The following is a 492419-nucleotide window of genomic DNA, read 5'->3' as shown; positions in this document are numbered from 1 at the left end:
TCTTGCCACAATTGTTAAGTGAATCACTGCAGTTATTTAGTAACACAGTTGTAAACTAAATCTACTTTATTGAATTTTGCTTATCAGAAGATCGCAAAGGTGATCAAATGATTCTGGGACACTGCAACAGTTGCTAAGTATCCAAATTATGATCACATGACCATGGGAATGCAGCAACGGTTGTGTGAAAAATGGTTATGTCACTTTTTTCAGTGACATTGTAAGTTTGAACAGTCACTAAATGAACTGTTGTAAATTGAGGACTACCTGTATTAAAAATATTAGAACATATTTTTAATGTGTAGGGCAATGTTTTTATCCAGAAAATATTATCGATCTGATGGAAACATTCTTAAATACACAAATTGTAAAGTGGGCAGTAGCTTATTAAGACTAAGAAACTTTATATTTCTCTTTTAAAACAATTAGCTAAATGTAATGTTTTGAAAGTATTTTATATTGTGACCAGCTATTATTCCCCAGGTTTTGCAATTTTCTGATATACTGGATAGGGTATATATTTTTTATAATTTGCAGCTGATTATTATTTTTCCACTATTTTTACTGAAATATGAATACACAATATCAGGCAATTATATATATATATGTTTTCTGAGGTTTTCGCGGGTGTTTGTATGTAGGTCTTTGGTTATTTGGGTTTTCTCCCACGTAAAATTGGAGGTTTCTTGGCAACGTTTCGACGAAGTCTCATTCGTCATCTTCAGGCTGGTGTTCTCGGCTTCGTGCTTCTAGGAGCAATGTCACATTGCCTGAAATTGAACCGGGATGATTTTTGTAGAATATTAAGACCAGGTGGCTGGTTTCTGGGGGATTCTATTTAAAACTGAGTATCTATGTCTTGGATTCAGACTGAGGTTCAGTACTATGGTTCAGTCGATAAAGATAAAACTCTCTGATTTGATGGCAACTTCTGGAATCCCATTTTAAAAAGTTCTATTACCGTATACACATAATCTTTGACTTAAAACCAATTGTTTAGCAATGATTTGGAGTTACAATGGCACTGCAAAAATTTACTTATGACCATTTTTCACATTTATGATCATTGAAGCATCCCCACGGTCATGTGATAAAAATTCAGATACTTGGCAACTGGCATGTATTTATGGTGATTGCAGTGTCTGGGGTCTTGTGATCCCCTTTTGTTATCTTCTGACAAGCAAAGTCAATGGGGAAATCAATTAGTAACAATGTTTCTAGTAGCAGGATTCACTTAATTGTGGCAAAAAAGGTTGTAAAACAGGACAAATTTCACTTGACTGTCTTGCTTAGCAACAGAAATTTTGGGCTCAATTGTTGTAATTTGTACCTATATTCTCTAAGGGAAAGTAGGAATGGAGCAGATAAAATAGATACAAGCATGTGTAATGTCTCAAACTGTATATGCCATCTACAAGTAATCCTCGATTTACAACAATTGAGCTCAAAATTTCTGTTAAGTGAGACATTTGTTAAGTGAATTTTGCCCCATTTTATGACCTTTCTTGCCTGTGTTATTAAGTGAATCACTGCAGTTGATAAGTACCACTGCAGTTGGTAACCCGATTGTGAAGTGAATCTGGCTTTACCATTGATTTTCTTTGTCAGAAGGTCGTAAAAGGGATCACATAATCTTGGGACACAGCAATGGTGATAAATGAGTCAGTTGCCAAGCATCTGAATTTTGATCACATGATCTTAGGAATGCTGGAAATGTCATAATTGTGAAAAACTGTCATAAGTCACTCTTTTCAGTGCGGTTGTAACTTTGAACGGTCACTAAACAAACGGTTGTAAGTTAACGGCTGTACTTGTTTTATTCTAAGCAGTTTACAACACATGAGAAAAATTATAAATCTATAGCTGGTATCAAGTCAGTATGCTGTCTTAAAGAGTAGTATTTGTTATATTCTAAAACTTTGGGATAAGACGGGTCGGCAACTGGCAACTCCGGAGCCGCATGTGGCTCTTTTAACCTTCTGCTGTGGCTCCCTCCTTTCATCCCTCTGCTGCAGAGAGAAGCCGCTGCGACCGCTGCTGTTGCCACTTCCATGGCCTGCCCGCTGCTCTCGCAGCATCTTGCGCAGCACAATAAAATTTAGCGTGCTTCACACTGGGGGGGATGGGGTCCCCTCCTGGAGCGATGCAGAGCCACAATGTGACCCTGCCCCACTCGCCCCTGGTAACAGCAGCATTGGCTGCGGCACAGGCCAGTGTCTTGTGGCAGAGAGTAGGTCGCGCATCATCCTGAGCAACCAAGGCACGTCAAGCACCAACAAAGGCCGGAAATAGTTGCCTGCTGTTTCCTGCTGCAGTCTGTTGGGCAGTGAGAGAGAGACAGAGAAAGATAGATAGAGAGACAGACAGAGAGAGACACACCCACACACAGAGAGACAGACAGACACACACACACACACGCACAAAGAGAAAAGGAGACAGAGACGGAGAGATGAACAACACACCTGTGTTGTGGCAAGAGGTGACTGGGAGGTGGCAAGAGGTGACTGGGAAGGGAGGCGGGGCTGGGCATGGCAAATTTAACAACCGGTTCTCTGCCCTAATGATGGCTGGGTAGGTGTGGCTGGGGTGGGTGGGTCATGTGACTGGGTGAGTGTGAGTGCGCCCACCCAGTCACACTGGTTGTTAAATTATTGGCTCCCGGTGTTTCTGTGGGAAACGGGTCCAAATGGCTCTTTGAGTGTTTTAAGGTTGCAGATCCCTGGGATAGGAATACACCTATATTTAGTAAGAAAGCTTTTCTAGAGGCAATGGGTTACTACTGAGAATGTCAATCCTCTGGTCTCAGTCACCCCATACCCCCAATTTCTTTCAAGTTGGGTGATTGGTGCATCCTTTTGCTATTAGATTGTGTAAGATAAGCAGATTCTACATAAAGACAGTTCTGAAACTAATAGGCACACAAAAACAGTGTCACTCAATATTATACTATTAGTAACCCATTAACAAGATCATGAAGAACTAGGCAAACCAATCAATCATGTAGAACCAGAAAGGTTTGAAGGTAGCCCATTCCCTTAGCCACACCAAATTGGCTGCTTTATAGTACACGTCCCATGCTGGGAGTCCAAATCCGCCCCTATTCCTTTTATCCTGTAGTGTTCAGATTGCGATCCTAGGTTTTTTCCCTCCCCAGATGAATTTCCTGATAATGGTGTTCAATTCTAAGAAATTTTTTTTGTCTAGGTTAACTAGTGTAGTTTGGAACAGATCTTTATTGATGCTATCCTGCCTTGAAATGATATTTGTAATTTCCCCCATCTTTCCAAATCTTATTTAATGCTTATAATCAGGGGCACGTAATTATCTTCCTTTAGGGCTGAGCATCTTGCCATTATCCATACTCCCAAATATTTTATTTTCTTAAGTATTTGCAAACCCAGGGATTCTTCTAGTGCTTTCTTTTGCTCTTCCGACAGCTTTTTGGTCAACATTTTAGTTTTGGTTTTATTTAACTTAAATCCGCACACTTCTCCATACTTTCCCAATTCCTCCAAGATTTCTTGTCCCGTTTCTAATGGTTCCTCCATGATTAAAGTTACATCGTTGGCAAATGCCTGGACTTTGTATATTTCTTTCCTAATTTTCAATCCTTTAATTTCATTATTGTTCCTAATTTTTCTTAATAGGGCTTCTAGGGCCAATATAAACAATGGTGGTGACACCGGACATTCTTGTCTTACCCCCTTTCTGATTTGAAAAGTTTTTGTCATATCCCCATTTAATAAAATGTTCGCTCTTTGTTTGTCATAGATTGTTGTTATATTCTCAAAATTTATTCCAAATTTCATCATTTTAATTTGCTGAACCATGAACTCCCAATTCAAATTGTCAAACGCTTTCTGGGCGTCTAAAAAAACAAGTGCCATTTGCTTCAGGGGTGGGTTCTAAATTTTTTTTACTACTGGTTCTGTGGGCGTGGCTTATTTTGTGGGCGTGGCTTGGAGGTCATGTGACTGGGTGGGCGTGGCTAGCTGGTCATGTGACCGGGTGGCCATGGCTATGTGTATAGGGACTACTCAAAGGGCTGAAAAAAGTTACTTCTGTCAGGTCCTCACACTTTTGACTGGTCCTTACACTTATGACCATCCTCACATTTATGCCCGTGCAGCATTCTTAACAACCATGTCACTCATTTCACAACTGCTTCTCTTCACCATGGTGATAAGGTAGGACAAAAAACGTAAAATGTGAGGACAGTCGTAAGTTTGAGGACTGGTCAAAAGTGCGAGGACCAGTCAAAAACAACTTTTTCAGCCCTCTGAGTAGTCCATATGCATAAAAGGATACAGCAATAGAGAGGGATGGGATAAGGGAAGGGAAATTAGAGTAGGAGTGAGGGTAAGAGAGGGAGGAAGAGAGGAGGAGAAGGAGAAAGGAAGAGGAAGTAGGGAGGAGAAGAAGAGGGGGGGAAGAGAAAGTAAGAAGGAAAGAAAAGAGAGAGGTGGTAGGTTTGAGGAGAAAGATTGCTGTACAATAAAAAAGGTGAAAGGGAAGAAAGCCAACCCCAAACAAATATAAAGATATTAAGATAAAGAATGAATTGTTAAACTTTAAAGAATAAAAGAGAACAAATATGAATAAATAGCAATAATTAGAAACACACAAAGAAACATACAATGTATTTTCTTTGAACAGAGTATTTGGCCGGTTCACAAATTTAAACAGTGTTTAGTCATTTCAATTAAATTTACAATTTCTATATTTCCTTTTTGCCATATTTATTCCTCATCTATTTTTTTAAAAAACCAATATTACCCTTCATTCTGATCTCTAATTGTAAGGTCCCAAAATATACTTGAGTCACCAGAATGCCAAAGAGAGAGACTCAAGACGAGGTTTGCAAAAAAGCAGATTTTATTTATGGCCAAAAACAAAATTCTGGGTGGAACTATATCCAGAACATACAGATACAATGCATGCGAAGAAATAGCCACATCTTGGGGAGAATATGGTGTTCTTTTATACCCTCAGAGATGTCAGCTTAGTACCCAATTCTGGCCTCCTAATTTAGGTTTGTGTATTCCTTGTTGCCCTGCAAGGGGGAATAGAAACTTCCCAATTAGTCATCTTGAGCATTTCTTGTTTACTCAATTGGCCACTTTGGCCCCCTGGCTCTGGAAAGCAGGAGTTTATCCAGATCAAACATAAATTAGGGCTGAGGTGTAAATTATTTCTTTGTTGATGGCTGTAGTTCCAACTAGATACCTACCATGCTCTTGGATGGCACGGGAAAATACAGGGAGAAGATTGATATGGGTTCAGGTCAAATGGCAGGGACATATGTTTGACAAATACCAGATACATTACAGAGGCCTAATAACAGAATGTGTTTGTTACAGGAGATACAAATATAAAGATGTGTGATACAAATACAAAGGCATATATGCATTACAGGAACCTAATGGTTACAGAATCTAGTATACCAGTATATCATATTCTAGTATTATTTATTATATCATTATTGTTTCCCTTTCATTCCACACTTTTTATTTAAACAATGGAATGCTTTCCATCACGGGGATCATTTTAAGAATCATGATATTTGCAGGCATATTATGAGGATGCTATGACTGCAATCCCAGAAATAGGTGATGTGACTATTCTTTGGATTAAAGGAATGAGGCAAGGGAGAAGGAGGAGACCTCCAAGGATTAACGATCATCAATTTTGCAAACAAAATTTGTGAGATTAATTTTTCCACACAAACCTACTTTTGCTAACAAGTAGTGTACAGCAAGTCTATTCTGGGATATTGCTGTTTTCAACAGAGAGTGCTGTTTAACTAAGAAATTTAGAGCACTAGCAGTTGTATTAGGTATCATTGCAATCATTGGCTGTAACCTTACAATTCTATTCAGCATATAAAGGGAGTTCTGTACCATCTTCTGCCCAGGTGGCTGGTCCGTATACCTGAACTATTATTTCTGGAGGCCAGTCATCTTTCTGTGGCCTACTTCCACATAAATAGGTACATCCAGTCTTTCACCTTGTTGTATGGGCAGTAGAAAAGGGAAGAAAAATAGATTTCACAGTTCCTATTATTTATTTATTTATTATTTATTTATTATTCAAGTTTCTATACCGCACTTCTCCTTTCAGACTCAGGGCGGTGAACAGCCAAGATAAAAACATCCATACAAACATCACAGTTAAAAATAAAGTTAAAATAATTTATAAATTTGGCCCATAATTTAAAACTTGTCAATTAAAATCAATATTAAAATTTTAAAACTAACCCTAAAATCAAGACAGACCGGCTAACTGAAAAAAATAAGTTTTTAGGGCCCAACGAAAAATCCGGAGGTCGGAGATCACTCGTATCTCTGGGGGTAGATTGTTCCATAGGGTATGTGCCACCACAGAGAAGGCTCTCCTCCTGGGGGTTGTCAGCCGGCATTGTCTGGCCGACGGCACCCTGAGGAGGCCCTCTCTATGGGAGCGAACCGGCCAGTGGGAGGCTATTGGTGGCAGAAGGCGGTCCCGTAAGTACCCTGGCCCTAAGCCATGGAGCGCTTTAAAGGTGATCACCAACACCTTGAAGCGCACCCGGAAGTCCACCGGAAGCCAATGCAGCTCACGCAGGAGAGGAGTCACATGGGAGCGCCCCGTCGCTCCCATAATCCCCTGCGCAGCTGCATTCTGCACCAGTTGGAGCCTCCGGGTGTACCCCAAGGGGAGCCCCATGTAGAGAGCGTTACAATAGTCCAGACGAGAAGTGACGAGTGCTTGAGTGACCGTGTGTAGGGAGTCCCGGTCCAGAAAGGGGTGCAACTGGCGTATCAGGCGAACCTGACAAAAAGCCCCCCTGGCCACGGCTGTCATATGCCCTTCTAAAGACAGCCGCGCATCCAGGAGGACACCCAAGTTGTGGGCCCTCTCTGTGGGGGCCAATGATTCGCCCCCAATAACCAGCGATGGCGTCAGCTGGCTATACTGGGACGCCGGCAGCCACAGCCACTCGGTCTTGGAAGGGTTGAGTCGAAGCCTGTTTCTCCCCATCCAGACCCGCACGGCCTCGAGGCACTGGGACATCACTTCCAAGGCATCATTGGGATGGTCTGGGGTGGAAACGTTTACACATGCTTCATACCATCGGCTAGGCAATTGCACATAGGCAAATTTTCCATTTATCCAATATAAGCCATCTGGACCATGCCAATTAAGAGTTACCACATCCGTCCATAACCCACTCAGTCTAGGTATATTTTCAAATGGGTTACTAGGTTATGTCAGGTTAATTCCAGACTGAAAAGTAACAATAAGCAAAGAAAACACTCTTACGTGTAATATAATTTTTCACACTGATCATTGCATTATATTCTCCTCATATTAGTCCTATGCATAAGAAAATTAGTCCCAAATATTGAACCATTGCATTAAGTCAATTAAATCTATATTAAATCTATATCTTCAGGGATCATGATATCACTATCTCCTAGGACTACTGTGTTCAAGTCAGGTTGATCTGATTCAATGCCTCAATTCTTCAGTGTAGGATAGATATATACATAGGAATAGAGTTTCTATGGGGAGCAATCCCTTGCACATTTACACAAGCACAGTGTCCCATCATTCCCCACAGGTGTGTATAAGTTCACAATTACAACAAGAATAACAACAACATTCAGTGATACAGTTACAATCACGGGACCAACACAATCTGGAGAGTGTGAAGTTGCACAACTTCTGTTGGGATCTTCAGATGGAATAAGAGAGGCCACCACTCAGGCTGGAAAGACCAAAAAGTTGCTACGCCTGCAACAAGAAAATCACAAACAAAACCCATTCATATCACAATGACCACACCAGTTTTTGGAAAAGTTTATTCTCAGCAGGTCTTCTTCAGGAATCACTTGCCACTCTTTAAGTTCTTCCACTGGTCCTTTTACATGGGTGTAGTGGTCCACCCTTTGTCTTTAGGTTGGACTGTTGTTTCAGGAGTCAGCAGGACTTGGTAGGACCTGTCCCGGGCTTGGCTAAGTTTGTCCTCACATCAAGTTTTATCAGGACCCAATCACCAGGCTGGAACTTACGAATGGCAAAATCGAGAGGTAGGGTTTGAGCTAGGAGTCCTTTGTTTCTGAGGTAAGATAAAGAAGAGGAGAGGCCAAGTATACAGTTCTTTACAAACATGTCTTTAGTTTCCTAGTGTGGAATTTCTCCCATTCTGTCCAAACATCGTAATCCAAACATCATTTGGCAAGACAAGGGTAAAGATTTGGTTCACAGCAGAGATGATTTTGCATTCCACGGAACATGACATTCCCACTGCCTCCATTATTAATTGAAGCACTTTTGCAGTAAAATGAGTCTCTTGGTTGCTGTCTATATCTTCTACTATCCCATATTTAGATATTATCTGTTAATTTTGGCGTCTACTGCTGAGTGGCTCTCATGGCTGGATAAGCCTCAACCCATCCAGTCAAGTGACCCACTATCACCAATAAATATCTAAGTCTCCCCACTTAAGTTAGTCTAATGAAATCAACTCAAATGCATTGAAATGGTCTCATGCTAAAGTAGCCCTCCCTTCTCTTTCTACTGCTCACATTTTCTTTAACTAGTACTTCTCACCTAACATTAAACATTCAGTTCTTTCTGCCGCTGCCATCCTGGCTTCCAAGTAGTGCCTCAAGCTTCAAAGAAATTCAAAGCTTGATTTTACAAGCCTGTGCAAACCAACTTACCTAAATGTCTTCTCTTACCTGCTACCACTTTCTCTTCCCATCTATAAACAAATTAACCCCTTCTCAGCACCAATATCTGATCGTCCTTTTAAATCTCCTCGTAAACTGAGCTGGATTCAAACAAAACAAGCATACTCTCATCAAGATCACCTTCACTTGAGGAGGGGCACTAGGGCTCCTGCAAAAGTCAACTTTCTGCTTTCCTTCACTAACACTGCCATAGCTGCCACTGCTTGAACACAAACTGGAAATCCTTAACAGGCAGGATCTAACATTTTAGACAAAAATGCCACTGACTCTCTCTTACTACATATTGTAATTTCTAACTCATCTCTGTAACAATTCCTAAAAGGGCAGCAACTTGTGCTGCTAACAAACAAGCAAACAAACAAACAAACAAACAAACAAATGTGCCATAGGATAGAGCACCTTGTCTGCTAAGTATGCAAAATGCACGCAGACATAAAGACATAAAAGAGTAAGAAAAACAGCTTCAAAAATAAAACAAACAATCTAAATGAGGTATTTTGAGTCAATACTCTGAAATATAATTGGGTATGTAAGTATTTGAAACCTCAAAATTTCCAAAAGGAAAAAGAAAATCAAAATTGCATTCCGAGCCAAAAACAGTGAAACTGCAAAGTTTTATTCCTCCAAACCACAACTTAACCATTTCTGCTTTCAACACAATATACAATTAATAGTATCTCAATTATTACAATTCCCTAGTTAAATAGAGCTTTTTTTCTTTTGTGTTTTAAAATCTTGAACTCTCCTCTTTTGCCTTAGATTTCCCATTGTTTGCAGTTTTGCACCTACCTTTTTTGGTGAGGAAAAAGAAAAAGAAATCTCTCTGCCTCATTTTGTCATGTTGCAGCAAAGACCCTGCTTTACTTTCAGTTTCGTTTTTTCAGCATAGCTAGGGGAAAAAAAATCTGCTCCAGCACTCTTTGCAGCTTTGCAGTTTTTTTTCCCTCTAGCCATCAGCTGGGACTCAGGAGGCAGCGATAGATTGGGAATGGGTGGGTAAGCGAACGGTGAATGGGCCAGGAACCGGTTCAGGGGCGTGGCCAGCCAATCTTATTACCGGTTCTCCGAACTATTAAATTTTTTTACTACTGGTTCTTGAGAACCGGTGCGAACCGGGAGCAACCCTCCACTGATTTGCTTGTGTGGGTGGGCTTCATAGTATTCTAGGATATCAATCACTATTCTTGTATTGTTCCTTATCTGTCTTCCGGGGAGAAATCCATTTTGATCGGTATGTATCAAATTATTTAGTATTTTCTTTACTCTTTCTGCCATTACACTCATAAAGATTTTGTAATCTGTATTTAAAAGGGAAATTGGCCTATAATTTTTCATCTGTTTTGAATCAGCACCTTCTTTTTGCAATAGCGTGATTTATGCCTCCCTCCACGAATCTGGAATTTCTGATCTTATCAAAGCCTCATTGCAAATTTCCAATAGTTTCGGTAAAAGTATTTCCTCCAAATTTTTATACAATTCTCCTGGGATTGCATCTGGGCCTGGTGATTTATTGTTTTTAAGTTTGGCTATTGCATCTTTAATTTTATTGTGATTTCCCTATTCAGCATTTCCCTCTCTTCCTCTCCTATCAATGGGAGTTTTTCCTCTGCCAGATATTGTTCAATTTTTTTTCTTGGGATTTCTTTCTCTTTGTATAGTGCAGCATAATAATCTCGGGCAATTTCGAGTTTATCCTCTTCTTTATTCACTATACATTCCTCTGTATCTTCCAATTGGTATATGATCCCTTTCTTATTCTCCTTTTTTAATTTGTAAGACAGCCATCTGCCCGGTTTATTTGCATTTTCAAAGTAGTATTGTTTTGATTGTTTTATCTTGTAGGCCAATTCTTCCTGATCCAGAATATTAAATTTGTGTCTTAATATCATCCAGCTTTCTTTTGCCACCTTATCTCCTGGGTTTTGCTGCAAATTCTTTTCTGCTTCTCCCAGTCTCTCTAGAAACTCCTTCTGCATCTTCCTTTTTTCTTTATTTTTATATACACTGTATGATATTGCCAACCCTCTTAAATATGCTTTCATCGTGTTCCATATTATTACTCGAGATATTGCTTGTTTTTCGTTTTCTTCGAAGAATAGTTTTAGTTCTCCCTTAACTTTTCCAATCTTTTCCTTATCCCTCAAAAATTGTGTGTTTAACCTCCATCTCTTATGCTTTTTTCTGTATAATTTTTTCCATCTTATTTCTAAGGGGTTATGATCCGCCCATATATTCGGTGTTATTTCTGCGGATTCAATTTCCATCCAAGACTCCTACTGACCCACATCACGTCAATTCTCGACCACGATTTTTGGGGATTCGAATAGAAAATATATTGTTTCTTGTTTGGATGTAAAGTCCGCCAAATATCTACAAGATTTAATTCATCCGCTAGGTCGAAGAAAGTTCTTGGTAATTTATCCCTTTTTTTCTTTTTATCTTTACTGCTCCTATGGTCTTTGTCCGAATCTACTATCCCATTAAAGTCGCCAATTATACAAATGTTGCTGTACTCCATTTTACTTATTTTCTCTCCTAATTTTTTATAGTATTCCCCCAGGTTTTTATTTGGGGCATAGATAGCTACCAATAGCATTGGAAGGTTCCCTCTCTTAATCTCAACCACTAACGTTCTCCCCTTAGTGTCAGTATATTTTAATTCCGCTATGATCCCTTTTTTAACATATAACGCTACACCCCTCTTTTTTTTCTCTGCTAGGGAGATGAAAGTTTCCCCAAATTTATTATACTCTAAGCATTTCCCATCTTCTTTTTTTATGTGGACCTCCTGAAGGCATATTATGTCAGTGTTCTGTTTGGCTAGTTTTATAAATAGTTGTTTTCTCTTTTTATTGTCATTGACGTTGATTGATATTGACTTCCAACCCTCCATTTCTAATTCTTTTGTGCTGTCTTAGTTTTTATTTGCACATGTGTTTCTTTGCGGTCTTTGTCTCTTCCCTTTTGTCCCTTTACTTTCCTTGTCTTCTGTCTCCTTCTCCTCCGGGGTTCCTTTTTTAGATCTCCGTTGATCGGGAATTTCTTCTTCTTGCACTATTGCTTCTAATTCTTCCTTGCTACTTTGATCTTCCTCTGTCCCTCTCAATTGGTCTAGGAAGTCTTGTGCTGTTATGAGGCTGTCTATTTTAATTTTTTCCCCCTGCCAAGTGATCAACATGCCTTCCGGCAATATCCATCTGAAGAGGATGTTTCTCTTATTTAACTGTATAGCTAAGAATCTGTAGTCCCTTCTCAATTCCCTCACTCTCCTAGGGACTTGTATTAACATTATCACCTTTTTCCCCTTATATGTCACCAGTTCTTCTCTTGCCATACTGTAAAATATATCTTTGACATTTTTCCTCGCAAATCTAACGTGCACTTCTCTGGGTAATTTATTTATTCTGACATAATTGGTCTGCACTCTGTACACTTCATCAAGCTCTTTTATTATATCTTGTTTATCTTGTTGTAATATTTCCGCTATCAATTCCGCCATCACTTGGCCCAGGTCTTCCTCCTTACCTTCGGCTATATTTTGGAAGCGTAGGTAAAAAGAAGCTCTATCCATCTCTAACTGGATTATTGAGTCTTCCAGCTCCCTATTTTGTGCCATCAGCTTCTGATCTATTGAGTCTAGATTTCTTTCATTTTGTTCTATTCTGGTTTCCACCTTTTTCATCTTCTGTTTGTTATTATGTATTGATTCTTGTATCTCATTCATTTTTTGATCTATGTCTCGAATATCCGTCTTCAACTCTTCATGGTTATTTGACATCTTCTCTTGCATCTTCAGCATATCTTGAATTACTGACAGTGTCAATTGCATGGCTTGCATGGTCGGTATCACTACCGATTTTTCTCTTTCTGTCAACCCTTCTGTTGACTTCTGCATTGCTGGTGAAGTCATTGTTATCGTAGGGTTTGAAGTAGCCTTCTTTCCTGTTTTTAGTACTGTAGATGAAAGGTTTGTCATTTCTTTTAAGACCTTTTTCTGGTCTCTCACAATTTTTTAAATATTCCTCCAGATTATCATCCACTGATTGCCTTTTCTTCTTTATCTGAAGTTATCTTATTTTTTGTGTTACTAAAGGTACTAGATATACTTGTTATTCGAATCCAGGGAGATTCCTCACTCTTTTTTTTTTTTTTTTAACCTCAGGACTATGACTGCAGTACTTAATACCCTGAATACCCTTCAAGCAAATTAATGTAGGGAATTAATAGAGAGAAATATCACCAATTTAAACTAAATCTATGTAAATATTTAAATATATAAATGTATATAAAGATGTGCAAATATATATAGGGATTTTTAAGGTTGTAAATATAAATATATATATATCAAGATGTTAATATGTTAAAGTATAGAGGTTTGAAAAAGTACGTGAGTTCCTATGTGGATTGGAAGTTCTCCTCCTGTTATTTGTTCATGAAAGTCCTTACAGTCTAATTCCCAACAGTTTCAAAGTCTTCCTAATTCCGAAGTCCAGTTAACTTGAATCCGATTTCAATACGCCTTTATCCGTTGGTCTCCACCAGTGGCGGGTTCCTCCCGGTTTGGTCCGGTTCGGCCGAGCCGGTAGCGGTGACGATATGACGTCACTGAACCGGTTCCCCCCCCCGCCCTCCCACATTATTACCTTTTATTTGGTCCCACCCCCAATCTATTGCTGCCTCCTGAGTCCCAGCTGATGACTAGAGGGAAAAAACTGTTTAAACTCTTGTCGCGGGGCTTCAAAGGGCGGTCCTACAGCTGATCAGTGTTAAAAGCAAACAAATGAGTCGGGTCGTAAGTGCGAGGACTGGTCGTAAGTCCGAGGACCTTCCAGAAATGACTCTGACCAGCTAGCCACGCCCACCTAGTCACATGACCTCCAAGCCACACCCACAAAATAAGCCACGCCCACAGAACTGGTATTAAAAAATTTAGAACCCACCCCTGGTCTCCACCCTTCAGCGGTCTTATTGTCAGATCCAATTAATGGCTGCACTTCTGGTTTCTCTCTCCTCCACTATCAAACAGGTCTCCGTATATGCTGCCAATTTTCTCATTTATTATTATCGAGAGCGTCCCCCCGGTCCTCTATCTGTGCCGCCTCTCTGCTTCACCGATCCCCTTCTGTTTCTTCTTCCTAGCCGACTTGCCTGAAAACCCGTGCCATTTCAGTCTATCCCTTACTTCCAGTTGCCGCTTTTTCTACAAGTCTTTTTCACCCAACACAGCCGGCTCCACTTATCCGATTACGATCCCACGGTGTTCAGGAAAAAAGAAGTATAAGTCCTCTTCTAACACCAGCTTCCCCGAATCCCCAGCTTTCCTTGCTTCCCGTCTTTTTGTTGGCTATCGCGGCCTCGGGTCCGCCATTGAATGACAGACACACACACGCTGGTTTGACAGAGGCGTCCGGTCTAACGGAGAGCACTTGTTCCTCGCTTCTCCGCTTGCCGAACTTCCACTATTGTTCCACTCCGGGGTTCCCTTCCTCAAAGGGTCCCCAAAACGCGGTGAATAAGGGCATTGGAAAGCAGCGATCACTCTCACAACGCCATGACACCACGAATCGCCAACCGGAAGTCCTCCGAGTCGCTAACCGGAAGTCCTAAAGGAAGATAATTAGTTTAGACTACAGTTATGGTGCATAGTATGTTCTATTCAACATGCAAAGTGAAGCAGGATAGTTTTCTGTCAAAGAATGATTCTTGAAATACAGCACTCCCACAGAATGATGCTCTGCTCTGATGAAATACATTTTAGCAAAACAACCTGAAACACATTTCCCAGTAAAACAAGCTTGTCAACTCATATGAGTAAATCATTGATGCAGCAGGAGTGTGTTCCACTGAAACCTTTCTCTTTGAGCAAACATTATTTCAGGAAAAAAAAGTACAGTGCCTGTTTCCGAAATATCGAGACCAGCCAAATTGATCAGTCACATATGAGTTTTTATGATATTAGACCCAAAATTTTGGATGGAATCACCAATGTTATTACACATGATCAACTAGCAGATAGGAATTTGTTAGCAGCTATCTTTCAAATGGCAGTTCAGCCTAGGAAGAAAAGATTCATAATGTTCAGACTCTGCCTTAAACTTACTTATAAATGAGAGCTAGAAATTCCTATTGCAGTTAGTGTAATTTTTACTTTTTGGATTTCACCCTGATGTGAGGGGCCTAATAAGGCCCTTTAAGTATAGCGCTCATCTTACATCCATTTGTTTAGTGACCATTTGAAATTACAACACTACTGAAAAAAGTGACTTACAATCAGTACTCATTGCAGCATACCCAGAGTGACATGATCAACATTTAGGTGCTTGGCAATTGGCATATATTTATGAGGGTTTGAGCACTGGGTGTGTGGGTGTCACATGATTGCCATTTGCTTCTTTCCCAGCCAGCTTCCAAGAAGCTGTCAATGGAATAAATTGCATTTGCTTAATGACCATGTGATTCATTTAACTGCTTAACAACCATGGCAGAAAAGGTCATAGATTTACACAACTCACTTTAACAACCACTTTGCTTAACAATGGAAATTCTGGTCCCAAATGTGGTCATAACTCAAGAACCACATACGTATTGATATAAAAGTATTTTCAGTTCAACTTTATGGAAAGATATGGATACTCTTATTCAACAAATGTTCTTGGCATATAATTTGACAGACATCTATGTGATATGGTGAACATCTGCTTCATTACCATCCACATACATAATTCTCATTGGATGTCAACAATGGCTTTCTTTAAATGGAAAAAGCTGTCAGTTTCATCAATAGGAAACATCGTTCAGAATGCAGAATTTAAGATCCATCTGACATTACTATGATATTACTAGATATACTTGTTATTCCCATCCAGGGAGATTCCTCACTCTTTTTTTTTTTTTTACCTCAGGACTATGACTGCAGTACTTATCAATCTATCTCATGCAATCAATGTCTATAGCAAAAAATCCTTAATTCACAATTAATTCAACTATGTTCAGAAATACTTAATTCTATTTTTCCAAATGCATGTTATCAGATTTTCAAATTGTTAATTAATTAATTAGTACTCTATTGTCAGTTAATGTCACAATTATGAAATGCTACCTATAGTAAATACCCTTCAAGCAAATTAATGTAGGGAATTAATAGAGAGAAATATCACCAATTTAAACTAAATCTATGTGAATATTTAAATATATAAATGTATATAAAGTATATAAAGATGTGCAAATATATATAGGGATTTTTAAGGTTGTAAATATAAATATATATATATCAAGATGTTAATATGTTAAAGTATAGAGGTTTCAAAAAGTACGGGAGTTCCTGTGTGGATTGGAAGTTCTCCTCCTGTTATTTGTTCATGAAAGTCCTTACAGTCTAATTCCCAACAGTTTCAAAGTCTTCCTAATTCCGAAGTCCAGTTAACTTGAATCCGATTTCAATACGCCTTTATCCGTTGGTCTCCACCAGTGGCGGGTTCCTCCCGGTTCGGTCCGGTTCGGCCGAGCCAGTAGCGGTGACGATATGACGTCACTGAACCGGTTCCCCCCCCGCCCTCCCACATTATTACCTTTTATTTGGTCCCACCCCCAATCTATTGCTGCCTCCTGAGTCCCAGCTGATGACTAGAGGAAAAAAAACTGTTTAAACTCTTGTCGCGGGGCTTCAAAGGGCGGTCCTACAGCTGATCAGTGTTAAAAGCAAACAAATGAGTCGGGTCGTAAGTGCGAGGACTGGTCGTAAGTCCGAGGACCTTCCAGAAATGACTCTGACCAGCTAGCCACGCCCACCTAGTCACATGACCTCCAAGCCACACCCACAAAATAAGCCACGCCCACAGAACTGGTATTAAAAAATTTAGAACCCACCCCTGGTCTCCACCCTTCAGCGGTCTTATTGTCAGATCCAATTAATGGCTGCACTTCTGGTTTCTCTCTCCTCCACTATCAAACAGGTCTCCGTATATGCTGCCAATTTTCTCATTTATTATTATCGAGAGCGTCCCCCCGGTCCTCTATCTGTGCCGCCTCTCTGCTTCACCGATCCCCTTCTGTTTCTTCTTCCTAGCCGACTTGCCTGAAAACCCGTGCCATTTCAGTCTATCCCTTACTTCCAGTTGCCGCTTTTTCTACAAGTCTTTTTCACCCAACACAGCCGGCTCCACTTATCCGATTACGATCCCACGGTGTTCAGGAAAAAAGAAGTATAAGTCCTCTTCTAACACCAGCTTCCCCGAATCCCCAGCTTTCCTTGCTTCCCGTCTTTTTGTTGGCTATCGCGGCCTCGGGTCCGCCATTGAATGACAGACACACACACGCTGGTTTGACAGAGGCGTCCGGTCTAACGGAGAGCACTTGTTCCTCGCTTCTCCGCTTGCCGAACTTCCACTATTGTTCCACTCCGGGGTTCCCTTCCTCAAAGGGGCCCCAAAACGCGGTGAATAAGGGCATTGGAAAGCAGCGATCACTCTCACAACGCCATGACACCACGAATCGCCAACCGGAAGTCCTCCGAGTCGCTAACCGGAAGTCCTAAAGGAAGATAATTAGTTTAGACTACAGTTATGGTGCATAGTATGTTCTATTCAACATGCAAAGTGAAGCAGGATAGTTTTCTGTCAAAGAATGATTCTTGAAATACAGCACTCCCACAGAATGATGCTCTGCTCTGATGAAATACATTTTAGCAAAACAACCTGAAACACATTTCCCAGTAAAACAAGCTTGTCAACTCATATGAGTAAATCATTGATGCAGCAGGAGTGTGTTCCACTGAAACCTTTCTCTTTGAGCAAACATTATTTCAGGAAAAAAAAGTACAGTGCCTGTTTCCGAAATATCGAGACCAGCCAAATTGATCAGTCACATATGAGTTTTTATGATATTAGACCCAAAATTTTGGATGGAATCACCAATGTTATTACACATGATCAACTAGCAGATAGGAATTTGTTAGCAGCTATCTTTCAAATGGCAGTTCAGCCCAGGAAGAGAAGATTCAAAATGTTCAGACTCTGCCTTAAACTTACTTATAAATGAGAGCTAGAAATTCCTATTGCAGTTAGTGTAATTTTTACTTTTTGGATTTCACCCTGATGTGAGGGGCCTAATAAGACCCTTTAAGTATAGTGCTCATCTTACATCCATTTGTTTAGTGACCATTTGAAATTACAACACTACTGAAAAAAGTGACTTACAATCAGTACTCATTGCAGCATACCCAGAGTGACATGATCCACATTTAGGTGCTTGGCAATTGGCATATATTTACGAGGGTTTGAGCACTGGGTGTGTGGGTGTCACATGATTGCCATTTGCTTCTTTCCCAGCCAGCTTCCAAGAAGCTGTCAATGGAATAAATTGCATTTGCTTAATGACCATGTTACAATTGAAAATACCTAACTTGTTCTCTGTAAATATGTATATTTGTATATATGTTATTGTGTGATGTCATTATGATCTTTTTCATCCGTTCCTACTTAATAATAATAAATAAACAAGTAACAAATTGGTAGCAAGAGGATGGTTTGGTAGGCCCAACCAAACATAAAAATTCAAGAATCACAAAAAGACAAAAGAAGACCTGCCAGTAGATATATAACAAAAAGAATGGCAGCCCAGCTGACTCCTGACAAAAACACACTAACTGAAGAAGTGAAGAAATATACTCAATTCCAAGAAAAGGAATTACTGACAAACTCCAAAAAATCGATAGATGAAACAGAAGTCACTCCCTCAGCCTCAAACAGGGAAGGTGACATAAAAAGAAAAATACTAGACTTAATAAAAATAACTCCAGATGACTCAAGTCTGATCGCGAAACTCCACAGCCTAGCAAACAATCACGGAGCAGCATCAGATGAAGAGATCGAACATAAAAAATCCACGGTAAGAAAGTCAACTCCTGACTACTACACTAACAATGAAGCTAGCATTGGTTTCCCGCTTTTTTCATGGTGGCCATCTTATCTACCTAATACTCCCAAAATGGCCGACCAATCATTAAAGGAATCCCAAATTTTAAATTACAAAGCGGGAAGCAAAACCTACCAAGAAGATGCCTACCCGAGTCCAGAAATAAATAAAAAACAACTATTTAACCAATATAACACTCAACCTACTGAACTTGAAATAGATAATGCCATGCAGGTGTTAACTGCAGCATTTGGGACTAAACTAAAAATATCAAACAAACAATCAGAAAATCAAAAAGAAAATTCTAAACTAACACCTATCAAAAGTCAAAAAGAACTAAACTGTCTAAAAGAAGAACTAGTCGCCTGAGAAAAGACGCACTGGCAACCATACTTACCTGCCGAAGAACACCTTGCTGAGCGACCCGACTTCACCACCAATGACGGCCCGCATCGAGCTCCGCTTCCCGGCCGCATCGAGGAACATGGCCGACAAGCCTCCGGTGGATTTTTCTTCGATCGCCGAGACTCCGGAGACTTCCCGACGAGCTGGACAGCATCCCGGGCATTCTTCAGTCACCAGAGGCCCTCCGGAAACAAAGTCGAAGAACAGAAGGCCGACTGGGACTTCATCCCGGGAGCTGCAGGCACAGGATCCTCTCTCGTCGGCTGCTGGGGAAGAATGAGGACTGAGCATGCGCAGAACGAACCTGCAAAGGAAAAAAGAAGAAGACATAAATACAAGTCAGCACAGATCCAACCAAAACATAGAGATAAGTAAATACAGACATGCATCTACCATACCTATGCCTCCATCTCAATTGTAATTGATTATATTGTAACCAAGTTAAATTAATCCCTTCATCCAACAGTGTCTGCAATGTCTTCAGCTGCCATCTGCCCGCATCTGTAAAAAGAACCTCTTTATATAAAAACCCCCCGAGTGACATTATATTTGTATTCCACAAAGTATGACCAAGATCCAGCCATAGCGGTATTTTATAATCCCATTTGAGTCGATGCTTCTTCCAAACTCTCATCAAAGAGTCTCTAAGTATATGACTTTTAAATACTTTATCAACTTTGTCATCATAAAATAAGTAAGCATGCCATCCAAATTCAAGATCAAAACTTTCTGCATTCAATATTCCAGCCTTTTTACTTCCAAACCAATCACTTGTTAAAGTTAAAGCTGCTGCATCATAATATAACTGTAGGTTTGGAAGTTTAAGACCTCCTCTTTCTGGAGCATCTTGCATAATTTTCAATTTCACTCTCGGCTTTTTCTCGTTCCAAACAAACTTATTAAGTCCAGTTTGCCAAACTTTCAATTGTTTATCGCTTTTAAGCACCGGAATCATTTGAAACAAAAAAAGAAATCTTGGCAAAATATTCATCTTAACTGCCGCTATTCTTCGAAGTAAAGACAGCTGCAGTTTTTTCCAAGTCTCCATGTCTTTCTGCACCTCTCGCCACAACACCTCATAGTTATTTTGAAACAATTTCATGTTTGATTCTGCAACCTGAACTCCTAGATATTTTACCTTAGGTACAGTCTCAAAACCTGCCCTTCTTTCAAGCTCATGTTTACGATCTTGTGTCATGTTTTTAGCTATCATTTTAGTCTTTTTTGGATTCAGTCTAAAACCTGAAACTTTACCATAGTCTTGTATAATGTCCTTCATCAGGATTATTGATTCCATTGGTTGTGATAGGGTAACAACCAGATCATCTGCAAATGCCTTTATTCTGTAATCCTCTTGCCTAATCATTATACCTTTCAAGATATTAGAGTCCCATATTGTGTTTAGCAAGACTTCTAGTGTTAGAATAAATAAAAGTGGGGACAACGGACGTCTTGTTCCTTTTTCAATTTTAAACTCTGTTGTCAAACTTCCATTAATGATGATCTGTGCCTTTTGCTCTTGGTAAATTGCTGAAATCGCCTGTATAAATTGATCCCCAAAATCCATCTTTTTTAAAGTCTTTAATAGAAAATTCCAATCCACTCTATCAAAGGCCTTCTCTGCATCCAGAAAGACCAGCACTGCAGGAATCTGTTTATTCTTCTCAAGATATTCCAATAAATCTATTACTTGCCTTACATTATCCTTCATGTGTCTGCCCTCGATAAATCCCGCTTGATCATCATGAATCACCTTTTGGATTACTGGCATCAACCTGTTGGCTAATACTTTCGCATAGATTTTATAATCTGTATTCAAAAGAGATATTGGTCTATAATTCTCTGGTTTTTTAGGACCGACTTGTTCTTTTGGTATCAAAGATATATAAGCAGTTGTCCATGATGGGGGTATTTTACCCCCTTGTTGAATATTACAAAATAAATCTCTGAGTTGTCCCACCATTTCAGCTTGCAAAGTTTTATAATACACTGCGGTCAAACCATCCGTGCCAGGAGCTTTGGCTATTTTTAACTGTTTAATTGCTACTATTATCTCCTCCTCTGTTATAGGATAATTCATTCTTTCCTTTTGTTGATCAGTAATTTTTGTAACTCTTTTATCATTTAAATATTTTTCTATAAATCCATTCTGCACCTCCTCTTTGGCATATAGTTTGGTATAATAGTCCACAAAAGCTTCTTTAATTAATTTTTGTTGAAAAATTTCTTTCCCTCCAATATCAATACTATCAATAGTCCGTATGCTTTGCTTTTTCCTCAATGTGTAAGCCAACCATCTGCCCGGTTTATTAGCGTTACAAAATGTGTTATGCTTCGCATATTGTAAGTTTGCTGCTACTTGTTCCGCCATAAGCATTTGAAATTGGTCTTTCAAAAGTTTTATAGCACTACGTATTCTTTCATCTGTTGGATTTTTAATAAGTAACTGTTCTTTATTCTTTATTTCTATTTCCAGTTCAGATCTTTTCTTTTGTCGGAACAGTCTATGTTTAGAGTTCATGTAGATGAGTACCCCTCTCATATAAGCTTTACTTGCGTCCCACACAATTTCAATTGGGGTACCTTTATTCAAATTTATTTCAAAAAATTCTTTCAAATGCTTTTTAAGTTCTGTTGTATTTTTTTCATATCTAAACAAATTCTCATTTAATCTCCAAGAACGTCTCTCAACCTTATCCATCTCAATTTCTATCCATACTGGGCTATGGTCAGTCAAAGTTCTTGGAAAAATCTTTGTTCTTTTTGTCTTAACAAGTAAGTCATCTGTCAACAAAATGAAGTCAATCCTAGAGAAGGATCTGTGTCTGTCAGAAAAAAAAGTGTAGTCCAATTCTTTTGAATTATGCATTCTCCAAACATCTTTTAGTTCCATATCTTCTTTCATGTCAAAAAAGGTCTGTGGTAATCTGATCCTAGACTTTGCCAAACTCTTTTTATCTAATTTAGAATCAATTACTCCATTCCAGTCTCCCATAATTAAAATAGATCTGTAATCCCATTGCAGTATTTTAGTATGTAACATCTTATAGAAATGGTCCTGTTGTTGATTGGGAGCATAAATTCCAATCAGAAGAATTTGGCCATTTGCTGTAAGCAATTCAATTGCTACAAACCTACCATCTTCATCTGCTTCTATAACTTTAGCTGTTAACTTTTTATTTACATAAATAACCACACCATTCTTTTTTTGCGAAGTTGAAGATATAAAATGTGTTCCTAGTTTGGAGTTTATCAAATATTTTTGATCTTGAATTGTGATATGCGTTTCTTGTAAACAAATTATATCATTATTAAATTGTTTCAAATATGTAAATAATTTCTTCCTTTTCTGTGCTGAATTCAACCCATTAACATTCCAAGATAAACACTTAAACGTCATCTCCCTCTTTCTGGAGCAAAGAGCAGAATAATTGAAGGTCATCCGAAAGCTTCGATCTCGCTCCCCCCATGGCTCCAATCTCTTGTGCAGTACTCTTAACTGCCTCCTTGTCTTGTCTTTCCTGTTGTTGTTGTTGCTTTTGTTTAAGTAACTTAGATTGAGCTCGAGTTATACGTTGATCCTTAACTTCAATCATCCGAACCGGGTCCAAGATTGGAGAAGATTCCAGCAAAGGCTCATCCAGAAAACCTCCTTCTGCGCCTTGCATTTCCTCTAATTCCTGCTTAGACTGTTCTTGCAATTCTCGTTGAGGTTGCTTCTCTTCACTCTCCTTAATCTCCAAAACTGTAGATGTACGTGGAGATGGTGTTCTTTCCTTAAGAATAGTAGTGTAAAAGTGCTGTGCCTTCTCCACGGTATTCAAACGATATCTTTCTCCCTTATATCTGAAAATTATACCAGCTGGTGCGTCCCACCGGAAAGGTATCTGTAAATTTTGCAATTCCTTAACAAGAAAGCCAAATTCTTTTCTAGCTTTCAGCATTTTAGGAGGTAATTCTTTATAAATTCCAATTCGTGAGCCCCCCACTTGCACAGAAGTGTAAAAGGATTTTTGCAGGATATCGTTTCTTATTTCTCTATCTGTAAAATATATGACCACATCTCTAGGTAATTGTCTTTGTCTGGCCACCCAGGAATTCACTCTGTAAATTTTGTCTATTTTGTGAAAAACCACATCAGGATTAACTTGTATAATCTTGGCCAGGGCCTCAGAACAAACTTGTCTCAAATCCTGTCTTTCCTCCTCTCGAATTCCTCGAAGCCGTATAGCAAACTCCATTGCCCTGAATTGTATCATGACAATCTCGTTTTCAACTCTTTGCATTTTATTGTCAACATCAGCAATTTTATAATCATTGTCTTTCATCTTAACATTAACTTCTGATTTAAGTTCTTCAACTTTAAAATCAACTTTCCCAATAAATTCTGCCAGGCCAGATGCCACTTCTGATATTTTTTTGGTCACCTTGTTTTGGTTCTGTTTCACCATATCTTTAACTTCATTACTTTCCTGCATAAATTCCTGATGTGATTTTTGAAGTTTATCATCTATCTCCTGTTGAGATTTTTGAAATTTATCATCCAAAGTTTTAGAAATAAATTCTTTTAAATCTCCCACATCAAATTCTTTTTTCTGAGTCTGTAGCTGTTGAGCAGGGGGAAGCTGCGTTTCATGTTTGTGTGGGGGGGGATCCCCCCCCCGTTGCCTTCCCTTCCTGCTTCTTTGAAGCCATCCTGCCACGTAATCTAGTTTTTCTAAAGAGGGAAGTTCCTTTTCCTTTCCCTCCTGCACAAAGACTTCTAAAAAAGTCCCCCAGATTTGATCAGATAAAAGCTGAAGTAAAGCAAAGTCAAGTTTTGAAAAAGGAGAAATTTTCCACTTGTTTCTCTTATTACAAACAAGGCAACTTTGTAGCAACTTGGAAACTTTGTAACAAAGCAAGATAACTTCACCAATCCACACTCACTGGCTCGTTAACTCTAAGGCTGAGCGCCATGTTTTTTCAAAGCACTTTCACTCATTCGCATTTTTCTCAGATTAAAAAGTCAACAAAGCGCTAATACTTGCGTTTCCAAGTTTCAGGGTTCAGGTAGTTTCGCTGTTTATTAAGGCTGGTTCTTTTCGCTTTGAGTTTCCTGCAGCCGGCTTGTTCTGCAAAAGCAGAATCGTCCCACGTCGCCCGGAGTTTCAGCAGGTTGGGAGGGAGCCGCGCCTGTTCTCTCCCGAGAAACTTCCCTGGGGGGTTACAGGGGCTCGACCTGTGCCCTGCGATCTCTGCTTCAACAATCCTGAGGATTTTGAAGTTTTCGAGCCGCTTCTGGGTCGCGAAGCGGCTCTACAGGCGGCGGGGCTGGCGGAGCTTCAAAAGGCACCGCCGTCGCCGAAGACAAGGAAACCGGAAGTCTCTATGAGCGAACATATCCTAAATCTGAATGCAACCAGAGCAGATCTCATCCAAACGGGGGAAAATATTTCTGATAGCACTATGAAAAGCATTATAATCAATTCATTAGACCCCAGCTGGGATAACTACATTACTTTAATTGATAACTTAAGTTTAGAACAACTTACCTTAGAAAACCTTACCAATAAACTTATTGCTGAAGACAGACTTAGAAAGAAACGATCTGTACATCAAAGGGAAGGTAGAAATCAAAAAAGGATAGATTTCAGAGTCAGAGACAGGTACCCACATGAATGCTCAACATGTGGATCTGAAAGACATCAAAAAAGAGACTGCCCCAAGAACGCAGGATATAGAGATACATATCATCACAAGGATAGAAGAATACATTTCTTAGATAGAACTTCTCCTGACTACAGATATAAACGCAGGGAATCACCACATTCAAAAGAAAAGAAAATATACAGAAACAACCCTAGGGAAAACAAAAATGAATCACTATATGGAATAAAAGACAGTAATACATCAACTTCAGATTCACTCAACACATGGCTCATCGACTCTGGAGCCACCTGCCACACAACTCACAATAGAAAAATACTCAACAACTTCACAGAAAGGAAATATTACATAAAAGTAGCAAACCAAAATGAAGTCCTAGTAAGAGGAGTAGGTGACACGCATATAAAAGGTATAGGAAAAATAGAGGGGGTGCTATTTATACCTGAAATTCCAAATAATATATTGGCAACTCTAAAACTAAGCATGGAAAATGGGGTAGAGACCACGTTCAAAAGTGGAAAAGTATTTATGACTAAAAACAACAGGAACATTGGCAAACTATTCACAAATGAAGGACTAACATATCTACTATCACAAAATAACGAATTAATCTATACACACTATCAATTAAAAAACAAAGAGACAGAGCCAGATAGTCATGAAGAGGGTAATAATACACCAACTGCTGAAACCACTATATCAGAAAATTTACACAATGGTAAATCTATACACGACAACTGTACCCATTTACTCCACAGAAAGCTAGGACATGCAAGTTTCCCTGTTATACGGAAAATGTTAGAATGTTCCGAAGACTTAAAAATAAAAAATTGTAAAAATTATTTGGAATGCTCCGTATGCAATTCATCCAAACTCAAAAACAAACCTAAGCCCAAAAAAGCCACTCGCACCACACATTCAATTTTTCAGCTAGTTCATATGGATGTTGTAGGCCCAATGAAACCTTCAATTAAATATAGAAAAAGATACTTTCTAACTATAGTTGATGATTACAGCAGGTTTGGGTTCGTGTACGCCCTTAATCATAAAAGTGAAGTTTTCAGAAAATTCAAGGAATTCTTTAAAATGGTAGAAACTCAACATATTAAAATTAAACAAATAATGACCGACAGAGGGTCAGAATTTTTATCCAACGAATTTTCAAATTGGCTAAAATTACAAGGAATATTACACTTTAAATCTTGTCCCTTCTCCCCCTTTCAAAATGGAGTCTCAGAGAGAAAAAACGGTTTGCTACAAACCATGGTTAAATGTGTGTTAGATGATGCTGGTTTAAGCCAATCATTCTGGGCTGAGGCCCTCACTTATTCTAATTATACTCTAAACCGCTTATGGTCAAGTACTCTCAACAAAACTCCATATGAACTCATGTATGGCAAAAAACCAAAAATTGGACATTTACACATTTTTGGCGTAACTGCTGATGTATATGTACCTAGACAATTGAGACACAAAGGAGAGAAGGTATCCAAAAGACTAATATTCATGGGTTACGAATCAGGAACCAAGGGATATCGCTTCATTGATAAAAATAACCATTTCATTGTATCCAGATCTGCCGTGTTCCATGAACATGCAAATTGGTCAAAAATACACCTCAACGAGATATACCCAGAATCAAAAAACACTACACACACACACACAGAACATTATTCACCAGATACCAACCCCAAAATTATAGCAACAAACAAACCCAAATACCCAAAAATAATTAATGATGAATGGAAGAAAGGACATCCTATATTGAAAGTAGACTCGCTAAATGAAAGGGAAGCTAAATATATGCATAGCAATGAACAACCTCCGGATAGACCCATTAGATCTAATAGAGGTACAATTCCTAAAAGATCTGATGATTACGTACTGTCTCTCCATGCAAAATATCTGACTCCCAATACATATGATGATATACTTAAATTACCTCTAGAAGAAAAAAATAAGTGGGAGGAAGCAATGAAAAAGGAGATGGATAGTTTGAAGGAACTAAACATATACTCACCAACAGATCTACCCACAGAAAAGTCCCCCATTGGCACTAAATGGATATTTAAAATCAAAGAGCTAGAAGATGGCAAATTCCTATATAAAGCTAGGTTAGTAGCTCAAGGGTTTGCCCAAAGATTCCCTGATGACTATGAGGACACATACTCTCCAACTGTTAAATCAGAAAGTGTTAAGACCGCATTGGTACCAGCTTCCATTTTAAATTTAGACGTATATCAGTTGATGTACAAACTGCATATCTACATGCTGATCTTGATAAAGAAATATATGTAAAGGCACCCCCAGGAAAGAATACAAAAAAGGGAGAGATTTGGCTATTAAATAAGGGTCTTTACGGATTAAAACAGTCTGGTAAACGATGGTATGAATGTCTGTCAAAAATACTTAAAGATATGGGTTTTATGGCTACTTCATCTGATCTATGTTTTTTCACTAAAAGAAATAATAATTCTATTGAATATGTATTGATCTATGTTGACGACATATTCTATTTTGGACATGATAAAATCAAATGTGATGAATTTGCTGAACAATTAGGTAAACATTTCAACTTAAAAATATTAGGAAAGGTAAACAAATATTTAGGAGTCCAAATTGATAAAACCAATAAGGGGTTCAAATTGTCCCAAAAAGAAAAAATTATAGAACTCATACAAAAGTGCAATATGGTAAACTCAAAAATTTGTGAAACACCCATGTCAACCGACTTCCATAGAAACATGCACAATGAACACGAGCCATTCAAAGAAAACACTTTATATCGATCAATTATTGGGTCATTATTATACATATCTAATTGGACCAGACCTGATATCACCCTTGCCGTTAATTTGTTGTCAAGACATGTAAGCAATCCTAACTTATACCATTGGGAAGGAATCAAGAGAATTCTGAGATATCTGAAATCTAGCGTTGATGTATGTTTATATTTAGAACCATTCATTTCTGAAAAGCCAACGTTGACCTGTTACGCTGATGCAGACTGGGCTGGTGACCCAAAGAGCCGAAAAAGCACCTCTGGTTATGTTTTCCTTATAAATGGTTGTACGGTGCATTGGTATACTGGCAAACAAAATTTAATTGCCACCTCTACAGCAGAAGCCGAATACGTTTGTCTATCTAAACCAGTCAATAACCTAACCTGGTTTGATGATTTGTTATCTAATATATGGGATGAACCTATTTATCCAATTATCATCAATGAAGATAATAAAGCAGCAATAGATATATCAGCCTCCGAGGCAATAGGCCAAAGGTCTCGACATATCGATATCAAATACAAACATGTGAGACAATTATCGAGTATAGGATTTATTAAAGCTGTTCATTGCGATACTAGTGAACAAATTGCTGACATTCTCACTAAACCCTTAGCAACCAAACAACATGTATATTTAACTTTTAAACTTAGTGTACATATATAATATTAATAATTTACTATTGGTTAGGTATTTTAGAGGGGGATTTGTTACAATTGAAAATACCTAACTTGTTCTCTGTAAATATGTATATTTGTATATATGTTATTGTGTGATGTCATTATGATCTTTTTCATTGGTTCCTACTTACCTTTTGCCCCGCCTCCTCTGTATATAAGTCGTTGCTCCTGTCAGAACCTGAGCTGTCCAAATGTATTCCTGAGGAAGACAAGAAATAAATACCTTTGTTATAAGAAAGGCTTCAGTCTTTTATATTGAGCCTGACCAGAATAAATAAACAAGTAACAGACCATGATTCATTTAACTGCTTAACAACCATGGCAGAAAAGGTCATAGATTTACACAACTCACTTTAACAACCACTTTGCTTAACAATGGAAATTCTGGTCCCAATTGTGGTCATAACTCAAGAACCACATATGTATTGATATAAAAGTATTTTCAGTTCAACTTTATGGAAAGATATGGATACTCTTATTCAACAAATGTTCTTGGCATATAATTTGACAGACATCTATGTGATATGGTGAACATCTGCTTCATTACCATCCACATACATAATTCTCATTGGATGTCAACAATGGCTTTCTTTAAATGGAAAAAGCTGTCGGTTTCATCAATAGGAAACATCGTTCAGAATGCAGAATTTAAGATCCATCTGACATTACAGTTCAGGATTCATTTAAGGGTTTTCATAAGTATGTTTGCACAAACACTGCAGCAGCTAGCCCATGATCCTTGGCAGTTAGGCATAATCCAAGAACACGTTTGGTTTGATCACGAATGTTGTGAAGCTGTAAATCACCCCTTTAAATTCTACAAAGAGATCCCCAGCATAATGCGATTTTTCACCGGAAGATTTTCATCTGGTGTCAACGCCCTACAACTACCTATCTATATCTGGGGAGTTACATTGGTTTGGCTGGCTTGAAAGCTATTTTTCTGGGCAGTTTTGCCTCATATCCTGCAAGGGGCTGTAGCCCCAAAACATGGTTTTGGTACTTCTTAATTTAGAAGCGTCCCTTCTGTGCCCGTCGCGGCTTTCTTCCCATCCCCATTTTCCTGTCACTGATCTGAGCCAGACTCGCTTCCTTCGCATGGAAGCTCTGCAGCACGCCACATTTAAGCTCCAAGGAGGAAAACCAGGAAAAGCGCGGAAGGGCTGGCGCTCCTCCGTGGCCTTAAATTTGCAATGGTGACAGCGGCGCGCTTTGACTTGCTGAGTCCCTGCATTTCTTCGTATCCTCTCGCTGGCTCCGTTAAAGCTACCAGCGCCTTAGTTACTGTTCCACAGCCAATAATTCAGGTTTCGTTCTCGCCAGACTCCCTGCAAAAGTTTCTCCTTTCCCACAGAGTGTCGAGACCAACAGAAAGCTTTACTTGGAAACTGACCCCGCCTTCAATTGTACCTAAACTCTCGTGATTGGCTCGCACTTTCATGGGCTTACATCAGATCAGATCGGATGTTTCGAATAGCTTCTTGGGAATTGTAGTCCTCAAGAAGGAACTGCTTGGAGCCACGATTCACACAAAAGACTTCATATCCCAGCGTGCCGCTGAAACAGTCGAGATGTGAGGTGTGTGATAAGTCCAGCCTTGGCTGTATTTTATTTTATGCTGGTCCTTGTGCTGCTGCCTGCAGGCTTCAACCTTAGCTCAGAGTGGCAGGATGGATGGGACGTGAGTATTTTGGCATCTCTCCTACTTTAGGACCAGAGCTTCCTGGTCGTTTTAGCTTTAGCTTTGTTTGGAAAAATCACTAGGATGCTTTACTTGTGGCAACGCAAAACAAAACAAAACAAAAAAAACAACAACCCTGAAATGAAAAGTCCACTGCATAATTGGTGATAAAAAGTGGCACTTTTTCCCATGGTCTGAGAAGGGATTTGAATCTTCTGTGATCATCTACCCGTTCATTTTTTGACAAAATGGGAATAATTTTGGGCCTGGTGGCTCAGCAGACTGAGAGCATTGTGATTAACACCAGCTGTCTGCAATTACTGTAAGTTCGAATCTCATCAGGCTCAAGGTTGACTCAGCCTTCCATCCTTTCTAAGGTAGGTAAATTGAGGACCCAGTTTGTGGGGGCAATTAGGTGACGTTGTATAAATATACAAAAGTATGAAGGCTATTGCTTAACGCATTGTAAGCCGCCCTGAGTCTCCGGAGAAGAGCGGCATATAAATCAAATTAAAAAAAAATAATTAAAATGTAATGTTTTGCACAGATATTTGTACTATGCATATATGATGTGATGCATACATTATTGCCCGGTGCTCTTTTCCTGTGTTAATTTAAATCACAGAGAGGCTATTTTTGGTTAGGTTGTCCTTTTGTTTCACAAAAAAAGTTAATTTTGATAATGTTTCATACTATCTATTCATCAAATTCATTCTTGTATTTTTAAATATTTTTTCTTCTCCTGTATTATATTTCTCTACTACATCATAGAAAATATTGGTTTGCAATAGCCATAAACTTTTTCTAGATTAAACATAATAAAATTGACAAATCCCATATAAATGGCAGAATAAAAAGTTACATGGTAAAAATAATCGATTAAAATAGAGGTGCTGCGGGAGTTAGTGGCCAAAGAAGGCTGATGTAAAAAGGCTGGTTTGGTAAGAATGCCTCCAGCACATCTGCTTGGAGACTGGAACCCTGCAGAAGAAGGTTGTTGTTGGATTCTTGGTACTCTGAGCTCAGAAAACATCAAGAACCCAACACTTTAACCTTGAGCTGCATATATTCTCAGCTGTTGGAAAGCAAATCATTCCCAATCATGTAAAAAGGTCACCAATGTAGGTCTTTAAATGGCAGTCCCAGAGAACAGCTGAGAGGAGTTTGATGTCAACGGAGATGTTTGTTTGGTTCATCTACTTGAGGTATCTAGAATTTTGTCCCAAAATAGAAGCCCTTTTAAATTAAATTAAAGCATTGTATCTTTTCCCACAGCATCTGCTGAAATTGACACAATCCACAGTATCACACCATCAGAAGTAATTACTGGTGCATTTTTACTCTTAACAGTTTAAGATTATTGGCTGAGCACAGGTAGTCCTCAACTTACAACCACAATTGAGCCCAAAATTTCTGTTGTTAAGTGAGACATTTGTTAAGTGGATTTTGTCCCATTTTATGACCAGTTGTTAAGTGAATCACTGCAGTTGATAAATCAATAATCTGGTTGTTAAGTGGATGTGGCTTCCCCATTAACTTTGCATGTCAGAAGGTTGTAAAAGATGATCTTATGACCTTGGGACACAGCAACAGTGATAAATAGGAATCAGTTGCCAAGCATTTGAATTCTGATCACATGATCATGGGGATGCTGCAAAGGTCATAACTTCGAAAAATGGTCATAAGTGCCATTGTAACTTTGAATGTGCTGTTGTAACTTTGAATGGTCACTAAATGAACTGTTGTAAATCGAGGACTACCTATATAAACATTGAACAAAGCCAAGGCCCATTGAATTACCATTGGATGAATAATCCATAATTGGCTGTTTGCATGTCATGGTATGATTAGGGGAAGGGATGCAAATGCTGAGGAGCAGGAATGGGGCTGAACCCATCCACAAGGGAGAAGCAGTAGAGGTTTTATTTCCTGATTTAACTTTTTATTGAATTTTGAGATTACACATTTAAACAGATATAGAATAACAGAATTTGAAGGGACCTTGGAGGTCTTCTAGTCCAACCCACTGCTCAGGCAGGAAACCCTATACCATTTCAGACAAATGGTTGTCTAGTCTCTTCTTCAAAACTACCAGTGTTGGGGCATTCACAACTTCTGGAGGCAAGTTGTTCTACTGATTAATTGTTCTGTTTCACTTATCCAATGGGTTTCTTTTCCTACATTTTCTATTTCATGTGGCTGTAGCTAGTTTTAGTTTATCCACATTTAATCCATAGTTTAGTTTTAAGCTGGAGTCTTAACAATAAGCTTCAGACACTGCTTGGATCCTAATGCTTGGACATTTTTCATTTGCAATGCTATGATAAAGGCCTTACTTGGTGTCTCTCTTTTGCTTTTCACTCCTGTTAGATATTTACGGAAAAGAGGAGGCCCATATAAGACAGAACCAGTCACAGACTTAACCCGCTGGCGTTTGAGTAATGAAGAAGGTCGGCAGCAGTGGCGATATCTAGCAGATGGCGAGGATGTGGAGCGGGAGCAGACTGCACTGGAGGCTCATTCTCTAGGGCTGGACACAGTAAGTGACTGATGCTGTTGTGAATATGAGATAGGAGGGGGATGGACAGCTTGCACATCTCTCAACAATTTCTTTCAAGATCAGTCTTTAGGGAGCAGGTCAGCTTGTCTGTTGCAAAATATCTCTGTGTTCTAGCAGACATGGAAAAGAGCAAATTCACAGTGCATCTTTGAGTCATGTGAGGCACTGTGAAGATCTGTGGAGCTCTACTGTTAACCTGACTATCCAGGAATTGTGAGATGATGCACATTCAGTCTTTGCAGAAGGGAAAATGGTAATGGTTGGAGAGCGCTTCATACTTCTGGGGAGCTTGTCGGTTATTACTCAATTTCTTTTGAAGAGGGACAAATAGGGTGAAACTGATTTGTTTGGCAAAAACCTCTGAAATGACAAATGTAAGAAGATGTGATGGATTCAGAGTGGTTTATATACACATGTCATTGCAGGCCCTCTGTAAATTGGAGAAAGGTTGCAAAAGTGATCTAGAGCTCTCTTTTTAGAAAGATACCATCTGAAATACATAAGTCTTATACTTCAGACTTCAACTTTTATTTCTAGTCTTCTGTAATTAGAAATGTTACTTCCAAGTATATGCAAGAAAGGGTTTGAAGAAGGCTCATGTTCTATATATTTCCCTTAGCAGTATCTTTTAGTGTTTCAGGCACTAGAAACACTGGATCTTGGGTCCAGAAGCAATACTCAGCAGATTCTCACAAGGTGAAGGAGGATACTGCCCTTTAGGAAGCATGCAGATATTGGCTGGTTCCATAAAATAGTAGATTAGATGAAAGCAGGGCTAGATAACCTATGGTTTATCATGCAGTAGGATTGGTCTAATGCTTAAGGCACCAGGCTAGAAAGTGTGAAACTGAGTTCTAGTCCTGCCTGAGCCATTAAAGCCTACTGGATGACCTTGAGCCAAGCATTCTCTCTCAGCCCACCTCATCTCACAGGGTTGTTGTCTGGAAAATAGGAGGAGGAAGATGTGCTGAATATGTTCAATCATTTGTAAAAATAATAAAGGCAGGATACAAGTAAACAAATTCACTATGAATCTTTTCTGGCTGGTATCTGAGACTGTCTTTGGTTTGCCTAAGGGAGCAAATCCAAGGCCAGTTGCTATCCTTTCTGTTGTACCAGAAACAGGGAGAGAGAGCAGCTAAGTGCCTCTCCACAAGTTGCACTACTTGAATAAAGCAGGAGAGTTCAGTGAACATCTTTATACATATGCCAGTTCGCTTTAGACTGTTATGGACCTACAGTCTGGTCATTTATATTACTTTCTGGTTCCAATTCCTTCTACTTTGCAGACTGAAGTCTTCCCAATCTTGCCTACAGCCTGTACTGCAGAGGAGGCAGCGCTAAATGGGATGAAATTTTTCTCAGGCCTACAAGCAGAGGATGGTCATTGGGCTGAGGATTATGGAGGACCTCTCTTTCTGCTGCCAGGTATTATTATAAGAAAGGTCCCAACAGCTTCTTCTCACAGATGGTCTTGCATCAGTCAGATGATCAGTGTTTTGTATCAAAGGAAAAAAAATTGCTAAGCTATATTGGCTGAAGCTACTTCACAATTAATTAAATGTTTCTCTACATGCTACCCATTACTGACTAATGGTTTAAAAGGAATAGAGGGATTTATTACATTAATGCAGAGTACAGCTAGAACAAATTGGCTCATGACGGTGGTGAGTTTAAATGACGGGTCTGTCTCCAGGCCTCTTGGAATCTTTTAAGTCTAAGCATTCCAGTTCATTGGATTTCAGCAGAAGTGAGAGCAGACAGAGACCATTCATTATTTGAACAGCTTGTTGTTGTTGCTGCCTGAAAAGGCTTTCCAGCCTTAACTGCATTTTTCTACCTTCTGGTCTTCTTCCAACAGGACTTCTGATTGTGTGCCATGTTGCTAAGATTCCACTCCCAGAAGAAAGTAGGAAGGAGATGGTGCGCTACTTGCGTTCAGTGCAACTCCCAGATGGAGGATGGGGCCTGTGAGTAAAGCTCAAAAGCTGCTGCTTCAGAAGGACTTTTGCAACTTTCTGCTATTTCATTACCAGGATAGTGGTGGCGGCAGCAGCGCCAGCAACATTTCAGTTCGCCTCAGCCTAAATAGAGATGCCCCAGAATCCTTTTCTTTTTCATTGTGAATATCTGACAGTCACTTCTTTTTCCAGTGGGCAAATGCCATCCTGGCTCAGAAGGGACTGATATGCCGCTCTTGGTGTGAGCAGTGTGAATTTATAAGCATGTTACACAGTGGCACACATGGCATACATCATACATGTTTGAACCAAAGGCATAAAAAAGCAAAGGCTCTTCTTGCTGATGGGCATCAATGCCTAGCCAATTACTTTGGGAGGAAATGGTTGGGACTTCCTAAGGAGAAGATGGTACCTATTTCAGGAATTGGCCAAGAGTGTTTAGTGCCTTAAGAAATCAGTAAGAAATCTACAATTTCTTTGCATTTTGAAAGGGTAGTAGAAATTTGTTATCTTGCAAAAATCTACTATTGCAGTGAAAGATTTTATAAAGCCTTCGAGAATCTTTCTTAGTCTTATGTAAGACATTTGTTAAGTGAATTTTGCCCCATTTTATGACCTCTCTTGCCATAGTTGTTAAGTGAATCACTGCAATTGTTAAGTTAGTAACATGGATGTTAAGTGAATCTGGCTTCCCCATTAACTTCGCTTGTCAGAAGGTCACAAAAATGATCCCGGCATACTCCAACCATCATAAATACAAGTCAGTTGCCAAGCATCTGAATTTTGATCATGTGACCACAGGGAAGCTGCAACAGTCATAAGTGGGAAAAATGGTTATAAGTCACTTTTTTCAGTTCTGCTGTAACTTCGAACGGTTACTAAACAAATGGTTGTTAGTTGAGAATTACCAGCATAGTTATGTAACATTTTTCTATCTCTAGGAAATATACAAGTCATCAACTTGAACCAAAAATGCTGTTTTCTAATTCTTGTGCATATTCTGTGCTCTTTATCCCTTATTTCCTTCCCTGCCAGTATACTTTGTTTTATCCAATTTAACTGCTAATGCAATGGCCTCTAGCTTATTCTGTTTAGTATCTTATATATGTCTTTGATCATCTCGGCTAATGTTTATTAATTTTTGGGGTCCAACATAGTTCACACCTGTGTTTATTATTTTTAATAACATTTGTCCTGTCATAATCTACACTAATTCAACATAAGCATAGGTTTCCCTTTACATAAAACACTACTTTCTTAATAACCATCCAGTAACTCTAGCTTCAAGTTAGACAGATTTTTTTATGAAGCCAAGAGGGCCTAGACTGGACAATCATTTGACTGGGATGGCATAAGACTTCTGCCTTGAGCAGAGGGTTGGAGTGGATCCCACCACTGGCTCAGCTCACCCCTCGCCCTCCTCTCCCAGTCACTCCTTGCCTGAGAAGGTAAGGGCAATGGCGATGGATGGAGACTCGCTCCATATTCCAAAGCGGGAGCAAGGTGGCCCTGTACTTGCCTCTTCTTCCAGCCCATGTTGGTGCTGTGCGCACCTTGGTCTCTTGGGGAGACGCGTGACTTTCTCTCCGCCCCAAGACACTGGCCCAGCTCCGGCTGATGCCGGTGCTCTCGCCACGTCCATGGCCTGCTCGCAGCTCTTGCAGCGCCTTGCACAGCACACTTAAATTTAGTGTGCTTCACAATGGGGGAGACAGCGTCCCCTGCTCCTGTTGGAGGCCATTACGACGGGGAGCATTGGTTGCTCGGAGAGACGTGCGGCTTTCTCTCCGCCCCGAGACACAGGTCCGGCCTGGCTGCAGCTGATGCTCCGCTTTGTAATGGGCTCCAGGAGGAACAGGGGACACCGTCTCCCCCGTTGTGAAGCACGGTACATTTAAGTGTGCTGTGCAAGGCACTGCAAGAGCAGCGAGCAGGCCATGGAGGCAGCAAGAGCACTGGCGTCAGCCGCACTCAGGCTAGGCCAGTGTCTCAGGGCAGAGAGAAAGTCACACATCTCCCTGAGTGACCGAGGTGCGTACAGCACCAACATGGGCCGAAAGAAGTGTACAAGGCAAGTACAGGGCCGTTTCACTCCTGCTCTGGAATATGGAGCGAGTCTCCATCCGCCATTGTCGCCCTTACCTTCTCAGGTGAGGCGTGACTGGCAGGGCGAGGGCGAGGGGTGGGGCCAGCCAGTGGTGGGTTCAGCCGGCAGGGGGGTGAAAGAGCTTCATTTATCTGGGAACCTGAAATGACTCTTGATTTAAATCCTATGGTAAAAAGCACCAAAAAAAGAAGAAAGAACATCATCAGCGAAACAAAAAAACAACAAAATAATCGGCCTGTTTTTGGAAATTGTTTAAGATGGAACACACACACACACACACACACACGAGAGAGAGATATGAGAGACAGAGGGAGAAAGAGAGAGATGAGAGAGAGAGATGGGGAGAGAGAGAGGGAGAGAGAGAAACAGATGAGAGATGAGAGAGAGAGAGGGAGAAAGATGAGAGAGAGAGAGAGAAAGAGGGAGAAAGAGGAGAGAGAAAAAGAGATGAGACAGAAAGAGAGATGAGAGACAGAAAGAGAGACCGATATGAGAGAGAGACAGAAAGAGACAGAGAGATGAGAGGGAGAGAGAGAGAGAGAAAGATGAGAGAAAGAGATAGAGATGAGAGAGAAAGACAGATGAGAGAGATGAGATGAGAGAGAAAGAGAGAGAGAGGGAGAGAGAGATGAGAGATGAGAGAGAGATACCTGTTTCCCACAGAAAAGAAAACACTGGGAGCCACAAAACCTGGGTAGGCTGGGGGGGGATCATGTGACTGGGTGGGAGTGAGTGATGTCGAGTTAGCCACGCCCATCCAGGTTTTGTGGCTCCTGGTGTTTTCTTTCCTGTGGGAAACAGGTCTAAATGACTCTTTGAGTGTTTAAGATTGCAGATCCCTGGACTAGAAGATCTCTAAGGTTCCTTCCATCACTATGCTTCTATGTTTTATTACCAAAATAATATAAAATAAAGGCAGAGGGAATGACTTCGGTAAGAAAAAAAAGCGTAAGAATGTGGGGCTTAGAACAGACAGTGGCTTTGTTTGGAATAGGTGGAAATTCTGTTTCTTAGACCTATTTACGTTTCTTAAGCCCCACAAAGTTTGAAAACTCAACAAATAAGAATGATATGAATTTCAGAAAGACTTCTTAATGCTAGTTTAATGTGTAGTCTTGAAAACTATAAAAATAAGTTCCAGACAAATTCATAGCAGATCAATTAAGGTGGAGTTACTTTGAAAGGCTTTCTACTCACTGATGGGCTGAGAACTCCTCTTCTGGCTGGTTCCTGCAGTCGTTCCCACTGCTTCTCTTAACAGATACATTAATTGTAGCTACAGATACTGAAATGTCCAGACTTCTTTGTTTTCTTTGGAATCTATCATCTGAATGCTTAGGGATTACAGTAACTTTTCCTATTTCTGGTGAATCGATTCTGCAAGCAAACTGTAATTCTCAATCTGCAGCATTGTATTTCTCTTTTATGCATTTAAAATAAAACTCTAAAATATAGTCATTGTTAGTCAAGTTGTAATAAAATTACTCCAAGCTCTTTTATTTTGCCTTCTTTGGTTTAACCAGTTCTTAAAAATTCACAGAATTTGAAGAACAGTTGGGGTTTCTTGTGTGAACACATCTACCTAACACTTTTCTTGTTTGTTGTCTGTTAGACACATTGAGGACGTGTCTAAGGTATTTTCTACTGCTCTGAACTACACGGCCATGCGTATTCTTGGAGTCAGCGCTGATGATCCAGACTTAGTGAAGGCTCGAAATAACCTCCACAGCAAAGGTGAATAACCAGCTGGAGCCTGGAAATAAATGTGGTTTTTATTTTTCATTTTACCATCATTTGCTGCCTTTGGAAAAAAGGACTCTCTACTTATAGAATAATCACAATTATGGTTTATGGATTAAGTTGATGTCAGCTCTTAGTGACCATGTTGGTACACTGTCTTCAGGAATATTTATCCCCATTCTGGCCCTTCAGATCTTCGTGATATGTCAATTGCCACTGTAATCAAGCCCAACCATGGATAACTTATTGTCTTCTTTTGGGCTCTCTTGATTATACAGTTTTCATCAGCAAAACTGTCTCTTATTCTTCTGCTTTTCTAAAGCCAGCTTGAACATCTGGCATCTCCCTTTCCATATCAGGCCCTAATCTACATTGGCTGATCCTAAGCATTATTTTGCTAGCATGTGAAATTAAAGGCATAGTATAATAGTTTGCATATTATATTAAGTCTCTCTTTTTGATATACAGATCTTTGCCTGTATTTACTTTAGTTTCTGTTTTCTTTTTGGCAATTTCCACTTCTTATTCAGACATCTAGTTTTCTTTATTCTATTTTTGGCAGTCTTTTTTCACATTCATTCTTAACAATTTTGCTGATATTATTGCTCATTTCCTCTGATTCTCTGTCAAATTAGGTTCAGGGCTTCCAAACAATTCCTGGCACTCTCCTTGAAGATGGTGGATATATGCTCAAGATTGTATCATAGAAACAAGTTGGCTTTGTTCTTCTGCTTTAGCTTAGTTTGGAACTTGTACACGAACAGTTCATGATCTGTTCCATAGTCAGTGTCTGGCCACAGTTTTGCTCTTGTACCTGAGTCTTCCACATCCTTCTGCCAATAGCATAGTCATTTTCATTTTTTTATTCATCTTCTATGATGTCCAACCCTTTGGTTGTTTGAAGATTTTGATAGCAGTGAAGTAATTAGATTGGAAGAAACTGATAAATTGTTCTGTTCTTGTAGGAGTGGCAGAACCTGGGGGCAAGTCCAAAGAGGAATCAGTCTAGAGCTGTGATGGCTAACTTATGGCACGCGTGCCAGAGGTGGCATGCAGAGCCCTCTCTGTGGGCATGTGCGCTGTTGCCAACTGCCCTTCTTGTTTCCGGCATGTGCATGCACGCTGGCCAGGTGATCCTTGCACGTGCCGGAGCCCCGGAAACCCAAAGACCAGCTGGCCGGCGAGCATGCATGCGCTGGAAACCAGAAGACCAAGTGCATGCTGGCCAGCTGGTCTTCAAGTTTCCGGGGCTCCGGTGTGCATGAAGATCAGCTGACCAGCGCGCACCAGAAACCAGAAGACCAGGTGGCCAGTGAGCACATGTGCATTGGCCAGTTGGTGTTCAAGTTTCCGGGGCTCCGCCACGCACACATGCACACACGCGAGTTCTGGTTTGGGCACTCGGTGCTGAAAAGGTTTTCCATAACTGGCCTAGAGTCTTTTCATAATCACAAATGAACTAACTCCAACTTGTCTTGAATTCCGTTGACTTTATTTAGTGCCAAAATAGTGCTAACCTTCAGTTGAGCAAATTCCTGTGCATAAGCATGAATTGTAATAAATCAGCTTAATTGGAACTTTGTGTGTGGTCATGTCTTTCATGCCTGACAGTTCCAGTTCAGTTTTCTAAGTCCAAGTACATTTTCCTCATCATCATTTCCACCATTGACATTCCAATCTCCAAATAGCACATTTTGTTTGCATATTCTATTGATTTCACATTAAACTGGAGCATAAAACTTGTCAATTTCCTCTTTTTCTGCATCAGTGGTTGGAGAATATACTTGGATAACCTTCATATTAAAAGGTTGTACAGGAAATGTAATGGCTAATATTTGATCATTGCTACATGATGCCCAAATACTACTTTCACTATATCCTTCCTGATTATGAATAAAATGCCATTTCTTTGTTTTTGTGTCCTGAGTAGTAAACAGTATGGTCAACTGGCTGAAAGTATCCGGTTGGTATTCATTTTAATTTGCTGATGCCAAAGACCTAAAAATATAGCAAATACATTTCCTATTTCATTGTTTTGAGGTTTCCCATGTTCAGCAGGACTTGAGGGAGAAGATTACATTTTTACTTTAGATTTTTCAAGACATTCTTGGTTCTCCTTGATCATGTTTGTTATGAAAATCTAGGAGCAGAAAAACAGATAAACTTGATGCCAACCTGCCTCCTTTTCCGAATATCTAGCTTAGAGATTCTTCTGGTTGTTGGTTTGATGGTATTCTCGGCTTGATTGGAGCTGCTCAGTAATTAATATGGCTAATGCTGTTCATTCATTAATAGTTTGCTATTTGTAGGAAATGCTTTTGGGACTCATTATGTGACCATTTGTGAATTAAATGTTACTTACCGGTACATTGTTCAATTTTCCTAGGAGGTCTTTAAGTAGGAGGCACCATCTCTTCTTTCCTAAAATTCCCCTGCTTTACTTAGCCTTGTGAGTAGACTTGTTCTTCTGGTGTCTGCTCCAAGTCCAATGAATAGTAGGTATTTGTATTAGTTCTGTGGGAGGTAAAAAGTTCTTCACTAGCTCTTTCTTGCTTTCTCTCTGACTGGAGAAATTGAAGCTACCCTTTTACTTTCTGTTTTCTATGTTCTACATTTTCCTGGCCAGAAACTCCAGGAAAGTCTTATCTGTAGAGAACGACCCATAGAAAATCTGCTGTTATGATCAGGACTAATGGAAGAAGAGGAAGGGTGAGGCCAGACTATTTGGTAGCAGAGCCTTTTCAGGACTGAGAGGACAAGACACACCACACAGACAGAGGGGAAAAGGAGAACCCTTACTTAGATCATTTCTCCCCTTTGTTCTCCTCTGTAATAATTAGTATGAACTGTTTATGTTTTATAAAGTTGGCAGCTGTTTTGATATTATTCTATTTTGGAATTCTTCAGGTGGTGCTGTAGGAGTCGCTTCCTGGGGTAAATTTTGGCTGGCTGTCTTGAATGTCTACAGTTGGGAAGGAATGAATACGTTGCTTCCTGAGATGTGGTGTGTAAATCATCATCAAGAAAATTTACCCAGCTTCTGTCTGTCTTCATTATATAGATGGATGCACTTGACCAAAAAAAAAAAAACACGTTTACCATCCCCCCTCCCAAAATACAAAGGTTTCTTAGAATTTACACATACTGTATGCAAGTCAGTTAATTTCCTATTCATTCAGATCAGTTTACTACCTTTCAACCTATGTTCCAGATTATGCCCCCTATCTCCTTCCAAAACAGACCACTTGTAAATTTAAACTGCTGAAAATTTATTTGTGAGGTAAAAGTTATAGGAAAAGCTTCACAATGAATTCTTAGTTGTATTTTCATTGTGAGATTTAAGAAGCCACATTATTAATGGAATCTATTTCAGTATTTGCTATGAGAGTACTTTTGGATTTTTTTTCCTGATATGGGCTCTTGAATGTCCTCTAAATGCCTATTTTACTTTCTCTTCTGTTTTCTTTTCTACAAGCTGAAGAGGAATTTCCTATATTTATTTTTAAAAATTCACCTCAACGTTTAAGATAAGAATCTGATACCCCCTCCCCCCAAGAAGTGTATGGTGTTTTAACCACTACCAAATGGCTCTCTAAACTTGTCTACCTATTGGAATAGTAACAGTAAATAGGCTCACTATATCACAGTTTTCATCTAAGACCAAAGGAGTATAATCTGATTCCAGTATTTTTGATACTGTCCCCAAATGTGACATTATTTATACACTGGACAACTTTGTGGAGACTCTTCGAGGTCTGATAGTTGCTAGAGATGGGCATGCCAATGGCCAATTTTCAAAGCCTGCTGGATGAAGCGTGTTTTGTTGTCATGATCTTTTTGCAGATTTCCTTCAGTCAAGTTGTTACATTGTCTGTGGGCATCAATCCACTGTTACGAGCGTTTTCCTTCTTTCTACTTCACAATAGGTTGTTTCCTTCGTGGATGCCAGCTAACCCTTCCACACTTTGGTGTCATTGCCGCCAGGTTTACCTGCCAATGGCCTACTGCTATGCTGTCCGCCTCACTGGAGAAGAAGATGAACTTATCTTGAGCCTTCGACAGGTAGTTGCCAAAGCATAGCTTTCCTATTAATCCAATGACTTTCAATTAATGGAATCTCTGATCTTGTTTAAGATGCAGAGTTGGGCCAATTTTCAGTTTCCCAGTCCCCAAAGAATTCCAAAATTGAAATTTGATAGGAAAATGCCCTTTTGATTTTTTCCCCTTCTTTTTGCTCTAAAAATATATTTCAGAGTTGTATTAGACCAATTTAGAAGGGGTGTACATGCTTCAAAAATTATTTCAAAGAGGTATTATGAAATGCGTGGGATTAAGACATTGTTTTAAAGCAACCACATTTTTCAGGCTTCCACACATTCAGCTCATTAAAGCACCCCTGTATTTAGTGCTGCTTTAAAGAGGTGCTGTGCTTGTACTCTTTCATATTCCAAAGCATATTTTCCAAATAGTTTTCAAAGAATGCGAAGCCTTACTATTTAAGCTTGTAATTCTCTGTTCATAAAATACAGTAAAACCTCTGAAACTTGACCCAAGGGACTGAATGAAAGTCGTCAGCATACGGAACAACTGTACTGATATGTACACATGCCTCATTTTCCTGTACAGAAATGCACATAATGAAAACATAGGAAAATCATTCACACAATACTGCATCATACAAAATCAATACATTTACATATGTATTGTTTTCTCGTGTTTTAATCATTCTGAAAAAAAGAGTCAATTTTAGTCTGTTTCTTATTCTTGTTATGAAAATACCATATTTTTCGGAGTATAAGATGCTCCAGACTATAAGACGCACCTACTTTTTTGAGGGAAGAAAACAAGAAAAAAAATCTGCCTCTGCCTCCCAGCAATTTGCCTCCTTGCAGCAAACAGCCCGTTTCAGCTTCAGCACAGCCTGATTAGCACAAGCAATTGATTGTCAGTTGGATTGACCTCCCAAAGATCAGCTGTTTCAGGCTGGAGGGATTGCCATAGCTTATTGCCGCCTCCAGGCGCCCCATTTTCCAGCGGGTGGGTGGGGCTACATTTGGTGTATAAGACATACGCAAATTTTCATCCTCTTTTGGGGGGATGGGGGGGAGTGCGTCTTATACTCTGAAAAATACAGTAAGTGGAAAAAGCACTCTGAATACTGGCCATACCACTCAGCATACCTGGGCATTTTTCCATGGCAAATGATTTTAATTGCATTATCAAATGACTGACATCTTCTTCTTTCGGAATATCTGCAATTTCTGTGTCGTCCTTGTTTAATTCTTTTGCTTCATCAGTTGCTTCCAGCACTGGGTTGCACCTTGGCCAGTACTAATTGGAAAATTGCTTCTGGGTGAGGTTCATTGCAGATTACCACATCGTCATCCATTGCAACAAAATCTTCAAAATCTACTCCCTCAAATTCCGCCATGGGAAGTGGGCTGTCTAGCGGGGCTGCAACATCTTGCTCTTGTAACAAGTCCAGCTTTCTTGAAGCACTTCTGTATTGCTTCAGGCTGAACTTTATTCCAAGCAAAACTAATCCAGAGAACTGTATCCAGAGCAGTAACTGATAAAATGGATGATTTTGCTTCTGCAGACGAACCATAGGTTTGAATTTTAGCAATGACCCACTGCAGAAGCTGGGCTCAGTAGTGCATTTTGAATGCTTTGATTATGCCTTGGTCAAGAGGTTGAATTTTTGATGTAGTGTTTGGAGGCAAAAATTTCAGTTTCACGTTTGTAAGATGATTCACTTGGGGGTGGCTAGGACAATTGTCCGCTACAAGGAAAATGGGCCGTTTCTTTTTCTTCATTTCTCGGTCAGTACCTCTTATCCACTCCTCAAATAGGGCATCAGTCATCCATGCAGATTTGTTAGATTTCCAGGTGACGGGAAGGTCTTTGGGCTGCAGGTTCTTGAATGAGGGTGGCTTTGCCGATTTACCAATCACCAAAGGTTTTAGCTTCTCTCCGGTTAAGCTAGTGCACAGCAGAACTGTGAATCGTTCCTTAGAAAGTTTTCCTTTGTGGATGTCAGCTAACCCTTCCACACTTTGGAGTCATGCGGTTGTTAAACGAACCTCACTTCCCCCATTGACTATTTCTTGGAAGACAGTTGGGAAAGTAACAAATGGTGATCACATGACCCCTGGACAGTGCAACTGTCATAAGTACATGCCAGTTGCCAAGCAGCTGAATTTTGATCACGTGACCATGGGGGTGCTGCTACAGTCGTAAATGTGAAAACCAGTCATAAGTCACATTTTTCAGTACCATTGTAACTTTGAATGGTCACTAAACAAATGGTTGAGGACTACCTGTAGTCCAGATATCTCTACCAAGAGGCAGCACAGCAGGACCTCGCCCACAGAAGAGAATCCACTTCTGGTTCTCCCTCACCTATTCTTTAGCAGCGCTGCTAAATTGGCTGTTGAAAAGAGCAGGTGGAAGGGCATTACAGTGGGCTAATCTATTTTATTTATTAAATGTACTTATGAAATGTATGTGACACTCATCTCACTGTAAAAGTGACTCTGGATGACTTGCAGCATAATACAAAGATATACAAAGCAATTTAAAAAATAAGAAAGATTAAATACAGACTAAAAAACCAAAAGGACATATGACATGGTGGGGATATTCTCTCTGCAGAGTCAGCCCCAGCATTAAGCACCCCTATTGGAGCCCTAGGCCAGCCGGCAGAACCAGGTTTTAAGGCTCTTCTGGGAGGCCAGAAATGTGGGGCCAACCTCACCTTCAACGGAAGAATCTGCCAAAAGTCGGAGGCCACAGCAGAGAAGGCTCTTCTCCTAGATCCTGCCAAAGAAATTATTTGGCACATGGGATCTTCTGTTGGAGTGAGTGGGACTAGCCAATAACAGAATAACAGAGTTGGAAGGGACCTTAGAGGTCTTCTAGTCCAACCCCCTACTCAAGCAGGAAACATTTCAGACAAATGGTTGTCCAATCTCTTTTACGATACAATGTTAAATAAATAATGGGCAGGCACAATTGTTTTTTTCTGGTCTCATGATGCTAAACTAAGGTGGAATCTCTTTAAAGGCCTTCTGGACGTCAATGTTTCTGGCATGTTCCTTAAGAAACAATTTTGCCTGTTCAAAACCCGCTGAGATTTCTTTAGGATCTTCAAATGCTAATTCTTTATTCTTCCGGACTTCTTTTGTAGGAACTCTATGTACAAGATTACGACAGTATTGACTGGCCAGCACAAAAAAATAATATTGCTTCTGGGGATTTATACACACCACATAGCTGGCTACTAAAAGTGATCTATGGTATGTGAAACTGCCTCTTGCCGAAGGGGCCCCCTCATTTGTTCTTGCCAGATTCCATTTCACTGCAGAATAAAAACACTGTCAAGGAAACATCTTTGTAAATCCAAAAGGGTCCTCAGGAAGATAAAACTAACAAGTGTTTTTCCTAACATTTCATTGTATTAATGGTTCCCCAAAATAGCAGTGATAGTAACAGATATATTATTCTCCTGACAGCACCCTCCCTAGTCACTCACATACTCTCCCATGAGGCAGCAGCCACCCCAAGCCACACTGCATTTGTGCCACTCCTTCCTGACCACCTGTGAACTCCCTTGCTCACCCACCCACAAACTCCCTCTCTCTCTCTCCCATCAGGCAGCAGCCACTTATCTATCTGCTGTCTGCCTTGTGAGTACCTGGGACTTGCAAATTTCTGCTGGTTTCCCCACTGATTAATGGAAGTTGGCAGGAAGTTGCAAGGAAGTACTCGCTTAAAAATCCATGATCCTTGTTTAACAACTGCAATAGGGACTGCAGGGATTGCTGTTGCAGTCATGTGACTTAGGCTTTATGATCACATTGCTTAGCGATATAAATTTCAGTCTCAATTGCCATCATTACCTGAAGATTACCTAAACATTTAACAGGGAATGGCAAAGTTATAAACCAAAGCCTTTGTGTGTGGGGGGTGGGGATGAAGATTAAGAAAGGTGTAAAAACTAAACACTGTTTGCCTGGAGCAGTATGTTAAATGGAAATTAGATGAGTTTCCCAGTTGCAGCTTAAATTAGGATGGAAACATATGTTGACTTTGCAAATTAATTGAATAACAGTTTCTGCTGTATTTGCTTCTGATTTTTCAGAAGGTAAATTGAATCTTCCATAGGTCTCTTTCTGCTTCTATTCCAGCAATAGCCAATATCTATGAGCAATTCCACATCAAAAAATTGAGAGAGCGAGCCGTGGAGGAATTATATGATCATATCAAGGCTGATGACCAATTTACCAACTTCATCAGCATTGGCCCTGTAAGTAGTTTTTAAGCATCATTTAGCTCAATAGCTCTGTATCATACTGTAAATTTCTCTGCAGAAAATCAGTGGCACCATAGCTTGTGGTATCCTTGGTGCTCTCTGAGCTTGGGTTGTGGTTTTTTTTTTGTTTGCAACCAACTTTCATTACTCAACAAGTACCATCATTAGTGCTTGTGAGTGTAGGGTTTGCTCCCTGTTTATATTCAGCAGCTTGCCCTGCCGGTATTGGTGGGAGTGTGGTTTTCTCCTTGGTTGTTCCTTGATTAGGATATTGTTGTTCTTCTAATAAGAATGAACAGGAGCAGATATGTGCTATCTTGCAGAAACGTTAGCCCTGTCCAGAGTAGAGGAGTTTTTAGAAAGTATCTGGAATTCTCATCAACTTTTCTTGGAAACCTTTTTTCTAGTGTACTATGTTTTACAATCAGGCTGAGGGTACATATCCTATTAGAAAGAGGTGGAGGGAGAACCTGTTTGTCTCCTCCACATCATGAAGTATAATATTATAAAGTCTATGACTATATGCCTAGCCACTAAACCTAAATATTAATCTTTACCTAGATCTGGATTCAATTATCCAACTGACTATCGTGGAAGAAGAAAGTTCTTCCAAGTTTAAGTAGTAAACTCATAAATGTTGGTTAGGTTGTTTTATAAATGTATTTTAACTTTGTCTTAATCATTATTTGTATCTATCTCTATATGTATCTAGATATCTAGTTACAAAGCACTCTGCTTGTTTGTAAATAAACAAGTGAAAGTGAAAGAGAAATTGATGTAATAATACCTGCTGGTGGATCAGGTTGCACTTACCTCCAATTCTCCAAGCCCTTGGGGATGAGGACTCATTGCTCTTGACAGACAATTGTTGTGCTCGCCTCCCACAGAAACAGCAGCCGCCTGCAGCCCTAGCCACAGTGTGGATGCTATGAGTGTGCCTTAGGGAGAATGTTTCCACTGCTTCCACAGGAGAAGCAGTGTAGACTGCAAACAATGAACACATCATTTCTGAACATTCCAGCTACCCAACAACCTCATCTAATCCACTTACCTCTCTTTCTATCTCTAATATTTTCTGCAGCTATCCCGGTCTGCCTTCTAGGCACACAGGAGCAATAATTAAGATAAATGTTAATTTTGTGGAGGAAACTTCTCTGTGATGAGTGGTGGGAAACACTGTAGTAATGGCCAGTCTGCAGTGGGATAAGGGATGGTATTGCTGATTGCTACTCAGTGTGTGCTGATGCTGTGGAAGGAGTTGACATAGGAAGGATGCATAGGATGCTTTAAGGGAGATGAGGCATTCAATTGAATTGAATATCCTTCACACCAGAAAGACCTGATAGTGTTTGGACATCAGCCTGAATGGGCTCTTTTGTGGTTTGCAGGTGTCAACGGTATTTCTAGTTTCTTACAGCCTTGAAGAAAGGAAATGCATCAGTAGGCATCATGCATTTTTCATCAAATGGGAATATTCCATCTTTAAAATTTTCATCCATTTCTAAATAAAATGAACATCACTTTTAATTTTTTTTTTGTAAATAAAAAACTAGAATGCGTTTGTGGAGATTCCATGTTTCAAGGTACTTTCCTCTAATATTTTTGTCCTTCATAGTTAAACTCAATGCTGTTTGAAGACATCCCTTTGATTTTATGAAAAAGGTTGTATTTTTAAATATTTCTCATCTGTGTCTACACTTAAACAGAAGATACTGGTTTTCTCGGGAGTTTTTGAAATGATGAAGAGCTACATTTGTGAAGCACAGCTATTACTCTCAGATGACTTTAGACTTTAGGAGGAAAATAAAATAATAGTTCTTTCTTTGCCTTTGTAGATATCCAAAACAATTAACATGCTAGTGTGCTGGCATATCGAAGGAGAGAAGTCTCCCGCATTCCAGGGACACGTTTCTAGAATCTCTGACTATCTCTGGTAAGGCTTTGTTGAAATCCAAATTTGTCCAGCAAACTTTGTTAACCTGGGATCTTCCTGATGTGTTGGACCAGGGGTCCTCAAACTTTTTAAACAGGGGGCCAATTCACGGTCCCTCAAACTGCTGGGAGGCCGGATCGGCTGGGAGAGCGTGGCTAGGTGATCATGTGACTAGGTGGGCGTGGCTAGGTCATGTGACTGGGTGGGCCAATTTAACAGTCCTTGGGGACCGTCAGACTCCCTGGTGAGCTCGGGGATGCTGCCAGAGTTTTTTCTTTGGTAGCGGCAGCGAAAGCGGCGTCAGCGGCGGCTGTGGCTGCAATGGCGGCCGTCTGGCGATGGTGGGAAGGAGAGCGTCGGCCGTCAACCCTCCTGAGATTTTTGACGGGCTCAACGGCAAAGTACAACACCGACCATCCGGGACTGGCAATGACTGGGAGGGCTGCCCAGTTGCTGGGTTAGTTCCTTACGTCGTTGGGAGGCCTCCGTTGAATTTTGGGGGCTGGGGTTGGGAGATTTCTCCCCCCTATTTTCCATCATTCCCCTTGGCATCATGCCTATCTCGGACTGGTTGCCGTTTATGGACTCACTGGCACTGAAATCTGGCTCATATTCATCGGAGCCCTTCCCCCTGTCGTTGAGGGGACTGTAAATTGTGTTGGGAGATTATGGGAGCCGGTGTACTTCTTCCATCCCACCAGCAGAGGGGACTGACCACCATACCAGCCACCGTGAGAGGGTGGTCTTGGATTTTTGTGCCCCTCGGGCGGAGTCGGTATGGTATTACTTGCATTTCGCCAGCAGAGGGGATTGACTATCAGACCAACCATCATGAGAGGGTGGTTGTGGACTATTAGACCAACCACTGTGAGAGGGTGGCTCTGGACTTTAACCCCTTGTGCTGTGTTGATATTGCAAAAGTTCACTACTTCCATCTCACCAGTAGAGGGGACTGACCATCAGACCAATCACTGTGAGAGGGTGGTTGGATTGTATCCCCCTTGAACTGTGTTGACTTGGCAAGAGATCCTGCCCACTGTGGTGAGGGGACAGTGGACTTTTGGACCTCGGATTTTGGATGCCCCCATCTTATTTGTTCTCCCTTGGACCTCTTATTTTCCATCTGGACCCTTGGGACATGGTCACTTATCCTCCTGTGGCAAGATGTATTCGGCAGCTGAGCTTCTTGTTCTCCCCCCTCTCGCAGGATTGGCCCTCCACTTTATCGAGGGCCTACCTCGATGACGGGTTTTGGAACCCCGAGAGGTGGCATGCGGCGAAGAGGGGGTTGAGGGGTTTTTTAAAATTGTCATTTGCCAATCTTTTAAGGGGTTTTGGGAGGGGAGAGGGCTGTTTGGCAAAGGATAGGGAGGGTGATTTGTTGGGGAGGGGGCCAGGCCCAGCACAGGGTCGCGTTAGGGGAGGTGCAGAGCGGGGATCGGAGGGAGTTAGTGTTGGTCAATGTCAATGGTCAAGAGGGCAATGTCATCAGGACCATGGGTGGGAGGAGCAGGAATGGTGGGAGCAGGGGGCCATATCATGTTGTGGGGGCATGCACCCGCTGTCTCCAAGCGGTGACGTGCTCCAGCTCCCAATGCTCTCCTCGTTCCCTGGGTTGTCCAGAGCTTCAGAGCCTGGGTCTTAGGCTGATATTGTGCAACGCCAGGTCCGTGGTTAATAAAGCCCCCCTCATTTGTGAGCTGATTCAGGAGGGGGGAGCAGACCTGGCGGGTATTACAGAGACCTGGTTGGGCCTGGAGGGGGGGTCCCCCACGTAGAAATGTGCCCACTGGGTTTCCGCGCATTTCATCAGCCGAGGGCCCAGAGTAGGGGTGGGGGGGTGGCGGTTATTGTAAAGGAAGGTCTTGATCCTAGGGAGGCCACTGTACCTCAGATAGCCGGCTGTGAGTCTCTCCTTGTGAAGTGGGGCCATGGGAGGCAGATGGGCCTGCTGGTTGCGTACCTGGCTCCTTGCTGCATGGCAGCGACCCTGCCCGAGTTCCTCAACGTTATAGCCGGGATGGCGGTTGATACTCCCAGGCTTTTACTCATGGGGGATTTCAACCCGCTGTCCATCGGTGAAGCATCTGAGGTGGCTCGGGAGTTCATGGCTTCCATGACGGCCATGGACCTGACCCAGTTAATTCAGGGCCCCACTCACACAGGAGGAAACACGCTGGACCTGGTTTTCGTCTCTGGTCAGTGGTTGAATGGTCTAGATACAGGGGATATAGTCATTGAACCCTTGTCATGGTCAGACCATTCTCTCCTTAGACTTGACTTCCTGACCGCTACAGCCCACCGCAGGGAGGCGGAACCGACTAGGTGGTTCCGCCCCAGGCGCCTGATGGATCCTGATAGGTTCCAAATGGAGCTTGGGCCATTTCCTGAGACTCTGGCTCACAACTCGACAGAAGACCTGGTGGCCGCCTGGGATAGGGTGGCCGCAGGTGCTTTAGATCGGGTCGTGCCTTTGCGGCCTCTGACCCGGCGCCGAATCTGCCCAGCTCCTTGGTTCTCCGAAGAGCTGAGGGGGATGAAGCGCCAGAAAAGATGCCTAGAGAGCAGTTGGAGGGCTAGTCGTTCTGAATCTGACCGTACACTAGTGAGGTCTTATATCAAGACCTACTTAGTGGCGATAAAAGCGGCGAAGTGTAACTACTTTTCCGCTCTTATCGCATCGGCAGATAATCGTCCAGCTGCCTTGTTTAGGGTGACTCTCTCCCTTCTCCATCTGGGAGCATGGGAAGACCCCTTGCAAGGACATGCTGAGGATTTTGCGCATTATCTGCACGATAAAGTTGCTCAAATTCGGGAAGGTCTGGACTCTGACTGGGTGGATTCAGGCGGGTTGTCCGAGGTGTGTCTTGAGAATGTTATCTGGGATGAGTTCGACCCTGTGACCCCCGAGGACGTGGACAGGATGCTGGGGAGGTTGAACGCAACCACATATTTATTGGACCCGTGTCCCTCCTGGTTGGTGCTGGCTACCCGGGAGGTTACATGAGGCTGGCTCCAGAGGATTATAAACGCTTCCTTGAGTGAGGGTTTCTTGCCTCCCGCCTTGAAAGGTGGTGGTGAGGCCCCTCCTCAAGAAGCCCTCTCTGGGACTTCCGGTTGGCACTGCAGGCGTTGTTGACGGTCTCCTCAGACCACCAGCCCCGCGATCTCGTAGAAGCCGTTTTGACAGCGCTAATCAGCTGTCTGATGACTTAAAAACCTCTCCATCGGTAGAAGAAGGAGAGGAGAGCCGGTGGGGGCGAGTAGAGCTCCCCGAAAGACCTCTGGAAGGATTCCAGAGGCTTGGAGGGTGAGAGCTCCTTGGTCAGCCCACCAAGAAGCTCTGGATTCGGGACAACTCTGTTTCAAACAGAGCCAGACGCCGCGTCCGATCCTGCTGTCAAAAGTGAGTTTGATTGAACACAAGCGCAGGCAGAGCAGAAACAGGAGAACAAGCTTTAAAAGTAACTGTGCTTAACTCCGGATTTATACTGTTTCTAATTGAATCTCTTTGAGCTGGAGGCTGAAGATGGTGCCTTTGTTATGGGTGTGAAAGTGAAAGTCAGAAGCGAAAGTGTTTATTGAGAATTTTGCACTTTGAGAGCGGATTAAAGCTGCTGGGAATTGAGGGCTTGTGGAAAAAAGAATATTTTGCTTCATGGAAGAAGACTTGGATCTTGGGGGCCCACCCCCAACTTTGGAACCACTCAAGAAGACAGAGGAACCAAGAGAACAACGACTGACACGAGCAACCTACAAACGCCAAGAACAACAATTAAAAGTGCAACAATCTTAAGATTCATCTCAAGAAGTCAAAAAAACAGAAGCAGTGGGGGGGGGGCTAGGCCGAAGAGTAAGGTGGAGGAGGATGTTCAGCTGATGATCTTAAAGCTTCGAAAGGCTAAAGATCTTCTATCTTGGAATATTAATGGCTTAAATTCACCACAAAAAAGAAAAAGTTTTTCATTATTTGAAACAATTTAAGAATGATGTGATTATCAGACCAAAAATATTTGATAAATTCAAGATTAGGTATACATTTTGTGGCATCAGCACCAGAGAAGAAAAATGGGCTAGTTATATATGTAAAGAAAGGACTATCAGCTAATTTAATTGAGGCAGATATTCAAGGAAGATATATTGCAATTGAATTATTAACTCAGCCTGGAAAAGTGCTTTTAATTGGAATATATGCCCCAAATCAACAACAAGATAAGTTTTATAAATTTTTACACACCAAAATAATACAATGGGATTATAAGTCTTTTATCTTAATGGGTGATTGGAATGGAGTAATAGATACACAGAAAGATAAAAAAAACTTTATCAAAGATTTCAACACATGCGAAATTACCTAAATCCTTTTTTGATATGATGGAAGATATGGAATTGAGAGACATTTGGAGAGAACGAATGTTGAGGAGAGAGATTTTACATTTTTTTCTGATAGACATCAATCCTTTTCTAGGATTGATTTCATACTAATTACAAATGATTTTATTTCCAGGGTGAAGAAGACAAAGATATGTCCAAGAACTCTAACTGATCATAGTCCGGTTTGGGTGGAACTGGAACAGGAGAGGGGAGAAAGGAGGTCTTGGAGGCTAAATGAAAATTTATTTAGATATGAAGAAAATGTGAATGAGCTTAAAAAACAAATGAAAGAATTTTTTGCCAATAATATGCATAAGGGTACTTCTATGGAAATGGTTTGGGATGCAAGTAAGGCTTATATGAGGGGAACTTTAATATATATGAATAATAAACATAGATCAAAACAACAAAAGAAGCGGAAAGAGATAGAGGAGGAAATAAAAAAGAAAGAACAATTACTCATACTTAATCCAGGAGATAAGAAAGTAAAAGAAACAATAAATATACTACGAGAGCAATTTAATATGTTAATAGCTGATCAAGTGGCAACTAGTTTACAATATGCTAAACACAATACATTTTGTAATGCTAATAAACCAGGCAGGTGGTTGGCCTATGTGTTGAGGAAAAAACAGAAATCACGAGTTATTGGTAAGATAGAATTTAGAGGTAAGGAAGTTTATCAACAGAATATGATCAAAAAGGCTTTCTTAGAATTTTATACGAAGTTATATGCTAATGATTCAATACAAGGTATAGATATAGATAGATACCTAAAGGAAGAGAATATTCCTGAATTAACGTTAGAACAGAGGGAAGGGCTGAATCAGCCAATAACCTCTGAGGAGATTATTGCAGCAATTAAACAGTTAAAAACAGGTAAAGCTCCGGGAACAGATGGATTAACAGCTGTTTATTACAAGAACCTACAGTCTGAAATGGTAGAACCACTTAGAGCATTATTTTGTAAAATTCAATCAGGGGGAGGAGTTCCATCCTCTTGGAGAACAGCTTTTGTGTCACTGATCCCGAAGGAAGATCACAACTGTACCAAACCTGAAAACTTTAGGCCAATATCACTTTTGAACACTGACTACAAAGTGTTTGCCAAGATATTAGCGAATAGGTTAATGCCAGTTATGCAACAAACAATTCATAATGACCAATCAGGTTTTATAAAAGGGAGGCAAATGAAATATATTGTTAGACAAATTATAAATTTATTGGAATATTTGGAAAAAAACAACCAGGTCCCTACAGCGTTTATATTTTTGGATGCAGAGAAGGCATTTGATCGATTGAATTGGCAATTTTTGTTTAAGATAATAGAAAAAATGCATTTTGGAGAGTATTTTACACAATCAATTAGAGCAATATATCAGGAGGAAACAGCACAAATAATAGTTAATAGAGGTTTAACAGATGCTTTTAAAATTGAGAAAGGTACAAGGCAGGGCTGTCCTTTGTCTCCATTGTTGTTTATTTTAACTTTAGAAGTTTTATTGAATAAGATACGTGACTCTGATAAAATAAAAGGAATTGTAATTAGACAGCAAGATTATAGATTAAGAGCGTTTGCAGATGATTTGGTTATTTATCTCAACCCATAGAATCAGCTCCACATATGTTGGACATAATAGGTCAATATGGTAAGGTGTCTGGATTTAAAGTAAATCAACATAAGACAAAGGTGATAATTAAAAATATGTCCATATCTCAAAAAGAGGATTTAGGAAGGATAACGGGGTTTGAAATAGTTAAAAAGGTTAAATATTTAGGAGTATATATTGCAGCTTCAAATACGAAATTATTTAACAACAATTATGAAGTTCTTTGGCAAAAAGTGCAGAAAGAAATGGAAAATTGGAAAAAGCTACAATTATCTCTATTGGGAAGGATAGCAGTAATAAAAATGAATGTATTACCTAGGTTTTTATTTTTGTTTCAAATGATATCAGTGCTTAAGAAAGATGGAAATTGGAGGGAGTGGCAAAAAGGGGTTAATACCTTTATTTGGGGCGGGAAGAAACCAAGGGTGAAACTGAAAATTATACAGGATGTATGTGAGACAGGAGGTTTTAAAATGCCTAATTTAAGATTGTACTATGAAGCAGCTGTTTTATCACAAATTAGTGATTGGTTTAATTTAACTGAAGAGAGAATGTTAAATATGGAAGGTTATGATTTGTTATATGGATGGCATGCTTATTTGTTATATGAAAAAAAAGTGGATAAAGTGTTTAAAGGTCATATACTTAGAAATGCGTTGCTGAGGGTTTGGAAAAAATATCAATATAAGCTAAACTATAAGATACCTATATGGGCAAATCCCAGACATGCAATAGAAAATATAAGTACAGAACAAAAAAATGGAGGTGATTACTTATAAAGAGCTTCTTTTTATGGAAAGGGGTAAACTGCAATTGAAATCTTTAAATGTATTGAAAGAAGAAGGGATAATTTATACTTGGTTTCAGTATGGTCAGCTTCAAGCTAGATAGAGGGAAGATCAAAAAATTGGTGTCATGCAAAATGAGGAAAACCTGGTAAAACAGATTAGAGATCAAAGTCAGATGCATATTAAAAGGTTGTATAACGCTTTATTGGAAATAGATTCAGAAACAGAATTGGTTAAGGATTGTATGATAAAATGGGCACAAAACTTTCAGGAACCTGTGATGATGGAAACATGGGAAAAGATTTGGGTTAGAAATGTTAAATTTACGCAAGCACAAAATTTGAGAGAGAATTTTTATAAAATGTTTTACAGATGGCACTTAGATCCTAAAAAATTATCATGTATGTATCCGAATTTGCAAGCTAAATGTTGGAGATGTGAATGTGATGATGCAACTTATTATCATATATGGTGGACTTGTAAGAAAATCAAGGCATTTTGGATAAAAATTTGGTGGGTGATGCAGAACATTTTGAAAAAAAGGTTGAAATTTACTGCTCAATTGTTTTTATTGGGTATAACGACGGATTGTACAGCATTAGAGACTAAACTGATCCTGAACTTAATATCAGCAGCTAGGCTGTTGGTAGCGCAATATTGGAAGAAGGACTCTTTGCCTACTATTGAAGAGTGGACACTGAAAGTAACAAACTTAGCAGAAATGGCGAAAATTTCAGTGTATTTGAAGGACTACACACAAGAAAGATACGTAACAGAATGGAGAAGATGGATTGATTATATTCAAACTAAGTATCAGACAAGAAAATATCAAATAGCTTATGAATGAATGTTAAATTTTAGAAGTATTATATTATACATAGTGGAGTTAAGGTTTCAGGGGAGGATTTGGTAGTTTAAGAATAGTTAGGCTAATTTAGCTTATGATTGTTAATTGAAATACCCTGCATTTTGCTCTGAGAAGTCTGGGGGGGAGGGTGGGGAGGGAAAAAAAGGGGGGGAATATTGGGGGGGGAAACGTTTTTTGTAAAACTTTTCAATTAAAAAAAAAAAGACCTCTCTGGACCTAGCTGTTTTGGCAAACTATCGTCCAGTCTCCAACCTTCGCTTTCTGGCGAAGGTTGTTGAGAGTGTGGTGGCGCGACAGGTCCCGCAGTACCTGAATGAAACTGTCTATCTAGATCCGTTCCAGTCCGGCTTCAGGCCTGGGTACGGCACGGAAACGGCATTGGTCGCGTTGGTTGATGCTCTCTGGAGGGCTCGGGACAGGGGTTGCTCCTCTGTTCTGGTCCTATTAAACCTCTCAGCGGATTTTGATACCATCGACCATGATATCATGCTGCACCGGTTTGAAGAGTTAGGGGTGGGGGGGCACCGTTTTACGGTGGTTCTCCTCCTATCTCTCCGACCGGTCGCAGTCCGTGTTGGCAGGGGGGCAGAGGTCGACCTCAAGGCACTTGGTTTGTGGGGTGCCGCAAGGGTCGGTCCTCTCGTCCCTCCTGTTCAACATTTATGTGAAGCTGCTGGGTGAAATCATCCATGGTTTTGGGGTGCAGTGCCATCTGATGACACTCAGCTGTACATCTCCATCCCAGACCACCCCAACGATGCCCTTGAAGTGATGTCCCGGTGTCTGGAGGCCGTGCGGGTCTGGATGGGGAGGAACAGGCTCCGACTCAACCCCTCCAAGACTGAGTGGCTGTGGTTGCCGGCGTCCCGATATAGCCAGCTGGTGCCATCGCTGGCTATTGAGGGCGAGACATTGGCCCCCACAGAGAGGGCGCATAACTTGGGTGTCCTCCTGGACGCACGGCTGTCTTTAGAAGAGCATATGACGGCCGTGGCCAGGGGGGCTTTCTATCAGGTTCGCCTGATACGCCAGTTGCGCCCCTTTCTGGATCGGGACTCCTTATGCACAGTCACTCATGCCCTCGTCCAGTGGTGGGATTCAATTTTTTTAACAACCGGTTCTGTGGGCGTGGCTTAGTTGGGGGTGTGGCTTGGTGGTTATGTGACTGGGTGGGTGTGGCTAGCTGGTCATGTGACTGGGTAGGCGTGGCTAGCTGATCATGTGACCGGGTGGGCGTGTCTATGTGCATAGGGACTACTCAGAGGGCTGAAAAAAGTCATTTCTGACTGATCCTCGCACTTTTGACTGGTCCTCGCACTTATGACCATACTCACATTTATACTCATTGCGGCATTCTTAACAACCGTGTCAATCATTTCACCACTACTTCACCATGGTGACAAGATAGGGCGCAAAACGTAAAATGTGAGGACAGTCGTAAGTTCAAGGACTGGTCAAAAGTGCGAGGACTGGTCAAAAATAACTTTTTCAGCCCTCTGAGTAGTCCATATGCACATAGGGACTACTCAGAGGGCTGAAAAAAGTGATTTCTGACAGGTCCTCGCACTTTTGACGGGTCATCATTTATCTTCTAGTCCAGAGATCTCCAACCTTGGCAACTTTAAGCCTGGCAGACTTCAACTCCCAGAATTCCCCAGCCAGCTATGCTGGCTAGAGAATTCTGGGAGTTGAAGTCCACAAGTCTTAAAGCTGCCAAGTTTGAAGACCTCTGAGCTAGGGCTTTGGGGCCAGCCTTTTGGGGAGGGGGTCCCATTCGGAGACACCCCCTGCCTCTCAGGAAGCATCAGGCTCAGGCAGAGAAAATTGCCAACGTTGGAGATCTCTGGATTAGAAGACCTCCAAAGGTCCCTTCCAACTCTGTAATTCTGGTATTGGCAAGCAAGCACAATTAAGCTACTTAAATCCTCCAGAGCAGGGGTCCCCAACGTTTTGGACCTCAGGGACCACCAAGTTCATAATTTTAAATTTCGCGGACCATTAATACGAATCCAGCGCGTCGCTTGCTGAAGCACCTGGACTCCCAGTGACGGGATAAGGTCCTTCAGGCACTCTCCCCCCCTTCTCTCTCTCTCCCCCCTCTCATTCTCTCTTTCTCTCCCCCCTCTTTCTCTCTCCCCCCCTTTCTGTCTCTCCCCCCTTTCTCTCTCTCCCCCTTTCTCTCCCACTCTTTCCCTCTCATTCTCTTTCTCCCCTTCTTTCTTTCTCTCTCCCCCTCTCTCTCCCACTCTTTCCCTCTCATTCTTTCTCTCCCCTCTTTCTCTCCCTCTCTCCCCCACTCTCTCTCTCATTCTCTCTCCCCCTTTCTCTCCCTCTCTCCCCCCCCACTCTCTCCCCCTTTCTCTCATTCTCTTTCTCTCCCCCCTCTTTCTCTTTCTCTCTCTCTCCCCCACTCACTCTCTCTCATTCTCTTGCAGGGGGCCGATCTGGTGTCTGCAACGGAGAGCAAAAAAACCACCTCGGTATATTTGCGGCGCAAGGCAGCCCTCGTTTCCTGCCGACTTGGAGCGGTAAACAGCGTCTGGTTCGGGGAGCAGCCGGATTTTGCTCTCTATTACTCTCTCGGCCCCCTGCAAGCTCTCATCTCTCGAGAAGCCCAACCAAAGTTTCCCGCGCCACTTCAGGGAGCGCTCCACGAGAGACGAGAGCTTGCAGGGGGCCGAGAGAGCAATGGAGAGCAAAATCCAGCTGCTCCCCGAACCAGACGCTGTTTACCGCTCCGAGTCCCAAGCGACAGGAGATGAGGGCTGCCTTGTCCCGCAAATATGCCGGATTTTGCTCTCCATTGCAGACACCAGATCGTAATGCACCACCTGCAAAAATGCGAAAATTTCCAAATGTAGCCCTGCCCTCTTACAACTCTCCTGATGTTCAACTGTTGTCTTTCAAGGAGGATACTTGGCCAGCTTCATGCTTGATGTCTCCCACCTTGGCAGCTTTAAGCCTTGTGGACTTCAACTCCCAGAATTCTCCACAATTCCCCAGAATGGGCTAGGCGGGAGTTGAAGTCCAAACGTTGTAAAAGAGCCACAATTGCCCAGCCCTGGGCTAGGGTAGGCTGACGCCGCGCGGATGGGAGGCAGGGCAGGGCGAGGGGCGGGCAAGCCAGCAATTTAACAAACAGTTCGGTGTGCTGCGGGGCCAATAAATTACAAAAAAACACCGAACCGTTTGTTAAATTGCTGGCTCGCCCGCCCCATTTATTGGCAATAAATAGTAGTGCGGAGAGGTGGGGCAAGGGGCGGGGCGAGCCAGCAATTTAACAAAGGGTTCAGCCGAACCCTCTAGAACCGGCAGAATCCCACCACTGCCCTCGTCACTTCCCGCCTGGACTACTGCAATGCTCTCTACACGGGGCTCCCCTTGAGGAGCACCCGGAGGCTCCAACTGGTGCAGAATGCGGCCGCGCGGGTACTTATGGGGGCGACATGGCGCTCCCATGTAACACCTCTCCTGCGCGAGCTGCATTGGCTTCCACTGGTCTTCCGGGTGCGCTTCAAGGTACTGGTTCTCATCTTCAAAGCGCTCCATGGCTTAGGGCCTGGTTATTTACGAGACCACCTTCTGCCACCGATAACCTCCCACCGGCCAATACGCTCCCCACAGAGAGGGTCTCCTCAGGGTGCTGTCGGTCAGGCAATGTTGACTGGCGACCCCCCGGGGAAGAGCCTTCTCTGTGGGGGCTCCCGCCCTCTGGAATGAGCTACCCCCAGGGATACGACTGATCCCGGACCTCCGAACCTTTCGCCGGGCTCTGAAAACGTTCCTATTTTGGCAAGCCGGGCTGGCTTAAAAATTTTTATTGGTGAATTTTATGGGTAAGGGGTTTTTAATTGGGGAAAGCCATTAGGGATTTAATTTTGTTTTAAATGTATTTTAATGTTTATATTGTATGTTTTTTTTTTATTGCAAAAGTTTTACAATTACATTTTCACCCCATTTCCCCCCCCAACCCACCCCATAGTCCCCACTCTAACCCCCCAAACCCCCCCTAACCCTCCCCCCCGACTTCCACAAAATATAATCCCATCAAAATCCCCTTTTTTTATAAAACCTGAACCCCTCAAACCCCCTTATAATTTTTCATCTTCACAAAATTCATACATTTCTATTTTTGTATAATACTTTCAATAAAAATCTATTTGATACTTCCTGGTTTGATATTTGTTCTGCACATAATTTATCCATTTTTTCCATTCCCATTCATAAGTCTCTTGTGAGCGATCTTTTAAATATGCTGAAATCTTCACCATCTCTGCAAAACTGACCATCTTCAAAGTCCATTCTTCAATAGTGGGCAAAGCTTCGTTTTTCCAATATTGACCTATCAATAATCTCGCTGCTGTTATCATATACAATATCAACTTAGTTTCATCCGATGTAAAACCCTTTACTATACCCAATAAAAACAATTGTGGAGAAAATTGAATTTTTTTCTTCAAAACATTCTGCATAACCCACCATATTTTTATCCAAAAAGCCTTAACTTTCTTACAGTTCCACCAAGTTTTTTAATCTTGGCTGTTCACCGCCCCAAGTCCTTCGGGAGAGGGGGCAGTATAAAAATTTAAAACAAACAAACAAACAAACAAACAAACAGTCCATTGAACAATGCACACAAATTAAACTTTAATTTGTTTTGCTCCTTGGGGTGTTTTATTTGCTTTTGTTTGCATGTTGCTCTTTTGGTTGCCTTTTCTTTTTACTAGATCGTTTTTTCAGTTGTTTAGGAGTCTAGTGATCCACTTTAGGAAACTCAGTTTTGCTGCAATTCTTCTCAGCCCCAAGGAGCTTGAGAAATCTCTCTCTGTCTCTCTCTCTCTATCTCTTTGTCTCTCTCTCTCTTTCCTTCTCTCTCTCTCTCTCTCTCTCTCCCTCTCTTTTTCTTTTTTCTCTCTCTCTTTCTCTCTTTCTCTCTCTCCTTCTCTCTCCCTCTCCCTCTCTCTTTCTCTCTGTCTGTCTTTCTCTTTCTTTGTCTCTCTCACTCTCTCCTCTCTCTCTCCCCCCCTTTCTCTCTCTTTCATTCTCTTTCTCTCTCTTTCATTCTCTTTCTCTCTCTTTCTTTCTCTCTCTCTGTCTCTCTCTTTGTCTCTCTCCCTCTCTCTCTCCTTCTCTCTCCCTCTCTCTCTTTCTTTGTCTCTCTCCCTCTCCTTCTCTCAGTCTCTCTCTCTCCCTCTTTCTGTCTCTCTGTCTCTTTCTTTTTCTCTCTCTCTTTCTCTCTCCCTCTCTCTTTCCGTCTCTCTGTTTGTCTGTCTCTCTTGGTCTCTTTCTCTCTCTCTCTCTATTTCTCTCTCCCTCTCTTTCTTTCTCTTTTCCTCTCTCTTTCCTTCTCTCCCTCCCTCCCTCTTCTCTTTCTGTCTCCCACTTTTTTCTCTTTCTCTCTCTCTCTCTCTGTCTCTCTCTCTCTCTCTCTCTATCTATCTATCTTGTGGAGGCGGTGAAGGTGAAAAATGCGCCATTTTTGCATGTTTTTTTGCCTTTACACACACACACCCATCTCCACAAGTATTCTGCAGCCTAAAACCAGGCAAAAGTGGCTTTTTTTTTGGCCAAAAACGGGCCATTTTTGCCTGTTTGTTTGCCTCTTCTAACCCCCTCCCCACCTGCACAAGTATTCTGCAGGCTAAAACCAGGCAAAAATGGTTCATTGTTTGGCCAAAACCAGGCCATTTTTGCCTGCTTGTTTGCCTCTTCTAACCCCCCCGCACCTCCACAAGCATTCTGCAGGCTAAAATTGTTGAGCTTACCTTTTGGTTCCAGCCCGCAGGTCTCCTGAAGGCAAGTCCTGTGCTCTGCTGAAGGGTGGGTGGAGTGATGTGGGCAGGGCAACCTCGTGGTGCTTTGCGAGCCGGATTAATTAGTTCAGTGGGCCGTATGCGGCCCACGGGCCATAGTTTGAGGACCCATGTGTTGGACTATAGAATTAGCAATTCTGGTTAGGTATCTTGGGAGTTGACTTTGCAAAGTGTGAATTCTAGGTCTAGTGCAACACAGCTAAAAGGTACCATGTTATGAAAGCTATTATGTAGTTTGAAAATGCAACATGACTCTTTTAAATACTGCCTACTATCCTTTAGAAGATACCATATGTACTCCAAAATACATTTAGAAAGTAATTCCAGAATATAGATGGATTATCTAAGGTTATACAGGTAGTCCTCGACTTACAGCCATTTGTTTAGTGACTGTATGAAGTTACAATGGCACTGAAAAAAGTGACCTACAACCAATCCTCACGCTTATAACCAGAATAACATCCCCATAGCCACATGATTAAAATTTGGGTACTTGGCAACTGGCATGTATTTATGACGGTTACATAATCCCAGGGTCACGTGGTCACTATTTGTGACCTTCCCAGCCAGCTTCCAACAAGCAAAGTCAATGGAGGAAGATGGATTCACTTAAGGATCTCTTGATTCACTTAACAATTGCAGTGATTTGCTTAACATCCATAGCAAAAAAGGTCGTAAAATCTGGCATGACTTGCCTAACAACCACCTTGCTTAGGAATGGAAATTGTGGTTGCAGCTGGATTTGCATGTGGCTGAGCAGCCAGATTTTCCATATCCAGTGCACCTGGTATTATCACACCATACTTCCCCACTGACAATAAGGAATGCACAGTGATGATGCCTCAGACCAATGTTGATCAGAGTTCTGAGCGAGTGGTATACCCGACAGCAGTCAAATGCTGGACGCCCCAGTAAGTGGTGAGAAGAGCCCAATGGCCTCAGTGAGATCGGAGAAGTTCTTTTTTTTTTTTTTTGAAAAAGTTTTAAAACAAACACAATTTCCCCACAACCCCCCTCCCAACCCCCCCTCCCCCTCCCCGACTTCCCAGAGCAGAACACAAGGTATTTCTATTGACCTTTAACAATAAACTAAATTGCATAACCAATCATTAAACTAACACCCCCTAAGAAAAAATTCTTAACCCCCCATATGTAAAATCCTATTTCTTAAACATAATACTTCTAATATCACTTATATAACGCTTATACAAATAAAAGAAATCATTCATAAGCTATTTGATATTTTTTGGTTTGATACTTATTTTGTATATAATCAATCCATCTTCTCCAGTCCTGTATATACCTTTCTTGTGTGTGATCCTTCAGATATGCTGAAATTTTAGCCATTTCAGCTAAATTAGTTACTTTCAATATCCAATCATCAATAGTAGGCAAAAAGTCCTTCTTCCAGTGTTGTGCTACCAACAATCTTGCTGCTGTTATCAAGTTCAAAATCAGTTTAGTCTCTACAACTGTACAGTCCGTAGTTATACCCAGTAAGAACAACTGTGGAGTAAATTTCAGTCTCTTTTTAAGAATATTCTGCATCACCCACCAAATCTTTATCCAAAATGCTTTGATTTTTCTACAAGTCCACCATATATGATAATAAGTTGCATCATCACAGTCACATCTCCAACATTTAGCTTGCACATTAGAATACATACATGATAATTTTTTAGGATCTAAATGCCATCTATAAAACATTTTATAAAAATTTTCTCTTAAATTTTGTGCTTGTGTAAATTTCACATTTCTAATCCAAATCTTTTCCCAAGTCTCCATCATTACTGGCTCTTGAAAATTTTGTGCCCATTTAATCATACAGTCTTTAACCAATTCCGTCTCAGAATCTATTTCCAATAAAACATTATATAACCTTTTAATATGCATTTGTTTTTGATCTCTAATTTGTTTTACCAAATTCTCCTCATTTTGCACAAAGCCAGTTTTTTGATCTTCCTTCCATCTAGCTTGAAGTTGACCATACTGAAACCATGTATAAATTATACCTTCTTCTCTCAGTATATCTAAAGATTTCAAATACATTACCCCCCTTTCCACAATAAGAAGCTCTTTATAGGTAATCACCTTCTGTTTTTGTTCTATACTTATGTTTTCTATTGCATGTCTAGGATTTGCCCATAAAGGTATCTTATAATTTAACTTATATTGATATTTTTTCCAAACCCTTAACAAAGCATTTCTTAATATATGAACCTTAAATACTTTATCCACTTTTTGTCATATAACAAATAGGCGTGCCATCCATATAACAAATCATAACCTTCTAAATTCAAAATTCTCCCCTCAGTTAAATTAAACCTGTCAGATGTAAATGCCTTATTCTCTAATGTGTAAATAATATATGAACGGGGTATCAGGGGTTAACTTATTCTTCACTTCTTAATGTATTCATAATTCACCACTCCTACTTATAGCTCCACCCATTGTATATATAAGGAGCCACCTACACCCTTTTCCTTGCTTCTATCTGTGAATATTCAGTGAATATAGAATGCCTATTGTAAATAAAAGGAAATATATTTAAACCTTTAACTCTTACTAATATTATTGAGTCTGATCCCGAAAATATTGCAACAAGCTGGTAGCAGAGGATGGTTAATTGACTCAATAAAAAACTTAAAAATGTCTAAGAAAGATAGGCCCAACACCAGGGCCTACAGCAAAGAAATGGAAACAGAACAAGAAATAATCAACGAATCCACAAACGCAATTTCGAGAGAATCCGAAGAATACACCACTGAAGACGAAGAAATAATAGATGAAATTGATGACCAGAAGGAAATCGAAATAGAGAATAATGAACTCAGGTCAGAGATATTAAAACTATTAAAGAGCCAGAAGAATGATGAAAGCCTCATTGCGAAACTCCAAGATATGCTGAAGAACAGCGGAGCAGCGAGAGAGAAAAACATCACTAATGAAAAGTCTAAAGACCCAAAAATAGTGAGTGATATGACTGCAGAGAAAGTCATTACGAAGAAGAAAAACGGTGATCCCGCGCGAAATTTTGAATGGCAGCCATCTTGGTTTCAACAGGCCTCCAGGGTGAGCGAAGCAGAGCCAATCAAAATGCTCAATTCAAAATTTCTGGCGCGAAAAACGTTATCAAACAACGAAAATGAAAAAGAAGATTCAAACTCCTCAGAAGAATCAGAATCAGAAAGTGAAGATGATTCAACAAACTCCCAAATAAAATCAGCAATGAAAACGCTTTTTGCTGCATTTGGGCCAAAACTAAAAATTAACAAACAGCTACCGAAGAAGTGAGCGAGCAAGCCGATGCCTCAAGACCTGCCCGCTCCCATCCTGACTACGAGAACGCCGACGCCCGAACCCAGAGAGCCCTGCCGGTACCGCCCTACGCCACAGACTGAAGCAAGCACCAAAGCCCTCAGGGGAAGAGGAAGAGCAGCCGCCGTCGTCAAGACTCCCAAAATCGAACCAGAGACCGATTCATCTGAAGAGGAGCAGAACGAGCGAGCCACAATGGAGAGAACCTTCCACGACGACTCCAAAGAAGAAATGGACAACGCGCATGCGCAAAACTACGCAGACGGTCCGGGAAGACATGAACTGGCGAGGAGACCATGCAGACTCGTTGCGAGCATCCCCATGCCGTTTTGCAATTTTCTACACTTGCGAGACCACGGACTACCTCAGGTTGTAAGTAATGGACACAATAATGTCGGAAATTTACCCAGTGACTTCCCAAAGCTAAGGGTTGATGGCGTTAATTTGCAAGAATGGTATCAACAGCTCCAGGTTGTCTTTATGAAGGAAAACTTATTATTTTTTATCACTAGTCCCCCAAAAAGACCTTGGACTCTAAAAATAGATTGTTTACACCATAGAGCATTTTTCTTAATAATATCTAGTGTGTCTCCTGCAATGTATCATAGCATTAAGCCAAATCTGACTGTTTCAGAAATCATTCAATGCATGTTTAATTTGTTTCACAGTGACAGTGTAGCTACCACCACAAGGATGTCTAAAGATTTCTTTTCATCTAGGGTAAAACCAGGGGTTTCCATAAGTGAGCATTTAATATATTTAAACAAAATAAGAGCTGAGCTGCATTTGAGGGGGGAGGTGATTTCAGACCAAACAATGAAAAGTGTTATTATCAACTCACTTGATTCATCATGGGACAATTTTATGTCACATTTAGACACTATCAATCTAGGATATTTATCCATAGAAAGTCTATCCAATAAATTGATAGCAGAAGACAATTCAAGAAGGAATCGTTCTAGCAATCACACAGAACACAAACCATATAGGAAAGTAGCTTTCCAAGAAAAATATAATGAAACATTTAAATGCCACAATTGTGGATCCAGGGAACACAATAGAAGAGACTGTCCCAAAATTTCAAGAGAAAGGCATAGGTCAGAATATAGAAACAAATACAATTATAGACAGTCTTCCATAGATAGACATAGATATAGGAGCCCACCAAATTACAAAGAGAATAGAGGGGGCAGAGATAATTCAAAGGATAGAAAATCTGGCTCACTGAACGGGCTAAATAAACAAGACAACACTAACATACAGCAAAATGAGAACAATAATTGGCTTATTGATTCTAGAGCAACTAATCACACCACTAATAACAAAAATATATTGTCTTCATTTGCAGAAGATAAATTTGTAATAAAGGTAGCTAACCAAGAAAACGTGCAAGTATTAGGTAGAGGGAATGTAACCTTGCCTGGTCTAGGAAAAATAGAGGGGGTATTGCTAATACCTGAGATACCTCATAACATACTAAGTGCTATAAAACTAAGTAGAGATTCTGACATTAACATTGTTTTTTCAAAAGGAAAAGCGATTTTGGAGAAGAATAAAATAAATATAGGCACAGTGATGATTAAAGGAGGCCTACCTTATCTGATAACAAAGGAAAAATGGTTGCATAACATTGACTCAAATATGGAAGATTGTATTGAAGTAGATGATGAAAATATTAGCAATAGTGACAATGATGAGTGTAAAACATCTCATGATCACAAAGATGCACACAATGAAAAAAAACCAAAAATAGGTAAGCCAATTCATGATGAGTGTGCTCACATCTTACATAGGAAGTTAGGACATGCCAGTTTTCCTGTAGTACAAAAAATGACTGAACACGCAGAAGGTGTTAAAATAAAAAATTGTGAAAACTATTTGGAATGCTCAGTATGTAAATCTACAAAACTAAAACTAGCCCCAGGCCAAGAAAATCTACTAGATCAACTAACAAAATTTTTGATTTAGTACACATGGACTTAGTTGGTCCATTAACTCCATCAATCACTTATAGAAAACGTTACTTCCTGACAATAGTGGACGATTATAGCCGCTATGGGTTTGTTTATACATTAAAACACAAAGATGAAACATTTCAAAAATTTAAAGAATTTTACAAACGCATAGAAACACAACACAACATCAAAATAAAACAAATTATGACAGATAGGGGATGCGAATTCATGTCTAAAGAATTCTCCCAATGGTTAAAAGACAAAGGAATGTTACATTACACATCTAGTCCATTTTCTGCGTTCCAGAACGGGATTGCAGAGAGGAAAAATTCCACATTACAAACCATGATTAGATGCACATTGGAAGATGCTGGCTTAAGCAAACAATTCTGGTCAGAAGCCTTACATTATTCAAATTACACACAAAATAGAACATGGTCCAGCATTGTAAATAAGACACCATATGAAGTGATGTATAATAGAAAACCAAAATTAGCACACATGCATATATTTGGAGTCACTGCAGACGTACACATACCTAAACAATTAAGAAGAAAGGGAGAAAACGTATCCAGAAGACTCAGATTTATGGGATATGAAACCGGTACTAAAGGGTACAGATTCATTGATAACAATAACAAATTTATAGTCTCCAGAACAGCTGTGTTCCATGAACAGGCTAACTGGTCTTAATTACATCTTAATGAAATATTTCCAAATAAATATAAAGGTACAAAATCTCATGAAGAAGGGATCATAGAAAAGCAAAATATCAACAAAAATAAGAACAAAACCAAAATTTGGACAAATAGCCAACACAAAATTAAGACAGACACATTAACAAAAAAGGAAGCAAGATATTTGCATGATAACGATAGCAAACCTGAAAAAACCATTAGAAACACCAGAAATCAAATGCCAAATAAATACAAGGATTACATAATGCATATGGATGGTGAGCCAACAACACCCAATACATATGAGGAAGTGTTAAAACTCCCTCGTGAAGAAAAGGAAAAATGGGAATTAGCGATGAAAAAAGAGATGGAAAGTTTACAAGGATTAAATGTATTTACACCTGCAATTGCACCTAAGGATAAAACAATTATTGGTACCAGGTGGATATATAAAATTAAGAACTTAGAGGGAAGCAATACTCTATACAAAGCTAGACTAGTTGCACAAGGTTATGCACAGAAATATCCGGAGGACTATACTGACACGTATTCCCCCACAGTAAGAACAGAGAGTGTCAAAACAGCTCTAGTGGTAGCATCAGCACTCAACCTTGATGTATTTCAATACGACATACAGACTGCGTATCTACACGCTAAACTAGATAAGGAAATATACGTAAGAGCACCTCACAGTCAATACACAAACAAAAATGAAATTTGGTTGTTAAACAAGAGTTTATACGGGTTAAAACAATCTGGTAAACGATGGTATGATTGTTTAGTGAAAGTACTTAAAACCATGGACTTCAACGCTACTACTGCTGATAACTGCTTTTTTGTCAAAAAGGATGATGATTACATTGAATTTGTATTGATTTATGTGGATGACATTTTATACATAGGAAAACATAAAGAGAGAAGAGAAACTTTTGTAACTAAACTAAATGAACATTTCTCGTTAAAATCTCTAGGTAAAGTAAACAAATATCTTGGTGTCCAAATTAATAAGACTAGAAGGGGATTCAAACTTACTCAGAGAGATAAGATTGTAGAACTTTTAAATAAATGCAATTTAAACAATGCCAAACCTTGTGATACTCCTATGCAAACTGATTTTCTAAGAAATACTGATGAATCTTCCCCCGAATTCAAGGATAACACATTTTATAGATCAATCATAGGTTCACTTCTTTATATATCTAATTGGACTAGACCAGATATCGCCTTACCACTCAATTTATTATCCAGACATGTCAGCAAACCAACAATGTATCACTGGGAAGCTGTTAAAAGAATTTTAAGATATCTGAAAAGTACACTAGACTTTTGCCTAATATTAGAACCTAAAGACAATAAAGAACCAAAGCTTACATGTTACGCAGATGCGGACTGGGCTGGAGACACCTCATGTAGAAAAAGTACATCTGGTTATATATTTCTCTTAAATGACTGTCCAGTTTACTGGTACACTGGTAAACAAGAACTAGTGGCCACTTCAACGACAGAAGCGGAATATGTTTGTTTATCCAAAGCTGCAAATAACCTTGTATGGTTTAATGATTTAATTTCAGATGTTTGGAAAAAACCTGCTTTGCCTTTTGTTATGCATGAAGACAATAAAGCAGCCATTGAAATATCTAGATCTGATGCCATTGGACAAAGGTCCAGACATATAGATATAAAATTTAAACATGTGAGACAATTATCTCAGGATGGATTTATTAAAGCAGTGCATTGTGATACTTCAGAACAATTAGCAGACATATTGACAAAGCCTTTACCTTCTAAGCAACACAAATATTTAACTTCTAAGTTGTATGTATTGTATTGTCCTGAATCTGAGTGTAATTGGTGTTGTATAACGAATCGGCATTTAGAGGGGGATTTGTCAGATGTAAATGCCTTATTCTCTAATGTGTAAATAATATATGAACGGGGTATCAGGGGTTAACTTATTCTTCACTTCTTAATGTATTCATAATTCACCACTCCTACTTATAGCTCCACCCATTGTATATATAAGGAGCCACCTACACCCTTTTCCTTGCTTCTATCTGTGAATATTCAGTGAATATAGAATGCCTATTGTAAATAAAAGGAAATATATTTAAACCTTTAACTCTTACTAATATTATTGAGTCTGATCCCGAAAATATTGCAACAAAACCAATCACTAATTTGTGATAAAACTGCTGCTTCATAGTATAATCTTAAATTAGGCATTTAAGACCCCCTTCTTTCACGTGTATCTTGTATAATTTTCATTTTTATTCTGGGTTTTTTCCCAGCCCAAATAAAAGTATTAACACCTTTCTGCCATTCTCTCAGATTTTCATCTTTCTTAAGTACAGGTATCATTTGGAACAAAAATAAAAATCTAGGTAAGACATTCATTTTAATTGCTGCAATTCTTCCCAATAAAGACAACTGTAATTTTTTCCAATTTTCCATATCCTTCTGTACCTTCTGCCAAAGAACCTCATAATTGTTTTTGTATAATTTTGTATTTGAAGCTGCTATGTATACCCCTAGATATTTAACCTTTTTAACTATTTCAAAATCTGTTAATCTTGCTAGTTTATCTCTTTCAAGTATAGTCATATTTTTAACTATCATCTTTGTCTTATGTGAGTTAACTTTAAATCCTGATACTTTCCCGTATTGATCAATTATATCCAATATATACGGAGCCGACTCTATAGGTAGGGATAAGGTAATAACCAAGTCATCTGCAAATGCTCTTAATCTATAATCTTGTTGTCTAATTACAATACCCTTCAATTTTTCTGAATCACATATCTTGTTCAATAGTACCTCCAAAGTCAAAATAAATAGTAGTGGGGACAGAGGACACCCCTGCCTTGTTCCTTTCTCAATTTTAAAAGCCTCTGTTAAACCTCCATTAACTATATTTTGTGCTGTTTGCTGCTGATATATCGCTCTAATTGATTGTGTGAAATATTCCCCAAAGTGCATTTTCTCTATTATTTTAAACAAAAATTGCCAGTTCAAACGATCAAATGCCTTCTCTGCATCCAAAAATATAAACGCTGCAGGGACTTGATTATTTTTTTCCAAATATTCCAATAAGTTTACAATTTGTCTAACATTATATCTCATTTGTCTCCCTTTTATAAACCCTGATTGATCATTGTGAATTATTTGTTGCATAACTGGCATTAATCTATTAGCTAATATTTTAGCAAAAATCTTATAAATCAGTATTCAGAAGTGAAATTGGCCTAAAATTCTCAGGTTTAATGGAATTTTGGTCCTCCTTTGGAATTAGTGAGACAAAGGCTGTTTTCCAGGAGGGTGGTACTCCTCCTCCTACTTGTATTTTATTAAATAAAATTTTGAGTGGTTCTAACATTTCAGATTGTAAATGTTTATAATAGACAGCTGTTGGTCCATCTGTTCCCGGAGCCTTACCTATTTTTAATTGTTTAATTGCCCCAACAATTTCCTTGGAAGTTATTGGCTGATTCAATCTCTCTCTCTGTTCCAGCGTTAATTCAGGAATCTCCATCTTTAAATATCTATCAATATCAACATCTTGAATTGCATCTTTAGCATATAACTTTGTATAAAACTCCAAAAAAGCCTTTTTTATTAAATTCTGTTGATAAATCTCTTTACCTCTAAATTCTATCTTGTCTATAACACGTGATTTTTGTTTTTTCCTCATCGTGTAAGCCAACCATCTCCCAGGTTTATTAGCATTACAAAATGTATTATGTCTGGCATATTGTATGCTGGTTGCTACTTGCCCAGCCATTAACATATTAAATTGCTCTCTTAAAATATTAATCATATCTTTTGCCTTTTTATCTCCCGGGTTAATTATAAGCAATTGTTCTTTCTTTTTAATTTCCTCCTCTATCTCTTTCCGTCTGTTTTGTTGTTTTAATCTATATTTATTATTCAAAAAAATTAATGTTCCTCTCATATATGCCTTACACGCATCCCATACCATCTCCATCGAAGTCCCTTTATTCATATTGTTAACAAAAAATTCTTTCATTTGTTTTTTAAGCTCACACACGTTATCTTCATATCTAAATAAATTCTCATTTAACCTCCAAGACCTCCTTTCCCCTCTTTCCTGCTCTAGTTCCACCCAAACCGGGCTGTGATCAGTTAAAGTTCTTGGACATATCTTCGTACTCTTCACCCTAGAAAAAAGATCATTTGTAGTTAATATAAAATCAATCCTAGAAAAAGATTGATGCCTATCTGAAAAAAAAGTAAAATCACTCTCCAATACGTTCCTTTCTCTCCAAATGTCTCTGAGCTCCATATCCTCCAAAATATCAAAAAAAGATTTAGGCAACTTAGCACGCATGGAAATCTTGGAAAGACTTTTTTTATCTTTCTGGGTATTTATTACCCCATTCCAATCACCCATTAGAAGTAAAGATCTATAATCCCATTGTAATATTTTGGTATGTAAAAGTTTATAAAATTTATCTTGTTGTTGATTAGGTGCGTATACTCCAATTACAAGCAGCTTCCCATTCTGTGTTGTTAATTCGATTGCAATATATCTACCTTGAGTGTCGGCCTCAATTAAATTGGCCACTAAGCCTCTTTTAACATATATAACTATAACTGATGCCACAAAATGTGTACCTAATTTCGAATTTATCAAATACTTTTGATCTGAGGATTTAATATGTGTTTCTTGCAAACAAATAACATCGTTCTGAAATTGCTTCAAATAGTGAAATATTTTCTTTCTTTTTTGTGGAGAATTTAAACCGTTGACATTCCAAGATAAAAATTTATTTGCCATCTCTGGGCGCTCCAAGCTTTGAAAGCATCAGCTGAACCTCCTCCGCCATTTTAGACTTCGGCCTAGCTCCTCCCACTGCTTGTGTTTTTTGGACTTGTTGGGTTGAATCTTGAGGCTGTTGTGCCAGATGTTGTTTGTAGGTAGCTCTTGTCAATCGTTGATCTTTTGGCAGCTGTATCATCGTTAATGGCTCAAGGGTTGGTGGTGGACCCCCACTCAGTAGTAGATCTTCTTCCAAATTGGCTCCTCCAGCTAGTGCTTGAGCGTAAGTTTGTGGTTGCCCTCCATCTTTCTCTTGTTGTGTAATTTCCAATTGCTTTCTAGCACCCGCTGGTGAGGGTGGCCTTCCAGCCTTTAAAACATTGGCATAAAAATCTTTTGCCTTTCCAACTGTATTTAAGCGATGTCTTTGCCCAGCGTATGTCACTATTATCCCAAATGGGACATCCCATCTGTACTGAAGCTGCTGGTTTTTTAGTTCATTCACCAAAAAACCAAACTGCTTTCTGTCTCTTAACATTTTAGGAGGAAGCTCTTTCAGGACCACCAGCTCTTGTCCATCCACTTTAATCTTGTTTCTGTAAGAAGCTTGCAGAATGTCATTTCTAACTCTCCTTGTTGTGAAATAAATCATCACATCTCTTGGTAGCTGCTTTTGTTTTGCCAGCCAGGAATTGACCCTGTAAATTTTGTCCATTTGAATTGCCACATCTTCTGGCCTTTCTGAGATCAGCTCTGCTAAAGCGTTGGAACAAACATCTTTTAAATTTTCACCACTCTTTTCTTTCAAACCTCTCAGCCTCAGGGCAAATTCCATTGATCTATATTGTAACATAACCATTTCATCATCCACTTTCTCTGTTTGTATCATAACCTCTCCTACTTTAGTTGCAAGCTCCAAGTTAGCATCATCAATTTCCCGTACTCTCTCCTCAATCTTTAACATATGAGTAGCCAGTCCTGAAACTGCAAAAACAATGTCATCTCTTATTTCATCATGTTTTTCCTCCACCACACTTTTAATTTTCTTTAACTCCTCTGAAAATTCTTTCATCATTTCTGTCTGATTGTTCAGGGCACCCATTATAAATTCTTTAAGGTCTTGTGACTGTGTGTCAGCCAGAAGTTGTTGTTTTGGAGTCACTACAGGGGAACCTCCTCCCCCTTTAGAAGTTGGTGGCTTTAGTTGTTTAGCAGCCATTTTATTTTTAAAAAGGGTTTTTTCCTTTTACAGCCACTGAATCTTATAAACAGTCTTACAAAGTATGTTTCAAAGTTTTTCCAAAATAAACAGTCCTCTCTTCAAGCTATACTCAATCCTCAGCAGTTTACTCTTCAGGCAGAGGGCTCTTAACAAGCAGTTTCCCTTTAACTTTCACTTTCCCTTCCGCCCATAACAAAGGCTTCCTCTCCAGCCTCCAGCTCAAGAGAGCTCCGTTTGCAACAATGTATTCACGGAGTTAAGTTCTGTTTCTTTTAGAAAGCTTGCACTCTTGCTTCCGCTCTGTCTGCTTTGTTAGAAATCATTAAAACTCACTGTTTGCCAGCAGAATTGGACGCAGACGTCTTGCTCTGATTAACAGAGGCACCAGCGATCCGGAGCAATGGGAGGGGTGAACTGGGGAGCTCTCACCCTCCGAGTCCCTGGAATTAATCCAGTGACTTTCGGGGAGCTCTACCCACCCCCTCCGACTCTCCTCTCCTTCTTTGCCCGAAGGAGAGTTTTTTCAAACCGCCGGACAGCTGTTTAGCGCTGTCAGGGCGGTTTTTACAGATTGGGTGGCTGGCGGTCTATAGAGACCGTCCTCGTCGTCCGTGGAGCCACCGGAAGTCTCGAGATCGGAGAAGTTCTTAGTGCAAAGAGAGCCAGTCTGCATAAGAGGGCCAGTCTTCACCCGTAGTGCAGATGTTCACGACCACCTGATAGACTTAATCTGTAGAAAATGTTAGTACTGGTTCTCATCTGAACTTTTACAATGTTGTGTGTGATTAATATGAAAAGGGGAAGATGTTACAGGTGTTATGTCTGCCTTTATGCAGCTTTATTGCTCTCTAGCATTCATCTCCATTGTTTTGTGATGCATTTTCTGCCTCTCTAGGATTTACCTCTGTAAATAAATCGTTTCAACGTCTACCCTCAAAACAACGCTATAGGGCTCTACCAGGGGTGAAATCTAAAATTTCTTACTACCAGTTCTGTGGGCGTGGCTTGGTGGGGGGCTGGTAATGTGACTGGGTGGGCGTGGCCAATTTTTTTTTTTTACTTTTTTTTCTACAACCTCTTCGGCTAAAAGGTTGTAAAAAAATGTTTTCAAAAAGACACAAGGACAGTTTTTCCCCCAAATGCCATCACTCTGCTAAACAACTAATTCCCACAACACTATGAAATTAACTACTTTAATTTAACTAATTAAATACTAAGACTATTACTGTTCATATATATATATAGATAGATAGATAGATAGATAGATAGATAGATAGATAGATAGATAGATTTTGTGTGTATGTATGTGGATATATATATATATGTATGTGTATGTATACATGTGTATATGTATATATATGTGTGTGTGTATACACACACACACACACACACACACACACACACACACACACACATACTGTATATTCTCAATGATGGCTTGTATAGCATTTTTAACTGCATTTTATTAAACTACTCGAAACTATCTGTATTGTAGGAGGGAGGTCTCCTGAGATGAGAAGTACACATTAAAGTTCCAGGTAGAAAATCTTACAAGGTCGTTTTTTTTCCTTCCATTTGTGTTGTGGCCCACCCCTCTAGGAAATCACTGCAGAGTTTGAGCAGTAGGCCAATAAGTAGGTAAGGGTGAGTGATCTAGCCCGAGCCTGCCTCCTTCTTCACATCCATTCCTAATTTAGCCATTGTGTCTTATTCAAAAGGCCTTTCCAGGAATGGCTAGGAGCCCAATGTTCATGCTACTCATGGTATTGGACTCACTGTTTATGGTAGTGAAACTTACAGGCCTCTTACCTGTTTCTGCTTTGCCATGCCTCTCATGCTTGCTTTTGCTTTTCTTGCAGGCTGGGTCTGGATGGCATGAAGATGCAGGTAATAATTCCTGGCATGTTTTTCTTTTGCTGAGGTCTGAACCCGTCTCACCGAGTAATGACTACTGCAGACTCTGCTTAGAGCTCGGTTTAAAATTAACAGTAACAATAGTAATTTATTAAACTTTTTTTGTCATCTGACTCCTAACAACTTTGAGTGGCTCATAAGAATAAAAATTTACACTCAAACCAATAAAACATAAAAAATAAAAAGCTAAAAGATGGCAAGCATGATGAAGTGAAGGGTCCTCCATGTCAAAGCCCTGAGTGAAAAGCCAAGTCTTCCTAACTCTTCCAAACAATAACAGAATGGGGGCCATTTGTATCTTGGGGGAATCTGTTCCCAGAGGGCAGGTGCTGCCACTGGGAAGATCTACTTCTAGAGTCCAGATAGATAGATAGATAGATAGATAGATAGATAGATAGATAGATAGATAGATAGATAGATGACATTGTTTAATCCAAGGAACCCAAAGCATGCCAACCCCGCAGGAACAAAACTGCCAGGCAAATGCAAGGAGAGACAGGCAGTCCCTGAAGCAAGCAAGCCCTATGCCACGTAGTGCTTTATATGTAACGGCACCTTAAATCACACCTGGAAACAAATGACAAGTGCAGCTTGTAAAGCAGAAGCTTTAAATAGGCATACTGATGGGCATGCCTGTCACTGTCTATATTGTTGCTATTGTGGGGGCAATAAGCTGACTTTGTATAAATATACAAAAGTATGAAGGCTATTGCTTAGCGCATTGTTAGCGCATTGTAAACCGCCCTGAGTCTCCGGAGAAGGGCAGCATATAAATCAAATTTAAAAAAAAAATTGAAGCTTCCAGGTAGTCTTCAAATGGAGCCCCATTTAGAGTGCATTGAGTAGTCTAGTCAAGCCAGGATGCGACTGGGCATGAGTGACTGTAAAATTCATTTCCAAAGAGGAAGTTGGGATTAGGGAGGTGGAGAACTGTTTTTCTTCTTCTGATCAATTTTCTTCTGATAAATTTCTACACACACACACACACACACACACACACCAGCCATTAAGTGTGAGAAAAGAAGAGTGATAAAGTAAGCTATGAGTTCAGGAATGACAAACATTTTTTTCTTGCTCCATGTGTGGAAAGGGGTACGTTTAGAAAGTAATTCCAATAGCAAAGGACTGTCAAAGTTTTTATTGCAGGAGAGAGAGATTGTCTTGAGTACAGTTCCAGGTAGAAACTGTTGATGCTAGAGGAAGGGTTCCTGGAAGCCCTTAGCATACTGTACTCTTGGAAGGGAGACCAGCTGGAATTGATTTTATGTAGTTTGCTGGCTGAAACAGTATGCATGCTGAATATTTCAAAATACAATCAAAAAGCGTCATTTCAAACTATCTTCTCTTTTAGGGCACCAATGGATCACAGGTTTGGGATACAGCATTTGCTGTTCAAGCTTTTCTGGAGGTAACATCTTTTTTTCACAAGTTTTTCTTATTAATTTTAATGAACTTTGTGGAAAAGTTAACTAGCTGCACTTTCCTATATCATAATTTAAACAAGAACCCTGCCCCAAAGCAGTTCTTTCAGTTTCAAATTGCAATTGTGAGAGAAAAAGGAAACAAATGAAATTACATCACCTTCCACTCTATCCATTCAGGGTGCTAATAGCCTTATTCTGGCTTCTTTTCCTTCCTTATTTTATTTACATTTTTAAACTGAATATAATTAATATAACTATATTGGCTACGATCTGCAGTGAGTGCACATAGTATTCTAGCCATAAACCCTGAACAGAAATTAATGATAATAAAATATTAAATAAAAATTACAGAGATTGATTGGAATCTAAAATGATGTTTTTGTTTTACTTGAAGTTAAACTCTTTTATTTAAAAGGCTGGTGCCCAGGAGAAGCCTAAATTTGACAGCTGTCTGACACTTGCACATCAGCATTTCAGAATCGCACAGGTAAAAATATCACATTCTAGTCTCTGATTATACTTGAAGGATTCTTTTCCAGCGACCACTGAGTTACATCCTACAGACATTGTGTCTAGTTGCACATTTGATTAAAAAGAACTAATCACATCAGAGAACAAACTAACCATTTCTGATAATCCCAACAACAACAACTGCCTATCCCAGATCCTTAGAAAGTACTTGATAGGTGGATAAAAAGTTCTAAGTCCATAGCTCTTCTTAAAAATGAAAACCCTGCATCTGGAAAATAGAACTATGGAGAAAGGAAATGATACCTCCTATCCGTTCTCATTTTATTATTTATTTTTTATATCATGCCTTTATTATTTTTGTAAATAGCTCAAGTTTTTCCCCACAACTACCCCGTAAGGTAGGTTGGGCTGAGAGAGAATTACGGGTCCAAAATCACCCAGCCGGCTTTCATGCTTATGGTGGGACTAGAACTCACAATCTCCAGGTTCCTAGGCTACCACCTTAACCACTACACCAAACTGGTTCTTTTTCCTCAAGCCCATAGCTAGAACTAAATAGCTTTATTGTGGTTTACTCCTGCAAGATGCGTTTCATTATAATATTCTATCTCCTCCAGATTCCAGATAATCCACCTAATTATGAAAAGTACTACCGTCAGATGAGCAAGGTATGATTGTACGAGGTGACAGAAAGTGGAAACAAGATCTTAAATTAGCTGTGAAAAGTTCTCTGTGCCCTAGGACAGAACAGCTAGGGTGAATAAAAAGGGTGAAAGAAGCAAAGTAGGTTTGTAATTTTTCAGTGGATTTTGTGGAGCCTTCTGCATTCCTGCTTGTGTGCTGAATGATCTAACAGTGTAAAACGTCAGGGACAGTCACACTGTAGGATTGTGGATGAGATTGTTCAGTGAAAGGTTGTAGCCATTGGTAACCTTCTGCACGTGCGCAGAGCATCAGTGATAACATCCAGGTGAGTAGGTGTAGCCACCTGCTGCCGCCGCTACTGGTTCACCCGGTACCAGTTCTGAACCGGGATGAACCGGTAAAAACCCACCACTGGTGAGAGTGGCATTGGAATTGATTGTGGAGTCTCATTCACTCAAGGCATTTAAAATAAAGCTGCAAGATCCATACTGCAAAAATCTGCATCATTGTTAGAGAAGAAGAGTTTCATTGCTGCCATCTTCTAGATACAGGTCAACAAATATCTAGACTTGCAGCTCACATATGCTAAACAGAGGCAAATAGAGTATCTTGCCTGGTAATTTTTACCCCAAGAAGGAATTTTCATGACCTTGTTGCTAGTTCCTGAGTGCTAGAGCAATGTGTTTAAATCAACATTTGTGACCATGCAGAAGATTTATATGCATACATATCACTTTGGGGGTAAACAGTGCTATACAAAGTGCTGAAAGAGAGAAAGAAATAGTAAGCCAGAGAAATTAGAGCATAAGAATAAGAAAAAAGGAAAAATAGTTGAGCCTAATACCACCATTCACTTTTCCATCTTTGTAAGTCATCCTTGATTCCATGTTCTGACACTGCTTCATAGATGCCTTGCGTAATTTACTATTTTTCCTTTTTTACAATCTCATCAACTCCATCCAAACATACAATATGTTTTTAGTTGTCCCCTTTCTCTCAACTCATTGACTTTTCTTTTATAATCTCTTTTGTATTGGTTATTTTGCATTCAATTAATACTCATGTAAGCATACATTCTTGGTTTTTTCTCTTTTTGTTTTATGACACATATTTCTCAAGGTTACCTTTCCCACCTCATTCAACATACTCATTCCTCCTAATAGTTTACATACTAATCATTAGCTTTTTACAAGTATTTACCTGTGTTTGATATTCACCATATTTCATTAACTTTAGTTAACCAGGATATGTAATTCACTTATTTCTTCTCGATGAATGTTGCTATTTTAGTTTGCAATCTAAATCTTTTAGTTTGTTTTCTTTTGTGTTCTTTTTTTGTGTTCTGTGCTCCAAACCAAACTAAACCACTATTGTCTAATAACCACTAGGGTGGATTTCCCTTCAGTACTTGTGACTGTGGCTGGATTGTTGCTGACTGTACTGCAGAAGGTCTGAAATCTGTGATACTGTTACAGGAAAAGTGCCCATTCATCAAAGAACACATCCCCCCCAGTCGTCTCTTTGATGCTGTAAATGTGGTGAGCACAGAAAAGTAAATTTCTTCCTGAGAATCCATCTCTCCCACTTATCTTCTTCTTGGCCATGCTGTGCAGAGCGACCAAAAGGGCAGAAATACTGAGGAGATAGCTTGGGGGGGTGGATTTAAACCAGAGGCAATTCATGCAGGGTAGAGAGGTGGGAAGTCCTTGTCCATTGACCATTGCTAAATGGCATTGTCCTGCAATGTTTTGCTTAATGACTGCTTTGCTTAATGACAGAAATTCCATTTCCAGTTAGGGTCATAACCCGAGGACTACATGTAGAGATTTCCAGACAAGCAGTAGGGCTCTCTCTTATATTTTTAGTTGCCCTGATCAATTATGACTTTAGGTGGTAAATAACAAAGCAAAACAGAAACAATAATAGCCAAATAAAAGCAGCAGTACAAGGTGTGCCCACAAACAATAAGCTTAGATTGAATTCATACCTTGTGATTTTCAGGGAAGTAGGGGACTGAATATACATCCAGATGGAGTCATGGCTCCATTAGAGAAGATTTTCAAGGCAGATAACTTCTGAAACTTTTTGAGGCTTCCTGAAGACTCCTCTTTGGCCAAGTCAGATTGTTCTTTGTCCTCTCTCTTCAGCTACTAAACATGCAGAATGCTGATGGTGGCTTTTCAACCTATGAAACCATGCGCGGGGGCTGGTTGCTGGAGCTGTTGAATCCTTCAGAGGTATTTGGTAAGAATGAAGACTTATATGCCTTCTTTACTTTCTCTAGAGCAGTGATGGTGAACCTTTTAGAGACCGAGTGCCCAAACTGCAACACAAAACCCATGTGCCAACACGGCAATTTAACCTGAATAATGAGGTTTTATTACCTAAAATAATGATAAATGCAGAGTTCAGCTAATTGTTCTAAGAAAAATGTGATAAATGCACTTTTATGCCCCTTCATTTTTTCCTGCTTTTGAAATATTATGTTTAGCAACAATAAAAAAACCTTTTGTAATATCATTTCTCTTTCCCTCCTCTCTTTCTTTCTCTCTCTTTCCTTCCCTCTCTCTTCCCCCTCTCTCTTTTCCTCCTTCTCCCTTTCTCTTTCCCTCTCTCTCTTTGTCTTTCCCTCCCTGCTCTCTCTGTCTTTCTCTTTCCCTCCCTCCATCGCTTTATCTCTCTCTCTGTGTCTCATTTGTCTGTCTGTCTGTCTATCTACCTACTTATCTACATCTATCTATCTATCTATCTATCTATCTATCTATCTATCTATCTATCTATCTATCTATCTATCCATGCTCTCCTGTCCAGCTTCAAGTGTTGTGTGAATCCAAGCACTTGGGCTGTGGAGGGGGAGTGGAGGCTGGCAGGCAAAGCCAAGTGTTAGAGATCCACACAAAATAAGGCAACTCCAACTTGGATCCTGTCGGGGAGACCCCCCTCGGTCTCCCTCTCTCCCCCCGTGGTGGGGGCCTGGGTAGCCTGAGCGCAGCTCCCTCCTCAGAGGTGACCAGCAAATAAGCAAATGTGGTGTTCTGGCCTGAAGGCAGCGGCATGGAACCTCACTTCTGGCCAGCAAGAGCAGAGCAGGCAGGGCGTGCACCTTCCCCTCTGCTGCTCTGTCGCTGGCTGGGAGGGATGTGTGAGCTGTGGAACTGTGCTTGGTGGAGTTTGGAAGCAGGCTTCATGGGGCCATTTAGTGGGTAGACCCCGGTGTTTGGTTCACTTCAGTGTGGAGTGGGACTCCTTTGGGGTGACTTTTTCTCAGGGGTGAAATGTAAAATGTGTTACTACCGGTTCTGTGGGCGTGGCTTGGTGGGGGGGAGTAATGTGACTGGGTGGGCGTGGCCAACTTTTTTGTTTTAAACTTCTCAAAGCATTTTTTCTGTTTGCTTTTTATCTCTTGCCATATGTCAATTAATGATTTCCTAATAATATGGTTACTAAAGTGTTTGTATATTTTATTTCTAGGGCTCCATAAAAAGGCATGCCATCCCATCATTAAATCGTGACCTTCTAAATTTAATAATCCTTGATTTTCCAGGGTTACCCATTCTCTAATCCATGTTAAGATTGAGGCTTTATAATGTTTTTCCCATGCCGGGAGTCCAAATCCACTTCTAGTTTTGTCATCTTGTAATATACTTAATTTAATTCTTGATTTTTTCCCCTCCCACACAAATTTTGTAGTTATTTTATCCAAATTGCTAAATAATTTTTTATCTAATTTTATTAGGATTGTTTGGCAGTATATTTGATTTTATTGCTGCGATTCTCCCCAACAATGACAATTTTAATTTCCCCCATTTTTCCAAATCTTCTTTTATTTTTTGGACCAAAGGTCCATAGTTATTCTCTTTTATCATTGTACTTCTGGCTGTCAAATTTATCCCTAGGTATTTCACTTTTTTGACTACCTGTAATACTGAGTCTTTTGCTAATTTTTCTACTTGTTTTGCTATTATATTTTTCGTTATCATTTGGGTCTTTTCCTATTAATTTTTAGACCCGCTACCTTTCCAAATTCCTCAATTTCTTTTATTAATTTGGGTGTTATTTTTATTGGATCTTCTATAAAGAAGACAAGGTCGTCCGCAAAGGCTTGGAGCTTGTATTCTTCTTTTTTTACGTTTAATCCTTTTATTTCTTTATTTGACCTAATTCTAATTAGCAAGTTTTCCAGAGTCATAATAAAAAGTAAGGGCGACAATGGGCAGCCCTGCCTTACTCCTTTATTTATTCCAAATAATTTTGTTGGGTCTCCATTTACTAATATGCTTGCCTTTTGATTCTTATATATTGACGATATCATTCTTGTAAATTTCTCTCCAAATTTCATATTTTTAATTTGATGTATCATGAACTGCCAGTTAACTTGGTCAAATGCTTTTTGTGCATCCAAAAATATCAGTGTTATCTGTCTTTCTGGATGCATCTCATGGTATTCTAAAACATTTATTACCATTCTTATATTGTTTTTTATTTGTCTTTTGGGCAAAAAGCCATTCTGATCCGGGTGTATTCTATTATTTAGTATTTTTTTCATCCTATTTGCAATTATGGTCATGAAAATTTTATAATCGGTATTTAATAAGGAGATCGGTCTATAATTTTTTATTAATGTTGTATCTGCTCCTTCTTTCGGTATCAGGGAAATATATGCTTCTCTCCATGTTTTTGGTAACTTTGCCTCCGTCAATGCCTCATGTTTCTAATAATGTCCCATTTAGTGAGTCCCCTAAACTTTTATAAAACTCCATTGGTAGGCCATCAGTCCCCGGCGTTTTGTTATTTTTTTGTCTCTTCAATGCTTCTTTTAACTCCCCTATGGTAATTTCCTTGTCTAGTAATTCTTTTTCTTCCTCTGTTAATATTGGCATCCCTTCCCCACATTTCAGTATTGTTCTATTTCCTCTACTGTTACTTTATCTTTCTCATAAAGCTCTTGGTAATATTGAATTATTATCTCCTTTTTCTTCTCTAAACTCTGTTGGATTATACCCTTTTTATCCTGTAATTTCTGAATTATTCTTTTTCCCCTTTCTTTCCTCAGCCTATATGCCAGCCACCTCCCCAGTTTATTTGCTTGCTCAAAGTAATTCTGCTTTATGTATTTCAATGCCATTACATATTTCCCCTGTTCTAATATGTTCAGATTATGTTTCGCTGCTGTCCAATTAACCCTAATTTGTTCATCTCCTGGGTTTTCTTGTAATTTTCTTTCCCAATTTTGAATTTCTTCTAGCACTTTGTTGTAATCTTTTTCCCTCTCTTTTTTCCGTTTTGCATTATAGACTATTGTTAGACCTCTTACATATGTCTTAGTTGTGTCCCATAAGTTTTGTAGGGAGGTGTGCTGTTTTGTATTTTCCTTATAGAACAATTCTAATTCCTTCTCCATATACTCCTTATATTCCTTTTCTTTCAATAGCTCTGTATTCATTGTCCATCTGCTTTTTTTCCTCCACCATCCCTTCCATGTCAACATTATTGGGTTGTGATCAGCCCACTTATTAGACAATATTTCTACTGTTTCTATTTCTGACATCAACATATTAGTTACCCATGCCATGTCTAACCTGGACCAGGACCTATGTGGGTTCGAATAGTATGTAAAAATTTTTTGATCATCAGAGGCTTATTTTTTTAATTTTAAAAGCATTTTTTTGTTGGAAGAGGTTGTAGAAAAATGCTTTGAAAAGTTAAAAAAAAAAAAAGCCTCTGATGATCATGCGACTCAGCTGGGCATGGGGGTGTGTGTGCAGGGATTTTTGCTATCGGTTCTCCGAACCACCCGCCGCCATCGCTACCGGATTAGGTGATCCGGTCCGAACCAGGAGCATGTCACCCCTGCTTTTTCTGCTTTTGAAACATAACGTTTAGCAACAATAAAAAAGAAAAACTTTTCTAATATCATTTCTCTTTCCCTCCCTCCCTCTCTCTTTGTTTCTCTCTCCCTCTCTCCTCCTCTCTCTGCCTCCCTCTGTTTCTCTCTCCCCCCCTCCCGTGCTGGGTGCTGGGTGGTGGAAATGACGTCTAAAGGCCAACGAGCCTGGTGGGGAGGTGGGGCATCCCAACATAGGCAGCTCTGCAGGAAAAGCAACTGCTTTTTTTGCCGAGCCGAGACCAAGCATGGTCGCATTGTGGCAGCACGTCATAATGGGCTTCAGGAGGAGGATGGGACCCTGTCTCCCCCATTGTGAAGCGCACAAGTGAAAAAGTTCACTCAATCAATTCCAACTTGGTGAGATCTTTTTCTTTCGGGAGAAGTTGGAATTGATTGAGTGAAATGCAATGGAGAAACGTGACTGGAGTTGGGCTAGGGTGACTGCATGCGTATCCACAGAGGGCTCTGCGTGCCATGTCTGGCACGTGTGCCATAGGTTCGCCATCGCGGTTCTAGAGGGTCTTCAGCTCCCCTTCTCGACAATTGATGTCAGTCTCTGCTACTGTTTATTCTGGCCAAGGGATGGTTGCCTCCTTAGAATAAAGATGGGTTGAATCTACTACCCCTCCCCCACTTTCCCACTGCCGAGCAGTTTTCTTGGCCCTTTGATGGCTTCACCATGTAAAACCATGTGCCAGAATTTCACTGGAAGAAAGAAAAGTATGTTCTGCATCCAACATCCAGATCATCCTGACCTACTTGTTGCCGTGTGTGTTTAGGTGATATCATGGTTGACTATACATATGTGGAATGTACCTCTGCTGTGATGCAGGCGCTGAAGCATTTCCACAAGTGCTTCCCGGAACACAGAACCCTGGAAATCAGGTAAACAAAGGGGAGTGAGGGTAGAAGGAAAGACTCTTTCAGAGGTTACTTTTATTTTACTTTATTTTATTTTACTGGACCTTCTTCCTGAGAAAGTCTGCTGGAGGACAAACTGCAGAATCAGGGCAGGGGAGGAAACAGATCATTATTCCTTAAGGGGAGAGAAAATGTTGATTGCTTAGGAGGGAGAGAACAGACAGCGGATATGTTAAAATGGTTTCCCATTGTGTTCTCCTTTTTACTTAGAGAGATACTGCAAAAGGGCTTGAGGTATTGTCAGAAAAAGCAGAGAGCTGATGGGTCCTGGGAAGGGTGAGTATCTTCTAAATTAGGGCTGTTTATTCCAGACATTTCTTTGGATAGGAAAATGTGTCATCACAAATAGTGAAATCCCTGGTTTGTTTCACGGATCCTGTTTTCTCACTTGTTGGGTTGCACTCAGTGACCCTTTATCATTGTAGCAGAAGGATACCCACCGTGGACTTGGAAGATCCCTCCTGTTTCTGGCAGGCACATCTCCCTCTCCCTCCCTCCCTCCCTCCCTCTCTCTCTCTCTCTCTCTCCCCTCCCTCTCTCTTTCCCTTTCTCCTCCCCCTCTCTGCTGAAGAGAATGAACTACAGACAGCCCAGTATTTTACTCTCCTTTCCTTTCTGCCCCAGCAGTCTGCATTGGCTGACTGATTTCTTCTCCTTTTTAGAAGCTGGGGTGTGTGCTTCACTTACGGCACATGGTTTGGATTGGAAGCACATGCTTGTATGCAGCAGACGTACTGTGGTGGGTGAGTCACCTCCTTTCTCCTTTCATTTCTGCTGGCTAGACGGAAAGATTGGCAGTGGAAGAAACTTCTCATGAGCAATGTAGGATAAAATCTTTTTCCTTGCTCTTCCAATCACTCTTTTGGCAAGCGTGGATTTCCATCCTTCTGCCTTTCTCCTCCTAGAGTGGCCTGTCAGGCAGTGTCCCAGGCTTGTGAGTTCTTAGTCTCCAAGCAGATGGAGGATGGTGGTTGGGGAGAGGACTTTGAGTCTTGTGAACAACGCAGATACGTCCAGAGCATTGCATCGCAGATCCACAACACCTGTTGGGCTCTCTTGGGACTCATGGCTGCTAGGTAAGAGCTTGCAGGATCCATTGCCTTTGGTTTCCTATAACAATGGCCTCTGCTCTAATCATATGTCAGGTAGCACTGATTATTTTGATATTCTGATTATCTGGCAGCTGGGGAGGAACAATATTTCCATCTAGGTCCACACAACAACTTCCAATATAGGTGTTGTAACTGTACAAAACAGTATCCTTAGGATGTCTCCTGAAACAGCACTTTCTCCATAGTCTCACATCCACATTCAATTTTCTATCAGTTCAAATAAAGTGTGCTGAGCTGGGAATAGAGTCTATCTGAAGACCTACTATACACCATAAGACCCTTCAGCAATGCCCTCAGCCACCTTTCTAGTTGTTTGCCGTGAACTGGGTAATCTCAGGCCTCTGATAGAAATTCTAACAAGAGATTGGACTGGATTTTTGTGCTTGGGGTACTGCAGCACATGGAAAAAGAGCTTTTCTGAACATAAATGTTTCCTGCGCTACCTTTTCTTTCTCTAAATTTAACTGGAAGTTAAGTTCCCTGAATCTGCCTGTAGCAGTTTTCTAGGGAGCAGGGGAGGAGAAGGGGAGGATGGTGATTTCTATCCTGCCTTTATGATATGCACTCAAGGCAATGCACATTATGCTCTGACCTCCTCCTCTTGCCCTCTGTGGGATGAATTAGATTGGGAAAGAGTGACTGGCCCAGAGTCATCTAGCCAGGTTTCATGATTAAGTTAGCACTAGAATTTACTGGCTCCCAGTTTCTGTCCAGCCTCATAACCACTACATCAGATTGGTTCATTTTGCTTTGCAGGTACCCAGATGTCCGAGTTCTGGAAAAGGGAATTAAACTATTGATTGAGAAACAGCTGCCTAATGGGGACTGGCCTCAGGTAAAATGTCTCTTTTTTCAGTTTACCTGTCTTTGCTTTAAAAGCATTATGCCTCAGTTACTTAGCCCTTATAATCCTTCTCTCTGGGTTACCTGCAGATTTTTCAGCATCAAAAAAGTTTCTTTCCTATTGCTCTGTAGGATCTACTGATAAGTTTTTACTTATCTTCTGCACACCATACCAGCTAGGTGGTATATTCTTTCCCACTCTTAGCCTACTCTTGAGGAACTGCCATGCCAACAGTTATTAATGCTTAAAAGGCTTAGTTCTCAAAGTCCTCTTCTCCCAGAAAGCTTAGGTCCTTTTACCTGGCATGCAAATCCAATGAACCACACCAGATAGGTGGAAAGCAATAAGACTTTTATTTGCAAATAAAAGATTGCCCAGAAGCAAGTTCCAAAATGGGCACATCCCTGCTTACAGTGGATTCCCTTTTTATGCAAGTTTGAAAAGCATACATTGCCATGAACCAGTCACAGAAACACACATCACTGTAAACCAATCATTAAAAGTAACATCATGCATACATTTCAGTAGTAACAGATGGTCTGGCTCAGTGGTGGGTTGCCCCGGTTCAAACCGGTTCTATAGAACTGGCAGTAAAACCGGCGGGAGGCTCCGCCCACCGACCCTGACGTCATCAGCAAGCTTCTGCGCATGTGCAGAAGCGTACAAGTGAAGCGGCCCCATTGTGAACCCGTAGTAAAGGTAAAGGTAAGTAGAACCCACCCCTGGTCTGGCTTACATCTATTGCTATTATTCCTGCCTAACAAAGCAACTCAGTCAGTGGATAACCACACCATCCACAAAGCTATTGCTATATGCTAAATAATAATTAATATATGAATTAAAATACATTAAAGTGGATTGTCCCCAAACTCTCATGAAGTGGCTGACATCATGCTTAAATATGGATGGAGAACAAAAAGCATCTGCCACTACTGCCTTTTACTTTGCAATAATATCATGGGTTCAGTTTTGATTTATTCTGATACCCTTCTTGGTTAAGTCCATTTCAACAACAGCAAGTCCCTCCTTTTTGAATTCCTACATTATCCTTAAAATGTGCAGACTTTTTATTCTTTTGATATACAAGGCAAGTCAACTTGTTAGAAGCTTCCTAACATATGTGATCATGTATGTTAGGTGGCAGGTAATTCACATGTTTTATTTTCCTTTCCTGCACAATCTTTTGTGCTATCAAATGTACAGGAAAGATGAGAGGGAAGCTTTACATTGTATTTCTTGTTTTGCTTACAGGAGAATATTGCGGGTGTATTCAACAAGACTTGTGCTATCAGCTACAGCTCCTATCGAAATGTCTTCCCCATCTGGACCCTGGGGCGCTTTTCTTCCCTATATCCTGCCAGCCCCCTTTCAGGCAAATGCTCAACAAAGACAATAAGAAATGGGAGGAAAGAACTGACTGCAGAATTGACCAACGGACATAGTTTAAGATTTGCTGCTTTGTAAATGTGGGGCTTGTAACCAATCTTGGAGGATTGTCTGAGGTTCTTTTTGAGGCAGTAACTTGAGGCCAGTCAAGGGACTCTTTTCCAAGGAACCAGTGAAAAGAGAAGTCAGTGAAACTCTCCTGCTGCCCTGTTGGTTGTTGCTCCTTATAAGGTGTCTCTAAATTCTGCTACATTTGGAAGAAAAAAGCCCTAATCTGGCAAAGACAAACACGTCTGAGGAAGAATGTAAATCTGGAGTCTTGAAGGCTTGTAGAACTTTGCTCTTCTGACTGGTTGAAGCTCCCCTCTCTTAATAAGAGGGAAAACATTAACCACCTTTATTCTGTCCAGTCATTTTTATGCCCTACTTGGGCATAACCCTAACCCTAACACTTTTTTTCTCCTCCTTTCTTCCTTTTAATATTTCTAAAGATATCCTTACTTCCTTTTGCTACTTTCCTTTATCTATTTATCTAAATTTAATCCCTGTCCACTATTTGTCTCCCCCTTGAAGAATTGGTTTTATTAAGATCCTTATTAAATAGTTTTAAATTCCTCTGGATCTCTGCTTTTTAAATTCTTGTCTTTTGTATGTATGATCCAAATTTTCTGACTTTTCATTCATCATACATTTGCTTTAATAAACAATAATTTTAAAAATGTTTGTAATCTTTGATGTCCTTAGTTTTGGTTTTCAAGCTTTCCTCAGTTCTCTGAGCTCATTATCAAAAAGATATTTGCATAGGTAAAGGAAAAGGTTCCCCTCACACATACGTGCTAGTTGTTCCCGATTCTAGGGGGCGGTGCTCATCTCCATTTCAAAGCCGAAGAACCAGCACTGTCCGAAGACGTCTCCGTGATCATGTGACCGGCACGACTAAACGCCAAAGTCAAGAGTTGTAGTTGTTTTTTAAACACTACATCATATTGCTGATACATGTAAAACGCTTAAGGTCTACTAAGACTACATCATTTTCCACATATATTACTATCAATTAAGTATTCTCAACACCAGTCCATCCTCTCCTTTGGACATTATCTAAACCAACCTCTCCAGTTTCCATGATGGCAATCTAGTGTTCAAGACGTCCTGATAGGAATCTTCTTTCTGATGGCTGAGATGATCTTGTACCTCCCCTCCACAGGGATAGTCTGCCTAGGACTAGGTATCCAGAGATGGACAATTCATTCTTTGCAGGCCTCCTGGAGTCACTGAAAGACATGCCATTGAAATTCAACAGCAGATGATGTGCTGATTTGGGATTAGAAATGAATGGAAATAGATTCACTAATCAGGGTTATTATTCCTATTAATGAGAAGCATTCCTGAATAAATTGAGAAATAATAAAAATAAAATAAAGCAAAATAAAATAAAGTAAAATATGGGTCTACCTGTGACAGTACCAAGTTTTCATTATCACATTCCCTGCATTTCTGAACCACCAAAACAAAAAACCAAAACAAGAAAAACAAAATCACTGGTAAAAAGTTGCCTGTGAAGAAAGTCTGTAGTAAGAAGTGTGTCAGGGTTCCAAGTAACACCCCCAACGAAAGAAGGCTAGAAGTTCCCCAAAGTTCCATTTTATTAGAGATGTCATATTGGCACATCTGGGTAAACCCAAATCTGAAAGCTTCCAGGTTTTCCCCATCCAAAAGAAAGTCCAAGTTCCCTCCCCTGCACTCACGTGTCCATCGCATGGTCCAATCAATGCACCGTCCCAACTGGAGATACCTCCCAGTCACACCACTCCAGGTGCAGGACGAATGTCCTTGACTCTCAGAGAAAGGAATGCTATTATGGCTAGATATCTCCACCACTCCATGCAATTCCCCCTCCCAGTTTCCCACAGCACTAAGTGTGGCAGCCCTGAAGATCCAAAGAAAAAGATGGTCTCCAGGGCTGACAGGCTGCCTCTCTCAACCTACAACAAGAGGAACATAGGGGGTTAATGTCACATTCCCTAACCACCTCTTTCTCCTCCCCCCAAGGGGGACCCTTTAGCTTATCAGAGGATTTATCATGGAATTGCTTCACTAATCTGTCTGTTTTTACATCCCAGCTTTTAACCCAAGTAGCTTCAGACAAAAGGTACCCTTTCCATTGAACTAAATACTGTAATCGACCTCTATATAATCAAGAGTCTAGGATTTTCTTTACTTCATAATGGACCTCCCTTTGCACCACTATAGGTTTAGGTGCTGGTCGGGTCTGTGGCCTTAATCTCGACCCTACCACTGGCTTTAGCAAGGTGCAGTGAAAGACAGGATGCACTTTCCCTAATATGAGTGAGGTTAAGCTGAACTGTTACTGGGTTAATTACTTTCACTATTGGGAAAGATCCTAAAAATGTAGGTCTCAGCTTTTTACTGGGCAACCACAATTTTATGTATTTGGTTGATAGGTAAACCTGATCTCCCATATGGAAGAGGGGTGGAGAGATCAGTGTTTGTCTGCTGGCTCAGTGGCTTCTGCCAGCGCTTTGTTTGGTATTTTCCCACTCCTTCTTTAGTGACTTCATCCACTCGGTCAGAGTCATGGATGAAGGTGGTTCTCTTGGCAGCTTGGGCATGGGGACAAAGTCCATGCCGCTGGTGACCTGAAAGGGGATCAATCCGGTGCTGCTATGTACGGCGTTATTGTAAGCCACTTCTGCAAACGGTAATAAGTCCACCCAGTTCTCTTGTTGGTAATCCACATAACATCTAATATATTGCTCCACCATTGCGTTCGCTCGTACCATGACTGAGTTCATACTCAGATGGAAAGCTGAGCTGAGTCCCTGACTGGATTCGACCGATTTCAGGAACTCCCTCCAGAACTTAGAGGTGAATTCGATTCCTCGATCTGAGATTACCTGGCAGGGTACTCCATGGAACCAGTAAATCTGTTTGATAAACATTTTTGCTAGTTTCTTCGTTTAGTGCAATCCTGAGCAAGCAGTGAAGTGGGCTTGCTTGGAAAACAAGTTGATCACCGTCCCAATTATTGTATTTCTTCCACTCTCTGGAAGCTCAACTATAAAGTCCATTGTGATTTCCTCCCAAGGTCAGCTGGGGTTGGCCACTTGCTGGAGGAGCTTAGGAGGTTTCCTTGGTCTCATTTTCATGGCTGCACAGGTGGCACAGCTTTTTATGTACCATATTTTTTGGACTATAAGATGCACCAGTGTATAAGACACACCGGTGTATAAAACGCACCAAGATTTTGAAGAGGTAAGTAAGAAAAAAAAAGGTTTTGCCCTCCCTGGCCCCCAGGAGCACATTGCAGGCCACCCAAACCCTCTGCACGTTTTTTTGCAAAAATGGAATGAGTGGGATGGGGCACAGAAGAGGCGCATGCACTCTCATTCCCGAACCGGTAGTGAAGGTAAGTGCATTTCACCGCTGGGAGGATTATGGCATGGACGACTTCTTCCCTCCAACTATCAAACTGCAGTTTCCTCAATAAGGCATTGGTTAGCAGGTTCCCCCCCCCCCGGGATGTATTTTAGCTTGAAGTTAAACCACCAGAAGTATTGTGCCCAGTGGATTTGTTTGGGAGAGAGTTTGCTGGGGGAGGGCGGATTAGGGTTTTGAGGTTTTAGTGATCAGTCCAAACCTCAAAAGGCACTTTACCCTCTTCAAGAAAATGTCTCCAGGAGAGGAGGGCCCAGTGGACTGCATAGGCTTCCTTCTCCCAAATTTCCCACCTACTCTTGGTGTTGGTGATTTCTTGGATACATATGTGCAGGGCAGGAGCTGGCCTTGTAGGGCCTTCTGTAGAAGCCACTGCTACATCACTGGTGTCTGCTTGGACGATGAACTGTCTCTCTGGATTAGGGTGTTGGAGGATCAGCTCCTCAGCAAAGAGCCATTTTAATTTTTCAAAGACCTTTTGGCAGTCCATTGACCAGGCGAGTGGTTGACTTGGTTATGGTTTCATGGGAGGGAGCCCTGTTTTTAATAGCTCCATTAAGGGCAAGGCAACTTCTGTGAATGCTGGGATGAATTGTCTATAGAAGTTCGCAAAACCCAGGAAGCTTTGAAGCTGTTTGCGGGGGCATGGGAATTGCCAGTCTAACATGGCTTTCACTTTCCCTGGATCCATCTCCACTCCTCCGCTTGATATTTGGTAGCCTAGGTAATCTAGGGAGGTTTTATGGAATTCACATTTTGACAGATTTGCATAGAGTTTTGCAGCAAGGAGTTTTTTCAGCACTTACCACACCAGCTTTATGTGCTCCTCTAGAGCAGTGGTTCCCAAACTTTTTCAGTCCACCGCCCCCTTGGTACTACAAACTCATCCTCAGTGCCCCCCACCCAGGCGTGGGTTCTACTTACCTTTACTACTGGTTTGCAGCGGGGCCACATGCATGCGCTCTTCTGCACATGCGCAGAAGCGTTTTCATAATGTCAGGGTCAGTGGGCGGGGCCTCCTGCCGGTTTTACTACCAGTTCTATAGAACTGGTGAGAACCGGGGCAACCCACGACTGCCCCCATCCCCACCCCCTATAAATAGCATTGTTTGGAATAGTGGTTTGCACAACCCACTAAGGAAGATAGTAACAGTAAAATACATGGAATACAGCCATTTTTTGGCCTCTTGAAGCCTTGCTCCGCATGTCCCGTTTTTGTGAAAAACGGGCCTGTTTTTCGCAAAAACAGGGTGAGCAGAGTCTTTGGGCAGCCTGCAGGCTGCTCCAATATAAATCTATCCCTGTAACAAAAATAGCTAACACTATTAGTTAACACTAAAGAAATGCCCTGAATCAATTAATCTAGAGCAGTGATTCTCAGCCGGGGGTTCCTTTTGAATTTGCTGACCACCAGCGAGTGGGAGAAAGCAATTTCATAGAGGAGGGGATGGAGAGGGCTGTGGGATGAATTCACACCCATTCCCAGACCCCCTTGGGATCAACCTGCAGTCCTCCCCTGCCTCCTCAGGTGGTGGACCTGGGGGGGGATGCTTTTCAAGAAGTCACAAGGAGGGCTGAGAGCTGGTTTCTGTCCACAAGTAAGATTTAGTCCAGAACCAACCCCAACATGAAGGTCTTTTATTTGCTCCTTGTACTTCTTGTCTTTGCATTTTTAACAGGTAATAAATTAAATTTCTGATGATGTCAAAATAGCTCATAACTGACCTTTCTAGACAGCTATTATCATGTCTAAAAGCAAGATACTCTTCTCCATATTTTGTCTGGAGTACCATTTAATCCAGAGCCTTTTAATTCCAGAAGTCCAAGTTTAAAGAATGGACTTCTGGAATTAAAGCTCCATTTTTTAGCTAAAACTTAATTCACACCTGTTAATTTTGCTTGAGCAGTGTGAACAATTGACAGTGTGATCCTCCAAAGGTCTGAAAAATATATCATTGATTTTTCTTTGGCATTTAAACTAGATAACCAATGTGAAAAAATGCATCAAGGAAGGACTGGAAAGCCAATTCATACTGAACTGTATTGGGTTTTCTGTTGTTATTTGAATAAAATGATAAAAAATCAAATAGTGGTACCTAGTGTGGAAAAAGAGACGAAATAATGAGTCATTCTCAACACTTGAATTCTCTACACTTAAAATATCTAGAAATTATTATGGTTAAGTGAGTTTTGCCCCATTTTACAATTTTTCTTGCCATAGTTCAAATCAAAGTTATTTATTTATTATTATTTTATTTATTATTTTATTTGATTTATATGCCGCCCTTCTCCGGAGACTCAGGGCGGCTTACAATGCGTTAAGCAATAGCCTTCATTCTTTTGTATATTTTATACAAAGTCAGCTTATTGCCCCCACAAACTGGGTCCTCATTTCACCTACCTTAGAAAGGATGGAAGGCTGAGTCAACCTTGAGCCTTGGAGAGATTCGAACCAGCAGAAATTGCAGGCAGCTGTGTTAATAACAGGGTGCACTAAACCACTGTACTATCAAGGCTCAAATCAAAGATTTGATAATTCAAATCAGAGATTTGATAGTTCAAATCAAAGATTTCTGAGACCAATGTTGAATACTTAAATTTCAGTAGTCACCAATCCCAGTCTTAAAATGAGTTTAGAATCAGTGGGAGTCACTGATAACAATGAACTAACTAGCTACTGATAGTCCAGTCCTGCCTTTCTTTTCCTTCTGTCCAAGTTTTGCAAATATTTTTCCAGGTATATGTTTTATTCCAAAGTATACAAACCATTATTGTTAGGGAAAAAAATGAGTCTTCCAAGCAACTTTAAAAGATACTGTCAGAATGACTCTGCTCTCAGTTCCCCTTGTGGCTCCTTGAAAAGCACCCCCCACACACACATATGTAAATGAAAGGAATAAGCTTAAAAATCCTAGCCTTTTAAAATTGAAAATATGGAGAATTGGGACGATGAATATGAGACACTAAGGGAGATGTTTCAAAAAGTAAGGGAGGCATTTAAAGTAAATAAAGAAGCAGAGAATTGGTTAGCTTGCAAAAAAAAAGAAAGAGAAAAGATGAATGAGAAGCAAGAGAAACAAGGAGTTAATATTGAAAAGGAAATAATTGAAAAAAAAAGATAAAGATGATTACACTGGGCTCAATAGAAAAAATGGAATAAGATGAAATATACTGCTAATAATTAAAAAGATCAGGGGAAATTTTGAGAAATATACTTGATAAATGAAAGAAAGACCGGGGTTGCCTCCATAGTGGAAAATATAAAATTGAAAATGAATACAGCAATAGAGATGGAAGAAGAAATGGGAGAGAGGGAAGCAAGAGAAGGGAGGAAGGAAGGGAAGGGAAATTAGAGTAGGAGGGAGGGTAAGAGAGGGAGGAAGAGAGGAGGAGAAGGAGAAAGGAAGAGGAAGTAGGGAGGAGAAGAAGAGGGGGAGGAAGAGAAAGAAAAGAAAGAGGTGGTAGGTTTGAGGAGAAAGATTGCTGTACAAAAAAAAAAAGATGAAATGGAAGAAAGGCAACCCCAAACAAATATAAAGATATTAAGATAAAGAGTTGTTGTGTGGACCTAGATGGAAATATTGTTCCTCCCCAGCTGCCAGATAATCAGAATATCAACTTTAAAGAATAAAAGAGAACAAATATGAATAAATAGCAATAATTAGAAACACACATACAAACATACAATGTATTTTCTTTGAACAGAGTATTTGGCCGGTTCACAAATTATACAGTGTTTAGTCATTTCAATTAAATTGACAATTTCTATATTTTCTTTTTGCCATATTTATTCCTCATCTATTTTTTTTAAAAAAACAATATTACCCTTCATCCTCATCTCTAATCTTAATCAAATTCAATTTTCCCTTCTATTCTACATTATATCCCTTCCCATTGTTGTCTATTTTTATATCCATCCTCACATTGGTTAATTATGTAATATTACAGTTGTTTAATACAAATTCAACATTTTAATATAAATCAATTAGTTATATAACTATCTTTTTTGTATATTAATCAATATGAACATGAATATTCCAATTATTTTCATGCAATCCAATTTCTTACAAATCAATTAATTATATTTACCAATAATAATAAACCAAATAATTTCCCCCATATATTCCTCCAAACCACAACTTAACCATTTCTGCTTTCAACACAATATACAATAGTATCTCAATTATTACAATTCCCTATTTAAATAGAGCTTTTTTTCTTTTGTGTTTTAAAATCTTGAACTCTCCTCTTTTGCCCTAAATTTCCCATTGTTTGCATCTACCTTTTTTGATGAGGAAAAAGAAAAGAAATCTGCCTTTCCAATGTTGCAGCAAACAGCAAAGCCAACAACCTGCTTTACTTTCGTTTTCGTTTTCAGCTTGAATTGCACAAAGAGAAAAAAAAATCTGCCCCAGCAATTTAGCTCTTTGTAGCAAGCGGCAGATCCCTGCGCAAAACAGCTGAGAGCAAATCAGCTGAGAGTCACAGATCTTATCAATGGGCTAATGCCTATGCTGAAGCTGAAAGGAGTTGTTTTTTCTTGCTGTTTGCTTGCAAGGAGGTAACTGCACAGGCCAAAGGGTGGGGACCACCCTCCTTGCCACTTAGCACCCCCCTGCCACCCCCTTTTGCCTCTAGCGCCCCCCTGCCACCCCCTTGCCTCTTACCGCCCCCCTAAGGCATCCCACTGCCCCCCAGGGGGCAGTACCGCCCACTTTGGGAACCACTGCTCTAGAGTTTCACTGAATATAATAATGTCATCTATGTAAACTAGGACACCTTTGTATAGGTGCTCATGTAGCACCTCATTTATCAGCTGAATGAAGACTGCAGGAGCCCCTTGCAGTCCAAATGGCATGACTTTGAACTGGAAGCTGCCAAGCTGACAGTTAAAATGGTCTTCTATTCGTCTCCTCCTTTAATCCATATGCCGTAATAGGCTTCTCTCAGGTCCAATTTGGTAAACACCTTGCCCTTGGCTAAATGACATAGCATGTCTTTCATGAGGGGGAGGGGGTAGGTGTTCTCCATGCACATAGCATTAATTTCACAAAAATCCATGCAAAGCCTCATCCTGCTATCTTTTTTCTCTTTAAATAGTACAGGGGCTGCCACCCTGGATTTGGTGGGCTGGATAATACCCCGCGCTAAATTGGTGTTGATGTATTTCCTTAACTCAGCCATTTCTTTTGGAGTCATAGAGTACATCTTTGGTTTAGGCCACTTTGCCCCTAGCACAAACTCAATCTCATAGTCTGTTGGGAGGTGAGGGAGTTGGAAGTTGCAGTCTTACTTGCTAAAGACGTCTGACATGTTATAGTATTCCCTTGACACCTGTGGGCTGCCGGGAAGTTCATCTGTGGTAGGGGCTGTGGTTTCCCACTTGCTGGGGCTGCTGGGGTTTGTGGCCTTTTGGCAACTGTCCGGTTTGATGGGTAGTAGCAGGCCGATGCCTACTTTTAGCTTTCGGTAGCCGTCTTCCCATGTGATGGTCAGTCCCCATTTGTTTAGCCAGGCAAAGCCCAATATGATTGACTCGGTCATTTTGGGAGCTATGACAAATTGGATGAGTTCTCAGTGGTGCCCCATCTCCAGTCTAACATGTTCTGTGACCAATGTGGCCAGAGCTATGCCTACTAGCATCCCATCAATCTGTTCAAAATGGATGGGGCGTGCTAGGGGTCTCATGCCTATCCCTAGCTGTTGGACTATGGGGAGGCTGATCGGGCATCTGGTGCAGCCAGTGTCTATGATGGGCTCTACCTCCCCTTGGGTTCCCATTTCCAGCACTACAATATGGGTTTTGATATTGAAGGGGTAGATGGCTTAACTTACAATCGGGTCGTCTTCGCTGCTGGTCCCTTCGGTGGAACCTGGAGGGGTTTCTCTAGCTGGAGTTTCCTCATTCCCAGTTGGAAGGAGAAGAACCTCCACAGCTTGTTTGGTGATTCTCCCCTTGTCCGGTGGCTTCCTCAGGGTTCTCCTTCCCCGGGGTGTGGAGGGAGTCCGGATCTGAGGCACTGGGGCAGGGGCCAGGCATTCGGACACCCTTTGCCCATGCTGACTGCATCGGTAGTACTTAATCTTCCTGGACAGTGTGGGTTGCAGTGTGTCAGTTAGCATGACCGGAGTTTGGTGGCACAGAGGTCTTCTTGCCAGCTTTTCTGCAGTTGGCTTCCAATGGGGGTGGATTTCCAGGTCCATGGCCACTGCTGTGTTGTACCAGGCTTGTATACTCTCTGGAACTCCCGTGATGCTGCAGGCTTGTCTGAGTCTGGGTCAAGGGCCTCTTTGAAGTGGTAGATGTCTCTTAGTTTTCCAGCCAGCCACTGGAATTCCCTTATTCTTTGCGGGGCGACCCGCTTGCTTCAAGGCTCTGATTTGGGCTTCAGCTTCTACCTGGTGGGCCATGTCCTCAAACTGGCCTCAGAGCAGTTGGACGAACTCATCCACATCATCTAGCTCCGGGGCTCCTTCATTGTGTAGTTCAGCTATCCACTCTGCTGCTTCTCCTTCATTCTTGCTATCGGGAATTGCCTAAATCATATCTCAATCGATCTGATATTGGTCCCCATAGTGATCCATGTAGGACCAAACCAATTGAGGAAATAGGCCCATTTCCCTGGGGTCCCATCAAACATCGCTCTAAACTGTGGTGGAGGAGCAGCTGACGGGACCGGTGCAGGTTGCGGGACTGGCGCCGGCAGTAGAGCTGGTGCCAGTGGTGGGGCTGGTGCCAGCAGTGGGGCCGGAGCTGGTGTCCATTGGTATTGAACCCACCCCAGGCTGGGGTAAAAGACCAAGCCAGGGGGGAATCTGGTCAGCAGGAGGTAATCTGAGGACTGGCTGCTGGGGGGAGGTTGGGTCTTGGCAGTCCCAACGGTGATCCTTGTAGTGCCAGACTGGATTGGCTTAACAGGCCTTGCTGCAGGGCCGCTCCGACTCCAGCAGGAGCTGTCATCCCGGTAGACGGGCCCGATGGGAAAGGCTATGGTGCCACCTGCTATGTGCTGAGTGAAATGAGGCCAATGCTCCACTCAATGCCACTGCGGTCCCTTGGCCCGGAAAGGTGAACGTGGGCTGAGCCAGAATCCAGCTGGGTGGACCAGTACTAGGAGGTCGTGTGATGCTGCCCATGCTGAGCTGGTCAAACGGCTCCGGTAGGCCCATCAGTGACTGGCTTCACATCAGTGGTGGAAAGCCTCACTCTTGGGAATCACTGAAATCAGCTGGTCCTGGTGCTCTCCATTTGAGGGCTTGGGTCTGCTCCGCTCTGCTCACTCCCATCTGCTGTTCCCGCAGTATTGCCCCAGTCAGCAACTCCTGGGGCGGTGCAGCTCCCACAGCCTCGCCCCACAGAGGGGAATCCTGTGAGCGGCTTGCCAGGGCACCGACTCTTTGGACCGGGCACCCTGTCGGCAAATTCCATTTTGGTGGCCTCTGTTGCCTTCACCACAGATTTGGAAGGGGATTAGAGGGTCTCAACATGGACCATCAAACCAGTCCCAGTGCTTCCCTCTGTGACTCTGCACAGAGTCTTCATGCCGCCCGCTGTCGGGTCAGGGCTTGGGGCTCAGGACCCCGGACAGCACCCTGGAGATCGGGGAGCTGATTGAAGTTTTAATGGAGATTCAGGGTTCCAAGTATCACCCCCAACAAAAGAAGGCTCCGAGGCTAGAAGTTCCATTTTATTAGAGATGTCATATTGGCACATCTGGGAAAACCCAAATCTGAAAGCTTTCAGGTTTTCCCCACCCAAAAGAAAGTCCAAGTCCCTTCCTCTGCACTCACGTGTCCATCGCATGGTCCAATCAATGCACCGTCCCACTGGAGATGCCTCCCAGTCACACCACTCCAGGTGCAAGATGAATGTCCTTGACTCTCAGAGAAAGGAATGTTATTATGGCTAGATATCTCCACCACTCCATGCAATTCCCCCTCCCAGTTTCCCACAGCACTAAGTGTGGCAGCCCTGAAGATCCAAAGAAAAAGATGGCCTCCAGGGCTGACAAAGTGTTTTAGATTTTTCGAGAAGCCATTTTCAGATTTAGCCAGTGCTATTTTGAGACGTTATTCTCAACAGTGCCATGTGATCAGGCCTCTTAGACATACTGTTCCACTCTATATACAAATCATACCTTATTTCACAGCAGAAAGGCCAGTCTGAAAGAAAATGCTCCAGTGGAGTATCCAAGTGTTCTCTTAAGAACACATGACATCATAATTGTGTAGAAACATTCTAAGCTTCATAATGTCCTCTGAACCTCTTGAAACACTGAGGTGACCTGTCTAGTCAAGGCTGTCCCTAATAAATTAATCCTTCCTCACCAGTGAGGAAGAGGAGGATGACAGAGGAAAGAGAGTGGATAAAAAGAATTCAGGAAGAAAATGCACATCTCAAAAATCAAATTAAGCTGCTCAGAGAAAATTATGAATTACGCACATTGTTGAGTCAGCAGTGTGAGAACAACAGTCAGGCCCAGTTCATAGCACCTCAGATTTCTCCTTCATATCCTGATACTGGTTCATCAGTAAAAACAGGTAAGAAACATGCCAAGTTAGCTTGTTAAAAGCAATTGTTACATAAATATTGTAAATATGTTTCATTGTATATCCAAGTTGATACATACAATTCAGTAGGACCTTTGTGAATTCATCTATCAGAAGAAGACACAAATCTGTATAATAGGAAGTATATTGGGCTAACTAGGAAAGGTTAAAGATGATTTAACTAGCAGGAGGACAAATTATCCTGATTTGCTCATTTATGAATGGGCATACATGCACACCCGCACACACACACACACACACACACACACACACACACCTTCAGGAGTTTCACAATTTTAATTTCTATGAGCTTTTATTTGCATCCCTGCATCCTTGTCATAGTATTCATTTTCAGAGTAAATAGCATTATGGAAAGCACAAAAATTAAAGAAAACATTGTAAGAAAGAAATTAAGGACACAAAATAAGGAAAAGGAAGATCTATATAGAGAAATTGCATTTATACTTCCCATATTTTTCTATACTTTTCTAACTCATAACTTCCTTCCCCCATACCTGTAGATTGGTTCATATATTGCCTTTCTTTAGGCTTTTCGTCTCTTTCTTTTTGAGGACTATTAACTATTGTACATCCAATCACAACTTTTTTGGTTTTCTCTTCCTTTCAAACCATTTACTCTTCCTTCATATTTTGACCCCATCATCGAGTCAGACCCCATCAAAATGGCCAAAATAATTCAGTAAACCTGTTTAATATTTGTTTCTCACTTTGGTATTCAATCAACATTCATTCAGCATCCTTTCATTCCTATGATCCATGATACCACCCAATTGTTTTAGGTCAACTGATACTTTCACATAAAATGTTTTGATAAAATTGAAAGGGTGTAGTAGAATAGCTGTAGTGCTATCCATGCTACATGAAGCATTTTCTGTGAACAATAACATTTTCTTTCATATTCATAAAGTTGAAATGTACCTTACAGTAATCTTGTCCAATCCCCTTTCCATCATAGGATATACTGCAGTACAACATATCTGGCAGTTGGCCATCCAGTGTCTTTCTGAAGGTCTCCAGTGAAGGAGAACTCACCACTTTGTGGGACAGTCTGTTCCTGCAGTGAGATGTTGTATAGTCCAGAAATCAAATTGGTCAATAAGAACACCTGGATCCCCTTTTACACATACTGTCAAACCAGTTCACCTAATCCTATACTGGTGCCTTTCCTTTATTTCCCCAGTTTTGCATTTCTTTCTGTTAAACTCTATAAGGTAGTCCCCAATTTAGAACAGTTTATTTAGTGACTGTTCAATGTTACAATGGCACTGAAAAAAAGTGGCTTATAACCGTTTTTCACACTTACAACCATTGCAGCATACGCATGATCGCATGATTAAAATTTAGATGCTTGATGGTTAATGTTTATGATAGTTCAGACTCCTGTTTCCTTTTGACAAGCAAGGTCAATTGGAAAGCCTGCTTCACTTAACAACCATGTTACTAATTATACAACAATGATTCACTTACCAACTGTTGGAAGAAAGGTCATAAAATAGGACAAAATTCACCTAATAAATGTCTCACTTATCAACATAAATTTTGGGCTCAATTGTGGTTGTAAATCAAGGACTACCTGTATTACTCATTCCAACCCATTGTTCAAGTCAATTTAGTTCTATTCGAATGTTCTCTCTTTCTTCCAAAGTACTAGCCATCCCTCCCAATTTTGTATCATTTTTTTTTATTAAAAAGTTTTATAAGAAATACAAACAGTTTTCTCCCCCCCACCCTTCCCCTTCCCCACATAAATTATACATTTTCTTATACATAAGAAATCCTCCATATACATGTTTCCCTTAAAGAAAGCATTAAAATAAAACATTTTAATTATATTCGGAGTTGCTCTTCTCCTTCTTCCCTCATTCCACAACAAACCTTCTTCTCCTCCTCCTTTCTTTCCCGTCCCTCCCTCCTCTTCCCTCCTACCTCTTCTCCCACCTCATCCTATTTCCTTTCCCTTTCCCCCACTTCTCTCTTCTTTTCCCCCTTCTCGCCTTCACTCCTACTCCTGTCCCCTTCCCTTCCCTTCCTCCTCTCCTTTCTTCCATTCCTCCCCCTCCCTCTCCTCTTCCTACCCCCTCCTCCTCTCTCCTTTCTAACTTCTTTGCTGTGAAATATTTTCCTCCTTTAGTATCTGAGCAACTCCTATATTCTAGAATACACTTTCTTCTGCTAATACATTTCTCTATTCATCACTTTCCTCCCCCCCATTATCCCCCCTCCCCACCCCACCCCTGACTTCCCAGAGCAAAAACAGGGTATAGCATCTAACAAACACATGCTAAAATAAACTAACAAATTATAAAGTTCAAAGCTCCCACATGTTCTTTAACTCCCTTTGCTCCAATTCAACAACCTCCCTTTTATAAATTCTCAATACCAATTAAATTAAATTGCATTGTATAGTTTATTGAATAGCCCGAAGGCCTTTTCAAACAAAACAGAAAAGAAAAAGGGAAAAAGGTAAAACGGTTACAAAAATAGCAATTTAAAAATATATGATAGATGACGTTAAAATTTTACAATATCAGTTTTCAATAGCCAAGACTAGATAACCCAAATAGGATAGCTCCTCTCTAACTGAGCTCATCTTCCTTACAATCGATAAAATGTTTTTTGATATAACTGGCTCGTATTGCAGTCATTCTTTTAAGATATCGAGTGATCGCTCTTACCAGGGGAGGAGAGTCAGCCCTCAACAGAAATGCTAGTTTTTGGCTTATATTCCAGTGGGGAAATTTATTTATAATTGGGGACAGATATTGTTTTCTTACTTCTTGATAGAGACTACATTCGAATATTATATGCGCCGTGTCCTCCACGACGTTTACCCCACATATGCATATTCTTTTGTCATACGGGATTTTCCGATAACGGCCGAATCTAACGTTTGTATCTAGAAGTTCGAATCTAAACTTAACAAATAACTGTCTCTCCACTGATGGCATTTCTAAATGTAAATACTTTTCCAGAGTGAAAGTTATTTTAACTGCTGTCAGCAGTTTAAGGGAATGATTAGTTGAAAGGGTTGCCATGTCCATTTGCCCATGTATATCTTTAATCCGTTATTTAACTTGGTTCAGTGTGTCACACAACGGGAACCCTACGCCATATCGGTTCAATATTTCTGACAGCCGGGTTAGCCAGGAATACCTTTGAGGATTTGAAATCTGCTGTTCCTCTAGACATATTTTGGGGAGTCTGCTGGCATCCATCTGGGTCATTTTTAGCCAGTAGGCTACCGCCCTAGTGATTGTATAGGTGTACAGTGAGAAATGTCCCAATTCAGCTCTGACGGCTGCAGCTGAAGTGGAATTGTTTACCCCAAGCATCCTCCTTAACAAATTATTTTGAGTTCTCTCTAATATGGGGGCCTCTGTAAGACCCCAAATTTCAGCACCATAGAGCATGATCGGGACAAGTTTAGCCTGAAAGACTTTACGAAGAGGTAAGATGGAGGTTGGTTGGATTCGTTTACTTAATTTGGATACAAGGCTTGCTCCTGCTCTGACCTTTTGAGAAAGGTGTTGATGGTGCGGAGTCCAACCTCCTGCACTGGAAAAAACAATTCCAAGATAAGTATATTGGGTAACTTGCTCAATTTTTGTGTCATTAATCTGCCAATTGTGCTTTTTATTCTTATTGCCAAAGACTAAAACTTTTGATTTAGCTACATTTATAGTCAGGTGGCTTGCAGTACAGTAACGTGTGAGCTTGTCAAGAAGTCTCTTCATTCCTATTTGGGTTCTAGAAAACAACACTAAGTCATCGGCATACATTAATACGTTAATAAATCTAGAGCCTATTTGGGGGCTGTGCGTCAGAAGATCATCCAGCTGTGCTGGGATATCATTTATATAAAGGTTAAAAAGAGTAGGGCCCAGCAGGCAGCCCTGCCTCACTCCTCTAGTTGTCGGTATGCTGTTTGTTGAGGCCCCATTTGCTGCATATCTGACTCTAATTGCCGTATTAGTATAGAGAATCCTGATCAACAAAATAAGTCTGGGGTCCATCCCCATAACTTGTAGTTTCCTCCACAAGTGGTTCCTATCTATAGAATCAAAAGCAGCAGTAAGGTCAATAAAGGCAGTATACAGCTTTTTCCCCTGGGTCTTGTATTTATTAATTAAGTGGGAAAGGACAAAACAATTGTCTATGGTAGACCTACCTGATCTAAAACCTGCCTGCTCATTTGCCAGAATTTTCTTATCCAAGCACCAGTCCTCTATTTTATTTAGGAGATGTTTCGTATACATTTTTGAAATTATATTAAGAAGACTGATGGGTCGGTAGTTGGATGGGGCAGCTCTGTCACCTTTCTTAAAAATTGGAAAAACTATAGCTAACCTCCACCCTTCAGGGATTATCCCTACTTTATCGATATAAGTAAACAGTGCTACCAGCACCGGTACCCAAAAATCAATGTTGGACCTAAAGAGTTCAGGAGGCAACAAGTCCTCTCCAGGGGCCTTCCCGGCTTTTAAGGATTGAATTATATGCTTAACTTCGGTAGGGGTAACTGGTGTCCATTCCGGACATTTCCTTAATTCTTGCTGGAGGATATCCAATTGCAAGACATTTGTTGTATTGTTACCATCAAATAAAGCAAGATAGTGCTTCTCCCATTTTACTGCTGATATATCAGTGTCCATAAATGGGGAGCGTTGTTTTAATATACCGGCTATCTTATGCCAAAAGATCGTAGGGAATTGGGATTTTGCTGCCATTTCTACCTCTTTCCACATCCTGGTGTTATAGCTACTTTTCTTGTTTTTCAGTAGGGATTTGTATGCTCTCCTGAGTTGAACCATATTTGAATAATCACCATCCTGTCTGGATCGGTTAACTTTCTTAACTGCGGCTCTTAGATTTGACCTCAAGTTATGGCAATCATCATCAAACCACTTTCTAGAGATCCCATCTACTTTTCTATCGTTCTGGATCATTAAGTTCCTAAGAGTAGAAGTTAGCTCTGTATAAGCTGGCATTGGAGTGTTGTCTCCGGGCTTAGATTGGGAGATTTCCCTTGCTAGGTGTCTGGCTTCGTCTGAGCCCAAATAAGTGGTGACAGATTTGACATCAAGTCTGTGCCAATATAGCCTTTTATAGTTATAAACCCGGGCGTTTGCTAAGGTGTCAATTTCCTCTCTTGAATGAGGCCTAACTTCTGAAGAGAGTGAAACCAGAGCCGTGATGGGAAAGTGGTCACTTTCCTCTCTAAATATAGCTCTTACTTCTGAAAAATGGTGTACTAAACTAGAGGAAGTGCAGATATAATCGATAGAGGTTGAGGTTTTGTTGGACGAGAAAGTATAGGGATATATATAGCCATCACTCGAGCCACTAAGTACTTGCATATCATTCATAAACAGCAGGGAAATTAACCTCTGGGCATATTTATTGGTCCTCTTGTCCATTGAGGACCAAGTGAACTCATTATATAAGTAACCAGTTGGTACCAGGCCTCGGTTAGCATAGCTCTTCATTGAGGGACCTAGTCTTGCATTAGTATCTCCAGCTAATATAATTTTTGCTTGGGGAAAGCGTCCCTTTAAGGTAGCTAATACTGAATCTAATTCATCCCACAAATCCCTTCCTAAAAGGTGGAATGAAAATGGAGCGATATATACATTAATTAAGATTAAGTCCATCCCCCTGAATGTACATCTAATAGGCAGAATATATTGGAATTGAGGATCTAAAGAAATTTCTTCACCCTTCCATCCCGTATCCCTTTTGACCAACGTGGTTAAGCCCCCAATTGCCCTCCCTCTTAAATTGACTTTGCCTGCCGGTTTATGCCATGAGGCAAAACCCGGTAAACTGATCTGTGGATCATTAGTAGTCAGCCAGGTTTCTTGAAGGAGGGTGAGATGATGTGTTGAAATCAATTTTATAAAATCCATCCGGTTTGCAATGCCTTTCCAGCCCGCTATATTCCAGGACAGGAGGGAAAGGCTAGGGATATAAGATACCCTAGTTGTTGGCCATTTGTTGTTTAGTCAGTCACCCCGAGGCACTACTCCTTGTGTCTCTTCCTCCACCCTTCTGGTGGGGGGGTCCGGAATTACTACCACCGCCTTCTCTGGAGTGCCAAAGGGGTCAAAAGTGGCCTCTGTTTGTTGCGGAAGTACCTCCTCCGTTCTTAAGGAAGATGAGACAGGTGAGGGCAGTTGCACTGTTGGGGGAGGGTGAACTTCTGCCGCTACGTTCATGGTCTTTGTTTCTTTGAAAAGACTTTTGCCTTCCCTTCTATCCCGCTGGACAGACTTAACGACTTTAGGCCTTGTCTGCACATGCTTTCCCCGTTCTTCCGACTTGGATAGCCTTCTCGTTGAACTACACGCTTGTGCTAGCGAAGATCTTAATAAATCAAATTCAATTAACATCGACCTTTGCTCCTTTGGAGACAAGGAGACAAATTCGCTGATTATAGCATCCTCTGGTTTGTCGGTGCTTGCCTTCATATGTGGGACCTCCCTGATCTGACCTGCCTCCATAGTTTCTCCGGATTCTGGAGGAAAGACCCTGGAGGTAGCAGCGTGGTTCTTGGGTACCATTTTTGATGTTTGGTTAAGTCCTTGTAAAAGCGGTTTAATGGGCCCACTTGAGAAGACTCTTGTAGGAATGACTTCAAATCTGAGCAGGGATCCTTTTCTTTTCATTACAGCGTTCGGTATAGTATTGCTGTCAAAATGGAGTATTAGTCGGACACAATTGCTATGCTGGGGAAGTTTTTCATATCTGAGTAGATCTATTAATAAAGGATCAGATTTCAATAGCTGTGCAAGTGAGAGGGTTATCCTTTCCTTTGAAGTCCATCGTCCTCTATTGCATGGGATTTTCCTTATCCTTAAAGCGATTTGTTTCTTTAACAACCTTCTTCCTTGATGAGGGTTAGCATCAGTACTTGCAATGCTTTGTTGTTTGGGTTGAGGTCTTACACCCTCCCACTCTCTCCGCGCCTCAGGACGGTGTGCAATCTCACCCTCCTTAGCTGCAGAGTGAGGGCCATTTAAGAATTGGAAGATCCTCTCGATGTCTCTTTTGATCGATGTCAGTAAGTCATATATTGAATCTACTGTGTGCGCAGTTAACATACTCTGAGTACAGACCATCTCTCTGAGGTCTGAATATGTCGGAACTTCTTTTAAGCAGCTAGGAGTAGGAGAGGGGATAGAGCTTGAAAAATCACCCATTCTAGCAGGGGAGTTTGAATCTGAAATCCGGGAAGAAAACTCCCCTTCTGTATCTCCCCCTCCCAATGATACAGTCGACAGAGACAAAGTTCGAAGTTCAGATTGGGGTTCTGGATTACACCTCTCCATAAAGTCATCCAATTTAAGCTGTTTAAGAGGCTTGGAGTAATTAAGTTCCGTCATAGATTTTGGGGAGAGAGAGCAAGCTCTCTGCCTCTTACTTTTCTTTCCCATTCTGGTAGATAGTTGATCCAGTATCTCCCAGCGAAATTAAATATCGCAACAATTTATCCTCCCTCAGCAATCGTAGTTAAGGTAGGCCTTAATGATGGTCTCAGCCGAGGCACCACAGAGGTAAAAACCAATCTCCTTTCCAAACAACGGCTTGTCTTTTACTCCCACTTCTTTACTATCATCTATTTTCAGAATTGTTTAAATTGTTTAAATTATTTCACAAGGGAAATATGTGGGAGAAAGAGACTAAAAAGCTGATAGAGTTTCATTAAAAGCAGGCCTACCGGGAGTGTCTGCAGCCAGCCAGTTCCTTACTGTACTCGTTCCAAAAACAAACAGCTCAAAATCCCCTCCGAGGTTAGGGGCCTCCACTGAGGTTTGTCAACAAGTCCGGTAATCCGAATTTCAGGCCTTGCAAGGAGAAGTCACAGGAGTAGCCTAAGCCAGGAATGCAGGTTGTAGTGTTGTTAAAATATGTCTAAAACAAACAGTAGCCACACTATATGTGCTTTGTAAAAGTCCAGTATGAATAAAAATAGATTAAAAATGAATTAAAAATATAAAAATACTTTAAAAACGTTAAAAAAGAAAAACCTAATTTGGTTTTGGGAGAGCTCCTTACAGCCGTTGCTCACCTCAGGAATCTATTTTTCGGAGTATAAGATGCACCTTTTCCCCCCCTCTAAATTAAATTCATTCTTCCTACTTATATAGAAAAAAAAAGAAAAAAAACCTTTTTCTTAATGCATAATCCAATACTTTAGCTGTTTTATAAACAATAAAAATCATGAATAAATTCCATTTCTATACCAGAAAAAAAAAATTCATCTTAAAATCTTGCACATTTTATCTCAAATACCTTTTAAAATAATATAGTCTAATGTTAAGCATTTTAAAAATCTCTTAATACCTTTAAAACACTTATTTACCAAATATAAATTTCAGAATCTATAGGAGGGTATCTTTCAATTTTTCAATTAACCGTCTTAATACCTCTAACTTTTTAAAAGAACAACCCTTAACTATCCAAAACTAATTATCAGTTTACAATAAAATTCTGAGTTTAACATTAATCCTCTTCGCTTCAAAGGGTTAGACATCCTAAAAGCTTATACAATTTATCTCATATATCTTGTAGAATAATATAACCTTATGTTAAACATTTTAAAAATCTTTTAATACCATTAAAACACATATTTGCCCGTTGCCAATTTCAAAATCCACAGGAGAATATCTTTCTTAATCTTCTGTTCTTCACTTCTTTCTGTATTTTTTCCAATCCTTTTTTTTTATAAATTCTTTCAACAATCCCCCCCCCAGTTTTATTTTGGAAACTTTTAAAATAGTGATTTGAGGTTGATGTTTCTGAAATACTCGCTCTCTTCTTGAAGTCAGATTTTCTAACTTAAAATCCTCATCTCGTCTCTTCTGGTTTGTATAATCATTCAATCCATTTCTTTGTCCATATAGCCAAAATTTGTTGCCATAAAGATTGTCAGCTTGCAATAAAGAAACCATTTGTTGCTTTTCTGTCACTGGAATGGAAACGTCCACCAAAACCTTTATTTCAGCTGTACCAGCCAATCTCTTAATCCTGTCCATTTCCTGATCTTCCAAAAACAAATTCTTCTGAATAATTTCCTGCTTATAATTTCCCAAGCTATTTTTTGAAAAAGCCCTTTCGATTGTATTCAGCAGGGCTGAGGTAAAAAAGTCTAGAAGTTCTTGAAAAGCCTGGACAGTCACGGCTTGGGAATTTGCTGATTCACCAGCCCTGTTGTCAGCCATATTTCAGCTACTTTGTATTTATCCAGCTATCAGGACAACAATTCAACTTTTTTCCACACAGTATAAAGACCAGATTTTAGTTAAAATCAGAACCAAATTCTTTTCCTCAATACCAAATTTTTTTCCTGGCTGCTTCCATTTAAAACTTTCTCTTAGGGTGTAATCCAGTAGCTGTAAAGTGTTAACAAGCCTTAACGAGCGCTTCCCCTGGTAGTTTCTTCCTCCCGCCCTCAGGCGCCATTTTCTGCATATTAAAGCGGAGTTAAAGTGTTACTTGCAAATTTCCTTTTGTTTTCTCCTGATTTGCTCCGTCTGCGATCGAAGTAAAGATGTTAAAAATCCCCCCTGTTGATTTTTCTGCAGATTCTGGTCGCAGCTTCTAGCTCCGCTTCAGCGGAGTCGTTTCTGGTCCGGAGTGGCTTGACAGGCTTCAATAGGGAGCCCACACCCTTTGCGCCCCAGGATTTCTCCTAGCGCACTTGGGGGGGGCTCTACCCCCGCCTGTCGACTCTTCTCTCTCCCCTTTGCCCGGGGAGAGGGTTCCAAGCCTCCAGACAGCAGTTTTCCGGCTGTTCTGGGGCTTTTACGGAACCAGAGAACGGGCGCTCAAAAAAGAGCATCTTCAAAGCTGCGGAGCCAGGCAGGAAGCCCCCAATTTTGTATCATTGACAAACTTAGTAACTTTTTATTCCGCCCTTCGTTCTGACAGAAGTCCATTAAGGTCTTGCAGAAATCTGATCCAACCCACTTGTTGCTATTTTATTTTATTAAGGAATATCATAAGGTACTCTTGCTACAAGCTTTGCTATGGACCAAGTACACTGTATCAATGGCATTGTTCTAGTAGTAATACATTTGCTTTATCAAACCAATGCTGGCTTTCATTAATTGTAGCTTCTTATCTATGTGCTCAACATGCATGTTGCTAGACCTTGCTGTGTATAGACTTCATCCTGACAGGCCTACAGTTTTTCAGATCTGCCTCCTTTCTTTTCTTGAAGATGAGAATACATTTGCTCATGAGGAGGAATTCTTAAATGTTACCTAGATTAGTTTGTTTCTTCAGTACCACTGTGAAAAGTAGCTTTTCCTGCTCTTTGATATTTTTTTCACATTTCCGTCTGTTCTGGAGAGCTTCAATACTTCTGATCATGACTTCCCTGATGCATTTCAGTAGAGCAATAATCTCCTTAAATCTTTCCAGGCCTCCCACTTGACTGCTCTTGCCAAACTCCTATTTGCTCTTCCTCTTTGTTTGCTCAGAGGGCTTAGCCCAACTTTTATTTATTCATCTTTCTTTCTCCCTCTCCCTCTCCCTCTCCCCCCACTCTCACACATATTTTTTTCCCATTCTATATACAAAAATGTTAAAAGTCCCAGATAAAATGACGATAATAATTGCTTGTAGTAATGTCCCCTTGCTTTAATATGCTGTTCAGTTGGGATACAAAAGTCACATTCAGTATCAAAAAGAATTCAATACAACTTATTGATGTTCAAGAAAGCATGTTTGGACTGTGAAGATTAGATGATTTCTGCATATTTTCTGGGTAGATATTTTGAAGCATTTCAATCAGTACAGATAGACCTGTTATCTCAGTCAATTTTCCAAGGACAGGTATATCAATAGACACCACACTAGATGTGTTCACTGATAATGTTTTCTAGAAATAGCATATGCTCTGATGATGTCAAAAAGTATTTTGCTAAATTATGTCAGTGTCTAGATATGTGCATGACATACATGACATAAATGTAACTATTTCTATTGTTTGTTTTTCTTTTCAGCTCAGTCTGTCAGAAAAGATTATAATTATTCTCCCCACATCCTTTCCAAAGAGGCCAACATGTCAAGTCCTAGCACCCAGTCACCAATTAAATTGTTCCACACTGATCCTGTTACTATTCAATCTAGAAATGAAGATAGGAAATCAGCACACATCTCAAATATACCATATTCTACCATGCCTGGAAAACAGCGTGAAGAATCTACAGACATATCAATGTTAAGGAAATCTTGGGCTACAGATGGTCCTTTCCCTGGTGGTGATAAGGTTCAAACATTTCCATTTAGCGTTGGTGAGAAATTATATTTGATGTCAACACTTTATGTGTATATTTTTAGGTACACATCTGCAGAGTTAATGGGATAGAGTTTGTTCTAGAAGCATTTGAATATTTTCCACTTTCAGTCCATAGTGTCAAAGTAATTATCATGAGTGACTAAATTCTATCTGTGGACAAATTTAAGTGTCAGCTATACAACTCTTTATTTTAGTTGCTATTTTTTAGATCTTTATGATCCAATTTAGAGATGAAGTAACCTGAAAATGTTAACATATTCCAGTTATGGTTGTACGATAGAGCTGTGTAAGAGATTTAACATACTAGCTGTGATTTTCAGTTCCTTATCTAAAGCTCCTAGAAGTAGAACTGGCCCTCACAGCAGATTAACACGTCAAATTGCTGTTTTGATCAATAACATTTTGATCAATCTATAAAACATCAACATTCTGTCACATTTAGTATACATTTAGTTATGAGCTTTCCTCCATAAATAAACTTGCTTAAACAGCTTATATAAAGCTACATCTACAATATTCTTTCCTTCCATTTGAAAATAGCTTTTTGAAGGTCTTCTTTGTCAATTTTAAGTAATGTTGGGCATTTAATTGCTTATTAATAAGTTATCAATTTTAGTAAACAAATATGTTAAAAGCAATGTCCTGATGTTTTAGGAACTTTACTATTTGCACCCTTTATTGTGAAAATTATCTATTAATTCATACTCTGAACTTTAAAAAAAAATCATGTTAAGATTGCACAAGAAATTGGAATGCCTTACCACTCAAACCTTTTGTCATAACTTCACAAGTTTTAAGCAGTCAACATTCCCAATATTTTTTTTAAGAGTCCTAATGAAAATGAAAAAAACCCTGTTCTTTATTGCTAAATGAAAAAACACAGAGATCTATTTCATTTAAGACATCTTGTAAAAAAACCTATCAGGTGAAGCAGAAATCTCAGCATGGTGATTTCTCCACTAGATGATCAATCGAGCCATCAAGTCATTTTCAACTCTTAGCAACCACATAGATAGATTTTTTTTATGAGGTTTTCCTCCATGATATCACTTCCATTAGATTGGGAGGTCTCTAATAGAGAAATGTGAGCTTTGTGGTATATGAACTGCACACTGCACTAACAACAATTTTAACAAGGTGAGCTTCTCTCTCTCTCTCTCTCTCTCTCTCCCTCCCTCCCTCCCTCCCTCCCTCCCTCTCTCTTTCTCTCCATTGTAATTCAAAGGGGAGAGCATGGCGCAGCCTTAATCAAGTCCTGGTTATTTATGGCCTAGCTATTCACAGAAGATGTGGAGAACAGTGGGAAGGAAATATTTATTTGGGGTGGATGTGCCCAGTAAAATGAATTTCTATAATCCATTTGCTGTTTTATTACTCTTGGCATAACTGGTGCTAAATCTGCTTAACTGCAGCTCATTACAAAACAGGAGGACTCCTGAATCCAAAAGAGAAACTCAATTCCTCAACATTGTGGCCAGAAGAATCACCTTCTTCAAGGACACACAAAGAGGAGGCCCAAGCACAGATCACATTTTCTAACGATGTAAACATCCCAAAAGGAAGGAGTCCTGAGAGACAGCCCTACTGCTTAGGAGGTAATGCTCTGGACACCAGCATAGACAAAAACCAGCTTGAATCGCAAGAGATGCCTCGGAAGAAGAGAGTCTGGTTCTCGGATTCACCTGCTACAGACAAGTTAAGGAAGTTCCATACGTTCTACCTGAATGGTAATACTGAGACTTTGTGGCTGTTTCATGTTGCAGATGTTGTGAAGTGAAACCCTCACTCCCCCGCCAAAACATTTTTAGAGTTTTCACATCTCTGTGTGGTATGTTTGTGTGTTTGTATAACAGAACAAGAAATCTGAGAATTTAAATATGTGTAATATTTTTATAACTCATTAGAAATACTTATTTATTAATTAAATAAATCTATACAGTAAAATGACCAAGCTACACAAGTCAGTGGTGGGTTGCTCCCGGTCTGGTCCGGTTCTATAGAACCAGTAGTAAAACTGGCAGGAGGCTCTGCCCACCCGCCATGATGTCAACATCAGTGATCTGCGCATGCTCAGAAGCTTCTGCGCATGCGTAGAAGTGTGCGCGCTTCCATTGCGAACTGGTAGTAAAGGTAAGTAGAAACCACCCCGAACCTAATGAACACTGGGTGGTGAACAAAATATGAACACAATACAGAAAAAACAACCATTTAAAATGATAAACTACAGTAAAGCCCCAGTAAAAACTCGCATCCATTCACCAACTGTCCATATCAGATATATAATTATTTTTGTTGCTATTTATTTATTTATTTATTTATTTATTTATTTATTAAATTTTTATACCACCCTTCTTCTGAAGGACTCAGAGCGGTGAACAGCCAAAATTAAAATACATACAATATGAAAATTAAAATAATTTAAAACATGATTAAATTAATTTGGCTTCCCCAATTTAAAACTCCTTACCTATAAAATTGACCAGTTAAATTTTTTAAGCCAGCCTGGCTTGCTGAAATAGAAAAGTCTTCAGGGCCCGGCGGAAAGTACGGAGGTCCGGGATCAGTTGTAACCCTGGGGGTAGCTTGTTCCAGAGGGTGGGTGCCCCCATCGAGAAGGCTCTCCCCCTGGGGGCCACCAGTTGACATTGTTTGACCGACGGCACCCTGAGGAGACCCTCTCTGTGGGAGCGAATTGGCCGGTGGGAGGTTATCGGTGGCAGAAGGTGGTCTCGTAGATACCCAGGCCCTAAGCCATGGAGCGCTTTAAAGGTGAGAACCAATACCTTGAAGCGCATCCGGAAGACCACCGGAAGCCAGTACAGCTCGCGCAGGAGAGGTGTTACATGGGAGCGCCATGTCGCCCCCACAATCACCCGTGTGGCCGCATTCTGGACTAGTTGGGGCCTCCGGGTGCTCCTCAAGGGGAGCCTCATGTAGAGAGCATTACAGTAGTCCAAGCTATATCCATTTTTAAAATGTATTATATATAATTTAGGTAAACATAAAATGCTGCTCCAGAAATAAATAGGAAATCATGCAGCTTTACTTAGCACTTTAATTCATATTGTCCTTAGTACAGTATAAAAATGATCCCTCCTAGATATTTTTAATATATTGCATTGTTATTACAGAGCCCTCAAGGACATTTCATTTCCCTAAATCACAAACAAAATGTAAAACAAGGATGACTGGTAACAATACTAACTACTCTGTAGAGCTGTTGTGCAATGCTTTTCTCTTTTTATGGGTTATCATGCAGAGTCACTCTAACACACAGTCTCTCAGCCTATCCTATATTTAGCATTATTTATTTAGAGTATAGTATATCATACATGGACTAGCAATTTTAAAAAACTTACTTCTCTTTTCCTCCTCAGGACTCAAGGTTTCAGTTTATGTAACAATTGTATATTTTTGTCATCTCCCTTACTCACTGTCGATGGTGACCTGAGTGTGCCCGAATTTGTTATATTATAATTATTGTATTGGTGGGATATGCAGTGACCATCAGTTTTAAGTTATGATACAGCAGTTTGAAAAACTGTCCTGTTTTCATTCGGATGATTAGAGACTTCCTAATTCAATTTAGTAACTGAATTTGCTTTTTGTATTTAATTTTTTGTTTATTTTTTAAATCCTGGGATGTTTTAAAAAAACAGAATTATGTTTGCAGACATTCATTGTATCTTTTATTGGAAATCATTCTTCAACACTACAAATAAATGCAGGAATTTTAATTGTGATCAACAGTTTTGATTTCTGAATGGTTCCTAAAATATTCCATTGTAGGCAGATCGGCTAGTTAATTTCTCTCTCTCCCCCTCTTCTCATTCTAGCATTTACAATTAAAAGTCAAATAAATCGTTCAATAAATGTAAACTGATTGCAAACATACCACTTTTTTTCTGCACCTTTAAGAAATGCTGAATTTCTTGCAAACTCCTGATAGTCTGACTTTTATTTGGGTCATATCAGGAGTTTCCCCTTTAGAGGGAATCCTATGATGGAAAAGAAATGGCTTTCCTTCAGCTATCAGTTATATTTTATACCCAAACAAGCAAAATCTGACCATTGTTATTTCTCTGGATATCGTGAAAGCTGGTTGACAGGATTAAATATTTTGATCAAATATGGTTTTTTTGCATTTTACAAAAAATTGAATGAATATGTTATATATTTATTCATAATTAGTTAGGATTACAGAGTTAGAAGGGACCTTGGAGGTCTTCTAACCCAACCCCCTGCTCAGGAAACCCTATATCATTCCAGACAAATGGTTATCCAATCTCTTCTTAAAAACTTCCAGTGTTGGAACATCCACAACTTCTGAAGGCAAGTTATTCCAAGTTATTCCACTGATTAATTGTTCTGTCAGGAAATTTCTTCTTAGTTCTAGGTTGCTTCTCTCCTTGATTTGTTTCCATCCTTTTTTTCATTAAACTAGACTTACCAAATTCCAGCAACTGTTCGTTATATATTAATGTAATAATATATTTATATATTTATTCATTCATATATCAATCATAATTTATTATAAACAATATATATTCTTTCTTATGTTGAAATGAATGCTAAAAATGTATTTGATCTCCTTACTTCTTAAATATGATTTCAGAGTTGCTTCCTTGTACCATTAATAACATATTATTAATGAGAACCAAATTTGTGTAGTGGTTAAGGTGCTGGTATAGAAACTGTAGATCATAAGTTCTAGTCCCACTTTAGGCATGAAAGGCAGCTGGGTGACTTTATGCTAGTCACTGTCTCTCAGCCTAACTCACTTCACAGGGTGGTTGTTGTGAAGAAAATAGGTGGCGGGAGCATTAGTCACATATCCTACCTTGAGTTTACAAAAAATAAAGACAGGATAAAGCAAATAAATGAATAAATAAGAAGTATTACATTTCAGTGAAATTAAATATAAACTAGTTTTTCAAGCAGATAACAGATCAGGAATTATCACTGCATTTTTTATTTAATAGAAATTTGATTTTTATTCTGCTGTATAATACATGAATTCTGATGCCATTGGGCTCTAGTAAGACCTTTGATGTGCTCAGGATTTGTGGTTTAAGTGATTTCCATTCTCACTCTCCTTCAGTATTAATGGGCTAAGACACTGAGCTTGTAGATCAGAAAGGTCGGAAGTTTGGTGATTCGAAACCCTAGTACAGGTCTCCTGCATGAGAAGGGGGTTGGACTAGATGACCACCATGGCCCCTTCCAACTCTGTTACTGTATTTTTTTTAAATTTGATTTATATGCCGCCCTTCTCCGGAGACTCAGAGTGGCTTACAATGTGTTAAGCAATAGCCTTCATATTTTTGTATATTTATACAAAGTCAGCTTATTGCCCCCACAAACTGGGTCCTCATTTTACCTACCTTAGAAAGGATGGAAGGCTGAGTCAACCTTGAGCCTGGTGAGATTCGAACTTACAGTAATTGCAGACAGCTGGTGTTAATCACAATGCTTTTAGTCTGCTGAGACACCAGGCCCTTGTAATTGCGATAATGAGTATTTTTTTAATCTAATAAGGGAAAAATTCATTACAGACAGGCTATTTCATAGAAGTGTTTTTAGCCTCTTCTAGCTAAGATCATGTCTATCTCTGTTTTTTCCCCTCTAGATATAGAAATTGCTCAAAACAACAAGAAAAATGGGCGCATCGTGGGAGAGATTGCTTTCCAGTTAGACAGGCGTATCCTTGCACATGTGTTCCCTGGAATAACACGGCTCTATGGATTCACAGTATCCAATATTCCTGAGAAAATAAAACAAGTAAGTAATTCTATCCCAACACTTAGAGATAAATGGAGATTTTGTCAAGATTGTAGACCTGAATAAAATTTAGAGGTACAGCTTTTGTGCCACCTGGCAGCATTATTAAGCAGAAGAAGGCAGCCTCTTAAGGTGCCAAAGAAGAGAACTCTGGACATAATAAAAGTGGACCGCCTTATATTCCCTAGGAGAGCTCAGTTTAAAGTGTAAAACAAAACACATTTTTCTCAGGCCAGTTGATAATTTCTTGTCAATAGATAATTCTTCTTCTCTTCTGTCAGTAGAGAGAAGATAATTCTATCTTCTATTTTCTATAGTTAGATAGAATTACTTCAATCATTACATTCCACACTTGATATACTAGAGTTCTTCATAAACTGATAAATTTCAAGTTTTCATTTTATAGGTCACATTAACATAATCATTACCATACTACACCATACCATAAAAAAGATGTTGAGATTTTGGAAAAAGTTCAGAGAAGAGCAACTACAATGATCAAAGACCTGGAAACTAAACTGTAGGAAGAACGGCTGCAGATTTTGGGTCTGGCTAGTCTAAAGAAAAGAAGGATTAGGGGTGATATGATAGCGGTATTTCAGTATTTGAGGAGCTGCCCCAAAGAAGAGGGGGTTAAATTATTCTCCAAAGCACCAGAGGGCAGGACAAGAAATAATGGTTGGAAACTAATCAAAGAGAGAAGCAATCTGGAATTAAGGAGAAACTTCCTAACAGAGAGGACAATTAACCAGTGGAACAGCTTGCCTCCAGAAATCGTGGGCACTCCATCACTGGAGATTTTTAAGAAGAGACTGGACAGTCACTTGCCTGAGATTGTACAGTTTTCCTGCATGAGCAGGGGGCTGGCTAGAAGACCTCCAAGGTCCCTTCCAGCTCTATTCTAATTCTAATCAAATCTCATTTCTCTTCTAAACCAAATAACTTTCTAAACTGTTGTATGAATGTAGATTTAGACAAAAGACACTAATTACTAATAAGAGCCAAAATAGCATGTTTGCATTGTGATAACTGGTGTGATAACTACTTTCGTTTGCAAAATATCCTTTGATTGTCTAATAAAACAGGCCAATGATCTCAAAACAAAGTTAACTATGAGCAGAGATAAAAACTATTCTTAATCAGATCCAGAGGACATCTTAATAAATGAAGAAATAATTGCATTTGTTAACTCTAGCTGAGATATTTAGATACCATATTTTAAACCACCTGTTAAAAAAGGAAGGGATTTTAATTTTTATTAAAATATGTTCTAAAAACATAACCTGCCTCATATCAAAACCTTTTTCTATTTCCATTGAAGCCACCACTGCCAACTCAATTTCTACACGTATGTTTCTGAACTAATAGTTAAAAGTGTGATATTCAGTACTTCATTTTTATTTTGGTCACTGATCAGCATAAAACGTTTATATGAAAGGAGTGCACAAGCAGGTTTTGTTTCAAAATTCAGTAGAGAACTAGAAAGGTTTTCTTTATGCATTTTTTTACAAATATACCAGATGAATATGTAATAAAACCCAGAAGAATCAGAATTAATTGCTGCTACATTACATTTTTTAGGTCCAGCTACAAATCTGAATCTTCTGAGCCTTGGTTTTTTTCCAAGGTGCATTGTATTTTTATGAATAAAAATTCATTCATATTTATGCTATAAGTAACTGTAATGATATTGTAGTAATGTTGCGGTAGAAGACTCTGAGTTTATATGTGTCTGTGTGCAGTGGTTGTGTGTATATGTATGTGTGGTGTGCATGGATTTAGAGAGAACAATTTTTTTTTGCATTTATAAGAACTTTTCCAAGACTATCAAAACTGAAGGTTTGGATCATGCATGCATGGGGAAATTTACACCAATAGTACAAACATCCATAGAATCGCAAAACTTCAGAATTGTATTAGGAGATTAGCCAATTTAAGTAGAAAATATTATAGTAATAGTACTATTTGTGATCCATTTCACAAATTTTTAAAAAAACTGTACAATCGTCAATTTCTTCTTTTCTGCTCCTATTAGTGTTATACAAAATTCAGGCTGATTTACACTTCCATAAAATATTAACCATAGGTTTATATCTGACAATTCTTAGGTCTCCACGAGATCTTTAGATGGTTCTCTAGATGAGAAAAAATATCGAGCTATAACCCAGCGTTATCATAACCTGATTACCCGCTTGGAGAAAATGGGCTACCGCACCGATGTCCACCCAGTGTTTAGTGAATTTCTTATCAACACCTATGGCATCCTGAAGCAAAGGCCTGACCTCAGCTCTAACCCCATGAATGACAATCCTAATGATCTCAGAAAGATGGTGATAGACATTGTCCCAGCTAAATTCCTTGGTGATACCTTACTGCTCTTGAACTGTTTGTGTGAACTTTCGAAAGAAGACAACAAGGCCCTTTTTGCCTGGTAGTGCCTCCTGCAACGTCCCCATTTTTAATAGAAAGAGCACCTAAGCACAGCATATACGTAATAAAGAATGCTGCTAAAAGAGGGTGTGGGATAACATGTGTATGATTTTTTAATTAAGCTGTGGCTGTCCAAATCACTGCTTCATGTTGTATGTAATTTGGTTTTGGCAAAGTTTATATTTCATGATATTTTTGAAAAACTGGTGCTGTATTGATAATGTTTCATTGGTAACTGCTATGTCAGGTATATTTTGATGGGAATATTAATAAAATAATATAGAAGTGGTTGTTTGTTGCAACAGTTCACAAATTCCCAATTAAATCCTGCATTATTTCTGTGTGAGAAAGAAAACATCTGTCAGACTATAATTTTATTTTGCTTGTTCCACAAAGGTACAGCTATAGGTATGACATGACTTACTGTAAAATTTGAATGCTCTTCAAGAAACACATTTCTTTCTCATGCCTATAAAATACCTGGGACATTTTGCTTCAGTGATAATAAAATGTATATAGATTCCTTTGGATTGTTACAGCACTATATATCACCATTTACCTGCATTGGTGGTACAAAACATTTCCAGTACTTCCAAAATATTGGATTTTGGAATCCTGTCACTTAGTATGACAAATGTGCATTCAAATGTTTATCAATGTATTCAAATGTTTGAAAGTATAATAGACTTTTCTAATTAGTTTTAGGATGACAAAGGGAGGGATTAACTTTTACCATAAATTTAGTTCCAATAAGAAGTCTGTGCATTTATTCATAATGAACACAACTGCAATTTCAAATGCTATTGCAAAGCTGGAGTGGTTGATGTTTATCAACATTCTGCTTTATGCCTAATTGATGATTAGGCTCCTGTTGAGGCTGTACGCCACTAATGGAGCAGGGAATATATGGCTCCCCACATGCTGTTAAACTAGATTGCCCCTTCACCTCAGCCAGCATGGCCAATGATAGGCAATGGTGGAAGCTGTATACAACTCCTCAAAAAGCCAGGGATTCCCAGACCTCTCATCAAAATTTATCTTCAGAAATGCTAGGCAGTTCTTAGAATATTCTGTCTTGTTTTTCTTCTTTCTTCAAAGAGCTTCTCTCCCTTTACATATTATTTATGTGCCATTTATCTATTTAGTGAAGCATGAATTCTGTCCAATTTCGGAAAGGATGAATTGTTGAGTTTAATAAACTATTTCAGTCAAATGACATTGGAATGCTATTACATCTTTTCTCCTTCACAGCGTTGGTTTGATAAGGGAGACCCAGGTTTAAGACTATCCTTAGCTACGGAAACCCATTGGGTTATGTTTGCCCACTCATCCTCTCTCAGCCCAGTTTACTTCATAGGGTTATTGTGGAGGGAGTGCTATGATCACCACACTGAGAATTAATAAGAAAGTGAGTTGAATGTGTTCTAGAGAGCAAAATCTTACCTTGGCAAAAATGAGTGGGGTCAAAGGACTAGGCAAAGCTTAGCTCTGAGAAAGTTACATATCCTTCCAGGCAGAGAACAAGTGACTATCAGAAGACCCAGGCATTTGCAGGGAGCAAGTGAGAAAGTATATGCTGGTGATGGACCAAGGCCTGTGAAAAGGAGGCAGGAAATATCCTGTCATTAGCAATCTCTAAAGAAGAGGCAGAGAGAAGGGTAAAGATCAAGATCTGTGACCCCATTTCATCTGAAGCATATATTTCTAAAGCAGGTTGCTAACAATTCTACTGTTACTTGTTTGTTACTTTTTTGACTTGTGTTTTTTTTCTCATGTGTTACTGTTTTTTATTTATGTGATATTATGTGCACTTAGAATTGCTAAGGTAACAGAAGCAACTTAAAAGTTGATTAAATAAATAAGTGTAAATAAAGTAGGCTTACAGAGGAAATCCATGCATCTTTATTTACATTTTAAACCTTGTGGTCAGAAAATTGTGAGGTGCTAAAGAGTCAGTGCAACTATAGTCTCATTTCCAATAAAAACACAGGAAGATTCTAAATGAATGGAAGACAACATTTTTAAAAATGTGTTGTCAAAAATATACTGAGATAGGCTGATTTAAACAATGCCTAATTGAATAATACTATAGTGCATTGCCTCTAAAATTAGCACAACTTTCCTGTTAATCAGTGCATGGAAGAAAAATCTGTTCTATTTGTGGCTTTGATGGGGATAAAGATCCTTTTGCCAATCAGAAAAATTGAAAATTCTATTTATCTCCATTCAATTTTTTACAGAGCAGCATGAATGTATATTTTCAGCAATACTCTGCTTTTAAATGCAGCTGCAGCTGTTGAACCCCAACATTGATGAACAGGGCCAGGGCTAAATTTAAAAAAAAAAAAAAAGGTCAGTCCAAAGTGCCAGCAAAATTCTTTGTAACTGGTGTGCCTTGGTTAATGAGAAACAATGAGGATTGAGAAATCCCATTAGATCCAAGCTATAAAGACTCAGATTCTACTTTACTTTCACTTTAAAGCAAAAAAGCAGAAGGAAAAATACATCCAGGATTCTCATAAGTCTAAAACAAGGATAAGCTTCCACCTAGAATAATGTCAAAATTAGTGGAATGTGTTCCCAATTTTTCTGAAGGAAATAATAAAAAGGTAAGTTCTACATAATTTTCTTTCAAAGGAAATCTGTTGTTTGTTTGTTTTTTTTAAATTTGATTTATATGCCGCCCTTCTCCGGAGACTCAGGGCGGCTTACAATGTGTTAAGCAATAGCCTTCATACTTTTGTATATTTTTACAAAGTCAGCTTATTGCCCCCACAAACTGGGTCCTCAATTTACCTACCTTAGAAAGGATGGAAGGCTGAGTCAACCTTGAGCCTGGCAAGATTCGAACTTACTAATTGCAGAAAGCTGGAGTTAAATTACAATGCATTAGTCTGCTGAGCTATCCAGGCTCTTGTGTTTTTGTGTAAAGGACTAAACAATTATGAAATCCATTTTTATAAGAGACTTTTATACTCCTGAACTATTTGAATAGACTATAAAATGTAAGAAAAATGATCATGACAGAGTTATACAGGAATGAAGGCAAAAGACAGTGAAGCATTTTAAAGATCCAAAATAACAGATAACATTTGAAAATGACTCAGCAGACACCTTCCTAATTCAATGAACTCTAAGAAGGAGGCAGCAACACAACACAATCACACTTGAAGATTTTATTACTACAATCAATCACAATAAAACGTAGTTCTGGTCTTCCTGTGGAGTTGATTTCCTGGTCTGGTTCATCTAGTGGAACTGACAGAAGCATACCTATCATCTCTATACCATTAAATACATTTGGAAATGTTTTGCAAGTCACTGAAAATAGGCCTTCTACATCTATGGACACAGATATCTGTGCAACAAGATTTTAAATTAGCATGTGTTAATAAATTGCATATACCATGAGGGTTAACTGCTGGTAGTGAGTGACGGCTAACTGCTGGTAAACTGCCAAGAAAACAGATTTTGGGCGGTGTGAAGCATCATCTTCCTACAAAGTAACTATGAAAAAGTCCATGAAGTGAGATTAAACTTTTGATTTTTATGTGGCATAAATATTTATTTATATATATTTCACTTAAACAGAACACAAAAACAGAAATAGCTTTCACTTTAAAACTATCCATGGGAGACATACCAAACTTGGCAATCATATATACAAGAAGCAGTTTCATTCATTAGATTAGGAACTGTTATCTTTTGTAAGAGTTCCTCAACTTGATTAATTTACTCTTGAATTGAGTCCTAATCAGTGGATTCTACTATAATTGTTTGAAGTGATAGGGGAAAGTTCATTCCTAAATTCTTCAGGGTAACATGAATTAGACTAATTGTAAGAGCATGGAAATCTAGTTCCCAATTAAGGAAAGTGATGAGAGTTTACTGAGGTACAGTATATCACCATGTGCTTCTTTTCCAAGCTCTCTGTCTCTTCTCTGCTACAGGTGATAGATGAGATTGGCAAGGCCATCTCTCAAACAAAGGGTTGCCTCCTGTTGGATGTGGATGCAGGCCCTTCCACTAATCGGACTGTTTACACCTTTGTCGGAAGTCCAGAGGATGTTGTTGTGGGTGCATTGAATGCAGCTAAAATTGCTTTTCATCTTATTGACATGGCAAAACATAAAGGTAAACAGAGAAGAGGAGACAAATTATGAGAGTCAATGTAGGAGCAAAAAGGTCTGGGATATAGGGCTGCAGTCTGTGTTTAGTGTTGCAACAACTCTGATCATATCTCTAGATGGCTCAGTATGAAAATTCTCTGGGTCCTGACCTTTTAGATAATGCCATATGGGGGACCAGTGATCAAACTTTTGGAGCCTAACCTCAAATCACTGCTCAGACAGGCATCTTGAATATCCTTGATGAATCTCATGAAAATGTAAAACTAAAATGCAACATTATATAGATTGCTGCTTGGAGGCTTTGTAATAAGATAAATATATGATTACCCAAGCAAACACTTCCATCCTCTTTTATACAATGTGTCCTTATATTTTTGGGAAGATTGGAATGTGCCACACTTATAAATATTGACCAAAAGATGGATTGACAGGCGTAAAAGGCATGTGGATTTATGTGATTAGACAATGAGACTGACCACCTCTGTTTGGCATAATGTGATAGACACCAATGCAAAAATATAGAAATTTATATCATCTCCAATTTTGCCTCAAAAGAGGGCTCTGTCAAATTTCAGAAGAAAGACGGTACGGCCCTGAATTTGTGACATGCTAACTGTTGCCTGGAACTAATGTTTCTGAAAGCAAATACACAAAGATTAATCAGTTACTTTCCCAGACCTGACAGTGATCCTCAATGTTAACGTAGTCCTTTAGTAGAGTTCAGGGGTCCACAACCCCTGGTCTGTGGCCTGTTAGGAACCGGGCAGTGCATGTGGTGAACAAGCGAGTGAAGATTCATCTGTGCATGTGTGGGATCTAAATTCTGTGCAAAACCACCAAAACCCTGGTCCAGGGGTGAAATCTACTTACCTTCCTTACCGGTTTGGAAGCGCATGTGCACATGTGCAGAAGGTAAAAAACACATTACTTCCTTGTTAAAACCAGGAAGCAATGACACCCAGGCGGATGAGCGGAGATTCGCTCTACCATCGCTACTGGATCACTGAACCACCGGCCAAGATCGCTACCGGACCGGGCAGCATTTCATCCCTGCCCTGGTCCATGGAAAAATTGTCTTCCATGAAACCAGTCCCTGGTTCCTGAAAGATTGGGGACCACTAGTATAGTTTATTCAATATTTCCCAACAAATGAAAACAAAACATACTCTATATTTTATCTGTTTTATGACTACTATTTCTTGTTATCCTTTCTGATTTTGTTACACATTTTAATGCTTTGCTTTTGTATATAGGTGAGCATCCCCGAATGGGAGCGCTGGATGTTTGCCCGTTCATTCCTGTGAGGAACGTTACCATGGAAGAGTGTATTTGTTCTGCTAATCTCTTTGGAAAATGCTTAGCAGATGAACTGCATGTGCCTGGTGAGCCTGTCATAGAAAAATAAGCTGAGTCTGAAAGACTGCAATGACTAATCAATTTCAGTGTAAAATTCTGTTTGGCCATTCACAGAAACCAGCCCTTGTTCTAATCCCAAAGATCTGTGACCTTCTTGCTCAGTGATAACATGCCTATCAAATTTGAGTATAGGTCTTGATACACTCTATGCTCTCTGCTGTAATGAAGTTCTGAATCTTATTTCCTTTTCCTATATGAGTAATAATTAGTGCTCAGTTTTATTCTGAAGCAGTCAGTATTCCAATTCTGGAGAATACTAAGTGTGAAGCCAGACGATGGCGCTAGAGTTCTACTGCTATATCCATAATAGGCAAGCACTGGGCAATCAGCCAAAGAAGGACATTCCGTTCATGCTTTACCCCCCATTTCAGTCCACCAATTCTGTTTCAGTGAAGCAATCCTGTTTTCCCATAGGTAAAATTATTTTAATTTTCAATCTCTAAATCTTCTCCAGGCAAGGTCTAGCAGATGGAACCCTGACTTTTTTTTTTTTTTTAGGTTTGCTCTACCTTCTAAATTATGATATGGGGTTGTGGATAGAAGCCCAGGGAAAGCAAATGGCAGGTATAAAAATGATAAACAAGGAATGGGCTTCTGAGAGAAAGGAAGGCCCTCAACATCTCAACTGGACTATCAAAGCCTAAAGCTAATACTAATTATGCACAGCTTCTAGGCCTCCTATCCATTCTTTTGATTTACCATTAATTTCTTGCTCTACCTTCTAAATTATGATATGGGGTTGTGGATAGAAGCCCAGGGAAAGCAAATGGCACGTATAAAAATGATAAACAAGGAATGGGTTTCTGAGAGAAAGGAAGGCCCTCAACATCTCAACTGGACTATCAAAGCCTAAAGCTAATACTAATTATGCTAAGGTGACCAGACGTCCCGCTTTTGGCGGGACAGTCCCGCTTTTGAGCAATTTGTCCCGCGTCCCGCGGCGTTTTAAAAAAGTCCCGATTTTTCATTCTGCCTCCTGGTTCCCGGCTGCCTCCTGAATCCCCGCTGATGGCTAGAGGGAAAAAACCTGTTTAAACTCTTGCCGCGGGGCTTCAAAGGGCCGCCCTATGTTAATTAGCTCGGCTTCCCCCTCTCAGCTGATTTGCACAGGGCTCTGCTCTTGCTAAATTGCTCAGTTTTTTTTCCTCTTTGTGCAAACCAAGCTCAAAACGAAACTGAAAGTAAAACAGGCTGTTGGCTTTGCGGTTTGCTTGCAACGTTGGAAAATTAGGCAGCAGATTTATTTTCCTTTTCCTCACCAAAAAAGGTAAGTGCAAACAATGGAAAATTATTTAGGGCAAAAGAGGAGAGTTCAAGATTTTAAAACACAAAAGAAAAAAAAGCTCTTTTTAACTAGGGAATTGTAATAATTGAGATATTATTAATTGTATACTGTGTTGAAAGCAGAAATGGTTAAGTTGTGGTTTGGAGGAATATATGGGGGAAATTATTTGGTTTATTATTATTGGTAAGTATAATTAATTGATTTGTAAGAAATTGGATTGCATGGAAATAATTGGAATATTCATGTTCATATTGATTAATATACAAAAAAGATAGTTATATAACTAATTGATTTATATTAAAATGTTGAATTTGTATTAAACAACTGTATTACATAATTACATAATTAACCAATGTGAGGATGGATATAAAAATAGATGACAATGGGAAGGGGTATAAAATAGAATAGAAGGGAAAAATTGAATTTGATTAAGAGTAGAGATGAGGATGAAGGGTAATATTGTTTTTTTTAAAAAATAGATGAGGAATAAATATGGCAAAAAGTAAATATAGAAATTGTAAATTTAATTGAAATGACTAAACACTGTTTAAATTTGTGAACCAGCCAAATATTCTGTTCAAAGAAAATATATTGTATGTATGTGTGTTTCTAATTATTGCTATTTATTCATATTTGTTCTCTTTTATTCTTTAAAGTTTAACAATTCATTCTTTATCTTAATATCTTTATATTTGTTTGGGGTTGGCTTTCTTCCCTTTCATCTTTTTTATTGTACAGCAATCTTTCTCCTCAAACCTAATTCTAACTCAAATCTTTTCTTTCCTTCTTACTTTCTCTTCCCCCCCTCTTCTTCTCCTCCCTACTTCCTCTTCCTTTCTCCTTCTCCTCCTCTCTTCCTCCCTCTCTTAACCGTCACTCCTACTCTAATTTCCCTTCCCTTCCTTCATCCCTCTCAATTACTGTATCCTTTTATGCATATGGACTACTCAGAGGGCTGAAAAAGTTATTTTTGACTGGTCCTCGCACTTTTGACCAGTCCTCGAACTTACGACTGTCCTCACATTTTACATTTTTGCCCTATCTTGTCATCATGGTGAAGAGAAGCAGTTGTGAAATGAGTGACGTGGTTGTTAAGAATGCTGCACGGGCATAAATGTGAGGATGGTCATAAGTGTGAGGACCAGTCAAAAGTGTGAGGACCTGTCAGAAATGACTTTCCAGCCCTCTGAGTAGTCCCTATACACATAGCCATGGCCACCCGGTCACATGACCAGCTAGCCACGCCCACCCAGTCACATGGCCTCCAAGCCACGCCCACACAATAAGCCACGCCCACAATGGTGTCCCTCTTACCAATGTTAAAATCTGTTCACCTTACCCTATACACATAGCCATGGCCACCCAGTCACATGACCAGCTAGCCACGCCCACCCAGTCACATGACCAGCTAGCCACGCCCACAAAATAAGCCACGCCCACAATGTCCCTCTTTACCAATGTTAAAATCTGGTCACCTTAAATTATGCACAGCTTCTAGGCCTCCTATCCATTCTTTTGATTTACCATTAATTTCTTGCAAACCGGGCTATTTAGATTTCAAGATGACAACTCTCAGTGAATTTAGCTTTTATTTGCAGTGTACCTATACGGTGAAGCAGCTCTGAATGAGAGCAGAAGATCTTTACCTGCTATCCGAGCAGGGGAATATGAAACCCTGCCTGAGAAAGTAAGATAACAATAGTATTTTTAACATTAGCTATACCAGGGGTGTCAAATTCGATTTTATTGAGGGCCGCATCAGGGTTGTGGTTGACCTTGGGGGACTGGGTGGGCATGGCTGGGGTGGGCTGGTCAGCTCAACTTCATTCATGTTATGGGGTGCCTGTGGAGGCCCGGGTGGGGTGGGTGGGGGGGATCCATTGTCTCTAGCTGAGGAAGGCAAGACCAGGGCGAGTGCTAAACCCTTGTCCACCAGAGGAGCCTTGCTGTCCTGCTCAGGCCACTCGGAGGACCCCTGGATGGCAGCGCAGGCTGCCCGGAGCCCTGGGCATTGGAGGGCAAGTGCCCAGCCCAGCCCTCGAACTCCCAGGGCACTGGGATCCACAGCTCAGCCCTCCCCTGCTTCCCCAAGGGGGCACCTGGCTACACTTACCTCCTCCTCAAGGCTGCTGCTGCTGTGCTTGCTCTCCTTGGCCAGGTTGGTCATGGTGTGTGCAGGAAGGCAAAGTGTGTGGGTCAGAGGGAGGCCCACTTCCTTTCCTTGCAAGGAGACCCAGCTTTCTAACCAAAGCATCTTCATCTATAGGATGGGAGACCACCAGGAAAGGAGGGAGCAAGTGGATGGCGAAAGGGCTGCAGGGCTGCTGGTGGCAAAGTGCTAAGGAAGGACTTCCCTCAGACCCTCCCTCCCTCTCATAATCTCCTCCCTCCCTCCCCTGCTTCTCATTCCCATCTACTTCCTTCCTCCATGCTCAGGAAGGGATGAGAGTCGGGGGAGAGATTGGCAGCATTGCTGGTGGCCATGCTGCTGGCGGCTGTGGGTTTCCCATGCCGTCATTCAACACAAAATTGAATCTACTGAAAATAGATAATAACATGCAAAATTATGAATATACATTTTTAGATTATAACTTAAATTTATTTTGTTGTAGTTCTGTTGTGGTCTAATAAAATAAACTACTCCTATAACCAAACTTCTTCTTGTATTTTCCTTTGCTAATCCATATGTTTAGGTATTGTCATTGCTTTGCATTGCCATAAGATATTTATTTTATCTTTTGTTGGCAAAATTAATGTATATGTCAGGTATGCTTCCTTCAATATCCAGGGAAGAAAACCCCAAACTCAAACATTTTGAAGAGATTAGTACTTTTACTGAATATGAATCCCCGTTCTAAGTTTTTGTCAATAAAATTTCGCAATTCCCCCAATTCTCGAGGTGTCATGGGGTAAATTTTTGGTTTGGGAAGCTTCACCCCAGGGAGTATTTCAATGGTGCAGTCGGTGGCCCTGTGGGGAGGCAGAGCATCCGATGCTTTTTCGCTAAACACTTCCTTGAGATCTCAATATTCCTTTGGAATTTTCTCTTCTCCCTCAATATAGTTTATGGCTACTGCCACCCTTTCTGGTTTTATGTCGTCCCTCGGGGGGGGCCCTTCCTTTTCCGGAGTTGGTTCTGCCGTGCGGATGCGTAGGACCCCCGTCTTCCAATTTACTCGTGGGTTCCATTTGCGAAGCCAGGGCAGTCCTAGAATGAGGGGTCTTTCCATACCAGGGGCTACAATAAATCTGAGATTCTCTACATGATTCCCCAACTGCAGTTCAAGGGTTTCGGTCATAAAGCTAGCTGGGCCGCCTCCTGCAATCGACCCGTCTAATTGACAAAATGCAATGGGTCTTTTTAAAGTTTTTAGTCTCAGTCCCATTTCCTCCACTATTTTGGGGCTAATTATGCACCTAGTGCACCCCGAGTCCAACAGGGCTAATAACTGCGCGTGAGCCCCTGTGGAGGGCACCCTTAATTCTACGGGGATGAGTAAGGGTTCTTCCGTGTGACTCACCCGATCGTCGGTGTCAGAGTCGGAGTCCGTCTCGCTGTCGTCATCGTTGGTCGGAGTTCCCAACTCACCCTGGTTTCGGGGAGTGAACTCAACGACTTCTCCTTTCAGGGCGGTGCCGCGGGTTTTGGCGGGTATTTTGTCGCCTTTCTTTTGGCCGGCCCCGGTAGCTTTTGGCGGTGGCTTGGAGAAACATTCGGCAGCCCGGTGACCCTCCTTTCCACATTTGAAACAGGTGAAGGGCTTTGACTTGGGTTTGAATTCGGTCTTCCCGCCAGTCATCTTGGGTGCCCCCTTACGGTGGAAAGAGGATGACTGGTCCCCCATCCGCCTTTCTCGGAGTTCGCTCCGTCTCAGCTCGATCTCTACATCCTCAGCTACTATGTACCATCTATCCAAATCATCGGGGACCCCCATGCTTCTGCAGTCTCGATATATCTCTTCATTCAACCCATCCTTGAAAGTCTCCAAAAGAGCCATTTCTGACCAGCCTGTCATACAGGGTGCCAGTTCACGAAACTCTTGGATATACTCTGCCACCGGCTCCGGCCCTGCTGAATGCTCTTCATTCTGAGTCTCGCCTTTCGTTCAGCTAAATGGTCTTCAAAACGCCTCCTAAGGGCCCTCATGAACTAGTTGTAATTTCTCAGCAAGAGGGAGTTGTTATTGTGGAGGACCACCATCCACTCAGCAGCTACTCCCTCTAGGGCATTCGCGACGCTTCTGACTTTAGCCGCCTCTGTTTCGTAGTCCTCCCCCCAATCCTGCATGTGGTTCCACACTTGGGTCAGGAAAAATCCCAAGGCTTTAGGATTCCCATCAAACTTCCCAGGAAGGGGGGGGATTTTGGGCTTTTTACGTCTGCGGGGGGGGGCCCTGCAAGGCTGGGGTTCTCTGGCCGGCTGCATCTCTCCCTCGAGCTGCCGAAGCCTGGGATGTTTCCTCCTCAAACTCTTCCTCTCCCCCGCAGACTGTCTCTTCTGGCTCCCCCCTGGGGCCTGCTCCCCCCTTCTCCACAGGAATTCCAAAAGACTCACGGTTTTTTCTGCTTTCTTCTACATCACGGATAAGCTGCAAGGCTTGTTCTATCATGAGACGTTCCTTTTGCTCTTGCATCCACACTGCCTCCTTTTTACGGGGTCTGGAAGTCGTCACTCCCCGGGGGTCCTCCCCCCAGTCCGGCAGTCTCCCCACTCCTTTCGACCATCTAGCTTCCTCCGGCTCTAAACGGAGTCTTTCCAACCATTCTGCAGTTTCTTTCTCCGACTGGAGGGCGGCTGCCGTTGAACTGGCTGCCCCCATTTTATCTTCTCCATCACTCCCTCGATCTGACATATTTTGGATTTACAGTCCCCTCGGTTTTTGTCCGGGATGACTGGATGTGACTTCCAGCTTAATGTCAGGTATGCTTCCTTCAATATCCAGGAAAGAAAACCCCAAACTCAAACATTTTGAAGAGATTAGTACTTTTACTGAATATGAAATGATCGCAACCCAGGTAAAGCTGGAAGTGAGCAAAACGCGCGAAATGCATCTACTAAGCTTCCCCCCCCCCGTGTCCATTGATCATCAGCCAATCCAAAGGTCTCCCAAAGGTCAGGTGGCATCACGTCTGGCAACGTCATTCATCAGGAATGTAGGGCAGTTGGTCAGCCGTCCCCTTTGAAGATTCAGTTTCGTTTCTTATGAAGACACGTCCTACAAGGAAAAAAACACCTCCTGCATCTTCCCACCCTTCGCCCCCATATTAATCCCTCCCCCGTTTCTTATGGCAGCTGAAGCAGGCAAAGCTGAGGCTGACAGTATGTTCCACACCTAACTTCTTTTAAATAGTATAAGAGATTCATAGATAACAAGTAGATGCCATCAGTTGAATATTGTACAACATGTCCTTACAGATTAAGTAGAAAATTTGCTTTAGTTTGATGTCTTCACACCAATGCTGATCCTGTATAAAGGCTTGACGTTTTTTTAAAAATAGAAATAAATCTCCTGACACTTTTGTAACTATTTAAATACTTCAGCCTATAAAGTAAATCCAGTTTTTAAAGAATTATTGGAAATATCAGTTGTGTGTCTTCATCTGTGATGATTTCCTCTTCATTGTCTATGCCAAGTTCAACAGACTGTAGAAAATATATTAAAATCTTCTTAGTATATTTCTTATGGAGAATCAAAGCATAGCAACCATAGAACACATTCAGTCTAGATTGCTAACATCTAAGACTTGATACAATATATTGTTGTCATCCATAGAACAATAGCCTTTTCTGATTTTGAAATCACTTCAGTATCAAATCATTTCCATAGAATGTTATTGCCCAGCAAATTATAAAATTTGGCAAAGAGCATGTTCATAGTATTAAAGTAAAAGCACTCTTTACTTTCACTCTTTCTTTCAAGCTAAAAAAGGCAGAATGGACTCCTGATTTTGGTCCTGCAACCTTTGTTCCAAGATGGGGAGCCACTGTAACAGGAGCACGAAAATTCCTCATTGCATACAACATCAACTTGCTGTGCACAAAGGAACTGGCACATCGGATAGCACTTAACATTCGGGAGCAGGGGCGTAGTAAGAACCAGGTATTCCAGGGAAGAGTGGCTTGTAGATCTTTCTATTCTGCATGCCAATAAAGTCTTAAAACAAGGCAAGGCAGACATCAGATTTGTGGGTCCTGTTTTTTTTTTTAAAAAAACATTAGTTCAACAAATTGGAATCTAGTACAAAAGGCTGAACTTATTTGCTTTTCAGAGTCTTCTCTGTTTCTCACTTACAGCCTGGGCGGTTGAAACAGGTGCAAGGCATGGGATGGTATTTGGATGAGGAAAACATTGCTCAAGTCTCTACAAATCTGTTGGATTTTGAAACCACTCCTCTTCATGTGGTCTATGAAGAAGTTTGCAAGGATGCCAAGGTAAGTGGCACAAAGATGATAAATTGAATGAACCTCAGATTGGGCTGAAGTGGAGCAAAATGCACTGGGTTTGGGGAACTCCCGTTACTTGAAATTCCAAGTAACGGCCCATATGAAATCAAAACTCCAAGGCAGGGTTACTCAAAGTCTAGATTTATTAGGCATGTCATATTGGCACAACTGGTGAAAACCCGACTCTGAAGTTCCCCGGGTTTTCCCCACTCAGTTCAAATCCAAAGTTCTTCCCCCCATCACTCACAACCATCACATACCCCAATCAGGTCTCTCTCCCCATCCCAGATGCCTTCCATCCACACTGTTGAGGGTAAAACTGCCCTCTGCAAAGTGGTGCAACAGACCAGACAGCGAATAGATACGTTGCTTAGCAAAACACACAGATACTCACAGACTCTGAACGTTTAAAGAAAAATAAACAGTCTTTACTTGTAGTAAAAAAAACAAACTTGGCTTCTCAAAACAAAGATAACACTTCTTCAAATAATCACGGTTCAACACAAAAACAAAGTTTGCTTACAATTCCAGTTCTCTTCAGTAACACAGACACAGTTCCTTTCAGCAGTTCAACCTTCTAATAGCAGGAGCAGAAGTGAATGAACTTCCTGCCTTCTTTTATGTCTGCTTAGCACAGCCAATTAGTCATCTTGTAGCAGTTAAAGTTACAGAACATAGTTTTCTATATATTACCTACCCAACCGTAGGATAAGCATCCAACACACACCACTGGTCCTCCCCGGTTCAAGCGAGCCGATAGTGGAGATGATGAGGTGAGAGCGAATTGGTTCTCTCCGACTGTCAGTTGGGCCCTCCCGCCCACCCCTGCGATATACCTACCTATATTCATTTGTTTTTAGCCCAGCTGATAAGCATGGCAGAGTGGATTGCCATGCTTCAGCTGTTCTGAAATTCAATGCACTTGTGCGAAGCGAACCAGTGCGCGAAGTTATGCAAAGCACGTCCGCAAAGTGAACTGGTGGTAACACTGGTTGAAACCCACCACTGATCCATGCCCCTCCAGGTACTGGTGAGAGTGTCCTTGGTTCCCAGAAGAAAGAACGTTATTTTGGCTACATAATAGCCAAATAGCCAATAGCTATCTCTACTCCCCCCTCCCTTTCCCACAGCTTCAGTCAGCCTCACTGTGGCAACCCTGAAGATGCTCAAAGATGGCTCCAGGGTTGACAATTGCTTTATTTTGTTGCCTTAACAAGGTTTGCACAATGCTGTAGAAGTTTCTGGATTCTGCAGCAAAACAAAGCAGATTGTCAACATGGTTACCATTTTGTCCTGCCCACTTATGGGTACGACAAAATGATGGTTGCCAGATGGCTTGTTTTGTTATCTTAAGAGGTCTGCACAGTGGTACAGACGCTTCTGAATGCTGCAGAAGCTTCTGCAGAGCTGCACAGTCCTTAAGGCAGCAAAATAAAGCAGTTTGTTCCTGGGCCACACAGTGGTGACCTGAATGCAGCTGCCATTTTGTGGGTAGGATAAACACTATGCAGCCGCACAAAGAAGCAACCCATTCCAGTGCTTGGAAAGCCTCAAAAGGTAAGTGAGGAGAAGAGTGTTTGGCCTAGTGGGGTGGGAATCAGACCTAAGACCTGGGGGGACAGGTAGGAATAGGAAAAGGTCTGTGGGACCCAAGGGAGGGTGCTCAGGGGTGGAGGAGACCTTGGGAAAGCTTCATTGAGAGAGCAGAAATGGGGAGGGGCGGGTTGTTAGTCGAGATGCTTCACCTCACTATGTCTATGATAAAGGGCAAGCTTCCCTATGGTCATATCTCAAGAATTATCAGGATATTTCAATGTATGTGGACTGTTCAAGAACCTTTGCCTGTATAGTATTTTAAGGGAAATTAGGCTATTCTTTCACGGCTTTACAGATTCTGGCCATGTGGCAGCTATTTCACTGCTGAGTTCATTTAGTTTTAGAATGTCTCTTGTCACTTAGAAAATAAAGGCATTTCCTTGATCTTTCTGAAAATTATATGGCTACAAAAACTGCTTCTCAGTATCCTTGTTATGGCATTTTACTCCCCATAATGAACAGGAGTCCCCAACTGGCACTGGGCCACACAAGCAAGCAAAGGCCCATTCGCCGGATGCAGGCAGCATGTGAAACAACACCCCCTCTAGTCTGTGGAAAAACCTTTCTCCACAGAACCGGTTCCTGGTGCCTAAAATCTATAAATCATCAATAGAAATTTTTAGATAATACTTGAAAAATGGCATTCAAAGGTATGCCAGTATGGCAATAATATGTAACAATGTTGAGGTAATGAAATATATTCCAATTGTTGTAAACTAGTGATGTTATTGGAGTGATGTATATAAATACAACAGCTAAAAATGAAAAACAGTTCTGGGTAGATCTGCTAGGAGGAATGTTCTGAGGTGATGCTGCTTACATTTTTGGTCATTTCCTGATGCAGATCTAATGCCTCAGCCTCTGTGGACATGGCTCCTGGGGCTTCTTGGACTGTAGGCTGACTATAAAATATCTGGTTTTATTTCTAGGATCTCAATCTGCCAGTGGTAGGATCTCAGCTAGTGGGACTGATTCCTAAAAAGGCCATGTTAGATGCGGCAGAATTTTATATCAAGAAAGAAAATATCTTCATCCTTGAGGAAGAACATAAAATTAGACTGGTAACTTTGGATATCCATTTATACCTTGGTTTTATATAACAGAAAAGTTTAAAAAACCCTAATGTGTCCTATAAAATGCATTACGTTGGATGTTCATTTCCTTTTCAAAAATAATTCAAACTGCAGTTAGTGGTTTTCCTTTAATTTCTCATGACAGATATTTCTAAGCTCTTAGTTTGAAGATACTTTTTATTCCTTAGTTATTATGTAACATACCTTTCTAGAGAATGGGATCCCACACTGTGGTAAATCACAATGTGGCTTGTTTGGTTTTATCATGTTGTGTAAATCTAGTCAATTGCGATTTATCTAGTACAGGTGTTGGCAACCAATGGCTCCGGAGCCGCATGTGGCTCTTTGACCCCTCTCCTGCGGCTCCCTGCCAACCAGGTCGTGCGACCTGCTCTCCGTCTCTCCGCCCTGAGACACTGGCCCAACCTGGCCGTGGCTGAAGCCAACCTCGCTAACACGAGAGATGACGGGGTGGGAATGGGATCCGGGAGGAGGGTACAATGGAAAGGGGAACAGGCCCACAGGTGATGAGCAAGCACAAGCCGTGGCAGTCATAGGTGTCCCGATACTTAGCAGTTTACATTACACTGCTCAGTGTAATGTAAACGGAAAAATAAGGTACAGAAGACCTTCATCTGTTTCAAATGCTAATTTCTATTTAATAATATGAATTTGTATTCTTGAATCTCAGGTAATTAATCGATTGGGCTTGGATTCTTTGTCTCCATTCAGTCCTAAGGAGCGCATAATTGAGTATGGATATTTTCATTTTCTCACAGTTGGTTGTATGGTGATAGTGTATGCCTGAAGACTTTGGCTGGATGGGTGATATATGGATTTCTAATTGAAGTCATATATTGTATATAGATAGGTCTTAACCTATGGAGCCAGAGATAAAAGTTGCCATTTGGAGAAACAAACATTGTCTGCTACTTCTTAACTTTTTCATAAGAAGGGTCAAGTTTCGAAAAAGCATGTTGTGTATCTTAAGCACAAATTAAAAGATGCAAATAATTTAATTTCCAGTTTATAATTATGCAAATGTGTTGCATTTGTTTAAGATTTAATTAAATAATTACTTAATTTAATTAAGTACTATTTAATTCACATGACACTATCATCCCAAGAGATCTGCTTTTGCTTGGGAAATTCAAAACCATATTCCAAGTGAGCAAATTTTTTATATTTTTCTGGCTCAAATAATGTCTTCTTACTCTGGATCATTTCCTCATCCAAAAACCTTTATTCCTATATCCGGCAGAGAGATGTCTGAGTACAGTCCTTTCTTGACTTCACTTTGTTTTTAATCAGCAGCATTTTATAATACCAACAGAAGAGAATATTTGTACATCAGGGTTGAATTGTGGGATCCAGGGGTGAAATGCTACCAGTTCGCACTGGTTCGGGCAAACCGGTAGTAATAAAAGCTACCGATTCAGGCTAACTGGTAGTAAAAAAAAATAGCTATCGGTTAATCTGAACCGGTATTTCTGATGATCAGCTGTGCTGTGCAATTTATATTCACTAGAAAGCAGGAAATCCTGCTTTCTAGTGAGTATAAATTGCGTGGCCCAGCTGTTCTCCCCCTCACTGTTCTACTTATCTTCTTAAGTCTCCTTTTTCTACATGAAGTGCGCATTTGGTGTGCACTGCGTATGTGTGCATGCGCAGCGTGCATTTAATGTGCATTGTGCATGTGTGCGCTGCGTGCGTTTGGTGTGAAATGTGGATGGGCGCTCACAGCGTGCATTTGGCGCACACTGTGCAAGCATGCGCACAGAGCGCGTTTGGCATGCACTGCGCATGTGCAGGCTGCGAACTGGTGGCAAACCACAGAGGATTTCACCACTGGTGGGATCCTTGGTGTTCTCTAACTTGATGGTTTTCTTGCAGGCATTTCTTTGCCAGACTAGGTGCACTGATTATGTTACCTAGTCTGGTAATGAAATATCTGCAAGAAACCCCCCAAACTCAGAGAACACCAAGGGCTGCACAGCATTTTATAGTTTGTGAAAGTGATTTTTTTCAAATGCTTTTTACCTTCGGAAGGGACATGGTGGAGGATGACAGAGAAAAAGGCTGTCTAGTGTCTTTGTCTCTTCACACCTTTGTGCAGAAAGTTGGTGCAAGATCAGCTGCTCCTGGAGGAGGATCAGTATCAGCAGCAATATCATCTCTGGTATGTAGCTATTTCGATACCCCATTTTAAAACTACTATCCTAAATAGTGATTCCACACAGGACTTTTCCTGTAATGCTGATATACAGTAATGCTGAGCTTCACCAGCAAGATTTGAAATTTGAAAATAAATTGCTCTCAGCCGATGCTGAATGCAAACTTTTCCTGTTTTTGATAATCCCTGGAAATACGTATTCTGTATTTTTGGTTGAGTGTAGCTAAAAGGTTCCTTCTTGATCTGCCAGCCAAATGACATTGAAATCAGCACTTGAGGAAATATCAATTATACTGTAATTATGCTTATGCTCTTCCTTCAGATTTTTTTTACTTTACAGATCTGTGAAGGTAATAATAAAGTTACTTTTCATCATCATTTTAACTGTGAACTGTTGTTAAATGCTGCAGTCGCTAAATGAGAACTACACATAGTTCAAAATAATATAGATATCCAAAAATATTAACTAATGTCTCAAAATCAGATTGTTACGTGCAATTACTTCTTCCCAGAACATCACTACATCACAGTTTTAGAACAAGATGTTTTAATTATTATTTTCCAACTGTACATTCATTCTTTTTCCATACAAAGCTATGAGGTTCAGTAAATCATATATATATACTCTGTGTGTGTGTGTGTGTGTGTGTGTGTGTGTATGCATATATGTGTGTGTGTGTGTGTGTGTGTGTGTGTGTGTGTGTGTTTTTCCTCTAGCCACGTTTTCCTATGTAACCAAGATTTTTCTGCAGCCCTAGCTCAGTAGAATCACATCCACTCGATTCTGGGCTTTTTTTTCTTTCTGGCAGCCAGCAAGTTCTGGTGCCAGGTGAGAGACTTATATAGATCTATTTCTGGCTCGTTAGCCATCATCAGTAAGCCACACCCACATCTCATGTATCCTTCCTGTAAAGGTACAGTATCTATTTTCTTACTTCTTCATAGGATTTATACAGGTTTCAAAAAAGAAATGTGGCCTTGCTCTTCCAAATTTTAAACTGTATTCTAGAACAAGCTGTTTGACAGCAGAATGTTGCTATCGGAAGGAGCTGGCCTAGCTAGAGAGCTCCATATGGTACAGGAACACAAAAGAGGAACACAACCTGAAAAGCAAATTATAAAATAAAGCTTGACAAAAATACAGAACTCTTCACGGAAAATAATGCCCAATAATTTTACCATTAGCTTTTGTGAGAATACTTTTCATGTTGGAGATGTCTATAGTAAGAAAAGTATAATTACATGTGCAAACATCGAATAGACTAAAGACAAAGGAAGAATTTGATGTACCTACAAATTGCTGGAAGAATAAAATCTGACCTCAGAAATGAGGGACATTAAGAAAATGACAGAATTTGAAATTCTTATCGAAAATCAAGATCACCTATATATATAACCTTCTAATTAGTTCTGATACAGGGACAGAACAAATGAAAGCATTTATGTTAAATTGGGTGCAAAACTTCAAAGACATTGTCTCAATACAACAATGGGAAGACTTATTGAAGAAGCTATGATTTGAGAGAAAACTATGTAAAAAAATTTATAGATGGTATACAACTAAGTCAATAATGGCAAAAAGCAATCAAATTATATGGTAATCAGAGCTGGAAATGCCACAAGAAAGAAGAAACATTCTGCTATATGTGGTGGACATGCAAAGCTTTGGAAAGACACAACACCATTCAGAGGATCAGGGGTGGATTGGGGAGGGTGTACCAGGATGCAAGAGGGTTCAAGGGTTGGGGAAGGTGCCCAGAGTGAACAAGTGTTAGATAAGGAAATCTCCCCCCCTTCTCCTTCTTCCCCTCCCCTGCAAACAGTTTTGCTCCCCAGTATTTTGGTGTAACATAAAAAGTCCCTGCTGCCTGGTGATTGGTGAAATTAGGAAAGTGTAGACATCTTGCTTTTTTTCCCTCCTGTGTGACAAAGGCATTTCAGAACATCAGGTCTCTCCTTCTAGGGAGCAGCACTTGGTTGCATGGTGGGATTAATGACATATGGAAAGCGTCAATTTGAGGACCTGGACCCAGTTATGAGGCAACTCATACCCCCGTTTCATCAGGCCATGAATCAACTAATTGCTATAGTAGATAGGGACTCCTTGGCATTCAGCAGCTACATGGTGAGTGAAGCGTTCATACTTTTAGCAACTCTGTATTTTGTGCATCTTGTACCTTTGGATAGGAAGAATGTTGGGGAGTTTTTTGCTTTTTGCTTGATGAAGGCTGTATTTTTGGGGAAAAGTGGAGTGCATATGAAAGGTAAAGTGAAAATAAGTTCTGGGAATCTATTTTACAGCCTCACCCTCCATTCATGTTCCCTAAAATAATAGCCTAAATATGTGTTTGTGTTCTCTACAGGATGCTATGAAACTTCCTAAGCAGACCCCTGAGGAGAAAGAGAGGTATTACTGGGCCTTTTGTTCACATGAAACTACAGTATTTGCTTTCATAGCAGTTCAGAAGTTGCTCAAAATGTTCCAAGATGTACATTTTGATGAAATTCTATGGTTACTTGATAAAGGTTCTTAGTACATCTCCTAAGTGATTTGTGAGTGACTGAATCTTAGTTCACCTCATAAATCCATTTTAAAGTTGTTTAAAAACCCTGTTTAAGGTACAGCAGGACAGTGAGTGCAACATTTGGCCAATGAACTGCCTGCAGATCAGCTGACCAGCAGAGAAATGCAAGGTGCTCCTTCATTTCCTTCTCTCTCCATATCCAAGATTGCTGACTTTCCTGTGGATGGAAGTAGAAATGGGTTTTGTTCCCTGGGGCTGATGAGAAGAAGCAAAAAGTCTTAGGCTTCCTCCTTCCTGCCCAAGTTCAGGCTGCTTTAGGAAATGATGCAAATGATTATCTTGGAGTGGAGAAAGCTCCATGCTGTGTCCACTATTGAATATTGTAACCAATGTGATCTTTGAAGACAAAACTTTTTCTATCTTACTCTAAGTGTCAGACTGCCCTTTATTAAATTCTGTAAAGAAATTCTCAGTGGGTGACAATGAACCTGGGTCTATTATTACACTACACTATGGCTTTCCTTAGACAGCGGGCAATCTATTTTTTTCTCTTTGTATTGAATACATTTACATTTGAAAAGTACATGGTAAAAATAGTCTGGTAGTTTTTAATCTGTTTTTATTGCAAGATAGATGCTTTCCCTGGGTTGGGATTGTTCTCCCAGATTTATTTCATTGTTTTCTTATTCCCTGTCTGCAGGCGTACAGCAGCCATGCAGCTAGGCCTGAAGAATGCTGTTGATGTCCCTTTCTCCTTGGCAGAAAAAATTAACTCTTTATGGCCTTTTTTGAAAGAAATTGCACAGCATGGAAACATAGCCTGCAGATCAGATATTCAGGTATTTGTGCTGCCCAGTCTGAGGACAGAGCTGATCTTCACTTGTGCAACTAATTATTTCATTGAGTGAACTCTGGTTACAAATTGGTTGAGACCATAGTTGACTGCATGAAGTTGGTAGGTTCCATTCCCCTTGGTCACGGGCATCTCTTCTCCTATTACTGATTTTAGGTGGCAGCTAAAGCTTTAGAAGCAGGTGTGTTTGGGGCCTATTTCAATGTCATCACCAACTTGAAAGATATAACAGATGAAGATTTTACACAAAAGGTAGGAATTGTTCACATTTGCTTAGAACTATGGACAATTTAGCATTAGTTTGTATTCTTAAAAAAGGCTGAAACAGCTCTCAGCTATGTTAAGATTGGTTGAGATTATTTGAATTCTGTGTAGTGTTAGTTGGACTGGAGGGCTGGTGATTTCCTTGCTTTTTTGTTTTTTTGCATTTTTCTCTAAGATAACAGACACTTGACAGAAGGTGTTTCCTAGATGACTTAGTTCTGGAGTGTCAAACACATCATCACAGAGGCATCATGTGATGTATCATGACTTTCCCCCCCTTCAGTAAACCAGGCATGGGCGTGGGCAGTGTGTGATGCATCTGGCCCGCGGGCCGCGAATTTGACAGCCTTGACTTAGATGATGGCATTTTTTAAGTCAAGGGTTTCAACCACAGTTTCACAGTTAAGGAAAGTCTAAGAGATAACATATGATACAGGTTTTAGACAGATGCCAACCAGATCTAGCAGAAATTGTCCCCTCTCTCAATCTTAGTTTCATGCTTAGAATTTATTTTTAATTGTGCCTCACTTAGTTCAAATATGAATGAATGCTTCACCACAATGACTCAAGAAATTCACTGAACATCCTCCTCATGATAAAGACCTCACTTCCCTTAGAGCACTGTTTCTCTACTTTGGCAACTTTAAGATGTGTGGACTTCAACTTCCATAATTCTTCAACCAGCATTCCTGGCTGAGGCATTCTGGGAGTTGAAGTCCACATATCTTAAAGTTGCCAAAGTTAGGAAATAGTGCCTTAAACTAGAGCTACTTGTCAGGGATTTCCCAATTTTAGCTGGTCTTTTGAGTCAAAATAGTTTTAAAAGGAAAAGCTCCCACCTCACATTGTTATTGTCTCATGTCTCCTTCCTCATCCTCCCACATTTTTTTCTGCCTGTTATTTTGCTGTATTGCTTCACGCTAATTGGGATCTACACGTTGTGCTTGAGTCACATTTTATGCACGGTAATCACTATGGTAGCTGATCTACATTCCATTCTGAGAATCTTATCTTCCTTTGTTTATTTTGCTATATTAATATATTTATGCTATAGTTTTTGTAAAATCTTATCATATAGTATTACACAGTTTGAAATCAATCCAGGAAAAAATCCTTTCCTTACTGTATCTGGCAACTGAGTTGTAGCATCCTCACATAATGTGTCCAAATAGGATAATTACAGCCTCACTATGCAAAATACCACTCCTTCATGAGTAATTCAGGACTAAAGTAAGTAATTCTCTTTCTCTCTGTCTCTGTCTCTTCTCTGTCTCTCTCTGTTTCTCTCTCTCTCCCCCTCCCTCCCTCCCTCTCCCTCTCCCTTTCTTTTGCAGATGCACAGGAATATTTCATACTTCTTGGAGGAAGCCCAAAAGAATACGACAGTTATTCTAGATCATCTGGACAAGCGGGCAACATGAAATATGGTATCTACAACCATTTGGTTAAACATAAAATTCTTATCTATAATACTGTTCAGCTACATTCAGACAGATTTAACACTTTTGAGAAAAAGAAAAAATATATAACTTACTTTCTAGCCTATACGTATGAATTTTGTTACAAATCCAGAGTTTTCTAGTGTGACTAAAAGGGATCTCTTTTTGCTTCCTGTTATCCCATCTTAATAATCATGATAGCAATATAAAGCAAGTTTTCAGTGACCCATCAATGTTCAAAAGTCTTCGGTAGAAAGCTTTAAATCTAGAAAATATGAGCTATGTAGCATAGGGGGGTAGAGCCGAGGACTTTGTACAGTATCTGCATGACAAAATCACTCAGCTTTGGGAAGATTTGGATTCTGACTGGGTAGGTTCAGGGGGGATGACTGGGGCAGGTCTTGAGAATGTTATCTGGGATGAGTTTGATCCTGTGACTCCTGATGACGTGGACAGGATTCTGGATAGACTGAATGCGACCACGTGTTTGTTGGACCCGTGTCCGTCCTGGTTAGTGCTGGCTTCCCAGGAGGTGACGCGAGGCTGGCTCCAGGGGATTATAAATGCTTCATTGGGTGAGGGTGACTTCCCCGCCGCCTTGAAAGAGGCGGTGGTGAAGCCTCTCCTCAAGAAGCCTTTCCTGGACCCGGCAGTGTTGTCGAATTATCGTCCGGTCTCCAACCTTCACTTTGTGGTGAAGGTTGTTGAGAGTGTGGTTGTGCGACAGCTCCCCCAGCACCTGGATGAAACGGTGTATCTGGATCCGTTCCAGTCGGGCTTCAGGCCTGGGTACAGCACGGAAACGGCATTGGTCGTGTTGGTGGATGATCTCTGGAGGGCTCGGGACAGGGGTTGCTCCTCTGTCCTGGTCCTATTAGATCTCTCAGTGGCTTTTGATACCATCGACCATGGTATCATGCTGCACCGGTTGGAAGAGTTAGGGGTGGGAGGCTCCGTGTTGCAGTGGTTCTCCTCCTTTCTCTCCGACCGGTCACAGTCTGTGTTGGCAGGGGGGCAGAGGTCGACCCCGAGGCGCCTCATATGTGGGGTGCCACAAGGGTCGGTCCTCTCGCCCCTTCTGTTCAACATTTATGTAAAGCCGCTGGGTGAGATCATCCGTGGTTTCAGGGTGAAGTACTACCAGTACGCTGACGATACTCAGCTGTACATCTCCACCCCTGGACCACCCCAACGATGCCCTTGAAGTGATGTCCTGGTGCCTGGAGGCCGTGCGGATCTGGATGGGAAGGAACAGGCTCAGGCTCAACCCGTCCAACATTGGCTATGAGGGTTTTTTGCATCCTAATACATGCATCAATGCTTAGATATATATACTATTGTGCAGTGGTGGGATTCTACCAGTTTGCACCGGTTCGGTAGAACCGGTTGTTTAGTAGTTAAGCAATTCGGAGAATTGGTTGTTATAAGAAATCTCCTTTTGTTTTTTTCCAATTTATTTATTTATTTATTTATTTATTTATTTATTTATTTATTTATTTATTGCGATTTATATGCCGCCTTTCTCCCTAGGGACTCAAGGCGGCTTACAAAATGACAACTTCAATACAAATCACAATACAATACCAAATTAAAATCAGTAACCCAATTAAAAAACGATTTAAAATTATACCAGTGTACCCCCAAACGGATCAGTTTAATTGGCGGAAGAGCCACGTCTTCAGCTCACGACGGAAGGAAAGAAGGTCGGGGGCTGTCCTGAGCTCAGTGGGCAATCCATTCCAGAGGGTCGGGGCTCCCACAGAGAACGCCCTCCCCCTGGGGGTCGTCAGCTGACATTGTTTGGCCGACGGCACCCTGAGGAGGCCGACTCTGTGAGAGTGCACAGGACGATGGGAGAACGGCTGGAGATGGTCCTGCAAGTACCCTGGGCCTAAGCCATGAAGGGCTTTATAGGTGAGCACCAGCACCTTGAAACGTATCCGGAGTGCCACCGGTAGCCAGTGCAGCTCACGCAGGAGAGGTGTTACACGGGAGTATCTAGACGCCCCCGTAACTACCCGCGCGGCTGCATTTTGGACTAGCTGAAGCCTCCGGACACATCCCAAGGGCAGCCCCATGTAGAGGGTGTTACAGTAGTCCAACCTAGAGGTAACAAGGGCGTGAGTGACCATGGCGAGGGCATCCCGGTCTAGGAACGGGCGCAACTGGCACACAAGATGGACCTGTGCGAAGGCCCCCCTGGTTATGGCCGTCAGATGGTCATCTAAAGACAGCCGAGAATCCAGGAGGACACCCAAGTTGCGGACCCTATCGGAGGGAGCAAGGGTTTCACCTCCGATCATTAAGAATGGAACCTCCAGATCCCGGGATGCCGGCATCCACAGCCACTTGGAAGGGTTGAGTCTAAGCCTGTTCCTCCCCATCCAAACACGCACCGCTTCCAGGCAGTGGGACATCACGGAAAGGGCATCCCTAGGGTGGTCAGGGGTGGAGATGTAAAGCTGGGTATCATCAGTATATTGATGATACCTCACCCCAAAACCATGGATGATCTCACCCAGCGGTTTCATATAGATATTAAAGAGCAGAGGAGAGAGAACCGAGCCCTGAGGCACCCCACAAGTGAGAGGCCTCCGGGAGGATCCCTGACCCCCTGCCCAAACAGACTGCAGACGGCCCGAGAGATAGGAGGAGAACCACTGTAAAATGGTGCCTCCTAACCCTATCCCCCTGAGCCGCTGCAGCAGGATACCATGGTCGATGGTATCGAACGCCGCTGAGAGGTCAAGAAGGACCAGGATGGAGGAGCAACCCCCATCCCTGGCCCGCCAGAGATCAGTTACTAGGGCGACCAATGCCGTTTCCGTGCTGTGGCCACGCCTGAAACCAGATTGGTAAGGATCCAGGTAGTCAGTTTCCTCCAGGAATTGAGGGAATTGCTGTGCCACCACGGACTCAACAACCTTCGCTAAAAAGCGAAGGTTGGAGACTGGACGGTAGTTGTTAAGTACGTCAGGATCCAGGTTAGGCTTCTTAAGGAGGGGTCGAACCACCGCCTCTTTAAGCGCAGCGGGAAAGACCCCTTCCTTTAGTGAAGCGTTGACAATAGCCTGGATCCAGTCTCCAGTCACCTCCCTGGTTGCCGAAACAAGCCAGGAGGAACAAGGGTCCAGTAAACAAGTGGAAGACCCCAGCCTACCCATAATCCTGTCCATGTCATCCAATGAAACAGGCTCAAACTCAACCCAGATGTCTCCACCGAGACTAGGCCCTGTCACCTCAACGGACTCTGTCCAGTCGGAGTCCAACCCGGTCCGAATCTGAGTGATTTTATCTTGCAGAAACTGTGCAAAGTCCTCAGCACGGCCCTGTAAGGGGTCCTCCCTCGCTCCCTGATTAAGGAGGGAGCGGGTCACTCTAAACAGGGCTGCTGGGCGATTTTCTGCAGATGCAATGAGAGTGGCGAAATAGTTACATTTCGCCACTTCCATCGCCACAAGATAAGACCTAATATGGGTTCTTAGTTGTGTTCGATCGGACTCAGATCGGGAGGATCTCCAACCACCCTCCAGGCGTCTTTTCCGACGCTTCATTTCCCTGAGCTCCGCGGTAAACCAAGGAGCCGCCCGGGATCTGCGTCGGATCAGAGGCCGCAAAGGCGCGATTTGATCCAAGGCCCCCACCGCAGCCTGTTCCCAGGCCGTGACAAGGGTCTCAGATGAATCGTGGGCTAAGGAGGCGGGAAATGACCCAAGCTCCATCAGGAAACTTTCGGGTTCCATCAGGCGCCTGGGGCAGAACCATCTTACTGGTTCCGCACCCCTGCGACGGGGGATGGCGGAGGAAAAGTCGAGTCTAAGGAGGGAATGATCGGTTCATGACAGAGGGTCAATAGATAGAGTCCCCTCCCCACGATCATTTATCCACTGTCCAGAGAGAAAAATAAGGTCGAGTGTGTGTCCTCCAATATGAGCTGGGCCCTGTACAATCTGAGTCAGGTCCATGGCCGTCATGGAGGTCATGAACTCCCGCACCAACTCAGATGACTCACCGGCTTTACAGGATTAACCCTTTACAGGGTTAATCCTGTAAGGAATTAATGTTTCCTAGCCTAATCTTTATTGCCCTCCTTACAGAAACTGCCTCTCCGTTAACCCTTTTTACATTCTTGGCAGTACACCTAGATTTACAGTTGCTTCCAGTTCCGGAGCTTCTCGGAGGTTTTTTTTTTTTTTGCTTGACTTTCTTAAAGGGGAAGCAACCCTTTTTACACTGCTTTTTACACTGCTGTTGGGAGGAAATACTCCCCTGTTGGAGTTTTTCCAGCCAAGGTGCAATGATCAGCACTTTGAAGAGATAATTGAATAATGAAGCAGAAGCTTTTAATGACACGGAACCAAGATGAGTGATAATTTTCCCTATTCAGCTTTGTTTGGAAGGAAAAATGTTAATCTCTGCTCAGGGGTGTGTTCTAATATTTTTTACTACCGGTTCTGTGGGCATGGCTTATTTTGTGGGCATGGTTTGATGGTCATGTGACAATTCTTTAGGATTTAGCAGAGGTGCTGGTCTACCAGGCTTTTAACTGCTTGCAGAGCTGTACCGGTCTACCCATTTCTTTTTGGAGGCACTGGTCTACCCATTTGTTTCTGGAGGCACCGGTCTACTCATTTGTTTTTTGAGCACGCTGGTCTACCACCACACTGCCTTTTAACACCAATCAGCTATAGGGCGGCCCTTTGAAGCCCCGCGGCAAGAGTTTAAACAGTTTTTTTCCTTCTAGCCGATCAGCTGGGACTCAGGAGGCAGCGAATAGATTGGGGGCGGGGCCAAAGAAAAGATAAGAATAATGCAGGGGGAGGGCTGGAGGGCCCAGCTCCTGAACAAAGAGAACTGGTTCAGTGACGTCATATCATCACCGCTACCGGCTCGGCCGAACCGGGCCGATCCAGGAGGAACCCACCACTGTCTCTGTTCCTGAAAAGAAGCAGCTTCAGAAATCTGAGTAGTTCCTGTGTCTATTTGTTCTGGTAATTGGTTTAACAAGCAACAGCTACTGTGTTTCCTCCTTTGCTTCATTCTGGGGAGCTTAAATGACCTCTCTGCTAAAGGGTTTCACTTTATGAGCAAGAGTTGGCTGCTGATAGTTATCATTGCATTTTAACTATTTTAATTCCTCAAGGTGCTCTGCCACCCTGCTTGATTTGTAACTCCAGTTTGCAGGTATTTCTAATCTAATGATTGGTATTTAGGGCAGCTTTTTGCAAGCAAAGAAGCTTTTTGCATTTTTGTACAGATAATCCTTGATTTACAACAGTTACAATGGCACTGAAAAAAGTGACTTATGACCGTTTTTCACACTTACGACCATTGCAGCAAACTGTCATTAGGGCAAAGAAGCGATGCCACATGACCACCTGGCCATGCCCACCCGGTCACATGAAGCACTGCAGTTGTGAAATGAGCAACACGGTTATTAAGAATGCTGCAATGGGCATAAATGATGAGGGTCATAAGTGTGAGGACCGGTCAAAAGTGCAAGGACCTGTCAGAAATTACTTTTTTCAGCCCTCTGGGTAGTCCCTATGTGCATAGTGACTACTCAAAGGGCTGAAAAAGTTATTTTTGACCTATCCTCGCACTTTTGACTGGTACTTGCATTTAAGACTGTCCTCACATTTTATGTTTTGCACCCTATCTTGTTACCATGGCGAAGAGAAACAGTTATGAAATTAGTGACACGGTTGTTAAGAATGCTGCAACAGACATAAATGTGAGGATGGTCATAAGTGTGAGGACCAGTCAAAAGTGCGAGGACCGGTCAGAAATGACTTTTTTCAGCCCTCTGAGTAGTCCCTATGCCCTAAGCCTCTTCTTGAAAGCTCCAGTGATGAAGCTCCCACAGCCTCTGAAGGCAAGCTGTTCCATTGGTTAATTGTTCTCACTGTCAAAAAAATTCTCCTTATTTCTAGGTTGAATATCTCCTTGTTCAGTTCCATCCATTATTCCTTGTCTGGCCTTCAGATGCTTTGGAAAATAGGTTGACCCTCTCCTCTCTGTGGCAGCCCCTCAAATACTGCTATCATGTCTCCCCTACTCCTTCTCTTCATTGGACTAGCCATGCCCAGTTCCATGCAACTGTTCATTTTATGTTTTAGCCTCCACTCCCTTAATCATTTTGGTTGCTCTTCTCTGCACTCTTTCTAGAGTATCTTTTTTATAGTGTGGTGACCAAAACTGGAGTATTGTAGGTGTGGTCTTACTAAGGCTTTATAGAGTGGTATTAGTACCTCACTTGATCTTGATTGTATCCCTCTGTTAATGTAATTTAGGATTGCATTGGCTTTTTTGGCTGCAGTTGCACACTATTGGCTTGTATTTAATTGGTTGTCCACTAAGACTCCAAGATCCCTCTCAGAGTTACTGGTATTAAGCCTGGTTTCACCCAGTCTATATATAGTGTAATTTCTGTTTTTCTTGCCTAAGTGTAAGATTTACTTTTCTCTACATTGAATTTCACTTTGTTAGATAGGGCCCAGTATTCATGTCTGTCAAGATCCATCTATCATTTAGGGTGTTGGCTATTCCTCCCAATTTAGTAACATCCACACATTTGGTAAGTTCCCATTCTATTCCCTCATCTAAGTCATTTATGAATTTATTGAAGAGTACTGGGCCTAAGATGGAACCTTGTGATACCCCACTACTTCCTTCCTTCCATGTAGATGTAGTACCATTAAGGACTACTCATTGAGCACGGTTTGTCAGCCAGTTACAAATCCATCTGATGGTGATACTATAAATCCCACATTTTTCTAGCTTACCAAGAAGTAAGTCTACTTTGTCAAATGCCTTGCTGAAGTCTAAGTATATTATGTCCACAGTATTTCGCTGGTTTACTAATTTAGTCATTATGTTGAAGAATGAAATAAGATTGGTTTGGATAATCTATTTTTAACAAATCCATGCTGAATTTCTAATTACTTTACTCGTTTCTAGATGTTGGCAGATCTGTTTTTTTATTATCTTTTCCAATATCTTCCTGGATACTGATGTTAGGCTGATTGGTCTGTAGTTTCCTGGGTCTGTTTTTTCCCTTTTTTGAAGATGGGAACCACATCAGCTCTTTTCCAATCCTCTGGTAGTTCCCTGATGCTCCAGGGTTTTTGAAAGATGTGGTACAGTGGTTCTGAGATGACATCTGCCAGCTCCTTTAGAACTTGGATATAATCCATGAGGACCCAGTGATTTGTATTAATCAAGATCAGAGAGATGTTCTCTTACTATTTTTTTTTTGCTTATTTTAACTTTTAAACACAAATTTAAATTTAAAACACAAATCCTGCAACCATTCTACATATGTTTTAGTCTCCAGGCCTTTAATCATCTTAGTTGTTCTTCTTTGCACTTTTTCCAAAGTCTCAACATCTTTTTTGTGTGGTGACCAAAATTGGATGCAGTATTCCAGGTGTGACCTTACTAAGGTTTTGTAAGCAGTACTTTCACGTGATTTTGATTCTATGCTTGTTTATATAACCCAGGATTTTATTAGCTTTTTTGGCTGCTGCTGCATACTGCTGATTCATGTTTAAGTGATCATCCCCTAGGATTCCAAGTCCTTCTCACAGTTACTGTTTTTGAGCCAGGTTTTGCCTAATCTGTACTTGTACCTTTGGTTTTTCCTGCCCAAGTATAAAACCTTGCTTTTCTCCACATTAAATTTTACATTGTTGGATAGGGCCCAGTGTTCAAGTCTGTCAAGATCTTTTTGGATCCTGAGCTTATCTTCTGGGGTGTTGGCTATTCCTGCCAGCTTAGTGTCATCTGCAAATTTGATGAGTTCCCCTTCTATTCCCTCATCTAAGTCATTTATGAAAATATTGAAGAATATTGGGCCTAAGATGGAACTTTGTGGTACCCCACTGCTTCCTTCCTTCCATATAGATGTAGTACCAGTGAGGACTACTCATTGAGTAAGTTACAAATCCATCTACTGGTGATGCTGTCTATCCCACATTTTTCTATCTTACCAAGAAGTAGATTGTGGTCTTTGTCAAATGCCTTGCTGAAGGGTAGGTCGTTTTCTTGACTGAAAAAAATAATCTACTGTTCCAATTGATTTTTTTAAACTGATTGAAATCCCTTTTAAAGAAGATCAGCAACTAAAAAGGGCTCAGTATCTACACGTTTATATTGCTGGCAGGAATGCCAGGTGGAATGCCATGATCACAGCCCATTCCTCCTGCTGCTGGACCACAAACTGGACCATACCCTGGACCAGGAATGCAACCATGCCCAGGTCCTGGTTATCCTGGCCAGCCTGTTCCTCCATATGGATTTCCTGGGCCAGTGGGGGATCCTCTCCAGAGTCCACATCATCATGGATCGCATCCACCATCTGGTTTACCTGGAATGTTCCCTGGAGGGCCTGGATGTTACTCTCCTGCACCACCTCCAGGCTCTCATCCTCCTGCAAGTCATTCCGGACATCACAAAAAGAATAAGCATTATAAGTATTATAATGGAAACCATAGGAAGAAACAAATAGAAATGAAACAGTTAATACAGAAGTTAAATAAATAAGAAAAATAGATGTGAAATATCAACAAGATTTAATCTTTTTTTTTCTTTCAGCATAGTGGCAGTTCCAGCAGCAGCTCAGATTCAGACTGAAGAACTTTCACCCCAGCATGAGTACAGCTCTTCACGAATTCCAATCAATCAAAAATATTTTAAAATTCTTCCATCCTTTTTACTGTACATTCTTATGCCCATGAATCATAAAACATGTAAGTTAGCTTATCCCAACTTGGTGAACTCTAAATGTGTTGAACTTCAATGTAAGTTCTCCATCCAGCAGAGCTTTTGAATTAAAGGCAACATCTAGATTCACTACAGTGAAGAAGCCTGATATGATATATTGTTAAATTTATAACAATTTCTGGAAGAAATACTAATGAAAAATATTTTTTGTATCAGCTATTCGGTTTATCATTTATAGATTGAATTATTAAGAGACTATCATTAAATCCAAAGGTATAGACTAGATGTCCAAGTCTAAAAATTTAGATAACTAAATAAAGTGGAAGTAGTAATATATTTCCATATTTTTCTCATAATATCAATGGAACACGTTCATATAGTAACCAGGAACTGAGCTGCACTTGAGGGAACCATTGTACAAGCGCGAAGACTGTAGTATAGCATTTTGTGTCAATTTTAAAAAAGCTTGGAATTTAATAGGAAATTATGAATTAGAACTTATATTGCATAAACATTTTCTTTATATTCTTTTTTGATTTTTAATTCTAATAATTAAGAAAATAATAAAACAAGCATATATGGTAAAAGAGCTATATTGGTTCTTCCAACTCTAAATTGCTACAAAATGAATGACATTAATATTAAGATATTATGAAAAAAGATTTTATTTACCAGGAGTGCAATTTTGGCTCAAGTAAGGATGTTATTCCAGAAACAGTGTGTCAGGAATACATTGACATTGGGTATTCATTGCTTATCAATTAGTATGGCTTTGCACAGTGGCCCTTTGGATAGTTCACACTATATTTCAGAGAAAGTATAATCTTTCATTTATGAAAGAATGAGATTATTAGCAATTAGAAATAAAACCAAAGATATATTTTCACTAGAAGATTGAAAGTATAAAAAAGGCTCTGTAGTGCGGAACAAAAAAACAAAAACAAAACCCAAACAAACTACAAATTATTTGGAGTAGAAGTGTGCAAACCAGTAAAATGTTCTCCATGTTAATAAGGCAGAATTCTGAATTATAACCATGTTTATAAAATCATATTTTTGGTTTCATATGTTCATAATTTATGGAATTTTTATATTCATCATCTTTGTTATGTAACACTTCAATTACCCTTCCCCCATCTCTTTAAAAATGTAGTCATACCTTCTTTCATTTTTTTCATGTAAATTTGCAGGCTTTAAAAAAATTGATTGTTATGCAATTTCCTGGATTGGGGAAAGCAAATTGATAGAACTGTTTATTCTAATGAAGACCTAATAAAAGCAGAATGCTTAAATACAGTTCCAATAGACTCCTTTATGCACACAGTAGTACACTTTAAATTGGAATTCAGTTCAATAGTGCTTATCATCATTATTGTGAAAAAAATAAAAATGGTCTGCCAAGTCAAGTCAGGGAAATTCCAGATTTATACATGGAACATTGAAAGCTGATGGCACTTGGCTTCAATTAAATGTAGCAGGAAATCCAGAAGAGAATCCAGCAGAATCTCTTTACATTATACTGATGTCCATTTTCAGTGAAAGACTCCTTCTTTGGGAGTAGAACAGTACTGACACAGGAAGACTGGATGCCATATCTTATAAGTACAAGTAATCCTCCACTTACAATCAGTCGCTTAGTTACGACAGATCGCCCAAAAGTGACTTACAACCCAGTTTCAAAGTTCAATCTCACCCCCTTCCCTGGTGCTTGACAACCAGTGTGCATTTATGGCTATTTGTAGTACTCTGCAATTTATGTTTTTGCCAGAAATGGGCTTTACTTCCAGTTTCCATCAAAAACTGCCTCATGGAGAATGAAGAGTTTGCTTAAAGACCATGGCACTCACTTTATGACTGCTGTATTCACTTAATGACTGCCATAAAAGGTAGTAAAATGGGTGGGTCACATAGTGAGTTGCTTTACAACCATCATGGCTTATGACTGTAATTGCCAGGCTCAATTACAGTCATAAGTTCATGACTACCTGTATAGAACAACGTTTCTTTTCCTAGATCTTTCCAAGATGAAATAGCTACAGAGATCTTTGTGAAGTCCATTTATTACATGCATCATGATACAGGGGGAACCATCCAATGTTGCAACCCTGAAGCAAGTACATGGAAAGAAAGCAAGGAAGACTAGGTGTTTACTAATGGAATAGGCCAAGTGCAAGACTCAGTACTGATAAAAATATTTCCTGTTATTGTTTCAACTGCAAAGTATCTCCTTGAAAACAGAGGAAATATTAGGATCAGAATCAAGGCACAATGGAATTACCCGTCTACCAGTAAATGGATGAGTGGGAAATAATGGGAGAGGAGGGTTAAGATGGATCCTTGGGGCAGCTGGAGATGATAGTTCTTTATGTTGAATGCACGGTTTCTCTATTCAGCACCAAAAGTATTACAATATAAAGATCTTAAACAATGTTTTAAAGCGTGACAAATGATACTGTGGTATTCTGTAGCCTCCTATTATTTTGTTTTTAATTAGCACCATAAACATTATTTGAAACAAGCCTACCAATTTGCAATATAAAAATAAATTCCCCTGAAAATTTGTGCCTGCTACCTTCTGGCAGCATACTTTTGCTAAAAAACATGTAACAATATAGGAGCTTAAAAGCTTTGGTGTCTACCTCACAACTAACAGATCCACCTAACAAATCTATCAAAGAAGTCAGGCTGGGAGAGACTTAGGTAATCCTTCTCCCGGAAAATGGCTGACCGGTCTCCTAGACTGATTTTCAGCAGGACATCCATATCCACATCACTGCCTAGGGCCACGGCTGTGGGCATAACATTCTGCTTCTTCATGGAATCAATAGCCTCTTCCAGGTTTTTGTTGCCTGTAATACCATCTGTAATGAAGACAAAGGACAGCTCCGCATTACGCCGAGCTGCCTTCTGCCTGTCTTGTGTGTTGATGACAAGGTTGTTGACAGCATATATGATGGCAGACCCAATGTTGGAAGAGGAGTCCATATATTTGATCTTGGTTAAACGATCTGTGATGTCAGTAATATTGTATGTCAATGGGAAAACTATGTCATGTTCGTCCTCATTTCCATATTGTAGTAGGGCAATGCGTGCATTCATGTCGTCACTGTCGCTTCTGGCCAGGGTAAGATGCTCAGCCACTGCTTCTATAAAACCATGGGCCCTGCGAAAGTTCTGGCTGCCAATTCTTTCAGAACCATCCAGGAGGAAGACAATGTCAACTGGACGCTGTGTGCACTGGGCGACAGAAAGCTCTATGAGTAGGGAAAGAAAAAAAAACCCAATCAGGACTTTAGAATACATAACTCAAAAAGCTGGGGAAAGGATTTCATTCCATTCTGAGATTCTAAGATTGGAGATCAGGTGGGGGAATGTTTACTCTTTTCTCATCTTCTTCCCCCTATAACATAAACCCATTTCTATAATTTCATAGGGACACTGAGACTTTAAACTCTGAGAATGGCAGAGTTTATAAATCAAGTGCTGTGTGGAGTGGAAATCCATGCACCAAAAAGAAAAGTACAAATAGAAAAAAGAAGTTGTACAGTTTAAAAATTGTATTTCTTTGGGTTGGACCCTGTGCCCCTAGCCCCTTAGTAGTCAGGGTTTTAACTGAAGAACATTTTGACCAGTATATTTGTGCTAAAAGTTGGTATTATTAAGGCATGGAATATATAAAACAATTCAAGTAGTAAAAATACTTAATTTTGATTAATTTTGTGGTGTGCAGCATTTATCTTAAAAAGCATTTAAAATAGAGGCGGCAGGAAGACAGATGTAAATACCACTCAGCCATTAACTTCTTCACCAAAAAACTCTGAACTCCCCTGGGTTTAAAGAGTAAAACATAGGAAAGGGGCATTGTTTAAGAGGGTGGTGACTATATTTTCCAAATGTTTCTTTAGTGCAAAGAATTTTGAGAAATTTTGCAAGTTTCTCAAATAAGAAAGGGATGTATTGGGAGAGCACTACAGATAGTCCTTGTTTGTTGACTGTTTGCAGTTACAATGGTAATGAAAAAGTAACCTTGAGACCAATTCTCACATTTATGATCTTCACAGGTCCATAAAGCAGAGGAAAACTGAAGGCAGATCATAAGCATAGTCACAGTTTCACTTAGTGACTACTTTAGTTAATGGCTGTGTTGCTGGTCCCAGTTTGGTTTCTAAACAAGGATTATCTTTACTTGGAATAAGGCCTAAGCCTAGCTAGATTTTTGTTTGAAAACATATAGTAAAGTTACAATAAATAATACTCTATTAGCCAAGGTTTGCACTTTTTATTGAGATTTCATTTCTTGCTTTCACATATGAAAGCACATTACACATATTGCTATTGACATGATTAGCAAAAATGACAATAACAAAAACAGAAAATGTATTCATAAACCATTTTATGGAGAATAAAACTTTTACTGGCTAAATAAATTAATTGCAAACTTTTACCCAAAATAAAAGCATTTTTGTACACCAATGTCTCATTGGGAAGAGCACTGTAAAAAGTCTCTAAATCTTTCATTTGTTTTCTGTTACAGCACAACTAAAACAGATTTACACAAGGGATAGGGAGCTTTGCTGAGGTTCCTTATCACTGGCCATGAATTGCCAAAAATGAAATAACAAGAAACAATTTCCATTAACTCTGTTTCAAATTATTTCTAAGGTTATGTAAAGATGTGATTGAAGCCTATGTTAGGGAAGTAAACAGAATAAAACCAGTGCATAACTGTACATGCAATATGACAGACTGGCCAGGCAAGTTCCTGAGCATGAACACTAGTTTCTGAGTGGAATTTTCTTCAGATTGAGCCAGTTTATAAGGAGTGTATCAAATTTAACCAATTGATGTAAACGATGGACAAAAGTTTACAAATTAATTAGATTATATACTTCTCCCTATACATTTTTTCTCAATTATTACTATTTCTATGGATGCCAGGAAACATTAGTAGGCATTGTCTGTACCAGCAAATTTATGCCAAAAGAGGGGTTCTATTGTTTTAGTGTATTTTATTGTTCAACTTCCTGGATGATACTGTGCCAAGTCTTTCTTTAAAGTCACTTTTGGCCTCCTTACCCATTACTCCCTGGCATTATTGCACATGTTGATTTGTAGCCTTTTCTGTTTTGACCTGCTGACTGAGTCAGGTGTTATTCGAAAAATGCAGGTTCAGAGGTAAAAGGGAAAGCCTATAACACATCTATCTCTAGGCTTTCCCCCCAAATAAGTGTTAATTCATATTCTTTTCCTTGTATGTTTTGGTCCACTTATACAGGTTTCTTAAAACTTGCCACCTGTGTTTATAAGACTAGCAAGCAATGAGAAATGCTATTAGCATAACATAAAATGTTAAAAGAGGAAGGATAACTGGGAGACAATAAGAAACTGAGCAAATAAAAAACAGAAAGATTGCATTAATATAGATTTTGTTTTAGCTTCACCATCCTACATTTCATGCCTTGAAACTAGAATCCAATCAATTCCAATTATCTTTGCTATGGTCTTTGACAAATCCAGACAATAAACAAGGTCATTATATCAGTAGATGTTCTGGTGGACCACCACTAAATTACAAGCCAGAGTGTACAATTAATTAATAAAATAGCTTGTCTCTTGGAATTGTGGATCCTCCATCACTGGAGGTTTTCAAGAATAGACTGGACAACTATTTGACTGCTTTTGTGTAAGGTTCCTACCTTGAGCAGGGTGTTGGACTAGAAGACCTTCGAGGTCCTTTCCAGCCCCATGATTCTATGTACCTTACACTATTGTTGAGAGCTGTGAGGGTTTTCTGAGTATAGTAACAGCTTTTCATGCCATATGGGAACAGTCTTTTGACGTGAGAAAGAAAACTCCAGAGCCAGAGGTTTAACTTAGTATCTCTGAGTCTCTCAGATAATCTACAATATATGGCAGGTGTCAGCAGCTATATAGACTGCCTCCAGCATGCTACTGGGGGCCCTATATTTCTGGAATTTCTCAGAAAGGCAGCGTCAGGCTTGGTGTGAAACTGCTTGCTATTTAATATAAAATGTTTTAATTTTGGGTCCCTAGCCTTACTTATTCTTAGCACAATTTTTCTAACATGCTTAGAATAACTTCAGATAGTCCTTGACTTACGACCACAATTGAGTCTAGAATTATGGTAATAAGTCATGACGGTTATTAAGTACGGCTGGTGATCTAGGTGGAGCATGTGGTACACTGCAGCACCTCCCAGGTCACACATGGCCTGCTCCAGGGATTCCAGGGATTCCCTCAAACCAAGGGAGCCCTTGCATAGTTTCCATTCCTGCTGGGTCACACACACTCTTGGGCTTCTTCCCCTCCATCATGCCTCACTCCTTATTTTTTCCAAAAATTACCTTTGGGAAAGAGAAGCACCTGATCTGCTTCATGGCCTTCCTATATAGACCTGCATGGTGCTGTCCAGAAGCAGGTGCCATTTTGGTAATGACTGTAATTCTTGGGTCATTTGTGGATGCCCCCAAAATGGTACCTGTTTCTGAGACAGCCTCTGTATAGAAAGGCTGCACAGTGGACCAGACGTTTCTTTTTCTCAAATCTTTGGAAAAGGAAAGTGAAGCAAGGCAGTAGGATGGAGTAGGCCCAAGGGTGTGGGACCCAGGGGGCAGGATGCAATCCCAGGTCCAACAAGTAATGGAAACCACTGTATGGGATTACCTACCAAAGCTCTTAGAAGTAAAAGAAAGAGTCAGACAGATAGCCATTTACAGATAATTAGTTGGCAGAAGAAGGGACACAAGATATTCACCAGTTCTTAAAAAGCAGTTAGGGTTAGACACATGAAGGTCATGCCATGGTTTCACTAGAGAAAGAGACACATATCAAACACTTAGAAACACTCCATATAGCAATTTAATTGTAAACATCATATTCTAAATATTATTTGGGAAGTCAAAGGGCAGAATGTTGTCATTCTTCTTAATTTGGATTTTTCAGAGTAAGGATGTTAAATGTTTTCTGGAGGGGAGCCACCATTGGTCTGCATTCCAAATATAGCAAGCATTTCATATACCATATTAATTAAAATATAAGTGGCCCTTGCTTAACTTTGTAATTGGGACTGTTTTACACTTACAACCACATCATTTAGCAATGGTAATTGGGACTAGCAGTTCTATTGCTAAGCAATGTGGTTGTTAAGCATGACATCACATGACTGTGCCAATTTATGATGGCAGTTGCAACTACCCCAATTGCTGTTGTTAGGCAAATCCTGCACAGTTGCAACATTCCGTTGTCACTTGATTGCCATTTGCAATCTCCTGTCAGCTTTTCCATTGACTTTGCTTTTTGGAAACTGACAGTGAAGGTCACACATTGAGAACTCATGACTATGGGATGTTGTGACATCATAATTGTGAACCAGTTGCCAAATACCTGAATCACAATCATGTGGCTGTGGGGAACACTATAATGGTTGCAACTACAAGAATCTGTTGTAAAACCCTTTGTGGTCATTCAGTGTGGACAACCTCTAAAAATTAACTTCCTTACTCTCTAGCCATCTCTTTAATGCTTTCCCTGCTTCTTACCAGTTGGTAACAATCTTTTGGGACTGACAACAAGATTCTTGCAGGAATTTGTGTGTGTGTGTGTGTGTGTGTGTGTGTGTGTGTGTGAACCATGATCTTAGAATCTCTGCTTTAGCAAATATGCCAATCTCTCAGCCCAGACAAGTTTTATTAAAGGATTACTCTCTCCTGCCTTCTGTGTGTCTTTGTTTGGAGATGCAGTGACTGGAAACATTTCTTGGCCAGGACCAGGGCGCTGGTTATTAAGTAAAGCTGCATGTAAGCCTTAGCCACACCAGAGCAGACATTTGAGAACATTCCTATTCTAGAAGCTTCTTTGTTATAATCTGGAATTAATAAAAAGTAAAGGAGAAATCCTTCAGCTAAAAGGGCTATCCTTTTAAATATCTTTAAGTTCTGTAGGCCAAACCGTAAATTTATTTTTGTCTTAGAGGCAAAATAATAATTTCAGCAAAGTCCTATTACAGTCTCTGGATCCCCCACAATTTCTCTGTGCACCATTTTAAAAGTATCAATGAACAAGTCCATCCACTCCTGCCGCTCATGTCCAGTGGCAAACTTGGCTTTTTCGGCGGTATAGGCCAAGGTGGCCACCAGTTGGGTATACATGCTGGGGTCCTGGATCTCCCTCGTGGAGTTCAGGAACTGGGCGATCATAGGTTTGGTGCTGGGCAAAGTTATCTCGACCTCCATAGGGCGGAAAGTAATTGGGTACCTCCCATCTGCAAGTGAGTGTCAAAAGAATATTTTCAGGGCTATGCTCTGATTTCGGATCCTGCTGGTTTTATATACTGATACTGGTGCTGAATTGCTGGCCAGTGAGTTTAAATATGGTAGTCCCTGGATAATACCTTCCCTAGAGCCCCATATGCTATAGTTTGTCAGGGCCATGAAAAGTCCTTTTATATCTTCCAAGGCATTTTAAAATAACTTTAGTGCTTTTAAAACTTCATATTGTTTATTCTGCTGCTGGCTTTAATGTGATCTTATGTACTGCATTTATGACTCCTTTGAGATAATGCAATTATTGGGACATTTAAAAGTTAACAAGCAAAAATAAACATTTTAAAGTAGCCAAAATTTCTACTACTATTTCTACTACTACTACATGAGCACTACATATAGATATTTAGCTAGAAGTACAAATAGGCAGTAATGTTAGTCTGTTATAGCACACACAATGCTGTAGTTCCTTAAAGATTATCAAAAGAGTGATGGCAGTTTGTGGACCACAGCAAATGGACTCTAGCCCACAAGCACCCATATCATAGGTAGGCAACATGGTGTCTATTGGTGCCAGGCTGCCTACAAGACCCTTAAAGATACCAGCAGACCCTCAATTTATAGTAAGTTCCAGAAAGTTCAGATTCAGTTCAGCTTGATTTGATTTTTACCACGGATGTATTAATATTAATTTATTGTTGTGTGTCTTTTTAGTTACTGTATACTACAGAGAGTGTACATGTTTATGACAGGCATTAATATGGTGAGTAAACAAGGCTGAAAATGTTATTGTTTTTAGGAAAGAAAAAAATCTTGCCCAGTACAAAGCCCAAATGGCAATATAGCACATTTTTCTCAGTATCAACTGAAAAGCATTAATACACTTAATATTCTTCTCTCTACTTTTCGTTCAGGCACAGTTTTGATCAGGCTAATGTATTTATCCCCTGCCCAGGCTGCTTTCTACTGAACCGATACTTGTCTTCAATGTACAGTGCTGAATCCCTTGATCCAGATGGGGAGCACCTTATCCTTCCCCACTGATGCCCCATCGGTCTTTTCTATTCATTGCAAAGAGATGGAGATCCAGTACTTTAGGACTAAACTGACTACAATATGTACAAGTTCTATTGTTCCTTTAAATGAAGACATGAAGGAAATTTGTGTTCTCTTATGGTCTTTGAAACAATTATTCTTGAACAAAGGAAAATAGCAAAGGAGCAATATCAATGATTTATGGTGTGTCAAAACATAAACCAGCATTTGATCACTGAGGATTAATGGCAATTTCCCCAAATGCTTCTATTAAGACCTTTACTTTCTTATGGTTAGACTCTGGGCCAAGATTAGGTTGCTATTTTCAAAAGGGACATGTCAGAAGAGGTTTTTATGCTTTGAGAAACTACTGTTTCAAAAGACTTGGGATATTTAAAACATAACTATAAAGCGAAATAGCTATAATACAAGAATGTACCTACCTGTAGAATTAACATTAGGAAGGAATAACATTTAGAAATAATGTAAAAATATGAGTTAGAATGCCCATTCTTTGTTTAGCTCAGAATTCTTTTATATGCTACAGTGAAATTGGAGAGGAAGGGGAAAGAGGATCATAGTTTTAATTATTTTTGTTTTACCTGTTTGGCAGGGCAGTTCAGGGCAGACAATCTGAGGATCTGAAAAAAGAGTAAAAAATATGATGGAAATCATTCAGATCACATTTAGCTTACAACTACAACAATATGCAATGTATACCTATCAACAATTAGGCAGGATATTAAAAATATTAAGTTTTAAATTAGTGCAACCAAGAGAAGCTAATTAATCCTTTTTCTTGGGCCATTTATGATTCAAAATGATCTTCCATGCAGGAACAATGACATGTTGGCCTAGGAATCCCTAGCAAAGGGATTAGGGAATACTGCATCATTAACAACAAATCAATTGAATCTCATTTTCATTTAGGATGATAGCCTAATCAAGTGTCAGAGTGTAGAATTAGTATTTAGACTCACTCTAAGATTGGCAATGACTACATTGATCAATCTTTGAAAACTGTCCTTTAAGACTTTACTAATGGGTACAAAATATGTTGAGTCTGTGCTCTGTACTGCACAGGCCTTTTTAATTAAACTGCATTAGCAAATGCAGTTTTCTTCATAGTGAACTATAAATGCAGTCGGGTATGAATGTTATCTTACTGAAACAATGCAATTTTCTCCCACACAAACTATGATTTAAGTCATAGTTCAGTCAATATTTGAAAACGAAAGCCTCGTTGCTGGACCAGAGCATTCCCTTCTGGCCATTCCTTCCAATTCTGATTATCACTAGACCTTGACAGTTGCTACTTTTTAAAATGGAAATGCCATGAACATAATACTTAGCCCAAATGTATGAAAACTCTGACATGCCATATTACTTTCTTGCAATTATCCTTAGCGAAGCTTGCATTGACTGACCTGGACAGAGTTCAATCTCTATTTTGTCAAGGAACTCTTCAGCCACTAAATCAGTGAACACTTTCATTCTTTGGACTCTGTCCTTGTCATTACAAGCAATTGCTTTCAGAGTCTCCGATTCTTCATCTACATTGAACATGTCTCCAATCCCAATGGCATTGACCACAACATTTCCATCACAGAGGGCTTGTAAGTTTGAGTCTTTATCTCGAGGGTCATGACGTCCATCAGTCACCACCACAGCAAACACCCGGGCTTTATCTCTCCGGCTTTCTTTGATGAGTGTTTCATAGGCAAACTGAAGCGCAGAGGGAGTCCAGGTGCCCCCTGCAATCCACTCCAGTTTTTTCACTGCTTCTTTGAAACTAGAGAGTGAGTCAATGCGCTTATCATTGAGCTGGATGGCTTCAAAGGTTCCCTTATGACTGTACTGTACCACTCCAACACGGGCACCTGCCAGGAAAATAAACTCAGTCATAATTCCTAGATTTTGATATTCTATTTCCCCTTCATCACAGTGATCTCTAACCCCCAGCCTGTTTGAATGCAGATTCACATATGTACTGGGCCAATGACTTGAAATCATTTTTAGAGACCATTAATACAATTACTGTAAAATAATCCTCAGAAAAAGTATCATTTTTGATATTTAGAGAAAGGGATGGTTCCCAAGTCAAATAACAATTGACACTGACATAGTGTCACATCCCAAGTGGCGACCACAAAGACATCAGTTGCCATTGATATTGCCCTCTAGAACAGACCTAAAAGGACATTTTGGAACTTCTTTGTACTGATGAATGACACCACTGGAGGCTCTTCTACTGTATCATCCTTCCCTTAAGAGCGGCACTAATGAAGTAGAAAATCAACTAGCTCAGTGAAGCTTCCAGTGCGCATAGAGGTTGATCAGAAAGGGCTGTGGGTATGTTAGAGAAAACTGGGTCCAAATACAGATTTTTCTATATATCTTTTTAAAAATTAGACCAGTGTGGAATATTGGTGGGTCAAGATAGCAAATATTTGCAATAGTGACATGGATCAGATATTGCTTCCTATGTTGCAATTGCAACACTGAAAAAATGTATGTCATCATACAAGTATTGGAGACCATTACAGCTATGGAGAATATTCAGCTGTAAGAAGAAATCATCAGTCACTGACCTGTCTCAGATTTTGGATCTTTGGCAATGGACCCTAGTCTGCTCACCACATTGATAACAAAATTTTTCTCCAGGGAAAAATTGGTATAGCCGATACTCTCTGAACTGTCTATGACGAAGACAATGTCCAATGGACCACACCGCTTCTCACAATCTATGGAAAAGGAAGACAAAATAGTCAGGAGTTGTACCATAAAATGAGTCCAGAACCATAACAACAATGCACTGTATTGTACTGAGAAGTATTTTAAAGTATGGAGCCTCCTGAAGTCTATTTGAACACTGCACATGTGAACAAACCAGGGGTTAACATTTTAAGTGTACATGCTAAACTAGCTTTCCCCAACTGGCATTCTCTAAATATGTTGGCCTGTTCCCTCTATTCAATAAGAATGGTCAGACAACATGACCAATAAGAATGGTGAGAGATAATGGTCCGAGGGCACTAGAATACAAAATGCAGAAAGTCAGGCAATACCATAGATTATCCAGGCCATGTGTCCCCAGGCAAAGCTGTGCTTCTAAACTGTCCCTTCCAACATAGTCTGAAGCTTGGCATTTGGAAGCTTAAGCTTCTGGTACAGCTAAATGCTGGATCGCATTAATTAAGCAGCTTGGTCAGCCATTGTTAGTTCAGAGTGAATAATGATGTCAATTCGGATCCCAGGGAAAAAAATAGTAAGAGTACATTATTTCACTTCTAAATGCATCCTTTCTAAGTTAATGGCCAATAATTTTAAAGGAACCAACAAAACAAATAAAAAATATCCTTCTGGGTTATTTCCCACATTAGGCACACATCCATAGTAAGCTGTGATTATTTCTGCCTATTTGCAATGAATTAAAAACCAATCTACTGCTTAGAGTCATCTACAGTTCTGCAAATTCTTTTGATGTAAGGGCTACTAGTCCTACCCTAAACTGTCCAAAATTAGCCTAGCCATCAAATAACTGAAGAACACCATGATATGATGGCAACTTTCCCCTATCAAAATGGTATAATTTTCCCCTTCTCAGAGAACCCTTCTGCTCTAAATGAAGATCATGCAAAGACTCCGAACAAACCACAGCAGCCACAGGTCTCTCTGATGTAGGTCATCACATCGCAGTCCTATCAACGACAACAACAGCAACAATTGCATATGCAAGAGATACATGGACATCAGTAGATTATTATAAATATTATACAGTAATGCGCATTCCAATGTTCCATTATTGTAACACTATAAGTCCACAAATATCTGCCTAATCTCAACAAAACATGATCAGAGAGTACATGCATTAAGATATATATGAAACAAAATCAGCTTCTGATTATAATTTCTATTATGCCAAATAATGTGAAGCAGCATTTGCTGTGCTTTTTCATAGCTCACAACAAATTATCATTGATACCAGAAAGGCAGCAAAGTGACCAAAGTGAATATGCAGTATAAGAAATGTTCTTGACTTACAGTTAGGCCAGGATCTCCAGGAGGACCAGGGTCACCCTAGAAAAGAAGATGATGGAATCCTTTCTGAGATTTCAGGATGTAAGAAAAATAATATATCCACTTGCAATATATTTTTTAATATTCACTAGCTTTTGGAAATATAAGTGTTGCTTTAAATAAGAAGTAGAATTAAGGCAGGAGAGCATAGAAAATGTGTCATGGCATGTATAAAAATGCATCGTTCAGAGACTTAATGATAGTGAATGATGTCAGTTTGCTGATTAATTACTTAGGAAAAGGTTTATTTGTTTTGAACATGAATATGTGGTTTAAGCATAAATCTATTTCTATGTATACATAGCAAACAGATAGATTTAAAAATCTCACTGATTTTATTATTTTTTATACAAAAGGCCTGAATGAGAGACAGTAGCAGATATGAGAGTAATGAGAAGGTTCTGATTGAGGAACTGACGGTGTTTTGTAGAGCCAAAAATGGTTCTTGGGAATAAATTCAATATAAATAGGAACAGAATAACAGAAATATGATAGAGTGCTTCTAATGCAACATTGTGTTCAAAGGATAAGGAAATGGGGAGAGGGGTGCTCAGCATACAACTTGCTTTCCTTGAAATCCTGAGATAAGCACTAAATTAAAGGGGAAAGGACTCCTCCACCTGGCCTGCTTTTTTACAGTCTTCAGAAAGTAATGGATGTTTCTTGCGGTGCTAGCAGCACCATTACCAACCTCTTCAGACATGCAATAAATGGACTGCTGTCAGAGCTTAGAAAGTGACATACTTTCTTCCCATCTTAGGGAAAAAAGCACATTATTGGTGGTATCAAGGTAGTCACTTCTTTTGCCTCCTGCTTCTCTGGTTTGGGATTGCTCAAATGTCTCATCCAAAGGGAAGGGAGCCATGCAATAATGTCCAACCTGATGCACAACTACAATACCTTGGGTCCAGATTCACCATCTGGTCCTCTGGATCCAGGTGGACCTGGAAGGCCGACACCTCCCTAGAGAGACAGAGAAATGCAGTAAAAGGCAGAGAATGAAGAAGGTTTTACTTAAGAGTACAGAAAATGAATGACAGCTCTTTGGAGACAGATAATTGTTTCAAAGAGGGTTTAAAGGGGATTTATAACTCTCTGGGTATATAGTTATTTCTCTCCCTGGCCCCTTCCCTCCCCACCACCTCATTCTCTCTCTCTCTCTCTCTCTCTCTCTCTCTCTCTCTCTCTCTCACACACACACACACACACACACACACACACACACACACATCATTTGCACTGTTTTTAAAAACCCCTGTAAGGTCATTTCAGCCAGAAGCAGAAATGGAATCAAGAGGGAAACAGTTCCCAACCAGTACAACATTTAAATTAGGTTTTTGAGGTTCTATCTATGATTCATTAAAGAATCCTGAGAAAATTCAGCAGGCTTCAGATATTATTACCATTATAGGAAACATACATGGTACCCCAGTAAACTTTGCAACTGTATTTTAACCACAGGCCTGAGAAACCTGGAACCACAAGTTCTTTGGTGTTTAAATCTCCTTGTCATAAGGATATGATATACATATTATCTACATACAATACAATAATTATAACTATATATTCAATTATATATGAGATATAAGGGATGTTCTAATTCTTAAGATTACATGGGCAACAGTATAATTTAAAGCCTATGAAAGAAGCTGTAAATTTATAAAAGATGTGAGTTTACTATTATGAAATAACAGCTTATCCTTAGCTAAGTTCATAATAAGCCAAAAAGCAGTGGAAGAGCACACAGGAAATGCTTTTTAAATCAGAATATTAAATTAGACTTCAAATGGTTAAAGTTCTTAAGTAGTTTAGAGAATGTAAGATCAAGAGTCTACTTACATCATCACCTGGGCCTCCTTTTTTCCCTTTAAATCCTTTTGGTCCAAGGTCCCCTCTTGCACCCTGTATCAAAAATTGCATAAAGAAGAGATTGTTTTGTATTTTCCTCTACAGCTCATTATTTTCTTCTCAATACCTCATTTTCCTCTATTATTCCTTCAGAAAGAGGATTCTACTTGATTTAAAGGCTTAAGCTAAATTGAAATAAAAAGAAGTTTGTGAGAAGAACATCTCAGCAGGAGGTGATTTCTGAAAGGTGAAGTCCACACCTCTTAAAGTTACTGAGCTGAGAAATACTGGTATTAATCTTGTGGCTTGTTTTGGTATCCTACTGGCAACTCAGGAGACCCCAGAACAACTCCACTATGGATACTACCTATACCTTCCTCCTGCCAGTTCTCATAGCTGCTTCTGGGATCTATTCCTCAATAAGTGAAGGAAAATAACATGGCATCAATTAATGTCCAATTTATTAGCAAAAGCAAGTTACATAAGTGTATGATACCTCTGGGCCTGGTTGACCCTTTTCACCTTTGTCACCCTAGAAAGAGAGAAAAGTATCCCAGTTTTCATTTTGTTTTGCCATAGATTTATTCAAATATAAGAAAGCATAACATAAAATTTCATATGGTGATCAATAAATTAATTAGATTAGTTAACAGACAAACATAATTTTTGGAGGGCCAAGGGAATCAAGCAATTTCCCTTGGTTTCAACAAAGAATGAGAGTAGTAAAATATCTGATGAGCAACATTCCAAAAAACTGAATCCATCACAACACGTTAAATCACAGTTAATAATCATTGAATACGACACAATTGGCTTGATTCACATAATGTACAATGTATCTATTATGGCTAAATATGGTCTGTCAGTGTTTTCTCTGTCAATGAACAATGAATTGAATGTATATTGCTTAAACATTCAAAAAATATATTCTTTACCTCATAGTAACAGTTTAAAGTATACAATATGCTATTGTTTATAAAACATTTCCTTAATTGCTCTTTATTTAAGTATTAAAATTTTTGCACTTTTTAAAATGGATCTGCATTTAAAATAATCAGTTGCAAAGATAATTCCTTCATCTACTTGTAAAGGAAAATCATTGTAAAACTGCTTAGTTAGAAAATGATTTTCTGTTGTATGTTTTTAATCAATGCTTTGCTATATTTTTCACCTCATTTCCTTTACTTATCCATGATGTGAGCAAAAGAGATGGGAAGAGGAGATTAATTTCTTTAGAAAATATTGGGAGGCAGAGGGGGAAGGGGAGGCTGTGTTTATTTTAGTAAATGTTAAAAGAAGGATAAGGGCTCTCTTGTTTTTTTATCTTTCACAACAAAAATACTCACAAAGACATTGTTTTTACAGCTTTAAATTTGGCAGCATTTCCTGAAACTGTCAGAAAACCATGCTCCTGCATGTTTGCAGGATCATTCTAAGAAGTTCAAAAGAGAAGGACGTGAATGTAAATGACTCTGCCTTCCCAGAGAGAGAGTTTTTTGGTTTCTAAACCAGCCAGGAAATCGCTGTTCTTGGAAGGATTAAAAATATAAGTAGGAGAATAAAAGACAGAGAGAAGAGACTTTCTCATTGATTGTTCCACAAATCAACTTTTCTAATGGTGCTTCTGCTTTGTTCTGGGAAGCCTCTTCATATTAGGAATTAATATAAATATGCCACACCATAAAAACATACCCGTGATCCCCTGGGACCAGGAACACTTAAGCCAGGTCTTCCCCTATCACCCTATGATTAAAACAAGAAAGTAAACATACAATTCAAACATTTCATATATAAGATTCCAGAAGTTTGCTTCTTACTAATCTGTATGACAATTGAACTTAGCTCTTATTATTTATATATTACGATTATTTGTATACCATCAACTCTAATGACTCTGGACAGCTTACTTAGATTTAATTATATTGCAACATTCATAAAATCACCAATTCCATAAAATTTACTCCAAGCTTTCTTTTATAATCTGAAAAAAAGTTAGTACCAAATCTTTTATACATGGTATACAACTCCATCAATAATTTCCACGATAAAGAAAACACAATAATAGACAATTGAAATACCCGGAAAAAGAAGAAAAAATTACCAAAAGTGGTAGATACATTAAAACAAAAAAAACCAAAAGTACTGGAAAGATATGCATGGTACAATGCAGAAAACTTAATTCAAAATGAAATCACAACTTTCTTACTAGATATAATCTCGAATAAGAAATGTAAAATCTAACCAACTTTATGTTTATCAACATTAATATTTTAGAAATTATAGTTAATATTTATATAAACTTTTTTACAATTTAAAAGTCTGTTCATGACCACCATTAATAAATAATCAGCTGACCTTTTGTCTGTGTGTGTGTGAGAGTGTGTGTGTGTGTGTGTGTGTGTGTGTGTGTGCGTGCGCGCATGTGTGTGGGTTCACATGTGCCTTTAAGTCAGTGCTAACTCCTGACAACTGCCTGGACAAGTTCCTACAGGTTTCTTGGCAAAGTTTTTTGGAAGTAGTTTGCTATTGCCATTGCCTCCTTCTTCCTAGGTGTCTCATTCCGAAGGCTAGGAGAGAGTGACTGCCCCAAAGCACTCAGATGACTTCATGCCTAAGATAGGACTAGAATTCACAGTCTCCTGGTTCTATCCTCAATCATTATATCAAACTGATTTTCCTTTTTAAGTTTAATAGGCCTTTAATGAACCAGCAGTATAGAAGAATCCAATTCAGTTGGCAAGAAACACCAACTGAAAGATGATGAACAATTTAATAAAAATGCTATGAATCTGAATTTTCAAGAAAGACATGGAGAATGACAAAAACACTTCCTCTGTCTTGAACATAGTCTTAAAACAAGGCTTAGCTGATAAATCAAGTTAATATTATAAAGCAAACCAAAACAAACCTAAGTCTGTTCCTGGTAGCTGCAGGCCTTACCTTGGGTCCTTTAGGCCCCATGTCACCCCTTTCACCTTCTCTCCCAGGAGCTCCAGCTGAGCCCTGCAAACAGGAAATGGGGAGAAAACAAAGAGATGGAATATAGAAATGAATGATCAGGTGTAGCATTTAGAATAGCATGATCAACATGCTTTCCTCCACTTACAAGGGGTTCTCTATATTACCTTTTTTCAAATATAGCCAGTCATGTTTTTCCTTCCATCTGCTCTCTGCCAATCCATGACAGGCAACAGAATTGAGATGCAGACACTCTAGATTTTCAGGCACTGCTTCTTTGTCCATTTAAAGATGGAAGTTTAGTATACTATTGGGTCAAATTTCATGCTAAAATTCCTGGCCTAACCATTGAACTTTTCTGATTTCTTCAATCCCTTGCTATTTGCATCACTTTTTCTAATGAAGACTGCATTCCGTATTATAATATTATGTAATAATTAAAAAATATAATCAAATTACCATATACTCAAATTCAAAGTGAGAAAGAAATACACATTAACAAAAATTGAAAAAAACCACTTTTTTCATTTGAAGTGCTGTTATTGTTTATTCTCTTGGGTTATTATATGGACAATTCTAATAAATAACAAAAGAAGAGTAATAGATTTTGGATCCTCCCAGAGATGTTGTGAAAACTGGACAAGTGAAATCTATACCAAGAAGCAAAGAACAAGGGTTTTAATCTTGATTGAAATAATTTGTACGAGGAAGAAAATGTATTATTTTCTTATTTTGCTGCTTCTTGGAAAGCAACAACATAGTTAATGGCTAATGGCTGTAAATGAAATAAGTTAATGGCTGTATCCTGTAAATGTGCTTAGATAAACTTACAGGGTTGCCTTTTTCTCCCACAGGACCTGGTGAACCACGCTGGCCTGGTGATCCTTGATCTCCCTATGAAACAAAATGTGAGATGAACCGTCAGAGCTATCCCTCACTTCAGATACCACTTCAGATACACATATAGACTGGGTAAAACCAGGCTTAATAGCAGTAACTGTGAGGGGATCTTGGAGTTTTGATGGACAAAACCTTAGTAAGACCACACCTACAATACTGCATCCAGTTTTGGTCACCACACTATAAAAAGATGTTAAGACTCTAGAAAGAGTGCAAAGAAGAGCAACCAAGATGATTAGGGGACTGGAGGCTAAAACATATAATGAACGTTTTCATTAAAGATAGTGCAGGAACTGGGCATGGCTAGTCTAGTGAAGTGAAGGACCAGGGGAGACATGATAGCAGTGTTCCAATATTTGTGGGACTGCCACAGAGAGGAGGGGGTCAATTTATCTTCTAAAGCACCTGAAGGCCAGACAAGGAATAATGGATGATAACTGAACAAGGAGAGATTCATCCTAGAAATAAGGAGAATTTTTCTGACAGTGGTAACAATCAACCAATGGAACAGAAGTTGCCTTTGGAAGTTGTGGGAGCTTCATCACTGGAGGCTTTCAAGAAGAGATTGGACTGCCATTTATCAGAAATGGTATAGGGCCATGATGGCGAACCTATGGCACGCGTGCCACAGGTGGCACACGGAGCCATATCGGTGGGCATGCGAGCCATTGCCCTAGTTCAGCTCTGGCACGCATGTGCACACCAGCCAGCTGATTTTCTGGCCTTCCGTGCCCACCAGAAATTGGGAAACAGGCTGTTTCCAGCCTCTGGAGGGCCTCCAGGGGAGGGAAGGCCTGTTTTCCGCTCTCCCTAGGCTCTAGAGCTTTCTAGGTCCCACCGGAAGTCAGCAATCAGTCTGTTTCCAGCCTCCTGAGGGCCTCCAGGGGGGTGGGGAAGGCTGTTTTCACCCTCCCTAGGCTCCAATAAAGCCTCTGGAGCCTGGGGAGGGCAAAAAATGGGCCTACCGGGCCCACTGGGCCATCACATGCCAAAAGCAGGGGGAGCTCAGTGGGGTCACATGGGCATGCACAGGGGGGCGGGGCACATTGAATTATGGGTGTGGGCACACACATGTGTGACACCCCTGCACTCCCCCCACTTTTGGCACGCGACAGCAAAAAGGTTAGCCATCACTGGTATAGGGTCTCCTGCTTGGGCAGGGGTTTGGACTAGATGACCTACAAGGTCCCTTCCAACTCTGATAATCTGTCTGTCTGTACCGTAGACATAAAGAGGCTTACCTAGAGAGTAAGGCCATCCTAAATTGTAACAGGTGAAAATGAGCCTATTTATTGTATTATATATAGGCAGTCCTCACAACCACAGTCCTTACAATCACAATGCAGCCCCAAATTTTTGTTACTAAGCAAATGAGTTGTGCTCCATTTTACAACCTTTTTTGCCACAGTGAATGTGAAGTGAATCACTACAATTTAGTGAAACATATGGTTGTTAAGTGAATCTGGCTTTCCCCATTGATTTTGAATGTTGGAAACCAGTTGGGAATGGTGATCTCATGAACCCGGGACAGTGCAACTGTCATAAATACATGCCAGGTATCAAGTGCTCAAATTTTGATCACATGACCATGGGGATGCTATAATGGTCATAAGTTGAAGACTGATCATAATTTACTTTTTTCAGTACCACTGTAACTTTGAATGGTCACTAAATGAATGGTTCTAAGTCAAGGACTACCTATATTAGAATATCACAGAAACATTTTGCTTATATGTTGTCAATCTTATTTTAGCCATAACTGATTTCAGATTTATTTCTATCAAACCTGAACTCATTCAACAAGCAACTGACAGTCAATCCTTATAAAATCAATTTAATGATTACTGCAAAGCAGGAAACAAAAACATTTATTGTTCATGAGAATTCAATTTTCCTGCTGCATTATATTTCAAACTTTGCATTGCACCAGAGATTTAGAATCTCATGCTGCAGAAATGGCCAAAAAAATTTCATTGCAACAACAAATAAGGAGGAACAATTTCTATTAGATAACGTTGCAGTCTTTAGACTATATTTCCTTAAATGCACACTATGAAAGATGTGTTATCAACTATCAAAGACTATCAGGACACCTTGATTTTGAGGTTCCTTAATCATATGATGTATATTGTTTCTTTTAACTGTGTTAAAAGATAATTTATTTTAAAGTTAACTCTTTAACTGTAAGCTATCTAGAGTCACGGAGCCTCAAAATTGAAATATTAAACATTAATATTAACCCAGTTGGAAAGAGGACCCAGTCCCAGAAAGTTGTATGAACAAAGAGGCAAGACTTTGGGGGTGAAAGTGAAGAATCTATAGAAGACAATTTTTAGAACACAACAGTATCCAGACAATTAAAAATTAAAAGTTATCCATACAATTTTTAGAGGACAAAAGTTATCCAGAGAAAGCTCCAGATTTCTGTTTCCCATCAACTCTATTCAGTAGTATAATTAATAGTGGATAGTTGTGAATGGACTTCTTGTCCCCCTTCCCCTACCCTACCATCTTTCTTCTCTTCTGTCAGGAATTAAGCATCAAAGTTTTTTAAATTTAACATAATAAAGTGGCATTTTGCCGGGATATTTTAGCAGTCTCACCAATTCTAGTAGTATATGTAAACCAATAATATATAAATATCTATCTATAATAGGGAAACATTTTTCAATCTACTTTTAAAGTAGTGGCTAGAGAAATCTAAATGGGGGGGGGGTGCATTGACTGATATTCTATCATACATTTCTTCCTTTCTCTCCAACTTCTCCTGGTAGACCCCTTTGTCCCTCAGAACCAGGATCTCCCTGTGAATAAAGAAATAATTCATATTAGTTATTGCGTTCAACTCTATTGTAGCTTACTATGTATAATAACTGGATGTATGAGAGAAAATTCCAGCAAGACATCCATACATAAATTTAATATTAAAACCTTGATGTAAGGTTAACATTAGGAACCTGGATTAATATTCCACTACTTTCGTATTGATTTCTAAATCTGTTTATTGTCCTATTTATTGCAACAGGTAAACGTAACTAAAAATAGCAATAGCAGTAGCACTTAGACTTATATACTGCTTCACAATGCTTTACAGCCCTCTCTAAATGGTTTACAGAATCAGCATATTGCCTTCAACAATCTGGGTCCTCATTTTACCGACCTCAGAAGGATGGAAGGCTGAGTCAATTTTGAGCCAGTGAGACTCGAACTGCCAAACTGCTGGCAGCTGGCAGTCAGCAGAAGTAGCCTGTAGTACTGCATTCTAACCACTGCACCACCATGGCTCTTAAAAATAAAGTCAAAAGCCTAAAAAGGTCTTACAGACATTTGAGTCAATTGATGTACTTAAATCTTTCAGAAGATATAATGGGCCTTGTCAAACACAGTGGGCATGGCCAAGTATAAAATGCTAATTTGCCAGAAGGAAAGAGATGCTGCCTCTTTCTCCTGTCCCCCATTGGCTTCTCCTTATCTATCCTTCTCTTGTTTTGTGGACCAGCTGCCACCATGCTCCATTTTTATTTTGAAAGAATGCTCATGTAACTCAGGTAATTCTGAAGGCTGGAACTTTGCTTTGCAGAATGTCACTTTCCCAATATTATTTTGTTAAACTTTAAAAGTCAAATCAAGCAGGTAGCTGCCAAGAAATATACTGGTGAACTGACTGAAGTCTATAAGCACCATGTTAAGAACTCCAGCTAAGAAATAAAACTCACCAACGTGTCCTGGAAAATTAATAAAGGCAATAGAACATCATAAGTAATAGCTCCCTTTATCTTCCTGGACTGGGAATCAAGAAAGTCTCTTTAGAAAGCAAGGAAAAACTTTTCTCAGACAACGTTTGGTTATTTTTTATAGTTTATTCATTTCCATTAGAAATCTACATGTATCATTCCCTTTCCCAAGAGATTTTTGTAAGCACTAGCATTGAAAAGGTTTATATCTGTTGTTTTGGATATTTGGTGAACTTACTTTTTCCCCCTTGGATCCTTGATTTCCAGGTTTTCCTATGTCTCCAGGATCACCACGACGACCCTGAGCAAAACAGAATAAAATTATTTTTTAAAAATCAAACTCCAAATGTGAGTTACTTCACTGAAATGCTAAACAGCTGCACAAAGAGTACCTACTCTATTTTAAGACATGAAGATACTACCAGGAAAGGAAAGCCAAATAAAAGCATTTGATTATTAAGAACTAGAGCAAAATTCAGACCAGAGCAACCTTTCAAAATTAAGATTTCTGCACTTAATATAGCTTTTGGTGGATCAGTTCTCAAAGAGAAAGAAGACAACATATTTATTTTAAAAGTAAAACAATTCCTATTTATTTTTTCTGTGCATTTCATCCACTAATATGTGCCAAGAGGAGACATTTTATTAAAATTTAAATATTAAGGCAGAAAACTAAGGATCAGACACTATAGTACATTTTTACATAATTACATTTCAATGTCATAAAAAGAAAGAAATTGGAAGCTCCAAATTTTCATATGATTGATACCATGAATTGTTTCACAAGGTATTATATAAAGAAAATCAACCCCAAAAGTCTGGCACCTGCATCTAGATACTGCATGCAGCTCTGAAGTATTACCCTTCTGAGTGTCTTTTAAGACTTGTAATACAGTCTGCTTTTGAAAAGCATTAAAAAATCAAAGCTAGAAAGCATCAATGGTCTTACAGCTTCTCCTTTTGGTCCCCCAAGTCCTTTGGCGCCTGGACTTCCCTTGGGACCAGGAAGACCAGGTTCTCCTTTGTATCCTTTTGGTCCCTTTGAAAATAAAAGAAAAACAATAGAAACAAAACCTGTTAGAAAAGGTTTGGACAGCAAAAGGTAGTGTTCCAGATGATTATCTGATTTGATCACACTGAACCACACTTCCAAATGTTAGGTTTTTACAAAATTGTTTCCTGTCTCTTGTAATACAAATCATTAATTAATTATCATCAGATTGGAAGGACCAAGTTTTAAGGGGTCTATCTAGATTTTTTAAGCCAGTTTTTTATTTTTATTTTTAGTCCTGCTAAATACAGCTCTGAAAATAGTGGGTTAGAAGAAAAAGTCTCTCCAAGAAAAGCATTGCTGGAAAACGCTTATCTTCAGACCATCTGCCTACAGATAGTTTCAAGCACAATGTTTGAGAGTTCAATCAATACCATGGATTGTGAAATTTGTACTAGAGGGAGTGCAAATGTTGCAGAAAACCTTGGATTTTGCAGTTTGGAAGCACATACTCTCTTAGGTACTTTATTTCAATCATACTTCCAATAAATAGTTGTCCCCAAATACAAATGTAAATGAATGTTTCCCTTAACATTTGGGTTTGTTTTTTTTTTAAAAAAATTGATTTATATGTCGCCCTTCTCCGGAGACTCAGGGCGGCTTACAATGTGCTCAGCAATAGCCTTCATCCTTTTTGTATATTTATACAAAGTCAGCTTATTGCCCCCACAACTGGGTCCTCAATTTACCTACCTTAGAAAGGATGGAAGGCTGAGTCAACCTTGAGCCTTGGCGAGATTCGAACCTGCAGTAATTGCAGGCAGCTGGTCTGGGGTTTATTAGAGGAGTTTAGTTTAAGTTTAGTTCAGTCTAACCAAGGTTCCTATTTTCCTAACTTTTTACAGTTGATATAAAAGGAACATAGATAGATATATCATATCCGCATTTTGAAATCATGCTACTGATGAACTACAGTCAGCGTGTGGCTCTGAAGTTCAAAGAATTTAATTATTTCAGAAAAGTCACAAGGTTACATACAGAATCTCCGGGTTCTCCAGTGGGACCAGGTGGGCCATGTCTGCCAGGCCGGCCAGGATCTCCCTGAAACAAGATGTAGTAAACAATGCATGTAAGTTACAATTTAATTATAGTTGTTACAGTTACAGTTGTTATAGTTGTTTTAATTACATATGCATGCATGCATGCATACACATATACTGGAATCAGAATGAAATTAGTCTCAATCAAACTATGTTATGATCACACCCAGCAGAAGGATGTATGGTGGAAGCTGAGAAGGAAATTGAAAGTGTGGAGAGAAGGGAAGTTGAGTCAAAAATTAGATGGAAGAGAAGAGAAAGAGAGGAGCAGAAAGGACTGGCATGGGACAGACCAGATTCAGAGGTCCAGGTGCAGGCAAAGGAGCACCAGCTGGGAAGAGATGGTGAGGAAAGGGGCAACTGGCAGGGAACAAATGATTGGAACCTGGACCAGCAGCCAGCGAAACACAGCAGTAAAAGAGAGGCTCCAGCATGACTTGGTCAGAAAGAAGCAAAGATGTAATAACTAACTCCTACCTAAAGTTGATACAGTAAAGGCTAATCCATCTAGCCTGCTCTGAGGAAAGTAGCTGGAGCAGTGGTGTACTCTGAAGGGGGCAAAGCTGTCTCTAAAAACTAGGCTGAAAGGGAAGCAACTGTAACTTGATCCTCTCAAATAGACAAGGACTGTAAAAATTAGTGGAATTATATTCACCAAAAAGGTAAGGAGGTGCGGCAAAGGCAGTGTTATTCTGGAATAGATATGTTTCTCAGAAGAAGGCCTCCCAGGTAAACCTATTTATCTTGGAAGTCAGAGATTAGGGGTGGGGGAAAACCTTTTAACTTTATTTTTAAGCTACAAAAGAGAGAGAACAAAAAGAAGAATTTGCAATTGATCAGAATAATGTGGTTTATAGTGAGCCCAAATTTTATCAGTCGATGCAATTTTTCTCCAAGTCACAATCTATCACCTGAGACATCCATCAGAAAATTAGCAATTAGCAATAGAGGAACATAGAGACAGAAGACCATAGAGATAAAATAGAGCAGAATTAGGATTAGGCTAATAGAGATATACATAAGTATAGAAACAAAATAGGAAATAAGATTCCTCTCCCATTTCAGATACCAGAAAACTTAATTTTGTGCAATAAAACATTCTTTGTGCCTTGGCTCATGCCACCCTCAAGGAACTCATTAGAGATGTTTAGTGGAAGACTGTTTTATTTCTTTTTCCCATTTTCTAAGCGTCCAGAATTACTAAGAAGCATCTAAAGCAGCTTTTCCCAATTTCCAGTTGTGCAGACTTTAAATTAGGCCCTCCTAAAACAATTTGCATCCCATTCTGATAGTCATGGAAGAGCTATTAAAAATGACTCATTTTAAATGTAATTTAATAGCAGTGATGTATATTGGGGCAGAGAAATTAAGTGTGCTTTTCTCCTTTTAAATCATCCCTCACTTTCAGGTCTGCCAACTTCAGTATATCCTGCTTTGCTGGCATGCTGCCATAAAATGCAGGGTTGCGGGGGAGAGGAGATTGGGGAAGTAGGGAATAGGAAGAGCGAGAATGACATGGTGACAAGAACCAGAGGTGTCAATCAGAATGAACTGGCTGATGAAGATGGAGCATGAAAACAGAATGCAAAACTCCACCAAAGAACTACCAAACCTCAAAGCCGTTCCCAAAACATCTAAAGCGAATACTATTGGACACTGATGGATGGTCAAGGGGGGAGGGCCAGGGAAGTGGGAAAATCACAGGTTTTGCACAGGAACATTCAGATCCAGCTTTGCTTACACTGTAACCACTTGACTTTAGTAAAAGTGAACCTTTCACTTCAACCATTGAGTTGAGGGTCTTTCTTTCCTAAATGCTCAAGTCAAGACAAGCCTGATATTAAGCAGGATTTGACTTCCCAATTAAACAGTTTACCCATGGGAAAAATTCACAACTATGAAATGGAAAGAGACATGCAAGAAAAATGTTCTCTAAATGGCTCTTAGCTCTCTTCCTACTGATAGCAGCTCTCTTCCTACTGATTTTCCTTACCTTACTTTTCAGAATTTCCAGCTCTCTTTACGAATTAAAACTCATCATAAGATTTGTTTTATTATAAAGGTAAAATCAATTGAACAAAGCAAACATGCAGAGAAGGCCTGTCTTCTCACCAGGCTTGTCCTCTGAAGGTGCTCTGCAATTGAAGAAAAGGGCAGAACTCCTTTAAGAGGCTACAAACAGACCATTGGTATTCCCACACTTTGAGAAGCACCGTTTAGAGGTCCATTCCAAATCTCAGCAGAGCTCTAGGATTCCCTGAGTGAAGAGCTACTTCCTTTTGTTTTCCTACTTTGTAACCCAAAGTTTTTTTAAAAAATATTTTTTTAAACAAATCTCTACCATGTTCATTTTCTTTTACTATCCTTTTTCTAAACTAAATATCTTGAGAAAGTTTCTCAACTGAGAAATCAGCCAAATTCATGTACTGCTTTTGTTTGAATTTACTCTTCCTGACTATGTCATGCTGCCTTTAGTCTCTGCCAATATGGAATAGTACAGACCTTTATTCCTTCCTCTCCCGGTGGTCCTTGATCACCAGGGTTTCCTGGGTAGCCATCGGAACCCTAAAAGAAAGAGTGGGAGTGGAGGAGGATATAGTCAGAAGCCATTTCATTTAGAAAAGTAGAATGTAAACAACAGGAAAGTGTTCTGTGACTGTAGATATGTAATACTTATTGTTGTGTTATTTTTACTGCATTTATAATCTGCATCCTCCTAAACATATCCCAGTCAGCTAATACTAAAGCAAAAGGTAGAAAAATATTATCAAATCATGTAAAAACCAAGTAAGTTGTGCACATTGCCTCTAAAAAGAGAAGACAAGTTGTATCTCACTCATGGATACATACTTGAAATTGCACTGCTATGGTACAAGCAGTTTGACTAATGTTACTGATTGTGTTGTACAGAGATGTGATTGTTGGTGGATGTTACAGTATTATGATTGAATGATTACAGGCAACTGAAAAGAAGCACGAGCTAACTATATATCCATGGTGCATTAAACATTCATTTTTCCTAAAGGATTTCTATTGGTCAGTCTTTTTCCCTCTTTCTGCTATTAATTCATTGACTATTTGTTTGCACACTCTGAAAGTGCTCTTTCAGAATATTTTGTAACACTGTACTTTATTATTCACCTTGAAGAGCTGTACAGAATTTGTAAATTAAAGTCACCTTCTTGTTTCAGGTTTTCATTTATTTTATTGCTAAACAAACCAATGACATTTGTGTAATTTATTTTCAAGGTATGTTTTTCTAAAAAAACAACTAATATTTTTTATCATCCATAAAATTCCAAAGACACTTTGAATATAATAATCTCCTTTGCATAAATTTTATAAGAATATGAAAAAAGAGTTGACATAGTAGAGAAAGCACTCCTACCCTTTCGCCTGGGTCACCCTTACAGCCAGGAGGTCCAATCCGCCCCATCTTGCCCTGAAAGCATTAGATATAAAAGGAGGGATTGTAAGCAACATTAAACAGGGGTGAGGTGGAAGAATCACAAAGGTACTTAAATTCCTTCTTCAGCTCCCTGCACCAGCAATTCAGGGCCTCTTTAGTGAATGAACTGGGGAGAGACTGAACCAGGAGGAATGAGCTGCATTTCAGAATGGATAAAATAGAATAGAATCATAGGGCTGGAAAGGGGCCTTTCAGGTCTTCTAGTCCAACCCTCTGCGCACGGCAGGAGACCTTATATCAGCATTTCTATTTTTTTCATCCTCCCAGGGGTTACGTAAGTGTAAAACATCTATGTTAAATCTTAATTCATTTTAAGCGGTTAAAGTCATTGTAATAGAACTTGTCATTTTTCCACTGAATGTTAATAGCATTATCCTGTTAAGCTGCAAAAAGTAAGGCTGGGAAGTTGCCTGAGGCCTGTTTTCCATGAATTGCCCTACTTTGATTTACAGTAGCAGTAAATGATTATAGGCCAAATGCCAAGAGAAGACCAGTAACCCAAGTCTAAAAAAGTTGTGAGTGATAAGGTGATAACTCATAGGGGCTCCACTAATTTTGGATGCATCTCAACTATTCAGAATCAATACACAACATGGTGTTGGCAAATTTTCAGACAGAACAAATGACTGTTTCTATAAATTAAATAGTTATTTTCTTCCAATTAAATGAAATGAAATGAGGACGTGGATATTTGAGTACCTCAGGAATGAGACAGAAGAACTTGCCAACAAGCAATGGATATTCAGTTACAAAATGAAAGGGAAAACTAATGATCTATCTGGGCCACTCTCCTATTTTAAATTGCTAATTAAAGCTTATATTTAGGAAGCTCATTTCCTTTAAAATGCATTTTATCAATGTAAATGAAAGACTGACATTATATTGCTAAAAACAACATTACCTTCTGTCCATCAGTGCCATTTCTTCCAACAGTACCACTAGCTCCCTGAAATCAAAGACCAAAAGCATTAGAGAGAGCTTTTTCCATAAGACCAATAGTGAAATAATATCTTATGTTCCTCTGTCAAATCTTACCTTTCGTCCATCTGCTCCAAACTCTCCCTACAAAGGATATAAGAAAACAACATGAGTCAAGCCCTGCTTCCTTTAAAAACAGCCACAACAGTGAGGCAGCTAGTTAAGAAATTATTTGGGACAGAGTGAAATAATTCTGTGTCACTAAATATTATCCTAGAATAAATGACATGGAAGATTTTCCCCACTCCTTTTCAGTTGCAATGTTAAGCCCTGCCTGGCCAGTTGGGTGAAAAAGATTTTTTTTAGGGATAGAAGTTTTACCAAGGTGGTTCACAATAAGAAAGTCACAAATGACAACATAAATAACATCCCAGCAATTAGCCAGACAATATTAAAATCAAAACACAACTGCAGTTTAAGAGCATTTCAGTAAAGCACAGGACCACTGCTTATTTGGTGATTAGGACTGAACAGTGCTTCCAACATGAAAACCAAAAGTACTTCAGGCATATGGGGGGATCGTCAAAACACCTCTTTGCCACTCCTTCAGTAGCTACCTCTTTTCCTAGGAGCTCCATAGTGCAAACCAGTAACAGCCCAACCCGGAAAAAGCTGCTTTGGATTGAAAGAGTTGTGCTAGAGAATATATTTCTGCTTCCTAATCCAAAGCATTGCTCTGTCCTAGTGGCAGAGGTTCTCCTGCATTCCAGGAGCTTGTTTCAGGTTCAGCCCAACCCAGGATTGCAGATTCTGCATGCAGGCAAAGACCTTTTGCCTCTATCTCCAGGAAAGGTGGCAGGGAACCCGTTGCTCAGGGCTCTCCTTGAAATGCAGAATTATACGAAATAAAGCATTCTAATTATAAAGCACACTTCCCAAAGTTTTCTGAATGTGTAAAACTACCTTACCTTTTCTCCTTTTAGACCAGGAATACCCTGGAAAAGAAACAAAAAGTTCTTTCAGTTAGTGTTTGTGGATATAGTATAGTTTAGTTCTGATATGCTATTCTGATTTGAGTGGATTGACTTAGATTTGTTAATTAGCTGATTTAAACAAATAAATTTAAGTAAATGATTAGTTTGGAATTTATGGTCTCCCAACTTGCCTCAATCTATCTTCTCCTATGTCTTGTCCTCCTGTTTGGTCCCTGACTTAGAATATACACTTCTGCAGGCTATCAGTTACTGTGAAACAGTCATGCTTTGCAAGCAATTCCCACCTGACTTCCACCAGGTTTTCACATTTCCATTTTTGTTTCAGTGCTCAGAAAATCTCTTCTAGTTTCTCTATGGCATTCACACAACTTTTCATTTTCTTTCTATCGTCCAGTATTTCTTGTTTTGGGACATAGTTCATGTCTTTCATCAATGTGATTGGGAGGGGAGTACCACACCTTTTTCTTCTCAGTCTATAAAACCTAAGATAAACTAATTGTTCCTAATTCAGGAATTTTTAGATATTGAACAGGATAAAGGAATGGATATCTCATCAGCCCAATAACCATTTACTTGAGTTAATTATCTGTCCTATTTTTAGAATCAAAATAAATTTGGTTTCTGCAGCTTTAATGATTACTGGTTACTACCAAGATATCTCCCTCCCTCCCTCCACCTCTCTCTTATTTGGTCAAATTCTAAGCACAAGAACAAGTGAGACCTAAAATTATTTACCTTAGGCCCAGGGTGTCCAATTGGACCTTCAATTCCTGGATCACCCTATATGTAAAAAGAAAATGCCATTATTAGTTGACATAATCTGCATAATATGTTCATTTACCTTAGGCAGGCAATAATGCATATTACTTACATTAATTTGAACAAGGTAATAGTTGCATTATGCAATATTATTAATTGTACCAATTTTATCAATTTACATTATGGTTGCAATCCTATATACATTTACTTGTGAATTTAATATGATTAACCTATAACATTTGGAATAGTAATATATTAGTGATTGTTTCTGCTTCCAGACTGAATAAACATATATGACTGGAATACAAATATTTTAAAAGAGTTGAAAGAATTGTGTTATATTTTTTATAAGCAGTGATGAATATATTTCTTTTGCCCTATCATTGCATACACTACATCAAATGTTTTGTTTATTAGAGGTCAGTGTGGAATGAAAGCAAGCAGCAAGAACAAACTATACAAACTGCTTTCACACATTGTAAAAAAGCTTGGCTCTGGTGTATTGTTAAACTGTGCTGAGGTACATTAGCAAGTTGGAGAGTCAAATGTACTCTTTCTCCTCATTTTCCCTTTCCACTCACAAGTTCTGATTGCCAGAATTATCAACCAATGTATGATAAAGTGTGCGAGACTGAGGCTTATTCACTGAAAGTCACACCATGTTACAGCATAACATCTGGGTCAAGCCTGTTCTTCATTCTGATCCTAACAGAAGGAGATGTGGATGGAAAGCTAATGAACGAGTGGAGGATGGACCACACATTTCTTTAGATTCCAGTTGCCTTCTACATGCACACATAATATATAAATAAAGACACACATATCTTCAATATCAATACTAACATTGCCCCATATAGGACAAGGATATTTTTGCATTGAGTGGAAATGTTTTGTTAGAGCATACAGACTATAGGCTGCCATCAATATAATAACATGCCTATCTCACTGTTTAATTTAATTTAATTTGATATTTAAATTTATATACTGCCCTTCTCCCGAAGGACTCAGGGCGGTGAACAGCCAGAAGTAAAAAACATCAAATACAAAATATAAAAACAATTTAAAAATGAATTAAACAATTTGGCCCGACAGTTAAAATCCCCCATTAAGTGATTCTGGGAGGCTTACAAAATGATAAGCAGAAAATATAAAAAAAAATGAAAATCAACAAAGATTAAACAGAGACTAAAAGCCAAGAGGATGGATGACACAGGGTTGAGGATCTTCTCTCTACCCTGTCAGCCACTCTCAGCATAGAACATCCCCAGCAAGATCTTCAACAACAATGATATGAATCTTATTTAAAGTGCATATTTAAGTGTGGGGAATCCTAATCTGGAAAGTGCCCTCCCCAGCATGGCTAAAATGGGCTTCAATTCTTTGACCCCTAATGAGGATATAAACTGTATTTAGAAATCTGATGCATTCCACTTAAACTTCTATTATTAAAGAAAAAAAGGAGAGAGAGAATCTGTATCATGATCTAAAAGAAAAATTAAATGGAACCTTTTGATTTTCTTTATGAATTAGGGGATTAGAGGAGCATGATAAATGAATATACACAGATTATATAAATAAATAAATTCTCATTAAAGCAAGTTGAAAATCCTACAACCAAAATAATATACTGACTAAACATTGTCAAAGGAATTCAGATACTGATTGAGTATCTAATTTTAGAATTAAATGCCATCCTAAAACTGGTGTGTAGGTGAGAGTCTTATTCAATATGATCTTGTGTACTCCATATTCAAAGAAACAGAAATTAGAATTCTCCCTTTTTCCAATTACTTACTTGTCGTCCTTTTTGCCCAAGAAAGCCTGGAAGTCCCATGTTCCCTTTCGCACCCTAAAAGTTAAAAAAGAAAATAATTAGTTCAGAGATTTCCCATAAAACAAAAAGCTGAATCAACTCCTATGCTCACACATCATTTCATGTGACTTGTTGGCTCAGGCTTTTCATATTGTATCTTCAGAGACTATTCTGTTTATCTGGATCCATTCCAGTCGGTCTTCAGGCCTGGGTACAGCATGGAAACGGCATTGGTCGCGTTGGTTGATGATCTCTGGAGGGCTCGGGACAGGGATTGCTCCTCTGTCCTGGTCCTATTAGATCTCTCAGCGGCTTTTGATACCATCGACCATGGTATCATGCTGCACCAGTTGGAAGAGTGGGGGTGGGGGGCACTGTGTTGTGGTGGTTCTCCTCCTTTCACTCTGACCGGTCACAGTCTGTGTTGGCAGGGGGGCAGAGGTCGACCCCGAGGTGCCTTATATGTGGGGTGCCACAGGGGTCGGTCCTCTCGCCCCTTCTGTTCAACATTTATGTGAAGCACTGGGTGAGATCATCCGTGGTTTCGGGGTGAAGTACGCTGATGACACTCAGCTGTACATCTCCACCCCGGACCACCCCATTGATGCCCTTGAAGTGATGTCCCGGTGCCTGGAGGCCATGCGGATCTGAATGGGGAGAAACAGACTCAGGCTCAACCCATCCAAGACCGAGTGGCTGTGGTTTCTGGCGTCCCGATATAGTCAGTTGGTGCCATCACTGACTATTGGGGGCGAGTGGTTGGCCCTCACGGAGAGGGCTCGCAACTTGGATGTCCTCCTGGCTTCATGGCTGTCTTTAGAAGAGCATTCGACGGCCGTGGCCGGGAGGACTTTCTATCAGGTTCGCCTGATCCGCCAGTTGCGTCCCTTTCTGGATCAGGACTCCTTAAGCACAGTCACTCATGCCCTCGTCACTTCCCGCCTGGACTACTGTAATGCTCTCTACATGGGGCTCCCCTTGAGGAGCACCCAGAGGCTCCAACTGGTGCAGAGTGCGGCCGCGCGGGTGGTTATGGGAGCGATGTGGCATTCCCATGTAACACCTCTCCTGCGCGAGCTGCACTGGCTCCTGGTGGTCTTCTGGGTGCACTTCAAGGTTTTGGTTACCACCTTTAGAGCGCTCCATGGCTTAGGACCTGGGTACTTACGGAACCACCTGCTGCCACCAGTAGCCTCTCACTGGCCAGTACGCTCTCATAGAGAGGGGCTCCTCAGGGTGCCCTCGGCCAAACAGTGTCGACTGGCGGCCCCCAGGGGAAGAGTCTTCTTTGTGGGGGCACCTGCTATCTGGAATGAGCTCCCCCCGGTGATATGGAGGATCCTGGATTTACGCACCTTCTGCTGTGTCCTCAAGACCTTTTTATTTCAATAGACTGGCCTGGCCTAACTTCCCTTTTTAATTGTAAATTTTTAAATTTGTCTTAAAACATTGGGGATGTTTTAATCTGTTTCAGGCCAAATTATTTAATGGGTTTTTATATTGTCTTTTAAATTTTGTAGTCTGTGTGTTTTATCTCTTTGGCTGTTCACAGCCCTGAGTCCTTCGGGAGTAGGGCGGTATATAAATCTAATAAAATGAAATGAAAATGAAATGAAATTCAATGTCATGCTTCTTGTCCAACCTACAAATCTGGAAGAAATCCCATCCAAATCTAAAGGCTAAGATACTGATAGCAATGATTGCTGCTCCCTCAAGGGATCAACCCTGAAAACAGGAGATTACTGAACCTGGTTGCTGCTATCAAGGAATCATAATTGCCAAAGTACCTGGTTAGATAATAGAGGTAGAAACTAGGAGTTTAATATTGTTATGTAAAAAACCTGACTCAGACAGTACGCTGTTTACTAAGCACTTATTGTATACAAAGAGAAAATATATAAATGTTGTTGTTTTTTTAAAAAAAGGAACCATAATTGCTAAGGTTCCATGTGCCCACTGCTGTTTTATGAGTAAGTCCAAAGTTTCTTGGCCAATTTCCTAAATTTCTTTTTTTTTTATTGAAAAGTTTTACAGAAAAAGAAGGATTTCCCCCCCAATATTCCCCCCACCCTTTCCCTCCCCTCATCCCACCCTCCCCCCCAGACTTCCCAGAGCAAAATACAAGGTATTTCAGTTAACAATCATAAGCTAAATTAACCTATCTATCCTCAGACTACTAAATCCCCCCCTGAAACCTTAACTCCACTATAGATAACATACTACTTCTAATACTTAACGTTCATTCATAAGCTATTTGGTATTTTCTTGTCTGATACTTATTTTGAATATAATCAATCCATCTTCTCCATTCCGATACGTATCTTTCTTGTGTAAAGTCCTTCAAATACGCTGAGATTTTCGCCATTTCTGCTAAGTTCGTTACTTTCAGTATCCACTCTTCAATAGTAGGCAAAAAGTCCTTCTTCCAGTATTGCGCTACCAACAGCCTAGCTGCTGATATTAAGTTCAAAATCAATTTAGTCTCTACTACTGTACAATCCGTCGTTATACCCAGTAATAACAATTGAGGAGTAAATTTCAACCTTTTTTTCAAAATGTTCTGCATCACCCACCAAATTTTTATCCAAAAAGCCTTGATTTTCTTACAAGTCCACCATATATGATAATAGGTTGCATCATCACATTCACATCTCCAACATTTAGCTTGCAAATTCGAATACATACATGATAATTTCTTAGGATCTAAATGCCATCTATAAAACATTTTATAAAAATTCTCTCTCAAATTTTGTGCTTGCGTAAATTTAACATTTCTGACCCAAATCTTTTCCCATGTTTCCATCATCACTGGTTCCTGAAAGTTTTGTGCCCATTTTATCATACAATCCTTAACCAATTCTGTTTCTGAATCTATTTCCAATAAAGCATTATACAACCTTTTAATATGCATCTGACTTTGATCTCTACTCTTGTTTCACTAGATTTTCCTCATTTTGTATAACACCAATTTTTTGATCTTCCCTTCATCTAGCTTGAAGCTGACCGTACTGAAACCAAGTATAAATTATCCCTTCTTCTTTTAATACATCTAGAGATTTCAACTGCAGCTTACCCCTTTCCAAAAGAAGAAGCTCTTTATAAGTAATCACCTCTGTTTTTTGCTCTATACTTATATTTTCTATTGCATGTCTGGGTTTGCCCATATGGGTATCTTATAATTTAACTTATATTGATACTTTTTCCAAACCCTCAACAACGCATTTCTAAGTATATGACCCTTAAACACTTTATCCACTTTTTTTCATATAACAAATAAGCATGCCATCCATATAACAAATCATAGCCTTCTATGTTTAACATTCTTTCTTCAGTTAAGTTAAACCAATCGCTAATTTGTGATAAAACAGCTACTTCATAATACAAACTTAAATTAGGCATTTTAAGACCTCCTCTCTCACGTACATCCTGTATAATTTTCAGTTTCACTCTTGGTTTCTTCCCACCCCAGATAAAAGTATTAACCCCTTTCTGCCATTCCATCAAATTTCCGTCTTTCTTAAGCACTGGTATCATTTGAAACAAAAATAAAAACCTAGGTAATACATTCATTTTTATTGCTGCTATCCTTCCCAGTAATGATAGTTGTAGCTTTTTCCAATTTTCCATTTCTTTCTGTACTTTTTGCCAAAGAACTTTATTATTGTTTTTAAACAATTTCGTATTTGAGGCTGCAATATATACTCCTAAATACTTAACCTTTTTAACTACTTCAAACCCCGTTATTCTCCCTAAATCTTCTCTTTGAGATATGGACAGGGCCGGATTTAGATGAAAAGAGGCCCTAGGCTATTCCACTTATGAGGCCCTTTCACCAGTGGTGGGATTCAATTTTTTTAACAACAGGTTCTGTGGGCGTGGCTTAGATAGGGGTGTGGCTTGGCAATCATGTGACTGGATGGGCGTGGCTAGCTGATCATGTGACTGTGTAGGTGTGGGTAGCTCGTCATGTGACCGGGTGGGCGTGGCTATGTGCATAGGGACTACTCAGAGGGCTGAAAAAAGTCATTTCTGACTGGGCCTCGCACTTTTGACCGGTCCTCACACTTATGACCATCCTCACATTTATGCCCGTGCAGCTTTCTTAACAACCATGTCACTCATTTCACAACTGCTTCTCTTCACCATGGTGACAAGATAGGGCAAAAACGTAAAATGTGAGGACAGTCGTAAGTTCGAGGACTGGTCAAAAGTGCGAGGACCAGTCAGAAATAACTTTTTCAGTAGTCCATATGCATAAAAGGATACAGCAATAGAGAGGGATGAAGGAAGGGAAGGGAAATTAGAGTAGGAGTCAGGGTAAGAGAGGGAGGAAGAGAGGAGGAGAAGGAGAAAGGAAGAGGAAGTAGGGAGGAGAAGAAGAGGGGGAGGAAGAGAAAGTAAGAAGGAAAGAAAAGAGAGAGGTGGTAGGTTTGAGGAGAAAGATTGCTGTACAATAAAAAAGATGAAAGGGAAGAAAGCCAACCCCAAACAAATATAAAGATATTAAGATAAAGAATGAATTGTTACTCTTTAAAGAATAAAAGAGAACAAATATGAATAAATAACAATAATTAGAAACACACATACAAACATACAATGTATTTTCTTTGAACAGAGTATTTGGCCGGTTCACAAATTTAAACAGTGTTTAGTCATTTCAATTAAATTTACAATTTCTATATTTCCTTTTTGCCATATTTATTCCTCATCTATTTTTATAAAAAACCAATATTACCCTTCATCCTCATCTCTAATCTTAATCAAATTCAATTTTTCCCTTCTATTCTATATTATACCCCTTCCCATTGTCATCTATTTTTATATCCATCCTCACATTGGTTAATTATGTAATATTAGTTGTTTAATATAAATTCAACATTTTAATATAAATCAATTAGTTATATAACTACCTTTTTTGTATATTAATCAATATGAACATGAATATTCCAATTATTTCCATGCAATCCAATTTCTTACAAATCAATTAATTATATTTACCAATAATAATAAACCAAATAATTTCCCCCATATATTCCTCCAAACCACAACTTAACCATTTCTGCTTTCAGAAATATACAATTAATAGTATCTCAATTATTACAATTCCCTAGTTAAATAGAGCTTTTTTTCTTTTGTGTTTTAAAATCCTGAACTCTCCTTTTTTCCCCTAAATTTCCCATTGTTTGCACCTACCTTTTTTGGTGAGGAAAAAGAAAAGAATTCTGCCTGCCTAATTTTCCAACCTTGCAGCAACAGCAAAGCAGTTTCAGTTTCGTTTCTCAGAATAGCTAGGGGAAAAAAAATCAGCACTCTTTGCAAGGAAGCAGAAGAGTCCCGAGCAAAACAGCTGAGACAAATCAGCTGAGAGCCGGGAGGCCAATTAGCCTATGCTGAAGCTCCGTGGGCCAATAAAATTACAAAAAAAACACCGAACCCTTTGTTAAATTGCTGGCTCCCCCGCCCCTCGCCCACCACTATTTATTGGCAATAAATAGTGGTGCGGAGGGGCGGGGCAAGCCAGCAATTTAACAAAGGGTTCGGCTGCATCACTGGCTCTAGGGCGGCCCTTTGAAGCCCCGCGGCAAGAATTTGAAGTTTTTTTTCCTCTAGCCATCGGAGGCAGCAATAGATTGGGAGTGGGCGGGGAAAGCGAACGGCCGGCGATCCAACAGAGCAGAGAGTGAGGGTGAGTGAAGGCGTGGAAGCTGCTTTCTCCATCCTGCTCTCTTGCGTCCGGAGCCGGTGGGGAACCACGTGGCAGCCCACGTGGATCCCAGGCAGCGGAACTCAGGCTAGGGAAGGGGTGGGCAATTGTGGCTCTTTTACAACCTGTGGCCTTCTGGAAGTTGAAGTCCACAGGTTGTAAAAGAGCCACAATTGCCTACCCCTGGCTACGGTAGGCTGGCGCTGTGCAGGTGGGAGGCGAGGGGCGGGCGAGCCAGCAATTTAACAAAGGGTTCGGCTGAACCCCCTAGAACCCCCAGAATCCCACCACTGTGTAGGCCCCTCTTGATCTTGAGGCCCTAGGCTGAAGCCTAGTTAGCCTATAGGAAAATCCAGCCCTGGATATGGACATATTTTTAATTATCATCTTTGTCTTATGTTGATTTACTTTAAATCCAGATACCTTACCGTATTGACCTATTATATCCAACATATATGGAGCCACTTCTATAGGTTGAGATAAAGTAACAACCAGGTCATCTGCAAACGCTCTTAATCTATAATCCTGCTGTCTGATTACAATTCCTTTTATTTTATCAGAGTCACGTAACTTATTCAACAAAACTTTTAAAGTTAAAATAAACAACAATGGCAACAAGGGACAACCCTGCCTTGTACCTTTCTCAATTTTAAAAACTTCTGTTTGGCCTCCATTAACTATTATTTGTGCTGTTTCTTCCTGATATATTGCTCTAATTGAGTGTATAAAATACTCCCCAAAATGCATTTTTTCTATTATCTTAAACAAAAATTGCCAATTCAATCGATCAAATGCTTTCTCTGCATCCAAAAATATGAACGCTGCAGGAACCTGGTTGTTTTTTTCCAAATATTCCAATAAATTTATAATTTGTCTAACAATATATTTCATTTGCCTCCCTTTTATAAAACCTGATTGATCATTATGAATTGTTTGTTGCATAACTGGCATTAATCTGTTCGCTAATATCTTAGCAAAAACTTTATAATCAGTGTTGAAAAGTGAAATTGGCCTAAAATTTTCAGGTTTGGTACAATTTTGATCTTCCTTTGGAATCAGTGAAACAAAAGCTGTTCTCCAAGAGGGTGGAACTCCTCCCCCTAATTGAATTTTACAAAATAAAACTCTAAGCGGTTCTACCATTTCAAACTGCAAATTCTTATAATAAAGAGCTGTTAAACCATCTGTTCCCGGAGCTTTCCCTGTTTTTAACTGCTTAATTGCAGCAATGATCTCCTCAGAGGTTATTGGTTGATTCAATCCTTCCCTCCGTTAATTCAGGAATATTCTCTTCCTTTAAGTATCTATCTATATCTGTACCTTGTATTGAGTCACTAGCATATAACTTTGTATAAAATTCTAAAAAAGCCTTTTTGATCATATTCTGTTGATAAACTTCCTTACCTCTGAATTCTATCTTACCAATGACTCGTGATTTCTGTTTTTTCCTCAGCATGTAGGCCAACCACCTACCTGGTTTATTGGCATTACAAAATGTATTATGTTTAGCATATTGTAAGCTAGTTACCACCTGATCAGCCATTAACATATTAAATTGCCCTCGTAATATATTTATTGTTTCTTTTACCTTCTTATCTCCTGGATTAAGTATAAGTAATTGTTCTTTCTTTTTTATTTTTTCCTCTATCTCTTTCCTTTATACATATTCATATGTATTAACGTACCCCTCATATAAGCCTTACTAGCATCCCAAACCATTTCCATAGAGGTGCCCTTGTTCATATTAATAGCAAAAATTTCTTTCATTTGTTTTTTAAGCTCTTTCACATTTTCTTCATAGCTAAATAAATTTTCATTTAACCTCCAAGACCTTTCTCCCCTCTCCTGTTCAAATTCCACCCAAACTGGACTATGATCAGTTAAAATTCTTGGACATATCTTCGTCTTCTTCACCCTAGAAATAAAATCATTTGTGGTTAGTATAAAATCAATCCTGGAGAAGGATTGATGTCTATCAGGAAAAAAAGTGAAATCTCTTTCCTTCACGTTGCGTTCTCTCCAAATATCTCTCAGTTCTATGTTTTCCATCATATCAAAAAAAGATTTAGGTAATTTTGCACGTGTTGAAATCTTTGATAAACTTTTTTTATCTTTCTGTGTGTCTATTACTCCATTCCAGTCACCCATTAATATAAAAGATTTATAATCCCATTGTATTATTTTAGTATGTAAAAATTTATAAAACTTGTCTTGTTGCTGATTAGGGGCATATATTCCAATTAAAACGTTTTTCCAAACTGTGTTAATAATTCAATTACAATATATCTTCCTTGATCATCTGCCTCGATTAAGTTAACCGATAATCCTTTCTTTACATATATAATTAACCCATTTTTCTTCTCTGGCGCTGATGCCACAAAGTGTATACCTAATCTTGAATTTATCAAATATTTTTGGTCTAATAACCTAATATGTGTTTCTTGCAGACAAATAACATCATTGTTAAATTGTTTCAAGTAATGAAATACTTTCTTTCTTTTTTGTGGTGAATTTAGGCCATTAACATTCCAAGATAGAAATTTAGTTGCCATCTTTAGCCTTTCGAAGCCGCATGAGCATCAGCTGAAGATCCTCCTCCACCTTACTCTTCGGCCTAGCCCCTGCACTGCTTCTGTTTTCTGAACTTCTTGAGATAGATCTTGAGATTGTTGCATTTTTAACTACTGTTCTTGAAGTTTATAAGTTGATCGGGTCAGTCGTTGCACTTTCGGTTCTCCCTTCTTAGATGGTTCCAAAGTTGGGGGCAAGCCCCCAAGATCCAAATCTTCTTCCATGATGATTCCTCCAGCTGAAACTTCAGCATAGGTTTGTACTTGCTTTCCATCTTTTTCTTGTTGTATCATCTCCATTTTCTTTCTACCCCCCCCCCCGGTGAGGGTGGGTATCCAGCCTTTAAAACATTGACATAGAAATCTTTTGCCTTCCAGACTGTGTTTAACCGGTATCTTTCTCCACTATAAGTCACTATTAGACCAGTTGGAACGTCCCATCTGTATGCCACTTGTTGATTTCTCAGCTCATTTACCAAAAAGCCAAAGTCCTTTCTACTTCTCAACATCTTTGGAGGGATCTCTTTCAAAACCACCACTTCTTGCCCAGCCACCTGAACTTTATTCTTGTAGGAAGCTTGTAAGATATCATTTCTGATCCTCCTGGTTGTAAAATAAATCACCACATCTCTTGGCAGCTGTCTTTGTCTTGCCAGCCAGGAGTTAACCCTGTAGATTTTATCAATTCGGCTTGCCACATCTTCTGGTCTTTCTTTAACGATCTCTGCAATAGCATCAGCACAAATATCCTTTAAATTTTCTTTGCTGTTTTCTTTCAGGCCTCTCAATCTCAAGGCAAATTCCATGGATCTGTATTGTAACATTACCAATTCATCATCCACTCTCTCTGTTTTGGTCATAACATCTCCCATTTTGCTTTCCAAATTTAAATTAGCTTCATTAATTTCTTCCACTTTCTCATCCAGCTGAATAACAAGTTTTGACAAGCCTGATACTGCATAAACAATATTATCTCTTATTTCATCATGCTTTATTGCAACCACTTCTTTAATTGACTTTATATCCTCCTCAACTTTCTTTAATTTCCCTTCCACAAGTACTGTTAAGTTATTCATTGCTGTAGCTTGATTATTCATGGCTTCTTTCATTGCTGTAGCTTGACTATTCATGGCTTCTTTCATACATTCTTTTAAATCATTAAGAGCAGCCTCCTGACTCTGTGAATCAGCCGGAAGTTGTGCTTTCTGTGTCACCACTGACACAACTGGAGAACCTCGCCCTCCTTTAACAACTCATGGCTTAACTTGTTTAGAAGCCATTTTTTTAAAAGATCTTTTTTCCTTTCAAAGCCACAGAGTCCCTTGAACAATTTTAAAAAGTTTGTAATTTATAGTCTCTAATTTATCAGGCAAAATAGTCTTTTCTCCACAAGCTCTCAATTCCAGCAGCTTTAATCCACTCTCACAGAAAGTTCTCAATAAGCACTTTTGCTACTGACTTTCACTCTCACACCCATAACAAAGGCGCCATCTTCAGCCTCCAGCTCAAAGGAATTCAATTTGAAACAATGTAAGTCTGGAGTTAAGCTTTGTTACTTTACGGTTTGTTCTCCTGTCTCTCTGCCTGCGCTTGTAATCAATCAAACTCACTTTTGACAGCAGGATTGGTCGCGGCTTCTAGCTCTGTTTGCACAGAGTTGTCCCGGATTCGGAGCTTCTTGGCGGGCTGGCTGGGGAGCTCTCACCCCCCAAGCCTCTGGAATTATTCCAGAGGACTTTCGGGGAGCTCTACTCTCACCCACCGGCTCTCCTCTCCTTCTTCTCCTGAAGGGGAGGTTTTTCAGCTGCCAGACAGCCGATTTGCGCTGTCAAAGCGGCTTTTACGAAGTCTCGGGGCTGGCGGTCTAAGGAGACCGTCCATGAAGCCTGCGGTGCCAACTGGAAGTCCCTGCCAATTTCCTAAATTTCTTGAAATGTCTCGGCAGATTGATCCTTCAAGAACATTTCTAATTTTTTCTTTAAAAATTGCCAAAGAAGATTGATAAGACAAGATGCCAGCCTTTAGAAGCAAAGTTGAAGGTCACTTGTTCCAGAAAAGAGAATATAGGATTCTAGGCTAGGGCTAAGAGATTTACTTTTGCTTCTTTACTTTGCAAATACGTAAGAAACTGAATTGCCAATGAACTGCTTATATTCTAAATACAGCAAATACTAGAGAACTATGCAGCTGTAGAGGAGGCAGATTTATAGGGAATAGATTGCAATTCTCAGTTATACAACTGTCTAAATTATGAATGTAAAAATCTGGTACAATCACAGCAAAAGTTGACTCATCAATTGTGGCATGAGTCTATTATACTTGGCTCAAGAATTTCATATAAAACTTATGGAACAACATATACCGTATTACAGAAAGTTGTATATTAGAAGAATGATTATTATACAAATTTGTCTACTAATCCTCTTTCCCTACAACCCAAAAAGCACAAATTAATATCAGAAGTAGTAGTATTAAATGAAATATAATCAGGAAAAGTTTACACAGAATTGTACATCTTTGTGTTATATATCAGATTCATAAAAATGCTGATGTTAAAGGAATGTATATTAAAAAAACCCAAATGTATTTTTCCTTGCAATTTTTAGGAGACAGAATTCAGGTTAATCTGTATGTACATAGTCTAAAGATAAGTGACTGTTCTGAATTATTAATGAATTGTGATTATTGTATAGACTGAAGCATTACACCATTTCCTCACTTCATTTCTCCAAAGTTACAACCCATTGTTGCATGATAGTCACACTCTTGAAATTGTATTTTTGGTATTTTTAAGCCATTAATGTAGGGTTTCTGTTGAAATCCTTAGGAGGTATAATACACAATCTGTTCTTTCTTCTTACATATTTATTGTCACTTATATCTTATATCTTTACCTTTTGTCCTTGAAATCCCTTTGGACCACGTGGACCTTGAATTTCAAGGCAGCTCATTTTATAGCACTAAAAGAAAAAGAAAATATAAGTGAAGATTTCATAATGAATTATACGGTTTCTGTTCTTCTATCAAGGATATCTTGGAGCTGTGGGGCAAAGTTATATTTAAAAGGAGGACCATCATGTTTAATCAGCCTCATTAAATAATTCCACTAAAAACATTTTTTCTGCTCCTCTTTTTATAATATTTCTTGAAGGAAGGCTGTCTAATCTGATATCATGCACTTGTGGGTCGCCTTCTGCATATGTGAATTGCACATCCTTTTCTAAAGATTTTGCAATTGGGAAAATAATTCAATTTCTGCATATTTTGTACGCTATCCCTTCGTTAATACTTCTGAAGACAAATCCATACAAAATTAAGGTGGACTGGATAGATTTCTATGACACTGCAACTCAGCCCATAATTTATTTTCTGAGAAAGAAGTCTCACTGCATCAGAAGGGGTCTTCTTCTAAACAGAATGCACCGTTGGCAGTGATTCAAAACCTGCAGCTGCGTATGGTTTCCAGAAGTTCCTATTCATAATATTGTTTTATGGACACAACTTGTACACTTACCTTTGCAAAGGCATCATGTTTCTGTTAGGGAATGAACAAAAATAAAAGAAAATTATAAAACTGAAAAAAGAAATCAGCATAGCTCTTTCTTTTGAATCTGTCTGGTTAAGCATGTTCCACCAATGCACTCCATGCAAAGTTTGGTTTTTCTCATCCCATTTTAAGGGAGTTATGCAGATTTTATGGCTTGTAAGAATTCTTGAATTATCAAACACAACAGCAACATTAAAATAGCAACATTATTGCTATTTTAGCAATAATGACTGGTATTCTGCTTAACTTTGTTTTTTCTGCTTGATCCTACTTGCAATCAAACCTAAGGCTTCAGATTTTTCATTTTGCCCTTGACATGGTAATCCTAATGCTTTCAAAAATGTGGATTTTAGAAGCAGAGAAAGTTATAAAATATAAAGAAGACATAATTTTGTGGAAGAAGTCGAAGATTTGATCCTGGACTTTTCTTTTGTGGCAGACTATACATGGCAATACTAAAGGGCTCAGATGCCTGTACAGCAGTGTGCAGAGCATGGGAACAAACAGAGAGAAATTAAAATCCTAGTACAGAGCGGGTGGCAAATATGACATTGCTAGTATTACTTACTCTTGGTGGGATGGGACTTAGGAATGGAAGGTTATGATTTGTTCAAAAGAAGCAGACACAACAAAAGGGAAGAGGGAAGTCACATTATTCATAAAGAATTACTATATCTATGTGGAAATTTATGACATCAAGGTAAAAATCCTTCTGAAAGCATCTGAGTTAATACTAAGGAGAAAAGAAACGATGATACTGGGACAGGCCAACCCATCAGACAGAAGCTATAGATAAAATGCCAAACCAATAGCCAAGATGCCCAGGAAACATACTACAGTACTATGATAATTGGGAATGCTATGGGTATAATATATTGTACTTAAATTTTAAGTAAGGCACTTACTTAATGTTGACCACAAATTCCTACTTGATAAAATGAACAATGTCACAAGGACAGACCCACTACCAGATGGTTTTGCAATTGGTTGAACAATTCTCTTCAACTCCTAGTCCTTAATGGATCTATTTCTACAGGGGAAGGAGGAATGAGGAGAATAATTCAGCATTCTGTTCTAGGCCAAGTGCTCTTCAACACTTGGAGTACTGTCCAGTTTTGATCAACACAATGCAAGACAGAGACTGAGGATGTGGAAAGAGTGCAGAGAAGAGCAAGAAAGGTGGTGAGAGGCTTAGAGGCTAAATTTATGAAGAATTTAGAACTATGTATGAATAGCCTAAATAAGAGAAGACTAAGGAAAGGCATAATAATAGTGTTTCAATAGCCGAAGGGCTCTCAGAGGGAAAAGTTGGTAGATTTGTTCTTTGCAACATCCAAGGACCAAAGGATATAAACTTTACAGAGAGAGATCCAAACTTGAAATAAAGAGGAATTTCCTGCCAGTGAGAGCTATTGAGGAGTGGAGTAGCTTGACTTTTAGAACTGCAGATGCACCATCATCTGGTGTTATCAAACTAGGGTTGGACACCTAATTTTCTGAGATTGTTTGAGGATTCTTGCCCTGGGTAGGAGGTTGCACTAGAAGACCTCCAGAGTTCTTTCCAACCTTATGTGTCTATGCTTAAATCCTATCAGGTGCTTTTGCTTGATCTGTATTGCTCCCATGATAGACATAATTGGTTGTATCAAATTAAGCATATTCATACATTGTGTTAGGTATAAATTGATTATATTATTTACATTATTTTAACTTTGTACAGGTTTATAGTAATATCTAGTATGATTTCCTCACATTTATTTCAATATTAAAAAAATTAAATGTTTAGATCTGTGTGTTTAACCATCTCTCTGTTCTCTCTCTCTTTCTCTCCCTCCCTCCCTCTCTCCTCTAGTGATAGTGCTGTGAAGAACCACCCTCAAGGGGATTGCAGTCTGTTTGGAAAAACAAAAGGAATTTTGGGCAGAGTTTATACACAAAATCTGGGATGGCCACTCCATTTTTTATTTTTTATTTTGTATTATCTAAGAACCAATTCTGGAGCAGGACCTGGAATCCTGCGTAGCAAATGCCTCCTTAGCGATTTCTGCAGGTAGCAGGAACAGGAATAATCTCCTTTGTTCTCTCTTCCTGTTCATTTCTTCTCTAAAATATTTTGTTTCTAATGATGGCCTGAAGTATTTTCATGCAAATTAAGCCAATTAGTACTTGGTTTTTAGAAAACCATACCTTGCAGCTCCCACCTTAGTAGACTGTCAATCTACTAAATGATCCAGTAAAACAATGTTTTAACACAATTCTTAGGTATCAATTCTTACCATAACTTGGATGATCTTATCCATGGTCTCAGTATCTTCATCAACACTGCCTTTCTTTAGGGTGGCATAATTGTTCCGGAAAAGCTCATGTGGAAGGCTGGCAATTTCCTGGAGACCTTGCTCATAGATTTTCTGGCTGGGGGCCACTGCAAAGAGTTTGATCCCTGCATCTCGTGCTCGATCAGCTTGCTGCTTCATCCCTCCACAGGGATTCCCTGTCACATGGCCATCAGTGATCACAACGGCATAATTCACCCCCAGTGAATTGAGAGGCATCTGAGCCGTCATGTTGGAGAGAGCACAATCTGTAAAAGTGCCCCGACCAATGTAACGGATTTTTTCCAACCGATCATTGAATATCAGCTTGTCTTGGGTTAAAGGACTAAAGATTACCACTATATCTGAAAAATGAAGTCCCCCAATTTGCCAGTTTATGGATATTTGTTGTTGGTAGACCTCATTGGCCAGCTTATTGATGAATTGAGCAACAAACTTCTTGCTATGGTTCACTAAACTCTCAATAGGGTCAGTCTGAAGGGCAATGCTCTCAGATGTGTCAATGACAAAGTACACTGTGATAGGACACTCAGTTTTATCTGTATAAAAAGAAAAGGAGAAAGAATGTGGTAAGGAGACTAGATACATACCCATCTAGAGGCTTGCCAGGTGTTCCTGGGGAATGAAACCCCTGGAGTTTGTGTAGTTTTTCATTCCTATGGTGCAGTAGCTGAGTTAAGGATCAGTTCCTGAATTGACTCTTACAGCTTCATGAAGACATGAGATCTCTCCCTCCCTTTTTCCCAAACCACATTCTCCAAGAAGAGATGATCATTCTGATCTCCATTACAGGGTAGCATCAGTATGTAACATATAGAATATTGCATGAGCCTTTTTTATTTCCACTTGGAACATGTATTCCTTAAACCAATGAGGCTAATCTAAATTTACAGACAGTAAGTACTGTCTGTATGAGAGTTTTGGTCAATACAGTTTCTCAGCCTAAAATAATCACATAAATAAACCTCAGGAATTAACAGAATTATCAGAAACATAGTCACCCTTAAGCAAATTTTTACTGTATTTATTAAGCCAAATGGGCTACTGGAATTTCTTTTTTCCACCCCAGGTACATCTCCTATATGTCTTCCCAAACCAAGTTCCTAGATGTGATGTCCCTCTTTTTAAGCAGGGATCCACAGCATACTGAAACTGCATTAATATGACACACATGCAGCTACATCATGATGCAAATCCTGCCCATTTGCCATTGTATGCAAGTATAGAAGTCAATTATTTCATTATGGCAGCATCATGCATACTTCTTCTTTCCCCAAAGCCTCCACAAATACAGACTAAAGGCAGTCTATGCTGCTTTCAGTAACAACTCCTTCCTTCATCTTTGAAGGACAAGTTTCAGATATGATCAGAATTCAAGCTATAAAGATATTGGCGCCATAATGCTAATCTTCATCTTTACATTTCTTAATTTGAGAGGAACTACATAAAGTTTCTTGGATGCACAGACGTATTTAGAAGTGGCCACCTTCACATAAGTGCTTGTACACATTGCCTCATTTTATGACCTATCTTGCCACAGTTGTTAAGTGAATCACTGCAGTTGTTAAGTTAGTAACATTGTTGTTAAGTGAATCTGGCTTCCTCATTGAGTTTGCTTGTCAGAAAGTCACAAAAGGTGATCATATAATCCTGGGGACACTGCAACTGTCACAAATATGAGTCAGTTACCAAGCATCTGAATTGTATCACGGGGATGCTGAATTGTATCATGGGGATGCTGCAAAGGTCGTAAGTGTGAAAAATGGTTCTAAGTCACTTCTTCCAGTGCTGTTGTAACTTTGAAAAGTCACCAAATGAACTATTGTAAGTTGAGGACTAGCTATATTGCCTTCAGCTCACTAATTTATTAAGATCTTGTTGCCACAATGGCTTTCATGAATTTGTAAAAGTAAGAAATGAATACTCTCTACATTTATCTCATGCTTCCTCCCAAATGATGGAATTCAGTGCAGCATGAAAAATGTCTCGAAGTGATCCCCACTGGACAACCCATTTTCTGGGTTGCTGTCCCAAGTCTCTGGGATATGCCTGAGGCACTGCATGCAGGCAGGCATCCCTTTTCCAACAGCAATCTCCCTTTGCTCTCATTCCTCTTTTTATCTTTTCTGCCAAGTCACAAGAATCCAAAGGTATGATGACTCTCAGCTTGGAAAGTCTGTGTAGGAAATTCTCCTAGTTTATCCCTCCATAACTTTTCAGAAACCCACCAAACCACTTGGTGCTAATCCATTTGCTGAATGGTATTCAGTTTGAGTATTACGAGGGAGGGAGAAAGAAAAAAAAATCACTAGTTTTTTTTAGTAATACTTACTTTTATATTTTTCCCCAAATTAAGAAACAACTCTTTTTATAGAGAAATCCTATACCATTTCAGACAAATAGTTGTCCAATCTCTTGTTAAAAACTTCCAGTGTTGGAGCATCCACAACTTCTGAAGGCAAGTTGTTCCACTGATTAATTGTTCTAACTGTCAAGAAATTTCTCCTTAGTTCTAGGTTGGTTCTCTCCTTGATTAGTTTCTACCCATTGCTTCTTGTCCTGCCCTCAGGTGCTTTGCAAAATAAGTTGACCCCCTCTTCCTTATGGCAGCACCTCAAATATTGGAACAATGATAATTTTGGTTGTGCTTTTCTGCATCTTTTCCACCTTTTAAAGATGAGTCAAATAATATAAATGCATACACTCCAGCTGGATTATGTGTGTGTGTGTCTGTATGTGTGTGAGTCTATACCATTTTCATTGGGGTTTTGTGGCTGCTGCAGATGAGTCACAGAATTCTAGAAAAAATGTAGCTGCTTTAAGGAATTAGAGCTATCTGAGTACACTGTATGATTGATAACACCGTTTTGCCTTCAGACTCAAAGCACTGCAGAATCCTAGATATTCAAATATATGATTTTGGACATGGATTGTAATCCTAGAACATCTTCAGTAGAAGATTTTTAATTATTTCTTATATTATACTTACAGCATTACATATTTTCAGAAGGCATGACAGAAGGAAAAAGCACAAAGAACTGAAGTAAATTGAGAAACTATGTTTTTTACCTGCACAAGAAGTTCCTTCATCATTTTGAGCATTGAAGTGGACGACAGTTGTGCAGAGCAGAACAGCTAAAAAGGTTTGTGAGAACATCACCACAATTCTCCCGTCTGCTTCACGTACTGCTAGAATAGAGTCAGCACAAAAGTTAAAACTTTTTGAATTGACTAAGACACAAAGTAGTGGATGCTGGGAAGGTGCCTTACACAGAGTGAAATTTTTAGTCCACCTAGTCCAGCAGAATTCATATGGCAACAAAAGCTGGACAGACTGTAAAGAGAATAGACTAGAGCTGAAAGGGACCTGGGGGGGGTGTCTTCTAGTTCAGCCCCCTGCTTAAACAGGAGAGACTCCTCAGTAGCCTGTAAGCTCAACCACCTGCTCTTTAGATCCATGCCTCTCCCAGCTGGTTAAAGCAGTTCAGGGGGATGTTGTGTGAGCGAGTTCTTGCAGTGATTAATTCTTCTTTGAAGGAGGGGATTGTTCTTTACCTCTTAGAGAGGTCATATTTCCCCCTCCTCAAGAAGCCATCACTGGATCCCAGCATACTGGACGATTTTCATCCAGGATCTCACCTCTCTTTTCAGGGGAAAATGGTAGGGAAAACGGTGGTGCAACACTTTAGAGGGCCTTACAGGAAGCAGATTATCTGGATCCTCTTCAGTCAGGATTCAGACCTGGCTATAGGATGGAAAAGACATTGGCCATGCTTTTGGATGACCTCTGGAATGGGTGGGATGGAGGTAGTGTATCCATCCTTGCTCTATTTGACTTCTCAGGTTTTTGATACCTTCAACCATGATGTCCTTCTGGAAGAGCTCAGAGGATTGAGGGTGGGTAGCAAAGTGTTGTGTTGCTTGTCCTCCTTCCTTTAGGGTCTGTTCCAGTCAGTGATGTTGGAGAAGAGAGGTCTGGCCCTTGGCCTCTACTGTGTGAGGTGCCACAGAGTTCAATGCTTTCTCTTCTCTTTTTTAACATCTACATGAGGGTGGATGGGTGAATTCATCTGTCATCTTGGGGTGAGGTATTATCAGTATGCTGATGATACCCAATTATAGATCTTCATCTCTGGCAATGATGCTGTGGATATCTTATCCCACTGTCTGGAGGCTATGAGTGTCTGGATGGTGAACAAAAGGCTTCAGCTGAACTCTGACAAGACTGAGTGCCTTTGAATTTTGGGGCCCACAGATTCCATCTTTGGTATTAAATGGGATTGCACTTCCCCAGACAGAACCAGTGCACAATCCGGGGGTCCTCCTACACTCATAACTCCTGCTTGATGAATAGGTGATAGCTATGTCTAGGAGGTCTTTCTCATAGCTTTGTTTTGTGTGCCAGTTTTACCCATTCTTGGATCTGCAGCCCTGCTCACAGTCATTCATGTCCTAATCACCTCCAGTTTGGACTATGATGATAAACTCTACATGGGGCTTACTCTAAAGAGAGTATCTCGAAGCTTCAACTGTTACAGGATGCAGCAGTGTGGGCATGCGCACTCCTAAATCAGCACAGGTTACATCTCTGCTCTGCCAGCTGCATGGGTTGCCCGTTTACTTCTGAGTCCAATTCAAGCTACTGGTTTTGACCTTTGAAGTCTTTCATGGCATTGGATCAAGCTATCTGAGAGACCAACTCTCTCTGGCTATATCAGCCTGCCCCACTAGATCTGGTAAAAAAGGCATGCTGTGCTTGGGATCAGTTAGAGATCTACATTTGGTGGGTCACAGGAGACAAGTTTTTTCTGCTGTGGCACCACTTATGGAATCTTCTTCATTTTAAAACTCCTACCATAGAGATTTGTCTCTTTCCCCCATTCTTGATTGATCTTGTTCCATAAATTTACTACACTTTTATGGGAAATCATAATTAAATGAGAAAAAATACATTCATTGAATTAATATGGAGGAAGGAATGGAGATGTCTCATTATTAATCTGAAATTTAAATCAGGATATTTATTTCATCAGTTTTGGGAATATCTGGTTTTAGTGGAAGTTATCTGGTACAAATCCAGTATGAATGTGGCCTGATGGAAGGACTATTTTATTTATATATTTTTTATTTAATGAACATATATACCCATTGCCACCCATTGCCCAGAGATTTCTGGATGGTGACAGAAATAAAAATATTAACCAAACTACACAAATCCATTAAAAAAAAAGTGAGCCATGGTTCTAAAAATCCCACCACATCTAATAAAACTATATCCATATCAGAACTCCATCAACACCTTGGCCCTGGTACCTAGGGGAAGAGACAAGCCCCCTAGGAAGTTTTCACAACCTTCTGGAAGACCAGTATGATTGGAGTGTCCGTATCTTACTTTATCCTAAGTTAAACTTAAGTATGCTTCTAGTCTATATCTAATGAAATAAAATGAGGACTCCCTCATACAAAATATACTTTGCATTAAACATTGGGGTGCATACAAAATGGCTGTATACATAATGGCAGACTTCGTGTGATGACATCATGGTACAGAGTTCACCATTTTGGTGTCTCTGGTTTGTTACAGATGCCATGAAAAAAAGTATAATTACTACAGAGTAGCATTACTTCTCTCAAAAGCAGTTGGGGAGAAGGGAGATTTTCTATGATATAGCAGTTATGGATAATTGGGCAAAGTATCCAAAGCCCTATATTAAGAGGCTGCTTTTGTACCTTTTCTGAGAGATACCACAGCAGAAGTTTAAGGATCTACATTTGTGGGATTCTCTAAATCTATAACAGTATTTTTCATCCCAGCTGTCGTGTTTTCAGTGTACAAACAATAGCAATAGCAATAGCACTTAGACTTATATGTATACCGCTTCATAGTGCTTTACCACACTTTCTAAGCTGTTTACAGAGTCAGTATATTGCCCCCAACAATCTGGGTCATATTACCTACACAAAACATGTAAAAGGTTAAAATCATGGCAACTGGACCAAAGTTTATTAAACTGAAATGTTTTGTTACTCATCCAAGTAACTTCTTCAGTCAAAATGACAATTTTGTCATTTTGGCATAGAGTCAGAGAGTGGTTGAACTAACTCTTGCAGGGGGTTCTCCCCAAAATGAAATGCAATATGTAAATGTTGACTCAATCATTCAGGCCAAAAGCATGTAAAAAGTTAAATCATGGCAACTGAACCAAAGTTTATTAAAGTTAGATGTTTTGTTACTCATCCAAGTAACTTCTTTAGTCAAAATGACCTTTTACATACTTTTGGCTTGGATGATTGAGTCTACATTTACATACCTCCACAAAAGTTCTACATGGCAGTGAGAGAGTCTGGCCTGATTCACTGACATTGTAATATATTCATTGGCATTGTTTCTGGAGTGTACCATCTTAGCATGGAGGGCTTATTTTCATGAGTAGTATTAAATAAAGCCCCCCCCCTCAGAGAGCAATGCCCTTTGTATGTCAATGGAAGGAATGGCATTTGTTTGGAAGAGCATCCCATCATGCAATCAATCTCTCTACTCACACTGAAACACAATCAAGGATTTCCCCAACCCCCACTGTGGCCCCAGCCTCATAAGGAATCAGCCCAATGACTTGCCCAAGACCATCAGTGAACTCTAGAGGTGAGCAGAACTTCCAACTGCACAACCCCTGCATTACTTCCCAGGCCACATCCTGTTCAAGAACAACCTCCCAAGGTTGTTCTAAAAGGGGAGCTGGAACCATGCATTTTAGGAGGCCTAAAAGTGCAGTTCTCAGCAATGTCTTTCTGATTTCATCAGATATTAGGACCTTCACAGGTTGGGTTTTTTTTTTTTTTTTTTTGGCTTCCACACAGTCAGTTACTTTTAAGAAAAAATAACTTTAAAATCTATATCTGGATTTTAAAAAGTACTGATGTTCCTGAAGTATTTTACATATTTTACGTATTTTCCTGAAGTATTTTAAGTATTTTATGTAAGAAAAATAATGAGGTCATAAATGAGTGTTTACCTGTTAGAAACTCTGGTTTGATCTATATATTCACACATTATAAATACATTCTTTTACAGTTCAATAATCAAGAATATTTTGCAGAGACAATGTTTCAAAAGAAAGGAAAATAATCAAGATTGCAAATAAAAATTCTTTCCCAACCCTGATACTAAAAAAAGGCAATGGACAAAAGCTGATGTCTTTTTCAAACAGAAATAAATACTGCATATTGAGCTATGGCTTCTCCCCATCACTTGGGTCTCATAAACCTTAGAACTGAGAAATATAAGCTGTTAATGAAAGTAATATTTTACCCCTACAAATCTGATTTGATCTGCAGCCATTTTAATAAAGTTACTACACACTCGGCTCTTAGGTTTAAAGTGCTTATATTTATGATTAAACAAATCAGGCATTTTCAGGCCTGCAAATCAAGGAATTCCAGCTGTAGTTTGGGTCTCTAATTTGCATTGTGTCTTTACATGGAAAACAGTTTGTATAGGGCAGTCAGCTCTCCTTTATGTTTAATAGTGAGGCCCACAAAATTTCAGAAATATGTGGAACTTCAAACAACCTTCCCCAGTACGCTATAGTAGATTGTATTTCTCTGCTGAGCAAAAAGCATAGTAATGATGTAACAACAAGCTATTATAGGTGCCCAGAACGGAAATATTTTTAAGTTTTTATATTAACAGCTGATCTTGATTTTGTTAACTTAACAAAAGGAGACATTGAATAGTTCCTCTAACATTGAGCATTATTATTAAGAATATTCTTCTCTTCCATTCTCTTCTCTTCTCTTCTCTTCTCTTCTCTTCTCTTCTCTTCTCTTCTCTTCTCTTCTCTTCTCTTCTCTTCTCTTCTCTTCTCTTCCGATTGCTTTGCTTGAACTTTCTCACTATATTTCATGTTGTTGTACTAATGCTCTCATGAACCATATGACATTCAATCTTAACTAAAAACCTGGATATAACTTTCCTTACAGCTTCCAGATCATTCAGCAGAGTAGCCTTATGCAGAAGAAGAGCATGTTCTGTGGTAGGTCTAGACATTTCCCAATCCAATCCAATCCAATCCAACCCATTGACCAGATCAGAGTCCTTTCTAAAGAACCATGCAAGGCTGGGCCTCTCCTGGCACTATGGCTGCTGCTTGTGGTGATACCTTTGTGAAAGGAGCTGTTTTTGGACAGAAACATGTTCCCAACTAATAGCCAAAGAGAGATTCTTGATGTGTAACTGCTCAGAATGTTCTTCCTCCCTGCATTCACGTCCTTCCACAAAGCAGAAGGCTGGGCTGGGCTGACTTCTGTAAGCTTAGAGACCAAGGTCTGAACTCTGAAGCAGCAAAACCAAGAACCAAGCATGTTATTTGCTGAAGATGCTACTACTTTTGTGTCAAATGATACAAAGCAGGTGGACAAACAGTGTTGATGAATAAATTATTGTTCTATCACGTTTTAGATACATAGAAATATACACACAGAAATTGCAATTTGTCAATCAAACTCACTAGTGAGTACAATTCCTAAATCTGGAATTAAGACAGAAATTTAAAATAGTCAGTGAATTTAGCACTTTCCTTTGTGACACAGTGAAAGCAATATATCTAGAATGGCAGTATTAAAGGAAAGAAAATTAGTCTGCTTTTAAAAGTTAAAATCATTGCAGCATCTAACTGTGTTGCTAGATTATTAGAAGATGTAAAATCCTCACAAATAGTACAGACCAAATATTCTACAGTTTCTTAAGCAGAGTTAAACCAGAGATATGTTTTAAAAAATCCAGAAGTGATTAAAAATAACCCAATTATCATATGACCCCACGAACAATACATATTCTGATTAATTACCTCTCTATGTTACACTCCCACCCCACTCCCCAGCTTTGGTGGCTAAAAGAAGGGTACAACTGTATTCTGAAGTCATTTTCCTGCAGGCATAAGAACAACTTCTGCTGAGAAAAAGGCTTTGTGAAAGCAAAGAGGATGCACAAGAGGATTAGCGTTGCCTCCCTATAACTGAACATCCAAGCAAAAGTTCAGCAAAATTTCCCATCTGTTTGTGCAGAAATAAAATTTGCTTCTCTTGATAAACAACAGTGTTTCTGAACTTGCTTGTCCTCTGATAATTAATTATTAAGAAAAAAAATCACAAAATGGGCAGGAATACAAAGTTGTAGTCAGCTTACCTGCAAAATACTGAGATCAATATACTTTTAGACTGAAAAAGGTAAAATGAAGATTGTTATCCTTTGGTTTCAAGAGGGGGTCTGCATCTTCAGGGAGAAAAGGTCTCTTTCCGTTTTTCAGTTTTTGAGTGAAGGGAAGGAGCCAATCGGGTGTGGCGGCGCTTTCTTCAGCTCCAGACTGTAACTTCTCTGATGAAAAGTAACAGCCTACTTCTTAATTCTCCTCCTTCGAGTCTTTCCTTGAAAGAAAGCTCCGAGCAGCGTAGTCACATCCGTTATCCACCAGGTGGCGCTGTGGATCTATCAATCCCACCTCGGGAAAGGGCGGGGTGCGCAGTCCCCTTTTCAGAGCAGGAGTTGGTGGGACGTGAATGAAGGCAGGCGAGGGTAGAGGAGGGCTGAATTTTTGACTAAGTTACAAAGCCACGACAGGAGTAGTGACCGCCTTTGGATGACAGTCTTGTGAAAGAGTGGTTGTGCTGCTCTCGTTAACTTGCTTGCTTCCTGCTATGTCTGTACTGTACAGTATTCCGACCCCCCTTTCCCCCGCACCTCCCGCTGAACTTACTGGGGAAAAAAGAGATTTTGTAAAATTGCTCAAAACGAAGCCTCAGACTTCAACGGCAGCGCAACTCTGCTATTTTCAAATCTTTCTGATTCCAGAGTTTAACGGGTGTGAAAGGGGCAAGCAAAATAAAAATTAACATAATCAACAATAAAAAATAATAAGCATGCAGGAAAAATGAACGTTTCTTTGCAGGCACAACCTTAGACAATGAGTCCAATCCAGTAAGGTGGAAACCAAGCCTCTGTCTTAAATTAGTGAAATGGTTGGCAACTGACCCTCCTCCATTTCCCTGCCATAAATTCTGTGGTGCAATTGTTGTTTCCCAAATGGACCCTTGCACTCTTTGTTCAATTCCACTCTTTGATATCCTACGTCTAAAATACACCATCCACTACTTTTCAATTTCAATTGAAGTAATTTCAGTCATTTATCTTTCATTTGTTTTGTTGTAGTCTCTTTATCTCTCTTCAACCACTGTCAAAACAATGCAATAGTTTAACAGAATAACAAGAATTGGAAGGGACCTTGGAAGTCTTCTAGTTCAACCCCCCTGCTCAAGCAGGAGACCCTATATCAGGGGTGTGAAACTGAATTTCTTCAAGGGCTGGATCAACGTTGTAGTTCTCTGCGGAGTGGTGGCGGGGGGTGGGGGGTGGGGAGACGGGATGGATGCTGGTATATACTGACGGGGGTTGGCAGAAATCGAGGCTGACTCAATTAACGATAACCATACCTTTAATTAGAACAAGTTAACAGCAACGGCTTAATCGCCAACAGCAACTAACTATCTGAGGGACGAAGTGATTCCTTCAGGCTTTGACAGCTCTTATATATGCGAGCTGTCAGCATCTTACCCAATGAGCGCTCGGCTCATTTCCCGCCAGAAGCGTGCCCTCGCCTGGCGGTGGTAGATACGCATGCACCAATCTGTCAGGACATAACAGATGCCTCCTGCAGCACTTTACCAGCCCACACCTCATTTTCACCCTCCATGGCTTCCTGCAGCACTCGGCTGGCTAAAAACAGGCTACGCAGGGGCCTCGGGAGTTTTTGGCCAGCAGAATGCTGCAGGAGGCCATGGAGGCCAAAAACAGACCACAGGATGGCCTCATGTGGCCTGTTTTGGCAGGCAGAGGCACTGCAGGCCAGTCCTTTGATATTTCCAGGTTAGCCCCACAGGCCGGATTTAAACACCCCACAGGTTGGATCTGGCCCACGGGCCTTGAGTTTGACACCCCTGCTCTATATCATTTCAGACAAATGGCTGTCCAGTCTTTTCTTAAAAGCCTCCAGTGATGGGGCACCCACAACTTCTGAAGGCAAGCTGTTCCACTGGTTAATTGTTCTCGCTATTAGGAAAACAATTTCATTAAAAGCACTTTGCATTATCTCTGCCTTTTAACACTTTAGCCATTTCTTTTGCTATTGACCACATTCGTTTTTCTTACTGAGTATTTTATACAGTATCTTTTTTCAGACTTTTTTTTTGCAGCAGTCACTCTATCCCCGTGATGGCGAACCCGTGGCACGCATGCCAAAGTTGGCACATGTAGCCACATCAGTGGGCACACAAGCTCAGCTCCAAACGGACCATTTTTCGCCTCCGGAGGACCTCCAGGGGAATGGGGAAGGCTGTTTTCGTCCTCCCAGACTCCTAGAGAGGCCCTGGAGGCTGGGGACAGCAAAAAACGGGCCTTCCGGTCCCACTGGAAGTTGTCAAATGGGCTGTTTTTGGCCTCCGGAGGACCTCCAGGGGGGTGGGGAAGGCCATTTTCGCCGTCCCCAGACTCCTAGAGAGGCCCTGGAGCTAGGTGAGAAAGAAAAACGGGCCTACCAGGCCATCGCATGCCAGGAGCGGTGGGAGTCACATGCGTGGGGGCAGGGCACATAGAATTATGGGTGTGGGCACATGCACTCACAACCCCCGCACCCACCCTCCTGGCACACGATGGCAAAAAGGTTAGCCATCACTGCTCTATCCTGTCCAAAAAGTGAAGATGGGGACAAAGGTATGATTGAAATTCTTTCTATGTTTGTCAGATCACAAAGGCATACCTTCTGTCTTGACTTTTTGCCTTCTCCCTGAACATGCCCTTGATACACAGGTACAATGCTAACACTAATTAACACCAAATAGCAATACACTTGAGCGTCTTGAAAAGTTTGCTCAGAGATGACAGTCTCTTAGTACAATACCAGCCTCTGCAAATGGATCCTTCAAGAGACAATACATGTCAAAAGCACGTTTTTACCACAACCAACTGTGTCCTGTTCCTTACTAAAAATTGCTCACAGCCATTTATATATTACTAAAACTCCTATGGATGCTTGTCTGTTTATAATCTTCAATTGGATGAAACGGTGCATCACAAAGGTGTTATGTGAGAGACGCTGCATGGATCATGGAGGGTGCATGAGGGTGCATGAGAGATGCTACACAGGTCGGGGAAAGTGGTGGGTTGCTACCAGTTCTCCCCGGTTCTTGCGAACTGATAGTGGAAATTTTGAGTAGTTCAGAGAACCGGTAAATACCACCTCTGCCTGCCCCTGCCCCCAATCTATTCGCTGCCTCCCGAGTCGCAGCTGATCGGCTAGAAGGAAAAAATCAGGGTTCACTTGACAAAGAAGAGAAAAAAACAACAAGACACCTTAGCTTTAAACTGAGAAGCCAAGAAGTCTCCCAACTGATCGGCTAGAACCGATCTGCTCCTTGTAAATCGCTCGGTAGTGGTAGATTGGCAATTGAGGCCAAACTGCCTGAAAGCGGTTTCCCATGCTCTCGGTGGTGGCAGAGCGGCAAAAAACTGTTTAAACTCTTGCCGCAGTGCTTCAAAGGGCCGCCCTACAGCTGATCAGTGGTAAAAGGCAATGTGGTGGTAGACCAGTGCGCTCCAAAAACGAATAGGTAGACTGGAATGCTCCAAAAACAAATGGGTAGACCGGTACGGCTCTGCAAGCAGTTAAAAGCCTGGTAGACCAGTATCTCTGCTAAATCCTAAAGAGTTGTTTGTCATATGACCATCAAACCACACCCACAAAATAAGCCATGCCCACAGAACCGGTAGTAAAAAAATTTACAACCCACCCCTGGTCGGGGAGAGTGCATGAGGGGTAACTTTGGATGGAGCTGCCCTATCTATGAATTAAGGCAGAGGCAGCTTCTCTGCATTTTGACACTTCACTGCATTTTAGCAAACATCTAAGAAATGCAATCTATCTAAATATTATTGAGGGACTAAATTGTGTAAATTGTATCTTCTTTGGTTGACAAACAAGGGATTAAGAAGTTGATTATGTTTCCCTGCAAAATATATTTTAAAAATAGTTTTTATACCAAGGTCATTCCATTGGGACACAAAAGCAACTGAATCCTAACAGGCAATATAAAATCACGGGGATTCTTTTGAAATAGTTTTGAATTACCTTGCTTGGAAATTTATATTTTTAAATATGAAGTCTTTAAGCCATTAATGGACAATTTATTAATTAAAATAAACAAACATGTTCTGCACAGATGATACCACTGTAGACACATTTCGAAACTTGCAATATTTATATGAATATTTTACATCTGTATGTACTGTTCACTTAGATATCCCTCATCGCTCTGAGTCTTCAGAGAGGGGCGGCATATAAATTGAATTAATTAAATCAAATTAATTAAATTAAATTAAATTTTGTAGAATTCTTTATTGCCTGGAATCCCATTTAGATTCAATTTTTAAATTTTTCAGGGCTAGAGTGAAAATCTGAATTTCTCTACAGTATGGGTGTCAAGCTTGATTGCGTCACATGACATCATATGATGTGTTGCGACTTTTGCCTTTGCAAAGCTGGGTGGGCGTGGCCTGTGCATGATGCATCTGGCCTATGGGCCGCCATTTTGACACCTCTACTCTACAGGCTTATTTAAGCAGTTAGGTCTTTGTTTCTTCCCTTATTTACTGTATTGCTCCCTCCCTCCCCCCCGACATATCTATCTTCTGTCTTTCTGTCTCTCTTCTGCCTGTCTTTTAAGCATAAAGGTATTGAAGTATGTACATAGCAGAAGGTTTAATATAACACCATTTTTTATTTAATTATTTAAGATGGAAATTGAGACAATAGTCAAACACGATTGTTTCATTGGGTAAAAAGTGGATCTTGGGGGAAAATGGACCTGGGAAAAAGAAAAAGAAGATATAATGAAAGATGATGAAGAAAATGTTTGAGTAGAATGAAAAGAGTGCAACAGAAATGTGTGGAGTGACACTGATAACATCAGAGGAAGGGGTGGAATGACAAAGAAAAAAACATTATGGTTTAGAAATAATTATTACAAAAATTGAGAAAAGTGTCCATTATAGCTGCAAGGAATATTGTCAAAGTTAGGAAGAAAATAGTAGAAAATAGAGATAGTGAAAATGTAAAACTATTTTGCTGGATTTTTAAAAAATTACATCAAGATACCTGTCACTTTGCCAATGGAAGACCTCACCTAGCAGCTTCATATAGATGTTAATCAGGTGGGGTAAGAGTGTCAAGCCTTGTTATATCCTGCAGTTCAAGGACTTTTGATTTCTCCTCTTACATTAACACTGACTGGAAACTCCCATAATGCTACACAGTACACCCATTCTCCTTAGTCAGAGCATGATAATGGTATTGAAGGCCACTAAAAATTCAAAAGAGAGCCAAGATGGATTGCAGCACCCCTATCCTGGCTCCATCAGAGAATATTTTGCAGAGACAACATTTCAAAAGAAAGGAAAATAATCAAGATTGCAAATAAAAATTCTTTCCCAACCCTGATACTAAAAAAAGGCAATGGACAAAAACTGAAGTCTTTTTCAAACAGAAATAAATACTGAGCTGAACACTGAATGGTGACTTCTCTCCATAACTTGGGTCTCATAAACCTTAGAACTGAGGAATATAAATTGTTAATGAAAGTTTCTCAATAATTTTTCTCAAAAAGAGAAGGCTGGAAACTGGATGAAAGTTGTCCAGCACTCATAGAAGCAGTGATATTCTCTTGAAGAGGAGATATACCATTGTCTCCTTCAAGGAAGGCAGAACCATCACCTCCCTCAGATAAAGTTATCTCATAAACCCAACTACATGTCAACTCTTGGGAGGGCTTTGCTAACCAAGAAAGACAGGAATGTAACAAAGACATGACCAGGTTAACTATCCCAAGGAACAAGACCCCTCAACTAAACCTGCCCAGACAGAGCTTGACTAAGCAGATCTGACTGGTTTTATCTATCAGATGCCTAGAATATTCTTTACTATGACTCTAGATATTTTTGTGGTTATTCCTCCTAGCAGGGAAGGACAACTCATCATCTATCTACTGACATGTTAATAATAGCAAAATAGATAACATTTTGCCCGACTTATCACCATGGCATAATTCTTACTGAAGAGTGTTACTGAGTTCCTGGAGTTTCTAGGAAAACCAATGAGCCCCCTGAAAACTAACCAACATTAAACCAGCATGCCTGCATTTAGATGGCAGACAATATGTTCAGTGGTGGGTTGTTACCGGTTCAGGAGAACCGGTAGTAAAAATTTTTAGTCACTCACAGAACCAGTAGCAATGGCTGGCTGGCCACGCCCCCAAACCAGTCACCTGGTCGCCACTCGCTCACCCTGGCTGCCATGTTCGTCGCCGCCATGTTCTTCACGCATGCGCATCCCATTGCCTTGCAAGTCCAATGGGATGTGCATATGCGAAGAACAAGGTGGTGATGGCAGCAGCTTGCCTTCAGAGAAAGCTTTCCAGCAGCGGTGGTTGGCTGGGGGCTGCCAAAAATTCCGATCAGAATATTCTTCCTGACTCTGGACCAGCTGCCGTGGAAGGTAAGCAGCCGAACAAAGAGGCGGTAGTGGGGGAGGAAGGCAGGCAAGTGGGCCTGGCCACGGGACTGCCGGGAAGGGTGCATGGAAGGCAGGCAAGCATGCCAGGGCCACCCGGCTGTAGGGAAGGGAACTACTCCCTTCCCTGTGGCCTGGCATGCTTGCCTGCCTTCCACATGGCCTTTCCCGTGGTCCCCCGTGCCTTTGCCTTCTGAGGTTGGGACACACATGTGGCCTGTGACAGGAGATGTGCCGCTTCCGGCCCGGGGTGGGTGGGTGGCCCTTCGGGGAGATGCAGCTGTTGTGATAGGGCTGAGAGGGGTGGTGACAGTGGTGGTGCAGTGGGAGGGCGAGTGGATTTCCCAGGGCTGCTGCACATGTACACCGCATGTGAAGGGAGGCAGACACCACAAAAGCTGTGCAAGAAAAGTCCTGGGGAGTTCCGGGACACCCCGCCACTGCCACCTGAAGCTCTCATTTCGACCCCTGCCCCCCCCCGCCACAGCCTGAAGCTCCCATTTTGGGTGCCGCCGCTGCTGCTGCTCCTACCGCTGTTGCCACCAGGCACTTTCTCTCGGGCCTCCCGGTCTCACTCTCCTAGACTTTGAGAGAGAGAGAGAGAGAGAGAAAGAAAGAGAGAGAGAGAGAGAGGGAGAGGAAGGGAGAGACAAGAAAGAATGAGGAAAAGAAAGAAATAGAAGGAGAGAAAGAAGGAAAGGAAGGGAGAGAGAGCAAAAGAAAGAAAGAAAAAGAGAAAGAGAAAGAGAAAGAGAAAGAAAGAGAGGAAGGGATAGACAAGAAAGAGAGAAAGGAAGGTAGAGAGAGAGAGCGGAAAGAAAGAAAGAAAGAAAAGAAAGAAAGAAAGAAAGAAAGAAAAAAAGAAAAGGAAAGAAAGAAAGAAAGAAAGAAAGAAGAGGAAGGAAGGAACACAAACCCTGGCACTAGACGTAGCTTCAGAAGATGCTTTGAAATAGGACAGCACTCTAGGGCTGAAAGGGATCTTAGAGGCCATCTAGTCCAACCCTCTGCTCCAGCAGGAAACCTTACATCGCCTGGATTATTTTGGTGCCTCTAACAGAAAGGAAAATTGCCAGAAAGGAGATGGAGTTTACTAAGACAAGGCTGCCATGCAGAGGAAGGCAGAGATAGTCCTTGATTTATGACCAGAATTGAGCCCAAAATTTTGGTTGCTAAGCAAGAGCATTGTTAAGTGAGTTTCACCACATTTTACTCAATCCATGATCTCTCCTGGCCCTAACAGTCATGTGCAAGTTAGGGAAGAACATCTGAAGGTGTGTAATGTTCTAAATGTACAGAAGTTATATTTAAATGTATAGTTAAATGAAAGTGGACTCTGGGTGTGTTTTTCCAAATGTAGTAGGTGAGGTTGAATGTGTATAGTTTTAGAAGAGATGTGTGTGTGTGTATGTGTACATCAGGGTTGGGTTCTAATTTTTTTTACTACCGGTTCTGTGGGTGTGGCTTATTTTGTGGGTGTGGCTTGATGTGGGTAATGTGACTAAGTGGGCGTGGGCATTTTTTTTTTTACTTTTAAAAGCATTTTTTCTACAACCTTAAGAGGTTGCAGAAAAAAATGCTTTTAAAAGCCTCTGACGATCCCAGCTGAGCCACGTGATCATCAGAGGCTTTCTTTTTTACTTTTAAAAGCATTTTTTCGGCCGAAGAGGTTGTAGAAAAAATGCTTTTTTTTAAAAAAAGCCTCCTATGAGGTGGGCGGGGTAAGCGAGTGGCGACCAAGCCGGGGACCGGTTTGGGGGCATGGTCAGCCAATGTTATTACCGGTTCTCTGAACTACTACAAATTTTTACTACCGGTTCTTGTGAACCGGTGTGAACCGGGAGTAACCCACCACTGGTGTACATACACATACAGTATATATAGTAAATAATGTATCTTTTTGTGTGCCTATACATACTCTATACTATGTAATATGTATGTACACATATGGCATATGTACATAGGATTAAATAGTATATTTTGGATGTTCAGTAGTAGTAAATAAATAGACAGGGAAATTGTATCTCATTGAGGCCTTTGAAGCGAGGAGAGGCCAGGCACCCTAACCATAACCTGTGATGTCAAGTTGGCCACGCCCACCCAGGCACATGATCACCCAACGACGCCCATCAAGCCATGCTCACCTAGTCACATGACCATCAACCCACGCCCACCAAATAAGCCACACCCACAGAACCGGTAGTAAAAAAATTTTGGAACCCACCACTGAATATGTTCCAAGATTGAAGGGTTGAAAAACAGTTGTTTAAAGCAAATAGAGCATCCTGAGATTCATTTGTTGTTTCATAAACCAGACAAGGGTTTGTTTCCAACTTGTGAAAGCTGATATGGCATTTTTTTCAAGGACAGGGTGCTGGCTGCTCAGATAATACTAGGAAGTAATGGGCAGTGCCTTTAGCAGGACAAAGAGGCAGCAACATCTGAAGGAATCTGATGATAACAGCCCAGAAGTACCAGGGATTAAAAATGAAGTGGGATATCCCAGAATCTGCTACTGCTTAATTTAAATTATATTGTTGGCCTTTGAACTGAGTTTTGGTTCAGATAAAGCTTTAGGAAACATTTTCTTCTTTTATTTTAAGAGAATCAGTTTTAACATGCAGAATTGATTATTAGTCTGATCCTAGAATAAGATAGGAAGACTAATTATTCTTCAAGAATGGGAAATTCTTTTTTTATTCTTGTTTTAAAAACTTTCCATAAAAGTATATATTTTTTTAAAAAATCCAAAATGGATAACCCTGATACCTTTTCTATCTTTTCCATTGCCATGCAGTAGAAAAAGAGCAGAGAAAATTAATACAAGCCATACATTTAATACATTCTTGTGCTTTTCCACATAATATTAGTATGATTTGTGGGATGTGGTCAGGAGTGAGGATTGGAAAATACAGCTGTATTTTTATTGTTTACTAGTCACCAGAGTAACCAGAAGAGATTAGTCTCTCAAGCAATCCAGCTGAGTATAAGCAGCAAACATTCTCTTTATGCCTTGTTCAAAGATGCCCTGACACAGGAACATTTTCCTTAATAGCTTCTTTGGGCAACTCGGACATGGTGCATCACCCTTTCAAAATATACTTTTTACACATTTTGCATTTTTTTCCTTTATCCAAACATTTTATTTTGTTCTGCATGACTCAAATAATATTCCCTGGAGAAAACTTCTTGGCAGAGAAAAGACAGTTATGTTTTCTGTTAAATTTCATTGGTTGAATGAGTAATGTTACTTTAGTACACAGTAGTCTCTGGCATGCATTTATTTATTTTATTTATATTTCATGTTTCTTAACTGTCTCAGAGAGAGCTCTGGGCGGTCTGTACGTGTGTCTGTGTGTTGGGTGACCTCTCACTGAACAAATGGTCATAGCTCAAGGAATATCACACAGACACACACAAACAAATATAGGGGCTCTGTGTGTGTGTGTGTGTGTGTGTGTGTGTGTGTGTGTGTGTGTGTGTGTGTATTCATAGGTCTAGGAATATGAGATAGAGCAGGATTCAGCAACCTGCGGCTCTGGAGCTGCATACAGCTCTTTGGACTCTCTGCTGTGGCTCCCTGTCAGGTGATCCCACCACTGGCTGGCCCTGCCCCTCACCCTCCCCTCCCAGTCACTCGTTGCCTGGCCTGAGAAGGTAAGGGTGACGGCGGGGGATGGTGAAGCGGCCAGAGCAGAGACAGAGAGATACAGAGAGAGGAGGGAGAGAGAGACATAGAGAGATACAGAGAGAGAGGGGGAGAAAGGGGGGGAGAGAGGGAGGGAGAAAGGGGGGAGGGGAGAAAGAGATATGTCAAAAGGATTTTGTGGTTCCTGGTGTTTTTTAACAACGGTTCTTTGCCCTAATGACCGGCTGGGTAGGCATGGTTGGGGGGGGATCATGTGACTGGTGGAAGTGAGTGACATCGAATTAGCCACGCCCAACCAGGTTTTTTGGCTCCTGGTGTTTTCTTTTCTGTGGGAAACAAGTCCAAATGGCTCTTTGAGTATTTAAGGTTGCAGACCCCTGAGATAGAGTGACCAGGAACCGATGGTCACTCTGATTGAGCTCCAGAGATCCTGTGTGGAGATGGACAGAGTGTCAACTGTCCAACTAATGAACCCAAAATAAGGAAACACTCTCTGGAGCTTTGAATTCCCAAAAATAAAACTTTATTGGATACATCATATTGATACTGAAGAAACAAAACTAGCTCTGGTTTTCCCATGCAAATCCTTGCCTAGTTAAACAATAGCTTCCTCTTCTCCCCACACTTGGGTGATCCCATTGTCCAATTATGGGATTGATGTCTCACCATCTCTGCATACATTCTCAGAATTACATTTTCCCCTTCTCTCCCCCACATTCATTGGCAAGTTGAAAAGCATTAAGGTTTGAAAGAAGCAAAACGGTTCAATCTTGACATGCTGGCCCACTAAAGGAAAAGGGCACCTGGAAAATATTGAGCATAGTGTCAAGGCTCTGACTAATGATCCCAAGCAAATGGCTCCTTCTCAAAGGTCTTCTTTATTATCATATCGGCATAGCTTCAATGGAAAATCAATTCTAAATCTTTGCCACGGTTTCAGTATAATTAAACTAGGAAATAACCCCATCCCTAAATGTGTCAGGTCAAGGTTGCCAATTGGATTAATTGGTGGGCTCTTCGGGCACTCCTTCCCCAACCTTATCTGTTGCCAGTAGAGATGATCTTGATTCTCACGAGAAAGCTCTTTGTTGTGTCTAGTAATGCATTCCAACCTCCTTTCCCCCTTCCCCCTCTATGTGGCAACTAAGGAAGAGAAATATGGCTGTGGCCAAGTTCAGTTTGAAGTTAACACATAAATTAGTATTGTTATTTAGGTAGTCTTAGCCTTCACTAATCTCTTTGGTCACTGCAGGTATTTTGTATGGAATCTTTTTACTAATTTGCCTGCGCTAACATTTTTAAAATAAAGTTTTATTTTCTTTTAATAGAAACATTTCATCATTCATTAAACAGTGTGTCATCTAGGTACAAATTTTTTATGTCATAAGAGTTTAAGCTTACCACCATATTCATTATTTATATCTATTCTTATTTTAATACTAATAATACTTAACAAATCCATTATTGTAACATTTCTCTTCTTAGCTTATTTAACTTTATAATTCAATATCAATGTCATTTGTTTCTCTGGATGTGCTTTATAATATTCCAATGTATTCAAAATTATTTTGATATTATCTCTGATCTGTCTCTTAGGTAAAAAGCCATTTTAGTCTATATGTATAAATTCATTTAGAAATCTCTTTAATCTTTCTGCCATTATTGAAGTAAATATCTTATAATCCACATTTAACAGAGAAATCGGTCTGTAGTTTTTTTTATCTGTTGCAAGTCTGAAACTTCTTTCAGTATGAGAGTAATATATGTCTCTGTCCATGAAATTGGCATTTTTGCCTCTAACAATAGTTTATTAAAAACATCCAGCATTGTGTTGCTTATAACATCTTGTAATGTTTTATATAGCTCTGCTGGTAAACCATCTGGGCCCAGTGTTTTGCCATTCTAGTTGCCTCTGTCAATTCCATCATTGTTATCCTTTCCTCTAATGCCTTTTTAAATGTTTCTGGTATTATAGGTAGTTCAGGTTTTTCTAAGTATTATTTTGTTTTTTCTCCTGGGATTGTCTCTTGTTTATATAACTTTTCATAGTAATTACAAATCATTTTCTTTTTCTCATCATTTCGATAACATACAGTCCCTTCATCATCTATTAATTGATAGATTAATTTTTTTCCTTCTCTTTTTTCAATCTATATGCCAACCATCTTCCTGGTTTATTTGCGTTTTCAATTTTTTTTTTGTTTAGATCTCTTGATTTTTTGTGCTAAATCCTCTTTTTCTATTAAATTCAATTTGTTTTTTTTTTCAAATCCATTTGATTTCTTATATTTTTTGTGGCTCTTTTTGTAATTCCATCTCTAACTTCTTATACTCCTCATCTAATTTCTTTTGAGCTTGTCTTTTCTTTTTATTTCTCTTTCCCACATATGTTATTGCCAATCCGCTAATATATGCTTTGGCTGTGTCCCATACATTTTGTAATGAAGTTTCTTCTTTTCTATTCTCTTTAAAAAAAAAAAAAGACCAACTCTTTCCCCATAAACCGTAAAAATTACTTTTCATTTAAAATTGTTTGATTCAATGTCCATCTTAACTTCTTTTTTGTCCCCTCCATGTAGCTTTCATTGGATTATGGTCCGCCCATGTGCTTGTTTAAATATTTATTTCTTGTATATTAGATAATAAATAAACTGACATCCATATCATATCAATTCTGTACCAAGACATGTGTTTATTTGAGTAGAAGGTATATTGACTTTTCTTTGGAAATCTTCCTTGCCAAGCGTTTGAATGCCTAATTCTTCCACCATTTTAAAAAAAGCTTTTGGAAATGTTTTCTTAGCTTTTTTGTTTATCTTTTTAGTTTTATAGTCCAAATCTACATCCACGATTACATTAAGTTGCCTATAATACATATATTTTCATATTCCAATTCTATTATTTTCCTATGTAATTTACCATAGAAGTCTTCTTGATTATCATTTGATGCATATATCGCCACTAAGAGAATTCGTTTATAGTTCATTGTTACCTCCACCATTAAAATCCTCCCTTCCTCATCCATAAAAATTTGTTTTGACTTTATTGTCTCTTTAACATACAAGACAACATCCCTCTTACTTTGATGTGTAAGTGAGGCATATACTTTCCCCATTTTAGGGTATTCCCAAAAATTTTTATATTGCTTTCTAATGTGAACTTCCTGTAAACAAATTATATCCTGTTTTAATTTCTCCAATTTAATTCTTTTCCTTTTTATTGCTGAATTCAATGCATTTATGTTAAGTGATGTTAACTTTATTTCTTCTTCCATATTTTACTTATATGTAGGTTTTGTTGTTCTGGTCATCCTTGTCTCTCTTGTCTCTCTTGGTTCCTTTGCCCTTGCTCCTTCTCTTATTGCTATTTCCTCTCGATCCTTGACAGTCTCTTTTTGTTGTTTATCTCTCTCTTCCATAAACTCTTCCTGGCATTTCACTCTCTCCTCTCTCAGTCTCTCCTCCTCTTGCAGTCCCAAGTATTGATCATAAAATTGTTCTGCCTTCTCTATTGAATCTAGTCCTGCCAAGTCACCAATACTCCCTCAGGTATCAGCTATCTAAAATTGATTCCTTTTTTAATTAAACATTTTGTCAAGAACTGGTACTCTCTTCTCAAGTCTCTAACTCCTCTCGATATTTGTTTTAACAAATATCTATTTACTATTTCTCTACCCTTGTACTTCAGAGGTTTGTTTCTTCTCTCTGTAAAATCTCTGTTTTTATTACTTTCTTGGCAAATCTAATATGCACCTTGTCACTGCGTTATTTTATTTACCAGCTGAGCTCATTATTTCTGGACTGTCTGGCTCTCCGTAGCTTGCCAACTTCTTATCAGTAAGCTACGTGTTTCCGTATCCACCCACATTCCTTCACTTTTTCCTTTGTTCTCTTTCCAGAAAGGTCCGGCTAAGAGATAGCCGGCCCGAATTACCTTCAAAAATGTAGCAATTAACTTTTCTTAGTTAGTGAGGTGTTTTATTTTCTTTATAACAAATAAATGAGTTTTATTAGAAACCTTTCCTCGCGTTTCTTTTCGGAATATTGCAAACAAGGATAAGCCTCGATTCATCTCCTCTAAACCAGGGTAATTAGTCCCAGAGCCAAACATGGGATTAATAAATGCCCTGACACACCTCTCTAAGTAGGTTATTTCTCATTGCATATCTTGTATGCACTCTAAATATCTCATCAATCTCATTCAAAATTCTTTCTTTAGTTTCCTCCATCGCTTCCACCAACAAATCTGCCATTATCTCTGCTAGATTTTCCCCTTTCTCTTCTTCCATATTCTGAAATCTTAGATAATAATCTGCCTGATCTACAGAAATAATTGTCTTTTCTTTATTTCTATCTGCCGCTGTAAATCTGTAATCCAGCTCTCCCACTCTTTTTTCTGTTGATTCAGCTTTTTCTTCTACTTTTTGTATTCGTTGCTCATTTTTCTTCATGATCCCTTGGACATTTTTTAATTCCCCTTCTGCTTTCTCCATTCTCTCATCTAATTTGCCTATTCTTTCCTTCAAATCTTCATGAAGAGCTTGTATCATATTCTTTAATTCTAATTGCATAGTATTGGTTTTTTCTTGTTGTATCATAGCATCTAATGTTCTCTGACCAGCAGGGCAAGAGGTTGCAAAAGAGGACACTAAAGACAATGTTGATGTTGTTTTCTTCATCTTGTAATATCTTAATATTTGTAATCTACCAAATATAAATCGTTGTCCAAGCCAATTTATATCCAAATATAGATCCACCACAAAAATAACAGAAAAAAAAAGCACAAACAATAACAAAAATAACAAAAAAGAGAAAGAGAAAAAAGAAAAAAAAAACCAAAAATTTTGTAATCCAAATCTCAGGGTTTTTCTTACTGCTTTTCTTCAGGTTTTTCTCACCTTAATCCAAATTGCCTCAGGAAGAGGATTGCCTGTGCTAACATTGTGGCCATCTACTCACTTGGCATCAGCTGAGGGATAGCCTTTCCACTGCACTAAGTATTGTAATATCCCGTTAAAGTACATTGAGTCCAGTACCTGACCCACGATGTGGCTTGATCTGGCCTATGGGGCTACCCTGGAGACAGCTAAGGATCGGCCCCTGGTGCCTCAGCCCTGGCCCAAACTGGCCATGTGCTGATCTATAACTAGATGGCAGCCATCTGGGCCAAAACATGGTCAGCCTTAGATCCATGGGGCTGCCCTAGAGCCAGCAAGGGACTGTCCCGCTCTGCCCCCTGGGCATGCGCAAAGGAGATACCATAGAATGCCAGGGCTTGGCATCTCTGGGGACTGTTTTGCCTCACAGGCTGACTGCTTTCTGAGCACTTCCCTTTCATACAGGACACACATACTTGCTGCCTCCTGTGTGCACGCCCAGAGAGCGGGGCTGAGGCAGTGGGGAAGTCTCTTGCTGGCTCCAGGGCGGCTGCACGGGTCGTATCTAAGGCTGACCATGTTCCAGCCCAGATTGCTGCACCAAGTTGTAGTTGAGTGCCGCACCCACATCAGCATCTCCATGCCCCACTAACCAACCTGGCCTCGCAGCCCCCTTTCACTGGAACCACCCTGCCCCCATGTGGTGGCGCAACTACTGGCAGTGCTGCCAATCTCTTCCCCTCCCCTCGTCCCTTCCTGAGTGCAGAGGAAGAAAGGAGATGGGAATGAGATGAAATGGGACCTTTAGGACTATGGTGCTTCTGTCTGCCAGCCTGGGATGGGTGATAGGCGATTGCACGGGCTGGGGGTGGGGGTGGGTGCGGCAGGTGAACGGTGGTGGTGTGCAGTGTCTAGCATTGTGGGGGGAGAGGGGGCGGAAGCAGAACTGCCCTTTCGGCATCAGGCATAGAGTCAATCCAGACGTGGAGGCAACGGAGGGGATGGTGGACAAAAAGGGAAGCCACTGCTCCTCAGGGTTTTATTTAGCTGCCAGAAGCTTCCCAATTTGATCCCTTGCCCTGTCATTGCCTCTACACCTGATGTGGCAAGGGAGGTAACATTTAAGGCATTTCCCATGCAGGGCCATCCTTCTTGAAAATTCCACCTTCTAGAGAAGATTTTCTTTAGCATCAGAGGATGTGGGGCAAAATGAGGAAGGAGGGAAAATTACACCCTTGGACAACTGTAACTGTGTTTGGGTTCTGCAGAGAAGTTGTCACAAGAAGGAGTTAGAAAGGAAGGATGTTGCAATTGTAAATATGTCTTTTTTTTCTGAAGCAAAATTGTACCTGCTCATGACAAGCTGGCTGGACTAAAGAAATGTACTCTCCAAGAAGGAAAGGCTGTGTTCTGATGACTAAGTCATTGTGTGACTTTTCCACAGTTGGAGAAACTTTCCATCATCCCACACGGAAACACACAAATCTCCTCTGTCTTTGAGTTCTTGATTCTCATCCTAGCAGGCTGCCTTGCCTCTCTGAATTAAGGTGCTTAGTGAATAGAATTTGGCAGATGGCAAAGGAGATCCTATTTGGCAGGCTCTCTCTCTTTTCCCAGGGGCAGGACCATTCAACATCCAGTAGGCAATATGTGTACTAGGAAAAAAAAGACTGTGGTACAAAAATAGAGTCCTCCGTCAAGGTCTCCATTACAGGGAACAAAAAGTGTTATGAGATCTTATAACTCTTTTTATATTGTACAGGAAGATGACTCATGCCCTGGCCCCCCCAATAATTATTTGTGAATAGGGGAGCAATAAAGAGGGCGGAGAATGTGTACTGTACTTGCATGTTCTGATGGGTTTCTCTGTACAAAGGCAGTTCATGTGTATGAACAGAAAATAATGGTTTATAGATGCAGATGGAGATTCATTTGTTGGTGTGGGGCCTTATTTGATAGTCAATTAACCAGTAGTCATTAATTTAGATTTATTTTTGTCCTGGCCCTGGAATGTGAGTTTGGCACATGTACACTCAGCATGTGTGTGTAAATGTAGACTTTTATAGGAGAAGGAATATCCTACTATTCAACTTTTTCACAATATATCTGAGCATGTCCTATGATATTAGTTGGAAATGGTCTTTAAATTTAATTTATTTAGTCAAGAAATTATCTTCTTTTAAATAATAATATACAAGCATAATCCCTTTAAGAAACATTCTCTCTTTCTTTAAGTAAACTATTTATCCAGTTGAAAACATTATTCATCTTGGGAGTTCTTTTTCTGGCAATGAAAATGTAATCTCTCTTTCGATTGATTTAAAAATAAATAGCTACTTTTGTGACTGCCTTTTCTCCTATTAAAATACAATTGTTAGAGCTTTATCAAACTTTCTGACAATCTATTGTGTGGTTTCTGATGTGATTTGCACAAATTGGAAACTGTATGCATATGAATATGTTTGTCTGTGTATTTATATGTATATGTGTAGATTATTCTGATTTTGGTAGAAAAACAATCATTGATAGACTGGGAATAGGCCAAGTGGTCACTTGTACCTACCCCTCTCCTTGTTCCTTTATTTGGCCAAGTATAAAGAAGGAAAACATAGTAGACTCCCGACTGCTATGGGGGGAGGGGCAACTTGAAGGGGACCTGGAAAGACAGCTATAAACAGGGCAGGCTATGTTGTAATCTCTTGTGCTCATATTTAGTTGTTGTGATTTTCACCAACATGTGAAATACTACACATGCCTAGGTATATTTGAATTAGACTTCTCCACAATTGCCTTCAGGTTGTGTTGGGGGGCATTATATATCTTCAAGTGAGATAAAAATATGTTTCTGGCTCAAGGAGGCACCTCTTAAAGAGGAGGAAATGGAGATGCTGAAAATTATGGATTGCAGGTCAAATTGCACTGAGTCATGTTGTGTAAAAAATAGATTTAGTTTGCAGATAATCAACCTTCCTGGTGTTCCAAAGGGGTTTCACGCTCTTGCTCTTATCTGCATGTAAATATTTGAAGGAAGAAGGGGTGTTTAGTATGCCAAGAGTTTTTTCACCTCTGTGATATCACAATTAATCTCTCATAGTTACTGATTTCTCAGGGCCAAGAGTTGTTCCATTCTCTCCATATGAAAATAAGTGCATTTGAAGTACTAATACCACTCTATAAAGCCCTAGTAAGACCACACCTAGAGTACTGCATCCAGTTTTGGTCACCACACTATAAAAACGATGTTGAGACTCTAGAAAAAGTGCAATCAGGATGATTTGAGGACTGGAGACTAAACATTTGATTAACGGTTGCAGGAACTGGGCATGGCTAGTCTAGTGAAGAGAAGGACCAGGGGAGATAAGATAGCAGTGTTCCAATATTTGAGGGGCTGCCACAGAGAGAAAGAGGTCAAGCTGTTTTTCAAAGCACATGAAGGCCAGACAAGGAATAATGGAGGAAACTAACTAAGGGGAGATTTAATCTAGAAATAAGGAGAATGTCAAGGCTTGACCAATGTCATTGGAAAAGAGGGAATAAAGAACACATTTGTGGAAGTCAGACAATACAAAGTGTCGGCTTTTCCCCAGTAGGCTAGGTTGGGAAAATTTTTGACAGGAACACAAGAAATGAAGCATACCAATTCTGGAAAGATTTAAAATTAACTTTATTGTAATGCACCTACATTGCAATCCTTCAAGGATGCAGCAAAAACCGACTCCCCTCTCACCATCATCAAAATATCAAAAATGATTATTTGGTTGATTTGATTGTTCCTCTAACCTTTGTGAAAAGGGTGTTAATAGTTGGTATTTTTAAATAGTAACTTTAGCCTAATTTTGATAGTGTTTTAATGAATTATTATGGTTTGTCACAGCATTATCCATCTATCCAGTCCTTCCCAAGAACCCGGTGGAGGCAAATGTTGTTTTGATACTGTTAAAGGTATCATCTCAGGATGTAAGCTGTTCCACGTAAAGTTGCCTTTTGCAATTGACTGGGGGTGATTTTGTCAATGCTGATAGTATTCAAGTGGTGCTCCAGTTGTTTTGGGATTGCACTGATGGTGCCTGTTACTTTTGATACTACCTTTGCTTTCTTTTGCCACGATTATTCTACTTCTACTTGGAGGTCTTCAAATTTTGTGATTTTCTCCAGTTCTTTCTCTTCTCTTCTACTGTCTCCAGGTACTGCCATGTCCATTATCCAGACTTTATCAAATTTTGTTAAATCTGAGGTCTTATGTGGCAGGTGCTTGTCTATTGGAATTCTACAATCAGATGCTTTTTTTCTATTTCCTTTTATCTTTATCTTTCTGCATCTTTTATCTTTTTTTCTTTACTTTTTATACTCTTTTTAAAACTTTTAATAAATTTTTTATATATAAAGAATTTAAGTCTGTTTCACATATGTATAAAAAGCCAAATGAACAAAACCTCCCACTAGTTACCATCACTTTTATAATTTGATACTGATGTAGAATCACTTTCTCTTCCATCAAGGAGGAGAGTCATATTAGTCAACGGTGGGGAAAAAATCAAGAGTCTGGAGGCCCTTTTTCCAAACAACAGAAGACACTGAAACTATGGAACAAAATTTATTTGCAAAAAAATCTCAAAAGTGAACATTTGTCAGTAAAACAAAGGAATAAAATAAAACAAAGTGGTAAAATGAATACTGATTACAAAACCATACAAGCTGTAATTCTGAAATTGCTTCATTTTAAAAAAAAACCATACTGAATTCATAGCAACAGCACCATTGGAAATACTATATGAAACCTGTCCAAACCAAGTTTGAATATGTAAACATATCAATAACGTAAAGCTCAATTTATGAAGTGAGTGTAGCACCTTATCATAATACCATATTGAAAAAAATAAGATCCTCTGACAACAAGAGTTCTGTATAGGTTTCCAGACAATTTCATTTAAAAACAATTTAGATAATGCCAATCTTCACTGGATTAAAAATCTCCATTGCTGGAGAGTTTAAGAAGAGACTGGACAGCCATTTGTCTCAAATAGTATTGGGTCACTTGCTTGAGCAGGGGTTGGACAAGAAGACTTCCAAGGTCTCTTTTGACTTTTGTTAATAACTCTTTCAATCACATTTGTGAGTTCATTGTATCTAAATAATATCATGGTTGATTAAATGGTTGTACCTTCTTCTCCAGTTCTAGATTGGGCTAGATATTGTGATTTATTATTGCCAAATCATCATCACCACCACCATCACCATCACGTTTTGAACCAGATCATTCACCCCATGTAATCTCCCTCAAGTGACAATGGAGGGCAATAAATATTCTATGAAACTTCTATTGTTACTAAGAGCAGAATAATTTTTCTCAAGCTGCCTAGCTCAGGAAATGCTTACCGTACTGTATTATATATCTTTTTAGTTACAAAATTGAAAAAAGGCAATGAAGTCATGTGGCATTTTATTCTGAAAATAAGATATTTATATTCATGTGAGGAGTACTAATAGGGATAAAGACAGTGCATTTAACATTCCCAGTTAGCCTGGTTTATTGCTTGTCAAATATGAAACAAAATTCTTCTCTTGGTTACAGTTATGAACTAGAGTGACAATAAATCAATTTGTATTTCTTCCTGTAGGCTGGAGGAATTCATGGACAATAAAGAAAAGAGGAATGGACAGGGATAAACATAGCACAGCCTGAAAGCAAGGACAAAAGATTATGGCTCTGTATAAAAACATGGGTTCCACGGGAGGTTAACAATTTATTCCTGAAATCATAGAATATGCACTAATTTGCTTCTCTAGGAATCACCTCCTCAGATTATAGCTAGTTTTCTGGAGACAGTTTGATAGAATACACCTTTCAGCAAAGACTGATAATCGGGTACTCTGAAAAGATGGCGCTCTCTGTAGGCTACATCATCCTGAGCCGCTTTTTGGGAGACAAGCAAACGTAGGTTGGGCTCATTGACTTGTGTGCCAACAGCAAGTACATACATTTCAATGTCTGCTTGTTGAGCATTCTGGACTGCTCTCTCGATGGCATTTTCAGTGATACCTTGAGAATTGCCATCCGAGAAGATCAGCACTCTCTTCTTAATAGCAGGACGAGAGGACCTCCGAAATAGGTTGGTGACATAGTTCAAGGCTGCAACAACATCTGTGCCATCATTTATAAATTCCATTTTGTCAATTATATCAGCTATCACTGTGTAGTTCCGTTGAAAGTCCACCTCCAGTTTTTGCTGTGTGTTGCCACTGTACTGGACAACAGTGATGCGCACAGAAGCCCCTGGACTTTTATCAGCCGATATGAATCGTTCTGCAAGACGCTTCACAAACTTCTTGGTGATATTGAAGTTATGGGCCCCAACACTGGTGGAGCTATCCACGAGAAGTGTGATATCAGCTGAGTTAGCAAAAGTAACTGAAAAGAGAAAAGATTATTTTGGGGATATCCCTGCTGCATATGTTTCAACAATTTGCTTTCAGTAGTTGCCTGAGTGCAAACCAGCTTCCATCCATACTTTCCCTTTCCCTCTTTGCTTATCCCTGAAAAGTTTCTAGAGACAGCTTAGACTACAGCTCCTCAGCATAGGAGACTGAGTCATACTGGGATGAACTGGGAAGGAGCTCTCTTCCAACACTGAGTGAAAACACCTTGTGTAAGTAAGCAGCATTTTCATTGAAGCAAAAACCTTCTTGCTGATTTGGAGCAGTTTTCTCTTCTCTGCAGCTCTCTGAGCCCATACCCCAGAGGTTGGTGGGGGGAATGCTGCCTTCCCCTGGGCACTCATTGTATAAAAAAGAGAAGCAGAATAACATCAGGGATTAGGGACTTTTCTGTTGTTACACAATACAGAGGCACACTGACTCTATCTAATGTTCTAAAATTCAATTTATTTGGGAATTAATTAATAAATGTTGCATATGGTTAATAGCAACAAGAGATTTTTAGCATTTGATTCATATAGTTAAAATTATATTTCTTTAATAGCATTTTTACATTCTTATTAGGGAGGCTGGAGCAGCTGCAAATGAAGCAATTGCAAAGCATGTCTTGTGCTTTTGTGATTTTCTTCTCCATCATGTACAGGAAGTGAAATTGGGACACTAAGACTCAGCTTTCTCTTATCCTGCTCACAATGGTTTTGGCCAGAATTTTAACAGAAACGTTAAAGAAAAAAGGCCAGGAAGTATTGGCTGGGCAGACATCACTCTGGTGACAGGAATACTACCTAAAATGGCTGATGAATAACAAATTGCAAATGACTACAATTTACCATATTGTATTGCTGCAGCTGGCTGAAATAACTCATCCATTTTGGCTGACATGCTCAGATGGAAACGATCCAGTCAGGCTCCATGAAGCAACCCAGCAAAACGTTTTATTAAATAAGGCAATATTAAGTTTATGCATGGAGCAGAGAAATCAAAATAAGGTACATACAATAGTATGGGATACTCACTTGGGCAGGTATAGTCGGGACATTGTTTTTCTATAAAACAAAACCAAACAAAAAACCCATTAAAGCACTCCTGAACATCGATAGAATGAAACAGGTGTTTTGTAAATTTCTTCATTGTAGTTAGGATTGTACAGCTTAGACTGCCACTGTAACCAAATGGCAACTAGCCCTGGCTGTTTCATTTTATTTTTATACATGGCTTTTCCTGCAGAGAGGTGAATACAGTACATAGTTTCCCAGCCTATCTTTGATTGCAAAGTTGATTGCAAATGCAAACACAATTAATATTTGGTAACTTCATTAAAAATGTTTTACAGACATTAGCACAGAGTGAACTATTTAAGAAGATGTTTCTTCTGCGTCAATATGAACTTAATTTAAAATAGTGCTAAGGTAACCACTTGCATCCCACAATTGTCATCACCTTATTTTAATGTAGTCAATGGTCCTTTAACAAGAGTTGAAGAACTAAGAAAATAACAGGTTTGGCTCTACCACAGGTGGGCTTCAAAACTCCAGACAATCATTAGAGGGCAAAAACAAACAACTCTAACTTTTTGCACCCATCTAATGGTTATGGAGCAGAAAGCAGTAGAGACCAAAGGCAGAGGTCTGGGAGAATTGTGGGAGCATGGAGGGTTGTAGAAGGCAATGGGAAGTGGTGTGGAACAAGCACAGGATGGTGTGGGGAGAGAGGAAGGGACATTGCAGGCTTCATTGGACATGCTAGAAGGCTGTGCTGTTTCACTCCTGTTTTAGCTAAACCAAATTAGCAGCATATCAATTTATTCACCCACCTCGACAAACATAAGAGGTAACATTCTGAATGAAGGTGTCATCCAGCAAGGCAATATACTCTGGTTGGGTAAATGTGAGGCCTCCACAGGATATTTCACTTAATTTTTCAGAATCTGGAGGATCTTGGAAAATATCACTAGAACCCACAGGGACAACCTAAAGAATAACAGATATTATAATGCTTACATTTAGATAAATGAGTGTTATAAAGGTTCTCTGGCGCTCCTAAAACGTGAATGAAACTCTTGAAAAGTTTATAGGAAGATTGCAGCAATATTCCTAAAACAGTAATACTACAGCACAAATATTTGTAGATTTTGGGTAAAAACACCACCATAATGTGCACTGTCTTTAAGCAAAGAAAGCAGCCCCTTTTAGAGAGTCTAAGATCAATCAAGTCTTATCAAAATTCCAGGGCACTAAGCATATGTACAGATTCTTTAAGGAACATGAAAGGGACTTAACAGTCAACATTACCTTCTCATCAACCCCCATCATATCTAAATGGTTTCTGGTTAATTTACTTAAAGAAATGTTGTTCTTATACAGTCTATATCTGTTGTCCTTATTACAAAGACATATGGTTTCATAAGCTTTTGTTCTCTCTCTCTCTCCTCTCTCTCTCTCTCTCTCTCTCTACTTACCTACCTACCTACCTACCATCATCCATCCTGCCTTCATTCCTTTTTTAAATAAATAACTCAAGTCGGCGAACATACAGTATATAATACTCCTTTCTCCTCCCACATCAACCCTGTGAGATGGATTGCACTAAGAGAAAGAGCAACTGGCCCAAAATTACTCAGCCAGCTTTCATGCTTAAGGCAGAACTAGAACTCACAGTGTTCTGATTTCTAAGTTACCACTCCCACCACTTCCCCAAACTTATATTGATTTCACCTTATTATCTCTTTCACAAAGTACATTAATGGGTGTTCGATCATGTAATACATCAGTCCGTCCATCTGTGATGACAATGATAACTCTTTTGTGAGTGAAAAACGGGGGCAGACGTTTTTTGGTGTAGTCAAGAGCCTCTCCAGTAAAGGTGCCACCAGCAATCCAGTGAAGGTTCTTCACAGCCCTTGCAATAAAGCATCAAAGGAATCAGTCTCAGCAAATTGTACCTTATCCAATAAAGCTTTATACTTTATAGGAAGATTTTTGCATTCTTTCTTTCAGAAAGTCTAGTTTGTGTTTTCATTCCAGAAATTTGAAACTAACTAATGCAATATTAGCAATATATTAGTCTAATCTATTGTATGAAGCTCAATATCCTTGTGATAGGTACCTCATCTGTTAACAAAGCAATATTCCTAACTTGCAAGACCCAACCACAAATAAAGTATTTCATTGGCTATTTCTTTTTAAAGCAGAGAACAACTGAGCAGGATATTTTTCAGCTACAGATCAGTGGGTGGTAATGGTATGGAATTAGGAAAGGCTCTATCTAAACTATCCAACAGAACAGATGTTTTGTTTTTGGAATGAATGCAAGAAAGGAGGAAATCACAACTGTTTGTCCAGAGAATGAAAGTGGTGTCTTTCCAGAAAAAAATTGTTGTAAATATTTACATGAACACCAGATACGTATAATGAGAGAACCCAAAGGATACATCTTTGTCTATGTGAACCAAATAACATTAACCAGCTAGTTCTTATTCATAATTTTGCTAATATATACCCAAATGTCAGATTTAACACTTATTTACCTTATTCATCTTTTGCAGATGATATGACTATGTCAGTATTACTGGCACATTACTCTATTCTCTCAATTATTTTGCATAAAATCAACTGGAGAAACTATGTTTGTTAATGACACATTTTTTCTTTAAAACTATGGTTTTGCATACAACTTACCTGTACACAATACTCCTAACATTTACATTTTTAAAAACTCTCCATATTCTAATCTTTTTAAGAATGCATTTCTAGCATGCTGTGACACATGCATGCAAAGACATTCAACCTCCTCAGACCTTTGAATGGAGTTCTGGTGGATTCCATGCAGCGCTGATTGTTTATTTTATATTGGTTCCATCTTGTTGGCTGATGGCTTTTCAGACATAGAAATACATATAAACATTCTTTTGCATCCCTATCAGCTCTTTACTGATGTAATCAATCAGTTGTGGCCCACTGACAATCAATTGAGACCCTCTATAATAGCTAGATCTTTTCATAGCTTTAAGACATTGAAATGTTGTCTCCAATATACTGTATGCTTCCACCAAATCCAGTTCTTTTCCTTTCTTCCCACTAAAGAGCAAGGCAACCCACAAAGTGTCCAAGTGCAACTCAAAAACACTTTTCAATTGGCTACTAATCATGACATATAATTTGACAATCCCACCAAAAGAATGGTTTAATTGTGTCTCATCCACAGAAGCATATGATGGAATCCTAGCAAGCAGCTTTTTGCAAGTAGTGGCTATTCATATTTGAAAATATTTTTTAGAAAGTTACTGTATTTTTCGGAATATAAGATGCACCGGAGTATAAGACACACCTACCTTTTTTGGTGAGAAAAAGAAGAAAAAGAAATCTCCCTCTGCCGCTGAGCAATTTTGCCTCATTGCAACAAACAGCCTGCTTTACTTTCAATTTCGTTTTCAGCATAGCTTGATTAGCACAAGGAAAAAAAAATTACCTCTTTGCAGCAAGCAGCAGAGCCCTGCGCAAAACAACTGAGAGCAAATCAACTGAGAGTCAGGAGGCTGATCCAATCAGCAATTTACCTCTTTGCAGCAAGCAGCAGAGCCCTGCGCAAAACAACTGATAGCAAATCAACTGAGAGTCAGGAGGCTGATCCAATCAACTGGTGCTAACTAGGCTGTGCTGAAGCTGAAAGGAGCTGTTTTTTCTTGCCGTTTGCTTGCAAGGAGGTAACTGCTGCAGGCAGAGGCCAAAGGGTGGGAGCCAGTGGGTGGGCGGGGCTACATTTGGTGTATAAGACACACCTAAATTTTCACCCCCTTTTAGTGGGGGAAAAGGTGCATTTTATACTCCAAAAAGTACGGTAAATACACAATATACCACATAGAAGGCAAAACAACAACAATAAGAATTCTTTCATCTGTTATGAACTCACTCCTTGAAACCTTGAACGTCTCCATCTTTCATGAGCACCAATTCCTCAGTTCCACCATGACTATACTGCACAATAGCAAGATTGGAGTCTTCACTGGAAAACTGTCAAAAAAAAAAATAGTATCCAAGGAATAGTTGTAACTAAAGCCAAAAATCAGAGATTACACCATCTGGACTATGGTAGCTCCAGAGAAACCTGTCTTAAGACATTTCATGCATTAAAGTGCATGCTATTTAACAGCTGTTCCTAATTATTAGCCTTATTCATAGAGATTCCATTAGGGAAAAACTTGGAGGTAGGGTACTGCTCAGCAGAATGGGCAGGAGGACCCAGCTGATAATACTGAGCCCAGAACTAGGATCATAGGTTGATGCAGTTGTAAGTCAAGGCATCACATGACTGAATTTGAAGTTGCAACCATATTTTACAATAGTCATTAAGCAAATGTTGGAAACTAGCAAAAATGGTCATAAGTTATGGTCACATGCCCATGGGAGACTACAATCAATCATAAAAGGTGACCTAGTTACCAAGTACACAAAATACAATCATGTGACTGCAGGGCCCTGTGTAGCCATCATAACTCCAGAAACAGGTTGTATGTAGTTCTGGGGAGATCTGTTGTAACTTTGACCAGCTGTTAAGCAACTGGTTGTAAATCAAGGAATAATTGTACTAAGACTTACCATTACATGTTCGTCTGTGCGCAGCCTGTCAATAACTTTAATTATAAAATCCTTTGCAATACCAAAATTCATTTCTCCAATACTCTCAGAACTGTCTAATACGAATATAATATCAATGGGACCACACTTACATTCTGTAACAAAACAAAGGATACTGTAGAAGCACACACAGAAGGGTGAAAATTGTATTTTCAGAAGCTTATACAACCAATAGCATTTATAGTATCAAGAATAAATAAAAGGTCTCCCTGATTATTTAAGGGTAAATTCAGGTATGTCAAATAGCTTCTGGAGGGAAATGGCAGCCTGACAATGTCCAAAACTCTCCAAAGTCAGATGAGCCACTGCAGCTTTGAAAGCCACCAAAGAGGAGATTTCTGGCCAGAGTTTACTTCCCTAGATCAAAGGGAGATCAAGAAATTAACTACATCAGATTTGAACGGTAGTTCCTTTTGATTAACCTGCAGAAAAGTTGTTGCAGCCAGATCAGGAATTATGTTACTGGGACCCTGGATTTATGCTCCAACTGCAGCAGAGTCCTTGTAACAGTGGTGAAATCCAAATATTTTTACTACCGGTTCTGTGGGTGTGGCTTGGTGGGCGTGATGTGGCTTGGTGGGCATGGCAGGGGAAGGATACTGCAAAATTTCAATTCCCACCAAACTCCAGGGGAAGGTAACTGCAAAATCCCCATTCCCTCCCCACTCTGGGGCCAGCCAGAGGTGGGATTTGCCGGTTCTGCGAACTATTCAAAATTTCCGCTACCAGTTCTCCAGGACCTGTCAGAACCTGCTGGATTTCACCCTGTAAGGCGCCACACTCAGCTTTTGACTGGAGACCTGATGTCTGGACCTAATGGACAATCCACTTTGTATTTTATGTTTTTTAGGATGACATATTTACAAAAATAAATGTAGATGTTTGTATGTGCATGTGTGTGCATGCTTGTGCGTACATATGTAAATAAAATCCGAGTTGCTATTTTATTTGGGGATTTTTTTGCTTCTGTTTTGTTCGGAGGTTTTTGTCAATCAATTGCAAGTAAGTAAGCTAATTTAAGACTTCTTGTCCATATTAAGGGGCAATTTAGAAAAAGATTACAAACTATTTAGAATGAATCCATTTAAGGGTTGGGAGCAGGTAAATTTAATTCTAAATCAGGATTTAAGACTCATACTTTAATTATATAAAAATTAATAAATATTTCTCTATATTTGTAAATAATTAAAGTCTAATAAAAAGCCTTTGAAAAAATAAATAATTGCCTCCCAATATTTGTCAAATCTCAATCATCACACACAAGTGGACATTTGCTTATGATATGCATACAAATCTCAAAATAAGTGACAATAGTGGATAAGTAATGCTGAATAAGCAGTGCAATATTTAGACCAATATTTTGATTAAGTTGTCAACTGGGGATTTCTGAATATATATTTCAATAAATGTATCATCAAAATATGCTTCTCATGACAAATACTGAAAATGAACATGTCTTGTCTGGTTCTCTTTTAAGCTACTTTTTAAACTAGATAATAAACCTAATCATGAATCTCTATAGCTAAACAGATCTGCTGATTAATTTAAAATTCTTGCAGCAGATAACTATAACAATAGATTGAAAAAGTGATGACGGCAGCAGGCAGTCTTACAGAAATTAATTCTAGGATTGCCCGCTAATGAAGAATGGGCTAAAGAATGAATTTCCATCTAAATCTTTACACACATGATGTAAGAATGATAAAGAAATTGCAAATAATAAACTTACCACAGCAAGCTGAGGTGGTTGTGAGGAGAGGGGGGGGGAAGAGAGAGGAATAAAATGTATTGAGAAATACAAACTTGGCAAATACAAAGAGTGTTGAAATACATCCATACTTCTGCTGTTTAGCTAGGAACACAATTTAAACAGATTGGAAATGTTTCCCTTCATATTGGCTATATTTTATAATGTTTCCCACATTCCAGTTGTTTAACATACTGCTACATTAAACAAATGAAAATATGGGGAATATAATAAAAATGCTGGACAACTTTTTCAATGTGTGCACCTGTATTTTACCTGTATGATATTATTGCATTTGTCACAAATAATTAAGCTAATTTCTAGTTAAATTCCAAACAAGAATGTTTAAGAAAAGAATATGCACACAAAAACTTCATTTTTATTGGTATATAACCAATATAAACATTGTTCAAGAAATTAAAAATGGCATGCAAGTAGCACATTAAGTCATTTTCCTAACAACCCATTTCTAGTTTATGAAGTGTAATAATTACAGTACTTTGTATCATTCAAAAGTAAAGCCATAACATATTTTTCAAAATACAAGAATAAAAACAGATAGCATAATTGCATATTTGTTTTCCAAAACAGCATTCCAAGGCAGCATATTCTAGATTGCTTTCTCTTGTGTACATTGAGAAAATAAATAAGCATGTAAATAAATTAACAAAGTACTGACATATTAATAATTTTGGCTTATGCCAATTTCTTTTTGGCTTTCAGATAATTTTGATTTTGATGTACATCATGTACTATTGTTATCCTAACTGAATTGAGGAGTTTTGATTCTTGAGCTATCAACATTAATTCTAGGCACCACTATTTGCCAGTCAAAGCTATAGGAGGACAACCGAAAACAGGAAATTATTTGATAGCACCTTTTTCAAGTAATGAATATTAATAAATGGTGTAAGATTTATTAAAAGGATTGAGGCATATGATTTTCTAGGAATCTAAGCATGCAAAACCTGGGTAACATTAGGAAACAGAGAAAGGCATCAAACAGTAAATATAGAATAGAATAACAGAGTTGAAAGGGACCTTAGAGGTCTTTTAGTCCAACCTCCTGCTTAGGCAAGAAACCCTATAGCAAACTTTCAGTGTTGGAGCATTCTGGAACTTCTGCAGGCAAGTTGTTCCACTGATTAATTGTTCTGTCAGGAAATTTCTCCTTAGTTCTAGGTTGCTTCTCTCCTTGATTAGTTTCCACCTACTTCTTGTCCTGCCCTGAGGAGCTTTGGGGAATAGCTTGACTCCCTCTTCTTTGCGGCAGCCCCTGAGCTATTGGAACACTGCTATCATGTCACCCCTAGCCCTTCTTTTCATCAAACTAGACATACACAATTCCAGCAACTGTTCTTTTTATCTTTTAGCCTCCAGTCCCCTAATCATCTTTGTGGCTCTTCTCTGCACTCTTTTTTACCTTGTAGTGACCAAACTGGATGCAGTATTCCAAGTGTAGCCTTACCAAAGCATTATAAAGTGGTATTAACACTTCATGTGATCTTGATTCTATCTCTCCATTTATGCAGCCTAGAACTGTGTTGGCTTTTTTGGCAGCTGCAGCACATTGCTGGCTCATATTTAAATGATTGTCCACCAGGACTCAAAAATCCCTCTCACAGTTACTATTATTGAGTGAGGTACCACATATACTGTACCTGTGCATTTTGTTTTTCTTGCTTAAGTGTAGAACCTTACTTTTTTCACAATTGAATTTCATTTTGTTAGATAGCGCCCAATGTTCAAGTCGGTCAAGATCCTTCTGTAACTTAAGCCTATTTTCTGGAGTGTTGGCTATTCCTGCCAGCTTGGTGTTATCTATGTTGCGGTCCACTGACAGCCTGCGGAGCTGGCAGCAGAGTCGGACAGTGAGGAAGCTGGGGAGGAACATAGGCCAGTCCTGGAGTCTGGGGAAGGCTCGGACGAGGGCTCTGCATCAGAGGCAGAGATGGGGCCAGGACCATCTGGGAGTTATGTGCTGACTCCGGAGCCTCCACAGTCTGACATCAACAAGGCAGAGGAACAGGGGGAGCCGGTTCCCAGTGTGCGCATGCATAGAGCTGCCAGAAGGCAAGAACAGTTAAGACAAAAGGGGTGACTCGGGAGTAAGGCTTGGAGATGATTGGCCTCTCCCATAAGACATAAAGGCGGAGCAAAGGGACATGAGCCTTTGCAGGAAGCAACCTTGTTTGTTCTGGTCGGTTTAAACTCTGGAGCTCCGTTTTGACTTTGTGATCCGTTTGGCCTTGCAAAGCTAATTGGTAATTAGGTCTTTGGCAGCGTTTCAAGGGAGATAAAGGTGGGTGCTTATCAGCCTTATTCTGAAAGACTTGGCAGACTTCTGTTGGACTATTCACAAACTGCTTGGGACTCATTACAGGCTGTGAATGAACATAATTAACAGCCGTTGAAATAAAAAGAGGGATTTGACTGGAAGTGTTGCAGCGAGACAGTCAGGGAAATAGCAGGCTCTGACGAGCTCCGCGAAAACCCCAACTGACAAGCCGCTGCTGAGGGGTCTTTGGATCGGAACTGTCTCATAGGGATGGGGAAGAAGGAGAGGCACCTCGGAAGACCAAGAGGAACAGGCAAGTTCCTTGAAGGTCAGAGGAAACTGACTTGGCAGCAGTGGCGGTGGCCATTTCGGCCACCAAGAAGCTGGGGCAACCGGGCTAAGCATTGAGTAGGAGTGGTGACTGGAACAGAGTTTTGAAGCCAGGTGAGTGACAGCCAACTCATAGGCATAAATAAAAGAAAAAAGAAAAAAGAAAAAAAAGAAAAAGAAAAAGAAAAAGATTTTTAAATTTGAATGAGCCCCAGCAGAATAACAGCGGCTAATGGGCATGGGGGAAAGGAAAGAAGATGATTGTAGCAGAAATTTAAATTGACAAAAACCCGAAAAGACAATTGACTTTTGAATAAAAATATTTGGAGAACTTTAAAAACTAGAAGAAATATAACTCCATAACTGGGTAAAGGATTGGAAAGAAAGTAAGCAGATCTCTTTTTGAATGTTAGAGAAAAACTAAAGAGAACTTGGAAATTAAGCCCTGTAATAGAAGCTTTGTAACAAACAAAAAAAAAAAGAGGGGGAAAAACGGACTGTGTAATTTGGATTGGACTCTAAAACTGATTTGGCATATTTAAAGGTAAAAAGAAAAAAAACTAGTAAAGACTGTTAACATGGATTGAAACAAAATGGATACATTCTCAGGCTACTGATTGGAATTGTGGATTCTAGAGAGACACCTTCAAGAGAAATAAGACCATTACAACACTGAACTTTTGTTTTGGGAAAAACCTTGAACTTTTGATAATAGTTGTGAGAACTTCTAAGGAGGATTTGTTTGTCTGCAAGCGGCTTGACTTTGATTTAAAAAAAAAGAGGAATACAACAAAACTTTTAATTGGAAAAATATCAATTTGGAAAGAATAAAATGGCACAGGAAATTAGGGAAATGATGAAATTGATGTATCTGTCACTGAAAACGGAAATAAGGGAAATAATTACAATGTTACATGGCGAACCGAAACCTGATGATCCAAAAATTGTGTTAGAGTATACTCAAGCTGACAAGAAAACAACAAATGAGAAGCAAGACATAGAGATTGAAAACAAAGAAGACAAAGACAACGAGATTGACTATGGAAAATTAAATGATTATGTGGATAGTAACAATAAAAATGAGAATTTTAAAGATTACATTGGGATTAATAATGGAAAAAACGGAAAGGGTGGAAAGAGACAAAGAGGGGGAAAAAGGGTAGAATAGAAAGAATATAAAAAACTTAAATGATTACACTGGGATTAACAGTGGAAAAATAAGAAAGAAGGAAAAGGGATGGAAAACAACAGGAAATATAGGGCAAAATAGGAGAGTTCAGGATTTTAAAGCACAAAAGAAAAAAGGGGAAAGAAAAATAAAAAAATAAAAATAGAAAGGAGGAAAGGAGGACGAAATGAAAGAGGGATATGTTATGTACATTTAGAATTGAAATATGAATTGAAGTAAGATATGGATGTATGAATGAATTGAATACGTAATAGTTGGAATATTTTTAATTAAAATTATAGAAATGGTAACAATTGGAATATCTTAATTTGAACAGTTAGAATATCTTTAAATTTAATTAGGGAAATTGTAACAATTGGAATATTTTTAATTGTATATTTATTGTGAACCAGCCAATACTCAATTCAGAAAAAATAGATTGTATGTATGTTTGTGTGTTTGTGTAAAAAATAAAAAAACCTTAAAAAAAAAGAAATAAAAGAGGGTTTTTGGGACTAAGGGTGTGATTGTTACTGTCTAAGGAAGCCATGGTCAGAACAGTCTGCAAATTTGATGCATTCCCCATCTATCCCCTTATCCAAATCATTGATGAAGATGTTGAAGAGTACTGGGCCTAAAACAGAGCCTTGGGGTACCCCACTGCATACTTCCCTGCATTAGATGCAGTTCTATTGAGGACTATACATTGAGTGTGGTTGGTCAGCCAGTTACAAATCCATCTGGTGGTGGTGATGCTGTCTAACCCACATTTTTCTATCTTATCAAATAATAGGTTATGATCTACTTTATCAAATGCCTTACTGAAGTCCAAGTAAATTATATCGACAGCATTCCTCTGGTTGACTAATTTTTTCACTTTGTCAAAGAATGCAATAAGATTTGTCTCGCGTGATCTGTTTTTGACAAACCCATGTTGGCTTTGGTTATTACTTTGTTTGCTTCTAAGTGTTCACTGATTCATTGCTGGATTATCTTTCCCAAAATCCTCCCCTGGTATTGAGGTCAGGCTGATAGATCTGCAGTTTTCTGGATCTATTTTTTTGAAGATGGGAACTACATCAGCTTTTTTCCAGTCCTCTGGCAGTTCCCCGGTGCTCCAGGATCTTTGAAAGATATAGTTCAGTGGTTGTGAGATCATGTCTGCCAGTTCCTTCAGAACCTTGGAGTGTAATCCATCTAGTCCTGGTGATTTGAATTCATTTAGGGTGGACAGGTGCTCATTTACCATTTTCTTTCCTATTCTGATTTGTGTTCCTAATCTGTTTTTTGTGGTGCTGTTTTTGATAGGTTGGACTATTTTTTCCCTTTGTGTAAAGACAGATACAAAAAATGAGTTAAGTAGTTCTGCTTTCTCCCTGTTGCTTGTCACCTTCTTGCCACTTCCTCCCAGCAATGGACCAATTGTTTCCTTGACTTTTTTCTTGTTTTTAACATATTGGAAGAAGCTTTTTTGTTGTTTTTTACTTTTGTTGCAAGCCTTTGTTCATTATGAGCCTTAGCTTTCCACACTTCATCTTTGCAGATTCGGGCTATTTGCTGATATTCTGCTTTAGTTATGTGCTCTTCTTTCCACTTTTTATACTTGTCCTTTTTGTCTTTCAATTTATCAGAGAGTTCTTTATGCAGCCATGCTGCTTTCTTTTGAGAGTTGTTATTTTTCTTATTCATTGATATTGTGCTAGACTGGGCTTTTATAATCTCACTTTTCAAAATTTCCCAAGCTTCTTGACTTGTTTCCCCCTTGAGGATTCTCATCCATGGAATCCTTCCCAATAATAGTGAAATCCAAATTTTTTTACTACTGGCTCTGTGGGCGTGACTTGGTGGGCGTGGTGTGGCTTGCTGGGCATGACAGGGGAAGGATACTGCAAAATCTCCATTCCTGCCACACTCCAGGGGAAGGATATTGCAAAATCCCCATTCCCACCCCACTCCTGGAGGAAGGATATTGCAAAATCTTCATTTCCACCCCACTCTGGGGCCAGCCAGAGGTGGTATTTGCCGGTTCTCCGAACTACTTAAAATTTCCGCTACCGGTTTTCCGAACTGCTAAAAATTTCCGCTACCGGTTGGATTTCACCCCTGCTTCCCATGCTCTAAGTTTATTGAAATTAGTTCTCTTAAAGTCCAAGACTCTAGTTTGACTTTGTTCTATTGCTTTTGCTTGCATAATGTTAAATTCCAATATTGCCTGATCACTCCCCCCCAAGGTTCCTGTAGTTTCAACACCTTCTATCATTTCATCTCTGTCAGAATTAAGTCCAATATGGCTGATCCCCTTGTTCCCTTCTCTACTTTTTGGGAAACAAAGTTGTCTGCTAGGTTTGTCAGGAACCTTTTTGATCTTCCACTTGGTGCAAAGTTTGTCTCCCAGTTGATGTCAGGGTAGTTAAAAGTCTCCCATTACTATTGTGATGTGCTTCCTACTTACCTTAGTTATCTGACTAGCAAAAAGTTCATCTATTTCCTCTGTTTGGTTGGGTGGCCTATAGTATCATTGCCATCTATGGCAATGTCACCCCCCCCCCCGTTTTATATTGACCTGAATGCATTCAAGGCAGTTTTCATCATTGTTGTGATCTATTTCTGTAGAGATGTAGTTATTTCTTATATATAGTGCAACTCCACCTCCTCTTTTATTTGGTCTATTTCTTTTAAATAATTTAAATTCCTCTAGCTGTATGTTCCATTTCATCTCACCAAGTTTCCATAACGGCAACAATATCATATCTGCCCTCAATTACCATATTTGAATTTCTAATGCACCCTGTTTATTCCTCATACTCCATGCATTGGTGTTTAGACATTTGAGTCCACTTTGATTGACCCTGTATTTACTTTCTACATAACGTGTATTGTGCCTGACTTCTCCTACTTCCTTACTGCTTGTTTGATTAGTGCACATGGTATGGCACTACTAAATGCTTGATTTTGCTTGACAGCAAGGTTGATACTCTTGCCTGCACAAACATCTTTGTTACACGCACTGATAACCCTATTCATTTTAGATTGCTGGGGACAGAAATGTTCTGTATCAATTAACTCTCTGTCCCTGCTGTTCAGTTTAAATATTTATCCAGAAAATCTGTGAATATAATGCCAAGTAACTCAGTCCCTTTCTTTGATGGATGCAAACCATCTCTTTTGTACAGTTTTTCATTGGACCAGCTGCAGACATCATGACTAATATAACCAAAGCATTCTCTTTTACACCACTCCACCACTCCTTTAGCCACCCATTAAATTCTGCTATACGCTGCCCTTTTCCTTTTTGTTCCTTATATACTGGTAAAACTTCTGAAAAGGTAAGCCTACAGCCTATACTACTAAGTTCATTCCCCAAGTTCTGGAAATTATTCTGCACAGAAAGTACCGGTACATCTTTTTGTGACAGATCATTTTGCTTTTGCTTTTTTAATTTATATATTTGTGCCAAGATGTATAATAGCATCAACATCACAGTTCTTACTGGCATTCTTGACTATCTTAAAAATACGCCTCTTGTCTCTGCTGACAGTAGCACCTGGCAGACACCTGATCTCTTTCAAAACCTCCATATCAGGGGTGAAATCCAGCAGGTTCTGACAGGTTCTGGAGAACCAGTAGCGGAAATTTTGAGTAGTTCAGGGAACCGGTAGCAGAAATTTTGAGTAGTTCAGAGAACTGGCAAATACCACTTCTGGCTGGCCCCAGAGTGGGGTGGGAATGGAGATTTTGCAATATCCTTCCCCTGGAGTGGGGTGGTAACGAAGATTTTGCAGTATCCTTCCCCTGCCATGTCCACCAAGCCACACCATGCCCACCAAGCCACGCCCACAGAACCGGTAGTAAAAAAATGTGGATTTCACCACTGCTCCATATCCTTTCTCAATTTTTCATCCCTTACAATTGAGTCCTTCTAATAAGTGGCAGTGATGGTAACACAGAAATTATTATTCTCTATTACCATTGCTCTTGAGTAATGCTGACTGGAGGAGTTTTTGAGGAGAATAATTGACTGGGTGTGTAATATATGTGTGTGTGTGTGTGTGTGTGTGTGTTTCTAGCGAGGCACCTGGTCTACCCCAACATGTGGGAGGGAGCATTCGGCTTCCCTTTTGCCTTTCAGCTCCAATCCAGGAGCCCTCAAGCAGTTGCATTCATGGCACACCATTTTTATACCAAATTTATATTTCGCTCCCTTTATTTCTTTCAGCGAAATATAAATTTGGTGTGTGTGTGTGTATGTGGGTATATATATATATTTCAGTGACATATAAATTTAACTGGCAAAAGAAAGCTCAAGACCATATTGGTTGGAAACATGAGGAAGAGGCCTTCATCCTGCAGTGGAGACACAAAGGCTAGAATAATGATAAATTCAATAAGGAGGAAATTGTACTGTATGCAGTGAATGTTGCCTTGAAGGGGGTAGTCGCTAGGACCTTTCTGAATATGAAACTTTCTGAATATAAAACATTATAGATAGATATACATTTGTAGGATTTGGGAGTTTCTGCTTGTTGTGAATACATGAATGCATGATTTGTATGTCTGAATAGTATGTGTGGGGAAGAATTATTTGAGTCTTCCTTTGTATGGTTTATGCCTTTACTGTCATTTTTTGCCATTTTTTGATATATTACCTAAAATATCCAAACAAATGCATGAATGGAACCTGGCTTTAAAACGTGTCACTTTGCTGGCAATTCAGAACAGCAAAAATAAGTGAAAAGCAAGATCTGGTTCTAATCAATTTGTTACAAGTGATTTGCCATGGTAGCTGTAAAAACACATTTTTATTTGAGGTGGTTCAACTAAAGCAGGTTCATAATTTCTATATTCCTATTAAATTTTAAGGAATCCAATATTAATTTGAGAAAAGTTGTATTAATCACATACACTATATTGGGGATGCAGCAGTTGAAGATTTATTGTATAGTTTGTGATGGTGATTTGATAAAACCAGTAAGCTGCCAATTCTCATTATGATGTGTTGATACTCTTATATCTTATATATATAATTATATATTATACAGTATATAATTATATATATATTATGATGTGTTAATACTCTTATATCTTATATATATAATTATATATTATACAGTATATAATTATATATATATTATGATGTGTTAATACTCTTATATCTTATATATATCTTATATATGATACTCTTAACTATGCAAGAACTGAAATCAAATACTTACAACACATTTTCATGATGATATCTAAAATTTCACATTCCTAAAAACAAAGGAATAAAAGTTGGTCTCACTGAGACTTTGGAAATGTAGAATGAACTGGGTCCTTCCCTGCAATCTTGAAGAAAATTCTTTAATATATTTACAGTTAATTTAGCAAACAGTTCAGGAAATTTACAGACTACAATTGAACTTCAGTGTCTTTCTTTCAGCATCTTAGTTTAGGGCTGTTAAAGAATGACTGTCATCTGTATCTATTTAGGCACATATACAAACATACACACACATACAGACTTTTAAGATTGGCTTTTTTATTGTTTAAAGACTGCAGGAAGCTGCAGTGTCAATTTTTGGCAGCTGAATTGCCAAAATTTGCTGACATTATCAAATGAGTCATTGGAGCTTATGAAAGGCTAACTGGAAAGCATGGATTATCTATTCCTGAAATCAAACTTAATATGTTTACCAATAAAGGAGAATATTTGTAGCTCAAGGTTAAAATATAAATTTATTATGAAGGGTCCTTGGTGCTCTCTGAGTGAGTTGTTTCCTTGCAGATGTTTCATTATACAAATTAGATAACATGATCAGTGCTAGTATATAATCAGCACTGATGATGTTACCTCGTTTGGGTAAGGAAACATCTGCAAGAAAACAACCCATTCAGAGAGCATCAAGGACCTCGGGTAATATATTTACATAAACTTCATTAGAGAGGATATAGCATTTATAGAGAATGATTTGGTATGCAGGAAATAATGAAAAGATCTCTGACATTCTAATTGATAAATGAAGCTAAATCTTGATTTCTGTGAAAACTAGATCTACTCATATGAATGTGCATCTGTACTGAAATAATATCAAAAGCAAAGCAGACCAATATCGTATAGCATTAAAAACGATTTCCATGTTTTAATCTTGCCTTTATTGTTTTTATAAATAATTTAATGTTGTGAACAAACCAATCCTACTTCCTCCTCTTATTTTCCCTTCAACAGCAACTCTGAAATGAGTTGGGCTGAGAGAAAGTGACTGGTCCAAAGTCACCCAGCCAGGTTTCTTGCCTTAGGCAGCGCTAGAACTCACAGTCTCCTGGTTTCTAGCCTGGTGCCCTAACCACTAGAGCAAACTGGCTTTCTCATTTGTTGGTAAAGGAGTCTCTGTGGATTTTAATCCACTAATACATTAAGAAGGGGTACTCATCCCCGTTTCCTTAAGCCATTGAGCCAATGTTGTTTGAAGATATTTCTGCAGACATGTGGTCAGCATGACATCACACTGCAAAGAGGATGGCGAAATGTGGAACAGTTTACCTTCCCGCCAAAATGGTACCTATTTATCTACCTGCATTTATAAGCTTTCGAACTGCTACTGGCAGGACCTGGGGTAAGTGACGGGAAATATTTTCGTGTTTTTTAAGATACTTGTTGGTATATTTCACAAATTGGAATGAAGAGCAAGGAATGGGTAAAGCTTAGGTATCCATGAATGAAAAAAAGTAATAAATTAATCTAAGAAGGCCTACTAAAAGAAAAGGCTTTCTCTAAATAATATTGAGAATATTTTCTGGACTTAAAAGAGAGAAGCCACTGACTATGGAACTAACTTTCCTCCAAGCAGCTGAATGTTATATAAAATAGTTCTAAATCTCTCATATCTGCAGTGTTTTGCTGTGCTAAACATTTACTCAACTTTCCATGAAAACACTTGAATAGTGCTTTGTTGTGTAGAGAAGATAAACCACATAATTTCAGTCCTACTCACATCTGGCCCAGGGGGTCCTGGAGGTCCTGGAGGTCCCTAGGAGATAAAATCATGGTAAAGGCTATGAGAAAAATTCTCAGTTACATACAGAAATTCCAAAGGAATAGAAAGGCGGCTGTGACCTATGGTTGCTTTTGGTGAAGCTCAGTTCCCAAATTAGACTGAAGAAGAAATGAAAATATGCTAAAGAATTATGACTGCTAACTATTGAAGATCCCAGGTTGCTATCTTCCCCATTGCCCTTGACTATATAACTGCTGGCACATTATTTAAAATATAGCCGTTCTCTAAAATACACGAGATAAAATGACAAAGCAAACTTTACTTTTCCTCATGAACAAAAACAACCCTTCCTCCCTAATGCTGTAGTCATACTTTTCAACCAGCTGGAAGGACTTCAGCTTTCAATGATTCTAATGATACTAAAACTTGATGTTCTAGTGAACTGAAGGTAATTTTTCCTGCAGGTGAGGTCTTTTCAGAAAAACTCTTTTTCTTATAGAAGCCTTTAAAAATAATGGTCATTTGTACCAATCTGAGGCTAGGTTTGGGAAACCTTATCCTTCCTGATAGTATTATGATAGCATAGCCTGTTACTTTCTTTAAGGTCTAAAATGCTTAGTGCATTGTAAGCCGCCCTGAGTCTCCGGAGAAGGGCAGCATATAAATCAAATTGAAAAAAAAAAAATGAAAGGAGGGGTGAGATGTTCTATTCTTTGTAATATTGGAATTAATAAGAAGCTTATTTTGCTACTTACTGGCTCTCCTTCTGATCCCCTGTAACCTTTGGCACCTTTCTTCCCTTTGATCCCAGGTTCAGTTATCTGGAAGTGGAAAAAAACAAGAACAAGGCAAATTTTCTAAGTGGATGCTGGTGCTACCAGCTCCTTTCTTTTAGAAAACAAGAGGAAGGCTTCTTTGCTTCCTTTTATTCAAAGTTCTAATTACAATAGAATTGAAAATTATGAAAATGACTTATCTAATACATAATTTGGTGTTAGTCAAAATCTCACAAGAGCCTGGGATGGCCTTGAAACAGCTATGCTAGTAGTTAAGTAATTATCTCATAGGTTCAAACTTCAGAGTGCTGTAGGAAGATTCAACTGTAGAGTAATGCTTATCAATTTTTTTCTTAAAGTAAAATAAACATCACATTTGATGTTCAATCAATATCTGCCGTGATTATCATCCTGTGTCCAGCAGCCCCATCCACTGCTTTCATGACTTAGTGACCAAAGACTTGAATCTTTCCTTAGCTGATGATCCCAAAGACAGACTACAGTATATAGATGAGTATTTCTCAACCTCAGCAATTTGAAGTTATGTGGACTTCTGTATAACTCAATTTACTCCCAAATAATTGGCACAGGGTTTTAGGCTGAATCACAATTGAGTTCCCTCTTTCGTATTCTAAATTTGCTGCGGTTGAACAATTTCCCTATCCATTCCAGTCATTTCTAAACTATAATGCATGGGTCTTTTCAGAATAATACGATCAATGTTACTACATAATTCTCATTTCAAATAAATAGGTAGAATGGGATGAAAAACATGGATTGCATTATCTAAAGGAGTTGATTCTTGACAAATATGCTCTATTCCATTTTTTACCTACTTGTTTACCAGGCTCTCCAATTTCACCATCATCGCCTTTGGGCCCAGTGTAGCCTTTGGTGCCCTAAAGAAGACAAGGCAACGTTTAGGAAAAGCACATAAAGTATGTGGGACTGACTCCTGCAACTGACAGTAGATAATTCCATTCTCCTAAGTCTTCTTCAGAAAAGTGGCACTTGTTATTTTATTTTATTTATCAGAATATTCAACTGCAATACAAGTAAGATTTTGGTTTCCATTCAATGCACTGTTATTTTTAAGCTATTTATTGTATCAAATAGGACTGCTGGCAAAGGAAAGTTTTTCAGAACAAATGACAAAGTCTGCCCAACTCATCTCAAATATATTTGGCAGGAATACAATTTTAAAATATTTTGTGAGAACCCCAACAATCTCTTTATAGAAGAAGTCTCTTTTGGACCTGTGGGACTTCCCTTCAGTGGCTGCCCCCCCCCAATGCCTTCCTCTACAACTTGAGATGTGCAGTGCTGGACAGGTGAAGCATACCTCCATTAGTGGCCAGGGTAATGCTGATGTGAGCTGGGAAGGACAGAAGGCTGGGAGGATGGGAATAATGACGACAGAGAATAGATCTGATCTACAAATCCACTTGCCCTGTATATCAGTATTTATGAAAAGGTGCCAGAGAGACACATCCTTGAGGTATGCCGAGGCTGCTGCTACATACAAATTTGTAATTCATTGTTCCCAAATATGGTCAAAAATGCATTTGTGAGAAAAATCCTGCTTCTGACTACCTTTCAGCTTCCCATCTTGAGGCACCTCATTACAATATTATGTCATGAGGCAAAATTATCACAGGAAACTAACAGCTTAATTGAGGCCCCTTTTCTTAAAATAAATAGATACAATTGAGAAATTCAAATGCTGCAGAAATAAAGAGGAGGATGACTTTTTCTTGCTTCTTTACAAAACAAACACCGGTTTGTCAGGAAAGAAAACAAGGGATTCTCATTTCACCTGTTCAGTAAGGTAAGGAGGAGGAAAATACTTACATTAACTCCACGGTCACCTCTGATTCCGGGATCTCCCTGGAAAAGTAAAGAAAGATTGGAAAGTAAAATTGAAACAGCATAAAGAGAATAAATTCTGTTTAAACTTTTAAAGTATGACATAAAACTTACTGGAGCACCAGGATAGCCAATGGTCCCATTTCCTGGTGGGCCATCATCTCCCTATGAGGAAATTGGGAGATTAATGGAAGTCAGAGTTTGAATCTATTGGCAATTAGTTATTATAATCCACATTGACAAAAAAGCAAAATATGGATAAAAAATGGATAACAGTAGATAAAATAGAAAATCTTTGAACGAAATGAAAAAAAAGAAAAAGCTGAATTGACGTCTTGATTTGAAACTCAAGAGTTAAGAATCTGGAGGCTCAAGTGGTCTTATTCATTCTTCCCAGTCCACAGAGGAGGACAAAAATTTGGGGGGGGGGGGCGGGGGGGCAAGAAAGCTAAAAATGAATGATTGGCTAAACAAATGAAATGTAGGACCATTGGTTCAGGTTACTTGGATTGAAGATCTACTGGCATAACATAGCTGGTAAAAATGTGATTTTTGCACATGGCAAAGGTGACTTGAAACTGAATTCTTGGGGATATTGAAAACAATCTCCTTGGAAAATCCATTTTTTATAAATGTTTCTGAGGTGTAGAAGAGGAACAAATATTTTTCTTTAATTGTGTCCATTAAATTCCATTAAGTAATTTTTTTTTAAAAAAACACCCCACTTATCACCAAACACGTTGGTTCATCAAGTTAAGATATTGGTTGTCTATAAACTAATGCTTAGATTATGGCAATTGATTCAAAGGCACTTGAAGTACAGGAAGCAATATAATTGAATAAATGGAATGGAGAGTCGGTGGAATGATTCCCATGATTACAGCTTAGTTATACTATGTTTTCCCGAAACTAGGACCTTTCCGGATAATAAGCCCAATTGGGCTTTTGAACGTATGTGCTAAAATAAGCCCCTCCCCGAAAATACCCCCCCCAAATACTTAGATGCATCTGCAGCTGCCGCACAAACAACACATGAGGAGGCAAGGCTGGTGGGGAAAGGAGGAGGAACATGCCCCACGTGCCCCACATGTACCTGCCATCCACACGGAACAGCCTCGTGGAGGCTGCTCCCGCAAACCCTAGCTCGCACACCCCTTCTCTTAGTGGTGGCTGCAAAGAGCGGCCACAAAAAAACTCTTGCCAGCCCTAGCCCTGTTGACCTCGGACTGGGGGGAGGGGGACTGGTGCTGGAGCTCCGAGCAGTAGCCGGTGCGGGCTGTCTGTGCAGTCATGAAGTGGGATTGGCATAGCCGGTTCTTGCCCACAGCATTGCCGGCGAGGATCGAGTCAGAGCTGCTGCCGCCTGAGATCAGCAGGCCAGATTTGGTGAGCTGGACGCATTGCTGCCACTCGGGAGAAGAAGAGAGAGAGTATGCGCTGTGAGAGAGCCCATTTCTCATGTTTTTTCTTCCCGGGTGGTGGCAGCGCATTCAGCTCCCCAAATCTGGCTTGCCGATCTCGGCCAGGGAGGGGGAATGGCAAGTTGGGAGGGGTGGGGTGGCAGAGAAGCAAGATGCATGGAACAAGATGGTGCTCCCGTTGCCGTCTCTTCTCCCCTCCCTTGCTGGAAGTCAGGTAAGACATGTGTCTCGCTTTTTCCGCTGTGTCTTAACACTGTATTTGTTCAATAGGAGAAAAAAGAACAATTGCTCTGCTGTTTGTTAGAATTATTCATCCCTGCCCAGAAATTGAAGTGCTGATTGCATAAAGAATTTCTGGCTTAAAATAAATGCAGGAAAAAATATTGGTTATTGGTGTCTACTATTACCCAACCAGCCTAGGGAAAAATGGTATAGGGTCTCTTGCTTGGGTGGGGATTTGGACTAGATGACCTACAAGCAGGGGTGAAATCCACTTATCTTTGCTACTGGTTTGCAAATGTGAGCGCACATGAGCGCTCGCATCTCCAAGCATGCGCAGAGCCTTCTGCACATGCCCAGAGGATAAAAAACAGGACGTGATGACGTCCAGGCAGGTGGGTGGAACCTCTGCTGCCGGCGCTACTGGTTTGCCTGAGCTGGATAGAACCAGCTGAATTTCACCACTGCCTACAAGGTCTCTTCCAACTCTATTAATCTGTATAATATAGGTATTTCCCAACAGCAAACCATTTTTCTTTCGAAGAAGTTTGAAGCAGGAATGATTGAGGACTTTAATAATCCTAGAACATACTATTCCAAAAGAGAGGACATGGAAGACAGTTCAAGAGCCCAAATGCAGCACAAAAAGCTTAATTAAGATCTGAAAATTACAGAGTATTGTAGAATCTGAGGACAATAAATCAACCTTATTTAGTTACGTTAAAAATGAAAGAGAAAATAATTAATATACTAGCTGCAAGATGCCTCTGACAACTAAGAAAGGCAGCAACTGCATTTTTCTTTTGACACAATGTGGTATGAGGGCTACTAAGCAATTGTGAAGAACAGAAGGGGAAGTTAGGATTGCAGTTTAATCAGAACAGGGAATAGGAATTTGGATCGTTTTATATCTTTAGTACGCTTAGTTCACTTGAAAGTCATCTGTAAAAAATACACAGATGCAGGATGATTCTTGGCTTCGTTCTTATCTGTGCTCATGAAAAATACTGGAATAGAAGGTTGGGTTGGGTATGAATTAGTAATGTAATATTTCTTTAAAAATACAATTTTAGGCTGCATCAAGAGAAGTATAGTTTCCGAATCACATGAATGGATGAATTACCCTTTACTCTGCATTGGCCATATCCTATTTTAAACATTGTATCTAGTGTCCAGGCAGTGCATTTTAAGACTGAGTTAGACAAACAGGAATAAACTAGAGAAGGACAATGAGGATAATCAGGTGCTTAAAAACTAGGCCCTCTGAATAGAGAATTAAAGAACTAAAGAAATGTTAGACTTGCAAAGACTGTGTGAGTGGTGGGTGGGGAAACAATGCTGTTCTTCAAGGACATATAAAAATGTTAGATGGAAGATCATTACTTATTTCTTTCATTCCAGAGCACTGGACAATCATCTGTCAGGATGCTTTAATTTGCATTTGTGCACTAAGCAGGGGATTGGAATTGCTGGCCTCAGTGCCTTCTTTCAACTCTATTTTTTATTTTTTTTTTATTTTTTTTAATTTTGATTTATATGCCGCCCTTCTCCGGAGACTCAGGGCGGCTTACAATGCGCTAAGCAATAGCCTTCATTCTTTTGTATATTTATACAAAGTCAGCTTATTGCCCCCACAAACTGGATCCTCATTTTACCTACCTTAGAAAGGATGGAAGGCTGAGTCAACCTTGAGCCTTGGCGAGATTCGAACCCTGCAGTAATTGCAGGCATCTGGTCTTAATAACTAGCTTAATAACAGGATGCCTTAGACCACTGTACAACAAGGCTCTAGAATTCTATGATAATGAGAAGAAGGTAATGACAACCCTATGAGATTTAAAGACTGGCTTGAGGCTTAATGACCCCTTTGAACTCCAGTTTTCATGAAGCCCAACCATGTATGATTATGGCCAGGACTGTTTTCCCTGGAAGTAAACATAATTGGAACACCAGCCAAATTAAAATTTAGCATTCCCAGATATTGTATCACTCACTCTATCACCCATCAAGCCAGGGTTTCCAGTTATTCCAGGTGGTCCAACCTGTCCTTTAGGACCCTGAAAAGTAAAAAGGGAAATAGCTACATTAATATTTAGTGTTAATTTAAACCAAATGACAAGACAATCACAATTCATTTTCAGAAGAATAGCTATACAATATCTATACTGTAGTATCTTAGAGTCTAACAACATATCACCTTATCTTTAAGATGCTGCAGACTCTTACAATTAATGTTTTGTAGATTTATGTTACATTGCCTTCCTCTTTTTAAATGAGCCTGATATATTGAAGGATAGTAGATTTAAATCCAGAATTTTGGGAGCCAACTTTTTTATTCTTATTTATTCTTTGCAAAGTTTTATCACTTGTTTTCCAAGTCTCACAATATGAACATCATACAACACCAACCAGTAATAAAATACTCTTAAATATTCTAAATATATAAATTAACATCTAAAATGCACAATGTTTCCTTGTTTTAATTGACATCTGTATATATCCTTTAGATGACATCTGTATGCGTCTTGTAACACTGTTGATCTGAGAAATGTGTGTGAGAAATTCAGTGAGATATGGGATTCTCCCCAACCATAGACACTAACCTCTGGTCCAGAAGGTCCTTCATCTCCCCTAAAACCCTTAGGTCCAGGTGCACCTACTTTACCCTAGAAGAAAAATGTTAGTTCAGTGGTTTCGTCCTTCGTAATACATGGCCAGAACCAACTAGTTTTGCAGAAATCACAAATCTTGCCCTGCAACCTCACAAAATGATCCGAAGGGAGTTTCCTGAAGTTGCTGTTTCTTCTTTCCTTTCCTTTCCTTTCCTTTCCTTTCCTTTCCTTTCCTTTCCTTTCCTTTCCTTTCCTTTCCTTTCCTTTCCTTCCCTTCCCTTCCCTTCCCTTCCCTTCCCTTCCCTCCCTCTCTTCCCTTTCCCTACCTACCTAATTTGGAGTGGGCAGACTTAGGAAGGAGTTTGATTTAGAGGCCTCAAGTTGTTTATACTTTTTTTAGTATAACAAGACCCAAATTCTTTCCTATTGCTAGTTCTACAGGGACATTTATCATTGGTTGATTACCCTCTTTTTAAACTAAATTTCAAGGGCATTGCACTAATTCGTATATGCATTAATTGTTAGACAAACAGGACAAATCTATTTCTCTAAAAGTAGCAATATTCTGCTACATTATGTGTAAACTTTCCCCACAAATGTTTGCCAACAGTCTTTGATGGTAAGGATTAACTGCTTTCTTTGTTTTATTGCACTGAACATATTTTTATTGGTCAATGACTGAAATAAAATTTCTGTTTGTTTGTATATTAAGGAGGAAGAAACTTTTTATATATTATTCTTTTTGAAAATATTTTGCAAGCAAGTAGACCTTTTAAATTTATAATCCCTTATACAGTTTAGCTGTTGTTGGTAACTCATATCAACATTTTAGCTTTGGAAACCCAGAGGTAGATCTCATGCTTGCTAATTTGTTCCAAATTTAGAGGCTAACAATTTAGAGGGTATCAGATCAGGAGTAAAACTTTACAAAACAGTTAAGTTCAGATCCAACCTCTTTGCCTTGGGTAAATGAAAATTATTCAGATTACCTCAAGTTTATTGTTATTATTCAGATTACCTCATGTTTATTGGACCCGTGTCCCTCCTGGTTGGTGCTGGCTTCCCGGGAGGTTACACGAGGCTGGCTCCAGGGAATTATCAACGCTTCTTTGAGTGAGGGTGTCCTGCCGGCCGCCTTGAAAGAGGCGGTGGTGAGGCCTCTCCTCAAGAAGCCATCCCTGGATCCGGCTGTTTTGGCTAACTATCGTCCAGTCTCCAACCTTCGCTTTATTACGAAGGTTGTTGAGAGTGTGGTGGCGCGACAGCTTCCACAGTACCTGGATGAAGCTGTCTATTTGGATCCGCTCCAGTCCGGTTTCAGACCTGGGTACAGCACGGAAACGGCATTGGTCGTGTTGGTGGATGATCTCTGGAGGGCTCGGGATAGGGGTTACTCCTCTATCCTGGTCCTGTTAGACCTCTCAGCGGCTTTTGATACCATCGACCATGGTATCATGTTGCGCCGGCTGGAGGGACTGGGAGTGGGGGGCACCGTTTTGCGGTGGTTCTCCTCCTATCTCTCCGACCGGTCGCAATCCATGTTGACAGGGGGGCAGCGGTCGACCCCGAGGCGCCTTGTTTGTGGGGTGCCACAAGGGTCGGTCCTCTCGCCCCTCCTGTTCAACATTTATGTGAAGCCGCTGGGTGAGATCATCCGTGGTTTTGGGGTGGAGTTCCATCAGTACGCTGATGATACTCAGCTGTACATCTCCACCCCAGACCATCCCAACGATGCCTTGGAAGTGATGTCCCAGTGCCTGGAGGCCGTGCGGGTCTGGATGGGGAGAAACAGGCTTCGACTCAACCCTTCCAAGACCGAGTGGCTGTGGCTGCCGGCGTCCCGGTATAGCCAGCTGACGCCATCGCTGGTTATTGGGGGTGAATCATTGGCCCCCACGGAAGGGGCCCGCAACTTGGGTGTCCTCCTGGATGCACGGCTGTCCTTAGAAGGGCATATGACGGCCGTAGCCAGGGGGGCTTTTTATCAGGTTCGCCTGATACGCCAGTTGCGCCCCTTTCTGGATCGGGACTCCCTACGCACAGTCACTCAAGCACTCGTCACTTCTCGTCTGGACTATTGTAACGCTCTCTACATGGGGCTCCCCTTGGGGTACACCCGGAGGCTCCAACTGGTGCAGAATGCGGCCGCGTGGGGGATTATGGGAGCGACTGGGCGCTCCCATGTGACTCCTCTCCTGCGTGAGCTGCATTGGCTTCCGGTGGACTTCCGGGTGCGCTTCAAGGTGTTGGTGATCACCTTTAAAGCGCTCCATGGCTTAGGGCCAGGGTACTTACAGGACCGCCTTCTGCCACCAACAGCCTCACACCGGCCAGTTCGCTCCCACAGAGAGGGCCTCCTCAGGGTGCCGTCGGCTAGACAATGCCGGCTGGCGACCCCCAGGAGGAGAGCCTTCTCTGTGGTGGCACCTACCCTTTGGAACAATCTACCCCCAGAGATACGAGTGATCTCCGACCTCCGGACCTTTCGTCGGGCCCTAAAAACTCATCTTTTTCAGTTAGCCGGTCTCTCTTGATTTTATGATTTTATGGTTGGTTTTAAATTTTGATATGGATTTTAAATTGATAAATTTTAAACTATGGGCCAAATTTAATTATTTTAAATCTATTTTTAATTGTATTTATGTATAAATGTTTTTATTTTGGCTGTTCACCGCCCTGACTCCGAAAGGAGAAGGGCGGTATAGAAATTCGAATAATAAATAAATAAATAAATAAATAAGTGGCTGTGGAACTGAACTTTTACCAGGTCCAGTACAAACACCATGCAAATGCTAGTGTCAGGCCTGGAAGCCATCTTTTGCATTGGGCCTTCAGGCCTGCCACATTTACTGCTGTGGGAAACTGGGAGGGGGGGATTGTATGGAGCAAGGGTGATATATTGTCATAATAACATTCCTTTCTCAGAGAGTCAAGGACCTCAGAGACTCCTGCACCTGGAGAAGTATGACTGGGAGGCATCTCCAGCTGGGATGGTGCTTTGATTGGACCATATGATGGACATATGGGTGCTGGGCAGAGACTTGGACTTTCTTTTGGATGGGGAAAACCTGGAAGCTTTCAGATTTGGGTTTTCTCAGATGTGCCAATATGACATCTCTAATAAAATGGAACTTTGAGGAACTTCAAGCCTTGGAGTTTTTTTTCATTGGGGGTGTTACTTGGAACCCTGACAGCTAGGAGGTATATACATGTACATATATATATGGCAGGTGAGATTTCAAAAGTTTAATTGCATTTTAAAAATGAGAATCCATTAGCATGGGGTTCAAATATACTTGCATCAAGTATAGATGCAAGTCTGAACTATCATTTAGGTTCACATATGTAGGTAGTCCTCTACTTAAGACCACAATTGAGCCCAAAATTTCTGCTGCTAAGCAAGACATTTATTAAGCAAATTTTGTCCCATTTTACAATCTTTCTGGCCCCAGTTTTAAGTGAATTATTGCAGTTGTTAAGTTAGTAATATGGTTAAGTGAATCTGACCTCCCCATTGACTTTGCTTGTCAGAAGGTCGCAAAAGGTGAACACATGATCCCAGGACACTGCAACTGTCATAAATATGAGTCAGTTGTCAAGCATCTGAATTTTGGTCATGTGACCATGGGGATGCTGCAACATTTGTAAGTATGAAAAACAGTCATAAGTCACTTTTCAGTCCAGTTATAACTTTGAACAATCACTAAGTGAACTGTTGTAAGTTGAGGACTATCTTTACCTGCACAGCGAGGAGGATGCAGAAGCCTGATCTTGCAATATTTTAGAAATGGAGGTTACCCATGAACATTTCAGAATATTTTATGGGAAAAGTTAAAGATTCCCCATAGAATGGACGTTGTCTTACCTGAACGTCCCTTTTCTGGGCGCTGCGACTGCAATCCATGGATGGGTTATTTTACATTCCTTGCTAGGGACTGAGTGTAGATTTTATTTTTCTTTGCTCCTTTGACCATGCCTCCTTAGTCCTCCAACCGTCAGTCTTTTATCACAAAGGCGCAGTCCACCAATGGTCTAGAGAAAAATATTGAAGCAGAGACACAACAACAAAAGCCACCCATCCAGACCCCCAGCAGGAAGCCGAAAGGGAGGGTATGGATTGCAGTCGCAGCGCCCAGAAAAGGGACGTTCAGGTAAGACAACGTCCGTTTTCCAGTGCACTGCTCCTGCAATCCATGGATGCGATATACCGAAGCTCAAGGATCCAGGGATGGAGGCTGACTGCTCCCCGGGTCCAGGGTGGAATGAACACTCTGCACTACCCTTCTCCCAAAAGAAGCCTCAGCCGAGGCATAGGTGTCAAGTTTGTAATGACGAATAAAGGGCGAAATCGATGACCAAGTGGCCACCCTACAAATGTCAGTGATGGAAGCTTGAGTAGCCCAAGCCGCTGTAGTGGCAGCGCTGCGTGTTGAATGCAGGAGAATCCTGCCTGGCAAAGGTCGGGCTTTGAGTTCGTATGCCTTGGCAATGCAAGCCTTAAGCCATTTGCCCACCGTGGATGATGAGACCTTCTTGCCCATGGACGATGGGTGAAATGACACGAAAAGAGCTTCTGTTCTACGAAATGAAGCAGTCCTTTTGATGTATCGTCTGAGGGCCCTGCGCACGTCTAAGGTGTGCCATTGTTCTTCCAGCGGATGGTGAGGGGCCGGACAAATGTCAGGTAGGATGAGCTCCTGAGACCTGTGGAAAAGTGAATTCACTTTGGGCAGAAAGGAAGGACCACATGGTCGGCATGAAAGATGCAGAGATCTTTACGAATTGACAAGGCCGCAAGCTCTGAAATTCTCCTGGCCAATGTAATTGCCAGGAGAAATGCAACTTTGAGAGTCAGAAATTTCAGGGTGGCAGATCCCAGAGGCTCAAATGGAGCCGACGTGAGAGCGCGAAGGACCAATGGCAGCTCCCACGAAGGATAGCGGCGCACCACCGGGGGGCAGAGATTCGTTACTCCTTGAAGAAATCCCCTAATGCGTGGATGTTGAGAAAGCGAATTGTAAGGCGGACTGTGGACAAAGCTGCTACCTGTCTCCGCAAAGTAGCAGGGGCTAGACCAGTGTCCAGACTGGCCTGTAGGAAGTCTAGAACCTCAGGAAAGGAAGCTGTAGTCGGGTCTACATGTTGTCTCGAGCACCAATGACAGAAGGCTATCCAAAATGCCTCATAGATACATGCTGTAGACGGTCGCCTGGACGGTTTCGATCATGTTCTCCGAGAGACGATCCTTCCTCAGCAGGACCCTCTCAAGTGCCAGACGGTCAACTGGAGCCACTGGGGCTCTGGGTGGAGGATGACCCCCTGGCTGAGAGAGATCTCGTGCTGAGGAATTGTCCAGTGCGGGGACACGGACAGGTCCACTAAGTCAGCGTACCAAGGACGATGAGGCCAAAGGGGAGCAACCAGCAGGAGTTCCGCCTGTTTGGACAGTAGCTTCCGAATGACCCTTGGGATGAGAGGGATGGGAGGAAAGACATATAGAAGGCCTGGTGGCCATGGACATCGAAGAGCATTGCATCCTTCTGCTGTAGGGCTTGGAAAGCAAGAGTAGAACCAAGGAAGCTGGGCGTTTTGCGAACTTGTGAAGAGGTCGACCAGAGGCATGCCGAACCTCTGTGACAGTTGCAGAAATAGGCGAGGATGAAGTTACCATTCCGCTGGGTCTACATGTGTCCTGCTGAGCCAATCCACCCGGATGTTGGATTGACCGGAGATGTGATCCGTCTTGATGGACAGAGTGTGCCATTCCACCTAGCTCATCAGCTTCTCCGCCTTGGCCATTAGGGGCTTGGATCAAGTTCCCCCTTCCCAGTTGACATGTGCTTTTGTTATCATGTTGTCCGTGAGGACAAGTACATGCCGCCCCTCTACAGTGTCCTGAAAATGACGGAGAGCCAGATGAACAGCCCTCAGCTCCAGCCAGTTGATGCTGTTTGTCCGTTCCTCTGGGGACCATAGGCCCTGAGCTACCTGATCCAGGAGATGGGCTCCCCAGCCCTGGAGGCTCACATCCGAAGTCAACACGAGACGATCGGGATCCAGAAACACACAGCTTTTCAGAAGTGCTGACGACCCCCACCATGCGAGGGATAGACGAACCCGGGCTGGCAGCACCACCTTGGTTCGAGAATTGCTGCATTCCGACCTCTGGAATGGCAGTAAAAACCACTGCAGGGGGCGAGAGTGCCAGCGAGCCCAGGGCACGATCCAAAACAGGAGACCATCTTTCCCAGTAATTGGGACAGTAGCAATATAGGTACGGACCTCTGGGATTGCACCTGCTGCAACATCTCCCTGATACTGGTCAGCCTCTTGGGAGACAGGAAGACCTGCCCCAAAACTGAGTCGATTTCTGCTCCCAGATGAAGAATACGGGTGGTGGGCGTGAGATGACTTTTCGGTAGGTTGATGGTGAAACCGTGCCTTTGAAAGGTACTGATCACCAGAGTGATATCCTGGGCCGCCTGAGCTGGGGAGGACGACAGGACCAGGATGTCGTTGAGGTAACAAAGAATGTGCACCGGGATCATCGCGATCGATGCCGCCACCATTGCCACCAATTTGGTAAACGTCCTTGGGGCCGATGAGAGCCCGAATGGCATGGCACAATATTGAAAGAGGTTGTTGGCATACTCGAAGCGAAGAAATCTGCGATGCTCAGGATGAATGGGCACATGCAAGTATGCCTCCCTGAGATCCACGGACTGTAGTAGATCCTCCTTCCATACACAGCCCAGGATCAATCTTAGGGAGTGCATCTTGAACCTGCAATAACGAACAAACAGGTTTAGGCGCTTGAGATTTAGGATCCCCCTCCAGCCCCTCGAGTTCTTGGGCACAAGGAACAAGGCTGAATAAAAGCTGGTTCCCTCCTGATCCTTGGGCACCGGTTCGATTGCCTGTATGTCCAACAGGTGCCGAATCTCAACCTCCATTAGTTGTTGCTTTGCAGGAAGACCCCGAACTGGACATCGAACGAAGTGGTTGGGAGGGCTGGAGTGAAATTCCAATGTCAGGCCGTGTGTTACTGTGCGAAGCACCCAAGCGTCGGACTTCGACACCTCCCATTGATGGTGAAAGTGCTGGAGCCGACCACCAATGGGAAGCAGAGACCGGGAGTCACTTGCCTCGTCAAAAGGACCTGTAGCTGGTTCCACGAAAAGGCCGCTTTGCTGAAGCTTGGTTTCGTCCCCGATCTCTGAATGACTGCTTGTCGGAAGGCCAGTTGAAATTCTGGGTATAGGAGCGTTGGTTATAGGACCCACTGGGCCCGGAGAAAGGGCGAAAAGGCTGCCTCTGAGAATATGGAGTATATCGCCTGTCCAGTCTCCTGTAAGACGAGGGAAGGACTTTTCGCTTGTCCTTATCTTCCACCAAGATTGGTTCAAGCGCAGCACCAAACAATTGGGGAACCTTATAAAGAGCCGAGGCTAACTTCCACTTCGCCTTTAAATCCACTCACCAGTTGTGGAGCCAGAAGAGTCTGCACGAGGTCACCGTAGAGGCAAGAGCGCGGGACGCAAATTTAGCAGCATCTAAGGAAGCGTCTGCAGAATACTCTGTGGTAGCCACCAATTTATTAATGTCCTGGTGGAGCCTAGTCGCGTCAGGTGGCAAACGTTCTTGTAACTGGTGTAGCCAGATAAGGGAAGCTCTGTTGAAAAAGGAGGTAGATGTGGCGGCCCTAATGGTCCAAGCTGCAGCCTGGTGTGCCTTCCTGAAGGAAAGTTCGGCCTTCCTGTCATCGGCTCGCAGACCATCCACAATGTCAGTAGAGATAACAGAAGAGGAAGAAAGAGATGCCACCGGATTATCTACAGATGGTAGGGCCAGCAATTCCTCCAGTTCAGGGGCCGAGCAATATAACTTCTTATCGTGGGCACTGGGAGCGGTCAAAGACCCCGGTTGACCCCATGGAGTCTGAACCACCTCAGCAAACAACAATGCAAAAATGATTTAAACAGCGAGGGGCGGAACAGCCCCGTAAACGCTGGTTTATCCAGCAACACTGACTCTCCTCAGGAGAAACAGAGTGTCTATAAGCGGGGGAACTAGGCCTGCTGGCCAAACGCCCCTGCAACTGGGGCTGAGGGTTCAGACCCTACACCTGAACTAGGAGCCCCTTGTTCTTTACTAGATGCCAAAATCTTAGAGAGCGCCTCAGAAAGCACAGCCTGAAGATTAAAGTCATGGCTAGGGAAATGTCCCTCCTCCCTGCGGAGCCCCACAGCTGTGGGAGTGAATGTAGCTTCCGGCAGCCGCCGGGGAACAGATGGTGGCATGACCCACTGAGTGGCTGAAACGTCAAGCAGAGACAGTGAAACCCCCCTTGAAAGGCCCAAAGTAGATGGACTGTGGGTACTCAGACCCGCCCCCCCACCTCCCCAGTACTAGCCGGCATTGCTGGGAACACATGGTGTTAAGCGATCCCCAAATCAGGCTGATCAGAGGGAGCTGGATCCGCAGCCGAAACAGTAGAAGTCTCAGTCAAGGTCTTATGGTGGACACTGTCAAACTGCCTTTCCAAGGCCTTATGATGCCTTTGAGCATCCTTGTCCTCAGTTGCGGACCTTTGGGATGGAGCGGGCTGAGCCTTACTAGGCTTACTCCTAGACCGACCTTTGGACCCCTGAGGGGCTGGTTGTCGTTTTTTGACCCTGGGGGGGGGTTAGATTCATGCTCCATATCCAAAGAAAGTGAGGAGTCAGCCATGGCCACGAACAGATATATGGCTTAAGAGCAGTTGGTATATTGGGAAGCTGGAACCAAATATAGCAGTCAATCAAATTAGCAGGACAAGTCCTGCTGAAGTGAGACTAAGGCACCCCCCAAAGTTACCACCACTTCACAGATACTGTTGGGCTTGCTGCAATGGGCCCAAGTCAAGGGCCAGACAGGCAAACCTGACTGTACAGACGACTCTTCAATCCCGCTCCTGTAGCGTGAGAACAACATGCTCTCCCAGGGCTAAGGTTCCAGGCTTCACCAGGCAAATAAGGCAGACTTGATCCTGAGTCCAAATCGCCCCTTCGCTAAAATGGAGGGCTGCAGGACAATCCAGAAACAGTAAAAAAACCTCCGATTTGAAGAGTCTGAAAATGGCAGCCGGCTGGCCGGCACAGCAACAAAATGGTGGCTGCGCATACTGTAACTGCTCACAAAATGGCGGCCACAACTTGAGGGCACCGATGCCATCTCCACAGCTCGTGATCAATCAAGTAAACAGGCGTGGAAGCCAAAGCTCCCCCACAGCGCCGCGAAGTACGCCTGGTCCTCAGAGTTTGCCATGAGCAACCGGGCAGTGACCCTGGAGCCGCCAAAAGGAAAAAAACTACGAAGCGGCGGTGGTGGTTGTGCCGGCGCGTCGGGAAACCAGGGCACCTGCTGGCGGCTAGGAATCTCGCTCGGAACCGCCTCATAGGGACAGAATCCGGGGAGCTGCCTGTCAGAGCAGTCTGAGAGGCGCAGGATGGCCTGGAGACCCAGGCACGTCACCAACACCTCAGCAGGCAGATTAAATCAAAGTCAGCAATAAGCAGTCCAGAAACAATAAAAAACAAAATATCGAAAAAGGAACAAATTACAAATGCAAATAAACCTGAAGAAGTAATCCAAAAGGCAGAACAGATGAAACACCAGTCTCTCCTAGCAACTGAGTAAAAAAGACTGATGGTTGGAAGACTAAGGAGGCGTGGTCAAAGGAACAAAGAAAAAAAAAATCTACAGTCAGTCCCTAACAAGGAATGTGAAATAACCCATCCATGGATTGCAGGAGCAGTGCACTGGAAAAAGAATAGCGTTAGGATGAGTATGACTTATTTCTTTACTTAAAGCACATTTTCATCCTTGTCATAGAACAAACTACAAAGACAATAATCATCAGGGAAACTGTACAATTTAAATGTTAGTTCTGTGCAACTGTACTGTCTAGGACATGCAGTATTATCAGTTAATTTGTCAGACTTTAGCTTTCCATCGATCCAAGAAAAGCCCTGTACTGGCTTAAGAACCAAAATAAAGAACTTAAAATTAAGAACTTCCTATTCCTCCTTTTATAGCCCTTTCTAATTTGTTTTTCCTAAAAGTGGTATCAATTTTCATTACTCTACTGATGCCAATTTATTTGAGAGTTTGTTTTTTTTTTTTAATTTCATTTACTTGAATCCTGAGTAAAATGTGATTCATGGCCATTTTGTATCCCCCTTAGAACAAATAATTGTGGTCTCCTTTTTCTTCTCTTTTTAAAAAGTCTGTTGTTTTAAATGTCTTGAGGAACTCTTGCTTGCTCACCTTGATGCAATATGTTCAACTTTATATAGAAAAACACAGAGGGCTCTTATAGCAGGGAAGGTTCTACATGGGATTTATGTCAGCTTTTATGCTAGCTGCTGTTTTCAATTTGCCATTTTGGTGCAGAACATCTGCATTTCATTTTAACAATACGTGTTGTTTTACAACTACAAACTCGACTAATAGAACAGAGCAAGAGGCCTCACTTTGGAGCATTATGGGATGGAAATGTCCTGGATTTGTTGAAGGACAATTTTCCTCTATAGCTGGAATACACAGGCCAGTAGAAATATGTGAAGTGAAGTGGAAAATATGAAAGCAAAAAAACAAAAACAAAAAAACCCCACCAATAAATAGTATCTACTGCAACCTATATGCATGGTCTTATATTAGAAAATATAAGAGGAACTCATTAATAATGTGTTTTCTTATTCAGTGTATATTTCATAACAGTACCGTCTGTTCTTAGTAATGTTATTGATAATGTTAATGATACAAGGATACCAGATCCTTACATTATGAGCCAGAATCAAGTCCTTTTTTACTGTCTTAATTGCTTATAGGGCTCTTTGCACTACTCCCATCAACACTAATTAGACTGATTGATCTTCACTGAGAAAAAATTATTACTATGAAACTCAAATTAATATAGAGCCAGGGCCTTGTCTAATATTCTCTTCCTTTCCACTCATCGTTTTACATCTCCCTCTGCCCAACTGAGCGATCAAGGACGCAGAAGAATTGAGAGCATCTTACTGGCTCTCCTGGTGGTCCAAAAAGTCCCTCACGGCCTTGTTCTCCTGGTGGACCTGGCTCACCCTAAAAAAAGAGGAAAATAAATGAAGCAATACTTGCAGAGTAGAATAAGTAGAAAAGCAGAAGAGACAATATAACATCTGCAGAGTTGAATCATACGTGTTCTATATGTATACTATATATATATACTAAATTATACCGTATTTTGCTTATAATCAACACAGGAAAACAATATCAAGCAAACACTACCAAAGGCCCAGATAATCTTAAAACCCATGGATTATCTACTCAAAAAGCTCATTTAAAACAAAAATCATATCTTGCCCAGAATCCTCCAGGGATTGGAGGATTTTGGCATAATTATACTGTATGTAGGATCCATTGCATCATATTGACATGAAAGCCAACTATTTCCAACGTTCTTGCCAATTTGCTTGTAGAATAAAGAGTACTGAGAAGTTAATGGCTCAAATGGGACTAAGGCAAAGCAACTATGAGAGTGGCCAGAGGAAAAGACTTGTTCACATATACCCTCTTTTGCCTCATGAGTTGATGCAGTATCGATGGCCTGGCAGGAATGCCCAAAGGCTACATGGAACTGAAACTGACTGCTGGGTTGTGGCACTTCTAGTGTTTCTCTCTGCTTGGTCCACTCTTGGTGCCTTGAATTCTTGTCATCCTCAGTCAGGGACACTACTCACTCTCTGAGGCTTGACTACCTCATGGCAAATGAACAGCACTGACTCAAAGAACCAGCAGTGAGCAATATCCTTGGGTTTCAAATATCCTTGTGTTATCACTGGGCAACAATTTCTTTCTAAAGAATGTCAAAGTATGCTGTACTCATGGGACAGTAGCACAAGAGAAGGGCAAGAAGCCAAAATAATGAGGTGTCTAACACAGCAGCATACCAAGGGGTATTACTGCATTACCCAATCTTAATTAAGAGGTCTTGGGAAACCCAGGGAGTCTGTGGGAAGCTAGACTGTGAGAACATTAGTGAAGGGTGCAGTGGAGAGGGGGCAAGAGGAGAGACTGCTGCTTGTCATCCCATTTTCTGAGAAGTAGAAATATAAGAGTGGTCAGAGCCAGATTAATTGAGGGACTTCTGGAGAAAAATGTTTTATTTGTTTGAAAAATAAATATAGTAGGGCGGGATATGACACAATCCCTTATGTGGCAGCACTCCTTCTTCCTCTGTGCCAAAACTTTATATAAAGAGAATACTTGGTTCATGTGAAGAATTAGGAAATGTCTCTGCTTTATGAATTTGGAATGAGGTAGATCAAGAATCCCTTTTCTGAAAATCCCTGCTACGCTCACAGCTGAAGATTTAGACTTGAACTGAGCAAAGAACGACCTCTACAGTATAATAATGCAAATTATATAATAGTGGTGATTAAATAATCATTATTCTATCATCTGAGTTTGAAAGATATACTGTCTTCCCAGAATGTCAGCATGTTTGTTTCATTGTAGATACAAAACCCACATTTTAATTATTTGTTACCCTTTGCCCTATTGACAGTAGCATGTTTTTAACTGAAAGCCAGCAGCAATCGGCAGCTGGAATATCAATGTAAGCCTGGATTCAAGTTCCCATTAACTCATGAATATTATACTACCATGTTTTATGGATAATGACATTTTTTGTTTGATTTAGCTTCCAGGATTATTCCCTAGAGAAAACAGGAAGTGGTTGAGCATTCCACCATGGATAAAAGGGTAGAATATGCTGTAACTAGGTCTAATGAGTAATTGGAACTATATTCCTACTTAGGCTGGATATTATGTTAATAGAAGCTCCAACCTTTTTTTCTTGTAGCAACATTCACACAAAGAAATGACAATTTTTGTTTGATGCAAAACTGTCAAGGTTTATTTGCAATATATTTGACTCTGTTTTGATTTCTCCTAAAGCATGCTTCCTATAAAACAAGAACTTCCTTTTCCTTTTTCCCACCATGAGAACAGAAAACTCAGTTGCAGAATTTTGATCAACATATGTTACTCCCTCCATAATCCTTACTTGTTCTTTGGAACCATAAATATCTACCTCTTAGGCCTGCTGCATCTTAGCTGAAGAACTCCAGACAATCACTAGATGACAGCAGAGATACAAAATCATGGAAACTAATGTTTTAGAACTAATTGTATTGAACATCTGTCCACATCTGCTCCCCAAGTACAGTTGCAATTCTGTTTGAGAAAACATCAGATGTAAATAAAAAACCTAGAAACATATTTTCCTCCTCAAGTCTCTTTGTAACTTAACAGGGAGATTTTTGGTTTTGGAGTCATATATGGGTTCCATTCCACTCCTTTTAGCAGCCACTAGCAAAACTGTTTGCATTTAGAACAGGACTGTCAAGATTGAACTGCTTTGTTTCTTTCAAACCCTATTGCTATTCAACCTGCCAATGAACTGGGGGGAGGGAAGGGTGGAATAGAGGGCTGAGAATTTGTGCACAAACTGTGAGAGTCTGGAAACCATCAAGGTCATCACTGCAGATGCTTGAGACGGAGGTGGGCTGTTCCCATAACAAAATGATATCTCATAATTGGACAATGTGATCATCCATGAATGGGAAGAAAGGGAAGCTATTGTTTACCTAGGCAAACATTTGCATGGGAAAACCAGAGTTGGTTTTGATTCTTCAGTACCAAAATGGTGTATCCAATAAAGTTTTACTTTTGGGAATTCAAAGCTCCCAAGAGTGTTTACTTATTTTGGGTTCATTAGTCGGACAGTTGACAAGGACATTTTATCACTCCAGTTAGTTCACATATCAAATTTATCCAAAAAGAAGATAAATCACAAGAAGTGGTAGTACCGTTATATACTGCACTAATGAGGCCACACTTGGAATACTATATCCTGTTCTGGTTGCCATGATATAAAAAGGATGGCCCCCACGGAGAGAGCTCGCAACTTAGGTGTCCTCCTGGATGCACGGCTGTCCTTGGAAGAACATGTGACGGACGTGGCCAGGGGCGCTTTTTATCAGGTTCGCCTGATCCGCCAGTTGTGTCCCTTTCTGGATTGGGACTCCCTATGCATGGTCACTCATGCCCTCGTCACTTCCTGCCTGGACTATTGTAATGCTCTCTACATGGGGCTCCCCTTGAGGAGCACCCGGAGGCACCAACTGGACCAGAATGCGGCCGCGCGGGTGGTCATGGGAGCGTCATGGCGCTCCCATGTAACACCTCTCCTGAGCGAGCTGCACTAGCTCCCGGTGGTCCTCTGGGTGCGATTCAAGGTATTGGTTACCATCTTCAGAGCGCTCCATAGCTTAGGACCTGGATAGTTACAAGACTGTCTGCTGCCACCAATAGCCTCCCACTGGCCAATTCGCTCCCACAGAGAGGGGCTCCTCTGGGTGCCGTCGGCAAAGTAATGTCGGCTGGCAACCCCCAGGGGGAGAGCCTTCTCTGTGGGGGCTCCTGCCCTCTGGAACAAACTGCCCCCGGAGATGCGGAGGTTTCCCGACTTACTTACGTACCTTCCGCTGGGCCCTCAAGACGCTTTTATTTCAACAAGCCGGGCTGGCCTAATTTTAATTTTTTAATTGCTAATTCTTAATTTTAAATGTATAAATTGGGTAGCTTTATTTTAATTAGATGTGGGCCAAACTATTTAATATTTTTAAATTGTTTTTAAATTTTATATTTGTGTGTTTTATGCTGGCTGTACACCGCCCTGAGTCCCTTTGGGAGAAGGGCAGTATATAAATTAAATTAATAAATAATAATAAATAAATGGTAATATCCTAGGAGAGATCTTACCATCCTTTTTGCAGAGAACAGCAACAAAGATGGTAAGGGTCTGGACACTAAACCATATGATGAACAGTTGAGGGAGCTAGATGTAGGAGATGACCAGGATGAGCCCGAGAAAGGGATCAAATGCGTCATGAGTCAGGAGTCCCTTCGTGCCCATAAGAGATCTAAGTCCAGCCCACCTTGAATTCCTTTGACTGTTATCTATCACCAATTTGCTTTGACAATTAGTAGTTCAGATTCTTGTAGAGAGCTTAAGCTTGCAATAAATCTTTATACCCATTTGCATTTTCTGGATTTTCTGATTTCCCTAGTGCTTGACACTAGATATGTCTAGCCTAATAAAGAGAAGGATTAGAAGTGACATGATAACTGTCTTCCAGTACCTGATAGTCACAGAGAAAAGGGAGTCAACTTATTCTCCAAAGCACCTGAGGATAGGAGAAGAAACAATGGGTGGAAGCTTATTAAAGAGAGATCCAATCTGGAACTAAGGAAAATTTTCTGATAGGAAGAACAATTAATCAATGGAACAGCTTGCTATCAGAGTTGTGGATGTTCCATCACTGGAGGCTTTCAGAAAGAGATTAGACAGCTATTTGTCTGAAATGGTATAAGGTCTCCTACCTTGGGCAGGGGGTTGGATTAGAAGACTAGACTGCCGCCTACAGCAGAAATAAATCCTGTCCCCTCCACCAACAAACATGTCTTTGCGAGGCATATTTGCTTAGGAATGTATTTGTAACCGCCAGGATCCAACAAAAAAGAACAGGGGCAAGACAAAGAAGACATCTATTTTAGTTGAATTAATTACTATTAGTTACAGTAGTGGCCAAAATGGTGGAAACCTTTTGGGAAAGTGTATTTTTGAGGTTTGATGGTTAATAACACTACTTTTTTTTGGAGCTTCAAGATAATCTTATTCCACTGCTGGAATGGCTGGGAATAGCCCAGACATCAACCTAATTGAAAATCTATGTAGCCGACTAAAGAAACCTGTTAATCAGAAGCGACCCAGCAATAAAACCCAGTTAATAGAAGCAATCATTCAATCTTGGTTTCATATTATAACAGCTGCAGAACTATAAGACTTGGTTCACTCAATGGGAAGATGTTGTAAGGCCGTAATTCATGCTAAAGGTTACCCACTAAGTATTAACTGACATGATAATTTTTGTATATCTCTTTTTTTCTACGTGTTTCACTTTTCTTCTTTATACTGTAACTGCTATTTTAATAGCAAATCCTTCATAAAGGTTATTGCATTACATTCTTGATTAAGTTATCTTTCCATTGATATATCATTTTATGGTACTACTCCAAAAAAAGTGGTGTTATTATCTAGTTTTAGAAAATACACTTTTCCCAAAAGGTTTCTACAATTTGGCCACTATTGTACATTAATTAAGCCATGGTGTGTCCCTGTGACACTTCATGGCAGTGAAAGTTGAACTTTGAAGAAGCAGGACAGGAAGAGCATTAGTGCCTTTGAACTTTGTGTTGGAGAAGATTCTGGAGAATGCTGTAGACAGTCATAAAAACAAACCAATGAATCATTAAACAAATCAACTTAGAGTTCTCACTTTAAGTATCATACTTTGGACACATTATGCGAAGACCTAACTCTGGAAATGGCTTTAATGTTGGAAAAGTAGAAGGAAAGAGAAGCAGAGGACAATCAACAGGATAATGGCTTGACTCAGTTACAGCGGTGATGAGTGCACCATTGGAAGACTAGAAAGACCAGGTTACAAAATGAATAACAGGGTTGGAAGGGACATTGGAGGTCTTCTAGTCCAGCGTCCTGCTCATGAAGAACATAGACAATTTATAAACTTGATTGCCTATTTGCATATACCAATTATTCCCTCTCTCATATAGAAATGACTCTTATCCACAGAAATGTATAGAGACACAAACATTTTCTTCCAATAGAAATAGCAAATGAAAAAATAGTAACATTTATAAAAGCCAGAATTGAGAAGATGGCACCAGACAGCAAATGACGCCTCTGGAAAGAAGCTGAAGAAGCAGTGGATTACCTAGTTAACTGCTTCAAGTAGATAACACATATTGTTTACAGACAATATCATGACAAAGAGCAACAATGGTGCACTGGAAGATCTGCAAGAAATACCATGAACCTACTAGCAAGAACTGTTGGGATCATAAAATAGAGAAACACAGAAAATGAAGAAGCTAAAATGCTTTGGGACTTTAAAATTCAAACAGGCAGGCACTTGCCACATAACACACCAGACTTAACAATTGCGGATAAAAAAGTAAAAAAAAGTCTGGACAATGGATGTGGCAATACCTGGAGACAGCAGAATAGTAGAGAAAGAGTTGGAAAAGATAACAAAATACAAAGATCTGCAAACAGAAATAAAGCAACTGTGGCAAAAAGAAAGAAAAGGTAGTACCAATAGTAATAGGGGTTTTGGGTGAAATCCCAAAACAACTGGAGCACCACTTGAAGACCATCAGTATTGACAAATTCATCATTGGTTTGTTGCAAAAGGCAGTTTTACTTAGAACAAATTACATCCTGTGATGATAACTTTACCACATCCACATCTGCCTATCCCAAGGGAAGGACTCAATAAGTGGATAAAAATGCCAAATCCACATCTGGCTGACTGCAATGAACTACAATAACACTACCACCCCCATGGATGAGTTAAGGGAAACAGAATATAATAAATGGGGGAGGGGGCATAATCAAAAATGTATTTCTATTCACCCTTTATTATAGTTAGGATGCTTGAGAAATTTATTTTTGAATTTGTCTGTCTGTCTGTCTGTCTGTCTAATATGCTTCCCATCTCACTATCAAGCAATTTAGGTTTACAAACTAATCTGGTCCACAATTTTAAAATGACAATTCTCTTCAGAAGCATATTTCTGAATTATGTGAACAAATTTCTGCCTAAACAAAGCAAAATGGGTTCAGAATGTTACTTTATGAAAAGTGCTTTTTAGTCTTCCGAGATAAAATATATAAATGTCCTTGTTACCCATGAATAGGCCAATGAGAGGGAAGCTGAAACTACTGTATATTATTTTGATACAATCCTCAAACTCGCGAACCCTGCAGCACTAAATTTTCTCAATATTTCATAGCATTTAAAAAATCTTCCTTCCTTGTTTCCCAATTGGCTTTGGCCAGCTGAATTCTTCTAGCTGCCCAATTTTACAGATGCACTTTTTGGCTTGAGACATAGTATATTTTTCCCTACTCTCCCAACTTTTTCATTAAAAGAGACATTGTTTTCCTTTCCTGTTCAACTAGCTCATCAGAGGGAGATCCAACCTGGAAATAAGACATTGCTTGAAAGTGAGAACAATTAATCAATGGAACAGCTTGCCCCCTGGAGTTGTGAGTGCTCTGTCCCTGGAGGCTTTCAAAAATAGATTGGACAACCATTTGTCTGGGATGGTATAAAGCCTCTTGCCCATCCCAGAGGATTGGATTAGAAGACCTACAAGGTCCCTTCCAACTCTATGATTCTATTCTGTTATGTTCTGCTCCTCTCCTCATTCTATTCTATGCCTTTCTTAATTTATAAACTCAGTCCATTGTACACTGAGTCATGTGTATCTTCCAAGTTTCAGCTACAAGAAATTCACTGCAAAAATAAGTTTTAACATAACCAGTTAAGAGTGCAGAATGTCTTTTCCCACATGTTGAGACATTATTAGAAGTATTTAAAACTCTTAAACTTGACCATTTCTCTAAAAAGATCACCAGGCCATTTCTTCTTCTTCTAAACTATTTGGGAATATCGCAAATGAAAATTTACCTTTTCTCCTTTTGGTCCACGAGTCCCAGGGACACCGCGTAAGCCTTCGGATCCAGGGCTACCCTGTACGCAAAAGGATTATGATTTTATATACTAGATTCAATAACAAGCCTGCTCTCTGTGGCAGAGAGCTTTTAGACATATTTCTCTTGACAAAGAAGCTAAATGGGAATTTTGTATTAGAACTTGTTCTAAGAATCCAGTTAGGAAGGATTCTGAAGGCTTGCTAAGGACTGAAGGAATTCCTAAACATTTTCATAGGTTTCACTGTGTTTACAGATGAGGAAAGCTCTTTGCTGATTGTATCCCATTCCATATAAATATTAGAAAAACAGCTTTTAATAAATCCATTAAATTTCAGCTCCAGAGGCTTAATGACGACCATTTTCTTGGTTCCAAATTTTGCTACCAACTACAGAAAACATCACTGAAAATAGTAACCTTACCTTTGGTCCAGCGATACCATCAGAGCCAGGACTTCCCTACAAGAGAAAGAAGAGAGAGCGAAATTGATTGTCATGTACTTAAACTTGCTCCTTTAGGCCCATAAAATCTTTAAACATGTACCTCATCTCCCCATTCTCCTTTTTCTCCTTTGGCTCCCACTTCTCCAGGCAGACCCTAAAAGATATGAAAAAGTAAATATTTTTACCATGAGCTTTTGAGTATTCATGCAGCAGCTGTGAATCACATAGTGATCTAAACTTAAATGGATAGAGATGTCAGAGCAATGTTATTATTGCCCTTCAAAATCAAAATCAACTAGCTTGCCTTTCATAGACAAATGACATCTTTATATAAAGATTGTCTGCCAGTCTGCCAAACAACTCTGACTTTCTCTGATCCCATGACATCAACTGCATTGAGGAGCTGAGATGATTCAATTTTGGCTTGGCTATAGTATAGCTGCAACAAAACCAATATTTTAATTCATAATCTGAAATATGGTAACTCCTTACAGCTGGTTGGCAATCATTTTCCCATCAGAAGGATCTCTTATCTTATCCCCAAATGCTGGTTCCTGAGCTTTGGTTCCCCTAAAAGGTCCTTGAGGGGAAATAATGGCTTAGAAGCTTCAAAGTCTTCATATTTTTTAATGCAACCAGACAAAGGCAACATGAATTGAGGACATGGACTGGGTTGTATGGAATAGCAATTTTACTCATCTATGACATGGGATAAAACACTTTTCTCTTTACTCCAAAACATCCTGCAGCTGGGTGGGAGCAGTAATTTTTTTTTAGCTCCTTATCAGTATACTAAAATTGGGTGATGATCATATGACAATTCGAAACTTTCTGATGGTTTGGGAAGCAAAACAAGTGGAAATGTAGAAGAGGCCAAAGTATCTAAAAATCATGATTATTTCATATACCGCTTCTATGACGAAGGAATGTTACTTAGGTTATTCTTGCTTAGATTACAGTTGCAATTGGCAACTCTGTTAGTAAGTACTGCAATTGCAAAGCAAAACATCACATGACTGACAGAAGCCTCTGTTTTGGTTGTTAAGCAAATCATTGAAGTCATTAAGTGACCATGACTTGCAATTTCACATCTGCACTCTCCATTAATTGTGCTTGTTGAAAGCAGGTTGTGAAGCGTGCAAATTATGATCATACAATTGTTGTCAATGCATACTGGTTGAAAAGCACCCAAATGGCAATCATGTGATGATGGAACACTGTGTTGATCCTTAATATAAGGTTTGGTGGCAAAGCTATTTTTTCCAACTCAATTTCAAACAATTGCTAAATAAAGTAGTCAGTGAGGAGTTCCTGTACAGTCCTTTATAAAGAACATTTGCCCTCTCCATCTAGGTTGCATGGAATACATGCACAAGAGTACAGATGTGTAAAATCCAGGAAAAATCCAAGAGAAGCTACAGTATCTAGTCAATTTCATGTTTTGTGTCTGATCAACTAACCAGTATTCCTAATCTGGCAAATTACCAACAGCCAATTTTGAAACCAGGAAAGCTCAAATGAGGTTAGGATTAGGGTTAGTCTCTACCTGGTAAAGTGAGGGAGGGATGAAAAATCCAGTCTCTTATCTTCTGGCTGTTTACCATCTTCTAATGCAGTGCTTTTCCCCCTTAGTTCCCCTTTTCATTACTCAAAACTGCTTATCAGAAAGTCCTTTTACCACTTATCAGAAATTTGTTATTTAAATGTCCCTGCAGTCATTTGGGGCAATTTACTTAGAATAGAGAAGTTTAGGGAAGCACAGCTCTAACGGATCCACTAGCAAGTTGTGGGGAACCTTCACTTAACCCTGCTATTTATTTGCCTGAGTAAATACCCAATTCTGCTGACTTCCCTTATCAAACAGTATGCAAACAAACTAAAATCAAATAGGCCAAATTAATTGACTTAGAGTAATATCTAGCCCAGTGTCATAAATTTGCTTCTCAGCAGGATATAAAATATAAACAAACGTTTATCATGGAATGTACCACTCCTTAGCATCAGTAACAAGAAGTAACATTGGGGAAATTGTTATAGCATACATAAATCTGAACGATCTACCCAGTGCTTAAAGCTGTCTGAGCAGAAAGAGTGTGAATATGCTGGCTAGTGCCTCTTTTCTCCTAGCTTGGTGCTGTTATGTTGGGGGAGGGAGCAATGTCTATGATCCGTATTTGGCTGTCCCTGTCTGAGATGTGAGAAAGGGAAGTGGGGAGAAACGGCATATGATCAGGGACTCTCCTCCGGACAGCTAACAGCAGTGATAAAAGGGGAAGGCCAAGCAATGCTGTAAATTCACAATTACAACTATACCTTGTCGCCAGGACGCCCATCTTTTCCTTGTGGGCCTGGACCTCCTTTGGGCCCAGGCTCTCCCTTGAAGTAAAGAAAACAAAGACATATAAGTTTAGGAAGGCAAACAGGAATCCCATTCCAACATCCTAAATGACATGACATACAAGAGGGGGTTTGTCTTTGATCCTCCTCTCCCTGTTGGAAGTGAGAATCACTTAATCAAAAATAGAGAAATCTAGAGTTTTATGATCGTGATAGGAGATGACATGAAATGAGAAACATACAAGCAGAATTTCCAATTCTTTCAAACACAGACCATTTTTATATTTAAGTTTTATAATTTTATAATATAATATATATTTATATTGTTATGCATGTGTGTGTATGTACCATATGTATGTATGTATAAATATGTAAATATATGTATGTATATATAATTATAAATAATATAAATGTCGAACATTACAACATTGAAAAAGAGTGTTGCTAAGATCAATATCTTAAACTAATATTACTTATTGAGATTTAGTACATTGCTGATTTGGTTTCCCCTCACTTCAACTTACTACTACAATAACCTACTAAAACTGCTTCCTTGGACTGTTTGGATTTGCATGTGTGAAAATGTTTTGTAAAATGAATGTAATGCCATATTTAACGACTTTACAAGTATTAATACTAGTAAACTAGTATTTACTAAATACTAGATAAATTTATCATGGTAGTTATATGCTGACATCACAAAAAGTATAGTATCCAAGTCATAATGAGAAAACAATGAATTATAGCTAACCTTTATCCCTTGTGGTCCATAAGAACCAGTATCCCCTTTTTGTCCAGGAGGTCCTTGTAAGCCCTAGAACCAAGCAGTTATCAATTAACTAATGACAATGTGTTATGTTTTGATATATTACAATAATCTCCATCAGGCTGGGCTGAATTTCTCCATATTGTTTTCCACCTATTTCTATTCTGTATTTTTTCTTTCATCTTTCAGATTCTGCACTTTGTAACTACCTATTCTTTACAGATTTGCTTCCACCACTGCACCCTGAGATTGCCTGTTAGCAACCAGAATGGATAGATATGTAATCTCTTGCACCGACATACATCAAACCCAGGAGATCCTTTGCATCCTGATAGTCCATGATATCCTTGTTCACCCTGTGAAGAAAAAAAAATTACATGACTATTATGAATCATTGGGAATTTTCTTTTATCATTAGAAGATAGCAATAGCACTTAGATTTATACAGTATAATAATATAAGAAATACTAATGCTATGATGGTCATTTCGAAAAATCCTTTCTTAGTGAGCACCTAGAAACCAAGAGGAACATAAAAGTGGCAAATTTCATAAGTGGAGATTTTGTGATGATGTGTGAGTGGTATTTCCCTTTTATATATATATAGATACCACTTCACAGCGCTTTACAGCCCTCTCTAAGCAGTTTAGAGAGTCAGCATATTGCCCCCAACCATCTGGGTCCTCACTTTATCAACCTTGGAAGGTTGGAAGGCTGAATCAACTTTAAGCCGCTCAGAATCGAACTCCTGGAGTGAGCAATGAGTTAGCCTGCATTATTGCATTCTAACCACTTTCTTCATTCACACCCTTAAAGCCAATACTTTATTCAATTGCAACCTTTAATGCAGCTTTTTTTTTAAGGCATAAGGAGGGAAACTACCTTCTGTGTGCAAATATCAACCATACCTTCATGCCATCAGCGCCATCTATGCCACGCTTGCCCTTCTCTCCCTGTAACAGAAAAAAAAGTCAGGTATATAATACATAATTCAATTCACTTTCAAAAAGATAATGGCATCATCCCCCAAACAAAATCTAAAGACCCACCTTGCCTCCTTTTGCACCTCTTGAGCCCTGTAGATGAAAGAAGATGATTTAGAATGATGTACAAGTGCTTACTGGAGCTATATGGAAAAGGGCAGGGGAAGTGGATGTTTTTGGTCCTCTTTTTAGAGCTTACTACGTAATATTATATGATCTTCTAGATAATCACTGGGCACTGATATTATATCAGCAAATACAGTGGCTGCATCATGCCATAATACAATATCCTAGGAACAAATTGTATGTCCTTTTGAACAGAATTAGCCTTTTCATTTAAAAAAGCATATATACAATTTTGCAAAATATCCTAAATCTTATCTGAACCATTCCCTGTCTTTGCTCTGATTGTTTAACTTCCTAGTGGTCATAGAATTACTGTCCCCATGATAGTAGGATAAATAATCATAATGATAATAGCCTTTGGAGCAATACCCCAAGGGTTGCCTGGATACATGGAAATTTTGAACTCATAAATCCTGAATATTTTGATTTTGCAAAAAACAACCTTACTCAGAACTGCCTATATGCTCAGACTTTACCTTAACAGCTCTTAGGTCTTGATTAGAACTTGAACTGTTAAAATTTTATCAGTCCCAGACTATGAGTCAAACTGAAGATTAAATCATCATCATCATCAACAACAATAAATTGAAGATTAACACTACTACTATTACTACTACTATAGAAAACAGCTAGAAAATATAACAAAATATCATGATTTTCAAATTGAAGTTGAGTGACTATGGAGGAAGAAATCAATGGTTGCAACAACAGTAATAGGAGCCCTTGGAGCAATACCCAAAGGGCTGCCTAGATACATTGAAAATTTGAACTTAGACCTGAATATTCTGACTTTGCAAAAAACCACCTTACTCAGAACTGCCTATATATTCAGATGCTACTTTAACAACTCTTAGGCCCTTGGTTAGGACTTGAATTGTTAGGTTTTTACCACTCCCAGACTGTGAATTGAATTGTAAATTAATCGTAATAATAGTTTTAAAATAATTTTTATATAAAATATATATTTAATATATTTTAACATATTGTATTTAATGTATCGTTTTTATTTTTAATGTATGATGCCCAGAATCATTTGTTTGTGAGATGGGTGGCCATATAAATTTGATAAACAAATAAATAAATGTGCAAAATAGAATCCAAGATTTGTTTCTTTGTCCAATGGTTCTAGTGGGAATTTCAGATCCAAACAATTCCAAGTAGAACCAAATTAATTTAATTTTTTAAATATCCTTTTCTCCTTCTGGAAAATAGACACTTTAGAAGCAATTTTAACATATTTGCATTTCAAACTGATTGTAGGACATGTTTATTTATTTGATGAGATCTCAGGAAGAAGGCAGGCTTTAATTAAATATTACAGGAAATTTCCTGAAGTGCTACATAGCAGGCAGGCTGATAGGCAACTATTAGAGTGCTACAGTAGATTCTCTAAAGGAAGTTAGCAGCAGAGGGTGAGGGCAGGGGGGGTGGGGTTAAATGATTTTTTGAGGTATTTGCAGTTATAAACCAGATTCATGCTATATATTAAATCAAAATGCTGTTGATTTGTTTTTGGCTTGATGTGTAAACCCACTCAATTGTGATTTATTTATGTGGTTTGAAATGATATGAAATGAGATAAGATCCTGAGAGTATAGAGACGTTGCAGTTTCAATCACAAGCCAGTTTCTCTTCCCCATCCTCTATTTGGTTTATAGCATACATCTAGATCAAGGCTAATTCTTGTGATATTTTGACTGGCCCTAAAAATGGCATACGCTAACAATGAATTTTGGAGTTGTCCCCCCCCCAATAATTCAACACAGATTCATTTGCTTTTGTAGCACTGTTAATTAACACAACTCACCTTGTCCCCTCGGCTACCCTTGTCTCCCTAAAAATGAGAAGGAGGGGGAAAGGTCAGATATATTACAAATAAAATTATGAGAAAAAAAAATCAAGAAAGCAATAAGTGAAATTATACTTGCCTTCATCCCTTGGTAGCCAATAGGTCCTGGGTCACCTTGCTTTCCCTAGGTAAAGAATAACATTCAAACAATAAATCCCATTGCAGTCAGATCCGATTCTTGTTTAGGAAATTCTCTCAAGATTGTAGGGAAAAGAATTTCATCCAGAATTTTGTGTTAATTGGGATTTTGACAATTTCTTACAATACAATACAAAAGCATTAAGATTGATATACAGTTGGATTAAGACATACAAGTAGAATGGACTCATGGCTGGATCCAACCTTGTTTCTTTAATAATGCAATTTTAGACGTGTCTATTCAGAAGTAATCTCTTTTGAATTCACACTAGCTCAGGGCTTCCAGAATTTCATATTAAAGCTTTTCTATGTTATCAAAAACACTTCACTGACAAATGTATTAGTGCCTATCAGATGTGATCTCCTGATTTACGTAAGGGTCTTTTTGAAGACTACAGAAGATTGAAGATTACAGTTCTTTGTGAAAATTACAGAAGTGTCCCCTAGTTTTATTATATTATAGTGGTGCATTAAAATCTACCAAAACTGGACATAATACTGATGATTTGAGAAAGAATCATGAGATACTTCAACAGAATTCCCAGTGGTCTTCCGGGTGCGATTCAAGGTGTTGGTTACCACCTTTAAAGCGCTCCATGGCATAGGACCCGGGTACCTTCGAGACCGTCTTCTGCCACCAATAGCCTCCCACAGGCCAGTCCGCTCCCACAGAGAGGGTCTCCTCAGGGTGCCATCGGCCAAGTCATGTCGGCTGGCGACACCCAGGGGGAGGGCCTTCTCTGTGGGAGCCCCAGCCCTGTGGAATGAACTGCCCCCGGAAATTCGTAAGATTTCTGACCTCCGGGTATTTCGTTGCGCACTCAAGACCCTATTGTTCCACCAGGCTGGGTTAGCAATGTAATTTTAAATTGGATGTTTTAAATTTTGGGGGTTTTAAATTAAGTCAAATTTATTTAATATTTTTAAATTATTTTAAATTGATGTTTATTCTGTTTTTAATTAGGCTGTACACCGCCCTGAGTCCTTTGGGAGAAGGGCGGTATAGAAATAAAATTATTATTATTATTATTATTATTATTATTATTATTATTATTATTATTATTATTATTATTATTATTATTAGAATGGATGGGTGAAGTCAGGCCGAATCTCACCCCTCCTGTAACTTCATTGGCAGTTTGCAATTTCAGGAAGATGCTGACATACATATGGTGTGTCTGCAAAATTGATTAACGTTATCTCACAAGTCTTCATATATGGAAAATGTCCTTTGGTAGGAATGCAGCCCTCCAACTAAAAGAAAATACTCCATATTTATTCAGAATATACATTAAAATAATTCAGTATTACATAAGATTCAGCTTCACTTTGAGTATCTTTCATCCAAGGTCAAATATATTTTCTACTTACAGGATCTCCAGCTTCTCCTTTTTCTCCTGGCAAGCCAGGTCTCCCTCTTTCTCCCTGAAACAAAATATCAGTAAGCATTAGATTCTATTACCAATTTTTATTTAACTTTACATTTCAGGTAAAGTTTAGCTTTTAAAAACCATCAAAGAAAAGGGGTCATGTTATGAATGATCTTGCAATTTCAAAGCTGTCCTTTAATGTTGGGCAAATGCCAAATATTGCAATACACATAACATTAATTTTTAACCTATCTTTTCACTTTTCACAATTGTTTCGGAAGCAATAACAGTAAATAATTACAAAAGTCTAACAAAACTCTGTAAAATGTAGAAGTACTATTTTCCCCCAAAAGACTATTCTAGTCATATAAATTAGCAGGTACATAAACAAAAAGAAAGTAGTAATGGGAACCGAGGAGCCTTTAAAGAAAGGACTCCCTCAATCTGGAATGGAAAGGTTTGCATGGCAGAGAAGAATGGAAGTGAGTACTGTACAGCTGCTGAGGTCTCTGTCAATAGGAGAATGGACAGGAAAAGGCTTGGAATGAAGTATTATTATTGACAGAAGTGCACACTGTAGAAGGTGTCAAGTTAGTCATTTCACGGAGAGGAGAACTGGCTGGCTTCACTTCTTTTCAGGTTGCAAGCTAACCAAATATGTCAAAGTGAAAGAAATAAGTTTTTCAATCAAAGGTCCTATTCTTAAATGCAAGGCCATTTGCCCATAAGGCAACTCTTAAATGAAATTTTGAATGAACATATTGGTCTAGTTCAGGTAACAGAGACCTATATGACTGCCCGCTCAGTTGAGGATTCAAATGGGCAGAGCTTAACTGTACATTAGCCAGATTATATCAGGCTGGTTCATACATTCAGAATTAAATCCTGAATGGCAACAATTATCATTCCTGATCTGGGTTTGATCATCAGCAGAACAACAATTCAAAGGGCTGCTCACATAAAACCATGGTAGGATGGCTGTGAGCAGCTTGCAAATGTCTGATCTTCTTGCCTCCATTAATCACCTCCTTCCACTGTATGACTACTTTTTAGGTGACAATAAATTCTACCAGATATTTGGCAGTCAATCTAAATGTAGTCTTATAGAACTGATATAGTGAAGAAAACACCCACCTCTTCTCCTGGGTCCCCAATGTGCCCTGGAGGTCCTCGAGGAGGCTAAGAAACAACAATCAAAAATTGGGATTAGAGCACAGGAATGTAAAAAGCAAGATTTTATATATTGCTGGACTGTCAAGATAATAACACTCACCTGGCATTCATAGGAACAGCACTGTTGACAGAATAAAAAGACACCATTAAAAGAGTTATCAAGTTTACACTTTTATAGAATGAGTACATTTATCTTTTGTTCTAACTTAAAAGCATTCCTTCATCCCTTCATTTGTAACAAGCTAGAAAAATTGAGAAGCAGTTTCCCACACAATGCTGGTGAGTTCTAGCTGGAACTGAGGCTGCCACATGACATAATGCAATTGTTTGGAGCTTCTAGATTAGTTTCCTGTCCATTTGAACAGTCATCAACCAAAAAACCAACAAAATTATGTTCCTTGAATATGCCTAAATGTGTTAAGTTAAAAAATTATAAGAAAAATGTTGTATGGACTTATTTCAGGGGACAAACACAAAAAACAGCATAATAATTGTCTGTTCTGCTATTTGCTCTAGAGTTTTCTCTTCAGAAATTATTTATGTTGATGTAGGACCTGTCAATATGCAAATCTCCAGCATGGTAAGAAAAGAGGAAAGATACCCTCAAGATGTTCAGCTATATTTCCATTATTCTCTGCTTTAGGATGAAAACATCTGATCACTTGTGACAAAAGGGACTGCATCAGACTGGGCCAAGTGCCAATGTAAATGAGACACTTTAGAGCAAAATGCAAACTAGAGGACTATCATTCAGCCCTCTGGCTTCAGCTCCAGGCTGGCATACTTTTGAGTTACTGAGCACATGTTGGAGCCTCCATTTTGAGACCAGTCTAGTGCTGTAGAAGGTTGAAGCTGGATCATGTTGACAAACAGCCAAAGAAATGTTTTGGTAGAAAACTCTTTGGCCTGAATCTTGTGGCCTAAGATCATTCATGCTTAATGCCTATACTTGCTCAGAACCCCCCTTCTCTCCAAAAACTAGATATAAATATAAATACTGACTTGCTGATAATTCCAGTTTTTATAAAATAAGTTTTTAAAAACTATTTAAATTCTCAAATATTTCAATTTTTGCAGAGCTTACATTAGTCCTAACTTTTAAATAGAAGATTAAGATTTTGAATCCTCCTTTGTTATCTGAGCAAAGGGCTGTAACTTTGGTGTAAGATATGGTTCTTCCTTCTATTCCTTGGGACAAAAACATTTCGCTGTTTCCTTCTTACTAAATCATAGGCAATAAGAGTGAATCTTGGCATTTAGATTAACATTGGCATGATTAGCTCAAGGTTTACTAGGAAAGAAATAGTGAAAAGAAATTAGAAAATTTACAAGATAAAAATGATTCTTGAATGAACAAAAGGGCACTGAAAAAACTTACCACATGTTCCACATTATTTTTCTGAAAGAAAAAATAAGGAAGAAAATGATCAGAAATAATAAGATAGTATATCTAATGCATGATACGTTTATCCAACAGGAAAATACCTCTAAATTTAAAATTATTGCTGTAGAAAAGCAAATTAGACAGAAGAACTCATCTACTTGAGTCTCTATTATCTTCCTTTCAAGTAGATCTAATAAATAGAAAAGAAACACTAAGACTTACAATCATTTCAATGATGGTGTCAATTGTTCTAGGAATATCGCTTTGTGGTACAGTTGCTGTGAAATTGCGACGATAGTCATGGTCTGTAGCAATCACATTTAATCTGGATTCCTAGGATAAAATAAACCAAATCAAAACTATATTTTCACTCCAATGTCAGCTTGTAAATTTAGCAATGAGCTTGGTCTAATTGCTGCATAGACTGTTGGTACTCTAATCTTCACATGAAGATCCAAATATAATTCCACTCATTTGTGTTGATGTAGGTTTGGTTATAGTTATCTATGTAATATGCCAGGAAATGTACTGACATCCTCCTGCAGGGGAGGGGAGGCATTTGGGCAGTTAACTTTAGATCTGAACATATGTGCATTCACTGTAATACCTGAAAAGATTTCTTTACACACACATATATGTCTTTGCATGTTTTCTGCAATTTTCTGTACCTACTGCCCCTTTCTGCCAAATGAAACACACATCAGTTGAAAGAATGCATGGAAAAAAATTTTAATGATTGACCCATAGCTATCAACTATTTTTTTGTGAAGATTTGCTACTCACTGAAATATCTGAGCAATAAGAATTGCCAATGTTTCTTTTTAAAGATTACATGAGGTTTTATTAAAACCTAATTTAAGGTTAAACCTAATTTAACCTTTATTTAAGCACGTGTACCTTATCTGACCTGGCATAATTAGGCATATGCAGGGCCGGATTTAGATGAAAAGAGGCCCTAGGCTACTCCACTTATGAGGCCCTTTCACCAGTGGTGGGATTCAATTTTTTTAACAACAGGTTCTGTGGGCGTGGCTTTGTTGGGGGTGTGGCTTGGCAATCATGTGACTGGGTGGGCGTGGCTATGTGCATAGGGACTACTCAGAGGGCTGAAAAAAGTCATTTCTGACTGGGCCTCGCACTTTTGACCGGTCCTCACACTTATGACCATCCTCACATTTATGCCCGTGCAGCTTTCTTAACAACCATGTCACTCATTTCACAACTGCTTCTCTTCACCATGGTGACAAGATGGGGCAAAAACGTAAAATGTGAGGACAGTCGTAAGTTCGAGGACTGGTCAAAAGTGCGAGGACCAGTCAAAAATAACTTTTTCAGCCCTCTGAGTAGTCCATATGCACAAAAGGACTACCCAGAGGGCTGAAAAGAGTGGTTTCTGACAGGTCCTCGCACTTTTGACCAGTCTTCGCACTTATGACTGGTCATCATTTATGCCCATTGTAGCATTCTTAACAACCATGTCACTCATTTCACAACTGCTTCTCTTCACCATGGTGACAAGATAGGGCAAAAACATAAATTGTGAGGACAGTCGTAAATTCGAGGACTGGTCAAAAGTGTGAGGACCAGTAAAAAAATAACTTTTTCAGCCCTCTGAGTAGTCCACATGCATAAAAGGATACAGCAATAGAGAGGGATGAAGGAAGGGAAGGGAAATTAGAGTAGGAGGGAGGATAAGAGAGGGAGGAAGAGAGGAGGAGAAGGAGAAAGGAAGAGGAAGTAGGGAGGAGAAGAAGAGGGGGAGGAAGAGAAAGTAAGAAGGAAAGAAAAGAGAGAGGTGGTAGGTTTGAGGAGAAAGATTGCTGTACAATAAAAAAGATGAAAGGGAAGAAAGCCAACCCCAAACAAATATAAAGATATTAAGATAAAGAATGAATTGTTAAACTTTAAAGAATAAAAGAGAACAAATATGAATAAATAACAATAATTAGAAACACACATACAAACATACAATGTATTTTCTTTGAACAGAGTATTTGGCCGGTTCACAAATTTAAACACTGTTTAGTCATTTCAATTAAATTTACAATTTCTATATTTCCTTTTTGCCATATTTATTCCTCATCTATTTTTGTAAAAAACCAATATTACCCTTCATCCTCATCTCTAATCTTAATCAAATTCAATTTTTCCCTTCTATTCTATATTATACCCCTTCCCATTGTCATTTATTTTTATATCCATCCTCACATTGGTTAATTATGTAATATTAGTTGTTTAATATAAATTCAACATTTTAATATAAATCAATTAGTTATATAACTACTTTTTTGTATATTAATCAATATGAACATGAATATTCCAATTATTTCCATGCAATCCAATTTCTTATAAATCAATTAATTATATTTACCAATAATAATAAACCAAATAATTTCCCCCATATATTCCTCCAAACCACAACTTAACCATTTCTGCTTTCAGAAATATGCAGTTAATAATATCTCAATTATTACAATTCCCTAGTTAAATAGAGCTTTTTTTCTTTTGTGTTTTAAAATCTTGAACTCTCCTCTTTTTCCCTAAATTTCCCATTGTTTGCACCTACCTTTTTTGGTGAGAAAAAGAAAAGAATTCTGCCTGCCTAATTTTCCAACCTTGCAGCAACAGCAAAGCAGTTTCAGTTTCATTTCTCAGCAATGCTAGGGGGAAAAAAATCAGCACTCTTTGCAAGGAGGCAGAAGAGCCCTGAGCAAAACAGCTGAGACAAATCAGCTGAGAGCCGGGAGGCCAATTAGCCTATGCTGAAGCTCCGTGGGCCAATAAAATTACAAAAAAAACACCAAGCCCTTTGTTAAATTGCTGGCTCCCCCGCCCCTCGCCCACCACTATTTATTGGCAATAAATAGTGGTGCGGAGGAGCGGGGCAAGCCAGCAATTTAACAAAGGGTTCGGCTGCACCACTGGCTCTAGGGCGGCCCTTTGAAGCCCCGCGGCAAGAATTTGAATTTTTTTTTTCCTCTAGCCATCGGAGGCAGCAATAGATTGGGAGTGGGCGGGGTAAGCGAACGGCCGGCGATCCAACAGAGCAGAGAGTGAGGGTGAGTGAAGGCGTGGAAGCTGCTTTCTCCATCCTGCTCTCTTGCGTCCGGAGCCGGTGGGGAACCACGTGGCAGCCCACGTGGATCCCAGGCAGCGGAACTCAGGCTAGGGAAGGGGTGGGCAATTGTGGCTCTTTTACAACCTGTGGCCTTCAACTCCCAGAATTCCTCAGACAGCCAAGCTGTCTCGGGAATTCTGGAAGTTGAAGTCCACAGGTTGTAAAAGAGCCACAATTGCCTACCCCTGGCTACGGTAGGCTGGCGCCGCGCGGGTGGGAGGCGGAGCGGGGTGAGGGGCGGACGAGCCAGCAATTTAACAAAGGGTTCGGCCGAACCCCCTAGAACTCCCAGAATCCCACCACTGTGTAGGCCCCTCTTGATCTTGAGGCCCTAGGCTGAAGCCTAGTTAGCCTATAGGAAAATCCGGCCCTGGGCATATGATATATTGCACTTTTAAAATCAGCAAATTTGAATTAAATCAGAACCAGTATAGTTTTAGGAAATGCTGCACAAAGAGGGCAGCATCTCTGATTATTACAATCAAGGGTTAGAGCAAAGGGTGCCACCTCTGTGGCTGGCCACAGTCTGCAAAATCATAGGAACAAGCATATCTCCCGAGCAAGAGCTGTCTCTGGACTGATCTTTATTTATTGACAGTAATTGCTCGAACATCATCCATGTGTACACATTTCATACCAGATGGTCTGGAGATACAGCAACAGCAAACACTTTGATCCCCTGGTGCTTTGCTTCATTGGCAGCATCTTCCAGTCCCCCACAGGGCTCTTTGTAACCTTCTAAGGGATGTCCATCTGTCACCACAATAAGATACTTATTTTCCCTATGATGAGATCCGCTGAAAAAATTAAAACCAGTCAATGAAAAACAAACCATATTACATAAGCATGCACTCTCATCACATCACAATCCTAAATGGTTGCTATGGAGTTTTATCTTTTCTGCTTATGTATTATGCTGCCCTGAGTTGAGAGACAAAGACAGACACAGAAACATAGTCAGAGAGACAGAGAAAGCCAAACTGGGGTAAAAATATAATAATAATAACAATAACAACAATAATAATACACCATGATAATATCTGCTGATATATCAGTAAAATCTTAAGAAAAGTCTAAAAGGGCTTCTCCTTATAAATCAGAAAACTAGTACAGGTAGTTGGGGGTTGGCAGCCATGTCAGGTATCAATGGAGACAATGAAAGGACTACCTGCGAAAGACAAGGTTCAAATCCATGGATTGAAGTGGATCCTTAACTGTGCTATAACTTTGTTTATCCTGGAGAATAAAACCTTCAGAAGTCATGTGATGCTCAGTACAGAGGTAGGAGTCTCAATGAAACATTTTAAGTAATTTTGAAAGACACAGTAGAGTTCATATTTAAAAGTCTATCTGAATGCTATCTTAATCTAATTTTGGACCATGAGGAAACATATACTACTGTGTTTCCCCGAAAATAAGATCTGGTCTGATATTTTTTGGGCTGCAAAATAAGCACTAGGGCTTATTTTCGAGGAAACATAATTTCAGGGAGATCAGCATGGCTGGGCATCCCACCCCTCAGCGCATGCATAAGAGGTGGCAAGCACACAGGGACCACTGGTATATGGCAGCAGTGCAGCCTGCTGGTTTCTTCGTCGGCGCACTCGGGCTGCGCAGACCGTGCAGCACAGGTGAATTGATTTTTTATCCAAGCAGAAGATGGAGGCAGAGACGCGGGGGGGTGGGGAGGGAGGTGATCGGAATGCACCGCACAGGCTGCAAGAATGCCAAGAGTCGGTGGGCCGGATCGGTTGGCCAGCTGCGGAAGGCTCATCTTCATGCAGCGGCACTGGCAGATGGAGATGAGCTTCCCATGGCTGCCCACCTGCTCTGGCCCACCAACTCTCAGCTTTTCCGTGGCTCACGGGGGATGTCTGAATCACCTGCCTTTCCCCCCACGCCTCTGCCTGCTGCCAGTGCTACCGCGCGAAGATGAGCCTCCCGCAACTGCTTGCCGCTCTGGCCTACTGACTCTCCACTTTTCCGCGGCCCATGCAGCGTGTCCAGATCATGTGTCTCCCTCCCACCCCTGCCTCCACCTGGTGCTTGGACAGGTAATGAACTCACCTATGTTGCACGGGCTGCAGCTGCTGCTACACACCATCGACCCGTGCACACTCACTGCCTCCTGTGCTGGCCACGCCCACCCATTCACTAGGGCTTATTTTGGGGTAGGGCTCATATTAGGTGCACACTTAAAAATCAGGCCAGGGCTTATTTTCAGGATAGGTCTTATTTGGGGGGAAACATGGTAGTACTAAGTTGCAAAAGTACATTCAGACACTTAGTATTGATATAGTTCCTTATTCATTGTAATTTCAGTTACTACTATTTTATAGTACTATTACACATATGTCTAGTTCCATAGTCACCTAATAAATCAGTCATTTCTTTCCAGTCTTATAATTAATAGAGATATTTTAAGTATCTGAGGGTTTTCTCCTCCAATTTCCATGTATAGACTCACACACACATACTTGTAACTGTAACAGTTTCATTCGCTCCTGATACTTCTACAACTTTCAGAAAATAATAACTTTTTGATAAATTATGCACAATTTTGTTGTAATTTAAATAGAAAACAAAAATAAATGCCTCTCCCTGAAATAAAAGAAAGCCAAATCACTAAGATAAATAATATTAGACCAAGGACAAATATTTAATTTTCAAATAGATAAACATATACATGCAGAGATGGAACACATTCCAGCTCAACATTTCACCCAGGACATGGATGTTTTCTTTTTTAACAGAGAAAAAGTCCATTTCACTCATTGACTCACATATAAAAGCTAACATGAGAGCTGCTTCCTCCATGAAAGACTACCTGGGTTTTCCATATAAAAACATCATTCTACTGGGAAGGACAATACAAATTCGATAGAAAATATTTATGTGATTATTTCTATTTATGGTTGTATGCATACATCTTAACAATGAAAAATTACTTTCATCTTGCTAGAGATGAGATTTATGGATACAGAGACATCTGGCTGCTTACCTTGAAACATTATATATTATTGTAAACACTTCCATGTAAACACTGAAATTCTTGGTTTCAACTCCTGCAAATGGTTTGTGGAAATGTGTAAAACATCTACCCACTCCTGCATTTTTAAAATTTAGGTATTAAATCTGTTTATTTCCCATCTTTCCCCCTCCCACTCCGAAAGAGCCAATTTCAGCATAGGTTGTGCTTGCCCAGGCCTGGCCCCAATGATCCTTTAATGGACATCCTCTTAGGATCATCTAGAGCAGTGATGGCTAACCTTTTTGCCATTGCGTGCCAGGAGAGGGGGGGTGGGGGAGGGTTGCGCGCGTGCGCACGTGCATGCATGCGCAACCCCCTCCCCCCTCCCGTTCCTGGCACATGATGACCTGGTAGGCCCGTTTTTCTTTCTTACCTGGTTCCAGATCCTCTCTGTGTATCTAGGAAGGGCGAAAACAGCTTTTCCCACTCCCTTGGAGGCCCTTCAGAGGCTGAAAGGGCCCATTTCACAACTCTCGGTGGGACAGGAAGTGACATTTTTTGCTGTCCCCAGTCTCCAGAACCTCTCTAGGAGCATCTCTAGGAGTCTCTAGGAGCCTCTCTAGGAGCTTCTGGAGGCTGGGGACAGGAAAAAACATCACTTCCTGTCCGACCAGGAGTTGGGAAATGGGCCCTTTCAGCCTCCGTAGGGCCTCCAAGGGAGTGGGAAAGGCTGTTTTCGCCCTTCCCAGATACACAGAGAGGATCTGGAGCCAGGTAAGAAAGAAAAACGGGCCTTCCCCACCCCGCCCCCAGGCCCTCCAGAGGCAGGAAACAGCCTGTTTCCCTACTTCTGGTGGGCCCAGAAGGCCCGAAAGTCAGCTGGCTGGCGCGCGCATGCGCCCCAGAGCTGAGCTGGCATGCCCACTAATATGGCTCCGCGTGCCATAGGTTCGCCATCACGGATCTAGAGTCAAATGATTTTGACATTTCCAAGGGATGTGTCTATAGTGCGTAAGAGTGAAGGGGATAGAAGTACATTAAAAACATGAAAACTGGTACTGATAAAAATTAAAGTTTTGTAAAACAAATACCATGTAAAGTATCCTAAGCTTTTCCCCATACAACAGAATAACAAAATAACAGCTGGAAGGAACTTTGGAACCCAACCTAATCCTGCTCAAGCAGGATTCTATATCTGTGATGGCGAACCTATGGCACGCGTGCCACAGGTGGCACACAGCACCTTCTCTGTGGGCATGCAAGCCATTACTCCAGTTCAGCTCCACAGCGCATGCACGCACGCCTTCCACCGACCAGTTGGTCTTCGAGTCTCTGCCGTGCATGCGTGGGGGGACGGAGGCATGTGGAGGCCATGCGCGCATTGCATTTTGGGGGTTCGGGCACGTGCATGCGCATTGGTGTGTGCATGTGTACGCTTCAGGCACTCGGTCCAGAAAAGATTAGCTATCACTGCTGTATATCTTGACAAATAGCTGTCTTGTCCAATGCTTTTTAAAAAACTTCTAGTGATGGAGCACTCACACAAATTCAAACACTATGGGTTGTTGTTTTTTTTTGCAAGGATATACTGTAGTTGGAATTCTCTCTTAAGTCTCATTTTTTATGGTTGCTGGACCTCTAGGGTTAGAATGATGGTATCAATGCCTAAGGCCGTGATGGCTAACCTATGGCATACATGCCAGAGGTGGCACGCACAGCCCTCTTTTTGGGCATGTGCGCTGTCACCAACTGCTCTTCTGGTTTCTGGCATGTGCATGTGCGCCAGCCAGATGATCTTTGCATGTGCCGGAGCCCTGGAAACCTGAAGACCATCTGGCTCTGGTATGCTGGCCGGTGGGCATGCATGCACCGGAAACCAGATGACCAGGTGGCCAGTGCATACATGCGCATCAGCCACCTGGTCTTCAAGTTCCCGGGTCTCCGGTGTTCGTGAAGACCAGCTGGTCAGCGTGCACCGGAAACCAGAAGACCAGGTGGCCAGTGAGCGCATGCACATCGGCCAGCTGGTCTTCGAGTTTCCGGGGCTTCACCACGCGCACATGCACACATGCGTGTTCCAGTTTGGGCACTCGGTGCCGAAAAGGTTCGCCATCAATGGCCTAAGGCCTCTGTCTTCTAATGGTCTGCGGATTTCCACACACATTTTTCCTTCTCTCTATTGGTGCCATGAGAAACTATGGTTCCGACTTACCCAATGAGTAGTTCTTCAAGCCCTGCCTTAATGGCACAGTCAGTATAGGTGCCTTTCCCAATAGACTCTACTGAGGTCACGCGGTTCTTCAAGTCTGCTCGCCCACTGGGCATCCGGGTAAGTTTCTTGATCAGTTCCACCTCATCACTGTAATGTAAGGCACCTGCATTCCACACTAGATTTCGGTCACACCGATAGTATCTGTACAAAAAAAAAAAAGAGGGAGGGGATGAGTGGGAAGAATGTATCCCTTTTTCCCAAGACATGCTTTTTGCCTCAGTAATAGTAAAGTATTATTTGTTTTAGCAGATTCCTGGTAAACAGGAATCTGAGAAAAATGAGAAACCAGGACATATCAGGACAGTGAATATGGATGAAGAATATGGGTGTGAAGTTATAGAACTAGACCAGTTCATTCCACAGGCACCCCCTCCTTAGTTTAAATCAGATGATGTTGCATATTGGCTAGAATCTGTTGGTTATCCAACAGAAACCTATATTTTCAGTTCTACAGTGAAATGGCTTCCAGCAATCATTCTGCAAGTAGAGAAATTTTTCTTAGCTTTTGAGGATCCAGCAGAGGCAGAATTTCAGCAATGATGTGATATTCCCAGGAACATGCATACCATCTTCAGCATGAGCAATGACAAAAACAGATAATAGCCTATTTTATTTCTATCACTGCAAGGCAAGTCACCCGACTATTCCATACATGATTCTGTACACTGCAGCTAAGTCCATATAGGAAGCATCTGCTGAGATTGGTCAATAGTTACTTCAGGACTACAGTACAGGCTCCATTAAATGCTAGCAGCATCTAATCATTGTGGTTGGTGTCCTGTAGTGGCATTTAGATTGCTATTTTGTGACCTCTACTTCCTGAGAGAGAAAAATAAGACTTTGCTTGACTTCTGTAGTCTTAGCTTTTGCAGCAGAGAACCAGACTGATGGTAGTAGAGTGATTCACTTGCTTGATCCTATTCAGAGGTTTTTTTAACATCAGTCGAAAGGATAATTCATCTTCTTCATTTGAAAATGGTCCCCTAACAAGTTTTGTCTCTTCTCTTGTCAAAGCTTTAGGTCTGTTCCACAGCCAGCAGAGAAGCAGATAGAAGCAGATACAGTGGTACGTTGCTACTGGTTTGCCCCAGATTAGGCGAACTGGTAGCGGTGGTGGGAGGCTCCACCCACCTGCCCGGACGTCTCTGCGCATGCGCAGAAGCATCACACACATGCGTGAGCACCCATGAGGGAACCGGTAGTGGCTGAAATTAAAACCAACTACTGAGCAGATAGATAGCAGATAGAGAAGCAGATAAAGCTGATGGGTGTCTACCACCACCTTTGCCTCTGGTTGCTCCATCTGGGTGCTCCCCAGAACTGGTCTACCTCTTTTAGTTGTTCATCTCTTTTCTTTCCTTTCCTGACACGCAAAAAGTAAACATGAAAACACAGGAGCAATGTTTTGTAAACACACTGCCTTTATTCAGCCCAACAAAGCATCAAAATTTTCCATAAACTTGTAGAAGGTCCAAATGCAGTTTAGAAGGAGACTGTTTCTTCTCATGATGCAGTAATATTTTTTTATTATTATTATGAGCTGGGTTTCTTGCATTTCAATACTATGTGGGCCACCCAGATAGTGAAAAAATAAGTAATAAACTAGTTAGGGTTGTGGGGTCAGGATCTGGCCAAATCGAAAACAGGGTTCTGTTTTCAAATATACTAATATATGAAATTGGAATTTCTACTACAACTGCCTTTTAAAAATTATTTCTATTGCTGCCTCCTGACTTTCAATTTAAGCTCCCTTGAACATTTTTAAGCACAACTACCAATTCAGAAGGGAACTACATCAGTAAAATATTGGCCCAGGAATATATGAAAAAAAAAATGTTTCCTTGGGTGTGTGTTTTTATGAATCTGTGGAAACAGCAAACTGTAAAATAAATGTAAACTAATGATTAGGGAATTTTTTGAAGAAACATTTTCAGAAGGAACACCATCACCATTATTTGCTAATTAGAGGGTAAAAATGAATGCAAAAATACTGCTTATTCTAATTCTTAGGAAAATATCAGATCCTTTTACAATTATTCAAAAATATTAACATCCATCCAACAGCTTCTCTGTAGTTCTGTGCAGGCTTCAGCAGTTTCTGACTGCCTAGACATTGTAGGTCCATTTTGATTTTCAAGATGGCCTCTCTAGAAATCACTATTTCTTCTTCCTGCGCATGTCTATGCATGTTGGAGATGTGAGACAGAGGGAGAGAGAGAAAGGGCAGGGTGGCCAAAAGAAAGAGCTTTCCAAATCAGTATAATAATGCTTTTTTACAATAACTTCCACATTCAAGAAACTTGAGTATATAAAGTACCTGTCATTTAATTTATCAATGAATTGATTAGTGAATGCTTTGATCTTGTCAACGTTGGCTCTACCAAAAGGTTTTACCCTTAAGGAAACGCTCTCAGAGGTATCCAGGACAAAAAACAAATCCACTGGGCAATCTGTTAAAATTCAAAAATGGACAATTTAGAAATAAAATGTTAACATGTTTACATTAAAAGATTCATCAGAAAGTTTTCAATGCATCAGGTTATATGGAAGGAAGCTGTAGTCACAGAACACTCTCCAGATTTATTCAAAACTAAGACCTCCTTTGTTCCCTATGGCTTACTCACCAATGCAACCTCAGCAATTAATTATATAGGCTTGTTTTTGCTCTGAGGTCACTTGGTGGCCTAGACAAACCAGGGTCTCTTAGCCTCACTCCACTCTTAGAAAACTAGTAGAATAATCACTATATAATCTATGAATAAATTTGCAAGATATGCACATTTAGGCATGCAGGCAATAATATAAGGAGCTTTGGAAACACGGGGAAAAAAAGAAAACCCATTTGAAAGAGTTTATATAATTTAAGAGAATGTAATTTTACTTCCAGCATCAAACATAATCGACAGGACCACTAGAATTATGGGGACGTTAATATGGGTAGAGACCTACCAACCCTCTCACCATGGCAAAATCCTAGGCATTTAAGATTATGTTTGCATACATGGGGTGGCCTATTACAATCTCATCACAAAATCCACAATCTTTATAATCAGCAGATAAAAATCACATATTCCAGTTATATACTGGAAAAGTTGATTTCTGAAATGAAAATTTGCAGTAGTTACTCAAATATGATAAGTTACACATTGACTATATTAAATGTACTTTTTAAATGTACTTTTTAAAAATATACTTACAGAAAAACATTCTTCTTAATTATTTCTTCTCTACTCCTTTGACTTTATATATTGGAACATTTTAATTTCCAACAAGAATGGAAATATTTTCTTTCCTTCCCCTTTTTGCTTTACTATCCATAATTCAAAACCGGTCACTTTCCTATATTTTTTTCAAGGCACTTTCAAAGAGATGTTTTTTTTTGTTCTATAAAATAACACACTTTGTTTTGCTTCTGCCTATGTTCTGCCTATGTCTTCAGCATAAAGTATCATTAAAATTACTTGCCGTGGCTGTTCAGTTGATCACTGAAATAAAAGCACGCATATTGTACATATTTTGAAATGCCTACCAAACGCATATTATAGTGGGACACAGAAAGTTCTTTCCCTCTCTCCAAAAACTGCACCACGGATATTCTTTACTTACATTGGTGGAATGCATATTGCTACCCTGCACTTAATTTTCTGTTTGTCAAATTGATATGTAAGTAAAAGTTTAAACAAAATAACACGATCAAAAATCTTTACTGAAAGAGTAGGGCAAAGGTGGAGTTGGGTTACGATTAACAGCTTCATCCTTTCAGCCCATTAAAGCAGGCACATCTGGAGAAACCAGAATCATGGAAATATATTCTTACCTTGGAAGGCTATTACTCTGTTCGATATTTCTGATCCCTGAGCGAGAACCCTCTTTATTAAAAAACAGTCCTGAAATAGGAAAATAAAGAAGATGCAGGCTAACTTCATCTTGCACGGAGCGGAGTTAGCATTCGGCGAGATCTGAAAATGCAAAAGAAGCGCAACAAGAGAAAGTTCAAACCCAGTTTCTTTTAGTTGGTAATTTTTGTGAAGTTTCTATCCCGTCCCTGAGTTTTGAAAAGTGTAGGAAGGAAAGGAAAGAGGAGGAGGCGGCGGCGGCGGCCGTGAACGTCGAAGGAGCCAGAGCAATCCTTCCAGAGGGGAGGGAACAGGCGGCCTCTGCTGCAGCTGAACTCTCAGCACCAAGCTGGTGAGTCATGAAACACCCGAGTCTCCTTGGAAATGGCTCTTTTTAATGCAGTTGTTCTTCTACCTTCCTCAAGTAGAGAGGCATGTTTCTATAGGCTCTGAATTTACATTGAAGCATCTCTGACTTTAATTAAAAAATTATTTCTTATCTGCCTTTCTATATTAGCAGAGAGACATAAGACTTGGGGCCCACACTTTCAGCTAGGCTTTTAGATCACAACCCACTCTAGGAATGTGAACTCTGTAATGATGTGTTTTTCAACATGCAGGATGTACTGGAAAGGTAATGTATCAAAACAATGTCGAAGATGAAAAACTCGAACAATTGCAAACCTGTGTAATAACAAACTATTAAATTTGAATAGTGGCTATTCAGGAACAAACATAGCTCTCCTCCATTTGCAGAGTAGCTGTACAATATTTTGTAATGACTTAAAGACCAGTATTTGATAGATGTTTACTGATTTCATATGTTGGATTTCCATAGTTTATTATATGGCGGCTGATTTCACATAACATATTAAGAGAGCATCAAGGTTTACAAACTACAGTGGCTGGATTCAGATGCCATGTTATGCAAAATCAAATTGATAATTTTATAGTTTCATTTTGCACATGAATTTACTCTTGCTTGTTTTAAAGAAGATAAGATGAAATAGTAATAATGGGGAAAGTCCCTTTTTTCCTGCCATATACTAGGCCTCGAGAGTTATCTATGTCCTAGAAAAATTTCACCTGCACTTAAATGTTCATGGGTTGTGGTTGTCCTTACCTAGCTATTAATTCTTTGGTCACAGTTGTATGCCTGAGTGAGCACTGGCTGGGGAATTCTGGTACTTAAGTCCATACATCTTAAATTTGCTGAGGTTGAGAAAACAATGTCTTAGAACAGGGGTATCAAACTTGCGGCCCTCACTGGCCACCCCCACCCCCGTTTTAGCGAAGGGAAAAAAGTCAAAATACGTCACATCACGGCAATGTGGCGACGCAGGTTTGATACCCCTGTTTTAGAACAATAGTCTTCAAACTTTGGATACCCAAGGAACTCTTCTCAATGTGAAAAATAAATGTGGAATTTATTAATAAATAGGTTTCACATAATATATTTTATTAGAACAAAATGTTACAATCAATATTGCAGTAATACAATAAAACAGAATCTGTCACTGGAATCCCTGAATGTTGCTTGTGGAATCCAAGAGTTCCAGGAAACACAATTGTGTTATAGACTATTTTAGACAGTGTTATTTTCTCACTTTACAGGCTTATCAATCTCCGCTTTCTCTTCTGCCCATGAAAATCGCAAATCATCAAGTTTTGTTCTCATTATTTTAATGAAGGTAATATTAATTAGGTGCTAAAGTAGATGTGATAGAAAAAAATCTGAGGTTAGGGAAGAACAAATTACTTTCCTCTGCAAATGGTCCCCAAGAATTTAATATGTTATACATGTTTACTTTCAAAACAAATCTATTAATTTTTACTGCTTACTTTAAGTAAACATTCACAGAATTGTAGTCCCGGTTTCTGTCTTTCGTGATCCACATACTTTCTCCCATTATTGCAAGAATCATTTTCAAGCTTTCTTATGTATTAAAATAAGAGCACTTAAATTAAGATACAGGTAGTCCTTGATTTACAACAGTTCATTTAGTGACCATTCAAAGTTACAATGTACTGAAAAAAGATACTGATGACCATTTTTCACACTTATGAGCATTGCAGCATCCTCATTATTAAAATTCAGGTGCTTGGTAACTGACTCATATTTATGAAAGTTGCAATGTCCTGGAGTCATGTGATCACCTTTTGTGACATTCTGACAAGCAAAATCAATGGGGAAGCCAGATTCACTTAACAACTGTGCTACTAACTGAACAATTGCAGTGATTTACTTAACGAATGTGGCAAAAAAGATTGTAAAATAGGGCAAAACTCACTTAACAAATGTCTTGCTTATCAACAGAAATTTTGGGCTCAATTAACAGAATAATAGAGTTGGAAGGGACTTTGGAGGTCTTCTAATCCAACCCTTTGCTCAAGTAGGAGACCCTACATCAGTGATGGCTAACCTTTTCCGGACTGAGTGCCCAAAGCGCACGGCCAAACCCCCAAAATGCAATGCATGTGTGGCCCCCGCGCATGCGGCCCGCCCTCCGTGCATGTGTGCGCAGCCCCCTATACGCCACGCTCCCCATGCATGTGCCCCTCCCCCCGCACATGCGTGGCAGAGACCCGACGACCAGCTGGCCGGCAGGAGGCACGTGTGCATGCATGGCAGAGCTAAACTGGGGCGACAACTCACATGCCCACAGAGAGGGCGCTGCGTGCCACCTGTGGCACATGTGCCATAGATTTGCCATCACGGCCCTACACCCAGGGCCGGATTTTCCTATAGGCTAACTAGGCTTCAGCCTAGGGCCTCAAGATCAAGAGGGGCCTACATTCAAATTGTTAGCAAAATTAAAATTATACTTTCACTATAGGTGAAAGGGCCTCATAAGTGGAATAGCCTAGGGCCTCTTTTCATCTAAATCCGGCCCTGCCTACACCATTTCAGACAAATAGCTGTTCAGTCTCTTTTTAAAAGCCTCCAGTGATGGAGGACTTACAAGTTTTAAAAGCTAGCTGTTCCACTGATTTATTGTTCTCACTGTCAGGAAATTTCTCCTTAGTTCTAGGTTGCTTTTCTCCTTAGTTAGTTTTCAAACACTGTTTCTTCTCCTACCCTCAGGTGCTTTGGAAAATAGGTTGACCCCCTCTTCTTTTTGGCAATCCCTCAAACATTGGAACACTGCTATCATGTCGCCTCTAGTCCTTCTTTTTACTAGACATACTTTTTACTAGACATATTAGACATACCCAATTCCTGCAACTGTTCTTAATATGTTTTAGCCTCCAGCCTTTCACTTTTCAAGTCCTTGACTTACGACTACATTGTACATTGTAGTCATAAGTTGAGGGTCACCTGTATTGCTTCAAACTATTTGAAATTATCACAGAACCATAGAATGTAAGGATTGGAAAAAGCCCTGGGGAAATTATTTCTTTATTTGAATTTATTAGAAGCTGAATTCTAATGGACTCATCTGGTCCAACCCTTGGACAATGAAGGAACCCACTATTATGGTATCCCTAACAGATGGCTATCTAGTTTCTGCTTAAAGAGAAGGATAGTTCACCTCTACTCCCCACCCACCCCAAATCTATTTGTTGCACATACATACTAGTAGGACATTTTTTTAGATATCAAAATTTGCTTCCCTGCAATTTAGACCCCTGTGCCTGAAAGAACAAGCTATGATGTCTCTCTGCAGTCTGCTCTTCTCCAGGCTAAACATAGTCAAAGCTTCCAGCTGCACCTCTCACTAACCTTCCAGATTCCTTACTATCTTGCATGCTCTCTCCTAGATACATTCCAGTCTGATAGTGTCCTTTCCAAAATGCACTGAACACAATATTCTAAGTATGATTAACTATGCAGAATAGAAAGAGGCTGTGACTTGATTTAGCATTATAACTCTACTGATACAATCCAGGATTGTGTAGGTAGTCCTTGACTTACAACCATAATTTAACACATACCGTAATTTCTGTTGCTAAGCAAGGTAGTTATTAAATGACTTTTGCTACATTTTATGACCTTTCTTGCCACAGTTAAGTGACTCACTGCAGATGTTAAGTACAGTTGTTAAGTGAATCTAGCTTCCCCACTGACTTTGCTGGTTGGAAGGTCACAAAAGGTAATCACATTATTCTGGGACACTGCAACCATCATAAGTACATGCCAGTTGTCAAGCATCCAAATTTGATCATGTGACCATGGGGATGCTGTAAATTATGAAAAATGGTAATTGGTCATTTTTTTTCAGTGTTATTGTAACTTCAAATGGTCACTAAATGAATGGTTATAAGTCGAGGGCTACCTGTATTGCTTTTTTTTTGTAGCTGAATATACTGTCAGTTCATGTCCAGCCTTTATGTCCCCCACACTCTTTTCGCTTGTATTGTATGCTTATGCCTTTAATTTATCCTATTCAAATTAAGGCGTTGACATTGTTGAAATTCACCTTGCTGATTTCTGCCTATTATTCTAGCTTATTAAGATCTTGCTGAATCTTGATACAATTCCTGCCATATTTAATATCCTCGTCTTTGGTTGGTGGTGAATAGAATGTGTGTACTCAGTTAATAAAGTCATATGTAAATACTTAGAAAACCATGAAAAGCTTATTATTAATTTTTATTCTTAGTTTCAATGTATATTCTTACCAAGATGGCATTTGCCCTCACAAAACATTTCATTAAATTTTAAGATATGCTGTAGAAACAATTAAGATATGTGCCTTTTTAATGTGCTTTCACTGAATTAATTCTTGTTAATAAGTACACTACATCCTTTTAATGTTTATTCCAAACACAAATTAAAACAGGGACTTTTGACTGAATAAAGAAACTCTTTGCTTCAGCCCTTCTCTCCAGTGCATGGAGTAGGTCAAGCAAGAGCAAGATCTGCTCCTCAAGCAAAAGATATTGCAGGAGGAGCCTTAATATTTCTGTGGTTTGGGGAAAATGTAAGTTGATTGCTTATCTCATGTCAGCTCTGTTTTAATTTTTAAAAAAAGGAATTGAATTTGGACATGAGGGACTCTTGTTAGCTATTGTATGTGTTGATAGACTGAGATAGGGCAATAGGGAATGACCAATAGGGAAATGGCCAATGCACATATGTTAAGCCATGCTTGCTTTTAACCATGATTGATTAGGTATGTATTGCATCCTGGAATATACAGTGCCTTCAGAAAGTATTCAGACCTCCTTCACTTTTGTCAATTTTGTTATGCTGCAGCCTGATTCTATAGTTGTTGAAATTTGTTTTTTTTTTCTCATTAATCTACATTCAGTACTCCATAATGACAAAATTCCAGAAGGACAACCATCACTGCAGCTATCCATTGATCTCCACTGATCAAACTCAAGTGAAAGCTCACTTGGAGTTTGCAAAAAAGCACCTGAAGGACTCTCAGACTGTGAGGAACAAACTCTTAAGAGGGCTTTCATGTGTTTTGCACTGAGGAGAGGCTTCCATCTAGCTACTCTTCCATAAAGCCCAGATTGGTGGATGGCTGCAGGGATGGTTGTCCTTCTGGAACTTTGTCCCATCTCCACACAGGATCTTTGGAATTCAGTCAGAGTGACCATCGGGTTCTTGGTCACTTCTCTTACTAAGGCCCTTCGCCACTGATTGCTCAGTTTGACCGGGCGTCCAGCTCTTGGAAAAGTCCTGGTTGCGCCAAACGTCTTCCATTTCAGAATTATGGAGGCCACTGTGCTCTTAGGACCCTTCAGTGCAGCAGAAATTTTATTGTAGCCTTCCCCAGATCTGTGGCTTGCAATAATCCTGTTTCTGAGCCATACAGGCAGTTTCTTTGACCTCATAGCTTTAGCTCTGCTACATTGTCAACTGTGATGCCTTCTGTAGAGAGGTGTGTGCCTTTCCAAATCATGTCCAATCAATTTACCACAGGTTGACTCCATTCAGAGGTAGAAACATGTCAGCAATGATCAAGAGAAATGGGAGACACTAGAGCTAAATTTTACGTGTTGTTGCAAAAGGTCTGAATACTTATGCCAATGTGATATTTCAGTTTTTTCTTTTTAAATAAATTTACAGACATTTCTAAAATTCTGTTTTCACTTTGTCATTATAGGATACTGAATGTAGATTAATGAGAAAAAAATGAATTTCAACAACTATAGAATCAGGCTGCAGCATAACAAAATTGACAAAAGTGGAGGTCTGAATACTTTCTGAATGTACTGTATATTACATCCCACAACTTCTGGGTTTATACAATAGGTTAACACCAAAACAACCTATGACTTATCTCTGTGAACCAAGCTGATATATCTGTGCCTATACTACTGAACAAGGATAAAAGCTATAAATATAACATCTTTACTTTATCTAAAATCCAGAAACAAGATGAGAGAAGAACTGAAACAGCATAATAGAGAGATAAAATAAATTCGCTAAAGTGGATTCAATCATGGCACAGGGAGCAACAAGCAGACATATTGTTTAGCAGAATGAAATTGGGTAAATCATGATACATTTAGAAAAATTGCATCAGTGTAGATGTGGGGAAGTTGCTTGCAAACTATATCAGTGTGAAATGCATTTAAATAAAGCATATATGTGTCAAAATACATATATAATAAATTAATAGAAAGGGGAAGAAGATTCCTACAAATCAATGTATTTAGCAGAGATATATAGTATGCCCAAAATCTTCTTGGCAACAATGATAGATTTTTGGAAGTTTGGATAAACCTTTTTCCCTGGAAAACCTGCAGAAGGAAATAACTTCAGCATAATCAGGATTGATTATTTGTCAATAATTTGCAAAGATATAAAGATATAGAAACAATTTAATCAAAGAAAATGCAGCAGGAATCTTAACTGTACCAAATCCAACATTAAAAACTAATTCATACTTATTAAGGGAATCATTTCCCATAGGTACCTGCTGGTTTCATACTGTATAGTAGATGCTATATTTAAACAAATAGATACTAATATGAAATTTGAGAAAATTTCCTGAATAGAATTTGAATAATTAAAATTCTATAGTAAATAGTATTTATGCACCACCAAGTAATTTAAAGTCTTTAACCAATATATCATAAAGACATTGGGAAAATTAAATGGTAATACTCAAGACAGAAATATTGTCATTACAACTGAGATATGCTTCATTTGCCTCTTTGTAAAAGTGTCCTACAAAAGTATAAAAACAAGATTTAGCTTAACTTCAGTAGGAAGCTAGATCCAGACTTGGCCCTTCTCAGAAAAGATACATGAAAACTCAGGAAGGTATGTTAGTTATCACTAGAACATAGAACATAGAATTTACAGAACACTCATTCAAGGCCAATGTATTTTAGTGTACTTTCTTCCTTTATATCCATTATTACTGCTTCAATTTCTCTCCATATGTTTTTTCAGAGGGGTATCTGGCCAAGTTCTCCAACAGCCAAAGAAGCACTCTTCCATTAGGGGGAGCACTGAATCCAAGAAATACAACTTTTTTCTTATACTGTGCAAAGATCTTTGGAAAAGTACGCTGTACTGTATAGCACTGGATCAAGTGGCAAGGAACCTTGTTGAATTCGAGTTTCATCCCTCTGACTCTCTCCTGCCTTCAACCCTTATTCTCATAGTTATCTAGATAATTACAGCAGAAAAAGAAAATACCCCCCCTAAGCTATAATTCTGTTGTTCAAACAGGATGAAGCCAACTTACATTTATTATTTTAAAACAGCTCCTTAGGTTCATTGGAGCATGAACTTTTAAGCATGAAAAATAACATTTAAACAGTATGGAGAGGCTTAACATGTTAGGCTTTTCCACCTTTTTTGTAAAAAATCTATAAGAAAGTTTGTTTTAAGCAGTATGTCCTAATGATAATGGCATGATTTTTGCTGGGCTTTTTTTTAACCATATTTGGGAGGGTGGGTTTTTTTTTTTTTTTACATCTGGTAGACATCAAGGGCACATGTTTTTTTCCTGAAGGAATCACAGCTGGACTTGATCCCAGCTTCCTTCAGAAGGGAAGGGTTTTCTCAGAAAGAGCTAGAGCCCCACTCTTGGCTACAGATCTTGGTTCTGCAGCCGGTTGCTTAAGCACACTCAGCTGCTTCAGGACAATGTTCCCCGCAACTTTAACAACATTTGAAAAATGAGTCACTTCAAATACCATTTAGCTACAGAGCTCTGTATATTTTCCGCAGAACATACGATTCCTTTAGAACACAAATCCTGTCTTTAGAACTTTGATCCAAAATCTTTATGCTCAAAAGTTATCTGATGAGCCAGCCTAGTCATTCCCTTGTTTGAAGAAGAGACTTGATTTGTATTCTGCAATGGCAATAATTAAAGTATTTTCATATTACAAAATATCTTACAATAAGAAAATATAGTGAATCTCAGCAAAATGAGTGTTATGTGTAAAAAGAAAAGATAAACAGGAAAGAAAATTTATCTGAATGATAATTAAGTTTTCTTAATTATCCTTAAGGGGACAAAATATCAGAATACAGCCAAACTTATGTACAAACACCTAATTTTATTTAAAATGATGTGGCCACTTAGTTTGGAGAAAGAGGCATTGCTGCTATAGTTAAAATAGGGTGACAGTAAATTAGCTGAAAACAGGCAAGACGGGGAGTGGAGGTTCCCATCATTAACACTTTAGGATGCCAATACAATTGTCCTTGCTCATTTGAGTTTTTCCAGCTATGGCTACACAGAGTCCTACAGAGTCCTTTGTTCTTTTATTACAGGTAATATATAGCTATCCCAATTAGGGGAGTCATTAATAGTCCTAAATCCAGGACAGAATTGAGTGTACTTAAGATAAATTTATTTATTTATTTATTTTAAATTTATATACCGCCCTTCTCCCTGAGGACTCAGGGCGGTGTACAGCCAGAATTAAAAAACATAAAATACAAATATTAAAAAACAATTAAAATATATATAAATTTGGCCCAAAATTAAAAATACAAACCAATTAAAACATTTAAAATTTCTTCTTAAGCCAGCCTGGCTTGCTGGAAAAAGTGGGTTTTAAGGGCACGGCGGAAGGCACTAAGGTCTTGGATTCTCCTTATCTCTGGGGGCAACTGATTCCAGAGGGTAGGTGCCCCCACAGAGAAGGCCCTCCCCCTGGGGGTCACCAGTCTACATTGATTGGCTGATGGCACCCTGAGGAGGCCCTCTCTGTGGGAGCGCACGGGACGATGGGAGGTCGTTGGTAGCAGCAGGTGGTCTCGAAGATAGCTAGGGCCGATGCCATGGAGCGCTTTAAAGGTGATAACCAATACCTTGAAGCGCACCCGGAAGACCACTGGGAGCCAGTGCAGCTCACGCAGGAGCGGTGTTACATGGGAGCGCCATGCTGCTCCCATCACTACCCGTGCGCTGCATTCTGGACCAGTTGGAGCCTCCGGGTACTCTTCAAGGGGAGCCCCATGTAGAGAGCGTTGCAGTAGTCAAGGCGAGAGGTGACGAGGGCATGAGTGACTGTGCACAGGGAATCCCGATCAAGAAAGGGCCGCAACTGGCGAATCAGGCGAACCTGACAAAAGGTCCCCCTGGTTACAGCTGTCAGATGTTCCTCCAAGGACAGCTGCATATCCAGGAGGACTCCCAAATTGCGAGCCCTTTCTGTGGGGGCCAAAGACTCGCCCCCAATAGTCAGTGATGGAGTCAACTGACTATATCGGGATGCCGGGAGCCACAGCCACTCAGTCTTGGAAGGGTTGAGCCTGAGCCTGTTCCTCCCCATCCAGATCCGCACAGCCTCCAGGCACTGGGACATCACTTCAAGGGCATCATTGGGGTGGCCTGGGGTGGAGATGTACAGCTGGGTGTCATCAGCGTACTGGTGGTATCTCACCCCGAAGCCACGGATGATCTCGCCCAGCGGCTTTACATAAATGTTGAACAGAAGGGGCGAGAGGACCGATCCCTGCGGCACTCCACAGATGAGAGGCCTCGAGGTTGACCTCTGCCCCCCCTGCCAACCCAAACTGTGACCGGTCGGAGAGAAAGGAGGAGAACCACCGCAACACGGTGCCTCCCACTCCCAACTCTTCCAGCCGGTGCAGCATGATACCATGGTCGATGGTATCAAAAGCCGCTGAGAGATCTAACAGGACCAGAACAGGGGAGCAACCCCTGTCCCAAGCCCTCCAGAGATCATCAACCAACACGACCAATGCCGTTTCCGTGCTGTGCCCAGACCTGAAACCCGACTGGAATGGATCTAGATAAGATGTTTCCTCCAGGAATTGTGGGAACTGTCGCGCGACCACACTCTCAACAACCTTCGCCATGAAGCGAAGGTTGGAGACAGGACGGTAGTTGGCCAATATTGCCGGATCCAGGGACGGCTTCTTGAGGAGAGGCCTCACCACCGCCTCTTTCAAGGCAGCGGGGAAGTGGCCCTCACTCAGCGAAGCATTGATAACACCCTGGAGCCAGCCTCGTGTAACCTCCCGGGAAGCCAGTACCAACCAGGAGGGACACGGGTCCAGTAAACATGTGGCCGCACTAAGTCTCCCCAAAATCCTGTCCACATCATCGGGAGTCACAGCGTCAAACTCCTCCCAGATAACATTCTCAAGACTATTCCTCATCACTCTGCCCTGATCTACCCAGTCAGAGTCCAAATCCCCCCGGATCTGAGCGATTTTGTCTTACAGGTATTGTCCAAAATCCTCCGCCCTGCCTTCCAAGGGATCCTCCCGCACTCCCGGATGGAGCAGGGAGCAGGTCACCCTAAACAGGGCGGCCGGACGATTCCCTGATGACGCAATAGAGGTGGAAAAGTAATTAAACTTTGCCGTCTTTATCGCCACTAGATAGGTCTTAATATGCGACCTTACCAGTGTTCGATCAGATTCAACGAGACTGGCCCTCTAACCACTCTCCAGGCGTCTTTTCCGGCGCTTCATTTCCCTCAGCTCCTCGGTGAACCAAGGAGCCGCACGGGATTGGCACCGGTCAGAGGCCGCAAAGGCACGACTCGGTCCAAGGCCCCACCAGCCGCCCGATCCCAGGTGGCTACCAGGTCCTCAGCCGAGTCATGTGCTAGAACCTCAGGAAATGGCCCAAGCTCCATCTGGAACCTCTCAGGATCCATCAGGCGCCTGGGGCGGATCCATCTAATTGGATCCGCCTCCCTGCGGCGGGGGGCAGCGGTTCAAAGATCCAGGCGAAGGAGTGAGTGGTCTGTCCATGACAAGGGTTCCATGTCTATATCCCCAATAACAAGACCACTCAACCACTGGCCAGAGACAAAAATCAGGTCCAGAGTGTGACCTCCCCTGTGAGTAGGGCCATGAACTAACTGGGTCAGGTCCATGGCCATCATGGAAGCCATGAACTCCCGAGCTACCTCAGACGTTTCACCAACGGATGGCAAGTTGAAATCACCCATGACTAAAAGCCTGGGTGTATCTACTGCCACTGTGGCTATCACGTTGAGTAGCTCAGGTAGGGCTGTTGCCACGCGGCAGGGAGCCAGGTACGTAAGCAATAAGCCCATCTGAACCCCATGACCCCACCTCACAAGGAGGGACTCACATCCGGCTATCTGAGGCACAGTGGTCTCCCTCGGACCCAGATCCTCGTTAATAATAACTGCCACCCCCCTCCCCTCCCCTGGGCCCTCAGCTGATGGAATGCTCTGAAGCCTGGTGGGCACATTTCGACCAGAGGGACGCCGCCCTCCGGGCCCAACCAGGTCTCCGTAATACCTGCCAGGTCTGCTCCTCCCTCTTGAATAAGATCATGAATGAAGGGGTTCTTATTTACCACGGACCTGGCGTTGCACAGCATCAGCCGAAGGCCCAGATCCTGAGTATCTAAGCCGCCTAGTGTCTGAGCGGAGCCTTGCGGACCGGGGCAAGCAATTGCTCTCAGATAGCAAGTGCGAGCCCCCGACACATGATATGGTCCCCTGCTCCCGCCATATCTGCCCCTCCCATTCACCGTGCTGATGGAAAATTCCTCCTCCGGATAGTCCTCCATCCCCTCCCCAATCCCTCGACCTGCACCCTCCAAACCGTCCCCCTGTGCCGGGCTCGCTCTGACCCTAGTGGGTTCGTCCCCCCAAACCCCTTGGTCTTCCTCCCGGTTCCCCTTAAAAAATCATTATTCCCACCCTTTAAAAATTTCATTAAAAATTTACGTAGAAAACCCCTCAACCCCCTCTTCACTGCATGCCATGTAAAATATATCACTTAGAAGAAAACAATAGATGTACATGTATACAGTATTGTACAGCTTAGAAGAAATGCATATGCAAAGTATTGAACATATGCATTTTGAGCAGGGTTGAGCAGAAGCTAAATGTGACTTAGGAGTAGAAAATGAAGCTGCATTTAAGAGTACAGTTGCTAAGTCAAGTAGTGGATTTTGCTCTATTCTGCGTGACTGGACTCCAACTCTGCCCTGTTAAGGTGATTTCTTCATATACGGTGCTGAACACACAAGGCCCATGTTTTCTCAAGATTGTATCCATGGGCTAAACAAAATCCCCAGAAAGGTTTCCATCCCATTTCAAGATTCCAGCTCAGATGAGGTCTTGGTGACCAAACGAAGGCTGCTCGTCCTCCCCCATGTTGCAACACAACTAAAAGGCTTTGAACATAGAATATAGAATAATTGCTTGCTTGAATGCATATAATGGAGCTGTCTAAATCGGGCTGCTCAATAAAAATAAGTATAAATAAGGACAGCAAGAATGAGCAAAGGAAAGACTGAGTGGACTGGATTTGTTTAGTCTTCAGAAAAGATGACTGAGGGGACTTTTCAAGTATCTGACTAAAGGTCACATCTTGTTCTCTGTTAATCCGTAGTACAGTGTTAAATTATAGAAAGGCAGTTTTGGTTTAGTGTTAGGAAAAATGTCCTAATGTCAGAGCAGTTTGACCATGGAACCAATTATCTAGTGAGGTGGGGCTCTCCTTGGCTGAATGTGTTTAACAGTGACTGAACAGACATTTGTTGCGACTGATATATTTTGGATTCCTGAAATGAGGAAGTGGTTGGCATTGTGGGCATAACTAGCTCCTTTCAATTCTAGAATTTATGAAGAGAAAATTCTGGCTATGTGTGCTATTTTATGGTCATTAGACAAAGTGCAGGAACCAGCTCCCCAACATTTGAACCTGATTCTTACCCCAAGAGGTTTTTTTCCCCCCTTTAACTGTAAGAAAAAGACTGAACATGTAAAGTATTGGATGAAATATTTTTGATGGAAACTCAAGCTTCCCACTAATAAATTACGACTCATCAAAGAGAAATCTGCTTCACATGATACACTAAGCCACATTATGGTTGGTTTAAGCTTGTTGCTTGAAGCCAAATCTACAAGATTTCCTAATGTGAGAATGCCTGTGATGAGGACTAACCTAAATATTTTCAAGATGAATTTAGCCCACAGTCCATGAACAATTTTTTTGTAACAGAAGTGCAAAACTGCTGTGAATACTACTTCAAAAAGCAAAATGTGACTTGGTGTATTTGGAGCTGATATTAAGGGGTCATTGATCTTTCTGCATTCTACATTGAATTCCAAGGAATTCTAATTTCAGGCTACCATCCAATCGTACATATTTATTACATATTTATTCTTCCTTAACTGAAAATGGCAGGCGGCTTTCATTCCTCATCACCACCTATTTTACATCCTTTTCTCCCACAATAACTCATCTTTACTAAGAGGGTGAGATGCCAAAATCTTCATGCAGTATTTGATTTAAGATGAATCAAACAATTGTGAGATAGCGGTATCACTATCAGTTGAGTCAGCCTGTAGTAGGCTTCAGTATTCATTGGTGTTGGATGGGTTAATATTTTTCCAGTTAACTGATGTTGGCTTCTGATTATATGGAAAATCTCAAAGCATCTGGTAATAATATATATTTAATAGCTGTCTGCCTTTGTGGAAAAGTTTGACTTGATTTCCTTAAAAATGAGATAGATTTGGTTTGAAGAATGCAATACAAAAAAGGCAGTCTAAAAGTAGGTACTGTGCAAATGAACCTCCCCAGGCAAACAATATATCAGTTCATATTAAGAAAGTTAGATTGAAAAAAAATCTTTTGCTTTTTCAAAGCTTGCAGATAAAATGTTTAGGGTAGCCAACTTAGGTTAGCTACAAGGAAATAGCACAGTGGTACTGTGTGTTTTTTTAAAAAGGAATTCATATTTAGTAGGGATGTACCCAGCTAGGATTCTTTGCTGAAAATTGGGAAGTGTGATTTCAATTATATAATGTCTGGTTTCAAACAGAGAATGATTAAAAGATGATTAAAAGTATCTGAACTAAGATGTAATATTCAATAAAATTTTTAATAAACTTGCAACATGTAGTGTATATTAATATGTATGCTAAATAGTAGAACTGGGCATAAATAGCTTTTCAGAATTCTCCAGGAATTTAGTGGAGAGAGAAATTGGGTAGATAACTTCTCTGAATTTCTCCAGAAGGAGAAATTCTCCATAAATTTCTCAAGAGCAGGATTTTACATTCACAATTGTGATAGCTCTTCTCCTGAAACAGTTCATCTGGCAGAGTGCATCATGGTGATTTCTTTAGAATTTTTTTTTTAATTTGATTTATATGCCGCCCTTCTCCGAAGACTCAGGGCGTCTTACAATGCGTTAAGCAATAGCCTTCATACTTTTGTATATTTATACAAAGTCAGTTTATTGCCCCCACAAACTGGGTCCTCATTTAATTTAATGGAAGTATGAGAAATCGGAGATGAGGACCAATGAAGAGGTCATTGTATACTGAAAAATAGGATCTTTATTCCTGAAAACCTTGTATTTAAGTGCAAGAGGACAAATTTGAAGTATTTTTTTCATCCGAGTACGAATTGGAAGGAGAATTTCACTGCCTAGCACTCAAAAATCCCTTTCAAAATATTCCATATGTTTAATTATATCTTTATTTATTTGATACATTAGGTGCTTCACAGTGCGTAATAGTTAAAATCTTCATTCTAAAACATCAGAGCAGCAGAAAAAACATATAGCAGTAATTAAAACATTTTAAAATATGAGAAACTGATTTAAACATTATTAGCAATTTCTATGTTTCAAAAATTGCACAAAGTATTTTTCCCACATTCCTCCTTTTTTTCTGTTTTTTTCCAATGTAGCTTCTAGCTTGAAACTGAATCCAAGAAAGTTTGTCATCCATTCTGAAGTATTTTGGTTGGTCCCCACTGAACAGTAAACTGGTCAGAAAACATCCTTGATGATTTACACTGTAATCTCAAAGAGTTGGACCCTTTTCATATACTTATTTTGGCTGAAGAGCCAACCATATAGTGACCATTTTATTTGCATTTTAGTAGCATAAAAGCATTTGATAATTTTTTTTAGAATCAATCCCTATTGTCAGTATGAGATTAGATTTAGGGCTAGTCCAGACTAAATGGAATAAAAAAAACTTGAGTTGCTCTTTTCTTAGATAGCTTCTCAGATTTTATCTACAATAATTGAGCGTAGATCTGAGAACTGTTACAGAATTATATCGAAGTTATTCAGTTATTCCAGCCAGCATTATCTGCTGTAATATCAAATTTAAGAGTAAAGGCTTACTGACAGTAAGGCTTACTCCTGTCATTCCTGATTTGATCCTGAGTGCCATGAGTTCAAAATTTAGTTGGTTGGGCAGTTTAAACCATATAATGATGATCCATTCCATATACCATTCAGGATATTTTACTACTAAGAAAGCAGTAGAAACACTTACTATACATTTTTAAAAAGAGAATTTTCTAGGATCTCCTGACAAGTAATAATGGTATCATAGTCAGAATTCAGCCTTATTTTGGAGCTTCTTAGCTTCTCATTCAATTCATTCAAAAACCCAGTACTCTTTAACATCTTCATAAATGATCTAAATGAGGGGATAGAAGGGGAGCTCATCAAATTTGCAGACAACATCAAGATGGGGAAAATAACCAACACTTTAGAAGATAAGCTCAAGATTCAGAATGATCTTGACAGACTTGAATACTGGGCCCTATCCAGAAAAATACAATTCAGTGGTGAAAAAAAATATGGTCTTACACTTAGGCAGGAAAAAATAAATGTACAAGTATAGAAAAGGATGTACCTGCTCAATGGCAATAACTATAAGAGGGATCTAGGAGTTCTAGTGGATAACCACGTCTGTATGAGCCAACAGTGTGCTGCAGCTGCAAAAAAAGCCAATGCAGTGCTAGACTATATTAACAGGGGGATAATATTAAGATTATGTGCAATGTTAGTACTGGTTTATACTTCACTAGTAAGATCATACTTGGAATATTGCATCCAGTTCTGGTCACCACAATACAAAAAGATGTTGAGGCTCTAGAAAGAGTGCAGAGAAGAGCGGCAAAGGTGATTAGAGGTCTAGGGGCCTGGAAGCTAAACTGTATGATGAATGGTTGCTGGAACTGGTAGATAGTTATAATATAGTAGTCTAACAAGGAGTTATACCTGTATTTTTTGGAGTATAAGACGCCCTTTTTTCCTCCCTAAAAGAGGGTGGAAATGTTGGTGCGTCTTATACACCGAATACAGTCATTTTTGGCCTCCTGAAGCCCCGCCTTGCTCGTCCCATTTTTGTGAAAAACGGGCCTGTTTTTCACAAAAATGGGGTGCACAGGGGGTTTGGTAGGCCTGCAGAATGCTCCTGGAAGCCGGGGAGGGCAAAAACACCCTTGTTTTTGCAAAAAATGGGCCCGTTTTTCACCCATTTTTTGCAAAAAATGGGCGTTTTTGCCCTCCCCAGCCCCCAGGAGCACTCTGCAGGCCTCCCAAACCCACTGTGCATGCTGTTTTTCACAAAAATGGCATTTTTACCCTCTCCCAGCCCCCAGGAGCACTTTGCAGGCCTCCCAAATCCTCTTTGTGCCCTGTTTTTTGCAAAAAACGGGGCGCGCAGAGGGCTTGGGAGGCCTGCAGAGTGCTCCTGGGGGCCAGGGACATCAAAAACTTTTTTTTCTTACTTACTTCTTTGAAATCTTGGTGCATCTTATACACCGGTACGTCTTATAGTCCGAAAAATATGGGTAGTAATCTAACAAGGAGAAGGACTAGGGAAGAATTGGTAGCTGTCTTCCACTATTTGAGGGACTATCACAAAGAAGAGGCGGGCCCCCTATTCGCCAAAGCACCTGAAAGTAGGACAAAAAAGAACGGATTGAAGATTATCAAAGAGAAATCCAATCTAGAATTAAAGAGAAATTTTCTGTTATTGAGAACAATTAATCACTGAAATAGCTTGCCTCCAGAAAGTATGGGTGCTGGTGGTTTTCAAGAACAGATTAGTCAATCATTTGTCTGAAGTGGTAAAGCATCTCCCACTTGAGAGCAGGAATTGGACTAGAGGATTAGAAGGCCTCCAAGGCCCTTTCCAACTCTGTTATTCTATGACTTCTGTCACTTCTATTTGTAATATAAACTGTTTAGCTATTTTAAATATTTGTTTACTTGTACTATTATGGTCAGTGATCAAAATTATTCACAGAGCATGTTTTGATTTTTTTTTTTAAAAAAAATAGAATGTTAAAAACATTCTACTGATAGTTATCTACTTTTGTTTCTGGTTCTCTTAATGGCAAAAATGGGTTTTCTTCCTACTGTAAATGATCTTCCAAGCTCCACTATCAAGAGTTGAAAATCTAGTTAGGAGTTTTGATTGTAAAATTTCAATCCGAACACATGGAGAGAGAGGCAAGGTGTGTCAAGTAGGACCTCCCTTCACAATATGGCCCCACTGTTCCTCATATGAATTTGCAATTGATCATAGAAAAAAGTTCTGAGGATACCTGTAGAGAACTGAAGGTCTCATCCATGATACATCCATCACAAACCACTTTCAGTTGTAGAGAAGCGTGTGAACCAGTAACTCAATATTCAGTGTGTGGCTTATTCTGTTCCACTGGTCCTAGCAGATATCCCAAGATCTAGATGTAGCTATGGAATTATAGGGTACCATACATTTGAACACAGCCTAAGGACAAAGTTCAATTTATCTTAGGAATCAGTGAGGATTTCTTATGATACATATTCCTAAACATATTAAATCCCTCTTAATATGATAATCAGGAACAATTCATGATGTTCCTGGTGTTTGTTTTCTTCACAATGATTGGGAGTGGATCACCATTGTTTTTCTCTGAGTTTGTTTTACTTCTTAGTCCTCTCTGTAGCCGTAGAATTCCTTAGTGGTCCACATCCACATAGTAACAAAGCCTAATTCTGTTTCACTTTTTTTAAGATCAGTCAAGGTCACAGTTATAATCCAGATCATAATTTTGATCTGATCTCTCTCTCCCTCTCCTCCCCTCTCTCTCTCACCCACACGCACATGCACACAAACACACCACACTCACACTCAAATATTCCTGTTTTTAAAGATCATACCTGGCACATAGACTTAATCTCCTACCTCATCAGGAGATGCTTAAACTGCCCTCAATCTGAAATTGTGCTAATTCTGTTGAGAGATATGTCAACTCACAAAGCATTCCTGACCTGTTCTTGAGTTGCAGAGGAATGGGGAATTTAGCCTCGCAGCTGCATCGGGGAACTTGTATTTCAGTCAAAACAAAGCACATTCCAGCCGGCCACATCAAGGTCATCTCCAGGGTGACCCACAGTGACCGGAGGGAGTGACTTTTACAACCTGCGAAATGGCTTCATTGGAGAATGTGACTGATGACACATCTTGAGGGGGAGGGGGAAACAGGGTCAGAGCCAGAACGCGAATTAAGTGACGTCAGAGGTGGCTTCATTTGGTTTGTGCCACCATGAAGCTCCTAATAAATAACTGGATTTCTTTTAAAGTTTGGCTTCAGGATCATGATTTAATTAGGGCATTGGTCAGAACCCTGACAAGATATATGTAATATAATCACTACAAAAGTCACAAAATTCTATGGTTGAGCAATTGCATTTAGAAAATGATGGGTGACATGAATGGCATTGACCCACACTTTGACTGCCCCATTATACATATAGTTACTTACATATGCATTTATATACATTCTGCATCCCCACTTTTCTCTTTTCCTTATACCTAGTTTAAGTCTTCCTTAATGTTCATTATGTCATATATTTCTATAATTTTAACAAATCATTTATAAACATTTGAATGAAAAAAAATTGTTGGTGATTTCAGAATATTATATAGGAAATCTCACTTTTCAGATTCTTAAATTTGCTGTTGAAGAAAAAAAAGAGAGAGAAAAGAATTCTATTCTAGAATTGGTACAAGAGCTCCGTCTAGTGGTTACTATGGTCATTTATGTTATTCATACATCAAAGAAAACCAGAGAAAATAAAATTGAGCAAAATACAATCTTTTTCTTTTCTTACAGGAGGCTAAGGAAATTCTAATTGCTGTGTTTGGTTCAAGCAGCTAAGACTGGAAATTGTGAATTAAATATTGTTCTCTGAATCAGTGAAAGTAAAAGTAAGATGAAACATTTGTAGTCATCACAATATAAAACAAAGATGTTGAGATTCTGGAAAGAGTGCAGAGAAGAATAACAAGGATGAGTAGGGGGCTGGAGGCCAAAACATATGAAGAATGGTTGCAGGAATTGGGAGGACTCAGGGAGACATGATAGCAGTGTTCCAATATTTGAGAGGATCTTAAAAAGATGAGGGGGTCAAATTATTTTCCAAAGCACCAGAAGGAAAGACAAGAAACAATGGATGGAAACTAACCAAGGAGAGAGCCATTTCCTGACAGTGAACAGTGAACAATTAATCAGATGAATAACTAGCCTCCAGAAGTTGTGGGTACTCTGGAGGTTTTTAAGAAGAGATTGGACAACTATTTGTCTAAAATGGTATAGAGCAGTGATGGCTAACCTTTTTTTCCTCGGGTGCCAAAAGCATGCACGTATGTGCGTGCCCACACCCATAATGCAATACCCCTCCCGCACGCCCCGCCCCCTGCACATGCACCCGCAATCCCCCTCCCCTCCCCTCGCTCATGCGCTCGCAACCCCCCGCGCTCCCCTCCCCCCGTGCATGCGTGCGCGACCCTCCCTTTTGGCCTCACATCCCAAAACAGTGCTGGGGGGGGGGGGGGAAAGCCTCGCTTCTCAAAACAGGGCTGGGACGGAGGGGGAAAGCCTTGCCTCGCAAAATGGCTGGGAGGGGAAAAAAAGCCTTGCCTCCCAAAACAGTGCTGGGAGGGGAATCTCTAGAGATCTGGGAAGGCGCGGGCAGCAGAAAGTGAGGAGAAAGGTAGCGCCCCCCCCATGCATGTGCGCGTGTCTCCTGCTTGCAGGGCAGAGACCTGAAAATTAGCTGGCTAGCAGGAAGCGCATGCGCATGTGCAGTGGAGCTGAGCTAGGCGACGGCTCCGCATGCCACCTGTGGTACACGTGCCATAGATTTGCCATCACGGGTATAGGGTTTCCTGCCTCAGCAGGGCATTGTATTAGAAGACTTCCAAGGTCTCTTCCAATTCTGTTATTCTGTTAAACCGAATCTAACACAATTTGCTGAAAATTCTGAAATTTTTGGTTGGTCCTCATATTAAACTTGTCAGAAGACGTCTTTGATTGTTTATTATACAGTATATTGTTTATACTGTAATCTCAGTATAAACTCTCATCTCAGTGAGAGAAATCAATGGGATGGTTTGCCTTCAGACGTTGTGGGTGCTCCATCACTGGAAGTGTTCAGTGTTCAGACAACCATTTGTCTGAAATGATATACCACAGTGATAGCTGTGTGTGCTATTTTTTGTTGTGTGCCAAAAGTGTGCACCTGCACCCATAATGCAATGTGCATGTGAACCCCCACGCTCCCCCATCCCCCACACATGCGCCCTCCCCGTGGCCCGTTTTTGGTCCCAGGAGGCTGCAGAGAGGCCTGCTAGGCCCGTAATGGGCCACAGGGGGGCACACCTCATATTGCCGCATGCACACATGACACCCCACGCCCCTGGGCATGCACGGCGGAGACCCGAAAATCAGCTGGCCAGTGGGAGACACACGCATATGCAGGGTAGAGTTGATCTGGGCGACGGCTCACGTGCCAGCAGAGAGGGCTCTGCGTGCCACCTGTGGCATGCATGCCATAGGTTCGCCATCATGGATATACTATATTTTTCAGCAAACGGACCACACCGAATGGGTGGCATTGAACGGGCCATGCTGAACAGGCGATGGCGAATGGGCAGCGCCGAACAGGCACTACCAAACAGGCCATGCTGAATGGGCAGCAGTGAATGGCCACGCCGAATGAGCGATGGCGAACGGGTGGCGGCAGTGAACGGGCGGCGGCAATAGGCCAAATGAATACTGGATGAATGCTGGGTGGCAGAGGCAGATTTTTTCTCCCTTTTTTTCCTCCCCAAAAGCTAGGTGCGTTTTATAATCCAGAGCATCTTATAGTCCAAAAAATACAATAGGTCTCCTGCTCGAGCAGTGGGTTGGACTAGAACACCTCCAAGGTCTTCCAAACTCTGTCATTCTGTGGATTATAGTTTGTGAACCATGCTATACTGCATATTATGATAACCCTAATTTATTCATATCAGAATAATTTTCATAAGTGATTTTGAAAAATTTAAATTGATCACATGGCTGATGATTTCATTGTCCCATCAAGTAAACCATCGTTTGTAAAAGTTTTTCAACCCACATGCACATGGCTGTCAGATGAGGATAAAATTCCTGGTAAAAGCCTAGAATGCATGTGTCTTGTTTTAACAGATTATGGTGCCCAAGACTTTGTACACTCTTATTTTTTTTCCAAATTATGCATAACAATATCACCCAGCAATATCCAAATGCATTTAGAGAAGTAAGCAGAAAGTAAATCCACTTACTATAGCTGCAATAGAGAAGACTATTAATAAATGCTAGAGCAAATTACAAGAGGGGCTATATATAAGATGAAGAAATGAATTCCAGTATTAGGGCAGGAGTTTGAGTAATGGGAATTAAAGTAAGGAGAAGTTAAATAAGATGGGTGGTTGGGAAAAGAGACTATTGTACTAGAATGGCATTGGAAAAACTAAGTGTGAATTCTGTGGACAAGCTGACATGATGAACTTTTTTCTGTGCAGTCATTAAGAATCAAATCCAACTCAATGGTGTAGAACTAACTATGCCTGATTTCTTTGTATATATTTAACTTTATTTATTTATGAGATTCATTCAAGACTCAGTTCTTAGATTGTTGTGTCTAATGTGCCCAATTCCTTAAAAATATGCTTATAATTGTATCCTTAATTTTCCTTCCTTCCTCTTTTCTTTCTTTCTCTTTCTCTCTCTCTCTCTCTCTCTCTCTCTCTCTCTCTCTCTCTCTCTCTCTCTCTCTCTCTCTTTCTTTTTCTTTCTTTCTTCCCCATATGCTCCTTGTGTTACCAGATGATACTGTCCTAGCTGACATTATAGAAAAAATTGCAAGAGCAGTGGCCTATATTCAGAGGCCACATGTATGCTTTTAGTTATAGAAAACTAACATAGCATGAAGCTGGTTTCTCATTAAAGTATTTCATTAAAACAGCAAAAGGAGGCTAACATTTCCTTTTTACCCACATTAATTCTCTAGGTTTAAATTTGTGGCTAATGACCATCAGCCATGATCACTGTGGAAATGTACAAGTCCTTTTCATTTATAATCTTTATAAAAGTTGTAGTTTATAGAATTTTTCTTGGTCACTCAGCTGGTGGCTTTCAAGATAGTAGTAGTAAACCAGAAATGTAGTTAATCAGCACACTTCTGTTTCTTTGGGCATTTTATCAGTTTTTGATAGAGCTACATTTACATATATCATCTGTGATGCATTGCTTGTTTTTGCTTTATTCCTTGAGCCAGTATGGAGACATGTCAGAAATTTTGATGAATGGCTCAAATGCTGTTCTTTCTTTAGTAGTATACAAGACAACCCACCAACTAGCTTGAAGCTATTAAAGCACTGATGGAACAACTTTAGACTTGGTGACATGGTGCTATTTTAGAGCTTGGTACACTCTCCCAAGTTCATAGCTACACTCCTTGAAAGAACTGAAACTATTACAAATAGCAGTGAAACCTCATCACATTAAAATTGTGCCAGTATTAAGAGGGAAAGTATTGAAAATACTTTCAAGATGAATTTTCCACATGGACTTTGGACTAAAACTGAACTTGGCTCTGAGCACGAAGTACAGATAGTTCTACTTCAGGCAAGTAAATGGGAGGCCAACTAACTGCGTATAAATTCCGCTGCCTACCAACATTGATCTTGAATCCCCTGCCACAGCTGGTCGGAAGAGAGAAGTAAACAAGCACTGGAATGTGCAACTGTTAAGTAAACCCTAAGAGAAACCTCGCCTCACCCTTCTGAAACAGAACATTGAGAATTAAACCTTCGGAGATGTTGATGGCCTTCAAGCTATCATGCTGGATATCAGAATTTCACCTTGGCAAGGGCATACCTCTGAGGACAGTGAGGGCTTTGACTTTCAGCAGAGTTGCAAATTTAGGAGCCTTGCCATTTGCAGATGCTCTAGCAGTAACTTTCCTAAACATTCCAGGAACAACAATAAAGCTCCCAGGTCAGTGCTGAATCTCCTATGTGATTTCCTCAGAACTGTCAGCTCTAGAAGTGATACATAGCACCTGGAAAGTACAAGAGGCGACAGGAATTATAAAATTAAAAGTCCTGCTAGGAAGAGGATGTAAATCTCCTCATGGACTCTATTTAATATTCTTATTCTTGCTTTGATAGAACTAAATAAAAGAAAGCTGCAGAATGTTCCATGTCTTTTGATCTGGAAAACTATCCTGCTGTATGTCTTCAGTTTTAATCATGTATATTCTTAATAAGACCTTTTCCCCAACACAGTTGACACTACATTTTTCCTTCCCTGATGAACAATCAATCAATCAATCAATCAATGCTTAATTTTCTAATTGCACAGCATATCTACTGTAATACATCAGTTTAATACAATAAATACATCAGAATAAAGGAATAAAAATGACAAACCCTACAGCTATGCATGTCATATGACATGTTGAAAAAGACAGACTTCTTCCTCTAAAATCCATTACAGCACACATAGATGTGCCATTGGTTTTGCTAGCTTTTAGCTAGCAATCAGAGCTAACTCCACCTCAGTGGCATATTCAAAGGAAGAGGTCTTCTTCAGAGCAGCATCTTGTGGTCAGTGCCTGCAACATGATAAAAGTTCTAAATATATGGTAGGGTTGCATTGCAGTTGAGTTGCCCTTTGGGACATCTTGTTTGCAAAACTTCCCTCAGAGGAAAGGCAGCCAGCTTCTCAAACAAGGAACATTGCAAGTAAAAAAGGTAAAAAAAGGCGGGGTTCTCTATAACAATATGGCTTATCATCCTTTTTTTTTCTTGCTGCTAAGGCAAATCAAACCATCTGGTATTCAATATACAGTCAGGTCCAGAAATATTGGGACATCGACACAATTCTAACATCTTTGGCTCTATACACCACCACAATGGAGTTGGAATGAAACAAACACAATGTGCTTTAACTGCAGACTGTCAGCTTTAATTTGAGGGTATGTACATCCAACTCAGGTGAACGGTGTAGGACTTACAGCAGTTTGTATATGTGCCTCCCACTTGTTAAGGGACCAAAAGTAATGGGACAATTGGCTTCTCAGCTGTTCCATGGCCATGTGTGTGATATTCCCTCATTACCCCAATTACAATGTGCAGATAAAAGGCCCAGAGTTCATTTCAAGTGTGCTATTTGCATTTGGAATCTGTTGTTGTCAACTCTCAAGATAAGATTCAAAGAGCTGTCACTATCAGTGAAGCAAGCCATCATTAGGCTGAAGAAACAAAACAAACCCATCAGAGACATAGCAAGAACATTAGGCGTGGCCAAAACAACTGTTTGAAACATTCTCAAAAAGAAGGAATGCACCGGTGAGCTCAGCAACACCAAAAGACCCGGGAGACCACGGAAAACAAGTGTGGTGGATGACCGAAGAATTCTTTCCCTGGTGAAGAAAACACCCTTCACAACAGTTGGCCAGATCAAGAACACTCTACAGGAGGTAGGTGTATGTGTGTCAAAGTCAACAATCAAGAGAAGACTTCACCAGAGTGAATACAGAGGGTTCACCACAAGATGTAAACCATTGGTGAGCCTCAAAAACAGGAAGGCCAGATTAGAGTTTGCCAAACAACATCTAACAAAGCCTTCACAGTTCTGGAACAAGATCCTATGAACAGATGAGACCAAGATCAACTTGTACCAGAGTGATGGGAAGAGAAGAATATGGAGAAGGAAAGGAACTGCTCATGATCCTAAGCATACCACCTCATCAGTGAAGCATGGTGGTGGCAGTGTCATGGCGTGGGCATTTATGGCTGCCAATGGAACTGGTTCTCTTGTATTTATTGATGATGTGACTGCTGACAAAAGCAGCAGGATGAATTCTGAAGTGTTTCGGGCAATATTATCTGCTCACATTCAGCCAAATGCTGCAGAACTCATTGGACAGCGCTTCACAGTGCAGATGGACAATGACCCAAAGCATACTGCAAAAGCAACCAAAGAGTTTTTGAAGGGACAGAAGTGGAATGTTATGCAATGGCCAAGTCTATCACCTGACCTGAATCCCATTGAGCATGCATTTCACTTGCTGAAGACAAAACTGAAGGGAAAATGCCCCAAGAACAAGCAGGAACTGAAGACAGTTGCAGTAGAGGCGTGGCAGAGCATCACCAGGGATGAAACCCAGCGTCTGGTGATGTCTATCCAGACTTCAGGCTGTGATTGACTGCAAAGGATTTGCAACCAAGTATTAAGAACGGAAAGTTTGATTTATGATTATTATTCTGTCCCATTACTTTTGGTCCCTTAACAAGTGGGACGCACATATGCAAACTGCTGTAAATCCTACGCCGTTCACCTGAGTTGGATGTACATACCCTTAAATTAAAGCTGACAGTCTGCAGTTAAAGCACATTGTGTTTGTTTCATTCCAACTCCATTGTGGTGGTGTATAGAGCCAAAGATGTTAGAATTGTGTCAATGTCCCAATATTTCTGGACCTGACTGTAGCTGTCATTCACTGAACACAATTAGAAAAGAGTATAATATACCACACATATCCTTCATACACACATGGCACAAACTCTAATGGGTGTCCCAAAACTTTCATTAACAGAATGGAAAGGGGACAATTTCTCCAGTGCCCTTTTGCAAAATCTGCTCTGAAAAGCCCTGCTGGATAAATTTGGGATAATAAAATAGTCTGGAGGGGGAAACAGAAAATGGGTATTTTGTGTTCTCATACTTAACTTGGATGTAACTCATAATCATTGTTCTTTTTCTATTTTCATTTAAATGCTCATTTAAAATGTACAGGTAGCATAACCCGAAAGAGTAATTCCATACTGTAAACACATTTTTTACTGAAATTGGCAATGATAATTTGCTCTAAAAATTTTTCCCCAATAATTCATTGTGAAAAATAAAGGACTTAATTAAAACCAGAACCTTATTAAATTCAGCCAGAATTATCATTCTTTAGCTGAAAACAGGAATTACGGCCTGGAAAGTTTATGCAATAACTACTGACCAGTCCTCACCTCTGACCATTTAAAAAAGAACACATTTCTTGCCTATTTTAACTAGCATTTCTTTTCTGTTCCTCATAGTGCAATGTCCAACAGGATAGACTGCTGAAAAAAATGGGTTCTTTTATGGAAAAAAGGTTGCAAAATAGGAATGAAAGTAGCTCCACCTTACTCCTTGTTGTTTGTCACCATCTTGCCATCTTCTTCAACCAGCTGACTGATTATTTCTCTGACTCTTCTCTGGTTCCACAAATAGCCAATTTGGAAAATGCTCTGGTCTGCTTAATGATCTCCTCCTTGCTTATAAACAAGTTTTTAAAACCAGCATCTGACCTTGTTCATGCTACACGTTTAAATGAGTTAAAGATTAACATATTCTATAAGCACTGAAGTCAGCAGCAGTGGATTGAGTGACTAAGAAGCTCTGAATAGGGATGAATAGGTTACTCTGGAGGATTAGCTATTCCTTCTGGCCTCCAAGAGAAACAGAGTGCTGGAGTAGTGTCACCACAGTAGAACAAGCCTGAAAGGGGTGTTAAAATGGCATTGCTGAAGCTGAATATCATTTAATCTTTACAGAGATTGATTCTATTGGCCATTAGGGGAAGAAAGAACAGAAGTAATATGCAATGGATTACCTTGTTTTTTGTTTCTGCTGTGCTTTGTCCTGACTGGAATTCTTGGGCTGGCCTCTATAGCAGGCTTCCTAGAGGACAAGTATTTTCTTCCTCTTACTTCTCTTTTCTCCCATTCTGAGGACCAAAACCTCAGAGATGCAGTTTATCTATCATTACATGTAATTCGGCCAATAAACCTGTTCTTTTGTATCTGTTCTGCCCCAGCTACGGATCCCAAAGAATGTAGCACACACAAACTTTGAACAAAACTCAGTTTACTTCAAAACACAGTCTTTTGCAAATGCAGGCTGTTAATAAAACGTTCTTAACAACCTGCCAGAAATTCCACAGATAAGATAGAGTCTTACTAGAGTTGGCAGAAAGCCCAGAAGCCAGGTTTGCAGAGAAAATTCAAACTCAATGATCAGCGAACGAACAGACGAACACATGTTGTTTCCTGCAGCTTTTTACAAGCTGTGTGCAAACTTAAACAGGCTAAGGGAGTGGCCAATTAGCCCCAAGCCTTACTCTCGAGGAGACCTCCTCCTGACTAACCATTCCTGCCTTTTGGCAGCTCTGCGTGCTCGTGCATTGAGAAGAGGCTCCTCCACTTCATCCTCTTCACTTAAAGGAGCCTCTGGAGGTTCTGAAGGCCCTGGCTGAATCCCTGCCTCTGGCACCACATCTTCTTCAGCCTCCTCGCTGTCCGACTCGAGCACCGGCTGCACAGGCTGCTGGTGCGACACCACACCAGCCTCCCCCTCGTCCGGATCAGCAACAATCTGCGCAGGCTGCTGGCGGGCCACAACAGTATCTTAAGCATCTGTCTGTAAATTTTCTTAATGAGCTTTATTCTAGTGAGCCACATACTATCTTCTAATTATGGATCCCAGTCAAGGTTATCTCAACCTTTTTCCTACAAAGCCTCCCTTGGCTGTCTCCAAACAGATCAGATCAGCATGAGTTTGTTCTGCCAGGAAAAAAAAGAGCAGGAAACTGAGTGTCCTAATTTTCTTTTCAGCAGCTGAGATCTGTTCTAAAATGGCTACTGTCCAGTTCACTGGGTTGCTACTGACAATCATGCACTTCAAGAGCTAAAGGGGCACAGGATCTTCTATGAAATCAATCATCTATGTCATGTGAAGACTACTTAAGTAGAGGATGGAAATGTATTTGCATGTGGATAAGGAAGAATGAAGCTGGGATCGTATGGCTCTTCTCTGAACTGCCAGGGAATCTGACTCTCTTTGCATAGCCTACACATTTAAGCTTTGTGTAGGAAATGAGATAAATGCACCACTGTCACCATCCACAAACACAATCTTTACCTAATGCATTAATTCTTCCAATACTTGAGGGGCTGCCACAGAGAGGAGGGGGTCAAGCTGTTTTCCAAAGCACCTGTAGGCCAGACAAGGAATAATAGATGGAAACTGACCAAGGAGAGATTTAACCTAGAAATGAGGAGGAACTTTCTGACAGTGAGAACAATCAAACTATGGAACAGCTTGCCTTCAGTAGTGTGGGAGCTTCATTACTAAAGAGTGGACTGCCATTTGTCAGAAATGGTGTAGGGTCTCCTGCTTGAGTGGGCAGTTGGACTAGATGACCTATAAGGTCCCTTCTAATTCTGTTAATCTGTTAATTCTAGGAAAGGTGTCCCTATTATGTACAGAAGGAAGAGCAGGACTGTGCCCCCTCAATCTGTTGGCAATATCTAGCCATCTTTATACAATGAGTAGCAAGGAGAGTCTTTGTGTAATTCAAGAAGTCTTATCATGTTAAGTGCAGGATGGGTTTTTCTTGCTGCATTTTGCCAAATACTTCAGAGTTGGAGCCTGCACAATATTATGTAGAATTGGAATTCTCTGGTGCAATCCTATTGCCTCTTCTATGTATTAGCTTACAAGGCCAGAAAGTGTTTGTAAATAGTAAGAACAGTAGTCTATAATTTGGTAGTTCAAGATTCTTAATTATCTAGATGAATACTTTTTCAGTAATTTTCAGAAACCGCTTATGTGATTCCATAAATTGTTTTAAATCTAGAAAACTTGTTCTATCCAAAACTACCCAAAAGCTAAATTAATTTCTTATCTAAAATCATATTTCATTTAAAAAATGTTTTTCTAAGGAAAAAATCATGAAGCAACACTGAGATCCATGCATTTTAAGAGGGTAAAGATAGATAAAACTGTCTAGAGAAGGAAACATGCCATTCATGAAAAGTGTGTCCATCACTTCTCAGCATGTAATGTTGGGATCTTGGTGGGATCTAAAGGAGCATATACAGAAGTGCTGTCAAGCATAGAATAAATGAGGAAAGGCAAAGAGTTTCATTTTTTCAGGGCAGTAATTGTCCAATTCATAGCATCCTGTGCAGCGCAGTTAACACAGAAATACTTTTTAAGGTTTTCTTCTCCACTGGAGCCCCATTTGACACTTGCAGTGGGCTTTAATTGAAGAATATCAGAAGTTTGGTAGCATCTTTTCCAACAAATTTTATAAAAAGATACAAACTTAATTAATTTTAGAAATTAAACTTAAAGTTAGAAAAGGTGTTCATTGGATTTTTTTTGCCACCATACAGTAACACGGTTCTCCTCCTATAACAAGCGGAATGTTTTTGAACACAGAAATATTATAGAATAATCACCATGAATACACTGAACCCAGGTAATGGTTGTGACAGGAATAACAAGTTGTTCTTTCAAATACTTTAAACTTCAATTAGGATTCAAAATATCCACAGCAATCAGCAGAAAATATTGAAAGGTTCTCAGAAAATGCTTCTGATTCAGGAAGCTGTCTTAAAAATTATGTGGCTATTGTTTCAGACGAAGCCTCTGTAATGATTGGCAAGCACAATGGAATTCTGAAACTTCTACAAAAGAATCAAAGTAGGACATTTGTTGGTGTTGGCTGTATTTGCCAGTTAGCACATCCAGCAATAAAATAGGTCCAAAGGCTGCATGAATCTCTGCTGGTTCCGAACAATCATTTTGAAAAACATCCCCAAAGAGATATTTTATTTAATAATAAAACAGTCAGAAAAAGTCCTCAGTCATACTGCAAGAATGTATCATATCCTTAAATATTTTGGATAGCCTTACACAGAAGTTATCACTCATTATAGTGATTATGAGCCTGTTCTACTGAAATTACACAGAATAGATTAGCAGATACTGCACAGTTCATAAACTCTATTTCTTCATGCAATTATTCCTTGATTTAAAAATTTTAATAGGTTGCTTCAGCATGAAATATGTGCTAGTATATGGAAGCTACATGTGGGCTTGTTAAGATATTTTATTAAACCACAGATGTGTGAACAAATTTAGAGTACTATTTCTTAAAATCATCAAGAGGTTTCAGACAATAAATTCTTAATTAACTTTTGTTGTAAATCAAAAAGTTGGATCTTGATAGATCATCTGAAAATTGGCAAGTAAATAGATATGCTTATAAAATAGTTGTGTTCAATTTATGAAAAGAAAATCAGAGAATGTCCTAAGGTTTTATGGCAGAACACAAACATGATCATCGTGTGGCATTTGCTTTTAACATTTCACAATATTTCAATATTTTATTTTTTTCTGTAAAATATGTTTTTAATATCCCACAAAAATATTTTCTGCAATGGTACCTTCAACTTGTTTAAAGAAAAACAAAAAAGGACACAGAAACTCTTTAAGGAAATTAGGGATATGGCATGTATTTCTGGAGTTTATGGACTGTTCAGGGAGATCTTTCTCCATGTGATAGTTGGAAAGAGTCATTAGAGCAGACTTCTTGGGCAAGAAACCAGGAGCCCTAGCAGTCTGAGCTGAAAGCAGTGTCTATTGGGATTTAAGGGAAATAGGAAGAAGTGCTGGGATTAGGGCTTTAAAGCAAGGGTCCCCAATCTTTTGGACCTCAGGGACCACCAAGTTCATAATTTTAAATCCCGCGGACCACTAATACGAATTCAGCATGCCGCTTACTGAAGTGCCTGGACTCCCAGTGACAGGATGAAGTCCTTCAGGCACTCTTCCTCCTCTCTCTTTCTCTCTCTCTCTCTCTCTCTCCCCCCTCTCTCTTTTTCTCTCTCCCCTCTCTCTCCCACTCATTCTCTCACCTCTCTTTCTCTCTCTCTCCCCACTCTCTCTCTCTCTCATTCTGATTATCTCATTCTGATTCTCTCTCTCTCTCTGATTCTCTCTTTGATTCTCTCCATCTCTCTCTCTCTCTCTCTCATTCTCTCTCTTTCATTCTGTCTCTTTCTCTTTCTCTCCCTCTTTCTCGCTCTCCCACTCATTCTCTCTTATTCTCTCTCTAATCTCTTTCTCTCTCCCCCACTCTCTCTCTCTCATTCTGATTCTCTCTCTGATTCTCTCTTTGATTCTCTCTGTCTCTCTCTCTCTCTCATTCTCTCTTTCTCTCTCTCTCCCACTCATTCTCTCTCATTCTCTCTCTAATCTCTTTCTCTTTCTCTACCCACTTTCTCTCTCTCTCTCTCATTCTGATTCTCTCATTCTGATTCTCTCTCTCTGATTCTCTTTCATTCTTTCTCTCTCATTCTCTGATTCTGTCTCTCTCTGTCTTTCTCTCTCTCATTCTGCCTCTTTCTCTCTTTCATTCTCTGCCTTTCTCTCTCTCTCTCTCTGTCTCATTCTGATTCTCTCTCTCTTTCTCTCTGTTTCTTTCTCTCATTCTTTCATTCTCTCTCATTCTCTCTGATTCTTTTTCTCTCTGTCCCATCTCTCTCCCCCTTTCTTCTCTCTCTCTCCCTGTCAGATCCCTAAAAGTGATACTGCCATTCAAGTGGAGGAAGGGGGGACTTAGATTCGATTTACTAGCATGGCCTGTGTCATCAGATATTTTACAACCTATATCCTGGCGCCAAGGAAGCCTGAGATTCCCTTTACCTGCAGGAATTTTTATGATAGCCATGTGGGTTGTCTCACTTTAAAGGGTAGTGGTGGGAATGCATGTTTGTTCGGGTTCTCAAAGGAAATAGTAAAGAAAACATCTTCACACTTGTGTATTGGCTGAAATCTGCATTCTGACTTAAAGGGAGGGGTCTCTACCACTTTAATCCTACTGCTTTGCCTAAGGGCATTCAGATTGTGCTTTAGCTGGATGGTTTTCACTTCTGCTTAATAAAAGAATCCTTTTGAACAACTACGTTTCAAGAGTTCGTACTTTCTTAAGTTGGAAGGAGAGGCGATCCTTACAGAAAGCACAATCTGCAAAACGGTCAACCCAGAGAAGCAATCTTCGCTCTACTGAGGGGACCTTGCAAACCATGTCTGAACTAAGCAGAGAGCTGGGAGAAACCGATTGCTGGGGAGAGACAGCAACCGCCACCCAGTCGGATGCCTGTCTCGTGTAACCCATCAGAGAGGATGAGGTAACCCTGGGGAATCCGGAAAAACCCCGCTGGTCGATTGGCATTGGGAAGAAAGATGGCTGGGATGAGAGAACCAGAGGAGTCACCCTCAACCGTGGCAACCGAAAACCGGGGTGGATACTGGAACTAGAAGCCCTTACTGACCAGGGGAGACTGACCGAAGCACCCCTGAGGGAGGACTATCTGAAGAGGCATATAACCCAATTGGTGATGGAGACTTTGGAAAATCTTAACATCCGAAGGGAGCCAGGACAACAACCAAAGAGCACTGAAAGGGCAGCAGTCGTTGATGATGCCAGGGGAGGCACCCCCCTCCTGGAGCCTGCCTATCGAGCAGATGGTGCAGCAGCAGCGGGAGAAGACCCAGCAAACCCTCCCCCCAGGCAGCACGCACACCGGCGCCCATTCCCAACCAACCCCGGGCTCCTCAACTGGAAAGAGAAACTCCCCCCCTTGGGGTGAAGTTTGATGGGAATCCGCAACAATTAGGATTCTTTGTGGCACATGTGCTCACCTACATGCAAAAGTATGGGCGTGATTTCCAAACCCAAGGCTCCCGAGTGCGAGTTGTGACCCTAGCTCTAGAGGGTGCCACAGCCAGATGGATGGTGACCCTACATAACGCCAACGCACCAGAACTGCGGAATTTCGACGGTTTCATGATGGCCCTGCAACGTCGGTTCAAGGACCCACTGGCAGATTGCAAAGCACGTGACCGCATTAAGGTGGTGAGGCAGGGGCGACGGCCAGTAGCAGAGTATACTGAAGAATTCCGGGACCTCGCGTGTCGTGTGCACTGGCCGGAAGATATTTTGGTGAGCTGTTTCAAGGACGGACTGAGTGATGATCTATACAATGCCTGCGTGGCCCGAGGGGCACCGAATGACCTACATGAATGGTATGTCACCGCCGAAGAAGCTGAGATCGATATGGCCAGAAACCAGTATTGAGCGGGGCGAGCATGGAAGAAATCCCCACCTCAATGGAAGCAGGAGCCCCACAAACCACAAACTGCATTCTCCCCGAGATCTTCAGCCTGTTTCAAGTGTGGAAAAGAAGGGCACTGAGCTGCAGAGTGTCGTTCGCAAACACCCGCCCGGAACCATCCACTGGGGGAGGGTCCTGAAAAACCGGGTCGGCGTGGGAAGGAGACTGCTCTGAAGAGCAGGGAGACCGTAGAAATCCCATCCCCTCCCCTCTTTGGGGAAGAAACCCTGGCATCTGAACAGGAGGAATCACACTCGTTCGGAAGCAATCCAGATGATGAGCTACTGATAAGCAAACCAATTAAACCGCTTGCCCTCCCCTTAAGACTATTTATCCCAAACCAGGACAGGGAGATAAGTATCCCCACCCTAGTGGATTCAGGGTGCACCCGTTGTTTGATCAGCCCAACCTTAGTAGGGAAGTTAGGGATTAACGTAAGAAAGCTGAAAACCCCCATTGCTTTCTGCCAACTAGATGGGTCAATAGCAGGAGGGGAGCCAGCTTCTCTGGCCACAGTGCCTCTACATATAGGCATTGGAAGCCACGAGGAAAGGCTTACCTTTATAGTGGCACCTGGCATGGAATGGCCGTTGGTTCTGGGCCTTGCGTGGCTAAAAAGATGGAACCCACAAATCAATTGGAAACAAGGCATCATAAAATTTCAGAGGAAGGTGACTTTTGCTGAGTATCCACATAAAGGACTTGAGCGGGCAGAGAATCGAGAAACAGCCATGCCTGGTCACGCCACACCAACTGAGGGCATACCCATAGAATACAAGGATTTAGCTGAGGTTTTTAGCGAAAAAGCCTCAGATGAGCTCTCCCCCTCCCCCACCGCGCCACTGACTGTGCAATAGAAATCTTACCCGGCGTGAAACTCCCTAAACCCAAGATGTACAGCATGTCACCGAGGGAGTTGGAAGAGCTGAGAACATTTATTGAGAAAAACCTAGCAAGGGGTTTCATCGAGCCAGCCCGACCAAAAATTGCAGCTCCAGTGTTGTTTAGAGAGAAAAAAGATGGCTCAAAATGCCTATGTGTTGACTTTCGAAACCTTAATACTATCAGTGTGCAGAACATGTATCCTCTCCCCCTTATGAAAGATATGTTAGCACACCTCGCTAAAGGGAAAATTTTTTCAAAGCTGGACTTAAGGGAGGCTTACTACCATGTCAGAATTAAGGAAGCGGATGAGTGGAAAACGGCATTTAACACCCCCCTTGGCTGCTACCAATTTAAGGTGCTCCCCTTTGGGTTGCAAGGAGCTGCTGCAGTGTTTATGCAGTTAATAAATGAAGTGCTGCATCAGCATTTATATAAGGGGGTTCTGGTCTATTTGGACGACATTTTAATCTATACCGAGACCAAAGCAGAACATGTAAAACTAGTCAGGGCAGTTTTAAACAAACTCCACACTGCCAAACTTTATGCCAAACTTTCCAAATGTGAATTCCATCAAGAGAAGATTGACTATTTGGGATACCGCATTTCACACCAGGGGATTGAGATGGATCCTCTAAAAGTGCAGGCTGTACTTGTTTGGGACCCTCCACGCACACGTAAACAGTGCTTCCTGGGGTTTGCCAACTTTTACCGCCAGTTTATCCCTGTGTTCGCTCAGATTGCCCTCCCCATCACCAAGCTCTTAAAAACAAAGGGGGAGGATAACCCTAAACCAAAGCAACCATTGAACTGGACTATGGAATGCCAGGCAGCATTTGAAAAACTTAAACGGCTGTTCCCGGCAGAACCAATTCTACAACACCCGGACACGGAGAAACCATTTGTCATACAAGCAGATGCCAGCGATGTGGCAATAGGAGCGGTCCTGCTTCAGAAGAATGAGCAAGACGAACTACAACCCTGCGCTTACACATCCAAAAAGTTGAATGAGACTGAGCAAAGGTGGGCTATTTGGGAGAAAGAGGCGTATGCAGTTCGTTGGGCACTGTTAACTTGGCGGCACTTCCTAGAAGGCAGTAAGACCCCTTTTGAAGTCTGGACTGATCATAAAAGTCTAGAAGCCCTAAAGACCCCATGTTGTGGCTCCGTTGCCTGAGCCTGGGCTATCGACAGATGCAGACTCTGAGAGTGAGGGAGAGGAGTTGGCAAGGCCTCCCTCTCCAGGACCCTCCTCTCTGGCAATGCCTCCGGAGGACACCGAAGGCCAAACGATAGGCTCAGAGCCAAGCACGTCCCCGCAGCCACAGGTGGACAGCGATGAAGAAGATAAGTGCTGGCTGGACCCGCGACAGAGGTGCAGGGAGAAGTGTGCACAGCAGAAGGGAAGGCGTGCCAGAGATTAGCTGAGTCACTGGACCATACCCCACAGGGTATAAATGTGGGTGTGGTGGCCGGTTCAGTTTGTGACGAGCAAAAACTGGAAATACTCCATGATCTCTGTGTTACTGGACTTTGCCTGCTTTATCGGACTGCATTTGGATTAATCCTTGTATTGTTGACACTCTGCCTGTTTTATCAGAATGCTAGCAGTCTAATCTTTGTTTTGTGTGAGTAAAGTCTGAATTGGCAGCTAGCCACTGGGTTGCTGCCAGCTTTATCTTCATAGAGTTTTGTTGTGTGGCTTATTAACTCTGGGCCGTCTGTGGGGGTGCGTGTGGGGTACGGGGACAGAACACCCCAAGGAAACTCTCCCCAAAACAAGTACGATGGGCTCAGTACTTTAAACGGTTTGATTTTACTCTAAAATACCTCCCAGGGGGAAAAACTTTCTGGCGGATGCGCTATCCAGAAAACCGCAATACATTAGTGCAAAGTCAGACGTAATCAAACCTATAGTACAAAACAATCAACTAGCCGCTAAAGTAGTCACCAGATCCCAGGAAAAACAAGAAACAGTGACGGACAATGACATCACCCAAAATTTTAAACAAGCATTGGCCACCGATGGATGGTTTTTGAACAACAAATCCAGCTGTCTGATGAAAGAAGACTTGGCTTGGGTGGGGGGGAAGTTGTATGTCCCTGCAAGTCAAAGACTATACTTAATGGTACGGTGCCATGACTCCAAATTAGCTGGACATTTTGGGTTTGTGAAAACTTTACACCTGATTAAAAGACAATTTTGGTGGCCATCACTAAAAAAAGACATAGAAAGCTATGTAGCTAGCTGCCCCATTTGTGCAGCAGCAAAAAGACATCAGGGGAAATCCCCAGGTCTATTGCAGAAGGTAGCTGAACCTTCAGGGCCTTGGAGAGAGATCGCTATGGATTTCATCGTGGAATTGCCAAACAGTGAGGGAAATACTGTTATTTGGGTTGTGACAGACCTATTTTCAAAACAGGCACATTTTATACCCTGCCAAAAGATCCCAACTGCTAAAAGTTTAGCCAAATTATTCCTAATACACATTTATCGACTTCATGGTGCTCCACAAAGAATCATCTCTGACAGAGGGGCTCAATTCACCTCCAACTTTTGGAGGCATTTTTGGGTTTACTTGGTACTGGCCAGGGGTTGAGCACATCTTTTCATCCTTGTACTAATGGTAATTCTGAAATTTTGAACTCGGTACTAGAACAATATTTAAGATGTTTCATTAATTTTCAACAGGATAACTGGACCAAACTTTTGCCTTTTGCTGAAGTTGCGTTTAATAATGCTGTACATTCAAGCACTGGTTTTACCCCTTTTAGAGTAGCAACAGGCCAGGATTTCAGCCCCATGCCTGAACTACCCACAGAAGAACCCACCATCCCCTCACTTAAGGAGTGGATGGATAATTTGCAAAAGACGTGGCCAGTGGTTAGATTAGCCTTACAGGAAGCTAGAGAAGCTTTTAAGATTCAAGCTGACAAGAAAAGGATGGAACCCAAACCCTTTCATATTGGAGACAGAGTATACTTATCTACAAAATTCTTGAAATCATTACAACCATCAAAGAAACTAGGGCCAAAGTTCATTGGACCTTTCCCCATCACTAGAATCATCAATCCAGTAGCAGTTGAACTACTTCTTCCAAAGACACTCAGGCAGATCCACCCAGTATTCCATATCAGTTTACTCAAACGAGAAGTAATCTCATCCCTCAGACCACCTGCATCTACACCACCTGTTCCCATCATGATTGAAGGTGAACAACACTTTGAAATCAAGGAAATCCTTGATTCTAGGATCCACAGAGGGAAAGTCCAATACTTAGTTGCTTGGAAACATTTACCATCAGCACACAATGAATGGGTCGCTAAACATCACGTTAGGGCTCCAATCTTACTGAGAAAATTTCACTCCCAATACCCTAACAAACCTTGTTGATCTACTGTCATGAAATCTTGTGTATATTTGTTTTTTTTTTACAGGTGGACCCTTTTGTTTTCTAAGGAGGGTAGCATGTCAGATCCCTAAAAGTGATACTGCCATTCAAGTGGAGGAAGGGGGGACTTGGATTCGATTTACTAGCATGGCCTGTGTCATCAGATATTTTACAACCTATATCCTGGCGCCAAGGAAGCCTGAGATTCCCTTTACCTGCAGGAATTTTTATGATAACCATGTGGGTTGTCTCACTTTAAAGGGAAGTGGTGGGAATGCATGTTTGTTCGGGTTCTCAAAGGAAATAGTAAAGAAAACATCTTCACACTTGTGTATTGGCTGAAATCTGCATTCTGACTTAAAGGGAGGGGTCTCTACCACTTTAATCCTACTGCTTTGCCTAAGGGCATTCAGATTGTGCTTTAGCTGGATGGTTTTCACTTCTGCTTAATAAAAGAATCCTTTTGAACAACTATGTTTCAAGAGTTCGTACTTTCTTAAGTTGGAAGGAGAGGCGATCCTTACACTCCCACTCTTTCTCATTCTCTCTCTTCCATTCTCTCTCTCATTCTCTCTCTCTCTCTTTCTTTCTCTCTCTTTCTCATCTCATGGGCCAGCCAGTGTCTTGGGGCTGAGAGGAAGTCAAGCATCTCCCTGAGAGACAGAGGTGCGCGGAGCACCAACAAGAGCTGGAAGAAGTGCAGGAGCGAAGCACTATTTGAACTTGCACAACATCAGCATTCCGCCTCGGAATATTTGTGCCAGCCGGTGGCGCAAAGCAGCCTTCGTCTCCTGCTGCTTGGGACTCGGAGCGGTAAACGGTGACTGGTCCGGGGAGCAGCCGGATTTTGCTCTCCATTGCGGATGCCAGATTGACCCCCTGCAAGCTCTTGTCTCTCAAGGAGCCCGGCTGAAGTTTCCCATGCCACTTCAGCAAGCGCTCCTCGAGAGATGAGAGCTTGCGGGGGGGGGCGATCTGGCATCCACAATGGAGAGCAAAATCCGGCTTTTTCTCTCTGCTGTAGTGCGGCATCAGGATTTGCGCGGCATCAGCATTCCGCCTCGGTATATTTGCGCCAGCTGGTGACACAAAGCAGCCCTCGTCTCCTCCCGTTTGGGACTCAGAGTGGTAAACAGCATCTGGTCCAGGGAGCAGCCGGATTTTGCTCTCCATTGTGGACGCCAGATCGGGCCCCTGCAAGTTCTTGTCTCTTAAGGAGCGCTCGCTGAAGCAACGCAGGAAATTTTGGCCGGGCTCCTTGAGAGACGAGAGCTTGCAGGGGGCCTATCTGATGTCCGTAATGGAGAGCAAAATCTGGCTGCTCCCCGGACCAGTTGCTGTTTACCGCTCTGAGACCCAAGCGGCAGGAGACAAGGGCTGCTTTGCACCACTGGCTGGTGCAAATATACTGAGGCGGAATGCTGATGCCACGCAAGTGCAAGTAGTGCTTCGCTCCTGCAGCTTCCAGCCATTCTAATCGCTGCTTCGGCCTGCTTGCGCAGCCCCCTCCCCCGCCACAGCAAGAGTACCATTATTTCATTCCGGACCGAGAGGGCTGCGCTCCTTTTTGCATATTGCACCACCTGCAAAGTTGTGCATTGCACGTGCCACCCCAGAGCAGAGATTTCCAGCCCCGCCATGGCCGGTCCCATATTCCAGAGCTGTAATAGTCACACTGACAGGATTGGCCCATTGGTCATCTGCATTACCACTGAATTTTCAACTGAAAACCGGAAGCAACTTCCTTAAATGGTTTAGGGACAATTATGACTATTTCTCAGGACCATTTGATTATCCAGTACAAAAAAAATGTGGATGAAATGAATTACTGGATGATGATGAGGGCTTATCCATTTCCTTTATGGCAAACCTTCAGAAAAGAACTTTTTCCCAAATAGGTTCATTAGACTGCTCTGGTTTGAGCTAAACCTGTGTTTTAGTTTTTCATTAATTGCTTCAAAACATTTTAAAATTTGAGATTTGTGAAATTGTGATAGCTTAACGATGTTGGTCTAACATTTATTACAAAGATTGTCATTAGGAAGGAGGTAAAAACCAAGCTTTTGATATTGTTATGCTATTACAGAAATCTGTGTGGCCACTCTTGGAATAAAATATTGTTTTCTGTTCTGATATTTGCATCTTAGAAAAGATATTGCCAGGAAAGATTGCTGGGGGGAAAAAATCAACCCAATCTCTTTAACACAATAAGATTTTGTGGGCATATAGATTCTTTTGAGGACATGTAATCCACTATTAAAATAAGAACATACTTCTTTTTAATTTGGGGGGGGGGTATTTGAACAGTAATTTGTGGGCATATTTGGCCCTTGTTTAGGAATGTATCCTGCCAAATACAGGCAGTAGGCCTAAAGGAATTTTGCTAAGGAAATATTTACAAACTTGGGAACATTGAAACCAACTGTTAATATAATCTACTATTCCTGGCCTTTTTTAATTATCAAGTCATTGTTGACTCTCTGCATCACAAAGGTTTTCTCCATAACAACCTGGTCTTACAAGTCTTCTAATGGTGCACTCATAGCCATTGTAACTGAGCCCATCCACCTTATTATTAATAGCTAATGGTTGTGAAAACCCTCAATACTGTAAAGATACAAATAGTCCTCGACTTACGACCACAATAGAGCCCAAAATTTCTGTTGCTAAGTGAAACATTTGTTAACTATTTTTGCCCCATTTTACGAGCTTTTGTGCCACAGGTATTATGTGAATCACTGCAATTGTTAAGCTACTAACATGGCTGTTAAGTGAATCTAGTTTCTCCATTGACTTTGCTTGCCAGGTTGCAAAAGGTGATCATATGACCGTGGGACACTGCAGCTGTTATAAGTACATGCCAGTTGCCAAGTATCTGAATTTTGATCACATAACTATGGGGATGATCACATAACGTCTGTAGTGATGATGCTTCGAGAGACTGGTTCTTCAACACCTTATGTCATGCCTCCCACCAAATTTCGACCAATACCAGTTTGCCTACAGGGGGAATAGGTCAACAGGTGATGCCATAGCTACTGCCCTACATTCTGTAGCGAGTCATCTAGAAAAACCTGGGAACTAAGTCAGAATGCTTTTCATAGATTTCACAGCTTGGCCTTTAACACCGTTCTGCCAAGCATCTACATTGAAAGGCTGACTGACTTGAATTTTCCTTCTCTCACCTGTGACTGGATTAAAGACTTCCTTCCCCACAAACAGTGAGGGCTGGGTCTTTCATATCCTCCTCCCTGAAGCTCAGCACTGGCTCTCCTCAGGGCTGTGTGCTCAGTCCCTACCTGTACTCATTGTACACATACGATTGTGTATCTTCTGACCCATCTAATGTGATCATCAAGTTTGCAGATGATACAACCGTACTGGGTCTTATTACAGGAGGCGACAAACTAGCAAACAGGGAAGAGATCCAGAAGTTATCCACATGGTGCTCAGGAAGCAACTTGCACCTAAACATCAACAAGATTAAGGAGATGGTGCTAAACCTCCGGAAGAAGAGAGAGGAACCTGCCCCACTTTACATCAAGGGGGGCTGTGTGGAGAGGGTCTCCTCTTTCAAATTCCTGGGAATCCATCTTAGTGAAGATCTCACCTGGAAAAATAATATGATACAGGTAGTCAGGAAGGCTCAACAGAGACTCCATTTCCATAGGATCTTGCAGAAAAACAAGGTGGGACAATGGCTGATGACCTCCTACTACCGGTCTATGATAGAAAGCATCCCCACATATTGTGTTACAGTATGGTATGCTGGCTTGACAGCCAGAGATAGAAAGACATTACCAAGGGTGATGAGCACAGCACAAAATATCATGGGCTGTCCCCTGACCTCACTAGATGAAATTGCTAGGACTCAATATCTTAGCAGGGTGAGGAAAATCCTTAGGGATGATTCACACCCTGGTCAGCACTTCTTTACTCTCCTACAATTGGGCAGGAGATATAGAAGCATAGCCAGTTGAATGAACAGGCTGAAAAATAGCTTCTATCTGTGGGCTGTCAGACTTCTGAATGCAACATAACACCATAACTATTTCGTATGTGTTCTGACCTAGGCTTCCTGAGTCAGTAAAACACAAGAGTAGTCCCCAAAACCTCTTTTATTGCAACAGCTGTGAATTCTGATGAGTCCCAAATAGTTGTAAAGAGTCCTTGGGGATAAGGCTGATAATCACCCACCTTTATCTCCCTTGACACGCTGCCAAAGACCTAATTGGCAAAGCCACACGGAGTCCAGAATCAAACAGAGCTTCAGACTTTAAACTGAACAGAATTAACAACGTTGCTTCCTGCAAAGCCCATGGTGTCTTTGCTCCTCTTTTAAGTCTTATGGGAGGGGCCAATCATCTCCAAGCCCTACTCCCGAGTAGTCCCTTTTGTTTTAACTGTTCTTGCCTTCTGGCAGCTCTGCTCATGTGCGCACTGGGTCCCCCTGGTCCTCTGCCTCGCTGAGGTCCGACTCTGGAGGCCCGGAGGCAGCACGTACCTTCCAGATAGCCCTTTCTCTGCCTCCGACACAGAGCCCTCGTCCGAGCCTTCCCCAGACTCCAGGACTGGCCCATGTTCCTCCCCAACCTCCTCACTGTCCGACTCTGCTGCCAGCTCTGTAGGCTGCTGGTGGACCACAACAGTATGATAGACTTTCAGGGCCAGCACAACGTGCAACATGTCTATATGGTGCAATATAATATAATATAATGTTATGTTATGCATATATATGTATATAGGATTGTGTGTCTGTTAGTATGATTAATTGGGTTAGGGTTTTTTTTTCTTTCTTTCACTTATGAGTAATTGAGATGTATTTTGTGTTGGGGGGCTGCACTAAGGGGGCTCATCCAATCTCATTGTACACATGTTGTGCATTGACAATAAAGGTTTGAATTGAATTTGAAGCTGCAACAGTTGTAAGTGTGAAAAATGGTCATAAATCCCTTTCTGGTCTCTCTAAGCAGTTTATACCTAAACTAATGCTCTGTTATATGTTGAAATTCTAGAATTCTGTTACAGGTAGTCCTCGAATTACAAACGTAATGTAACTGTTGTAAGTCAAGGACTATGTGTACTGGGAAATCAGACAAGGATAAGTACGTTTAGAATTGTGCTTCTTGAATTTCTGGTTTTTTTGTTTGTTTGCTTGCTTAAATAGTGCCTGAAACATTTGGAGGGGGGAGGGATGTCTTCATTAGATGACATTTACTATACACAAAGCCCCCGAATTCAGTGTAACTTGAACTCTACCATTATAAAAAATCACTCCAATGGCTATATCTTAAGTTCTCTCTTTCCCAATCAAAGTGTGAAATAAATTGAGAAGATAAATGATACACAAACCCCATCAACAAAAAAACACTGAAATCAACATTAGGACTTATTACTAGCAAAGCTGCACAGACTTTATTGGATTTAAACAATGGCAAACACAGCTGGCTCACAGAAACTGAAGCTTCCTAACCTAAATCCAAAAGTCTGTGGGTGGCTGTTTTGAGCAGTTCCTGCCACACCTTGAATTTAATTTAGTTTCATGCTCTCTGTTTTCCACATTTCAGGAAACTGTCCCCCCCCCCACCCTTTGTTGATTCTTGTAGATTATGAGAAGGGCTTTTTCTAGCTATGCCATTGCAGAGCAGTAGGAACCACGAGGGAACCAATGAGATTTCCTGCTGATGCTCACTGGCTCTTGCCTGCTCTGTTTAATGGGAGAAACCATGCCAGATTCAAAGGGTACTTTTAAGGATGAAGCAGGAACCCATAAGTTTTAGAAACCGAGAGAATAATGACATAACTGAATATCTATTTCAAAGCAACTCTTGCTCTAAATGAGGCTCAGTCTCAGAATTACTGCAGGTGCTGAAAAAAAACCGAGAGAATTAAGGTAACAATGTCCAGCTAAACTCTGGCTAAGAGAATGGCTTCTCTGAAGAATTAATCAAAGAAAACCCTAGCAAAATCTATTTAGATCAGTGTGCACTTTACATCTGAAACACAGACTGGCCTGGAGCATAAATTAAATTTTAAGAAGAAAACCAGGAGCACAAAATGGAAAGACACTTATCAACATGAGTGTGTGAGTGTGGATGTGCATGCACACATTCCTTTTTGAAGAAAAATATCCTAAGAGATAAAATAGGTATGTGAAGTAGTAAATATGCAGACTGTACAAGCTGAGTGAAGGATAATTAACTTGATGGAGTCAGGTGATGTAGAATTAAAGATGACAAGAGACAAATTAGAGTGCGCCCATTCCAGTGACCTCAGACGTCAGCCTAGAAGAAATAAAGATACATACAGATGAAAAACAGCAGTTTATGAGGAAGAAATCAAAGGACTTGTGTATTATTCACCATGCTCCATCCTTCATATAGTGACTTGTAGCTGTTAATGTCCATTTCTATTGTGTCCAAATGCTGGTGCCCTATCAAAAAATCTAGAAATGCTTCTAAGCACAACGGAAATGGGCAGAATCTCAATACTTTAATTACAAATAGCCACAGTACTTGGAACAGTGCATATACAGTAGTCCTCGACTTACAACAGTTCATTTAGTGACCATTTGAAGTTACAACATCCCTGAAAAAAGTGACATGACCATTTTTCACACTTACAATTGTTGTAGTATCCCCTTAGTCATGTGATTAAAATTTGGATGATTGGTAACTGGTTCATATTTATGATGGATGCAGTGTCCTGGGTTCATGTGACCCCCTTTTCACAAGCAAAGTCAATGGGAAAGACAGATTCACTCAACAACCGGGTTACTAACTTAACAGCTGCAGTGATTCACTTAACAGCTGTGGCAAGAAAGGTCATAAAATGGAGCAAAACTCACTTAACAAATGTTTCACTTAGCAACAGAAATTTTGGGCTTTATTGTAGTCATAAATCGAGGACTACCTGTATTACATTACCATCTTCAACTATCCTAGAACCTTTGGAAAAATCCAATAGTCCAAAGTATCAAATCCAGTCAGAACTTTCTGAGAGAGAATGTTTAAAATGATAGTATTAGGCAATATTGATTATTTATATCCCATTTAAAAACTGTAACAAGACCTTTTTTTTGCTGTGGAATAATGCTGGTCAGCATTTTTATTAGTTGCACTAGTGTACGAATAAGTTTAGTTTTCAAAGTTACATTTATGGTACTAATTCCTCAGAAATGCTTATGCTATTCTTAATTGCTAAGACTAGAAGCAAAAAACATATGTTTAACAGATTTTTCTCTTATCTACGGTATGTAGACTAGTTACTAATAAATTTACTACAAAAAAGAACAGCTGTTTTAACTTTGATGTTAATGAATTTTTTATTTGTGAAAAATTATTGTTAAAATGAAAAGAATTTGACATATCTGGCTAAGTAAAATGATGAATTAAGGAAAAATAATGGCTATAAACTGGAAAATAAGAAAAAGGAGAGAAGTATTTGATTTAATGCAATTAATCTGATAATTTATTGAATTGTTACACAATATCAATCAAAATGGTGGTGTTACATTAGCCAGGAAACTACAATGCTAATACAGAGTAGTAGTTTGGCTGCCTAAGACTGCTAGCCCATTTGGTTCACACTTGCATCCTTTCCAAGGTGTACCACAGGGGGCAGCTAGCTCTGCATCGTATTCAACAGAAATTTACTTCCTGGAGATTCTGTGATGCAGTGGAAATGAACATGCTATGAGTATTATAGCCACTTTGTTTAACCAATTATGAACAAGTTGATAAAAATAAGAATGAGGGTCTAAGGAGGAAATCTCACCTGGCATTGATGAGGTATTGAGCAAGACTGATATTAGCTGGGGTTCCTGTGATGGTGATCTGACGTTCTGATGAGCCTTCTGTGGCATTGGCGATTTTGATCTGGGCTCCAGACATCTGCCTGATTTCATTAATTTTGGTCCCCTGGCGTCCAATTATGCAGCCTATTAACTAGGAAAAGAGATATTAGGACTTTCTTAAACTAACTCTTATGGTATTAAGAATTGTGAACAACAAATAGCACAAAACTGACCAGAAATCTCAGTATTAGTTTCCCTTTTGTTTTGTTACTAACAATATGCTATAACTATGCTCTTTCCTATAACATTACACAGGGCAATTTCCAAACTACTGTTTTTTAGCACTACCCATTATAACTGTGGAAACATCACTAATGGAAATTGGAGCTGCACTAGCTAGAGAAAACTATGAATTATTAAGGCAGAAATCTTCCTAGATGTTTCCTTATTTAAAATGTTATTTCTAACTATGGTATGTACATGAGATTCACCTGGCCAAGTATGCTTTGTTGTGATGGAATATAGCACATGTAGAACATATAGGCATTCCTATATACAACTGAAAAATTGTATATTATTATTTTTAATAATTATTCTGCCTTTTTATATGTAACTCAAAGCGTCGAACACACTATACCTAATATTCCTGTCTCCTATGGCTGATTACGGATTGCATGGCTCCACAATGGAGCACTGAATTTATTCCCAGAAGTGGTTAATCTTAGCATTTATAAACCACCACCACCAGGGATGAAATCCAGCAGGTTCTGACAGGTTCTGGAGAACCAGTAGCGGAAATTTTGAGCAGTTCGCAGAACCGGTAGCGGAAATTTTGTGTAGTTCAGAGAACTGGTAAATACCACCTCTGGCTGGCCCCAGAGTGGGGTGGGAATGGAGATTTTGCAATATTCTTCCCCCAGGAGTGGGGAGGGAATGGGGATTTTGCAGTATCCTTCCCCTGGAGCAGGGTGGGAATGGAGATTTTGCAGTATCCTTCCCCTGCCACGCCCACCAAGCCACACCACGCCCACCAGGCCACGCCCACAGAACCGGTAGTAAAAAAAATTGGATTTCACCACTGACCACCACCCAACTGCAATGAATCTCATGCTCCATTTTGCCTGTGTCATAACATACAGATGGTTAGGGGCAGCCTTAGGTGAGGCCTGAAGGATCTCCTGTTCTACAACACAATCACAAATAGTGTTTGTTTTGCAGGCCCAGGCTTTATCTAGTTCTCTCCTGGTTTCTGTCACCCACATAAACCAGACAACTCTTTTTTCTCCTCCCTATATGCTCAGAATGGTATGGGGGCTTCTGCTCTAAGGAAGCAACTGAGACAGGAGGGCGTATCAATTGCTTAGTCAATGGACTGACTACTGGGCTTCTTTCTCTTCTTGAAGTGTTTGGCCTGGAGCAGAAGTGAGTCAGTAGTCACAAGCAAAACTGAGAAGACGAATCATTCTACTATAAAACAGCAAATTGGAATATATATTTAGTAATATAAATAACAACAGTAAACATTCAACCATCCTACATATAATCATAAATATTTAGATGTAAAAACAAGCAGAGAAAGGATGGAAAGTGAAAGCCAAGCCAAAACCTTCTTAATGGACAAATTAAAAAAAAAACACCTGACCAAACAAAAGACTTTTCAAGTTAGGACTCAAATATTGCGACATCCATTAAAATTTCATAAGATATTAAATAGAAATTTTGCTCGTCAGAAATTGTTTTAAACATTTGCTTTCTCTTTAGCTAAAACTTAACTGGATTTATGGAATGTGAGAATTGCCAGTGACAAGGGATTGTGGGGTCTATAGTCCAAAATTATCTATTCACACATCAAAGCCCTGGAGAAGCAATCTTCAGGACCAATATCAACTTATTTATTTTGCAATTTGTAGCATAGGTAGATACAAGTGCTCCTCAACTGCTTGCTTAATGACTGATCAATGTTATGATGGACTTGAAAAAAGTTACTTACAACCTGCATCATCCCATGGTTACTTGATTGTATTTTGGCTGCTTGGTAACTAGCTCACATTTATGATCCTGTGATTGTGTTTTGCACAGGGTTTTTTTTTTTTTTTTTCCATTTTCTGGCCAAGAGAAAGGCAAAAAATGCCTACCGGATAAAGCAAAAAAATGCCTACTGAATAAGCTGGATTCAGATTTAGGACCATTTGATTTGTTAATGACTTGCTTAATGACCATCATAAAAACAGTAATAAAATCAAGTCCAGTCACATGGTCACTCGACTTATGATCGCAATGACTTATGACTGAAATTGTAAGTTGAAGACAACCTGTACATAGTTACAGGAGACAGAAAGATAAAGAGAGAGAGTGGGAGAGACAGACAACCCTGACAGAACAAGTGGATTTTAAGAAAGAGCAAATTACATCTAAATTGTAGATTTTCTTGAGCTGTGTAATATAAGACATACTGAAGAAAAGGCTATTGCTTAACGCATTGTAAGCCGCCCTGAGTCTCTGGAGAAGGGCGGCATATAAATCAAATTTTAAAAAAATGCACATTTGTACTTCCGCAATTTCAGTGAACATTTAGAATTTCTAATTAGAGTAAATTAAGAACAGAAATAAGCTGTATTTCATGAACATGTTTGCTCATTAGTATCTTAGAATGTGGAAGTTTTGCCATGAAGGAGTTCAGTATCAATTAAATCTTCTGGCTTGACAGGTGCCTTGGAACCTTATGGTCCTACTGATAGCTAGGAAACCCAAACTGTTCTGAGAAAATTGTATTTATGGAACATCATATTTGGATTTAGTCATAACTAGATGGAGGTTCTTTGCTTTCCCAAAAAATTATGTTTGTATATTCTGCCTTTCTACTCTACTTTGGTTTAAATAACATTGATAATCGGGTATAGTGAATGAATCTGCTGACCTTCTTTTGAATAGATGTCTTGATCTAGTACATTTGTGTATTCGAATTATAACTGCAACTTGAGAAACTCTAAGATAGGGAGACTGTTCTTACTACAATAATCTATTCATTCCGGACTTCATCTGAGTAGAATCACAGTGGCACTGTGGCTTGCCATCCTGCATTGAAATATATCATTTTATACGTTTGTAAGACACTTAGTTCAAGTCAAATTTTGTAATCTATGTGTTTTATTTTTTGGCTGTTCACCGCCCTGAGTCCCTCGGGAGTAGGGCAGTATACAAATCTAATAAAATAAAATAAAATCAAAATCAAAAATGACAACTAGAGAAACTGACAACTATTGAGTTTCAAAGTCACAGTCTAGAATACTTTAAATTAGGTCTATTCTGGAAGTTAATTATACTTATTCTGTGGAAATTTTCTCTAACACTTCATTATGATTATCATTAGGAGCTGTGGTGGCGCAATGGTTAGAATGCAGTATTGCAGACTGACTTTGCCCACAGCCTGGAGTTCGATCCTGACAGAGCTCAAGGTTGACTCAGCTTTCCATCTTTCTGAGATTGGTAAAATGAGGACCCAGATTGTTGAGGGCAATATGCTGATTCTGTAAATTGCTTAGAGAGTGCTGTAAAGCACTCTGAAGTGGTATATAAGTCTTAAGTGCTAAGTGATAGTGCTATCAGTGCTTTTACATTGTGAGGGATGGCTATTTCTTTAAATTGCTAATCTTTTCAAACATCCCGAACCTATTGCCTGTCCATATTGATAGCTACTGGCTTTATGCCTAAAGGCATAAGGCAATAAGGCAACTCATTTCATAGATTAATGCAGGATAAATTAAGCTACCGTATTTTTTGGAGTATAAGATGCACTTTTTTCCCTCCTAAAAGAGGCTGAAAATTTGGGTGCGTCTTATACTCCAAATGTAACCCCAGGCGGTGCCCAAATTGGCTACCCAGAACAGCTGCTGCCTTCTCTTACCCCTTCTGCACTTTGCCTGCTTTAGTCACTGGAGCTCCCTCTGAGGGTCAGCTGCTGCTTTTGAAGCTGTTTTTCAGCCCCAACATGAGCGAAGCGATCTTCCGTGCTTTGCCTGCTTTTCTGATTGCTGCTCCCTCCGACAATCAGCTTTAGAAGCACAGCCCCAACCAGCCCCAACCTCAAAACCAGCAAGCAAACTAATGTGCTGAAGCTGATGGCCCAACCAGCCCCAACCTCAAAACCAGCGAGCGAACTAATGTGCTGGGACTAGCCAGATGAATACCTGGTAGGCAGAATCCCCCCCCCATTTCCTCCCAAAAAACTAAGGTGTGCCTTATACTCCGAAAAATACGGTACTTAAACACTGCAAGAAAATAGCCATGCCATTTCATGTCTATTTCTTCTGATACATATCATTCTAGGCTAAACCTAGAATATATAATTCTATTGTACATGTGATAATATCCATCTTCATTTCTCTATATAGATGCCCTAATTTAGAACATAGAGATGATTTCATTTTGTACATTATTTTGGCTACTGTTAATCGAACAATGGTTTACAACAGTAAAAGTTTTAACTTTTAAAACAACTTGAAATGCCTATTGGATTTATTATTAATTAATAGAATCTTTTTTACAATCATTTTACATAGAAATAGAAAAGAGCCATTCATTCTAAAACAATAAAAATTATACCTTAGAATGGAGACTTTTTATTTTCATTTCTATCATATAAAAACATTGGCCTGTCCCACCCAATCAGACAGGGAAGATATGTTGCAGACCCAGTCTGCTAAAGAAATCCAACTGGTGGGATCTAGGAAGAGACCTTCTTTGTCCAATGGAATATTCTCCCCCCGCGCACACACACACACACACACACACACTTTCATGGCTTTCTGAAAAGAAGTTAAAATAGGCTCTGCAGCCTCGCATGAGAAGTCCAAAGGAGTGAGCAGCTATGGGGTTGGCTATGCCCTGAGAACCCCTCTTCTATCTTTGAATTAATTTTAACAAAGTTTTATCATCCTTCTCTCTTAAGTTTTTCAACTTAATATATTGTTTTTATATTTTAATACTTCGTTGTATACTGTCTAGACTCTCTACCTGAGAGAAAAGGGCAGTTCAGGAATAAAACAAACAAACAAACAAACAAAATTGAGCTTTTAAACTTAATAAGAGTACAATTTCTTCACTAGTATTTCCAAAAGAAGTACAATATATTTGATTTCTTTTTCTTTGGTTTGAGTTGCTTTGCATGTTGTGTCTGAAATATGAGACTATGACACTTTTACATGAACACCATTCCAATGAAAAAGAACTATTCTAATATAGGAGTACTCAGACATACAACATATCCTTCCATCACAAAAGAAGGGCCATAATGAAACGGATCAGGATTGGGATGGGTGAGGAAAACAATTCCCTTCTCATATGATAGCATGGTAGGCTTTAGATATCCAGCTGAAAGGGGCAGATCTTTCAAACTGGAGTCCTTGATTCAAGCAAAAAATGCTGTTGTTTATCAGGAATGCTAACCAAGCAAATTTTCCAAGCACCAAGAAAGTTAGCAAAAGCAGACCTCCCAAAATCTTTGCTTTATTTATCGGTTTAATAGCTTTATGTACCCACAAATGAACTTGCATGCCTAAAGTCAATGAAGGGGCTTTTTGGACACCATGTCACAATGAGAAGTCATTGTTGGCTGCATACATTTATCAAATGATAAGCAGAACACGAGATGCAATACTCACATCATTGGGAATGGTGAGTTCATGAGTACTGGCCGGGGGATTGGCATCCAAACCTGAGCATATGTAAGAGAAAATTGTCATTGTTTGAGGAAAAAGTATTGCACTTTTGATGGCATTTCACCAAAATAGCAGATCTTGTGAATTTCCAGACTGCACTAGAGCCAAAGGATAAGGAAGATTGAAGGTTTCAATAAATAACAGATAAAAAATGGAGCTCTGAGAGCAGTTGCTGTAATATTTCACTAGATGACAATTCAATAGATTCTAATGCAGTGATACTGTGTTCTTTGAATACTGATATCCTCAGCTCATTTTTTTGCCTTTTGGAATAAACAAGCTGGCCAATACTCCATTTTCAGTTTTTAGTGCTCAAAATGTCACTATTGGTTGATGAAATAAAAGATACAGCTGCTTAGAAATATTAGGGAGTACTTGTGGCTATTTAGGAAGCAAACTATTATAGTTATTTTAAATCCCACCCCCCACCCCACCCCCCCCTCCCAAGAATGAATGAATATTCTCTGTGCTGCTCACTGTCGTATGGATGCCATTTCAAGGAAGAGGAATTTTAAACCCAGTTCTGGTGAAATAATGTAGTTTTATAGCAAAATTACTTTAAATTATATAGCATGAAAATGACAGACATATTTTGCCAGTAGGGAAATGGAATTTCTTATGACCTTGAGAGTTAATAGCAAGGATTATTTATATATATATTTGCAAAGTACAAAAACAAATTATTATAGGCAGTAAATCCACAATAGAATGAATGTTTTTACATATTTAGATAACATATTCTTTGTACTGAAATTACAGAGATCCAAAGAGAAATGTGGACTTCAGCCAATAAATTGTAGACATCATAATCTGTTTTCTAAAACTATGTTTTTAAAAATGTACAGTAATACTGGAACTGTACTGCTACAGTTAATTCTTTATAATTCCACATAATTCCCACAGGAACATGTTGCAATGTAAATGTTTCAGAATGGAAAGCAATGACCTAATCACTTGTTAATGTAGCCTAAATAGTTAAATGCCCAAAACCCAAGTAATATTTATTTGTAATATTTTTTTTCAAAATCCCACCTTTATTACTTTATAACTAATAGAGTCACCCAGCCAAGTTTTCATGCCTACAGTGGGACTAAAATTCACTGTCTAATATCTAATAAAAAGTGGCCATCACGAAAACTAGGAATTCTGCTTTTTAATAAGAGCCACAGAACGACAGTAGTTTGTCCAAGTATAAGAGTGAACACTATTCTAAAAACTTTGTTATGACAATGCATAAAAAATTGTGCAGCCTGTTGGGCAACCTTTAATGGAACAGTATGCACAATATATGGCTTTCTGAAATCAATACAACTCCAAGACAAAGAATGAAAATACATTCATAATCACCCGATTACAAGTTATCATTTTTTAAAAAAATCTGTATTTATATAGTGAGCTTCCAGTGCCTAAATTGCTTCTTGTTAGAACTTTGCATTCAATCTTAGCCACGTGAATAGATTGAAGATACAAATCTACTTAAAATCTACATATGAATTAATCACAAGATTTCCAGGGTGTAGGTACATGCAGTAATTTTTTAAAAAATCTAAATGAACAGGCTCTTTGTTATGAATAACTCATAACATGCACAAATACAATATGTGAACAATCTTATAATGTGTACCTTATTAAAAAAACAGTGGATGTGTAAGATATATAGTCTATGAAATATTCTGTAGTTATGAAACTTTCCAGATCAGCTAATGAAAAGTTGCTAGGGAAGACTTGGTATAATTCCAACTTCATGATCTCCATTGATATTCATATTAAATATTTATAAGTGTTGACAATGATAGTTTGCAGACTGCGTCTCAGAGAAAGCACAGAAATTTGGAAATATGTTCCATTAAGACTAATAAGATTTACTTCCATGGAACTGTGCTGGGATCAATCTGAATCTGTTTTTGTAATACTGCCCAGTAACGAAATCTGGTTTTGAGCCTCTTTCTGAATTGTTTGAAGGTAAGTTACTCCATGCTAGATGCTGAGAATTTTCAGCATAATACACAGTACTAACCAAAAACCAAAAAGAAAGGGATGGGAGAGAAGCCATAGTCTGCTTTCCACTACCTGCGAAGAAATAAGCAGGAATATGAGAGAATAGAGTCAATAAGGAATAATCCAAACACTAGTTCAGTCTGCTGAAACTTAGAAATGAAGCTTAGTAATACTGAACTCCGCACCCATCAATTTACAGATTTGATTTGTAACGTTTTTAACAAAGCCAATAAAATATACAGCTGTATAGGATTGTAGCTGTAAGGACAAGGATTTTATGGAGTCTTGCGGCCTGATCTGAATTTATTTTAAATTTATTTATTGATGGCTGAATTTATTTTCAGAGATATTCCTAGTTCCAGGAAAAATTATGTGAATCATCAGATTGATAGAGAATGGGGCGTCACACACTATGCTGTGGTAAATGTGTTATTATAATAGCACAATAATATTAATGTCTTTCATTTGTAAGTCTTTTATATAATTTTATATAATAGTGATATTTTATAGAATGGTACATTAAAAATAAATATTTTTATGCAGATGTTTTTAATATGGATATTATTTTTACTTCATTCATTCTTTTCTAATAGTATCTAGTAAATGTTTTTTATGCAGCTACAAAACATACAAAAATCATTTTATGAACCAAAGCCAGGATCTAAGGATGAGCACAATGGTTTTACTTGGATTTTTAATTTGTTATGGCTTCTGCTAAATCACAGTTCCCTTTAGAAAGGGTATGTGGGATGTGCAATGGAAAGTGAAAGAATGCTGTTTACTCCAAGCCAAAATTTGGGGATGAAAGAACAGTTTCAAAAGCTGAAGAGAGACATAAAGATGAAAGAGCTAAGGTCTAAAGAGGAGCCATTTTAACAGTGACGTGTCATTCTGCTGGAGAGTTATTCTGAAAAAGGGCCAGGTTGTCTTAACTGCTGCCATTTTCTTATTGTAGTGTCATAACTATTATTGTGCTGTGACTTGCCTCCTGAACATCAGTAAAACTATCCCATCAATATAATCAGAACAACTGCTTTATTTATCACTTTGGCAATGACAAAAAGAATTCTAAGACTGTATTGCCTGTATTTATTTTACCTGAGGATTGGCCCATCAGATTTTGAGCTTCTTCGGAGGAATGTAAGGGCAGCTTTTCTCCTGAAGAGCAAAGAAGAAATACATGTAATTTTTTTTTTTTTGCCTTCAAGGAGAGAAGCAATGTCACTTCATCTAGGAAGCTCAAAATATGATGAACAAAATGGCAGAAAAAGTACATTTTCATTCAAATAAAATGCAATGCTATTAAAACATATGTTTAGTAACATGTAAATAATATCTGCCATCCTAGTTTTCTACAGAAAATATTCCCTTTTCCTAACATTTCTGAGTTTTTCAGAAATGATTTTCAGAAATCTAGTTGAGTTAAAAGGCTGGCCTATTCTTAGTTTTCCATAAAAGCAGTGGTTCAAATGCTGAGCATTCAGTAGCCATCCAAATATCTTTGACTCCTAGTAGTATAACTATAGAATATCACAAACAATCAGGGACAAGTATGAGAAATTAATCTTTGCCTCTCAATGCAGAATGCATCCTTACCCCGACTGAAGGATTGTTGACATAGGTGTCTTAGAGCAGATAACAGCAACACATAACTTGCAAATATATGACCTGACCTTTTCTCAACTCTCGTATCTGCCTCTTGTCCTCTCTTAATATTTCCATTGCAATTATACATCCTATTTCTTTTAATCTAACAAACCAAGCTTAGAAAAAGAGAGAACTGCATAGGTAAAAAGAGAAGGAAATCTGTAAAGGGATTTTGGGTACGTACCAGGGAAAGCAGGGGTGGTCTGTCCAAGGGGAGTAAAGGGGGTTTGCTGCATAGCCAACTGGTGGAGCTTGGTCAACTGCTGAGGGGTAGGAGGGATATTAGAACTAAGAAGGTTATTGTTATAGAATACAAGTCACACTGAAAACCAAGAACAAAATTATAATAGTAATGTTTTTAAGAAAGAAATCAGGAAACCATGTGGAATCATGGCAACATACAGGTTTTATAGAAGGACTTGGCCTGGGAAATTATAATTGGTCAAATTTCTGGCAGATGTGCTCAATCAGGATCTGAAACACAGCAGCCTAGTTTTGGTGTTGTGTCTTTCCGGATGAAATTGTACATACATATGTGTTCATCACAAAACCTGAACCTAGTAGAAGAATATATGGATATGAGATTACCATCTCCCAATGAGATTCTACTGCATAGAGACTATCAGTGCTTCTGGAGCTGTAACCTCCAATATTTGAATTCTTCAAAATATTGAAAGTTTCATAGCTAGGTAGATGACCCAATAAAAAGTCCAGTATGTGATTTGGCCAAAATAGGTATGTATTTCAGATCCTGCATCCCTTCTTATGCTGTTAGCATTAGACTTCTAATAACTCATTCGCAAAGAGGAAGGCAATTCCGATATATTTTATGCCAAATTTATAGTGTTATTCAAACACCAAAATAACTTGAAACCAAATCTGTTTTTAAAGCCATGCTGTGTAACAGCCTGAGGTAGTAGGATGATAATTGAATTCTGATGTCATTACAGAAACTCCCTACAGCATAGTAATTGGTTGTGGGAAGTTCCCCTAAAACCATCCAGGCCAGCCAACTAAACTATGAGGTTCTGATCTTTTGACTTCAGAAGGGAAAAAATTAAAAAAATAAAATAAAACAAAACCCCAAACTCCCGCTCTTGCAGCATATCTGAGTGAAAGGGTGCAGGGAAGTCTGTCATTGGTGTTATAACAGTCAGATGAAGCATTGGAGCCAGAATACCTGAGAGGCTGAAGAAGACAGGAAAGTTACAAGGAGTTTGAAAAGTAGAGCTTTTATTAGTCAACCAAGAAGACAAGCAAAACACAAGAAACAAATGGCATTGTACAACCTATGTTGTCTTGAAATAACTTTACAGATGGGGGCAGGGGAAGGGGCGGGTAGAATCTAAAACAATTAAGTTTCTGTATAAAGTACTCCAAAATAAAATGTTCTGTTCTTCAAAAGTGTGACATTCATTTCTCTCTATGCAACCTTTACTATCCCTAATCACAAATTGGATATTCTTTAGGTTAGTGTACTGTGAGCACCATGGAATTTTGGAACAACTAGTAAGGAAAAACAAACCAATATTTGGTTACTGCTTCTTAACCAGAAGATTGTCTGTAGAATCTTTCTGGCTTAATCAACATTAAGGTTGATTATGGTTTTAATTTATAGCAAAGTGATGGGATATAGAACTTCTTTGCTGGAAAATTAAACTTTACAGTAAATTCACACATCATGCTAAGTCATAATACAGTTAGTTTACTTTAGTATGAAGTGTAAACAGAGACAGGAAGTAACACAGAGCTCCCTTATGATTTCAGTTATGATTGTGTACGTTGGAGGGAATACACAATTATGATCAAACCCACTGTGGGTAGGATGGGAAGATTTGGCTTTGCAAAACCCACCATCCGATATATGTAGGAATTTTAAAAGAAAACAAATCCATGGATGGTTCAGTAATGCTTCTTTCTTGTGGGGTTTTTTTTTTTTTTTTGTTTGCCAACAAAATATGTTCTTTATATCTTCTTTACAGAACTGTCTCAAATTTGACATCACCTAATGAATATGAATTTGATTCAGTCTTTTCCTCACCTACAAGAAGCTATATGTTCCACCAGGAAATTTGATAGGACCAGATGCAGAGGAAGGTTTAAAGCTTGAAAATCATAGAAACATGGTCATGAAGTTGTTGGTGGTCTAGCTGAATTTTTATTCATTATATTTGAGAAATTGGAACTGGTAAAATACCAGATGACTGGAGAATAGCAGACATTGTCCATGTCTACTAAAATGGACAAAAGGAAAAATCCAGCAAACTATAGACCACTCAATCTGATACTAATACAAGTGAAAATCCCAGAGCAGATGCTAAAGAACTTGAAACATTTTGCCAGACTAATCTTACCTCATGTTTTGAACAAGAAGCTTCTTTAATAGATTGTGAACATGTTGCAGACACAATATATCTTGACTTCAACAAAGCATTGGTTAATTATTCAATGACATGCTAATTTAGTTAAGCATGGACTGAATGGCATGACATTTCATAGCTGGCTCAAACTCAACCATGGCTTAAATTTAACCATGCACAGAGTTAAATTGGTTAACTAGCTAAACTAGTTAAACTTAACCGTAGCTTAAAATTGCCAACTTAGCTAAGCATGACAGTTCATAGGTGACTCAAACTTCTTCAAAGACTTTAATGAAAGGGTCCTCATCAAATTGGAGAGAGGTATCAAATGGGGTTCATAAGGATTAATTCTCTGTCCTCTATTTTTTGCTAATGATTTCATTAATGGTTTGAGTGCAAAGCTATAAAAAAAACCCCTTATCTAATTTACAGATATAAAACTTGGCTGGGATAGCCAATATCCTAGAAGATTGAAATAAAATTCAAAAATCTTGATACATGGCAGAAATTATCTGAAAGTAACAGAGTGAAATTTAAAGACAAGTGCAAATCTCTTCATTTAGGAAACAAAATTACATACACAGATATACGATGTGGGATACCTACTTGCAAAAAAGATCTTGGATTAGTAATTGATTGCAAACTGAATTCATTGCCAAGAGTGTGATGTGGCTGCAAAGAAGGCAAATGCAATTTTAGGTTGCATCAACAGATACTTAGTTTCCAAATCACAGGAAATAACCCACTCTATTCTATTTGATTATCACCACTTCAAATACTAAGTTTACTTCTGGGCAACATATATTAAGGATTCAGAGAAATTGAACAGACTCCAAAAAGGTCAATGAAGAGGATCAGGGGACTAGACACTAAGGCCTACAAAGAGAAATTGAAGAAGCTGGACATTGCTTGGGGTGGGGGGTTGGACTAGATGACCTATAAGGTCCCTTCTAACTCTGTTAATCTGTATCTATCTTTAGAAAGGATAATTGAGGAGAGATCACACACTGTTCTCTTGTGTTCCACAGAGCAATAGATTTCATAAGATGGCAGATCCTGATTGAGCTTTTAAAAAAAATTAACAAAGATATCAAAGTATTTGATAATGGAACCAATTATCCAGGAAGTTGATGGGCACCTCTTCATTGGACATTTTAAAGTGAAACCTAGGCAGTCTTCTGTATTGAATATATTAATTTGAATTCCTAAATTAAGTGGCAGTTGGACTCAGTGGCTTAAGTGACCTATTTTTTCTTCTTCTGTTCAGTCATGTTCAATTCTCAGAGACTACCTGCTCAAGTCCCTGAGGTTTTCTTGGCAAGGTTTTTCAGAAGTGGTTTGCCTTTGCCTCCTTCCTAGGACTGAGAGAAAATAACCAGCTCAAAATCAGCCAGTTGACTTCATGTCTAAGGCAGGACTAGAACTTACAGTTTCTAGTCTGATGCTTTAATCACTAAATCAAACTGGCTCTCAGGTGACCCTTAAAACCAGACAAACAGAAAAGCCTTCTTCACCAACCAAACTAACCTACTGTGACTTTAATGTCATCAGATGCAGTGGCTGTATTTCAGATGGATTTAACAGAAGGTAAAAAAAATCAGATGGAAGAGAGAGAAATAGAACATCTGTGTTTTATCCATTTTCAGAAGGTGAGATGTTGAATACAACATAGACCTGAGAAGTAGACAATCATGACCTCTGGTTACCTACAATTCAAATGCCTGTTTTGCAGTGTTCAACTCCTGTAAATTTGATATCACCAAGTAGAATTCTCTTCCACATATAGATTGCAATCAGAAATCTATTCTGACAATCGCTTCCAATTTACAACTCCTCCATTCTCCTCAGCGTAAGGAACGTCTGTCAGACTGGGTTATGGACTCCACTATGCAGCATATGACCGAGTCTGCAGATTTAAATAGCTCCGCCCTTTACTGGTTGAGCCCCAGTGTTTCGACTCGGTCCTATGCTGGACAGTCGTGTCTTTCTGGATCCAATCTGTTTTTTGGCGTTTTTCGCTATTTTTCCAATTCTTTTTCCTCTCAAATTCGGCAGTTCTTCAAATTGGACACTTTAATTTTTTTTTTCTGTTCTCCTGCCTTCGATCATCGGCGCGAAGGGTCCTTACTTGAGACTGCCAGCAGCCGCTTTAGCGGCAGGGGGCTGCTTGCCGACAGACCCCCTGAGGGGAGAGAGCTCAAATTCTCCCCCTCCATCTCCCCTTACCATCGGGAGATGGACAGCTGCATTTTAACGGCATTTGCCTAGCAGCTTTGTCGGCGCTAATCTCTTGGCGGGCTTTTCAAACGCCGCCATTTTTTCTGGCCGCTTTGACTGCCCTTGGCTAGCGGCTCTGCAGCAACGTGCGGACGGGACCCTCGGCTCCTAATACCAGCTGCCTTTGCCTCTAAATCATCCACTGCCCTCATCCCTGTGGAGATTCGGCAACAGATAAGTTTGCAGGCATCGACTCTGTCAGGGCGCCCCGTCAGGAACGAGACAGCCCGGTTTAAAATGGCGGACGCCCTAATCATCCTCGTTCACGCTCCGCAGCCTCCCGGTCCCGCCATCGCCACGCTAGCGACCTGGGGGAGGGAACCAGCAAACAGGGCCGCAGAGGCAAAGCCCCTTCCAAGGGATCTTCATCCTCCTCTGGCCAAGCTATCAAACCTACCAGGGAGGAGCTGAGACGCCATAGAGCTTTAGATAAGGTGGCTCTCAGGGCTCAAAAACAGCCCGTCGCCATTTTGTCTGGCACGCCAGCCATTTTACCTCCCAGGCCCTCAACTCCTTCTCATCAGCCTACTATAGCCCGTTCCGAATGAGAGCTTTCCCCTGATCACCCTTCGTCTCGTGGGCCTACATCATCGGAGGCAGAACAAGTTTTTCAAACCCTCCCAGACCCCTCTGATGCCCCAGCTCCTGAACATCTAAGGGACACTGAACCGGGCCCCTCTTGCCCTCCCTCCAGCTCCAGGACTTCTCAATCCTACCCAGGGGGCATTTCACAACCAGACCCCCATGCCACCTTGGAAGCCATCATAGCCAGAGCCATCCAACAGGGTCTTTCTCAGGGGTTGCAAGAGGGTCTCTTTCCAGCCCCTCCTCTCATGGCCAGACCCCAATCTCGCCTAGTCCACACTGGGGACTCCGAGGATCACCTGGCATCTTCTGAGGGCTCTGACCAGGGTTCCCTTTCAGAGGAGGAAGAATCCAGGGAGCTAACCCTTTCTGACGACGAGGGCCTAGCTCCGGACCAGCCCACCTTCATTGGCCTTTTCAAGCCCCAATTATTCCGCTCCTTATTGTTCAAGGCCTTATCCGTAACCAGACTGGGGTCTCCTACCGCCACTGGCACAGCACCACAGGATTCCTCCGACCCCACCTCATCCTTATTTGCTGAACCAGCTGTTGAATCTGAGCTCATTCCAGCCCCCAAACTTTTCACAGATGTTGTCCAACAGCAATGGGCTTTGCCTGGTTCAGCCCCGGTGCCTAATGGCTTGGATAAACGATTATACCAAACTGCTCCTGCTCTTTCTGATCTTCTGCAGGTACCTCCAGTGGATGGCCCCATTGCGGCTTTGGCCTCTCCCTCCAGACTTCCCAGCTCTCCTGAGGAATCACTCCGGCCCGAGGACAAGCGGGTTGAAAAGACCATCATCAAGACACATCAATCCGCGGCGTGGGCAGTCAAAACTGCCACCACAGCTTCCTTTTTTAACCGAGCCTCCCTGCTCTGGTTAAAACAATTACAAGACAGGTTACCTCCGTCTGACACTCGTACGCACCAAGATTTGAACAAGATCGTCGCCGCCTTAGAGTACTCCGCAGACGCCACATTGAATTCAGCACGGTTCTCAGCCAAATCCATCGGCTCCACGGTCATGTCCCGTCAACTTTTGTGACTCCGCCACTGGCAGGCGGACGCCAAGAGCAAGTGGCAACTCGCTTCCTCACCCTACTCCTCCGCCTCTCTTTTCGGTCCACCCCTGGAACCACTTCTAGTGGAAACTAGAGACCACTGCAAGATCCTACCATCTGTTTCCCGTCGTTCCAATTCTCGTTTTTCTCCTTACAACCGGTCTCAGTCCTTTCGTTCTCAGGATTCCGGCTCCTACCAGCCTCGTTTTCAACGCTCCTTTCAGACCCAGTCTCACCAGGACTCACAGGTTAGACAGGGCAATAGGCCCTTCCAAAAGCGTTCCTTTCGAGGAGGCAGGGGAAGATCGTTCCAACGGTCCAAGTGAAGGTGACTCAGAGGCACCTATTGGCGGCCGTTTAGCCTTATTTGCCACTCAATGGGCTTCTTCAACGTCTGACTTTTGGGTCATACGTACTGTTCAATTTGGTCTCTCTCTTGAGTTCTCTTCCCTTCCCCCCCTGTTTTTCTCTCTTGCCCTGTCTCCAGGGACAGGGTTCGAAGGGCCCTCGTTTCTCAGGCTATCTTCCACTTAGTTTCTATCAAGGCCATCCAACAAGTACCACCCGACCAGCGTGGTCTTGGGTTTTATTCCCGTTTGTTCATTGTTCGAAAGTCTTCTGGGGGGTGGAGGGCCATCCTAGATTTGAAGGCTCTTAACCATTACCTAGTGTATCGCAGGTTTAAGATGCACACTCTCCATACTATTTTGGAAACCATTCGCCCGGGGGAATTCCTGTCCTCCATAGACTTAACGGAGGCATACCTCCACGTCCCCATTAACCCAGATTTCCGTAAATATCTTCGTTTTCACTACTGGGGGCGACATTACCAATATTCTGCTCTCCCCTTCGGCCTATCTTCCTCCCCCCGCGTCTTTACTAAGATCATGGCGGCTCTGGTGGCATATATTAGTTCCTCCCCCATTAGAATCCAGTTTTACCTCGATGATATTCTATTACAATCTTCATCCTTCGAGGAGGCCCAAAACGATTTGTCCACTTCCATCCAAATTCTCCAATCTCACGGGTTCTCCATAAACTGGGCCAAGAGTCACCTGGTCCCAGCCACCTCTATCCAGCATTTGGGGGCTATCATCGATTCGGTAACGTCTACAGTTTCCCTCTCCTCGGAACACCAAGACAACTTACGTTCCCTCGCCCTCCGCTGTATTGCGGATCGATCCTCTTCTCTCCTCGGTCTGTCTTGCCTTTTGGGCAAGATGGTCCCTACATACGATATAGTGCCGTGGGCCCGTCTCCACAGTAGGGAGTTACAATGGTTCCTGCTCCCTCATCAACGGAATCGATCTAGTGCTTCTCTCCTCAGAGTATCCCTGACCCCGTCCGTCATCTCCTCCCTTCGGTGGTGGACGTCTTCGGCCTTGTCAGGAGCTTGCTTCTTCAGGGAACCACCACACCTGATAGTCACAGTCACAGTCACTCATGCCCTCGTCACCTCTCGTCTGGACTATTGTAATGCTCTCTACATGGGGCTCCCCTTGACGTGCACCCGGAGGCTCCAACTGGCGCAGACTGCGGCTGCGCGGGTGGTTATGGGAGCAACGTGGAGCTCCCATGTAACACCTCTCCTGCGCGAGCTGCACTGGCTCCCGGTGGTCTTCCGGGTGCGCTTCAAGGTTCTGGTTACCACCTTTAAAGCGCTCCATGGCTTAGGACCTGGTTACTTATGGGACCGCCTACTACCATCAACAGCCTCCCACCGACCAGTACGCTCCCACAGAGAGGGGCTCCTCCAGGTGCTGTCGGCCAAACAATGTTGGCTGTCGGCCCCTAGGGGGAGAGCCTTCTCTGTGGGGGCACCGACGATCTGGAATGAGCTCCCCCCAGAGATACGGAGGATTCCGGATCTGCGCACCTTCCGCCGCGAGCTGAAGACGCTTTTATTTTATCAAGCTGGCCTCGCCTAAATCTTCTCCCTTTTAAGTGTAAATTTTAAATTTTTAATGTATTTTAAAATATGGGTATTTTAAATTATGGGTATTAATTCAGCCAAATTTATTTAATTCATTTTATTCTATTTTAAATTTTGTATATTTATGTGTTTTATTTCATGGCTGTGCACCGCCCTGAGTCCTTCGGGAGTAGGGCGGTATAGAAATTCAATAAAATAAATAAAAATAAAATAAGTCACCACGGACGCAAGCCTCCAGGGCTGGGGGGCACACCTGGATCATCACCTGGCTCAAGGTCAGTGGTCCGCATCCGAACACTCCTTCCCATTAACCTCCTAGAACTGAAAGCCATTCGTCTAGCCTTGCTTCACTTTCGGGACGTTATCGACTCTTGTGACGTCCTTGTCCTCACGGACAACGTTACAGCGAAGGCTCACGTTAATAGGCTGGGAGGTACCCATTCTCAGGCTCTCGTGGACGAGGCTCTACTCCTAGGCCTCTGGGCAGAGTCTCACCTCCGCTCCCTTCGCGCAGATCATATCTCAGGGGAGGAGAATTCGCAAGCAGATGCCCTGAGCAGACGTCGCCTGGACAACGCAGAATGGAGCCTCCCCCCCGCTCTCTTCATGGAGATCACGAGTCATTTCGGGACTCCCGAGGTGGACCTCTTTGCATTGCAGGCCAACCACCTAGTTCCGAAGTACTTCTCCAGGTACTGGGATTCCGGGGCCGAGGCCATGGATGCCCTCCGCAACCCTTGGCCTTCCAGTCTCTTATATGCCTTCCCCCCCTTCCCGTTGATTTCCAGGGTACTCAGGAAGGTTCTTCAGCAACGGGCGAAGATCATTGTCCTAGCGCCCCGCTGGCCCCGGAGACACTGGTACGCGGACTTAATCTCCTTATCTGTCGTTCAACCATGGACCATTCTGGACGACCAGATTGTCCTCGTCCAGGGCTCCCTTCGCCATCCAGATCTGACATGGTACCACTTAACCGCGTGGAGGCTGAGCGGTTCCTTTTACGGGAGGCCAAGGTTCCCTCTTCCGTGATAGACGTGATCTTAGCTTCCCGCAGGCCTTCTACTAATAGAATCTACAACTCTACCTGGACCTCTTTTACCTCTTGGTGTCAACGCGCTCGCATCCACCCTTTTTCTGCTTCAATTCTGGACGTTTTACACTTTCTCCTGGAGGGGTTTGATGCCAGACTATCTCCAAACACCCTCCGGCGGCAAGCTGCCGCCATCTCTACAGTTTTGACTTGCGGTTCACCCTCTTCGATTTCTCGCCATCCCGTCGTCCAACAATTTCTGCGGGGAGCTTCAAATTTAAGACCTCCACCCGTTCATCGCTTCCCTACTTGGGACTTGAACAAGGTCCTCTCTGCTCTCACAACATCCCCCTTCGAGCCTCTTCGAGACATCTTGCTCCGTTTCTTGTCCTTCAAGGTAGCCTTCTTGGTCGCAATCACATCAGCCCGCCGCATTTCGGAGCTGGCGGCTCTGTCATCTCGAAAGGACCTCTGCATTTTTCACCACAACAGGGTAGTCCTCCAGCTAGACCCTGCCTTCATACCTAAAATCATTTCTCCTTTTCATCGCGCACAGGAGTTGGTCCTGCCCAACTTCTGTCCTTCCCCTCAGCACCACTTGGAATGATCATGGCATACGCTTGACGTGCGCCGCGCCATCAAGATATACCTGAGGCGTACATCCACCTTTCGGAAGACAGAGGCGTTATTTGTCTCTTACCAACCCATGTCTATTGGAGCCAAGGCGTCGGCCCCTATGTTGGGGCGTTGGATCCGTGCTACCATCTCTACAGCCTACCAAAGACAATCATTACCGGTCCCTCACCACATCACGGCCCACTCCACCAGGAGTGCGGCGACCTCCGCTGCATGGGCAACCCAGGCTACGTTGGAGGAAGTTTGCAGAGCAGCCGCTTGGATGAGCATCTCTCCCTTTATCCGCCACTATTGAGTGGACTCGTTTGCATCTGCTGAGGCGGCCTTCGGGTGGAGGGTCCTCCAGGCTGTTCACTCAGCTTGAGGTAACAGGGCCCTTTCTCTTCCCTCCCAGTGGACATTCAGCTTTGGTATGTCCCCAGTCTGACAGATGTTCCTTACGCTGAGGAGAATGGACGTTGGACTTACCTGATACGTCCGTTCTTCCTTAGTAAGGAACGTCTGTCAGCCCCACCCTTCTGGCGTGCCCTGTTCCCGGTGGGGTGGGTGGTGTTCTTTTATCTTATTCTTCTGTTGGTTTGTCCGATGTATGTGGTGGGGCAGGCGGTGCATGGGATTTCATATACTCCTTGATTTTCTAACTCAATTTTGTCTTTGGGGTTTCTTAGGATGGTGGATATTTTTCGGTTTGTGCAGAATGCTGTCTTGATGTTGTGTTTGTGGAGGATCTTGCTGATTTTGTCTGTGGTGCCTTTTATGTATGGGAGGAGGGCTTTGCCGTTTTCTTGTTCTCTGTCTTGGATTTTAGTGGGGGTTTCTTTTTGGATTAGGTTGGTAATCTTATTTCTTTGGAATCCATTGGATGTTAGTACATTAGTGAGACTGTGTAGTTCGGTTTTTAGGTGTTGTTCATCAGCTAAGCATTTTGTTCTGGAGATGAGTGTCTTGGCTACGGAGTTGATCTGTGCTGGGTGGTGGTGTGAGAGTGCGTGCAGATAGCGGTTTGTGTGTGTTTTCTTCTGGTAGATGGTGTGTCCTAGGGAGCCATTGGATTTTTTGTAGACTAAGACATCCAGGAAGGGAAGTTGGTTGTTTGCTTCTGTTTCCATGGTGAACTGTATTTTGGGGTGTAGGCTGTTGAGGTGTGTGAGGAAGTTGTCCAGTTTTTCTTTCCTATCTGACCAGATTATGAAGGTGTCGTCTACGTATCTGAGCCAGAGTTTGGGTTTGTGATCAGATTTTTCTAGAGCTTGGGTTTCAAAGTGTTCCATGTAGAGGTTAGCAATGACAGGAGAGAGGGGTGATCCCATGGGTGCTCCTTCTATTTGTTTGTATTTTTGTCCGTATACCCCGCAAAAACCTCAGAAAACAAATATATATATATATATATATATATATATATATATATATATATATATATATATAGGCTGGATACCCGTGCTTTGCTACGAAACTATGTGATCAGGCTTTATAAATCGACACAGCTTGAAAATTAATGAGTAGCTACGATCGGCCTCTCCTGTACCTTTCTCTCCCTCAGCCTTGCCCCAAAGAACCCTATCCTATCCTATCCTATCCTATCCTATCCTATCCTATCCTATCCTATCCTATCCTATCCTATCCTATCCTATCCTATCCTATCCTATCCTATCCTATCCTATCCCCCTTCTCTCCCTCAGCCTTGCTCCACAGAAGCCTCCCCTATCTTATCCCCTTCTTTCCCTCAGGCTTGCCGCACAGAAGTCTCCCCTATCCTAGCCCCTGGTTGCTGCTGTGAAAGTAAAACTGAAAGGAAACTCCTCTCCTCTGCTTGTGTTTTGCATTTGGAACAGATTTCTTTTCAGGTGGGGAGGTGGAGTAGAACTCCTTAGTATCAGAGGGCTGTTTGGAAAATGAAACAGTATTTGCTGTGTGAGCAAGAAGGAGACAGGAAGGAGCCTGGCCATGGCTTAGCTCAAGTGTTCTGTATTAAAGCTGCTTTCTGCTGTGAAAGTAAAACTGAAAGTGAAACTCCTTTCCTCTGTTTGTGTTCTGCATTTGGAACAGATTTCTTTTCAGGTGGGGAGGGGGAGTAGAACTCCTTAGCATCAGAGCATGCTAATAATAATATAGGAAATACTAATGCTCTGATAGTCATTTTGAAAAATCCTTTTTTAGTGAGCACCTAGAAGCCAAGAGAAACATACGTGGCAAATTTCAAGTTTGTCGGCTTTATGGTTCTGGAGATTTCATTATTACGGCATGAGTGATTTTTGCTTTTATATATATAGATATATTGTTTGAACATCTCTTTGTATTTACACATGCTTTTGTTAGTCAGATGCACTGAACTCAATTTGGCCAATTCAGAAAGATTTCAGGGATGCCAAACTAAAATAGGCTTTACTGAAATGGAGTGAATTCAGAACTGAAATATAGTTCAGAATACATTCAGAGGATCTATTATGGAAAACCAGTTTTATTTTACCTGAATACACCACAATATAAAACTCAATGGGCTAATCAGAACACAATAGCTCCACTTCAAACCAGTCAATGTGTCTTTCATGAATGATACTTTTCTCAGTAAGTTTCTTATATAAGGAGAATGAGGAAATAAAGAAGATGGTATGATTTTTATTTTAGTACGGATACAAAATAATTTTTCATTAAAAATAAATTGTTTTAGTTTTCTGGTTCTATTTCATTTATTCATCATATTTATATAGCTTCCTATCTCACAATCAAGTGACAGGGCAGCATCCAACAAAGTTAGAAAAGTTTTAGCTCCTTGGAAGACTTGTATCAGTGTAAACTTTGCTGTTTTGTGAAGTATGGGCTGCTAACTGTCCTGGACATTCAACCACCAAACGTTCCCAGAGTTTCAAAAGCCAGATTGCAAATGTTATATATTCCCTAGAAGCTATGTAATTTGTATAACCACTTATGTAATCATTTGGTTAGGCAAATTAATTACAGATACCTAATGTACAACAATAAAAACCCCACCATCTCTTTTCCTTCATTTACTTAACTCTTGACAGCACACTAGGGAAAACACATAAATATGCATATATTACAGATGTCTGAAAGACTGCAAATGAATATAAGTATCATTTTACAAAACCTTTTACGTTAAATTTAAATGTTTAAAGGCCTGGAGACTAAAACATATGAAGAACAGTTGCAGGATTTGGGTTTGGCTAGTCTAGAGAAAAGAAGGACATGATAGCAGTATTCTCAGTATTGAAAGGCTACCACAAAGAGGAGGGGGGGTCAATTTATTTTCCAAAGCACCAGAGGGTAGGACAAGAAACAATGGATGGAAACTAATCAAGGAGAGAAGCAACCTAGAATTAAGAAAAAACTTCCTAACAGTGAGGACAATTAACCAGTGGAACAGTTTGCCTTCAGAAGTTGTGGGTGCTTCATCACTGGAGGTTTTTAAGAAGAGATTGGACAGTCACTTGTCTGAAATGGTATAGGACAGCGGTTCTCAACCTGGGGGTCGCGACCCCTTTGGGGGTCGAATGGCCATTTCACAGGGGTCGCCAAAGCCCTCTCCCGCCCCCCCCACACCTTCACTCACCCTCACTCTCTGCTCTGTTGGATCGCCGGCCGTTCGCTTACCCCGCTCACTCCCAATCTATTGCTGCCTCCTGAGTCCCAGCTGATGGCTAGAGGGAAAAAAACTGTTTAAATTCTTGCCGCGGGGCTTTGTTAAATTGCTGGCTCGCCCCGCCCCTCTGCACCACTATTTATTGCCAATAAATAGTGGTGGGCGAGGGGCGGGCGAGCCAGCAATTTAACAAATGGTTCGGTGTTTTTTTGTAATTTTATTGGCCTGCGGAGCTTCAGCATAGGCTAATTAGCCCTTGATTAGATCGGCTCCCGACTCTCAGCTGATTTGCTCTCAGCTGTTTTGCTCAGGGCTCTGCTGCTTGCTGGAGAGATTTTTTCCCCCCTAGCTATGCTGAAAAACGAAACTGAAAGTAAAGCAGGCTGTTGGCTTTGCTGTTGCTGCAACGTTAGAAAATTAGCCAGGCAGATTTCTTTTCTTTTTCCTCACCAAAAAAGGTAGGTGCAAACAATGGGTAATTTAGGGAAAAAGAGGAGAGTTCAAGATTTTAAAACACAAAAGAAAAAAAGCTCTATTTAACTAGGGAATTGTAATAATTGAGATACTATTAATTGTATATTGTGTTGAAAGCAGAAATGGTTAAGTTGTGGTTTGGAGGAATATATGGGAGAAATTATTTGGTTTATTATTATTGGTAAATATAATTAATTGATTTGTAAGAAATTGGATTGCATGGAAATAATTGGAATATTCATGTTCATATTGATTAATATATAAAAAAGGTAGTCATATAACTAATTGATTTATATTAAAATGTTGAATTTATATTAAACAACTAATATTACATAATTAACCAATGTGAGGATGGATATAAAAATAGATGACAATGGGAAGGGGTATAATATAGAATAGAAGGGAAAAATTGAATTTGATTAAGATTAGAGATGAGGATGAAGGGTAATATTGGTTTTTTACAAAAATAGATGAGGAATAAATATGGCAAAAAGGAAATATAGAAATTATAAATTTAATTGAAATGACTAAACACTGTTTAAATTTGTGAACCGGCCAAATACTCTGTTCAAAGAAAATACATTGTATGTTTGTATGTGTGTTTCTAATTATTGTTATTTATTCATATTTGTTCTCTTTTATTCTTTAAAGTTTAACAATTCATTCTTTATCTTAATATCTTTATATTTGTTTGGGGCTGGCTTTCTTCCCTTTCATCTTTTTTATTGTACAGCAATCTTTCTCCTCAAACCTACCACCTCTCTCTTTTCTTTCCTTCTTACTTTCTCTGCCTCCCCCTCTTCTTCTCCTCCCTACTTCCTCTTCCTTTCTCCTTCTCCTCCTCTCTTCCTCCCTCTCTTACCCTCACTCCTACTCTAATTTCCCTTCCCTTCCTTCATCCTTCTCTATTGCTGTATCCTTTTATGCATATGGACTACTCAGAGGGCTGAAAAAATTATTTCTGACTGGTCCTCACACTTTTGACTAGTCCTCGAACTTACGACTGTCCTCACATTTTATGTTTTTGCCCTATCTTGTCATCATGGTGAAGAGAAGCAGTTGTGAAATGAGTGACATGGTTGTTAAGAATGCTACAATGGGCATAAATGATGACCAGTCATAAGTGCAAAGACCGGTCAAAAATGCGAGGACCTGTCAGAAATCACTTTTTTCAGCCCTCTGGGTAGTCCTTTTGTGCATATGGACTACTCAGAGGGCTGAAAAAGTTATTTTTGACTGGTCCTCGCACTTTTGACCAGTCCTCGGATTTACGACTATCCTCACATTTTACGTTTTTTGCCCTATCTTATCACCATGGTGAAAAGAAGCAGTTGTGAAATGAGTGACATGGTTGTTAAGAATGCTGCATGGGCATAAATGTGAGGATGGTCATAAGTGTGAGGACCAGTCAAAAGTGCGAGGACCTGTCAGAAATGACTTTTTTCAGCCCTCTGAGTAGTCCCTATACACATAGCCACGCCCACCCAGTCACATGACCTCCAAGCCACGCCCACAAAATAAGCCACGCCCACAGAACCGGTAATAAAAAAATTTAGAACCCACCCCTGGTTGGGGGTCACCACAACATGAGGAACAGTATTAAAGGGTCGCGGCATTAGGAACGTTGAGAACCACTGGTATAGGATCTCCTGCTTGAGCAGGGGGCTGGAGTAGAAGACCTCCGAGGTCCCTTCCAGCTCTATTCTAATGAAATCTCAGTTAACAATCTTGGAATTCTGTACATTTTTTTAAAGAACCAGAAGCTGAGTTGTACTGAAATACTGCAGGGATTAAGAAAACAGAATTTCAATGAATTGCATATTCCAAAATTAGAGTTGGATAATTGTGTTTATAAAAAAGTCTGGCCTTCTTTCAAGCTGTCCAACACCAAAGTTTTGGATTTATGCATAAACAGTTAAATCAGACAACAATGGTCAGAAATAAGAAAAAAACTCCAAATCTTTTTCTTTCCTTTGTCCCTTTCCCCCTCTCAATTTTTTCTAATTCTCTTTTCAATTTCTTTTGTTATATTTCTATTCTCCTTCCTATTTGTATTCTTGCTTTTTTCTTTTGTTTTTCTTTTAACTATTATTAATACTGTTACTATTCTCTCTCTTTTTTCACTATTATTTTTATTTAAGTTGATTTTATGAATATACAACAATTTGATTTGGAAAAAATGAGTATAAATGATTGAAAATTATGATTTTTGGATGTTTTAATACTTTTTTAAACTTGGAATTTTTAAGCTCTATTTATAGACCTAATAATTTAGAAGAAAATGTTCTCTAAGGTGCTGGATATTAAGAAGAATTAATTACAGATTTAATAATTATAGAAAATTGATTTTAAAGTGATTTAAAATATTGATATTCATTGGAAATAAATATGGCACGGGAGAAAGCCTAGGAGAGAATAGGAGGTAAGATATTTGTCGATATACTTTTTTATTTTTAATCAGTTAAAAACATGGAGGAGAATGGATTTAAAAATGAATATGAGTAATATATTGTGAATTAATTTAAGGTTAAATAATTGAATAAGAGATGTAGAAATGGAGGAAAACATAAAGCTGGACAATAATTAAAATAAAATGTTATGAATTAGTTAAAAAAATGAAGTTAGGAGTGGAGGGAAGCATGATTCTGGAGAACAGTGAAAGTAAAGCTGTGATCTAGTCTTACAAATAAGGTAGGAGTGGAGGAAAGCATCATACTGGAGAACAGTTAAGGCAAAACTGGGAACCAGTTAAAAATAAAAATAAGAGTTAGGAGTGGACTGGAAAGCACGGACTGGAAAATAGCCAAAGTAAAGCTGTGAACCAGCCACTAGAGTTAGGAGTGGAGGGAAGCATACGCTAGGTAACAGTTAAAGCAAAACTGTGAACAAGCCAAAAAATAAAAAGTTAGGAGTGGAGAAAAATATACCTGGAGAGCAACTGAAATACAGTTGTGAACCAGTTAAAAATAGAGGTTGGAGCGGAGGAAAGCATTGCTGGGAAGCAACTATTTGAGTTGCGAACCAGTTTCATAATAGAGTTAGGAGGATTGAAGGAGATAACGTTGGGATGCAGTTAAATTATACTGTGACCAGCTCAAATAAGTAAGGTTAGGAGTGGAGGAAAGCATCGCTGGAAAGCAACTGATTAAGTTGCGAACCAGCCAAAAATAAATTCAGGAGGAAGTGGAGGAGACAATACTGGAGAATAGTTAAGCCAAATTGTGAACCAGTTAAATAAATAGAGATGGAAGTGGCGGAAAACACTGTTGGGAAATAGCTATTTAAATTATGAATCAGTTAAATATTAGACTTTAAAATAAAGTATTTTGGGAGTGACAAATTTTAGATGGAAATGTTGATTGATTTAGAAACAATTAAGAGAGGAGGAAAATATTCTTTGTTAAGATTATGGATATTAGTTGTCATTTAAAAGAGGTACAAACTCGATGTAATGGGTCCTGGAAATGAGGAATATATATGAAATATTGATTGTTAAAATGACAAAGATTTGGAATGATGTCTATTTGGAAATAATTGTTTAGAATTTAGGGTGACATAGTAGAATGTTTAAAATCTAAATGTTTAGAATAAGATTTCTTTTTCTTTTCTTTTCTTTTCTTTTTTTTTTAAAGAGGTAAATGGATAAAATTTGGAACAAAATTGATTGAGGGAATATGAGTAATTGTATTTACTTTATACCGGATCAAATCCTTGCTCTAAAAAGATGTATTTTATGTTTCATGTTTTTGTTTTTTTAAAAAAAAACTTTTCAAAAAAAAAAAGAAAAGAAAAAAGCTCTAAATCAGCACAAAGAGAATTGTGCTGTCTTCACTGATTACGATCTTACTCTAGCAGCTGAAGTTTTTCTAAACTGACGAGATTTCTTTCATCTAGAAAGTGTTCTGTGTTGCTCTCTCTGTTTAAGGATGTGCTTTGTAAGATGTGATAACATTTCTTATTTGAGAAATAATGGCATTGATTTCCATGGGTTGATCTGCTCTTTAATATCCCACTCCAGTTCATTGCTCTCATTTGGTTTGGGAGTGAGCCAGCTTGAGAACAAATTATTAAAATGTAATTATTTTTTTCCTATAGCTATATTGATTTTCTTTTTCACCTACTGCTACAACCATGCTTGGACCACAGTATTTTCTCATTTATATAATATGCATGAACTTGTGGAATTTTATTAAACTAAAGGAGAGAGGGACTGGATTACCCGCCTCCTTTGTAAATAATGATCAGTAGGCTCTTTTTCTGAAGAAGGGGGACCTTGAGTCATAGCTGCATGACATATAGCAGGAGTGTCAAACTCGTGGCCCACGGGCCAGATGTGTCACGCACCAGCCACCCCCACCCCCAGTTTAGCAAAAGGGAGAAAAGTCATAATATGTCACATGACAACATGACATCACGAGTTTGACACCCGTGACATGTAGTATATTGATTGCTTATGTGGTTAACTTTGAAGTTTTAATTTCATATCATTCAGTGTTCTGTATCACCCTGAAGCCCCTGTTCAAAGTTCTTCATTATGGACAACTATATTACTGTGTAACACCAGCAGAGAGATATAAGGATAACTAACACGTTAAAGGAGAATATTTGTAATTCATGGTTGAAATGAGGGGTCCTTGGTGCTCTCTGAAACCTGGTTGTTTTCTTGCGTTTCATTACCCAAACTAGGTAATATCATCAGTGTTAGTGCGCAATCAGTACTGGTGATGTTACCTAGTTTGGATAATGAAACATTTGCAAGAAAACAACCAAGCTCAGAGAGCACCAAGGATCCCTCAACTAGCACTTTCATTTCCATATAAATTTCCCATCCCTGCATGTTGAAAGTTCCTGCATGAGAAGTAGGCTTAAGTTTGTTTGAACATATTTCCATATTTTTATTTATTGTATATTTATCCTATTACATTCAGTGTTATATGCAGTTAATCAGATAGACATTTTCTAAGCAATTGTTATTTATAACTAGGAGAAATGTAATAAATGTTATTTATTACATGTAAGACATGTATTTCTGATCAGAGAACAGTAATTAATTTTCTTCCATCCATTAATACATAAGCAAGCAAGCAAGCATAAAGCCTAGACATTGAAAACAGGTAAAAATGAAGCCCCCTGAGTCTTCGGAGAGGGATGGCATATAAATTGAATTAATTAAAATTGAATTAATTAAAGCCCCAATTTTTTTCTCCCTGTATAAAATTCAGTGTGAGCATCCGTTGGCAGCATAGAATGGGCTAAATAAAACTCATTCATAATCTTCATTTTGCAGCTGAAAGAGACAACAGTTGGTACTAATCTCATTTATGAGAAGCATTTTTGCAAATGTTGTTTCAGATGTTATTTATATGCTTTTTTTTTTTAGAGAGAGGAAGGAACATAAAGTAAGAGCTGTGGTGGCACAGTGGTTAGAATGCAGTATTGCAGGCTAACTCTGCTCACATTGCCAGGAGCTCGATTCCTTCAATCCTGACCAGCTCAAGGTTGACTTGGCCTTCCATCCTTCTGAGGTCGGTAAAATGAGGACCCAGATTGTTGGGGGCAATAGGCTGACTCTGTAAACCACTTAGAGAGTGTTGTAAAGCACTGCGAAGCAGTATATAAGTCTTATTGCTACTGCTATTAAGAAAAAATGTTTTTGCTAAAGATGTAAAACAAATAATGATACCCACTTCTGGTTTGGAATGACTACTGGAGAACAATAACCAACTGTTTCCCCCTCCCCCAAATTCTAAAAATAAAGGATTCAGCATCAGCAGAAATTTACTCTCCTCTTTCATTATAACTAAGGAAATGGAAAGTGTCTTGAACTCTTGGCAAAAGGTGGAATATAAATTAAATAAATTAGCAAAGACTAAGGAAAATAGCAAGGATTCTGGGTATAACCACATCATAAAGTAAGAAGATGCATAAACTCAGGTTGTTTATGTCATTATCAGCATTATGGCAGAAAAAATAAAAGGAAGCTCTTTAATGGCTAATATCAGGAAACAAAAAATTTAGCAAAGGGATAGCATAGAAATTTTTTTGATAATTTAACAACAGGCCAAGTCCTCAATAGAAATATAATTGGGTCCTAATTATTACCAATACTACACATGGCCAATTATTTTGAAAAAAGCATATTAATATTAAATATTAATATTAATATTACTCATTTGACAAAGCATGCAGGTGACATAAATACATGTACAAATAATAAAGAGAAACTCACATCTGGATGTGGAATTGCATATTGTCCTTGAATTGTATAGGCCTGGAAAAAAAAGCAGTGTAAGACACTGACACATGATCAGTTGCTATAGGCTTCACTTCATGCTAGACTTGTATCACTAATCTACGTAGCAGCAATATGTTAGGATCCTCCATAGTCTGCAATATTTGAGTCTGTCTGTCACATCAGGGACATTGTAATAACACCATACTATAAAGTGGGTATAGGCCTAAAGTATATAATAAACTGGAATGTAACTGAATCCTTTAAAATGTATCTACCCAATGAAGCACTTTCTAATGCTGGTAGTAATTAACCATTTCTACACTTCCTAAGCTTTTGCCCCTGACCCATTTGGGCGCATAGGCAAGTGAAACTCAAGGAGAAACTCACCAACTAACAGTGAAGCCAGAAGCTAAGATTGGGACCAGATGGTGCTTCCAAATGCGTTACACAGCCACCCTCCCCTCTTTATTGGGTAGCCTGAGGTTCATCCCTCTCCTCCCTTTAATGCAGGCCTTTCAGCTAATTTTCCAGGGCCAGTGTTGGAGGGAGAAAATGTTTGAATAATTTCTCTAAATAAATTAAATAGTTTTCAACAATAGTGGTCCTTGTATGAGTGAAAAGGAGTAAGTAGTTACAACCTTACCACACCTCTCAGTTTCTCCCTGTGAAATGACCGCACCTAAGTACCTGGCAGCTGAATAGAGACCTGGTAGCTGGGAAATGACTCACCTTAACTCTTGCATAGCAAGAATGGCACAATTGAAGGAGAACTGAGTTATCAGGCATTCCTTTTTCAAAAATATATTTGTCCCCATACAGGCCAAATTGAAACTATTGCAAACCAAGCCCACAAGAATATCTACTTTGTTTTCATGCAATTAAGTATTGGCCTTAATTTCCCTCTTAAATAATAATAATAATAATAATAATAATAATAATAATAATAATAATAATAATAATAATAATAATAATAATAATTTTATTTCTATACTGCCCTTCTCCCGAAGGACTCAGGGCGGTGTACAGCCAATTTAAAAACACAAGACACAACAATGATTAAAAATTAAAATAATTAAATAGATTTGGCCGATTTAAAACCCCAAAAATTTAAAATACCCCAATTTAAAATTATTATGTTGATAGCCCGGCCTGGCGGAACAACAAGGTCTTCAATGCGCAACGAAACACCCGGAGGTCGGAGATCTTACGTATTTCTGGGGGCAGTTCATTCCACAGGGCTGGGGCTCCCACAGAGAAGGCCCTCCCCCTGGGTGTCGCCAGCCGACATAACTTGGCTGATGGCACCCTGAGGAGACCCTCTCTGTGGGAGTGGACTGGTCGGTGGGAGGCTATTGGTGGCAGAAGACGGTCTCGAAGGTACCCGGGTCCTATGCCATGGAGCACTTTAAAGGTAGTAACCAACACCTTGAATCGCACCCGGAAGACCACTGGGAGCCAGTGCAGCTTGCGCAGGAGGGGTGTCACACGGGCACAATGAGTTGCGCCCATAACCACCCGTGCGGCCGCATTCTGGACCAGTTGGAGCCTCCGAGTGCTCTTCAAGGGGAGCCCCATGTAGAGAGCATTACAATAGTCCAGCCGGGAGGTGACAAGGGCATGAGTGACCGTGCGCAAGGCGTCCCGGTCCAGAAAGGGCTGCAACTGGCGGATCAGGCGAACCTGATAAAAGGCCCCCCTGGCCATGGCCGTCATATGCTCTTCTAAAGACAGCCGTGCGTCCAGGAGGACACCCAGATTGCGAGCCCTCTCTGTGGGGGGCAAAGATTCACCCCCAATAGTCAGCGATGGCACCTGCTGACTATATCGGGACGCCGGCAGCCACAGCCACTTGGTCTTGGACGGGTTGAGTCTGAGCCTGTTCCTCCCCATCCAGACCCGCACGGCCTCCAGGCAGCGAGACATCACATCAAGGGCATCGTTGGGGTGGTCTGGGGTGGAGATGTACAGCTGAGTATCATCAGCGTACAGATGACACTTCACCCCAAAACCACGGATGATCTCACCCAGCGGCTTCACATAAATGTTGAACAGAAGGGGCGAGAGGACCGACCCTTGTGGCACTCCCCATGCGAGACGCCTCAAGGTTGACCTCTGCCCCCCTGCCAACACGAACTGCGAGCGGTCGGAGAGGAAGGAGGAGAACCACCGCAGAACGGTGCCCCCTATTCCTAACCCTCTCAACTTTAACTTATGTTACAACTCCATTAGGGAGGAGGAAGAGGGTCTTTGGCACAGACTCTGCCATATTTATGCCATATTCAGATGTAAACAAAAGTCCTTTTTGAAACAGCCATGTCCCCAATTCAACTCTCCACTCTAACTTCTACCCAGAATAAATATTTGTCTCAATTAAGGTTTGGATTGCAAATAGTTGTTGGGTGGCTAAGGGGTAGGAACAGATCAGTATTTCCTTCTGGATTTCTCAGCTAAAAAATAGCGATTTTGATCAACCTTGCAATAGGGACTTCAGGGAAAGACCATCAGAGCTAGTTAAGGGGAACTGCACCCTGATAGTGCACATTTCTAAGAGAGCTGCTTGACTGGATTCAATTGTGCAAGCCTTGGGCAGCCATAATTTCCTATATTGCAAAATTGCTGTGACTGGCAATAGGCACTCAGTTGTGAGTGTAAACAGTGATTGCTTTGTGATGCCCATCCATTGCAACATTGTTGTCGGTAGGCCAGGCAAACAGTAAGATCTGACATCTGACAAGATATATTGTGGATCAGAGTTCTCTCTTTATATTTAGATATGATGGTTGGCTATACATTTAGCCAGATATTTAGTCTGAATTTAGCAAATCCTTCCCAATGATGTGGGATAAGCAGTTGTTTGATGGTATTAAAGATATTGTTACAGAATGTCAGGTGTTCTAAATAATGCATTTTGCAATTGAATGATTTTGTCAATGCTAATAAGGTCCAAGTGATTCTCAGGTTGGTTATTATATAACATTATATGTCTGACCACCAGACAGAATTTTACACCGGACTGGCAACCAAACTTATAATATTATATAATTTCACATAATTATATGATTTTATATATGTTATGTCAGATATATCAGTCATCATCTATAAAGCTACATTTGATGGATCCTAGACAGCAAGCCTTTTCTGCTGTGGCACCCCTTTTGTAGCATCTTCTCGCCCCAGATATAAGGCTGGCATCATTACTCTTAAGCTTCTGAAGATCCCTCAAAGACCTGAATACTCTCTTCAGTTCTGCTCTTTAGCATCATCCCCTTCCCAATTTTAAGCAAAGAACAATACTGTGACATCAGTTAGATTGCAAATACTGGTACATATTTTAAGCTCCATTGTTGAATGGGAACATTGAAACAGAACAGAGTTGGAAGGGACCTTGTAGGTCTTCTAGTCTAATCCCCTGCTTGAACCCCCTGTTCAAGCAGGAGACCCTACACCATTCCAGAAAAGTGGCTGTTCAATCTCTTCTTAAAAGCTTCTAGTGATGGAGCATCTGCACTTCTGAAGGCAAGCTGTTCCACTGGTTAATTGTTCTCACTGTCAAGAAATTTCTCCTTAGTTCTAAGTTGCTTCTCTCCTTAATTAGTTTCCATCCATTGTATCTTGTCTTGCCTTCTGGTGCTTTGGAAAATAGGTTGACCCCCCTCTTCTTTGTGGAAACCTCTGAAATATTGGAACACTACTATCAGGTCATCCCTTGTCCCTCTTTTCACTGGACTAGACCTATTCAATTCCTACAGATGTTCTTCATGTTTAGTCTCCAGCCCGCTAATCATCTTTGTTGCTATTTTCTGCACTCTTTCCCCAGTTTCAACACCTTTTTTATAATATGGTGACCGAAACTGGAAGCAGTATTCTATGTGTGGGCTTACTAAGGCTTCATAAAATAGTATTAATATTTCATGAGATCTTGATTCTATCCTTCTGTTAATGCAACCTAGCATTGGCTTTTTTGGCTGCTGCCGCACACTGCTGGCTCATATTTAACAATAGCAATAGCACTTAAACTTATATACCACTTCATAGTGCTTTACAGCTCTCTTTAAGTGTTTTACATAGTCTGCATATTTCCCACAACAATCTGGGTCCTCATTTACCATCTACTGAAGGATGGAAGGCTGAGTCAACCTTGAGCCAGCAAGGATCAAACTGCTGGAAAACATCAGAGTTTGCTTGTAATACTGTAATACTGTGCTACCACAGCCCTTTTAAGTGATTGTTCACTAGGACTCCAAAATCCCTCTTACAGTTACTGCTATTGAACTAACTTTCACCTAATCTGTAACTGTACATTTGGTTTTTCTTGCCTGAGTGAAAACCTTACTTTTCTCTATATTGAATTTCCTTTTTTTAGATAGGGGCCATCTGGATCTTGAGCCTATCTTTTGGGGTGTTGACTATTCCTGCTAGTTTAGTGTCATCTGCAAACTTGATGAGTCCCCCTTCTATTCCCTCATCTAAATTGTTTATGAAGATATTAAAGAGTACTGGGCTTAAAACAGAAAGTTGGGATACCCTACTGCTTACTTCCCTCCATGTAGATATCTTCCCAGGTATTGATATCAGGCTGTAGTTTTTCTTTTTTTGAAGAAAGGAACCACATTGGCTCTTTTCCAATCTTCTGGTAGTTCCCTGGTACTCCAAGAACTTTGAAATATATGGTTCAATGGTTCTGAAATCACATCTGTCAGTTTTTTCAAAACTCTGGGATGTAATCCATCAGGTCCCAGTGACCCAGTAGGCTTGAGACCCAGGATGCGGCTTCTTTATTATTTATATCCATCCATGTATTATTCTCCTTACCTGTTTTAGGTCTTCTTCTATAATTTCTAATTCTGTTTAATAATATTATATAATAGTTTTAACTAATAATTATCTTATTTATTTACCGTTTTTACTGGTTTGTTTTACACCTTCCAGTTGAATTTCATGAGATGGGCAGCCACATAAATTTGACTAATAATATAAATAAATATATAATTATAAAATATAATTATATAATATATAATATAATCATCATCTGGAGCACCACTTAAACACAATCAGCATTGACAAAATTATTTCATTGTTATTATTTCATCAAGGAATAACACAATGCAGAGAACAAACAAACAAAAAATCACTTATTTTCCTGTTGTTCTTTGGAAATTTGAGTCCCATTGAGGATCCTATGCCTTTTCCAAGTAACTTCATAATGTTCCTGGTCAGGTAATTACCTAATCCATATTTGATATAGCCAAATAATTTAGCTATTGTAAAAATGTGTTTAATCTGTTATTCTGCCTAATGTGCCAATAACTATAGGCTTGAAGTATCTTTTTCATGAAGTGTCTTTTTCAATAGTGAGATTATAATTTTCTCGTTATTATTACCTCTTCACAAAAAGGCTATAATGGTAATCAATGTATAGGTATGAATACTTCCATTGTAAAGAATGAGGAAGTCTGACAGAAAAATATTTTATTTCCCAAGAGTTTATGGCTGAACTAAATAGAATTTCCAGTACCTAATTTTGCATTTTCCTTATTTAGGATTTCCCAGTTCTAAAAAATCTACAGTCAAATATTCTATTTCTGAAACTTAAAGACAAGTATTTGATAAAGGGATGTAAACAACAACAAGTACAACAGTAATAATGACACTGTAATCTATGACCTCATAAAAAAGAACCTGCTGTGAGATTTCTTAGTGCAAGATGCTTAGATTGGCTTCATATACTTCCCTTGTGGTCCAATTTGTAGGGCTAGACTCTATTTAAGTCTAAGATCTTAAACATATTGCCCAGTAAATAACAATATACCTTCTATTGTTTGGCTGATAAAAATGTGGTACTAGCACGTTCCCCTTATGCTTGTTTTACATACTTCTGATCCTTTTTGTGAAAAAGAGAGAATCACTGATGTACATAAGGTAATAGAATACAGTAAAAAACAGTAAAAAACACAACCACAATCACAAAACCCCTAAGCTTCTAATTCTTATTAATTCTTTCCATTGAGGAGCAGACATTTTTCTTTTTTAGCTTCTTCTCTTTTGGGGATTTATAAATAAAAAGTTTGCAGACTATAAAACAACTTTCTTTTTATTGAAAAATTGAAATAAAGAACACTTTATAAGCAACAGTAAACATGCCAAAGGAAAGCATTTTTCATAAGTAATTTAAAGACAGTTCCATTTAAACAGGCTAGAAAGATGAACAATCACACATAAAGGGAGAGTAAGAACAGCAAAGGAAAATGAATGAAAAATTTAGTTGAATTTCAAAATCAAACCAACTGGGTTCCTTAACTTAAGGTTCAATACTATAAATACAGAGAAGTGATTAGTGCTTGGTATGAGATGGAGGGATTCTCTTTAAATGTATTTGTCAGTTTTTTCATTTCTCTTTTGCTTTAATACTTAAATTTTATCAGTTTCCCTGTTTGAAGACACTGACACCAATTAAACAGGAAAAAATTTCAGCCGTATAATATAGAAAAGTGTGTTACCTTGCAATTAAGCAAAGTAATTCTCTATTTCCATCCCAACACATTCAACCTTTTGGGTTATATAAGATAGGACTATTTTTTAAATAAATAAAATCTAGATAAAAGAAGCAAGAATCATTCACACAGGTTATGACATATGGACAAAGATTTTCAGTCTTATTTTTGTGCTACTGTATTTTTTATTAGCAGAATGATTCATTTTTGGGATCTTTACATTCCAGTATCAAAGCATACTGTATGTACTGGCTAGTCGTAAAGTGGGTGGAGGTCTCAATTTCTCTTCCAATGCAGACAGCCAAATGTTGTTGTTTTTTCAACCCTGAAATAATTTGCTACCCGAAGAAAAACTACCTATCAGTTGGTTGACTCCTGTGTTTGAGCCTATAGTAATCAATTCTGATGACTGCTAGAATGGCTCTGTATGTCAGTTGTTGTGTGAAAACCTAGCTATGGCATTTCTCTATTAGATGGCTGAAACTAATTTCACAGAGTGTTGGCCTAGATTAAAAAGTAACAATTGTCCTTCCTGCAAGATACATCTTGCTGGCTGCTGAATTGGATTTGGCTCATGCTGTGTTTTCTTTTTTGCAGCTTGTTGGATTCTGATTTTAAGATTAAGAGACAACAGATACCAATGTATGAAAATATCATATGAATCTCTTGTATTTAAATGGTAGCAGTAATGTTATTACTCCGTTGTATACCAAATATTTATTACTGCCTTGGTGCTGTTGCAAGAGAAAGGAAAGTTGATGTTTTTGCAATTCCTCCTTTGCCTTAGCCAACTAAATGAGCCCATAACATAAAGTATTAAGTGATGGAGATCCCTAATTGTTTCCTTCTCTTGCGCCACTTCTACTCAAGGGACTTATACTTCATTTATTGTAACAGTTCCTTCTGTCTTACTTTCCCTTTTGAGAAGCAAAAGCTGGACTCAAAGCTCTTTCACCAGATTGAGAGTTAAGAGAACAAATATTGCCCTGAACAAATATTTCCAATTACAGTTGGTTGGGTCATTATAGCATTTTTGTTCTTCAAAATTGAACTTTAATTATTTCTTTTTAATATATAATTATAACAGAGGGACTGCAAAGGTATTAAATTTTTAGGTAAGCTAGGAATGGTCAATTACTGAGGAAAAGAACATGATTTAGATTGCGAACAAATGAATGGGGGATGTTGTCAAATAATTTACTATTTAACAATCTGACTCACCCAAGTCTCTGTCAGTTGCAAAGGAAAATATATACTCCCAACATGATGTGTTCCTTAGCTCAATGCAGCCAGAGGCTCTGTTGTATGTTAGCTGTGGATGTATTTCAGACTGTATGTCTGCTAGTGATTCAACCATATTATTCACTTTGTTTTAAAATATTATATTTCCTGTTTTCAAGCACTAATCTTATTTGGCCACTGGAACCATCAGAACATTTTATTTCATTAAATGAAAATGTACAATTACTTGATATATGGAAAACCGAGATTCATCCAGATAAATTTTATTGTTTAAATTAGCTAACAATCAAGACAGGGTGATGCAAGTATTTCAAATAGACACTTTTGCACTTGGGATGTTTTTCTGAAGTTAATACAAAAGTTAAGCAGTCAAAAAAAAAAAGATGTACTATTTACAGTGACAAATTTTAGAAGAAATGCTAATAATGGAAGATGTTAACTACCTGGACATATGTTGGAAAACCATTTCAGGCAAAACTGCAAAGTTTCCAAAATTCTTCTATGGTCTTTCTGACTGCTTCATTGTTGAGAAAGTTGAAGAAGAAACAAGAGAACTGATGATCCTAATAAACAGGGAAGAGTATTGAAGTAGGGAATAGCTATTGAAGTTGCAAAACAAGGAGAACCTTGGAAAGAATGTTGATATTATCTTAGAGTTCAAGTGTTCCAGAAACAGATTGGCACATAATCATAAATATACACTACAAAGTTAATTTCGACAAGCTGAGAGAAATGCTAACCAAGTCTGATTGCATTGACAGAAATCCATAAGTCAAAGAAGTACAGGAGGACTGGCACTGGAAACACATCATTCCATTGAGGGGGAAAATGGGCATCTTAGAAAACTGTTGTGGGTGCATTGGGTAATTTTGACTAAGCTAAAAGTTGAAGATAAAATATAGAAAAAACAGAAAGTGTGTTGTAATTTCCAAGAAGTATCAACAAGTAGTTAATATTTGGAGAAAGAAATCAAATTTAAATTGCAAAAGTTAACTTCTCCTCACAAAAGGAAGCTGAAAGCAGTAAAAAGAGCTTTTTTTCTTTTTTTCTTTTTTTACTATTCTACCTTTTTCTCTGGGCAATGGATCATTTCGATCTGAAAAAAAAGAGGTGTAATTCTGTTGTGTTAAAATAGAAATATGGAGGACAGGCACATAGTTAATTTAATTAATTTAATTTAATTAATTCAATTTATATGCCGCCCCTCTCCCAAAACTCAGGGCGGCTAGGGAATTGGAGGAGGGTAAATGCTGATATTTTCAGAAAAGGAAAAAGGAGGACCTGAGGAATTACAGGTTAGTCATCCTGATATTGAAACTGGAAAAATTCTGGAATAGATTATTAAGCATTTTGTGAGCATTTAGGAAAGAATGAAGTGCTTGGAAAGCTAGCAGAGGCCTATCAAGAATTATGAGATTCAAAAACCTGATCTTCTTTTTACTGACCATTTAGTTGATCATGGGGATATGCTGCATGTAATGTATCTTGACTTTAGCAAACATTCAACAAAGTCTCCCATGAAATTCTAGTAGAGAAGATGGCAAAATGAGGGCTAGACTATGCTGCTATTAGTAGATTACAGAATTGGTTGAATAATTGTACTCAACAACTGTATATTTGTGTTTTCCCATCAATTTGAAAAGTAATGTCAATGTGGTGAACTGCAGGACTCAATTCTGTTCAATGTATTTGAGACCCAGTTTGGTCTAGTGGTGAAGGCACCACACTAGAAAACAGGGGAGCATGAGTTCAAGTCCCTCCTTATCCATGAAAGCCAGCTGGTTGACCTTAGGCCAGTCCCTATCTCTCTGCTCACCTCACCTCAAATGATAGTTGTGGGGAAAATAGGGAGAGGAAGATGTGTTGGATATATTCACCGCCTTGAGTTATTTGTAAAAAAATATAAGGGGGATACAGATAAATTAATAAATATTTATAAATGACATGGATGACAAGTTACAAAATGATACAAATATAGAAGGGATACTTTAGAATTGGGGTCAAAGATCTTTGACAGGCAGGAAGAATGAGGAGAAACCAGTAAAATGAATTTCAACAAGGATAAATGCAAATTGAAGGCACAAGTATAGGATAAAGGAACTATATTGGATGGCAGTATGGCAAAAAGAAACTGATTGTCTTGGCACATGACATTAAACAATGTGATGCCAAAATTGTCAATACAGTCCTTGACTGCATCAGCAGAAGTAGCATCTAAATCAAGAGAAATCATTGTTCCTCTCTATTCTCTGATAATTACATAGCCTCTAGAATACTGTATCCAGTTCAGGACACTGCATTTCAGAAAAGAAATGGGCAAACCTGAGCATGTGTTGAGGAGAACAACAGAGGTGACTGAGGACCTGGAAGTAAGGAACAGTTGGAGGCACTGATACATTGAGCTTGCAGAAGAGAAAACTGCAGGAAGACATGATATTTAAAGGGTTGTCATTTTGCTGGGAAGAGAGTGCAGATTCAGAAATAATAGATTTAAATGGCAAGACTGGATAGCAGGAAGAATTTTCTAATGTTTAACAATGAAAGTGACTGATTTGTTAGATGATGGGCTTACTTCACTGGAGGTCTTTGAACAGAAGCTGCATAACCATCAGTTTAGTGGTGGATTCCTGAATTGAGGGTTTGGACTTCAGTAAATGATTTCCAAGATCTCTTCCAAATCTTATGTTCTCTGATTCCATGAAGACGTGCTTCATGAGCACTGAGAAGTAAATAAATTATGTAATACTGAATGTAAAAATAAACATACACTTAAGAAATTTTAGGACAAGATAAACAGAAATTACTTTCTTTCTATTTGCCAGCATCTCACTAAAATACTTTGTAAAGGCCATAGTGTAATAGATAAACATGTGGCATGATTTGGTGGGTATTTTGCCCCAATTCGTTTCTTAGAAAAAAGTTGACAGAACAACCATTTGCTATGTATTGCAACCTCTGAATTCTATCTAAATATTATTTTAGAAAGTATCCTTGGCTTTCTGTGAGGTCAGCCAACTCCCAATTATATTTTTGAGTGATGAATTTATGTCAAATCAGCTCACATATATCTATTGTTCTAGATCTTAGTTGATAACATTTATTGTCTTATGATTTAAGCAAAGACTGAGGCGAGTCTGTCTTGTGCGATCTAGATACCTATTTCCTTTTCTTGTACCAGATGGTATTCATACTGCTTATTCAGTTGCTACCCCTAATATTTTGCAAACTAAGAGCTTTGAGTCCACTTGTCCTGGTGTAATGTGAATGGGATGACACCATGCAAGTGAAAAGGCAACAAAACCTGAGTGCACTAACAGGCAGCGGCTGGTGCTGCAGTAAAAGGCTGAGGTTGGCAGTGGAGGCTGCAAGTGGGTCGGCTCTTACCTGACCACCTGCAAAAATGACAGGGGTGGAGGCAGGCTTTGGGCGATAGGGGATGGTGGCACCTTTCGGTGGGGACTAGGAAAAGGGACAAGGAGAGGGAGAGAGAACATTAGACCACATTTCCTAAAACAATAGCAAAAAGAGTGTTAGAGGGCAACCAAACATGTACAAATCAAACCATACTGAGTATGAACTGATAAAGTTAACTTTGCAAGGTTTTGTTACCAGACCAGAAACTAGAATCATTTAGTGGACCATTGATCGTGGCCAGGTATTCACTTGCCTTGGGACTGCTGGGCACAAGTTAAAGGCTCTCCTTTCCATCGATGATCTGCTTAAGACAGCAGCAGAGGGATTGTGAGGTTGCAAGGTTTCCAGCCCTCTGAAGACCACTTCCAAGACCTTTCTCTGAGCCTTTAGACCAAATTATGGCTTCTATTTTTTCTGCTGCCACGAAGCTGCCCCTTTTTATTTTAGTATTTTTGGGCAATCACAAGATACATTTTAAAAACTACTGCAAATAGTTTAGTAATATAGCTCACTCACCCACTTCATTTTTTCCAAAGAGCCACCAATCTGGTATGAACTGTTTAGCCAAAAGGCGAGAATGTGGCTTCCTGAGACTTTCAAAAATTATTACCCAATTCTAATTTTTAAATAGGGGAGAAGAAGAAAATTACTAAATGTGTGACTGGAAAGTAACTAAAGTAAGTGAATTTAATGACATTTAATAAAATCAAATTAAGTTTTAATGCTGGCTTTATTTGCTACTTTTGGGGGCACTGCTGTCCTTAGCTACTACTCAAAAGCCAAATAAGGCCCAGGAAAGAATTGCACATCCCTGTGCTAGTTACTTATTTTTGGATTAACATTTGCTCCTCCACATGGCAGTTGAATCTAACTGTGTGAACCTTATTTTTATTCTCATGTACTGCATATTAACATGAAGAATTTTTACTTTCTTTTAAAACTTGCATATGCAGTTGTTATAGTTTGATTTTTCAATTCTCCCCTAATATTTAGAATGAATATGATTTCTGATGCTGCATAAATGAAGCATCGCAAGTCACAATATTTGGATATTCTAAGAAGACATGTCTAGGGCTGTAGCAGAAACAGAAAATAATACCAAGTGTAGCAACCGTTAATTTCACCAGTGAAGTTCAAGACAGTGAAATTCATGAAGGAAAATGTAAAGCAGAATTCTGAAATAATGAACCCTGGCCTGGAGCCAATGGAGCATAATGAAGTTATACATAGAAAGGTTATTTAATTACATGAAAAAAATTAACATGCTGGAGATGAGTCTAGGTACTGTCTTAGCTGAAATATTCATGAAATATTACCTTGAAAATCTGCAATAAAAAAAGATAAAGCGTTTGCTTTTTTGGATACATTTGGAAAGCTCCTTTTTGATTTCAGTGAGGTTTAAGCACCCTGCTATTATTGTAGCTATAATTGCTCATTAACTTCAGCTACCTGGAATCTGCTCTTGCCCTGATTTCTTCAACATTTTTTCATAAACATGAATCCACCTCCAACCCCACCTAATCCAATATTATCAATGGCCATTCTTGTTTCTAGATTTTCATTCGCTAGCATATACATTCTGATGGTAATTCCATAGCACATCACCTAATGGTGTTAATGTTTTATTTTATTTTTGGATAAAAGTGCTCTAAAATCAAGAAAGCTTTCATCTGAAAGCAGAGGATGGAGACAAACCATGTATTTGTCTTATGCTAGAAATATCCTTGACAACTGAAGAATACAAATAATACCAGGAAATTAATGAATTAGAAAAATAGAAGTGATATGATTAGTGTACTCCTCTTTTCATTCCTGTTTCCTTGGATTTCTGAAGAATATAATTGTTTCATATTAAATATGCAAAAATGTATCTCACTGCATCTTTTATAAGTAAAGTATATTTAATGACAATATAAACCAAATGGGCTAGTAGGTATTGTAAGCCTGCACACTCTGTCTCTCTGAACTACTATTTTAACCTAAATCTTCATAGAATTACTTTCTCATGCAGCCACCCAGAGCTGTTTTGAACCCCAGATTGATTGAATGCTTGAGTAGGCAAGGACTAATAACAATCCATTTTCAGTTATTTACTTATGTTCCTTTATACTTTACCCCTATTGTTACAGACTGTACCTCCAGCATCACCACACAGATCTGTTTGACACACTGGATAATTGCATCGGGGGTCCCTGAGATGGTCACTGCCCTTTCTGTAGAGTTGGGCAGCATATCCCCTGCCACCTGAACCTGAGCACCTGTGGACTGAAGAAAGGAAACAGCTTATTTTTTTCTGCACAGGCACTTAAATATACTGATATAATCACTCTTTGCTCTCTTTTCATATATATAAGTGTGTGTGTGTGTGTGTGTGTGTGTGTGTGTGTGTGTGTGTGTATGTGCAAAGCCATACGAACAACTTTCTCTGGGAAATGAAAAAAAAACTAAAATAAACTGTAACTAAATAATGGATGAAGAGCAATGTTACAAATAGATCAGAATAGGAACAGTGCATGACTAAAATAAAAAATAAAACTCAGTGAAAAATTTGGCATTAAAAAGATATGAATGTAGGCATCAAGTGAGCCTCTCTCAGGATGGCATTCAACAAGCCCACCATCCCTTTTTGTTTCAGTAACCTAGGCATGGAGGCAGCTCAATGAAAGCCTTGGGTAATGAATTTTTTTTTTTTAATTTGATTTATATGCCGCCCTTCTCCGGAGACTCAGGGCGGCTTACAATGCGTTAAGCAATAGCCTTCATACTTTTGTATATTTATACAAAGTCAGCTTATTGCCCCCACAAACTGGGTCCTCATTTTACCTACCTTAGAAAGGATGGAAGGCTGAGTCAACCTTGAGCCTGGTGAGATTTGAACTTGCAGTAATTGCAGACAGCTGGTGTTAATCACAATGCTTTTAGTCTGCTGAGCCACCAGGCCCAGAATTGAGCGGGTAGGATACTATCCTACTTCAGGACCCTTTTCCAATGCCCTTTGGATGGCTTTAGAGATTAAACCACCCAGGCCTTTGAATTCAGCCTATAAATGGACTGACACCCAGAGCAGATTTTAATGGATTAGTAATAGCATGATCAGATTAGCCACTCTGAGATTACTCTCAACTGCTCATTTTGGATCAATTTTATTTTCTAAACAATTTTTAACATAAAATCCAAACAGAAGATTATAAATCATAGAATAACCATTGTAATATATTTTTGTCCAGGTTTTAATCGTATATTATCTGAAGTAATTACAAATCACACTGCTAACGTGGGCTAGCCATACCATTAGGCAGAGTGAGGCAACTGCCTCATGAAGCCATTGTAGACAATTGGCCATCACTGTTCCTGCCCTCTGGAATAGCATTACTCCCTCTCCCCCAAGAGACAAATGGCACCCCCTCGCTCTTGTGGTTATGGAAGGCCTTAAAGTCTGGCTGTCTTCTCAGGTCTGGGATTAATATGTTTGTGGGGTTCCCATTATGTTTTCTTGTTATTATTATGGCTGTTTTTAACCCAGACCTTCCATTTTGTTTTACATTTTTCATTATTTCAACTATCAGTTTAAATTCACCCAAATTTTACTAGAATAGATGACCATAACAAATTTAGATAAATAAATAAAAATAAATTACTAGTATTTTTGCTGCTTCCACAACAGTGTTATATAAAACAGAATGGAGCAGCTGGAGGGCAGTTATGCCCAGAGAATGTCCAGCTAATTTATTTACTTCTTTTAACATATAAGTAATATATTTATAATTGGACTTTTGTCATTAATATTAACACCATTTCAACATAGCAGAGATGAACTTAAAGAGATTGTGGCCAAATAAAATTTTCTATAAGTGGAAATTCTTGTCCTCAGAAGACATGAAGGTTCTCAATATGATTCCTGCTTCATTTTATTGACTTCATGAAGATTTATGAATTAGAGAGGTTTGAAGACCGGCCTTTCTTTTATTTCTTATAGAAAATAACTTTCTCTGCACATAGGGAAATCAGAGACTTACCTCCCTGATTTCTTTAATCTTGGAGCCTCCTTTGCCTATTAATGATCCACACTGGCTTGCTGGTACAACCAACCTTAGTGTAACTGGTGGCTTACTTGTAGCTGTGCTGTTACTCATTGAGTTGATTATATCCTATAGGAAGGAAGGGAGGGAGGAAGTTTGAATGTGGTACTTTATTAGAATGAGCCAAGCATTTTTATCACACTGTGGAACTGTGAATGAGCAAATGGGAAAATAGAATTTGTTTTCTTCTGCCTAAGTTGTAAAAACCAGCAGATGTTTCACATTTAGGAAATTTGTATCTTACCTTTTACAATAGTTCTTCATCTTTACCACTATTACACATTTAGGACAATGTCAAAGGAACAGAATATGAACAAACATTTTTTTTTATTAATGTTCATTAAAGAGTGCAATGGCTCAGCGGTTAAAGACACTGACCTTGTCAACTGGAAAGCTGACAGCATGGGTTCAAGACCCAAGCATGACTTGCCCCAGCTCCTGCCCACCTAGCCATTTGAAAGCATGCAAATGCAAGTAGATAAATAGGTACCACTTTGGTGGGAAGGTAACAGCATTCCGTGTCCTCCAGCCTATTGTCATGCTGACCACATGACCACATAAATGTCTTTGGACAACACTAGCTCTCTCGGCTAAGAAATGGAAATGAGCATTGTCCCTTAGAGCTGGACACAACTGGATAGGGTCGTGATGGCGAACCTATGGCACATGTGCCACAGGTGGCACATGTAGCCATATCAGTGGGCACACCAACTCAGCTCTGGCACACATGCACACGTTGGCCAGTTGATTTTCGGATCTTCTGGGCCCACCAGAAGTAGGGAAACAGGCTGTTTCCTGCTTCCAGAGGGCGTGGGGGTGGGGGTGGGGAAGACCCGATTTTCTTTCTTACCTGGCTCCAGATCCTCTCTATGCATCTGTGGAGGGTGAAAACAGCCTTTCCCACTCCCTCAGAGCCCTCCAAAGGCCTGAAAGGGCCCATTTCCGAACTCCCAGTGGGACAGGAAGTGACATTTTTTGCTGTCCCCAGGCTCCAGAGACTCCTAGAGAGGCGAAAAAGGGCCTACCAGGAAGGGAGGGAGGGGGTTTGCACGTGCATGCGCAGGAGGGGCACATAGAATTATGGGTGTGGGCACGCGCACGCGCACGCGCGAACCTCTCCCACCCACCCCTGTCCTGGCACACGATGGCAAAAAGGTTAGCCATCACTGGGGGAAACCTTTACCTTTATTTTAAAGTTATTTTGCATTGCTAATCTCCTGAAATAATGGCTGCATAGTTCAGTGAGCAAATGTTTTTCAGTCTGATATACCCATATTACAAAATTTTCTCTGATAGGGGTATTTATTAGAATCCATGCTTGATTCTAGACAAATCCCAAACTAAACCATAATGAAGTGATAGGCCTGGTATGCACCAATTGTCATTATTCCTATAATATCTTTAAAAAAAGCATTTTGAGGAGTTTTTACCAAGAAAGGGTCAGTAGAAAACAAACATTTCCTCTGATGTTTATTACCTCTTCAAATTTATAAGCAATCATTGCAAATGCTTTGAAGATGGCATCAGTAGGGCCTGTAATGGTCACAATCCTTTCTGGACAGTTTCCTTCTGAGATATTGATTCGTGCTCCACTCTACAATTGAGAAACCACATCTTGTCATACATATGGGGAATGTTAAAAATATAGTATACTCAGACTTCAGTAAGATATTTGATAAAAGTAGACCATAGATACATTGGAAAAAAATGTGGGCTAGATGGTCCCATTATCAAATGGATTCATAGTTAAATGAACAACCATAGCCAAAGGTAGTCTTTAATGGGTCTATGTCCAGATGGAGGGTGGTATGCAGTGGGGCACCTCAGGTTCTGTCCTGGGCAGATGAAGGAATAGAAGGGATGCTCATAAAATCTGCAGATTACACAAAGATGGAAGATAGCTAATACCTCTGAAGACAGACTCAAGTTTCAAAAGGATCTTGATAAACAGGAACATTCTGCCATATCCATCAAAATGTTATTTGATGTTGAGAAATGTAAGGATCTGCACTTAGACTAAGATTCATGCACAAGTACAAGACAAGTGATACTTGGTCTAACAATAATATTTGCCAGAAAGATCTGAGGGTCTTGGTAGACCACAGAGAAAGGGTGAGCCAGCAATGTGCTGCAGACACCAAAAATGCCAATTCAGTTTTGAAGCTACATTAGTAGGTCTAAGATGTAAAGATGGTAGAAAGTGATAATATTGCTCTATGCTGCACTGCATCACACATGTAATACTGTGTCCAATTCTGGTGGCCACAATACAAAAAGTATGTTGAGGAACTGGAAACAGTGCAGAGAAGAACAACAAAGATGGTGAGGGGTTTGGATACTAAATCCCATGAAGAATGATTAAAGAGATCCTGTAAAGGGGGGTCTATTTTTTTAAATTTTTTTCCCATTTCAATTAATAAATATTTTATTTATTTTCAACAATTAAAATACAAAAAGAAGAAAGTTTGTGCATAACTGTGACCATTTACATGACATATTACTATATTTCACTTATACTCTATACATTCTAACTAAATTCAATCCTACTTTATCTAATTTTTTTTCTATTCTCAATCCATTTATACCAGTTCTCCCATATTATATAATATTCCAAATCCATCAATCCTTTCAGCTCAAGTGTCATCTTGTCCAAGACTTTTTTAATTATTAAGTCTTCCGAGGATATATTTGTGTTTCTCCAGCACTGTGCAAAGGCTAGTCTTGCTGCCGTTATTATATGTAGAATAATGTACGTTGTTTTGGGTTTTTTTGTATTTCTTTTTCGTTATCCCCAGAAGAAACAGTTCCAGAGTATATTCTATTTAAACGCCGGTTAATTCCTGTAACTAGTTTTGCATTTTTTTCCAATATTTTTTCAATTCTGGGCATAACCACCATGCATGAAAGAAGATATCCTGCTTTTGTCCACATTTCCAACAATTTGGGGTTAAATTTGGATATATCTTTGCCAATCTTGAAGGTGCCAAATACCAGTGATAAAACATTTTGTATTGATTTTCTTTATATTTTGCTGATTTTGTTATTTTATAATTTCTGTTCCAAATCGTTTCCCAATCCTCTAATTTGATGTTATATCCTACATTTTTTGCCCAAGCTATCATCGCTCCCTTCACTATGTCCTCGGCTCTGTCAAATTCTAATAATTATAAAATGTAGTTATAAAAACAAATAGAGTGGTCTATATTTAGTTTAAAGAAGAGAAAACTAAAGGGAAACATGATAGCAGTATTCTGATACATAAAAGGATGTCACAGGGAAGAGGGAATAGATTTATTCTCCCTGGCACCTGAGAATAAGGTAAAAAACAGTAGGTGGAAATGTTACAGTGAGAGATCCAAAGCTGAACTAAGACAAAATTTCCTGACTATGAACCCAATAAGAAATGGAACAGCCTATCTCCTGAAGTTGTAGATGCTCTATCACTGGAGATTTTTAACAAAAAAACTGGACAGCCATTTGTCCAAAATGGAATGAGGAATCATAAAATCATAGGGCTGGAAGAGACCTTGAAGGTCTTCTAATCCAACTCCCTTCCCAAGGTAGGACAAATGGTTGTCCAATCTTTTCTTGAAAACCTCCAGCGATGGAGCCCCACAACTCCAGGAAGCAAGCTGTTTCTTTGATTGATCATTCTCACTGTCAGCAAGTTCCTCCTTATTTCGAGGTTGAATCATCCTCTGACAAGCTTCCACCCATTGCTTCTTGTCCTGTCCTAGCAGCTGGGAGGATTAATGCCTTCTTCCCTATGATAGCCCTTCAAGTATTGGGAGACTGCTATCATGTCTCCCCTGTCTTCATTAGGCTAAACCAGTGGTGGCAAACCTTTTACTCACCAAGTGCCGAACAGGTACGTGCTTTGCGCGCTTCGCACACACATTTGCCATCTGCGCTAACATGCGGCTCCTCCCCATGTGCTGCGTGTACAACTGCGCCATCTGTGCACGTGCACAGCTTTTGTGCACGCACCTCACTGTATGCTGCACACACAAGTGTACCATCTGCGCATGTGCGCAAGTTTTGTGAGGCTCCCCTGTGTACTGCACGTGCAATTGCACCATCTGCGCACGTGCATGGTTTTCACGTGTGCAATGCATGCGTGTGAACGCTGTCTGTGAATGTGCACACTGCGCACCAGTACTCTCGCACACATGCGCAAATGCACATGCATGTGCAGGAGAGCTCCGAAGACCAGCTGGGTCCCCTGAATTGCGCCCATGCACACTGGAGGCCTGAACACCAGCTGGGGCGCATGTGCATGTGCAGCTGCAGGTGAGTTGGGCTACAGCTTGTGTGTCTGGAAAAATGGCTCTGCGTGCCACTTCCGGCATGCGTGTCATAGGTTCGCCATCACAAACCTATGGGTTAAACATTCCTAGTTCCTTTAGTTGTTCGTTGTATAATTTAGCCTCCAGACCTCTTATCTTATATTATTATTGTTGCTCTTCTCTGCACTCTTTCTAGGGGTTCAGCATCTTTTTTGTATTGTGGTGACCAGAACTGAATGCTGTATTCAAACTGTGACCTTACCTGTGCAGTTTAGAGTGGTACTATCACTTCTCATGATCACTATTGATGTAGCCTAGAAATGTGTTGGCTTTTTGGCAGCTGCAGCACACTGCTGGCTCATACTTAAGTGGTGAACAACGAGGGCACTTAGATTCCTCTCACAATTACTACTGTTGACCCAAATACGTCCTATTCTATACCTGTACATTTGGTTTTTAGGATCTGGTTTTAAGATTTTAAGATATTCTATACCTATGCATTTGGTTTTAAAATTCCTGTACTGGGTAGGTGGTTGGACTAGAAGACCTTTTATATACACCACATTCTTAGAAAATGTATAGATTTCATATTTTGTATTGGTTATGGATTATCAATTATTTTTATATCGAAATGTTTAGAACAGCGTTTAGAACAAACCAGACACTCAAAATATATAACTATAATCTAACATAAACCACACAGGTTCTAACTCAAGTTGAAGCCAAACAACAATGTATAAATTAGCCTTAGATTACAACTTCTTTTGACCTATGAAAAGAACTCTGTTCAGACATTTAGAAATTCAGAATAGTTTGGGCAGGCTTGACCAGCTTCTTAATATCTATGTAGGAAAAATTACAGAGGTTTTCTCTAGTAATTCAAAACTGTACTTTTGTCATAGGGAAGCTAATTTTCTTTCAATGCTAAAGAATACGACTGCGTGAAGAAAAAAAAATCAACTGGTCAACAAATTTCAAGCCTTCCCCTCTCTATGTAATGTGAATTGCTGCTTCTGGAATCTGTTACATTTATTCCCATATTATTTTATACAATGGTAATGATGCTCACCTCCTCACGCATCTTTTTTACTGTCTCTCCTTTCTGCAACAACAACAAGAAAAGAAACAGTAGTAAGAACAAACTGACTAAAATGTCATTATTCTTCATGTTACACATAATACACAGATTTTGCCTGGTATCTATGTAATACTGATAAGCACTGCCCAATCAATAAAGTTGTATTATAGAAGCAAGGTAGAGAGTTGAGAAATTAGAGTGAATTTGAAAATCTTGGAACTCATAATACTGAACATGCACAATTATCAATTATGAAATATGATTCAGAATCTGAACAATTCAAGTTCTGTATGATTAAAGGAATGTAAAACTTGTATACAATTATAGAAATGGAATAGTGGGAATTTCAGTGAAAATGAATATTTTCACCCTGAACTATTTCTGAAATACAGTTCTGCAAATAGAATTATGCCACATCCCGCACAAGAGTTTAGAGTTATTATTCCAATCCGACGTACAGTTTACAGATTATTTACAGTATTCTTTCAATGTATTTCATTTCTCTTATTGACTTAACTTGTGTTAAACAAATTTTTTTACAATTCAAAAAGAGACATATTTTGATTAGAAATTGAGTATGAAATACCTTAGAGTACCCTAAGTTGTTAATTATGTATTGCAGTATATTAGCCAAATAATATTTTAGATCTGGTTATGCAAGAGTTTTTGATTATCCGCCATCCATATTTTATTGCTTATATTGTGGTTTTTTCATTTTCATTTTCATTACTATATGTTCTATAGCCGTGATGGCGAACCTATGGCACGCATGCCACAGGTGGCACGCATAGCCATATCAGTGGGCACTCCAGCTCAGCTCTGACGCACATGCGCGCGCCGGCTAGCTGATTTTTGGGCCTTCTGCACCCACCAGAAGTAGGGAAACAGGCTGTTTCCTGCCTCCAGAGGGCCAGGGGGTGTGTGGGGAAGGCCCATTTTTCTTTCTTACCTGGCTCCAGATCCTCTCTATGCATCTGCGGAGGGTGAAAACAGCCTTTCCCACTTCCTTGGAGGCCCTCCGGAGGCCTGAAAGGCTCTACAGGCTGGGGACAACAAAAAACGTCTCTTCCTGTCCCACTGGGAGGTGGGAAATGGGTCCTTTCAGGCCTTTGGAGGGCCTCCGAGGAAGTGGGAAAGGCTGTTTTCGCCCTCCGCAGATGCATAGAAAGGATCTGGAGCTAGGTAAGAAAGAAAAATAGGCCAATCAGGCCATAGCGTGCCAGGAGCGGTGGGGGTTGCGTGCGCATGCGGAGGGGGCGCGCATAGAATTATGGGTGTGTGCATGAGCATGCGTGAACCTCCCCCACCCCCCCTCTTCAGGCACGCAATAGTAAAACGGTTAGCCATCACTGTTCTATAGTTTTTGTTTTTGCATATTATTCAGTTAGTCATGATTGGAGCCATACAAAGTAGGTTTTAGTTCAGAGAAAAATAGGCATTGATTTTATCTGTTTTATTGTGGACCCAGATGCTTTTGCTTTAATGTGGAGATACGTATAAAATTTCTCAACTCTCTTTATCTTTATCTCTCTCTTTTTCTCTTTCTCCAACTATATGGTCTCCTTTGGTGTATTAGTAATAAATCAGTATATGAATATTTGAAGACCATTTCATTGTTAAGATAAATTCTTATTTGCATGATACTCTGAAGCTGTAGCTTTATAATGAATATATTATATAATATATAATATATCATTATATATAGATAGATAGATACCATGTTTTCCCGAAAATAAGACCCTGTCTTATATTTTTTGGAACCCCGAAATAAGGGCTTGGCCTTCTTATTGGGGGCGGGGGTGTCTTATTATTTTGGGGTTGCAGGAGACAGCGAGCGTGGCCACCTCATGGCTTCTGCTGTGTTGTGCTGCTGTGGCAGCGCAACACAGCCGCTCGTCAGCTGTTCGCTGGGCACTTGCCCGCTTCCCCTCCATCCATCCATCCCCCTCGCCTGTAAACTCCCGCCCTACTCCCACCTCTCTGCCAGGCAACCCCCGGCAGCCCCAGACACCCAAAGCCTGCGCCCACCTGGCTCCCTTTTCCACAGCACCCGGCTCTTTATTGAGAGGGGTGGCATGTGGGGCTGGGAGAAGCAAGACGCGTCTTGCCGTCTCTTCTTTCCCCCCCTTGCCAGGGGCTGGGGAGACGCAAGACACGCGTGTTACCTGCCTTGCAGCTCTGTTGCGTGTCTCGCTGTTGTCTGCAGGCAAACACATAGGGTAAAACGAAACTTCTCGCAAGTTTTAGGAGTTTGATTAAACTCACTAGTTTTTTTTTACCCTACGTGTTTGCCTGCAGACAACGGCGAGACACGCAACGGAGCTGCAAGGCAGGTAAGACAGCTCCACACACCCCAATGGTAACAGCAGCCTGGCTTCTGCCCTTCCCCGCCACCTCTTTGTCGAGGGGGATGGCAGGTAGGGCAGGGGAGAAGCGAGAAGCATGGAGTGAGACAGGGCTCGCTCTTCTTGCTATCTTTTTCCCCCCTCTCGCCAGGCATGGCAAGGCTTCCTACCCCTGCCCAAATTGGATACAATTTGAGGATGGCAGGTGGGGAGGGGTGGGGCCGGGGAGACACGAGACACGTGTCTTACTTGCCTTGTAGCTCTGTTGCATGTCTCACTGTTGTCTGCAGGCAAATACATTGTAGGGTAAAACTAAACTTCTCGCGAGTTTGAGAAGTTTGATTGAATTTGTGATGTTTCTTTTACCCTACAATGTGTTTGCCTGCAGACAACGGCAAGACATGCGACGGAGCTACAAGGCAGGTAAGACACATTTCACGTCTCCCCAGCCACACCCCTCCACACTTGCCATCCCCAAATTGCATACAATTTGGGCAGGGACAGGAAGCTCTGCCATGCCTGGCGAGAGGGGGAGAAGAGATAGCAAGAAGAGCGAGCCCTGTCTCACTCCATGCCTCTTCTTCTCCCCCACCCCCCTCAATAAAGAGCCAGGCACTGTGGAAAAGGGAGCCAGATAGGCATGGACTTTGGGTGTCTGGGGCTGCTGAGCGTTGCCCAGCGGAGAGGCAGGGAGTTTGCAAGGGATCGCTTCCCCTTTGCCTTCTCTCCCAAAAGCGCTCCTCGGGCGCAGCCACTTCTGCAGCAGGAGACTTGTGCCTCGCGCCGGCCTTCCAAAGGGTACCATAGCAGCAGCTATCCACAATTTGTTAACCCTTATTTCGTCCTGACACACGTGGCCCAATATGGTTGGGACGAAATAAGGGTAAAAAAATTGTGGATAGCTGCTGCTACAGTACCCTTTGAAAGGCCATCAGGAGGCACATGGGGTGCATCGCTTGGCCTCCTGCTGCAGAAGTGGCTGCAATCCATGGCAAAAACGGCCGTGCTTGCTGGAAGGCTTATTTTCAGGGGAGGGCGTATATTTACACCCACCCCAAAAATCAGGCTTGGCCTTATTTTCGGGACATGTCCTATTTTTGGGGAAACATGGTAGATAGTTTGACGGTAACAGGATATTAGCTTTATTAGATTAGCTGCATCTCAGAATTCCATTACATTTGATGTGAAATAGAATAATTGTTATTTTCAATGAAAATAAATATTTTGTTCTGGGATCCTTCTAACTGGTAGAGAGATCAGGAACAATAACAGATTGATAGATACAAAACCTGATTTATATCAAGGGAAATTGACCAACAGAAGTATTTTCATACATTGGTTAATTGGTATGAATATTTAACTGGTGTAAATACTATATTCAATTGAGCCAGATTTCTGGGGACCTCATGGATATAGCTTTTTAGTTTACTTGGAGAGTGAGTTGCTTGATATTAGGAAATGTATTTCCTCAAAATATTTTCAAATTAGTTTCCTATATGTAATTATTTGTATTCTTCCAGGCTTTTCTACAATTATTGACCCTTTGTTTATTATGTTCTCAGCATTTTATCAGCTCCAATTTGAATATCTACATTTTCCTCCACATTCCATCTAAGTGAATGCAGATGTTGCTTGATCAGTCTCTGCTGCCTTCTGCTTTTAATAAGAAACCAGACTGGCAAATAGCTCAGTGGAGAAAGCAGTTTACATTTAGGGAAAAGGGAGATGGCTGAATGCATAGCTTCTATTTTACCAATTATAGCTCTCATGCTCTAATTATATACAGTTCTTATTCTCTCAAGAATCAACTAGGAAGGAAGAGGGAGAGAAGACAAAATCTCGAGCCCCTTGCTGGTCCCCTCCCACATGCATAGCTCTGCCCACAAAGAACATGTATGAGCATTCAAACGTAGAGTACATCACATTACCTTTCCAATGATGCTTCCAACTTCCTGTTCGAAAGAAAATGGCAACAAAGTAAGCATGTAAAACCTTTAATTATCAGTAAATCTTATTTATTTGGCTCATGGTTTATTAATTTCCTATCACAATTGCATGGGTACTCAGTGCAAAATAACAATTTCTTTATTAGCAAGAAGGTAAAACAATGAAGAAAAGAGCCACATTGATGGAGTTCCAAAGATTTTAGGATAGTCAGTGTTCCCCTGCCCTGATAGCCTACCTCGGACAGCTAGTTCTTGCTGTTGTGACTGTATAGCCATATATGGAATTAAATGAAAAGTTATTACTGTATATTAATGTTGGCTAGGTAAAACCTAAAATGAAAAATGCATTGTATATTAAAAGAGAACCTCTGCCAGCCTTTGATATCAATTAAGAAAGACATGTTTGTTACTTATATCAGTAGAGGTTTTTTTTTTTCTTTTATGAGACATTCCCTCTCCACCTCTACTACAACAAGGTTTACATATTTGTACTTTGCTAGTAGATAAGAAAAAGAAGAATTTTACCATATAGCTTTCTCCCTCACCCATTCAAGCCAAACACTTAAAAAAATTGAATAGCCATGCCCAAATAACTACCCTAACCCTAACAACAACCCTGTTTATTTATAAAGCTGGGTTCACACCTTTGCCCATATTTACAGTAAAATATAATGCATGAACAGGTTTGCAGTAAACAGGAATGTTAGTGAACCCACTATATCACAATTTGGCAATCTGGACACTTGCTTTAGTTCTCCTAACATATGGCACTAGCTTCTAGTATTATTTTAATTTACCCCGGGATTCCTATTTAATACAAAGGCTTATCCATATTGATGAATGGTGATCAGAGCAGTATTGATACAGAAGAACTCAGATGTGTTGGCTGTCTGTCCAAAACATATTTTGATACTTTATCTCTTGCTTGATATTACTGTGTTCAGAAATGTTGCTTGCCTAGAGTGGGGGAAACAAAGAACTTCCGGGAACAAAAGGCTTTTACTCCTTTTGTCTGATATCTTCATGCACAACTGAAGAGAGGTGGCTGGATATCTCCATCCCCTGTACTTGGAGAAATTCCTGCAAGAAGTATCAAAATCATATTTGCTTTTTAAAATAATTGCTTATTTATTTATTTAACTCATTTCATGGCAGTGATTCTGGGTAGCGTACAATGCCTAACACAAACAATCCAGAACAACAATTTCTTTGCCAACCAGAGTCACTTATTTGAGATTGGCAGCCATAGAAATTGAATAAATTAATAAACAAATCCAATTAAAAATATTTGAGGTTGCACAAATCATGGTATTTACAGGGAAAAAACCAATTTAAACAATTGGCTGGCAGAATTTGGTCAACCTCCCAGCCCAAATGAAGTGGAGAAGAGCGAGATCTTTAACGCCTTACAAAAGACTAAATGAAATCACCCTTGCAAATAAATGCAAAATGGTGAACTAGCTAATCTAACCCTCAAAATAACCTAATCATAAAACCTATTTTTTCAGAGAAGTTCATATTCTCAATGGTTCTCTTTTGTTCCAAGTTAATTGTTCACATAATCAAGTCCTTGTGATCCTATTTAATATAATCTCCTTTTTAATCTGTTGCTTAAACTCCCATTTTCAGAATCAAAATGTTTGTTTTTTTCTTGATTCAACTGCAGGTCAACAAAAGACCCAAAACAATGGCTTAACCCAATTCAGATCAATGGTTTGAATAGATATATAAAAATTTCTATAATTTTTGAGATAATGCTACAGTACATAAAATCTCATGCTCGTTGTAACTATTTGTTGTCTAACCAATATTTTAGGACCTCCAGAACTTTCAATAAAAGAATAAATCTGAATAAGGGATTTAAGTACTGGAGTACTTTCATGAACCCCCCTCCCCAGAAGACATCAACTCTAACTCTCTATAACAGCAACCCTAGTTCTGCATTTCTCTGTTTCAGACTACTCTTGATGTATTGCATACAGTATGTTTGACTTTCTCTGTCAATTTTTCTGCCAGACTTATATGGGATATACTTCTGGAAACTGCCTGTAATCCATCTCAGTGAGGATCTTTGTTTTACAGATGTACCATAAGTTCCTCTGCTTTGTTGCTATGCCTTAACTTGATGACTTAATGTGTCCCTTCTTAAAAGGGATATCTCAAGATTGGGCATATTCATTTTGATTAGTCACTTCAAGTGTGAGAATGGGGGCTTGGTATTTTAAGACTTCAAAGACAGGGGCATCAGTTTATACTCAGGGAAATAGTCTCCGTATATGAAGACATGCCTAACTTTTGAGAACAAGAGGTTTTGAAAAAACGAGAGAGAACATAAACATTCATAATCAATTTGTTCCATTTATATGTTGAACATTTTTGTTAGCAATTAACGCTAAGTATTTTTACATGATTTATTACTTATTTCATCTTATTTCACTACTTTATTACTAATTTTAGTACAAACAGTATTCAAACACTATAATACTTCTCCTCACTTTCTGTGTCCTATACTGGATATAATCTGGATGTGATCACTGGTGAAGACTACTAATAATTCGTCCCAAATGACAGTCATTACAAACCTATGCACATTTTAAAGAATACCAATATGAGTAGATAGTTATGTGGGTCAAACAGTACAGTATAAAAATTAAGAATTTCACTGCAGAAATCCAAATCAGTCAAGAATAAAGGAAAATGTTACCTGAAACATCAAATTGGGATCAATCCAATTTATAGTCTGTGCATCTCCCATGGTTCTAGGACCATATCTGTAATATTTGCTTCCCAGTGAAAGAATATTTCACATTTAGGAATCATGCATTACATGTGTTTTTCAGGGAATAAAAGTATGGCACACACGCACAGTTTTTGGATTCACATCAGAGGTGGTATTCAGCAGGTTCTGGCCAGTTCTGGAGAACCGGTAGCAGAAATTTTGAGTAGTTCGGAGAACTGATAAATACCACTTCTGACTGGCCCTGCCCCCATTTATTCTCTGCCTCCTGAGTCCCAGCTGATTGGGAGGAAATGGGGATTTTGCAGTGACCTTCCTCTGGAGTGGGGAGGGAATGGAGATTTTACAGTATCCATCCCCTGCTACACCCACCAAGTCACGCCCACAGAACCGGTAGTAAAAAATTTTGGAACCCACCATTGATTTATATTTAAACAAAGTTAGCCTTCATTACTATGCTTGCATTAGAAGTGATGACATGAAAACACTTCAGTACTGCTCACCTTTCCATGCATCAATAATCTGATGGTGAGAGTGACATTCAGACCACCTTCAGAGACTTTAGATTCCATATTTTGTCTTGGAATATTGGATGATGTAGAAAGTTTGGAGACTCAAAGAAATAAAGATGTATCTCCACAGGAGATCACCTGCTAGTGAAAAAACAAATGCTCCTTTTGTAGGAAAAACAAACGAACAAATAAATAAAATAAATATTTGTTGTCACTCAGCACATTAACTGCAACTTCAAGTCTAAAAGTGAGGATAAACTTCTATTCAGCAATCTCAACAAACCCTCCTCACCACAGAGGCCACTTGGGCCTCTATTTTTTATATATACATACTATATATATATATATATATATATATATATATATATATATATATATATATATATATATATATATATATATATACTGTATATAGTATAGATCTCCCGTCATCATTATTCAATTTCTCACATGTGAAAGCATTTTGTATTATACAAGAGTTGCGATTCTAACTATTCTTTGCCTCAAATCTTTTTATTGCAATTTTTAAAAAGATTTTTTTTTAAATCCCACCTTAATTATTTTTATCAATAACTCAAGTTGATGAACATATTTAATATTCCTTCCTCCTGTTTTCCCTCCAACAATAACCCTGTGAGGTGGATTGGGCTGAGAGAGAAAGAAAGACTGGCCCAAGGTCACTCACTTGCCTTTCAAGGCAGGACTAGAACGCTGTCTCCTGTTTTCTAGTCTGCTGCCTTAACCACTAGGATTATCAGTCTTTGGTAATGGAATTTATTTTGAAGAAAGACACCCCAATTCTGGGAAATGTCCACATGGACTATGGTAGTCCCTTTTTCTGTCTGGAAAATATAAAGCATGAAAATCAAGCTGTTATGTAAATATTTCCAATTGATTGAAAAAGTGGGTCATGTGTTAGCCAAATGCTCCCGGCTTTATCATTGCTATTAAATTATACATGCTTCATGCTTCAGCATTCAGGAGAGCTACATTAACCTTTTTTCATTGTACTGGTGAAAGATAAGCATTTTTGTCAGAACCTTAATGGACATATGAGCTACATTGATACATATATACATACAGATACAGAAAAAAGGTCAAAAGCCATTTTAGAAATTGGTTAGTTACTTACATTTTCTAGCTTAGACTAGAGACTTTATTCTTTGTATATTTCATTATCGTGTACTTATTTTTAAAGAAATCATGAAATGGATTATTAGACTTTTATTAGAAAAGCCTGTGGGTCTGACTACTGGATGCATATGCTGGGAAATACTGGGATAAGAGACATATAATCAAATGTAGTTTAATTATTTTCCCTCCCTCTTTAAATTATAGTCTTCTTAATTTCTTTTTTTTTATTATTATTAAATAGTTTTATTTACATTTTACACAAAATTAAACCCTAGCATCCCCCCATTACCCCTCCCTCCTTCCTCCCCTCCCCACTTCCCAGAGCAGAGTACAGGGTATTTCATCTAACAATCTTAGACAAACGTATGCTGTCTATAAACACTTTTTCCACTCTTTCACACTTTAACTCCCTTTTTGCATAACTAAATGATAACACATCTTCTTAAATACTTGTATTCATTTGTATGCTATTTGAAACTTTTTAGTCCCATATTTATTTTGTATATAGTCAATCCAGCTTTTCCATTCCAAAATATAACTTTCTTGTGATTGATCTTTCAAATATGCAGAAATTTTTGCCATTTCCACTAAATTGTATACTTTTAATGTCCATTCTTCTATGGTAGGTAGGTTTTCCTTCTTCCAATATTGCGCCACCAAAAGTCTTGCTGCCGTTATTAAATTTAACATCAATTTAGTTTCTCTAACAGTACAGTCTCTAATAATACCCTTAATTTCTGTTTGTTTATTTCAGTTAATTAGACCACTACAGAAAGCTCAAAACAAGAGCAAGGAATATTTTAAATTCACACTTCTTGACGACATGTTTTGTAGATAATTTGTATACAAATATATTGACATCTATATTATACCTTTAAAATCCTACTAATACAGATAGACTAGGTTTACCACCAGTCACCTAGCAAAGTTAAGATGAATCTACTCAGAGCTACTTACGACTCAGTTTCAAAGTTCTACCCACTCCCCCCCCCAGGGGGACATGTCATCTCATTTTGCGTGCTTGGCAACTGGCCTATATTTATAGCAGTTTTCAGTGTCAGTCAGTCATGTGACCTAAATATATGATTTTTTTTGCAAGAAACTGGCGTTTACTTCTGATTTCTGGCAAAAACACCCATTGGCTGCAATGCGTGTACTTAACAACTGCAGCGTTTGCTTAACAACTGTATAAAAAAGGTCATAAAATTGGACAGTCATATGGTGACCCGCTTAATGACTGCCATAGCTTACAACTCTAATTCTTAGTTCAATTACAGTTTGAAGTCAAAGACAACATGTATTGAAAAATTTTAACACGTACTAAATCAGTTAGCTGTTTTTAATGCATGCAACAGAACAAAAGTTGGACATTCTACTTCAAAGGATGTTCTAATAAAAGATAAAAGACATACTTCAGTCTTGTCTAACGTTTATTATATGGGGATAAAGTACATTTTTAATTAAGATGGCATCATAGTTGGATAAGTATCAGTCTTTTCCATCACCCCCTGTGATATTTTTATATTTTTATAACTGTTTAATGGCAATTAAGGGGACTGATGACTATTTTATATTTTGATTTTTTCAGAAAGGGTCTGTAATTATAAATTAAATTAAACTGAATATGGCTATGAATAGGACATCTCAGCTGGAGCATCATGAGAAGTCAGTTATTTTGTCTATAATTTTTACCTGTTTAACTTTTACCTCTTTTACTTGGAAAGATTATTCTGGAAAAAATAAGGTCCCTGGAATTTTATTCTTCTGTAAATAATTTATGTGTAGTTGGAATTATGGCAGTAGAGGCAAAAGACCAACAGGGATTTTTGAGGATACTTTATCATAGAAACAATTGTCTTTGCCTGAAGATTATCAGTAGATTTAAGATCTCTCATGAAATTCTAGATTCTCATTTTCATATTGGTAAGTTGTTTTAGGCATTCACTGAGAATTTCCTTGGACTTTGAGAAATGACATTTTACTTTCAGTAAAAAAGTCTATTTATGCTTTATTGCAGTAGAGAAATAAAAATACTCAAAAGAGTCATTCCTTAGTATACCAAGGAAGTTCAAAAATGTAGAAAGAGGTTTAAAATAGCATTGCTTGAGAAAACAATCTTTCAGTAGCTCATCAAGGTTCCATCTATTTTTGTTCTACATTAGGGGTGTTTCATTGAGGGCTGCCTCAGGGTTATGTTTGACTCAGGAGGCCGGGGTTGCCGTGGCCAGGGTCAGCTGTTGGGGACACCTGTGGTGGCCCAAGCACTCTGCCAGCGAAAACAGGCTCCTGAGCTCTGTTTTCAGCTGCCACAGCCTTCTGCAACCCTCTGCCAGTGAAAACGGAGCTCGGGAGGGCTGCACAGTAACTCTGTTTTCACTAGCAGAGGGTTGCAGGAGGCCGTGGCAGCTAAAAACAGAGCTCAGGAGCCTGTTTTCGCTGGCAGAAGCACTGTGGGCCGGTCCTTCACTGTTTCCAGGGTGGCCCTGCAGGCCAGATCTAAGTACCCTGCTGGCTGGATCCGGCCCCCAGGCCTTGAGTTTGACACCCCTGTTCTACATCTATCTAAAAAAAAATTCATAATCAGGTGGAAAATGAATAATAACTTATCTCTTTCAGAGTCTTTCGAAGTTATTTTATAGGAAAGTAAGATTTTTTTAAAAAAATCATGTTATTGTGACTTATTCTGCCACATTTGTATTTAGACTGCTGAACATTTTTATATCTGGTTCCTAAATAAACAATTGCTTGTGGCAGCTGAATGTTTTTAGCTGCATAAAAAGATTACTACAATTTCTTTTGCAGTCACACTTTATTTTCTTTCTCCCCATTTCTTCCCTATCCCGTTGCGCTTTACAGTTAGTCCTCAACATATGACCATAATTGAAAGGAACTTATGTTGCTAAGTGAGGCAGTTGTTAAGTGAGCTGTTCCCAATTTCATGTCCATTTTGCTGCAGTTGTTAAGCAGATCATATGGTCATTAGATGAATCATGCAGTCATTAAGCGAATCTGGCTTCTTCCACTGACTTTCTCTGGTTGAGAAAGTTGTGAATAGCAGCCACATGAATCCAAGACTATGCAATCATTGTAAAGACATACCAGTTACCAAGTGCCCAAATTTTGATCACATGACCACGGGATGTTGCAACAATAATTTATATGAGAACTTTTGTAAGTCACTTTTTCAGCACCATCATAACTTTGAATGGTTGCTAAATGAATGCTCATAAATGAAGGACTTTTTGTATTGCTTTTGTTCTAAGTTATATACTTTAATGAGTTATATACTTTAATAAATCAATCAGAATTTTTCTTCTTCCTATTTATTCATGTAATACGTACATTAATAATTACCCAAATATTATGCATAGGGAGCATTAAATATGTACTGCAGAATCTTTGACTACTGCTCATCAGAATTCTTAGATTTTATTTTTAATTATATTTAAGTTTTCTTATCCCATTGTTCTCACTTGTTGGGGAAGCAGGGACTGATATTTTGCCAAAGCATGAATGGATTTATTTTTCTGTCTTCTTGCTCATTGTTTTAAAATTGATAATATTCAATGACAATCTCCTTTGTAACCTTGAGGTTTCAAACTATATGTAGACAAGTACTGACAAAAATATGAATATCAATCAGAAATGAAATTGTACTTTTTTCAAGAGACTCATAGTCTCCTTAACCTTTATCAAAAACTCACGTGAGTATTGTGTATGAAAATGGCAACTATAAACATGCAACAGCAGTTTCAACTTTCATCAGAAGAAACTCTACATTGATTGTTAAAAAGAAATATCAGATGCAGGAGGTAATTTTTTTTAATTGTCAGAATGGATTATCAATATCTACCTCTCCTGAATTTAAATTGCCTCAATAAAATTGTAATTGTTTTTCATATCTTCATAATGACAATATATATTGATGAGGTGATTTGAATCAGACATTAAATTCCTTTTCATACAGCAACATGCCATGACCTGTATTCTAATTTCAAATTCATAATACAGATTATGTGTCTAGATTTAATGTAATGGATATTTAATATTCTATTAATTTGTATGTTTCATTTTTTTGATGGTGAGCAGTTCTTCCTCAATACTGAGTGTTTGCAAGACTTTCCTTATTTCAATAAAAGTTATGAAGTATCATCTGTATGTCAATTTTCAGGGAACAGGTTCTTAGGCAAATTGGGCAGTAAGGAGGATATTTGATAAGACTTTGATGTATAAATTAATATAACAATTAAATAACAAGGAGGCAAAATAGAGTTTGCATTTCAATAATTGCTCATAATGATCTACTGGCCTTATACCCTAGGGAAGAATTATCATATCCATTTTGGAAAAGCAGACATTCAAATTTCTTCCAATAGTTCAAACCTTCACAAGTTTTATCACTCAGATAAGGGAAACTTTTGATTCATGCTTTTTAAAATGTTCCACATATGTTCACCACCAAGTGAAACTCATGACAGCATGTTAGGTGTAATTTCTCTACCCAGAAACAGGCTATACGTAAACTGTGCTTTCTTTGTTTTATTTTCATTCTATATTAGTCCACATGGAAGTGAGTTGGATCTAGGTATTGGTATCTATCTCTGTGCTCCTCTAGGGCTGCAAATTTCATCTAATCTGACAAAAAGCAAAAGAAGGATTGTAAAACACTTGGGAATTTCATATGACAGTCAATAGGAGAGATTTAGATTTCTAAATCTTCTAATTTAGCATTGAGTGGAACCCAGGTTCTAGATCATTCCAAGTTGCTTTCAGTTGTCTGAAGGAGCTCAATTTATCTGTATCACTGTAAATATTCAAAAGAGTTGGAAAATGTTGGAATTTTTTTTATCTGCTCTAGGTATATTCTGAATATGTCATTTCAAGATTTGGGTCTTATTCTGATACATTTTAATTAAGAGATGATCTATAAGAATGGTCTCAAATGAACATTCAGGCTCTCAAGCCCCCAGAAAGGATTTCTTTATAGGGCTAAAAAAAAAAGCAAGTAGAATGCAAAAAGCAAGTTACTCCATCAAATCTAGTTTGATTCTGTATTTTATATTTAAAAAGGGCAGCCTTCTTTCAAACTTCTTATCTCCTTCCAATGCAAGAAAATAAAATGGGTGGGAGTTTCTTCAGCAGAAACTCAGTAGATGACTATTGTAATCCCCCCCAATTGAAAAAAAATATTGTATTATTCATTTTTTAAATTGAAAATACAAATTGCTATTGTTGTAATGGAGAAAATGTTGTTTTAAAAATGTTGTTCTTTGTGCAAAATTTCAGCATCAAAGTGCAAAATATTCTATTAGAATATATATATCTGTCTGAGCAGTACTGCTTCCTACTGAGCCAATTGTCAGCAGAGTGTTTGTCCTGTGAGATTTTGTTTTTTTTTTTCCATTCTAAGGGGTACCTTAGAAAGGAGATGAGGTGTCAGGCCAGGAACCAGGCATTCTGAACCCATTTATCAGCTTACAATTCAAGATTTATTCTGATTAATTTTTTTAACTAGTGGTACATGTCTTAATTAAGAGAGAAGCTAAGAAGATTAGGGATTAGTTAGAAATTTGTCTTTTTGTATCAGAAGTTTTTGTGCTAACTCCATTTATGTATATTGGTACCCTCTCAAGCTATTTGAGTCTCATATCCTTCCCAACACATTCTGTGCCTGATCACCCATTACACATTCTGAGAGATTGAAGGTTGAGTTGCGTTATGTTTTTATGAACACCAAATGCCTTATTCCATCCTGTTAATCAATGTTTGTGTATTTGACTAAGGTAAAAAGTAAATTCCTTTTACTTACTGATTTTCAAGAAAAAGAAATACTTTTGTTTCAACTCCTCAAAAGGAGAAAAAGTTGGTGTGGCCTCAAGGGTACTGTCACTAATAAGCAATGTCACACTATTTAATGTTCCTTGTTGTTTTAAAATTATTATTACTATTATTGCTGTTGTTGTGCCCTGTAAGGGCTTGTCTCTCTCACAAGCCAATGTTAAGGAGAAGGGGCCAAATCAAGGCAATTCCTCCCTCCAAGAAGAGGGGTATTTATAGTACTATGCAAGTAATTACCAAAAAGTTGGACAAGGCAAAAGGAAGACAGAATCCCACTAAAGCAAACATCTAAAAGCTGTCCACTAGCATGACAAGCATCTATCGATCTGTTTCCACACAGCCCTGATTTCTAGAAAAGGACAATTTTCCAAAAAATGGAAAAATGCACACCTCCTTCTATTTGCTTTGATTTATTATTATTGCTGCCTTTGCAAGACAGCATAAAGCAGCAAAATTAGAAAAACAGAGTTATAATAATAGTAATGCAAGAGCTGTAATCATCTTAATATTGTACTTATTCTTTGTAAAATAATGCTAAAGATTTAACCACAGATCTTAGGATTTTCGAGCAGATACCACAGCAGACAAGTGAAGACATCTTTCATTCTGTATCTTATCCAGAGTCATAACACTACTCTCAATTATATCTATTCATGAAGTTGTGTTATGAATTCAGAGGTTCACCCAAACTAATTCTATAATCTATTTTGGATCCAAGAGTTTTTGAAGTCTTATAATGGAATCTTGTCTAATCTGTATACAGTACTTTCAGCCAGAATTGGGGAACTTGATTTTGAATACACAGTGATTTGTTTTGAAAGGAATACACCTGGGTCAAATCTCTCTAGGTATTTTATGTTTTTACAGTACTTAGAAATGCTGCTTAAATACCAGCATGTGAAGACTGTATTTTTTTAAGTAGAAAGAAAACATTATTCCTCATAAACCCTACTATAAGTCAATTATTACATATAATACTACTGTAGTGATGAGTCCTAACTGTGAAGTCATAATTTGGAATTGAGATCTGGTGAACCCTAATTTCAATGCCAGATAGCTACAACCATGACAACGTTCCTGGACCAAGCTAATTATGACTCACTATGGAACTGTGTAAAAACTTTTAAAGAAAGGGTTCAAGAAATACCTGGACAACGTATCGACCTTAATGAAAGGGTGATAACAGGCCAGGCAGTCAGTTCATGTGACTCAAGTTCACTCAACTGAGAGTGAGCTATGATATGGCACTTCTGTGGGACATTTTGAGCAGGGGAGCCAAGAACAGAGAAGGGGAAGTCCCACTCCCAGATCAAACTATAAGGCCATAGGCATCTGAAATACCTTTAGAAACTGTTTTCCTGTTCTTCAATTATAGTATGTTCTAATAGTTATAGCAATGGATTCAGGCTAAGGATTCAGGATTCCATTGATTCCACATGACTACATATGGATTCTAGCAAATACATCTAAAATAAATTATGTTTGTATGTAACAGTATATTTTATTTTCATGACCTCCTCAGTGCCTAGGACAGCAAGAGCCTTGGGCTGCAATTCCCTCCCTCCAGCTGCGAATCTATTATTGTGAGATCCAACAGAATGAAAATTTCTCTTGAACACTATCATGCCATACATTTCAGATTCCCAATATTGCAGCAATTTGTACTTTTGCCAGGCCTCCCCCCCTGTGTTTGCCTTCAGTGAAGATAATGCAGTTGTAATTTTTCCTTGTATAAAATCTGCCATAGATCATGCTGCAAATCACTGTTCTGGATTTTTTAAAAATATCCATATTTTCTCTGCAATTTATACATGCAAAATGGAGTGTCATTTTTCCTATGCACCCCAGCAAGAGTTCCATTTGCTAGGACAGCTGAACAAGTTGTATTTCATATGTAACGCAATCCCTATTATCTTTATATTATCAGAACATAATTGTGCAGTCAATCAGTGGCTATCACATCTGAGAGTCTCTCTTATTTATTCTGAAATCATTCATGGCTGTTGCTTTAATCCTAGGCAGAGCATCACTAGAATAATCAACCCCACCTTCAATCTGTTGATCTAGTCCTGTTCCTCAAATCCTCTCAGTCCAAGAGCAAAGCAATCTCAATGGCCTCATTTCATTTGCAGATTTGCTTTGTGTTTAATCTTTTGAAACGTAATGTTGCATTTGAATGCATGTGCTCTGTGAAAGTAATCAAGATATAGCTCTCTATTTAATAATCCATGCCACTTACGACCATAGCATAAATTTGTGTCAATAGGTAACATTTTAAAACATCTAGAGATTATTATCATTGTAACCTGACCTGGATGATTTGAAAATATGTCATGTGCTATTACAATGAATGTTTTGATATGCAATTTTTAATGTTTTAAGTTTATTTCCTTAATAATTATATTTTATTTCTAACACATCTCCTTTTCCAAATAATTTCCTTAACACAATGCACTATTTTATATTGCTTTCATTCATATATGTATTTTATACAATTTTTGCCTCTAACTTATTTTAAACATTTTAATAGGTAAATTAGTGTACATCAAAAATGCCAGAGAAATTTGATTTTTGAATGATCACTAAGTTTTTGCTCATGTATTGGCTCAAATTATCTTCTTCAAATGCAAACTAAACAAATTTCTTCTTCATTTTGAAATAGCTTCCAGAACTACAATAGGAAGCAAGGCCAGTGGGATTAGCACACATATTCTTCTCCTTCCTCTTGCTACAAATTAAAGTTGTCAATAAGCCAGAGTGGTGTTAGAAAAAGATTGGGCAGACCCAGGTGCTAGTCTGCTCTCAGCCATATTATAATTTCTTGTCAATTCAGCCTACCTCATAGGATTCTTTTTATTTAATATCTTCATTATTTTTTACAAATAACTCAAAGTGGCGAACATATTCAACACACCTTCCTCCTCCTATTTTCCTGACAACAACAATGCTGTGAGAGGTAGATTGAGTTGAGGACAGAATGACTGGCCCAAAATCACCCAGCTGGTTTTCATTGCTAAGAAGGGACTTGAACTCATGGCCTCCTATTTTCTTGCCTGATGCCTTAACCACTTGACCAAACTGGCTCATCACATTATGGGGATAAAATGAAGATACCCAAGTAAGTTGCTTTAAACTTTGGAGAAAAGGTACCTATAAAACTAACAAAAAGTATTTGATATCAGAGAATGGCACAAGGCAGATCTTTGACTGATTTGAAGTAGCAAAACAAGACCTAATATTTTTTCTAAATTATATTGCTGAAGTGAATTTGGGGCATATGTATGTATTTATGTCACCTAAATCATATTGATATTTAGATAAATAGTCCACCTTCCATATTTTAACAGACATCAGTATCAGTATGTACCCTTCAAATATTTGACTTCCATATAGCCATCTCTAAAAGTGTCACCTAACACTTCACCTAAGTCTCAAGCTGAATTAAAATCCTAGTGAGTCTTTGAGTTTTAAAATAACCTGCTTTTTAGTAGTTATCCAAAGCACAATTAATTCTGCTTAGTTACCATTCATTTCAGAGAGCTTCTTTTGGTATAGGATTGTATATACGTTTCAATAAGACACAGAAATGTACATAAAATAAGCAAAGCATGTATCAACTGGCTGAAGAAAACCACTGTGCCATTGATTCACTGAATTAAGTATGTATAGAGTAAAAAACAATGAAGATTCAGTCAACTGATAATGTAATTTCCTTTGATGATATAATTGTATGTGTATTTGTTACTGTTAAAATTTGCTTTGTGTCTAAATGAAATTTGCTGTGAGCATCTGGACAAACTTCATTGTCATTCACCCTGCACAAACCATTTGAACTTGTGTGTGTCTTAGAGCACGGAGCAAGCTGTAAGCCCTGTCTAGATAACATATTTTTTGATAATGGTGCTGGTCATGGCTAAAAGACTCACTTGATCTGCTAGAATTGGGTTTAATTTTTTGCTGGGAACCCATGTTTGCCATGAATCCATCTTTCATTATCAAATACATCCCTTTGCTTTAAGATGTCTGCTCAATTCAGACCTGTGCCTGAGGTCTGTATATTGATCTGCATGCTGGAGCACTGTAAGAAAAACCAACAAATCAATGGATATGAAATGCTTGGAGTGCTCCATCAGCAAGAAGGGGGCAGGAATGATAATTTCTGAGAGAGGGGATAAACAACTTACTCTACTTGATTTTCCTGAAGGAAATTTATTTATTTATTTATTTGTTGGGACTTGTATGCCGCCCTATCTCCACAGGACTCAGGGCGGCTCACAACAATTAAAACAGAACAGACAAACCATTAAAACAGAAGTCCAAGTTAAAATTAAGAAATTCAATAAAACCCAGATTAAAACCCCCATCAGTCCAAGGTGGCCAGGTGAAATAGCCAAGTTTTCAGCCCACGGCGGAAAGAGCGAAGGTCGGGGGCCACCCGGAGCTCCAGAGGGAGTTGATTCCAAAGAGCGGGTATGCCCACAGAGAAAGCTCTCTCCCTCGTGGTCGCCAGCTAACACTGTCTGGCCGATGGCACCCTGAGTATGCCCTTCCTGTGGGAGCGCACCGGGCGATGGGAAGCTGTTGCTGGCTGCAGATGGTCCGCCAAATATCCCGGACCTAGGCCATGTAGGGCTTTATAGGTAATCACCAGCACCTTGAATCTCACCCAGAGGGCAACAGCAGCCAATGCAAGTCGCGCAGGAGAGGTGTAACATAGGAGTGTCAGGACACTCCCATCGCTACCCACGCGGCCGCATTCTGCACCAGCTGAAGCCTCCAAGTGGTCTTCAGGGGCAGCCCCATGTAGAGAGCATTGCAGTAGTCAATACGAGAGGTGACGAGCGCATGAGTGACCGTGTGTAAAGCATCTCGGTCCAAGTAGGGGCGCAACTGGCGCACCAGGCGAACCTGGGCAAATGCCCCCCTGGTCACGGTCGTTACATGATCTTCCAAATTTAACCGTGAATCCAGGAGGATGCCCAGGTTGTGCGTCCTATCGACAGGACACCTCACCCCCTATAACCAAAGATGGAATATCTTGTTTGAACCGAGATGCCGGTACCCACAGCCACTCAGTCTTGGCAGGGTTGAGCCGAAGCCTGTTTCTCCCCATCCAGGTCCACACCGCTTCCAGGCACCAGGACATCACGTCGAGGGTATCACTGGGCTGGTTCGGGATGGATATAAAAAGCTGGGTATCATCAGCATACTGATCATACCTCACCCCAAAACCACGGATGATCTCCCCCAGCAGCCTTATATAGATGTTGAACAGAAGGGGAGAGAGGACTGACCCCTGGGGCACCCCACAAGTGAGGGGCCTCAGGGCCGATCTCTGCCCCCCGCCAACACCGCCTGCGAATGCCCCGAGAGGTAGGAGGAGAACCACTGTAAAACAGTGCCCCCCACTCCTAACCCCTCGAGGCATCGCAGCAAGATACCATGGTCGATGGTATTGAAGGCCGCCGAGAGATCCAATAGGACCAAGACAGAGGAAAATCCTTTGTCCTGGGCCCTCCAGAGATCATCCACCAGCGCGACCAATGCTGTCTCTGTGCTGTACCCAGGCCTGAAACCCGACTGGTATGGATCTAGGTAATCTGCTTCCTCCAGGGCCAACAGGAGCTGCTGTGCCACCATGCTCTCAACAACCTTTGCAATAAAGCGAAGGTTGGAGACAGGATGAAAGTTGTTCAAAATAGCTGAATCCAGGGCAGGTTTCTTGAGGAGGGGCCTCACCACCACCTCCTTCAAGGCGGCGGGGAAGCTACCCTCACCCAGGAATGCAGTAATCACTGCCCGGATCCAGTCACGTGTAACCTCCCAAGCTGCGTAAACAAGCCAGGAGAGACACGGGTCCAACAAACGTGTGGTAGCACTCAGCTTCCCCATGATCCTGTCCACTTCCTCAGGATCGAACTCCTCCCAGATGACAAGACCCATTGTCTCTCCCTCATCTGACCCTGCCCAGTCAGAGTCCAGACCGTCCCGAATCTGAGTGATCTTGTCCAGCAGATGCTGACTATACTCCTCAGCCCGCCCCCGTAGAGGGTCATCCCCCGCTCCCCGATTCAAAAGGGAGCATGACACCCTAAACAGGGCGGCCGGGTGATTATCTGCAGACGCGATGAGGGCGGAGAAGTAAGAACGCTTCGCCGCCTCCATCTCCACTAGATAAGATTTCATTGTTGTTGTTTTTTAAAGAAATCAAAAACTAAGAAACTGAAGCTCAGGAAAATGGATGGCAGGAACTATTCTCAGGAACATTTGCCTAATTCCCTTCCTGGCTGAAAGAATCCTCCAGGGACCCAGGCAAGGCAATCAGTCCCAGCCATCCTCAGCATAGCCAACTTAAAACAACCAGCTCCAGGGCTACTCTCACAGTACCCACCAACATCACTCCATATGAACATATAAGGACTCTTATTATTAACAGTTTGTAGGTTCTGTGACCTAGAAGTGAAAATTCCTCTAGACAAAGATGTGCATATGTGGGTGTGGTGCATGTGTGCATATGTATTCAGAGAAGGGGGGAGAATATGATTGTTATATCACTGTTTTAATTTAAGATATACAATGAAAATTATTATAATGAATTATCCTATTATTATTATTTAAATATTTTAAAAGATGTGTGTAAATGCTATCTACACCAGGGATTGCCTTTAGATATTTCTAAGATACCCTACCCTTCATGCAACTAGCCTCCAAAATCTGAAATGAAATGTCTGCACCCTACCTGTCAGATTAATCTCCAGAGTTCTCCCTCAATGCTGCCATATTCTTAGCGCACCAGTGTTTATTTATAGAGATGTTTTATAAGTACATGATTTCCATATTTTCTATGTCTCTATATGCTATTCACAAAAATTGTATTTAGAGTTTGAAAAACTTGAATAGTAAAAGTTTGAGACTATTTATTATACTTATCTGCCATATTCTGATATTGATTCTTCTGCAAAATAATTAAAATGCCATTAACTTAATTACACTCAGGAATGAAAACGTTTCATATTTTCCTTTGCAATTATAATGTGAATTAGTCTGTAGGTGTTCCAGCAGATTTGACAATAGGAAATATTTCTGTTTCCATCTCTGTTCCATCTCTATTTTATTCTATTAAAAAAATGATATTAAATGAATAAGATATGGATGCCGTTTTCTATTTGAATTTCAAGAAACTTCTCATTTTATTTTTGCACTAGCACTGATACAAATAAACCCCAGCTTTGTTTCTAATATTTCACCCAGATGTTTAACATATTCTTTAAACTGATACTTTAACCATACTGACAAGGAATTAATCTTAAACTCAATCAATCTGAATCCAGATTAAGGCAAAGGAATTTAATACATGTTTCTCTGATTTTATAGAATCTCAAGAGTATAGTTTGCTCCAAGAAACAAATAACATTCAAACAGTTTAGATATACAATTGATTTGGGGGAAAATGGAATCTTTGTATTTATAATTAATTTAATGCTAAAGTCCTAATTCCAGTTATTAAGTAATAAGAACTAATAAGATTAATTAGTATTGTATTTTGTGTATCTTATAATTCTGATGCTTCACTGAAACAGGGGAATGAGCATATGCAGCTCGAGCATTTCTTTATAATGTTTGGTTCAGATTAATTTGTTGTATGATATTTTAATATCAACTGTCTTAACTATATTAAGGCTTTAATTGATAGAACAGATTATGATTTTGATAGTATAAATATCTACATCTATTATTGAAGTATGATTTTGATAATAAATAGAATATCTATCTATCTATCTATCTATCTATCTATCTATCTATCTATCTATCTATCTATCATCTATCATCTATTTAAAATACTTATCTCCCCATATTACAATTTCTATAAATTTAACATTTAAGTAAAAATTAAGTTAAACTTATCACCAATTTTAATCTTTGTTTAACATTCTTCTGATAATATAACTGCTACGTATCTAAATTTTATAGGATACATAACATTAAATTTATTTAAGATAACTGTGTAACAATAAAAATGAGTAAAAATTAATGAAGTAAAGGAAATGTCAAAGAAAATACATAACTGAAATTTGATATATTAATTTCCAGCACACTTCACAAAACAATTACTCTAAAATTATTTGCGTATTCATTGAAATCAACATTACCCTCATTTCAGATTTTTCAGGTAGCTCTTGTGAGATATTAAAACAAATACCTATTATCAAACTGATATCATGACTGTAGTTTTTGAAATGTAATTTGACTTGATCAGGCAATTTTTAAAAAACAATCCCGCCTCCTTTAGTACTAACTGGCATGTTTTCTCTCATAAAGGAGATTTAGAGAACAAATAAAATGCTATTAGTCTCCACATATATATATAGCAATATATTGTAGCTTTCTGTTATAATTTTGTTTAGATTTTGTTTCATAACTTCTTATTTTTATCAGTTTTGATAAATGATATATAATTTACAATAATATGCTTTCTATGTTTAGGTTAACTATACTTAATCATATATGAAAACATGTTGAGAAAGTATTGTATCCCTCATTAATTTAAACTTAATATACCATATTATTATATTGCGTGAAGGAACTGAATACAAAGGTGGGTATGCATGGACATGCAAACTATTATACCAAAATGCAAGTAGAAAGAATGACATTTATTTACTTAAAGTATTTCAATTAAATATTTTCTGTTTTCTTTTAAATATACCTTGTTTTAGATTTCCTGCCATTAAAATTTTGAAAAAAATATTTAGAATACCTTTTAGAATTTAGGATTCATCTTTTCATACTCCCTAATAAGACACATATTTCACTCTTTTTAAGAGAAGCATCAACAACCACCATATTCTATCAAAACAGTATATGCAATCTTCTTACCTCCAAAAGGAAAAGCTGCTTTAGAAATTATTTAGACTGATGTGGGTTTCAAACAGATGGTCACTCTTTTCATATTGAAAAAAGATGAAAATGTGAATGGATAAAATTATCTTGTTCAAATGTATAGAGGTCTAAAAACCTCATTGGCCTCTCGATAGGAAGCATGTGACGTGAGATGAAGTGCATGTGACCTATTTTCTCCCAAATCCTTTAGGTTCTTTGAAATGAATTGTAACCAACAGTGATGTTTTTGTCATTTTGCTGACATCTTTTAAAAGCCACTGAGCAAATAACTTGCCCTTAGGCCAAGAGGCTTCAGCATATAGGAGTTTCCTATGATTGGGCAGTAGGATCCAGCAGTTAACCAAGAATGATTTCTTCCTCATTTTCAATGTTCAAATGATCAGAGGATGTGCGGGGGGGCCTACCCCCGGCGCCCCCTTTTGGGCCTGGAAAGCTTCCTGCACCAACCTGGAAGCCAAAATGGAGTGTGGGGGGCTGTGCGAAGCCCCCCGCACCCCATTTTGGGCCTGGAAAGCGTTCTGCACCAACCTGGAAGCCAAAATGGAGTGTGGGGGGCTGTGCGAAGCCCCCCGCACCCCATTTTGGGCCTGGAAAGCTTCCTGCACCAACCTGCACCTCTCACACATGTGCGTGCATGCCCCCCATGCATCCTACCCCCACACATGTGCGGCAGAGACCCAAAGACTAGCTGGCTGGTGGGAGGCATGCACACATGTACGGTGGAGCTGGGCTGGGGTGACGGCTGGCATGCCCGCAGAGACAGCTCTGCATGCCACCTGTGGCACGCATGCCACAGGTTCGCCATCACGGTGCTATGAGAATAAATTCTCATTTGCTCAAAAGCAAACAGCCTGGTACCAGAATGGATTGGCAAAATAAGGAATAGACAGGAACCGTCTATCCCACACAAAAGACAGTCACTTCTTTTATACCATATTGGTAGGAGACACAAGAATATGAACATTAATTCCAGAAAATATAAAACAAAACATGGCAGTTCCTAGAATTCTTTAACAGATCAATCAGTCCGAATGGAGCTGGAAAGGACCTTGGAGGTCTTCTAGTCCAACACCCTGCTCAAGCAGGAAACCCTATGCCATTGCAGACAAGTGGCTGCCCAGCCTCTTCTTAAAAACCTCCAGTGGTGAAGCATCCACAACTTCTGAAGGCAAGCTGTTCCACTGGTTAATTGTTGTCACTTAGGTTTTTCCTTAATTCCATGTTGCTTCTCTCCTTGATTAGTTTCCATCCATTGTTTCTTGTCTTGCCTTCTGGTGCTTTGCAAAATAAGTTGATCGTCTATTTTTTGTGGCAGCCCCTCAAATACTGGAATATAGCTATGATGTCACTTTTAGTCCTTCTTTTCTCTAGAGCAGCCATACCCAATTCCTGCAACCCTTCTTCAATTGTTTTTCTTCATTTGTCTCTGCAGTTTTTCTAAAGTCTTAACATCTTTTTTGTAATGTGGTAACCAAATGTGGTGTTACTAACTTTTTATAAAGATTCTCTGCCTTTGTTTATACAACCAAGGATTGTATTATCTTTTTTGGCTGCTGCCGCACACTGCTGGCTCATATTTAAGTAATCATCCACTAAGACTCCAAAGTCCATCTCACAGTTACTGTTTCACCTAATCTGTACTTGTATCTTTGGTTTTTCCTGCCTAAGTGTAAAACTTTGCTTTTCTCCACATTAAATTTCATTTTGTTGGATAGGGCCCATTGTTCAAGTCTGTCATGGATCATGAGCTTGTCCTCTGGGGTGTTGGCTGTTCCTGCCAGCTTAGTGTCATCTGCAAATTTGATCAGTCCCCCTTCTGTTCCCTCATCTAAGTCATTTATGAAGATATTGATGAGTACTGGGCCTAAGATGGAACCTTGTGGTATCCCACTATTTACTTCCCTTCATGTAGATGCAGTATCATTAAGGACTACTCATTGAGTACGGTTTGTCAGCCAGTTACAAATCCTATCACGATTCTTAAATTTCTTTACAACATGGTGCGCTTTGGCCTGACCAGCAAGACAAACCTTGTATCTTTGTGAAATATGGCATGTTGATTGTTAAGGCATTTTCCTATCTTTTTTCTAGAAAGATAATGTACCTTTGTGATCCCACAAAAGTACTGATAAAGGTCTTTTAAAAAAATGAAATAACAAAAGACCAGTAAGATCAATCTACCACTTTACAATACCATTTTAACCATTTCTTAAACATTTTTTCTTCATGCATAAGGGCAAACAATGTCGGCTGTCGGCCCCTAGGGGGAGAGCCTTCTCTGTGGGGGCACCGACGATCTGGAATGAGCTCCCCCCAGAGATACGGAGGATTCCGGATCTGCGCACCTTCCGCCGTGAGCTGAAGACGCTTTTATTTCATCAAGCTGGCCTCGCCTAAATCTTCTCCCTTTTAAGTGTAAATTTTAAATTTTTAATGTATTTTAAAATATGGGTATTTTAAATTATGGGTATTAATTCAGCCAAATTTATTTAATTCATTTTATTTGATTTTAAATTTTGTATATCTATGTGTTTTATTTCATGGCTGTGCACCGCCCTGAGTCCTTCGGGAGTAGGGTGGTATAGAAATTCAATAAAAATAAAAATAAATAAATAAATTTCCTAGTCTTAACACTCGGGATCTTTCAAAAGAAAAGAAAAGTGAATATTTTTCTCTTCTCCAAATATTTTCTTGCCCTGTGTGTTACGAGGCTATAGAATAGGTTGCTGATGCTACTTGTGCTATTCTTATTATGGTTCATTGTTGTGGCCCGCCAGCGGCCTGCGCAGATCGTGGCTGATCCTGATGACGAGGAGGCTGGTGTGGGGTCGCGCCAGCAGTCTGCGCACCCGGCGCTTGTGTCGGACAGCGAGGAGATTGAAGAGGATGTGGTGCCAGAGGCAGAGACTCAGCCAGGGCCTTCAGAACCTCCAGAGGCTCCTTCAAGTGGAGAGAGCGAAGTGGAGGAGCCTCTCCTCAATACTCGAGCACGCAGGGCTGCCAAAAGGCAGGAGTGGCTACTCAGGAGGAGGAGGTCTCCTTGAGAGTAAGGTTTGAGGATAATTGGCCACTCCCTTAGCCTATTTAAGTCGCACGCAGTTAGTAATTTCTTGCTGGAAACAACGTGTAATTATTAAAGAGCATTTTGGAGAGTGAGTGTCTTATCATATCTTGTTTTCTGGGCTGGTTGCCAACCTTTGCCAGACTTTGTTTATTCTTGGTACATTATAACTTTGATAAGGACTGTTGTTGTGTGTCACAATCCTTGGGAATCCGGAGCTGGGGCAGAACAGTTCATTACACAGTCAGTCAGTTGTTTAGACTGGATTGGCATTTTGGTTCACCTAGTGCCATGATGATGAACCTATGGTACATGTGCCACAGATGGCACGCAGAGCCCTCTCTGCGGGCACAACAGCTGTTGCCCCAGCCCAGCTCTACCGCGCATGCGCACGTGCCTCCTGCTGGCCAGCTGGTCTTTGGATCTCTGCTACACATGCATGGGAGGTGGGGCGCATGGGGGACGCATGCACATATGCGCGGGGGTTGGGGCACATGCATGGGGGGTGCAGGACTTTCCAGGCCCAAAATAGGATGCAGGGGGGCTCATGGACCCCCCCGTCCCCCCATTTTGGCTTTCAGGTTGGGGCAGGATCTTTCCTTCACCAAAAAGGTTAACCATCACTGACCTAGTGAGTCTTTCCCAAGATCCCGGGATAGGCAAACGTGGTTTGATGGTGTTTATTATGATGATCACAATTATCACCAATGCTTTTTCATTTATGTTATATTGGTTGTCTCTCTTTTGACTAAAACACAATCCATGCATGATGTTTAATCAATTATAATATGCTTGGTTTTGGAACAATCTTTGAAAATCTAATAAGGAAAATTGGTAATGAGGTATAGGTACCTGCCAAGAACTTGGGTGAACATCATAAGCTTGCAATAGGACTGTGTCCTCTTTGCACCATCTCGTGTGTGTGTGTGTGTGTGTGTGTGTGTGTGTGTGTGTGTAGTCATTCCTCTTTGCCCCTAGCAAGGTTGGTCCTGCTTATATTGCATGAGGGACACTGCATTGTGACTAATTACTTCAGAAGGGCGTGAAGAGGAAGCAGGAAACAATGCAGAGGAAGAAATGTTCAGGAACTCTGCCTTCCCTTAGGGCATAATATAACAGAAACAAATTTACTTTCTAAATCAATACAACTAAATATTGGCTCACCTTCAAATTTATATTAAACAGAAGGGTCAAACCAAGTTATTAATTAGATGCCAGTGGAATATTTACTTTTTTCAGGGAATTACAATTAAAGAACCCACAAAGCCTTCAATTAGTCTTCAATGGAACTACTACTCTCAGTGGGGATTATTTTACCTTATTTCAACACACCTACCTTTTTTAACCATCTTCATCTAGATCAGGGGTGGGCAATTAATTTTCCTAAGGGGGCACATGCAGGGCCGGATTTAGATTGAAAGAGGCCCTAGGCTATTCCACTTATGAGGCCCTTTCACCAGTGGTGGGATTCAATATTTAACAACAGGTTCTGTGGGCGTGGCTTAGTTGGGGATGTGGCTTGGCAATCATGTGACTGGGTGGGCGTGGCTAGCTGGTCACGTGACTGTGTAGGCGTGGGTAGCTCGTCATGTGACCAGGTGGGCGTGGCTATGTGCATAGACTTTTTTCAGAGGGCTGAAAAAAGTCATTTCTGACTGGGCCTCGCACTTTTGACCGGTCCTCACACTTATGACCATCCTCACATTTATGCCCGTGCAGCTTTCTTAACAACCATGTCACTCATTTCACAACTGCTTCTCTTCACCATGGTGACAAGATAGGGCAAAAACGTAAAATGTGAGGACAGTCGTAAGTTCGAGGACTGGTCAAAAGTGCGAGGACCAGTCAGAAATAACTTTTTCAGCTCTCTGAGTAGTCCATATGCACAAAAGGACTACCCAAGGGCTGAAAAAAGTCATTTCTGACTGGGCCTCGCACTTTTGACCGGTCCTCACACTTATGACCATCCTCACATTTATGCCCGTGCAGCTTTCTTAACAACCATGTCACTCATTTCACAACTGCTTTTCTTCACCATGGTGACAAGATAGGGCAAAAACGTAAAATGTGAGGACAGTCGTAAGTTCGAGGACTGGTCAAAAGTGCAAGGACCAGTCAGAAATAACTTTTTCAGCCCTCTGAGTAGTCCATATGCATAAAAGGATACAGCAATAGAGAGGGATGAAGGAAGGGAAGGGAAATTAGAGTAGGAGAGAGAGGGAGGAAGAGAGAAGGAGAAGGAGAAAGGAAGAGGAAGTAGGGAGGAGAAGAAGAGGGGGAGGAAGAGAAAGTAAGAAGGAAAGAAAAGAAAGGTGGTAGGTTTGAGGAGAAAGATTGCTATACAATAAAAAAGATGAAAGGGAAGAAAGCCAACCCCAAACAAATATAAAGATATTAAGATAAAGAATGAATTGTTAAACTTTAAAGAATAAAAGAGAACAAATATGAATAAATAACAATAATTAGAAACACACATACAAACATACAATGTATTTTCTTTGAACAGAGTATTTGGCCGGTTCACAAATTTAAACAGTGTTTAGTCATTTCAATTAAATTTACAATTTCTATATTTCCTTTTTGCCATATTTATTCCTCATCTATTTTTGTAAAAAACCAATATTACCCTCATCCTCATCTCTAATCTTAATCAAATTCAATTTTTCCCTTCTATTCTATATTATACCCCTTCCCATTGTCATCTATTTTTATATCCATCCTCACATTGGTTAATTATGTAATATTAGTTGTTTAATATAAATTCAACATTTTAATATAAATCAATTAGTTATATAACTACCTTTTTTGTATATTAATCAATATGAACATGAATATTCCAATTATTTCCATGCAATCCAATTTCTTACAAATCCATTAATTATATTTACCAATAATAATAAACCAAATAATTTCCCCCATATATTCCTCCAAACCACAACTTAACCATTTCTGCTTTCAGAAATATACAATTAATAGTATCTCAATTATTACAATTCCCTAGTTAAATACAGCTTTTTTTTCTTTTGTGTTTTAAAATCCTGAACTCTTCTCTTTTTCCCTAAATTTCCCATTGTCTGCACGTACCTTTTTTGGTGAGGAAAAAGAAAAGAATTCTGCCTGCCTAATTTTCCAACCTTGCAGCAACAGCAAAGCAGTTTCACTTTCGTTTCTCAGTATAGCTAGGGGGAAAAAAATCAGCACTCTTTGGAAGGAAGCAAAACAGCGGAGACAAATCAGCTGAGAGCCGGGAGGCCAATTAGCCTCTGCTGAAGCTCCGGGGGCCAATAACATTACAAAAAAAATACCGAACCCTTTGTTAAATTGCTGGCTCCCCCGCCCCTCGCCCACCACTATTTATTGGCAATAAATAGTGGTGCGGAGGGGCGGGGGAGCCAGCAATTTAACAAAGGGTTCGGCGGAGCCACCTAGAACACCCAGAATCCCACACTGTGTAGGCCCCTCTGGATCTTGAGGCCCTAGGCTGAAGCCTAGTTAGCCTATAGGAAAATCCGGCCCTGGGCACATGAGAAACTGGGACTGTTGTGGAGGCCTGAACCACTAGGTTGAACTTAATTCTGCTCAGTGTTAATTGTATTGCTTTATAAAAAGCAGTTAAATTATATGGCTGTGATTAGCTGCTAAGAGTAGCTTGAGAGAATATATGTTACATCTTATTTACGTTTGATTTCTAAATTCTGATTGACCTCACACAGACTAGACAGGGATAATCAAAGGGCTGAATCTGGCCTGAGAGCTGTAAAATGGCTACAAATCTGATCTAGATATAGAACTGGTCCATCTTAATTTTATGGATAGGAGCTTAATTTCAATAGGAGCTGTAGTGGTATCAGCAAAGTTGTTTGAATCATTTTTTTCTGATTAAAAACCAAAATAATTTCTCTGTAAGTTTTTACAGTACAACAAACATGACAAACCGTTAACCTGGTTATTTTATGGGGTGAGTTTTAATTTTAATGGGCAGTTTGGGTAATCTTTGGATTTCGTTGGAGCAATAGAGACACACCAGAGTTTGCTTCTTAACTGCCCTTCTAAATGGTCCTATCACTGAATAAAGAGATACAAACTGAATAGAAAAATATAAAATCAAGTTTCTCAGATTAGCAGAAGTAATTTTAGAAGTTAGTATTTTACTATCTATAGTTAGATTGATATGCATTTCTTAGATAAGACAGATTTTAATAAACAAACACATGAAAGATGCTGGCAGTAGTAAGATAGAAGTTTATGTCTCAAGGTAGGCATTATGTATCTGAATAAGAGGGTTGTGGAAATTGGGATCGTAGAAACACCCAGGAGCATAGAAGAGTCCAAAGGCAGATGCATGAATAAATGTGATAAATGTATTTATTCATATAACAAAACATATTAACTATATACAAAGGCTGTCTTAATATCCATTAGGATAGGGGGCACACAGCGTGTGTGACTACCCCTATCAAAGATCATGTCTCCTGGAGAACAAACGTAAAAGAGAGCATGGTGGAAAGGTTAGAGGGGGTTTTATACTCAGTGTAAGCCCCTCCTCTCCACATAGGGGTGGGGGCACTTCCTGCCTCCACTAGTGTCTGTATGATACATGTGCCAATGGCTTGCAAATACTTGACAAGGGCTTTCAACTAAATCTTGAAAATACAAAATACAGAATATCAAAGATGGAAGGGACCTTGTAGATCTTCCAGTCCAGCCCTGAATGGGTGGCAAAATGCTAGACTTCCAAGTAAAAACGTGCACACTGTAGAAGAAATTGATGTTATTTCAATGAAGTCTATTAAACCACTCTGGACTTTGAGGAAGGAAGTTGGGAAGAGTACTGTGTGGGAATGAGGTAGCCATGGTGTATGTGTAGATCAGACTGGTTGGTTGGAACACATATGCGGAGCCTGGCACCGAAATAATTTGGAGATCATGAACCATTAGACTGTTTAAGTTTTGTTTTTGCTTTAGGTATTGCTTTCCTAGAAATCATATGATTTACTGTAGGGATTGTAGGATATGAAGCTTATGTCCATATATGGGGTAAATATGTAGTAACTGAATACTTTCCTTTTAGTCACGAATGTAATATGAGAATGTATAGCTGTAATCATGTCTTCTGACACGCCCTATACCCTTGTTTAATAAAAGAGAGGTCTGGAGTCAGCTCGAGGCTCTCTCATCCTGAGAAACACCTGTGCCTGTGTCTTCTCTAATCTGGACCCTTCATGGGGAGCTCACCAGATGATCGCAACAGTACTGACTCTTGAGAATGCTATGGATATCCAAGAATGGATCATCAAACAAATCAAGCCACAGTTCTTAAAATAATAGGGCTGAAAGGGACTTTGGAGGTCTTCAGGTGTAACCCACTGCCCAAGGCAGGAGACCTTATACAATCCTGGACAAATGGCTGTCCAATCTTCTCCTGAATACCTCCAGGAATAGAACACCCACAACTGTGGGAGGCAAGCTGTTCCATTGATTGAAAGTAGTCACTGTCAAGAAGTAAGGAAATTTCTCCTTAGTTCTAGGTTGGATCTCTCTTTAATGAGCTTCCACTCATTGCTTCTTGTCTTAACCTCAGGTGCTTTGGAGAATTAGTCAACCCTTTCTTCTCTGACTGCCCCTCATGTACTGGAAGACAGCTATCATGTCACCCCTAAACTTTCTCTTCATTAAGTTCCCTTTCTTTGTACAACTTGGTCTCCCAATCCTTTATCATCTTTGTTGCTCCTCTCTGCATTTTCTAGGACTGCAGCATCTTTTTTTCATTGTGGTGACCAGAAATGGATGCAGTATTCCAAGTGTGGCCTTACTAATACAAAGCAGTACTATTACCTCTTGTGATCTTGATGCTATCCTTCTATAGATGAAACCTAGGATTGCATTGGTCTTTGTAGCAGCTGCAGCACACTGCAGGCTCATACTTAACTGGTAGTTCACTAGGACATTGAGATCCCCCTCACAGTTACTGCTGTTGAGCCATGTACTGCCTATTCCCATGATTGCAAACCTGTGGCACGTGTGCCACAAGTGGCACGCGGAGCCATATCTGTGGGCACGTGAACATTGCCCTAGCTCAGCCCCAGTGTGCATGCACGCATCGGGCAACTGGTTTTCGGGCCTTCTGAGGCCACCTGAAGTCAGGAAACGGGCTGTTTCTGGCCTCTGGAGGGCCTCCATGGGGGTGGGGAAGGCAGTTTTCACCCTCCCCAGGCTCCAAGAAAGCCTCTGGAGCCTGGGGAGGGCGAAAAACGGGCCTACCAGGCCATTGCATGCCAAAAGTGGGGGGAGCACCGGGGTGTGTGTGTCACATGCGCAGGCGTGGGGCATATTTTATTTATTTATTTATTTATTTATTTATTTATTTATTTATTTATTTATTTATTTATTCGATTTATATGCCGCCCTTTTCCGGAGACTCAGGGCGGCTTACAATGTGTTAAGCAATAGCCTTCATACTTTTGTATATACCTGCTTAGTAGGGCTTTCAGACCCCCCTAAGCGGTGTTCTTTTTTCTACAAAGTCAGCTTATTGCCCCCACAATCCGGGTCCTCATTTTACCTACCTCGAAAGGATGGAAGGCTGAGTCAACTTTGAGCCTGGTGAGATTTGAACTTGCAGTAATTGCAGGCAGCTGGTGCTACTTAACAGCACTTTAGTCTGCTGCGCCACCAAAGCTCTTATTGAATTACAGGTGTGGGCACGCGCATGCCCAACCCCCCCATGCTCTCCATGCTTTTGGCATGTGACGGCAAAAAGGTTAGCCATCACTGGCCTATTCTATACCGGTGAATTTGGTTTCCCCTGACTAAGAGCAGGACCTTATTTTTCACACCTCTGAACTGCTTATTGATGATAGGGCCAGTGCTCAAATCTGTCAAGATCCTTCTGAATTTTGAATCTATGTTCCAATATGTTAGCAATTTTCCCCAGCTTAGTGTTGTCTGCAAATTTGATGAGCTCCTCTTCTATCCTCTCATCTAGATCATTTATGAAGATATTGAAGATCACTGGGCCCAATACACAATCTTGAGGCATTCCACTGTCTGCTTCCCTCCCTGTAGGTGGAGTTCCATTGAGTACTACATGCTGAGTGCAGTTGATCAGCCAACTGTGAATCCATCTGGTGGTGGTACTTTCTATTCCACATTGTTCTATCTTACCAAGAAGTAGGATGTGGTCTACTTTGTCAAATACTTTACTGAAATCCAAGCACAGGTAGTTTTTGACTTATGACCATAATTGAGCCCAAAATTTCTATTGTTAAGTGAGATATATATTAAGTGAGTTTTGCCTCATTGTACAACTGTCAACTTGCGAAGCATTCTTGACCTGCACTTGAGTTGCCATAGGCAGGGGGGTGGAGAATCAAACATCGCAGCTGTATTGAAGAACTTGCACTTCAGTCAAAACAAAGCACATTCCAGCCAGCCACGTCAAGGTCATATCCACGCAGACCCACAGTGGCCGGAGAGAGGGACCTCTACAACTTGTGAAATTGCTTCATTGGACAAACCTTGGGGGGGGGGGTCAGAGCCAGGACGTGAATTAAGTGAGGTCAGAGTTGGCTTCACTTGGTCCGTGCTGACATGAAGCTCCTAATAAATAACTGGATTTCTTTTGAAGCTTGGCTTGAGACTCATGATTTAATTGGGGCATCAGTCAGAACCCTGACAGCAAGCCAACTCTCTCAAAACTAATCAAAATAACCAGGACTCCTGAGCCCCAGGCTCTCCAGTCACTCCTCAACACCTGGGGTGCATGGAGAGAGGCTACCATGGCAGAGGGTGGGCTATCCGAAGAGAGCCTGCTCCAGGCGATGATCCAGGTTCATCAAAAGAGGCAGAACTTGCCTCCACCCAGGGACTTCCAGGACCCAGCAGCCCAATCAGAACCAGAGTTCAGCCCTCCCTGACCATCAAAGCCGAGACAGCCGAGATGCCCATCCCAGCAACTGAAACAATAAGGGATGAGTATTGGTAGAAAAAAGTCCCTAAAGCAGCTGAGGCTTAGTTCCCCCACCCTAGCACCGAGGGCTGGGGGAAACCCCTGAGTGAGCTAGGAATAGTGAAATGGATGTGGGACTGAGAACAGGTCAGACTCCCAAAAACTCTGGTGGAACCCTTGGGGAAATCCATAGAGCAGCTGAGGGAGGAATTTGACCAAGCCACCCTTCGTGATGAGGGGCCGTCGTGCTGCCCAAAAGAGACAGGGTTACAACTGAGCTCTTTGAAGTGAGGAGAAGCAGACGGGAACACCGCCCCCCTTCTCCACCCACCAAAAAGAGAATGAGCCCAAGGCTGCAGCCGGTGCCTCCCCCACACAACAGGCAAGCTACCCAAGGCAGGCAGCCCCTTCCTTCTCTACAAACTAGAGCCAACGGAGGCCACCAAACACACTAAGCGCAGGCATATGGGGGCCAACATGATGAGGGTAGAGCAGTGCTTAACGAACTGCCCCAATTCAGAGGGAAATTCGATGGGGACTCAGATCAACTGGCTCTATTCCTTGACTCTGCTAGAGTCCACCTAGAGAGCTACGGACATGTTTACCCATCACACAGAGCCATGGTGAATACCTTCGCTAGGGGGCTAGAGGGAGAAGCAAAGGAATGGCTAGCAGCCCTCCACAAGAGGAGAGCCCCCCATCTGCAAGACGTCAATGACTTCCTATAAGAATTCGAAGCCAGACTTGAAGAGGTGGAAGAGGATCAGTATGCGGAGGATGAGCTCTGAAACCTAAAGCAGAGAGAGCGACTCATTAAGAACACATCTGTGAGTCAGGAGAGTCATGGGAAGGCTACCCCCTTTGTCGGAGCGGCTATTAGTTCACTTTTTCAGAACAAGCCTGGATGAGCAAATTGCCCAAGTAAACGCCTATCGGGACATCTCGAACCAACTCTCTGAGTGGTTCCGAGTAGCCATAAAAAATTGATGGCGGATTGCACATCAATGACATGAGAAAGCAACTGGACCGGAAACCATCCGGCCGACAGGAGGCCGCAGCACCACAACCGGCCCCAAGACCAACTCTCCAATGAAGCCAGCTGAAATGCTACAGATGCGGAGGGATAGGCCACATTGCATCGGCATGCGCAACCCCAGCTATGAAACCGAAGGCAGAGCCACCACCCAGGGCAAGACCAGGAACGAGGCCCCTGGCATGCTGCCAACACATCCCGAAAAGCCCTCCAGGCTGTAGAGGTCCCTCCCCACTCAGCCAAAGGGGGTGGGAACTCTAGGAAACAATGAACAATTGCTGAACCCCTATGACAGTGAGGACGAAGGCGAAAACGACCCAATGATGAGTGAACCAATCCACCCCTTCATCTTCTCAATACACCTCACAGCCCCCAAAACAGGAACCCAGGATACTTTTCAAGCCCTAATAGACTCAGGCTGCATTAGATGCTTAACCTAACCATGGTCCTGAAACTGGGGATTAGAGCAAAAAGACAGGCCCACCCGACCAAGTTCGAACAGGTCAATGGGTCCCTATTGGGGGGAGCCTACACCACCCACCTGACTGAACCAGTGAAGCTAGAGCTAGTGAACCACCGGGAAGCAATATGATTTGTAATAGCCCCCCAAATGACAGGTGTGGTCATATTGGGGCTTTCCTGGCTAGACAAGTAGGGCGCAACCATCTGTTGGCAAGGGGGCAACCAGAGGCTGAAGATAGCAAGTGGGCCCCAACCCCTTCTGCACCAGCAAGCAGGAACATTGCCCACACAGGAAAGCCCCCCCAAAGGCCCCATCAGAACAATTGGCAGCCACCTCTGACAAAACCCCAAAGGCCAAACAGATCCCTGGAGAATATCAGGACCTTGCAAAAGTGTTCAGCGAGGCCGAGTGCGATGCCTTACCCCCCACTGCGAGGCAGACTGTGCCATCAAAATCATCACCGGGGCAAAACTATCCAAACCCAAACTGTACACCATGACGCCCCGGGAAATGCAAGAAATGTGCAAATACATAGACAAAAACCTAGCAAGGGGGTTCATCGAGCCACCCAAGCCATGGGTCGCAACCCCAGTCCTATTCAAAGAAAAAAAAAGATGGAACCATGATATTATGTGTGGATTTTATAGGAATAAACTGCATGTGTGTACACAACGTATACCCCCTCCCTCTCATGAAGAACATGCTGTCTCACCTAGCCAAGGGAAAAGTCTTTACTAAATTAGACCTCAGAGAAGCATACTACTGAGTCCACATCAGGGAGGGAGATGAATAGAAAATAGCATTCAACTGCCCCCTAGGGAGCTTCCAATTCAAAGTAACGCCTTTCGGACTGCAGGGGGCCCTGGTGGTGTTTATGCAGTTGTTAAATGAGATGCTGCCTGAACACCTCTATAAAGGGGTCCTTGTCTACCTGAATGACATCCTCATCTACACTGAGACCATGGAAGACCACATACCCCTAGTCCGCCAGGTACTGGAAAAACTTCTGGCAGCAAATCAAAAATGCGAATTTCACTGCGCACGGCTAGACTACCTGGGATACTGAGTGTCAAATGAGGGCATAGAAATGGACCCAACCAAAGTACAAGCCATCCTGGCAGCCCCCTCACACCCACAGACAGCTACAAAGCTTCCTAGGATTCGCAAACTTTTACAGGCAATTCATCCCCTCCTTCGTGAAGATTGCCAAACCCATGACAGACCTCCTGAAGATAGGGGGGCCAGGAATGAAGCCCTGCCCCCTACAGTGGGACCTAATCTGCCAAAAGGCATTTGAAATACTAAAAGAACTTTTTGCAAAGGAACTGGTGCTGAAGTATCCTACCCCCAAGCAACCCTTCATTATCCAAGCTGACGCCAGCAACGTGGCTGTGGGAGAAGTGCTACTCCAAAGAAATAGCTAAGGAAAACTATACCCCTACTCCTACACCTCCCGCAAATTCACGGACATAGAGAGGCATTGGGCCACATGGGAAAAAGACGCTTTTGCGATAAGATGGGCACTGCTAACCTGGCACCACCTGCTGGAAGTGGGGGAGAAACCGTTAGAAGTCTTGACTGACCATAGAAATCTGGAGGCCCTTAGGACCCCACTGAAACTATCTGTCAGGGTTCCAAGTAAATGAAAGAAAACTCCAAGGCTTGGATTTCCTCAAAGTTACTTTTCATTAGACATGTCATATTGGCACACCTGGGAAAACCCGAAACTGAAAGCTTCCAGGTTTTCCCCACCCAAGTGAAAGTTCAAGTCCCTGCCCAACACCCTTATGTCCATCACATGGTCCAATCATCCCCCATCCAAACTGAGGACATCTCCCAGTCATCTAACTTCAGGTGCCAGGGCACTGCATCCTTGATTCTCTGAGAAAGGAATGTTATTTTGAATAATATCATCTACACTCTATGCAATCCCCCCTCCCATTTTCCCACAGAAGAAGAGGTGGCAGAGCCATTTATAAAAGATGGCTTCCAGGTCTAACACTATCACCCAAACAGGTCCTTTGGGCTCAATAATTCAACCAATTAAATTTCATGTTAAACACAATCCCGGGGGGAGGAATTTCCTAGCTGATACCCTCTCCCACATGCTCCAGTACAAATGTGAACAGGAGGAGGTAGTAGATGCCATCATCCCCCCTACTCAAATAGCCGCCCAAATGACCACCAGACAACAACGCTGCAACCAGCAAGACTGACCTGCAAGCGATCTAACCATGAAACTCAAAACCAAACTGCTAGAAGCCCCCTGGTTCTGTGACAACCAACACATCTTGACAAAAAGGGAGGACATAGCGTGGAAGGGGATGAAACTCTATGTCCCAGAGTCCCTACACACCTTAATCCTCCAGAAGAGCCATGACATCAAATCGGTGGGCCACTTCGGCTTCCTAAAGACTTTTCACTTAGCACAGAGGCAATTCTGGTGGCCCAACATAAAGAAAGATTTGGACAGTTATGTGAAAAGTTGCACCATCTGTGCCACGATGAAAAAGCAACCAGGAAATCCCCCTGGATCGCTGCAACCGGTGGCAGAGCCAACAAGGTCATGGGAGGAAATCGCAATGGACTTTATAGTGGAGTTGCCAAAGAGTGGGGGGGAACACGGTGATCTGGACTGTGATAGACTTATTCTCCAAGCAGGCACACTTCATACCCAGCAGCAGACTATCCTCAGCCCACCAGGTAGCCAAACTGTTCCTGAAGCACATCTACACCAATGGGGGGTGGGTGGGTAGAGAGACTGAATGCCATGGTAGAACAGTACCTGAGGTTTTACGTGAACTAATAGCAGTCCAATTGGGTGGACCTCCTGCCTTTCACTGAGGTCGCTTACAATAATGCTGTTCACAGTAGCACGGGACTAACTCCATTCAAAGTAATGAGTGGCATGGACTTTGTCCAAATGCCAGAATATCCAAGGAATCCCCACTCCTTAGTCAGCTTGACAGACTGGCTGTCAACACTGAAAGCAGCATGGAAAAATGTCAAGAAAGCGCTAGCTAAAGCAGCACAGATCTATAAGAAACAGGCAGACAAACAATGAGCCCTGCAATGGCCATTCCAGCTGGGGGAAAAGGTCCATCTCTCCACAAAATACTTGAGGTTAAAACTCCCCAGCAAGAAGCTGGGACCCAAATTCATGGGGCCATTCCCCATAGTGAAGATTATCAACATGGTCAAGGTGCAATTAAAATTGCCCCGACTGCTAGGGAAGATACACCTGGTATTCCATGGCAGCCTTTTAAAACCCATGGTTGGGTCGACCCTGAGGCCACTACCATGTGAGCCCCTGGGCCCCATGGTCATAGGGGCCCAAACCCATTATGAGGTACAACTGGGGTGAAATGCTCCCGGTTCGAACCGGATCTGGTTCGAATGTAGCGATGACGGCAGGTGGTTCAGAGAACCGGTAGCAAAAATCCCTGCCCCCCCATGCCCAGCTGAGTCGCGTGATCATCAGAGGCTTTTTTTTCTTTTTAAAAGCATTTTTTCTACAACCTCTTCAGCCGAAAAAATGCTTTTAAAAGTAAAAAAAAAAAAGCCTCTGATGATCACGCAGCTCAGCTGGGATCGTCAGAGGCTTTTAAAAGCATTTGTTTACAACCACTTTGGCCGAAGAAGTTGTAGAAAAAATGTTTTTAAAAGAAAAAAAAGCCTCTGATGATCAGGCAACTCAGCTGGGATCGTCAGAGGCTTTTAAAAGCATTTTAAAAATGCTTTTAAAAGGCTCTGACGATCCCAGCTGAGTTGCCTGATCGTCAGAGGTTTTTAAAAGCATTTTTTTACAACCTCTTCGGCCAAAGAGGTTGTAGAAAAAGTGGTTTTAAAAGTTTTTTTTAAAAAGTTGGCCACACCCACTTAGTCACATTACCACCCCCCCACCAAGTCACGCCCACAGAATCGGTAGTAACAAATTTTACATTTCACCCACTGGGTGCAATGCATCCTCAACTCGAAGTGGCACAGGAGACAGCTCCAATACCTAATCAAGTGGAAGGGCTACCACTTATTAGATGCATCTTGGGTAAAGAGCAGAAACATCCAAGCTGACCGCCTCATAGCTAAATTCCATGAAGACAACCCAACAAACCCTGGTTGGGGCGGGGGGGGGGTCGCAGCCCTAAAATCTATACCTTTAATTTTTTTTTATTTATTTATTTTCAATTTATATACTGCCCTTCTCCCTGAGGACTCAGGGCGATGCACAGCCAGAATTAAAAACATGAAATACAAATATTAAAAACAATTAAAATCTATATAAATTTGGCCCAAAATTTAAAAAAAACCACAAACGAATTAAACATTTAAATATTTAAAAAAATTTCTTCCTAAGCCAGCCCGGCTTGCTGGAAAAAGTGGGTTTTAAGGGCACGGCGGAAGGCACTGAGGTCTTGGATTCTCCTTATCTCTGGGGGCAGCTGATTCCAGAGGGTAGGTGCCCCCACAGAGAAGGCTCTCCCCCTGGGGGTCACCAGCCTACATTGTTTGGCTGATGGCACCCTGAGGAGGCCCTCTCTGTGGGAGCGCACGGGTCGCTGGGAGGTCGTCGGTAGCAGCAGGCGGTCTCGAAGATAGCTAGGCCCTATGCCATGGAGCGCTTTAAAGGTGATAACCAACACCTTGAAGCGCACCCGGAAGACCACCGGGAGCCAGTGCAGCTCGTGCAGGAGCGGTGTTACATGGGAGCGCCATGCTGCTCCCATCACTACCCGCGCTGCTGCGTTCTGGACCAGCTGGAGCCTCTGGGTGCCCCTCAAGGGGAGCCCCATATAGAGAGCATTGCAGTAGTCAAAGCGAGAGGTGACGAGGGCGTGAGTGACTGTGCACAGGGAATCCCGATCAAGAAAGGGCCGCAACTGGCGAATCAGGCAAACCTCATAAAAGGTCCCCCTGGTTACAGCCGTCAGATGTTCCTCCAAGGACAGCTGCATATCCAGGAGGACTCCCAGATTGCGAGCCCTTTCTGTGGGGGCCAAGGACTCGCCCCCAATAGTTAGTGATGGAGTCAACTGACTATATCGGGATGCCGGGAGCCACAGCCACTCAGTCTTGGAAGGGTTGAGCTTGAACCTGTTCCTCCCCATCCAGATCCACACAGCCTCCAGGCACTGGGACATCACTTCAAGGGCATCGTTGGGGTGGCCTGGGGTGGAGATGTACAGCTGGGTGTCATCAGCGTACTGATGGTATATCACCCCGAAGCCACGGATGATCTCACCCAGCGGCTTCACATAAATGTTGAACAGAAGGGGCGAGAGGACCAATCCCTGCGGCACTCCACAGACGAGAGGCCTCGAGGTCAACATCTGCCCCCCTGCCAACACAAACTGCGACCAGTCGGAGAGAAAGGAGGAGAACCACCGCAATACGGTGCCTTCCACCCGCAACTCTTCCAGCCGGTGCAGCATGATACCATGGTCGATGGTATCAAAAGCCGCTGAGAGGTCTAATAGGACCAGAACAGAGGAGCAACCCCTGTCCCGAGCCCTCCAGAGATCATCAACCAACGCGACCAATGCCGTTTCCGTGCTGTGCCCAGACCTGAAACCCGACTGGAACGGATCTAGATAAGATGTTTCCTCCAGGAATTGTGGAAACTGTCGTGCGACCACACTCTCAACAACCTTCGCCATAAAGCGAAGGTTGGAGACAGGACGATAGTTGGCCAATATTGCCGGATCCAGGGATGGCTTCTTGAGGGGAGGCCTCACCACCGCCTCTTTCAAGGCAGCAGGGAAGTAACCCTCACTCAGCGAAGCGTTGATAACACCCTGGAGCCAGCCTCGTGTAACCTCCCGGGAAGCCAGTACCAACCAGGAGGGACACGGGTCCAGTAAACATGTGGCCGTACTAAGTCTCCCCAAAATCCTGTCCACATCATCAGGAGTCACAGCATCAAACTTCTCCCAGATAACATTCTCAAGACTATTCCTCGTCACCCTGCCCTGATCTACCCAGTCAGAGTCCAAATCCCCCTGGATCTGAGCGATTTTGTCACACAAGTATTGTCCGAAATCCTCCGCCCTGCCTTCCAGGGGATCCTCCCGCACTCCTGGATGGAGCAGGGAGCGGGTCACCCTAAACAGGGTGGCCGGACGATTCCCTGATGACGCAATAGAGGTGGAAAAGTAATTAAACTTTGCCGTCTTTATCACCACTAGGTAGGCCTTAATATGCGACCTTACCAGTGTTCGATCAGATTCAGTGAGACTGGCCCTCCAACCGCTCTTCAGGCATCTTTTCCAGCGCTTCATTTCCCTCAGCTCCTGAGTAAACCAAGGAGCTGTGCAGGATCGGCACCGGGTCAGAGGCCGCAAAGGCACGACTCGGTCCAAGGCCCCACCAGCCGCCCGATCCCAGGCGGCTACCAGGTCCTCAGCTGAGTCATGTGCTAGATCCTCAGGAAATGGCCCAAGCTCCATCTGGAACCTATCAGGATCCATCAGGCGCCTGGGGCAGACCCATCTTATTGGCTCTGCTTCCCTGCGGTGGGGTGTAGCGGTTCGAAGGTCCAGGCGAAGGAGCGAGTGATCTGACCATGACAAGGGTTCCATGTCTATATCCCCTATAATAAGATCACTCAACCACTGGCCAGAGACAAAAATCAAGTCCAGAGTGTGTCCCCCCCTGTGGGTGGGGCCATGAACTAGCTGGGTCAGGTCCATGGCCGTCATGGAAGCCATGAACTCCCGAGCCGTCTCAGACGTTTCACCGATGGACGGCAAGTTGAAATCACCCATGACCATAAGCCTGGGTGTATCAACTGCCACCATGGCTATCACGCCGAGGAGCTTGGGCAGGGCTGTTGCCGCGCGGCAGGGAGCCAGGTACGCAAGCAACAAGCCCATCTGAACCCCATGACCCCATCTCACAAAGAGGGATTCACATCCGGCAATCTGTGGCACAGTGGTCTCCCTCGGACCAAGACCTTCGTTAATAATAACCGCCACCCCCCCGCCCCTCCCCTGGGCCCTCGGCTGATGGAATGCTCTGAAGCCTGGTGGGCACATCTCAACCAGAGGGACCCCTCCCTCTGGGCCCAACCAGGTCTCCGTAATACCCGCCAGGTCCGCTCCCCCCTCCTGTATAAGATCGTGAATGAGGGGGGCCTTATTTACCACGGACCTGGCATTGCACAGCATCAGCCAAAGGCCCAGGTCATGAGTATCTGAGCCACCTAGTATCCGAGGGGAGCCTTGGAGACCGGGGCGCGCAATAGCTCTCAAACAGCGAGTGCGCACCCCCGACACGTGATATGGTCTCCTGCTCCCGCCATATCTGCCCCTCCCATCCACCGTGCTGATGGTACACCCCTCATTGGTATAGCCCTCCATCCCCTCCCCAATCCCTCGTCCTGCACCCTCCAAACCGTTGCCCCATGCCGGGCTCGGCTCTGACCTTAGTGGATTTTCCCCCCATCCCCTTTGGTCGTCCTCCCAGTTCCCCTTAAAAAATTGTTAAAAGACCCCCTCCTGAACCCTTTAAAATCTTATTAAAACACTTTCCTAAAAAACCCCACAAGCCATTCCTCGCGCCATGCCATCTCTCAGGATTCCAAAATCTGTCATTGAGATAGGCCCTCGATAGAGTGGAGGGCCAAACCTGTGAGAGGGGGGAATCTCACAGGGCAAGGAGTTCAGACACTGAGTACATTAAATCGTCAGAGGTAAGGATAGTCCATGGTCAGGAGACCACCATGATGTTATAATACAGGGGAAAAAGTTCCAGTCCATGGCACAGGCAGCTGAATTCCATTGCCCTCTCACAGCAGTGGAGGGGGAGATATGCCATCCAACCCCCGGAAATTTCTTGGCCGACCGTCCTCTCACAAAGGCCGACCAATAAAACTTTGATGGAAACCTGGGAGTGAAGGCAGCCATACACCGACTCCCACCGGCCTCGAGTCCATAGATCCAGTTCCCCATATGGATTAGGAGAAGTCAGAAAGCCCAATCCTCCACTTCATGAGAAGGATTAGTTCAAAGTTTAGTTCAGGAGAAATCTTGCAAGGCAGGAGATTCAGAGATGGCTTGATGGAAATGGGGGAAAGTAGGAACAGCTCAACAGGCCAGGATAGGCTGGGTAGCTATAGCCATAATGAGGCCAACAAGGTCTTAACTCGGTTGAAAAAAGGAAGGAGAGGAGGGGGAAATATAGGCAGCAAGTGCCCACAGACGTTTTCCAGCCCCCTCAAATCTCTCAAAACTTCCAATTGATGGAACATAGTGCTCACCCAGTTTTGCCCCCTCCAGCTCACCATGGAGGTCTCCGGGTCTGCATGGGGGTGGCCCTGCCCCCAAGGGCCAAACACCCTCCAGCCACCAGGGAAATCCACTTTTGAGGCTGCTGCCAAGAGTCCCACGCCACCTCAGTTGGTCTACAGGCACCAGCCGCCATCCTCGCCGACCACCGTCGCAGACGCCCTCACCACCGCCGACACCGTCACCATTGGCCCCCCCCGCGGCCGTCCCCAGCCGCCCCTAGACGCCCCTAGCCTCCACAGATCTTTCTTGAGGCATCCGGGGGCATGGGAAGACTCTGCAGGGGGCCTCAGCGTCGCCATCATTGGATGTCGCTGCTGCCGTCCCGCCGACCGCCAGGTAGCCGCTGGATCAACCACAGCCGCCCCGCAAGGCCACGCCCACCATCTCGCACTGTCCCCGCCTGAACGCCATCCCTCTCAGAGCTGGGATGACCCGGAGAGCTAGCGAAGCTCTCAAAATGCTCCGTAGACCCTCCTTTACCCAGGCGGGGGGTCATAGATGATCAAACTGACCCCCCCGAAGCCCCCTTTGACCAGGACATCGCCCCCAAGAATCGGAGCTCTAGCATTGAAGCGCCATCTTGGACATGCGCAGAAGGGAAGTACCTGTACTCAAACTGTTTTTGTCTTGCACAGGTCGCCTTCAGGAAATGAGGGAAGCCGAATGTCAACTCGTGAAGCATTCCTGACCTGTTCTTGAGTTGCCATAGGCAGGGGGATGGGGAATCGTACATCGCAGCTGCACTGAGGAACTTGCACTTCAGTCAAAACAAACCACATTCCAGCTGGCCACATAAAGGCCATATCCACAGGCCCACAGTGGCCGGAGGGAGGGACCTCTACAACCCGTGAAATTGCTTCATTGGAGAATGTGACTGATGACACACCTTGGGGGGAGGGGGAAACAGGGTCAGAGCCAGGACGCGAATTAAGTGAGGTCAGAGTTGGCTTTGTTAAGGATATTGTTGTTGTGTTACCAACCAGCAGAGTGTAGAGCACAGAGAAACGTTGCTGAGAGCAATGAATAAGAGATGTGCAAACTGGTTTATCAAAAGTTTACTTTATAGTAAAAAAACAATCTCATAGTCTTTTAAATCAATCCAAGTCTTTGCCAGTTAAATCAATCCAGTGATACAAAAATCTTCTTTCCTAGGTAATACAAGATTTACTGCAGATGGTTCATCTGACTCCTCCCCTAAAACTACCTCCTCTAAACCTACTTCCTGTTCTTCATCCTTGATAGAGGATTCTACATCATCTAAATCCTCAGGAATATCATCAGGAATATGATGCTCTATACTAACAGTATTATTATCATGTCTATAATCTGCATGCTCTAGTTTATCCCATCCTTCATGCTCTAGAAATTTAGCACTTGCACTACAGTAAACACTAGTAGTTCCCTGTGCCCAAAATCTAAAAGACCTATGATTTGATTCATAGCCAACGAAAAACATTTTTCTGGCTCTCTGTTGATCCTTTCTCCTTAAACTAGATGGAATATGTACCCAAGTTGGGGCTCCAAATGTGTGTAAGTAACTAAGATTTGGTTTCCTCCCATGCCATAAGGTGAATGGTATCTCACCCGTAGAGGAATGAACCACGTTGTTTAACACATGGTTAGCACACACATAACAGCCTCACCCCATAAATTTTCAGGCAAACCAGAATCTGCCAACATAGTTCTAGTCATGGCTTGTAATGTTTGACCTCTTCTCTCGATATACGAATTGTGTTCTGGTCTGTACTGAGCAGACCGTTTATGCTGGATCCCTGCATCCTGCAAAAACTTTTCCAACCTTTGGTTGGTAAATTCTGTACCATTATCAGTCACTAAGCATTTAACCTTAAATTTCTGTTTCCTTTCCACAAAATGCAGCCAGTTGTTAATATGCTGGAATGTTTCACTTTTTGTTTTCATAAGATAACAGAATCCGTATCTTGAATAATGATCTACTATGCTCAGAATATAGCAGGCACCTCCTATGCTGGTTTTTTGGGGTTCAATTAGGTCTACAAACACTACCTCTAATGGCTTTTTGGTTTTAAAACCATTAACACGGTTTGCTGGTGTTATCCTACTTTTTTGCTGACTACAGGCATTGCAATTCAGATATTTACTACATGCTTGTATTTTTATCCCTTCAGATAACTGAACTGTTTTCTTTAACGCCCTGAAATTTAAATGCCCAAGTCTCCAGTGTAACAGATGAATACATTCATCATGTGGTTTAACATTCTTATAAACAGACTTAGACTTAGCCACCAATACTGGGTTATCCCTTAAAATAAATAAATCATTTTCTAAACTTGCAGTAACAACCTTGCCATCTTTCTCAATAAAACACTTATCATTTTTAAATGCTACTGTAAACCCAAATTTCAATAATGATTTAACAGATAATAAATTGAATTTTAACCCAGGAATATATAACATAGGCAATGGTTCATTACTAAATGACCAACGAGCAACACCCTCTCCAGCTACCTTAACCTTCCAGCCATTTGCTAGTTTAACATGTTGGTTACTCTTCTCCATTTTAACAAAAATTTTTCTATTTCTAGAAATAGATTGAGAAGCACCACTGTCAACAACCCAACAAACCTGGTTAACATCAGTAGTTGAACTGGATATAGCTAAATTACAACCCTTCTTGGGTCTAGTATTGTCCCTAACAGACATTTTCTTATTCTTATAATACTTAGCTATATGCCCTTTAGCCCCACAAGCAAAACAACGTTTTACAAAATAGGCAGTTGAATACATTTTTTCTTCTTTTGGTTGTTGCACTCTCAACTGATCCCTTTCTTGTCTTCTTTTGGATTCTTCCAATAACCTACCGGTTATGCCAGCCAATGTCAGTTCATCTCTGGACAAAACCTCTAACAAAGAAACATAGTCGTCATAACTATCGTCCAAAGAAGAAAGAATTATATAAACTTCTTGTAGTTCTGAGAAAACAAGTTCCTTTTCATGCAGCTCCTGGAAAATTCTGGTCATGGATTCCAAATGAGCCATCATATCTCCATCTTTAAGAAGATGTTGTTTAAATAATCTCTGTGTGAGATAAATATGAGCACCCACAGAGCCACGAACATATAGTCTCTTCAACTTGGTCCAACACCTAGCAGCAGACTTTTCGCCACAAATATGGACAAGCTGCTGGTCACCCAGTGTTAGTCCAATAATGCAAAGAGCTCGTTCATTGTCTCTGTTAAACTTGGCTAATTTCTTCGCATCTTCCTCATCAGCAGGATCCCATGCTGTTACATCCGGTGGATTATTAACTATGTCCCACAGTCCTTCTCTACGCAAAAGTAGAGTATTTTGTAGACCAGGATACATAGTTTGTTCCATCCAGCCGGGTTATCATGAAAAAATTTGCTGCTTGTTCTGGTGCCATCTTCACTTGGATTGTATATCACAAACACAGTTTGTCCTATTCATATTAACTCTCAGTTTAGCTCTTAACAATCCTAATTAGTTCTGGTTGGCTCTGGGCCCATAACCAATGTTAAGGATATTGTTGTTGTGTTACCAACCAGCAGAGTGTAGAGCACAGAGAAACGTTGCTGAGAGCAATGAATAAGAGATGTGCAAACTGGTTTATCAAAAGTTTACTTTATAGAGGCTTCCGGTTTGGCTTCCGTCGCTGTTAGACGGTCCCTTGGGACCGCCAGTCCCGTCGCCCGTAAAGAGCTGCCTTCACAGCTGAAAGGCAGCTCGAAAAACTCCATTTCCATAAGGAAATGTGAGATAGAGCAGGCGAGGGCAGGTAGAGCCCTCTGCGAAGTCCCCAGAGTTTTTGTTTTACTCTTGGGGACGAAGCAGGATGAGGCTCCCTATTTTCTTCGCCACTGCTCTGGGCTTCGGGAGAACTCTGCTTTTTGCAGAGCCAGGCGACGAGACCAAGCCTTTTAATGAAAATCAACAGATTGTTTAATTAAAGAAGATGAGATCTGGACCTGGGACCCTAAATCACAAGTATTTTTAAAGATTTATAAGCGATCTTAAAAGTGAAGGAAAAAAAAAGTTTAAAATGGCGACCGCTGAGGCTTGAGAAGAAGAAAGCTGAAAGCGAAAGTCCTTCCGTCTGAATAGTTTAACAAGCTACAAAGTAGCAGAATAAACAGCGCTGGCTAGAATTGAGAAGAAAAATTTCTATTTTATGTTTCTTTCCTCTTGGAGAATTGATATTGACTTTGTTTGGAGAGAAGTCTTCTTTCTTTAAAAAGAGTTTGTCTGTGTGGCAGGATGGCGTCAAAACTAACAAAGCCAGACAAACAAGCAGTGGGGGGGGGGGTTCCCCCATTTACAAACTATGTGAACAAGTTTCAAACTTGCAGACTCAGAAGAATGGCTTTAACCTAAAAGAATTTGTTCTGGAGGAGATGGCAAGACATGACAAGATTGTGAACCTGAGCCAGGCTAAGATTCGATATTGGGATAAAACTCAAATATTAGAAATCCAAATCTTTGGTCAAGACAGAAGTGCCTCTTCCGTGCCAAGATGCTGAGATGACAAACGGTATTTGACGTAGGTACAGAATTGTAAAAGGGCAAACTGACCCTAAACAGATACATTCTGTTGTTTAATGTTTATTGCATCCCAAATGTCATGCATATCCCTGGATAAGGGGTGCTGCTTCCTTATTGCCCTTGAGGCGTCTCCTAGCCTCTTATCTCCTTTTGTTACGTCTTGAGCGCCGGAGCAGAGAACCTGAGTATGTGAGAAGAAGTTTGTTATTTCCTTTCCCAGAGATAGCTGAAAGGGCAGCTTCTACGTGTGAAATGCATCACTCTCTGTAATACTTTTGCCTTTAAACTGTATAAATATATGGCCAGAAGAAGCTATCGGAGTTCAGACTTTTTGTTTGCCTTTGGGCTGTTTGAACCGTGCACAATAAACTTTTTCCTGCATTGGAGAGCTTGGCCTAGTCTCGTTTTATTTCCTGCAACAGCTGGCGACTCCCGCCGGGACTAGGTGCAAGGCGATATTTCGCTGAGGGCCGTTTCGACCCCTCGGGACCATCGGGAGGTCGCTCCTGAACATTCTCCAGGCGCCGCGGAGATACGTCTCCGGGAGACAGCAGCGATACCCCCATGGCCCCGACGATGCTCTGATCGAGTCCAAGAACCCTGCGGTGCAGGAAAGGTGGTCTGAACAAATTCCTGGCCAGGAATCTACGGAGTGGGAGCATTTTAAGTGAGTATATTGTAAAAGAATTGTACCTGCCTCATTTGAAGGCAGACGGAGGGAACTGATCACTCCCTCGGACTCGGGGTGGCTACCCTAATGAAGTCCATGTCAGGTTGTGTGGGTGGTTAAGCTGTCGCATTTCTCATTAGTGGCTGTGAGTTTCCGGGGCTACTAGTCTACGGCAGTGTGAGAGAATGGGTGGGGTTCAGAGCGTGCCAAATACTCAGTTGGCATGCATGTTAAAAGGTTTTGACAAGTATTTTAGCAACCCTTCCTATCCAAAAGGATCAAAGGATCAATTAAAATTCTTATGTAAACATGTGTGGCCACAAAGGGAGATGGGCTGACCCCCTCCCCCTCAGGGATGGTTAAGGGAAGAAACAGTGGTTAAGTTGTGGGGAATGATTGTAGTGAATCAGGATAAATATCCTGATCAATTTCAATATATTGATCAATGGGTGAGAGCCCTGTTGAAAAAAGCTGAGGATTTATTGCAATGTATGGCTGAAACAGTCGGGTTATGTGTATCTGAGCAGGCAGGAAAAGTAAGGGGGCTGCTGGAGGGAGCGGAGGAGGAAATCAGAGGCGTATGAGTGATCCTGGCGTGAAGTCAAAAGTCAAGGGGAATCATTCGCCTAGAGGTAGCAGTCAGAGTGAGGGAGAGGGGGATGATGAAGATGATGAAGATGATGATGATGATGATGATTTGGAGGCTGTGGGGGCTGTAGGTGGAGAAGAAAGAGCAGGAGGCACGGATGAATAAAAAGGCTGGTTTGTTGGCAGGGGCACTGCGAAGTGGGATGCAAGGGGTTTTTTTCTCTCCCCCCCACCTTCCTTTGAAGGGGAGAAACAGGAAAAGAGATGCTTTTTGTTCTTTTAAAACTTTTTTTTCTCCTTTCTCTCACCCCCCACCCCTCCTCCTCTTTCTGTGAAGCCTCTTTCATTAACATATGAAAGCTATGCAGATACATTTTCCTTTCTGCTCTGAATACGTTTTATTTTTATTTTTTCTTTTCTGGAAATTTTTGGAGGTTTAACAACGCTTAATTAAACCTGTACTCAAGATCCTGTTGCTTCGCCAGGCTGGGTTAGCAACATAATTTTACATTGGATGTTTTAAATTTCTGGGGTTTTAAATTGAGCCGAATCCATTTAATATTTTAATTATTTTAAATTGGTGTTTGTCTTGTTTTTTTTTAAACAAAATAGGCTGTACACCGCCCTGAGTCCTTCGGGAGAAGGGTGGTCTAGAAATAAAATTACTTGGGAAAAGGAATGCCCAAGACAGATGGTGAGAAGTAGAGGGATGAGAAGAGCGGATTTTGGGTCAGGGATGCGTGGGCAGCTCTCTGGGAGAAGGGGAGAGCGAGGACAGGGGAGAGGTTTGAGTAGAAGGTTGGACAGACAAGTTCAGGTTGGGGTTTTGGTAGAGGATTTAGAGAGGGCGCAGGGCAGCAGAAAGCGGAAAGTATTGGATTGGCAGACATGACTTGGTCAGATTGAGGGGGACCAGGCTTGGAAGAACCCCCGCCTGAGCCATTAGTTACAATGAAAATAGGGGGTCAGTACAGAACGTTTTTGGTAAATATGGGAGCAGGAAGATCAGTTGTAAATGAGCAGATTGCAGCCCCTGGATCACGTAAAATCCAGGTTCAGGGGGTATCAGGACAGATTATGGGACGGCAGATCCTAAAGCCTGTGATGTGTGATTTTAAAGGAGCTGAAATCCAGCATGAATTTTTGTACATCCCTGAGTGCCGTATTCCATTGCTAGGCAGGGATCTGCTGAGTAAATTAGGGGCAACAAGTTCTTTTGATGAAGGCAGTCAGAAAATGATTATAAGGCATTCCCTGGAGGAGATTTGGAGGTTGATGATAGGGAGACAGGTTGAAGAGAGAGAAGGAGGAGAAGTGGAGGTTGTTTGATGTGCGCTGAGGATAACCTGCCGGGTTTTGCAGCTCACCACCCTCCAGTGGTGGTGGAACTAAAACCTGGAATGGCGTCTGTGAATATAAGGCAGCGTCCCGTTTCTTGGGAAGCTATTTGTGCTATTTATGAAAACATTCAGAGATTTGGAAGTGGGGTTTTTGGTGCCTATTTAGTCCTCCTGGAATACTCCAATTATCCCAATTAAACAGTCAGATGGGTCTTACCGCCTGGGGCATGGTAACTTTACACCTGGCCATGTCAAATTCATATACCCTGTTAAGTTTAATTCCACCCCGGGCTGAGTGGTTTTCTGTTATTAATTTAAGGGATGCATTCTTTCCAATTCCCATTCACCCCGTAAGCCAGCCACTGTTTGCATTCTGAGCGGGAGAATCCTTATACAGGAATGAAAATGCAATATAATGGGACTCGGCTGTCTCGGGGATTTAAGACCTCCCCCACATTGTTTGGAATAGCGGTAGCTAGAGACTTACAGTATTATGTGCCTCAATAACCAGGAGACACAATACTGTAATATGTTGATGATGTTTGGATCAACAGGACTGACAGAGGATTTATGATGGGATAATACTAAGATGAATGCACGATAATGCTAGATTTGTTATTAGAGTGTGGTTATTGGGTATCAAGAAAGAAAGCTCAATTGGTGAAAAGGAAAGTTAGATATTTGGGATACGATATAAGGGTCATCGAGCTTTAGGACCAGAGCGGAACAGGGCGGTCCTAATGCTGGCAGGACCCCGAACAAAAAGACAACTGAGAAGCTTTTTAGGATTAGCTGGCTTTTGCTGTAATTGGATCCCTAACTTTGCTTTGATGGCAGCACTTTTGTATGCAGCCACCAAAGGAGCCAATGTGGAACCTCTTGAGTGGAAAGGGGGGGGGGCAAAAAGCTGGCCCCACTGTTTGAAGGTGCTGGCTGCAAGTGCAGAATTGATTCAGAATTGTAATAAACTTACTTTTTCTTGTCCTATACTCATGCACTCCCCTCATGAGGAGCAGTCTGTGTTGGATACTAAGGGACATTTGTGGATTAGTGGGCAAAGGCTGACAAAATATCGGGCAATTAGGAGTGAGAATCCACAGGTGTGTCTGGTGGTGTCTAACTGATTAAATCCAGCAACTTTGTTGCCTACGGAGTCTGTTTCTGAGCATGATTTTTTACAGGTATTGGAGGTTTATTCCACCCGACCATGTAAATATGGTAAAATAAGGTAAATATGTATGTTAGGTGGCCTGATTTAGGTCGTAAAGGGGGGGGGGTTTGGAATATGGAAATGGTCCAAGAACTTAATAAGCAAATTGAGAGATTCCAACGATATGTGATGGAACAAGTACCCCCTAGATTAGTAACTTAATGTCACTTATTTGAACCTGGGGACTAAGTGGAAGATGGAAGGATCTTTTATTGGTATTATGACTTCTCCACTTGCTATTAAGATTGCAGAATCAAAATCATGGATCCATTGGACACGAGTCAAGGCAGCAGTTGACACCGGCTGGAAACTGTCCGTGGACAAACAACATCCAACAAAACTGACATTTGAATGTGCTTAAAGAAAGCTTTTGTATTTTATATATAGGTTACCTTGATGTATATCTGCCGATGTAACCCGCTGTAAGCTAAAAAAAAGGGGGGGGGGATGGAGCACCTGCTCTCTTGAATTAGTCCGGAACTTGGATCCTGATGAAAGATTGAAGATCATTGCAGATTCATGTGGGAGGAAAATTGGGTGTGGGCACTTTGAGTAATTGGGGTAGTAGCTTTATTGATTATTGTGTTTTACAGATATAAGCAATGGTTTTGTGGACAACCAGGGCCCATTTGATTTCTCAGTCGTTCCGATCCCTAATGTTTCCCAACCGGCTGCGGAGTGTGAACCTCTTACAGATGAAAGAAGTCCCTGCTTAGGACACCCTGGAAGCTGCCTTTTGATGCAAAAGAACAGAAAGGAGAATTTTCTTTAAATGTGTTGGTTTGGTAATTATGGGTGTGAGTGTTGTTGTTGCACTCACTGTATTGATTGTGTTTTATGTATAAGCTGTAAGGTAGAGTGTGACGTGAAAATTATAGAGGAGGTGCTAGTACATTATTTGGTAATAAATCCTGAAGAAGTCCCCTTGTAATATTATCTGAAAAGGGAAAAGCTGAATATACCCGAAATCCCTAGCTATGTAACAAATACCTTTGTCAAATTGGCAGAAGACATAGCCCACACTCTGAATGTATCAAATTGTTTTGTATGTGGAGGAACTAACATGGGAGAAAAATGGCCATGGGAAGCCCAGGAATTAAATTATTCCAAAATATTAGAAATGGATTAGAAAGGTAACCTGTCATATAATAAGGGTAAGGATGGAGACTGGACATTGACTACTAGTCTGGTAGGGAATGTCTGTTTCCAGAGAAAAATTGTGGCAGGCTGTCATCAGGTAGGAAACCTCATATGTACAGGAAAATGGGAAAGTAAGGTATGGTGGTCAGGAGGTAATGCCACAGAGGGAACTGATGAAATGACCCTGTTTAAGGTAAACGGGTTATTTTTTTTTAAAGGATCCAAATAATCAGACCCTTGAATGGCTGGCTCCTGATGGGCTATACTGGATGTGTGGTAAAATGGCATATGGGGTTCTACCTAAATCTTGGTGTGGAGCTTGTGTCCTGGGAATAATTGGACCAGGATTCTTTTTGCTTCCCTTTAAAACTCGACAGGTTTTAGGTGTCCCGGTATATGATGAGGTGGGGAATTTAAGACAAAGAAGACATGTAGACACATCTGCAATAGGAAAGTTTATTAAGGAACTAACAGACAAAATGGTTGAAATAGCTCATGTGCCAGTCCAGACTTGGAAAGGCCTTAATTTACAGGATATGTTTTCAGGATGGTGGCCAAAGTTACCTGGCCTGCAGGCCGTTTTTGGCCTGGTGGGATTAATAGCTGTGGGGTGTATTTTTCTCCCATGTCTCTTACCTCTGTTTGTTGAGACTATTTCTAAAAGTCTATCCTTGCTGGTGGAACGTAAGACAACTGCTCAGGTGATGGCTATGTGGGATTACAAATGGCTCTAGCAGGAAGAGGACCTATGGTGTGACTCGTCTGGATAAACAGATGAGTCACAAAGAGGGGTATGAGCCAGGCTAAGATTCGATATTGGGATAAAACTCAAATATTAGAAATCCAAATCTTTGGTCAAGACAGAAGTGCCTCTTCCGTGCCAAGGTGCTGAGATGACAAACGGTATTTGACGTAGGTACAGAATTGTAAAAGGGCAAACTGACCCTAAACAGATACATTCTGTTGTTTAATGTTTATTGCATCCCAAATGTCATGCATATCCCTGGATAAGGGGTGCTGCTTCCTTATTGCCCTTGAGGCGTCTCCTAGCCTCTTATCTCCTTTTGTTACGTCTTGAGCGCCGGAGCAGAGAACCTGAGTATGTGAGAAGAAGTTTGTTATTTCCTTTCCCAGAGATAGATGAAAGGGCAGCTTCTACGTGTGAAATGCATCACTCTCTGTAATACTTTTGCCTTTAAACTGTATAAATATATGGCCAGAAGAAGCCATCGGCGTTCAGACTTTTTGTTTGCCTTTGGGCTGTTTGAACCATGCATAATAAACTTTTTCCTGCATTGGAGAGCTTGGCCTAGTCTCGTTTTATTTCCTGCAACAAACCAGAATCTTGAAAAATTTAGGCAGGAAATTAAAGAATTGATACAACTAAAGTATGATAATTTGCAACGAAAGATTGTAACAGTGACTAATGCTTTTTCAGAAATAGTTATAAAGATGGATAAAAATATCAAGTTATTAGAGTCTAAAATGGATGAAGTTGATGATAAGATTTATAATTTGGATAATAAAATACAAAGAATTGTAAATGATTTGATAAATATTCAAGATAATAGCTCAGAAGTAAAGTCTAAAAAGGAAGCTGATCACGAGACTTACAATGTAGAAAATATAAAACAAGGGATTGAAAAAGAAGTTACAATGATGCAATACAGGCTCACGGAATTTGCGGTTAGAATGAGAGGGTTACAGGAAAATAATAGAGATGATTTAAGAAAAATATCTGCTGAAGTTCTGGCTGGGATTTTAAAGGTTCATTCTGAGGAGGTATCTTGTAAGTTTGACAAGGCCTATAGAGTAAATTCTTGGATTGCAAAGCAAAGGCAATTGCCTAGAGATGTGGTGATTTACTTTACAGATAAAGGAATAAGAAATAATATTGTGCAAAAATCCTTTAATTCTACTCTACAACTGAATGGAAGAAAGATCTGGATATATAAAGAGTTGCCGCCCAAGATGTTAAAAGACAGAAAGAAATTTGGATTTTTGGTGACTGAGCTAAAGAAACAAAACATCTCATTCAGGTGGAATACTCCAGTTGGTATAATATTAAGATATCAAGGAGAAAGATATCAACTAAATACTGTTGAAAAAGCGGAAGAATTTTACTATAAGATTCTCAAAATGGGTTCAACATCTCCATGTATAATACATGAGTGGAATAAAGAAAAGCAAAATCAACAAGAGATAGAAATTCAGGATAAGCAGATGGAGGTGGAAGTAATGGAAAAACAACAAGTTACAGAGGTCTTTGTAGATAAGCCGCTTCTGGATTCTCCTTCAGAGGTCTCAGCTGGACTATTTATAAATACAAGAGAGGCGGCTTTGGATTCTAATGTGATGACTTATCAAGTTACAGACCAGCATGGAAATCAATCAGTTGATATACAACTCATAGAAAAGAAACCAGAATGGAGATTTAAGCCACAAAAGCAAAACCAACAAGATCAAGTTATAGATCAGCATGGAAACCAAACAGTTGATATACAACTTATAGAAAGGAAACCAGGATGGAGATCTAACCCACAAAAAGTCAAGAAAAGAAGAAGCAGGTCCTACAAAAATAAAAACTTTTAGACTAAACAACAGTGTAATGCCAGTTATCTAAGAGATGATTGAATACATGAAAATATAGCTGAGGCAAAGTATTGGTTTATATTATCTTGAGGAGAGTGACAGACCTCTGCAGTGCTATACTTTTGGGATGTGAAAATGGCCTTAAACTGAATGGATTGGAACTATCTATTTTGGATTCTTTGATAAATGTATTACGTTTATGCTGAGCTACAAGGCAAGAGAGTTATGGGATTGGGGCACGCAGAAGATCTGGTTGTTACCCTATTACGGTGGTTGGAATTAATAATTTAGATGAAAGATATTACAATAGACACTATATGGAATACAAATATAAAGTCACTCGGGTGGTTTTTTTATATATGAAGACATCTACTATTGATGGGGGCAGATGGTAATTGAAGATATCGAACATACTGTTGGAATTAGGATGTGATGTTACCCTAACATGGGTGATGGAGTTAACAATCCAGCTGAAAGACATTACAGAAGATATCATATGGATTACAAGCTTAAAGTCATTTGAGGATTTTATTTATATAAGGGAATACTTCTTAGTGGTGTGGGCAGAAGAATAAAGATATTAAAAATTATTATGTATGGTAGTCCTGTAGGAAAGTGGGTGGAGATAGGTTAGCTTATTGATTGTTTAGTTTAAGAAAAGGGATATTATGTTTAGATATGAATACATGTAAAAGATTTGAGTTAAGAGATATATGTATGGGGGTGGAGGAAATGGGCAGACTATGAGTTGAATAAATGTCAAATTAGGATTTATTATATAGTTTTATAGTTGAAGGTTGCTTTGAAATGTTATATTAATATATATAAAAGATTTGAATTAAGAGATATATGTATGGGGGAGGAGGAAAAGGGTAGATTATGAGTAGAAATTGCTAAACTGGGGGATATAATAATACTATTATGCTAAATTAGGAGTTACCGTATTTTCCGGCGTATAAGACGACTGGGCGTATAAGACGACCCCCTACTTTTCCTGTTAAAATATAGGGTTTGGGCTATACTCGCCGTATAAGACTACCCCTCTTCCAACGCACACCAAATAAAAATTAAAAAACATCAGATTTGATTTCAATATGGTAATTTTAATTCAAATGCTTATGACATGCAGGTACTTAGCAGGAAAACTGTCACTTATAAACATAAGGCTGTTTGTCATCAAACATGTCAACATAAAACAGTGCAATTGGATTAAACTTTTCCTAATTCACTCTAAAGCTGAAAGGAAGAATAAGACAATAAACCCATGGGAGCTGCCATGCTGTTTGTTTTCTAAGATGTCAATCAAACTGGAACTGATTATGATAGGAGGAAGATAACAAACAATAGAGAGCCAGTGCCGAGCAAGTCCCTGGCGAGTCAGTAACGCCCATCATAACTGCAAGCTATTTTTACAGGTTTTGCTGGCGTGACAGTTTCCCTTTAAAAGCCTTCAAAATCCTCCTGTTCGTCATCTGATATCATAAGTACATCAAGGACATCTTGTGATACATTTGTAAGGCAGTCATCATATGGATCTAATTCCGTATCAGATGGTGTGGTCTCAGCTTCGGCTTCCTCTTCATCTTGCCACAAGTAGTTGTCCTCCATACCATCTAATGAATTTGATATGCCACACTTCTTGAAAGACTTGATTACTGTTGCTGCATCAATATCATTCCAGGCTTTTATGACAAACTTGCACAAAACATCCAACTGTGGAGCACGCATGTTTCCTCCTTTTGTGAATGACTTTTCACCGCTAACCATCCACTCATTCCACTGTTCTCGAATGCGATCTTTAAATGGCTTGTTTAGGCACACATCCAGTGGCTGTACCAATGATGTCAATCCTGCAGGAATAACTGCCGCATCTGTGTTTATTCTTGCAAGCCTTTGCTTGGTGCTGGGAGTTAAATGAGCCCTGAACATATCCCACACCAGTAGACTACGTTTTTGAATAAGTCCACCTGGTCGCCTGCTCCATATATTATCAAGCCATAGCTTTACCCCTTCTTCATCCATCCAGCCTTTTTCATTCACATGTACAAAACAACCAACAGGGAACTTTAGTTTCGGCATTGTTTTTCTTTTAAAAATAATCATTGGTCTCAGTTTGGAGCCATCAGCTGTGCATGCTAGTACCACTGTAAAACTGGACTTCTCATGTCCTGTTGTTTCAATTAAAATTGTTTTTTCACCTTTTGGATGGACAGTTTTATTTCCAATCATATCAAAATTCATTGGAGTTTCATCCATATTTCCGATACTACTTAACGCATAGCCATGTTTCTTGCACTGTTTTATTACATATCGATGGAAACTATTTACTTTGGCATCAAGATCTGCAGGTAATTTTTGTGCAATTTTTGTCTTTTGCCTCAGAACCAAATTATGCCTTTCCAAGAATCTAATACACCAGGATACAGTGGCCTTAAATCTGTTGCTGTGATCTGGGTTAGATTTGGCCCACTGAAGTGCAAACAAACGTATTTTATTTCGTGTAATTACATAACCGTTTTGGCGATGCTCATTCACCATGTCTGCTACATGTTTTTTGAGTTCTGGCCAATGTGGGGTGCCTCTTCTTAATGCACACTTACCCCTTGGCATACTCTTTAACGCTTTTACATTTGCTTTCCAGTCCCGAACCATCTTTTCTGTTACTCCATATTGTCTTGCAGCAGCACAGTTATTATGTTCCATGGCAAAGTTTACAACTTTAAGTTTAAAACTGGCTTCATATTTCTTTCTTCTTGCTGGTGGAGCCATGATGGGGTCTTGACTGTTATATTTGTATACTATACTGTATGTACTGTTGCTGTACTGTATGTATTGTTGCTGTACTGTAGAGAAAGGTAATAGGCTACGCTACGTGTAGTGGCAAGAGGGCTATTTTGCACCAGGTTTTTTTCCTTCACCCATGCAGCCTTGTCGAGATCCGCACAGCTTCATGAATCTGAATTGCTGGCACTGACTGATGACGCTAAGGAAGCGCCGACAACATTGACAGGAAGCTGTGCCGATCTAGTCAAGGCTGCATGCTTCTGAATGCTGGAACCAGCTGGTTGCTGAGCGGAGCTTCTCCCAGGCATCTAGGGGGATATTACCGACGCTCCGACTTCCCCAGCTGACCCCCACTGATGGCGAGCCCCACCGGTCTGGGGAAGTCAGAGCGTCGGTAATATCCCCCTAGATGCCTGGGGGAAGCTTCGCTCAGCAACCAGCTGGTTCCAGCATTCCAAGGCGATTCCAAGGAGGTCCACGGTGAAAGCGGCGCCAAGCCAGGAAAGTGCGCTGCGCACTCCCACCCTTCGCCTGCGAGCCCGGGCGCTGATCCGGATGGCTGCAGAAGGAACTGGGCACCGGCTGTCATGTCTTTTCTGCTGTGCGGGGTTTGGCACCTGGGCTCCCGGGGTTTAAGCCTCCGGGCCGGCCTGCGCTGCTTCAAGATGTTCGCTTCGGGCTCCTTGGAATCACTGCTGGGCGGTTCTTCCCGTTGGGGCGATGGTGGGTGGCAGCGATCGGCGTTGATCGCTGCGCACTCCCACCCTTCGCCTGCGAGCCCGGGCGCCGATCCGCTTGGACTGCGGGAGCCACGGCGGTGCTGGCCGGGCTGGGTCTGGTGCGGTGGGCGGAGATGAAGGAGCAGCCTCGGCGGTAGCAGCAGCAGCAATTACAACGGGAAAAGCTGTGGGGAAAGGAGGACGAGGAAGATCTGGCAAGGCGGTGCGAGCACTTCATGGCTCCTCCGGTGAGCGGATTGCGAGAGCTGCGCGACTGGGGCGGAGACATGCGAAGTCGCATGGGGCTTCTCATAATGGAGACGCAGAGCCAGGTGTGCAAGGCGCTGGCCCAGGTCGATCGCGGCGCCGCTTTCACCGTGGACTGCTGGGAAAGGAAGGAAGGTGACCCAAATTCCGGGGTAGAGTGGGGACGCGTTCCTTTCTCGTGGGCCCCGCACTGCCTGGCACCTCTTGTAGGTTGGAACTAATTCAGAGTACAGCTTCCCCTCAATGTTGCCGGCGCTCCCAAAGTGTCATCGGTCAGCGCCAGCAACTCAGATTCGGGTACCCGGCGTATAAGACGACCCCCGACTTTTGAGATGATTTTCCTGGGTTAAAAAGTCGTCTTATATGCCGGAAAATACGGTATTATATAATGTTACAGTTGAATGTTATTTTGAAATGTATAGTATAAGGGGGATATAATAATATTATTAGAAAGAAAGGGTCAGCGTATTGGGGGTGGAGCCAAGGGATGGTAAAGTATTATATAATCTGTTATGAATTTGGGTTTTATTTTGTAGAAGCCACAGGGGGAGGGGAGGGGGAGGGGGGGTTAGGGAGGAGGGGGGAAAAAAGGGGGGGAAATTTGTATTTGAAAAACTTTTTCAATAAAAAAAATTAAAAAAATAAAATAAAAAAAAGTTTACTTTATAGTGAAAAAACAATCTCATAGTCTTTTAAATCAATCCAAGTCTTTGCCAGTTAAATCAGTCCAGTGATACAAAAATCTTCTTACCACACAAACAGTAGTTGGTTAGAATAACAAACTCACTCTGGTTCACAAACCACGATGGTAACAGATCCATCCAACCGATGATAGCACAATGGTTGCAACTCCTCACACAATGGTAGCTTATCATCAACTGAATACGTTACAGTACCTTTCTTAAATACGTTCACAACTAATTACAGCATGACTCAGCATTACAATGAATCAGCAGGAAAACTTTAAAGTCACACAATACGTATTCATATTAAAGTCACAGAACACATATATTGCCTGGACAACTTGTTAGGCTCAAACCATATCCTAACAGGCTTCACTTGGTCTGTGCTGACATGAAGCTCCTAATAAATAACTGGATTTCTTTTGAAGCTTGGCTTAAGGCTCAGGATTTAATTGGGGCATCAGTTGGAACTCTGATTATTATAGTTGTTAAATGAAGCACCACAGTTGTTAAGTTAGTAACATGGTTGTTAAGTGAATCTGGCTTCCCCATTGACTTTGCTTATCAGAAGGTCGCAAAGGGTGATCACATAATCCCAGGACACTGCAACCATCATAAATATGAACCAATTACCAAACATCTAAATTTCAATCACGTGACTATGAGGATGCTGCAACAATTTTAAGTGTGAAAAGCAGTCCTAAGTCACTTTTTTCAGTGTTATAACTTTGAACAGTCATTAAACAAAATGTTGTAAGTCAAGGACTACCTGATCCAAAAAGTTAGTCACTTTGTCAAAGAAGGGAATAAGATTTGTCTGGTGTGACTTGTTTTTGATAAACCCATGTTGCCTTCCAGTAATAGCTTTGCTTGTCTCTAGGTACTTGCAAATCTGCTGCTTATCTTTTCCAAGATTTTTTTTTTAATTTGATTTATATGCCGCCCTTCTCCGGAGACTCAGGGCGGCTTACAATGCGTTAAGCAATAACCTTCATACTTTTGTATATTTATACAAAGTCAGCTTATTGCCCCCACAATCCAGGTCCTCATTTTACCTACCTTAGAAAGGATGGAAGGCTGAGTCAACCTTGAGCCTGGTGAGATTTGAACTTGCAGTAATTGCAGACAGCTGATGTTAATAACAATACTTTAGTCTGCTGCGCCACCAGGGCTCTTTTCCTGGGTACTGATGTCAAGCTGATTGGTCTGTACTTTCCTGGATCCACCTGTTTCCCCTTTTTGAAAATTGGAACCTCCTCAGGTCTTTTCTAGTTCTCTGGCAGTTCCTGTCTGCTCCAGAAGCTCTGAAAGATTCTGTTCAGCGGTTCTGAAATCACATCTGCCAGCTCCTTCAGAACCCTGGGATTTAAATTCTGGTCCTGGAGATTTAAACTCATCAAGAGTGGATAGGTGTTCTTACCAAATTCTAGCCTATTTTGACCTGCATTCCAGCTTTCTCCCAAGGTGCTGCTTTTGATAGGTTGGACTATTTTTTCCTTTTGTGTGAGGACAGATGCAAAGAAGGAATTAAGCAGTTCTACTTTTTTCCTGCTTTCCGTCACCTTCTTGCCATCTTCTCTCATTAGTGGAATGCTCATTTATTTGATTTTCTTCTTGTTCCTTATATATTGAAATATACTCCCCCCCCACATTATTTTTGGCATTTGTTGCAAGTTGTAGTTCATCCTGAGACTTAGCTTTCCTCATTCGATTCTTGCAGATTTGGACTATTTACTGGTATTCTGTGCTAGTTATGTGCCCCTTTCCTTTTTTATACTTGTCCTTTTTGTCCCTCAGTTTGTCAGAGAGTTCTTTATGCGACTATGCTGGTTTCATCTGGGGCATCTTGAGGTGTAAATTTAATCTAGTTTTATCTTGAGGCATAAATGATCACCCTAAAATTATCATGCTTATACAGAGCAGAGGTGGGATTCACTTACCTTCCCTACTGGTTCGCAAATGTGAGCGTACATGTGCCACCTCTGCGCATGCGCATGTGCATGTGCAGTAGTCACGCAATATGTCTGGGCTAGCCTCCCACAGTCGCCGCTACCGATTCGTGCGATCTGGAGAGAACCGGCTGAATACCACCACTGATAGAGAGACCTAGTTCTCTGGAGAAGTCTGTAATACTGGGAAAGGTGGAAGGAAAGTGAAAAAGAGAAAAGTGGATGGGTGCACTGTTAGAAGAGCTGAAGGTCCAGGGTTAGGAAGAGATCCTTCAGGAGAAAGTTTATCTGGTTGCTAAGAATTGATGGCACACAATCAATCAATGAATCAATTAAATAAATCACATAGTGAAAAGTCAGGAAAAATAATAAAATTCATGATTTTCCATGCCTAAACACCAATGCTCAGAATATGGGAAATGTGTCTTTCTACAGAAATGCAATAAGATGTAATACGTGTAAAGAAACATAAAGGGATAACTGCCATGATTAGAAAATAGCAACAAAGATATAATGTATTAAAAAAAACAGAAGCAATAGAAACTGGTAAGTTTGCACTGTGCTTGCACTGTATATTGAAAAGTATCATTCTTGATCACAAATCCAAATGAATGAAATTGACAATCCTTTAGAAGGCATCTAAGTGGAAAAACAAAATTAGTAAGTGGAAGAGTGAGCAAAATACGATGCCGTACCAAAGTAACAATCAAATCCAATTAAATATTATACCTTATCAACTAACCTCCTCATGACAACATGAATATGAAATGTAGCAAAACTATTTTTTATTTCCTGATAATATTTTTCTTTTAAAATAGGAATCATAATCACAGTTTAAGGCTGTCCTTTGATATTTGCACTGTTCTTTCTGTTTGGAAACTAGGACAAACTGCACAGCTATCAGTAAAATCAATTTTGAAGCCAGCTACTTTCCCTGTCAAACAAGAGAGGAGCAATGAATGCCACGCAGAAGAATTCTACATTTTTCCATACTAATTCTTATTCAGTCTGATGAAAGACAATTTGCCTTTACACACACATATAAACAACCACCAACTGATAACTTGTCTAAAACAAAAATACTATATGCAGGACTATATCTATTTCTTGAAGTTTGTTTTTAATTTTACTTTTTGTTTAGTTTTTATTTAAGGAACTTCTCCCTCAAATAAATCATTGGTCCTGAACACTTTTACTAGCCTCCTCCATCTTGGTGGAAGACTTCTTAAAAATTGCTAATGTAAATTTCTAGCACATTCATTTTTTCTTTCATAGTAGAAATTATATTTCTGATTTGTTGGTGAGTATATATTTAGTGCACATACATTAATTGCTGAATAATTTGTTCAATGACTTATAAAGAGAGTCAAATGGCATAATCCTTTAAATGTTAGTAAGTAAGTACATCAGCAAAGTTTCCTGGGATAGCCACAAGGGATAGCAAGATACCAATGCTGGTCATGAGTGTAACTGCCCCATGCTCCCACTCTTTTTGGACAATTGGTATCAAGAACCTCCTTCAACAGAACTTCTGGTGGCCTGCCTTCTTATTCTTTAAATGCAGGTTTATTCGGAAGTATTTCCTGTATGCTATATGCCTTATGAAAGCCCAAACAAACCACCCATCTGTATACTTGGTATACATTCAGAGTTTAGCAAAACAGGGCCATCCTCTGCAGAAGCCATGCTGATGATTAACATTCAATAATCATTTACTAGACTTGAAATCATTTTTAAAATATTTCATATTTTCCAAGGGGCTTTTTTTTTTTTTTTGGAACAAAAGGCTGATCTTAAGAAGTTATCTATTTTTGTTGGAAGACATATATTTCTAACAAGTTTCTTTACAACACTTCGATGGATACCATTTAGGCCCGGTGATATTTTGGTTTTGTCTGTTAAATTCATAGCTTAATCTCTTCTTAGACTTCTTGTGATGCTGCATCTGTAACTCCAACCCTGAAAATGTGAGTTTAGCCAATTGCCCCTGCAATTGAGGGATACGAATCACTTGTTCCACTTCCTTATTTTCCTTTTAATTCCATTTAATTTCAGTATTTCAGATCAGTATTTTATCTGATAGTTACATTTCTATTATTGGTCCTTATATTTGTACCCTGTTTCCCCCAAAATAAGACAACCCCTGATAATACTAATAATACTAATAATAATAAGTACCCCTGCACTGGCTCCCTGTGGTCTTCCGGGTGCGCTTCAAGGTCTTAGTTACCACCTTTAGAGCGCTCCATGGCTTAGGACCGGGGTACTTACGAGACCGCCTTCTGCCACCAATAGCCTCTCACTGCCCAGTACGCTCCCATAGAGAGGGGCTTCTCAGGGTGCCGTCAGCCAAACAGTGTCGACTGGCGACCCCCAGGGGGAGAGCCTTTTCTGTGGGGGCACCCATCATCTGGAACGAGCTCCCTCCGGAGATACAGAAGATTCTGGATCTGCGCACTTTCCGCCGTGCCCTCAAAACATTCCTGTTTCAGCAGGCCGGCCTGGCCTAACTTTCCCTTTATATTGCTTTTTGATTTTATTTTAAACTGGGATGTCTTGAATTATCTAGGACCAGTGTTTAGTATATTTTAATTGATTTTTTATTAACGTTTGTATTACATGTATTTTTATCGTTCGCTGTTCACCGCCCTGAGTCCCTTAGGAATAGGGCGGTATATAAATTTAATAAATAAATAAATAAATAAGCCCAATCGGGCTTTTGAGCGCATGGCAATAAGGCCAAGCGTTTATTTCAGGGTTTAAAAAAAATATAAGACAGGGTCTTATTTTTGGGGAAACACGGTAGTCCAGAATACAGAATAACAGACTGGTTCTCTGGAAAAGTGGGACTGGGAGTAGAGGGACTGAAGATTACATCAATTTCAGTTGTAAAGCTGTAACCAGAAGGTTGTGGCCAACAGTTTTCCACTGTCTGAAAATCATGGTCAGATGATCTTTTTGTGTAATCCCTTTATCCTCCTTTTTTCTCTATTCTGCACTTGATGCTGAAAATAAACTGAAAGACTAAGGGTTCTTGTTTTGTATTTTGTATCCTAAGGTGAAAAAAATAAATTTATACCAATTGAATTCTGAATATGTATGGGGTGTGTGTGTTTGTGTGTGTGTGTATATACTCTCTGCTCTGAGATATTTCGTCTCAAGGGTAAATGGAAATAATACTAGTTGAAAATCGAATTCCAAGAAACAAGATTTTTTTTAAAGCTGCAACTCTCTCCAGCCACCTACTCCATGTCTTGTGGCAGGTGAAAACAAAAGGATGGAGTGGTATTGAAATCACACTGGGCTCACATATTGGCTGTAGACCACCCAGAGTCACATTTAGCAACATGCATGGCTATAAAATAAAATAATAAAACATTTGGCCTTTGGTGATGCTTAAAGGAAGTTGGTGGTTCCCCAACACTGAACTCCCCAACACAAATGCATTAACTATATTCTCCCCCACTACCTGAGCAGAAGAAGAATGAAAGTAACATGGACAGAATAACAGAGTTGGAAGGGAATAGAGTGTGTAATCCTTCAATAACCTGTGCTCTCATCCCTTCTCCTACTGTGTATTTTTACAGAGAGAGGCAATGATTGTAAGGTTCTGGTGAACAAGCTATCAGAACAGATCAGCTTTGAAGCGCAGACTTCAATTATGTCACATTCCCTCTAAGGCACAGCCAGGCAGGAAAACCAATTCAGCTGCTGCATGCACACATCCGTGATTCATATATTTTCTTTTCTCTTTCTACAAAGCATTGGATTAAATCTCTGTGTGAGGCAAGCAATAATATAAAATTAGTCACATACACACACACACACACCCCTTTATGTAAACATACCTCCAGGAAGACACTAAGGAAGGATACAAAGCAAATAGACGATCACAAAGAATGAAAGGGCTGAAATCAACACAATCTCTAGATGATGAGCTGAGAAAGGCTGTGTATTTACATGAGCCAAACTGACATCTCTTCCTGACCAGGAACTTAATCAGTGGAGACATTGTCCATTTGGCTAAAAAATCAAAAATTATAAGAAAAATTCTTCTTCTTCTTCTTCTTCTTCTTCTTCTTCTTCTTCTTCTTCTTCTTCTTCTTCTTCTTCTTCTTCTTCTTCTTCTTCTTCTTCTTCTTCTTCTTCTTCTTCTTCTTCTTCCTCTTCTTCTTCTAACCCGTTTATTAACTCCGAATACGCAATGACGCCTGCAACCGCAGCAGCTCCCTTTATACGGGAGCTGTCCCCGGCTTCAGCCACTGACATCTCTTCAAACTCTTCCCACTCTTCGGATTGCTTCCTGATAGGTCTATTCAAACTGTTACTCAATGCTTAACACCCCTCCCCTCTAGTTCAGTGTCCGCCAATCCGGTGTCCACTAGGCAACGTAGTCCCGCAAGTAGGCGGGATGCCTTGGGGCTTGATTGGACCTGCGCAGATCAGTCGATTATGTGTTCTTGGAGTGAGAGGTTGAGTTCCGCTGATCTCCTGGTGCTGTCTCTGGAACTCTCTCGAATTCTGGAGCTGGGTTGGATCTATTCTGTTCAATTTCTTTCTCTGCTCCCCTCAGCTGGCCTTGGCGTTCTTCTTCCAGATCCGACTCTTCCTCTTGGGCTTCAGATAAGTTTCCTGTGCCGTGTTCCGGGTTTGAGTTTTCTATTCATGATTGTGGTAGGGCTGCTCCCGCTGTTGTATTTCTTTCTTTCCATCTCTCTTGGCGGTCTTTTTGTGGCTCACTCTCGTCTCTCGATACTCTTCCTCTGAGTTCGTCTATGTGCCTCTTCCAGTGCTGTCCGTCTTCCGTCTGAACTCTGTATGAAAGCGGGCCCATTACTTGTGTGATCTCTGCCAGGACCCAGAGGGGGCTTCCATTCAGGTTCTTGGCGTAGACCTTCTCCCCTTCCCGGAACTCCCGGACTCGGCTCGTAGAGTTGGTTGGTTTTTCTGAGCTGTACTGGGGGTGTAGTCTATCCAGTGGAGATCTCAACTTCCTCCCCATCAGTAGTTCCGCTGGGCTCCAGTGGGTTGTAGCGCTTGGCGTGATGTGTTGTATTGCTAGTAATTTATCTAGTTTTGCTTGTATGTCTCCTGGTCCCAATCTCGTTAATGTTTCTTTTGTGGATCTGACCATCTGTTCAGCCAATCCGTTCATTGATGGTTTTCCTGGTGCTGACAACACGTGTCGGATCCCTTGTTCGGCTAAAAACATCTCAAAAGAGTTTGCCGTGAATTGGGGCCCATTATCGGAGACTATGAGGTCTGGTAGGCTGTGAGTGGTGAATAGTCTTCTTAGTACTCGTATGACAGCTTCTGATGTTGTAGATTTCATGAGAACCACCTCCAGCCATTTTGAGAATGCGTCTACGATAATTAGGAATGTATTCCCTTTGCACGGCCCGGCGAAGTCAATATGCAATCGAGACCAAAGTGCCCCCGGGTTTTCCCAATCGTGGATGGGTGCTGGCTTTGGAGCTGCTCGGGATTCCTGGCAAGGCTCGCAGGTTGATACCCATGCTTCAATTTCTTTGTCCATTCCGGGCCACCATACGTAACTCCTAGCCAAAGCCTTCATTTTTACAATCCCTGGGTATCCTTCATGTAGCAGCTTCAGTATTCCTCGTCTTAGTGTGTTTGGTATGACGACCCTGTCCCCCCATAATACACAACCCCTCAGTCCCGAGAGCTCATTCTGTCTCATTTTGAATGGCTGGAATTCTGAGTCCACGCCTTTCTCTGGCCATCCTTTCCAGATCCAATTCAAAACTCATGCCAATGTTCTGTCCCTAGTGGTGGCTCTTGCGATGTCTGCGGCCGATATCTGGTTTCCTTCCATGGTCTCGATGAGAAGTGTACTTGTTGTCGGAGCAGGATCTTCTCCTGTTTCTGGAAGTGGGCATCTGCTGAGGGCATCAGCATGGTCAATCATTTTATTTATTTATTTATTTATTTATTTATTTATTTATTTATTTATTTATTTATTATATTTCTATACCGCCTTTCTCCCGTAGGACTCAAGGCGGTGTACAGTCAAGAAAAATATAGACACACAAACATAAAAATTGCTAATTAAAATTGTTACTTAGTTTAGTCAATTAAATAAAACCCAGAATTAGATAACATTTAAAAAATCATTCGCATGTTTGTATGTTTAGCCCTGCCTGTTGGAACATCAGGGTCTTGAGGGCACGGCGGAAAGCACTGAGATCAGGGATATTTCGTATCTCAGGGGGCAGTTCATTCCAAAGGGTTGGAGCCCCCACAGAGAAGGCCTTCCCCCTGGGAGTCGCCAGTCGACATAATTTGACTGACGGTACCCTGAGTAGTCCCTCCCTGTGAGAACGAACTGGTCGGTGGGAGGCTATTGGTGGCAAAAGACGGTCTCGTAGGTACCCAGGTCCTAAGCCATGGAGCGCTTTAAAGGTGATAACTAACACCTTGAATCGCACCCGGAAGACCACCGGGAGCCAGTGCAGCTCGTGTAGGAGAGGTGTTACATGGGCGTAATGAGCTGCGCCCATAATCACCCGCGCGGCTACGTTCTGGACCAGTTGGAGCCTCCGGGTGCTTTTCAAGGGGAGCCCCATGTAGAGAGCATTACAGTAGTCCATACGGGAGATAACTAGGGCATGAGTGACCGTGCGCAAGGCGTCCTGATCCAGAAAGGGATGCAACTGGCGGATCAGGTGAACCTGATAAAAGGCACCCCTGGCCACGGCCGTCAAATGATCTTCTAAAGATAACCGTGAATCCAGGAGGACACCCAAGTTGCGGGCCCTCTCTGTGGGGAGCAAGATCTCATCCCCTATTGTCAGTGATAGTACCAGCTGACTATACCGGGACGCCGGAAGCCACAGCCACTCGGTCTTGGAGGGGTTGAGTCTGAGCTTGTTTCTCCCCATCCAGATCCGCACGGCCTCCAGGCAACGGGACATCACAGCAAGGGCATCATTGGGGTGGTCTGGGGTGGAGATGTATAGCTGTGTGTCATCAGCATACTGATGAACACTCACCCCAAAACCACGGATGATCTCACCTAGCGGTTTTACATAAATGTTGAACAGAAGGGGTGAGAGGACTGACCCTTGCGGCACCCCACAAATAAGGTGCCTCGAGGTCGACCTCTGCCCCCCTGCCAACACAAACTGCGAACGGTCAGAGAGGAAGGAGGAGAACCACCGAAGCACGGTGCCCCCTATTCCTAACCTCTCCAGCCGGTGCAGTAAGATACCATGGTCGATTGTATCAAAAGCCGCTGAGAGATCCAATAGGACCAGGATAGAGGAGCAACCTCTGTCCCGAGCCCTCCAGAGATCATCCACCAATGCGACCAATGCCGTTTCTGTGCTGTATCGTGACCTGAAGCCCGACTGGAACGGATCCAGATAGACAACTTCATCCAGGTATCGGGGTAGTTGTCGCACCACCACACTCTCAACAACCTTCGCAACAAAGTGAAGATTGGAGACTGGACGATAATTTGATAATATAGCCGGGTCCAGGGAAGGTTTCTTGAGGAGGGGCTTCACAACCGCCTCTTTCAAGGCGGCGGGAAAGACACCCTCACTCAGAGAAGCATTTATAATCCCCTGGAGCCAGCCTCGTGTAACCTCCCGGGAGGCCAGTACCAACCAGGAGGGACACGGGTCCAATAAACATGTGGCAGCGTTAAGCTTGCCCAGAATCCTGTCCACGTCCTCAGGAGCCACAAAGTCAAACTCTTCCCAGATAACGCTCTCAAGACCTGCCCCCGTCTCCTCCCCTGGATCTACCCAATCGGAGTCCAGGCCTTCCCGAATCTGAGCGACTTTATCATGCAGGAATTGTACAAAATCCTCAGCTCGACCCTTTAAGGGATCTTCCCGTACCCCCACCTGAAGTAGGGAGCGGGTCACCCTAAACAGCACAGCTGGGCGGTTCTCTGCAGATGCAATAAGAGCGGAGAAGTAGCTAGACTTCGCCACTCTTATCGCCACTAGGTAGGTCTTAATATAAGATCTCACCTGTGTTCGGTCAGATTCAGATCGGCTTGTCCTCCAATCACTCTCCAGGCGTCTTTTCCGACGCTTCATCTCTCTCAGCTCCTCGGAAAACCAAGGATCTAGACGAGATCGGCATCGGGTCAGAGGCCGCAAAGGCACGACGCGGTCCAAGGCCCCAGTAGCCGCCCTGTCCCAGGCGACCACCAGGTCCTCAGTCGAGTCGTGAGCCAGAGTCTCAGGAAATGGCCCAAGCTCCATCAGGAACCTTTCGGGGTCCATCAGGCACCTGGGACGGAACCATTTGGCTGGTTCCGTCTCCCTGCGGTGGGTGGAAGTGACTTGAAAGTCCATGTGAAGGAGAGAATGATCAGACCATGACAAGGGCTTGATGTCTATATCCCCTATTCTTAGATCATTCAGCCACTGATCAGAGACAAAAATCAAGTCCAGAGTGTGATTCCCCAAGTGGGTGGGGCCTTGAACTACCTGGGTCAGGCCGATGGCCGTCATGGAAGCCATGAACTCCCGAGCCGTCTCCGACATCTCACCAGCAGATGGCAGGTTAAAATCCCCCATAACAATAAGTCTGGGGGTTTCCACCGCCACCCCGGCTATAATGTCGAGCAGCTCAGGCAGGACCGCTGTTACGTGGCAGGGAGCCAGGTACGCAATCAGTAGGCCCATCTGAATCCCCTGACCCCACGTCACAAGGAGGGACTCACATCCGGCTATCTGAGGAACAGTGGCCTCCCTCGGGCAAAGACTTTCTCTAATGATTGCTGCCACTCCCCCACCCCTTCCCTGAGCCCTTGGCTGATGGAATGCATGGAAACCTGGCGGGCACATTTCCACAAGGGGAACTCCTCCCTCCTGGCCTAACCAGGTCTCCGTAATCCCTGCCGGGTCAGCACCCCCCTCTGAAATAAGATCATGAATGAGGGGGGCTTTATTTACCACTGACCTGGCATTACATAACATCAGCTGTAGACCCAGGGTTCTAGACTCTGAACAACCCAGGAAACGAGCAGTGCTTTGGGGGTCGGAGTGGGCAATCACTCGTAAACATCGAGTGCGCACTCCCGAAACATAATATGGCCCCCTGCAGCCGTCATATCTGCCCCTCCCACTTACTATACTATTTTCCCTGGTTTGTGTTGGAGCGTGTAGTTGTAGGCGGCCAAGAATTCTATCCACCTCAGTATTTGGGGCGACAGAATGGGGGGAGGTGTCTGTCCCCTGCTATGATACCTAGTAGTGGTTTGTGGTCGATTATGAGCTCAAATCTCTGCATGTAGAGGTATTCATGGAATCTTTTAATCCTGGCTACCGCAGCCAATGCCTCCTTGTCCAATTGGCTGTAGTTCCGTTCTGGTTTTGACAGAGTTCGGGAGAAAAATGCGATGGGGGCTTCTCTTCTGTTGGGCAAAGTGTGACTTAATACAGCTCTGATGCCGAAAGGGGACGCATCACATGTCAGTCTTATTGGCAATGTCCCGCTGTATTGTATTAGTACTCTGTCTGAGGTTAACAGACTTTTGATGTCCTCATTTGATTTCTTCTCTTTGTCCCCCCATCTCCATTCTGCCGCTCTGTCTAGTAGTTAGTGGAGTGGTTCAGCAGTAGTGGCTTTCTGCGGTAAGAATATATTATAAAAATTGAGTAACCCCAAGAATGCCTGCAGCTTCGTCTTATTCTTCGGGGTGGGGGCCTCTTTTATGGCTTTTAGCTTTCCAGCTGTGGGCCTGATTCCCGACCCATCGATTAGGTACCCCAGGAATTCAATTTGCGTCTCTGCTAGGTGGCACTTGTCCCTCTTCACCTTAAGCCCCTTCTCCTGAAATCTCGCCAGTACCTGCCGTAACCTCTGTTTCAGTTGGGTTAGGTCTTTTGCTGATATAAGGACATCGTTGAAGTAAGGGACAACTCCTTCGATTCCTTGCAACAGCCGTTCCATTAGGCTCTGGAACAGGCCGGGTGCTACGCTCACCCCAAATTGTAATCTTTTACATTTAAATGCCCTCCTGTGTGTGACAATCATTTGGGCTTCTGCGGTGGCTTCGTCTACGGGGAGTTGTTGGTACGCTTGTGCCAAGTCTAGTTTCGCAAAAACCTTTCCCCGGCCCAACGAATGTAGCAGATGCTGCACTACTGGCACGGGGTATGCATTTTGCTGGAGCACCTTGTTAATGGTACTTTTATAGTCCCCACACAAACAGACTGATCTGTCTGGCTTGATGGGTGTCACTATACGAGTTTCCCATTTTGTGTGATCAATAGGTTCTAAGACTCCCTGAGCAACTAGCTTGTCTAATTGCTCATCTATCTTAGGCCTTAGAGCAAATGGGACCCTTTGGGCCTTTATCCGGACAGGCGCTACTTGGGGATCTAGGCTGAACATGATTGGGGACCCCTTGTACTTGCCTAGCTTGCCGTTAAAGACTTCTGTGAACTCCTTCATCAGGTCTTCCTCCCAGCTGCCGTCTCGGATGTGGTCGATGCCGGTGATTGCGAGTCCTAGCGGTTCGAACCACACCATACCCAATAGGCTGGGTCGTGTTGTGGCTCCGATCCCTGAGCCCATCTTATCGGAGGAAGAAGGCTCCGAACATGAAGGAGAGGAGCCGGCCAGGCCTCTCTCTCCAGGCCCCTCCTCTCTGGCAATGCCTCAGGTGTCTGCCGAGGGAGAGGAGATTGACCAGGAGCCAGGTGTCTCCGATGACAGCAATGAGGGGGATAAGTCGTTCCTGGATCCACGCCAACGAAGGCAAGATAAACGTTTGAAGCAGATGAGGAGGCGTGCCAGGGATTAAGCTGAGTCACTGGACCACACCCCACAGGCTATATAAGAGAGTGTGGTGGCCATTTAGACTCTGTGACAGACAAAGCTAACTTCTGGCTAGTCACTTTGTACAACGCCTGATCTGCTGAAGGTTTCATGTTTGAGCTGGACTGTTTTGAAAACTGTGTGTATTAGTTGGTGTTATCTGGTGGAGGAACACTCCCTCTTCTTGTAGTAAAGCACTTTGCCGACGGTTATCGTATTGCTGCCAAGTTCCTGATAACGAACCTTGTGTGTGCCGAGTACTTCTTTAACCCCCGGCTGGCTGTTTGTGTGTGTGTGGGGACGGAGACAGAACAGGTCTGTCTCTGTCCACTATTGTGAGAGGCAACTTGGCTTTGAAGTTTTTATACACAATGTTGAACATCCCTGTGCCCACTACGGGAATTTGGTGCCCTTGGTAATCGATGAGCGTTAAACGTTGTTGTTTGAGGTCGCGGCTGGTGATGTGCGGTATCAGTTTTCTTATTGTTGTCCATGAGACTATTGATTGGCTAGATCCCGAGTCAACCTCCATCTTGCATGGCCTCCTTTCGATGAGGACGGTCGCCGCCATCTTGTTTGCTTTTCCCGCGCTGGCATGGCCCACCACGATGGTCTGGTGGGTCTCTCCTCAGTCTGCCCTGTAATTCTCGGTCCTCTGGCTTCATCCCAATTGCTGTTTCCTCCCTCCGGGTTGGAATTTCTTGTTCCCTGTTGGTGAACGGGGTGGTTGGTTCCTTCTGGCCGCTTGTTGGGCTGCCCTGCAAGCCCTTGCGATATGCCCCTTCTGCTCACATCTCTGGCAAATTGCATCATGGAATCTACATTCGGATCGCGGGTGGTTGCCCTCGCATCCCGAGCACCAGGTCTCTCTCTTCTCTTTTCCTTGTCCCTTCTCCCTACGCTCGGATTGTAGGTGGTGGACCTCGTCTTCCTCCTCTTCTTCGTCTGAGTCTGTCCCCGCTTCTTCGTAATGTACGGAGGCTTCATCCTTACTGGGCAGTCCGTTTTTCATCTTTTTCATAGCCGCCGCTAATTTCTGAGATGCTTCGGTTGCCGATGCCTCTTCCAATGCCTCCTTAAATGTAATCTGGGGTCTGGCTAGCAGTCTACTTTGGAGTGTGAGGTCTCGCAGCCCCAATACTAACCAGTCCCTCATGGCTTCTTCCAGACTCACAAAGTCGCATGCAGTGGCTATTTCTCTTAGTGTTGCCACAAATTCACTAATTGTCTCACCCTCCTTCTGGTCCCTCCGATAGAACTCATGTCTTCTCCCCAGTGAGGATGCTTGCAGCGCATAATGTGCTTTTAGGATGACTTGCAATGCTGGCCAGGTCATAGTTCTCAGGTCGGCCGGGGCGGCGAGCGCTTTAGCCATCTTGAACACTGCCGGTCCGCAATATGTGAGAAAAAGCGCTCTTTTCCTCTGCTTGGATAAACTCAGCAGATTGTTCGCTTCCATGAACATGTAGAACTGCTCCATGTGTGCTTCCCAGTCTTCTCCAGCTGGGTTGAATGGCGCGGGCGGGCTGACGGCAGACATGTTGTAGCCGATGATCTACCGATACGGTGTCGTTGATTGATGTCTGTTGATTGCTTGGAGTTCCTTGTTCTTCTTCATCCTTCAGTATCCCACCTTCGTCGCCAGTGTTAGATCGTGGGTGTAAGAAGGACAGGACGCGTTATAAGGATAACCCGTTTATTAACTCTGAATATGCAACAACACCTGCAGTCGCAGCAGTTCCCTTTATACAGGAGCTGTATAAAGCCACTGACGTCTCTTCAAAGTTCCCGCTCTTCAGATTGCTTCCTGATAGGTCTATTCAAACTGTTACTCAATACTTAACAGTTATGGAGAGCCATTAATGGCCTCCAACTACTAAATGATAACACTCAGCATCACTTAAAATTAATTTTCAGCTTTGCTGGGAATGTGCAATACATAAATGTCAGATAAATAAATAAACCATACTTTTCTCTCACATATAAAACCAACATTACCTAGCTTTTATTTTTAAAATATAAGGGAAAAACCTTATTAATTCTTTGTTTAGACTCAAATATATGCAAGCAGGCTTCTAATCTAATTAGATATGGTCCTCATTTAATGAATACTTGTGATGATATTGAACGAGTCATATTTACAACCAGTCCTTGGTGTTCTGGCCATCACATGTGGTCACATGATTATCTGCAACCTCTGTTGTTGGCTTTCAATAAGCAATGTCAACTAGGAAGCCAACAGAAGTTTGTAAATGGCAACTACATGACATCTTCATTTAACAATGTATGAGGATTTGCTTAATGGCAATCGGGAGTGCTGGAATAACTGTTTGCTAAAATAAAGTGACATCACACTTTATGACCTCTTCATTAGCAGCAGCAATTCAATTCCCAATTGCCACCATTAACCAAGGGCTACCTGTATTCTGAATATTAAAATGTAAGAGTTGGAAGGTACTAGTCAAATCATCCAGTGTTACAGGATCTGCAGAAGGTGGTCATTCAATTTCTGCTGAAACATTTCCAGCAAAATTCATCACTTTCTTAGGCAGCCTAATTCATTATTCAACTTTATCATTGCATTTACCATTAAAAGTTTTTCCTGGTGTCTAACCAAAATATAGTTTATTGTATTTAAACTGTAAAGTATTTGCAAGCCATTGGTACATGTGTCATACAGACACCAGTGGAGGCAGAGAGTGTCTCCACCCCTATGTGGAAAAGAGGGGCTTATCCTGAGTATAAAACCCCCTCCAACCTTTTCCACCTTGCTCTCTCTCGCTCTTGCTCTCTCCATCTCTCTCTCTTCATGTTTGCTCCTCATGAGACTTGATCTCTGTTGTATATAGTTAAAATGATTTATCATATGAATAAATACATTTAAGACATTTGTTTATGCATCTGCCTCTGAACTCTTCTATGCTCCTGGGTGTTTCTATGATCCCAATTCCACAGAATGGTAGCAGAGGGAATGGTAGCAGAACTCCACTCCAGGAGCTGTTGAAAAGGCAAGATGCCCTCCAAAATAACCTGTGAGAGAAGCTCCCCTGTTGTGACCAGAGGCCTTCAACGGAGGAGAACTTCACATCAGCCCCAGTCTGAATCGATGGAAAACATCGAAGGGGATTTCCATCCAGCTACAACCTGGCAGCCAGAGGCCACCCAGATGCACCAAGAGATCCCAGGGGCTGAGCCAAGCGATGCTGGAGAAGGCTTCTTCAGCACTGACGACGAGGGGGCAGAAGGACAAGATGAAAGCCTGGAGAGGCAAGTGGCTGAGATGTCAGAAGAGGAGTGCCGAGCAGCACTCGCCTCCCTCCTTAAGACAAGGGCAGCAGCCAGAAAGAGGCCTGTGGAGGCAGCACCAGAGATGCCTGCCATCCCGGTAAGGACTCCCCTGCCTGATCTCTCCAAGATGGTGCCTGCCACCAGAGAGACTCTCCCCTCACACAGTTTCCCGCAAAACAAAATGGCCACCAGATCTCTTCTGGAGCCAACTTCCCCCAAGATGGCTGCTCCCCTGGGCACTTTGCCAGAACCACGAGCCAGGCCTACCCCAGCTCCACGGTCCAGGCCTACAATGCCAGCCAATCAGTTCAGCACTCCAGCCCCTTGCCAGGCTGCACCTACCATGGCAAGCATCAAAGAAGCCATAGAGACCCTGATCACCGCCCTGGAAATTAGGGAGCAACCACCCACCAGCCACCCCGACGTCCCAGACCCACCTCATCTGATGTGCCTCCAGTCTCCTGAAAGACCTCCAGGCCTTCTTCCAGCTCCTCCAAGGTTTTCCCACCACACAGCTGATTTTCGGGCCTATGCTGAGGCTTCAGCCAGGCCTGACTTCAGAACCCAGAGAGGGAGATCAGAGCTCCAACAAGAAAAGGCTTTGGAGCATGCTCCATTTCCTGCACGTGCCCAGTTGCTTCAAACTACAGAAAGACTACAAGAAGGAGCCAGACCTAAGCAGTCGATCCCAGGCTTAGGGATCCCAATGCCATTCACAACAGGCTCTTTTCAGCCTTTTGAATAACTCCCCATGCAGTTTAATGGTAATAGTTTTGTAACTTTGCCAAATAATTTTGAAAAATTACATTTAAGCGGTCAGAATTTTAAAAAATGGTGTAAAGAGATTCAGATAATTCTCTTAAGAGAAAATACCCTGGACATGATCAAAAGACCACTTCCTTTACCTTGGAGCCCTGAAATCGAGTTCCTGCATAAAAGAGCTTACACAACCCTGTTAAATTCTATAGACACAGCTCTTTATGGCAGTCTTTCAGATGGTCTCACAGCTCAGGAAGTTTGGACTGCCCTATATAATTTGTTCCATAGTGACAATATGGCTGCAACCAGCAGTCAAGAATTTTTCACAATTATAAACTCAAACCTGGTGTCAAGATGGGGGAACATTTGGCAATGCTTAAAGCCATGAGGAATGAGCTTATACAGAGGGGGGAGCCTGTTCCTGAATCCACTTTAATTAGTGTAATGTTGAACTCCCTAGACAAATCCTGGAGTCCCTTCATTATTTCTCTAGAAGGGGTTTCTAGGGAACAAAGAAATATAGAATACTTTTCTGGTCGCTTTATTGAGGAAGATTTAAGGTGCAGAGATGAGGAACAACAAGAAATGAAGGAGGCATACCACAGGCCTAGGCCTCAAAGGAGGCTCCAGGACACAAGTGAAAGGATTAATACCCTTCCTACCTGCTTTGACTGTGGCATGCAAGGTCACTTTAAAAAGGGAGTGCCCTCGCTCTAGGGCCAACACGGCTGGACCTAACCATAATAAAAATAAAAGAGGCCGTGGAAGACGGGGAGGTGGTCATAAAGGATACCACTTCTGTAGTGTCACAGGTGACAATCCCACTTCCCAGGTACAGGATGCTGAGGCTGTGGCTTCTTGATTCAGGTGCATCAATGCATATAGCTAACAAGAAGCAACGATTTAAGATTTTACACCCACTCAAGTCCTCAGTAAAAGTTGCCACTGGGGACAAGGCGGAGGTAACTGGGGAAGGCGTGATCAATGTGCCTGGTATAGGAGATGTTACTGGGGCACTGTATGTTCCCTCAATCAAGAACAACCTTTTAAGTATTTTAAAATTGACTGAGGATAAAAATGTAAAACTGGTATTTGAGAAGGGTGGAGGTTATATTTTCGAAAGTGGGGATGTTGTTGGCGATATTGTAAAAATAAACAATTTGACTTATTTTTCCCCAAAAGCAAAGGTCAAAAGGCACAAGACACCTAATAAGAGGGCACAGGGGGCTAGCACCCAGATAGAGCAGAAAGCTCCTGTGCCAGCCCCCAGGTTGTCCAAACTCAAGGATGCTGGCCCTAATCCCAATGAAGCTCCTAAACCGACTCCTAGGACATCCAAAGCCATTAAGGCTGAGCCCATTAAGATTACAACTCCTCAGCCAACCCTGAGAAAGTCTAAGGTGACCATTAATCCAGTGCCTACTGTTATTACTACACAGACCAAGACTGGTAATGATAAGATACATCAGGTTGACAAAGTGTGCATGGGTAAACCTTTACATTTGGATTGTGCACATATTTTACACCGCAGGCTAGGCCATGCCAGCTTCCCGGTTATTAGGAAAATGCAAGATTTTTCCGATGGGCTTAAGATAAAGAATTGTAATAACTATTTAGAATATGCCATCTGTAAGGCAGCAAAATCAAAAACTGCTGCTATACCTAAGGTTTCTTCCCGACGTGCAAGGTACCCTTATCAGCTGGTACACATGGATTTGGTTGGTCCTTTTAGGCCCTCCCTTGGCAAGGGGCGTTATTTTTTAACGGTAGTCGATGATTACTCTCGTTATGGCCATGTATTTATTTTAAAGGACAAAACTGAAGTCTTTACCAACTTCAAATATCTTTACAACCAGATCCAAACGCAACACAAGGTGTGCATCACTCAGGTGCAGAGTGATAGGGGAACTCAGTTTACATCCAGGACTTTTGAAAAGTGGATGAAGGAGAGAGGTATCCGCCATTTTAAATCATCACCTCAAACACCTCCGGAGAATGGCATTGTAGAAAGGAGAAATGGCGTGCTGCAGAATGTCATGAACTGCTTACTTGCAGATGCCGACATGAGCCAAGTTTTTTGGGCAGAAGCAGTCAAAATGGCTAATTATCTAGACAACAGGACATGGAGTAGTGCCATTAACCAAACTCCATACTTCCAGGTCCATGGAAGGAAACCTAGACTCTCACACCTGAGAATTTTTGGTTCCTATGCCTGGGTCCATATTCCCAAGCACCTCAGAAGAAAGGGGGGCAAGGCATCGAGGAGGCTCAGATTTATAGGTTATGCAACCGGCAGCAAGGCCTCTAGATTTGTAGACAAAAATAACCTTGTCATTGTCTCAAGATCAGCTTCCTTTGAGGAGGGGTCAAATTGGTCAAGAATTCATTCCAATGAGCCCGGTTATTCCCCTATTAGAAATGACACTGAACTACCAGCACCACCTAAAGAGGATGAACCAACATACTCCAAACTACAGACCAGCGAAGATCCGGATGGTGATGAATCCCTACCTGACTCTGACGATTTGGACAAGCAATCCCTAGGTGACTTCACACCTCCCGCCTCACCAAAACGTCCATATCTTCACAGTGCCTGGGACAGAGGCCCGCCTCATTTTGATTGGAAAGATGCATCCGGCAGCTCCAATTCTGACACCGATGCTTCGGATGACAATGATGATGGTGAGTGGCAATTCCCCAGACGGTCAAAATGCTCCAATAAAGGGGTGCCACCCAAAAGGTTGGACATTGGCTGTGTGGCCTCGGTCAACAGTGTTACCATGGCCCCTAAAACATACACAGATGTCCTCCAGCTTCCCAAGGAAGAACAGCGCAGGTGGAGGGTGGCAATGGAGCGAGAAATGGACAGTCTCAAAAAATTGAAAGTCTTCATCCCCATGGAAGTCCCCAAACAGAGGAAGGCAATTGGCACCCGTTGGGTCTACAAGGTCAAGCCAATGCCCAACAACAAACTCCTTTATAAGGCCCGGCTAGTAGCACAAGGCTACGCACAGCGCTACTTACAGGACTTTGATGAAACCTACTGCCCCATCGTGAGAGCGGAAAATAGTGAGGGCTGCTTTGGTCACTGCAGCAGCACACGGGGAACACATTTTTCAATTTGACGTGCAAACTGCTTATTTACACGCACATCTAAAACAGAAAATTTACATCAGAGGTGCCCCCGGATTCCAGCAGCAGGAAGGCCACACCTGGCTTCTGAAGAAAAGTTTGTACAGCCTCAAACAATCAGGCAGACTGTGGTACAAATGCCTGACTACAACACTCAAATCACTGGGTTTCCATCCACCTCCAGCTGATAAATGTACCTTCACAAGGGAAACCAAAGGGGGGGCTGGAGAAAGTCCTAGTGTATGTCGATGACCTTTTATATATAGGGCCTGACAAGGGGGGATGTAATATATTTGCCAGGAGCCTACAAAAAAGGTTCACTCTAAAGTCTTTAGGATATATGGACAAGTACATAGGCATACAAATCATCACTACACCAAAAGGTTTTGCTCTCTCCCAAAAGGAGAAGATAGAGGAACTTTTGGTGAAATGTAAAATGGAAGATAGCAAGCCAACTGCTATCCCAATGCAGAGCGACTATTATGGATTGGCACACAAGGATAGCCCAGAGTTCCAAAATAATACTCTATTTAGGTCAGTGGTCGGCTCATTATTATATATAAGTAATTGGAGCCGTCCAGACATTGCCCTGGCCGTGAACCTGCTATCCAGACAAGTGGAACATCCTACCCAGTTCCACTGGTTGGCCATTAAAAAGTTATTAAGGTATCTCAAGACCACAGCAGATTACGTGCTTCACTTGGAACCTGAGAATAGAGACAAGGCCCAATTAGAATGCTTCGCGGATGCGGACTGGCCGGAGATACCAAGACACGTAGGAGTACTTCGGGCTTCTTGGTACTGTTAAATGGGGCACCCATCCATTGGCATGTGGGGCAACATAAATTTGTTTCGTGCTCCACCGCTGAGGCCGAATTTGCATGCCTATCAGAGGCAGGGAACAATCTGATATGGTTTGATGCCTTAATCTCTAGCATCTGGACACCACCGACTTTGCCCATCCAAATTATAGAAGACAACACCGGGGCCATAGGCATTGCCATAGCCTATGCGGTGGGGAAAAGGTCCAGACATATTGATATCTGTTATCAAAATGTTAGATAACTAGTAGAGATGGGGTTTATTTCTTTAACACACTGTCAGACCAAACATCAAACAGCTGACATTTTCACAAAACCTCTACCAGTGGATAGGCACAAAGATCTGTGTAGGAAATTATGTCTCACAGGGTAAAATCTGTTGTGCATTGCATTAGTGTGTTTGTATGCCATTGGCTCGCAAGGAGGGGAACTGTCAAGTATTTGCAATCCATTGGCACATGTGTCATGTAGACACCAGTGGAGGCAGAGAGTGTCTCCACCCCTATGTGGAAAGGAGGGGCTTACCCTGAGTATAAAACCCCCTCCAACCTTTTCCACCTTGCTCTCTCTCGCTCTTGCTCTCTCCATCTCTCTCTCTTCATGTTTGTTCCTCATGAGACTTGATCTCTGTTGTACATAGTTAATATGATTTATCATATGAATAAATACATTTAAGACATTTATTTATGCATCTGCCTCTGAACTCTTCTATGCTCCTGGGTGTTTCTATGATCCCAATTCCACAGAATGGTAGCAGAGGGAATGGTAGCAGAACTCCACTCCAGGAGCTGTTGAAAAGGCAAGATGCCCTCCAAAATAACCTGTGAGAGAAGCTCCCCTGTTGTGACCAGAGGCCTTCAACGGAGGAGAACTTCACATCAGCCCCAGTCTGAATCGATGGAAAACATCGAAGGGGATTTCCATCCAGCTACAACCTGGCAGCCAGAGGCCACCCAGATGCACCAAGAGATCCCAGGGGCTGAGCCAAGCGATGCTGGAGAAGGCTTCTTCAGCACTGACGACGAGGGGGCAGAAGGACAAGATGAGAGGCAAGTGGCTGAGATGTCAGAAGAGGAGTGCCGAGCAGCACTCGCCTCCCTCCTTAAGACAAGGGCAGCAGCCAGAAAGAGGCCTGTGGAGGCAGCACCAGAGATGCCTGCCATCCCGGTAAGGACTCCCCTGCCTGATCTCTCCAAGATGGTGCCTCTTCTATACTCTTCTATACTCCTGGGTGTTTCTACGATCCCAATTCCACATAAACTCATTGCTTATTATCCTGATTTCTGAAACGATTCTAAACAATTCTGTCCTGTCTTTTATCTGTCAACCCTACAGACACTACAAGAGTGCTATTATGTCTCTCCTCTTGGCCAGGCTAAACATACCCAATGACTTATTCTTCATATTTTTCTTGGTCTCAGTTGCTCTCTTCTAATCTGTCAGTCTTTCCTAAACTATGGTGCCCCAAACTGGAGATAGTACTTGTGGGTCTGGTCTGACCAATACAAAATAGACAGAAATGTTAACCTCTTTTGATCTTGACATTATACTTCTGTTAATGAAGCCGACAACTGCACTACCAGTAACTCTCTCTCTCTCTCTCTCTCTTTTTTTTTTTTGCAGTTGCATCACACTTGTTCAATATGTCATTTTTCCTCTAAGTTTTGCAATTCCTGCTATGATTGTGTGGCTTACAGATTTGATAACCCTATTTTCTAACCTTTCATCCAGGATTTTCTGAAGAACAATCCTGGGCGTATAGAAGAAAGGCCTGTGGTATGGCATTTTCATCCTGACATAAATTTATGTCCGCTCATTTGGTATAACTGTTTAATCAGCTCTGTATCTCCCTATTGGGAACAATAATCTAGCCCTCATTTTGCCATCTCCTCTACAAGGATTTGCAGTGAGTATTTTGCCATATGCTTTTCTAAAATCAAGATACACTATCAAAGAAAGAGATCAACTTGGTTTGGCATCAAGTTTACTCTTTATTTTTTCAGGTTGGCTCCAACAAAATAGTACAAACCAACTCCTTAAAAATTTGTTCCAGAGTTTTGTCCATCGATAGTAAGCTGACTGATTTGTAATAACTTGGGTCCTTTCAATTATTTTTATTTTAAAAACTCATATTCTATCCTTCAAAACAAATATTTTCTCTATGATTTACAAAATGTTTTACATCATACTCTAAACACATAAATTAAATTAAATTAAATTCAAAGGTGTACATTTTATATATCTTCCACTCTACTACCAAATTATTCTAGAGAGATTAACAGAATTGGAAGGGACCTTGTAGATCATCTAGTCCAACTCCCCACCCAAGCAGGAGACCCTACATCCATGATGGCGAACCTATGGCACACGTGCCACAGGTGGCACACAGAGCCCTCTCTGTGGGCATGCCAGACATCGCCCCAGCCCAGCTCCACCGCACATGCAAGCATGCCTCCCGCCAGCCAGCTGGTCTTTGGGTCTCTGCCATGCATGCATGGGGATGTGCACACATGCACGGGGATGTGCATGCATGCACGGGGGGACGGTTGATGCAGGAGGCTTTCCAGACCTGAAACGGGGCATGGGGGGACCTGTCCCATTTTGGGCCTGGAAAGCCTCCTGCATCAACCTGGAAGCCAAAATGGGGTGCTGGGGGCCCCACACAAGGCTCCCCGTGCCCCGTTTTCGGCCTGGAAAGCCTCCTGCACCAAAGTGGAAGCCAAAACGGGATGCTGGGGGCAGGAGTGCATGCATGGGGGCCATGGCGCATGTGCGGGGGCCAAGGCGAATGCACAGGGAGAGCTCGCATTGCATTTTGGGGGTTCGGGCACGCGTGTCTATTTTTGCATGCATGAGTGCACTTTGGGCCCTCAGCATCACTGCTCTACACCATTTCTGACAGATGGCAGTCCAGTCTCTTCTTGAAAGCCTCCAGTGATGAAGCTCCCATAACTTCTGAAGGCAAGCTGTTCCATAGGATGATTGTTCTCTCTGTCACAAAAGTTTTGGTATACCATATCTTTTGGAATATAAGACGCACCTGAGTATAAGATGCACCTACCTTTTTTGGTGAGGAAAAGAAGAAAAAGAAATCTCCCTCTGCCTCTGAGCAATTTTGCCTAGTTGCAGCAAACAGCAAACAGCCTGCTTTACTTTCATGTTTGTTTTCAGCATAGCTTGATTAACACAAGAAAAAAAAATCTGCTGCAGCAATTTACCTCTTTGCAGCAAACAGCAGAACCCTGCGCAAAACAGCTGAGAGCTCATCAGTTGAAAGTCAGGAGGCCAATCCAATCAACTTGTGCTAATTAGGCTGTGCTGAAGCTGAAAGGAGCTGATTCTTCTTGCTGTTTGCTTGCAAGGAGGTAACTGCTGCAGGCAGAGGCCAAAGGGTGGGAGCCAGTTGGTGGGCGGGGCTACATTAGGTGTATAAGACGCATCTAAATTTTCACCCCCTTTTAGGGGGGAAAAGGTGCGTCTTATACTCCGAAAAATACTGTAACTGCAAAATTATTCACAACTTTAAAAGGAAGTAGCACATGCAAATACATAATATAGCAACAACAATAGCACTTAGACTTATATACTGCTTCATAGTATTTTACAGCACTCTGTGCTGTTTAAAATGTCATAATATTCCCTCAACAATCTGGGTCCTCATTTTACTAACCTTGGAAGTATGAAAGGCTGAGTCAACCTTGAGCCGACCAGGATTGAACTCCTGGCTATAGGCAGACTTTGCCTGCAAATACTGCATTCTAACCATTGTGCCTGTCATGGCTGCATCTCATCTATCCAAGTTTTCCATTGTAGTCTTTTGAAACCTGTCATTGACTCATCCTTATGTCCTGCCATGAAGCCACCACCCCCTCCCATCCTAATAGAAGGAGAACAACGTTTCGAGGTTAAATAAATTCTTGATTGTTGCTATAAGGGAAATAGTTGCAATTTTATGGAAGGATTTTCCCCACTCTGACATTGAGTGGATTGAGGCATCCCATGTATGTTTCCCTCGCCTCACCAACTAATTCCATGATATGTACCCTAACAAACCCAAATGACCCATCTGCTTATGATGTGCTATTATATTGTATTTTATTTTGTAGGACTAGACTTGTTTCTGGAGGAGCAGCATGTCATGGCTGCATCTCACTATCCAAGCTTCATGAGCTGGCAGCCAGACATTAACATAGGGGGCCAGGGGAGGGGGGGAGAAGAAACTATTGGAATATGAAGAAGGGGGGAGGGGATGAAGCCCAGCTGAGCCGTGTTAGAAGCTCCAGCCAGCTAAGGTCATTACTGATATGCACAGCTAACCCAGTACCTGTTTCCTGAACAATATACAAGCACCTGATTGGACAATTGCAGATAGCCATGGAGGAGGGGAGGGAATTTTCCTTTGTGTTGTTTACATGGGAAAACCTCACATTCAGCTTACGCTACTTCTGTAACCATTTAAGTTTTAGTAACTATACTCTTGGCGAAACAAATGACCCAGAGTCTTTCTTTGCTAGAAGACTGAGTGGGACGGATGACAGTGCCACCATGTTTCTAATATAGAAACAATAATAAATTCAAAAAAGAAAAGAATCGCAAAATATTTCATTCTCAGGGGGAGGGGGGCTTCCCACACTCCAGTGGTGGATTGCCCCCGGTTTTCACCGGTTCTATAGAACCGGTAGTAAAACCAGCGGGAGGCTCAGCCCACCAACCCTGACATCATCAAAACATTTCTGCACATCCGCAGAAGCTTCTACGCATGTGCAGAAGAGCATGCATGCATGCGCGATCCCACTGCAAACCGGTAGTAAAGATAAATAGAACCCACCCCTGCCACACTCCATTATGGTTGGGGACATAGAAAGCAATAGATCATAGGGTTAGGGTTAGCTCCTCTTACCCACACTTCACTCTGTATGTGAACAAGCTACAGATGAGATTTTAATAATTTCTGTGATCTTACAGTAATACAAAGCTTGGGATCACTGAACATTAACATCAATGCCCATAAACAACAGATAGTCAAAGAGATGTACACAACATTCTAAGACCGTGATGGCGAACCTATGGCATGCGTGCCACAGGTGGCACGCAGAGCCATATTAGTGGGCATGCCAGCTCAGCTCTGGGGTGCATGCACACACCGGCCAGCTGATTTTCGGGCCTTCTGGGCCCACCAGAAGTAGGGAAACAGGCTGTTTCCTGCCTCTGGAGGGCCTGAAGGTGGGTGGGGAAGGCCCATTCTTCTTTCTTACCTGGCTCCAGATCCTCTCTATTTATCTGGGAAGGGCGAAAACAGCCTTTCCCACTCCCTTGGAGGCCCTACGGAGGCTGAAAGGGCCCATTTCCCAACTCCCGGTGGGACAGGAAGTGACTTTTTTGCTGTCTCTAGCCTCCAGAGACCCCTAGAGAGGCTCCTAGAGGCTCCTACAGAGGCTCCTAGAGACTCCTTCAGAGGCTCTGGAGGCTGGAGACCGCAAAAAATGTCACTTCCTGTCCCACCCGGAGTTGGGAAATGGGCCGTTTCAGGTCTTTGGAGGACCTCTGAGAGTGAGAAAGGCTGTTTTCGCCCTTCCCAGATAAATAGAGAGGATCTGGAACCAGGTAAGAAAGAAAAACGGCCATCATGTGCCAGGAGCAGGGGGGGGTTGCGCGCGCATGCGCGTGGGCATGTGCGCGCACAACCCTCCCCCGCCCCCCCTCTCCTGGCATGCGATGGCAAAAAGGTTAGCCATCATGTTCTAAGATAATGGCTAGGTTCTTACAATGTGCTTAACCACATTACTGTACTTTGTTTTAATTTCACCTAACATATTATGCAAGCTCAGGCTGTGTTCAGTGCATTTATGAAAGAGAAAATCATAGGATACCCTTATTCTACAGTCCAGTGGGCAGAAGGGTACCTTGATCGTTCTATGCAATATAAGAGTTTCTCCTAATGGGGAAAATGGGAGTATTCTGGAAAAGGATACTTTTCCAAAAAGTATGGAAAAAGGTGGAATTCAGAGCTTGTTTGGGAGAGCAAAAACCCACCTCCAATATTAAAGCAGAAAAAAATATATATTACATTGCCCTAGTTTTTTCCATTAAATTTTTTTAATGCTGGTAGAGGTTACCTAATATTCAAAATACCATGTTTCTTTCCACGCTGAACACACAATATGGGGAAAGGATTTGCCTACATAATTTCAGCCTTGTCTTTAGTTTAAAATTCAGAGGCACTTTGAAGGAGGAGCTTGCAATCAATCATGCTGCATAAGAAACGGATGGTTCAATAAAAATTATATAAATAAGAAATGGCTGGACATCATGGAGAAGCTTTAAAGAGGCTAATTGTGAAGAAGCATTTTTAGCCCCGATGATCACTGAGTCATATCTGGCTAGGCCTGCTTGGAGAGTTCTGTAACTTCTGGTATTTTGGAAAGGTGCTACGTGGCGCAGACGACTTTGCTCAAAACAAAACAGAGTTGAGACCGTTCCCTTTTTGGCTTCCACTCCCTCTCTCCCAAGCGCACTCCCACTCCTAGCGAATACAGCTGGAGGGCTTCCAGATGATCCACATATTGCTGGCATCTCAGCACCACTGGAGAGTCTTAGCAGGAAAAACTTGTGCTTGAAGATCGAGGTTTAAGAGCCCCCCGGCCTTAGCGGACACCTCCCTACCAGCCTTGCCACTATGCCTTTCGATACTCCATTTTAAATATCTTAGTGCGTTCTGTGCAGTCACTTACTTACATCGGCATTCCTTTTGTTGGCTTCAGAACAGGGCACATTGCTTTGCGCGCGAGAAAAGGCCAGGCAGGCTAAAGATGGGCTGACTCCCTGCCCCCCGTCCCATCTCAGGAATTGCACCAATGTTCCTGCAAATCCTGACACAAATAAGGACGTATCACTGGTCCATCTGAAAAATTAATGCTGGGACATCACAGCTCCTGTAATTAGACATTGCTTTATTATGTTCTTTGTCAAATGAGACCTTTTAGAAGAGAGAGAGGAAAACATTTTCCAGAGGTTCTACTTTTATTTGAAAGCCTGTATTGAGACTTTAATTGGTCCTGAAAAATGAAAGAAATTCAGAGCATCAAATGTAGGTCAGGCCTTGGGGGGTGGGGAGAGAAGAAGTGAGGGCAGTTGTGGCATAACTGGGAAACAACAGCCGCTTTACTCAGACACGCCAGGCAATCTTGTAACACAGCTCACTGTCATTTCTGCAACCTCCTGGGATTTCATATTTGGACCTCTCAAGTCTATTCCACAAACAGTTCAGCCTTCTTTCACTGTGCACTCAGCACTGAGGTTGCAACTACTAGCAGAAGTATGTATCGCAACTGCAAAACAAAATAAGACAAAAGAACCATCCCAGAAAACCTCTTCCTTGCTAATAACCTTCAGTTTCTTTTCCATAGAAGGATGCACTCGTCAGCTAGAGCAGAAATACTCAACATAAGAAAAGCAAAATAAAAATGAAGATGCATTGGGAAAAAGCATGACTGAAGGATGGGTCAGACAGAGGATGGAACAGGAAATGGTGTATTTTTTTCCTGTACAGTTCCAAAGCATTTAATCAGTCTTTCTCCCTTTTTAAGAAGCTGTGTTCATCTGCATTATAAAACAGCTGATTGGGATGGTTCCACTTTTGCATGTACAAGAAGCAATATACACACAAATACGTTTGTTTTTGCTCATGCCGTATGTATTGTCTTCATATGTTCTCCATTATGTATGAGCTATTGTGTATGAATATCCATTGACATGTTTATGAAAATTCCTGTTTTACTTGAAAGGAAATAAGGATTATCAAAATAGATATAAGAATTTTTATTCATCACAAAGGAGATACAAGAAAAAGATGAAACAGAATACTACTTAGTCTGGGAGAAATGGTATAAATGGTTGGAGGAGAAAGGGGGGGAAAAAGGGACAAAAGAAAACTAAACAATGGTTAAATTAGGTGGAGGAATATGGAAACAATGGGAAGATATAAATTGTGGAAAGGAAATTAGGTACCTGTTTATGTTAAATGTAAATAAAATATTTAGATTAAGAGAATATATTATAACGGTATATATATATGATATACTAGAAATATATGTATAAAAGATATTAAGATAAGAAAGAGAAAATGTATAAATATGCATTACTGATGCGAAGATGTTGAAAAGAAGATGTAAATATCTGTTTTTGTTTGTTTTTTGTTTGTTTGTTTTTTAAAAAACTTTAATAAAAATTATATATATATAAAAAAGAATTTTTATTCATCATTTATATAGCCACCTATTTCACAAAACCGACTCTGTATGTTGTAACAAGGGTTCTCCCCCCCTCCATTCATGCAACAGGAGGCTAATGCTAGATGAATAGAAAAGTCAGTAATTGGGTGTTATAACCTTGTTATGATTGCAAGTATTCAAGCTGTGTTTTACAATTAGACTACACAGATTCCAGCCCTTTGAGATAAGCCAAGGTGTAATAACAATCTCAAAAGACTGCCAGAATTTCTCTCTGACCCTCTTATATCAGAGAACTAGCTGGATACCTGTGCTTCGCTACGAAACTATGTGATGGGGCTTGATAAATTGACACTTAGAGTTTGAAAATTAATGAGTAGTTGCAATTGGCCTCTCCTCTCCCCTTCTCTCCCTCAGGCTAGCCCCATAGAAGCCTCTCCTCTCTATTTCCTTCTCTCCCTCAGGCTTGCCCCATAGATCCTCTCCTCTCCCCTTCTCTCCTTCAGGCTGGCCCCATAGAAGTCTCTCCCCTTCTCTCCCTTAGTCTTGCCCCACAGAAATGTCTCCTAGCCTATCCCCTTCTCTCCATCAAGCTTTCTAACCCCTTCTCTCCCTGAGGTTTGACACACAGAAGCCTGTCTTATGCTATCCCATTCTCTCCAGAATTATTTTCAAGTTGGGAGGGGGAGTAGAACGTCTAACTAATTAGCATCAGAGCGTGTTATAATAATATAGGAAATACTAATGCTCTGATGGTCAAATCCTTTCTTAGTGAGCACCTAGAAGCCAAGAAGAACATACGTGGCAATTTTTAAGTTTGTAGGCTTTACAGTTCTAGAGATTTCGTGATTAATGTGTGAGCAGTTTTCACATTTATTTGTTTGTTTGTTTGTTTGTTTGTTTGTTTGTTTGTTTGTTTGTTTGTTTGTTTATTTATTTATTTATTTATTTATTTATTTATTTATTTATTTATATGCCGCCCTATCTCCAGCCGGACTCAGGGCGGTTCACAACAGTAAAAAACATTTAATGAAAAAGTTAAAAAAAAATTAAATCCAAATCTCATAATTTAACTGTTAAAAGTGCAATTAAGACTAACAAGTTAAAAATTAAACTTAACTTTTAACTTATATTAACTTTTATATATACTGCTCAAAAAAAATAAAGGGAACACAAGCAGAAGACATCCGAGATCTGAATGAATGAAATAGCCTTATTAAATACTTTGTTCTTTACATACAGTAGTTTATACATGCTCAAACAACTAAAGGGAACACAAAACTACTGTATGTAACGAACAAAGTATTTAATAAGGCTGTTTCATTCATTCAGATCTCGGATGTCTTCTGCTTGTGTTCCCTTTATTTTTTTGAGCAGTGAATATAGATCAAGGCAAGGTCATATTGAGTTTCTTTCTCATGCTTCATTCAACTTCACAGGCTTCACTCATTTGTTCAAGCCCCTCCTTTACAGCTCTTTCATGCCTTCCCCAAGATCAGCTTTAAATTCTTTTACACCAAGCCCTAGATCGCTGAACGCACTTCAGAGAAGCATAATCCCAAGCAGCAGCACACTCACACAGGCAAGCATATGCATCCTGCAACTCGGTCCAAAGTGGCTAGAAAATATAGTCCCTGGGCGCCCCCGAAGACACTTGGCAGGCAAGGTATGGGACGAACCCCTCCCCCCCCATCACCAAGTCAGCATCCACTGAATCCTTGCAAAACTGGGCAAAGATGGAGAGAGGGGAGCAGACAGAGCCAAATCAAGCTGAATCTGTCTCTGTGTGTCTCTCACTGTCCGACTGCAGCAGGAAACAGGGAGTGGCTACTTCCGGCCTTCGTTGGTGCTGGACATATGACCTGCTCTCCGCCCCGAGAGAGAGAGAGTTGCCAGTGGCAAGTGGGGAAAGGTTGCATTGTGGCTCTGCGTCGTAATGGGCTCCAGGAGGAGGAGGGGACCCAGTCTCCCCCATTGTGAAGCACATATTCACTGTGTTGCTCAAGGCGCTGCTAGAGCAGCTGGTAGGCCATGGAAGGGGTATTGGGTCTTCCCCATGCCCCATACCAAAAGGAAAGCCAGCTGGGCTTCTTTTCCTAGAAGCCCCCTTACCCTTCCCCCTGCTCCCTTCCACCTACCCCCTGTTCAATCCCACTTTGGGCCAGAGGAGCGTGCACCAGTAACGCATGTTGGGGCAATGTCAGAGTGCGCCTTCTGACCCTCAGTGCTTGGACCGCTCCTCCAGGCCCGGCTTGCTGAGGAGTGGGGGTAGCAGCCCTGATGTCTCCGCTGCCCCATGGCCCCAGTCATTGCTGCCTGGCTTTCTCAAAGGCACAGCGCATTTCAAAGGCAGCAGCTCGCATTTGGAGGTGCTGAACAGTGTCCCGCTGTGAGAGCCAGGCCAGGCCTTTCCACCATCTGACTCGGCAATGGGGGTGCTTCTGCTGGATTAGCTATCCCCCCTCCCGCTGGGCTTTTGTGCGCAGCGCTCAGCCGTGGGAGGGGACCGCATCCCCACGCCAGCCCCTTCTTTCTCTTGGCCCCGCCGACGAGGGAGGAGGAAGACCAGGCTTGGGGGATGGCCCCCACCCCTCAAGATCCATCCCCGCCATTCTTTCCCAGACCTCTTTGCTGGTGGCAACAGCAAATTACCATGACGAATAGGGAATCCTGTTGTTGTGCAAAGGCAAGTACAGGTGCTCTTTGCTCCCGCACTAAGGCTCCGCCCATCATCACCACTGCAACAGGGCGACAGCTCTTTCATCCCTCTGCTGCGACAGGGCAACAGGGAGCCGTGGCAGAGAGGTGAAAGAGCCGCATCCGGCTCCAGATCCGCGGGTTGCCAACACCCAGTGCAAACCATCTGTCAGGTCCCAGATATTTCTAGAGGGACACTGGCATTTTGGTGGGATGAAGGAGGGGAGGAATGGAGTGATCTGTATATAAAGTTTCTGTTTCTGTTTCCTGCATTACTGTGCTAATCTCTACATGAAGTTTCTGTTTCTTGCATTACTGTGTTAATCTCTATATGAAGTCTCTGTTTCTGTTTCCTTGCAATGATGTAGTGTGGGAGGGGTTTGGTTGTCATTGCTTTAAATAGCTGGTTTTAAATGGGAAACTTCAGTTCTTGCCTAGATCTCTTGTTTTTCACAAACTTTCCAATAAAAGCTCCTTTTGGAATCACTGCAGTTTCAAGAGTCCTGCTTTCTTGGGAAGATTGGAGATGCAAGACCTTACACCATCACAAAGAAATTAAAAGGCAACAGAATGCAAAATACAATTAAGACATGTAGACCAGGGGTTGGTTCTAAAATTTTTTACTACCGGTTCTGTGGGCGTGGCTTGATGGTCATGTGACAATTCTTTAGGATTTAGCAGAGGTACTGGTCTAACAGGCTTTTAACTGCTTGCAGAGCTGTACCGGTCTACCCATTTGTTTTTGGAGTGTTTCAGTCTACCTATTTGTTTTTGGAGCGCACCCGTCTACTCTTTTGTTTTTGGATCGCACCGGTCTACCACCACACTGCCTTTTACCGCTGATCAGCTGTAGGGCAGCCCTTTGAAGCGCCGTGGCAAGAGTTTGAACAGTTTTTTTCCTTCTAGCCGATCAGCTGGAACTCGGGAGGCAGCGAATAGATTGGGGGCAGGGCCAGGCAGAGGTGGTATTTACCAGTTCTCCAAACTACTTAAAATTTCCACTACCGGTTCGCAAGGAATGGAGAGAACCAGTAGCAACCCACCACTGATGTAGATTTGCTATTTTCAGAACAAGAAAAACCCCTGCCTTTTCTATCCTGTGGGATACTCAAAGGGGATACTTTTACATACTGCATATGGATAAGAAATAAATTAGCTGTGTGTTGTCTGTTTCTTGCATTTTGTCAGGTGCTCAATCTTTGCTCATTCTTTTTGTTATGTCCTTATAAGGACATCCGCCCTGATTGGCTGCCAGCCATTGGGCGGGAGATTTGAATCCCTGTCAAGGGGCGGTGCGTCTGCCGGGAGCGAATATAAGGAGAGCTCCGGCAGCGCGCCAGCAGTCTTGACTCGTTACTTTGTAATGAATAAAAGTTGCTTAATGTATCGAGCTGGTCCAGTCTTCTTTTCCCTGCGCCGGATCTAACACTGGCGACGAAGGACTAGAGAGAAGAACCTTCACAAGACTCTTGGCACGATCGCCCACCGAACAAAATCACCACACCACAGCGATCTTCCAGAATGGCTACCCCGCAAGCCCCGATGACCGCGCTGAACCCATTCGACCCATCCCGGGAGAAGTGGAGGTCATACATGGTCCGATTCCGGCAGTTCCTGCGAGGCAATGGATACCAGAACCTCGATGAGGAGAGAAAAAGAGCCCTTTTCCTGGCTCATTGCGGATCGGACGTTCTGGAGATGGCGATTGACCTCGTGGCACCCAGGGACATCGAGGAGATGTCCTGGAACGACCTGCAGGAAGTCCTACAGGAGCACTATGCACCTACAGGCACCCCCATCGCAAACAGGTTCACCTTCCAGCAAAGAAACCAGCGGGAAGGTGAATCCATCAAGGAATTCGTGGCAGCGCTTCGCCAAATCGCTGCCAACTGCGAGTTCGACAATGTGGACAATGCCATCCGGGACCGCATTGTGTTTGGAATGCGAGATGTGGGGCTGCAGAAGAAGTTCCTCAGCCGGAAGAAGATTCCGCTCAAAGATGTCCTCGACGAGGCAACGGCGGCTGAAACGTCTGAGCAAGCAGCCGCCGCGATGGTAAAAGCAAGGGGGATCCATAAGATCCACAAGTCGGGCCCGACCTCATCAGACGAGGCAACTACTCAATCCGAGTCTGATGAGGAAATGGCCGTCCACAAGGTGTCCCGCCCCCCCAGGCGGGAAAACCCACAGCATGGCGACCGGGGAGAGCGATGCGGCAGCTGCAGAGGCGACCACCCCAGGGCAAACTGCAGATGGAGGGACGCGACCTGCCGCCGATGCCTGAAGAGGGGCCACATCGCAGAGGCCTGCAGAGCCACAGATCCAGCCCCGGAACCACCCAGACCACGATTCAAGGAAAATCGCAAAGATAACCAGAGGACATCCAAACGGTCCTCAAACCAGTCCCGGCGCGGGGAGGAGGAATATCCCCGCAACAGAACGGTGCACCAGACCACCACCATTGCTCACACAAGCGACGAGGGAACCACCAAGTTCCACGTGACGCTGCTAGCAGAGGGGTCTCCGTGCAAGATGGAGGTAGACTCCGGATCCGCCTACTCCATCATGGACTGGCAGCACCTACAGCAGCTGAACCCGGCATACAAAAGGACCCAGCTGAAAACCCCGAAGGCGAGACTTGTGGACTTCAACGGGAACCCCATTGAAATCCTAGGCAGAGCCACAATCCGGGTGAAGTACAACGACTTCAATGGAAAGCTACCCATCACCATTGTGCAGCACAGCCGACCGAACCTGTTGGGTGTGGAGTGGTTCAAGCCGCTGGGACTTTCACTTCAGGGCATCCACGAGATCCGCAGGGACGAACTCGACTCCATCATCGAAGAGTTCAAAGAAGTCTTCGATGGTAAGCTGGGGAAATTTGTGGGGAGGCCAATCTCCTTTAATCTGGACAAGGGAATCACCCCAATCAGGCTCAAGCCCCGCCGAGTTCCATTTGCCCTGCGGCCCAAAGTAGATGAGCAGCTGGATAAGCTGATCGCCCAGGGCGTCCTGGAACCGATCGATCATGCCTCATGGGAGACCCCCATTGTGACCCCACTGAAGCATGATGGGTCTGTGCGCATCTGTGCTGACTACCGTTGTACCATCAACAAGGCGTTGGCACAGAGCGCATACCCAGTCCCAGTGGTGCAACATCTGCTGCATTCCCTGGGATCTGGATCAATTTTCGCGAAACTGGACCTGGCCCAGGCTTACCAGCAACTGCCAGTGGATGACAAAACGGCGGAGGCTCAAACAATTGTCACGCACAGAGGGGCATTTAAATGCAACCGCCTCCAATTTGGAGTCAGCGCTGCCCCTGGCATCTTCCAATCCATGATGGAACGCCTTCTCCAAGGCGTTCCAGGGGTGGTGCCTTACTTCGATGATGTGCTCATCTCCGGTGACTCAAGAACCCAACTCCTTGAAAGGCTCAGGCTTGTCCTGCAGCGGTTCAAGGCCAAGGGTTTGAGGGTCAGGCGGGACAAGTGCATCATAGGGGTACAGGAAGTCGAGTTCCTGGGCTTCCTCATTGATAGCACAGGCATCCACCCCACCAAATCAAAAGTGGAAGCAATCCATGAAGCTCCAAGCCCAAAAAACAAAACGGAGCTTCAGGCTTTCCTTGGGTTGCTCAACTTTTACGCCATTTTCTTAAAACAGAAAGCCACAGTTGCTGAGCCACTCCACCGCCTGCTGGGAAAATCGGCTTCCTGGAAGTGGGGCCAGGAAGAGGAAGCGGCATTCCGGGCCATCAAAGGACTATTGACGTCCAAAAGCGTCCTCATTCAGTACAGCGAGACGCTCCCCATCAGACTGACCTGCGACGCGTCGCCTTACGGGGTGGGGGCAGTCCTCAGCCACGAACTGCCCAATGGCTCGGAAGCCCCAATCGCGTACTTCTCAAAGACTATGTCCGGCGCAGAACGGAACTATAGCCAGCTGGACAAAGAAGCCCTGGCCATCGTGGCTGGAGTGAAGCGCTTCCACGAATACCTCTACGGAAGAAGCTTCACCATAGTCACAGACCACAAGCCTCTCCTGGGACTCCTCGCAGGCGACCAACCAACCCCGACCTTCATGTCCCCAAGAATGACGAGATGGGCAATCTTCCTAGCGGGCTACTCCTATAGGCTCGTGCACCAGCCAGGCACAGCCATAGGAAACGCCGACGCCCTCAGCAGATGCCCGTCGAAGAAGCCGGTCGAAGACCCAGCCCCCACACTCCACCTACTGCACATTGATGACGACGCCAGCTGCCCGGTGTCATCCGCAGATGTGGCCGTCCACACCCAAAAGGACCCCACACTCCGCACAGTGAAATCCTGGATCCTCAGAGGGTGGCCGTCGGGGAAGCCAGAGGAAAGATTCAGCCCGTTCGCCAGGAAACAGGAGGAGCTGTCCACCATGAAGGGCTGTCTGCTATGGGGAGACAGGGTGCTGATTCCAAGCACTCTGCAACGGCGAACGTTGGAGACCTTGCACAAGGGGCACCCGGGCATCGTCCGCATGAAGGCACTGGCACGGAGTTATGTCTGGTGGCCCTCCATGGACAAAGACATTGAACAATGGGTCTCCAGATGTGACCCGTGCCAAGAAGTTCGCCCAGCGCCGCCGCAATCCGAGGTCGCGAAGTGGGAGACCCCCGGCAACCCCTGGTCGAGGGTCCACATTGACTTCGCGGGTCCGATGCAGGGGCGACACCTCCTCATCGTGGTAGATGCCTTCTCCAAATGGCTCGAGGTGGTGCCCATGGCATCTACCACAACGGACGCGACGATCCGAGCCCTGCGCCGTCTCTTCGCCACTCATGGTCTACCGGATGTGCTGGTCTCAGACAACGGCCCCCAGCTCACATCCTTGGCCATGGAATCCTTCCTGGCGGGACTGGGCATCCGCCACGCCCTGTCCGCCCCTTACAGGCCGGCCGGAAACGGACAAGCGGAACGCATGGTCCGACTGACCAAAGAGGCCCTCACCAAGATGGGCCCGGGGGACTGGCAAGAGCGCATAGACAATTTCCTCCTCACCCAGCACATCACGCCACACGCCACCACCCACAAGAGCCCGGCCGAACTGTTGATGGGCAGAAGGTTGAGGTCACCCTTGGACCGGCTGCACCCCCAATACAGCCCGGAAGTGACCGCAACCGCCAGCCGCCCGCTTCGCGCCTTCAGCAACGGAGATTCAATTTTCGCGCTGAATTTCAGCGGCTCTCCTAAGTGGCTGAAGGGGAAGATTGCCAGCACAACCGGCCCCAAATCATACATCGTCGAGTTGGAAGATGGACAGTTCGCGAGACGTCACATCGACCAACTCCGAAAAAGGTGGGGGGGAGCGCATGAAAACCAGCCTGACGAGGGAGGCCTACAACACCCCGATGAGGTAGACCTCCAACACCCCAGCGAGGTAGGCCTACCACACCCAGACCCGGTAGGCCTACAACAACCCGGCGAGGTAGGCCTACGACACCCCGACGAGGTAGGCCTACCACACCCCTGCGAGGCAGAGCAGCACCACCCCGTCAAGGTCGGCCCAGCCCACTACCAGATGCTGTCACGCCGGCAGCCCAGCGAGGTAGACCGGGGCCAACCGCACGGAGGATGGCAACAACAACCCAGCCAGGTGGGCACCGGGCACAGCAAGGCCAGGGACCACCAACCCAGCCCGCAGGTAGACCGGGACCTGCCCAGAGGAGGAGCAACGCACCCCACCAGTGACAGCAGCCCATGCCAGCCCAGCCAGGGAGACTGCAGTTCAAGGCGAGTAGACCGGGACCCAGCCAAGACGGGCAACCCACGACCCACGGGCGAGGGTGGCACACTACCCACCGACGTGGGGGACCCCCGCCCATCACAAGAGACAGCCAAGAAACGACACCCCGACCAGGATGGCCCCAGGCACCAACCAACGGTAGACCAGGGACTAGGGGGAAGGGGAAGTCGACAACAACCCGGCCAGGGAGACCTGCACCACCCCGGCAGGGGAGACCTCCGCCGCCCCGCGGGGGTAGCACCGCAACAACACCCCGACCAGGTCGACCACCGCCAGCCAGACAAGGTAGACCGACGCCAGCCCAACCGAGGGGACCAACGCCACCCCTGCGAGGTCGGACGGCACAACAACAACAACGAGAGCCAGCACCACCCGAACCGAGCGGAACCGCCACCCGAGCGGCAGCAAGCCGGACCGAGACCGAACTACAGCGCCCGGGAGACCAGGGAAGAGCGAGGAATGGACTTACCGAGACTCAGACGCTCTTCCCGGGTCGGAACCGAGCAGCCGAGGCGAGGCGAGAGATCCACAGGACAGGAGGAAGACCACCAGGACCAGCGATCCAAGGTCTGCGGTCCGGCCGGAGGCGCTGGGGGTGGCCCCGCTCACTCGACAGCCGAACCGAGCCCGGTTCCGGAGAGGGAACCAGGAGACGAAAGACCCCCGTCCTTCCAGGCCGGAGACGGAGGAGAAGTGAGACTGCGCAGGTCAGCTAGGGTGCCGAGGCGTCCGGCGTACCTGCGCGACTACGTAACGTTCGTGAATGAGATTGACATTTCGGACTAAGGGGGGAGGAGTGTTATGTCCTTATAAGGACATCCGCCCTGATTGGCTGCCAGCCATTGGGCGGGAGATTTGAATCCCTGTCAAGGGGCGGTGCGTCTGCCGGGAGCGAATATAAGGAGAGCTCCGGCAGCGCGCCAGCAGTCTTGACTCGTTACTTTGTAATGAATAAAAGTTGCTTAATGTATCGAGCTGGTCCAGTCTTCTTTTCCCTGCGCCGGATCTAACACTTTTCACCTGATTATCACTAATCTCAGCCATCTGAATGCTTTGGGGAAGGCCACATTATTAAGATCCCTCAACTACTGATAATCACCTCTGCCCCTTAAAACACAGCTCATGTTTTTATGAGAAAATCGGCAGGATTCACTTCTGACAAAACATCAGTAGAATTGGGCTGTCACTAAACTACAGTTTTGAAAATTTCTGGCTGAAATCCTGCCCTGAAACCTCACAGTGTGGTTTTAGGTAGCAGCTATTTCTTAGCTTCCTGTTTACAATCTTATTGCAGTTATTGCAATTAACATGTATTTGAAATATACTCTGGTAAACAGTGATTATTAGGATTTGTAACTTTTGGAAAAATCAGGAGTCAATTATATCAAAGTTTAGTTTTCCCTTTTCTGTGTTTGTCTAGAGATGGACACAACTGTCTCCTTTAAGCCATGAAGTGTATATAGTGGGTGGTAAAGAGCTGTTTTCTCTGGGATAGGCCCACATCAGGATTTTTATAACTTTTTTCCTCTCCAGTCATGCAATCTTCTAGTCATAAGACCTGCTGAAGATCACAAGATATACACACACGGAGAATAACAGAGTTGGAAGGGACCTTGAAGATCTTCTAATCCAACCCCCTGCTCAAGCAGGAGACCCTGTACCGTTCCAGACAAGTGGCTGTCCAGTCTCGTCTTAAAAACCTCCAGTGATGGAGCACACATACTTTCTGGAGGCAAGCTGTTCCAATAGTTAATTGTTTTCACTGTTAGGAAATTTCTGCTTAGCTCTGGGTTGCTTCTCTCCTTTCCATACATAGTTTCTTATCTTGGAAAATAGATTGTGCTTTGGAAAATAGATTGATCCCCTATTCTTTGTGGCAATTATTGAAACACCCCTATGTCATGTCACCCCTAGTCCTTTTTTTCACTAGACTAGACATACCCAATACCTGCAACTATTATTCATATGTTTTAGCCTCCAGCCTTCTAATCAACTTTGTTACTCTTCTCTGTACTCTTTCCAGAGTCTTGACATCTTTTTATAATATGGTGACCAGAAATGGATGCAGTATTCTAAGTGTGGTCTTACTAAGGCTTTATAAAGTGGTACTAATACACTACATGATCTTGATTCTATCCCTTTGTTAATACAGCCTAGAATTGCATTGTTTTTTTTGGTTGTTGCCATACATTGCTGGCACTTATTTACCTATGTGATTGTTCACTAGGACTCCATGATCCCTCTCACAGTTACGGCTATTGAGCCATATTTCACCTACTTGTACTTGTACATTTGGTTTTTCTTGTTCAGAATGTAAAACCTTACTTTTTTCTACATTGAATTTCATTTTGTTAGATAGGGCCTTATACATTTATGGACACATACACATATATACATATAAATACATATAAACACTTATACATACATATGACACTGTCTTATAGGATCAACTATCAATAGTAAAGGAACCACCAGTCAAGAAATACATCAC

General features: G+C 40.9%; 7 protein-coding genes and 1 long non-coding RNA gene across 70 annotated transcripts; 4 read left to right on the top strand and 4 right to left on the bottom strand.

The window, feature by feature from the left end:
• Positions 1 to 13863: 13863 nt before the first annotated feature.
• On the bottom strand, positions 13864 to 28843 carry LOC148116678 (uncharacterized). The gene is made up of 5 exons (XM_087886132.1): positions 28715 to 28843; positions 28299 to 28366; positions 19048 to 19359; positions 16605 to 17267; positions 13864 to 14341 (listed from the first exon to the last, which is right to left on the bottom strand). The coding sequence occupies exons 1-4, from the start codon at positions 28721 to 28723 to the stop codon at positions 17255 to 17257; spliced, it is 402 nt and encodes a 133-aa protein (XP_087742258.1). The 5' UTR covers positions 28724 to 28843; the 3' UTR covers positions 13864 to 14341; positions 16605 to 17254.
• A 409-nt stretch (positions 28844 to 29252) lies between these two features.
• Positions 29253 to 89188, top strand: LSS (lanosterol synthase). Of its 12 annotated transcripts, none has more exons than XM_087886060.1 (22): positions 29253 to 29848; positions 32219 to 32387; positions 33698 to 33836; positions 34270 to 34378; positions 38089 to 38210; positions 41124 to 41220; positions 42143 to 42278; positions 45406 to 45514; positions 46406 to 46524; positions 48366 to 48463; positions 75725 to 75752; positions 77131 to 77187; positions 77619 to 77690; positions 78292 to 78342; positions 79795 to 79857; positions 80467 to 80563; positions 84986 to 85091; positions 85338 to 85403; positions 85790 to 85870; positions 86033 to 86203; positions 86996 to 87074; positions 88335 to 89188. In XM_087886060.1, exons 1-22 carry the CDS (start codon positions 29838 to 29840, stop codon positions 88545 to 88547), a joined length of 2193 nt encoding a protein of 730 aa, XP_087742186.1. In that variant the 5' UTR covers positions 29253 to 29837; the 3' UTR covers positions 88548 to 89188. The 12 variants fall into 12 exon arrangements, with proteins under 12 accessions (XP_087742186.1, XP_087742183.1, XP_087742191.1 ...); XM_087886057.1 differs by having other exon boundaries at positions 79708 to 79857; XM_087886071.1 differs by having other exon boundaries at positions 29685 to 29745; positions 79708 to 79857.
• Positions 89189 to 97013: 7825 nt separating this feature from the next.
• Positions 97014 to 120367, top strand: SPATC1L (spermatogenesis and centriole associated 1 like). Of its 2 annotated transcripts, XM_087886121.1 has the most exons (5): positions 97014 to 100466; positions 111506 to 111796; positions 113214 to 113528; positions 117431 to 117582; positions 119691 to 120367. In XM_087886121.1, exons 1-5 carry the CDS (start codon positions 100271 to 100273, stop codon positions 120015 to 120017), a joined length of 1281 nt encoding a protein of 426 aa, XP_087742247.1. In that variant the 5' UTR covers positions 97014 to 100270; the 3' UTR covers positions 120018 to 120367. The 2 variants fall into 2 exon arrangements, with proteins under 2 accessions (XP_087742247.1, XP_087742248.1); XM_087886122.1 differs by lacking the exon at positions 111506 to 111796.
• A 2141-nt stretch (positions 120368 to 122508) lies between these two features.
• On the top strand, positions 122509 to 153227 carry FTCD (formimidoyltransferase cyclodeaminase). 2 transcript variants are annotated; one of them, XM_087886048.1, is made up of 16 exons: positions 122509 to 122621; positions 123963 to 124146; positions 125396 to 125524; positions 126057 to 126122; positions 128442 to 128530; positions 132765 to 132944; positions 133139 to 133276; positions 135814 to 135945; positions 136649 to 136710; positions 138007 to 138136; positions 140094 to 140255; positions 140494 to 140537; positions 141356 to 141494; positions 141665 to 141760; positions 143107 to 143199; positions 151807 to 153227. In XM_087886048.1, the coding sequence occupies exons 1-15, from the start codon at positions 122568 to 122570 to the stop codon at positions 143191 to 143193; spliced, it is 1692 nt and encodes a 563-aa protein (XP_087742174.1). In that variant the 5' UTR covers positions 122509 to 122567; the 3' UTR covers positions 143194 to 143199; positions 151807 to 153227. The 2 variants fall into 2 exon arrangements, with proteins under 2 accessions (XP_087742174.1, XP_087742181.1); XM_087886055.1 differs by lacking the exon at positions 126057 to 126122.
• On the bottom strand, positions 152583 to 209292 carry COL6A2 (collagen type VI alpha 2 chain). 4 transcript variants are annotated; one of them, XM_087886025.1, is made up of 28 exons: positions 208156 to 209292; positions 202041 to 202160; positions 198915 to 199510; positions 196606 to 196626; positions 195986 to 196051; positions 184800 to 184853; positions 182981 to 183025; positions 182219 to 182245; positions 181368 to 181394; positions 181234 to 181278; positions 180252 to 180305; positions 179366 to 179428; positions 176802 to 176864; positions 175722 to 175811; positions 175011 to 175073; positions 173780 to 173842; positions 170970 to 171032; positions 170121 to 170183; positions 168873 to 168923; positions 167677 to 167712; positions 167172 to 167234; positions 166233 to 166295; positions 165297 to 165332; positions 164908 to 164953; positions 163844 to 163996; positions 162680 to 163132; positions 161855 to 161893; positions 152583 to 155189 (listed from the first exon to the last, which is right to left on the bottom strand). In XM_087886025.1, exons 2-28 carry the CDS (start codon positions 202126 to 202128, stop codon positions 154582 to 154584), a joined length of 3039 nt encoding a protein of 1012 aa, XP_087742151.1. In that variant the 5' UTR covers positions 202129 to 202160; positions 208156 to 209292; the 3' UTR covers positions 152583 to 154581. The 4 variants fall into 4 exon arrangements, with proteins under 4 accessions (XP_087742151.1, XP_087742157.1, XP_087742163.1 ...); XM_087886031.1 differs by having other exon boundaries at positions 202041 to 202157; positions 208156 to 208661; XM_087886037.1 differs by lacking the exon at positions 152583 to 155189 and adding an exon at positions 156200 to 160216 and having other exon boundaries at positions 208156 to 208627.
• An 18396-nt stretch (positions 209293 to 227688) lies between these two features.
• Positions 227689 to 296633, bottom strand: COL6A1 (collagen type VI alpha 1 chain). Its single transcript, XM_087886023.1, has 35 exons — positions 295987 to 296633; positions 294487 to 294619; positions 292110 to 292310; positions 287564 to 287723; positions 284031 to 284141; positions 283803 to 283823; positions 282525 to 282545; positions 282386 to 282430; positions 281253 to 281306; positions 279819 to 279867; positions 279702 to 279724; positions 277835 to 277861; positions 277694 to 277738; positions 277089 to 277142; positions 276772 to 276834; positions 275997 to 276059; positions 273784 to 273837; positions 273663 to 273698; positions 273217 to 273279; positions 265631 to 265693; positions 254558 to 254620; positions 253949 to 254011; positions 250429 to 250479; positions 250300 to 250335; positions 249285 to 249347; positions 248428 to 248493; positions 247670 to 247705; positions 245912 to 245948; positions 236905 to 236913; positions 235137 to 235270; positions 234451 to 234551; positions 232257 to 232440; positions 231356 to 231512; positions 230559 to 230588; positions 227689 to 229516 (listed from the first exon to the last, which is right to left on the bottom strand). Exons 1-35 carry the CDS (start codon positions 296093 to 296095, stop codon positions 228906 to 228908), a joined length of 3036 nt encoding a protein of 1011 aa, XP_087742149.1. The 5' UTR covers positions 296096 to 296633; the 3' UTR covers positions 227689 to 228905.
• A 42547-nt stretch (positions 296634 to 339180) lies between these two features.
• Positions 339181 to 415407, bottom strand: PCBP3 (poly(rC) binding protein 3). 47 transcript variants are annotated; one of them, XR_015732184.1, is made up of 15 exons: positions 415125 to 415299; positions 399267 to 399416; positions 396009 to 396032; positions 391727 to 391759; positions 387849 to 387965; positions 386309 to 386440; positions 384408 to 384557; positions 382194 to 382337; positions 376044 to 376110; positions 371140 to 371181; positions 351140 to 351218; positions 350407 to 350466; positions 347254 to 347306; positions 341575 to 341744; positions 339181 to 340082 (listed from the first exon to the last, which is right to left on the bottom strand). XR_015732184.1 is itself a non-coding variant. In XM_087885889.1 (15 exons), exons 2-15 carry the CDS (start codon positions 399333 to 399335, stop codon positions 340046 to 340048), a joined length of 1176 nt encoding a protein of 391 aa, XP_087742015.1. In that variant the 5' UTR covers positions 399336 to 399413; positions 415125 to 415296; the 3' UTR covers positions 339181 to 340045. The 47 variants fall into 47 exon arrangements, 35 of the variants coding, with proteins under 35 accessions (XP_087742015.1, XP_087742018.1, XP_087742013.1 ...); XR_015732185.1 differs by having other exon boundaries at positions 351140 to 351215; XR_015732179.1 differs by lacking the exon at positions 376044 to 376110 and adding an exon at positions 382809 to 382908 and having other exon boundaries at positions 384429 to 384557; positions 415125 to 415298.
• Positions 395895 to 418391, top strand: LOC148116671 (uncharacterized). Its single transcript, XR_015732204.1, has 3 exons — positions 395895 to 396057; positions 417384 to 417563; positions 417926 to 418391. It is a non-coding gene; the product is annotated as an uncharacterized LOC148116671 (long non-coding RNA).
• The last annotated feature ends 74028 nt before the right edge of the window (positions 418392 to 492419 follow it).

The sequence above is a fragment of the Pantherophis guttatus genome, chromosome 1 (genome assembly GCF_059756535.1).
Source record: "Pantherophis guttatus breed Tessera chromosome 1, ASM5975653v1, whole genome shotgun sequence".
Taxonomy (NCBI): domain Eukaryota; kingdom Metazoa; phylum Chordata; class Lepidosauria; order Squamata; family Colubridae; genus Pantherophis; species Pantherophis guttatus.
The sequence above is the reverse complement of the archived record's forward strand: the minus strand, read 5'-3'. Positions and strand labels throughout refer to the sequence as shown.

Coding starts and splice junctions, on each gene's coding strand:
- COL6A1 (XM_087886023.1), bottom strand. CDS start 296,095: ATGAAGTTAGCCTGCATCTTCTTTATTTTCCTATTTCAGGACTGTTTT. Junction 277,862..279,701: donor AGGGTAGCCGAGGGGACAAG/GTGAGTTGTGTT, acceptor TTTCATCTACAG/GGCTCAAGAGGTGCAAAAGG. Junction 265,694..273,216: donor GTGGACCAAAAGGAGAAAAG/GTAAATTTTCAT, acceptor CTCTTTTTTTAG/GGTGAGCCAGGTCCACCAGG.
- LSS (XM_087886057.1), top strand. Junction 80,564..84,985: donor GAATCCTTCAGAGGTATTTG/GTAAGAATGAAG, acceptor GTGTGTGTTTAG/GTGATATCATGGTTGACTAT. Junction 85,404..85,789: donor GCTGATGGGTCCTGGGAAGG/GTGAGTATCTTC, acceptor TCTCCTTTTTAG/AAGCTGGGGTGTGTGCTTCA.
- LOC148116678 (XM_087886132.1), bottom strand. Junction 19,360..28,298: donor CAGAGGAGGCGGGGCAAAAG/GTAAGTAGGAAC, acceptor TTTCCTTTGCAG/GTTCGTTCTGCGCATGCTCA.
- PCBP3 (XM_087885889.1), bottom strand. CDS start 399,335: ATGGAATCTAAAGTCTCTGAAGGTGGTCTGAATGTCACTCTCACCATC. Junction 396,033..399,266: donor GATTATTGATGCATGGAAAG/GTGAGCAGTACT, acceptor TCTTTCGAACAG/GAAGTTGGAAGCATCATTGG. Junction 382,338..384,407: donor TACAGTCTGTAACAATAGGG/GTAAAGTATAAA, acceptor CCCTTTTCCTAG/TCCCCACCGAAAGGTGCCAC.
- FTCD (XM_087886048.1), top strand. CDS start 122,568: ATGTCAAAATTAGTGGAATGTGTTCCCAATTTTTCTGAAGGAAATAAT. Junction 133,277..135,813: donor AAGTTTGCAAGGATGCCAAG/GTAAGTGGCACA, acceptor TTTTATTTCTAG/GATCTCAATCTGCCAGTGGT. Junction 138,137..140,093: donor CAGCAGCAATATCATCTCTG/GTATGTAGCTAT, acceptor CTCTCCTTCTAG/GGAGCAGCACTTGGTTGCAT.
- SPATC1L (XM_087886121.1), top strand. CDS start 100,271: ATGACAGAGGAAAGAGAGTGGATAAAAAGAATTCAGGAAGAAAATGCA. Junction 100,467..111,505: donor TGGTTCATCAGTAAAAACAG/GTAAGAAACATG, acceptor TTTTCTTTTCAG/CTCAGTCTGTCAGAAAAGAT. Junction 117,583..119,690: donor TTCCTGAGAAAATAAAACAA/GTAAGTAATTCT, acceptor GACAATTCTTAG/GTCTCCACGAGATCTTTAGA.
- COL6A2 (XM_087886025.1), bottom strand. CDS start 202,128: ATGTTCTCACAAACCTTTTTAGCTGTTCTGCTCTGCACAACTGTCGTC. Junction 181,395..182,218: donor CTGGTCTAAAAGGAGAAAAG/GTAAGGTAGTTT, acceptor TATCCTTTGTAG/GGAGAGTTTGGAGCAGATGG. Junction 168,924..170,120: donor TGGGGCCTAAAGGACCCAAG/GTAAGGCCTGCA, acceptor TTTTAATCATAG/GGTGATAGGGGAAGACCTGG.